General features: G+C 42.1%; 9 protein-coding genes, 1 long non-coding RNA gene and 1 pseudogene across 21 annotated transcripts in view; 5 read left to right on the plus strand and 6 right to left on the minus strand.

Annotated features, from left to right (window-relative positions):
• The first annotated feature begins 384 nt into the window (after positions 1–384).
• On the plus strand, positions 385–343,964 carry LOC139592133 (uncharacterized). The gene is made up of 8 exons (XR_011679906.1): positions 385–530; positions 12,346–12,520; positions 38,401–38,542; positions 55,078–55,320; positions 55,568–55,723; positions 302,574–302,691; positions 340,122–340,303; positions 343,492–343,964. It is a non-coding gene; the product is annotated as an uncharacterized lncRNA (long non-coding RNA).
• TECRL (trans-2,3-enoyl-CoA reductase like) lies at positions 291,705–350,625 on the minus strand. Its single transcript, XM_071431612.1, has 12 exons — positions 350,355–350,625; positions 336,998–337,049; positions 317,995–318,039; positions 316,556–316,659; positions 304,662–304,777; positions 302,556–302,661; positions 301,404–301,476; positions 299,595–299,638; positions 295,964–296,021; positions 294,991–295,076; positions 294,527–294,572; positions 291,705–293,412 (listed from the first exon to the last, which is right to left on the minus strand). Exons 1-12 carry the CDS (start codon positions 350,586–350,588, stop codon positions 293,285–293,287), a joined length of 1,092 nt encoding a protein of 363 aa, XP_071287713.1. The 5' UTR covers positions 350,589–350,625; the 3' UTR covers positions 291,705–293,284.
• Positions 350,626–383,159: 32,534 nt separating this feature from the next.
• NOA1 (nitric oxide associated 1) lies at positions 383,160–395,190 on the minus strand. The gene is made up of 7 exons (XM_071431611.1): positions 394,123–395,190; positions 392,335–392,499; positions 391,437–391,633; positions 390,102–390,233; positions 388,506–388,622; positions 387,585–387,702; positions 383,160–387,004 (listed from the first exon to the last, which is right to left on the minus strand). The coding sequence occupies exons 1-7, from the start codon at positions 395,093–395,095 to the stop codon at positions 386,799–386,801; spliced, it is 1,908 nt and encodes a 635-aa protein (XP_071287712.1). The 5' UTR covers positions 395,096–395,190; the 3' UTR covers positions 383,160–386,798.
• A 41-nt stretch (positions 395,191–395,231) lies between these two features.
• Positions 395,232–411,858, plus strand: POLR2B (RNA polymerase II subunit B). Its single transcript, XM_071431607.1, has 25 exons — positions 395,232–395,394; positions 395,595–395,667; positions 396,478–396,628; positions 398,131–398,243; positions 398,494–398,713; positions 399,641–399,799; positions 400,734–400,898; positions 401,439–401,635; positions 402,337–402,456; positions 402,818–403,004; positions 403,683–403,826; positions 404,054–404,193; positions 404,314–404,425; positions 404,896–405,050; positions 405,293–405,491; positions 405,610–405,778; positions 406,255–406,351; positions 407,381–407,475; positions 407,727–407,977; positions 408,063–408,152; positions 408,411–408,518; positions 409,026–409,139; positions 409,225–409,385; positions 410,538–410,733; positions 411,613–411,858. Exons 1-25 carry the CDS (start codon positions 395,376–395,378, stop codon positions 411,700–411,702), a joined length of 3,525 nt encoding a protein of 1,174 aa, XP_071287708.1. The 5' UTR covers positions 395,232–395,375; the 3' UTR covers positions 411,703–411,858.
• On the minus strand, positions 411,805–427,078 carry IGFBP7 (insulin like growth factor binding protein 7). Of its 2 annotated transcripts, none has more exons than XM_071431614.1 (5): positions 426,569–427,078; positions 415,192–415,301; positions 413,850–413,966; positions 413,361–413,491; positions 411,805–412,040 (listed from the first exon to the last, which is right to left on the minus strand). In XM_071431614.1, coding segments are annotated over exons 1-5 (852 nt in total). In that variant the 5' UTR covers positions 427,062–427,078; the 3' UTR covers positions 411,805–412,039. The 2 variants fall into 2 exon arrangements, with proteins under 2 accessions (XP_071287715.1, XP_071287714.1); XM_071431613.1 differs by having other exon boundaries at positions 413,365–413,491; positions 426,569–427,077.
• On the plus strand, positions 426,297–452,190 carry LOC139592127 (probable E3 ubiquitin-protein ligase HERC4). 2 transcript variants are annotated; one of them, XM_071431608.1, is made up of 23 exons: positions 426,297–426,431; positions 432,075–432,207; positions 432,880–432,956; positions 433,497–433,718; positions 434,460–434,551; positions 435,154–435,284; positions 436,108–436,256; positions 436,570–436,649; positions 436,961–437,049; positions 438,092–438,151; positions 438,700–438,802; positions 438,958–439,144; positions 439,459–439,640; positions 440,804–440,899; positions 442,067–442,168; positions 442,258–442,377; positions 446,261–446,401; positions 446,495–446,667; positions 447,729–447,783; positions 448,639–448,718; positions 449,717–449,900; positions 450,260–450,359; positions 450,989–452,190. In XM_071431608.1, the coding sequence occupies exons 3-23, from the start codon at positions 432,941–432,943 to the stop codon at positions 451,201–451,203; spliced, it is 2,577 nt and encodes an 858-aa protein (XP_071287709.1). In that variant the 5' UTR covers positions 426,297–426,431; positions 432,075–432,207; positions 432,880–432,940; the 3' UTR covers positions 451,204–452,190. The 2 variants fall into 2 exon arrangements, with proteins under 2 accessions (XP_071287709.1, XP_071287710.1); XM_071431609.1 differs by lacking the exon at positions 426,297–426,431 and adding an exon at positions 430,284–430,567.
• Positions 443,757–444,436, minus strand: PIGY (phosphatidylinositol glycan anchor biosynthesis class Y). Its single transcript, XM_071431616.1, has one exon. It carries the CDS (start codon positions 444,434–444,436, stop codon positions 444,206–444,208), a length of 231 nt encoding a protein of 76 aa, XP_071287717.1. The 3' UTR covers positions 443,757–444,205.
• On the minus strand, positions 444,469–444,955 carry PYURF (PIGY upstream open reading frame). Its single transcript, XM_071431615.1, has 2 exons — positions 444,723–444,955; positions 444,469–444,610 (listed from the first exon to the last, which is right to left on the minus strand). Exons 1-2 carry the CDS (start codon positions 444,938–444,940, stop codon positions 444,469–444,471), a joined length of 360 nt encoding a protein of 119 aa, XP_071287716.1. The 5' UTR covers positions 444,941–444,955.
• Positions 452,191–454,617: 2,427 nt separating the features above from the next.
• Positions 454,618–498,786, plus strand: HERC3 (HECT and RLD domain containing E3 ubiquitin protein ligase 3). 3 transcript variants are annotated; one of them, XM_071431625.1, is made up of 25 exons: positions 454,618–454,744; positions 459,337–459,594; positions 473,460–473,619; positions 475,245–475,321; positions 475,915–476,136; positions 478,118–478,209; positions 479,069–479,199; positions 479,847–480,007; positions 480,516–480,592; positions 481,360–481,484; positions 482,025–482,084; positions 483,721–483,832; positions 484,347–484,536; positions 485,667–485,830; positions 486,272–486,385; positions 487,649–487,672; positions 487,784–487,873; positions 488,749–488,919; positions 489,549–489,692; positions 490,943–491,109; positions 492,200–492,266; positions 493,390–493,472; positions 495,533–495,716; positions 496,423–496,525; positions 496,999–498,786. In XM_071431625.1, exons 2-25 carry the CDS (start codon positions 459,369–459,371, stop codon positions 497,205–497,207), a joined length of 3,153 nt encoding a protein of 1,050 aa, XP_071287726.1. In that variant the 5' UTR covers positions 454,618–454,744; positions 459,337–459,368; the 3' UTR covers positions 497,208–498,786. The 3 variants fall into 3 exon arrangements, 1 of the variants encoding a protein (XP_071287726.1); XR_011679908.1 differs by lacking the exons at positions 489,549–489,692; positions 490,943–491,109; positions 492,200–492,266; ... (2 more) ...; positions 496,423–496,525; positions 496,999–498,786 and adding an exon at positions 486,753–486,901 and having other exon boundaries at positions 488,749–488,769; XR_011679909.1 differs by lacking the exons at positions 481,360–481,484; positions 484,347–484,536; positions 485,667–485,830; ... (9 more) ...; positions 496,423–496,525; positions 496,999–498,786 and having other exon boundaries at positions 483,721–483,799.
• Positions 498,787–501,115: 2,329 nt separating this feature from the next.
• FAM13A (family with sequence similarity 13 member A) overlaps positions 501,116–576,716 on the minus strand; it is a 125,345-nt gene continuing 49,744 nt past the window's right edge. Inside the window, exons 1-18 of one of the 8 annotated variants that reach the window (XM_071431623.1) lie at positions 565,351–565,483; positions 556,179–556,220; positions 546,499–546,543; positions 544,736–544,915; positions 541,724–541,910; positions 538,806–538,882; positions 538,063–538,105; positions 532,890–533,040; positions 525,075–525,288; positions 524,590–524,728; positions 523,424–523,505; positions 523,076–523,296; positions 521,645–521,728; positions 517,852–517,947; positions 516,233–516,316; positions 512,128–512,324; positions 511,366–511,467; positions 501,116–510,498 (exon numbers count right to left, since the gene is read on the minus strand). In XM_071431623.1, the coding sequence (XP_071287724.1) occupies positions 510,372–510,498; positions 511,366–511,467; positions 512,128–512,324; positions 516,233–516,316; positions 517,852–517,947; positions 521,645–521,728; positions 523,076–523,296; positions 523,424–523,505; positions 524,590–524,728; positions 525,075–525,288; positions 532,890–533,040; positions 538,063–538,105; positions 538,806–538,882; positions 541,724–541,910; positions 544,736–544,915; positions 546,499–546,543; positions 556,179–556,220; positions 565,351–565,388 (2,109 nt within the window). In that variant the 5' untranslated portion in view covers positions 565,389–565,483 and the 3' untranslated portion in view covers positions 501,116–510,371. Of the gene's footprint in view, positions 510,499–511,365; positions 511,468–512,127; positions 512,325–516,232; positions 516,317–517,851; positions 517,948–521,644; positions 521,729–523,075; positions 523,297–523,423; positions 523,506–524,589; positions 524,729–525,074; positions 525,289–532,889; positions 533,041–538,062; positions 538,106–538,805; positions 538,883–541,723; positions 541,911–544,735; positions 544,916–546,498; positions 546,544–556,178; positions 556,221–565,350; positions 565,484–576,716 lie in introns of those variants that run through there. The other 7 variants (XM_071431617.1, XM_071431624.1, XM_071431618.1 and 4 more) reach the window with 7 other exon arrangements.
• LOC139592137 (pre-mRNA-processing factor 6 pseudogene) lies at positions 503,105–505,934 on the plus strand (annotated as a pseudogene).

Genomic DNA, 576,716 nt, shown 5'->3' on the forward strand with positions numbered 1-576,716 from the left:
TGATTGAATTGGTAGCATTGGATATTAAATGTTTTACTGTGATTGGAATAGAGTTGTTGGGGTTTTTTTATTTGAGCTGTTTGTATATATATCCATAGCTTGTCATTAGTGGTTAGACAGTGATTTGTAGCAGCACAAAATTACTCTATTGAATGTCACTGCAGCTCCCATTCTTTTTCAATATCTCTCTGCTTTCCTTCACTTCCTCTCTCTCTTTTTAACTAAAAAAAAAAAAAAAAAGGTAGAGAAGACCATTACCACACTGATTTATGTAAATACAGCCCTAATTCAGGCTGGTGTTCCAGCAGTCATATAAAAATGATTCAGTGCCATGATGTTTGTATCTTTAATAGCTTCGGGGATGGACGGAATCCTTCTCCTAGTAAAGCCACCTCTGAAGGACTGGAAACGTGCAGATTTTTCATCTGAGTTGCTCTGAGTATTAGAATGATGAATCAGTGACTGCTGAAGCATCTAATTCAATTAAAGCTCTGCATCAAAGAATTGTGGTTGTCAACATTAGCAACCAGGTAAGGATCCTGTTGATCTGAGTATTTAAGATGATCTTCAGAGATTTTGAAAACAGATGGCAAATATCCATCTACTACTGATCCAGCCTTCTGCCAGGAAGATATAAATACAGAGCTAACTATTTGCTATTTGATTAAATCTGAAGATTATCAAGAAATCTAGAATGTGCTATTTAGGAGTCTGGCATATTTTTGTCTTTTTTGCTTCACTTGTATGTAGTTCTCTTGCATGTGTCATAATTGTCATTCTCTGGGTTACCCTGTGTAGAAACAGGATATGCAGAAGTGAAAAATACAAAGTATTCCTTATAGCTTAATGCACCTAATAGAACTATTCACCCTGAGCATTAATCCATTTACTACTCCAATTAAAGTCTTTACTGGCCAAGCTGTAGGATGGGGACAGGTTCTTACTTGCTCCTTGGACTGGGGTTGTTTCTTGCTGTTGCAGAGTTTGCATTCCCTGAGTCTTGTCTTGCCACCCCCATTTTACCCTGTCAGTTTTTTATGTCCACACTCTGTGCTGATTGCTCTCCCCAGCTCAGAAATTGCACTCTCTGCTTTCGCTTTCCTGACCTTGCATGGCCTTGTGCTCCCGTGGACTTTTCTCGAACCACAACATTCGGCCCCGTAAAACACACCTGAAGCAAAACAAGAGCAGGTGCTGAAATACAGCCTTGCCATTAATAGTTCCCTCATCTTCTGCAACTTTTCTCAAGCCTTGATGGCACTTTGAATCAAATTGTTTCTGGATACTCTTCAGAGAAAAAAATGAGTGGTTGTCCTTCAGTTCCCTCTTCCTTGGAGTTTTCAAGTCCTCTGCCTTGAAAAAAGCAAAGGCTGCTCTGCCTCCCTTGGTTTCTAGTGTAATTGTGCTGCCATGTGTGTACTGTTAGCCCAGAGATAGCTCTGTTATCTCTGAATAAGGTATAATAATGTTTCTCTGTGGAAATCAGCCTTTCACTCCACTACCACTGTCTTTATAGGGATATATTTCAGCATATATGAGGAAGTTCATATATAAAGGTTTAAATAGCCAGATTTCCTGAAGCACTCAGCAGTAATATCAGCCGAGATCCCTTAAGTAAAAATGATAGAGACTAAAGAGAATGCCATATTCCTGGATTTTGGAGTTAGGGGGTTGGTTGGATTTTTGCTTTGTTTTGTTTTTTATGTTAAGTTATTGGTTTTGTCTTTTTTTTTTTTTCTTTCTTTCTTTTTCTTTTTTTTTTTTTTTTCTGACCCTTAACTGATTTAATTGGGAGACAATGGCTGGTTGGCATATGTAATAGGAAATTATTTCACTTCTGGGTCTTATTTATGGTGTTTAAAACAGCCTGGTACAGACACCAGATTTTGCAGTCTATGGCCTCAAAAGTCATTAGATGAGATGCTGTGAAGGTGGATGCTGTTCAGATAGTGCACCAATATTATCTGTGCATTTATTATCCACACATGTAAATAAGATTCATAATGCCACAAAGGGCTTGAAAGTTACAGTGACTTAGAACTGTTAGAACTGCTGGTGAAAACAACGTCTATGTCCCCTGCACAGACAATAAAGTGAAAAAGGACCCTTAACCTTGCACAGGGACTTTGTCAGATAGGCTTAAGAGGTGTTTTGCCATTTTCCAGAGCTATCTTGCAAGCTTCATGGATGAAACTCTTCCATCACTTATCTGGCAGAACTGGTTTGAATAATTGTCTGAGTTACTTGGAGGTTACCAACAAGTAGGTCATTCCCAGTGGTGCTCTTTTCAAGGGCTGAAAGATCCCATGCAAAGGCAGATGAAATGAAGCCAGAGTGTTGGTTAGCTAAGGAAAACATTCTTTGGTGTTGCTGTCAATCACATGCACAGAAAAAGAGATTCAATCATAGTGAAGACACTGGACATTCAGCTCAGCTTGATTTTTTAATTTTATAAACAGTAGGAGGCTCGAGAAGAAACAATGAGGAAAAGCAGGGCTATAGAATCAGAAAATAAACTCAACTTTTGATTCCCATGTAGTTTAAATCTAAATTATAGTTATTTACTCAGTCCAAAGAGCCTGAATTTTCACCATTTTCCATTTTGAGCAGCTGTGACAGCAGACTCCATGAAAAAGTCCTGCTTCAAATTTAATTGATAAATTCACATGTCCTTTGTTGTTTTTTTTTTTCTCCTCCTGTCTTATTCTGCTATGGCAAATATAATCCCCCATAGCTTTTTGTGCTAAAAACAACAGAGTTAGCAAAATAACCTTTGCAGTTAGCAAGATAAAGGGTGTGCTGTTAGTAACCCCATAGCTCCAGATTCCCATCCTGCTCAGCCTCACAGATCAACATTGCAGAGACATAACCTTTACTTGGAGTCCTGGTTCCTGCCTGCCTCCTGCAGGAGCTGTGTGCACACTGGAGGTTCTGCCTTTCTTGCTGAAGAATAATTTTTAAAGACAATGACTATAACAGTAGTATTATTTCTAATTTGATATTTCAATGTCAAAAGCAATAATTGGGGTGGTTTTTTCCTATTTTAAGAACTCCCTACAAAAAGGTGATATTTCCTATGCTGAAAAAATACCACCTTGTTTATCAAATGTTAAAAACCATAGATTTATTCCAGTGGCAGCAATTTGTTCAAAATTGGAAAAAGAAAAGCAGTAAAAACTTTGCTTGACCAAAAACCTTGAGCATCTCCATACTTTTGGGGATAAGGACATAATATTTTTGTCCAAGCAAGTTAAGCACAAATTCCACTAATTCAGATTCCTCAAGATCTCCATGCTTGATGTTTTCTGTGGACTGACTTGAGACTTTGATTGGCTTTGCTGGAAGGACACACAGAATTTGGGTGAAATCTTAATTCTTCGTGCCTGAAGTCCAGCAGGCAGAATCCCACATTTTTAAAATCTTATCCAGTGGACTTGTCGGTATTCAAAAATCTTTTTTTAAAGAGCCAGATTATAATCCCTTTGAAAATGTTAAAATATGAATTAAGAAGTCCTCTGTTCTCCATGTCAGTACCATGTCAGTGGCTGTGTGCGAGTGTCCCTGTTGGCAGGGCCTGATCTGTGTCCAGGATCTTCTGCTTATTGTTGAGCACCCTCTCCTGGCTCTCTGCTATTTGCACACCAATTATATCATGCATTGAGAGCTCTGGAATAAACTGCAGTGCCAGTTGAGTTTAGGAGGATGTCTACTCAAATAATATGAGTTGCTGGTCTCCTTAAAGGATACCTGTTTTTTAACAACATAGCTGATTTGCAGCCAAGAAATCCTTCTAGTGGTGAAATTCCTCAGTAAGGATTTTTTCTTGCATTTAATGCTGCTTCTAATTGATCCCAGAAAAGCACTTGCAGACTGAAGAATACAATGCATAAGGCACAATCTGATAAGGGCGTGATGCCCAGCTGGTAAAAATGTTGTTTATTGGGTGACTAAGCCTACACATCTCTCAATGGATGTTATCTTTCTGTAATACCTCAAGCGGCCTAAAGCTTAATCTAGGCATGAATTGGTGTGTCATAAAGCAAGGGATTTTTGCTGGGATTCTGCCAATAAACAGCAGCTAGAATGAAAATAGGAGGTGAAGCTTCAGGGTTACCACTCAGTTAAGAGTTACAATATGAGAAACCATCATCTGATTTTTGAAACTCATAATAAATTGAGCTGGAGCACATGAAAGTGCTCCTGCAGTATGTGACTGACTGCTTGCCATGGCTAAGGCAGTCTTAAATTCTTTGAGTAAGTCACAGCAGAAAGGGCAGAAATCTTCACTTGTTGCTTTCCTGTTATTCCACAGCCAGTCAGCATTACTGCTAAATTTAGCAGTTCCCATGCACCTCATCTGGATCCATCCAGTAGCTTCAGGTGTCTAATGAAGGCACCTACTTATATAGGTCTTGGTCATTGTCCTCTTCATAGTTTGTAGGAGTTCAGGGAGATGAAATTCTTAATTTTGGCCCTTTATGGATTTGTTGGGGGGGCTCTGCTGCTATTAACAGCCCATGTCCCTGCTGGCTTCAGAGAGACGTTTGCCCTTGGAGCATATTGTACCTTGAGGAAATCACCACTGCTCAGAGACCAAGAGCCAGGCTCCTCCTAAAGGTGCTAACAAGACATTAAAAACAGCATCGTAGCCAGTTCCCTGAGTGCTGACAATTTTAAACATGAAATTTAAGTGTTTCCAGGCTGGTTTAAATTTGCAACATCATCCAAAGTCTCTGTGATATTTGCTCTAATTATCCTGTTAAATAAAACATTGTTTTAGTAAGGAGTTTCTAACATCAGTCCCTCTCATCTTACTCTCAGGCACCACGCTTGTCCAAAAAGATTTCCTCACTTGAGGAAATCTCAGAGGAAAAGGATGTTTCTGAGCACTGGGAACATTGTCACTGAGCACCCACCAAAGAGTAGGATGCCAATTTGCAGTAGTGAGGATTAAACTCCGACATTTTTTATTGCACTGAGCTCTGTGACTCTGTATTCCTATACAGCAAGTGTGACCCTGGCTTTTGTGGAGGAAAGCCATCATTTCTCCTAGATGCTATTGTGGGACTGTTTGGTGTAAGTAAAGATATCCTGTTCAGCTCTTTGATTTCAGCCTTCAAGCCAGCTTTCATTTTGGATTACCCTCAATTAGGAGGCACTTTGAATTTTTCTGCTGTTTAATTGGAAGATGTGAATAAAGAAGCAGGTAGAAACAAAGAGAATACAGAAGTATTTTCAGGTCATTGCAAAATGAGAGCAATGGTGTTACTGAATTGGAGTGGATATGAGCAGGGGCTGTTTCAATTTGTGTGTGACTTTGATACAGGCAAAGACACCAAAGTCTTATGGTTTTTAAGTTAAGAGGCTCAAAGAATAAATTGACTGCAGCTGAGATCTGAAGCAAAATACTAATTGTTTATTTCCTTTGTATGTGTTAGAATACACCTTTTTAACTGCAAGAGAAACTCCCTAATTTGTAATAATGAGATTAACTGGAAGAGAAAGAGTAGCACAAAGAGAGACACCATACCATGAAGTGTTCTTATTTATTAATTCCACAGTGGAAACAATCATCCCAGTTTTCTTTTGTCTGATTCCTGAATCACTGGGATGGAATTTCATCCGGAAGGAATAAATGCAGGTAGTTCCACTGAGTCGCAGAGGACTGTGTGCAGCAAACTACCCATGTTTCTTTCCAGCTCGAGTAAGCAAAGAATTGATAATATGTGGCCATGTCTTGGCCAGGCAATGCTTATTGCTATTGATTAACATTTTTGTTAAGTAATAGAAGCAAGGAGAGGCCATTATACAAGGCAGGGAAAAAGACAGTGAGATGGAAGGCTTTGGTGTCGAAGGCCAGAGTTGGGAGCAGGGGATGTTTTTCCCACAGGCCCAATGCACTGCACCGACCCCCTCCATACACAGAGAGCACTTGCAGAGTGAGAAAAGCCCATGGGACTTTGCCGTGTAAAACCCCTTGCAGGGCCCTGGTGCGGAGCAAGGCTTTCCCAGCTCACTGTGCATTGGCACTCCAGCCCCAGGTCGGGAGGCTCTTGGCAGCGCTCCCCTTGGCAGAGGCAGCCGAGCACAGCCCCGCTGCAGCAGCAGAGCAGGCCCTGCATCTTGAAGTAAGTGAATTTGCTCGGCTAATTGCTCGCAAGTGCTCCCTCCGAGCACCTGTAAATTGTTCAGTTTAATAGGGTGGCAGCTGTTGCCGGCTGCCTGGGCTCTCGCTGCCTTGGAAGTAGTTGGGAGATGAGAGCAGCAACTTGTGGCACGATTATCTTTTTCTCCATTTCCTCTCAATTTCATTGTCATTTTCTTCTCTCTTAAGAGCGCTTAAAAGCATTTTTTTGCTCATTATAATACCCACAGGAGCTGTTGTGAAGTGCACTTTTTGCGTTTAAGGTTTCAAAACCTAAACTCTCTGACTTTAAGAGGTTTGGAGAGTGGTTTAGTTGGAAGACTGCTGCTGTGCAGACACCTGCAAAACACTGAACTTAAGCTGGCACGGCTGGAGGGAGGGATGGCTCAGGAGAATGGGTGGTTACACTGTTGGGCTTCAGTGCCCTCTGTCTCCTGTAGGAATGAGAGTCTGCTGCTGGCTGAGTGGAAAGTAGATGCCTGAATATTTGGATGGATCTGGACTTTGGTTTTGAGAACTTGGTAGCTGTAATGGGACAGTTACTTTTCTGATTCTAGCATGCTAGCAGGAGGGAAACAGAGTCACTAGTAATAAATGAGATGTTCTCCCAGTTTGAGCAAGGTGTGGGAAGAATGTAACACATCTATCCATGGGATTTAGTGGGCTGGAGTAACCCTCAATCTGCAATCTGCAGAGGGTAGAGGGAGCTGAAGCTCTTAATGCAGGTACCTCCATCAATTCTCAAAGTGTGCTAGAGGAAATTATCCTTGTGGTACATTCCAGATAACCAGGAAGGACTGGCAGGAGATGCATTTCTCTGAAATGTAGCTGGGCTTCTCAGATCCCCTTTGCCACTCCTGAAGTAGGTAAGGATTGCTGCCTCTGCAGTTGTAATGGTTGAGTGCAGGAAACTCAGGCAAGAATTGGGATCTCTGGGCTTTCTAGTCTCCCTGTGTTTGCAGGACAGAAATGTATGTGTGCCTGGAGTGTTCTAGCAAGCTCTGCCTTCACATGTAGGTTTGTGCCCCCCTGTCTTTTCCATTCTAGGTTGGGGACATGCCATCTCAGGCATATTTCCTTCTGTGGCAGCTGAATCTGGGTGCATGACCCACACAAGTAAATGAGTGTCGAGGTTTACGGGAAGATCCCCTGGTGCGGGAGCACTGCCCATGGCCTTACCTTAGAAAAATCAACTTTTGTGTAAATGCACTGCTGGTGAGAGAGGAACCTCTGACCCTGAGCAGTCAGACCAACACAGGGGGGATTCTCCCCTCCCAGGAACAAGCAGAGCAGGAATACACCCTGGTGTCTGGTGTCACAGCGATGCCATGGCACTGCAAAATCCGCAGGAGTCACTGGGAGGAGAGGGCAGGAGATGGCCACACACAAGGACCTGACTTTGTAATATGGTAGGTAGGATGCTCTGGTGGCAGGGAGTGGGACAGCTTAGGCCCTGCTTCCCAGCACTGTCAGCATCTGAAACCAAGAACAGCAGATCTGTTCCCCTCATCTGACCCAAAATTAGATGGCATACAAAGGAAATATCCAGACTAGTGAGCTGTTGTAAACCTGTCCCTGGGTTTTGGAAATTAATTCCCCCTCCTTTGTTTATTCTTATACTTGCTGAGTTGCCAGGTTCTCCTCTTTTTTTTTTTTCTGAACACAGATTGCCTTTCCTTGGCTTTGAAAGGAGAGGAAGTTTAAGTGGTGTGATAATAAAAGGACAAAGCCTGTCATGATTAATAGTCACATGAAATCATGTGTGAAGAACATTCAGTTATAGCTATCCTCAGGAGAGTAAAGTTCCCCAAATATCTTAACAGAAAGAAGGAAAAGGGACAATATGTCTGTGATTCTTTGTGATCAGTCACTTTGCACACAGACAGAAGGTAAGGAATACTGCTGCTCACAGAGAGCATTTGGGGGAATTGACAGTGAAAGGGTAAAAAAAAAAAAAAATTAAAGAAGTTTGTGAAACATTGACAAAAAGTTTGGCTTTTGCTAAAATTTGGAGCAGTGCTCCACTGGGACCTCTTCTAGCCCAGGGGCTGCTTCTGTTTAAAATCATTAATAGCCAGTTCAGTTTCTGTCAGTGTTATTGGCTGAGCCAATATAGTCCTATTAATTTGACTGAGCTTGAAGATAGAGAGGAAATATAAAAACCTCTTCAAGCTGCTGGTACCTTCTGGGATCTCAGGCATACAGTGGTCTTGATAAATCTTACAAATTCATACTTGGGGGGGGAAATTTGCTAAGTGGTTCACAGGGGCTTACCTGCATCTTAATGGGTAGTGATCAGGCAAAATGTTACAGAATGGTTTCAGCATAAATCCTGTGATGTCTAATCCTTGTTTTTAGGGGAGGGATGTTACCTCTAGGAATAACCTAGCCTTTTATCTGGACTTCCACAGCTTGCTGATATTCTGTCCAATTTTTACAGTGTAAATAAAATTGTTTGGGATGTTTATCACCCCGATCAGCAGCAGTTGTAAGTTATATAGCCCAGATAATAGGAGTAGATCTATTGAAATGCTACTGGGCTATAACTCAGGACTAGCTGCCCTAGCCTGCTTCCTTCCTCTGCATTTTGTTGAGTGGTTAGGAACAACACTTGTCCATTGACTAAGCTCCTTCCTCACCCTAAAAAAATGTGAATTAATAGAGCAGGAAAGTGAAAAATTACCCTTCTAGTTTTTGAATTACTGTGAGGTTTGCTACCTGGGTTTTGCTGCTCCCTGGAGTGAAGTGATGGTTTTGAATTGCTGTCTCTGGTTTTTGCCTGGAATTCTGCCCTAGCCAAACTCTACAGTGATGTTCATGTCCATTTCCACAAAGTCTTGAATATGCCAGTTTGAAAGCAATTTGTATCTACCATTTATCCAGGTGCCTTTATGCCTGACTGTGAAAGTGTAGAAATCCCCAAAGCATAGTTCCTGCCCAAATCACTGCTCTCCATGCCTAAAATTGCAAGCAAGGAGTGGATTCAGGTATAGACCCATAAGCTGCTGAGAGAGAGATAATACTGGGAGGCATGTGACACAGGAACCTCAACATGGGCTGCTTTACCATTACCAAGGGTGTCCTCAAAGGATGCATGTGCAAGGAGAGAGGAGGGAAAACAGCTCAAGCAGGGATGACAGAGCTTTTATGCTGCATCCAAAAGGAATGAGATGTAGAGGGTTCAGCTAAAATCCAGAGAGGACAATGCTTTGCTGGTAGAAGAGAGTTTTCTCGTGTGTGTGTGTGTTAATAACCAAAGTGTGCAACAATTTTCCTTAATGCCAAACATGTACCTTGATCAGCAAATTATCTGCTTGCACATTAAATTATGCACTGTGATCTCTGAGGTGTATTAAATTTTGAAATCAGATATTTTATCATTAATGGAAAGCTAATGAGCAACAACGATATTATGTGCCTCGGTTGACTTTTGTCAGAAGCAACCCATTGTAGTTGGAAGGTGACTTTTCTGAGTCTCTGATGGTAATATGCCAATTATTTCTGAGTCTCTGGTGGTAATATGCCAGTTATCAATGCCCCTGGAGGCTCCAAGTGCCTACCATGGATGTTTTACCTCAAACTGTGTATGGAGCAGGGCTTCTCAGTATAGATAAAAGCCGATTTGAACAGACTGGAGGAGAGAGAGACCAGTTTTTACCATGCAGATTTATAGCTAAAGGCATTCTACCAGCTTCTGTGTTTCAGCTTCTTTCATCCAATGAGGTGGCTTTTAGGATGTGCAGTTTCTTTGGACTTTGGGTAATAAAAGCATAAGGTGGTGCCTTCACCTACAGTTAACATGTAGGTGCCTAAATTAGAATAAATACATATGCAATGTGTAAAGTGCCTGAGGATGACTCCAGGTAATTCTGAAATGTTTATTATTGGGATTATTGAGCCATCAGAAATCCCAGTCAAGATCAAGGTCCCATTATAGCAGACTGCCTTTCCTGTACCTGCTCTGCAGTTTAAACAGGTCTAGGAAAGTGGTGTGACTTTTTCAAGGACACCTAACTTGTCAGTGACAGACCAGGATCTAAATTGGAATCTTCTGCTGTTTGGTTTACTCTGAGGTACAGGTATTGGATTGCACATCATATATATCTATGTCTAAGTTAGCTTTTACCTGGAAGTTTGGGCTTCAATTATGTTAAAGGGTGTCTGGGTGGGCATGTTGGAAGCCATGTCACTGCTGTGCCTACCCATACTGTCCTTTCAAAGTATCTCAGCATGTCCACGTCACCCCTGTTTGCACCATGAAGTCTTGCAGAAATGAAGGCTTTACAAAATGCTTTCACCAATGAACTAACCTTCTTTTCTCAGCTCAAGTGGATAAGCTGAAGCCAGATTTGGATGCAACTCTGATCACCCATGACATGGCAGATACCGTGGGCTCACTGCTTGATGGACAGCAAGTCCCAGCCCCTGGTCTCTGTTCCTCAGCTGCTCTGCTGGCTGGGCAGCCATGTCTGTCCCCTCCAGTGCTTGGATCCATGCAGCAGGAGTGGGGCCAGCAAGGTGGTGGCACTGCTCACCCCATTGTGGCAACCAGTGCCAGGAGCCTGCCTGGCAGGTGTGTGCCTGTTGGTGGGGTTGGGTATTGGCTGGCCTGGCAGGCTGACCCTGCCTACAAACACAGAGCTGGATGAAGCTATTTGTAGGGCTTAGAGATGACTTGCTTTTACATCCCTCTCCATTGCTGCACATTATTAGACTCCCTTGACTTTTATGAAGGTCCTAAATTGCTACAGAAAGCAGTGCTGTTTTCTGCTGGCTTAACTATTGCATTCCTTAAGGCTTGTTTTTCAGTGCTACACTTTACTGCCTGTTAAGTTAACTGGATTTTTATCTCCTCTGCCTCTGAATGTCTTCTGTAAAAGTCCAAAGTAAGCCACAGCTTGCCCAGAGGAATATTCCAGGAGAGAAAACGAAGAATTCAGGAACAATAATAATGTAACTCTGGCAATCCTGTTGCAAAATAATACTACAAAAACATTTAAGCATGAAAGAGTGATTCCTCCTATAGATATCTACTTAGAGTACAAAAGAAAAAGCTCCCCAGGGACTTGCTCTCTTAGAAGAGGTTGCAAGTCTAGTTTATCCTCTGTAGATGCAAGTGTATATTACAGATAACTTTGAGGTGTGCATTAATGGGGAAGGTATTTTCTCTCATTCATTGTTCCTCATTCCTTTGCCCCCAAATATTGGAGAAAAATGGATTATGCATCATCATACTCCCTTGGGTGTGATAAGTGCCCTTAGCTGTGTTGAGGCAGCAATCTGCCCCTTCTTCCTCTCAGTCCCCAAACAACCCCTGTTTGATGTGGGGACAGAGCAGAGATGCACAAAAGCAGTTTCTGTGCTAACCCCAAGCTGCATGGGTTAGCAGTGGGCAAAGGCTGCTGTCCATACCCTCTCTTGTGGAGGATAGGGCTGAAATGCAAAATGGGCATTTGATGTCATGGCCTAATGGTTTATCCCTCACAGTGCAGAGAGACTGGGCTGTGTTCCTCCCTTGTTGGCTATAGTCTGCCTGAAGGCTTTGCTAACTTTACCCTGAAATATGTTCCCACAGACTGTTTATGCTATCCTAAGCCAATTAAATAAAAGTACTGTTAAGATGTTTATGTTTCCTTGTTTAGCAGCCACTGGGCTCTTTATGCTCCAGCATGAGCAAGGGCTGCTTTGGGGCTGTGTGTGTGTGGGACTTAACGGTGCCCACCAGAGCTGATCCCACCAGAGCCCAGCCCAAGGCACAGAAGAGACACAGAGTGCCCTTTACAAGGCTTGCTGGATGAGAGTCAGGGGTTTTGAGAGAGACATCTCTACAGATTGTGAGGGTCTTCTGACAATTTGAATAGTTTGGGGTAGTGAGTGTTGAAAGGTCTCCCAACACTGCTCTAATGGCCAAGGTTTGCTGTCGTGAAACTAAGGCTAATGGAGAGTGTTTGCATCACTTGTAATGGCAGTAGGTTTTAATTTTCTTTTATCAGAAGTTACTTGTGAGCTAACATTGAGGGCTGATCCAAGCTGCAGGCAGCTTTCAGGGAAGCTTGTGGTACAAATCTCCTCTTTGCTCTTCAGTGTGCATTTGGTCATCAGCTGGGTGATTTATGTGAGGAGAAATAAAAGATGGGCTGTGGTAGTGAAATTTAGGGAGCAGCCAGAAGTACTACTGAAACTCTTGTTTTATTTTACAGGAATGTGAAGGATTCATTACTTCACAGAGCAAAGAATATATTTTTTTTTTTCACCGAACAAGTAATAAATGATGAGGAGGAAGAACTTTAAATATCAATGGACTCTGTTCATGGTCATATTGCATCACATGGAAGAAAAGACAAAAATCAGTGAAGGCGTTTCAAGAACATTCAGGTAAACAAAAACTTGATGCAGGGATGCAACCAAGGATAGTCCTAAACCAAGGCTAGACCTCGAATTAATGCTCCTGGAGATGTAGAGGGGCTGTCATGATATTTTATTCCTTTCTGCTTCTGATAGAATAACAAGAATCCTTCTTGAAGGACAGGGCAATTTCTGTTGCCAAGCACACTATCCTGAGTAGCAGGACTGAGACCTAAATCCTAAGGTTTCTTCTTTGGTTTCATATGTTTGATAGCTTCTAATGACCCTTAACAGTGGCTTGCTTTGTGTGTTGCAGTTTTCAGTTTTTTGCACCTCTCTGAATTAGTTACTAAAATGATTAAAAAAGATACCTTCAGTTATCTGTTAATCATGAATATTAGGGTTCATAGAACAGATATTTTGAGTCTTTTAAAGAAAGTGCAATAGTTTTTGGCTGAGAGGGTATGGTTTCAGTTCAAATAGTTAAAGAGGAGGAGAAGGACACTGGCTGAGTGAAGACACTTGTAATCTTGTGCATAGATGGCTTTCATGATCTTGGTATACAGGGCTAGGAAAGTGCCTTTCCCCTGTGTAAAGAGACTATGATTGCATTTAAGCAAGTTAAAATATTAATTCAGCAGATGTGTGCCTTGAGATACCAAACTACTTTCTGGAAAGGAGCAATCAGTAGCTGATAATATGAGAAATGGTTGTTTTCAAATATTCAAGAGCTATTCAAGAGCCAGATGTGCATTAGTTTAGCAATACCCTGGCAGATCAGGTTGACTTTTTAACTCACAGAATATGGGTGGTAATAGATGGTGTCCAGTTAAGCAGAGTTGTCCATTTCCATCCTGCTGTCTCCAACTTGATAATTGTGATAATTACACACCTTCTAACTTTAAATATCCTCAGACTTATCTCATCATGCATTTCCTGCCATTCAGCCCACTCATGGATAGGGTGTTCTGCAGCTTAAATGCTAAAGAAGTTTTACTCCTATCACATCTTTAAACTGTTAATAAAAAATATTATTGTGAGACTTTTCTACTTATTCCAGAAGTCTCATTGTAAATATGTCTTCTTTCCTCAGTGAAACAGAGAGCAGTGATTGGTGGTGGCAGGCAAAGCACTGACCTGTGTTTAAACCACTGTTGTCACTTTTCTGTGAAGCTTAGTGACTCTATGAATACTGGGATTATGGGAATGGAATGAAAACCCAGGATACCTCAGGAATAAATGCTACTTTCTCTCTGTAGAGTAATTAATTCACCAGCTACCTGGGAGAGGACACTCTGCCCTTGGATTTCCTGCCATGTAGAGGACATCAAGCTGGCCAGACTCCAACTAGGAGAAGAATTTTTACTTTGAGAGCTGTTTTCTGAAGCACCTTGTAAGATGTCCCTGATACTGACGCCTGCAAGTCAATTTGGTGCCTTGAAAATTGTGCTGATCACCACAAAATGTGTGTAGCCACAATCTGAGGAGGGGGGATGACCCTGTCTTGTTCCTTCATTGACCTTAGAGGGAGCCTAAGCAGTTACCTGAGGTTCAGCATCTGAATTTTAGGTAAGAAAACACAGATAATTTTGAAAATTCAATTGCATGTCCAGTTGCACCACTGAGAACTAGACCGTGGATGAAGTGCTTCCTTGAGCTGCAGCTCAGGAAGGCTGTGGAGACCTGAGCACTCCCCAGGTGTCAGCTCAATCTCTTCACCTCTTGGAATTGAGTAAAACCTTTCCCAGATGTTTCTTGTACTAAAAATTTTATCTCTTCTAAATTGCTGAGGAGAGAGCAGAATAGTCACCACCCACCAACCTGAGTCCTGTCCCAAGAATGCAGGTGGCATGTTACATGTTTTTAGTGTTGTGCTTCAACTTTTTCTATCTCCTCCATACCCTGGAGACAGTTTATTGCCACGTGCCCTTTGCAGAGCTGGCCCACCCTTGTCCTGTGCCAGGCTCCATGAGTGCAGCTCAGCTTTCCTGTCAAATTCCATTGTCAGAACAGAAAATTCTTCCTCCTTACACTGGTAAGGAGCACAAGAGGTGTGTGTGTTTTCACCATATTGCAACTGCAAAGGGGGAATTGAAATGGCTGGTGGAGCTTCTCTTGGTGCTAGAGAAATCTTGATGATTTCTCAGTCCTTGAAGTTTAGGACTCCTTCCTTGAAGCTTTTCAATAAGAGCTGCTGCAGACTTGACACGTTGGCATTAATTTAGTCTTCACAGAGGAACACAGAACAGATGAGCTAAAAGCGCTAGCTGGAGCTGCCCCTGCTCTGAGTCTCTAATAATTCTGCCTTGGGAGAGAAGAAAATTATTAAAAACCTGTACTCCTGAATTCTTTCCCTGCCTCTGTCCCATGATGGGAACATATTACTGAAATCCACAGAGCTGGTGAGTTGCAAATTCCCTGACCAGGGCACAGAGTTTGGATGGCTGTGCTTCCCCCTGAGTTGTTTGTGCAGCTGCCACTGGCAGGGATATGTGGAGTGAGCAGCCCATAGTGCAGCCTTTCTGGGATATGCTGCAGCCAATTATAAGACTGATGGAAGCAAGAAGATTTTTTTTTTCTTAGGCTACAGAATACAAAGAAATAAATATTCAGACTCCATAGCTGCAAGTAAGCCCAAGGGCAAGGTCAAATGCAAACATTTCAGTGACTTTTTGGTTGACCTGTAATGGCCTTTTCAGCCTTCTAGCATACAAGAGTCATCAGGCTCCTGGTCAGAGTATTGGGTTATGCTTAGAGCTCACGTTATTTCTTCCCTGAGGCAAGATATTGTGCTTTGTGGTTATTCTACTGTAAAGGTCAAGCTGCTGAGGCATTAAATGCATCCCTCCTTTTCCTGTATTGGCTGTTTTCTCTTTTAGGTCTGCTTCCACGTTTGGGGTTTGTGCCTTCCCTGGGTAGTTACAATGAGTGTACTTCATAAGCAAGTTAAACACCTAATGTACTCTCATTCTGTCTGTTTTCTTCCTCTGGTTTCACCAGCTGTTTCCAATCTTGCATATTGATATCCCCAGGAAGGCAGTCTTTGTAGGCAAATAAATTAAATTGAGTGGCAATGCTTGACACCAGGTTTATGGACAATTGGTGATTAAGTTACCTCTGAGAAGCATTTGACTCCCAAAGAGAGACACAATATATTGCAAATATGCTCTAGTCTTCTGCAAGGGTTTTTTGTGTAGGGTGAGAGTTACAGGATCATAACTAATGCCTTATGATTAGCTAAAACTTTGTCTTTCAAAGAACAGGATCTCAGCAGAAGGATAATATGGCTGGAAGTAAAATTATTGTCCTATTTTGGGGGTGTTGGGGTGGTGGTTTGTTCAGGACTTTTTTTTCCCTTGTTTTTTTTTCTTTGTTTGGTTAGGGGCATGATAGATGGAGAACTGCATTTAATGTTCCCTGTGGGAGATGATGCTTTTGGGATCTTGGAGTAAATTTGGGACCAGCTATCACAGCCAAGATGTAGTGAGGAACTGTCAGGATATAGTCATTAACCATGTATGGCCAGCAAGTCTCTCTGTGAGGCAGGCTTCATTTTCTGTAACATTCAAAACTAATCAGAAAACAAAGATTTTATTAGGGGGTTTAATATGTTTTCCTCCATTCTCTGAAATTAACATCTGGGAGGTCATCCTTGTCTTTTCCTGCAGTCTGGCAGGGGTAAAAGGAAAATTATTAGGCTGCTTTCAGTCCACCTTTTCTGACTCTTCAAAGCAGAATCACATGTTTGGTGCTGAGCTTCTAATCTGTAATCTTATGGTTAGACATTGCAGGATTACTTGTAGTTCTATTTGCTATTCGAAAGTTTATGGTTTTAAGGCTGAATAGCTGAATTTCTTTAGCCTTGAGTCCTGATTCTGCAAACAGTTCTTATCAAAAGGGGATTTTGTGTAGGTCAGGAACTTGATTTGCTTTCCTGTCTTTTAGTATAGCCCTGAAAGCTGCCTTGATGATTATGGCTTTGTGGTACAGCAAAGTGCAGCAAGTGAACTTTTCTTTTTTATGTTGGTTGTTGCTTTGGATTTTAGTTTGGCTCATTTCCTAGAAGCTAGTAGCTCAAATTGGTTTGGGAATTGCTAAAAGACTGCCTTAGTGCTCTAAGCATCAAAATCTCAGTCCAGCAAAACTCTTAGGTGTAGGTTTAACTTTAGACATGGTTTTTAGATTCCATCATGCAAAATGGACTTTTGGGAAGACCTGAGGATTGTATTCAACTCCAGCCACATTGAGGGGCCAGTAGTACCCCTGGAAGTGTTGTGTTTAGTGACCCATGGCAGTGCTTCTTTCCCTGCAGTGAGGAGTGGGACACAATTTTAGCTGGATGTGTTGTTCTAACAGGATACCTCCAATATTTAGGATTGAAGGTGCTTTTGTCCCTAAGGGTGCTGTTTGTTGGCAATGTGGCTAATGCAGCTGTCTCCAGCTCACCAGTGTATGAATGGGAGAGGCTTGGAAGTGGTTTATGCTCAGACAGCAGCTCTGAGACATGAGAGAAAAAAAGAAATGAAACATGTTGTTGCTTTGCACACAGATTAAAAAGCTGCTGCAGACTGTTCTGTCCAGGATGGGATGTGGCAGTCTGAAAAAGAAGACATAAAAGTAGTTTGGGACTTGGTTTCATTTCAGCTGGTGCCACAACCAGCTGTACCTGTATTTGTAACTGAATGACTAGCAGCAGGTTTTATATTCCTGCAAAACTTATTGGGATGAGAGGTTTTGGAACATGTGCTCGTTTTGCTTTTCTTAATAAAACTGAGGTCACAGCATCTCTCAGAGCCTCAGTTTCTCCCAAAATGAAGGGGAGACAATAATATTTATTTCATTAATGTGGTCTTTTGGGTTGGACTTACCCTCCATCACAGAAGTTAATCATGTGGCAGTCTCTGTGTAGGTAGTAGAGACAGAAGAACCTCCAGAGAGCCAGTGAGCCCAGCTGAGATCTGAATTACTCTCTGGAGTTTCAGCTCTGTCAAGTGGCTAAAGGAGACATTTAAGCAAAGGCACATCCCTTTTAGGTGGCTTGCTTAGATGCCTGCAGGACAGTGGAATGAAACAAGATCTCCTGAGCTACAGATAGCACTGAATTTACATGGCCTCAAGTATTTTCACTGGCTATGCTGGAATTTTGCAAGTGTGATACACCAAAGTCCCTGTTCTTGGAGGCACAAAGAGAGAGCACCATCCACGCGATTCATCTCTCCTAGTAGCCTGTGGTTTCTGGAAGCTCATGCTAAAATTGTCAGAAGGATGAGAATTTTTTCTATTAAAATGCAAGCAGCATTTAATTTCCAAGTGCTAGGTGCCATTTGGGGTCATTAAATGGCTCTTTTGCTGCAAATTTGGGGAAATTAGTGACTGACCTCATGCAAAACCAGAACTGGGATATTAGAAATCATAATTTGTAATCAAGCAGTGCCCTGAGAACTGCAGCTAATTAAAAGGTGTTTTTATTGGAGGGGATTTGTTATTGTTGTTTGAGCTTTTTGTTGAAAGAGTCTGAAGTCTATTTCTTTCGGGAAGGCTTGCATAAGCACTTTCTAACCATTATAATGTCATTATATATGGGATTCATTACATTAGAAACATTAGGGGAGATTAAAAAGGATCTATTGGAGGCATTGGCTGAAAAAGAAAGGATAAAGACTAGTTGCAGTTTGAGCTTTCATTATGTGACTTGAAACAAATGTTGAAATATTGTATTTAAGCTAAATGTGTTTGTTGGAGGTAGCATTAGGAGGGAAAGCAAAGCAGCAAATACCACTCTCACCACTAAAGAAAAAAATCACAATGGCTGGGAACAGTGTGTTAATTAGCAAACTAATTTCCTTGTGCTCTAAGTGCATAACAAGTTTTAAATGCTTTCCGAATGGATGGTATCAATTGCATTTTGCTCCTTGAATGTAATTGTTTCCATGGCAATGCTGAGTTCTGCTGTACACAGATTATGTCTGTAAATCCTTCCAGTCATTTATGGGAAGTCTGTATTAGTTTGGCAGCTGACCTGTATTCAGGTTATATTTTCCTTTTGTTGCAGTTGTTTTACAGGCAAATGAGCAAAAAGAAAAGTCACTGGAAAAGGGCCAGATCCTCAGTCCTTCCCATTTGGCTTCGTTTCACTGATTTTAGTGGATCTGTCCTGGATTACATCAGTCCCTGCCCTGTTCTTATTAATATCTTCTTTATATATGCAGGAAAAAGGGCCACAAATGTCATGTCCCTGATAATAGGCCATTGTTCAGGTCACTTTTAATTTGCTGCTTGTGAGATGCTATCAAGTAACCTCTTATTCCTCAGGGAAAGCAGGTAATGCCAGGGCACTGCTGTAGAGCTGCTGGCCAGTGCTGGGCAGCTGGAAAGGATCAAGGGACCATTGCCTTCACAGGGCAGCAGACACTGCTTGCAGGGTGACCTGAGCATCCTGTCAGTGTGAGAAAAGTCATAAAGGATAAGAACTAACACACCAACAACTTCTGGTCCCTTTTAGGTTAAAGCAGCAGCACATCTCCTTTTCTCTGCCAGCTGTGCCTTTTCCCCTTGATTTGTACACAAGGTGCTGTAAATACACCTTGCTCAGAATCCCTTTACCTTTGGTCATGTAAATTACAATCTTTACTTTTTTTTCCAGTATCAGAAAGAATAGTCTGTGTTCAAAAATTCTCTCAAAGCTTGGTTAACAATACTTTGTGTAAAGACAGATGAGAGGCTGCATTGTCTGAGGCCATTACTCTGGTCCCTCTAACTCAACTGTAGCTAGGTTTTGTTAGTTCTTGTCATACCTGGGAAGTATTAATGGACTGACAGGCAGTGAAGAGTGGTTGAGAAAATGGAATTTTGTTTCAGCAGCTAACAGGGTTGTTTAGTTCTTTTAGAAGAATGGACAGAAAACGACTGCAAGCACAGGCAGGTGCTGGCACCATTTTTGAGTACTTAAACATAGAAAAAGTGTGGAGAAATTAGCTCCTACATTTTCCTACTCATTGCACAGATATTTCCTTCCACTCCTTCATCCCTTCCAGCATATCTTGCTGGGCTGACTCACTGGACTTCACTCTGGTTCCTGTGCACAGCCCTGTCATGCACAGCCACCCTCATGTGTACGGTACATGCACACACATTCTGTACACACGCGGCAGCAATTCCATGTTGAGGCTGGTTTTCTGGACTTTGGGGCTGTTCAGAGATTTATCTCTAGGTGTGACTTGGAGCCTGTTGAGGTACTGAAGAAGTAGCACATTTTCTTCTCTGAAAGGGGTGCTAACCATACCATCCAGACCTGCATTGCACCCATGCTCTCACGAGGCTAGAGGGAGCAAATATCTTACAGACTCCCTCACTAATGATCTGCTTGATGAATCCCACTCTCCAAGGACCCGGTTTCTTTCAAAAAACTTTGGGAGTTCTGTTCCCAGTGGGAGGTTTCAGGCTCTGTGTCTGAGAAATTTGAGATTTAGGAGAAACAGAGATAATATATTTAGAATTTCAGGAAGAGAAGTTTTTGAGAGATAGAAGTTAAACTTGTACACGTAACATGGAACATTTCAAGCTCCTGACAGAGATGACCTGAGGTATTAAAGTATGAGGGACTGGGATGATGAGCTGGAAGCATCTATTCTAAATCCCTTTGAGTTTTAATCTGGAGCAGATGAGAATGTGGGAGAAAAAAAGGAGAAGATTTAAAAATAGCTGCATGCCTTTTGCAGTCAATTCAGTCTGCAGGAAATCTGAACAATATTCAGGAAATAGTATAACTCCCAAAAAAGCCTGTTGTTTCTAAGCAAAGCCAGTTTGGTCTTATCCATGCTGAGGAGCAAATGGGATTGACAAGCATGTAAAAGAATTGAGACAGAAAGTGTGAAACTGTGTTTGAAAGCAGAGAGAAGCTTAGAGACAATGTTAGTTTCGGTGTGATTGAGAAAGGAGAAGGGGGAGAGGATGGAGAAGGGTGTTCCTTGAAGGAATTGGGTCTGCATTTGGCAAAAGCAGTGAGCACCTGAGAAAGACTAAAGAATATCAGGCCAAAAGCTAGACTTTTGTAATAACAAACAAATAACAAAATAACAAATAAGCAAAAGCAAATAGCAAAAAAAGTTTCTGCATATCATTAAACAGAACATGTGATACCCACTTGGCATCACTTCTATGAGTGAGTGCATGAGGACAGGGAGCCTGAGCAGGGCAGTGGGAGGAAAGTCCAACAACCCTCATGGAATAGCTCTCTGGCTGAATAGTTGAATTCCTCACTGACTTGAGACAGGATACAACTCAACTGAGAGCTAAAGGTTTCATTCCCAAAACTGCCTTGCAGGGCAGTGGTAGCCTGCACACACACAGACCTTTCATTGCAATAGCACCAACACTTATGTTTTATTTCCTCATTGGTTTGAGTGGGTTTTTATTTTTGTTTGTTTCTTTTTAAAAGCTTTTTTGCATGTTAGTTTTGTCCTGTAGGATGGGATTTTTGTCAGTCTGACAAAAGCTGTGCATACTTTTTAGGAGGTCTTTGTGATTTCTAGGAAAGGAAAAGCCACCCCTTATGAAGTTCTCATGTATTCCCTCATCAAAGGGGAAGAAATTTGGTGTTCAGGTAACTTTCAGACCCCTAAATACCACTCAAGAAAAAAGTCATAGACAGAAATGGAAAAATTAGGTGATTTTTTTGTGAGAAGTGAGTAATGTTAGTCCTTTCAAACAGCTCTCTGTCTACTGAGGGGTATCTGAGTGGTGACACAAATCTGTGCCTGCAGAGCTGGTCATGCCTGAGCCATAGCCAGAGCTGCAGCATCTGCTCAGGCCCAAACAACACCTGTGAGATTTGGTTTCTAGGGCTGAAAGTTTAATCTTCAAGGCTATGATCATCTCCTTTGTTCCTTCTGTCATCCTCAAGGTTAAAAGAACTCACCTGTTGCTTTGTACAACTGCTTGAGAAAGGATGCCTCCAAAACTTGCCCTTTGCTTCCTGCTGGGCTTCTCTTTCTGCTCAGGATTCACAGGTAATATTGGGAAACAGGAAAAACCTCAGCACAGCAGAAAGGATTTGCATGCAGAGCATCTGCTTTTGTGTACAGGATGAGCTCATGAAAAACTCTGTCTTGTGAGCATGTAACTTAACTACAAATATTTAAATAACGGTGATTTTAAGCATGTCATCGCTCTTTATTTGGCTAAAATAAAAAGAAGAAAGGTTTTGTTATTTTTCAGCTTGGTTATTCTCTTGATTTGAGTATGCTCAGCCATCTGTTGAGGGCACAAAAAGACAGAAGCAAGTAATTAAGCAGACCAGTTGCACTGAAATAACAAATAATTGAGATTAAGTGTTTAGTGACAGTTAATAGTCTGAAAGTAATTTCTCATAGGTAGCGAGTGCTTGTGGAAAAATGATGCACTTGTGAGGGAAAGAGTGGCTCCTGAATAAAAGGCAAATGAGAAATAAGGTACTAAATCTGGAAAATGAATTTTTGTGACTTTTCTCACCTTGCTGTGATGGTCTGAAAGTTTCACTCAACCTGTAGGTAATCTTGAGTTTTCAGCAGAGATCTGTACACCTAGTAAATGAGTTGCTCTTGCTTTCTAGATGCTGTACTTTCCCAGTGCTCCTGGAAGGAGCACACACCCCAGGGTTATTCAAGGCATATTACTTCAAAAATAAAGTCAGGGGAAAATTGCTGCTCATCGAGTGAATTCCCAGCTCCGTTAAAATTCAAGGCAATTTTGCTTTTGTTCAGTATTTTCTGAAAAATAGTCCTATTTAGGAAGAGACATCCCTTAGAAACTTATATTAAATGTATAAAATTGTAGGGTAGGCTGAGTGCTAAACCTTAAGTTTAGAAACAAGCAAAAAGGGTAGGAGATAGCCAATACTTCCATGCCTCCCCAAAAGCCTTTTTTCACAATAGTGTTTGTTTTATTAAAACTGGCATAAACCACAACCTTGAATGGGCCTGTTACATGAAGTAGTTGAAATAAAAGGATATCTAGTTATTTTTTTTAATAGTCCTTTTTCATAAATAATCTATTATGTCATCCAATTTTTTCAGAGTGGATATTAAATGTTATTGTATTTGAGGTGAGTCTCTGCATAGCAGCACCATTGTGACTTTGTCCATAATGTCCCAGTAGCACTGGCTGTGGCTTCTCAAATGCTTTTTAGCAAATTTACCCATCCTTAGGTTCAGAGCTGCTGGTAATATCCTCCCTGTATGGAAAGAGCATGGGAAGGGGAAGACCTTGCTGGGAAATACCATGAACTGATGTAATCACCTTTACTTGTGATGTATTCACACAACACTTCAGGAGGTGCTGGTGGGAGAAAGGCACCCCTCACTCATGCTGTTGCCAAATTCTCCAAGAGGGCACTCCCCCTACCCTGGTTTGGCATAAACTGGTCCAGCAGTTCTTGTGGAGCTATGTGTGATTCTGCAGTATATCAGACATTATCAGCTGATGGGCAAAATGACTTATCAACATTATAGTGGCTGTACTTTGACAGGTATCCCAACTGAAAGATCAATTTACATTTTCTGAAAGGAAGGAACATGCAGTAGATTAGTTTTCAAATGGTTTTTAGGACAAGAAATGAACCTACTTACATCAGTGATTTCTAAGGTTACATTTGGTTTTGCTATGGTTTTTTTTCTCCCCTTCGAGATGCAATTCATATGTGCTAAGGACTCTGGGCATTACATTAGAATAAGGAAGACTTGGAAGGCAATTTAAAAAAAATAGATATCCAAATCACAATCATAATCCTTCTGGCTCTTTGAAAATGAATAGTAGAGTGTTTCAGAGAGATGTTTATTGGAAAGATTAGTTTTATCATGAAATTGTTACTTCAGCACATGCGTTCAGATTGGCCATTACCTTAGAAAATTCACAGATGAAAACACAAGGAGAATTGCCAGTGAAAAAGTCCCAATGGCTGAGAGAGTCTTTTCCTTGTGCACTTTTTCCCCCCTGTAGTTATATATTGGCTTCAACTGGGAGAAGTAAACAATCTTTAAAAAGTCAAGGATGGAAAAAATAAGCTAAAGCTCTACTGTAAATTTTGTATATCATCTCTTTTTGTGGGGGAAGGTAATTTTACTTATTTATTGATACTGCTAGGTTGAAAAAACTCTAAATATTTATGAAAGAATGATTTTTAAAAATAAACTCTCTTTAAACCTAGCTATAAATGTTTTCATGGGAGCCTGGAAAAGAGTTCTTAGCTTCTGAATGAATATATGAACAGGATGCAATGATCCTGTCAAAGGGAAGGCTTTACATGCCAAAGGCAAAGACAACTCCTGTGAAGATTGTTAATGCATTGACAGCCTTCACAGAGCTTTGTTACACGTAACCCTTGGCAAAGAGCTCATCACCATCACCTAAAATCAGAAACTATCTGCCTGTTGAATGCTCTAAATAGGAGATCACCCTGTTTGCTTTCTTGCAGCATCACTTCCCCACCTGCCTAGTTTAGTTCTTGAAGGACCCCAGCATGAACCTCTCTTTCTGTAATGGAGACTTGGTTCCTCTAACTGAAGCTCTGAATGTATAGCCCTTCCACATATATGGAAAACTCTGACTCCCTTAGGGATGGACCTCAAAAAATGCATGAATAGGTATGTACTCATTTCCATTCCTTACATGGAGACACATCTTTTGGAAGAAGACTTCTAATGCTTTGGTCTTTCATTGTTGCATTTCATGCTCATTTACTCTTGTTCCATTTCAATTTGATTGTGGACAATGTAGGGATTTTCTTGAGTAAAACTTAAATGCCTCTCTTAGGATTCTGTTCTCTCATGTTAAGAAAAAGAAAAAAAGGAAGTTAAAGGAAAGTGGGTTTTGAAGTTCAGTCGTATAGTTAATTTCCATGTCAGCATAGGGGGTTTTGTGATGAAAGGACTGAAATTTCAGCCAAGAGGGATGAAAGGAGAATGCCAATGTCCCTTTAAATGTCTCACACAGGTTGCATGAAAGCAGGATTATATCAGTCTCAGGATGCCAAGGTTTTATTTATAAAAATAAATTCTTCTAGAAAATATCCCAAGCTGGTGTCATGTTGTTGAGTGCAAATGGCTCCATTAGCAGTTAGTAGTGCTTGTACATATGTCCATCCATCTGCCTTATGACTTTGAATCTGAGGAAAGGGCTGTGAATTAGTTACTTATGTAAAAGCCTGCTTTTAATGTGTGTAAAGAAAAGGATTGCAGGCAGTGACGATACACTTGGCTAAAAGTACTCTGTGTTGCTGTAGACACACTTGTCCCTGGGCAAGATGAATCAGAGTTAAGAGCAGGCCATAAAATGGATTTAACAGAGTTATAGATGTGTTCTCTTTCAATTTTTTTTCTTCAGTCAATCCTACAATTTTCATATATAACTAGAGTACCTTTCAAATTGGCAAAGGAACTCTTTTCTTTGAGTGGGTTGGTCTGTTTGTCTTGCACAAGGCACTGAAGTATTCTCACTGGAGTGGGTAAAATGCTGCAAAATGGTATTTGCATATTCTCACTGCAGTTCTGTTGCAGCTCCTTTTGCCTAAACCTGAGGCTGCTTTTTACCACAGGTAAAAATTTTGCTTTTGGCAGTGAGTCAAGTGTGAGACGATGCAGATTCAAATCTTAGTGGTACTTTGTGCCAAGTCTCTGCAAGAGCCTGGAATTTATAGTAGTAAACTACCATTGCAACTGTAGGACCTGAAGTACTTTCCTTGCTAAGCAGGGGTTACTGTCATGGGAACATGTTGTTTATTCATTTCTTACAATTTCTCTGTGGAGAAAGTTTCAGTCTTCCAGTCAGAGAGGAGAGATGCAGATATGTAAGACAGATGCAACTTCGATGTAACACATTGTGAGTAGCAAATGACTGCTTTGAAAATGTCTCAAATTCTGCATTGTGTGAAAAATCTTCCTTATAGCCATCTGACAAGCATGCATGGAATTGGGCTTGAAAATATATTGTGATTTCCAATGGTAACTGAGAGAAAGGAGATAAATTTACAGCTATTTTCTGTTCATAATGCTGAGTAGCAGCCTGAGAGGGCACAGGCATGAGCCAGTTTGCTGCATGTGGTGGTTTATTTCCACAAAGTTTTTGTGCCTACATCTCTGGTTCAGCTTCAATTCTGCAGTCCTCTTCAGGGGAATATCTGAACTGGAGCGAAAAAAAAAAAAAATTAGCTATTGGACAGTCCTTATTAATCAAGATAAACTATGTTTTCTTTCCAAAAGTTTCCCCTCATGCCCCATGCTTTTTGGAAACATAAAGCTTCTGGGGAAATACCTTGCATACTCTCTTTCAGCAATTTCTATTGATTTGGTTATAAGCTGATTTTGCAGCAGTGGAGAAGACAAACAGCTCTGTGGAAAGTGTTCTTGCCAGTGGTTATCTTTCTTGCCTGCATCCTTCCCTGTCTGGCACAGCCTTTGTCTTCATTTTCCTAAACCAAATGGAGTTTGCCCTCATCTCTTATGCCCAGCATTGCCAGATGGCAAACTTCTTTTGTTGTTTATAACATCTGCTTCTTCTCTGGTCATATCTCTCCAGCTGGCTGGCTAATCCAGCTGTTTGTAAGCTTTTCCATAAAGTGGAATTTATCTTGCTTTAGGAAACAAAATGGATAAATCCTCCCTTTTTGCAGGAATACAGGTTGCTAACCTGTATTCATGGCAGAAAATGGGTAAATCCTCCCTTTTTGCAGGAATATAGTTTCCTAACCTGTATTCATGGCAGCTTCATGGCAACTCTGTCCAACCAGGAAGATGGTTCCCTGCTGTTAATCACCTTTTATGTGGTCTGTGGTCTTCCTTTTGAAAAAAGTCAACAAAACAAAACAAAAAATACCAAAAGTTAACCCAATGATCTGATGTTTCTTCCTTTTATTCTTTCTTAATTGCTCCTCCTCATGTGTTGCATCTCTCTTGTAAAAAAGGAAGAAAATTTAATGTGATGGAATGGACTTTGCTAAACACAGCATTAAATTTAGTATAGGTACGAAATGTAGCAGTGCCTTCCAGTGAAGGTCTGTAGATCTCTTGATTTTTTCCTGACTCTGGCCACAGATAAGATGTCTGCTACTTGTAGCACCACAGAACTCCCCTCTATCAGATCAATTCAAAATTGATTATATGAATCCAAGCCAAATATGATGTAACAGGCAAGCTGCAGATAAAATGTGGAATGAGCATGCAGGATTGCAAACTGTGGCACTTAAATATCACAAATATGTTTACCTTCTCCACTTGCTCCATCCCCATGATGAAATATTTGCTTGGAATGCTTTCAGAAAAGATGCTCTCCTCCCAGTCCTAAATGTATTGGTTTTTTTCATTTCACTTACCAGCAGTTTGAACCAGTTAAAGCTTTTCTGATTGCAGCTGTGATGCTTCATATTGTCATTGCTTTCTGTAAAGATGTTTTGGCTGCTCTGTGCTTCCCATGACTGACCACAGCATCTCCTGACCATCCAAGAAAGCCTTGGCAGAAAATAGAGGCAGGGGTCTGGGGCCACAGCTTTGCTATCTGACAGAGTTACAGGACCCATGGTGACCCCACAGGCCACCTAAATTGTAAAATGTGTGCAGATTGGCCTTGCCCTGCCCGGGCAGCTGTGAGCCTGAAGCCCCAAAGCCTGTCTCCAGGTGAGCCCAGGGCAGTAGGGGTTTCAATGAACTGCAAAGCAAGAACTGAACTTGTGGGCTTTCCTTCCTGAGAAGAACTTCCCAATTCCCAGCATGGTAGCTATTTTTGGGTTGGTTTCTGCTCTTCTTGGTGATTTTCCAAGCAGCAGCTTTGAAAGCTTCTCTCCTACTTTTCAAAGGACCTTTTTAAAAAGTAGTATACAGACCCGGAATAAAACAAAACACAAAAGCAATCCAAAGCCAAGATGATTGTATTCTGCTCAGCACCAGTTAATGATAGTAGTGATAATGATGATAATAATAATAACAATAATAGTGGCAATTTCAAGTGAATTTATGTACATACTCATGCATGTAAGTTGGAATCTATTTCATGGCAACATTTCTGGTAATATTTCAGAACTTGCATCTCTGGAAAGAAAAAACAAATTAATTTATTTAAATGTTCAGAAGTACAATTGTAACAGCATTTCTGCACTATTTGTGCCTAATGAGAACAAACTGTCATTGTCATCGTTTCCAGGCAACTACCAAGGAATACTTAACCTTACACGGGGGTCTCAAAAACCACACATTATGCCAGGTAAAGCATGTCTTTGAAAAGAAACTAGCTCAAGAGATCACATAGGCACATTTTATTTAATCTCACTTTTAATTAGTTCTTTTTTCTTACTTTCAGGGCAATTATTTTTCTGTCAAAGACTTGCTTTCCTTAACTAGGAAAATCAAATTAAACATGATTTTCACATTCTATTTTTAATATTTAACAAGCCAAGAAGTACTCTGGGCTACAGTGGTTACTGTGGGGTCATTTGGAAAGATTTTGACAGCTTGAAAGCATTCCCTCTTGATGAAAATGGGAAGAGCCAGTAAGAGAAGTATGATGGGCAGTTTTAGAGGCTTCCACTGAGACTGGAACCTCATTATGCATCATGCATACTGCAAATATCCATCTCTCTTAACAGACTACAGCCTGAATAAATAAGAAATTGATGGAGAAATGAGGGTTCAGTGATGAGTGGCACAATGTGCAACAGGGCACCCTCCTCCCAAGTCCCAAACAGCACCTCATGAACTGAGGGACGTGGCAAAAACTAATCCAGTCTGGCAGTGAAATTTCTTTTCACTTATTAAGTGAAAAAACATATACATGGCATTGAACTTTGTGCTTCACATCTGGCAGCATCTTAAACCAATTTTTATGGTTATATTAGAATTTCATCATTATCACGTTTTTTATCCATGTTTGTAAACAGCGCTTGATGACTAAATGGGAAAATAACTGGAATCTTTCTTTGGCAATTCACTAAAGCTTACATTTTCTCATCACAGCACTGTTCACTTTGAAAACTCTTATTACTTGGTGTAAAGAGCAGATTAAGCTATAAAATAGAATGCAATGAACAAACTCTACCTGGTTTTTTACAACCACAGTCCAAGGAGTCCAAGGTCCAGTGTGTTTTCTTACCCAGTTCCCTCACCCTCCAGGGAATGTAGAGGAAAAGTGGACAAAGGTTCATGAGAAAATATCCTTATTGATAGTCATGGATAAGTTATAATAATTGGTGTGCTTTTCTAGCAAGAGAAAAAATTCTAATGGAATCAAGTTTGCCAAATCTAAAGCCAAAGCAGCGCGGCTCTCTTGACCTGTGCAGAGATGGGCTTTGTTGTCATAACTTTGCCAATACACAGATGAAATTCTTTTTTCTTCTAGCAAAAGTCATGTAAGGCCTACATGATATAGCCTAAATTGAGAAAGAGATTTATCACTTTTTTGACAATAATTCACATGGACTCCAAGACAAATGTACTTCTGAGCAGTGACTCTGTGAACAACAAAGCAAACACTCTCGGCTACCTACCAGCCCATCCATCTTTTTAAATCGTGTCAGCAGGCTTCAAATTGTTCATTAAGCTTTATTGTTTCATAGAGAAGGAAATAATTTGTGGTGAAATACACTGAGCCATTGAACTTTGGAATTGTTTATTACTTGGTCTTGATTTCTTGTACATTGCTGCTTCATCATTTACCTATCATTTGTTTGGGATGACATGGTTTATCCTCTCTTCAAAACTCTCTGGATTGCATAGCTAAATTTGTAAACGGAGCAGCTCAGGCCTTCTGCTTATGAAAACATCCACCTACTGTTTGTGAAGTCTGCAAGAGTGCTGTGTGTGAGATTTTGTTGTAAGCAAGGTGTGAGTTCTTTCTTCTCTCAAGAAAAAACAGGTTTATGCAGTCTGATGTGAAGCTTGCTGGCTTTTGTCTGAATTGAAACACTGATGAACAGACTTTCTGGAAAGTGAGAAGGTACAGGCACTAGCAGATAGATACAAAGTGGTTGAAGTGGCAAGTAAAGTAGGCTTTGTGCCATAAATGACATCTTATAGTATTAGAACTTCTCAGATAGGGGTCATTTCTGTGTCATGAGGGGGAGAGAGGTGACTGCATCTGTGCTGTCTGCTGTAATTTCTGTTGTTATTGCTGTTATAAATGGGTGTCCTAATTAGAACTGAGGGAATTTATGGGCAGATATGAAAATGTGGTTACTATAGTTACCAGGTGCTCCAGCTCAGTCAGGAAATGTGGCTAATATAATGATAGCCCAAGGGTAAACACATGAGGTAAATGATGAACAAGCCCCCCTGCTTCAGGAGAAAATATTTTTCTTCACACTTTTTTTGTTGGCTTATTTGCCAAACTAACATTTACCACTACAATTCCTTTTCTGTCCTTCCCTTTCTTGCAATGGACTGGTTTAGGTTAGACTATGAGGAGTTTTGGGGAAAGAAAGTGCAGAGTGAAGTAGCATTTAGAGGAAGGATAAAGATCTATTTGCCTATCTGTCAAAGCTCTCTACTAAAACCTCTCCCCATTCCTCTGTACATATGCTAGACAGCAAGGTGAAATATGTGTATTTTTACAAGTTCAGAAAGAAAACTTTTTTGGTTTTGCTTTTTTTGTTGTTGTTGTTTGTTTGGGTTTTTTTGTTTTTGTTTATGAGCCTAATTCCAGTAGTGACCCTTGGTCTCATGACAGCCTGTGGGCAGGGAAGGAGGAGAAAGGCAGAGAGACATTGACAGGGAGAATCCCATGGGGAAAATGTCATCTCAGAGGGATCAAACCCCACAGGAATGACTGGAGTGGGCTCCTGCTTGGGCTGCTTGCAGTCAGGGTCTACATAGGTTGTCCCATTTGTTTCAGGGAAAGGAAGAATAGTGAAGTCAGACTGATTTCTGCAGCAATTTCTCTGGAGTCAACAAGATGTCATGACTGATTGTTTTGACATAGATTTTTTGGTCCTGAGTAATTACCTGTCCTTTTAGAAAAAGAAACACATGAGGAGACAGAAAACCAGAACAGCTGAGGAGAGCTGCTAAGGGAGCTCATCCCCACCACCTCAAACAGTGCTGACCACGAGTTGTTCTCTGGTTTTGGAGGGGGCATGCAAAAGGAGCAAAAAGCCTCAAGGATCTATATCCTGCTCAACCAGAGATAAACTGCAATTACACTTATCAGTATCCAGCATGTAGTGTGATGTTATTGGTTGATGGAGACTAAAAAAAAAAATATTGCTTCATGATTCATTGACTGTGACTGTAGGGCTGGACTCAGTGACCCACACAAAAGCAGAGCCACAGCTGCAGCAATGAGAAGGTCAGTGAAAGGACTGTCACTGGCCATACAAGTTCCAGATCCTTTCTAGGGATTGCTGCAGACTGATGAACATAAATTTTGAAGTTGGAGAATATTGCCTATCCAGTTTAGTCTCAGCTACCTTGCTGAAGTGCCTTAATCAGGCACCAGGACTTCAGTCTTGAGCCTTAGAGGGAGACAGGAGCTCCAGAGCAGCTGGTTTCCTGCATCCTGGCATTCTGCCTCTCCCTCAGCAAAAAAATGCAAAAAAGGCTTTGAGTGTGATTGCCTCAGATAGGGTCTTAGTCACAGTCATTGCTGTCTTGATGAACCTGACCATCCTGAATGGTTTAAATTACTTTGGATGATGGATTTTATCCATTAGCAAGAAGGTGATATACCAGCTCTGTCACTGGCCTTCCCACAGGAGGATTTAAATGTGCTGAGCTGCAGGGTCTGGGCTTCAACATTAGTGGTACTTTATAAAATGAAGCAAAGTGCACATGAAAACACATGCAGTTAGGCAGTGTCTCCTTTCTACCCAGAGCTTTTTGGAGTGCTGTGCCAGTGCCAAATACAGTTGAATTAGGTTCTCAGTGGAAGTAACCAGGCAGAAATTACACATGAACCTCTGTAGGCACATGAGATTTTGCTTTGCTGTAGGCATTGCTGTGGCTGCACAGGGCTCCTCTGCTATAACCTCTTGTGCAGAGGAGGACACTCAGCTCTCCCTCTTGGAAGATGGTCCTGCACTGAGTGTCCTGGGGAATGAGTGGAAACCTCATGGACTTCTGTTGTAACCTAGCTGCTGTTCCCTCTTGTGTTGCTTGCACTGAGGCACAGGTTGCCCATAGCAGCTTGTCCTTCCTGCAGCAGGCTTACAGCTTTGTGCAAGCAAAATAAATAGAAAATACTTAGGAAAGACTTTCCAAATGGCTAGGAAAAGAGGGAGAGAGCAGTTTACATAAGCACTAGTGATGAGAATGAGGTTGCTTATATTTTTCTTGGGATAGAAAAGATACCAGTGAAATTAAAAAGCCTTTAAAGATGCTTGCTGTTTTAGTATTACTTAGACTACTGCTCTGCTGTGGCATGGCATATTTACCTCTCTTTGACTTTAGAAGCTGAAGAAAGCCTCAGTGCCCTGGGAGTTTGGGTTTGTCAGCATGGCATTCCTGGTCTGTGCAGTCATAGGGACACAAAGGGACAGACAACATTAATTCAGCTGTTTCTCTGCTCAGTGGAAGTGTTCCAAGCAGACCTTCAGGATTTGTCTTCTCTGGGCCTATTTTATCTTTGATCTCTGTATGGCTTAAGAGAATGAGAATTCCATCCTACCCACTCTTCTGTCTTTTCTGGCTACCTCCTACACTCTGTATTAGTCAAGAATTTCATAGCTTATATGTGCATTTAAATTTTTGGTCGGGTTTAAAAACGTTCTTGTTTCCCCCGCACCCAAACTAAAGGAAATTTGAGTCTACTTGTTTATGTTGGGTTTCAATTTTGCAAAATGTTAACATTGACTCTTTTGAACTTCTTAGGATCTTGACTGTAAATGAATTCAGCAGCAGCATTGATAAGTGCATTTTGCAGGATGGATAGTGAGGGGACAAAATTCTTTAAAAATACTCAAATAGAGAAATTGTGCTTGGCCACAGGAATTCTCAGTGATCCGTGCCCTTGTGACAGCACTGGAGAAATCCCATCTTCCTCACCTCATTAAGACCAAGGGCAACTGCTATTGCTGAATCTCTGAAAAAATGTGAAACTCAGTGCTTCAGACCTGCCTTTCTTTAAGAAGGTGATTACACAGACTTCCTCCCTCCACGAATTAATAGTGTTAGAGATACTCTCCTCACAAAGCTGGTTTTCTTTTTGCTGCAAGAATACAGCACACAGCCTTTGCCCGGTGATAAGCCTCTCCCTAATTGCCTAGGCTGGTTCCAGTGTTTGAATTTTAGATTGGGCAGGTGGCCTGAGCCAATTTTTTATGCTTTGACGTTTTAGCAAGGCCCAGCTGCCAGGCTGGGTGAGCTGTGAAAACAGTCTTCTGTAGGGCTTGGCTATTTGTCTTAGCCACATCTTTAATGCCAAAACAGTCCAGGAGCATCTAGCTCTCCTGTGGTCTATCAGCCTTGAAATGGAGCCATGGCTCAGGATGAAGAGCCAACAGAAACACTTTGCTTCTGTACAGTTTCTATACATTTGCTCTTGCAAAATTTTTTGAAAGGGCAGTTTACGTATCAACCTGAACAGCATTCTGTCTGTCTATTTTACCCTTTGGAAGACAAAATCCAAGAACCCTTCAGTTTTTCAGGAGACAGAAAATGTGCTTTTTCTCTGATAGCTGAGCTGGTAATCTGATACTGTGGGCAAAGTTTATTATTAGAAGTCAGTAAGACAGATTTGCAGCCTGACAAGTTTTCTGGGTTGGCCTGAAGTGCGCGCTGACAAGCCTGATCACTGAAATTGGATAAGTACGTACCTCATTTTCACACCTCATGTTAGCACCAGGATAAACAAAACTAATTTTGAAATGCAGTAAAGCTAGCTGGAAAATGAACTCCCAGCTCTGCAAATGCTCAAATCTCAACACCTATTGTCATGTGACTTCAGGCAGAGATAAGGACACTGCAAAGTCCTCCCTCACATCTCCTAACATCTGCTTTTCCTCATGTTTTTTGGACCACATGGATTCTTCAGCTGGAAGACGGAATTCCTATTGGGCATTGATTTCAAAATCTAGTCAGTTCATGCTGCAGATGTACTTAAAGATCAGTGATGTTGAAAAGCACTGTAGTAGGTCTGGGATGTGGTTGTTTGGATGCACAGAATGACAGTGACAGAGCCAAGAGCTGTGCAGGGCTTCTGTGGCCATGGCAAGGACTTTGTGCAATGTCGAAGCTGGTATGAGATTGAAAAGCAACATTCTTCCTCACCTTCTGAAAAAATCTTGAAGAAATGAGCTCAGGCACACTCAGATATCCTTTTCTGCTCTCTCTCCCCTTTGATATATAATTTTGGAATTCTTTTGCCAATTTTAGAGTGCACAGAAGCAATTAAGCTCCTATGAAAAAGGCCAAGAGAGTGAGACTCCATACTGATCCCACCAAAATAATACCCTGACTGCAGTGAAGCAGCCTTGTACAGCAGCACTGTGACAGTAAGAAAACTTACATTTTATTAGACCTCAGTGAAGCCAGCCAACAAGGTGGAACTATGCAGGAATACAAATTTTTAATGATGTTACTTCTCATTGAATAATGATTTGTTTTCAGAAAAGATGATTAAAAAAAAGACAAAACATCTTAATGGTATAAATATCACCTGGGACAGTGAAATAAGATGAGGTAATGCATTTGCATGAGCTATGAAATCAGACATTCACTTATAGGTGCATCATAGAATTTCTCCTGAAACATACCAAAATACTTCACTTTCTATTTGATAAGATGAATGACTACTTAGAGCTCTCTGTAAGCAATAGCCAGTGGTGTGTAGCTCTCTATTGGGTTGTGCTGTTACTCCTCTGAACCATAAACCAGCTAACCTTCCCCCGTGTGTGCAAATCAGATTAAAATTCAGCAATATAGAGGCAATGATAGCAGACAAAGCACCTGTAAAAGATTAGCTATCTCACTTGGAAATGGAGGAACTGGGAGAGGATTGGTAACTACCACCTGTAGAGATTATTTTCTCAGATAGAGGTGTGGTTTTGGGTAGCTTCATGTATGTGATAAAAGGGTAGGACGGTATGGGATGGTGATCCTTAAAGAATGGGACAGCATTTCAGTGTTTCAAGCTGTAGAAAGTAAATGGTGGATGGCATGTGGTGGAAGTGAGCAGTCAGGGCTCCCATCAGCTGTGGGCAACATCTGCACTCATGGATTGAACAGTAGCAGAGAGCAGGTTTTGGTTCTCAGGCCAGCTGGCAGGACTTGACCTTGTCCACAGTGTTAAAGTCCTTCAGCTGAGCTGCATGCCCACATGGAAGCTGCTTGTTGGACACAGTTCCTGGGCTGTGCTAATGGCAGAATTTGGGAAATGCTTTGCTGGCACAGGCAGCAGCATGCTGGAGCTGAGCAGCAGATGTAGCATAGCTGACTGTCAGGCTCCTGTGCACAGAAGTGGTGTCTGGCACGGTGAGTTTGACTTGTGCAGCTTCAGTCTTACCCTTCTGTCTATGCCTGGATTCTTGTGTTTACAGTCTGTTGTTTCAGAGGTCAGAATTATTATACATGCAGAAATTTGGTGAGGTGCAGGAAGCACTTAACGTCTGCAAGTGCCTTAAACTCTTCCCTGACTTTCTGAACCTGACTCAGGCAAATCCTCATTAGCCCTATTAATGACGTGAGATGCCAGGGGAGCCATGAATTTGGTTTGCAATAGTGACAATTCCTGTTCTGTGAGTCAGACTTGTGTCACTGAGCTGTGACCCTTTGGAGCTGGCCGCCCCTCTGCCACTGGGAAAGGGTAAGTGCTTTAGCAAAGCTTACAGGTAGTATGGAATAGCATCATCAAGCAGATGGGTTCTGGCTGCCCCAGTCAAACAGTTGTCTTTCAAGGCATGTCCTAGATTTTAACCTATTGAACAAAAACACAACAAATCAAATGGAAAACGCATGGTTCACTGCTCTCAGTTTTGATAGCATCAGGAAGGTCAATCAGAGATTAATGTGTGTAACTGTTTTCTAAGCCTATCTTTAATGCTTTTAGCTTGGTTTCCAAAGGAAATAGGGTGTATGTAGTAATCCTCTTCAGGTTTTTTTTTTCCTTCCCAGTCATTCTTAATCTGAACAAATCTGACAAGCATGTCAATTCTTAGAAGTTTTGTCTATCCAAGTATAGGAAAGAGTCTCTGTCAGTGAAGAAAGATGGTACTTAAGCTCAGGGAAAGATGAGCAGGGATTGCACAAGAAAGAGCAGTCTATAAAAACCCCAGCTGAAGGAAGAGCTGCTTCCTGAGCTTTCTCAATCAGCAAAGATCTATAATAAAATAGGCCTTGAAAACTGCCTTTTGGTTACTCTCCATCACATCTCAGTCATTTCTTCAGAGTAAACTTGGCAAATGGGACAAGGTTAATAAAAGCTGCTTTGGAAGATGGGGCTGGTGTTTGCAGCTCTGCCTTGGTAGATAAGAGCAGTAGCTGCTTGGAAAGGAGGGTGATATCATCTGGCTTTGCTACCTAGAAGGAGCACTGCTGCACAAGCTGTAAAGAGATCCAGCTGCCTGGCCCTGCAAAATGCCATGTGCTCAAAAAGCTGTGCACACTGGAACTTCTTCTTAGTGGTAACAGACAAGAACAAACAGATGTGCTTTGCCTGGAATGAGATATTTTCATGCAGATTATTTTGAATGTGCCCTGTCATTTCTGTGAGTTTTTGCATTTAATTTAAAATAACAGCCTAAATGCAAGGTCAGGGTAACAGAGCTGCATGCAAAACCCCAGATAGCTTTCAGGGAGGGAGAAGGCAGTAGTCAAAGGAATGGTTTATTATCCAATTTTTTCTAAATTTTCTCATCCTTTGTTTCTTTCCATGTATGTCTCAGCTTTTTCAGTGCCTCCCGGTCACTTTCTATTTCAGCCTTTTTTTGTGAACCCCATTGCTGCTCATTTTTTATTTTTTCTCCCCTCTCTTCCTGCCCGTTAGTTTATTATTCCAGATAAATCTCGTTTATCTGTTTACAGCCTTCTTGCTCCATTTAACTCTTACTGAGACTGTTCCTTTTCTTCCCCCACCCTGCTCTGTATTTTGTCACCTTTGCCTCTGCTGATTGTGCCAGAATTCAAACACCATGACTCAGGTGGTGGACAGCAGATATCCCTGGGCACTGAAGAGACCCTTCACTTGATGGCAGCTAAAGACAAGCTTGAGTATCTGTATTCTGATTAAAACAGGATGAGAATCCTTCCCCATCATGGCCTGACTTTTCTGCAGCCCTAAGGAGAGTGGAGAATTTGGGTGTCATTAGGATTAGTTGTCTCAGACTGGAAAGAGCAGAGCTGAACTGTGCTGGAGCAGCTCTGTACATACCCAGTGTCACTGGACACCAGCCATGTGTGTGTGCAGCAGGCTGAACCCAGGAATGCTGATGGTGCTCCCATCCACCAGAGGCAGTAGAAATGAGCACTTGCTCTCAGCTATTTCACCTTGCTATTATTTTGGACCATTGACTATGAATGAAGTTCGAGCCGAATTGAGCACAAATCACCTAGAGCTGCATGTGAAAGGCTCAGATGAATTAGCAGCAGAGCCTCTAGCCTCACACAGCTGAGTGAGCCATCATTGCATATCTTCCCCTCAATGTCAGCGCTGCTCCTCCTGCCTCCCTGTTGCTGCAGGTCTCAGAGCACACAGCCTTGGCAAAGCTGGATTGCCACCCTGCACTCAAACGCTGCCTGTAGGGATTGCCCTCCTCTGTGGCACCTTGTAAGCAAGCAGAGCTACTGCTGACAGCTAATAGGAGTTGTAACAGTGGGGACTGGTGTTTGTTCTGTCTCTAGCAGCACGCAGGTAGCCGTGGGGAGTCCCTTCTGCATTGTCCTCCACTGGACCTTTGTCTTTCACACCCAAGGAAGGCTCCTTCTGCTGGGTACTCAGCAGCAGCTGCAGGAAGGCTCTGAAATTACAGGATCAGCCATAAAAAGAGATCATCCAGTAAAAAGAGATACAGGAGCTTGCATGGGAAATGTTAGAGGACTGCCTGGATTCTCTTCCAGACCCTGGAGCTGTGTGGCTTTTTGTGTCTGTCAGTAATCAGGAGCAGGAAAGAGACTCCTCTCTAATTGTCCATCTAATTTTCTTTAATTGAGGAAATGCTCTTTTTGTGGACATTTCTCTCCATTGGGCAGGTTAGAGGTACTGCTTTGGGCATCTCCTGCAGTGCTTGAATGAAAGGGAGGAAAAGTGCCTCTGGATACATGGCATTTATTCATTGCCTCCTCCTTGAGAGGGAGGTTAGTGTATCACAGCGTGATTAAGGGCAAGAGAATCTTACTCTAAATCAGAGAAAGATTGGGAAGAAATTAAAATTTTACTTCCTCAGGCCACATATATTTTTTCTCTCAATGCTGTCTTTCCTCCATCACAGAGCTCTGGCACTGTTGGCGTGTACAATCTAATGGGTACACCAGGGCCAGCAGCGTGATGGATTTCAATGTCACAGAGACTACTGAGTGAAGCACATAGGGGAAAAAAAGAGAAAAGAAAAGATCTTTGGATTTCATTGCACAAATAAATGTCAGAATGAAACAGGTCTGGCATGACTTCAGCTCCCTGCTACCCAAAGTCAATCACACTAAAATGCTCATACAAGCAAGAAATACTGTACTGCTCTGGCACAGGTGAAATATTGGGTCTAGAATAAACCTTTTTGACCACTTCAGTGCTGTCTAAAACTTAAGAATAGACTTAGCAGCGCTTCAGTGGAGGCTGGAACTCTTCACCCAACCTTATAGCAAGGGTAATTAGTACTGCAGTTTGTCAAGCCTGGGTTGGAGGGGTGATGCTGAGCTGTGGGACCCCAGCTGAAGCTTTCCTCACCCCTTTAAGAGCTGTGCATTGAATACAAGAGGTGTGTGTCTTACACTGTGCCATCACCAACCCTCAGCCTATTTTTTTTTGTGCAGCACAGGTCCCTATTTCCCATGGTGAGCCAAGGTGCCCCCAGCTGTTCCAGCAAGGACCTTGGAGACCAAGAGCAGGAGCACATCTCTCAAAGGAAAGGCAAAGGTGACTTGGCACCTCTGTGTGCTGCTGGCTGAAATGGAGGTAAGGGATAGTTGTAGAATTTAGCAATGTGTAGCAAATTCAGCTCATAAACATGTGACCACCTCCAGATATGCTGTTTGCACTGCTGCTGTGTGTGACAGCAGCTGAGGGCAGCTCTTCTCAGTAAAGATTTAGCCTGGACTTATTTGACTCAGGAGACCAGCTACTGCTGTTTAATGGCTTTTACTGAAAATCCAGTAAGTAGGAAAAGGCTGGGTTTGCTTTGCTTCATCCTTTTTCCTCACCACTTCCCACAGGCAGGCTCTCATATCATTTGGAGCAAAACACTGGCTCTTCAAGGTAAATGAAAAAAAGCAAAGGTTAGAACTACAAAAATCTTTCTTTGTGGAATAAATACCCTTTAAGAACCACCAAAAATATTTTTGAGATTTTAATCACAGAATCATAGAGTATTTGACTTGAAAGGGACCCACTAGGATAATCAAATTCCAACCTCCAGCCCTGCACAGGGCAACCCAAAATTCACACCTTGTGCCTGAGAGTACTGTGAAAATGCTTCTTGAGCTCTGTCAGGCTTGGTGCTATGACCCTGCCCTAGGAAGCCTGTTCCAGTGCCCAGCCACCTTCTGGCTGAAGAATCTTTTCCTAATATCCAGTCTAAACCTCCCTTCACACAACTCCAGGCCATTCCCTCAGGTCCTGTCACTGTCACCACAGAGCAGAGATCAGTGCCTGCCCCTCCTTTTCCCCTCATGAGGAAGCTGTAACTGCAGTGAGATGTCTCCTCAGTCTCCTCATCTCCAGGCTGAACAGACCAAGTGACCTCAGCCAGTCCTTGAACGGCTTTCCCTTCAGGCCTTTCACCATCTTCATTGCCCTCCTTTGGACAATCTCTGATATTTTAATACCTTTCTTACACTGTGGCACCCAGCACTGCCCCCAGCACTGGAGGTGAGGCTGCTGCAGAGCAGAGCAGGACAATCCCCTCCCTTGTCCAGCTGGTGATGCTGAGCCTGATGCCCCCAGGACACATCAGGGCTGGAAGAGATCACCAAGTCCAAGGCTTTAAGATCACCAAGTGCAACTGTGCCCTCAGCATTGCCACTGTAGCCCTTGAACCACTAAATCACATCACTCAGTGCCAGATCCAGGCACCTCTTAAACATCCTCTGGAGAGCCTCTCTGCCTTTTAGTGATAATGTTGCTTGTTACAGCACAGCCTCCTGTGCTTGTAGAGACTTTCCAGAATCTGCAAAAAGCACAAAGCAGCAACATATTCCCTAAGCATCCTGGCAAAGGGTACACTTGTGATCAGGTCTAGATAGCAAAGATGTTTTCTCCCTTCATTAGTCTCTCCATTTCTGCAGGCACTACAAGGTGGCTTAGCACATCCACTGTTGTGGGGAAATAGTCTAATCTTTATTTGCCAAAATGATAGCTTGAAACTAGAAACTAGCCCAAGAGGCATCATGTCAATTGAACAAATAATCCTGACAGTTTCCATGGCTCCTGCAAGGTTTTTCTTATTTAAAATAATAATAATAATAAAGCTGAAAGCAAGCACTGAATCTTTGTGCAACCCAGTGAGGGCACAGACAGTAAAATTGCTTTATATGTGTCCCTCTCTTGCCCTTATCTTTCTTCAAAGTATCAAAAAAAAAAAAAAAAAAAAACCCCAAAAAAAAGCAGGAGGAAAGCAACAAACCCAAGTACTTTATAGACCATATAAAGTAACACAGGGTCATGATGCTGTTTCTCTCACTGATACCAGGCTGCAATGAAAGGTGAGGGCTGTGTCCTGTATGTAGCTTTTGAGCTGCTATTTGAAAACTTGGTTTAGTTAATGTGGTACAGATGTCTGGAGTTATTTGTACAGTAATGCCCTTGGGAGCTGTTTTATATAGGATAGTACAGTATAAAATCCAGTCATTAACCATACAGGATGGAAATCCCAGCTCTTAAATGTCGTTAGTACGAAACCTTAATGTAGAACAAAACTGTATGAATAACATTCTTTGATTGTTTGGTTTTTTTCCTTGTGGTTTACAGGACAAAAATGGGAAACAAGGTAATTAAAACGTCTGGTTCTTATTGAAAGAAAAGACAACCCCAGGGTGTTGAAAGAACTTTATTTAAACTAAATAATAGATTTTTTTTTAGTTTTAAACATATAACTTATCTCAAAATTGAAATTCAGCTTGCATTGAGTGGAAAACAACCTCCTGACTCTTTAAATGGGCCTTAAAAAATGGACACTTGAAGAACTCACTCCTGTCTTCTTATCCCTGTCTCTAGTTTCAGTTAGCACCATCATGAATTTGCCATGTTGACTGTATGGGACACCTGAGAGGCCTGGCATTTTTAGGAAAAGTGTGGTGTATCACAGAAGACATCCTTTCAAAAGGGCTTGTGATCACCTGGTTATACTTTTGAAGTAATAATCTTCTCAGTTTCTTTGACTGTACATTTATTGTTCTTGTTCTTTCCTTTCAAAGATAAAAATCCATTAATAACATGTACACGCTATATGGGGACAGAGAAATAGCTTCCCATGAGGTCTTGAAATCCTTCATAAAGTGTTTGCCCTCAAGCTGTCTGATGTGTTTTGCTGGGATTATTCTTTGCTGTCTGCAACATCATTGCTGCTGAGTCCCTGGATGCCTCAAATGTGGCACTCTGGGACATGACAGGAGAGGGGATATTTCATGCTTTACTGGAAGCTGTTTTGGTGTGAAAAGAAATGGGCCAGAATTACCTATTTCTAGTATTTTATGATCCTGTGTATACGAAAAGAGGTTGATGGCAGTACAGCTCAAGAGAAAAATATGTTCCTCAGGAGTGCATCCCTTCAACATTGGGCAAGAGCAGGATTGAAGACATTTCCATGGACTTGGTAACAAATTAACTTCAGAGGATAGACATGTTTTGCCTATGCTTCTGTTCTTCATCAGTGGAGAAACTTTAAAGATAGTTTGGTTATTTGTTTTAAAATCTGAATCGGGACACAAGTTACTCTGGCACAAATGTCAAGCTGGGAGGAGTTTTTAGGGTGGTCCCTTATGTTTCTTCTATTTCCTGAACAGTCTTTAGCAGAGATGTCAACTGCTTCTGTGGCAAAAAGCACAAAATTAGGACATCACAGTGCTTAATTTGCAGCGGATCTTAAGCGTCTCCTTCGTTTCTGACAATGAAAGTCAGTGAGTTTTCCCACAGCTTTGGTTTTATTAGGTGATTCTTAGTGCCCTGGGAGGCAGGCTTACAACCAGTAATCCTCTAGAAATAGTGAGGTTCCGTTTGTCACCTAGATGCAGCTCTAGCAGTAGCTTCGCTGCTTTTTTTTTTTTTTTTTTTTTTTTTTTTTTTGGTGACAAGATGGCATCCTCACCTATGGGGGAAAAAAAAACCTCTGAAAATTTTCCAGAATGGCAGTGCAGAAAGGAATCAAACTTGCAGTTGGTACTTATGGACAAATATCAGTACAGCAACCTCTGTTTCACTGGAGGCAAATGAAAGGTAAATATTGTAAATGATGGGTTTGTTTGAATGGCTGAAATGAAGCTTTGCTCTGACTCTCCAATGTGCCTTAACTTCCAGGCAGAGGAAACCTTGGCTCACCCTGAGAGGTGCACCAAAAGAAACTTTTAGGAGTCTGCAAGGAAAGCCAGCCTCAAAAGTGTGGATTGTGCACTCCTAGTCCCTTCCACAAAGAGGAACAGTAATCAGAAGGTGCTGCTGGTGTTTGAGGGGATGGATTGTCTGTGAGCATCATACTTGTGCCTTTGTTGGGTCCAGTGCTGATCTGCAGCTGTTGGAGCCTTACAAAATTCTTCCAGCAGCACTAGAGCAGTTTGAGTGGCTTTGAAAGGAGATGGTGGAGCATTAGTGTCTTTGTTTGGCATGTGTCTGTGGAACAGCTTGCATCCACAACCAAATCATTTCATTTACTTGCTTTCAGTCCATGTTCTCATCTCTTTAAAATGGGCACTATAATGCTGTCTCATTATGCACAGACTTTATGGGAGAGGTTCAGTAATCATTATGAAAAGGTCAGATGCTTCTGTGAAGGGCACCTATAAATGAGTCTATAAATAAATAGTCTGGAAGCCTTTAGGAGAGGCTAACAACTTATTTATCTTTTATCCTGCTGGTTGCAGGGGATGTATAAAAGCAAGAGCATACTGCTAATTAGTTTAATGCTGGAATTTTTGTTGGGGGCACTGAGAGACTGCTGGGTGTAGCAGTTGGCTTGATGTGACACCTGACCAGCACTTGGCTCATACCAATGCACACTGTGGCTCCACGAGATCTGTGCTGAGCCTCACTGGGGACTGTGTTTCTTAATTGGGAAAGGATTGTGTTTATTGAGATGATACTCACTGCTAAATATATCAGCAGCAACTCTGTGGCACTGTTTTTTTCCACTTGGCTTAGGGGAGAAAAGCAACTTTTAGTAATGCTTTTTATTGACTAGTCTGAGTGCTGCTGGTTGTTTGGTTAGCATTCAAAAATGTCAGCTCTGGACTTGAAGTTGTCTAGCAAAGAGCTGGTTTCGTTCCACACTCCAGTGGTGTTTAAGCCAGGTAGTAAGAAACATCTGGTTTGCCCTAAGGGTGTTTCTTAAAACCTTCAGATCTGCCTATATATCAACAGGATGGATACTTTTGTTTGCCACCTGCCTGTGCAACAGGCTTTGGCTGCAACAGAGAGGTCCAGGGTGGAGCACAAAGACAATTCTGTGGGGTGGCAAGAGATGAGGGAGGTCCTGGGATGCCTGAAGGGATGCCTCTTTGCAAGGCTTGTGTATTGGGGCAGCTTGTTTAATTGCTTCAGTATTGCTTAGCTTTTTGTCACATGAGGTGCAGCACTTCCAGCTGCAGAGAAGCTGACAGTTTCAGTGTGGAGGTTTTCAGAGCCTCTGGCACACAGTCCTTAACACACAGCTCCTTAGGAGACCTATCCAACTCCTTGATCTCTGGCTGCAGACTGAAGCACAGAAAAAACACTTGAACTTGACTGTAGGACAAAGAGTGCCCCCTTCCTTTTCTCTCTGAGGAGACTGGACTTACAAAGGGTGTTTTCAGTCCCAAATCATTTTGGTGCTTCTGAACCCAATCTGCTCCAGGTTGCAAATCTGCTTAGTCCTCTGACTCTTCCCTTTGTCACATAATTTAATGGCAGGTAAAGAGAAGAAGTCAGTTATTCATTGCCCTACCCTTATCTCTCCTCTGAAAGAATTGAGGCAGGCTGCATGTTTATTTTAAACCTAGCTTAAATATCCAAGTTAAAAGACTGGCCTTTTCCTGTGACAGCCTGATCCCAGCTGGGTTTGCTTTTATCAGCAGTCTGAATGGAATAGGGCTCAAACACTCTGTGGCTTCATGACAGACAGTCTCATTTCTCTCTGCTGGGCTTGCACAGCATGGTACTGGGTGTTACACTCTTTGCAGGTGGGATTTCAATGATTGCAACTTTCTCCTGTTGCATCCCTTCCTTTGAGAGAGGTGGGAAACACATGCATCTGTCCAAGAAGAGAAAGAGCAGAGACTACTTAAAAAGGGAAATGCCCTGATGCACAAGGGAAAAAAAGTGAAGCTGCAAACTTTGTTCCTCAGTGCAAGATGACCCATCTCAGAAAGGCAGATTTGGTAAGCAGCTCTTTCTATCTTCAGACCACTGTCTCCTTTGAGTATTTCAGCCTACAAAATGTTCTCCTACTCTGGCATTTGCACTAGTTTGATTAGGCTGGAGAGAATTGCAGGGCAGCCCTTTTCTCTGATGGTACCTTGAGACACTTCAGCCCGAGAAAGAGAAGTACACTCTCTCCAAAAACATGAAGGCAGTGGGAGCTACAGCAAAAGATGCAGCTGAAGAGCCCCTGCATTCAGGAAGGTTCCCAGCTGGTGCTAGAAGAAAGAATTAAGCAATGTGTTAGCATATTGCAGCTTAGTCAAGCCTCTCTCTGGCCCTCCTGAGCACCTAGAACAAGCTTATGGCTGCGGTTCAATTTCTACAGAGGGGCATTCCTGAATTGAGGTATCTGTATGTATTAATTGAGCCTCATGGGAGCTGTTCCATTGGCACACCCAGCAGAGCAGCTTTATTCAGGGTCAGGTACAGCAATATCTGCTGGATTCCTCACTTGGCTAGAAGAATACAGGGGTGAAAAGAGCCTAAGCTTGGGCCCTAGAAAGGTGGGCAGTGCCCTCTGTGTGTTGCCTTTCAGTGAGATAAAAGACTGCATCTTCAGACTCCGTCTCCATCTTGAGAATCATTTGGTCATTTGGCCTCTTTCTTTTTCCCTGGAGGTCTTCTCTTCTCCTCCAACTCCCCTGCCCCAACCTAAGCCCCTTTCTCACAAGAGATTTCTCCATTTTACTTCATGCCAGCCTTCTGAAGATTGCTGAGCCATGTATGAGGTGGGGCAAGCTGAAGAAGAGCACAGATGGAGACTTTCCAGATGAATACATCACCAGGTTCCTCAGACTCTTACAGCAGTTCTCTCCTCCCTTTCTCACAGGGTGTTTGTTGTCTGTTTCTCCTGCAGCTTATTCTTAGCCCAGAGGAAGAAGATAACTTTTCTTTGCAACTTTAATCATCACTGAGGAGCATTGGATCTTTGCTGGAGGGAAACAATACATTTTTGCAAGCAAAGTAAAAGGTGCTCCGATGACCAGTAGAATAGACTTTCCTTTCAAGCAGAACAAAACATTTTTGTCAACCTGAGGCTGCTTTACTTTGGCAATCTCTAATGATGGGGTTTATAGTCTTTGCTAGCTAAAATATTGTCAGTTCTTCAGGCTCACTTTTAGACGTTATTAAGTGTGTAAATGAGAGTTTTCCAGACCAAACTTCACACCATATAAAAGTATATGGAGCCAGGGTTAGACAGGACATAGAATTAGCTAAACTTTCATTTACAGTGTGTTATAGTTGTAAGGATCATTGATTCAAGCCCAAATTTTTGCTATTTTCATTACTGCCCAGGTGCTCTCCTGGAAAATTTTCACCTAAGAATTTCACCTAAAAAGCTACTGAGTTAATATATGTGTATTTAATTTTTCTCCCTAGCAAGCTAGTGAAATAAGAGTAGTTCCCTCAACATCTTTCCTGTGTGAAGTTTTTTTTTTCCTGTAATACCAGCAAGACACTTCATCACTCTTGGTTTATGTTTCCTCCTTTTGAAACAGGCATTAAAGGGTTGGCTCACTAGGCAGATTTGTGCCAAGGATAAATTCAGCTATACACATGAAGATGGCAGATACTGAACAAGGAAGAGCCATCCCAGATCCATATCTCACTGTCCAAGCTGTGGGCTGGCTATGGGAATTGCCAAGCAGCTCCCATCAGCCAAAGTATCCTTAAATAAATGATAATATTTTTTGTCTCAAGTTAAGAAATGATCAGTTTGGTGCTTTCTGGCATTTGTATTTGCTGTCCTTTCAATTTTTAAGAGGGAGGTTTTTTTGGTTTGTTTTTTTTTTTTTTACATTTGCTAATGGAGGAGAAGTGGGGATATTTGTTCTACAAGTGCCTGCTCTAGATGGAATATTTCATCTCTATTAATATTTCTTCTCTCTACAATGGGCACAGATATTTTTGTCTCATTATTCATAGACTTCAGAGGATTAGATAAGCAATAATGGTGAACAGGCCAGATTTCTTATTTAGAGGTTCCAGATCAACAAGGCAATGAATAAATAGGACAAACAGATTTAGCCAAGGCTTACAGTGTATTAACTTCATCTCATTTCTCATTAGTTTGGTATTGAGCTTGTCTTATAGTCTGCTGCAGTTGTACTGTATATAAAAATCAGCTCTCAAAAGCAAGTTGGTAGTTTCTGGGATTTATTAATATTGATGGCTGAACGAGGCTCCCGAGTGTGTCATGACATTTCACACTGGAAAAGAAGAAAGTTGCAGCAGCTGTGCAGCATCCCAAGGTCCCTTGCCACCAACCTTTTTTCCTCTACTGTTCAGCCTTTCTTTTCCACCCTACTGAGGACAAAGATGTCTTTCTTTTTTTTTTCATGGGTTTGAACCTGCTTGGGAAATAAACATTCTGCATACATAAAGGCTAATGGCTAACTGTTCATTTTAGGCTATTCTGGTTAAAAACCCCACCTCTTACACGTGCTTTTATGCTGTGCCCTCAGGCATGGTCAGAGGTTATGCTCTTCCATGTCTTGGGTGGAAGTGTCAGAGCTGTAATGGCTTAGTTCTGTGAATTAGCTGCTCAAATTCTTTCTCAGTCCTGGAAATAAACAATAGGTAGGTTTTGTGTCTCTAAGAAGCACACACCCTTCTCTCTCTGCAAAGATCATCAGGTTTAAGAGAAGGTATTTGCATGTATCTTGCATACTTACTGAAATGGAAGTGACCCTGTTCTTACAAGCAGAGATGTTCAGAGCAATCCAGGCTATTGATTTTTGAACCAAGGCCTTTTGTTCCGAGGGAGAAAGTAATTCATTCTTACATTAGACTGTGGTTACATTAGATATTGGAAATTTGTATAGCAAGACAAAAAGAATTGCTGCCCTAAAACTTATATAAGTCTGCATCTTTCCCTGGCAAAATCCCTGGGTAGCTGCAGAACTGGTGACATCTTATCAGCTCTGAGCAGGAATTGTCCCAAAAGAGGGTTCTTGAGTGCTTTGTCATGCAAGTTTGCAGTTTGGACAAGAGCAGCTGAACACTGGTCACTGTCTGACAGCTGCCTGAGCTGCAGCTTTCTCCTGTAATGAGCAAATCAGAGTGTTTTGTATTTTTGTGTTTATGTGTGTGTCTGTCTCAACAGCTCTTGCTACATTGCCTTGCTGTGGAAATTTGCTGTTACAACAAATGCTGTGCTAACTGGTGATGAGATGTTTTAGGAAGCAGCTCTGCATGTACTATGATAAATGAACAGAAGGGCTATTTTATAGTGCTTCTTGGAGAGAAAAGAGAAGTCCTGTTTCCCCTCACTGTCTCTATTTTTGAAAAGGGTTGTCTTTATTTCTTCTTAGTTTGCTGTTTGTTGGAGTTTTTTGTTGTTGTCATTTTGGTTCGGGTTTTTTGTTGGTTTTGGTTTTTTTGTTGTTGTGGTTTTTTGGAGGCTTTTGTTTGTTTTTTGTTTTGTTTTGGTTTTTGTTTTTCTCACTGCTAGACCACCAGAGCAGCCCAGTATTTGGGAAATTTTCCCAGAATATGTTGACACAATCAGCTTGCTGTCTGTCAGCATCCACAGCTGCTCTGCTGGGAAGGGAAAGGGACCTGCTTATTATTCACTGATGGTTTGTTGAATGCTTAGAGGCAATGATTCCCAATTTTCTCTCCACCTAACTCCTTCATTTATCCTTCTGGGGAGCAATACTGTTTGGGAGATACAAAGGGGGTCTAATAGGGTAGAGTTGGGATAGTTCTTTTCTTAAGGTAATTCCCACCCTATTTTAAGAGATACATTTTCACATGGATGAATGGGGAAGAGATTTCTTGCCCAAATACTCCATAGCAGTGTGGAGTGCACAAGCTAAATATCTGTGACTGGCTGACAAAATAGTGGTCTGGTTTTGTCTCCTCCTATAAAAAATACAGTCTGGATCCAGAGAGAGAGAGAGTGGCATTTGTTGCCCCCTCTTGTCACACATCTGTGTGCTTGTGCGCTCGTGTCTGTCCCCACTTAATTACAATTAAACCCAGTGCCTGGATGCAACCCAAGCGTCCCCCACGTGCTCCTGTGAATTTCATGAAAATAGGTGTCCAGATGGAAAACAACTGCCCTGCTGAGGGAAGGCCTTCCAAATTCATGCTGTGTTATACTTTGGGGAAGGCACATTGTGGAGCTTCTTGGGTCATAGCATACATTAGCTCTGTTGAACTCAAACTCCTACCTGTTGGGAGTGTTTGGTTTTCAGACTGCCAACAAACCTCGAGAATCAATTAGTCGTGCAGCTTTACTTGCAGTACATATTTTCCTGCTGTTCACAGGTAGAAGCTATTTTATATTATCCCTAATTAGTTTTACATTCAGCTTTCCCTGCTGGCTAAGGCAGGCATTGCTTTGTGTACAGGAATTAGATCCCAGGTACCTTCTGAGTTTTTCAAACCTGCTGTAAACCTCTCTGAATATCTGCAATGGTGTTTGTTTGTGTCTGGCATGCTTGATGGAGAACAAGAAAGTCTGACAACTGCTTAGTCTCTCCCAAAACCTTTGGCATTGCACTGGGGGGTAAGTATAAATCCACTTCTTCCTCTGGCCAGAGCTCAATATTTCTTAGATTCAAATGGATCTTCACAGTTCAGGTCAGAAAGCAGGAAAATGTGTTTAATACATTGTATTTACACCTCTTGGTGTGTGTACATGCATTGCAATCTGTTGTAAGATTGATCCAGGACTTTACATTTCTTAATGTCAAGCATTTTCCTTTGTTGTAGAGAAGGGAAAACCTTCTGTGGTGGGTAAGCTGTGGCTTTTTCTCAGTTGGGAAGGGATGCAAGGCTGGGGGCTAATTTTCCAGCAGTTATCATGGCACTGAAGTTTGGATAAGCCAAGTAAAATCCACCATCCTGTGGGTGTGTTATTTGCAGACAATTGTTCTGCTAAGGAAGATGGCATAAAGAATGCTCCCACTTATTTTGATGTTTTCCTCAAAACCTCACCCCCTAGTTTCTTTATTTGCCAGGCTCTTATGCTTTCTCAGTGCTAAAGAGGATCCTCCTCATGATCTCTCATTCTCCTCCTGCCACTTGCTCCACCTGTTCCTCATCTCCCTACATATTTTTTGTCCTCAGAAAACCATCCTCAGTTTTCTGTTCCTAATTCCATCTTTCTGCAAGTGGTTCCCTGGGAAGGAGATGGCACATTTTGAGGCTTGGGCTAAGCTGCCCAGTGGCTGCCCAGTTGCTTGGCAGGGCACAGGACATGGGGAATTGCTAAACTTTTCTACTCAGCCCTGATTTTCACAGTTTGCTCCAATTCATCTGAGAGATTTCTACCCTCCCTTCCAACTCAGTTGAAACCAGGCAAGCAACTCAAATGCTGGTAAGAGGAACCTTTCAGATGGGCACAGTGCAGCCATGCAAACACACACTCTTAGGAAACCAGGGCCAGAAACGTACTGTTCCACATAAAGAGTAAGCGCATAATAGGCTGATCTCACCCCAGCAGAATATGCACATTCAGGGTAGTGTGTGAGAGCAAAATTGGAAGCTCTGCCTCTATCTCTGCCCTGTCCAGTAGCTATCCTAGAAGCAGATAATTTGGTAATTTCATTCTTACAACTTCAGCTCCCCTAAATGACCTGTAAAATTTATTTGCTTCATTTACTTAGGTTTTAAGAGATTATGCTTAAGTAATGCTTTGCTGCATTTAATTTTTTGTTGTATTTAAATTTAGTGTGTAATGATTGTCTATATTAAATAATAGTGCCAATATCTGAAATTATTAATCAACAAAAGATGGCAGATAATGCATGTTAAGTTCTCTCTGTATTTTGGATCATTTCTCTCCCAGGTAACATAAGAAGAATGTTAAATCCTGCTGGAACACACTCCTCAGCTGATGTAAATCAGCAAATGTACAACAGCTGAATTTCTGGCCCATTATGTTTTCTATGAAAGATTTCTTTGCCTTTTGAGTATTAATTATCCATGATTCTTTTACTTTTCTTGTTTTCTGCCTTTGCAGGTGCTGCTAATTCTCTCAATTTCTTCCAGAAATGGGAAAATTTATCTATATTAGGAAATGTGATCTTCCTTTCTTCAGTAGGCTGCATTTTCATTTTTGGCATCCATATTTAAATCCTAATGCACATAGAGATGTGAATGATGTGGGTTTTACTGCTGACAGTTTTAAATCCTACCATGCATCAGCTGCGTAGACAGCTTAACGCCTTCTTGCTCTAGCAGCAGACCATGTATTATTGTGCAAAAGATGCCCGTGTCACACACTGCACAGATGTCTCTGTCAACAAATTGCCCCCATCTTCAAGTCCCAAAATTAAATCAGGTAATAAAAAATGTATCAAGGCTGGATGCTGGAGAGGGGATGAAGGCAAGGCCCAGAGTCCCTTGCCCCCCAGCCCGCTGGCACTGGCAGATGCTCCAAAAGCTCCCACCCAAAGGGACACAACTGAAGTGGTTCCTTTCCCCTTCCCTAATTCCCCCTTCAGAAAAGCTCAGGGTAAAGCCCACAATTTCTGAGCTCTGGAATGACTTTCCACATCCTGCTGCTGTATGTGAGGGGCATTTCAAACACCAAGTGGGTTGTATGCCAGGGCAAGGAATATTCCATGCTGCTCCAGAGGAATTCATCACTGGTGACCTGCATCCAGCAGTCATGATTAGAGCCACAGCCATGGGAGAAACCCCTCTCCCCATGAGCCTGTGTGTGCTATTTTCCACTTCTCAGTGTTTCCCTCAGGAGCTGCAGCCTGCCTAGAACAGGGGAGAGGGTTAATCCTTCTGTCTCTGCAAGAGTTTAATTGGAAGGGAATTGTCTTTGACTTAATTTCCTCTCTTGTCTCCACTCAAGCCTAGTGGATCAAAAGAAAAGCAAATTGAAAGATAATATTTTGGATGTGCCCAATTTCAAAGTTGAACATGAATAATCTTTCATGCCTCTGACTCAATGTCTGTATCATTTTTGTCATGAAAGTCTTGAAGCAATGAGTATTTCTTATGTGACAAAAAGAATTTACTTTTCATCAAGAGAGGAAACCTGAGTGATGCTCTCACAGTACTAGAACACAGCTACTAATTACCTCATGTTATCAAACTTGACGTTATCCTTTAGATTAAAATACCATATGCTTTATTTTATAATGAGAGGGCAAAGAACCAGTTACTACAAAATATTAAGCTACTGCATGTCGGGTAGCACTATATAGCAGGGTTTATTCACACAGAAATTCAATTGGCTGATTATTAGATTAATGGTTAATGCAATTTAATATAAAACCCTTCTTTTTTTTCTTTCATCTTCCTTTCTTTCATTGTTATTTTGAATTATAGCACTAGGAAAGTATTTTTCAAGTGGTTAAGTTTTTTTTTCCAACATCTCTTTATTTGTGAAGAAATGAATTCAAAGATCCTGTTTTCTTTTTAGTGTTTGTGAAAATGAAGGATAGTTGTGCCTGTACTACAAGAAGGGTGATTTAGGTAAATGTCTCTGAGGCAGCTTGAGTCAATTTAGCTTAGACTTGCCCTAAAATTCTCTATTGCTTTGCTGCAAACCTTCCCAAGAGAAAAGATTTACTCTTGCTGAGCTGTATTGGAGAAGAAGGTAGTTTTGTTGGTGTCCTACATTATGGCTGACAAAAAGGGTAGAGAAAAATGCTACATTGAACCACACCAGTGGGGAGGAGAAAATATTTACTCAATTTTTCTCCACATGTTCAGTCTAGGGGTGATGGATGTCAGTTGTCTTCTCTAAAACTCATATCAGACTTACCCAAGAAATCTATAAGGACTTTTTTAATAAATTTATAGATGGAAAAGTAACCCAAAAAAACCCACCTACTGCTCTGCCATTCAGACCATACTCTCCTGAGAATGTGCTCCAGATCAGTGTCGTGGAACACAGGGGAAGGCAAAGTCCTGAGACAGAACAAAGGGAGAAGATGCAAGGGTAAATGCTGTTTTTCCATTACCATGGCACTTATTCATAGATTGGGAGAAATAAGTTGTGCCTGCTCTTGGAACAGAGCCATTCCTTTGCTCATGCAGAGACATCTCTCAAGCCAGCTGTGCTGCCTCTGAGTTCCTTGTTATCAACTCTTACGAGTGTGGGGGAAAGAAACAAAATCATGACAATGATAAATGCTGCTTCTTTACACACTCACACAGTGCCAGCCTGGCTTGTGGTCCAAAAGCCCCACTGTGGTCTGGCTCTGAGTAAACAGAGTTATTAGCAGTCATGGGAGGCTGCGAGGTTGGAGCTGACCGGTTGTTATAGAAAAACAACCGATTCCTCCTCTTCTTCTTTTTTGGCTTCTTTTTGGTTTTTTTTTTTCCTGGGCTCCTTTTATTGCTGAATCTTGCATGCTCTGGAGTAGAGAGAGCACTGCTGTTGTCTGGTGGCCAAAAGCAAAATCACATAAAGGGGGAAGACAAAGGCGAGTAAAACAAAGCTGTCTCTTGCCACCAGCTCGTTAATAAAGGCAGCAAGAGATCCCGTAGTGCCACCAGGTAGTGCCCCTGGGCTGGCAGGGTGCCCATCTGTGCCATCTGCTGAGTATCAAACCTTCCTCTGCTTCCCATCAGGCAGAACCTGCTGCAGCCAGGCGCTGCTTCCCTGCTGAAATCGCTGCAACCCACAGCCAGCCCAGGTTAGCAGCGCCATAGCTCTTGCTACAAAAAAAGGGGAAGGGGAGGAAGAGTGTGCATTGCACCTTTGTATTTTCACAGTTCTGTGAAATAATCGCTGTCACGGTACTTGTGAGTGTAATATGACATTTTTCTAGCTGTTTACAACAGGTCAATGTCCTGCTTCCCATGTGCCATCTCACTGGCATGGCTCTTTTTGTTTGCTGAGTACAACTTTAGGTGCAGGTTAGTAAAGCAGCTACAGTGGAATCATTGATGTGATTATTGGGTCGAAGGAGAACAATAAATGAAAATATCTTGTGTATATTATGAGATGCAGGACTCAAAATGACTGTCATATAAAAGTGGGAATGAAATAGTTCTCTTTTTTGACACCCAAAAAAAGGCAGTAGTAAAAATCTCAGTATTTTACTCCATGTCAGATGATTTCTCTTCTACCTAAACTGGCACATTTCCTAGAACAATATTGTTTAAGGAAATAGCTGGCCCATCAGAATGTTTTCCTTCTGCTGTGTATCATCTGTGCAGCATTTTGCTCTGATCAGAAAGGTAGAGTAGAGGGAAAACTTGAAGGAAGAGAAATTCCATGCCTCTAAACAACAATACAGCAGCTCCAAGCAAAGTGATAGAAGTGTAAGAGAAATTCACTAGTAAGTTAAGCATTGACATTTTCAGTGAGAGAAAATACAACCCAACTATCATAATTTCTTTCAGGTTTACAAGGCCACATCATCAGTACTTCAAATCAATAAGAATGTTAAGGCCTGTGTCTGAGATTACAGTAAAGCCATCTCATTTCCACAGTGCAAGGAACTCCAGACAAATTTTGTAAAATCTGTAAGTCTAGAAGTCTTGCAGGTGAACACAACTGTGCTGTTCCAGTCTTAAAAATTGAAATTATAAGATGGCACAAAATGTTTTGAAATGTTGTAGGACTCTCTACTTGGATGAGATGCTGCTAAAAAAGCCTATTAGGGTTAGAAAATAAGGTTTTAGTTCAACTCCTGCTGGTCTGTGTTAAAGAAGAGTTTGATTTAAAGGCCCTTCTCTCTAAAAAGCCCAACCACAGAAGAATTTAATTTCCAGTCTCATAAGCCTGGGTTCTTTGGAGAACTCTCACCTCTGGCATTTTACCTTTTGGGGTTTTTTTCTGCTTGCAAAGTTGGGAATCTTGGAAACACATCAAAATTAAAAGAGGATGGGCAAAAGAGGTGTTGTGCCAGGAAAAGTGCAAGTTTTACATGATTTTACTTTTAGACTGCTTTTCTTTCAACTTGAGTGGGCTCACTATACTTCAGAGCACTTGCAAGAATAGCTCATGCATTGATATGTGATGCTGGGTTTGAAGTGTTAGGCAGACACCCTAATAAATAGTCTGATATTTAGAAAGGATGAAGTGACACCTAGTGAGTTATTAACTTTTATTTTGTGCATTTTGCCATCTGTCTTTCTTGCTAAGCTTCTCATGTTCTCAAATGCAGCTGATTTTGTACTGAAGCAACTCTGATGGACCAAAACCAAAGTTTTCAAGGCAGACTTGCCAAATTTGCCAATGCTGATCTGGAAGTCAAATATCCAGGTGTTTTGAAGAGTGAAATACTGGAAACTGAGTATCTTGCTGACAGTTTTGAGTCCTTTTCAAAACCTAACTTTCATTTTGCCACCTCTCCCTGAGATCCTTTGAAAAATAGGATTCTAAATGTGTATGTTGAGCATTTAAAAAAATTGGTCTTTGGGTTCTTTTTGGAAAGAACTCTGCAGCTCTTTTGAACAGAGTTAAGGTAATTACTGCATCCCCTGAACTCTCCTGACATGGTGCAGATAGGAAAAAAAGCCATCAATGCCTTGCATCAACATTTAATTGCATTTGACTAAAGCACACATTTGCTGGAAACATGTACTCCAAAAACCATGCAGATGTAATTTTAAAAATGTTGAAATGAATTGGCTTGAGCTTTTTACTTTTGCTAAAATATGAGTCAATGCTTTTACATTTAAAAAACCTCATTTCTGTTTCAAGAGATCTTTTTGAGACTGTAACTAAAGCCAAAGAACAGCTGTACCACACAAGCACAGGAAAGAAACTCTTGTTTTTCCCCCCAAAATACATGGAAAGCCCATAGTTTCTGATCTTGCTACAGCTGATTTACTACAGTTTTAACCTGGCAATCTAAAGTCATATTTCAGAGATTTATGTTGCTTTACTTTTATCAGAAGTCCTTCTCTTATGTAGCTTGGTATCAGCTAAAGATGGGTTCACTATGTTTTTCCAGAGCAGGGTGACAGGATCAGAATCCCCTTGACTTTGCCGTGGCAGCTGCTGCTTGGGCTGCACACCCAGCTGAGGAAGCAGCCCAGGGAAGGGTGCTCAGAGTAGTTCCTGCAGCTGAAGAAAGAGCCTACACCAACCCCAGGACTTGCCTGTGGATGACCACACTGCTTTTGGAGGAGATTTTTAAGGAGCTGTGGGACTTCAGACTCAAAGGATTATATCATGGTGAAATCAGGCATTGTAGGTACTGTGGAGAGGTACAGCATTTGGTCTGGGCTAACTGGAAATAGTTCACTCCTTTTCTAAGGAAAATGTCTCTTCAGCCTGACTTAAAGCATTCAGTTCAATGTCCATCAAGTGTTTCAGGTAGTTCATTTGTGGGTTGCCGCTTTAGATTTTGCCCTTTTCACTTGCTACCTCCAGACATTTCTTTTTGAACCCATTGGCATGGAGTGCTCCATCATGTCTGCTTTTCCCTTTCTCTTTCCCAGGCAAAACTGCTCATCAGACAACCAGAATTTGCAGTTTCCATCTGCCTCGAGCTGAACTTTGGGCTAGAGGAGTAGCTGCAGGCTGCTGATCTCCTAATAAGCACAGGGTTTGGGGTCTCTGTGCCACAGTACCAAGAGTTCATTTATCTCTTTCTGGTAAGTACATGCAATGTGGACACATGTAACTTTTATGCAACCCTTCTTTAGGGGAGCATCTAAGGTTCCTCTTCAAACGCTCCCTTGAGGCTCTGTGCTGGGTGAGCACATCCCTTAATAACCCTGGTCTGTGCTGGAAATAATCATACAGTAAAATCTGCTCAGGGTTTCCACTAGTTTTGCTGGATAAGGTAGATGGTGTGTGGAAAGCATGCAGCCTGAGCAGAGTTGTGTGGGAGCATTTGGGCTGACCTGTTCTAACTTCAGAGCTGTGCACAGAATTAAATGCAGCAGGGAGAACTGCAGGGCTCCTTCTCCTGAATGACAGAAGTCCCTCTTGACAGACACAGGGAAGCTGGAATTGCTGTATGGCCCCCTGTACTGATACAACCGTTTCTGACATTCAAACAACAGTTTAATTTTTCTGGGGAGAAAATGTCTCTAAAATTTCTGGGGGAAAAGTGAAGTAAACCTTCAGAAAACTGCAGATGGAAAGCTTGTATTTATGTAAAATGGAAACATGCTGCGAATCATTGGAGAAAACCTATATTTTCTTGCCAATTATAACAATATTAGGTAGCAGTGATGGTTTCCAAGGCAACCTGGCCACGGGTGCATTCATGTGGAGTGTGTGTGACTACCTGCTTTGTCAAGCAATGGATGCATGTCAGAAGGTGGTGTGTGGGGGGAGTACAGATCATTTCATCAATCTACACTACAAAAACTATTTAAAAACAGAGAGTTTGGGTTTTTGGTTTGTTTTTTTTTTTTAGTTGTATGTCTGATTGTGCTGAGCATTTCCCTGCTTTTCTAGAATAGGCAAGACATAGGAATAGGCAAATATGGGGGAGCCAGGCTGAAGACACCTGGCTGGTAGGGTGTCCAGAGGGGTGTTGGAGGAGGTCTTCTGGGCACAAATTAGTGTGAAGTCTGTTCATACATTCTCTGTGGATGTAAACAAATGTACAGCATCTTCCCCCAAAAAACTTCCTTTTTCCTTTTGCCTGAACTGACACCAGCCTGTATTTCCCAAGGTGTTAAACCAAAGGAGCTCTTCCAACACCTTGAGTTTCTTGGCCTTCAATTGCAGTTCTTGGTACCATCTTCTTTTTTTTCTGTCCCTCATTCCTCTCCAACATATCTTTATTTGGTGTATTGAAGCTTTCCTGGCCTCTCCAGCTGTCCTGTGAAGCACAGAGAGCAACACACAGTGTGGTCCTTCCATATGTTTTCTTCAAACTCTTGTTTCCTCTGAAGAGCCATTGCAGTTAAATATTGTGTGAGGACCCTGCTATCAGTCTCCAGGGAATTCACTGCCTTATCTTTGACCTTTAAAAAACTTCCAAGAACTGCACATTTGGTTTATTTAGAAAAATACCATCAGGGCTGCCCAATACCTGATACAGCTGCCAGGAAAATAAATAACAGCCCCATAGCCACCCAAGGGAAATGAGAAAGGGATGTGGCTCATGTTCATCAGCCTTGACTGCTTTCCAGATTGCTAAGGGAGCTGTGACACAGCCATGATGTAGAGTCCATTCCTCTCTTTAGCCAGTCAGGTAAACTGAGCCTGCAGGTCTGACCTGGCATCACTGGGAGCAGGTAATATTACCAGCTCTAAAAAATCAGCAGCTGTAGTGTGAGATTTGGCTGAAAATTTCCAGTGTTCTTCAGTAGCAGTCCCCTTTCCAAATTAACTTTTCTTCAGGAAAAGGCTGAGAGGATTCCCAACTATCTTTCTCTAAGCCAAAACTGTTGTGCTATTGAGTTCACTGTAACTTTGCAGCTTCCCCTGGGAATTAAAAACAGTCATGTGAGGTGTTCAGTGAGCAGTTACTCATTGAAAAATGCCTGTGTGATGCCTGCTGGCTCTGGCATGAGGGCTGCAACCACACTGAAACTCTGCTAATGTGCCCAGCCACGTTCCTTCCTCAGCACTGCTTTCAGAGTAGCCTCTGAAAGGCAGCTGCTGTGTGCTGGGAATGGCAATCAGGCCCTCAGCACCCAGAAGTAAGCTTGAGTGAGAAATTAAGATGCTGGGAATTTCCACCTAAATTATTTCACCTAACCGTTGCCTTTTACAGTGGATTACAAAATGCCCTCTGTGCATGGGGATGTGGATGCTCACACACATCTAACTCAGCTCAAGAGCTCACACTTGTGAGCAGTGAGAACCCACCCAGCTAACCAAGCTAGGAAAATGTACCCATCTACCTTCCTAGAGACGTTCCTCTGCAGTGGCTGTCCTGAAATTGTAGGCATAAGCCTGTTTTGCCCTTGCTCCTGGGCAAGAGAAGATAAAACTTGGGAAGAGCCAGCCCAGATTGTGTCCTTTCAGTACATAAAAGGGGCCTGCAGGAAAGCTGGAGAAGGAATTTCTGCTATGACATGTTGTGGTAAGGGAAGGAGAAATGGATTTAAGCTGAAAGAGGATAGGTTAGATTGGATATTAGAAGAAATTTTTTACTGTGGGGTGGTGAGGCAGTGGAATTGGGTCTCAGAGAAGCAGTGGGTGCCCCATCCCTGGACATTGATGGAAGGCATCTGAAGGTGGCAGTAGCTTTTAAGCACTAAATATGTTATTGAATACTTTGGCCCAAGTGATTCAGGTGCCCCTAACACTTGAGTCTTGTGTTTAAGCCTCTCAGCCCCTTTAGGGTTCCACATTATTTGGTATTTTGGGTTCCAGAGAAAGATGCATCAAGCTCTTGCCTCTGGAGGCAAAATCAAACACAGAATTGAATTTCCCTTCCTTTTTACAATATGGGACACTTGACAGAGCTACAGAAATCCCATTTGAAAAACGATAGCTGTTGATTTTCTGCTGGCTGAGAATTATTAGTATTTTTTCTATCCTGCAAAACCAGCCATTAAATCAGCAAAATGCCTTGGCATTAGAACCATTTGGAATGTGAAAAATACTGCTGCTTCTTGTTGAGCTGCAAATGTTCAGTTACAAAGTTAAGGGAAAATCTAAAAATACGAATAATGATCTTAATTTGAAAGATGTTTTACAAGTAAACATACTACAATTGTAGCTACAAATCAGATAATTGCTGAACATTTTAGAACCCAGGAGTATAAAATTAAAAACAATAAACTCAAATTTAAGTCCAAACAAATAAGAGGGAAATTCTAAGTAGAAGGTTCATATGATTGATTTTTTTTTATGGACCATTTCTTTATCTCTAAAACCTCAAATACCACATAGTGGTCTCTAATAATCTATGTTATAATATTTAAATGAGCATATACTTCAACATAAAGTGGTTTACAGTAGGTTTTTCTATTACTGTATAAGAAATGTATCCATGAAACATAAAAAGGTCAACTACTTCAATGAAATACCTTTTAAAAATAATATGGTTTTACAGCCATACATAAATATATATATTTTATTATGTCAAAGAATATGAAAGAATATAGTTCTGTGTTAAACTGCAAGTCTTTCAAGGAGGATACATTAGCATTAAACTGGGATGTATGATCACTGAAATACATTATTTCTGCTTTGGACTTTACATTTCCAAGAGAAAGGTTTTTCTTCTCCCTATTTCCCAACTTTTTTCTCCACTCATAAGAGTTTTTCAAAGTACTAATATGTCTTGTCACAATGGATTTTAGTAATGACTAATTAGACACTGGGGGCTGTGCTGGCCCCCTGCATTCTGTCCAACTCAGTGGCCCAGCTCTGCCACAGCAGGACAGCCCAGCTGGTCTGACCATGCTTTGGGAGGGTGCTGGCAGCTGGGAAGGGGAGCAAAGCTGAGGTGCAGCCACAATGCAGGTGACAGAGAGGGTCTGGAAATATCCCGAGATGGGAAATAGCCAATATCCCAAAATGGGAAATAGCCAAGATGGGACTTTGAGGGGAACATGCAAAGAGACAGTGCTTAGGTTGATGGATGTGGAACATTCATCAGAACTCCCTGAGAAGGCAGAAGGGAGAAGAGACCAGAAAATATACTTTGTATATATATTTGGCCCTCCTGTCTGCCTGTGACAAATTATGTCTTGGTCTGAGACAATCCTCAGAGAAGTTCCAAATCCCTGGACAGGTTTTGTAACTTCTGACAAGTCTATAGCAGCCCAGATATCTCTGCTGAGCTGCCAGCTAGTTCCTTGTGCTGGCTGCCAGCATGTCCCCTTTGACTGTGGGATCCCAGGAATACAGGTTCCCAAAGCATCCACTGTTCCACTGTTAACTAATATCTCTAGGCCATACCCAACCTAAGTTTAATGCACCTAATTAAAAGGGTAAGCTTATTTCTGAGGAGCAGCTGTTCAGAGTTGGGAGGTAGAAGAAAGGTAAAAAGCATTCCCATTCCCTTCACATCCTTCCTCTGAAGCAATCAATAAGTTTAATTAGAGTGGTTAGGAATGAACTATAAAAGCAGCAAAGTTAGTATCAGATAAATTAGGGAAATATTGGGACAGGAGAAATATTTGTGACATTTTTAACAGAAATCTGACGTAGGTAATTGCCAGTGCTGCTTGTTGCAAAGGGGAGGAGTGCGCGCATCAGGGCCTCGCAGCAGTGGAAGGGAAGTCTATTATAATCCATCCATTTCACACACTGTAGCTGCAGTCTCCATAAGTAATTGGAGGGGAGTGTGGTGTGACACCCACGCCACCCTGCTTGAAAATGCTGGTGTTCTCTTGCTGATTACCCCTGAAGTCAATGGGCAGCATACAGGTTTGGTATAATGCAGTGCGATATAATCCTCCTGTGTGCAAGTCATTGCACTTTGCATGTGCACTTCTTTCTGGTGCAGAAAGAAATCTGTTCAAAATAAGCCACATCTCTTCCATTCCCTCTTGCAGCTGTGCTGGACTGTGCATCTTAAAAATGCTTAAATACATATTTTTTAAGTAGATCCTCTCTCAAATGATGGGCACGATTCTAAGATGTAGAGGTTCTACAGTAGGGATCCTTTATAACTGCAGTCATTGCCTTCCTGAAGAAAGAATTTTAAGAAAACACTTTATTTCTAGGTCAGATTTTGTTTGTGGTGGGATTGTTCATACTTTTGAAGTTATGCATGTTCTTAAGAGACTTTGCTCACTTTGGGTCAAAGTGATAGAGACAGAGCTGAGGGAAGCATTCATAGAAAATGTCTTTGTGGAAAATGCTATAGATCTGTTGATACCAGAATGTTTTGTGGGGGTATCCTTTCAGTTCTTTTGGTGTAGTGAAAATACTTGAAATTTTGTCTGAGGCACGGAACTTAAAAATTTTATTAGCTGAAACATCTGAACTTCCAATTTAAAATTGCTCCTTGCATCAATATTTTTGTATTCAATTGAGGCATTTCAAAGCAAAACACCTTGCATTTGGGTGTTTGGTTTTTTTTCTGAAAGAATAGAGTTCATTGAGTGTGGAGGAGAGAAAAGATTGGATTATTTAGTCTAAAGGAGAGAACATGATGGAGGATATCTTTCCAAATAGATAAAAGGCTGATGCAGTAAGGAAGGCAATAAATCTGCTCTCCATGTTCAGGGTGGTCACAAGAAGAAATAATGGGACTTAAATAGCAGAGGAAAACAACCCAAAACATCAAGCTAAGCATTAAGAAAATATTCTGCTGGTAAGGCTTATAGCTCTTGGAGAATTCTCCACCAAACTATCTCAAACCTGGGTTTGAGGTAAAGCACCCTCAGGATAACAGAAAGGACTTGTTCTGCCTGAGGGCTGGATAATCTCTGTAGTGTCTCCAATGCCTGGGATTCTCTGATGCTGAGGGCACTTTTTTTAAAGATAAAGCACTACTAATACGGAAAGAGTCTGGTAAGAGATTGTAGGTGCAGCAAGTAGACTCTCAAAGAGAGTTTCCTTTGGACAGCAGTGGCTTTGGCAGGCTGGTGTGGCTGTCCCCAGGCCTTGCACGTGCCTTGCCTGAATGTGGTCTGCATGTTCACAGGCACAGATGGGGCTGGCAGAGGCAAAATATTTCTTTTAATCCTTCTAAGAAATGACAAATTAAGATGTGATTATAGAACTGTTAAAAAGGAATTACCAGAGAGGAATTTCCAGATGGTCATGCAGAATTGCTATTGAAGAGTGAACAGCAAGGTTGAGTTATTTATCCAAGTACAGTTCTTTCTTCTCTTTGTTTCGGGTTGGAGAGTCCCATTCTATCCTCTAGTCCATGTAATAATTTCTTATTCAGTCCAGTTACAACTACCTTTCTGCCTGCTAGTTCCATTTTCTTGTCCAGTGCTGATAATAATCTTTTAAACCTAATTCCTCAAGAATATAAAATGATGGGTTCAGTTTCTTCCCTGCTGTGGAAAATAACCTTGAGACTTTTTTGGCTGGTGCAAAGCTTATTTGACTTGGGTGTAAGGGATGCTTTGGTACTGTTCTGTGGAGCAGCATGCAATTCTGCATGATAGGGTATCAGAGCAAATCACTGCTGATAACCTTCTAGGTTAATTGCTGTGCACAGAGTGCCTTGAATCAACACATTATGTTTAATCCCAGAACACACTCTGGCTGTCTCTTAATGCAACTCTGTGGGGCTTCCAATTGTTATTTATGTATGATAGGTGACACTTATTTCAAAGCTACCTAAGTGATTTAGACACAACAGTTTAAATGTTTTGCAGGAGCTCATCCCTGTAGATGATTCTGGCACAATATACATGCTAAATGTTTCTACATATTCCAGCTAATGCATAGATAATTCCCTACTCCATTTTCTTATCAAAACTTCTAAATCCTTATTTGTTCTAGCTACATTTTTCGAGAGTCTTTTAAGTGCTGAGCATTGCACATGAATCTCAGAGGTCACCATGAGATCCTGATAGAAATTCTCATCAAACTGGAGGTTTCCATATTTGATAGAGTGTCCAACTGCTGTGTTTATTCCACATGGTCCTCTGGGAGATGATCCAAGAGATGGAGAATGATTTCAGTCAAATCAATGGAAAGATTCTTCTTGTCACTCCTTTGGCTAAGGCCCATAGAAACTCCAGAAATCAAAAACCTTGTGGCTGCTGAGGATTAGGCTGTATTGCAGTTTTACTAAGGAAAATTTCTCAAGGTGTTTCACAGGAACTGGATTCACATTCTTATTGAATTTTGTGGCAAATTAGATTTTGCTACTTCTGAAAAAATGTACCTTTATGATTTAACTGGATCAATGCTATTGTGGTCCTGAAAGGCACACTTCTAACACAACATCAAGTTTCCCTAGGTTAAAATAACGCAGTGTAACAAAATAATGTACTGAAAAGTAGGGCTGAGCAGGCTCTTATTCACAAATTCACTGACCAATCATGTAACAAGAGGAACTCTGGTAGGTTGCTCAATACTTCTTCACCATTCACACTGCTTGTGCTCAGTCTCTTTTTTCATTAGGTCTTGCACTTCCAAATCACAACATTTTTCACAACCAACTACTTAAATATTCTTGCCATGGCACATTGCAAGGGAAGGTGGCTTCTGTTTCTCTTTTAATCTCTTACCCAAGAAACTGTGCCTCTGCAATGCTCTTTTGTTTATTACTGTATCACTCACAGCTTCATTTTTTGTTGTCTCACACCTCCTTGTCTGCAGTATTCCATCCATAGTAATCAAGGACGTAACTGAATTTACATCACTTTGTAATGTGGGGAGCGGGGTAAGAAAGGAAGGGAGACAGTGCTGCACACCCCCTGTTGATCTCAGAAAAATGGTCTGTGTACACAGCATGCAGTTAGTTCAGCTGTAGTAAAAACCAAAGAAAATGCTGTTTTCTTACATTGCAGTCAGCTAGAAGCTATTATAAAAACTTCCACTACTGGCATCAAAATAAATCTTGGCTTCCAGATAAAGCAGTATAAGTTTTCTTTGCAGGTTCATAGAGTGGCTCCCAATTTACATCTTATATACAGAATCTGTGGAAGGAATGTGTATTAACTTTTTCATCAAAGTGTTGATCTTTGCTTTGTTGCCTGTGAGGCTTTCCATCGCTTCTTTATTGCTTTCAAGGCTGGTAGTGTGCTCACAGTGAGGACTGCTAAAAGTTATTTTTTACTTAATCCTTCTCCATCACATGCTTGGACCTAGAGTCTAAGCCTATCTTATAGACTTTAAAGTTAAGCTTAAGCATTCCTGAAAGAAACTTACTGCAAATATAGCAGTGGGCTCTGTAGCTTCTTTGTTTATAATTTTAAATTTTATAGTTTTTTAGAGGGGATTTAAAAAAAATATCATTTGAAGTCATAAATTGCACATCTGTGAAAGAAGGCATGTAGCTCAAAATACAAGGTAGACGCAGGAGTAAACAGTTCCGGGAACGAAATGCTCTCAACTACCTTTGCCATGTAGAATGACTAACCTGCTAAAATCATACTTATCAGCTCACACAAATGAGTAGATAGGTTTCAGTAAAATGCAGGACTTTCCTGATAAATTGCAGCTATTTCCATGGAAATGATAAGGATTTTGCTACTTGGGCTATTTCTGTGGACCTATTGTGTCACTGCTATATACTCTTTTCAAGTTGCACTTGTTTGAAAGATTGTACCAGCTGGAAATCATGATTTCTAGTTTGAGGAAAGTTTTTTGTGGAAAACCTTTGCTATCCTAATCACATCTTGGTATAATACAGCTCTTACCTAACTTAGACTTGCTTGCACTTTAGGTCAGGGTTGAGATTATCCCTTAAATGATAGGTGTGCATTCTAATCTAATGAGAGGAAGGAAAAGATTAGAGGGTGGCATTCACTGGCAAATTAGGAACATTCTTCATTTGTGCTCCTTGTGCTGCAGGCACTGCAGGTTTAGCTGCTAATATACTGCAGGACTTTGCTGTCCGCATTCTGGTTTAGAGCAGTTTTGTGATTACTCTGACCCTCCTGTGATGAGACTTAATAGACATTAACCTTCTTGGGAGGGAAAAGACCACGCTCAGGTATCTGGGCTCCTTGTTACATAATGCCTCTAAGCTCATCTTTATAGAGGCAGGAATGACCATGAATTAGTGCTAAATGAAACAGGGAAGAGAAGAAAGACAAGTGTTTTTCATGTGTGGATATGTCTTCGGGAGAATGACCTATGGAGAAACTGTGCAGTGAAAGGAGTATTTGATAATGGCTAACACTCAGTGAGCAGCCAAATCCAATGAAGATATGCCTTAGAAATCAGCTGTGCTACATGAGAGAGAAGTGCAGAAAATTACCAATGCATTCCTCAATATAATAAATGCTTTTTAACAGAATAGGCAATAGGCAGAAGATGATGCTGCACAAGGACCTATCTTTCATAGCTTTAGTTTTATAATGAGACCACAGCAACTACCTTTTGTCATGAGAAAAAAAAAAAAGTGCTTTCTTTGAACATAAGTGCTAGTAGTTGCATAATATGAAACTTACTGATGCATATAATGGTAGCACTGGGCCGTCTGAGCACAATGTACGCTTTAAAATTAATCTCTGCACAGATCAGCAAGCACATGCAGATTCTCCCATGTTGACAAGAGCAGTGCTCTTCTTTAGGAGAAGCAAAACTTTCAAAGCCTGGCAGCTGGAATTTGCAGGCTTGTTGTTCCGTTATTAACTCTGTAAGCCTCAGGGAAGGGGTAATGGATGAGATGATCCCAAGAGGTCCGTCCCAGACCTACTTTGTTTGGTTTCATGGTTCCTAACCAAGCAAGCAATAAGCACAGGCATTCTCTGAAATGAGCAGAGGGAAAGAGATGTGTATTAGTTATGCAAGGTACTCTGTTCAGCTCCAAGCTGTGTAGTCCATTCCAGAGCTCAGCAAAGAACAGGTGCAAGGAGCCATAGCCACAAGAACAGCACTTGGAGGGACCCTGCAACCCCCAGTGATGCTGAATGTACTTTGAGGAAAGCCACAAGACTGTAAAGAATTGATTTCAAGGCAGTGACTTTGGGCAGAACAAGACTGTTAGGGAGAACCTTTCCCAAGAGTCCTGAAGTGAGCAGACCTTGCCAACACTGCTCATCAAAATCTTATTTATTTTCAGCAAGAAAAAGTGGCATTTTACAGCAATGCCAAAATCGCTCAGCCTATATTGTTAATACCAGGGATTTGAATCCCAATGGCAGAAACATACTGGGTTTCCCTGTTGCTGACTTGTGTGCTGTGATCCTGTGGGAAGTGTGGGTCTGGGGGGAGAGATCAAGCTCCCACTCAGGGCAAGGCCAGCACTGCATCCAACCAAATTTGCCTGGGGCTTTGTCCACTTGGGGCTTGAAAGCCCCTGAGGTCTGAGATTCCTGTGCTTACCTATCCTCTCAGTGAGTGCAATCCAATCCACTATCTGCTCTCAGGACTGGGGTTGCCAGAGATTAACCAAGCCTGGCTACAGACTGTAGCTCTATCTCACCTCTTTGCAGACCTTTTGCTGCTCCAGTTGTCATCTTCAACCACCCCCTGCAGCTTGCCTTAAAAAGACTTTTCTTGTATATTTGGTGGTTTCAAGTAAAAGCTCATTTTTTCCCCCTCTTTTAATGGAAAAGGAAGGGCACATTTTTTAGAATAAAATCTCTCCGTCTTTTTACAGTCTTTTGACTACAACAATGCATTTCTGGGTTTCTCCCTCTGCCTTCTTCCAAAAAATCAAGCAAGCCTTCAGCTCAAATTTTAAATGGAACCCAGATGATTTGTAGGGATTTTGTTATGCGTTGTAGAATATTTGTACTTTTATGAGCTCAGGTCAGAATTTTCCTTGTGTCTAGAAGAATCAGCTATCTTTCCCCATCACCTTTCAGGGGCTTTCAGTCATACATGAAAATATTCTGAGTGATTTAGGTACCTACTGAAAGTCATTCAGACAGAAGACCTATTACACTTTTAAAAATAAGACTTTCTTCAATGTGTTAAAAATCCCAGCTGCGACAGCTGTGGTGATAATGTGTTAAGTTGAACTCTGCCTTTTTGTAAAACAGGATCGTTTTTCTCTGTCTTCTGGCAGATATGCAATCCAGAAAAACAAGTCATTAAAAGATTCATTTGTAAGGATAAACAGAATTGACAAATAAAGCTATTTTTTGAAACTAGGCTGAAAAAGTGTCTTTTCCTTGAGAGGTGATGATAGATTTCAAAGTTCAGTCCATGCTACCTAATGCCTACACCACAATTCTTCCCCCAATTAGCTGTTTGTAAGGCAGTGCCATCTTCCACTTGTCACATTATAGACTTTATTCAAATGAAATACCTGAAAGAAAAACCTCCAACCTGTCCAGTACTACCGAGCAGAATTCTATTATGTAAATCTACTTCCATATTTTGGGAACAAATGATAGGCAGGACATGAAATGGAAAAATAAATTATACGCACACAAGTAAAAGATCAGTCAGGCAATGTACTGAGGTATCATTAGGGCTGATGAATCACTATTATCATTATAAAAATAACATATAATGCTTCAAATCCTGCATCGTGGCTGACTTCTTTGCTGATGAATATTTATGCAGTTTCTTTTGTTTCTTTGTGTGTCTAACAGATGCCAAGCTAAGTTCAATAGACAAATTGCATCTCTGTGAACTGTCACAGCCTTGTCCTTGTTTTTTCAAGCAAACTGAAGTTAAATAGCGAAATAGAATAAATAAACAGAGGTCAGAACCTCCATCTCCGTACAAGATTCAATCAACTGATAAATAATGTGAAAGAATTCAGATCAAAGAAGGAATTAATTTTAAATATTCTTTATTTGAAATGAACCCTTGCATATCTGCACTCTGAGGATCATAAGTTACCTAACCAATGTGTGTGTCATAACCTAATTAGCCACATACTTCTAAATTTCTCAAAATTCCTTGTGTCTGTGCTCCTTACCTTCAGTGCAGGATAAAAGAATTATTATAAGTGTATGCGGTTTATTAGCAAATAGGGCTTATAAACAAATAAAAAATTACAAGGAGGAAAACAAAGATGGCTAGATAATGATGTTTGGAGACACAAAATCTGAGATCAACAATTTACAAGCTTTTTCAATTGGTAATACATCAGTTCCATTAACTCAGTGCCTTAGCATAATCTTGTTCCAAACCAAAATTTTGTTTTATGGATGGCAGGTGATTTTTTTTTTTTTTTTCTGTGCCTCCAGATGTACAGTCCTATTGATTTGCTTTGCAAGCTTTCTGTAGAAGGTAGAATCAATGGAACACTGTCACCCAAACAACTCTGAAGTAGAATTTATAGATTTGGGGAAATGACTTAATTGCCGGAATGATGTTGGTCGCTAAGCCTGCCCACTTACACTTGTGCAACTACTGTGCGTTTTCCAAGTCCCAGGCATCAAATATGTAACAGTATGTACAAGGAACTGGAAAATAATGTAAATACTACTGGAATGTCATCAATTTTGTGAGGCATTTCACAGAATTTAACTGATGCTGACACAGGGATACCATCTCTGAATTTTGTCCATAATTCTTCCTAGAAGAGCTTTAAGTCTTTTGACATCTCCTAAGATGCATGAGGCTTCCCACAGCTAACTTTGGCTATATGAAAGCAGAGTTTGCCATTTAAAACAATAAGAGGCAGAATTAGGTAAAGGATTTTCTCCTCTCTCAGTGCCAACCACTTCTTTCTGTCTTCATGTGGAAAGTCTCTCCTTGCCAAAGCAGCACTTGGGATTTGGTAGTGATTCAAAGGGCTAAAGAGATACATGCCTTCCAAGAAGCAAATAGCTCAGCATCACTTCGCTGAGTGATATATTGCAAAGATCATGGGTCTACTTTGATAAGTAGAAACTCACACAAAAGTTGATTCTCCTTCATCAGCTTGATTCTTGCAGTGCTCAGAGTCACTGTGATTACTTACTGTCCAACTTCTTCTCTAAAGTCTTGCAGTCCCTCTATTCCAACTTCTTCAGGAGGTGAACTTGCTGATATTTAAAAGTGACAAGACTGCAACCAAGCAGTGTGCATGTTTTGAGGGGACAGGGGGATTCTTTCTTTGTTTTGTTTGTTTGTTTGTTTTGCCTGGAAATGCAACACTCTACATCTTTTGGCCAGCTTTGTCCAGGGAACTTTTTATACCTTCACAGAAATCATCGCCTGCCATACCCAGCTATACAGAAGGTACTGAGCCTTACTCTGAACACCTCCTACTTCTGTGCTTGGCTGCTGCCAGGATGTTTTCCAGTGATGCCTTAACCAAGGGATCCAACAATGTGTAACACCACACCATTTTCTAGCACTTCCAACTCCTGAAGACAACATTGGGTCTGGAATCAGAGGAGTGTTATTTACGAGGAAATCTTTTTACATACCTTCATGATGCTGTCTTTAGCCAGTGTCTCTTCAAGTGGCAATGTAAAGTCATTTGATTCGCTTGCTTGACCTGTTTCTAATTGGATATAATGAAGCAATGGGAGATCACTGTACACACTCCCTCCAGGACCACTCAATTATTCCTTGCCTCTCTGTGATGAGATCAGCAGGACAATTTCGTGCATGCCGGGCTCTCCGTGCAGCAGAAAGTCCCACCCAGCTAATGAGGCTTTACTGCCATTCCAGCACCATCACATTTTTATTCAATTCTCCTTAGATTTACACTTCATATTCATATTCCCCTCTGCAAGTACCACATGAGTATATCAGCTTCTTAATGCAAAACAATACATGATCTGGTGGTGTTCATTACACATGTATACCTTTTGCTAAAAATCAGCTGTGCATTAAATGGATGGTATTTCTATTTAAAACAGCCAGCATGGTCTGAACAGATACACTGTGAGTGTGAGCTGGTTGCCTAGGCAACAAAATTCCTCAAATTAGAGGGTCTGTAACAGAAGATGTTTATCTAGCTTTAATTTTGTGGCCTGGTTTCTAAAAATCTTAATTGACTCCTTTCAAATGTATTTTATCTAGTGATAATGCTACATTTCAAGCAACAACTAGGACAGATTCATCTACTGTATCTATGATACAAATGATAGATATTAAGCACATAAAATAGAGACAAAGGTTAAGGGGTAACTTATTTCACAGTTTGGCAATTGTTTAGATGGTTGAACCTTGCCTCTTGGCTGCTAGGTTCCCTGTATATTTGTTTATTGACTTCATTCATATAAAGCATCAAAAGTTGTATTTGTCAATTTGACAGCAACTGGGCTATCAGATACCAAAATTCTTGACCTTGTTTTTGTTAAGTTCTATATTTTCTATCATGTTTTCTATGAGTCTCCCTGCAGCATGCTTCTCTCACCACATAACTCAGCACCATGGACAGAGGTTCTCCCTAATCCTGGAAATGCTGTTGGACCCGTTATCGAGGTATTGTAGACATTTTTGTTTTGCTTCACTCTTTTTTTTTTTCATTTTTGCTAGATGGGATGGGCTTTTGCTCTCAGTAAAATATGACTGCAGTCTCCCTGAATAACTCCCATCCCCCAGATGGTTGCAGAAGTAGGGTTGCCTATTAGCATGGCTTTGCAGCAAGGCTCCTAGGGCTTAGTGCTCCCACACTGGGAGCTGTGGAGCCATGACAGGGCAGCTGTGCCACTCCCAGGGCTTGAAGACACTGAGCTTCTGGTTTCACTGAGAAGCTCAGTGTCTTAGGGGTGACATCAGACTCTGCTGTGAAGAGTGACACTGCAGGGCACAGCTGTTCCATCGGTGTGAATGTGGGGGTGTGTCACCATCATATTTTCTGGAAAAAATCCCCTTGCCCAGGATTCTTCTCCTGGGAAGCTGAGGAGCCTCAGAGAAAAAGGACAACAAATTCTTATCTCATTTGCTTCTCCTGTGTTTTGCTGCTTTGGAATGTGTTTGGAGATTGTTTATCCAACTGGTGGTTGTTTCATTGGTTTCATGTGAATTGTTTTGACTTAATGACCAATCAGTGCCAAGCTGTGTCAGGACTCTGGAAGGAGTCACGAGTTTTCATTATTATCTTTTAGCCTTCTGTAAGTATCCTTTCTCTATTCTTTAGTATAGTTTAGTATAGTATTCTTTTATATAATATAGTATCATAGAATAATAAATTAGCCTTCTGAGAACATGGAGTCAGATTCATCATTCCTTCCTGCCACGAGGCACCCTGCAAATACAAGAGGGGTGGCTGTACATCTGAGGGGATGCTGCAACACCGAGTTGGGGAGAACCATTTCAGGTATTCCAGCATCACTTTCCCAGGAGTTCAGCACCCATAGCTGGAGGGAAAATCCCAGAATGCTTATCTCCCATTAGTCGTTACCTAACTGAGTAGATAGTCTAAAATATTCAGTGTTAGGTAACTTCTGTTGTTCTTACAGCATCAGAGACTTCTGAAAAGCCAAGCAGGTCATGGCAGCATGGGCCCATCCTGCAGGTGTGTGGCAGCTGACAAATTGCTTTGAGAGGAGACTGTGTGTGAAAAGTTGTCCCCACTCAGGATCTCTTGGGAACCAAATTTTCTGGCTTTCCAGGGACTTCAAAAGGAATTAAAATTGATAGGAGGTAAGCATTCAGATTTCTTAAGAAGTTTTAAAAGCAAAGCCTTAATTTTTTTGTAGGTGTTTTTTTTCCAAAGTGCTTGAGAAATCTGAGAGCATGAGGCTCCCTGCGAGGCAGCAGGACTGCACTCCTCAATCCCTTTAGGAAGAGGATTGTGGGCTGCTTACCCAAAGACAGGTGGAAAATATCTCCCTAAAGAAAAGGTTGAGAATTCTCCACCTTGTGTTTCCTTTCTGCTCACCTGGATTATACTGATCTGCACTGAAAGCAAATGTAGGACTGGGAATCAATCACCCATAAGTTGCTTCTGCTGTCCAAATTTAAGTATTTCTTAGTCCTTGTCTGGAGCTGTGGTTTATGGGGAGACATGCAGTTTTGTGAATTTTAACTTTGGGAGGAAAGAATTTGGTGTGCATGTGGTCTGGACAGCAGAAACGTTGCACAGATTATGGTGGTATTACTTGTGTTTTGCCTTCTCCTCCAAAATTAAATCTCAAATTAAATGCCAGATTAATACTGATTTCCCCACTGTAGATTGAAATTTCTCAGCACTTTGTTTCTAGAGCAGATATTCTTGCTTTTCAGCACTGTTTTTCACAGATGTTTTTAAAAACCTTTAGTAAGAATATCTTGAATGCAACACACGGAAACAGTCATGTGCACTCATGCTTGTGCATTCAGAAAATAGAAATTAAACTGATTTGAGGAAATCTGGTAAAAACAACCTATCAAATGTACTAAAGTTTCAGTGCAAAATGCAGGCAGCAAAATATTTTCTGCTCAGCTGAGTTTGCCTCATCCTTTTCTTGCTGAGCATCCGTTTGCTCTCTCTCCTGAGGACAAGATCTTTCTCACTTTCATTAGGCTTCTCTAAAAATTCAGACAACATTGTTTGCTTTTCTCTGCAGATAGATTTTGGCCTTTAAAAGCTCAGCCTTGCTGTATGATTATGCAAGTACTACTGAATATTATGATTCTGGGTTTTTATTCTCAACTGTCCATCAATTTTTAGTACCTGGAAATCCCAGTGGTTTAGACAAGAGAGAGATGTCAGATTCAGCTCAAAGGAACTGCCATGATAGCAGCCTGTCACTAGGACCACTCAGTGACTCAAAATAAGATGCTTTGTTCCTAAGCCTTCTTTTGCATGTAGCTCTGGACATTTATTGTGATGAGTTCAGCTTAGACAGATGTATTTACAGGTCCTGTCTTGTTCTTGCAGTAAACGGGAAAGATGGAAAAATGTACAACTAATTGCCAGTGGGGTAGTGAATTCCCCCATACTTTGACAGAGCCTGTTAATTACATTGTGGTCCTGTGGGTTGTTTAACTAATTCTGCTGGGAAAAGGGTAGCCACATACCAGAAGAGTAGAGACCCATACCATGCTACTCAGAATTAAAAAGAAAAATTCTGGTTTAGGTTGATACAAAATAAACACAAAATATAAAGTCTTAATCAGCTAAAATATTTTAAAGCAAACTTCCTCTTTAAAAAAAATTAGTATTACTATTTCTTTGGAGTTTGACTAAGGTTTTAAGACATTTTTAAAAATGAAAATGAACATTTGGAAAGGAAAAGTCATTTGGAATTGAACTATTTGTTTAAAGAAAACAAAACAGAACAAAACAACAAGAACAACAACAAAAACTTAAAACGAAAACCAGCAAAAACAACCAAAAAAAACCCCCTCAACCCAAAATACCAACCAGAGATATCTAGATTGTTACCATCCTGTACCTTGTTCCTTCCCTAGACCTTCACTGACATGATGAGTAAAAGCAAATTGAAAGGTTCTTTTTCCAGAAAAAATACTCTAGTATTACCAGGTGGCCATTTTTTTTCTCCCAAAGCATTCTTAGATAGAAAAAAAAATCCTTTGCTTTGTGCTTATCTAAGAGCATGTGACATTCATCTGAATTGCAGGTGAGCTCACAGAGGACTACAGATCTTCTCCTATCAGCAAAAAACAGCTTTTGAGTTAGCTCTGCACTGGAATAGCTGAAATCCTCTTCAGCTGAAGGCAGTGGCAGCACAGCCCTTTATGAGAAAAACAAACAAACTGAAACCAGTCTGTGGGGCATTTACTAAATCACATAGCCAGAATTCATGTATAGAGTATTTTAAACCAATAAAATCTGCTTGCGGGAAATACATTTGGGAGCAAAATTACTTAGGATTTTTCTGTGTCATTTTACTTTGCTTTAATTTTTGAGTTAAATTTGGAATAGCTTAATACTTTTTTCTGAAATGTGGTAGAGCACCGAATATAATAACTGGTACAAAACCTAGGATTGGAGGCAAGAAGCGCATAGAGGTGACTTCTGAACCCTTGCTCCTTCCATGGCTTATCTTACCCAGTATGATATATGCTTTCTTGCTCTTAATAGCAGTGGAAGTGGAAAGTGCTAATGGTGCTCCTTTTTTTTTTTCCTTTTCTTATTTTTTTTATTTTTTTGTCTCTGGTGAGAGGAAGTTTATGTCAATCCATTATCTGGCAGTGCTGGATGGTTCTGTTGAAATCACAGCTGGCTGGCCTTTTCCTGCAGTAGCAGATAGACCAGTCTGGCTATCACATGACTGTTTTGTGTCTCCTGCTGGTAATCCCTGTCTCAGGACCCACATCATCCACTGTGGTTGAGCAGGTTAGTCATCTCTATCTCATCTCCATGCTGGCTGAAGTGCAGACCCAGACATTTCTGGGCACAAAAGGCCCAAACCAGGACCCATCTTCCAACTTCGTTTCTAGTGTCTGCTGCCATTGGTTTGACAGATTGTCTCCTTTTTTGAGCTTGGCACTGAAAACACGCCCTTACAAAGTCCCAGTGGTGTGCTCAGCACCCTCCACAGCTGTTAAGGAAGTGCAGCAATGGAAGGCAGAGCTTCTTTATACAGACACCCCCCCCTCCTTCTTCTGCAGTTAGCTTTTCCCACTCTTTTTCCACAACCCAAGTCATCCAACAGGCTGACAACCTGCCAACAGGTCAGATTGACTCCCAGAAAACACTTAATTTCCCATCATGTCTTTAGAGGACTAAGACAATTCTTGAGAGTTTTAAGAAAGATATCTACAAGATGGTGGCCTGTAGTGGTCCCAGCACAGCAAAAAAAGGAAACAAGAAGTTTGTCCTGCAGATTTGGTGACTTGAAAGAATATGAATGACCCAGTCCAAGAAGTTTTGTAAATCACTTCAATCATCTGCAAAATCACCTGCAGAACAGCTTAGAAATAATTTCTTATGTTAAATATTTATCCTGTAGTTATTGCCTGAGGAGGAACCACTTCACAAGCTTTATGGTCAACATAAAGTAAAGCCTGGCTGACTAGAGAAGGGTCTTTTCAACTTCCATGTGTAGCCAGCTCAGAGAAATTTTGTCTGTTCACCTGAATGAAGGTGAAGCTCATTTGTACCAAGGGAAATAGCTGTATTTCAGGCAGGTAAATCACAGTTAATGTTCTTTGAGGGATTCTGCATTGGGAAGCCTTACTGAAGGCAGCTGGATCTAGGAATATTTGCAGTGTTGATCTGTTTTCTGAAGAGTCAAACCTACTGCTTGCATTTCAGGGATTTTCAAATGTTTGTTCTGTATCTCTAAGTTGCCTGAGTCCTATGAAGGCTTAGGTCACTCCATCCTGCTCACCAGAATAGGGCACAGGGGTTTATGCCCCAGTGGCATCTGTTATCTTTCATTGTTATTTTTTTTTGCTTTCTTTCGCCATTTCTATGGCAACTTTTGACAATGTCCCCTCTATTATGCAGTTCAGCATAACTTTAAAAAAAAACCTGTTAAATTTTCAACAGGGTCAGATGTCAGACTTTTTTGAACGAGATTGAACATTTGGCTGGCAAAGCTCATCTTGGCAAAGCAGAGAAAAATTTCTTTGTGGAGAAGCTTTTTCTAAAATGTACAATACGTCCTGTGATTGTGGGTGATAACGTCTCTGCACCACATCCCCAGCATGAAGTAAAGGCAGGGTGACAGCAGCAGAAAAAAATCAGCCACCAGTCTGGACTACCTGCATCTTTTTAGGCAATTTCACTTCTCTCATTGTGCTGCTCCATGGGTTTCTCTGCAGGAACAAGGCACACTAGTTAACTTGTCCTCCCGGTGAAACAACAAAGGAGGCTTTGCTTCTCATCTTGCTTTATTTAATTAGAAGAATCCAGAGCTAATAACACCTGAACCCTGCATAGAAAAATGCAGTGGTAAAAGACAGTATCCACAGGGCCCATGTCATGCCCATCTGCTCCCCAGCAATTATGATATCAGTGGTGAGCCACTCAGACAGTCACTGCACAGCTGTGAATGACAGTATTTTAGAAAAAGTCTTGTAAAAATTGCTGGTGTAGTAGTCAGTTCTTCTCCACCACCTTAAGAGGAGCTGAAGTTGCCAGGCTCTATAGTCAAGAGCTGGACTCCTCAGTCCTTAAGTGCAGGATTAAAATACTCATGGGGGGATCTTCCAAAAGTCTGGTCTGACTAGTTTTGCCTCTCTGGAAATGAGACGGGACTCTGACCTTGTATTTGCAGTCAGGAAGGAATGAAAGAAGCCCTTCCTGCACACAAAGCCTGCAAATGAGATCAAAGGGCATTCAAAGATCAGAACTTAACAGGAATTTGGGGAAGAGCAAACAGCAGGTTTTCTTTAAAAATTCAGATCTGTAGAAGGAAGATCAGCAGTTTCAGAAGGTACCATGTTTATCACTGATGTGCTCAATTTATTTTTGCCTTCTGCCCTAGGAAATGACAGTGTTCTCACTGATGGGCAGGCCCATGAGCACACCTTGAAACCAGTGGATGAACGGGGGGACACACGTGTGCATTGTTTACACCTCCTAGTACCAAGAGATGAGTGATGGGCCAAGATGCAGACCATGCCTCCCCAGGGGTGGGGGCTGAGGTCTGTGCCTGGGGCATTCCTGCCAAGACACACAACACATGCCCACAGCTGGCCCCTGTGAGCTGGCAGAAGCAGGGGGGTGCACTGGGGCAGGTGCTGCCTTTGCAGCTGTGATGGAATTCATAGGGAGAGGAAATGCAGGAGGCATAATTTTGAAAGCAGTCCCTCCCTCTGTTGCTTTGAGGGAAGCAGAGCAGCTGTCAGGAGGAATATCCCTATTCCATATGGCTCTACTGTGTAAATATAGCACTGTAAACAAAGACCTGCCTGGGAATTGATTCCAGGATGACAAAAAATACATGGACATGCATTTGCTAGCTCTTCTACCACTCAGAGAAGTGAGTAATAAAGGCTGAATTATCTATTTTAAAGAGATTCATTCATATTTTGCATTAAAGTATTCACATTTATATAAAAAATAAACCTCATTCCCCTTCCCCTTTTTAAATCACAGCCATATTCTGTTGCTCATAGAGGAAGTTTGTGTTTGTTTCAGTGCTTTGAAATTAATTTTATATTCAAATAAACTCTTCCTCACTTAGGAGCTCTAGAATTTTTTAAAACCATAGGGACCTAAAGGGTGTTGGCAAGTCCATTTGTTCAAAATAGTTCCATGGAGTGGATTTGAAAGCATTTAGGAACTGTTTTGATAATCCCTCTACTGAGCTACTTTATAACTTCAGACTCTAAAATACTTCCCTGACTCCGGCCTAAATCACTTCAAAAACAGAATTTAGACACTTAAGTCATTAAGAGAAAAAAATTCCACCAGCAGCGTATAAGTCCTTCTGAGAGAACAACTCAGTGTCTTTGGTGGCAAGTCCAGAGATGCTGCTTGTCAGACAAGAAAGCAAGTTTTGCCAGCAAGAAAATCCCCTCAGCTTTGAGAATTAAACTGCTGTGATACCCTACAAGTCATATACTCATTGCAGCAGCCTGTCATCAAATTTCAACACCTTGTTCAGGTCTCTCCCACCAAAAAGCAGTTGCCTTCATAAACCAGAAGAATGTCTAGGTTTGAAAAGACAGGTGTCTGCTAAGGAATGTAGGAACCTCACTTGAAATGGAAAATGTAAACCCCTTCCCTCTGAATTATAATTTTTAAATTAAGGGGCTCTCAGGCAAAGATACAAAGGAATAGGAGTATCAGCTCTTTATTAGGAAAATCAAAAATACAAATGCAATAGTACAAAAAAACCCCAAACTATTGAGAGAGTCAGAATATGACCTGACACCCTGTTGGTCTGGGTGTTGATAGCAGTCTGATTAAATGGTGGCTGCAGTCTTCTTTGAGTGACAGATGTGGTTCTGTTGAAGCAGTGATCCTGTAGAATGGTGTAGTTTTCCTCTGAAGAACCAGTGGTGGTATAAATGGGCCTGGTCTTCCTCTGGGAATCCAGTGGAGAAGAAAGCCACTTCTCTGAGAATCCAGTGGAAAAGGCTGCTGTGGTGTTCCAGTTCTCAGATTATATTCAGGATGGAATGCTTGGCTCCTCCCCCTGAGTGGAGCATCTCACAATGGGATGATGTAATTTTATCAGTCATGCAGTGACACTCAATGGCCCATGAACAGAAGATATCTCCCTGGAGGAGGATGGGTTGTGGAAGAGATAAAGAAAACTCCCCAATTAACAGAAAATAAGTGCCCTACTTCTAACAGATGGGGATAGAATACACACCCCCAGCCACACCTTGTAGCCTAAGACAAGGACACATAGGCATCTCTCCAGAAAGAGCAAAGCATGGCAAATGCCTTCTGTGTCATATCTCAAACAGCAAAATCAGGAAAGAGTTTTAAAGTGCTTCACAAAAAACAGAAGCAAAAATAATTGGTGTAGACATATTAGATGACCTACCTAATTACACAGTAAATTGGTAATGCCTTTGTGTGCACACATGGGAGAGGAGTTAAATATAGATCCTGACTTAGATTCTTCAACATGAGAGTGTGGTTGGTTAATTTTTTGCAGGAGAAGGGGAAATCACAGAGTTGAACTACTACAAACATGTCACCTTGTGATTCTGCGTATGCCCTGCACTAGGTAATACCTAGAAATAGTTTAGGCCCTCGTTCTGCCTAAACCTGGATGCCTATTTGTCACAGGGCTGGCAGATGGGAAGTGTGACCTGTGGGAGGCAACTGTTTTTCTGGAGAGGCAGCCCACTGCCTGTCTGGGCAGGAACATTTCTACCCTTGCTCTGCAGTCTCCCTAAGGGGTTAGACCATAGAATCATACAATATGCTAAGTTTGAAGGGACCCATCAAGACCATCAAATCCAACTCCTGTCCTTGCTTAGAACCCTCCCCTAGAGTCACACCATGTGCTTGAGAGCACTGTCCAAATGCTTCTTGAACTCTGTCAGGGTTGGTGCTGTGACCACTTCCCTGGGGAGCCTGTTGTAGTGCCCAAACACCCTACAGGTGAAAAACTTTTCCTAATATCCAACCCAAACCTCCCCCAACACAACTTCAGTCCATTCCCTTGGGTCCTGTCACTGCTCACCAGAGAGAAGAGATCAATGCCTGCCCCTCCTCTTCTCCTCATTGTAACCTGCAGTGGAGTTTATCAGCACCTGCAATTACATGGTCCCCATTTACCTCAGACACAGTGCAAAAAATGCATGGTGTACACCAATCCTAACTGTGCTGGGAGCCAGGTCCTCACTTCTGTTGTGCATGGGGTGGCTCTCTCCTTTGTTTGACCAGTGGATTTGGTATGATTGTCTTTCCATTGTGGCAGGCACCTCACTGCAGAACAGCTTTCCAAACTGAGAATGGAAATGGTATGTTCCACTTCAGGGCTTAGGGTCACCACCTCTTTCTGCCCCATCTTCTTTGGTTTGGGAGAAGTCCTTTATACTAAAGGCTGTGATAAAATCTTGTGGATGTTATATTTTTTCTCTCTCTGCCCATAGCACTCCTCTAGCAGACAGACGTCCCATTTCTTCTTCTCATGAACCTTTTCAGAGAGAGGAGAGGGTATTGATCTTCCTGGGTTTTCCTTGAAGCTTCAGTCAGCTGTCAGCAGGTGTGGCACCCAGGCAAAGTACTCTCTGCTTCCTCTTGGCTGCCAAGATCCTCATTCTGCAGCCTTCCAGTCCACTTGGTGTGCTCCCAGTGAAAGTAGCTGCTTGTAGGGCTGTAACTGGCAACTCTTCACCAGCCTCTTGCCCCACTGCCGCTTCGTAGAGCATTTTGGTGGGGCACAGTTTTGCTGAGATTATCTCCTCAGCAGTGCTAGGGGCACCAAAAAAGATGTTCAGGTTTTGAAGAATGACATCGGTAACATCGAATATCTTTGTTATGATATCTACTTGTGGGATCTCAGCACATCGTTCCCGATGTCCAGAGATGCCAGGAGAACCCTTGGGGGTCTCGAAAACCCTGGAATGTTGCCAAGAGTGCTTGGTGGCTTGATTTTGATCCATCCACAGAAGTAACAAGAGTCTGAGGACAAGAGAATCACTTTAGAGTACAAGGTGTAAAAGAGACACATTTAGAAGGTGAGATATAGACTTTAAGGTTTTTGGTACAGGGGAGTTATGGAGACAAGATGGAGAGATTGGGGCGTGTCTTGTCCTTCTTCTTTCTTCTTCTTGTCCTCCATCTCCTGTGATGATGTTGGCACTTGGGGATTGGTTTCTAGTGAAGGTGCACTTGCCAACATGGGCGAAAAGCATTGGGAAATAAAGGTAAATATTGTATACGTAGGTTTTAGTATAAAAAGACATGACCGCCCCGTGGGTGGTCAGAGAGTGCCTGTGACTGCCTGCAGATCAGACCTCTGTTGGGCAGACAGAAAAATTTTGTAGATAAGAAATAATAAACAACCTGAAGACCGAAAGCTGAAGAGTCCAGACTCGTCCTTTGCATCGCGCCCACCAAAGAACCACCCTACCCGTGTCGGGGCAGAGACAGACAGCCGGACCCGACATCTACTGAGATTTTTGAGGGGAGCGGAGAAATAGCTAAGGCTAATAACAGCTAATATTTAAGAAATAAGGTTCTGACTAACTCATTGAGTTTTCCTGGGGGATTATTATTTTAAGGCAGTAAAAATAAGAAAAGAAATCTTGCTGGTAGTTTGGCCCAAAAAAAGATCTACTATGAAGACAGTGTGATGGATGTGTTTCATAGAATGGATATCAAACACCTTCTTGTTTTTGATAGAGTGAATAGATAGAATTTCAAGTACTTCTTGAAGTTGAAATACTGATCCTAAATATGCTTGAAAGTAGGCAGAATCTGATTGCAGCCCAAGTGAAAGGAAAATTTGGAAGTCCATGTAATTTCAGCAAAGGATGTTAGTCCTACTGTTTCATACATTTTAACATGAACTCAAGCTTTAGTTTTTTGAGATCCTCAAAGCAAAATATGGGTAGAAGTCACCATAAACTTATCTGCAGCTTGACAGGCAGTGTCTATGTCCACCACTCCATCTGCTTAACCTTCCTGGGAAGCTGATGTTCATCTTTGGGCTTCAGTTAATGGTTTTGTTTTACCAAGAAAGAAACCTGGATCAGTAGCACTCATGGGACTGCCAAATGAAAATGGAATTCAAAAATGCTGACAGTTGCTCTAATAATCAACATTCTGCTTTGAAATATTCTTGACACTTCCTTTTCAAATTAATTTGAGAAACATTTCATATGCAAAAGTCTTAAGGAGGTTTTCCTGACCCTGGGTGTTTGAAGATTGTCCTTTATATGCAGAAAGCTGAAGGGAGCTCCTGAGAAAAGAACTTATAGAAATTCTCATTTCTAGTACTTTGACTATATCCAAAATATGAATTATGTAGGTGAAGGTCTTTTATTTCGTTTTCATTGGTTTTGTTGCAGTTTCCTTACAGTTCATCCACACTCCAAAAAGAAATTTGTTGAGACTCAGACAGGAAGTCCTACTTCTTTTCATGTTTGTCAGGACTACAAGGTGGTCTTGGCCCTGGCATGAGAAAGTTTGAATTATATGGATTTTTGGTGAGCATCAGGCCTTCCTATTTGAGTTTCTGGCCTGCTGGGGATTCAGTGTATCCAATACTTCTTAAATGGAAGGTTTTGATTTAGTGTTTTCTAACCTGTGACCTGTGCCAACCATACTCAAGTTCCAATTATATAGTTCTGACTTCAGGCTTACAAACCAGACCTGAAGACATGCTGTTAAAGAGATCTTTGTAAGCTGAAAGTCAAGTCCTCAGGCTTTTGAAAAGCATCCTATTTTCATCAGGCCCTGTTGGTTTCTCTCCCCCACAAGGCAGATGCTGCTCCCCATTTACAGCAGGCTGCAAAGTGACAGCTGTGGAGCTGAAAGGCCTGAGCACGACTCTCTCTTGGGAGGTTCCTGTGCCTTGCTGCTGACAGACTGCACAGACCAACATTTTGGCACAGTGGATAACCCAGAGTAACTGTTTTATCCCCGAGGGTGCAGTGCTGGCTGTTCCTCTTCTGTTCACAGATTCCCACAGCTTCAGTCACTGGTGGAGTCTCTTCTCTGCCCACACAGGTACGGTGTGGGTGGCAACTTCAAACAGATCCTACTGCAAAGATGACACACTCCATATTTTAGTGACTGTCTTGCTCAAAGGATGGGAAAATAACAGCCAGCATGCAGAAAAAGGAATAGAATAATTTCATATTTTTACAATCTCCTCGTTAGTCATTTCATAACACTTTTCCATAAAGTTACATGCCCACATACTACACATTTAGGTTTTTTGACATCTCTAATTGAGGAATCTTTTCTGTCTGCCAAGTACTGCTTTTAATCTGTTTTTACAAACTCCTTTTACCTATTTAAGGGCCATTAATTTCTGTAATATTTTTCTGAAAGCCATGAAAGTATAGTTCTCACTTCTGAAATTGTAAAGATAGCTTAATGATAACAAATTATACTTTACCAGATTGCATGTGGGAAACATTTGGCGTTAATTGAATTACTTGTTTCTTCCAACTCAAGTATCATTTGCCAATACATATAATTATATCTAGAGAAACTTACATACATTCTTTACAAATTGTACATAAATATACTTAAGATCAGGTTATTTTGATCATATTTAACAGTGGGCAGAAAACAGCCTCTCTTTTGTGGACTCTGAGACACCCTTGAATTTAAAGCTTATTTTTTTCTTTCCTATAACTTCAGTCATGGTCATGAACCAAGTATTATGCTTTTTCTTCCTCATATAAATATGTAATTAAAGTTAGGCAGAAAGGACCTGATAATTTTTTTTTTTGTGTGTGCTCTCCTGTGCTGCCTATGGAAGACATTTAAAAATAACATGAAACTGGTGCTAATGACCACCTTACTTTCCCAGCTTAGAACATTTTCCTCCATAAGAGTTGGATGTTAACAGCATAGTCAGTAGTGGGTTAATTATTTTATTTGGTTTATTAGATCTTATTCTTAGGCTCAGATTTTTGTCATCTTTTTTCCCTTCACAGGGAAGATTTTAACCCAAGGTTTATAATCCTGTGCCATAGTGTCAGCCTCAGGAAACAGATGCAACAGTTAAGCCACAGTCATAGACAAGGTACAAATATTCTCTACTATTTCATTGGTTTTGGCCAGGATAGAGTTAATTTTCCTCATAGAACCTTATACAGACTAGGTTCACCTGCTTCTTCTAAAATGTCTTGTAATCCTCTGCAATGAACCAGAGAGCCCCTTCAAGGTTATGGAAAGTGCTTGGGTTTAGAGCATTTTCCTAGCAGTTGATGGAGACTAACTGAATCACTTTGTAAGACCATCTGTTCCTGAAATTTGAACTCTTTGTCAGTGTCTTCATTTGTTTCATGATTTAGGAAGCTGGTTTTTGTTGTCAGAGGGGGCTTTCCAATTAAAAATACTATCAGTTTTATGAACTTGCAGTCTTTTTCTACTTTTTAGCTGGGCTTCCTGGGCTCTTCTCTGGTTCTCGTTATTGTGATTAGCCTCTGGAGCAGGCCATCATTACTAATTAGAATTAGCAGAGGAGCTCTCATGGGTTCTATTTGCATATCCAGCTTCACCCTCTTAGTTATACCTGTAAAAATTCTGTAGCAGTTCATGCTGCAGTTGAGTAATGATTTGAATGGCATTTGTTACATCTCCCTAAAGTTCCTATATCAATACCAATATCTTACACTACCCAACAGTCTCAGTTCAAGTCAACTTTTAAGTTCCCTAAATGTGAAACTGTAAACTGAAAAGCTGAGAAGTAACAGAGTTACTGCTATTCCTTGCTGCTTTGCTGATCTTATTAATTTTAATGATACTGGAAAGTCACACTGGTAAGGGCAACAGTACCTATAAAAATGAAACACACCACTCATATTCCTGCATCTTTAGCATATATGCCTGATGCAGAGGCAAGAGACCTGGTTCTGGGGAACTGCCAGTGCACTGTGTGATCCTGCCTGGCTCCTACCACCTTCATGGGGGTGGGAATGCAGCTCCTGCTTGCTCTGGTGCCACGGGGGGGCTCTTGATATGGCTGTAAATAAATTGCTGCCATCACTTCTTTATAAGTAGCATAGTTTAATATAGAATATGTGTTGAATAATCAGCTTACAAGTATATAAATAATAATGAATTACTAGTTTATAAATATTGTCTGATTATTAAACACTTAATAATTACTTAATAAGCACAGAAAATATTGTGTTAGTATAACATATCAAGTGGAAAATGCTGTTTGGGTGCTTCCTGCAAAAATGCCTTCTCTTCAGGGGTGCAGGAGCTAGTTCAGTCCTGGGTTCATCTGTGGTGAGTGAGGACAATTGGGTCAGTAACACCACCCCCCCCCAAATCTCCAAGCAGGCACCACACATCTGGTGGCACACATCATTTCCACCCTTGAAAAGAGATGGGGAGAGACTGGCCCAGGGTTCCTTGAATCTCTGAGGAAGAACCCAGGCTGCTTGTGCAGAGGACAATGCTGCTGCTTGCTCTGCTCCTGGCTGGGGACAGCCCTGCCCATCCTTAAGCTAATTAAAGCTTCTGCTCCTTATAGCAGCATGGCTTTTGACAAGGTCACAAATCAGTCACTGTCCTAGGAATATGAACTGCCATAAGTGTGCATTGTCTGAATATGAACCAATGACTAAATGACAATTCCAGCTGTTGTGCACACAGTGAATTAAGAGCTGGGCATATGAAACCAGTGTGAAAACTGTCTTTTCCCCCAGAGACTCTTTCAGACATTGAGTTCTGCCTGATGCATGCTGGCCTCTCAAACTTTGGGAAGCAACATGACTGAACCCCCATCTGAGGCAGGAGTCTCTGTCCCTGCCCACTTCCTGCCTGCCTGGAACCCAACACCTTCCCTCCCACTCCTGCCCCCCTGCTAAGAAGCAGATGAGTCAGTCTCAGTTGCTGAGCCCAAACACACAGGACTTGGTCACTGCTCCAAGCCCCATCCCATCCCCAGGAACCCTTTTCCCAGCCCCAAACACACAAGCCATTTTTTTTCTGTTTTAGAGCCCCCAGAACAGCCTCATCAGCCTGTTCTCAAGTCTGGAAAACCCAAAACTTAGTTCACGTTTCCAAATACAGGAAACACAGGACCAGTTCTCTGGGTCTGATGATTCTTGGTCTTGAGGCCCAAGAACACATCTTCCTTTGAGAAGGAAGAAGCCCAAAGCAAATGATTTGCCCTCCTTTCCTGGAGTGAAATAAGCTGGGGTTTTGCAGCCCTGAAACAGCCCCCCTGTCCGAGCCCATGTCTGGAAAACAGGATTTGGAATATGTGGCAGTGCCCTGGGCTGGACCAGATAGTCTGGTTCCTGCCAGGATGTCACCTCCCTCATTCCAAGAGCTTCTCAGATCAGTAAGTGCCATATAATGTCTTCATATCTGGGAACTGATATTTCTGAGAGCAAAAATCAGAGTAAACCCAACCATAATAATCTGTTCCCACATCTGGGACAGGTCAGAAGGTTCCCTGAGGGGCAAATGTACTGTCAGAAGCCCTGGATCAGGCACTGAAGGTGTCAGAGCTGCAGTGAGAGCACACAGACATGTTGGGAACTGCAATTTCACTGGGAAGCACACAGCTGTGTGCATAGAGCACTGACAAGTGAAAAATATTGAGCAAGGAGGAAGAGCAAAACAAAGAGAAGGCCAGAGAACCCCCTAACATCACGTTAGCATCTCTTTTTCTACAGTCAGGTTTTTGCACAGAAGGGTGGACATATGGAGGACACAGACATTGTTGTCTGCTTCTGTCAGTGTGCCTGAAGGACAGGCACAAAGCCTCCTGCACTGCTCAGCTGGAACAAGTTCCAGGAGAAAAGGGAAGTCCCGTGCATAGAAACCAAGCCTCTAGCCCCAGCCACTGATAAAGGAAAAATCCAGAGGTGAGCAAAGACCAGAATATCACCCAGCCTGGCACTGCAGCTGATAAAACCTAGGCTGGACAAAGCCTTCCTTTCCCTGCAGCTGTCTGGGTTCAGTTTTCATCCATCCTTCTTGTTTTGGGGCAATGACTAACTCTCTTGACTTTGGAAGACATCTTCACTAGCTCTTGTGTTTTGGGAAGCAAAGATATCTTGGGAGATGGCTGTCTCTCCCAGAACTATTCAAGGAATATGTGGGAAGATACTCCAAAAAGCCAGAAACTTTTGTCCAAATATGCTCTAATTTCACTTTATTTTTCTCCCCCGGGGACCACCTGCTCTCAGGCAGCAAAGGGCAACAGCCCTGCAGGACTCTTGCAAGCCCTTAGAGCCTCTAATTGTCCTCAGCTGGGCCTGCCTATTGGTATTTAAGCTCCAGCTGAAGCACATAACCTGGTATTGCTTCTTCTGCTTGGCTGCTGGGGGAGCTGGGCTCCATCTTTGAGGCTGGCTTCATGGCCACTGTCCTGCATCACCCTGTGTGCTGGACCAAAGGGTGTATGAGGACAGGATGATCATCTGCCTGGTGGAATGCAGAAGTGAAATACTGCAGGAGGTAAGAGGCCCTTTTTTGGTTTTTTTGACTCTGGATTTTTTTCTTTCTTGCTGATGAAAATCTTTTACTGAGGTGGGATAACTTGGCTGCTGTCGTCACAGGGCTTTGCCTTGTCAACTTGTGGACAATTTGCTTTAGTGAAACTGTTCCTCTGGCCTTGGGTGTGTTAAACTGACAAGATAATGTTAATTAGCCTTAATTTGTCCTTTCTGGTGGCCCAGGAAGCAAATTTTCCTTTTGGCAATTCCTGCAATTTCTAGTATGGAATGTCCTCTTATGAGAGCAGCTGGGATTTTTGGTAGCCCTGGCCAAGCTGGGAAAGATTTGCATGGCACAACCAGTAACTGGAATCTCAGTGTGTGCTACTCCAGCTCATCAGCTGGGGAAAAGGGCTTTTATGAGCATGCAGTGCTCACTTCTGTGCCTGTTTTTTCTCTCTCTCATGGAACTTTATGTGAGGAGAAGGTAAAAGTACATTTCTCAAAAAAGTCCTTTGTGACCTGTGTTTCCTTGTCCTGTTACTGAGGCTGAGGAATGTCAGAGCTATTGAAGCTTTGGGGTAGTCAAAATTTGAAAGGTGCCACCTGTTTGCAGACTAAAAACTGTGTTATTTATTTGAGAATTAAAACAGAACATGTGTTTTAGGTGATACAAACAGAGAGCTTTTGAGAGCAGTAAAGCTTAGGTTTGGTTCTGAAGAGAAAATCTCTTCATTTTACAAATGGCTGTCATAACTTTCCCCAGAGGATTTAATATCAAGCAAAGGCTCTTGCAAAGCCTTTAAGGTGGTCTGTAATGAACACCAAGATTGCAGTTGTTTTTGTAAATGATAATAACCTCATTGGTTAAGAGATCTACTTCTTGCTTTCTTTCCCACCTGCCACTTTGTTCTTAAAACCTGAATACAAGTTCCCTTTCCAAGAAGGGAAAATGCAAAAGATGCATTTAAGTATGTGTTTATGAAGGTAGTGCTTGGTGTGAGCTGTGTTTTCAGAGTTTTGAAACAAGGGTGAGAAGTATATTGTCTTATTTGCAGAGCATTAGTCTTGCAATCCAAAACAAGTTAGGATTTTGAAGCTGTTTCATAACTGGAAGGGAACATGGTTGGAAGAATCAACTGCTGTATATGACAGTCTGGCAGGAGGGCTTTTGCTTTAAGTCAGACGAGTTTCCTGCCTGCATTGCTGAGAGCTGCTGTGTGGAATTTCATGGGTTCCTTGTGCCTGATCCCAGGATGTGCTGGTGCCAAAGTCTGTAGAGACACTGGCTGCACTGTCCTTCCTGTGAGTGAGAAACAGTGTCATGTCAAAGATCTGGACAGAGATAAATAGTGAGATGGTTAAGGAACAGCTGTAGAGACTAAAGGAAGAAATGTTGTCTCTGCTGCTGTTTAGCATTAATAACATCTCAATCCAGTTATGTCTCATATATACAGTAAGGTGCCAGATGCCCACGTTATCCTGGAGTGAGGGAGGCATCCAAAGGTGCAGGTTTGGAAGAGGTGAACAGGCACTGGTTTTACATTATGCTGCTCACTGCTTCCTGGCTGTCTGGCCTGCCTGCAAAATACTTTCTGCAAAAAAAGTGCAATATTAAACTTTGAGTGGACAACTGAGTGTAATTTATCGTGTTTTCACATCCCCTTCATTTTTGGTTCATGTAAAATGTCTTGTTTATTTTCCTGATTATTCATTTCAACTGTACATATGATTAAAAATAATGAATGTTATTAATTTTTATCATTAGTACCATCATTACGCCTACTCATATCCTTTGATATTATTGCAAAAATTATCTTTAATAGTTTTAATAGGAGCTATTCCCCAGGCTAATGAGGACATAAATCAAAGTATTAAACAGGGTAGAAAGTAAAGTTTTGGACTCTATTCTGAAATTGAACCCCCTCTGTGCAGTGGATGCCTTCAGGTTTTGCTCAGAAGAATATTTATATACGTCTCTTCCATGTACTTGCATGAGATGGGGTTTAAATTTGACTGACATCAATTAGATTGTCTGTGGCAGCAGGGAGACAAATTCAAAGGTAGGAGAAGGAGCAGCAAGGATGTTGTTGCACTCTGTTCTTGCAGAGGTCAGGAGGTCTCTTGCCCCTGGCTGTAACTGAGTACTCCAGGGAATCCCACCTGAAGGACTTGAGCAAGAAGTGCAGAGCAAGAAGCAAGCACATACCAGTCATTAAATTCCACAGGAGCATGCAGAAGAATTCTGTCTAATTACTAGGATTCCATCTGTTAAAGCTGAGACATGGCAAAAAAGAATAAATAATCTCTCTGGTATTCTTCCAAAGGATGTCTTCTAAACATGGGGAGCCATCTCTGCCCTCTTATTGTCCTCTGTTTCTTCACTGTTTGTAGCAGCATGCAGGCTAGAAAGGATGGGGTGTTGGCAAGGGATTAGAAAGTCAGGCTGGTTTCCTGTGCTTTTTTGTTTTATTGGGTGTTTCACCCATTAATTTTTGCAAGGCCTTTTTTTTTTCTTTGCTGTAAATATTGAACTAAAGATCATTTCATACAGCACAACATTCTTGCCAATATGAGCAAAAGCAATATAGCAGATAATGCTTTGGCATGTTCTCTGTGTTTCTAAAATTTCCTGTTCAGACTCGAATTCCCTGCTTTAAGAGGATTGCAGTCTATTTGCTACAGAGCCTGCCAATAAAAGCTTCTCAGATACCTATTTTAAACTAATTGTTGCTAGTCTTGTCACAGTTTTTGGGGCCAAGGACATTGTTGCACTTTGTGGGGAAATCTGTTAGTGCATTGAATGAAGCTGCTAGAAAGCAAAAGCCAAGTGCAAAGAAAACAAGAGTTGTGCCACCCAGCCTATTGCTGGTTGAACACTGAGCAATTTGGGGCTTTAGGGGCTTCAATAGCGTTCTTCTGGCTCCATCTCTGAGGTGTTGGTTTTCTCCTCCATTCTGTGCTGAATCCCTTCCCCAGGAGGACAGAAGTGATAAAGGAGTGAAAGGCTGTCAAAGGGTAAAAACATGTATAACCCTTGCTCTAAATAAGTGCTAGAAGACAGCAGCTAACTGGACTTCAGTCTGATCCAGAACACATCCTCATAGTTTCTTGCTTCTTGCTCCTAGACTTTGAAGACAATTTGTTCATCAGCAATTTAGGGACCAGCCTTTAGATAGGTTGCTGAGAAGATTGTCTGATCCTGGAGAACTGGAGCTGGATCCCATCTAGAACTGCTACCAGCAGTGCTAGGAGGCAAGAGGCTATTGCAGGGGGGTGCCCAGAGCTGTGACTTGGCTAGGGTCGTGTTGCAAGCCTGCTGTAGTCAATTTGAACCTGGGTTTGTGGTGTCCTGAGTCAGCACAGGAAGTGCTCCCTGATCCTTTCAGTCTGCCACTCCCTGTATTGCTCCCCTTGCACTGGGATAAGCCATGTGGGTGATAAATGCTTTGTGCTTGGTTTCAGTAATGGGCTGTAATTGAGGCAGGCTTGAAAAATCTTATTTTTAATGTTGCACAACACTGCTGTGTTGTTGGTGGTGCTTTTTTGCAAGAGGAGGCGAAAACTATAGAAGAAAATGGGGGGAATTACAGATGCATTTTTGCTTTGCCCTTAGTAAATGAGGTCTTCAGTGTCAGTCATCTTTCAAACTGCTTGATTGTGTATAATCATGAGTGTCTGCCTGGGAGCATCTCCCGTTTGAATAGCAACAGCTCCCTCTGTCTGCCTCCATCTGTGGGCTGTTGTGCTTCAACAGATGATCCCATTTTCTTGCTCCCTGCCCCCTGAAATTCCTGCTCTCTAGGTGTGTTTGCAGCTTAAATTGATTGACTTTAAGAAGGTTTTAGACTTCCTCTGTATATTTTTAGGAGTGGCTGTAAACTTTTTGCTGTTACTTCCACTACCAGTTTATGAATGGAACAACTATTAAAAAAACCCAAAAGTGGGATAGGGGATGCAGTGGCTGCATTAGTGGGAGTGACTCTTTTCTGTTGAAAGTGAGCTTTGAACAACCTGTGAGTTACTGTCACATTGAACACATCTCTGGAGATTTGAAGCACCTCTTCCAAAGTGCTGCTATTGTCTGTGTAACAAACGTGAACTGAACTGTTCTGTTAAAAGTAAGTCATGCACGCTTAAGGACATGGTAGTAGCTCAGTGCTAACAATGCTGCTACATTCATTTCAGCAAACTGTTACTGTAGTACAGCTGTAGCTCCAGCAAACCATTTGCCTTGTGATGAGGAGCCAGCATGCCATTAAAGGCATGCTATTAACATTTCCTAGCTCTCTTCTTGCTCTGACATTTGTCCTGTGTGAGGTTTTTTGATCACAATCTCAGCGGCAGACTTTGCTGTACGTAGCACTTCAAGGTTTCATAAAGCTGCCTGTAAAGGATGCATCAGATCTCATCTGGTATTTGCTGCAATAGATAGAGGAGAAACAACGTGCCTGAATTTTGTTTTGGATTAAAATATTGTGCCCAAGAGCTTCCTTACATTTTTAGGGTTTTTTCAATATGTGAAAATAGGGCTCCAACTTTAAAGTACAGCACAGATGATAACTCGATGCAGCTCTTCTATTAGGAGGACATTTGCAATGCTTTAGGGGGCAGAGATTATTCAGATGACAAGTCAAAGAATCTTCTTTTCCACCACAGGAAATGTCCTCCACAGAGTTTGTGGGACATGTAGTCCAGCCAGAATGCTCCGGATTTAGGTGACACATAAAGGCCCTTTAGGCTGGCTATGGTTCCTGTGATGTTTTGTTGGAATATTTCTGAATAAGTGGAGTTCTAGAGTTTCAGTCTTTGATAGATTGTCCTCTTAACATTCAATTTTCAACTGGATGGAGGAACATATTTTTCTTTTAGGTTGATGTTGCCTTCTTAGTGAATTGGAACAAGGTACTTTTTGAAGAGTGTTCCCCAAGAACCCAGATTAAAAAAAAAAAAATTCAAGAAAGCAACCAAACCAATACAGCCATTAAAAAAATAAAAACCAAAAAAAACCAAGCCATCACCAGTTTGCTGCCACTCCTGTATTCTGCTTTTTGAGTGAATTACCAAGGTTGTCTTGGCGTGTGTGTGCATGGTCAGAGGTTTAAGAAAAGTGGCAATGAATATGGAGTTGTGTTTCATGGCATGACTCAAATAAGTGCCTATACTTCAGAAAGATCTCCTAAAATTTGCCCAAAGAAAGCAGCACATGGTGACTGCAAAATGAGACGCTTATATGTAAGAGGTGATGATGCTGCCAGTGGTGTTGATAACAGACCTGCTGGTTAGAGCAAGGGGAGATGGATGAACAGCCCCTTGTGAATGGCACAATGAGGGCTGTGGGGCTGGGTGGGCTGTCCTGTGCTTAGTTGTGTGTTTTCAAAGCCAACAGCTCAGTGACAACTGCAATTCTGCATGCAAAGTAACTCAATTTGTGGGGAGTCCTGTTTTTTTCTGGTCACAAATGACTCCTAGTCACAGCATTGGTTGTGTGAAGCTTTGCATCTTTTTGAGATCAAAGAGCACATGTTATAGGGGAAAAGATATTTGCTGATGTGTACCAGTCGGGTGAATCAACCCAGATGGATTGGAATGATGAATTTAGGATACAGCCATGATCTCTGTGCTGTACTGCAAAGGCAGATGTCTGGCATCCTCTTCCTGTTGTGTTGGCATTGCTTGCACAAGTGCCCACTTGTTACCATGGCCAGCTGGCTGGCCTCTGGGATCAGTGCTCCCCAGAGCACAGCCTTGCTGCCTGGAAAACCTGGAGAGGCAGCCAAGAGGCACTGAAGTCTGTGTGCTTGGGCCTTGGGTGCCCAAGTCTTTAAAACCCAGGGGGAACACTTGCAAATTTAATTGATATTTTGGATCTCTCATGAAGTATTTGAGTAATTGGAGCTGTACTGTTCGGATGGAAAAAAGATTGGGTTTGTTTTTCAGGTCAGTGAAAACCATATGAACAATTCCAAGGGCAAATGAATGTAATTCCTAGCTGGTTTGGCTCTCAGAATTTTGAGGGCCATTTCTGTTGGCCACAGTGAGAAAGGGTTTTAAGATCCCTCTCGTGTGCCTTGAACTTTGTTGTGGCACCGAAGTTCTCCATGCACGCAGCCTAAGCAGGAATAGAGCTGGTTGTGACCATGCATCTTCTGTCTGAGGGATGGAGGGGAGAAATGTTTCCCTTATGCCCATTGAGTGTAAGGGAGCTAGGATGAACCTATCTGTCTCTTAGAAAATGCTTCTGCAGTGCAGGAGGACCAAGGCCACTTGAAGGGAAGAGAGGCATGTCCAGGGACAAGGTCTGAGCTGGCCTTTGAAGGCATCTCCTGGCTGGTGGCACCAACACCCAGCTCTGTGGCACAGAGGTGGCAGGCAGCAATCCAAGCTTGTCAGCTGCTGCAGCTAGCAGGGAGGAATTGGGCTAGCACGCAGCCTGTCTCTCTCCCACCTCTGGGAAACACCCAGTGTTTGAATTCCAGCCCCATATACCAGGAGCATGAACATCAAATGAGGTTTAAACTGAAGGATTAGCCAGAGGCCTTAACCAGGCTCTGGTTATTCCATGAGGGCTGCTGCTGCTCCTGGCTTGCTGTTTACTCATCTGCACCTGCAGTGTTGAAAGCTGTACAGAAATCCTGTTCAGCCTGAGCCAAAAAGTATAGCTAGGCTTTGTGTGTACTGAGGGCTTTATAAAGGTCATGAATTGAGCTTTTGTGCCAACCTTTTTGTGATTTACTTCTCATTGTTTCTCTTTCTCCAGGAATTCCTCTTCTGAATTGCCATCTGCCAGCTCTTTTAACAGGGAGTTCTGTGTTGTAGATTTTCTATTAGCACGAGTCTTACTGCCTTTGTGCAGAAAAGCTGGATCACTGTGGAGGCATCCATGTGTTGCTGTATCTGCTGAAGTCATGATGAAGGGTGATTTGGTTTTTGGAGGGGAGAGAACAGCTAGCTTCCAATAGTCTGCAGCACTGGGTGTAACAAAATTGCTGGGACAGCAAGGAAACCTAGGGGGTGAGTGAGATTGTTGGTCCAAGCACAAAATTTGGTTTTACTATCAGTTTTGTGGTTTAGGTCTGTGAGGGGTTCATTCAGATTCCTTCATAAGCCTTCTGTTACCAATTCTGAGTATATTTTTAACTGCTTTCATTCTAATGCTGTGAAAAAAGATTAGGCACAAAGACCAGTTGCAAACAGGCTTCCTGTGATCCCTGTAACTGGGGTTTGCTGCTGTGCTCAGACCTGCAGGATGCTGATGCAATAGGTTAACAAGGTTCTGTCTCTCACTTTGGTGACAAACACTATAAATTCTCTCTTTAGGATGCTTTGATTAGTAGCTATGGAGTTATGACATGTGCAGCCTTCATGAGTATGTATTTCAAAATAGTCACAGTGACTGTGGCACACTATCAACATTGAAAATTCTTCCTGATTCTACTCTTGAAAGCAAAAAGCATCTCCTTTTGTAAAGCAGAGTGAGGAAGGTTCCCCTCTTGAAACCCAGTGAGGTTTTGATTTAGGAGTTGTGATGCACTGATGGCAAATAGAAGACAGCAGTTTCTACTGCTTATGGTTCCTAGCATGGCAGAAAAGGTAAGACAGGGCTGTGCAAAGCAGGAATCTGGGGAAGGATTAGTTTGCCCATCTGTGGGACAAGCATCTAAGTAATGGTTTAAGCTCCCTCTGATATGAGTGAGTTACCTGTGAGAAGGGCTTGATTTCTTTAAAATAACCAACTTAACCTAGATGTCTGACTTTTAGCCATTTAGCATTGGGTAATATGATTGTCTGCATATCTGTATTAAGATACAAGCTGTTGATTTTTTTTTCCCCCAGTTTTCCATCCTTAAAACATTAGAAGATTTCAAAGTATATTCTAGCCAAAGCAGAACTAGGAGTGTGAGGTGTCCACTGGCTTATCCCTTCCTAATGCCAGAGCCCACTTTGCACATGGAAGCCTGAGAATATTGGTGAATTCTGGGTTGTGCTGCACCTCAAGAAAATCCTGACTGTTCATATATTTGAATACTGAAATGCAAGTCACATATTATTAAATAATGACAGGTGTCTGCACAAGGTAATCCTCAGGGAAAATGTGTTTCATTCCTTGAATGTCAATAAACCTCACTTTATGCATGGATGTTTGATGAATAAATGAAACCTTGATTTCATTCTGACAGGTGGCATCTCATTTAGTGCTTCTCCACAAAGAGCCAGATCCCTTTGCCCTTTTTATCTCCTGAGGTCTCTGAATTCCAGTTTGTCCCTTGTTTCCTTTCACGCAGCGGTTTTGAGGCGTGAGTTAATATGATGCTATCTAAAGGTGAGTCCCTCAGATTCACTGCACAAAAAATAGGCTGTGTCTCAGGAGGCTGTGTTCAGCTCAGAGGAAGAACTGCATTTTGGAGGTGGTATTTATTAGGCAATATAGTATCATAGAAAATTGGAGGGGCAACAAAAACAAACCCCAAAAAACTGTAAATAACAGGGGACCTATGAAGGCTTCTGCTGACATTGCTAAGCTTGACCTTGTGTCCTTAAAATGAGGATGAGGAGCCAGGCACAGCTTTGAGATCTCCAGTTTTAAAATTAGTTTTAATAGGACACAACAGGTAGATTAGAAGAATATAATGCTATAAATTTTAAATGATTCATTGTGAAGGTTGAGAATGAAATTAAATGAAGCATTGTAGACAAGTAAGGCCATAGTCAAGATGTGTTTTGTTTCTTGGATTTGGTGTGGAGTGTTTGGCTGTTTTTATTTCTCCCAGTTAACACTGCTTTAGTCTTCTGGGGTAAAACTGAAGCTGAATCACAACCTTGATGGGTTCCCAAGAACTGCAAGTTGTAGCTGGCAGGGTTTTCCATACCAATTTTTACATTATTTCCCCTTTACCATCATAGCTAAAACTCTTCACTTTCCAAGGAAGAAGAACCTTTGTGTGGCTCAGGTTTTAATGCATAATTCAACCTTCAAAGTCCAAAACAAGCACACAGAAATCAAAGGCTTGACATGAAGTAAGTTATTTGATTCTGCAAATAGCAGTGCAGTGGTTTCTCCATTGAAGAGGCTGTATTGCCTTTAGGATTTACTGTAATCGAGACAGTCATTTGCTGGATATTGATAATTCAGCTACTGCCTCTCTGAGAAAAGTAATTCACTAACTGCTGTATAACAATTTTGTCAGGAGTTTTCTCCTAGCAGCCTACATGCTTTTCTCAGAGTGTTTTTCTTTCAGTTTTACTTATGTTAATATATATTATTTTTCTTTTGCATAAGATTCCCAGCAGGAAGTGGCATTCTCCTGCTGGGAAGCAGTATTTCTACTTAGATAGTCACAAACCACAAATCCTGCAAAGGCAGGAACAGGGCACTATGCACACAGCTAGACCACTGAGCAGGTTTCTTCCTGTGCTTGCTGAGTAAGACTGGATGGGACTGGAGAGGCAACGTGAAGCTGACAGCTGGGCAGAGCCACCTGCCTCGAAAATGAAGTCCTGGGTTCAGCAATTATGATGCCATGTACCCAAGTCCCTATAACTAAGGCCTGGATTTTACACATTACAGTCTGTGGATTTCCAGCCTCCTCAGAATTCTTATCTAAATGTTATTTTCTACAATTTCTGTCCCAGGTGTATTGCTGTACATGTCAGATTGTCTTGTTTCCAGTTTTGCCAGCTATAATGCTGTCCCACAGGTTCAGGTGTAAGTGCTGGCCTTGCAGCATGCAAGTTTACCACTCAAACAGGAACTGACTGTCCTAACTTTGCCTCCTACTCTGCAAGTCCAGCTAATCCTGGCCCTAAGGTGCCATGCTTATCTTAAACCATTTCTTGAGCATAGTCTAGAGTCTGCAATCATAATTGTTGTTGTAGGGGCCCTGTGGCATAGGTGATAGGCAGTATCACCTTTTTCCAAGCCACATCTTCAAATTTTGTGTGATTTCTGGGAAGAATAGAAATTGGAAAAAAGGATAGAATAGAAAAAGAATAGAATTTGGACCCAGTAGTCAATAGAAAAGATCCAGGCACTGCAGCAGTGGGGAGCACTGGAGTAAGTCCTGCAGAGAGCACACAAGTCTTTGCAGGTCTGAGGTGCACCCAGCAAAGCAGGGCATGGCTCCGTAACAGCCCAGCAGACTCATGGTGGTACTGTGTTTAAACGGGTACCATGCATAAAAGGGCTCCATGTTCCTGCCTGAGACTGACATGTACATGTACACTTTGGTGTCCTGCCTGGTCTGTGGAGAGACAGCAGGGATGTGTTCCTGCCACCTCTCCTGTCTGAGGCAGGTGGATCCATAGTGGAATTCACGGACATGCCGAGGCGGGGTCCTCAGTCAGTTATAAATCATTGATGCTTTCTCAGTCCTCTGCTTCTCAGACTTCAATAATTTCATTGTTCCAGCTGAACAGGAGTTTTACCTTGTTAAATTCAGGGAGTGCCACTAATGGCAGCAGTCTTTTATCCTGTCCTTGTCATTTTCTGACAGACCCATAATGAATGATTAATCTCAGTGTGCTGCAAAGGGTTCAACTACCAGTTTCTTTTATCTGTAATAAAATATATGCTGTTTGACTGATTGTACAGTATTTGTATTTGGATTTTTGTTCCATTTAATCTCTTTTATACTGTGAACCTACTTAAAAAGCTGTACTGTAACTCTGGAAAAAGTCATTTTTCCCCTATTGTCCTTTTTATTTTTAAAGTACTGATTTCACTATTTTTAAAGCACATCAGTGTAGGGGCCTTTACCACCCATCCATGCTAACACTCAAGTTTATTGATTCTAAATACATATATTTCGCTAGCCTTTGTGATTATTATCAAAAATCAAAGCAGACAGAAACACCTCTAATTTACAAGCCCAGGTTGCCATGGAGGTATCACATTAAAAATCAAATTTCCCCTCTCTATTCATGGTCCAGAGCAGATTCTCCAGGTGTGTAAATTACTACAGCTCTGTGTGGCTGTGGTCTTCCAGAGCAGCACACTTTCTCACGTGAATGAATATTGGAATCATGTCAGTACCTAAATAATTCAAGAGCTTGGAAACACTGGGTCCATTGATTTGTTCTTTTTCTTGAAGTTATTTAAAAAAAAAAAATTTCACTGTTCTTTTTGGGTTGAAATACTGAAAGCAGAGTAAGATGCAAAATGAGTTCTACAGAAACATCTTCATAGGAGGCCTGATTGCTGTTAGGCAAAGAGCAGGTATCTTAATTTACCGACATAGCATTCACGTCAAAATAACCTTGTAATTTTATGTTGTAAATTCAATACTTGCTATTTAATATTGCATAAACTGTATTGCTAGTTCTCAGTACTAGACTTACCACAATAGCTGTATTCCAACATACACTTGCCTGCATAGTTTGCAAGTCTAGTGGATTTCTTGCAGCAATTTAACAAAGTCATTGGTGGCAGACTTGCTGCAGTGTGGTTTGCCACAGGTTAACTCTTTGAGAAACTAGACCCTTACAGGTGGCCCTGAAATCCCAATGATTTTATGTAAACATAATTCTGCAACTTGCTTGAAACTTGTTGTCCTCAGGAAAGGAGACAAAATGGTCACAGGTCTTTAACTCATTGGGTTACCTCCCTGGCACAGGGCCTAGCTGTGTGTTATTTTGCTTTTCTGCCTTGTTGAACTGCTGTCTTGTAAGCTGGGGGGATTTAAGGCCAGGAAATGTGTGGGGATCTTTTTAGTAATGGTGGTGTGAACTTTTGTTTGTAGCAACCCCCCTGCTGTCCATGTAACTACCCTTGGCATTAGTGATGATTTTCAGAAACCTGCAGCGGATGAAATGCTGAGCTAATGTACATTTTTCCATCACTTATGTTCAGATACTACAGATGACCTCAGAGGTATCTACTCATTTTATGGGCACCCTACCTCTGAAGTCATTAGTGCTTAATTTTCACTGCTGCTTGCACTCAACAACGTTAGTAGTGGCTTCATGAATTACTAATGTGGTGCTTAAAGGTGAAAAGTAAAGACCTCATCAAATCCTGGATATTTGCATATACATTGCAGATAATTAAGTATCTGAGAGGCAATGCTTTTTTCTTCTCTCCCCCTCTGCTGTTAGGGTGTTCAATAAGAGAAGCCATTTAGTATCTCTTGCTGCTGAGGATCAACCTTTGTTTAATGCTGTCCAGTCCTATCTGGTGTATCACATGCTGCATTAACCCTCATTTGCAAAGCAGCTTCCTGGGTTCTGTGGTGTTTACACTGGCAAGATCCAAGAGGTAATTACAGGTCTCCTTTGAAAGAAATTGAGTGCTGCAGATGAAGTCTTTCCCAGTAAATCAGAAATCACATATCCAGTTTGGTTTGAGAACTCAGGGAGACCCTCTATTCCTTTTCCCTCTGAAACTCTTCTCCATCAAATCAAAAGCAGTTCTTCAAAGCATTGAAGTGTATTCTTAGCATTACACTCTTGAATTCAATAAGACACTTCTGCTTTTACTAAGCAGACATGTTTTTAAACAAAGCACTTAAACGCATGCTTAATTAGTTATTGAGACAAGAGGCATGGTGTATGTATTCTGCTCCCATTTTAAAAAGGGAATTTTTTTCTGCAGTATGACCTCTTTAAGAAAGAAATGTAATTCTAACTTGAGTGATGTTTTATTTTCTTTTTCAATTGCATTTCAATTCACTTTAGACAAAAATAATCTTTTAAGAGTAAGTCAAAAGTTTAAATGCCTGTTTTGCCCAATCCCTTTCAAAAACCTGTTCAGACGTGCAGCCTCTTCAAAGTAAATAATTGTGCCAGAAGCTACGTTCATCAGGAAACAGTTTTTAGTATCACCTGCAGAAACCAAATCACAGATGTTTCAATCAAGGATGCCTTTTTTATTTTTTTTAAGAAAGGCTTTTAATTGCCTGCACTACAGTATCACATGCTTGCTTGTAATTCAGTGCCTTATCCAGTGGAAAGTCACAGGGATTAGTTTTCTTCTGGAATAAAGAAATGATTAGAAAATTTAAAATCTGTATAAAAGTCCATGCTATTTTCAGAATACCAAAACCATTTTAAATTATATTTAAATTATTATCATTCTTATAATCATGTTCTAAACATTTTTTTAAGTCTACCTTAGAGTAGGGGGTGGGGAGTGTGAAAATTACACTTTGGGTTATGTGTTATTTGGGGTTTTTTTAAGTTTTTCTCTTTATTAAGGACTGATACACTGGTGTACATGGGCACTACACAAATCATTACTTGAAAGAGGAACTGTGAGAGGTTTTATCTCTTTTACGTCTGAGCTGATTGCTTTAGGGACAGAACTGTGAGGTTCTCCATCTGTCCAGTGACAGGTAACAGAACACACACTGTGTAGGCTCTATGGCCATTATGGTCACCCCTCACAGGTTCCAGTGTCATGGTGAAAATCACTTTTTAGTAACATGAACAATACATTCTGTGTAAAACTGATTGTTCAGAGCTTCAGTGGAAACTGGTCCTGACCTGTACTTATTTGTAACAGATGCTAGAAAGAAAATTCTCTGATGCAGGTACACATTCACCTGGCTGAATCTGTTGATAAGAGACTGAATCATATGTTCCTGAATCTGTAACAATGAAGTTCAGACTTGATCACAGAGTAATTTAGGGCCATTGATTGCCAGTGTTGAATGGACATTGTGCATCTTTTGAAAGAGCTTCCACCTCTGATTCATCTACCTGTGTCTGACCTGCCAGCAAGAGCCATAGGGGGTTTGAATGTCTTTTAGCTAGTTAAAACATGAGCCTGGCAATAAAGCCTGCTACAGACCTGGAGGGTGAACTCCATCAAATGCAGAGGTGTTTGTGTTCCTTCCCAGCTGCACTTAAAGACAACAGGAACAGAGGTCCATTGCTCTTCCAAAGATATATGGGTATCTTCATTGTTTTTGTTGTAAGTCATGCAAATACCAGTTTGCATTATAGACAAATGATATTCCTGAAAGACATGATTGGCTGGAAATACTTCACACTTGTGTAGAAGTTGTCAAAACAACTTCATAGTTAAGAGAATGCTTAACTTGATTTTTCTCCTTCCAATCTGTGTAGACATTTCTAAATTATCCTCCTGTTTGAAGCAGAAATAATTAATTTTTCTCTCATTAATATGAGGACGTAGGTTTGCATTTGGCAAGGCTTCCTTTTGTGATGCATGAAGATATCAAGGTGATTCAATCCTGTGAAAAAATTAGGATTGGAAAATAGCAGTTAGCTATGCCTTGCTTTCACATTCTCATATTCCCCAGGATAGCTCTCAATTGCAGGTGCAGAGGTGACCTAGCACCTCTTTGTAGGATGCTGCAAGACCTTCGGTCACCACTGTACCTGTGCCTCTTGCACCGTCTTGGGGTAGCGGTCCTGCTTGCTTCCCAAAATCGTTTGTCCAAGATACAGAGGAGGTGAATGGTGGAGCAGGACTTGAGGCCATGCCAGCACTCTAATCTCTCCACCCTGTCACTGCCTATGCTTAAATGACTTTAGGGGCTGACAGCAAAACCTTTGGGAATGCTGCTGTGCTGTAGAGGATTTGTCCATTGTCCAGTGCACAATCCACCTACTTGTGCAAAATGCCCCAAAGCCTAAAATGTCCTTGATTGTGATCAATGTGGACTTAGAAAGTGCTTAGAAATCAATAGAATGTCAACACCTGTTTAATGGTAAGCAGGTGCTTAAATGTATTGTTGCACAGGAGGGAATGGTGATAAAAGCTGCTGGGTTCTGGTGTTGTGTTTCGCAGCAAGAAATTTCAAAATCAGGAGGCACATATATTTAATCAGTTAGTAGATGTGGCTGTGCTACAGTATCAGGGAATATGCTGTCATGGCCAACAAGCTGTCCAGCTCCTACCCATACTCTGTGCTTGGATAATGAACTACAAATTCAGTCTCATGAGTTTAAAGGCTGTACCTTTAACATAAAATTCACTTAAACTGTTGTGGAGAGTGTTGGATGCAGACAGAGGAGAAAGGAACATCTCCGCTCCAATCCTCTTTTTCAGAGACACATCAGCACATAATAAGTTGTTCCATCATATTCAAGTAGATGATCATTATCCAGCTTGCAGTAAACATCTGAATTGATCTAGACAATTGTGCAATGACTTGATACTTAATCAGTGTGGACCTGACCTTTACAAAAGCAATTTTAAAAGTCAGATGCCATCCTCCTAGTTTCTATTCCTCTGCAACAAGGCTACCCTTCATTGGTTGTTTACCTTGAAACAGTTTGCCAGAAATCAGAACTTCTTTGTTTAGCCTCAGAAGGACTTCTAACTCTGAAGCATGTTACAAAACTCTTACCAACTTAACCTTTATCACAAAAAAACCCTCCAAGAGACATTAGAATTTCTGTGTTCCAGCTCCCATATTAGGGATACCATTTGCCAACAGGACAAAACCTGAAAGTGAGTATTCATGGACTCAAGTTTGGTTTGGAGGCAAAAGAGCCTCCTGTCTGAAGCCTTTTGAGAGATACCTACTTATCAGCAAAGCTCTGCAGGGGAAGGGAAGGATGGAGTAACTGTCCCATCAAACACCTTACCTTTTTTTTAGCCTTATCTAAAACAGCTTCAGGCTACTCAAAATTTTATAACCTTTCAAAACCTTACAGCCAGCTGTAAAGCAAGAGCTCCTCTTGTTAAACAGCCAGCAAATCAAGGTGTGAAGCTAAGGCCATGCAGTAGCGAAGGATATTTGAAATGTGCCTCTTCTGCTGCATTTATCTTTAATACGAGGATGCCTAAAAGCTGTAGCTTTGTTTTATCTTTCACAAAGATTTACCAGAACATGTGGTACTAAGTCTTTAATGCTGTTGCTTTACATAAGCCAAAATGTTAAATTTTATTTTCATTTTCATTCGTCTTGATTTGAAAAACCTAACTTTATATTAAATAGGAGTCTATTTTTTTGGAAGTTTGTTTGGAGTTTGGGTTGTTCTGGTTTTTTGGATTTTTTTTTAAATGCCAAGCAGTACTGATTATACCACTATTTTGAATTTTTTTTCAACCTCATATTTGCCTTATATAGCCATGTAGCTTGGTGTTTGACAAGATTTTTTTTTCTCCTTTTATTTTTTTATGGAGATAGTACTGCATTGTAACCAACATCAGAACTTCATTGCAACAAATCTCCTGTGCTTGTTCAATGAAATGCAAAATGCATGGTGTGGAACTCAAAGCCTTTGTCTGACCCCAGGGTCGTTTGTGCCAAAGTGACCTTGGCACCTTTTCCTTTGGCATGTGGTTGCATGGTAGGTGATGTTCTGCAGGATCTCAGTCTTGAAGGTGAGGCACAGCTGCTGTAAGCAATTTGCCTGACCCCTTGGTGCTGGTACGGGGCTGTGGTAGGGCAAGGGCAGTTGACCAGAGGATGGGACTGGCCCACCCTGGGTTTGTGATGCTTCTTTGGCATATACTGGGACCAGTCACTGCAGACTCAAAGGGAAATACTTGTATATCCCCACTCTTCCTCATCTCAACTTTTACAATGATCTGCCATGGTCTTGGTTGGTGTCTATGACCAAGATCTATTGATTTTAATCAAGTGATGGTAACTTATGTTACCCACATCCTAGCACGATTAAATTTCACTCTTGAGGCCAGTCATTCCTATTTGTCTGTTACACAACTTGTGAGATTTCCTAAAACCAAGCAGTTCCTATTCCTGACCACAGGTGCTATTTCTGGCACAAGGACGTTGAAATGTTGTTTATTCTATGACAGCATGCCTGTCCTCTTGAGTCTGAAACACAGTTTGCTTACGAGGAATAGCCCAACTGGTTGTAGCCAGGCCACAGAAATACTCCTAACTACATAAGTTAGACACGTAGAAAGGTCCAGATTTTAATTTGTTTTTCTTCACTGGTGAGGGAAAAAGAAAAAAAGAAGAAAACACAACACAAAAAAACAAATTAATTGGCCCTGCACTGCACAGAAAGAATGATTAATCTCCTGCATTCAGGAGCATCTGTCTACTACTTCTGCTTGAATTCCTCAAAAGGCTAAGAGTGTTTCTAATGGTCATTTAAATAATAAATGCCACCACACTCATTAAGGGTGTATCAGTCGTTCTTTTTCTGCTCTGGTGCTTGTTGTATTCTATTAATATTTATTGAATTCCAGGAAATTCATCCTGAGCTAGTGGTCCACATTTCTTTTCAAGGTCACCAAATATAAATATTTTATTTATCTAATTTAGAAAAACGACATTAGATGTGATGCAGCAAGCATGACAAGAGTATGAATTAGTGGAAAGCTTCCCTCAGGAAATGTATCCAGGTACCAGTAGTAATGGATAATTATAAGTCCAATAGCTTCTCTCCTAGTAGGTAATAAAGATACATAATGGCAATACAAGCCCTCACCTGAAGGTGTGCATATGGCAGTAACAGTTAGTAGCACAATAGACTATTTCCTGCCTGGGCATTGGAAACATCCAAATCTCTTTCTGGTATCTGGTAAATAAGCTTACTAGAATGTCACCTTCAAATTTTGACATGGATATGCATGTGGGCTACATGACAGATTTTCAGCAGCCCTTTGGGAATGAATATGCCTAAATCTGTCAGATGCTTGATGTTGTGTCTTGTGCGGCCTAAAAAGCCATGCCATCATATGAGTAGCTCATTTTGAGTATTGAGTGGGTTTTCCTGCCCCTGACAGTCTACTGCTCTCCCTTCAGACAGGGCTGTATTGCCTGCTTGCTGTACATGTGTAGTCCAGGAGAGTCCTGATTCTTTATCACCAGTTATGAGATGAAGAGAAGATTCTGATCATATTTTGGGTACTGAATGTTCCATGCCCTTTTCTGCTGCACATTTGACTTCAGCACTCTTGGACTCTGTCATCTTTGTGTTCCCTGGAGATAGAAAAATTCCTCTTATGCTGATTCCATTTTAAGTAAGCATCATCCTGCCTTCTCCAAAAAGAAGGCTTTATGATGTAGGGGGTACATTTTAGAAATTGATAATTGCATTCTTGCAAATGCTGGCTATAAGAAAATAATGTTTCAAAAAGGAAAAAGCCACTAGATTGTTTACCTCCTCAAAATGTTTATGAAAGAACAGTTCCCCCAAATTGAGTATTGAGCTGTCAAGACTCAAAGAAAACAAATGAAGTGGCATTTAATTTAATTGAATATTGTGCTTGTGGGTTTTTGTTTCTGTATTCAATTTTAAGCGCTTTGTAGCCTTTTGCTACAGCTAAGTTTAAAATTAAATGTTTGCTGCTATTGTCTAGAAATACCATAGACAAAGCACAGGCTTCTGAAGAAATGGGTAGTGAAAAACTTGTGGGGTTTAGCAGTAGTGGGTGTTAAATAATACACACACAGCATCTAAGGGAAGATGCTACAGGAGAATTTGTTACAGAAAGGAAAGGCAGTAACTCTGGAGCTTAAAGTGTTGTGTGACCTGTGCTGCTTCCTGACCTTTCGGGTCAGCATTCCTAGGGCCTGTTGTACTGGGTTTGCCTGGCAAGGTTGTGTTAGTGAGTGGGCTACAGGGGTGGCTCCTGTGAGAATCTGACAGAGCCAATGCCAGCCAGGTCCAAGATGGACCTGCCAGCTGGCCAAGGCCAAGCCCACCAGCACAGTGGTCACACCTCTGGGTAATGCATTTAGCAAGGGAGAGCAAAAACAACCCCTGCACAACAGCACCTGCAGCCAGGGGAAACTGAGAAGATATGATACCAACAGCTCTGCTGTTGGTAGGTGGAGGGGAGCAGGAGGTGCTCCAGGTGCCAGAGCAGAAGTGCACCCGTGGAAAGGTGCACTTGATGAAGCAGTTGGTGGAGCAGTTGATGAAGGACTGCAGCCTGTGAGGAGGACTTGTGTCAGAGGTCCTGGGGCATGGCCCCGTGCTGGAGCAGGGAGAACAGTGTGAGGAGTCCCTACCCCAAAGGAGGAAGGAGCAGCAGAGGTGACATGTGACAAACTGACCATAATCACTGTTTCCCGTGCTCCTGCACTGCTGGGCAGGGAAGAGGTAGAGAAAATTTACAGTAAAAGTTGAGAGTGAGAAGAAGGGAGGGGTAGAGGGAAGCTGTTTTTAGATTTGTTCTTATTTCTCATTATCCTATTCTGATTTGAATTGGTAATCAATTTAATTTTTTTCCCAAGCTGAGTTTGTTTTACCCATGCTGTTAATTGGTGAATGATCTCTCCCTGTCCTTATCTTAACCCAGGAGCTTTCATTATATTTTTCTCTTCCCTTTCTAGCTGAGGAGAGGGAGTGATAGAGCAGCTGGAGGGCACCTGAAATGCAGCCAAGGTCAACCCTACACACCTTTTCTGATCTAGCTAACTGGAGATTTACAGCTCTGTCTTGTTGTTGACGTTACTGATGGTGAGCTATGAAAATGCAGTACTAATTGGCAGTTCATTCATAGTCTCAGTGGCAAGGCCTTGAAAAGAACAGATATGGGGGATAAATCACTCCATCTCCCTTCTTGCAAAGTTTGCTTCACACTGTAGGGAACTGGCCTAATCTCCTGCATCCTGGTTGAAACCATTTCAGATGGGTACAGGGTAATTTCGTAGTCATAGGAAAAATTAGAGCTTTGATAAATATTGAGCTGATTTGCTAAAATAAGTGTCAAAAGCATTGAAGGTCCTTATGACTCTAACCCTGAGCAGTAGTTATGGAGAAGAGCCAACAGGGACACAAAATGCTGTGAGAAGAAAGACTGAAAAAACTGAGGTAGCAGGAGAAATTGAATTAAATGGAAAGCGCAGGTATCTCTGGAGCTGCAATATGCAAGGAAAACTTTAGATCAATGTCTGGAGAGCCTTTGTCATGAATAAAATAGATCCCTGTATACAGGGACATGGGATAGAAAGTATAGAGACACCTGAAAAATTAGCATAGAGGTGACCAAGCAGCTCAGTAAGCACCTTAAACAGGTAGGGAAGTGTGAAAGGAGCTGAGCACACTGTGTGACAGAGCAGGAGCAGGGTACATATGGCAGGGACACAGGGAGAGAAAGTGCTCTGGAGTCTGCCAGAGAAGCAAGCCAGGAGGGCAGAGCAGCAGCAGGGCTCTTGAGTGGGTCTGAGCTGGAACCAGATCTGGAGACAGGCCTGTTATTGCAGGCACTTCAGAGCACTAGGCTGGACAGGGAGGAGAGGTTTAATGCGTTTGGCGAACAGCTATGATAAGGCTTGGAGTTTATCATGTGCTTGAGCAGAGCAAAAATATTTGTAGCACCCCTATTCTTGCTCTTCTTTAGAATCGCATCAGAAATTATGCATGCTGCATTCATGTATATATCTCTGTGTAATGCACCACATCCTCCCCTTATTTCAAACCAACCTGGAAAGTATGCATGGCAAAAATATCTTTGGCAGCAAGCTAAACAAGTTCTATCATGATAAGCTCCTAAGTAAATGCTGTACTAACAGTTGCTAATTAAAGTGAAGTGTATAGTCCTTGATTTTTCAATTAACACACCCAACGTATAGTAGTGCCTTAATTATTTTTGTGCCTAAATATACTTGAAAGAAATCTGTAAGTGTAGAAGTGAACTTTAAAAGGCAGGTGCTTCTCTGTGTTTTCAGTGATAGGGTAATGGTGGATTTAACTGAAATTGAAGGGAGGCTCTGATGGAAATGTACTGTAGTCTGAAAATCTTTGGCTTTAAATGGAAAATAACAGGAAGAGCCAAGATTATTTATTTTCACTTTACTCTCAGATGAGCCATTGTCAATCAATTACTTGCCCCTTAATCAGCCACATGAGCAACCAACCTCTCTGCAAGACAGCGTGTTGCCCTTCTGTAGATAGTTCTGTCCACAGAGGGATCAGAATTCTCTGCTATGAGCTCTGGCATTTTGTTCAAACCAGGCAGCTGCCCTTCCTCTAGAATTGTTGTGGGAGAGGTTGAATAGCCCCATCATGAGATCAGCGTTTGTCAGGTGAGGTGAATTGGAGCCTGGGCATGCCCGATCTCTCTCGGGACAAATAAGTAATGCCTTAAGAAGGTCACCTAACCAGAGGTACAGGGCAGGAGGGCAGGGAGATGCCCTTTGCTGCTGTCTGGACTCCAGCCCAATGATAGCCTGCTGCTTGCCTGTTCCCATGGCAGCCATCCTAATGGCCATTCCCGTGGAAACCTGCTGGAAAAAGGATACACCCATAAAAGTGAGGGGTAATGGTTTAAATCGCTCAGTAGTGGAATTTTTCGGGAGTGCTTAGCATTAGGGCTTGTCTGGATTGTCTTTTCTGGATTTTTTAATCAGAAAATGCTGGCTTATGGAAACACAAAGTTTGGACAAGTTTGCAGGAAGTCAGCTGCAAAATGTAAAAAAACCAAAAGGGCCAGATTCAAGGCATATTCAAGGCATTTTCAGGCCAACGTGCTGACTGGAAGGTTTGTCTTCTACACTGAAATTAATTTTAAAAGCATGCTTTACTTTGGTGATTTTTATTTTGATCACTGATCATATTTAGAACAAATTCAAGTACGATTGACTTGAGCTAACACTGCGCATTTAGTTTTGGAGTGTGTTTTATTGTTTTTCAATTTTAGTATTAATATCAATTTGACATGGCGAATATTTTTTTGTATTTTATCTTTTCTCTTAGGCATTTCTCTTAAAATAATCTCCTATCTCTATTGATTTTTCATCTAAATATGTTCCATTTTAGCAAAGTGTATTAGTTTGGGGGGGGGGGGGGGGTTGTTGGATTTTTTGTTTTTCCTTAATCCCAGTGGGAGAAAATGATAGGTTTTTCAAAGCCATTCTGAGTTTTTCTTTCTTAGATTTTGCAATGGGAACCCTACTACATTTTGGGTTTTCATGTCCAAAAGTATATTTCCCTTTAGCATGAGGGCTAGGAAGTTGTCTTCACTTTGGAGGGGCTGGGAAAATGGGGACACAGGTCCATTGAAGTTGGTTTCTACTGGTAAGAAATGTATGATGCTGCTAAGCCACAAAATTCAAGCCACAGACCAAAGCAATTGGGGTGAGAATTGCTCTAGCATTTGGCTGCTAATTCTGAAAAATAATCTACCACCTGTTGTTTAGTCTGTAGGATTAAAGAAGGTTTAATGTTTGAGGCAAGAGAAATTTATTGCTGCAGATGGAGCTCAATTTTAAAAAAAACTATGTGTGAAGATCAATTCAGTTCCAGTAGTCTACCTCATTTAAAAAGGTAACTTGGTACAAGCCACAGCATTCTTAATAGCAACCTGTGGACAGAGATGTTTTCCACCTTCAGAAATTGTTTTCTCTATTTGGAAGTCATCACAGATGAGTTTATCACTGTTTTTTAATAGCTATGCTCTGTAACTGTCACCTTTTTTTCTGCTGTGTATGTCATCAGATTTTAATAAGAGGCAATAATATTATTGTCCCACTAAGAATGTAATCAAAGATGTGTTTGATGCACAGGATAAACAGTTGCTGGAGAGGAAAATAGGAAAATTCAAGAGGGTTTTTTTTTTTGGGTTCTATTTACTGACCACCTGGAAGAAGGAAATACTGGCAATAAGAAACTTTCAGAAATCAGTGGTATGAAATCGATGAGAAGACAGGATAAGGTAAATCTATTAGTTGGAGACACTGGAGCATATTGCTTGGAGTATTTCTGCTCAGCAAAAAGCAGAAAATACTTTTCTGATAGACATATAATTTTTGTGACAGAAGTGCTTGCAGGGAATATTTCCCAGTTTGGAGAGAAGGTAATGGGGGCATGGGAGAATACTTTCTGTTAGGTCTAAAAAAGAGGACTTTACTGTCAAACAGTCATTTGTCCAGGTCCTGGCGAGCTTTCAGAGACATAGAAATGTGGGTCCCACTGCTGGCCTGGGTCAGCCTGGGACATAAATTTGAGGTATTTGTTAAGAATAGGGGGAATTTATCTAACATCATGCAGAGGTGGATGTTGTCACAGCAGGCATGTTGGTGCACAGTCAAGTTGCATACATGATGCTCTGGAGTTTGACAGGAGCCCCACTCATATACAGTACCCCATCCCTGGGGCAGGTTTTGGGATATATTAAGTGGAAATCCCATCCATGCTGGATAGGGTTCATTAAGAACCTTGTCTTTCTTCTGGTCAAGCTTTGTACTGAGCCTTTTTTCCAGTCCTGTTTCCCTCACAGACTCCAAGTTTCCCATCTGGTCACTCTCAATCCCTATTTTCTCCAGTCAGATTCATCCAGCTGGGTGTGTTAAGGCTGGAAATCCATGGTGACACAGATCAGTATAATCACAGCAATCCTGTTCTTTCTGATACTATTCCCTGGCACCTCCAATGTGCCCAGCCTGTTCAGCTTGCAGAGTCAGCAGAAAACTGGGGACTTAATTGGCTTGCCTTTATGGAGATTTTGCTCCTTGTTTTTCAACAGACTGAGCAGGCTGGACACAGGGGACCTGTGGGACTTCCCAGCATGGAATGGCACTAGGACCCCTAAAAATTCAGTCTGTTGTAAAGCCAGGGCCTCGGGTCTTTTTGTCAAAGAAGTGATCCCAGCCTGTTGGATGGGTCCTGTGGTAGCCAGAGCAATGCAAAAAACTTTTTGCCAAAAAACTTTTGTTTAGCTACAGCTTCTGTAAGACAACATAAGGCAATACAAACTGAAAACAAATCAAACAGTGCTGCCATCTGTAATAGGTGTATGGAGTGGCAACTGATGGCTTTTGGAAAGCTTTGTAGAGAGCAGTTTGACCAGCACAACCTCAGAGTACACCTTTCCTACTGGTTAAAAGCACTGAATTTAAAGCTCATTTTTCACCACCAGCATTTTGCATTTCAGTGGCAGTAAATATTCAAAGGCCCAAAGACATGAAGAATCCCCAGGAATGCTGTAGTTCTCCCTTGGTTTTGTTCAGCAGAGACATGAACATGAGTATAGCTGGTTAAGAAGAAATAGCTTTGTCTAAGGGAAATCGTTAAACCAAAGTTTACTGTTTACTAAAGTATTTTGGTTTTTTTGACATTTTCCAACAGAGATGATTTTTTTATGTAGAGCGTTTGTCATCTTCTAACGCTTTAAGGAGTGTTGATGTTTTGAAGTGAGTTATGTCACCCAACAGAAGGTTTAGCAGAACAGCAATGATACTTGAGAAATTCAGTGGAAGGAAGTGTATTTTAAGCCATCTTTCTGTCTGGAGCACCTTCTGGCAGGCTGTAGATGTTTACCACTCTCAGTGTCCGACCCAGCTCATGGTTTTGGTCTGCTGGAGTCTGGTGGGATGTCAGTGGGGCAGTACAACTACTGAGCTTTTGTACTGCATGACCTGTGCAGTTTTCAGAACTGGGTCCTACCCTGGCATGCAGCCTTTCTGACAGCTGCTTTGACGTGGCTGCACTTTCTCCATTAGCCAGGAGGGGACACGTTTTTGTAGCAGCCCCCCAGTCTGGTGCAATTGTGCATCAGGTAATTCCCAAGCCACCTTTAGGGAACCTCTGCATCAAGGAGCACTTGCAAGATTTTGAGGGAATTGAGAACATTGAGAAGCAGGCCTTAGGCAGTGACTGATGTCAAGAGAATGGATAATGTTGTGTTATGCAGAATATTCACAAACACTTCCTTGCAGTCTCACTGATATCACTGTAAGAAAAGCCCCATGAATTAAAGCTGCAGTCCAGGGGATAATGTTTCTACTGCCCCAAAGGGAAAACATAGTCCATATTAGAAGAATTTGGTGGACTTATCGTTATCAAAACTTTGCCAAAGGCCTAGCATTTGAAGGTCTTCAACTACATGGCTTGACACGTTCCACTGTGGGTGCTAGCCTCTCTAGTTCTCAATGTCTGAGAATCAAATGTCTTAGCACAAAATCTGATGAGAGAAGGAATCTCTGAGTGTGTGGAAACTCATGCATGTACCTCACAAGTGAATTAAACTCAGCAGTTGTAAGTAAATTAAAAAAATCCCCTAATTATTGTATCCAGGATCTCTCCCCAGATACAATATTTCCTTAATTCTTCATTTATTGTAGGGACAGTGCAATTCTTTGTGGATATGAATGTTATTTTTTTTAATCACTGAACTGAGAAACATTTAGCAGCATTTCAGGTGGAAGAAAACAAATCCATTGACTTGGGCTTAGTCAGTTGGTAAATGTTGACCTAGGCAAAGTGACAGAAGAATTTTCCTCATGAAGGAGCTGGATGGAGGTAGAAAGCATGAAACAAAAACCTGAGCCAGAAGTACACATGAATGCTGTGCTGCTGCATTTTATCCCTCAAAGGCTATTCCATTGCATGTAGTACAATATTAGTGTGTTCCATGTTTTCATCTTTACGTTTAATTCACAGCGAATTTCTCAGGGGAGAACAAAAACTCTCCTGAGTTCTTCAAATGAATAGTGTGTGATATAAACAGTGCTCAGGGAAAATGCCAGCCACCTCCTGGAAGTTTTGCTTCCGTGGTGGAGGATATATATAATGTAGGTTGTGTGGTGCAGACATTGCTGCAATTCAAGCTCCAAAGATTTGTCTGGAATCTTGGAGAAAGCACTGGTTTGGGTTTCTTAACACGTGGCATTTGAAGTGTCTGGTAAATAATACCTTTGGGAACTTGAAAATTCCTTTTTTTCAAAATTAGTAGCAGTTCAGCGCCTGCATAGCCTAAATCTGACCCCAAAGTATTTGTCTGCCTTCCTGACACAGCACTGATACAAGAGGTCAAACTTTTCCTTCTGAATCTTATTAAGACTCTGAGGTCTTTGGGAGGTCTTCCACCCCTACAGTCAGAAGATCTGCACCAATGTGAATTAGGCTTAGCAGTGCCTATGATTGTCATATTTGGCATCTTTTATCACCTATGATTCCTTAGATATATTTAAAATCTGGCCTCTCATCCATAGCACTCCTCATTCTGATATTCCAAAGTAGTAAATTTCCACCATTCCCTGGGATTACTTAGAATTATTTTGCAGGCTGATTGAAGTCAGAAGGGATTGATACCAATCCTGCAACTTGTCTTGACATGTGTGAGTACCTTGCCAAACCTACCATGGTTCAGTTACTGTCCTCATCCAAGTGAGGAAAGGTAGATCCAGAGGTTCTTTGTCCTTCTCAGTCAAAATGGACACGGCTTCAATCTCATTTGTTCTGCTCTTAAGGCGAGGTGTATGTATGTGGGTGGAGCTGGCTAAACTTCAGCTTCTACAGTAACAGTTCTTTCTTTGGTATCAGATAAAGATGCAAATTGTTTTTATGTGGCAGGTGTTTCAGCCAAATATCCTGGGATCAAACCAATATTTATCAAGTAACTTGAATCCCAGCTTTATGCACTCAGTGGGCATTTCCCACAAGGAGGTAATGCATCAATAGGCAGAAAAGCTTAGAACACAAAGAAGGGGAATAAAAAATCATGAATCAACAGTCTCAACTGTATTAAATATGCCGTCCAGGGATGCTTTCCTCTGGCAAAAAAACTATTCAGATGCAAAGCTACCATAATGATTATATAAAATAAACCAACTGTAGGCAGATCATAGTTCCATAACAAAGAGCCAGGACCTTGAGCTCCATTTCAGATATCTCCTTGTCATATCATTGGTCCTGGAAGGGATCATTATTGCTGTTCAATTAAACTGAATTTGGTATGACAGAATCTTACCAAATACTGGCCTCTGAGGGGGTTGTTCTTGCTAAAATTTGAATAACATGCTGGTATGAATGATGGTGTTTTAAATTATTGAGGATACTAGAAGAAGTAAAAATAGACAGGACATTGTGAGATTTCCCAGCAGCTGACATGTTTGGCCTATTATTATATAGTTGAGTTAATTTGAAAAGACACATGAGTTTCCAGGAGTTTTAAATGCAAATATGCCAAGCAAATTAAATATGTGGGTGTGAGCTTTGCAGTGTGTTTTGGTTAGTCAAAATCAGAAAACTTTTGCATGTTCTTTTTTTAACTTGTTAGTGTCCAGGAGGGTGCTGAATTTAGACTCCCCGTGACTACATTCTTCACTTGGCTTTCTAATCCCTTATTATAGCTTTGTTCTAGGATCAAAATTAACACAGCCAATTAAATACAAAGTTATATGGGGGGGTGGTTGTTTTTGCCAGTCCTAGATGGGGTAACCAGCCTGCCAAAGGAGCCCTGGTGGTTGCTGTGGCTAGAAGGTCCACAGTGGTTTGCAGAGAACTGCTTCAGGAGTGACAATATCCTGGAGGTTCCTGCAGTCTGGGAGCTCAAAAGTTCCCTGCTCTGGAACCTCAAATGCCTGATTCCTGGCAGCTCAGCCTGGCAGCTCCAAATTTCTGGCATAGGATATAATGAGTGACTACTATAACTCCGGCACTCATGTGATGCAGTATCAGGAGCTGGTAACAGACATGGAGACCACACTGAAACCAACCTGTGTTTTTTTTTTCACGTGTTCTGTTTCTGCAGGAAAAGCAGTGTGTTAGTTTCTTAGTAGCACTGATCAGATGGGATGGATTTGAAGCTGTTCAGACATATGACACGAGAGATGGTCTATGTTTTTTCTAGCCTGTTTTCTTGTTTTCTGATGTTTTCATCTCAGTTTGTTTCCCCTTATTTCTGAGGGTGAAGCTCTGGGACAGTTCTCACCCTGGAGAATTGGAGGCAAGGCACTGTTACTTATGCTTTGTACCTCAATTAAAGCTCTGCATGGTGAATTAAACTTAACAGTAAAGCTGTTTGCCTCTGTCCTGGCTCTGCTATTCCCCATTTTTTTCACAATTCCTTCCCTACCAATTAGATTCCATAGTCTCTGTCAGTGACAGCTCATAACAAAGCCTATATTGGAACGTCTCTTAATTGAACATCCTTTAGCTCTTTACTTTCTTTTTCATTTCTTAGCTACTTTAATGCTGTCTTAATAATAGTTTTCTCTGAAGACTTCTTTTCAGAGCTTCTTTTCAAATAAATTGCTGTTGAAATGATCATAACATAGCTTTTATTTTTTTTTTAACACACAGAATTATCTCAATTGGCATTAAGTTCAGGGAGTCAAAAGGCCACATGTACCTTCATAAATCTGAGATGACTTCACTGAAGTCATTGAATTTACAGTCTCTTAACAGAGAGCTCAGGTTGACCCCAGAGCCCACAAAATTAGCTCTAATTGGAAATTTAGAATTTTCTGGTGCACTGAATACAATGACAGATTGTTAGGATTATCTGAGGATGAAAAACAAATATTTGCTGTACCATAGCATTCCATTCTCCTCTGTATTCATGTCTGCTCTGTTCCAATGGTGAATGACAGTGACTGAAATTGAGGGCGATTGTGTTAATAATCACTAATTAAATTCAAAACAGCACTTTTGCTGGGAGGATTTTTTTTTCCTCTTTCAAGTTGGAAAGATGTTGGCCAGGTTTTGGGATAATTTTGTTATATGTTCCTTCAGTATTAGTCTTCTTAAGGGCTTCTCTGTGGCTGCAGCATTGGCCAGTGGCTTCTCACCATCACAGCCACTTCCCACAATGTTACCCCAGGGGTTACTTAGGAACAGTAGTAATTAACAGTAAGGCCCCAGGTTATTAACACAGAATGCAACAAGAGAGGAGTAGTGTTGTGTGGAGTCCTTGAACAGTGCACAATGACACTCAGCATGGCAGTGCCTCATCTCAAGCTCAGCTTTTTTCATTAGGTTTTTGTATTCAGACTGCAATTTATTAGTCGCAAATGACTGACTTCATGTGTCTTGGTCATGCAGCTTTCTAGGTAAAAGCACTTCCTTTTTGCTTGATAGCTTCCTCAGAAATGGAATACAGTATTTGCAGTGCCACATCTCCTATTTGTTTGTTTACAATATCAATTACCTCCTTGTTCTACCTTGTCTCAGTGCTGTGTGTTTGTTTGCCCTCTTCTATCAATGATAATCAAGGGTCTGATCAAATCTACATCTCTTTGTCTTGACTCTGAAGCGCTTGCTGATTAAAGTGGGAGAGATAATAGAATGCAGTAGAAAGGATATACATTTAGTGAGTTCTGTACACAACATGATGTGTTAAACTTCACCCCAAACTATGCTTTTCCTCCATTTCCTGCTATCTCCTGTTTATCCATTCATGCCTGTTTTCTGAGTCCCCTTCAGAGAAATGTTGACCTTCTCTGCAACAGAGACTGGAGACCTGCCTCTGCCAAGGTCCTGCTGAATCCCTTCTCCCTGCCAGGTTGGCTTAAGTGCTGGGATGTTCATCTCTCCTGCCAGATTTATGTCATGTTGTTGTATGTGATAAGAGCACCCAGCCAGTGCAGCTAATCTGGGTGCCTGTGTCAGCAACCTCCTCCACTTTGGGCCAGGCTGAGGACTGCCCCACCATGCAGGATTGCCACTGGGTCTGTGCTGATCTGTACCAGATGTCAAAGGGTCCAGGCAAACTGGGAATTCCATGAGCAGGCCTGCCAAGAATAGCTGGTGGGTAGGACTTGTTGGCACCTGGTATATACTGGAGAAGTATCCAAGATACTATAAATCATTGCAGAGCACATGTGGGGAGTGAAGGCAGGCTAGGCTCAAGCCTTGGGTTTTTTTCAGTATCCTGAGCAGAATTTGGCCACAGCCAAATGAGATCTTAAACTCTACTACTAGAAAGCAACCTCACACACACCTTGACCTGCTTGGTAGGGCAAATGCTTCCTGTGTTACATAAATGTCAAACCACATCCCATAGCAGCAGCATCCATGTCGCCAGTTCAGTGATAACCATGTTGGAGTAATCTGCAAATATTAAAATTATGCACGATTGGCTCGTCAGTTTTGTCACATATGTTTATATGCAAACAGATCTTATGACTAGCGCTTCCAAAAGTAACTAGGAATGTGTCAGTGCCGAACGCTCAGCAGGTTCTGTTGGTTGGGCCTGACCTGAATGTTAATCATGTTTTTCCTTAGATGAGCATTAAATCTCTTCTGCTTCTGGAGACCAACATCAAAATTCAAATATTTAATTTGCTCATTGACATTTATTAAAATAGCTTTGTGCTTGAATATCAAGTTAAGGCAGTGGTAGCTAATTTTGATAGTCTAGATGACGTTGGAAGTAAATTTAAATCTGATTGAGGAGCATTTAATACTCACTAAGAAAAGGAGGGAATGAAAGGTCAATGGTATAAAATGTTGACATCTACACACAGCAGATCTTTAAGTTTGGCTTTTGAAGTAACTGAACGAAGCCTCAAAACCAATTGCAATAGGAATATTTCCAAATGCTAGGAAATACTTCTACTGCTTTCCAAGATAGACTTTAGTGTCCTAATGAGACAGAGATGACCTCAGACCATTTATGTGTAAATCTTACTCCCTAGACTGTAAAGTCTTTGGTTGGGAGGTTAAATATGGATTCAGCAGAAATTAGTGTCCTGAGAGTATTTTGCTTTATAGAACCATAGAATTGTTACATTTAGCAAAGACCTCTAAGATTGTTGAGTCCAAGCTTTGACCAAGCCATGAAAACTGCTGTCCTGGTTGCTCACACTCCCTGGAGCCACTTAAATCTCCCCCAGTTGCTTTGGCACTGCCATGACCATATCAGCCCCTCTGGTGAAAGCTGCTCTGTCCTGCCGGGTCTCTCCACTTGAGTTCCCCTGAGTCCAGGACCTCCCTCCAGCTCTTTCAGGAGTTTTGTTCCAGAACTTACCATAGTCACCCTTGCAAACACTGCTGTCACCATGTACCTCACTGACTGAGGAGAAAGTTGCTAATTTAAATGGGGAAAAATTTACTTATATATGCACACTTGTGAAAAGGCCTTGTTTTGAATTCTATTAAGTACATGAGGCCATTTAACTTCTATACAATGTGAGGAAAGGCTATTTATAGGTATAGATGTAAGGAAAGACTACATTTTTCCTCAGAGTTAAAAATACAGGAAGGAGGGACAAGAATATTTGACCTCTTGAATAACCTTTTCAAGTAGCTGGCTGGTATTGTATTAATACTTTATACCCAACTGGCTTGTTGAGTATAACTCCAGTTTTACACCCCTTGATACCATGATTGCTTGTATGTTGGCCTGGAATACTGAATTGTGAATTTATTGTTAAATTCCTTTTCATTGTGAAACCATGCAGCTGTAACTGAGAGAAATATGTTTAATCCTCTGGGGTGGGGATCAGCTAGAGGCATGTAAGTACAAAGGATTATTTTTCCTTTTTTTAAGAAAAGTTTCTGTATATTTATGGATCAGTAGATTGGAACATATTTATTCAGTAAACAAAGAAGAGCTAGTCCTTTTAACAAACAGACTGAGGTTTGCTTTGGGGGTTTCTGTTTTGTTCCTGTTTCATTGCATTTCTCTAGAAACACTTTTTTGGGCATCTCTGAGGGGGTTTTGTTGTTTTTTTAATCTTGGCTGTCATGCTGAGCTAGCAATGACCTCCTGAAGAGAAGGTTCATGTTAAGAGAACTTCCCTAACTTAAAATACAGCTGTCAGCCCCTGTGCACAGTGGTCCAGTGACTAACACCTGTTTGAAAAAAACTGGTTGTTTACCTAGGATAAACTGTTCTGGATTCTCAATGGAGTGTCCTACAGAGAGTCTGAAAATTCATAAAATATCTCAGACTGAGAGCCAGTTTGAATTAACCCTGCGTGGGATTTGACACTTGCAAGTTTTTCCCATGTGCTCTATTTCAGGAATGTGTGAAAGGTTACCATATGGTCATATCAAAGAATGTAGGTGAGGACATTGCTGGTGGCAATTATTTTGTCAAATGCCTACCACAGAAAAAGGTGGCCATCCTATTTTGCAGGCACTGAAAGCAGACATCAGTCCCAGAGCATTGTATGAATGACATCTCTTGCTTGGGTTTTGGCAGACATGGTTTTTCTCTGGCATTTGGAGTTCCGTGTGCAAAGCTTGGGGTCAGCAGGAACTTCTGTTGATAACGTTGTTTTGATAAAAATGCCTTGAAGCCCTTTAAGTAACTTTATAGATAAATGTGGCTTTCTAGAGTAATTTTTGTTTGTTTTGTAGTATTGTTTATTGTCTGTCTCCTACTCTGTTAAGCTGAAAATTGATTAGGCATTTTTTCAGCTGAAAATTGATTAGGCATTTTTTTAAAACATAATATTGAAATGAAATTATGGAGTAGTAGTGATTGTGTACCAACAGTCTCATTCAAGAAGAGGAATTGGGATGAAAACCCAGTTGCTCACCAAGTACACTTTTCCTCTGCTCTTAGTACTCAGCTTCTCTGAGAAGTGGTGCTTGCAGCTCATTTAGGGAAGGCCTTCAGAAGCAGTTTTCATCCACTGTTTGAGCAATGTGCCTTTCTACAATCTGGGAAGATCATTTGTAGGAGAATGCTGAATCTTGGAACTCTTGTGGTCTTTGAACTGATTCCAAGAAATGTCAGTCTTCCTCGGCCCTTTGTGCTGAGAAGGCTTCTCTTCACAGCCACTAGAAAACAACCAAAAGAAACTGCTTCATCATAGCAATGCACTCTTTGAGAGGAGATCTAGAGCTGTTCAGGAGAATCCCCACCCAAAACCTCATAGCATTCAGTTTTATAACTGTAGAAGTCACTTAATGGAGTTTCTGCAGCATTTAAATTCCCTGTGCCAGGCAGAACTTAGGAGTGGCTCTGGTTTGCTCCCAGTAGCCTGCTGCATACCCAAATTTCTTCAATCTGTGGTCCTGTGGTAAGGATATGTCCTGGTTTAGGACAAATTTCGTAGAGAATTTCCAAAGGAAGGCCCCTCCAGAAAGCAAACCCACACGGCCCCTTCCCCCAGCCGGTTCTGGAAGAATTCCTCGGAGAGAAGTGGAATGAACCTGTTTATTTAACAGGCACAGCACCCCCCAGCACACAAAATGAGCAATACCAGAGGACAAATTCTTAGGTCTGAAAAAGATGACAAATTCAGAAAGTCTCTCTCTCAGGGGGTGGTCACTCTGTTATCAGTCTGTCCGGTGCTGGGGCAGCTGCTGCAGCCACAAGGTGCAAACTCTCGGTGTTCCCAGCTCCCAGTCTGGAGCAGGTTAGAGATGGTCAGAAAAAGGAAAGGAGGAACAGTCCAGGAAGAAATTTGGACTGCTTAGCTAAACTAGCTAATGAGCAGAAGCAAAGCAAAAGCAGGAGTGAGAGATAGAGCAAAGCAAAAAGCAAAAGCAAGAAAGCAAAAGCAGCACTAAGTACTGCCCGTCTGTGTCCCGCCAGGCTGATAAGAAAATGCAAACAAAACTTTCACTCTTCAGAGCCAGTCTTAAAGGCACAGAACATAATATCCAGCATTAACAGAGCACATGAATGGGGATACAAGCATCATAACATCACCCTATGGACAGGATGTAAGATTGATCAGCTTGTGCTGAAGGAGGTAAAAATCATCCCTGAAGTCAGGATTTCCAGGTTTCCCATGTTCAGTGCTAGTTGGTAAAGTGTGTGCACGTACATGTGTTTGCAGTTGGAGGGACTGTGGCTTTTCTTTGCACAGATGTCAGTTTGGAACTAGGAAAACACTGATATTTAAGTTTTGTTTACGGCTCTATCCAGGGTGTCAGAAAATTAAGCAATCCTAGTTTGAAGCTAGATGCAATCTGTCTGTACTGTCCTCATGACACCATCACACTCTGTGGCCTTTCAAACAGAATCTCTATGTGAATAGTCTTCTCTACTTTCTTCTCTCTTAGCTAAGTTTTAAGGTCTTGGATTTGGGGATAGCCTATGGTTTTAGCTCTTAATTTTGAGAGCACTCTGAAATGAACTGTTCATTTTTCTTGAGCATTGAAGCTCATGAACTTTCTAGCCAATGTCAGGGGGTAGTTTCACAGGTATTAACAAACTGTCAAAAAAACTCTGTTTGCAGCAGGTTGCTATCCTGACAGTGGGCACATGAAGAATCAGCGTTAATTCTTTAGATAGCACAACTGCTCTGATTAAGCAGGGCAAAGTGCTCCCCCAAAGGAAGAACTGTCCCTAGGAATTGTACCTTCCCTTGGTTTCTGTATTGAGTCAGAAGTCCCTAGAAGCAAATCAAAAGAACAAAAATTCAGCCTGTATTGTTAAATATTGAAAGTGTTTCATGCCCAAATGGCATGAACAGTTACATATCCTGTTTTCAAATGTGAAGGCAAAAAGAGATATTTGGTTATTATGAAATGTCTAGCATTGAGCTGGTTTGGGGGACAATTACTGTAGGAAGGTGTTGATTCCAGAGGCTGTGAGGGAAGAAGCATCACAGTAGTATTTGTTTTTAAACTAATCTTAGATAAGAAGTGGGGAGATTTTCTTGCCCATCTCTATTTGAGGGTGGGTGTGTTACCTTGGTCCTCTGTAGTTAGGAGAAGGACTCCTCAATAAAGAGCTCAGAAAGCAGCTTCTAGTGATCTTAAGATCAGACAGATGTAAAACAAGATTTATCTTTTGATAGCTTGTGATTCATGGTGAAAGCAAACCTTTTCAAGTTATTTCTGGCTCCTCCTTTTCTCTTGCTTCCTTGTAATTTCTCCAGCTATGTCCAGGCTTAGATTTGCCCAATCTTTCTTCATCCAAATACTTGCATTTTTTGTGAGGACTGGCACAGCTAGGAGCTAATGCTGTTTGTATTTGATGTAATAGAGATATAGAGCTGAAAGACCTGACATTTCTGCCAGCTGGGTCTAAACCTTCTTGCTATCTATCTTTGCAGCTGTATGTAAATGCCAGACTAGCTGGGGAAGGAGGCTCACTCATTTTTATGGTCCATTGTTATGGGTTTATCAGCTCTAGCAAGAGAAGGAACACTCACTAGAACCAAGTGCTTTTATGAATGCTATACAAAATCTTGGCATCAAATCTCCACTGTTAATTAAACTCTCATGATTGTGACCAACTTCTTTGCCTTTGGGACAAAATTGAAGAATTTAGGCTTAAACATGAGTTAAACCCTTCTTAAAAACTACAAGAGAGTCCTAGGGCCATGGATAGCAAGTCCTGTCTCTATTGAAAAATATTTTTAGTAGTGTAGTTGCTGCTCTAGTGTAACTTGTGTGCCATTCAGAATATCTCCCATGTTATCATCTGAATGCTCTGATGGGAACTGCTGCCTGTGAACTCAAGTGGATCATCCCAGCTGGCTGATTCTATTGTATTGCACACACCTCTGTGGCTGCAGAGAGGCCTTTGGGTTTGGGGGGAGAAGGGGATTTCCATATGCTTCATTGGTGTTCTCTCAATAGCTGTGCTCTGCCAATTATGCTATAAATAAACTGGCTTGTAGGAAGGTGCTGTACAGTATGTTCCTGGCTGTCTTCTGCAGTGGGAGCCCTGTAGATACAGTGTTGGAGCATTTCAGGGATTAGTGCTTGTTTCACAACTGGTCAGGGAAAATAATTGACATGCCTTTATGCCCATAGAGCTCTGAATATGCAGCAGTAGAAGGAATTTCATGGCTTTAAATCCACATGATGTGTTTTAGAAACTCATTGCTGTCTCTTTGATCTTTGCCAATGGGCACAATCAAGGACCTAATGGATTTTTTTTTTACCAGGAACCAGCTGTCATATATTGGCATCTCAACCTCTGCTCTATTCATCTTCTTTAAACCTTTACATTCAACCAGAACAAAAAAAAACAAACAAAACCAAAACAAAACAAAACAAATCTAACCAAAGTTTGCAGTACAAATAAATCGTATTTGACTCCCAAGAGTAAGGAGTTAAAATTTTAAGATCCACCTCAGCCAGTAAGGAGTATGGAGGAAAATATTTGTAAATGAAGGATGCAGAAAATGGCTGAAGGGATAAATAAAAGCACAGAAGTGGGTAGGATGCTTTGGAAAACCTATTATATTCCCAGCCATCTTTCCATGCTAGCCCATATTATTTCAATCACTACCTGAAATTAAAAAGCAATTTTTAAAGACATCCTTCAGTGTAATAGGAATCTTCAGTAGAATTTAGATTTGTCAGAATTTAGATTCATCAGTAGAATTTAGATTCACCAGGATCTACTTGCTTGAAGGTCCTTAAGCAAGTAGATGCTCCAGAAAATTGTGGACACTCAGCCAACAAAATTCTGGTTCCTTCTTCATGACTTCAACCTATGCACTGCTGAGAACTTGTAAAAGCAATCCCCTTCCCTGAGAAGTGGCAACACATTTCAGTTTTGTGCAAGTGAATGTGACATGGAATGTGAAGGGCCCAATAAAGGAATTTGTTGTTCTTTCTAAAAATACATGAGCCTTGGCTTTGAGATAGTGAAGGTAACCTACAATACAGATCATCTGTTCCCTCCTACCAAGGGGGGAGACCCCTCTGGAGGCTCTTTGCACCCGAGGTGGGAGGCAGTGTGGTGACACATCACTTATCAGTAAGTTCCTACAGAAAATCAGGAGCTTAGAACCATCTCCTCTGGTGTCCTTCAGCTCTTTCCTAATCAGCTTCAGAGCTGTTCTCCAAGTCTGGACCCTTAATAGAGGCTGGCTGTCCCTTCTAATTTTTCTCCCACTTAATCATTCTATGTCTTACGTGCTCTGGTAATGCACCTACCTTTCTTTCCTCCTGTTTCTGTTTTTATGTCTTGGGTTTTTATTCCCTCCCTCAGACTCTCAGGATTCTTTCTCACAACCCCAAATCCAATCACAAAAATGAAAAAAAGTAATTCTGAAATCAATGAACCTTTTTAACTGGCTTTGTTCAGATACTTTCTTCTCTTCTAGAAGAGAAAACTAGCACAGTTATTTGCTAAGTGCATGAATTATTTTTTGTGTTTCTCACCTCAATAATATTTTTCTGTTATGGAAGTAGTTCTTCACTTTACAAGTAACTTCTAAGTCATAAATAAATGGAAGGTTTCAAATTATATCAGCAATGAAAAGGTATCAAAAATTCCAATAGAAACAAATGTGTGTGTGCATGTGCACATACATGTATATTAATAGATGATGAAGGGAAGATGAGCTAATTTGTAGAAGATGACGATTGCCAGGCTCTCAAGTAGCTGGCATCTAGTTCTTTAGTCCTGATTTTTTTTAAATCTGTTTCCTAGGGGATAAGCTCAGGCAATCATAAGACAATTCTTTCAATAATTTTAAAATCTCCTGGAAAAATGGATATTTAAGGCCATTGTGTTCTTTTGGTATTCCTGAAAACTAGTGGATGGAAGAGGTGAACTATACAGATTAATGCCCTTGCTGAGGGCATTTAATTAACTAAATTTAACCCTAAAATCTTGTTAGACAGTAACCAGCTCTGTTGCTGTCTTCCTTGTACTGAGTAGCATTATCTGCATGAATTTTGCTCTAGATTAGCCACAGCATACAATAGCTTCTGCCAACTTCTTTGTCCAAGAGAAGAAAAGGTATAGGGATGTGCAGGAGGTGATGTTCTGGAACACCCATCTTAGAGGTGCAGGAGACCCACATTCACTGGTTTCATTGCTCACTGAACAACTCATTTGGCTTGTGTTTTGTTTTACATGATCCTTCAACAAACACCAAAATATTACAGCAGTATTTAACAGTGCTGAAAGGTATTAATGGGACCTACCCACAGGAGACTGGGCTTGTGGTTTTAAACTTTCTTACCCATTCAAATGTGGGTTCTGGTATTATAGCATAAAATGTAGTGTGTACTGAGTGCACTAAACCCAACTCTTCGGTAAAGCCTTTTATTTTTCCAAATAATTGAATATTCTAGGATAAAGTTGAAAATACTTAATATGGAGGTAGAACAACGCACTTTTAGGTGACTTACAGGTCCTTGCATGGCAGCACAAAAAACAACATTTGGTGACATTGTTAGGTGGATGTAAAATACAGGGTGAATTACTGGGTTGTTTGTTGTTAGAAAGATCATCATGTAAAAGATGTGCTTTCCCTGGACTCTAAGAGAAATCAGTCACTCCAGTTACTTGAAGAATTCAATAAGGAGTTATCAAGATGTGCCAGCTTCTTTTCATTGGCACAACAACAAACCTGGTGTCCACTACTGAGAAATTTTTCCTTGTGCTGGGGAGAAGCTGCTCTGTGCAGAAGTGAAGTTTTGTGGGTGTGGGATTTAGCTGGTGTAACTCACCTGAACACCTTGGGGAGGAGGTAGGATGTCCTAGTGAGAATCTCTCATTCATGCCTCTGGGTGTACTGTATATTTTGTTTATCTGTAACTATGGTGTCTTCTACAAAACGTCTGGCTTCTTTCTTGGGCTGTGCTTTGGATATTTCCATATTCTAAGCAGCTTATCTTGCTGCTTCTCTTATTCAGTGGAGTATTTGGATTCCTTGATGTGTTTTTTCCTTGCTGTTAAAAGCAAGTTGTGCCACCACCTTGAAATCTTACTCCCTCTCTTTCATGAAGCGCTAGCTCTATTCCTAGAAGCATTAATAATGTATGCACTTTGCAATTTCACTATTCAATTACTGAAGATGCCTGGTACGTGAGAACCTATTTAAGTTGATAAGGCAAAGCTAGGTGAACAGGATTATCCATTTCCTCACTGTGCAGAATACAATGGTATATAAACCTTATACCTGCAATGCTCTTTATGAAAATGTCTCAGAACATGCATTAGTTCCCACTTGCATCTACTAGAATCGGCATTAAAGAGAATAGAATTCTTAAATTTAGAAGCGTATGAAAGGTTAGATAAGTTAGATATCCTGTTGGGATACCTGGGTTGCCAACACCCTTTTGACAGACCTGAGCATAGGATGTGAAAAATTTCATAGAAAAAAATGCAAAAGATTGGAAAGTTTCTCATTCTGTATTGGATTTTTGTCTGGAAAACCAGAATCCAAATCCTCCTTCCAGTTTGGGAAATGCTGTAAGACTGTTATACTGACCGTGGGGCTGCAGAGAACCCCAGTGTGCAGAAATGCATTTCTCACACACTTCACCTGACTTAAGAGAAATGTGCTAATGAATCATTAGCAAAACTTCTTGAGCCCCAGGGCATTCATCGGAGACTCCACAGCTATGTCCTCATCTGCTTTTGCTGAGGCACAACAGGAGAATGCTGACAGGATCAGAGCTTAGGGAGTAGTGCTGCAGGGTCTGAGCTTGTGTTTATGTTGCTCTAGGCTTCCTTTTTTGTTTTTTTTTTTCTCCTTTTTTTTCTTTTAATAACAGCAGATTATTTTTCTGAATTTTCTGTTTTGACGTGAGCATGCTACAGAACTGAAGTTTGGGTTGTTGTGGGGACTTGCCAGAGGTTCTGTACAGCCTAACTGGAAAGGTACCTTTCCAGTTAGTCTGTACAGAAGGTCAATGAAGGAAACAAAGTAAGGGGACTGAATCAGAGTTGGGTTGGCTGATGCATAAAAAACTTGCCTAGGCTTTTTATATTGCATGGAAGAATCACCCAAGCCAACTTTTCTCTGGAAGGCACTTTACACTGTTCCAAAAACAGGGCCATGCCCTCCCAGGGCATGTGACCCTACATGCAGGCAGACAAGGGCTTTGCAGCTTGGCTTCCTCTGAGAGTGACATGCCTCCCTCACGTGATCATACCATACAGGCTGAACTTCATCATTTGAGTCTGGCTGCACCTTCCACTCCACCTGATTTATGCAGGTCCAAACTGGACTTTCCCTGCATCCTTCTCTATCACATGGTTCATTTAAGTTTCAGCAAGATACATAAGAACATGCCTTACCGGCTTAAAATAATCCTTTTAGTCTCAGTGAGCTTACTCATACACTCCAAGCTGGAAGGCACTTTGCTAAATGAAGACCTTTGTAATGAACTCAGCATGAGGAAAATGCAACTTCTGTTCCTTTGGATTCCTTAGAAGACTCAGTCTGACTCTGACAAAAGGTTTAATCAGGCAAAATTTCCAGGCACATTAGGAAAAATTTTAATTATCAAACATGCCTGTCAGTAGGGGTCATTGCTTGGGAAAAGTAGCTGATGTTAGCAGTCCTTGAAAAGACCAAGTTTTAAGTATTCCAGTCCAAATTAAAATTGTATTGGTGCTTGTAGTAGCTAGACAAGAAAGAACAAAGAAATAATAAGATATTTAAAGGCTGGATACCTATTGGAGTCAATAGGAAAACTCTTGTCTGCTTCACAGCAGTCTGGTCTTGCCTTCTTTTCCATACCTTGCAAAGGAAGCAAGGGTAATGTTCTGAAGGCTGCTTTTTGGGGAGTGCAATGTGCAAAGTCTTTTTAATTCAGTACCTGTTTTTTGGTGTGAAAAATACAGCAAGGGCTGATGATCCTTGAATTGTGCACAACACAGGTTTAACTTCCTAAGCTCTTACCTATCTCAAACCCCAGAGGGTGTTGTTCAGGGCAATGTCACCACACTGGAATCACAACAACGTAATTCTGCTCAGGTCCTTCTGGGTTTTACCTATGACTGTTAGAACCAGGTTGTTAGGGAATGAAAAGAAGACAAGGGATAAAGGAGACATGCTCAGAATTCAGTGGGGATTATGGCAAAAGCTGTGGAATGAAGTAACAAACAGATCTTGCCCCTTCTGTATACCACTCATTAGAAAAGCAGCCATCACCTCCCACAGCCAGAAAATGAGTAAACTGCCTGCTTTCCTGAGGGCAGCTGGTCCCTTCAGGAGCTGAAATAAGCTCAAGCTTTACTTCAGAAAGTAATAAGAGAAAATGCCCATTTGGAGGAAGGAAAAAACCACCTGGTATATTTCCTGGGGGATAGGAGAACTTTAAAAATCATATGGCAGCAGGAATGAAATATGCCTTGAGTCACAGGAGAATTATAACTGTGGCCCTACCACAGCTCTGTTGCTTCCACAAATTGTCCCTGCCTTCTGGCTGTGCTGGGAGGGTGCTGGGACCATGAGATAGCTCAGCAAGTAGAGACAAGGATTAAGGGTTATTGTGCCTGTCAAGCCACCACAAACAGATCTGCCATTCTGAGACTTGCATGTGAGGGCTCTGACAAGGGGAGCTTGCCTTGTTGCTGGCTGGCTGCATGCCCAACAGGGGGCCAAAGGTTCCTGTCTCAGCCATATTCACCATTGGTTTTGCAAGGGAAAGGGACAGAGAGGCTGCTTGCTGCATCTTGGGTGGTTTGGAGCTTGTCTGTAGGTACCTAGCTTGGACTGCAGCTCCTGGAGAAACCTCATCCCCTGTGTGGCTAGCATGTCAAATCTGGCTCTCAGCTCCATGGTGTGATGATCCAAGGCAGATGCTTTACAAGACTGCCAGTAAACTGATGCTCACAAAAGTACCACATGGAGCACTTTTTCCACTACCTATGACTGAAAAGGCACTGATTTATTATATCCCAAAGTACAGTTAGTCATCATATCTTAAAATCTTGGTCTGATCCAATAAACAACTCTTTATCTAGGGCAAAAGCATTCAGTGTTAATTAGAAGAATAATTTAGTAAATAAAGGTCAGAGCTTTTTAAATGCTTTATATAGGGCAAAAGAAAACTTAATCTCGGGGTTATAAACAGTGTTTTTGTTAAGCAGACAGGAAACACTTCCAGCCAGAGTCTCTGAAATGTAAATGAGCCTATTTTATCCCTTGATTTTCACAAATCTCTCACCATGTTGCCACTACAGAAGAGGAGATAAAGAATTCTAGTATTGCTTCCAAAGAGATCATGTATTTACTGAAACCAGGCTGGAGCTAGATATGGGCATACTGTTTTGTGGAATTTGTAGCATTATTTTTAATATTGATTCAACACAAATCATAAACTGATAGACTGGTTTGGGTTGGAAGAGACTCAGAGACCATTTAGTTCCAATTCCCCAGCCATGGGCAGGGGTGTCTTCCACTAGACCAGGCTGATCAAGACCAGCTTGGGTGAGGTTTTTGAACACTTGCAGGGATGGAGCAGCCACAGCTTCTGCGGACAACGTGTTCCAGGGTGATTCACTATGAGTGTATCATGAGTAAATAACTCAGAGTAAATAACCCTTTGAAATGGTAGCTTGCAGCAAAATCTGGTTTTGCACTGACAGGTGGAATCTTGAGCCTGAGCTCTCCTTGTGTATGGACAGCTCCCAATGGTGTCCACACAACTGATAAATCTACACCTAACAAGGGCCTCCAGTGCCATTTTCATACTTGGAGATGGCAACAAAGCAGAACAGAGCTCACAACTTACAACGTTGTGAATGAAGGGAGCAAACCAAGGGAAGAGGAGAGTGGTCTGACTGATGTCATGAATTTTTCCAGATCCTCTGTAGGGATATACTTGGATTTCATATTGGTTCTCGTGTCATCCTTTGATTTAGAGCTTGCTCCTGTGCAGATCCCTTAGTTATGATGCAGGGTCAGAATATGATCCTTTGTAGATGGATCAGTGAAAAGGGATAACCTGTGAGATGGAGTGTGCTACGTGGAGCTCAGGAGAACAAAACTGGAAGGGCTGAACAATCCTGCTGGTTTTACAGGTCAAGTGAAGAGTCTACCCAAGGTCTGGAGCTACTTGTATTTCAAAGGTGGAAGAAGGTATAAGGACACACTGAGGGGCTTGGAGAAGTGTTGTCTCAAAGAATGGTAGAAAGCTAGGACATTTATAAGAGAAGGAAACACAGCTGGTTTTGCCTCTTTTTTCCCCACTAGAGGTTGGAATCTCCTGTGGCTTACAGTAGTCTGGGACTGTTATCTCAGAGACCTTCTAGATATCTCCACATTTGGAAGATAAATAAACTTCCACCAGTTTCACCTGTGGAATTTGAGGCTGGGAGTTTGAATGGCAACTGAGTTGCAACTGCACTAAGGAGGACTGTAGCTGCTGTGTGATAATCAAATTTGGTTTGCTTGACACATAATGAGATTATTGATTAGACACACACAGCTTGCCATTTCAAATCACATCTCCTCTTCATTTCCAAGGGATGATTGACATAGCCTAGCATGCTCAGCATCATTAAATGGAAAGAGTTATTTACGGTGTTGCATCAGAATTTATCACTAATTCCCAGATCTGACAGAAAAGAATCACTTTGTGTGCTAGGCATTTTTATCTTGCCATTAAAAAGTGTATCAAAAGCTTTAGATAAGAACTGAAGCTGAAATTCCTTCCTAGTCTATATCGAGATAATCTGGCCTGCAAAATTGAAGCAGGGAGTGGTGGGATGTGTCAAATGCAGTTCCTGATCCTTCAGTGACTTCTGACATGCTCTGGCTGCTCCAGATGTGGATCTCAACTCAAAGGGTTCTAATACTGAATGTCTTCTTTGTAAGGCTCTCTCAAGCCTCACTTCCCCCAAATGCCATCAGTTATCAGCAGCACCAGCTGTGGGCAGACTTCAGTGGCCAGATAACATGTGCTGTGAGAGCCTTCATTTAGAAATTCATAAGGCATCGCTTGCATTCAAAGGAGGTGATATTTACCAAGAGCAGGTTTAATGTGCTTTTATTTCCTTCTCCTTTTCTTGAGGAGAAAGGTGCATGGCACCCAAAACTCTGCAGGAGGGGCTGTGAAGGGGCACTGTGCTCCTGCTACTGATCCAAAGCTGTTAGATTCTTTTTTTCATCCTGAATGTCAAGCATTTCTCCTTCAAAATCTCCCTCTGATAATTTGAAAGATCTGAACTGGAATCCTTCCTGACAGGACAATTTTGCTTTAAAATAGCTGTACATAAAATCATACTGTTCACCCAGTTCTCTTGCAGATAATCATGCCATATTCTGCCAGTGGAGCTAAAGAGGTCTTCTGGGTAAAAGTATATTTGATTTTTATTTTGTGAACAGTCTCCTAGACTTTGTGACAGTACCTCTACGTATGTGAGACACCACTGGTTCCACACTTGGGCCTGTCTGGAGCACCTCTACAGAGTCCCACTCCAGCCTTCAGGCTTCTAGAAGTGCTGTGAGGGTGGAGGGTGTTTGAAGAAAGCACACCCGGTTAAATGAGCTGTAAAAATATGCATTATACAGAGAGACTCCAGGAGCTCTCTCTCATTTGTCTCATCAAAGCAAAGATAAATGAGCAACTTCCTCGTAGGCTATAATTACCTCTAAGGGGAACAAAAACATTGATAATTGACAGCTTTGAGCTTGACCCTAGGAAATAACAAAATCCAGTAGTTGGAAATTGAAATTTAGAGTGTAGAGAGTGAAATTTAGAAACTCAGAGACATGAGTTTAGCCCTGTAGTTAACTAACTATTGGAGTAGTAAAGTTGAAATTGTGTTATCACTGATTTTCAATCTAAATTGTGGGGTTTGGGTTCTCTTTAAAACATGCACTCTTCTTCTAATATAATTTTAAGTCCTTGGCCTGTATTGCCTTATAGAAAGGGCCAAGAAGTTTTAAGAGCTTAGCTCTTGTTTCGGCAAAAGATGTTATACAGATAGTAATCCTGTCTGAAAGGCATTCTCCATCTTTCCTCTTCTAAAAGGGGGGAGGACTATAGTTGTGAAACTCTGGTCCCAGCTGTGGGATTTGAGAATCTGAAGTATTGAGGCCATGAAGCTGAAGAACAAATCCATCTATCAGCATGGTAGAGGGTCTAGAGCAAACCAGACCCTACATTTTGAATTCCTCTGTCATTTCCTCCCCAGTGTTTTGTCATGCCTGCAATTTCCATGGTTTTATTTGCATAATACCTGAGATTTAGACTGTCTAAAAATCCCATCTGCCCAAGCAAAATGCAGTGTGAAAGCTGAACCTGGTCACAGTGCACATCTGCAAACTCCCTAAGCAATGGATGTGTTTCTTTGTGTGTTCCATGAATTCAGTTGCAATTGCTTCCTACAGGATATTTTACTTCTGCATCTCTTCCAATATACAGCAGATGAAAAAGACTGACAGGCATTCTTGGCCTTATTTCAGTTTCCTCTGTCCTCCGTGTCCCTCCCATGCATTTGGGGTTTTTAAATAACTCCTTGGACTTAAGGGGTTCCCTCTGCCTTTTTTCTGGGTTTATCAACATCCTTATGCTTGTGCAAGGCTCAGCTCATTTGGTACTTTCCACTTGTTCCCAAATTGTATCTGAAGCTGTGCTCACCTTTTAAAAAAGAGTTTTTCTTTATTTAAAGGCTTGCTGCTTTCTGTGTAGCATAAAGCCAAAATGAGAGCATGAATATGTAATTGAATCAAGGACTTCTCTTGTCTAACCAACACAAATGATTTTTTTAGATTGTCCAGTTCTTCAGATTCTGTCATAGGATCCAACTCAAAAGAGAAATCAGAACTGATGCAGCTGAAACAGAACTGATTTACAAATCCAAAACTGACGTGTGATAATTACAATATTTATGTTAATGATCAAATTTCTAGGTATTGTTTACCTGACTATGCCTTATCCTGCCATGTAGCTGGAGCCTTTTTTTCATGCTTCACAGCTGCAGCAAAATGGAGTCTGCTGGAAAATCAATGTTGGGGTGTTAAATTAGGGTTGTCCTTTTCCCATCATGTGTCACTGGCAGTCTGCAATCCTGTTTTGTCTGCCAGTGGCCAGTCAGAGAGCCTTAGATGTTCTTTCTCTAGAACAGTTCCCCAGGAGGTCCTCACCTCTTGGACTGCTCTGAATAACTTGGTGTTCTCATCACTGGAGGTGAGAGGAGCTGTTTCTACATGAGAGAGAACTTGCCCCAGTGTCATTGTAATGAGACCAACATTATACCCTAAAAACCAGACTCCATTCAGGGTTGAACTGGCCATTAGGGCCAAGGCTGGGTTCAGGGAATTTGATGACAAGCCATCCTCTAGGAAAGCTGGGCCTCAGGCTGAACCTTACATGACTTCCCAGCCAAACAGGACCCTTCTGCTCTCCAGTGATCTGTGGGAGGTGTTCAGAAAATATTTTGTGATGGAACACCATCCCTTGGCTTCCCAGCCCAGTCTCAGCTCATCCCTTGCTGCTTATCCTCAGGAACAAGGTTGCCTCAATGTTTTACAAAGTGAAAGATGCATTTTGAATGACTTTTGAATGATTTATCTTAACCCTAAATGCCACTGCAGCCAGGCTGCTCTTGCAATATGACTTTCTTTATTGCTCCTAACAGGGAATCACAAAATGTGAGGACAGGGCATGCTTCTTATTTCCAACATATTTACAGAGAGCTCATCCTTCCAGCTTTCCTTTTGAGCTTTTTGTTACTGTAAATAACATGCAAGCCAAGGGTGAGTAATGTCTTAGATTCTCAAACCTATTTTTTGAGGCTACCAAATAGGTTTATGATACTGACAGTTGAAATAAGGCTTTCTTTTTGTCTGTGGAGAGGTTTGGTGAGGGGTTTTTTTTGCCTTTCATTTAGCTTTCTGAAAATGTAAGCTTCTGACCTTGACCTACTTGGCCTCCCTTCATTTCAGAGCTACAGAACACTTGTGACATGCAAAAAAAAAAATCTGGAAGAAACCTGACTGCCTTCCCAGACAACCTTGGCAATGGGAACCCTTGAGTGAGACTAAACTTACCTTCACTGGAAAAGGTTTTGTTCAGTAGTGCCTACGTGCAGCCTGTCAGGGCCACAGACACTTTGTCATTTGGCTCCATCTTCTGGGATAAGGCAGAAGAAACAGAAGCCACTTGAGCTGGCACTTTGCAAGTCCTGTCACACAACATTTATTGGTCTTTTCTCACTCTTCATTAATGCTTCCATGCAAGCTCACACTGGATGCAAACACAGTAGGGAACCTTTTGCTTTTCTGGAGACATTTTAATGGGAGCAAGAATTCAGTACACAAAAAAAAGTGCTGAAAATCAATAGCTTTTTTGTTTCCTGAGACTAAGAAAGGACAGTTAGTGAATGTTTGACTTGCAATTCAACAGTGATAGAAAAAAAGAGGAGCTCAGGTAAATGGCTTTTTGATTCCTGCACAGTTTTGCAGAATTAGCTCTGACTCTGGCAGCACAGTATTTGTTCTGTGCTGCTGAAGCTTTGAAGGAGAAAAGGGGATAAGGCATTATTGCTATAGCAACCTTCAAGTGGGTGCTGTAGGTGATCAAAACACATTATTTGTTGATGTAATTTTTGACCATCACAGTCTTTCCATGCAGCACCCAGGACTGTGGGCCAGCTAGCTGAGCTGTAGCCACATTTGCTTCCATTTTCCATTCAGTCTTTGAATTTTTCCACTGTTCAACAATTAACAAGTGTGAAAAGACTTTCAGACTTTCATCTCTGAAGAATCTGTGGTCCTGCTGTTGCTGAGACAGCCTGCCATTAATCCCTTCCTGGGGACAGCAGCAAGGTCCAGCACAGCTTCTTGGCACTCTGCTCTGGCTTAGGCAAAAAGCAGCAGCGCTACCACGGCCACCACTGCATCCATTGGGCAGCTGTGCTTGCTCCTGGTGCTCAAGGTGTTGCTGAAGCTGCAGCAATATTTGGCTTTTGAGGTTGTGTGGATGATGGCTTGTTGCTGGCAATGAGCTCCCAGAGGGAGGTGTCTGCTGGTTCCTGACCAGCTCTGACCTGCAGGTACAATACCCGCTTTCATCTTGGAGTAGTGATGGCAGTGAGGGACCTGGGAATGAGGTCTCTGTATCCCCAGGACAAAGCTGTGCTGGTTATTGGCATGTCAAGTGGAGTTCACTGCAAAGAAAATTTGCAGAAAATAAATTAAGTGTTAAATCAAACCTCTATGTTGATCATAATTTGCAGTAGTTTATACTTTCTCTTATATGTAATTCATGAGGGGTGACTAAATGGTTAACACAATTTTCGATTAACTGATTTGAAATAGGTTGCCCGAAATCATGCTGTTTGTTCATGTATATATCTACTTCTCAAGCAACATGCTTATAATATTTAGTGACCCCTTCTGAAGGCATTTTAACAGAAGTCCTAACATGAAAGAGAATGCACCTCTTCTTTTTTTCCCTTTTATGAAAGCCCAATTTATTTCAAATTTGTGGGTTTGACTTGAAAATTACTTTAGAATGTCTAAGATGAAGCTTGATAATGAAATAGTGTGCACACTAGTCATAAAAATCAGTAATTTTATAACTCAAGGATGTACTGTGTAACCTTCAATTTAGAATAAGTTGTAGTTGTAATTTGGTTGAAAAGGAACTACCAATACAAATGCCTCGGAATTCACAGGCATGGCAGGCATTCCTTAGGTCAGTCTTGTATATTGGACAAATTAGCTGTCCTGCTAATTTGATTCTTTCTCTCACTGCCTTGAAGAATAACCCATTTCCTGCAGCCTTTGGGATGATAGGAATCTGCTGCTCTCTGACAGAGGGTTTTGGCCTCTTTGGTTGTGTAGTAAGCCTAGGCTGGCTGGGAGAAGGTCAGATCCCTTGAGAATTAGAACTGGAGAATGGGTTGCTTGAAACAAGAGGAATTTAGCTGCTAAAGATGCTGGAATTAAATAAATTAATAAAATTAATTTATTTAGTTTATTTAATTAAATTTATCAAATTAAATAAATTAAATAGGTACAACTGCAATTTTGGGAGGACAAAGTATTTGCAGACTTGATGCGAGTTCTGCATTATCCAGCAATTGATACAGGACTGTGCACTCTGGGCTTTGTTTGTACAGTCTGAGGCTTCCAGAGGACATTTAACCAGGCAGGTCTCTTAGCAAGGCTTGCTGTCTCTTACTCTTTGCCCTGAATGATTTGGCATTTTGCACACTGTAAACTCTGGTCATTTCCAGCAGGCGCTTAAAAAAACCCCAAAAAAACCCAGAAGGCAAGAACCACAAAAACCACAAAGCTGACTTTTTTTTCTCCTGAGTTTATAACTTCAGCATAGAATTACAAAATCTCTGAGGATAAAGAGCCAAAGACCTCCAATCCCCACACCTTTTCCCTTCATTATTGGTTATGCCACAAGAAAGCCAAGGAGATTTGTGCTTATAAATAACAGTATTATTCAGAAAGACGTGAGCGACTGGAAATACAGCTGCTATGTTCCACTTTGGGTTTCCCCTCTATTCTCAAAATTATCCTAACCTAGGTGGTTCTTCAGTCAGGTCTTTGAAGATTTCTCTCTGCAACTTCTTCCATCCTGTTGGATTTAACACTAATACCTTGTGCATGTTGTTGAATATTTGGCTTTTCCATTGATTCATGAGTGTGGAGCCATTGCCCTGCAGGTGGGCAGAGTTACAGGTGGTGACAGAGGCTTAGGGGGATGAGAAGGGCATGTTTGTGTCCTGCCTGGGGGCACCTGAGGGAGCTGGCACCAGGGACTGAGTCCCTTTTCCTGGACAGGCAGCTGTATTGGAGGGGTGTGCCAAGAGAGGCAAGGAGCCTGGCTCTGTCCCACAGGAACAGCAGCCCCGATGGTAAGAGGGACACGTGCCTGAAATCATTTGTTGCTGTTCCTTTTTCTGTTTTCTTTTCATTCCCGTGCAAAGCCTAAATAACACTTGGCATTTGAGCATGTAGGAGCAGCAAATCACTGTTAGCAGTGAGCTCCCAGAGGACAGGTCTGCTTATACCCAGCTGGCTCCAAACCGTGGGTGTAGACGCTTTTGCACAAAGCTCTGGCTGCAGGTGCAGTAACTGTTCTCTTCCCCAGTGCATCCTTTGACTAAGCTTAAACAAATTTCAGCCAGTATTCTGAAGACAAAGATGAAGTGTGAAAGAACTCCTGTGAGGGTTTTCCATCCAAAAGAAGCCCAGGCATTCAGGAACATGGGACACTGATGAAGGTGTGCCCTGCAGACAAGGTACCCAAGGCCACATCTGTCCTGCATGTAGGCACAGCTAGCTGATGTGTGTCATATACTTCTCTCTCTTATCTGCTGTTAAATTTTGGAGCTGTTGTTGTGTTCTCTCTTAATACTGAAAGACACATCAGGAGAGAATTGGAATAAATGGGTTTTGCCTTTTATTCTTGTGTAGTCTGAGCCTCTTGACAAGAGGAAAGAAAAGAGGGGGTAAATTGGCAGCAGCAGTCAAATACCTGGCCCTGGTGTGAGCCGAAGTGGATGAGACAGTAGCTGAGGTCTCTGCAATTGTTTCCATTGCACTGTGTGGACATGTCAAATCAGACAAAGCTCACCAGCAGTGAGTGCTTGGCGTACTTGGTTTGCTTCAGGCAACCTTACAGTAATAGACATTATGTGCCCTTATGTGCAGCATTTCAAGCTCCCAGTTCAAGACCCTTATCCACATTGAAGTCTGTGGGGAGATAATAAAATATTTTGCTTTTCTGCAGACGGTTAAAAGTGAAGGTAAGGTGTTGGAAAAGTTATAAATTTTTTCATGTCAGATGTAGTGAGAATTTGCTTGCTTTTCCAGATGCCATTTGCAAAGGCACAGAATGTCACAGGTTATTATCTTAAATTGAATAATAAAATATGCACAAGTTATTTTATAGCTGCTTTAATACCTGATTTGTAAAATGATTGCCAGTTAATAACAAATAATAGCTGTTATAATTAGGACTAAGTAATTTATAATGATGGAACTCTAGAAGACAGACTATGGGAAGAAATGAGGAGAAATAACTTGTCAACTCAATGGCAATGTTTATAGAATGATGAATATTAATGAATTATCAATTAACTACTTGTTACCTGATATAAGTTATTTGTAACTGGAGCTGAAATAGGAGTTTGTGACTAAGAATGTCTTTGTAGCCCATCCAGAAATCTCTGAAAAGCAGCTGCTCTTCATCCTGTTGGCTTCAGGGACACAAAAAACCGAGGCTTTTCTCGAGTGACAGAGTTCTCTTCACTCTGTGCTTTTTGTTGATGCGTGCTGCAGAACTTTGCTGACTTCACTGAGTAATGCAGTTTCCCTGAGAGCATAAAAATGACCCAGCCAAACTAAACAACAGGTCTGGTAGGAACATTTGCCAGGGTTAGCAGCAAGTGGAGGGTGAGTGGTGGTGCCTCCCTGGGATGTGCTTTCTGTCAGCCTGGAACTAAGAGACTGCTTGGAGCCAAGGTGAAATTCTCATCTAATGACTTTTAATTCATTGGCCTTCTATAAAAATGTTCTACTGCTCTTTGAACCTGAGGAAAATGTTGATATTCCCATAATCCTGTAGTAATAACCTTTACATCTTGACTGTACCTTGCATAGGGAACTGTAGCTTTTTCTTTTGTTTTGAACCTACAAATGTGATGTAGCTTAATGCTTTTTAGGCTTCCTCTTATAACAAAAAAGTCCATCTGTATTTCAAGTTCATTTTTAATAGCATTTTTTATTTTAAACCTGTATTATATCATCCCTCTTGTATTTTAGACTGAAAAGCTGTAGGTAATCCTGTTGTTCCTTGTTTTGAAGGTATATCATAGCTTTGGTTTTCCTTTTCCTTTCTAGTTCTACAGTGTATTTGTTAAGATTTGGGAAGAGGCCAAGCCTTCAAGCAGTATTCAAAGTCAGGGTCACTTTGGATTTATACAGATATTTTCTGTTTTGTTCTCTATTTTGTTATCTCTGTTTTGTCTGACACTTTAACTGCCGCTCATTGAGTGTTTTAATAGAGCTCTCTCTTTTAATTCTGAATTCACTTTTCTGAGAGGTTTGTTCAGACCCTGTTGCTGTGAATATGAAGTTAGGATTGCTTTTTGTTGTGTGCATCACTTTACATTTCTTCAACCTTAACCTTATCCACCATTTACTAAGTATAATAAAATCTTTCTGCAACTCTTTGGAATTAGCTTTTGTTTGTTGTTTTTTTGGGTTTTTTTCTATCCTGAACAGCTCAGACTCTTTCTTTTTGTGCATACGTCTGTTTCTTAGACTCTTTAGGAAATGTCCAACACTTATTGGCATGTTCTACCTCTCCCCCATTCTAGGATAGTACAGCACTCACTGACATGAAACAGCACACGCATTTTGGGGTGTGGCCACACTCTGAAACCCTAGTGCCAGGCAGGAGGGTTGTCTCCTGGTACATGTGCTGGTTTGTTCTGCTGCAGGTCAGGCCTAGTTAGGTTTTTGGAAAGTATGGGAAAGTATGAACAGATCCATCCTCACAGCTGGGCTGGGCAAAGCAGCAGACATGGAGCAGTACCAGATCAACCATGTCAGCAAGGTCTCTGGTGTGGGTGGTCACATCAAGCTGTGCCCCTTGGAAATTTTCCAGGTATTTATCTAGAAGCAGGTGGTAGAATCTATAATGATCTATAGATCATTAGAAGAATGAATCTATAGAATTCTAGTGGTAGAATCTGTAATTCTATGTGATCTCCTCAGCTGGCTGTTGTGAACCAGGCTGTAGCTCTGGCTCTGGCTCAGGATCTCTTTTGCCTCAGCTCCAGCACTAAACTGAAACAGAAGTTGTGAGAACTCACCCTTACAGACTTTCCCATCTGTCTGTTAAATAAATGCTACCTAGAGAGTTCACCTCTCTGGGAACTTGCTGTTGTGGTCAATAAATGGTGTGAGTGAGTGCAGTGTAAGTTAGGAGTGGGAAGGGGGTTGGAAAGGCACAAAGGTTTATGGAGTTGGCACTGAGATGGGGATTTCTCCAGGGAATAGTTGGGATTACAGCCATTTAACTGAGAATGGATATTGATTGTTTGCTTCCACTTTGCTCTGCCCCTCTGAATGGTGTCAGGATTGCTTCCTAAGCAAGTGCCATGTGTCTGCTGCCCAAAGCATGTTTTACACAGTGAGCCCTTGAGCGCTGCTGCTGTGCAAACTGTCCTTTCACACTGAGGGCTCCAAACACGTGCCTGCCAGAGGCCAAACCCAAGCACAGACCTGTAACCTCGCCTGGAATTCATCAGCCAACCTTCCTGTAGCTTTGTACCTGCTCATGTATTTTACATCCAAGCCATTTCCTTAAGGAAGCGAGGGCAGGAAATGGGACAGGGCATAGAAAGTTCTCAAGGTGTAGGTTGTTTACTAAATTGCAATTAAATTAGTATTTTAATTCCAGTTTGAAAACATAGAGAATAATTTTACAATACTTTTTTTCTCCTCACATGTGTCCTCTCCATCCAAATTTTTCAACCATGTTTTCCATAAATAACAAAGAAAGTGTGTAAAAAGTGTAGCCAGGAAAATTGTATTAGTGCTGTTTCTCTGGGAATGTAGATCTCAAGGATATAGGTAATTCTAACACTTAAGGGACTAGAATAGTGAAAGTGATTGTACCTTTAAAGGCAGGATTAGTCTTTAAAAGAAAGTAACCTAGCTTTCCTTTCCAAAACCACTACAGCATTTTTAAAACAGCTTTATTCAAAATTAGGCTTTCTGTGGAAATTTACAAATTACTGCAAATTGTTACTAGCATAGTGTTGATAAATGGGTATTTGGGTGTTGAGAGAGGGGATTAACTTGAACTTACATATATAATGATAGATTCTGGGCTGGCTGCTACTCCACAGGAAGTATGTTTGGGATTGTAATATTAATTTCTATTAGTACGAGAAAAGGATCTCAGTTGCTAGTAAATCATTATCTGATGAGAGAATGGGGAATAAAGTGGACCTTTATTCTAGAGGAAAAGTCTAGAGGAGGGTCACAAAGAGAGGGAGCTGGAGCACATTTCCTCTGCAGATAGGCTGAAAGAGTTGGAATTTTTTATCCTGGAAAAGAGGAGACACTTGGGAGAACTTAGGGTCCCTTCCAGTACCTACAAGAGGCCTACAAGAAAGCTGGAGAGGTACTTTACACAAGGGCATGTAGTGATGGGACAAGTGGCAATGGTTTTAAGCTGAATGAGGGTAGGTTTAGATGAGACATTAGGAAGAAATGCTCTAACTGTGGTGAGAGTGGTGAGACTGGAACAGGTTGCCAAAGGTAGCTGTGAATGCCCTAACCCTGGCAGTGTTAAAGGCCAGGTTAGAGCTAAATGATCTCTAAGGCTATTTCCAACCCAAACTATTCTATCATCCTGTGTTTATCATGTGCTCTTTAAATCCACAGTGCACTTAGATTTTGACTGTGCAGTCTGGTCCCCTTATCTCAAAAGGGATATAGAAGAAAGCATGGACAGGCTTCCATATTGGTGCATAATGGTCAGGAGAGCAGGCAGTAAGGGGAGGAGGGTATGACAAGGGGGTATCTGAAACCTTGAGTGAGTTGCAGAGGTGAATAAGGATCCTTTGCTTATTTTGATGTTGGAAGAGAAAGTACAGCTTGGAGGCAACAACTGAAGCTTCAAAGTGTCAGATTGAAAACAGGGCAGCAGCTTTGCACATTTTTGTAGATAATAAACCTTTACATGTCTTCCAGGGGCAATTTAATGAAAGAGATGCCTCTTCAAAGACTATAAAATAAATAATAATAATTAAAAAAAGGATAAAGTAGCAGCAGCATCTCTGAATTAGGATGCAATTCAGCAACTTGGTTGTCTGCAAAACCCAGGAAAAAAAAATTGTCAGGTCTAGAGAGAGAAGGGATCTTTCCCCTTATTTGATGTAGCTACTCTTAGCAAAACATGTGGGAAGGCTCCCAGTGCTGTCAGATCTATTCTGTGTGGGTATCTGAACTTATAAGCATGCTGAAACAAGAGCCTTACACTTTTGTGCATCCATATGTGAAGATCAACTATAGATGGACTAAAAGGTGAGTGATAGGCCTAAGATTTCAATGAGAGTGAAAAGCAGGAAGGACCTGTACCCTTAGCAGAAAGCTATCCTCTCAATATATTGTCTCACCTGAAAAGCAGACTTTTCACCCCTGTCACTCTGTATTTTTAAGGAAGCTTAAGTGTTAGCAAGCATCATTCTGCATTTGTAATCTGAAAAAAAAGCAAATAGGCTGTTTTAAAAAGAACACAACTACACACCAAGGTGAGTAACCTGCTGTGATAGTGCAGTCTGCCTTTTTTTCTTTCCCTGAGGGTTTGTTGGTTTAAAATCTTTTGCATATGCACGTTTATATTTAATATTTTCCACTCTAAAAACGACCCAGAAGATTTGATGTCAAGCTGTTGAAGTTACATAAAGAGAAAAGAAAAAGAAATAAAATATCACCTATAATTGCCCCAAGTGAAACCATGCCCTGGGTGAAGTGCTGCCCTGCTACCCTCTGCAGGTGCAGAGCTCCTTGCCTATGTGAGTCTCCTGTTTACAGGGCTGAGAGCTCAGATGGGAGGGAGCAAAGATTGGGGGTGGCATGAGAACTTAAACAGCACTGAGGACTTTGGCTGGTTACTTTATCTCGGCATGAATCCTCAGTGCACCTCGCTCCACTTCTGGATTACTCCTTTCCAAACTATTTCTTACACCCTGGTGCAATGGAGGGGCAGTCTCAGAGTTTTTAAAGTTCATTTGAAACTTTATGAGGAGGAAATCAAGGCAAGGAGGAAGGAAATAGGATGGTGACATTTTGAACCGATGATTAACTCAGCAGAATTACAGTGGACCAGCTGACATTTTCTTACCCTGCTGTCTGGGAGACCTGCCAGTGTGGAATTATATTAGTCAATGTGTGAGCTGACAAGATGTGTGGTCTTGTGTTTGCAAGAGAGAACAAGATTTAGATTGCAGATAGAAGCCTTTGTCACCTTATTCCAATGAGAATCAAAAGATAAATGGGAGTCCTTTTATAAAGACCAATTAGTTTTCCACCAATTAACACAGGAATTATTGTCATAAGCTTTGCAGAAGAGTTGATACCATTATGAATATCTTCAGTTTTCTAGGAATCAAGCAATTAACAACAATTGGTTTTAATAATCTGATTCTGGAAGGGCCACAAATGCTGAAGCAAAAGAAATATTGGCTGTGAGTGGAGAGCAAAGAAACTGGTCCTCACTTTCACAGAAATATTATTTCTGTCTCAGTACCATCTAAGGCTATAAAAATCCCAGAAGCATAAAGTAAAAATGATAGGATCTGAAAATAATAGAACCAGGAGGGCCATCTAACTTCTCAGTAATTTTGCCTTGCATATGGTAAGAGCAAGGCTGTCAAAATACTGACCCAGTGCAAATGCTGAATGAGAGAAATTGCTAGGGAAAAGCTGGTTCTCTGTGGGATCACACCCTTTCTAAGAAAATAAGAATCACTCTGCAGCTTCAAAATGAACTGAAATTGCAGTGAGAGTTAAGGGAGGTGCAGATTAGCAGGGAGTGACCAATAGATCTAAAATCTCTATTTTCTGTTGTTACTATTCCAAAGCTTGGAAAAAGAAGTATGATGTTTCAAGTATTTTTTTAATTTACTTGAAAGAGACTCATAATTTTCTTTTTACAAGCATGGCATATTGCTTTTTTAATATATATATTTTGAATCTCTCAGCAGGAAGATAGGCAAAATTGGGAAAAGCTGCTGTTATTGAGGCTTACACTGCAAACTGCTCTGAAGGTACTGTGGAGAACAAGAAAGGTGTGGGTGAGGTCTAACAGCCTGCTGGCATTCAATATTCCATAGGCAACAGGCCCCTTGGGTCTGAGTGCTATGGCTTTCAGCAAAGAGGATTTTCTGGAGGGATTCTTGCATTTGAAATGAGGAGGAAAATGTAAAATGTAAGCTGGGGAAATGGTGGGTAAGAATGAATTGAATGGCAAATAGCTATAGCTCTGCAAACATACAAATAGTCTGCAAAGTCAGTTTTGTTGCCAGGGATGGTATGAAATCTTTTTGTTTTCTCTCTTCTTTTGCAGTTTTTCATGGAATAGTCTGTCTTTTCCCTTTTTATATTCTAAGAATAGACACATTTCAGGTTTTGACTGTGAGAAATTAGTTTTGAATACTTCTTTTTGTGGATAAAATGTCATTTCTCTTGCTGTGGGAGTGTCTTTGATTTCATAAAGAATAGTTATCTGTGTCCTGTTGTTGATTTATTTCCTGGGGAAAAAATAATGAAAAAATATTGAAGCAGATCATTTGTGATTGCTCATGAGTCACAACTGCAAAATACTGAGTTTTGCCTAGTTGGGTTTTGGATACCTCCTGGGCTGGAGACTCCAAAATCTCTTTGGGCAGGCTGTTCCAGTATTTTATCACCCTGACAACAATAAAATTGTATTTTCCTGTGTTTGAAAGGGATGTCTTATGTTTCCATTTGTGTCCATTGCATCTTGTGCTGTCACTGAGTTCCATTGGGAAGAGTCTGGCTCTGTCTCATTTGCCATCCTTCTCCCTGCTTCAGTCAGGTACATACACACATAATATCTCCTCTAAACGTTTTCATCTCCATCCTCAGCAATCCCAATGTTCTCAGCATATTTCAATCATCCCCATTAGCCCTTTACTGGACACACTCCAGTGTGTCTGTCTGTCTTGAAAGGCAATATAAAAAGGAGTCTTTAACCTCTGAAAAGAATGAGAAAAAAACAGACTTGTAGAAACAGTCTTTGAAGCTACTAACCCCTGGCCTGTCAGATACCTGGCCATCAAAACTGGAATCTGAAATTTGGAATACATCAATAAATCATTATAAATCAGTGAATCACTTGATCTAAATCTCACCACACAGATGGAAATTTGCTATGCCTTTGCAGCAATAATGTTCCTACGTGATACCTGATAATTTCTCAAGGAAGGGAGAAGGGATGGAAAAAGAAAACCTCCAAATCTGATGCCAAACTATATTCTTATCAATGTGCTGCCTTTTAATTATGTTATTCCAATACTGAATGAGTGATACAGAATCCTTGTTTTGATATTTTCAGGCTCTTAAAAGATACAGAGCTAATACTGCTAGAGCTAAATAGCTGATAGTATGTTCACTGGAGAAAAGTGATATTGTTCCACGGGCACATGAGCTATAGTAATATTGAAACATTCCCTGGAACTGATGATTGGATTCTGAAAAGTGTGCAGCTTCCAATGATTGCTGTAAACAGCACCATTTTAAAAAGGCAGCTTTTCAGAGGCATGGAAATGAGAGCTAAGCTTTATAGAAAATCTATTCTGGATGACTTCATTATTTGAACAGAAAAGAAGAGCTAGTAGTGATTTCACATTAACTAAACTATATAAGCAAAATATAAATATTTGGATAGCATTTGAACACAAAATTCTTTTGCATTTTTCCTAGAGCTGAAGTAAAGTCAGGAAGTGCTGTTAGAATAGGGGAGTGAATGGATGGCAGCAAACACAGCAGTGGCAAGGCTGGCTCTCCAGCAGAAGGGCAGAGTGGGAAGTGCAGCTGAATGGAGAACATCACTGATACTGCCCTGAGAGGGGTAACCTTGTATTGGCTTGCTGAGAGCAAAAGTGAGGTTGCTATTTAATAGCCCAAGAGAATTTAATCCTTCAGGTGTGTGGTATGGCATGTTATCTGCACATTTGCAAAGTACAAAAATGGCTGCAGTTCCCAGGGTTAGAGAAATCCCAGTCCCATAGCTCAGGGTGGGACTACTGCAGTCATTGATGCTTAGTACTGCCACTGTAACAGCATGGGGAGCTGTTTTGCCCTTCAAGTTCCCCACTGTCCATGAAACCAGACTGTCTTGAAAATCCCTTTGTAAAATGAACTCGAGATGTGATGTCAGGTTCCTCAAGATGTGAAGCTCCCTCTTTCCTTTCCTTCCCTCCCTCCCCAAAGGGTTTGGTGGTTTGAACCTTTCTTCCTTCGAACATCTGCCCGCACAATACATGGAACCAGTTGTTCAAACCTCTGATCCACCAAGTGACCTGGGTCAGTGCGTGGGCCCTTCCTACCACCCTGAAAAGTGCATCTAAAAAATTGTTTGAGGGAGAAGAAACCAGTGGGGAGATACAGCTTGTGTTGAGCTGATGAGATGGAGAGGAGCCAGCTGAAGTCCAGGAGGAGCAGACCATGCTGTAATGTTTGCAGAGAGATTGAAGGCAGCATAAAAAAGAGGTTTCTAAATTGAGGAAAAGTACCAATATTTCAAGGATGGACATGGGATTAATCTAGACTGATACAATAGCTCTTCTACAATAGAATTGGCTCTAATCTATTTAAAAATACTACTAATAAATAAGAGCTACCCCCCAGCTAGAACTCTCCATGCTTAAGGTAAATTTTAGAGAAGTTTCAGGTACTTATTTTCTTGACTAAATTTCAATGGCTTGCAGGCTGTTACAGAAGGGAGGGAAGAGAACTAAAGGTGAAAGCCATTACAGATTGATTCAGTCCTGTTTCTTGCCAGAAAATGAAAAGCCTGTGCCTGAATGCCTGAATATAGGCAGAATCAAAAGCAGGACAAAGAATCAACTGGTGGGAATGTCAAAGGTCCAAGGCTTCTCTATTCTTTTCCACACAGTCAATCTAAAAAAAAAAAAAAAATCACACTAGCATTTACTTGAGGCTTTCTTGTTTGTTTGATTTTATTTGGAGTGTTTCTGTGTTTCTTTGGATTTATTCCTGCTCTCCTTTATCACGTGGGTATGCCCACACAAATTGATCGCTTTCTGGAAGATTTTGATCCAGCTCATAAAAGCATTTCCCCTCATGGTTTTGGGCTTTCTGTAATAGAGATGGAGCAGTAATCTCACTCTCAAGAAAAGCTTCATGTTCTTCTGTTTTAGCTAGTCACAGGAAATCATTGCCACTTAGGTAGCACACAATATATTGAAAACATTTTAGACATGTACTTTCCCCCCATGAGTTCTTGTCACTTTCTTGAAAGAAGTGTGATTTGCATGTTTCAGGAAGCTTTTCTTTGGGCAAGGCTTTATGGTACCTTGGTCATTCTTTGGGTTTTTTTGGTGCTGAGATTTCTCTGATCCTACTGCCTGATTAGCCAAAGGCAGCACTGCACAATGAAGGGAGTGGCAGCCCGTTTTAGGGACAGCTAATGAGATCTTGGGCCAGGCCCACCAAAGGCAGTGGGTCAGTTAGCACAGCTTGGCATCAGGTTGTGATCATCAGAATTTGTTTTGTTGCAATTGTTAAATGCCCCCACGAGGCCTGCAGGAAGAGCATCACCTTCTTATTGTTCATGGACTTTCCTTTTATTCCCAATCATTGGTATATGCAGATGGTTTTGAAGGAAAAAGAGGATGTAAAATTCAGAGGGGTGTTTTACTTTCCTCTGGTGAATGAATTATATTGGAAATTTGGCTTTAATGATGTGTTTCTTTGACATTCTTCCAACCACAGTAACTTCCTGCCTTGTGAAGTCATGTGTGAACTAAATAAATGCTTTCCTGGGAGCCTCATTTGCCATCTATGCTGGTAGTTAGGTACTAGGTAGTCATTTTGCAGCTAATGAAAGATCAGTCAAAGTCACTGCAGGTGATTCATAGAGGGAATATTTCCTTTCTGTTTAGACACAGGGAAATGATGTCTGATTAGCTGTCAGGTCTACATTTTTGTATTTTAGGCAATTCAGGTCCAAAGTAGGATAGTTGATTATTGTTATAGCTGAAATTAAAATGAAAGCCCGTTGAACTTAATATTATCACAGAATATTACACAATAATCAGTGGTCATAAGCATACTTCCCTTAAGGACAGTGTCAGAGCAAAACAAAACTCAGCTTTTTTCATGTCTCCTGGATACAGGTGACTTGCTGCATACTATTTTGTTATCCAGCCACCCAGAAGAGAGTTATGCAGAAGAGTATAGGTATGGAAAGCAGAACGGTGGAGAATTTCCTGAAAACGTGTGAATTAATTAATTGTAAATTTATCTAGTGTTTTTCTTGTGTGAAATTGTTGACAGATGGATTACAAACAGCCAAATACTAAAGTTTACCAAGGAAAGTGAGAGCAGTGGTGATGGTCAGACCTGTATTCCTTTGCTGCTCAGAAATGCTGTGTGCGTTCTGTGCTTAATGGATTGTTTTTCAGGATGGATTTTAAGGTGGCACATGATGGAGCTTTGAGCAGTGTTCTGCCTCTTCCCCATCTCTGGCACTGTTTATGCAGTGCTTGTATCATGGCCCTGCTTTGAAGGAGACACCTCTTGCTGCTTTTGCACCCTGTGGCCCAGCAGCTCTGCCCGGGAGAAAGGAAAGCACTCAATGGGGGAGCACAGCTGGCATGGAGGGGGAGGGTGTTCTGCTGCAGAACAGAAGTAGTGTCCAAAAATCACTTGCTGGGAACTAAACAGAGGTCAGTGGAATGATTTGGTGCAGCTGAAATGGGAATGAAGTTCCTGACTTCTCTTCCCCAAGTAGAGTGGCTTCAGCTCTGAGGAACGATACCTCTTGCTGACTTCTACCCTATCCAGCCGTGGCAAGTGAAAGCAACACCCTCTTTGTTGTTTTCTCTAGTGGTACTCCACAGAGTGTTAAACAATTCTCCTTCTTAAAATCTGCAAAGACTTTTGCTCTCAGTATGTTAAGTAATAGTTTGGCTCTCAGTGAGAAGGCACCTTTAAGTCGAATTTTAATAAACTATCTTTCAGCTGGGACAAGGTCACCAAATCTAAGTGCTGGACTTAAGTGTATTTCACTCACTATTTGAGACTTCTTGTTGCCTCAGACAGGCAAACCATGAACAATGTGTTGCCACAGCAACAGGAGTCTGAGAATGTTTTGGATACTATTTTCAGCTAAGTGCATGTAAAATAACTGCAATTTTTTTAAAAACCTGTAATAACCACTTTAAGTGCGTTTATGCCTGAAGAGAATTTTTGTACTTACGTATTCCTGTCCAAGGAGTTAAGAAAATTGTTGTAAAATGCACATTACCAGAATATCTATACTATTTAAATGGTTAAAATGTATCAAAATAATCTTTCAGGAGTCCTCAGTTTTATTTCTTCTTTGTCTAATACCATGTAGTTAAAGTAATCTTCATTCATTTTTAACTACTGATAAAAAGTACAAAAAATGAGAGCTGTTAAACATTTTCCATAAAAATTGATTTCTAAACCTCACTTCAGTCACATGTAAGAGAATAAATTGTGTGCCATTTACACAGTGTAATTTGGCATCCATAGCCACTAAGGAAGCAAAATTAGGTCAAGAATACAGCATCCTCATTTCTAATCAAATTATTTATTTGAATGTATTAGTTCACTGCAGAGCTGATGATCTCCCTCATGGTTTTCACACCTACAGCTTCTTACAAATGGTGTGGCTGCCTTTTTTAAGCTGCAATAAATGGATTTTTTAAGCTGCAATAAATACTCTCTTGCCAGGGAGAGTAAAAAGCCTGATTTTTAATATTCTAATATTAAATAAGCCTGAGTTTCTTTGGTGTACTCAAAGGCTTGCTTTATTTTCTATTTCCATTTGGCTGAAGAAGTAGTGAAGTTCAACAATGTACGGTGTTGGCTTTAGGTCTGAGCGCCTGCGTCTGCAACAGCAGGTGCAGGTACCCAGCAGAAGGTGGTGATGGTGTGAGATCATTCTCCTGCTGGATTTGGAGGGTGTTGTTTGACTGTTGAACAGCCTTCTGGACTGTTTCATCCAGGTGCTTTACAGTCCAGGTGGGATTGGGGCAGAGAGGGGCTGACTTTGCATATGGTGCTTGATCATCAGTGTTATGAGTATGTGTTTAGAGGGTCTAGCATTTTACTTCACTGCATCTTTACAAACCCATCTTTAATGAGGAGATTAATAGAAGGTGAGACCCCAAATTCCCACACATGGGTGGGTGAAAACAGAAATGTGTTGGAATAAGGGTAAATGTCTCTCTGTGAGTATCTGGCCATTTCCATACTCCCATAAACAGAGTTATGGTGTTCTGGAGATGTTTGTGTTCAAGTTTGATTTCTTTTGCTACTTCCATGAATCCACCTGTGAGCCAAACAATGAGTATTAAGATGTTGCAGGCAGAAAAATACCTAATTTGTCTACCAGTGATGCTGATACTGAAGCCTTACAGAGTCCAACAGAGATTAGTCTTGTTATTTGACTAATTTTGTAGCTCTGTGGAGTTGAATATTAAGTGCAGGTTACTGCAGGCAATTATAATGTTGAGTTGGACATACTTGAATCATGTCATTGTTGCACAAAGACTACAACTACAGAAATTACACAAGTCACTTCTTTAGGATATGGTTTGAAAAAAGCAATTAGTGAAGAGAATAAAAGACCATGTCTCCTTGTAAGGAAATTTTATCTTCTGAAGGAAGCATTCCTTAAGAAAAACTGGCAGACAATGATGTCTGTAGAAGGAGAATTAAAGCAAATTGATTTTATTTCTGGGCTTAGGATGACTGCATAGGAGTGCTTTGGGTAAAGGATTCTCTGAGTTCCACAGTGCCTTATGATGAATGTCACTGCAAGGCACTAATGCACTTCTTCAAGGAGATGGGTCTTTAAGCTGTGGGAGCTGCTCAGGCTCTGAACAATCACATCTCATTCCTGGAACCTGACAAAACTAAGAAGCAGCATAACACATTATGAGCACTAGTACATACCAAGGGTAGTATTTCTATGCAAGTATGGACATGGCAAAATTTAGTGGATTCTTCCTTTAGTGTATCTTTCTGAAATTACTCACTGCTCCTCGGTCACTTAACTTGCACCAAGTTAAGAGGCAGAGCCTTCCTTGGAATGATTGTTGCTCTATATTTCTGTGAATAATCTGACTTGAGGTCTGCCTTATGTTATTCCAGGTTGATATTGAAGTAATTGCATTGATTTTGGTAGGTATGGAAATGGGATAAGTCAAAAGGTCCTTGTAGGTTCATAAATCCATGTTTACTCCAAAGGTAACCCTTTTTAATGGTTACTGTTTCCTTTTCTGATCCTTGTGCTGTCCTCTGAATTATCAAGAATAAAACCAAAATAAATAGTATATCTTTAAGATAGCCATCCTTCAAAAGGACAGAAGCTTTTCTTTTTTGAGGAAGAAAATGCCCAGTTGAAACTTCAAAGGGATAACTGCACAGAACTGATTGAGCTCCTAATGCTTGAAAATACATCAAAGAATCCTGGACTTATAATCTTCATATTTTATTCATGAGCTCCTTAGAAGGGAATGTTTCGGCATCAGTGAATTTGCAAACAAACCCTATTTTAATGAGGGGTGGGGAAACCTACTATAAGAAAACATCACAATCAATACTGATGTAGGGAGAGGAGCAGAGTGCCTGACCAGATTAGGAAATAGTTTAGCCTTTAACCACTGAATCCTTGTTTGCAATCCATGCCTGATGACCAGCAAGTCCTTGTCCATGTGATGAGTCAGCTGGCAAGGCTTCAATGCCCATTTTTCTACTGCAGGGACAGCCACATCATAAAATGCCTGGTTTTTATGGGTCTTGGCTCCAGTACTGCTTGAGGTTGGAGGCTGAATTTTTGTTTCAACCTGCAGATGTTTGTCGGCATATCCTTGACCCAGGTCGTAATTTCCGACCCCAAATGTATTTGGAATGGCAGGTTGAGAGCATTATCAAAAGGTCACCTAGACCAGTCTACTTTCTAAGGCAGGATGAGCTGTTCCTTCTTCCCACCAAGCATGGCAAACCTGTTTAAGATGCTCTGTGAAAAAAAGAATGGTCTTCCCAATGCTTCTTAGCTCGCATAGGTGTGAGGAAAAAAATCTTTCTAACTTAAAATGGACTAGATCTGCTACAAAGAAACACTTCATATCCCACCCACTGTTCACTCAGAGATCATATTTGGTAATTCTAAAATCTGTTAGTGCAGGTAAATGTAAGAAAGGGAGGTAATTGAATTTTTAGTTTTTTTAATCCTTTTTGCCCTGAGTCTGGAAGAGCCTGGGCAATTTTCTGGAGCCATGATCCTCAGTTCTATCCCTTCTCTTCCAGGGTGTACACAGGCTTTGTCAGCTGAGGTGGTCAGCCAGGTTTGGCTGGCATGAGTAATACCCTGGAAGAAGCTGTCAGAGGTCCCTGCCGTCCCTTGTTCAGGGACTTTTATCAATGAGGGTGCTGTTGTTCTTTGAAATGTCTTTTACTGCACTGTCCTTCTAGCCAGGAACTTTAGATCATTTTTTCTCCTACTTCTTTGTTTAACTTCAATATTCTCCTTTCTTCCCATACCCAGGTCTTTTCTCCTGCAGCAATGTTCTAAAAATATTGAACCAAGAAATTAATGTCTGCTTACTTCCACGTCCCCAAAGAGTAAAAATCAAGATGTAAGAGCAAGCCTTCATGCTTTGTTCTTCCCCATTTGTTCTGCAGCACTGAGAAATTGAGATGTTAATAGGCAGTGCAGCAGGCCAGATATCAGTGTAGTGCAGAAGGTGCTTGCTGGAAGTATATATGATTTTATGCCTGCATTTTTCTTTTGTAGCTTAATGTGTAAGGAAAGACATTACATTTTTCTGGGAGCGTGGCTGATTGATTGAGAAACTTGACTGGAAATAAAGAGGTCTGGCTTAGAGTGTTCCAGAGATGCTAACCTCCTTTTTTTTATTCTTTCATCTTGCGAGCTTAGCCACGGTCTTTACGCTTTGTCTTTAACACTTGGAGAATGCAGCCTTTCAAAGATTAGAGTCTTTCAAAATTGACTGGAATTTCTAAGGCTGGCTATTGTAGTTGTTTGGAAACTCTAGTACTAATCTTTAATTGTTCCTTTGTACAATGAAATAAAGGTCTTGTGGATCTAAGAAAGAGGAAGAAAAGGCTAAAATAGGTCACCTGATAGCTGCTGAGAGGACAACACCTGCCCTGCCTTCCATGCAAAGAGCTCTGGATAGGAAGAAGTTCAGTGAAATCTCTGCCATCTGCCTGGTTAGGGAGAGCTGTTGCTGTTAGGATCACCAAGTGAAATATTGGCCTATACATTCTTATCAAAACAAATATGGTTATTTTACATTCATACAGTACTTGGACATAGATAAATTATTTACTATCAAAACTCTACTCATTGATGGGGAATGTTTTTGTATTACCTTACAGTTTATTAACAGGTGCTTGCTAAGCTTTGTTGCGCCTTTTGATTTGTTGTCACTGGTAACTGAATTTGCAGAGACATAACTTTTTCAGACATCTTAACATCTAAAGGTTTTAGTAGAAACCCCAGACATTGCTGGAATGTTGTAGAGTATCCTCTGTCTGATATTGCCAGTGAAAGTTCTACCTGTAGCTTTCTCACTCTTTTGTGGCACTTCAGCCTAATTCCATTGAGCATGTGTTCACTCTATTGGGAAATTAAACTCGAAGGGATTAGACATTTGAGTTTTGCTGAGAAGTGCTTAGGCATTCATCTTCTTTATTGTCACTTCATAGCTCCACCAGCTGAGTTTGGTAACTGAGCATATGGGATAGAAACTGTGATAGACTGTCCTGTCTCTCCCAGCCTGCCTTGTGTCTATCTCATCTACTCCTACTTTTTTGTCTTCTCATCTGCTTTCAGAAGGAGTCAGTTGGTTGATTACTAAGTAGGACAAACTGCAAAATAGTAACTTTGACATATAAAGAGCTGTATCTTCATGATGATCTCCTCTCTGAAGAGGCATGACAGCTTTGTTGTCTGAAGCGTTCATGGATTGTTCTGAAATAGTTTAAAACCAATCTTTAAGTTATCCTTGTATCACCTTTCTTGCAAGCAAAGCATTCCTAGGAGATGAACTGTGTGGTGTTCATCCCTCCTGTGAGGGTCTCCCTCAAAACACTGCACATTGGGAATTGTGCCTAGTAAGATGTATAGTACACTTTTTTTTAATGTGTAGACTCCATGTTGGATGTGAATAGGGCAAAAGCCAGAAGAAAAATTAATTATACCTGTGTTGCATCCCATGTGTCTATTATGAAGCTACAAGGATGTGATTTCCATAGACTCCTGCAGATAGGGCTGGAATTATAATAGCACTCACTGTGTTACTCAAAGTGATCTGTCTGCAAGGCAGGTCTTCCCACACCTTGGAAATTACTTCAGGGCTACTCACATGGCATTTTCCATTCCCTTGAAATATACCTTTTTATCCACAATAGAAGTTATTTCACAATAGAAATGTGGATTTTCTAGCCTTGCGTTTTTAATGATTGCCTGTCTGGATGCATAGGGAAACACACCCGACAAGGCTCCTAAACTTATTTTGCTGCAGGAGCTTCTTCCACCCCTTCTGACAATTTGTAGGGCTTGATGAATGATTTCAGTGATAGCTGTAGAGGAAAACTTCATTTCTGTAGCACAGTGGATTTCAATAAGAGATCTGATCCAGAATAGATGTAGCTCCTACCCTGGGGGTTAAGTGTAAAAATGAAACCCATGCAACCAACCATTTTCTTGACAACTGCAAACTTTTGATGTGATCTTTTCAGAGCTATTACACAGGGCCAGGATAAGACTATTAAATGGGTCTTAGCATAACACTGTCTCTAATCAGAGAAATTGCTATGGCATGGAGGAGCTTCTAGAATATCTTAGAAAATATTTCACCAAATCACTTGGCAGTCTCACTTTGCATGAAATCAATGGCACATTTCACTTTTGACTTCCTAGTAATGGGATTTTCTTTCTGTCACAAAACATTACTTCATTTTTGCCTTGGCTCAGAACAGATCCAGCTGGTGCTGGGTAGTAGAGCAAGTGCAATGTTATTCACTGGAGTTTTGTGCTAGGTAGGTTCCTACATAACCATTTCATGGGAATGGAGTCTCCAAAATACGTGTTGGCTTGGTTCTTCCCTTTTTCCCTACCCTTGCTTTCAATTAGAAGTACCAGCTATCCATTGGCTGTGAACTCCCTTCTGAAATATAAAGTTGCAAGTGTCTGCAAGTAGTGAACCTATCTCGAGTGCAACTTTTAAAAGAATCACTGTTTAAGTAGCCAAGTGGATTTAGTATTTATGTCACACTGACAGGCCCTAACTGCTGTATTTTAGTGCTTAAAAATTACTATTTTCCTGTAAAGTCTGTCCACAATACTAGGAGCCTCAAGAACTTCAGACTACAAATGTTTTAGTTTATTAGATACTAATGTTATCTCCTGTAGATGCACTGTTGCATCTTTTGAATGAAGTCAGTATTTGTACCTGGCCAGATATCTAGAGTTGGAAAATCAACCATAAAATTCAATCCACGTTGATATCTAGCCTTCAAAATATTATTTATACAAATTACTTTGACAGCCATAATGCATCTGACTGCAGTCGTTCTCTTTATTCCACACTGGATGCCTGCTTCTAAAAGGAAAACACTGAAGTTCTGCAGGGGAATAGAGAAATAGGAATTAATCCATTGGATAAGGCAAGTTGGAGGGAAGGAACATGAAAATTTCTTGGTACTCTGTAATTAAGTATTTGCAGTCATTATGGGGAATAATTATTGTAGGCATATTTTGGTTTGAAACTGAATTTCCTCTGTGAGCTTTAGGAAGTACTGGCAGCTTAACACATTTGGGACTTGGTACCAAGAAAGTAACAGAGTGTTGAGGAAGTAATGAAATGTTGTAACAATTGGAAGCACAATTATGTTTTTAATTACTTTGCACAATGATTTTAAACTACTGGAGCAATCCATGCTTTAACAGCTCTCCCATTTCTATGGGATTAGGTGTTAGGCATGTCTAAAGCAATTTTGCAGTCAAATGTTGCAGGTGTTAATTAATGTGAGAATGATCAAGCTTTGCTTGTGTACTCAGCAGAGGCCTAAACTCATACCAAGACAAATTAGAGAAAGCTAAGTCAAGCTTAGCACAGCCAACTTTACAGCTGCTCATCTGCAGCTCAGGCCCAAGGCATCCAAATTGTATTATACAACCCAAAGAGCAGTAAAAGGGAGCCACCAGCACAAACATTGGATTTGATGCATTCATTTTGCTGTCACATGTACTTACATTGCAATGCTTGTGCATTTGGCTTGTGCAGCTTTCTGTCATCATTTTGTTTCTCATTACAGGGTTGTGGAAGAAGCAGGCACTGGGATATTTCATTTTTTCCCTGGTGGTCCCAGCCAGTAGCTTAAATACCTGCTTTCAGGTTCACATTTTTTTGGTTAGACTCCCATATAGAAATATATATATAGAAACATTCCTCTTTACTCCATAAACTATGTCTTTACTCCATAAACTATGTCAGGGAGAGATAAAGCTCCTCTCAAGGGAAGACTCTTGAGAGCTCCTAACACAGATCTTATCTAAGCAGCATCTGAAGTATTTGCCCATAAGAGAGCTTTTGCATGTTGCTACCTCCCCTTTTAAGCAAAAATCAACAAGAAGAGGAAATTGATAGTTGGGTCAGTTGCTCTTCCTTGCTCTTCAACTAAGTGGTTGTATGGAAGAGAGAAAGATGTGTTCAATGTGTGAAGGGAGAGCAGAACATCTTCAGTAAAATGCCAGCAGTTTATGAAATCTGGCCTTCTTTCTGATATGTTTCAGAGGGGTTAACGGATGAAGGAGGTTCCCTGAAGTACTAAAGAGAGAACTTTGAATTCTGAGGAATTTGGAGAGGACTATGGATGCTGTGAGTGATGGGCTGATGGGCTTTCATGGAATTAAATGCCCATCAAATCTAGGCTGCTGTGTTACTTCTACAGGATTTCAATAAATAGGTTTCTAGCCCAGCAATTTTGTCCAGTGATCCATCCATGCAAAATCTGAGTAACCAGATTTCAAAAAGAGAATTTTTGTTATCCTCGTATTCTGAGAAATCAGGAGAAAATACAATTTTATCTCAAGTTAAAGTAGAATGATTGTATTAGAGGAGCCCTGGGAGTTTAGCCTGGGAAGCTTTACACAGGGTCTGAGGGATGGCTGTGGAGCAACCTATGCTGTTCAAAAGGCAGGCTGTCTGCTGGGAAGAGCAGAGCTGAGCACACAATGCCTTCCCCCTTGCTGGTGTGGTGACTCACTGTCTGCCAGCTTAGCAAACTGAAATGGCTCAGTGCAGGGTTGGAGGAGGACTGGTGCTGGCACAGGGAAAGTGCAGGGCCACAGTTTGTGATGGACAAAAACAAAAAATCAGCAATGTGACAGCAAGTGATTAGATCAGCCCAGGCTAACTTGGAAGCAGAGGCCTAATTTTCTTAATTTTTTTCAGTGTTTTGACTGATTCCATACCTTGTACATTCCCCAAAGTTTTCCCTCCTTGTCCATGTGTCCTGGTGGGCCCCCTGTTTTCCAGGAAGCACCACATGGCTCTGGCTGTGCTGCATTGCTGGTGCTTTCCACCTCCTCAAAGTATGTATGCCCTGCCAAACTGAGCTGAAGGCACAAGCTGTTTGGCCAAACCTACTTCCCAAACTGAAACAAAGCACCTTCGAAGCCATGTTTTTTTCTAAGTAGACAGCTTTGGGTCTCAGATGTGGCACATATAGAGGAGAGAAGTAGTATGGAATTAACAGAAGTCTCTTGCTGGGTCTTCAGTCAGGTTCACAGGAGCTGCCTTGAAGTGGTGCAGCACCAACAGAGATTTTCCTGCATGAGGCTTTGGACACATAGTTGGAGTTCCCGTCCTTGTTACTTCTGCACGTTCTCTGCCAAGCTTCAGTAATGCAAATCCCTGTTCAGCTGGGGGTCTTGAGGGCTTACACTGTCCTTACTTACATGACCAAGAATCACATCTGTGGTGGTTTATAGCTCCCAGCAATTCAGATAGCAGTCCAAGGTGGATGTGGAATAAATAAATCATGGGCTTGGGGAAAAATATAGGTGCATGGATGCATTCAGATGTTACTTGTGTTGCAGTTAGAGAAACAGTTGTTCACTGCCAGTAGAATCGTGGAATTGTGGAACTGTAGCATCACAGATTCTTGGAATGGTTTGTGTGGAAGGAACATGAGAGATCATCTAGTTTCAACCCCCTGGCATGGACTGGGATGCCTCCTGCCAGCCCAGATTGGCTGTTTGCCATGTGGGACTGCAGGCCTTTGCTGAGGCTTGGGTAATGACAATCTGACCTGAGAGATGGGGAGCCCTTGAAACTCCCTTTGTTGAAAGGTGGGATTTGCAATGGATGGTCATTCCCAACTACCAGCTGTGGTTGTGGAGGTGACCCCAAGGTTGTGGGTAGCATGGTTGCCTGAGCAGGGTGCTCAGCTCCCCTGATAGTGCAAAGAGAAATGTGTGAGTCAATGACTATCACCAAAATGATACAGATTCTTTCAAGGTTTGGCAAGATTTGGCTTAGTTTGTGGATTTCACAGCAGCTTTGCCCAGGTCCCTACATGCAGCATGTGGTAATGGCCTGTACCAGTGAATGTGTCAGTCTGTGGTTTTGTTCTGCAACCTTTTCCAATGAACATTTGATTGTTAGCTTTCAATTTACATGATTTAAATGTGATATATACACAAATGCTTTGCACTGTGCTGTTTCCTAAAGGATGCTCAAGATGAGCTGTAAGGATTCTTGACTGTTACACATATGTGAAATATGTACATATGGGACAAAATTAAACAATAGACCCTCTCTTCTTGGCAAAAAAGTACATGTACCTAACATGTACCTAATTAAATGCTGAAAAATCTGTATTACTGTAATGCAAACTCCATAATAAAATTCTTGGTCTTTAGCCTCACTGAAGAAACATATACAGAAAATTAGCTCTACCTTTTATTTTATTATACTATTTTGTTGCTATATTCCATTGTTATGAGGCTTATTTTTCTACCAGTAAAGTAATAAAGACATAAAGGTTCTTGTGAAACACTGTCTCAGGTAAACATCATTTATTCCCTCAAAAGAGATGCTCTGGTTTATTTTAATGGAGCAACATCTGCTCATTCAGAATTAAGTGAGTTCCCTGAACAACAATTAATAAAAATATTGCCACTAAATATGCCTGGCATATTTTTTATAATAATAACATAAACCCGTACAACTGGGGAAAACAAGAACAAAATAAGTGCTCTTGTCTGCTTCCCCCTTTCCCCCACCCTGAAGGTCTCTTAACAAAGAGCTTCACTAGATAGTTAATTTTTTTGGTCTGAATGCCTAAACACTGATAATTCATTTTGCTGGGAAGACTTGATATGTTCTAAATAGCAATGACTGTGGGAAGACCTCTCATTGTGTGATGATATGGAGTCAATAATCCAAAAGATTTGTATTGGGATGCTGCAGAGCCTGAGTATACAGAGGTCCTAATGCATGCTTTTTTATCTTGTTCCTCACCAGCAAAATTCCCTAGCCAAGAGAGCAGGTCACTGCCCCTCCACCAGTCAGCACACAGCAGATTCTCATTCTTTAGAGGGGATTTTGAGATTTGCAAATATAAATCTAATCCCTCAAAGTGTCATAGGAAGAGAATGGTGAGTGTTGTCACTTGTGGCATTTTTTTGTTATTTTGGGGTGTTTTTTTAATATTATAAAAATATTAAGTTGCATTGCACTCATCTTGGACATCAGTTGGTAGGGTGTTCTTAGGTTTGGTTACTATTTATCCTGTAACTTTACTCCTGGTCATTCATTGCAAAGAGGTCTGCTATCTCATATAACAGCTAAACAAGACATGCTAACAACCTGATGGTAGAATGTTGTAGGAAAGATGTTTTTGGAAACAATTGAATATATTCATGTTATCTAATGATCTTGGAACATATTTTCTCTGTTGAAAATTAAGGAGAATTACAAATTGGACTCTTCTATTTTTTTTTTCTTATTTCTTGATGGGCTTATGCTGTTAAAGAGAAAGGGAAGATTGGGTGGCTGCCTTAATGTCCCTCTATTTTTAATTTCTCTGGCTGTGATTACTGCTTTCAGTCACACCTTTTCCATTATATTTACATGTCACTTGATCTAGGACTGACAGCATCTCTACAAAGGTCAGTCTCTAAAAGAGCATGCTGGAATTTATCTTCCCTAGAAGCATGCATCTTTACTGAAAGGGAGAGAAGTGGTGATATTTGGGGGGGGTGGCAGGTGGGAAGCTTTTTTTATTCCATTATGAAGGAAAAAGGCTTTCAAACAGTTGAAGCTGCACAACTGTTAACAATGCAGACTATTAAAGGGATAGCAATCAGCCTACACACCAGACACACAGATTGAATTCTTGTTGCTTGTCATGTAACCAGAGATAAGACTGTTTTCCAGTGACTCTGATAAAATAAATGCTGTCATAATGATTCTGAGCGAGACTCATCCAGATGTTGCAGGCTTCTTGCTGTGGTATTTATTCATAAATCTTGTTAAAATATAATCAGAGAAAGCATGTCTCAATTAAAACCATCAAAACTCTGCGACAATGTTCGTGCAAATGCAATAATAATCCTAATGTGTTGACACAAAATTTGTGCAGTAGGTTACTGGCATATTTGAGCCTACTGATTAGAGCTCACTAATTAATACAAAACTAGCTTCTTACAAGTGAAAGAGGACATGTAAGTTCCTCTGTACATGAAGGATTATGGATTATGCCCTATTTGCCTGTGTGCATATGACTGCTGGGACTTCCACAATGCTTAAAATTCTTAAAGATTTTCATATTTATGAACTTGTACATGTGCTCCTAACTTGCTTCCCCCACTCAGTCTATACAATTGTTACCTGGTCCTGGGGCTTGATATCATTTCATTCAAGTGTTTTGCTGTGTAAAATAATTAGAGAAGCATATGTAGATGAAATGGAGTTTTTGTGAACAATTTAGAGGACAAAACAACTTGCATAAACTAGCGTATCACCACTCTTCTTTCAAACACTTGACTGTGCAGCCATAGCAGTCTGCTTTTCATTTCCCTCTGGTGAGCTGTATTTAAAGAAGCAAGAAATACTTTAATTCTGTGTTTCCTTCTAAATAATCTGCTGCCCTGCTGTAGGAATACCACTCAGTTACCACTGGGAGAGGATGGTTCTCAGCTGATGATTCTGTTAGGATGTGATCATGCCATGACAGATTTAACTGTGAAGCTTTAAGACTACTTGTGAATGCCAAAAGGAAACAACTTAGCTTGAAAATTGTAACATCATGTGTCAAATATAATTTGGAAGCAGAAAGAGCGCAGGGATAATTCTTGACGTTTAGGCTCAACATTAAAGCTGGATGAGTTTTTTGGGGACTGAAGTGCTGCAACAAAAGTCTTGAGGATACTTACAAGTTAAGGCATGACTGGCCAAATGTATCTTAGCAAGTTCAGGAGCATTCAGAGTAGCTGGATGGAGGAAGGCTAAGCACACTTGGTAATTTGACATGCAGTGGCTTGCTGCTCCCCAGTAACTTGTTTGTGACTGACACTGCGGTGAGACAAGTTAGGACTCCCGCTAAAAATTTGTAGCAAGCCTGATAGAAACAAATTCTCACACTGCAGGACAGAAACCACAATGCTGAGGCTTGTAAGCTGCAAATTGATTCTATAAGGCCCAACTGTGCAAGCCCAATGGCTTTATCTTTCAAGAACATTGCGCACTGTTGCAAGTGGTTCCCTGGGAATCAGATATGTTCTGATTGCCTCACCCCATACCAGAGGGCTTTCCCATCAATGTCTGAACACTGGCAGGCAGCTCCTCCTCTCCTGTCACAGCTAACATTTTCACACTTGGGAGAAATGTGCAGGAGAGGTGTGCAGCTGTTGAGCTAATACCTGGCTTTAAGCATGTTTACATCCTGTCTTGATTCTGGCCAGGCATCAGAAAATTCTCTCACTGGGAAAGGTGAAACTGAAAATAAAAAGACATAGAACATGCCCAAACCCTCCAAATTACAAACTAAATTCAAGTTTCAAATTACAGGAGAAGGAATGAAAGAAAACTGCACTTGATATAAATTCACTGATCTACAAAGTCTCTCTTCGTGTAGTCAGGGGAGTTCCTTTAGAGTTTCCTCATGAGAGATGGTGTCCTCCCACATGCCCTACATCTCAGACTGTTTATGCAGAGAGGTCCTAGAAGAGAGTCTCAGGTATTACACCTGATGACTCGCAGCCCTCCAGGGGTTCCCTTCAGTTACTCCATTTTCCTTTCCAAAATACATTTACCTTTGAGTTATTCAGGGAATATATTTTTAGCTTCTGCTGGTAAAAGGACTCTTTCACTTTTTGAAGATGCAGGTGCTACTTTTGCAGACTGGATGACGTTTCCTGTACTGGACTGGCCTGGGGTCATTCCTTAACTCAGAGTTATTTTCATCTCCCTCACTCCCCCAGTGAGCCAATTTGTATGCTTCAGTGTGAAGTGCCTCCATCCACTAACTCTGTCTTTCTTCATGCACAAGCTGATGTAAAATGTATGTAGCTCATTTTTTTCTTTTGAGAGCAGATGCTTTGGGTGAAAAATAGGCTTAGAGTGATTGACTCTTCAAATCAATCTTTGGTATTCTAACACATAGAATTGAGCTACCTAGGTTTCTTTGTCTTTGCAAACCACACTGCAGGGCAGGAAAGTGCTATTCTCTGTATTATTCCTAGCAAACCAGAACACAAGGAGGCTAAGAAGAGATTCCTCCAAGTATTTCAACAATCACCGTTGTTTATGTGGCCCTCTGTGGCTGAATCAGTGTGCAGGCCACAAGTCTCCTACTGAATACCACAAGTACCCAAAACACTCTTTGCATCTAAAGTCCTGTGTTTCCCAGGGCAGTCCTCATCCCACGTGGGCACAGAATGAGCAGCTGTCTGTGCCTTGTTGACATTTCTCTGCCTGTGTTTTAAAAGTCCAAGAAGAGATTGAAGGGGTTGGAGAAGCTTATTTTCCAAAGTTATTGATTAACAGGCAGCAGCCCAGTACCTAGTCCGTGTGTTGGGGATGTGGGGAGATGAAGGTTTGATGCCCAGCTCTGCTTAAAACATTCAAAACCTTTCAGCATTTCAAGCAGAATAAGAAAGAGACTGGCAGCTCGGGTACTTTATGGTGGGAATAACTCTCTCACAACTTTAATCTCTCTCAAAACATTTGAGCTTATGTTGGAGCATGGATGGGTGCTTTGGGAGGAGGTGGAAGATGCCCCATATGAACTGCTGTGTTTGCCATCTTATGGTCCCAAGACTTTGATGTCTGGATAATAGTAGTGTGACATTTGTTAATGTCGAAGAATCACCTAGTCCATTTGGTTGGATTATATATCTAGCTCACTCTTATAATCTTGGGGTGTAGTACTGTTTCCCATTTTCATGCTGAAGAGTTATTTGCAAGCCTATCAAGATTCTGCTGGTTAAAAGCTATAAACTGTAATTTCATAACCCTTTATTGTCTCGAAGTGTGTATCTGAGGAAGAATTTCAGTAGGCTGAAGCAGTATTGATGCATTGTCTAATGGATCTATAGCAAACATTGCTCCTCTGTGGAGGGCAATCTAAGGACTGTGGCCCAAAAAAAACAAGTAATAGCTGAAGTGTAATCATCACCAGCAAGAGAATGAGTTTATGACAGGAATTACTACAGGGAGAAAAAAATGTTTTGGACAGAGCAAATACTTCCTGAAGGATGGATGCATGGCTTTGTGCTTATGATTGAGAAAGTTCAGGTTAAGTTTGCTGAGGGGGATATTTCTGCAAAATCTCTCTTGATGAAAGTCAGGTCCTTAATTTAAAAAGGCTGTCGTACTGTCTGCAATCTATTTATCAAAGTAGGATGGAAGACAGTTCTCTTCAAATTTATAGCATCGTCAGCTTGTAAATGTATAAGTAAACTGAAGTAGAAAGTGTTGTGTTGTTTTAAAAACTGATTACTTTCTGGAAAAGACCTCTGTCTCTGTTTGCTTGTCTCATTATTGTGACAGCATTTCTCTGATAGCTTGCTGCTGCCAGTCCTTGTTAGACAGGCAGACACATAGGTGCTCTGTGGGAGCTGCTATGTTGTCCTCTGCATGGACTTTGTCCTCTGTCTTCCCAATTTCCCTGTGGTGGACTACTGCAAACTGAGCATTGGGAAACTCTTGATTTCAAAGGTGAAAGTCTTTTAATTATTTTCAATTATTTCAATTTTCACCTGTCAGAGAAGTCCCATGGTCTTCATCTACCCCAAGGGTGTGAGATGGGGTCCATGTGCACTAACATTTGGATGTTTAAATAATCCAAACTACTGACTGAAATCCTCTTTAAAATCACTGAACTGCCTTTGGAGAATGATCTGTCTGGTTCTTTCACAGTGGTTGTCAAGTGACAGGCTCAGGTGTTTAAACTTAAGCGAAAGCAATGTCACCTATTTTACTAAGATCTTACTGCAAAGAGTTCTGGCCAGGCATAGAGGACCATATGTTCAGAGGAGCTCAGCTCTCAGGTTAGGCACTTAAATGAGGTCAGTTTTTCACTTTTGTTTCTCTCCATGTAAACTAGAAGGAGCTCAGCAGAGCTGCAAAGTTAAGTTTTGTGATTTCAGTTCAATGTCAAAAATAAAGCAATGTCAAAAATACAGCAATGACAAAAGGATCTGAATGTCTCAGGAAATTGCAGTATTTTAGCATCATTGATCTCAAGTCAGGGACAGAGTTGAAATGCATCAGCAGAAAGTTCACAGAGCACAGGGGTCTTTTACTTCATTATTTTGCAGTGATAACAGAATATTTCAGCATTTATAAATTCTACTCTTGATTTTGTTAATCTCTTAGGGGCTGCAGGACTCATATGGAGGGGCAATTCCAAAATATTTTGTGCCTCTTTATCCTCCATTTCTCACAGCCAAGATTAGCAGACAGTGCTCAAAACTCCTGTTTGCCCGTGGTCCTTCCCTCTGTCCTATTCAAAAAACAAATGCAGAACTGGACCTTTCAGAGTATGAGAGCAACCACTGTGACAAAGAGGATAAGAAAGGTGCTCAATTTAGTGCCTGTGCCAGACCAACAGGTGAACCACTTGCTGGAAAACAAGCTAGGTGGGATGAACTGTAGTTACAAATAAATTATTGCAGGTGCTTTTGTGAAAAGTTTGGAAGCTTCTCATAGCACCTGCTTTTTATTATGCTGCTCTCTGAATGTTTGACACATAGCCTGACTTACACAAGCACATTGTGTGTTCTTTTTTTAAAGCAAACAAGCCTCTTTTGTTCTATACAAAAACAAAATACAAAATTATATACAAAATCTGCATCAATACAGTAAAAAAGCAAGGAATGCAAAGTGCATCCAGCCTTTACCCCTGCCAACCACCTTTCAAAAGAGGTTTGATTCTTACACACACAGGAGTTTGGAGGATTCTTCAACTCTAAGTTGGTTTGTGAGGGCTGTGAATCCCACCAAACCTCACCAGAGATGGGCCATGTTTATAGCAGCCCTTCCTTCACACATGCAGATGTCCTCAGCAGAAAGCTGCTGCACTAAAAAATAGGGTACAGGATTTTTGGTACCTGGGAGAGGTGTGTCCCTCTGTCCTGCTGCTGGGGGAAGCAGCCCCTGAGGAGTGTGAGGACATGAAATTTGGAGTGAACATCCCCTCTGGTCAGCATGGGAAGGGCTGGCAAAACCTGCCACTCAGAACCAGTTTTTCCACAAGACCTTTGGCTCCTTGGAAACATTGCATTTAGGAGAAGCTGAGCCCAGAAATGGCTTTGGCCAGAAGCTATTGCTTTTCCCCCACACACACCATCAGCAGCTAGATATGCTGAATTTGCTGTGTGCAAGGCCACAGTGCAACAATAATTGTTTTCCTAATTACACAACAAGTTAGAAGCTTTAAAAAGGGGAAATGGATGCTTGGATACTGAGTATAGCCCAAGGTCTTTGTTCTAGCTTTTTCAAGTAGAAGAAAATAAACATTTGCTCCCATAAAAAAGCAAGGTTTTAATTCCATGTACACTACATATGTCTCCTTTGAATCAGTGGATATGTAAATTGTATCAGCCTATGAATTTCCAGTTTGGGGGGCTGTCTATTAAGGTGATTTAGCTAATAATTTTAAATTATTTTTCACATCAATGGTTTGGGGTTTTCTACAAGGTATTTCTATTTGATTTTGTGTTGTTTCCTTGAGTATTAATAAAAATTGATTTAGGCAATAAACTTGGAGGTGGCAAGTAATAAATAAGAGAGACCTTGTGAAGTGGTATTGAAATAGGAGACTTATTGTAAATTGCCTGAGCAACAACTTTCCCCTTCAGGTGCCAAACCATCAACAAGTAGCACTAATTTATGTGCAGTAGCCACACTGCTGTAAGGTAAGGACAGGCTGTTTTGTCTTGCAAAAAATCCAATAAGATCTTGTCCCTTCTAAAGAAACTGCTTTGGCACAAGTCTGTCATTCAACTGCTTGTCAGCTGTTTCTGAATTTATGTTAGACAAGTGAGTTCTGGGAAACTGAGGTGCTGCACTTTTCCTCCCCTTCTGTTTTAGAGAGAGGGATGATGGAAGGGGGAAAGTGCACCCTGACAGGGTATGGACAAAAGAGCTGCAGTACGCCAAAAAATGTGTTTAAATGATACGGTATTGCGCACTTCCTTTGATCTAGAGGTCCTCAATTCCCCAGAATCACACCTAAAAGAAAAAAAAAAAATGAAATATAAGTAAACAATTAGACAGTGATGTTTTCACCTGAAATGCTGACTCTTACTAGGGAGTCTGTTTCATGAAATGCTGCATGAAAGCGTTGGCTTAGTCCACATGAGAGGCCTTTGCTATGAAGGTCAAAGCAAAGGATTGGCCATGTTGCAAAGAGTCTGGGATGAGTACAGGACTGGCTTACAGAAGAGTGGGTAGGTCCAAGCAAGAGATAAATTTGGATGGTGTGGTATCTAGCAGCCCATCCTGCTTTCTCATTCTCAGACAGTGTGCTGTTATCTAGTCAAGGAAAATTCTGCTGAGGATTTCTAGTGAGATTATCAGTGACATTTAGCAAATATTTACAGCTGATTTTGAAGACAAGAAAGGACAAAGAGGCTTTTTTTTTTTTTTTAAGTGAGGGATTTAAGGCACTGTTTTTTATTCCAAATGGCAAATTTTTGGAAATTGTTCATGCCTGATGTGTGGAGTTTGCCTTTCTTCAGCATTTTTATGCTTCATAATTATTTTCTCCCACGGAAAATGATTGATTATTTATAAGATTAAGTCAAAAGAGTGTTTTTCCTGTTTGTCCTGGATTCTGCTGGGACAGAGGTAATTTTCTCCCTGGTAGGCGGTACAGTGCTGTGTTTGGGATTTAGTATGAGAATAATGTTGATGACACACCTGATGTTTTGGTTGTTGTTCAGCAATGCTTACCCCAAGCCAAGGGCTTTTCAATTTCCCATGCTCTGCCAGTGAGCAGGTGTACAAGAAGCTGGGAGGGAATACATCCAGGACAGCTGACCTGAACTATCCATAGGGATACTCCACACTGTTATACATCATGCTCAGTGTATAAAATGGGAGCAGTTGGCCAGCAGTAGAAACTGCTGGGGCCAAGCTGTCCTGGATGTCCTGGATTGGTCAGCAAGTGGTGAGCATCTGTATTGTGCATCACTTTTGTTTCTTGAGCTTTATTTCTCCCTCTCCTTTACCTTGTCTCTATTATTATTATTATTATTATTATTATTATTATTATTATTATTATTATTATTATTATCTTCATTTCAATTACCAAAAAATTCTTGTCTCAACCCACTTGTTTTACCTTCTTTCTTTTTACCTCCACCAGAGCGGAGGAAGACAAGCAGGAGAATGTGTGATATGTAGTTGTTGGCTGTGATCAAACCATGACACTGCTGAAACTCTGATAGTAGGAATAATGCCTAGTTTTCTACTGATCCTAGATATGACAAAATTGAAAGTTAGTGCTGCTCTTTGAGAGCTGGTCTATTGCATCAAAAGTCCTGCAGGTTCTTTGAAAGCGCCTGCCAAAATTGCTTCAAAAAGTATTTACATGATGTGTGCATCAGTGATTTGCACCCATGAATGAGATCACTAGTTAAACCATTAAAAATAGCTCTATGTTTTTATATTCAAGAACAGTTGAAACTTTTTAACATTTGCTTTAAAATTCTTAAGACTACTCTTGTAATGCTCTGTGATATATCCATAAAGTGCTGCCCAGCCTTTTGGGGGGCTAGTCCTGTTCAGGATGACTTACCAGGTATCATGTTTTTATGATGCATAATAGAAAATATTGCTTTTGAGGTATGATTATAGGTCTGGCAGAAAGTTTGCTGTTTGCATCACAACTATGTAAAAGCATGGCTCCTATGAGCCATGGATGAAGCTTTTGGAAGAAGCAGTGCAGAGCAGAACCTGTGCCTAGCTCTGGACATAGCTGGACATCTTAGAGCAGCCTAAGTGCTGGAAAGAGTAAGACAGGAGAAGCTGCTCTGGAGGTAGTGGGAAGTCAGGAGCTGTTTGCAGCCCTGCACTATCAGAGCGGAGGAGGAAGAGCTTACCCCAGTGGCAGACATAATTTCCAGCCATGTCAACCAAGCTCTGACTACAAAGAGACTGGGAATCTGTGATCTGAGGCTTACACTGCCTTAATGTAACAAGCCTAGTGGAAAGTCTACAGCCATGAATGTGGCCTGTGGTGCTGGATGTTAGAGAATATTTAGAGCCATAAATATTTCATTTGAGTCAGAATCCACAATGGAGTAGCCTGGACAAGGGAGCATTTCTGAAATGAAAAGAGAAGACATAAGGTAAAGATGAAAAGGGAAAAAAAATGTATTTTTAAAAATGAGGTAAAGGGAACAAGTGGATCTGTCTAATGATGAAAGCACAAAGGACTTCAGAGCTCTGTGGGCTTGGCTTGAGAGGCAGAGAGAACAGCAGGATTTAAGAATGTCATAGCCTAGCAAAGGCTTTAGATCCATTTTTACTTGGGAGAGACTTTTCTGTTTTCTGGCATGGAAAAGAGGTGATGGTGAGTTATTACACAAGTTTAGCAACACTGACTTGGTGGGACTTGTAATGGCTTGTGGGGAAGGGCAGCAGGGAAAGAGTGAGAAAGCTCTGCAATTAGCAGTGCCCTGTATGTGAAGATTCTTGTCTAGTGGTGACCCTGCCCCATTTTCAGCTGCAGCTCTCATATCAAATAAAACACAGTTAAAACATGAAACATCCAGTAATAAAGATCTTTTTGTCCTCCTTATCCTGAAAGTGGCAGTCAGCTTTTGGGAAACTGGTAAGGAAGAACCACTCTGGTTTTGGGTTGTTTCTCAATGTATTGCCGAGTGTCAAGAGAATTGAACGTAGCTTAAAGTGAAATAATTATTTTGAAAAAAATTCGACTTGGTGTGGTTTACATGTCTTTGAGGCTATTTTTGTTGTGGTGGCTGGTCACAAATCAGATTCTTACTATCTGAGAAGGGATGTCTTCCCTGCATGGTTTTTACCTGTAGAAGATACTGGTTTCTGATAGTGAGGGGACGACAGTTGCACGTGCTTAGGGTATGCAGTGGCCAGCTGTGGCAGTCTGAATGTAGCAGTGTGTCACACTGAGAAGGGTCGGTGGGGCACAGCCTGTGCTCTTGGTGCTGGATTTCCAGAGGTTTTGCCTTTAGTAAGGACAGGATGAATTCTGAAGCTGAATTTCACATCTTTTTATCTTAATGGACCACATGTCTTTTGCATCTTTGCAATCTTTGCATCTTGACCCATCCTATCCATCTGCAGTCTTATATGTGCAGGACAATATCTTCCTTTACAGTAAGAAACTGTTACCCATTTGTACTTAGGGGAAAAGACTGAGAAACATGCAGACCCTGTGAAGAAATGTAGTTAAAGCCTTGCCATTTGGTAAATTGGAGAGACAAAGTTCTGCCTGTCTCCTTCTGGACAGTCCCAGGTATTGGTTACTCTTTCCCCCTGCTTTCCCCTCCTCTCCCCCAGTAGAGGACTGACAGGGGGAAGATTTCAGCCTCCTCTTACACTGGTCATGCCTTTTGCACTTCTTTATAGTAATTGCATTGGTGGACATCCTGCCAGCCCTAGTGTTTAAGTTTGGGGTCTGAAGAAAAATGTCTTCCCAGTCAGCAATATCACTAGATGAAAGAGATTTTGAGGATGTCAGTTTGCACAAAGTATTTTCTAGGAGAAAATTAGGAAAGGTTCTGTTTAGTGAAGTTCACCAAGCTCCTCCTGGCCATTTCAAAAGGAGCTTTTTGAGTCTCTCCCCCAAAGCCTTTTTAGAACTGTTTTCCTTCACTCCTTAAAGAGTATGTCTAAACTGTTTTTGTACTCTTAAATGGAAGCCAGAATTATTGTTTTGTTAAAACAGAATGGTTTTGGCACTGTGCTATTCCCCAGAATTCCATTTGAAAGAAGCTTTGATGGGATTTTTGTATTTGGTGGGAGAGTAAAGTGTCAGCTTTCCGTGCTGAACTCACTGCTCCCTAATGAGTGTCTGCAAGAGGGCTGTGTCTCACTGTGGTCATCCTTCCTTGCCAAAACCAGATGCTTCTTCTACAGGGAGAAAAAAAAGAAAACACTGTTTCCAAATGTTCACTGTTTGCTTTCTTGAAAACAAGTCCAACTTGTTAAGTGGCCTTTGTGGTAAATATTGGCACAGTTAAGATCCCTGCAGTTTTCATTCTACACTGTGCATGTCGAAAAGAATATTGCAATTTAATGACTAATTTTCTATGGTATAATGTAGACATGGGGGCAGTTCTTAGTTTTTATTTGTTTACCTGTGACAATCCTGCCATAGACTTATATTTCAAATTACTGAATGAGCTCATGGTACGTTTTAGGTTTGTTATAATAATATAACTTTCATTTACGAATATCTCACTCTTTTCTTGCAAATTCCTGTATAGATTTCAGGGCATCCAGTTGCCTTGTGTTTAAAAAAAAACAACCAGCCATTAGACTGACTTCATCCTTTCTGAGCCCTGTCTCTTTAGGGTTACAGGCTCTGATTTCATTGGGCAAAGTAAATGCTTGCTGCTAAATAATTAAAGGGGTTTTTTTTTTCTTAAACCAGTAGAGAACACTAAAGTTTAGGCTCATTTCTGGCAAGTTTTCCACCTCTATATCCTGGCCTTCCCTCTGTCACTTAAACAGTTCTGCATATTATCAGTCTTTGAGATTTTGTTACTTTTATATTAATACATCTCTTTACTAATTCTCTAATTGAAAATATTCTCAGCATCAAGAAATGCTGCAAATAGCAGACCCTAAGCTGTGCAGTCACGCTGCCTTGTCTTTTCAGGAGTTGGTGTGTATGACTGCAAATACATTCTTTTCATCACTTTTGGGTCTCATAGTAAGCACTCCAATTGTCCATCTTCAGGAGAGGATGGGAAAATATTTGGGCTGCTTAGCAGCAGGAATCTTATCTTTGCTGTGAAGCTCAGTGATTTAGGAGATCTGAGTGCTATGTTTAGGAAGATAAATGGAAGCTTAGCAGTTTCTCTCTTCTACCTCCCCACCAATATTTGTCTCCACTTAAAGGTGTGAGCCAAACTGAATCTGTGAGGGTGTGCAGAAGTATTTTTCATCAGCAGTATTTGGATCAAAATGTGTGGGAGAGTTTGGCAGAGTAGCAGATGTATGAAATTATTCCTCTGGTTTTCTTGATTATGATTTCTATCATATAACAAGAACAAAAATCAAAAAAGAAAAAGGCATATATTTTAAAATTTCCATAAACTTTAAAAAACACCCAATTGCATTTTGAAAGGCATGCAATTAAAAGGCATGAAGCTCCTCTCCTAAAGAGAAAAATATGTGTTAAACTTAGCTGAAGTTTGGCAGTCTTCAAGGAAGCAAGGTACACATTAAAATATAAAATGTTTTCTGTCATTCCACTCTGGAGTTATGATGCTCTGGTTAATCATGAATTACTTGTAGTTTCACTGAGGATGGTCTATTTCTTTATTTGCATTCCTTAATCCCAAAATAGCTGCTTAAATAAGAAGTTCACACAGGAAAAAATTTGCTGCTTAGCAGCAAAGGCCAGCAATATCCTATTTCAAGTAGTCATAGGTCCTGGAGACTGATTTCATTTTGACTCTTGGGCATTTGGGATGCTGAACAGTGGGGCTTCAGGTCCCTCCCACAAACATAACCTGTGTTCTAAGTTCTTGTTGGTTAGATTGTAAAAGCAGTCTGAAAGATTTTGTAGTTGACATTAATTAAATCTTAGGCTGGGAATCAGGAGTTTGGAGCTTTGCTCCTAAATTGCCACTGATTGGCTTTTACAGCCAGGCATTACCTACCCCTTTTTGGTCTTGTTTCATTTTCCAGGCTTAGCTAATGGCACTATAGGGAATTCTGAGTTCCCTGTACTCACACAGAGTGCTTGGTCCTTAGCACAGCGTGCTCCATTTTCAGCAACTCCTCTGGATTATACAGTAATAAAATGGTCCTGATGAAGGCAGCGGGGAGGAATTGTAGCATGGTTGGCTTGTGGAGCTCATGTACACGCTTCCCTTCTGCAAGATAACTCCTCCAACATGCATGTTTCATGCTTTTTTTCAATCACCTCTTTCAATATGATTTTAAAAGAGGCTACATGACCAGCAGTCATGAGTGTGTGCGAGTAGTGAAGACATGCTGTTGTAAGATAAGACTTATTGTTGAGATAATAATATTGGAGTTCATCAACAAGGCTATTTTAGCTTTGGAATAAGTTGGTGTATTCATTCTAAATATTATGGCTAAGTATAAATTCTGGGTGAAAAGTCCCTTTGTCAAAGATACATTTTGGAATTGTCTGTTGCAGCAAGTAAAGAAGCAAAACTGAGAAGTATACATTGCAATTATTCTTCATAAAATATTTCATTTTTAATACTGAAATATCTTGTGTTTTGCTTACATTTAACGCTAAAAAATTATTTTAAAGTTACATGTAACAACAACCATAGGTTAATCTCATTTCTTTTCAATTGACTATAAAAACAAAATATGACTGATGGTTTTCTAGAAGTATGTATTTACTTTTCTTTTAGTTTACTTGAAGGATGTGTTCAGGGTAATTTAGTTGTGTTTCCAGAAAAATCAAAATCAATTGTTTGCTCATCTTTTATTACATGTTTTTCCTTATCTGATTAGTCAGATAACATTGCTGTCTGAGTTTAAAAGACTACCGCTGAAAACAGACTAAAAAAAGAAGGAAGGAGTAGAAGATAAGGAAGAAAGTGGTGTTTGCTGCTAGTTGCATTTTGCAAACATGTATATATAAGGGGCCTTTTAGGGTAGTTATCTAATGATGAAGATCTTCAGGGAGTTTGTCCCCTGTATGTTAAGAAAGCATACTGACGGTGCTTGTCATACAGCTGAGCATCCATGTTGTAACATGTATTTAAAACGTGTTCAAACATACAGAGCATACAAAAATCTGATCTTACTACATTGTTGTTTCTTTAAGAAAGTTACCACATCCATCTGCCATTGCAAACCAGACTGTTGTCCAAAGATTGGGGGAGCATGAGGGAAGGAGAGAAGACATTAAAGAGGAAAGTCATATTAATACCTTGAATGAGGAACATGAACAGTGCAAAAAAACCAGTAACGGTGTTGACATTGAGCAAACATTGAAAAAAAAATATTTCCCCCAAGTTAAAAGAAGTTAAAAGTTTCAGAATTGTTTGGTGAACAATTCAGTAAGAATCCAGTAAGAATTCGTGAAAATTCATGGATATATTAATTGTTTTACTATGAAATCTTGGAAAATGGAAGATATTGCGTAAGTGTCTGAAAAAGATGCTTCTAATCTCATCTAAAATGTTTGGATAGCTTCTGCCTTTAAAATACAAAGTAGGTAAGAGACAGCCTTTCTTGGTCTCACAGGTGTAATGAAGCAAGGCTTTTGGCTGTTCTACCTTGTAAATCAGAGCACTTCCCCATTTACAAGTGTATAAATATCCCTTATGTTATAGCTAACTGATGCTTTCCTCCCCTTCATGTTTAAATAATGTGTGTCATGGGTATCTAGTTCTGCCTTTGGGAAGCTTCTTAATAATTTCTTTGCTCTGAAACAGAATTCACACTTTAGTTCCCTTGCTTCCATCCCAGCTTGGCTCCCATGGCATGCCCTTGCCTATGTTTTTTCCATCATACTGGTCCAGGTTATGCTGCTCAAACTCGACAGTATTTTATCAAACACACTGTCTCGCTGACTCAAAAAGATTTGATTTACTGTGGTGGCCCTTGGGCTTTGAAGAACAATATTGTTATTTCTTTTCCATCTACCTTGGCTGTTTTTATAAAGGAGGCAAAGAAAACTGACCTAGTAGCATGGCAGGTTCTCCACATATCTGGGGAGTAAAACAAAGGTACCACTTCCTCAGAAGCTTTCTTTTTCCTCCATTTTTTTCTGTCTTCACTGTTTTCCCAGTAGCATGCTCATTTTTTTTCAATGGGTCTTTAGTGTTCAGCTTCCCCTTCCCTCCCATGAGTTTTATGCTTGTTATTTAAGAACTGACTTCCAAATCCCAGAACTTCATAACAGCTTAGTTGTCAGTAATAAAAATTATATTCCTTTAAAAAAAAAAATTGATGGCAACCAGAAACAAAAGTTCATTTTGTGGCTGTTTTCAGGTAATTCCTTGATAATTTCTTTCTTTCTGAGATTGACTTAGTGACTTTTGAACTGGCAGAATGTGGCAAAGTTTTTAAAAATACATAAAGCATCTAGACAAAGCAGCAATGTGGGGCAGTCCATACTGGGTTAAGAGGTGTGAAGATTCCTTTAAACCCAGGTGTTAAGTGCTGTGCAGTTCAGAGTATAAATGGAAAGAGGAGCTGGATCGAAGAGAAACTTGGAGTGGGGATACACACCACTCTAAAGCCAGAAACTCAGTGCTTTATTTCTGTTCTTCACTGTGTTATAAATGCTTCAGGAGGAGGAAATGACTGGAAAGATTCCTGCCCCCATAAGCAGCGGTGCTGTAGACCCAGAGGGGTCCTCAGGGTATCTGTTCTTTGCTTTTCTGCAGGCACAGAACACTTTACAGATGCTTTTACAGCAGCACTCACATGAGGCAGCTGATGCTGGTTTGCCTTAGGTGGAGTGGAGCCTGTACCTAGCCAGATAATGCATGTGGTGTAGAGGCAGCAACACAGATGGAATTGGACTTCCCTGTGTTTCTCAAGAGCAATAACCCACTCTTGTTTCCCCACCAAATGTCTCAGTCTGTGGTCTCCAGGCCTGGAATTAGAAAGGTGTGATCCCTGGCATGCATGGAGCTCTGGTGCAGGGTGGACAATTACTCTGCTGTGTATCCTACATGGAATGTCTGCCAAGTTCTCTGCATTCATTGACTTTCTGGCCCAGCTGGCCACATTTCAGATGCCAGTAGGAAATGAAGTTGTGTTCCTTGGTCAGTATAAGAGCTCAAGGACCTGGTTTCAGTCTCATGTTATAGAAGGCAGCTGAATTCCTCAAAGCAGCCATCCTAGACAAGACACGAGGCAAAATGGGGAGAAAGATGGAAAAAAGCTTCAAGTAAGAAGCAAAAACTTGATGGTACATATTAGATACATGCCTTCTCCTCCCTCCCCTTATGCTCAATAACATAAGGAGCTGCTTACAGCCAAAAAGAACAATAATCCCTAATTCGCTTTATAAATCTGGCCCTTCAGTATTCAGAAATAACACCCAAGCAAGGCTTTACAAGGAGTGTGTTCCACCAGTTTTTAATAAAATCTGAGACCCTAAATGTGCAACCCATAGCAAAATTTTTTGTCAGCTCTCACTGCTATAGACAACTCAGCAGGTAGAAATGTAGCTCAACAGTTCCATCCCTGGTCCCCTCTCTAGCTGGAAGAATTTTGCTCATTTATAAATGTGTGGACAAACTCCAGATTTCCTTAGGAAGAATGAAATGTAATAGTAGGAGAGTATTCTTGCTCACAGCCTAAGGCACCTCAGACAGTGACTTTTCCTAAGTACCTGGGCTATGTACAACTAAACTCCTCCAGGCTGTCTGCAAGTCCTTTCTATTTTCCCATACACTAATAATGTTCAGCAAAGCCTTTCATCCCTCTTTCTGTAATTTCTCACTTAATTCACTTGTGCCTTTTCTGTCCTTCCTCTTGACTGTCCTGAAGCTGAACTGTGGTTGTTACCCTTGCCAATTGCAGTGAGGCTTCCTGGAAGCTGAACAATATTTATATGATTTCTACTTAACTGTGTACTTTTTAGATACGCTCAACTGAATTAGAAGCCAGTCATATTAAAAAATAAAAGTCATTTATGAAACTGGGAATTAGAGCCTTTTAAAATATTAAATCAAATCCCTATTCAGAAAGGGATGGAGTAAATATAATTTCATAACCAAAACCCAAAGGTGGAATTTTTTTCCACCACTTTTTAAGGCTGCTCTCCTGCTTCCTTATGAGAGAAATGGTATTTCTTTTCCACAAGAGAGTGTTTGTCTGTGGCAGCTTTCAAGGATTTTAATGATCTAAACATTAGACAACATGATATGTGATGGGACCTATTATTTCTCTTGGGTCGTCTTACAGAATTTTTACTTCATTCTTTGCACATTTAATCTTCTATTCATTTTGGCTGAGAATATCCCTTGCAGATGTGTTTAAATCAGTATGTGTGTCTGCTCTAGAAAGCACAATAAAATGCCAGAGTTTACTTCTTGAACTTGAGTTATTATTGCTAGGATGAAGTTCTGATGTCTCCTTTTGGTCCCTGAAACAGATGAAACTTTTGGATGCTGGTGGTTGGTTTCTCCAGAGATGTCAGTGCAGTGTTTCAAGGGGGACAGGGTGGAGGGTCATCTGGAGGATGGTGTCTCCCTCTGAGAAACTTTGTGATAGTGCAGGATCATTTGGTGCCACAGAAAAGTTGTTATCTGGATGGCAGAGGAATGTGCTTCCAAGTTATCCACAGGTGAATTGACTGAATTTTTCAGTACTTTAAGAGTCCAGAAACTGGAATTTTATGTGAGACTGGCAGCTTTTATTTGAAAATAGGCCATGGCATGTCTTTAACTCTTGCCCTCTTCTAATGGAAGAAACATGTGAAGGGGGAAGCATGAGAAAGAACATGGAGGCAACTAAAACAAGTAAGCATCCCGTTACTGTTTTATATTTAAAATCCTTGCTTTTTTTTGCTTTTTAAGCCTGCTGTGTATCTTCTTGGAACTGGGCCCGAGGTCTGTGAGCTGGGTGTTGGCAGCACTGCAGCTGACATCCTGCTCTGTGCATCATCCTGCATTCTCTCTGTGCTAATCTGACACCCGAGTGTTTAAAGCCAAAGGGACCATTATCACCACCTGCAGATCACAAATGAAAGAACTTTGCTCAGTAGTTCCTGCACTTACTATTAACTGTGTAATGGAAGGGCTGTAAAGACAGAGGTGAAATGCAGACCATGACTGTTTGGAACTGGAGTAGGAAAAGAGAGCAAATCCTTTGGATAGACACGGGACTGTCGCTTGTATATATTCCTGTAAGCCAAATGTATGCATTGGAATGTGTTTCGACTGGAAAGTGTTTTTCCTAGAGCTGTAAAATGACATATAAAATAGGATTGTATTGCATAAATGGAAACATTAGGAGGCTTAGAAAGTCGTTTGGCAAGCAGATGTGTGGAGTTTTATTTTATAGATCTTGCCAATGTTATTAGGAAGCTGACATCTAATAAAACTTAATTCCATAACATTAAAATACTCACTTATTTGCTATAGAAAAAGCTTCACTTTGTGAGAGAAAAGGATGGAGAGGAATTCTCCTGGTCACTAGGCAACATGTTGCCACATTTCTATATTAGTGCAAATGAGACATTTACCAGGTGAACATGGATGAAATATTGTGATTACTGGGGGAACTTTCAGCTTGAAGAAATTATCATATGCAGATAAAATACAAAAAGAATGGCAATGAGATCATTATTCATGCGATGGGGAAGGTAAGCAGAGGCACATTAAACTCTTAAAGGCTGCAAAGCTCTCTGAGGGGTTACAGCCAGGCAGCCACTCCTGCCTCTACTGCAGAGAGCAATGTTAGTTCTGGTCTTGTGGGGGGCAGGCTACATAACAAAAGCTGGCCACACAAGACCTGAAGATTTTGCAGGTGAAAAGAAATAGAGAATTGACTTGCTTTAGCAATAGGTAAGTCCCTAGAGCAGGAGGTCTGGTTTGAAATCAAAGCAAATTGAGCTGAAGGGTAGTAAGTACTGTGTGAGGGGGTTGATCCAACATTTCACAGAATGGGTAAGGCTGGAAGGGACTCCACCTCTCTTGGCAGCCTGATCCAGGGCACAGTTACATGCACAGCAAAGAAAGATGATCTTCCCCATGTTCAGGGGGAACTTCCTGTGCCTCATTTTCTGCCCATTGCCTCTTGTCCTTTTGCTTGGCACCACTGAGAAGAGGCTGGAAACCTCCCCTTGACACCTTCCTTTGGATACTCACAGACATTGATGAGGTCCCCTCCCAGTTATCTCTTCTTGAAGCTGAACAGGCCCAGCTCTCTAAGTGTGTCCTTATAAGAGAGATGACCTTAGTTAATGTAAGAGGTCCCAAATTGTCTTTGTCACTGTCCACTGGACTCACTCCAGGAGCTCCATTTCTCTCTTGACCTGAGAAATTGTGTCCAGTTTTGGCCTCAATGCTCCAGGTGAGACCAAGGCTGAGTAGAGGGGCAGGATCACCTCCCTCAACCTGCTGGCAGTGCTCTTCCTAATGGACCCCAGGATACCATGGGCCTGCTTGGCCACCAGGGCAGTTCTGGCTCATGGACAGCTTGTGGTTGAAAGATTCTTCCAAGAAGATCCCTGAAGAGGCTAACACTAGCTCTCCTGAAGTCCATGGTTGTAGTCTTGCTTGCTGCCCTGCTTCCTTCTGACTTGATATTGAACTCCACAATCCCATGGTCACTACGGCCAAGGCTGCCCCCACAACCTTAACCTCTCCAACAAGTCCTTCCCTGTTTGTTAGTATGAGGTCAGGCACCTTGTTATTTCCTAGCATAATTTTTATTTTAAAGCCACTACGATGAACTGCTTGAATAGAAATATTTTTGTGTTCATTTTCTCTTAGAAGAACTGTTTTAATTTAACCAATGCTTGCCCATCCTCAAAGGCTGAGAGCACACTGCTTTGTAGGAAAGGTCCAAATCTCTGAGTCTGATTAAAAAAATATTAAAAAACCGCAATGCATGGTTTGTCAAGAATAAGCAACTTCCCAGTACAGTAAGAACGATTTATTGTAGTCATGTAGATTATTTCTGTAACTTCTGGGTTGTGTGGCCCATTCTCAACTTGCTGAAAATAACACTCCACACTATCATCCACGTGTTATATGCTCCTTTCTGTATTATTTTGATGATTACATGGTGATAGCAGTAAAATATCAATAGCATTTATACTATTGATATACTTATATATAAACATATCCTGCCCCATGAAGAAAAATGTCCATGAATTTTCTTCTCTGTCTAGTTGCAAATGGTATGGTCGTTAGTAACTTAAACAGTATCTTCTAAATTAAATTCCTCTTGAGCAAAAACATTATTTACTAGCATTTAAATTTCATCATGCTGTTTTCATATAGTCTTTACTCAGTTTACATTTATTTGCATTGGTGCCAAAAACACTTCTTCAGAGATCCACAGTGCTTAACAGCTTTGGATGGCTGGCATAACTTTAGCTTGCAAAATTAGTATTTTTCTTCTCTCCTCAAACTATGAGTATAATTTCAATTTCTCTGCTGTGGATCCAGTGTTAACCAAACAGCACACAAGCTCAGAGATGTATGTGTTTAACATGCAAGAATGGGAGCCACAGCTCTGAGGATTTAAAACATTTTTGCTGGAAGTATCCATGTGATATCTTGTCATGGCTTTCATCTCTTCAGAAACATGTTCCCTACCTGTTGTTTTTAAGGATGATTAAACTATCCCTTTCCTATTTCTGGGGAAAGTATGTGCATGCCTGCAACCACTCTCATACTCTGCCACATATGGACTTACAGGATAAGGGGGAAAAGGTTTTATTCCTTCCCTCTGTGTTCCACATCACTGCCGTTGTTCTCTGTAGGGATGAAAAAGGGGTGTGAGGGTGCTCTGCACCGTGCAGTGATGTGGGGTGTCCCTATTTTTCCTGAAGGCAGAGGACACTAGCAGATGTGGTGTGTAGCCCACCCTGTGAACCTTCTATGCTCAACTTTGTAGCCACAATATCCGGACTGATATGCCAGGGAAGGAGGGTGGCACTGACTCTGGTATACCTGCTGGTCCCATCATCTCTGTGGCTGTGCCTGTCCTCCTGTAACTCAGCAGCTTTATCTGCTAGCTGTCATCACCCCAAACTGGCAAGGAGACCATCAGCAGTGGAGAAGTCTTACTGCTGCCAGGTACTTGTGTTTGCCTCCAGCAAGAAATGTGTTTCTGAAGGAAGTTCAGTGAACTGTTCCAGAGAATGGACAGCTGCATAAATGGTGACAGAAACAAGAACTGATATGAAGTAATTAGCATTAAAGCACTTTGAGAACGTGGATAGAAACATTCTACCTTAATTTAGTATGAGAATGTACATTTATAAGGATTTCCAGGTAGCATCAAGCTCTTAAGATGGGCTAAAGTGTTGACAGAGCTTAAGAATAAGAGAGCTTCATAGTTAAGGTACTTAGCTGAAGAGGTGCCAGTTGATTGGTTTGATCTGTCACTGCCCAATTAACTTTATATTTAAAGTAGAAAATAAAATTCAAGTCTGCCTGTGAGGCAAAAACCCCAGTTCTCTGAAGAAAACAGGTCAGAAATTGGGCAGGTGTGATGGGAACAGGGATGGTGCCTTAGCAGAGGGACTAGAAGCATGCTAGGCACTACAGACAATGAAGCCAAGGAAGCTTCATGGATAATGAGAAAATTACTGTCATGTGACAGTTCCTTACTGAGAAGCTTTGAGAGCAGGGCTGGCTGAAAGCGCTGCAGAGATGCATTCCCCCATAAATGGATTATTCTATGTTGTCAATCATGTCAGGTTTGTGCTTTACCTATGAAGCAGAAATGCACTGCTCTGACCAGATTTGGGACGCTTGATGTGTGCAGAACAGACTTAAAATATTCTGGCAGTTCCTGTGTTGAAAAGCATGTGAGCCATATAGAAAATTAAGCTGTGTCTAGTAATAATGAGTATTATGGTTTTGACAAAACAGAGATGGCTTACTCAAGATGCATTTTAAACACAGTATTAAATCTTTCAAAACTGGGTTGCAAATACTTGATAATCCAGTATCTAATCCAGTCAATTGTTAATTTACCACTATTTTCAAGTCTGAGATTCAGGAAATCTTCATGACAGAGATTGCTGGTGGAATCCTGACACTCCTATTTTTCATCTCTAGGCCCTGCAGATGATGATAAATCTTTTGTTCTGCAGCCTTTACCCAATAAGCTCTGGCCCTTGCATGAACCCTGCATTGGTGAAGAGGTGTGTTCTCTCCTTAAGTTTATTGGAGGATCAAGATTTAATTTCAGGAAATGTGTGGTTTTCACTTACTTTATATTATGGAAAGGGGCTAGGTATGTTCTGTCTGCCTTTGAAAATCCCATTCAAATGATCTCCTGCTTGGGCAGCCCTAAAAGCTCAGCATGTACAAACATGAATTCAGAACTTTTGAGAGGTTGAAAGCTGCTGCCCTGCTCTGTTAATCCTTTAATCGCTGAGCACAGAACATCTGAGCCCTGTTTCCCAACCATTGATTTGAACTACACAGAAAAACTCTTAGATTCCCCTGAGACTTGTATCCATGGAACTGAAAGCATCACCATCCTGGAGCAAATATATTCTGAATTATTAGTTTCACTTCTTTTTCTACATGACCTGAGATGTGTACAGTTCTACGTCTTCAGTGAATATTTTCAAGTGTTCTCAGCACTAAGGGTGCTAACAGTAATCAATCCTTCTTAGCAGCACCTCTCTATTCCATCCATCCCTTTACGGCTGTTTTGGAAGTAATTCCTCTTCTGATTTTATTGCATTTAAGTGCTTGTCTTCAGTTCATGATGCAGAAGTTGCTCTCTGTTCAGTGCACTGCATTGTCTCTAGGTAACATCATCAGCTCAGAGTTTGATGTTATGTTTATATCAAACTGGGGGAGGGACAGGATTTGAAACAGAAAGCTTTCCTTTCTTATCACACTCTTTTTGATCAAATTACTGTGGCTTAAATGCAGGTAGCAAGGATTGTCCATCCTACAGATTATATGACTGTGGTCAGGAAAAGAAAACCCTTCTCAGCTAAATGCTTGTTTTTCCTCTCATTTATAGAAACACTGAAAAACAAAAAGCCACCAGTAGCATACAGGTCCTCTAGTATCTCTGCAGGAGGTTTCTGCTTCCTGCATCTGAGGACAGGCTGTAGGACTGGAACCAGTTGTTATGGGGCTCCTGTTCCTCATCATCTTGTTAAATCCTTCATTTTTGCTGTACTCTGGAAAAAGAAAATCAAATGAGAGGTCTCATATCCTCTGCTCAGACATTAAACTCTTCTTCCCAAAAGCAAAATGCTGCTTTTTGGTGGGCTAAGTTGTAGGAAGAGGAGGAGGAGTGGCTCTCTCCTTCCTAAGTGTTCATGGTGCAACAAAACTGTCTGTAATTCCAGTCCATGCTGTATGGGATTCTACATTTTTGCAAGACTTATATGATCCTTCCAGCTTTCTCACTTGTGTCTTCCCGACTCAGAGTCAGCTTCACATGGCACTGCCTATCTCCAGGTGGCCCAAGAAAGGGACAGCAGCTTTCTTCTAGAGCATAGATAACAGAGGGGTTGCCTCTACTCTACATCCCCAAGGATGTGCTGACACTCATTCCTCTAGAAAACTGCTCAAGAATAAATTTAGGAATTTAATTTTGTGTTTAGGAAGTCCATTACCTGTTAAAGTAGCTGTAAAATGCTGAGTTTTGCAAGTGGTACAATTTTGCTGCAGAGTTTTCACTTCTGAGTTGCTGCCTTTGTCATGGGTGATTTCAGTTCCTGTGACAGGTGTATAAATCCTGTATTTTGGGTAAGGGTAACCATGGTATAGAGTTAGAGAAGTTCTCATAGTACTTTGAAAAAATAAAAATGTCTGCACCTGCTGGCAGTGTTCTGTCTGTGAGCATCTTAGACAATAACATGTTCTGCTCTTTATTTTCTCAGGCAGTGCTTGATAACTTGTGAGGGATAAGATATTCTAAGGGAAAGTACTTCTATTTTTTTTTTGATCACTCTTATGACTGCTTATTTAGGAAGGCTTTATGGCAGCTATGACTTGACAAGTCTGGTGATATTTGAGGAGTGCTATTCAGTAGTAGTAAGGATCAGTTACTCTATTCAGCTTTTAGCACAGAGTCTTTGAGTCAAAAGTCTTCATCCTAAGGACAAGTAGTGTGAGCTCCACATGGTTTTTGCAGTGAGCTGGCTTTTTTTGCTTCAACATCTCCAGGTTTTAAAATGCGAAAGAGAGTCGTAAAGTGTTTAGACTACTCACCTTCATGTCCTGAAGTATCATATCAGCTGTGTCATGTGTGTGTGCTATTCATTCAGATTTTATGTATTTTGTCCATCCACTGGAAATTTTTTGTGGATGTGCAATAATATACTTCAATCTTGACACACAAGTTGTACGTTCAGTGCCTCTTATATAGCAGTATGAGCTTTACAACACAGTAAGTTTATCTGCATTAAAATTTTGTTCCTCTATGGCAATGTATCTCTGAAACAAGGAGGATAAATATTTAGCCTTCATTTTGAGTCACTTTGGTGAAAGTTTCTTAAGGGAAACTTAAGACAAAGAAATTCAAAACATATCATTTACTGTTCTATACAGCTGCAAATTATATTCTCTCTCCTGGCTAGGTGGTAGGCAATACATACATATTCCTGTGGGTAACATGTTTTTCCTACTGTTGGAAGCAGCAGCAACATTGCCCAGCATGTTGCACTGGTGCTTTGAGCCCACCAAACTTTTGTTCAGTTTGGCAGCTGATAAGCATCTTGTCAGACTGGGCACTGATTAAAGTTATTCACCACTTTCAGCCATAAAATTCTCCAAGTTATGATAGCCCTTCCCTTTGCAGGATAGTTGGCCTTCGTTTCTCTAAGTGCCAGAGGCTGGGCACAAGGAAAAGTGCCATTTAGTGTGGTTTTCCTATGGGGTCTTAGAAAGGAAAGCACAAGATGCTAATGATAATTTGTCCTGTCAGACACAGACTGAATTTAATAGAGATTATGCACAGTGAGGCCAGAAGGGTGCAGAACTGTGTGGAACTGCTGTATGAGAAACAGATGTGGCTGTGGTTTTATACCCTGCATGCGATTTGGACAGCCTGCACGAGATTTGTGCACAGCTTGACCCAAAATTGAAGGGAAGCAATTGTATGGACAGGCTCTCCCACACAGGGGAGATGTGGTTATGTGGTCAAACATGCCTTCCCTGCAGCAGCAGCAGTGTTAAAACACAGCTCAACACAGAGCCAGCATGTGCCCTCCCTCCTGCTGCCCAGAACATTAACTCACCTTTGGGCAGGAGTCTGGTAGAGCAGATTTGCCCAGCCCTTGTCCACCTCTTCAGGAAGAGTCAGCAGCTGGCCCTGGAGATGCAGTCCTGCAGAGATCAACCCAAGTCCCAGCTGTTTGTCCTCCCATGGCCCAAAACTGAGATGAAACTGCACAGGTTTGAGAAGGGATTGGTGCAGCATTAATTAAGGCCACCAGTCCATGGCAGCATACAGTCTGTCACTGGGTTTCATGGGACTTCTTTGGCCATGAAAAGGATCTGCTACTGGGTTTCATGGGAATTCTTTGGCCATGAAAAGGATCTGCTCTTCCTGTTTTCTTTCCCAGCTGTAAGCCTTATGGCACTGTTGTTTCTAATCATGGTGTTTGTTTGAAAGGATGTACAAACAAGCAGAAGTCCTGTTACATCTCATTAATTCCTTAAAAAAAAAAAAAAGAAAAAACCCTCAATATTCCTACCTCAACAATTTGTTTTTAAAAGATACATAATTTCTTCTTTTCCTTCTTTTTTGGTAGGACTTATAGTAAACATAGATATTCCTCTTGCCTCCAGCCTCTCCAAAAGGAAGCTATTTCTTAAGTAAAAGGAGTGTCTTGGGAATAGGGTGTAGAGGCAGATTCAAAATTGTTATTAAAAGGAGTTGCTACTATGTTAACATAAAATTTTCTTTATGTTGGGCTTAGTAAATAAAATTCAAGCTAAATTGTAATCAGAATTACATTGAATTGAAGAGTTATAGTCACAGAACTGTCATTCACTTCTCTGAAGACAGTATGATCCTAAAAGCCCTTACTGTGGTGTGCACAAAATCATGTTTGGAGTGAAAAGCTAATGTATGGACTTGGGTAATTGTTGACTGTTTGGCTCAGCACTGTCATTGCTACACTGGCTAGCTTGTAGATTTGGGAGAGACTGGGGTTTTGTTGTTTAATACACTATAAATAACATTCATCAAATGAGATGAAATGGTGAGCTCTCTTTTACTCTGCATACCACCTGGAAAATGAGATCTATTAATACTATCACAAGATACCATCTCTCTCCTGAGCAGCAGTCAGAAGGAACAGCTGTGTGTTATTTCTGCCTTGGGTTGGAGCTCATTTCAATAAGCTGAGATTGGCTGCATTTTCCAAGACTCTGCTATCTGGCTCATTTGTAACAGCCATTCTTCAGAGCTCCTGCATCTGTCAAACCTCATACAAATCCTCCCCTAGAGGAAGCAGATGTTAGAAAGTTATAATTTAGATGTTTGTTTTGCCTCTTAGAAGAATTCTGGACAGCAATCACTGTGGTCTGTTAAACATCATTAGCAAATGCAAATTGTTGATGAACCTGTATTAGTTAGCAAGTGATTTTTCTAACAACTTTTCACCTCAAGAATTAGAGCAAGGGGAATAAAAAGGTAATCTACTATTACAAACATCTAAAACTGGCTAAGCTATGGATTCATGCACAGAGTTGAGGGATGGTGCCTAACTTATAATGCTATAGATGTGTTGCTGGAGTCATTAGTAGTATAGACTAAATGGAGAAATCCAGAAGGTTCTGTCACCAGTGTTAGATGTGTGAGCCCTTTGCACAGAAGACCTTCCCTTCATTTCTGAGGTTGGCTTTTTGGCCATCTGGTGCTTATTTTAGTGCTTGTCATTTCCTGGGGGAGTTAGAGCAGAGAAGAGCATCTGCCGGGCAGTCTGGGGGACTTGTTGTTATTCCAATGGTCTGCAAAGCTGCAGAAGGAGATGTGGGCATTTTATGTTGGGGCTTGGACTGGGGAGCATGGGCTCTGGTTCTGTGTGTGTGTGTGTGTGTGTTCAGAGTTTGTGTTGTATCTGAACCATGTCATGTTGGTTTGCTTTTAAAGGTCACAGGGGAAAAAAATAGCAAGGAGCAGGGAGTGTCTGTTAATCTTGACCTGGCTGCTGCCCTTGGGGATTAGGCAGATGAACAAAGAGATATTTGTTTCAGCTAGCTGGAGTTCAGCACTGCAGCAAGCAGGATGAATTCACTGCTGAGGCAGGTTGAGAGGGATGAGGCTTTTTTCATGCAATTGTCAGGGTTCCTCAAAAAATCAGAATCTAAACAAGAAACATGAAATTTTCCCTTCAGGAGAGGCTGCACCTTATTTGTCCTCTGGCAAATGTAGCACCTTGTTATGTACCTTTGTAACTATCTGGAAGATGTTAAAAACCCAAACTGTGTTGAAGTAGCACAATCTGCTCTGTCTGCAGTGAAGTACATGCATCATGGATTCATTAAAAAGCAGATGCTGCACACACAACCCCATTACTGCACTACCTCTGCACTTCAGGCCTTGGAGTGCTGAGGTAGGGTCACGGGGCAGATTTTAATGAATTTTAAAAAAAGCTCCTTTAACTCACATCTCCTAAAATACCATACTTTTGTTGGATCTGATCTTCTCTAGTTTTTCTTTTAAAATCTGAGAAAAAAAAAGCTTTTTTTCCATGAACACAACCTGTATTTTCTCTTAAAATAATGATAAAATGTTCTGTCTGTTCACACGCTGAATTATCATTGACATTTTTCAAAAATAATTATGATCTATGGCATGTTTCATTCTTAATTAACAAAAAAGGAGTTGCTGTTATTAACTGCCAACACATTTTGATGTGGAGAAAATTGATTATCCATGCTACAGGAGATGAACAGGTCAGATTTTCATCTGAGATAAACTGTCAGAACTGCAGCTGTTTCTCTTATCCCTATTTTAGACTTAATACTAAAATAATGTTAAAAGAATCTTTTGTCAATAAATGTTTCTCTTATGGATGAGAAGTGAAGCTAAAAGTGAATTGAGTACAATCTATCCTGTTTTGCTCTGTTGCACAAGTCTGAGCAAGCTACTTTAACCTCCCTCTGCCTGGGATTTCCCCCCATCTCTTAATCTTCTCATCTAATTAGGCAGATCTCTTAAGGACAGAGTTTATGGTGGGTCTTTCAGGGTGCTCCATCACACTGCAGTTATCCAGTCACCAGCAGTCCCTCAGGTTGGGATTGATCATGGTGATTCTACAGCTGGGGAGTTGTCTCTGCAGGGAGATTAATGAAGCTAAGGAGGGATGACTAGGAAGAGCAGAAAGTGAATAATCTGTCATCTGAATGAGGTCAGCTACACTTTTGGGGGATACAGGACTCAGAGAGGCACTTAATCCCACCATAACTGGTTATCAAAAACTGCAACCAGAATTGTTTCACAGTGCAGAGGCTGTTCTGGTCAGTCACCAACTTGGTCTCCCACACAAACATCCATCATGGAGCACCCATCATTGTCCTACCATAGCTGTGTGAAGCTTTTCCTGGTGCAGCCTTGCAGAGCAACAGTGCTTAGGACTTTTCAAAACTCTAACCCCACCCAAATTGTTTGTCTATGCTGGTTCTGGAGATTGTCCCATTTGCTAAATCTGTGCACCTAAAATTGACTTATTTTACTTTGTTCTCACTTCAGTTCCAGTTACGGATGGTGTTATGACTTTCCTGAGGGATTAAAAGCTCTTCTACTTCAGGTTATTTGCTTCCTATATTGGCACTCAGACATCATGATCAATTCACTTTACATACTATCTGGTATTTTACCAGTTTATTATTCCTGAAATGTGTTTGATGAAGAGAACTGCCAATAAGAGGATATCTATTTGCAGAATGGATTGACAAAACTTTAATGGTTTCTGGAGTCTGTCTACATTTGCTTGATGGCAGAATTTATTTCGTTATCTTTCAAATATCCCTTGTAGGTGCATATTGCACTCTGCAGCATCCCAGAGCTTTAGATTGTGAGATTGAATCCTAGGAGATCACCTCATTTTTAAATTTGTCTTTTAAGCAGAGAAAATAAAATCATAGCATTTTGTTTTAAACTTTTTATCTTGATGGGGTTTTTTTTTCCTTCTTCCCACTGGAAGGAGACTATTCCTCTGCATTATTAAAGATATCTGGGTCCCAAAAAACTCCTTGTATCACACAGCAGTGCTGGATAGACCTTTGTTGTATAGGCTCTCAGCTGGAAGGTATAACATCTTTCATATGTTGAGATGGGAGGCAGGCAGGAGAAGGTGATCAAAAGTGTGAATGAATTAACTATTCCCAAAGGAAATAAGTCAAGAAAGGCTTAAAACTGTAGAGGTGCAAAGATGCAGAAAGGATAAATGTGATTAAATAGAGCTCTGGCTCTCCTCTGAGATAAGTCAGCTCTTTTCCGAGGCAAAGGTTTTGCACAGCCTCAAAGGGTCCACTCAGATAATGCAGAAGTCACAACAAAGTAACTTGAGGAAGGCATTTCCTCTTCAACAAGGGTTAAAAAGACAATTTTGAGTAAGGCTTGGCCTGTGGTGTAGCTGCTGGGCAGGTGTTTGTAAGCAGTGAGCACTTAGCAGGATAAAGGCAGCAGCATTCCTAACAACATGGCTACATTAAAGAAAAGGATGTGTGACTGTAATGCTGAGGTGAGCCTTTGCAAAATCTTACTTTGTCAGCTGCTTGCAACATTTTGTATTGAATTTGTGTGCTCTGTTGTTTGTGCTGGTAAGCAGCACTGCAGCCCCACATCAGCTCGGTGTGAGTGATGGTGAGAAACCATCCCTGAACCTCCACAACTTCTTGTGGTTTCTTTCTGAGGGACTTGGAGCATCTGTCATAGGCCCACTAAGTTCCTTGACATCTCAGTTGCCAGTTCTGCCTTGATCTGTGAGCTCATATAGACACATACAAATTTGCTTTGAACCCACTTTCTGGGAAGAGATGGCGTCTCATCTTGGAAATTTCTGCTTGGCTTCCAGTGTGAATACAAAATCCTTACCAACCCTGTGCATAAGGGGGCTCTGACATCTGTATAAAGACCCTGTTGGCAATGTTTCTGTGTTCCTACATCTGCACAACAGCTTGTTTGGCTTCACAGACTCCCCTGATGTTCTTTATCCAAGATGGGATTTAATCAGCTCTGGAAAATTCATTTCTGATGCTTGGGTAGCTGTCCAGTGCTGAGCTCTGGGATGGTTATAAAGCCCCAAGTGCTTTTATTAGCCATTTAAGGACAGAGACACATGTCCTAGGGACATGTGAGCCTGAAGTGTGGCTAACACATGCCAGGAACAGCAGATTGTGGCTAACAATTTTGTATCAAGGGCTCAATGCAAATATGTGTACATTCCCTCAGTCATCCTTCTGTATGCATTGCCCAAAAGATTGCTTCAGAAGTCTTGAGAAAACTTGACTGTGCAAAAGGAGAGGTTTTTAGCTAGAAACAAAAGGAAATAGTCTGTCCCTAACATTGAGATTGTTTTGATTATTTAAGCATGTTGTGTTTAGGAAGCAATTTTCAGCTTCATTTAACATGCCAGTCAAAGAGGAAATTGTGGGTGATAAGTGCTGATACTGTCAAGCTTAACTGTCTGACTGAATTGGGGTCCAGGTGTCTATTTCATGACTTAGTTCTCAGTTAGCAAAGTGCATGTGCCTCTATGTGGGTTAATGGTTTGTTGTTTATATGTCTTAAGCAATAGGAACATCAGCTCTCCCTCCCTGGAAAATGGTTTGCAGAAAAAAATGCTTTATTTAGTGATAAGCTGTATGCATCACAAGCTCTCTGAAAGTCTGGTTCCCTTAACATGCCTTTAAGCAAAAGAATCCTTTTTTTCCCCTCCCTTTTGCAAAATGCACCTATCTGGATGCACCAGTGAGGAAATCTTTAGGGTGCTGTAAGTAAGGTTCAGCAAGAAGCTATCCAGTCACCTCCCAGGGGAGAGCACTCTGCAGCAGTAGTGCAGCAGGGAATGTGCAGTTGAACCAAGTGCATTATTAGGGCATTTGTGTTGTGGAACAGCAGCAGTTTTCCACTGAGAGTCAGAGCCATTGCATTATGTGTTTTTTGTTTATTTGTTTTTCCCAGTAACCTGCTCTAAAATTCTCAATATTATTAGATTGTGATTACAGTAAAAAGCAGCAGCAAGTGGGATTTGGCTAATGAATGTGTTTCCTCTGTGCCTCTAAGTGCTGTTGGTTACTGCACTGCTGCTGACACACTGTGCAGCACAGAAAGCCTTCCCTGCACTGCAAACCTCATGTAGCATTTCTTATCTGTTTTGATTATTGCTGTTGAGATACACTTCATTGTGGCAGCTCTAATCAATATCAAGGTCCTGATGTGCTATTGATTGTGCAATGCACTGCAAGGGCCAGGTGCTCAGCCAGGGACCTCACAGGGGCAGAATTGGAGCAGGGGCTTGACCAGCTTGATGCAACAGGCAAAGCCAGGAGTAGTGTACAGGTGCCTTGGAAACCCAAGAGATTCTGGCTTCTCATTCTGTCTTCTGCTTTCCAAGTATGTGGTCTGCAGATGACCCAGTAAAACGAGCAGGGCCAAGGTAGGGAAATGAGCAAACTTGTGAGTTTTCATCCAGGAATGAGTCCAGAGCAAGCTGGAGGAAAAAAACCTGGTTTTGAAAACTTGACTGTTTTTGCAGGAAACCTCAGCCAAATCGTTGCAAATGCAAGCAAATGAATGAAAACCATGACATGTTTTCTGGCATGTTGGAAGTCTGTGAAAGTACTCAATATGCCAAGTTAATAAAACTTGTTAGGACTTTGTTCAGCTTTCAATAAAAAAAATCATGAGTTCAATTTGTTACTTGACATTTTTCAAATAATCCAGCTGCTACCTCAAAGTAGAGATGTAATAAGTATGAACCTGGTTTTTAAATGTGTTCTGATATCCAGGTCTTCATTTGATAAATTAAATAAACAAATCACCATGTCATTGAATTTAGGTGGAATTACTATTTTTCCTGAAGAGACTTCAGTGCCTTGGGGCAGTTGGTGAGGGAATCAGGGGCATAATTTTATTTTCCTCTATTTTTCCATATCCAGGTAGTGACATTGAAAGAAAGAGATGGTTTCAGATCCCTGGACAGTTAGTATATTAATACATGACTTCATGCCAAAATTTTTGTTTTCTTGATAAAGGGATGACCTACATGACACCAGGCTTGCTAAGTTCAGACAGGTTTCACCTCAGTCAAAGGGGAAAGACAGCCTTTAGTCAAAGGGTAGTAGGGTTATTGATAGGGCTTTAAACTAGATGCATCAGGGGAGGGGGATATGAGGTTTAACAGTGATAAGGTGTGGGACAGCATGCCATGAGCTGCCATGCTCAGGTCAAACCTGATGCTTGCTCTGAGTTACAGAACTGTTGTGTCTCTGTTGAGCTGCAAATCAAGCCTTGCACTGATGTTTAGGCAATGCAGCAGCTTAAGTTTATCAGTGTAATATTCAAGTTTTTCTTGTTGTGAGGAAGAGACAGCGAGGAAAGGAACCTTATTCTTTGGATTTTTGGCTTAATTTGAAATGAGCACTTGAATTTCCTGATTTTATAGGACATATTCAGAGGTGCATTGCTAATGATCTTGTTCCTTTCATCTCGTGGGTGGCTAGAGGGGTCAGATCAAGGAAATGCCAAGTGTGCCATTACCTTAATGAGGAGTGTAGTGAACACCCCTGTGCCTGGTGCCTGTCCAGGGGAATTCCCTACACCTGCACCTCCTCAATGCCTACATGCTGCCAGGCAGTGAATTAGAGCTTTCTGATGAGGCTCTCAGTAAATATAATTAGCTCAGGTCCCCTCAAAGGGAAAGGCTTTCTCATTTTTTTGGACAAGAAAGGCAGTGGGACTGTCTATGAGGCTGGATAACAAATTATTAATTATTATTAATTGCATTATTATTATTACATACTTACCTGAGTTCCATCCTTACTACCTTGCACTGATATCAGCAGGCCTTTTTTAAGCAAATAGACCTACTTAGGTCCGTGTGACTTCTCCTGAGATTAAGACTTTGCAAAATCTGATGTCAGCACTTTAATAAATTAAGTCCTGCAAACAAAAATATGTTTCCTGTTTGCAGGTACTGAACCTATGTACCAGATCCATGTCAGTGGGGAAATATGCCTGTCATTGAGCAAATGTTCTAGTCAGCAAAGCACAAGGATTAATGATGGAAAATACCAGATGAATGAGTATTATAAAAGCTGCCAAAGCTCAGACTCCCATATCAGTTACATTTTACCTTACACATCCCCTTGGTGTAGCAGTAAATTATTAATGCTGAAAACTGTTATTTCATTCATGAATAATTGAATATGGCACTGGATGGGTGATGGGGAGATAGTACACAGTGTAGGAACAAAGGCAGTGGCTCCTGCTGATCCAAGATGCTCTACATGCTAAGCAAGAAAAACCCTGGATCATGTTGTGCACCTAGTGGGCAAGAACAGAATGGACAGATCCTGGAGCTCTTCAAAGTGCATCTGGCCTGTGCTGCTGAGGGATACCAGAAGCAGTATCTTCAGAGAAAGTTTCAAGGAGTGGTGTTTAAGGTGTGAAACTTCACAGGGAGGGTGTGTTTGTCTCGGCTCAATATTGCACAGCACTTTCTCTGCAAAGGGTCAAAAGGGGAAGCTGTATTTGCACCATCAAACGTGGGAGCCAGAAGGAAGAGCTGCCTGAGCTCTGTGACAGAGCTGACCTCATATTGTCAGGAGGGGAATTTGGAGTACCCTGGAGCTTTCCTTGAGTACTGCAAACTGCTCTCTGGAGAACACTTCACTGTCCAGGGCTCTCAGACATGTAGATGCTCCCAGACTGCTCCTCGAAATTCTGCCTCATTCTCACTTCTGTTGTTTCCAGTCCCTTTCTGGAGTAGCTCAGGGAACAGAATCACCCTCCTTTCAGACATTGATGAGGTCCCCTCTCAGTCATCTCAAGGCTGAACAGGCCCAACTCTCTCTTCCTTTCCTCATAAGAGATGTTTCTTAATTGTCTTTGTCATACTCCACTGGACTCACTCCAGGAGCTCCATGCCTCTCTTGTCCTGAGGAGCCCAGAACTGGACACAGCATTTCAGGTGAGGCCTGACAAAGGCTGAGTAGAGGGGCAGGGTCCCTTCCTTGACCTGCTGGCAATGCTGTTCTAATGAACCCCAGGATATCATGGGCCTGCTTGGCCACCAGGGCACTGCTGGCTCACAGATGGCTTGCTGTCTCCCAAGACCTCCAGGTCCTGCTCTACAGAGCTGCTTTCCAGCAGTTCAGCACCCAGCTTGTGCTGGTGCCTGGGGTTGGTCTTCCCCAGGCACATGACCCTGCATTTGCCTTTGCTGAATTTCAGATGTTTCTTTGCTCATCTCCAGCCAATGGAGGGCCCTCAGAAGGGCTGCTCATCTCTCCCGGAGTATCAGCTACTCCTCCCAGATTTGTGTCATCAGTGAACTTGCTAAGGGGACTTCTGCCCCTTCATCCAAGGCACTGATGAGCAATTTGAACAAAACTGGGGCCAGTATTCTCCCCTGGGGACTCCACTAGTGACATGCCTACAGCTGGACCCTGTGGCACTGATTGCAAGCCCCTTGGACCTGCTGTTCAGCCAGTTCTCAATCCACCTCACTGTCCACTCATCCATTCCACGCCTCCTGAGTTTCCCTGAGGATGTCAGAGAAAAGCCTGGGGTGTGTGTGTGTGAAAAGCTTTGCTGGCATTGAGATAGACAACATCCTGCTCTCCCCTCATCCACCCAGGCAGGTGTTTTGTCATAGCAGGCAATCAGGTCAATCAAGCATTATTTTATAAATTTATTTGCTGCTCCTAATCACCTTCTTGCCATCCACATGAACAGAGACAGCCTCCAGAATGAGGTGCTCCATCAGCTTTCCAGGGAGGAACAGTTCATTGAAGCCCACCACAACTCCAGCTATAGCATGTATGTTATATTGCTGTACCATATTCCATAGCATTTCCTGTAGAGCATTGGAAAGTATGTGATCTCTGAGGATGCAAAACTGTGCTTAAAATGCACTTGTTAGGAGCACATGCACATCTTGGCACAAGAGCACCACTAAGGGAGCTGCAGGGTTGTCTCTAGGTTCACCTTCCAGCCCAGTCACCACTGGGGTGTTGTTTTCAGTTTTCAGATTTCACTATCTTTTCAGATGTATCATGAAACCCAGGGTAAGTTACCAAGTTTCTGGGGTGATTTCTCTTTGTAGAAGTTTAACAGCTTAGTTATTTGTTGCTAGCAGGGATGGAAATGTCAAAATGCTGGTGATGAAGGAAGATTTCTCACTGTGGTATGCCAGTTCATTGGTTCAGGGATGATCTGAGACCAAGGGCTTTTCAAGTATGGAAAGAAGATGAGGAAGAGGTTGGGTTTACTACAATTTTTTTTTTTCTTCTGGAGCATCTGATGGCTGTGTAGAATCTGCACTCAAAGAACCAGGAGCCTATTTTTCCTGTGCTATTTATTTTAGTGTGATTACAGAAGAAATAAGGAGTCCACCTCACTTTATTCTTGCATAAAATCATGCAAGGATATCTATCATGCATGTGTGCAAGTAGAGAGGGGGATGCTGGGAAAAACTGCTTCCTGGAATGAGGAAAAAGAAGCCAAAATGGAGTTATTCACTGTCTGCCTTCATCCTGCTATTGTTATTTCTTTACTTATGCTTTGCAATATTGACTTGGTATTTTGAGTAACATCTAAATCCATGTTCTGTTGTCTTCACCAGGAGAGAACTTCTCCCCTAATTTTGCTGTCAAGGCAGCAATCCCTTGACTCCAGCATTGAAGAATATTATCTTGATGCTCTTAGCTTAGTTTGGCAATGTTTATACCTGGCTCAAGTTAGACCATGCTGACAGTTTTTTCCTGACTTTGGGGTTATCACTTATCTTAATGAAGGGGATGCATTTTGCTTAACTGGCACTGTTCATGGTACATGATTCCATTGCCTGTGAGTGACTCCAAGCCACAGAGAAAGGCTCATAAACAAGATATGGATGAAAAGACTAGCTGATGCCTTGTTTTAATTTGCAGAGATATGGTAGAGCTAAGGAAATTAAATGATTCATTTATGCTAATTTCACATGCACACCAAATAATGCATGCCACTTTTGTACTTGATTGTAATATCTCTAATTTATGGAGATTATAATGTAAAATCAGCAATATTGCGAATTGGGTAATTGGTGGAAACTCCATGGCTCTCAGAGAAAGGAATCTGCCTCATAGTAAGGCTATCTTTAGAAATGAAAGGAGGGGAGAAAGGAAGGGTGGGCGCATTCATGGCATAGTAAAAAATCTATTTGAGTCAGGCAAACAATCTATAAACAATTGACTGAGAGGAGAACAGGGTAAAATAAACCATCTGATTTTATAGGAAAGAAACAGTCTAAAAAAAGTTTTGGTGTAGCTGGACATAATTTAGGCCACACAAAGATGTGTCCTGCTGCATCAATAATTTTTTTTTTTGTGGTTCTTGCGTTATATCTGTATGTTAGGAAGTAAGAGTTGGCTCTTGCTTGGTGAGAATATCTTCTTTTCCATGCAGTTGCTGCAATGTTATAAAAATGTATCTAATCAAAATAGCCTGCTTACTTGAACCTGATCTCCTCCTGCATGACAATTCAAGGCATCATTGAGCCAAAGAGCTGCAACTGAGGGAGTCTGTGAGTGTGGGAGGCATCAGGAATGACGTCCCTTGCTAACACAGCTTGTGGACAGCATAAACATCCAGGTTTTATCTCTGGAATTGCTTAGCATATTGATAAAGGTTAGTTAAGTTCACTATCAGCATTTTTATGAAAGATTTGATTGGAATGGTAATTTGTGCTTGTTAATTAGAAATCACATTGAAGCATCTTGTGACCTAGATATCAGGATAATTTGCATGCAGAGGCCTCTGTACCCAGTAGTGCTGTAAACTGAATGATTTTAGATGCAGCAATAATAAAAATGTAGTTATTTCTGTTTGATATTTTCCCCCTTCTCATATTTTCTCCTCTTCAGAAATATAACTATTACTGATACAGAAAAAAATTGAAAATTACCAGCACAATCCTGTGACAATTGGGTTGCAAGACTGTTGCCAGCTTAGCTAGACCTCATGTAAAAACTGCATAGACTTGTGTTTATTAATAATAATAGCACCACATATTGAGAGCAGGAGTCTCCTATTCCCAACTTTTCCCTTCTTTTTTTTATTTATATGCTAGGTCCAACAATATTCAGGGTACCTATTTGAATCATTGACAAGCATTTAGTTGAGAGAGACAGAAAATTTTGTCTCTGAAAAATGAAGGTTCTTGTAATGGGAGCATTACAAGTTGGTTTTTCTGTCTGTAAAATGTTCAGATGTTTCAGCTTCCTCATAAAGATATGGGCTTGTGAAGAGGAACTGATGTTAGTTAGCATTCAAATGCTGTTCTGGACTGCTCTCACACATCTCAATGAGTTGCTTGACTAAATCTGAGCAGAGCACTTGGAAAGGGCTCCCAACTGCATCATGCTCTGCCCTGAAGAGCAGCAAGTGGTTGATGGATGCAGTGTTGTGTAGCCCAGGCCTCTGTCCAGGATGGATCCTGGACACAATCCAATCACAGGAAGGTCCTGTGGGAAAGCAGAAACTGAGGTGAAGGTGTCTGGACTTTGCACATCAGTGTGGCCAAGCCACCATTACAGAGGAAATTTTCATAGATGCTGTATTTTTCCCTTTGCAAAAACTGCATTCCTTCTGGAAAGGTCTGAGCAATGGAATTGGGTCATTCTGCTGATGCTGCATTTTGAAAGGTGGATGAGCAATTCTGGGGACTCAGAAGGCAGAGCCCATCTTCTCAAGAAGCAAACTTCTTTGTCACAACTGCTGGTTTGCTTTGTTTCCCTCCTGACATGGGAAGAAGTTGTTGAGCTGATTTCTGTTTGAGTTGAGTGGTGAAGAGCAGAGTAGGTATTATACTGAATCACTTAAGTGGTTTGTCCAGGTTTGTCCAGAATCCAGTTTTCGATTCTTTGGTGTTAAAATAAGCCAATCTCCTCCAGGCAGTCAGGGTTTACACTGTGCAGCTATGAGAACATTGGGAATGATGATTTTATGTGGTGTGGGACTCCACATGCAGCTGCTTTAAATGGAGAGACTCTCTCTGGATGTGTGGACTTGCAGCTATAAAAATTCTTCTGGGCTTTGCAGGGAAACTTTTCAATGGAGAAAAAAGTTTTTATATGCTTTATTTGAATCCTTAGTTCCAGTACCTGTGCTATCATATCTTCCACCCTTCCACCTCTTCCCTATTAAAAAGTTGTTCTTTCATATCCTGAAATAGACCCAAGAGTGTTTGCAAAAGGAGAACCACCATCTGGTAGGTGGGATTCAGAGAAAGCCTCTCTTATTAATTTTTCTGGAGTGGAAATAAAAGTGCCCAAGGGTTTGGTCCAGCTGTTCTGTTACCTTTTGATGAAGCCCTGAAGTCTTATCTGAGCCCTTCTTGCTGTCTGCAGCACCTGGTTATAAGTATTAAGCAGGCAAATCTGCCACCGATTCTTTTATTTCATTTCAGTAATCCGTAAAGTAGAGCTGGAATACATTTGGGATGTTTGGAAAACAAGGCCTGCTTAGGATGACTCTCATCCTGGGAATGTTTGTAAATCCTGACTCCTGATTTCCAGCAGGGTGTCTGTGACTTGTATCTGCCTGATCCAGGACCCAGGCCACAGCAAGATCTTATCTCATGTGAAGCACTTTGCTGATTAATGCCATGTGGGTGGCTTAGGACTCAAGGCAGGGCTTTCACAGCCTTGTGGTAGTCACTGCATGTCTCCTGGAGCCTGAATGATGCAAGATTACTTCTGCCACAGTTTAATTTACATTTTACTGATAAGACCCAAAGTAGACCTTGTTCTCTGACTGCACAAGTCTCCAACTTTTTCCTTTGTCCTTTTATTGAGAGCTAAATAAAGCTGAATGGGACTGCTGATTCATTAAAAGAACAGTTGCTTTTGGAAAATGTTAATATCTTGTGATAAAGCAGTCATTGCCATTTTATGATACCTGACAGAAATTACCCAGTTTCTTTGCACACAATTAAATGGAATTATCAGCCCATTAGGTTAGATACATTTCACAGTAGGAAAATAAAACCTAATGTTTACTTATCGATGTTTAAATAAATTGTAATTATCATTCCATGACAGTCTTGTACTACTGTAATTAAGCTTTAAAATAAAGGGTAATTGGAATTAAGAGGGCTTATCTACATTTCATTTAGAAGTTATTGTTGAAGTCAGCTGTGGTAATGTGCAATAACTTTCAGAAAACAGCACTCACCTGGTTCTGCCATGGATTCCATGCAATGATGCTGGCACTTTAGAGAAGGAATTTGTGGACACCTCACTGAGAGCCAAAAGGTGCCAGCTGCATGTTTAGGGAAACTTTCTTACACTGAGCAATGACATTTTGTTTTTCTCCTTTTCTTGGGATTGAGTGCCTTTTGAGACTGAATGTCTTTTGAGACTGAGCTGAGCTTCTTTGTTTTTCTCCGGCTCTTTGATTTCTGTTTCTTGCAAGAATAAGTTTTCCAGTTTTCAGGTTTTTTCCACCCAGCGTGGCAAATTGAATGATATGGATTGCTGACTGTTTGATTCAGCAGGCTGTGCACACAAACCTTTGATTTGCCAAGGAAACTCAGGGCTGGGTGAACAAAAAGGGCCCAAATCTACTGCTTGGGAACTTCTAAATTCCCAAATTTGATGCAGGCAACAGGACTTGGACCTTCAGGGGATTGAGTGTATGCATTCAATAGATATGGGGTGGGTGTGGGGAGTGCCCCAGGGAGAGAAATCTGCTCTCCCCTCAGTAGCAGCAATGTAGAAACAGTAATGCATTAGCTGAGACAGCTCTTGGCACTACTCCCTGAAAAAAAATGGCATGTCTAACTCTCAAACACTCCTTAAAGACTTCAGCAAAAGGATTTTAAAGGGGACACGGGCTCTTCTGAAAATGGATGATTCAGAAAACACTTGGAACAAACAGCCTTCTGTCAGACGTGTGAGTAAGTGGGGCATTCAGGTTCCAACCAGCAAAGGGATGTTCAAGCATCAGAAAAGTTGCAGCCTCTTAGGTAAAAATGCTTCTTTTGGGACTGTGCCAGACACCAGGAAAGACTGTGATCAAATCTTTTGTGCAGGTTGTTGGGTTTTTTTAAATGTATTAATTTCTTGAAGGCCTAGAGAGGCATACTGTTTAGTTTTCTTTAAATTTCACTTGGATTTGTAAATATTTTGCATAAGTGAGAGAAAGCAGCCATTCATGTACATCAGTCATTTGTTTGATGCTGTTTGTTCTGGTGGATTTGGGGTTGGTCTTGTTTCCTTCCCTAAATTGCTCTATATCAAGAATCTAAATTGCCTAACTAAAGGTGATATTTGTTTGAGTTCTTCCCTTCAGTTCACCAAGGGAGTGGACAGAGCAGAGCCTGAGAGGCAAAATGCATTTCCCATGGGATGAGCTCCTTTTGTTTAGGCTTTCAGTGCACATGAACACCCAGGACATTGGAGCAGTGTTGCACATAGTCTTTACTCCTTGTTCTCTTCCTACCATGAGTAGGGTGAATTTTCCTTTTCCTCATGCCTTTCTGTTCCTCCTGGAGTCTGTGGGATTCCTGGCACACTGTCAGGGCACAGTAGCAAAGTTCCAAGTAGCAGGAAGCACATTCTGAATATCTCCCAGATGGAGCTGTTTGTGTCCCAGAAGCCTGACAGAGGCCACCTTAGCTGATGGAGACACTCTCTCACACCTTGAGATCTCATGGGCTGATCCCATTTTGTGAGAATAGCCAGGAAGATGCTCCCTGGTCTGTAGTTACCCACATTAACATCTTAATTTGAGAGGGTCAGTCCATGCCAAAACATGAAGTCAGGACTGATAAAGCATTGCATGCTGTAGAAGGGTTAAAGTTAGCTTCAATTGCCCAGATTGGTATCAGATTTTGTCTGGCTTCTTGTTGTTAGGTACTAGTATTTCTCTTTAAACAGTAGATTTAGGACCTATATTTTAATTTGGTAGTGGCCTTGGAACTCTTGTTATGAAGTTGAGCCTATAAACATTCAAAATGCTCTGATCTAAAATTCTGCCACCAACAAGGAGCTGCTCCAAAAAGGGGCTTGGTTTTTAAAACTATTTTGAGGATTGTGGCTTTTTTATATTTAGGGGGAGCTTTTTGAAAACATCAAAGCTGAATAATTTTTTTTTTCTTGGAGTGTTTAAGTGGATTTGGATTAAAGCTCATCCTCTTCCTAAATATAATTTAAGAATGTGGAGTGAAGACATAATGACATTCAGGACTAGCAACTACGTCACTTTGAAAACTAATTAGGGAACAAATCAAGCTGGAAGATCATATTAGTTATGCAGTATTGCCATGTAATTTTTTTTTCTTAAGGAAAGTAAACACATGAGACTATTAGTCAGCTGGGATAAATCAGATTTGTTCCTGTTACTATGGATTTATACTAGCTGTGGATTTACTTTGACTTCTGGGTGGTGCAATTCAAAATTATTTATTTCTGATTACCTTGAGATTTTTTTTTTAATTTTGCATATTTTAGTGAAAGTCAAACTTGCAGCCTTGCCATTGCAGTTAAAACACATGAGATAGCTTGGAAGAGAATTTTCACATTTTTTGAATCTATATTCTGAGGTTGGAATGATAGGAATTAACTACCTTCTTGAGTTTAACATGGTATGATTTTTAGCAGTTAGTCTTTGATATTGATAATAATATTTTTTTTTGGTTGGTTTTGTTTGGTTGGTTGGTTTGGTTTGTTGCTGTTGTTGTTGTTTTGTAGTATCTATTAAATCTAGAGTTTGGTTCATCAAACTCTCATTTATCCAGGGGAAAAGGAGAAGACCTGACTTGATTTTAATCCTGGTTAAAACCAGACAGGAACCTGCCCATTAAGGGATGACAAGAATTCAAAATATTTGGAAGTGATTTTTAAGGATTTTTCTTAATTATTTGTCAGTGCAGTCATAGAATTCTGATCTTGTTTATCTATTTTTTTAATAAAGTGAAAGACAGTACCTAATTAAAAAAATACAAAAGAAGATGACATCTTGCAACAAAGCTATATTAAATTTTACTGGTTAAGCCAAAAAAATGCCTCTGCAGCCAGCCAGCTCTGGAAGCTTTAGTTTGATGTGCTAAGCTAACATAATTGAGTGTGGTTACAGATCCACTGAAGTTAAAAGTAAAGTTTCCATTGTTAGTGGGCTTTGATCAGTAGTTGAAGAGGGGGGATGTCAGACACATTGATCTCCATGTTGGCTCTATTCACAGTTAAATTAGTGGGTTACACACAGTTTCCTGGGTCAGATCTGCAGTTTTCTGAGTTCTAAGTTAGTGCCTTGTGCTGTGTACTTTCAAAGGCAAACATCAGAGAGAAACACGGATCATCCCCCGGACAGCTTGTTGAAAAAGTAAAATTCTTTGTGGAATTGGTTGGCAAGAGGGGCAGCTGGGGGTGGCAGGTTTGTTAGTTAGCAGCAGCTGTGTCTCTTTGGTGAGGAAGTTCTTGTGAGAGTTGTGCAGCTGTTGTTCTGCCTTCCCTCACAACCAGTGCCTACCTTTGATTATTGGAAGCTGAGAAACTTGTGGAGTGAGGGTCTTCTTTACTCTTGCTATGAGTGAGGGCACAACAAGGCAGCTCTTGGTTGCCAACCCTCAGGATGTGCTTTGATTTCCTGAAGGGTACCAGACACACAGTCTGATAGACAGCCACAATCTCAGCTGCACTTTAAAAGGCTGGGGTTTGTGAAGGAGCATGCTGTAATACACATGGTAGATAAAAGAGTGTTGAAACAGTAGAAGTAGTTTTAAAATTCCAGTGCTTGTTTATTCTCAGTTTGTGATCTTTACCTTGGAGAGCAGATGACGTAACACCTCCGTTTGAGCCTGGAGTGGTGGAGTGCAATCATGCTTTCTTATTCCACTATAAAATTTTACATCGGATACATTGACATTTTGGTGCAATGGACCATAAATTAATGCTGATATGAGTTATAAAAGGAAGGACATTAGAATAATCAAGTGGCTACAGAGCTAGTTGAGTGTGGGACTGACTATGGCACAGAATTTTTCGATTAGCTTACTTTTATGAGCCTGCTCTCTTCACTTTGTCTATATCCAACATACCTTAATTTCATTTTCTCTCCAAAGTAACTCAAGGGATTGCTGAACCTCTTGAGTTATGAGATTTTTGTGTCAACAGAAATTTAATTACGTTAGCGAAATGAATCACTGTAACCCATCTGCAATAAATCTCCACAATATAATCCAGAGAATATGGTTTTTGTTGAACCATAAGGTGTAATCTTTATCAGCATTTGTCTCTTTATTAGTATAACTATGTTAGAGACATACTTGTTCACTTTTTTGTTTTGTTTTCCTCTGTGTGTGCTTTCACTGCTGTTAGGCTGTTATGAAGGCAAGGAGCTGTGCATGGCACATCTCCCACACTGGGGTTTGCATTTCACAGAGACACTGTTAGCACTCCTGAAGTGACTTGCTCCTGCTGTGTTTGCCAATATGAAGTGACTACTTTAAGCTGCAGTTGACAGTTTTTCACCCTGCCAATTATTTAATCAATGTTAATGGCACATTGATTTACCTTAAATTGCTCCTGTTTTGGAAATTAAGGCCTGGACTTCTTTTTTGTGGACTGTTTTCCAGGGCACGAGCATTGGCAGGAGCTGGGGAGTAAGGAATTAAAATGAGAAGAAGGCAGGGTTTTGCTCTGTGTTACAGCTGGAATGGAATAATGTACTCTGATCCATGTATATTTGACCTTAGCAATGTGACCTGTAAATTTGTTAATTCAAACTGAGTTCTGTGTAGCAATAAGATAAGATTTCTGTTTCTACTTACTGAGGGAAATCGTTTCTTTCTCAGGCATTAAATTTCTCAGTTGCTGAAACAACCTTAGCAAGGAAAGTGTGGTGGTGGTTGGTTGGTTGGGTTTTTCCTTAATGAGAGTTCAAAATGGAAAATAATCCTAGTGCCGGAGTCAGGAGTTCTTTCTCATTAGTAAGTTGGTGAGCAGATTTCTTTCCAGTTCAGAAAGAGGAAAAATTACTTTTAGGTGCACAGTAGATTTGAAAGCTTTAGTTTCCACTTGAGTTTCTAAGAAAAGTTGTAAACTGTGGAGGGGGAAAATTGTGATTCTTTTTTTCCCATGAGGAAGACCATGCTTGTTTTCCTTATAAGTTTCTTACTGGATGATGATCTCAAAGGAGTGAAACTGGTAGTCTTCTGGGTATTTTGCTCAAATATCTGCCATGGCAATACAATACTGATGTATTTCAAAGATGTCTCATATCTTTGTAATAGCCTGTAATTTGCTCTGAATCAAATTTGTTATTACTGTGTTATTTCTGTGTCAGTGCAGCCTTTGGATTTGTGATGGTCTACAAGATGATGCCTTGCCTTGTGTAACCCATCTAAATAATTTTCAGTTTTGATCCCTGTGATGTTGTATTTCATTCTAAAAGAAAATAATCTCTCTGTTGGAGTAAAGGCGTATAAACTGGTGCTATATAATTTGCTTTCACACAGGAATTCACTTTATTCACACTTGGTGACCAACAGGCCTGTGAACATTATTGGAACTGCTGTTGTATCTTTCCATGCTGTCAGAGAGGTTTCCTTGTTTTGGGAGCTGCTTGCAGTGAGGTCAGTGGGATCAACTATGATTCAGAGATTCTCTGAACCCGAATTCTCAGCCAAACTTTAAACAGAGAAATCATCTTGCACTGAAGAGATCTGGGATGTGCTGTTTGTGACAGAGGATATTTTTCTATCCTTCTGTTCACAGCCTTCAGCAGTCAGGATTATTCACCTTTTCCAGTCAACTTTTTCATAGAATCGTGTAGAAATGCTTTCCTGTATTTGTCTTGAAGCTGTTTTACTGCAGCTTACTCCCATGGCTTGTCTGCATCTTTAAAGATATGTAAGACAGAGCCCTTGGCATGTTTCATGTGTGGACGTTTTACATTTAAAGCTATCATAGTTCCCCTCCAGACCTTTCCTTTTAGGTTATACTCTGAACTCATTATGTCTTGTCGGTAGGTGCTGTTTTCTAGACCTGAATTATTCATGGTGTTCCCATCTGGATTTTGTCTAGCTGCTCCTTTGGTTTTTTTCCCCACCTAGTATGTTCAATTTGTCTGGATCATTTTGGACTTAGATGCAGTTTGACAATTTGGATTATGTCCCTGCTAGTTCTGTATGCTCCTCAGTGGTATTTGTCACTACTGAATCATTCAGGTAGTTCATGAAACTACTGTCCTTAGTCAAACCCTGTGGTGAATAAGCACAAAAGCATCTGACTCTAAGGATGGCATTACCTGCTTCTTTTTCTCTCTACGTGAATGTTACACCTGTTTGGAATTGTGCAACTTAGGTACAGATGGGTTGGGGGGGTAATTTTTTTAATTATTATTTTTATTTCCCTCTTTTTCCCATGCCTGTCAGTCCTCACACTTCCATAGAAATACTTCTTAATAACTGCAAAATAAAAATGCTACTGAAGCAGGTCAGACTTGCTCTTAGGTCTTAAATAGGACTGACAGAGCAATTAATTTTTGCTATTCCTAATGACACCAATGTCACAGAACATTTAGTGTATTTACCTGCACGGAGAGAAAGAATTAAAATGTTCCTTTTGACCAAGGAAAGGATGAAAGAAATATGAAGGTGGGCAAGTGAATAGAAGGGACCACAGTGTACCTTAAAGATATGACACTCTGAAATGAGAGTCTCCAAGATGTTTTCATAAACCTCTGCCATATTGTTGCAGTGGAATGAGTCATCTGAGGACATCAGCAAGCTAGTGGGAGGTTTGTTTTAATTAAGGATTGCTTTGGTACAGACATATTATATTTTACGTATATATATTTATTTACTGAAACTTATATGCATGCTAAATAGGCATAAACAGAAGCCCTTGGTTTCTGTCCCCACTGCCTAGTGGTTCATAAGGCTGTCAGCCCTCCCTTATAGAAATACAGCTTTTTCTCTCAAGCAGCTGTAGCTTGTCTTTCTGTGACCCTGGTTGATCCCTCTGGCTGGCTTTAGGCAGTGTTTTGAAATCCGGTTTTTAAAGGGAATAGCACAGCAGACATTTGTGGGCATATATTGAAATGGTTCTTTGCTCATCTTCTGCTCTGCTTGCCAAGAATCACATTGAAACTAAGCTTATTAATATAAAGTAATTTACTGTGAGTCCACTATTCTCAATCTTTCCAAAATGCATGTTCTGTCATTGTACAATACCTTTGCTGTTTAAAAGTGCCTGCAAGATACCAACAAAGATTGCTGCTGTTACAACCCAGGTCCTTGCTTGCTGTAAATCACTGCAGTTAATACAGCAATACCAATTTCTCCGAGAAATGATGAAAATACAATTTTCCAACAGAAACTGCTTATTCAACAAGATCAAAACATTTTGTGGAACATACCGACTTCAATCAAACTCCATTTATAAAAGAAATCAAAGTGAAGTAGCCTTTTACCTCATTAAAAGATAGCTTTTTGATTTTTTTACTTTGAAATTTAGATGAGGAATTAGAACATGATATTTTTAAACATGTTCAGTTTTCATTTATTAAATGAAATATTTGCACAAATATGTACTTTAGGGATATTTTGACAGTTGGCAGTTTATTCAGATTCTGAATTAACTTCATGAATGGTGCGAATTCCTGCACATCTGAGGACTTTTTCTAGGCATTCAGGGATGCAGATCAGGAGCCATTATCACTGATGACTTGTTGGCATTTTCAAATATAGCCAATGAGAGATTAAGAATGGAGAAGCAATTCATCCCTAAGGTAGGAATGGTCCCTATTGCTATCTTATAATGGGGGAAGTATAGGGAATTTTGCATTTTGTGCAATATAAGGCATACTTGCCTTATATGGCTATGCATTTATGGATGAAAATGATGCAGGATTACTTTCAGATTTATTTCTGCGTTATATAAACACACAACATGATAATAATGTCTTTAAGTACAGGTGATGAAACTTTATTAGCCTGTGATAGCTATGTCAATAAAAATGTGAAGGGTGTGCAGCTGTTCTGAAATAAGCTTTGAATTGTGTGTGGCAATGGAGTTATTGCCATCTTTGCTGGATAACAACACCCACTGTAGAATCACCAGAGCTTTGAGGAAATGAGCAGGAAGTTGAAACTTTGGGTCAAGATTTCCTGCTTTTCTGCTAAAGTGTGCACATTATTTTGGAAGAGAAGGGGAAATGCCAGCTGTTAGACTGTATTTTAACCAAGTGGATGATGAGGAAGGTAAGAGGCAAGCCAATGGAAAACCACTTGGGAGAGTATTAAGTTCACATTAAGGCCATGGAGGTGTTTGGTTTCAGTGCTTCCCTGAACTGAAAACCTGATGATGAGATGGATGAGTGGGGCAGGCCCCATGCCCATGCTCCTTTGTAAGAGCAGGCAATGAGCAGTCATCTGAGCAAACTGGAACTTGCTGGCTTTGGCACCCCTTGTATGTTTGTACTATAGCCAGGAATGGTCATACTGTAAAAAGCCTTGGAGGCACCAATGAGGTTTGTGGTACCTGCTCCTGCAATCCTTGGAGAAGTTCCCTCTTAATCTATGATTAATTAAGAGCAAGAAACAGCTATGACTCCTCAGCTCTAGCTGATATATGATTGTAATTGACTGCATGTCCATATAAATCTGACAGCCAAATAGTAAACAATAAATTTGGGCTATAAAATCAGGCAGTGAATGCTCTGGTGTTGAGCAATGCTTGGATCCCACTTAGTATGGATGATTTGTGCTTTACAAATAACTAATAATCACACATACAACTTTTTGTAAATTACACCTAACATGATGGAATATATGTGTAACAATTAGATAATGTTTCTAACTTTGGACAGTGCTATTTACCTGTGGTTCAGGTGCATTTCTGTGTGTGGAGATGTGACTGCCCATCTGTCCAGGCTCTCCTTTTCTATTGGTTTGTCATTAGTGTGGTATGGGCATTTCAGAGAGGACCAGAGGACCACTGCTATTTCTGCCACTCCTGTTATTCCATCTCCTGCTGTTCACCTGTTTCTGGATCCCTCATTGCTGCAGCAGCAGTTTTCTTTTGCTTTCATAGCACCAGACTAGATGACAACAGGGAAGGATCCAACCCAACATATAAAAGTCACCCCAGGACAATAAGAAACACCATAGTGTCATGAGTTATAGCAAGTTTCTTCAGAGTTACCTTGGATGAATTTCAGATTGAATTGAATTGAAATTCTAATGCTGAGTCATACTCACATATAAGTCTGGCTGAAACTGGGTACCCTGAGAAATGAAAGATGCAAGTCAGTACAGCTCATTTCAGTGCTGAGTTTCCATTAATCTTAAAGATACACAATTTCTGCATTCTTTTGGAGGAAGGAAAGAAGTAAAACACTGTCTGAGTATATTTACACATATATTTGTAGGTACATTATTTTACTTTTAAAGATACTGTGGAATTCAAGGTTCACAAAAGCAGCCTGTTTTGTTAGCAAAACAAATTACTCAAGGGCCTTTTCACTATAGGGAATTTTTCTTCCTGAAGAGAACAAATCTGTTTTCTTTCCAAGTACAAATTAAAGAACAGGAGTTGCATTACTGTTGGCAGGTGAAAAGATGGCTTTTTCTGTGCTGTACGCTGATCAGGGTTTAGAGTATGAAACTGAAGTTACATCAATTGTTTTAACCAATTCATAGGCAGAGCAGATTTTTCTACTACATTACAGCTTTTTTATGATGGAAGCATAGTATCTGCTTTACAATTTAAGTTTGTTGTATGCTAAGATACCAGAAATTTTGCTAGACTTAGTCAGCAAAGTTAGCAAAACCCACTACCCCATCCTTTGTTTATATCAAGGTATAGCCTCTGGATATTTGTTAAGTGATTAAAAATATTTTAGCACGTCTTTGCAATTTTTCCATCCCTTCAGGTCATACTATTCATTAAAATTTTGTTCATTAATTTACTACTGTCTGTGCATTCTTTCTAAGTGGCAGCACTAATATTCAAAGTTATCCGTTATTGTTTTCTTCCAAAGTATTTTGTTGTCTCAGCTTTGTACAAGCCAAACACTTTAATTGCTGCTTTTAATCTTTCAAAGTGCTTTGCAAAGATGAATTAATTAATCATCATAGCCCCCTTGTTGAGCAGGTACAGTTGTAGTGGGCATAAATTGCAGGACTCTGTGCTTGCACCTGAGTGGCCAGTTATATCCCACATGGGTGTTATATCAGGAATATGTCAGAGGATTTCAGGCATTTAGGTTCTCCAATTTCCAGTAATTTACTTGGAGAAATATAGAGGCTCTGGCTGCAGAGCTGAACTAGCCTAAGTGAGATGAAGACCCAGAAGAACAGGATCACTGTGGGCAGTGGATGGAGGCAGTGATCTCTGTCTTAGAGCCATTAAGGTTTAGGATAATGTAGTGGTACCCTTTTCTGTGACATCAGATATTCCAAATTTAGTGCAACACATAGCCCTGCAGGTCTTGTTTGCTCATAGTGAGAAGCACATGCCTTCCCCTGAGCTTCCCTGTCCATAATTTAGGTGGGGGCCTGGACACCCTGATCCTTCACTGGCCAGCCCCAGGGACTGAGAGGTTCACCTGGGCAATAAAAATCAATTTACATCAGCAAAAGCCATTTCCCTTCAGTAATGCTTGCACCCAAATTCTGCTGGGGGAGCCTTCTACATGAAATGCTCTTTCTTGTTGAAAAGCAAATTGGAAGCAGTCATGTCCTATAAATCTTTGACTAAAAAGATAGGTTGTCAATTTTATCAAAGTTGCACTGCAGAATAGCCTTAAGCAGGAGTTTCTAAGACCCTACTTCATATTCTACAGATAAGGATAAATTATAAGCCTCCTTGCTATATATCTCTGAAATATAATGTACCCATGTCTGTAACACAGGCTATAAAATGGAAATGAGATAGCCAGTGCTGCAGTGTTTTTCTGATGTACAGAGGTTATCCTGGTAATAGATCTCAAAAACCTCCAGCAATATTTTAAAAGATCAGCAATGTCAATTTGCATAATTCGGTATATAATCTTTTCATTTTTCCTAATGGCTGAGGAATGGTGAATAAAATTTCACACTGTTCACAATAAGAAAAAATGATTTCATGTGTGAAAATGCCACTGTTATCTGTTACACAAGGACCAAGGTGAATATGTGTGACTTCCAGAAACATGTCAAAATTATCTCAGGCTTATACCTTGCACCAATAGTGAAGTTACAACTGGAAATTATTTAATTACTTCTTTGTCAAACTGAATGAATATGGAAATTTTGTGGTTGACCTTTGACATTTGGCTAAATTTAATTAATTAGATTCAGCATTTAATGGTGTACTTAGTTTGGATTACTGCTGTGGCAATGTATGCAAGTTCTTTATAATAAATTCTGGTTACTCAGTGTTAGGGTTCATAATTCAGTGGGACTGCCAACCATTAGACCTTTACTATTTTTAACTAGGTCTTCTCTGGATGACATCTGTTGGGCTTCATTTTTCATAAAGACTTAAGATTTCCATTTTTTCAACAGACATATTTGGTTAAAAAAATTCAATTACTATCCTGTGAGGGAAATTTTCTTACTGGTTTTGTGGGGGAAAATTGAATATTTGGACAACAATATAAATTTCAAAAATAATTAGCACCAACTTCAAATTCCATGTTCTGCTTTCTCAGCAAGTCAGAAATAATTTCTTTCATTTTGACTTAAATTGTAACTGTCTGATTTGGGGACGAAAAATAGAAAATGCCACTTTGAAGGGAAAAGCTAATAGCTCTGTTTTAAAGCATGGCCAGAAACTTCTGACTTGGGCTAGACTTTAGTCCTAAACTCAGAAGATCAACCCCATGTTCTCTGTTAATATGCTAGGTGTCAGAAAACTCTAATCAGCCTCTCAACCAGGTAAATCTCTTTGGTTCTTTCAGCTGCATTTGACCTATTGATATGACAGGCTGTCTAATCAACAGATATTTCTTCTACATCTACCTCTCTGGAAATATTTGTTAAGCAAGTTAAACTCATTAACTGATTTTTTCCAGCTCTTGAAAGCTGATCAATTCCTTGGGCTCAAAGTATATAAATTCTCTCTCATACGTCATCTTTTCATCTCATTGATCCCCCTATCATAACTTTCCTCTACATGTATCTCACTGGGGACTGTGTTGAATGAGACCAGACCAATTTAAACTGGAGGTCCATATTTTGTCTTTTTTATTCGTGTTTTGTGAGAGCTTTCATAGCTGCTGTTGCCTTCAAGTTACTGCTGTGCTGCGGGGCGCACAGGGTGGGTGTATTCCAGTTCTGCCCCGAAAAAGACACTAACAACTGACTGTGCAAATCTATTTGCTACAGAACTGTGTTCATTCTTGCATACAGTCACAAATTTGGAAACAATGCCAGTCTCATTTTTTTATAGAGAGTTCTATAATTCATGATCTATAAGGATATTGCAATTTTCTTCTTTTCCCAAAAGATCATTTTCACAAACTGAGTCATGCTTGGAAAGATATATTTTGGATATCTCCAGAGCAAACAAGTATAGAATATAATATTTTCTTTCCTCCAAACAAATACAGAATATAATTTCTTTTCTCTAGCTAAGTATATTGACAAAGCCTTATCTACTCCATAATGAAAAGTTTTGGTGACTTAATTTATCCTTTAAAAAAATTAACCTGCCTGTTTTAACACATTTATTAGTTTATCTCACTCAGAGTTGGTATGAATACTAAAATGTGTATGATGTTTTGATGTTCAGTCCTTGTTGAAAAGTGTCTTATCACAGTTAAAACTTATTTTCCTTCTGCTTCATCTTAAAACCAGAGATTTGGTAAGTCTGTGCTGTAAGGTCCAATAAAGGAGTGAACTGAGACTTAAGGATCTTACTGCATCAGCAAAATATCACCTGCATATTTAATGTCCTCCAGTTTAGCTTTTCTGTCATCTCAAACTGCTTTTTCAGGGAGTTTCTCCTGAAGGCTCAAGTGCCAAGCACTGATTGAAATGAGAGAGGGGAATGCCCTAGCTTTTCTTCCTCATCCCAGAAAAGCAGAGTCATTACCACTTTCCCAGAAGACTGACTGTCATTTTTTCATGTATTTGATTCTCCTGGTTGGTGTTAAGCCAATCCTTTCAGCTGTAAAAGCAGGGGCACCCTCACATCTCATGAGATTACATCTCCTGTGAATTGTGGAAGTGCTCAGCATGTGCTTTGGTCTCCAGGAGGCCAGATCTGCATGTGCTGCTGCCTCCTCATGCACAAAGTCCCCAGCTGTCATCATTTGCACCTAGCTGATGCCTGCTGTATCCAGTAACATCTTGCATCTGCTCCGCGGGTGTTCGCTGCACAGTCACTAATTATTTCTTCAGCACCATATGTAGCCATTTCTGTGTCAGTGGTGTTTACTGCTTGCTTCTGGCCTCAGGTGGTGGATGTGGAAAGCAGTTTGTACTTCACTGAGACCTGTGGCTCATGAGCTTGACTCTGATCCTGGTGGCAGTACTGGCACTAGTTACAGGAAGTGATCCTGGGGTTTTACTGGCATGCTTCTTGCAAAAGCTTCTTAGTCCTGTGGCTACACCCTTCTTGACACTACCCATGTACAGGAAAGAGTCCCTAAGAGGAGTGAAATGTCTCCTTTGTTGCTTTTAATAGAATATGTGGTTTGACTTAAATATCACTTTTGTTAATGCTGTGTTTCATTGCCTCAGGCAGAGCATAAATGTGTGAGGGGAAATCAGTGGACTTGTTCCATGTGAACGAGCACTTACTTGCCTTTTTCATTTTGTGAGTGATTTCCTTATTTGCAGAGGCAGAATTGTAGTTTGGGCAATGAGCAGACACCATGCTGTCCTACAGGTGCAGGAGATGGAAGGGATAGGATGCTGCCCCTGCACGAAGTGGGGAAATTGGGCACTATCCACATCTGCTCTGTTTCAGACCTCATTCCTTGAAATTCATCAAGAGTGGAATGTTTCCATTAGCTGAAGCCAAAAGTCTGTTGTTTGACTCACAGATGACAAAGTCTGGGAGCCACCAACTTCCCAGATCTCCTAAGGCATGTGCCAGAATCTTTGTGTGCCTGAGATTCATTCAGCTTATCTCTGGTGTGAGCTGGAAAAGGGAGCTGTACATGTAGCTGCTGGGTGGGGTATCCATGACCCCAGCTTCCTGGTATTGATGCAGGGTGACCCCAACATAGGGAATGGTGTGACTCCATGATTTCAGAAGGCTGAACAATTGCTTTATTAAGCTATACTATATTACACTAATACTATACTGTATTAAAGAGATACTAAAGAAAAACTTGTGACAGTCTCCAGAGAGTCACGACACAGCTTTGATCCAATTGGTCCAAGCAACCATCAGCAGAATCCAGTTAACAAATCACTCTAGGTAAATAATATCTCCATAACACATTCCACATGTGCCAAACAAAAGGAGCAGCAAGTAGAGATAAGAATTGTTTCTCTTCTTCTTCTCTGAGCTTCTCACTGCCTTCCCCAGGAGAAATCCTGGGAGAGAGAATTATGTCTCTCTCTGTTCAGAGAATGTGAATACCACATCCTGGAAGTCCCACCACCCTGCTGTGGAAAGGCACCAGCCCATTAGTAAGTTGTGGAGGATGCTGGACTCACCAGCCTCTTCTGACTCAGAGCTTCTCTTGAGAGCAGCTTTCCAAGGACCATCACAACTGCTGGCCATGTCAAACTCTCAGCCTGCTGAGAACCTAATCTTGTACAGAGTTAGGGAGGATAAGGCAGCTGGGAGGCATTAATGAAATGAGCAAAGAGCTGCAAGGGCCAGTTGGTGGGGAGTAACACAGGGAAATGAGGGGATTGAGCATTGAGATTTTGGGCAAAGCTGGTAGATAACTACTTCTGTGGGTTTGCAGAGTTAGTCTGTGTCACAAGGTTTCTTGAAATGAGTTGTATTTTTGTCTTTGGAATGCACTTACATGACGTGGTGCAAGGCATTAATGAGCCACACATTGAAGAAATTCTTTTTTTGAGACTTTGGCTCTCAGTGATTTTTGTACAGCAAATCAGAGTGGCAGTGGAAGGAATGCATGGAAACACAATGTGCATAGAAAACTTTACCACTACTAAAATTCATTAAAAATCCAAAGCGTAAGAGAACATGTCATCTACACTTTAACCCCTAACTGCAGAGAGCAAATGTAAGTTAAGAGAAAGACAAGCTCTGAAGTATTTGAAGGTTTGAAAAGACCAGTTAGTTTGGCCAGAGTTTGTCTCTGCAGGTGCAACATGGGTTGCAGTTAAGACTGGCTTTAGAGATTTCATAGGGCAGGGGAATTGCAGAAAATGGATCCTGGCAAATTACTTAAGCCAAGTCTACAAAACCTAGAAAAATCTACTATTGGAAGAATGTGAGACAGCTCAAGCCCTGCACAGATGGCCCTGCTCTGTGCTAGCATTAGTGCAATGCATAGGTCCAGGGAGAAGACACCACTATATTTGAAGTATTATTCAGCAAACAGGATGGAGTGCCAGGACAAGACAAATGGGCTGTCAGCCTGAAAGTAAAGGGACACTTATTAGTTTGAAGTTGGACACAGGTTCAGAAGGCAACATGGTGCCAGAAGCCACGTTAGCATTGCAGAAGAAACCACAGATGGTTAAGAGAAAATAGTTAAAAGTCCAGGGTGACAGCTGGGATCTGGCCTTTGCTTTAGAAATACTTGAACCAAATGTGTAGTTAACAAGGTGACATAGATACAGTTTGTAAAAGCATCTGAGAATGGATCACCCAGTGGGTTAGAAACAAAACAAGTCTTTGGCTGCATATGGAAAACGCTGCTTTTGCAAGAGTAGAGTAGAGATTTACATATCTGTCCCCATGAAGATGTGCACAGACAACTTTCATCAACCTTTCTGCACTCTGCCAGAGTCTGAGCAAATCTACCTGGGGATCAAGATGCATTTGGATTGTCAACCTTTGGCTCAGAGTGATTATAGGAGCTCTTGCCACAACATGCAGAAGGTATCTGATTTTTTTCCTCATTAATCAATGCCTCCATCAGTGCTGCCAAGACACGGTATTTCCAAACTAGGAAATATTTTCAGAGGCAGCTGACCACTCAGGAATGTGTGATTGAGTATTTTTACACGTCCCCATTTTACCATGGTGGGTGAGAGAGGAATGTTGTGCAAATATGGAACAGTCAACAAACCCCTGTCTGTTCACCTGTGAGCTGCATGTCTATCAGTATGTTTCTAATTCAACTTTACCTTACATTAACATGCTTCTTTGGTTGTTTAATCTTTCCAAGTATATGTTTGTGGCAGCTAAGTAGCCGTTGAAAAGAAAGCTGTACAGACGGACTGATGTAAAAATAAGTTTTCTTTCAGTTCATCAAGCTTCAGTTTGGGTGCTGCACTCATGCTCCTGCTAAATCAACAGGAATCACACTGTTTCTTGGCATTTGGCAAAAAAAAGCATTTAATTGAAGACCCAACCAGTAGTTACAGATGAATACTATTCCTCATTTTACTTCTGGACACTTTAATCAACCTGCCTGCATGTTAGGATCAATCAGTTTCAGCAGTTCTGTTCATTCATCTTCGTCCTGCCATTCATCTCATGGCAGCAAGGAGAACACTGTGTAATTGAATTTAGGTGAAATCTAATAAGAAAAACCGTGACAAGCCACCTATAATCAGCTCGATTCTGAATTTTCAGAACAAGCATTAGTTTTGTATTTCCAGGAGGAACATATTGGGGGTCCTGCAGAGGTTCAGTGAGAAAGCTGGCAAAGAGAGTGAAACACTGGAGACATGGAGTCTGTTTTGTGGTTTGGTTGCAATTTTTTGCCATTTATACACATTGAAAATAGAAATTATGATATCTTGCTTGTTTTTCATTCAGCTTCTACACTGTTTGCTTAATTTAGAAGGGAAATCCACCACCTTTTCCCCTGTGTAAGAGGTCTCAAATGACATAGTGCAGTGTGTGTGTATCTATTTGGTTTTTTAAAAAGCTAATGTAAAAAATCATAGAAATGAAATATCAAGTTGTTTTCACTGAAGTTGATGTAGGACTGGACTTGAAATTTTTCTAAAGTTCTCAGCATTTGATCCACATTTCCACATGGGCTACCTTAGAAAAGATTGCAAAGTGTCATGTTCATGAAGTTACAGCTTTTTTGAAAGCAGGATATTAACCACTTGGGTTTAACATGCTGTAAGTTATGTGTGTTGTCTTTAGAGTTTCAGCTGATCTGATTTGACTGAGTATTCCCATGGAGCAGGGCCTTTTTTAAAGTCTTTTACCATTGCAGATCTTTCTGACAGAAGTGGAGGACATGACTATAAAGAGAAACCAACTTAAGAATACTCAAAGGATTTCTCACTGCCTACAAATTCTTTATTTTTGGTAGTAGTTTTACACATGAATTGCAAAATGTATTCATAATCTGAAATAAGGGAGGTAAAATTGGAGAAGGAAAGGTCTCTATATACATATGCATGTGAAGGGATTGCAAAATAGTCCATCAAGGACCTATTACAAGGTCTTATAATGTGTTACTCAAATAGGATATTTAATAACATATCTCTTTTCTTAGAGTCTTATTGCAATATATTGCCAAGCCCTTACAGAGTTTAAATCCTGGGAAGTGCATGTGTGACCATTTTTTCAGACCAAATGTGGTGAGGGAATGTGTATCAGGATACAATTCTAATTTTTCCATAATAGTTAGACCCTACCATCTTCCAAGACAGTAATATTCATGGCCCTAAGGTTGTTAGAGTACATCATGTGTCCTGATTATATATACATATATATAGTTTAAGCAAAGTGCTTCAAAAATATTATTAGTTGGGGAGAGGAGTAATAAGCCTATTCCTCACATGCCTTTTTAAGAAACCTAGGAAAATATCTACTTTTGCTGGGTCTTGACTCCTGTAGCTATGCCACTGAATAAGAAATGAGTATGCTCAGAATGCAGCTTTTGGCTTTTTTGGTGGTTTCAGATTACGACATCAATGAGTGCTTTAATGTTCTACAGTTGAGAACGTCTGCACAGCCACCCACTGTGCAGCTTTTAACCATGAGGTGCTGCACAATTTTGAATTAAGCTTCCCATATTTTATGCACCACGCTGGAACGGCATATAGAGAAAATGGGTATAAAAAAAAAATGTGGAAGATGAATCACTTCAGAGTACCATTTCTGCATGTTAAGGGACTAGTTGAGCAGCCTGTGGCCATGCCTGGCCACAGGAAAGGAGTGTGTCTGTGTTCAGACATTTGTCATGGCAAATGAGGAGAGCGCAGTGACAGGGACATGAGCTGGCAGAGTTGAGTTCACCCTGCCTTTTTTCCAACCTGGCTGGAGATAAACAAGTTTTGGATTAAGGCTGAACCCAAGCCAACAAGCCTCATTCAGCCTCTTTAATTCAATTACCTGAATTTCCTAGGTCACACAGCTCTCACAAGCTGGAAATCTTTCACAGCAGTCTATCACTTCAGGTAGTAGGAAAGAGCACAGTAAGTCATAGGCAACTCTTTTTTGTACCCAGAAATGAGGTTCTGAGATTCCAGATTTTTTGAATCATTTTTGGTTTTGAAAATGAACCAAAACCCTTCCCAAATAGCACCATGGGCACAGTAGTTAATTTTCTCTCACTTTAAATGAAAGTAAAATTAATTGTAATTGATTGTTGGTTATTCTTGTTATTTCTCTGCTGTGAGAGTAAGGTCTTGTGAAACCAGTCCAAGCAAAAAGCATCCAAGACTCAAACCCTGTAAATGTGATGTGAGATAAGTAAGAGTGTGAGAGTACTAGAGGATGGGCAGTAAGCACTGCACATCTGCTAACGAGGTCAATGCAATTAGCACAATAAATTCTGGCCATATCATAGCAGGTGCTTGTGCCAAGAGGTTTAATGCATTTTTTCCTTTCCTGTGAAAAAACTGTCACAAATGCCTAAGTAGAAACAGGGCTTTATTTTGATTTTTGTCTGAAAGTGTTTCTTTTTTCTTCACTCTAAGTAAATAATCTCTAATTACAGTGTACTTGTGTGTGCTGTCCTTGCTGCTTTCTATTAGTGTATTTTTTAAATCACCAGGATGCCTGGAAATAATTCCACTAGAACATCCAGGATGTCCTCATAGGCATAAATATTATGTAGGAATGAGGTTGCTAAATCTTTTTTATCCACTAAATTTGAAACACATATACATTATATTCTGAGACAGAACATAATTTAAGGGGGATGTAACAACTCGCATTACACTCCCATTAGTCAGTAACATAAACCACTTCCTAACTGTGGAAGACTTCACAAGAACAGGCTGTGGTATGGTATGCATGAGATGATATTCATGGTAGTGAGTAATTGCTGTAGTTTCTGAGATATTTGGAATATGTACCTGACCTGCTGCTGCCTCCAGTGTTACAAGTACCCACTTTTCTACTTTTCTTTCCTCATAACACTGTAACGAATTCAAATTTTCAGTCTTTCTTTGGGTGGCAGAGCTGTCTTCCAGCAGCTATAGGTATAATTGTCTACTGGTGAGAGCAGACTGCTCCAAAACAGAGCATGTTCATTATAACAAAAGAGATTTCTTTTTTATTTATTGTGAGTTTTAGTGTGCTGCAAGAGGGAAGGGAAGAAGAATGTTTTTGAATGAGATTAGCTGAGTTGTTCAGGCTGCTTCATCCCAGGTAAACTGACTTTTTAAAAAATAAATTCTTCCAGCTTCATTCTACTACACTGAGTGTTTCATATGTTGCAACCTTTGGCAAATTTTTTACCAGGGCTTTCACAGTGTTTCTAGATACTTCTACTGATATCAGTAGAGTTTGCCTTCCAGTTATTCTCTTCTTTTTGCCAAATTTTACTAATTTTGAGGTATGTTTTAAACCCTGAAAGGATAATTTCATTATCTAAATGCATATGCTAATAAATGCTCAGACATCCCCTCTATAATCAGTAGCAGAGAGGTTTTGTAGGCCTGGAGAGGTATTGGAAGAAGTGGGTTCATGATCCCATTCTATTTATCCATTTTACATTCAACAGTAATAATTTTCTTAAATCTACACAGCAGAAGAGACTGGGGACAAGAACATGGGACTTCTCCCCTTCTGAAAGGATTTATTTCATACTAACAGCACTCAGACATAATACTTTCTGTGAAGAAGAAATTTGGGTGCAGAAAGTTGGTGGGAGTTTATCTCATTGCTCTCAAAAGACCAAGATTTTGTTCTGTCTCTTATGCTTTAATTTACTGTAAACAGCAAAAGCATTCCCACTTACATATGTTGGGAGTTCTAAATCATTGTAAGTCAGTGCAAACAGAGGAAAACTTTATATGCAGCCTTGTCAACAGCAAATGTCAATGGAAGAGCATTAGTAATAAATGTCATGGTGTGCTCTAATTACCTCCTACAGCTCTGCTCCTTTAGGGTAGATGTTCTATCCATTGAGGTCATGCTGTGGTACATATTAATTAAATCTGTTCAGTGTTATCTGCTGTTTCTGGAAGGCAGCAAATGTAATGTGCAAAATAGTGGCTTATCTGGAAGGAAAAGAACACATCCCAGAGCAAAGAAATATCTTTATCTTTTTGAAATAGATATCATCTATTATTAAAGAAAACAAAACAGGTACCTGCTCGATTTTCTGCTCTTGTTAATAGCAAAGTTTAGAAATATTGACTAGAAAGAGGAAAGGGAAATATGCTCTGACATGAAAGCACAAGGGCCATAGTTGAGTAAATATGTGTTTCTATTAAAATTATGACCCTATAGAGTCAGTGGCCAGTGAAGAGAGACATTCATAAGCATTGGAAAGAAATGCAGCTACAAGCAGCTCTTTGCCCTTTGCTTGCAGAAATTTTGTTTTAGCTGATAGAGAAGTGAATTGTTCCAATCTGAAACCATAAAACCCACTAAAGTCAGCCAGTGAAAAAATGTGAGGCTTTTCTTTGATGCATGTGTCTGGCTCAGGTTTCTGGGACTCTTCTCATATATATTAACACTCCCATAGCCCTTTTTGGCAGAGCTATTTTTTAGTACTATTTTTGCTTTTTTATTTCAGCTACAACAATATATATCTGCACAGGCAAAACCACCTTTTTGCCAGTCAAGAAACAGGATCACTGCTTGATGACGCAGTAGAAAGGGGAAATTTTTGCAAAGTGTTTAGGGAGAATACACTTTGGGTTTCAGGCAGCTTGCATTCATTTCTTTTAGATCTTAGCAGAAATGCTTCTTAAGTCTTTGGGAGTCTTCAGAAGAGCAGTCTTCACTGCTCTTAGAATTACTGAAGAGCAGCTTATTCTAGGAGCAGGGAGTTGGTTCAAAGTGGGTGAGAAAACTGCTATGGGTAATTAAAAAATTTAGTATAGTCCAAGAATAATTAGTTAGAAGCACTGCAGTCCAATTTTTTTGGCTCTCTACTGTCTAGGTTGTGCCTTGTTGATGAATTGGGATCAATATTCTGTGGCAGGTGGAAAAAAAGGAATTTTCATTACACTCAGTTATAATGTTCATAATGTGTGGGTTTTTTGGCTATGTATGCAACACAAATATCAGTGGACAAATATTTAGAATAACTCAGAGTATTTAAGAACATAATTCTCAGGAAAGTTAAGGAGCAAGTAGTTCCTCTTGTTCCTAGGTGTGCACATCAGTTTTGAAACCTGGCTACTGTTTTAAGTTTTTGAGGGACTAATCATTTGGTCTGTTAATTTTCTGATTCAAAACATTTTTGGATGCAGCATTTGATAACAAACAGAAGTCCAGCTCTGTCAATAGCATGAATGTACCTCATATGTGTTACCAAAGTTCTGGGTCCAGCCTGAGCTGCGTTAAGCCCCAAAAACCCTAACTTAGCTCTATCCTGGGTGGATCCCACCATCACATGGTGATTTGATTTGTGGAAGTGCTGGACTGCTTGAATGCTGATGATCTCAGCCTTGACACACACATGTCTTGCCCCATGAGTTCACCCTGTGTTGGCTGAACACAGTGTGAGTGCGCATCCATCCAACGCGGTCCTGGCTAGCCTAGGATTGCTGTGCATGTGCTTGCACTGGGAGAGTAGTGCTGTGACTGTTCCCTTCATCTTGAGGACCCTAGATTTTAGCTGGTGAGGGTTCAGAGTAGAGAAAGCAATGCTTCAGAGGGGCTCTGCAGGGCTGCTGAGGCTGTGATAAGCTACTTGAACCCATACCTGAAGTGGTGTTGGGATATCGAATAGTAACAGCTATTAGCATAAATTATTACTTTAAGGGAGATACTTTGGTCTACTGCCAAGCAATTACAATAAGTAGTGTTTAACTAGGTGTTAACACGAAGGAGCATTTCTTTCTTCCCTCTTGTACAATTAAAGAGTTACTACATAAAGTTCAAAAGATGAAATGGAGAAGAAGAGCCCTGTGGAAGAGGATCACATTGTTCTGTTACCACCCAGCTCAAATCTCTTCCTCAATTTTTGAAAGTACAAGAAACAAGTCCCTAGATGGGTTCCTGAATTTAGATCCAAGTTTCTGTCCTGAACTTTTCTCTGCTTTAGGTCAAATCCAAATTTTGGAATTTTGGAGGAGAGTGAACCTGGATACAGAGGTTATCTAGCAGCTTTTGAACTAAGGTGCTTTGTCTAGATGTGGTGTTTTGATGCTAACTTTTACTCCAGACCTTTTTCTAGTTTAAAATGTCCAGCTTAGACTTGTTTCTTTCCAAGGCAGGGAAGAAACAGGGCAGCCCTGGAAAAAGAGGGTGTTGTGTTCTCTGTATCTCACTTCTTTACAACCTCTCCCCTCTCAACTTACAAATATTTAGCTACAAGTATGCTTGATGGCTTGTCTTCATCCCATGCCTAGAGAGGAGGATCCTGCAGATAACCACCACCATTTGTGTGGCCCAGTCTGTCTGTCCTGAATATTCCTTAATGCAGAGATGTGCTTTATAGGGTCTAGGAATTGCTCTGGTCTCTGTACACATTGCAGGCTTTCAGGCTCTGAGTCACTAGTAGGTCTCAGAGGCCATGGGCACCTCAGCCTCCCACTTTTTGCTGCATTTCTTGATCAGGCAACAAGGAATTCTTGTGGTATTTACATGGAAAAGGAGAAGTCATTATGGAAAGAGCAGACTATCTGCATATCTGTACTTAGCTCTTGGCTGTAGTTCAACTCTCATCTGTTTTTACCAGGGGCTGGGGACTGGCATTGACCTTTCTCAGCAGACATAAGGTGAAAAAGTCACATTGGAGAAGCTAAACAAAACAAACAAAAAAGTTACTATATATTTTGAAGTGTGGGAACATAAATTCTCTCTCCACAGCACCAGGGCATAGGTATGTTAGAAATAATTGGAGGTTTGCATCTGTTACTTGATATAAGACCTTCCCAAATAGTAGTTTTCTGCTGATTTCAAATAGTCATAAAGAAATTGTTTTAATTATCTAAAATAAAAAATCTTCCCATATAGGAGTACCCAAATGTAGCTGTATGAGTGTTAGATTCTTTTTCTGTTAACCTGAGGTAGTAGAAATATGCAAGAGCATCACACAAACGAAATTTATGCCCTTAATGATGTTACAGCTGTCCAACGACATCTGCTCTTTTTATTACTGTACATCTTCTGGTGCTGTGACAAATTATATGGCTAAGGCCATGGCACAGAAAGATACCTGGATGTCAGCTTGCACAAAGATGAGAGCTGCTTTCTGCCAACAATTCATTAGAAAGTCAATGAGCATATGCAGTTGCACACAAATTTGCTAACATTGATCTTTATTACATCAAGTTGTGTCTTTGATATCACTGAGGCTACTCCTCTTCTTTGCCCACCTGAAACATCCCAGTGCCCAGCTGGGTCTCCACCTGCACTGAAGGCATCCTTTGGGAACAAAATGGCAATGAATGAACTTCAAATCCAATGAATTATCCCAGCAGAGTGGATGGACATGAATTAGGGCCCAAGACCTGCTTTAGGTTGCTGCAGAGTTTTCAATCGTGTGCAGCCCCCCTGTTTGCCTGGGATCACTGGATGGGAACCACCTGGCACTCAGGGACACAGTTATACTGGGAAGACATAGAGGGAAGTGCAGCCAAAGGGAGCTGAGTTTTAACTCCAACTCTGATGTGATCTTGCAGAGAATCTTGAGGAAGTAATTTTGCATCACTTATAGGTGACTTTGGACCTGTGCCTTTTTTAACATGCTCCATGCTGACTTTACTCTCTGGCATTAGTGTGGGAAATTTTTTTTCAGCCATGTAAACAGCTAAGCTGTTAAATTGCTTTTAAAAAAACCAAGAAAGTTGCAATGCTGATGTGAAATAAAATTGCATCTATGCATGTTAATGCTTAAGAGAAGAGGCAGGAACTCCAGTTGATTGTTAGCTTCCTAAATCTGTCACATGCTGTCATGTGGCACTCAGCAGTCAGGTATCCAAAATGCTGCAGCTCTCGCCTCAGGACAGACTTGGTTCAGTAGCACATCTCTTAAGGGTTGGAGCCTTGAAAAAGAAGCACTGGAATCACTTTGCCATGACCACCACAGCTCTCTGCTCAGTTCCTGCTGCCTGGCTCAAAAACAAATACCTGCATGTCACATTTCCTCTTCTCACACTTTGCCTTTTTGCTCATTGTTCCTTATTATGTGTTTATAGACTGCCTGAGAGCAGTGGAGGGCTCTGCTAGAGTAGCACACATCATCTCACAGACAAAAGTTCTAAAATCTTTGTGCTTGCAAGGCTTCTTCTAGATTTTATGGTGTGCATAGCAATTTTTAAATGCTGTTTATGGAGGTTCCCATTCAAAGAACAAGGTTTATAAATAACTGTTTAATTATACAGCTTGAGATAACTGATTTACAGTCCATACAGCTTAACTTGGTGTGCTTGGGAAATACTGGGGTTCTTTAAGGCACTCTGGGTAAGGTGGTTCTTGAGTTATTCACATTTCCAGCACTGAATCACTCTTGCAGGAGGAGTATCCACACTTCAGTCATTAAGTAAATCTTAAGGTAACTAAATGATTTTCCTCAATGTTCATAAATCCTGAGGTCTGAAGTCATCCTGAAATCTTTTAGATTCCCAGAAATGCCACAGAGAATTGAATACAGAAGTCTTTCTAAACCTTGCTAAGGTTGACTTTCTTAGGTATCCTATTTTGAAAAAAATTGCTTCATCTTTGCTCTCCCAGATCATTTGGTGGGTTTCTTCATTATATGCACAGATTATGTTCACAACATTAAGTTTCTGACAATCTTCCTGCCCTTCTATTTTCCTGAGTATTGATTTTTTTTTTTACAGGGAGAAAGGGAAGGAGGAGGAAGGTCTTTTAGAAAAATAGAGTTATATTCAGCACCACTTTGAAAAACTGTCTCTTGCAAAAAAGCATAAACATTCTCGGTATCTGTTATGATTTTGCAGAGTACTAACAATAGCAAAAGGGAGCAGATTCATAAAAGGGAGTATTTTTCTTCTTTGAAAGAGAACAAACTGCAGTTCTTTTAAAAAGGAGGATCATTTGTATTGGGCACTGTTGTTCTGACAGATTAGTTATAAAGCTGCAGAATTTTTCCTTTGAAATCTGTGCTTCAGGAAGATTTATGGTGAGACAGAAAACTCTATTTGATTCTGCTCAAAATTTTCAGCATGAAAAGCTTAAGTCTAAAATTCTTCTGAAGAGAGTCCAAAGTAATAGAAAAGATAATTTTGAAGGAGCTGTGGCTTAAAAAACTATTTGTTTCAGAGTTGGGAGCTCTGCAATGAATTTTGTGAGTTTCACAAGAGCTGTAATGTAGTTCTTCTGCAATGGCTTAAGGCCAAATACTCGCCACTACTTTCAGGAAAGTGATTTACAACCTGCTTGTGCCTTTAAATAAGACAGCTTGACTTCTCTCCAGAATCTTTTCTGACAAAGCCAGTCATTGCCAGTCTTCAAGTGACCCATAATATATTTCTTTAATCGGCTACCTTTTGGATTAGATTTTTTCTTTTTGAGGTTTTGTTATCTCCTTGACAACCTTCACAGTATAGCAGTGTTAAAAAACAACAACATTTTAAAATAGAGGCCTTTAAATCTGGCTGGTTGGCTGTGTTATGTCTTTTTGCTTGGTTTATGGCTGTTGAGAAATTGCAATGCAGATAAATATATTTTTCAGCTATCCTTTAAAGGAAGTAGCTCCTGCCAAACCACCTTCTTTAATATCATTTATTAACAGTGACTGAGTGTGCCATCTGTTTGGAGACACTGTGCTCTATTCAGATGATGAAAGAATTCATCTCACCTGTGTGATAAAGATTGCAGGCCACGTGCAGCAGAGTTTTTATGTAGCACTGGAGCTGATTCCCTCAGAGCAGGGAATATCACTGGGATCTTTTAAATGTTACTGTTGGACTAGTCCTTATGCTCTTTAGGAGAGTTCTGCTGAACTGCAGATTCAAATCTCAGATCAGTTTTGATAGCCTTAAATACTTCTTGTACCTTGGAACTAATTTTAAGTGATCTTTTCTCCAAATTGATTACTGACATGAATTCATGCTCTAGAAGGGAATGGACAATATCTAGCCTCAAGGATTTATTTTCAGGATCTACATTTAGGGTCAGGAAGGTGGAATGTTTCCTGGATAGCTGCCTCTCTGAGTTTGTTCAGCCTACCTCCTTTATTCCTGTTTCTACAATGACTAATTCATGTGTCCTCCAGGGCTTCCTTCATGCATTGAGGTTTACTATTTTATCTCTTTTTTCCATTTACTGCTGTAATTTGGCATAATGAAGTAGATTTCCAGTTGTGTCTTGATTTTATGCAAATTTATTTTCAGGTCGCTGCTAGAAAACCAAGTACTACATATGGTTATTCTTATTATTTTGATGGACATCAGTATTCAAGTGTCAAGTAGCTGCTTATCTCATTTTGTAAGACAGAAAAATAAAGCATTTCTGTGAAGCCTTCGACATCACCTTTCCCATGCTTTTTCCCTGTTGGGATTTGTCTTTTCCTGTACCCCAGCCTGTGATATGTAGGCACTCTTCTGTGCTAAGTTACCTGGTGCAGCTCATCCTTCAGTGCTGTTTCTGGGAATGGCTCATTTTATCTCTGTGCTGAGCACCTGGATGCATAAAGAAAGGATTTTATTTTTAGGAGGTAAGATCCAGATACCCTTACAATCATTCCCAATTCCTCCTGAGTGCTAGAGACATCATTTCAAAAGACCATAAAAATTGAGAAATAAATATTTCTGCTTTGAAACAATCATATATCTGTGGAGCCAAATCAGGTCCTCAATGCTTAAGTGCTGCTTCCACTGGAGAATGGGCCTGTCCTGCCTGGGAACACAAAGCAGAGGCTGGCATAACTCAGTGGCTCAAGAATTAGGAATTGGCAGTGCTTACTGCTCTAGTTTAAGGTAAGGCTGCAAGAAAACTAAATAACCACTGTGAGGCTTGACAGTCACTTTGCTTTTCAAGGAGGAGAGACTGTCTGTTGGGGAGATTTTAAAACCTGAGTTTATATTTTGAAATAAGTGACCTGGATTTCACATATGTTACAACAGAGCATTGCTTTTTGAATGTTTTACCCTTCCCTTTCCTGCTGCTGTCTCTGCTGCTCTTCACCATCCACATGGTTTTAGCTTCCCACCAATGAACAGGGTGGATCTCATGCTCCTCACTGTTAGACTGGAGGCTAAAGCAGCATGGAGCCACAGCAATAGCCATAGCACAAAGCATCCTTAGATTTAAGAACTCAGCCTGTGTTCTGCTGCTCCTACCATTGTCACTGAAGCCTTTAATTAGAGAAAGCTCATCTTGTTGATTGTGCTGCTAGACTTGAAGTTCCAGAATCTACCACAAAAAATGAGCTGGGTTCCTCTGACATCCCATTTCACCCCTCCTTGCTTTGTTTCCCCCACGTGCAAGGGGCTCCCAGTGTGATCTTTGGACACTCTGCAGACGAGCTGGGCATCAGGACCTCCTGCAACCTGCAGGACTGGTCAAATGGGCTCAACTGGTTGTGCTCACATTAAATTAACAGATTGCACCTTGCTGATGGAGGCATGCCCTTTCCTACCTCTGTAAATTATGAATGGTGATGGTTTGGGCAGCATTTCTCCTGAGTGAAAGCACTACCAGCTCAGTATTATGTCTTACTGAGCAGCACATTCCTATAATGGTAGGCTTTTAAAATATTTTATGGGGTGTTTGTATGGGATGGAGTAAGACTAAATAGAATTGCATAGAAGATTTTCCACAAAATTTGCTATAAACCTCTAACAGGGCAAATCTCATTGCAGACCAATTAAAGAGATCCTGCTGAAATGAAATTTGTCTTTATTGCTCTCACTTGAACAGTCTGGAATATAGCAGTATAAGCAGACCAAAGGATTTTTTAATCTTAAGATATAGTAGAAGTATTTAATAATATTTCCCACTGTTTAACTAAAAAACCAACATTGTACTAGGTCAAATCATCAAGGATCATCTTTTAAAGCTGATCCAATATTTTGAAACAAGCTTTGCAGGCAGTCCCCACACTTTGTCACTCCCACATGGTGGGCATTTTCTCTGCAGGTCTCAGCACCCTCCCTGCAGCTCTGGTGAGCAGCCAGTGCTGTGCAGGCTCAGGGTTTGTTGTAAGTTCAGGGGTAGCTGTTGCTGTGAGGGGGTTTGAACACCTATGTGAAGTCTGAAGCTGTAGCAATTTCCTTGTGCTAAAAGAGAAGTAAGAAATGGTACCTGGCTTTAAATAGATTAGATGCAGAGCTCTTCCGACTTCTTCCTGTCTCCAGACTTTCCCAGGTGCCCAGGTTCTGTCAGGAGCAAAAAACAACAGATGCCATAATCTTCATCTGCAGGCCAGAAAACACATCTTTATATCTTCTGTGGTTTTGGTTGGTTTTTTGGTGTTTTGTTTTGTTTTGGTTGCTTGCTTTTTGTTAGGTTTTTTTTGTTTTTTATTTTCCATCTTGCCTCCTGAAACTTGGAAGAACTAAGAAATATGTGTAACAGAGGAGAAAGAGTATTTTTAACATGCATGATAATTGCAGTATCTGCCCTGGTGTGTACTTCATTATATGCTGATAGCTTATTCATTAAGAACTTTATTACAGACACAGACATCTGACACTTTAATTGAAAGAAATGGAAAAGTTTGAAAATTGTTTTCTGCTCAACTCTTATGTAAAATTATAAACAATTTCTCTTCCTGATATATAATGCTGATTTTTCATGCTGGAATGCTCTACCTGTGAAATTTCATCCAAGAGTGCATTTTAATAGCTGAGTTCTTAACCCTTCCGAATAAAAGAGTATAATGGAAATAATGACAGACTGAAATTCCACCCTTAATTTGAGCTGTGTTAGAAAGCCTGGGTATAACATTATTCTATTACATTTTCCTTTTTCAAAAATGGGTATGTAGTTCTGTCACTTGGCTTTATGCATATTCATACACCATTTAGCACCCTTTGCTGAGCTGGATGAGGTATTCCATAGGTAATCTGGCTCATTTATCTTTTCAGCAGTGCAACTTGTGCTCAGCATTATTCACCAGTGGGGCCTGTTAGACTGGAATGGGTGGTATTTATTTTTTTGTTTTGTTTTGTTTTAGCTGCAATGTGTATGTTTTTTCAGTTGTAATATATTCTGAAAACTGTATGTTTAGATGTGGGTGTATTTCTACATGATCAAGCCTGGCTGAGTTCATGAAATGCCATCTGTAGAGCATTGCAGACCCTGTCCTCTGCTGCATTGTCCCCATGTATGCTGGTATGACCACTGGTGTGGCAGTGATGGAGAGGGGGTGTGACAGAATGGAACATCAAATTCTGAATGCCCAAGCACTTTCCAAGCTGTTATGGTGAATTCTCATTTCTGGAAGAGAGCAGTGCATGTGAGCTCCAGCTCGGGTCCCTCAGCTGCACAGGATCTTGGACCCACTTTGGGCTTCTCTGTCAGATTCTGGCACTGATTCTGGCTGTGAAACAACTTGTGCATTCTTTTGTTTGCTAGTAAGTGGCCACAGAAGGGGGAAAACAAGTTTCAAGTCCCCTTTGAAACCTCCTTGATGGGAAATTGTCACTTATGGGCTTTTTTAATGACTCTCTACAGTTTTAGATTATCAGGTGTCACAGATTTTACTGAGGAATGTTGTTCTTTAGCTTTAAACTTAAGGACAATCAGTGATTTATACTCCACAACTTTGGAGCGCTTGATTTTGATTTAGGCTGTTGCCTGCTGCTTGCCAGTAGAAGGAGAATGTTAGAAATGAGCTGTGTCCCTGCATAAGGAAAATATCCTCTGGATGTAAATGTCTCATCAGTGTAGGTCTGTCAACCTGCATTTCAAGAAAAATTGATGCTTTCTTTTCTCCTTCCCTTTAGGCAATGGTGAATCATTAAAAGAGCCTTTTGTTTGTTTACTGTGGGGCCAATCCCATGGGAGCATGGATGCCATGCATGATAGATTTATTGATGGATAATCATTTGTTTGGGCCTCTACCATGAAAAATGGTTTGACTTCATAAGCATCACCTTCAGAAATTATTTAGAGCCTTCTCTGTTTAAATTATGAATCTTTGCAACAAGGAGAATCCTTGACAGAAGCTGTCTGTAGGATCAGGAAACCTTCTCATATATGAGTAGCATTAACCAAGTAACCTCCCCCAGGGTACATCTACATGGGCCAGACACCCGAGTGGGCTCTGAACAAGCTGCAGTAATGTAAAACTGTGAGCTGGTTTCTCTTCCCTTTTAGGGATGTTCATACCCTCTGTAGCTCACATCATGGAACTGATTGCAAACCAGATGTCCCCAGTACCTGCAGGGCTCGGGGCCACTTGCCCACTGCAGCTCAAAAGTGAATTAAATCTGATAGGGAGGGAAAAAAAAAGATAAGGAGACTTACAAAATGTGAGCTTAAAAAAAGATGGAAGTGAATGCAAGTGGTCTGGTACAGTCTCTGCAGAATTATTAGTATATGTACAACTCAGAGTAGCTTAGCTTGTCCTGAATACAAGACTCTGAAGAGCTTTGCATTGATGCTTCATGAGTAGCTAAAACCTGCTGCTAGTTGCCTCAGTCTGGAGGCCTCATAGGGAAGCAAAAACAAAGATCCTGCAGGTGTTTTAATTGGTGTTCACAGAGCAGCCCTGTTGTGCCTGGTGGATTTGATTCAAGCTGTTCCCAGTGCTGAGATGGGAGGTGGCAGTGCTGTTGCCATCTCCACTCTGTGGGTGCTGCAGCCTCCCAAGGAGCCCCAGCAGGTGCCGGGGTTCCAGAGCAGCTGGAGCCATGCAAGGCAAAAGCATTCCCCTCCTCCTGGTCTAGGAGCCCAGCAGTGTGTGGCAGGTGAGCAAGCAGGGGATGCAGCGTGGGGGAAAATGCAGAACAGCGGGGAATGGAGCACAGGCAGTTGCAAAAACAGTGGAGAAGTTAAATCCACATCAGTTAACACCATAACTGGTACCTGATGGCAGTGCTTTTTCAGTGCAGTGAATGTAGGTTACTTAAGAATGATAAAGAAGTTACCTCTCCCAAAACACTGTTTGCTTTGGGGGTTTTTTTATTTCCTATTACATTTACTTGATCCATTATGAACAGTTCAAATAAGTTTAAGATACACTATACAGAAACTGCAGTGCTTAGAAACACCGTATGGATATTGGATATATGCTGATGATACTCCTGGCAGATAAAGGTAAGCCTTGAGTACCTGCCATTAGATATTACAGTGCATTTGTTACAATACATTTTCTCAATAAATTTATGTGAGAGAGCATTTTGTTCATCTGTCAGGCATGAATTGTTTTACAAGTAAGAGGTAGAGCAAGCTGCTAAAATTAGCTAGAAATTAGGAAAATTATTGTGAAAACTGATGTTTAGCTGCTCCCTTTTGTTTCTTGAAGTATAGAGTGCTCTTGTGTCCAAATTATTATAGATTGATTCAGTTGTGCATGAATAGGGCTCAGCAATGTGAAAACAAGACAATGTATTTTGGCATTTACAAACCATTGTGCATATTCAAAGCATTTAAAATATGAAAGTTTAGATTATGAACTTCTGCAGTTAATATCAGCCATGAGTCACTGGTCAGTAAAGAAGGCAATGCAGGACAAACATTTCCCTGCCTGTGTTAGAATTCTTCTTTGCCACATAAATGGAAAAATTCTCATCAAATGACATTTATAGGTCTCTAAGGTTGTTTGCACTTAGGATATCAAGTCTGACTGTTATATCAAGAGTCAAGCCTGATCACCCAAAATGTGAAGTGCAGTTTTTATTTAAAGCACAATCAAAGCAGAACTGGGTCAAATTCTTCCCATTGAAAGTCGATTGAAAATGCATGCCTGAATGTCTTCCACCCTTTGAAAATCCAACCTAGATACTTCATTTTAGGAATCATAATCAGTTAAACTTGTAGGGTTGGAGGCACATCACTTGAACATGTTATTTTCTATTGAACAGTTTTATAGGCTGATATGATCCTTCACCATTGTAGAGCAACTTGACTTCTTGGTGATAAGCTGCTTCATTCAGGTGTTCTATCAGTTAACATTTTAACATTTCCTGTAGGATAAGTTTAAGTGTGATGCTTCCTAATTTTTATTCTGATAGCAATTCTATGCCTCCAAAGAATGTATCTTAAGGCCAGTGGGCAGAGCACTGAAATATGTGGTCTGCCTTAGCTGTGACACTGCTGCAAGTGACTCTTCTTTCTTTACTTGGACCTTTGTATCTGGCTGTGGTTCAAAAAGGAAGCAATGATTTTAGCTTTCTCCACTAAGTGCTCCGAGATGTGCTCTATTAGTTAATAATTTTCCTTTTTGCTTGGTGTCTCAAAATCTAATTTCTGCAACACAATCCATGCAAACCTAGCGCTTTGGGGGCTAGAAAATAAACTATTGGACTAGTCACTTTTTTTCCTTGAAAACCGAGGTTTCATAAGAAAGCAATGAGTTAATAAGTTACCCCAAATCTCTGAATTAATCTCATCTGATTGCTGGGTAGCTTTATCTGCTAATGCCAGGCAATTTTCCCTCAAAAAACACCCATATTCTCTGCAGCTGCTTTAGGTTTGCTCTTGTGCTGACGTATTTAAGGCAGGACACCTTTTCAAGTGTGGACAGGCTCGTACTAGTGAAATATATACAAAGAAAATGGTGAAGACTACCAATGCCAAATTAATGAATTATATTATCAATGCCTTATAGAAAGAGCCATGAATCACATTACAGGATAAAGAATGAATTCTTCCCCTTGGCTTTTGATAGAAAAAGCAATATATGGTCTGAAGTCTAGCTTTGATATTTCTCTCTTCTCTTCCCCCTCTCAAAGCTTCCTTATAACCAATAAAATTCACAGGTTTGCCATATCTTATTCAGTGAGAAGGCAACTTAAAAACTAATATGCTGCATTGGCACCAAGTGAAAGAAATTGATTTGGAAGATGACAGCAAAAGGGCTATGCTGAAATGTGTATAGCCAGGCAGTGTCACACTTCCTTGGAAAGCATTCAAATCAATTTCTCATGGATATGTATTCCTGAGGAGCTGTATCAGGCAAAAAAAGGCTTCCTTCAGGAAGCACTGATCTGTCCAGTGGGTGGGCTCCCATCCGTGCACTTCCACAGTGCCACCCTGAAAAGATTTTCTGGATTAAATGGACCTTTACATTTCTCTGGTGTGTTAGAGCAGTCTGCCTGAGGTGGCAGACCAGGCTGGAGCCCAGGACACCCCGTGCTGGTCTCAGCTTAACTCCTCATTTGTCCATTGGCCAGGACAAGGCACATCCTCTTCAGTTCACTTCAGTTTCTGCACCTGCAGAACAGGACAACTGAGTCCTTTTACTCAGGGCTCTGAAAAAGTGTCTGAGGAGGAAAGGATGAAACAGGGAGCTCATTGTTGCTGCTACAGCTGTTAAACTTTAGTTCAAAATATCTGATTTAGGTATCAGTGCTTAAGACCTTGATAGATTATAGACATTTTTCTCATGCTGTACCAGTGGCCATGCCAAGCTCCAGGCTTACACAGGAAGGACCAGTTTTCTGAAGGGATTTGTGGATAGCAGTCTGAAGCAAACCACCAGCAATTATTTTTTAACATTAGTGTAACCATCCACAGGAAGTCCTTCTTAATGTATTAGGGATATTTGGGTTTGGATTTGCACAGTGGCCAGTTGTCCAGAGAGCCAAGAGATTATCACAGAAAGCAGAAAGTTTTGGTAAACTCACAACTTCATGACAAAACCTGTTGGGATTTAAGAGTACAGATGAGCTTTTGGGAAGATAGACAATACCTAGAGAAATGGAGATTATATCCATAAAGCAAGGCAGCGAGATTGGACTGTTTAGAAACTTGTCTCTTAAGAAATAGTGAGTGCAGGTTTCATATTCCCAGGGAATGAGATTGCATGTGCACTGCAATACAAAAAAGGAATAATAATGTGAAATGGAAATAGAGCAGATGAGCGTGAAAGTTTTCTGCTTGCCTCTTCCCTTCCTCCCCTGAATCACAGAGACTGTCTGCAGAAAAAAAAATGTTAGAAGTGGTTTCTGTTATTCTCCCTGGAAGACAGTGCTTAGCAAGTTGCTAACTTAGAGGTTGTCTTTTGCATTTTTTTAAAGAAGATCATCATCATTTGTCATATGCATGAAATCCTGTATATCACCTCGCTGCTGCTGAACTCACTGCTGCTTCAGAGTTTGTTATTTGAGGGATTAATTTTCTGTTCTGCTTAATGGTTTTGTCTGTGTGGTTTTTGGGTTTTGTTTTGAACTACTTGCAAAATACACTTGCAAGCACTTCCTGTGTCAAAATCATAGAATCCTTTAGGTTGGAAAACACCTCTAAGATTGAATCCAGCTATTAACCTAACAGTGCCAAGCCTCAGGTGCCTGCAAAGCACCCTTTTGGTTGCATGTTTCCCTTCCTGCTTCCTCTTTGCTCTCAAGGAGACAACCCTTTGCTGTTTGACTCGTCAAATTATATCCCTTCCTCTTTCCCATAAAAATTTCCCAAGAAATACCTCAGTCTGTGCAGTCCAGCTAAAAGTCCACTTTGGAGTGGATGCCAGTCCTGAGCAATTCCTGCTAGTGTGGAGGCCAGGTGGCACTGAAACCAGAGAGAGTTACTCCAGGACCAGCACCAAGCATTCATTTCTAGGTCCTCTGTAAGCACATTTTGTAGATGGCTCACATGAGGGTGTTGGAAGGAGCTGAAGGCACTCCATTAGTTTATTCAGTTACAAAAAGGTAAATGCAGCTCTTACTAGGGTCTCATGAAAAAGTGGTTTGAGCTGTTGTGGAAAAAAATAATGAGGACTATGAAAAAAAGAGTTTCAGTTTTCGTCATGTTTTATTTCCGTTAATTTGATTAAATGAATGGAAAACTGTTCATTTCGAATTAAGCAGAAATGCAACATTTTGATTTAGAACAGGATGAAACGTTTTGGGGTTTTTTTCCCCCTGAGATTTGTGCCTTGTTTCTAGTTTTTATCTCTTATCTCAATCCACTTTTGTAATGATGAAAAGGAGAGAGCAGGGCAAGAAAGAAACTGCAAAAACTGAAAGCTGAATTTTCCTCTCTGATTTTTATCAGCATATAATTTACTTTGGTTGTCAGAAGGTTTTGCCTCTCTAGCCATCTCTACTGTTGATGAAGGGTCTAAGGAAAAAGTGTGACATCTGGGTATGTTTGAAACAAGGTAACATTGCTTACAATTTAATATTTTATAACAAAACAAGCTGATGCTTTGTAAGCAAATAAAATAGCACGTGAAGAGTATAGAAAAATCTTGCCAGTTTTCAGTCTGGTAATCATTGGAGTATTATATCAGTGTGTCAGTTTTTCCTGGAGGAGTAAGCTGGGATTATTTGGTTTTGTATCATTTGTTTCCCAAGTGGAAAATTCTTATTTTCCAAAGGCTAGCAGTCAAATATAGAGAATTTTATATCTCTATTGTTGTGCTATCACCAGGTCAGGACTGAGTTTTCCTGTATGTACTTATTGTTGAAAACTATAATAAACCCTACCAACCAGACTTATTTTGTTGATTTCTTCTCAGCAATTCTTCTTGCACCTTGCAGTATCATTACTTAAAGGAGAATTGTATTTTGGAAATATACTTCACTCTTTGCCAGTCTGGCTTGATGTGCTCACTAGACAGTGAGATTTTCCTCTTTTGCAGAGTCTGATGGGTTATGCACTTGAGCATAAACAGACTGAACTGAAAGTTACCTAAATATTTGAGTGTTCAATGCAGTCATTCACTGACACATCTTGTCATAGCAAGTGGCTGAGGTAGAAGAATAATCCTGGAAAAGCTGGGGTGGGATCCAGAGCTGGCTACCACCACTTTTCTTGGAATCATCTTGGGCATGCCCCACTTTGAACGTACCCCACTGTGAAGATCTGGCTGGCTGGGCCTCTTCCCTTATTTTCTTTGACTGTGGGCACAACGTGGCTATTGTAGGCTCTGCACTGCTCATGAAGCTCAGGTTTTATGAGTATCAGGCTGAAAGGTGAGCAGTGATGCCTGCCTTCCAGCTCAGAATTCCAAAGGGTGTCCAGCATCCCCTCATAATTGTGCTGCAGCAGAGCTGAGCTGTGGGCTATGGATACATTCTGGGTGCTCCTTTGCTCTGGTTCTGTATGATGTATTACACTAGAGATTAATTAATTGAATATTTAACAAAGATGAAAATAAATTAGTAAGCAATGTACTGCCTGGCCTGAACACCCAGTAGGAACTAGTAGTTTTCATTATCCCTCAAGAAATCATTGACTATTTTATGTGATGCAGTAATGCATTATTCATAGACAATTTCATTGGTAACGTTATTGTGGGATTCTCAATATAGCAAGAATGTACATAAAGACATGAAATCCTAAGCAAGAGAAAAGCAGGTGATCTTCCATAAAAATAAGAATGTATAATGCATATTCATGCACACAGAGTACTACAGATCTTCATGGAATCAGGCAAATGCCTGGTTCTGGTGGTGAGCCTTATGGTTAAAGCATGCCTGCTATTACGCATTATAATGCACTAATCTCTCTCCGTTTCTTAATGATAGACTTTAAATATCTACCTGAAATGTTGTTCTCTGCCTGAAGCTGGGTATTTTCAGTCCCATTGTTAGCAATGCACCTGTATTTATTACATGGATGAATGCCTGCATTCCCATCCATTTTCTTCACCAGGCTTGGGAGGTAAAAGTATGCACCTGGAGAAATTCATTTGTGTAGCTTCAAGTCTCATCTTCTGCAGTGGCAGGACACAGCACACAGAATTGTGTACCCCATGCTGTCATCTGAGGGGAAGGACTCCATTTCATGGTATCTCTGGCAATGTAAAGTGGTTCAGAGACATTTGCTCAGTCTCCACCTGGTGTGAAGATGCATAACTTTTCTGGGATCAGGGAATTCACCTATTATCACTTCAGACCATGTCATCAACCATAACTCTGCCTTTCCTCTTCCTTGAGTTTCAGGTTTCCGAGCCTGAATGTTGAATACAAGGCAACTTCTTGTCTTGCCACAGCAAGCTTTTTGTCAGCTGTGTGCTTCCTTCTAATCCATGGTTCTGCAGGCATTGTGAAATTGAGGAATGAGCCTTTATTCCAGTGGTAGCAGATAGCACTGCTACCTAATGCTTCCACCCCAAAGCACCACCCAGCTGCTTGGGCCCTGCTACAGGGGATGAACTGAGCTCTGCCTCACCCACTGCTGCTGCACAGGCTTAGCACAAGTTCCTGTCTGCCTTTGGGGACCTATAATGCAGGCTCTGTCACTGCATTGTAGGGATATAGGGATTATAGATCTAGAGCTACTGCCATGCCCATTATCAGACCGGAATCTGTCTAAAGGCAGTGGATCTTGGATTTAACATCAGCAGTAAAGGTCTAAAACTGTCACCGTATCCTGCACAGTGTGTCCAAACTGTGATCTTGAGGGATGGACTCAGAAACAGAGACCTTATGATGCTTGCACTGAGTGCAGTGTAAAAGCATATTGTGTTAATCCTTTTCTTTTTGCTCTGTCTTATGGTTGTCCTTGAAACCTTGCAGGAGGTGTTGTTATCTAACTGGAATATGAGAGCCATGAGAGCTTGCTACACTGCACTGGGCTCTTCAGAAAGCTTTTACCATTTCATAATTTAAATGTATGTTTGTTCCTCTTTAATTGAAAAGTTGTTAGGAGTGAAAGGTTTGTGTGTCTGAATTGTTTGAAGGCTGCTTTGACTTTTGGTTGCCGAGGAAACTGCTTTAATGTAGAATTGTATTCCAGTGACTTCAGTCTCTGCTCTGTTATGGTTCATGCATTCCTGGGGATGGAAACTGTTTCAGTGGGAAACTGTTTCAAAGTAGTTTAGTCCTATCTGGGTTTGGCATATCTAAAAAGCACTGATGGGGCTTCAAAGTTCAGCTGGCACTGAAATTTCTAGGCCGGTTCTACGTTCCGTATAGATCCAGGACTGGACTGGGCACCAAAGCTGCTGACTTGTGGCTTTGGAATGCATGCACCACCATGTTACCCTGTATTTTGACTCATCTCCTCAATCCCGTATCACTCTTTTGCCTGTTCATATCAATGGAGTATGCACCACCAATATCATGGTTTACTGAATGGTGATTATGTGATTATAATGGAGAATCTTTGCATTAAAGCCCCTATGAATTGGGAAAACTGCTTTGTACAGGAACTGATGAAATCTTACATGAATAAGGCAGAGGAGATGATGGGTCTACAGGTCTGCAATCCTTGTCCCTCTCATGCTCGAGGTGTTGGAAAAGAGAATCCATCTCTTAGAATCCCATGTTGAGACTGGGATGCTTCTTCACTCTCCTTTCAGGCCACTGTGCTGTCCCCAAAGATGGGTGACATGGGTGCATAGGATCTTCCACCTGTAATTTAGAGCTGAGCCATCAAAGTGTAGAGTATGGATTTGCTGAAGTCCTTGGAAATATTAGCTTGACTCTGGTCAAATCATGGGATTTTTAGGAATGCAGCCTCTGTCTTTGCTGCTATTCTCATTGTTCCTGAGGCTGGGATAAAAAATCCACATAACTTGACTGGACTCCTCCAGCAGCAGGGCCTCTCTTCTCACAAGCTGTCAGAACTGCAGAGCAAACAGATGCTGCTGCTGCTCAGGGGCAGGAGGACACAATTAAACCCAGTTCTGTAGGGAAGGCATTTCCTTTTCACAGGCAAATATCAGAAAGTTGAGTGGTAGACACTTTTTGGCCCCACTGCAGCATTTAGCACACTATCTGGAATGGTGTGAGAAGCCCACTGTGTGAGAAGGCACTGGGCTGAGGAAATAGAGAGGAGGGGGAAAGCTCTTCTATCTCAGCAGCTCAGACATCTGCCAGCCAGAAGCAGCTTCAGATCATGCAAGTTGCAGAAGTGCCTTTCACCAAGAGTTCTCTCCCATGTCAGGAAAAGACAAAGCTTATCTACTGCAGTGGTTATGGGGAAAATAGCTTATAAAAAAAAGTGTATTTTCTCCTGGAGGCACATTCTTATATAGCTTTTATGTGGAGCATGAATGCCTTAGTACAGAGGAAGAACTCACTTCAATAGCAGGTTCTGCTGCGCAGCAAAAGGCCACAGCTGCATGGACCTGAGTCTCCAGCCTAGAAGGGGAATTGCACATCAGATTTGGAGGCTAATAAAGGCATGACCTTCTTGCTTAATGAAAGAAGAATTTCCCAGGAGATGCTGTTCCCTGCTGGCTGTTTTACCTTGTCCCAGCCGCAGGCCACAGTCCTGCCCCTCCTCTGCAATCGGCAGCTGTGGGAGGGAGGAGGTCTGGCTGGATGTGGAGCTCTGGGTGAATGATCAGGAAATAGTTATCAAGCAAAGGGGTCAATAAAAAGGTCTTTTATTGCAAAGGAAGCATAGGACAAGAGGAAGTTCAGCAAAGAGAATTTTTGGAGGTGGCTGGGAGATGTGGGTGATGAGCCCTGTGTAGCCAAATGCTTTAAATGTCCTGGAGTTTGTGCCATCAGGAGCAAGGCAAGGAGGCTTCAGGACATCTGGGCCATTTTTTCAGTCCTGGTAAAATATAATAATTACTGCATTGAATGAGTTTTGGAGGTTCAAGGCCTGAACTGGGCCATAGGATTGAATCATTTGGAGAAACCTATGTGAAACTGGTACACCATTTTGATTTCATCGCAGTCCAAGTAGTTCCTGAAAGTGAATTGAATTCTGGGCTGCTATTTTGGAAGCAGTGGGGGAGAAAAATCTTGACTAATGTCAAAACATCCCATTTTGAATCTGCAAAGACTCCATTTGGGTGGAGGGTTTTTGTTTGGTTGGTTTTTATGGGCGGGTTTTTTTTCTGATTTTTTTTTTAATGGCATCATCGTTATTATGCAATGTATAAATGCAATCTAATTTATTTCATAGCACAATGTTAGATCAGTCCAAAGCAATTATTTTTCTCCTAAAATGTCATGTTTAATTTTGCCTGTTAATGAATTTAGAATTGGAAATCTCAAAGCTGTTGATGAAACCAAATGTTCATCATTTTTTTGGACAGCTCTGTTCAGGTGCTCTACATTTGGCTGTGGTAGAGGCACTACATAGCACAGCCTGTAGCGCCTTCCTTCTACCCTGAATCTTCACTGCTTGGGGTGAAATCACTTCAGAAAAGAAAGGCTTTTTCCTGTGTAAACTGTGAAGTGGAAAGGAGTAGTAATTGTCATCAAGTTTTCCAGGGTCTGCTACAGTACCAATTCAGGCCACGTATCTTGTAACAGGCATTAACAACAACTGTATATATAATAAGTTTGACACATTTGAGTTCTAAAAACCTTAAACTCCAGGGATTCAAGCCAACTTCATTAAAACGGTGGAAGAAAACGTTAGCAAGTCATTTTAAATGGTGTTGGCATATATACACCTTCTGACTTGAATCACTTACTGTTGTCCCAGTAATTCAGTCTGGGTTTTCTGGCACACTGTGTGAATGTAAGGAGGAAGTGGTAGAGTTCCCTTAGACTCACACTGATGCTTTGGCTGTTATCTTTGCAGTACTGCTCCCTCTGTGTGTGTATTTATTTTTATTTATTTATTCATAATCTTTTTTATGTTGGGAAAAGCTTGTATTTTTTCATATGCAAAGCATTATGGAGCACAAACTCAATTGTTAATGCTTAAGTCTTTTTAGGTATTTTACATCCTGGTTGCTATGGTGGGTAGTAGGGCTTAAATAATTCTGCTGTCTGGACGTGTATAATCGTCTGTCTAACAGTTTTTGAAGCTGGTGGCCAATTTCAATTATACTTTGAAGAGAAGCAGAGGTGTCAGAGGGACTTCACTCCTACAAGGTTTTAAGGATTAGTAGCTCATAGAGGAGCCACAGTCAAGGAAAGCTAACCCTTTGTTAGACAGCAGGAAGAGAATACAGAAGAAGCTCTTGTGAACCTGATTTACTAGTTCCTATGGCACACTCAAATTATTTGTTTAAACCTGAAATACACCTAATTTATACAGAGAGCAGTGTGTCTACATGTATTTGTCTGTTATACACATGCATAATGTTCACTGAAATCCTTCCAGAAATTAATTGTGCTCCTCCTTGCTAAAAGCAGAACCTCAGCTCCATCTGGTGGCTCTGTGATTGACAAAACAAAACTAATGAAATAGATCTTGTCTGTGATTTTGCATTTTGTCCAGGGAAAAAACATAAGCATAGAACCAAGCACACAGATAAAGTGTTAGCTCCCTCGAGATAGATTTTATCTAGAACAGAGAAGGCTCTTATCTTTGGATTCCTTTCTTTAAGGAGGGTTGTTTTTCTGAACTTAATGCCTTTAGAGATGAGGGGGCTTTTTCCTCTATCATGAGCTAAAAACTATTTAGGAAAAAGGGGAAAATTTCCCTCTACCTCACCTCTGTCTCTTGAGAGCAGAAGGTAAAGCTTTGTGAGAAAGGTCAAATATTATATCTGAGTTGCAATGTCTCCCTGATTTATAGCTCTTGTCATGTGACCCCTGGAACAAAGCTTCTAGCCAGCTCTAAAACCAGAAATACTCATGGACTGGTATAGCTAATTCTTCAATAATAGCACATTTTGATAAAAGTCAATGCTAGAAAAAGGTATTTTCTTCCTTCATTGCTTTTTCTCTGCTTATATTAGAAAGGCACTGGACCTAGATTTTCTGTTTTATAGCTGATTTGTAGTAAGAAATTATTTCTATTCCAAGCGGGATAACAAAAAAAGAATTCTGAAATTAATTTTTCCTCAACAATTAGTGTTAAACCTGGCAGAGTTTTTGTTTTGATTTTGGTCATGTGTTTTTAAAAGAAAAAAAATAGGGCAATGCTAAAAATAAAAAGAAGCTGCTCTGTTCAAACAATAGGCCAGGCTTCACATTTTCAGTAAAACAAGTGATGTAAGTGGATGAAACATCTTTTTGGTGAAAAATAAAATGGCTTGTGGCAGTGAGCTGTGCTGTCTCTGATTTTGCAGGAACATGAGGGCCTGGAAGTAGGGCAGTGAGAATTAATATGGGCATGCATAAGGTCAGCTGAAAATTAACTCCTTTGCTCTTTTTCGATTGTGAATTGATACAACAGTACTACTGAAACTCTGGGCTAGCTCATGTAGTTTAAATACATTCTAAATTGAAAAATTTCATTTTAAAAATATTAAACTTAAGCAACTTGATTTCCCTCTGCCTTCCACCGTCTTCTGAACCTGACTAGAACTCAATGACTGTTTGGATGGGCCCAGAAACCTGTCTTTAAATTTTAATAATGTGGCCAACGTAGAATTCTTCACCCCCTTTTGGCAATTAGCAGAATTGGTGGATCATTGTTCAGCTTTCAGTTCTTGTTTTGTGTATTGCATGTGGCCATGAAAGTGGGAAGCCTTACACTTGAGGTGCTGATGAGAGGAGGAGGGATTGTGACCAATCTGATGAGAGGAAAGCCAAACTCAACTCCTTCAGGAGATACGTGCTGGGAAAAGAAGTGAGGCCCAGCACTGTGGTATGGAAACATTAATCCAGGACTGGAATTCATTATTCCTTGTACTGCCTTTGTCCTTTGGCACAACCTGTCTCTACTTTATAGCAACATCCTCAATGCTCTTAGTGCTGCAAGCAGTGAGCGACCCTGAACCTATACAGAGGAAGAATGGAGAGGGGTGGATCAAGGCATTGTGAAGTGCAGCAAATGCAGCCAGGTAGAATGAACTTATGAGTCAAGAGCCTCAGTAAAACCAGCACATCTTGCAGGCAATTTTAATCCTTAAGATTCACATTGTTACAGAGGTGCCTTCACTGAGCTTTATGGTCTCCATGTGCTCCTGGCTTATGTTGCACTCACCCATCGCTAGGCATTTGACAGTGGAGCAGTTCCACATTCTCTCCTTTTTATACATTGCACTTCCCCATGTATAGGGAAGGGTTTTATATAGCCACAAAGAGTTTTATATGCCTTGGTGACATTTAATCTACATACTCTCCTCTACTTCTCCGTTTTCCTAATGAACAAGCTGTAGGCTGCATATTTTGCATACATTAATGCTTTGTCACTTCAAACTCGAGGCAGAAGACTGTTCCAGGCAGAAATACCATCTTCTTCCTGTCACAAGTCTTAATACAGGAGAATATTAAAAACCACAGCATTTGGAACCTTTTAACAAGCTTTAAGCAGCACAGGGTGTTTTCCTGTCTCATCTGTTTAAAATAATGCTTAAGATCTTAAATGATCTTAAATGAGAACTGTTTCTCCATGTGGGAAGCAGAGAGTTCATTAATAATAAAATACAGCCTTTTCCTAAGCTGTGTACAGCCATGATAGACTGTGGCCAGGAAATGTTCATCCCTCCTACCAGGAATTAGTGCAAAAATCACCAGATATGACCAAGGTTACACAGTGGTTGTGTCAGAAAGGAGATTTAATCTCTGCTTCCAAAAATAAGAACATACACACATAGGCAAAATGTAATACCTTTCTTAAGATTGAGGCTAACTGAAACTAATGTGTAGCTTTTTTGGTAGTTTACTGCCAGGCAGTTAATGTAAATGGTGTGCTCCAGAGAAAGGTGATGTGCAAAATGGTTGAGCAAAGCCCATGTGACAAAACTATTCCCCCATTTCAGCCACTTGCACCTTTAAGTGGATGCTGAATGGGTGTTTGAAGAATGGCATCTGCAAGATAATATTTTCCCAAGAACAAACAAACAGTCTTGTTTGGGAGCAAAGCTGTTCAGTGTTTTCTATTCCACTCATGAAGTGGAGGTGAACTTTTCTGGCATTTATAGAAAGAAACAAGCCCAGAGGACACAAGAGAGCAATCATACTTGCACATGTTTGTGTTCACATTCGGGTGCAAGGGGGAATTGTGGTATAAGGAGGCCAGATATTGATCTGGGGAGCACAGACTTCTCAGGACAGGCTGGAAGGATCCACAAATAAAGGTATCACAGCCCATGGGGGATCCCTTGTCTTTTCCCCACTTCTGAGCAGTCCTACTTCTGCTTCAGCACATAAGATACAACCCCTCCATGTGCTTGCATGCACATTTGCAATGTGGCATTAAGGAACAAGGCTCTCTATGTACAGAGACAGGATTTGTTGAGGGAGCATCTGATGCTGCCTCAAAAAGGGCACTAACTTACAAGTTCACCATCACACATCCCCACAGAGACCCTGAAATGTCAGATCTTTAAGGATACAGGAGACCTAAAATATTTGTTTTAGAAGGAAAGTGGTCTTGCCCTACTGATCTGTAAGGAGCATGGAAAGGATGATGGCTTGACAGGTAGATAAACACACAGCATACACCTCCCACAGCCCCTTAGGGATCATCAAACCTTTTTTTAGTGGTAGGGAAGCCTTTTGGGGGTTTGGCTTGGGTTTTGGGTTTGGATTTGGTTTGAGGTTTGTTGCAAGTTTTTTTGCAGGGAGAGGGCTTCGTTTGTTTTGTGTAAGCAGAGAAATGGGCAACAAAAAGCCAGAACTGTGTGTTCATAGCATGTCTGTAGCATCACCCCCTTTTCTGTGGAGATTTTAGTGTTAGGAACCATTCCCTTACAGTAACTCACTAATAATTATTAGCTAGAAATCAGAGGGTCCCTCTGACAGAGGAGGAAGTATTCACTTTCTCATGTAGTAGTTAGCTAAAACCTGACCTTTTGATCATAGGTTGACCAAAAAGGATAAAATAAATCATAAAATGGATTCCAAATTCATTTTATATATTCCCAAATCAAAGCATGTTTCCTAATTGGCAACTTTTTCTGCACTGCAGTAACAGCTTTCAACACGCTTGATGCGATTTTTGCACGTTGCAGTTTGGTCTGTGGAGTTCTAATGATGGTATATGAGGTGACATTGATTTTAGGCTTATTTTCCTCCTTTGCTGTTTTTCTCAGTCACCTGCCACGGTGTCTGAATCTACACACATAAAATGAGGTGTCACAGCCATGGCACTGTCACTGCCTCTGAGCTCCCCTCCTTTGATGTTAAGAGAGCCTGCAGAGCCCAGGCTCCTGGCTAAGCATCAGAAAGAAGCTGCTTAATGCAGGCTATCTGAATAGCCTTTTGCTGCCCCTTGTCATTGCTTGTAAGGCTTTCTTAAAGTCACATGTTGGCTTAACAATGGCATTTTTAGAGGAATCTTTAGCAAGGACCCAGTGGAATTCAGATTGGGAGCATCTCTGAATACCTTGACTTAAACACATTGTAGTTTTATGTAGATACAGAGGACAGTTGTAGTGGTAGTTTGGGGATGTCTGTCTCACTGCTTGCCTGCCCTGTGAAGCTGTTTGCACTGCACTGGGTCAGAACAAGAAATATGACAGTGGGTGTAATGGAAACATTGGGAGCTCTCATTAGGGCTGGCTGACCTTTCCATCTGAGCTGTGGGTCTGCAGCAGGTTCCATTAGAAACAAATGTCCAAGGAACTGTTTAAAATAAGTGGTCACTTAGTTTAAGTGACGCAGTATCAGCAGCAGTATCCCTCTGCTTCCTAGGCAGCCTCACACAGACACTTCCCAGTCCATAAAAAAGTAATTTTTCAGGATCACAGAAATACCAACACTGGCACAAGGAAGATAAATTTCCACTATAGTGAAAAATTCACATGCTTTACCTAGCATTAATTTAATCAAAATATTAGACATGCCAAGTTGATAATTTGACCTTGGCTTCTGAAAATTTTTGGATGACCCTAAAGAAAGCTTGGGCCAGAGAAGATAGACCAGACAATCAAATTTATCTAAAGTGAGCTTTTGAATTACATTTATTTGTATTGTGCTTGATGAAAAGCTGAATTTCTACCTCCCTTCCTTCCCTGGAACAGGTTGTTATTTCTGGCATCAAAATCAGTGTTATCATCAATGTCTGATCACTTTGTCTGTGTGTGGCAGCCCCATTCCTCTTCTCGTGGTCTACCACAACCACTGCTCTACTCAGAGACCCTGGGGAGGGCAGGACTTGGTGCACAGTTGTAACAGCAGAGACTCCCCTCAAGGAGCTTCTGATTAAGATCTCAAGGCAAAGTGCTGTTTAAGTTAAGGAAAGATAATACCCAGAGGTGATATATTCAGTCACAGCCTAATTGAAATCAAAGAGCAGGCAAAAAGGTGAGGGAGACAGCAGACAAAAGGTTAAGCAGAGCACCTTGTATCACATGTTCAGCTGTTGATTGTGGAGCATAAGCCAAAAATCAAGTTTTATTGTGTGCCCTACAGTGATTTCTGTGTTCAAAATGAAATCAGTAAAACAGGCACTTGTTTATCTCCATAAGTTATTGCAGCATGTGTGACAAGAAAATAAAGAAGCCATGAAGTATTATTAGTGCTTTCTTTTTATTGATTATTGTGTTTCTTTAGCTGCAGGAAATACTGGAGAAAATTTATGGCTCCAACCTTTAGTTTAAAAATTAGTGTAATTGTTAAGCTGTGGAATTATGAACATCTGCTTGTCGAACAGTTGCAAAAAGACAACCTTTACAAAAAGCACCTAATATTCTGCCTGCATCAGGACACTTTCACACAATAACAAGAGCTGATCAGCAAGAGTAATAATCTGCTTTAAAAGGGGAATGTAGATGACAGTAAATAAGAACTGTTGAAACAGGCAGTGCAAGACACATAATGAGGGTGTTTCAAAGAGATTTGCAGTAAATACAGGGGTTTTTTTAATAACATGATGTTTACAAGTTCCTCTCACTTTTTACTCCTGAGTCTATCACTGTAATTCCACTGGCTTAGATGGCACAGTAATCAAGTCAAGCATGATGAGAGTTAGATTTCTATTTTAAATCACACTCACTTCATCCTCCTAGTCCACTTTTGCTCGGAAATGTTTCCTCCACAGAATGTTGTGCTCTTCTTTCAGAAGAGTTAAATAGTGGGGGCAGTGGCTTTTCAAATAAGCTGTTGGTTTACATCAGCCTTTGTGGCTGACACTTTATCTGTCCATAAATTTTTAAGCTGCCATTACAGTGCTGTTGTATCTTTAGGGGAGTGATGCCTCACTTTGCCCCATCCAAAATATCTTCCCTTTGCATGAGTTCTGCCTGCCCAGATTCAGAAGAAACTATTTAAAAGAAAATACTTTTAAAGGTTGTTTCTTGTTTATTGTAAGATATTTCTGTTCCAAAGGCATCTTTCATCTGATGATTAGCATCAAAGCATTTTGTAAGCCTTGATCCTTTCGCTTTCTCAGTTGTCTCAAGGTATTTTGAGAGAAAGGTTTTGCGCAGCTCAGAGTTGAAACGTACTTCTTAACAGCACAGAGCAAGGTGACACAGCACCTTGGGCCAGAACTAAAAAGACAAGTCATGGTTGGCTAAAACTGTGAGAGGAAGCTGATGTGGAAAATGGAATACATGAGTGTTTCACACACAATTCACCTTCCTCTTATTTCGTCCATGGAGCTCTGGAGGAAATAAAGAACTGGGCACTGAGCAGAGATTGCAGAAAACATTGTAAAGCTTGAAAATGGAGGTGTAGATGAAAAACAGCAGTGCTGAGTCTAAGGTTAGAGCCAGCTTAGGGGAGACCAAGGGCTTGGAATGCTCCATCATGGCCAGCAGATGCATTGGATGACCAGCACCACAGCTGGGATGTGTGGTCCTTGAAAGTCCTCCTTGTCCCTAAGAACTGGGAAATCCAACAGCTCACAGGAGAACTTCTGAGGATCTGGTAAGGCAAGCCAGCCAGGAAGGGAAAAAGCAAGTGACTATCCTTTGTCAAAAGGGATGTGGCCAACAAAGCCATCCAGTTCTGGCCAATACCTGTTTCTAGTGGTACAGGAGTGCTGAAAAACAGTTATTCAGTGTTAGCTGTAACCCTCTGAGATGTTTACACATGCTCTTTATTTCACACTAAGAAATGGTCAAAAGATTAGTGGAGCCTTTCACTGTAGAAAAATTGAATGAGTGCCCAGTCTTTGGAAGAAAGAATGAGCAGATATGACCTTAGGTGTAACAAATACCATCCAATGAATCACCTGTTCCTGCTTTTCAGAAGTGTTTAGCACCTCCACCAGGGATAATGGTTTAAAGAGCTCTGTAGAGTGGCTTGGTACTCTTTGGGAACAATCTATTCCCCGAGCATTATCAAGAGATGTGCACAGGGTGAGCTGGCAGAACATGCTCTGACCCACTACAACACAGACATATGTCTCAGTCTTCAGTAACTAGCTGTCAGTCCTTAAAGATGATGCTGAAATGGAAATGGATACGGAGCCTGGGAAAATAATGGCCAAATTTGTTTAACATACTTTACAACAATGGTTATGTCACATAATTTTAAGTAAATCTTGTTCGTTAGAGGCTGAGTCTCTCCATCCAGTGCTGTAGAAGCCTGAAGGAATCACAAAGAATTTGTCTAATTGGCATCATGAATGAAGGCTGCTGAAGCATGGGGAATGACCAGATCTTCTGCACCAGTAATGATCTTATTGCCATAGTTACAGTTGTCTGACTCTCCTGCTCCCTGCAAGGTGACAAATTGCCTTAAGAATATTTGCAAAACCTTGAAAGTCTCACCTAGGGTACAAGTAGTTGAACAGCTGCCTTAAAAGCCAGTTCTGCTTGCAGTCATGCTCAATCCTGCTTCAGCTGTGGGGGAAGCCCTCATTGTCTGTAAAACCAAAACATCTAAAACATCTGTACACTCCTTAATCCGGGCACTGGCACACTAGGAACCCCTTCAGCTTTGTGGATGCTGAGCAGGCTGAGCCCTGTGGAGGGCTATGAGGTAAAGTAGAAGTTTCTCATGAGACATCCTGCCTAGAGAAGGGAATAAGTATAATTCTTGCAAATCTGTTCAGATCAGGAGCCTGGTTTAGGATAGAGGCACTGAGATGAGAGTGAGTTGGTGTTGACTTGTCTTTTCTTTCCATGAGATGAGAGCGTTGGTTCCAGCCACCCATGAAATTTAAACCATCTTTCATTTCCCATCAAGAAGCTGTGCTCTACCAGAACACTGCAGGGGTACAACAGCACAGGGTGTAAGAGCCAGAGCAAGGGCTCATCACTCTTGTCTAAAGAGCCTCAACTCTTGTTCTGTGAATTAAAGAATTGAAGTCTCAAAGGATTATGGTTACTAACTCACTATGGCACTTTTAATGCCAGGTCATACTCCAACCCTTAAGATTTGTATCCTTTTTTTCCCCCTCTTCATCCTCCTGTTAGCAAGCAACAGTAGCTTCTTTTTCCATTTTTTCCTTTTTCAGCCCCTCTTGTCTCAAACTGGGTGGTAAACAGGGTGGCCAGACTGAGTCAGGTTCCTCACAGGTAACAAGATGAATTTTCCTTTCCAAAGCACTTTGTCTCAACTTCCTGGCTTGTTAGGGTCTGTGTGGTGATTTGGGTGGTTTCAGCATTCTCTATAATCCACTGTCTGTCTTTTTCCATGGAAAATGTGAGGATGTCATTGTCAGGCATGCAAAGCAACTAGACTGCCAGGCATTCTTGCATATATCGTCTCCTTATTTTGTAAGCTGACTTGATAAATTAAGAATGGGTTTCACACAAACAGAGTTCTGAGGCATCACTTAGTACAATTAATGGGATGGGCAAAGGGTCCTTTTATCAAGCACACTGTCTTTGTGCTCATCTGCCATCTCCTTTTACAGACTCATTTAAGGTGAGTCTGAACAGTGTTCAAGGTTTCAGGAGAAGCATCCATTTGAATCTTTTAATTGAGGCCAGGAGAGCAGAAGCAGCAAGCAAACTTGAAACTCTGGAAAGGGGAGAAATTTGTCAGTGGGTCTGAGACAAGCCTTGTTGCAAAGGTGCACAGGTCTGGAGAGAGGCAGGACATGTCTTTTTCTGACAGTTTGCTGTGACTTTTGTGATGGTGTCAGTGAGCCTCTCCCTCCCTCTCAAGCACTGTTTCCCCTCTGGACCATTGCTATGCAGGGCTCTGAGGGCACAGCAGCTTGCAAGAGGGGCAATTTTTCAGTATCTCATGGGAAATGTAGTCCACTTAGAAGCCCTTTACTTGGAGAGAAACCCTGACACAGAAATACCCATGGGGAGCCACAATAGTACTCCCAGTTATGTATCAATGGCACCTGACAGTGTTCAACTTTCCATTAAAAAAAAAAGAAAAAACCCCTCTTTTTCGTGAAAAATGCTTTTCTGCATCTTTTTTCCAAGCCTTTGCCTACATCTTTTGCACAATTGAGCCTGATTATTCAGCAGTGTGGAAGGGATGAACTCTGCATCTGCCCAACATGCTCCACGCTAACTGCATTAAGCTCGCCTCCTTGGCTATAGGAATGAATGCTTTGAACTGTCACCTGTAGCCAATTTCATAATGGCCATTAATAACATCTAAAAGTACATGTGCATGGAAAAAGGAGGGAAGCAAGCACTCTCCTTTAGGTTATTGAGCAGCTGCATTGTATCTGCATTGTCTTGGCAGAGTTACCACTTCCCTGTGAAACCGTGGGTTGGGATTTTTTTTGCTTGTTGGGTGAATTGACAAAGATTGTATCAGGCATGACTTAGAAGGCATTGGATCAACAAAATACAAGGACTCATACTGTATTATGCCTTTCACAAGTTGTCTGAACAACGGGTCAATTCTCAGTTATCAATAGTTTGCAATGGGAGATCAGGCTGTGGTCTTTGATATGGTTTTCAAGTTGACCCCTACTGACTCAACAGTGCATGCAGAGGATGTCTGCAAATGCATCTTTGATTTTAAGTTATAACCAAGCTGTAGGAAATAAAACCTCCATGCCAAATAAATTATAGAATACTTTATTTTACTTAATCTTGCCCAGCAAGCTAAAATAAACATGCATCCTTAGATGTACCAGTAATTCACGTAACATGATAATTACTCAGTGTGCAATCATTACATTTCCAATAGCACTCATTACCCCAACAGCTCTCAGGCATTTCTGCAGCAACACTTGGCTTGTAGCTATAATGATATCATTTTGCAAGTTTCTGAAGGCATTTTTTTTGCTCTGACTAGCATTGATTGCATTTCATTTACCTTTTTGCCTCTGCTATTGTTTATTGGCGAGAGTTTATCAATTAGTTCAGTAAAGATCCCAACAAAAACTACAGTTTCACCCACTAAAAATCAATAAGGAAACTCAATAACTCTTTCCCAAACCCAATAAGGAAGCAGCAAATAAAGTGTTCACAACAGATATGTGCACAGGGCTTTGGTTGAATAGTTTATCTGATGAAAAAATTATGGTTTTTGTTGACTTTAACTACCTACCAAATGCAGCCTGAACCTGCAAACAATTTGTTCCTGCCTTGCCCTTTTGCTTTTGTTTCAAAATACTGAAATAAAGGTGGTGTTTTCAAAGAGGATGTATTTTGATAGTTTAGAAAACATATCTTGAAATAAAGGTTATGGAAATGTGAAAATACTACTATTTTTGAAGGTTAAAACTATGCTAAAACCAAGCCACAACATTGTGTGCAGGGACAGGAAGGAAGAACAGGCAATATTATGCTGCTCAGCTCAGACTAAAGCAACCACTCTTTGCTTCCACTTCCAAGTGACTTTGTAATTTTCCCTTTGACCTCGATGGGCATCCATTCCTCATGTTTAAAATGGGAGTCCATCTGGAGTATATTTTTGGGGACATGGGCTAAAGCTCATTTGTGCTTTTCATGATCAGGCTAATGTAGTGACCTTCATAGCAGAAAGCAATAAGAAATTATTTTGTATTTTAGTTTGGTGTGAAAAATTCAAGAGCAATATATCTGATGATGAGCTAACTAATTCTAATGCAGAAGCAGTAGGTGTTTTCAGCAGAGCTACAGCAGGATCAGCTTTCAAATGCCTTTTAGATATGGGCAATAATTCTTGCTCTTTCATACTACTGTGGCAGCTAGAGGCTTCCAGCCAAGCCAGGATCTGGTATCCTGTGTGATGCTGTAGTGTTTGTGCACACACTGAAGACATTCCTGTCCCAGAAGATGTGCTAAAATAAGCAGATAAGACAAAAATACTGAGAGAAAGGATTTATTTTTTTTTTTTACTTGTACAACTGATGAAGATAGGGGAGAAGTTAAGAGATACTTCCTGATTACACATGAAGTTGCAAGCACAGCCCTGAGGCAAACACTAGTACTTTCATTTCCAGTAGGATACTTTAATCTTGTATTATCCTTCATGTGCACAGGAACCAGAACACAGCAGTTGGGAAACATTGTGCTTCTCATATTTTGAAATGGTCCAGAGCAAGCAGCCATTTTTGGCATAACAAAACTGCTTAAGGCTTGTCAACAATTAACATCGTGTTTAGAGCGGAAAACGTATATTTTTAAAATCTGCTTCACTCTGATCAGATTAGAAAATAGTGTCAAGGCAATTAAGGGACTATAAAGAAGGATGAAACTGCTCTCAGAGTAATGGAAAAATAATTATCAGTGTGCCAGCCAATGGTGTGTTGTCCCTGCAGGAGGCCAGAGGAGAAACATCTATTTTCAAAGTGCTTTTTGGGCCTCATCCTACATCGTGCTCAGCTTGCTCAGTTCCCATGCAATGTTGATAGAAACTAGAGGCAGCCAGCACCTCAACAGCTGCCCTGAGCACCTTCCAGGATCAGCCCACCATGGACAAGGGCAGTTTGTGCATTGGCAATGAGAGCAACACAAAGGAGTTGAAAACACAGCAAAGGAAAATAAAATGTGTTGGAAAATTTCCTTATTAAAGATGATGGGTTTTAATTGTGATTTATTAACATGGTTGCTGCCATGTTTCCAGTGATTGCTGTTTGCTGTTTTGGAAAAGTGTCTCCTTGGATGTGCTGACAGAGTTGTGTCTGTTTATGGTGAGAGATCTCCACAAAACAGTTCAGCGAGACTGGAAAGTGTGTTCAGAGGGCTTTTCTCCAGATCTTGGAGAAAAACCCTCTGAACTTTGGTGAGGAGATTATCATGAAGAGACTTTGAAACCTTGTCCTCCTGCTCACAATAAGTTACTCCTAGGAAAGGGAACTGAAAATAAAACTCTGATTTTAATGAAAAGTTTAGGAATGTTTGCATTTGCTTTCAGGGCCTTTCGTTTATAAACTCTTGCAGCAGCAAAGGGAGAGGCCAGAAGTTGTTCTGGGAGCTAACAGAGACACAGTTTCTCATGGCAGAGGGAAAAAAAATAGCGAATTCCATTAAGCTGTTGGATTTTATTCTGCCTTGATGCTATTTAGCAAAAGTAAATGCATTGTGAAGATCCGGGGCACAGCAGTCATATGCTCTGACCTGTGACATGAGCACAAATCAAATGGTTCTGAAGTCTTCCCTTTCTTGGCTAAACAGACAATGGCAGCAGGAGGGCTCATTCCTCACCCTCCTGCTCTAAATGTTCTTAGACCTTTCTAAGTACAGCCAAGGGGAGGAACTTCCTTAATCAACCTCATTGGTGATCTGACTGAAGGTCTTTAGCAAGGTTTATTATTTTCTTCATCTTTGGCCCGAGTTGGTGAGATGGGTAATTAATTATAGTTTATCCATTTGTCAGGATGATTAAAGCAGCTCTGCTGTGTAGCTTGACCTTCAGGTAACCAGAGAATTCTCTTCACTTAACGCTACCCTACCACTGCATGAAATTTGTGCAGCCTCTTGCACCTAATATTTTCCTCTTCATTTTTCTGAATGTTTTGTATTCTTCTAGTATGTTTGTTTGGGTTTTTTTTTTTTTAATCTAGAAAATACATAGAATCATTCTCACTAGGATTGGAAGAATTTCTAAGGCCCACAGGAACATTCATATTGAATGTTGTGAACAGTCCGGTAGGTTTATTAGCTTTTCTACAGATCTACATCCCTTTTATTGAAACTAATATATAAAACTTCCCTGCCTCTTAGTGATTTAGTCTCTCTTTCTTTAGTGAAGCTAAAGATAAATCTTTTGTGATCCTACTCTCAGAGGTTTCATTGAAAACCACACTTTTGCTTATAGAGGCTCCGGAGAGAACCAGTTTAAATGCCTCCCAGAGTGATGGAGGGTACTGAGTTTTTTGTACTGAAACTCCAGACTGATGCTGGGAAGGGCGTTCCTCCAATCTTGCTTGTGCTGAAAGAGTAAAATAAACTGAGGACATCTTTCAGATTTTGTTTGTCTTTACCTTTACTTGGCTTGAAAAGTCTCTCCATCCCTTCCTCTTTCCGAATTATCTCTTTCAACTGGTCTAACTAGGCAATTCCAGCAGATATTCCTGATTCTGTCTTGGTAAGGACTTTTGATCTTGGATCCTAAATTGTAGTGGTACAGAACTGGCAGCATGATGGAAGACAGGAAGCCTGAAACTTGGCCGCCTTCCTTCTGGTGCCTTCTTGAGAAGTGCCTGCTACTTTCTCCCTGGTGACTTTTCTCACGGCACCATTGTCTGTTAGTTCACCACATGTCAAAGGAAAATGTTCTAACTTAAAATACAATAGTGCCTGATGCCAATACTGTAATTATGTATTCACATTCATAGATCACTTCAGAAAACTCCAATACTTGCCAGAGTAGAGAAGTTGTGAGCAAAGATTTCCATAAGTCGTGAGATTGCCTCAAAATCCCGAGACTCCAGGGTGTGTGGATGTGTATTTCTCTTGGGCATTTCTTTAGGGTTTATATTTTTCAAGCTTTCCTCTGTCAGCTGAAAAGCAAGTCACTTATGAATAAAAGAAAAGCTGAGAATTTCCTTCATGTTAGAGGGCTTCAGGAGCCACAACTTGAGCATGAAATGTCACTGGGTTTGTAATGAAATCATAGGAGCTGGCAGGACTGCCAGCTCTCTCTCCTTTGCCTACTTCTTAAAAACAAAACCCTTTAAAGTTGGACTACGGTTCCTATAATAATTGTAATTAAATATTACTGTCCTTTATTACATGCCTCTTATTCTGTGACCTTGTGTAATTATTTTGCATTAAACATATGATTAACAGGAGATAGAAGTGCTTGATAATGATAAATAGCTGAGCATTTGGTGTATGTCAGGTGTGAGTCCACCTCTTTTTTTGTGCTGATGTTTTTTAGCTGCAGTTACATATCTGCAATCAAGCTGTAGTAAATACTTTGAGGAAACTTTTGCATTATTCCTTCCAAAATGGGTTTTTCTCAGCAGCCCAAACTTTGGTAATTTAGAACCAAACACATGCATTGTCCGCACATTTCAAGAAGCAGCTGGATTAAAACCTTTTGGATGAGATTTTAATGAATGACTGTGTTCTCTCACTGAATCAGTGCAGGGAGTAAATTTTTAATGACTCATTAACAAAGTTAATAGTTTTGAAAATCATTACAGTGCGATTCCATTATTTTGTTTCTTTTTGTAGTGGGACTAATGCTCCATGCATCATAGTAATGTTTTTCTTTTTGTGCTTCCAACAAAAGTTGTTCTGACTCAGAGCTTCCTCTAGGAAATGTTCCTCTAGGAAATGTGTTATGAAAATGGCAATTTAGAAATACTCTGAGATGCTCAGGAGTTGGATTTGGGACCACAATAGACCTACTTGAGGGCCAGACACTACAGGCTATATGGACTCCTTTAGAAGGAGATACATACCTAATTTGTTTTTCCAAAAGTAGCCTAACATCTTGATTTAAGTATGAATCAGAGGCCAAATTTCTATAAGCACTCTATATAACCCTATAAGCTGCCTAGATTTTCTTTTTCCTTCCTTCGCTATTTAAAATATTTCAGATGGTCCTAGGTCTGCATTCATATGCCCACTGACCACCAGCCTTAGCCTGGCATAATAAGAGATTTATGCACAATACTGTGTATTCCCTTCTAACTACAGGCAGCACTTCCTCTTGGCTATATTTTATGTACAGGCATAATTTTTATAGGAGCCTTTTTGCTACAGCTGTCGCCATGAAAATCATTCTGTTTCATTCAGTTCAGATTGACTACTTCGAGTGGATAAAAAAATACCTAAAATTATTTTCTGTAATTTATCTCCTAGTCAAATTCCTGTATAGTCCATTGCCCACTGAGTGAAGAGAATTTATAATAAATGTTGGCTAACAAGCTTCTTCCTTGCTAACTAGAGCATTAAATTCATTGACAAATGTTGTCATGAGTTGCTTTTTGAGGAAATAAATGGAGTTCAGAAGTAAGGAGAAGAAATACGAGGCCACAGAAAAGGACCTGGAGAAATTTGAAAGCTTAACACTTGTCAGCATTACAGAAGACCTTTGTCCTGACAAAACTATACAGAAAAATATTTAATAAAATGAATAATGGAGGTAGTATGGTCCCCCAAATCATACTGAAAAGTATATAGGGGTTCAGAGATAGGAAAAGGGGTGAATTTAAAACTAAAACTGTAATTCCCATTGATTTGAGAACAATTCATGTCACTAAATGAGATAAATACAGCTGAATTTACTGTTTGTGAACATTACCTCCCATAGTGTTCATGGCCAGGCTACCCAAGATGTCTGAAAGAATCAGGAGATGGTATTTACTGTTTTGCAGACAATGCCAGTATTGAAACCTGACTCAGGGAACCTTGCAGCTTGAGCCTAAATGTAAAATAACCATAAGCAGAAGTGACTTCCCCTCTTGCCTATCCAGCCCCAGACAAGCAGTTTGTAATTTTGACCCTTACAAGATCACTGAAATTAAGCAACCTCGTAGCCTACAGCACAGATTTCTAGTGAGGCCTTGAGGTGCTGTTCTGGGGGCATTACATTTCTGAAAGAATCTGTATTTTAAGACATGTCATCTCTATTTTGCATGTTCCCTGCTTGTCTTCATATGCACCTGTGTTATGATGGGGACTGTGATCCAGGAGATCTTCACTGATTATATTTCCTTAGTCTGCAGGCAATAGACCCTGCAATAGCCTCAGTCTTGAGCCTATTATAAATGTTTACTATTTATGAGGCTATTATAATTGTTTTGCAGGGACTAAAGCCTGCTGTCATAAGAGTGAACTGGGTTACTAGCAGAAATTAAGTGCCTTCAAGGACAGGACTACAGGGAATCAGGGTTTTATGAACCACTATGGTTCCTACCTAACCAAAAACTGCCTGCAAAAACAGCAAGTTACCCATGTGTCATTTATCCTCTCTTGTTCCTGCTCCTGGTGCTCCCAAGTTTGTTCCCCTTTGACAGGGACACAGATTTCCTTATCAGTCTCATGGTGGTGGTGCCTAAAACTCAGGGCTGGCACTGCCTGAACCAAGAGCTGGCATAACTGAACAGGTCTTCAGGCAGTCTGGTTCCAAAGGAACAAATTTATGTTTTGCATTGGAAGTGTCCCCTGATTTTAAGGACAAGAAAGTGATCCATTGAAAAAGAGTAACCATCCTGAGGGACTAGACCTTGCTAAGCAGCACAGACAAAGAAAGGGAACCAAGATTTTTGGGCATCAGCCTGGAATCATCAGGCCTGGGTGTTTCTGCAGGTGCTCTGTAGTTTCTTAAGAGTTATTTCTGTATTATTGTAGGTGCTGATACAGGTTGTAGTCAATCTATGCAAGCTGTCATTAAAGTTGGATTTAGGTGCATGCATGTTTAGGTCAATGTAGAGTGAGAGCAAGCAGCATTTGGAAGGGAGGATGCTTCATACTGTTACTGGATATTTAATTTAAGGGGGGATTCAGTGCTTTGACCTCACCAGAAATCAGTTAACTAAACTGTACACTAGAAGTTCAGTGTAGAACTGCTCTTAGAAATGGCAGTGCCAAAAAATAAAATGAGCTGGTATTATCAGTGCCTCATTCAGCACTGCAGTATTTTTGATGGTACTTATTGATAATTTATAGATTCTAATTGGTAATTCCCACTTCTAATTATCTTACATTTAGTTACAGCAAATGCTCCCCTCGTTCTTTAATGTAAATAAATTTGTGTGAGCATGTGTTTAATGGCCTCTTTCATATTTTCCTTTTAACCAACACTGGAATTTATTCTGCTCCAGATAAGCACCTCCATATTTTTGTGGCAGTTTACTTATCTATCATTCTTCTGAAAATATCACAGACAAGATAAATGGATTGGCACCAATTTGGTACTTGGGTGATTAATGTCAAAGCTATTTCTAAACCATTAGTTTGTTATACATGGCATTTTATCTTTGCTTAGAGAAAAGATGCACTAAGTGCAGATGCTAACTATAGATTAAGAAAACTTAATTTATTTTGAAATGTAATAAACTTTGGAGAGGTGATTGCCTCCAAAAGTAATGTCCTCACCCCTAAGTGCTCAAGTGTTAAAAACTGTTATCTTAAATCCACTTTTACTCATTAGTTTGAGGTGATTGTGTGCTAAATAACAATACACTGATATGTATTTTGTGTAAAAAAAACACCACCACTACTCAAAATGCATTGTTATTCCTACACATCCACAGCAACTGAGGGGACTGAACAATTTGATACTCCATTTCCAGTATCAGATTTTGTATATGTCACTTCTGAGTGAAGATATTTCATCCCCAGCCAAAACTGAAGGCTGTCCTTTAGTGCTTTTTTCACTGATTTAAGTTACATATGTGATTTTATGCCTGTATACAGCCTGGGTAAAGGTTTGGGTCTGGGTCCCACAGGGCCTCCTGTTTTACCAGCTGCAATTTCTACTGAAAGAAGCAAAATTTCCAGCCAGTTAGTGCAAACAAATTTCAGTCCTGACTACATAGCTGATCAGTGGATGTCACAATGGTCAGGCAAGGGTGTCACACATTGCAAAAGGTCTGGGAGGGAATGATTCTGAGTGATGCAAACTGTGAAACACACACACACAGTCACTATGTGCAGTGTGTCACCTGAACCTGCAGAGCAATAAAGCAGGGAAATGGAACTATGAATTACTGTGGGGAGAGAAAGATGGTCAATAGTGTGATATTAATGAGATTCATGGTATGGATTTCCATTTGCAGCTGCAGTGCTGCTGGGAGAGAGGTAGTAACAACTGTGATGTATCTCATGGAGGTTAGATCTTGTGTGCTGTTTAGAAACAAGTTTTGCACCCCAAATCAGTTCTTGGTAGCTACAAAGTTATCCAGCAGCCCAAAGAGACCCTAGTCCTTGATTAGGTGGGAAATTGGACTTGCAGTGTTGTCCATGGCAAACCAATGTTATGGTTTTGAATAGCACACTGTATTTTGACTTCTACCCTTATATATTAGTTTTTCCTTCTGTATTGTGTCTAAAAATACTTTCATATTTAACTCTAGGGGATTAAAATGGCTTGATTCTTGAAAGTGTTCTCTTAGCAGCAGCCAGGGAGATTGGAGAAGAGTGCCAAGTAACTTGAAGACATATAATTAGCACTGTCAAGCACATTTCCCCAAGGATGGGCCTCTTTAAAAGCCTTGATTTCCAGGAATCCCTATGGAAATCAACTTGTGTGTCCCAAGCACTTTTGCAAATTAGGCTGCTTATGTTGTCAGTGAGGTATCCTTGTGCAGATTTGAAATGTTGATAGATGTATATCAGGTTTCTGCAGGGATCGTGCATGGTGACTCCTGTGCACTTTGGCCATTCAAAGAATGCACTGACAGCAAGAAATGTTTCAGTGTGTCCCACGGTCACTCTACATGTGGCATCTCATGTCACTGTAACTGAGAAAATTTTTCAATTGAATACAAATAATTTTGCAAAATGAGAGCTAGTGAGAAAGAAAACTGAACACAGGAAGATAGGAAATGCCATGACAGAATTAATACAGTAATCTGTTCATCAATTACTGTTTGAAGAATATGTCAAGTTCTTTTATTTTGATTTGTATCAGATGGATCAGCACTGCTTCCAGGAATAAAATCATCATCTTTTTGTTCCTTTTGCTTTCTTTCCTTTCCTGCCCAGGACACATAATCAATATCTATAAATTTCTTCATTTTTAACATTTCAATGTGATTTTTTTTAAAAATACTTTTAGCTAAGTCTTAATAGGCAAAACACTTTTTTCCAGTGATCACCTTAAGGCATGTTGATCTTCATTCCTGCTCAGCACTTGGAGTGAAACCTTCACCTGATAAGAAAGCTAAGAGGAATCAGTGACAAAGGTGTACCTTAATCTCTATGCAGGAACCTCTTTATTTCTGGGTAGGAAATGCTGCAACTTCATCATTTTCACTACTTTTCTTGATATAAAATTTTAGGGTTTTCATTTAAAAACTGGCAACCAAGACATATTTACCTCACTATATGTGTTCTTGCTTTTGGTAGGAATCACACAATTGCAGTAGAATAGTTTGGGACCTCCCTGCCATGGGCACAGACTCCTGGTACTCACTACATCAGTTTACTTAAAGCTGTGTTCAATTTGACTTTGAACAATTTCAGTGATGAGACACCTACAATTTCCCTGGGCAGCCTGTTTCAGTTTCTCCCCCTACATTATAAAAAAATGTTTTCTTTACATCCAGTCTAACTTTTTGCCCTTTAGACATGGAGATTTTGAGTCTCTGTATTTGCATTGCAAACTTGAGCACATTTAATTAAAATAAGAACAAAAGCATATAAGCATTTCCAATTACTTGGGTGTCATTAATCTTTGGATTAGTTTTCTTGGAGCAGCTATAATTTCCATGTGATGCTATTAAATAGTTGTCTGGGGTGTTGCTTCTAAGTAGGGATCTGCTGCAGGAGTGTGGTAGATGTGAGCTGGAGCACAGGTCATTGTTTGGCTTGATGGACAAAACCTGAGTCGTGCTTGGCATGCTGGGGTGAGGAAAACAGGGTGAAGAGCATGCATTTACTGCATTGTGATATAGAAAATAGAGAAAATAAGAAATGAGAGAGCAGGAATATATGCATGTCTCTACTTGTGTTCGCAGACCTCTAACTCTGGAACTAATCATTCTTTGTCATCTGGATGTGGGTATTCAGGAGATGTAGGAAACATCATTCAGCTGTGAGATAGCCTCAGTTCACTGCACCTCAGCAGAGCACTTGACCTGTCTACTTTTAAACTGAGTTGCTTTTTCCTGTCCTCCTTCTGATTGCACTGTTCCACTTTAAATGTGTCATCAAAAATTCCTTGGAACAGAGAGAGCCTGTTTCTCTCTGGCATGTCAGGTCATTCTTAATTCATGCCATAAGAACTTTTGGGAAAGCCTTTTTGCCTGAGAAGGAGCTGCAAGCACATGTGAATCCTCTAGTTACTCAATAGGTTAACTAGTTTTCTTTGCTGTCCTGTGTTCCATCAATATTTGAAGTTTCCATTGGGTTCAGTTTCTGCTCAGGGATTTTCCTCAGTGTAAAAGAAGGAGAATGTACTGCAGAGTTGCAGCATTTCTGGTTGACATTTTCTTCTTGGAGGGGCAGTACTGTGATGTGAATTACTTGTAAGAGGCAGGATTGTGCCAGAATGCCTTAGGGCTGGCTATCAGACTGGAATGAATGAGAGCATACATGCATTAGCTGTGTGAACACTGCAGTCCTGAAGTCCATGCTTGTGCATTTGTACAAGATATACAGCAGGTTTTCTTGGATAAGGAATTACTGAGGTTTTGGACCGGGAGCTCTTACGTGTATTGATAGCTCTGGAGCTGTCCTTGGACCTCCTGGCTTGCACTCTGCAAGAAATTCCACGTACTGCTTTATCTTGCATGGGACCTGTGATACCACTGAGACTATAAATGCTAACATAAATGAAAAGCAGAGTGGAACAGTTCTGTGATGTAATTTGCTGGTCTTTTTGCCTGCAAGGGCTGGTGACAGGTCAGTTTGAGGGTATTCCTTTCCTCTTTCCACTGCATGTGTCCAAAGGCAGTCCTCAGCAGTGATTGCCCTTCTCTTGTAAAAAATTAATTTACTCTTGCCAGTCTCACTGTATGGGCTCTGCAGGTGGCATTTCCTGGCAGTATCTTTTGGGATCTCTGGGGAGGTCGGGTGCCACAAAGGAATGCATTCAAATAGTAAAATTAAAGATCAAGTTATTAATGGGCATTTGCCTTTTTTTTTTTTTTATCATAACCCTTAAGTGCAAATACAAACTGTGCTACTGAAGTTTGGGTCTGGAATATGGGCAGGCTCATTTATACATCTGTGTGTATGTTCCCCAAAAAGGGGTCAGGTCAGCTCATCTCTGGTGGGCACAGTTTTGTTCCAGCTCACATTCCAACAACCTTCAAAACAGACTATGAAGTTCTCGGCCAAGAAATAAAAAGGGGGACTTGAACACTTCTAATTTCCAATTTGATCTGACTTTTTGGTGGATGTGGATCTATGACATTGTTTGTATTATTCTGTGTGTGAGCTGATCAAAGAAGTGATAGATTCCTCACTGTCATTCATGGAGCACAGGATTTTAGGATGCAACACCAGACTTGACAGCTTCTGGGAGGGAAGGTGGGTCTCTGCAGCAGATGGGAATCAAGCTGTAATTTTGATTTCCCCATCCTGGGCCATCAGCTCAAAATGAGAAGGGAACTACTTCAGGCAAAGGCTGCAGGGCCACATCTTTGCTGAATTAAAAAGGACTGGAGGAGAGATCAGCTGGGGCAGAATGACCCTGCTTTAAAGGTCCACACACTTCTTGAGGGGATTGAGTAATGCTTTGTGTGTGACTGAGGCCCCTGTGCAGTCTTGTTCAGAGTCTTCAGCTTTGATGCAGTGTATTTGTACTGGATCCTGATAAACTTGTTTAGAACCATATTGTAAAAAATGTGGTTTGGCTAAAATTCTAGTACTGTACCAGATCATAGCTAATCACAACATGCTTCTGCAAAGCAAAAAAGATATGGAACCTTTTTAGAAATATGTGGTTTTTATCAAGAAGAGGTTAAAATATACATTTAACAGCATTTCATTTCTCAATTTACAGCAATCTTTTTGAATGGCTTTCAAACAGGCAACAAAATTGAAACAAAAGACAGAGTTACAGGAGATGTATGATTCCAGAAGTAATTATAGAGAGTGTTACTAAGACAGAGCACCTAAAACAATGCAACTTAATTATCCCAAGACAGATGTATAACAAATCCTCTCAAGATTAATTAAGGTCAACAAACACATTGAAAAGTCTCACAGAGGGTAAAAAAATGGGAAGGTTCTTTAGTCATTAATCCAATTTTAAACCCGAAGGATAGTATAGAAACAAACTCAATAAGAGAGGGAGACAGTAGAAGAATGATTTACCCATGGAGCACAAAAGTTGCAACTTAGAGTTTGAAGGTTTGGTTTGGAGACACTCTGATGACAGTCAGAATGAACTATTATCTACTCTTAACTTTCCAAGAAATGAAAATGCAGGTATTATTAGTATCTTTAAAAAGACACAACTTTTGGGGCTAAAAATACAATGTAAAAAAGTCTGAAAACGGGGATCAATGCTAGTAATCATGTTTGTCTGCTGCCAGGACTGTCCTTTGCTCTCCTGCAGTGTGTCCATGGTAGTGCCAGGAGCTGTAGCATCCCCTCTCTCCAATCCCTTCTCCAGCAAGCATGCCTGGAGATGTGGGAGCTCCGTTTTGTCATCCAGGTCAGAGCTGCATGTTGGCTAAGAGCTTGTGTCTTGGCAGGGGCAGCCACCAGGATGGTTGAGTCCATTTCCCAGCATTGTGGGGTTCAGGGCCATCTTGGACAGGTGTGTGGCAGCCAGTCCCCTGTACATCTTGGGGTTTTTTGCCCTGTAAATTAGCAGTCATGCTATTCACCATTTCCTGCGTGCAGGGTGTGTGCCCAATAATGCACTGTGTGGATGCCAAATCTCTTCATTCAGTTTCTTGGCTATAAATATTAATAGGGCAGAACACTTGACTTGGTGACCTAAGATGGGCATTAACTCAACAGGCTCTCTGCTGACAGCATTAGAATATTAACTCCTTTAGAAGCTTGACCTTTTAATCACATACAGTTTCTCAGGTTAAATAGTAACCTTTTCATGTGTAGAAAAGACTTGGGATGATCTAAGTTTTAAAATTCCCAGTGGTGTCTTCAGTGGCAGCTTTTCATTCAGCTTAGAATGAGATCCTCATCTGCCCTGGCTGACAATGAAATTCTTTTGGCAAATGAGAGGACATTTGCTTGTGTGTTAAAGTGGACAGAAGCTCTGTAGGATAAAGCAATCTGAAAACATCAGTGAGATACTGGATTTATCAATGTAATGTCACTGAACAGTATAAAAAATTCTCACCAGAGTCGATGAGTTGGTAAAGGAAGTACAAGACTGTGGAAAAGCATTTTGATAGGCTGCATTGTGCTTAATGATGTTATATCTTGAATTTGGGAAGGTCACAATCTGACACAGACTTTTAGTGACACAAGGATTTGTGCTTCTAAATCCCCATCAACACACCTCAGTGGCATCTGGTCCCATTAAAAAACACTGTAGCTCTCAAAATTCAACTAAGCAGGGAAATTTCCCAGGAATTATCTGAGGATCTCATGACAGCTGTTTGTACTTTGAACTTAAAGGAACCATTTTTGAAAGGTGTTTTTCACCATTTACCAGCTTCCATTGTTCAGATAAGAGCTGCAAAACCAGAGGCTCTTGCAGTCATCACCAGTTTGCTTACCCAGGAACACAGTAGTGCAGCCATTTTTTTTGCAGCAACAGACTCCATATTTTATATATGCAAAATAAGAAACATATCAAAACAAGGGTTTTCCAGTGGAATAGTGCAGTTTCAGAAAGCAGAAACTTCATGGGCACATATGCAATTTGATGTCTTTTTTGATTGGAGGGATTGGAAGCAAATAATTTGTTCATATCATTTAAGTAACGCTGAGTTGTTTCTCTCAATTAGTTAAAACATTTCATTTTCATGCTCTTTTATTTAATTCCATTGACAGTTTTGTACTGTAACATTCTTTTTAAGCTAAAATGTTCTTTATTTTTTCTTATATAACTGCTTCAATGTTCATTTTAGGAATCCTCTTCTCTTTTTAAACCAAAAAGATTCATCTATACCAAAACACAGTCTTCTGGTATTTCACAAGTTTTGCAAGCATTTTTAAGTATTTTTAAGGTTCACAAGAAACATCAACTCTTGTGCTATTTTGCAATACAAATGCATTTCAAAATGACATAAGATCCCACTGAACAGAAATATTTTCTTCACGGTTCTAGTCAATAAATTGCTTTTGGACTGTTACAAGTACTGACAGGATGTATTATTACTTCTACTGGGTGGTATTTTTTCATTATGTCTTCAGTCTGAGTTCTGTCTAGAATGTGTTTAAGTACTCATTATATTGATCTTGTATCACAGGCTCATTTTTTTAAAAAAGAAAAAGAGTTATGCATTATTCACTTTTCAGTGAGCATGACCACACACTGTATATAAAGGAGGGGGTCAGTGTCTTTCCAAAGAGGGACTTTATGCAATTCCTATTCAGGTTATCCTAGCATAGCACTCTGCTAGTTGGTTTTTGTGGTTTGTTCTTTGTTGTTTTGGTCTGGCTTTTTTTTTTTTTTTTTCTTCCTCTGGGTGGCCTGTTATTATTTCTAATCACAAACCAAACAGCTATTCCCATTAGTCAGCCACGTGAGTTTTCTGGTTTTGTTTGTGGAGGGTTGGGTAAGGTTACTCACATTCCTTAGGAAGGGCTGGGTTTTGTCATTCATCTACCTGCCCCCTTAGGATAGATAGGGTGGTAGATATGGTGTGGGGGGTATTTCAAAGCAAGTTTAGGCAGCACAGCCAACATCCTGAGCTGACATCCAGGGTTTCTGGTGTTTGCCCCAGCCCTGAGGACATGACTCTTAATTTCAGTTTTCTTTGACTGCAAACCCCTTGCCTTTTTGAATCACACCTTTGTCTTAGATAAACCTAATCAAATGTCTTTAGTTTCTCAGTGAGGCATGTGATTTACATGCTGACCAGTGCTAGTAACTCTTTTGTACTCTCTCAGATCAAAGATAATCAGGAAAGCACTGAGGCAGAGTGGAGCTGCAGTGCTTTACATGAAGCAGCTGAGCAGAACCAACTCTAGCAGGTGGATGTCCACTAAATCTTGGTTGGTAGGTTGATGGCAGGTTGGCCAAGGCTAAAGCCATAAAAATAACTTTCTTCTGGACTGCTCACACATGACATTTTGATGGTGAGGACTGAGTATTAGCAGTTTCAGAACAGCTTGATTTCAGAATTGTGTTTTGAAATTTAATGTTCACGCAGTAATTGTGACTGAAGGCTTCTGGAGTGATTTAGACTTGTGGTGAGCAAGAGCACAGCCTTCCCTCTTCCCCATGCTGCCCCAGTGGCTGATGAGAAGAAAACCTACATGAGGTGTGCTCCAAGTGTACTTTCTACACTTAACTTTTGCAATCCTTGTAATTGCAGTCAATAAAAACACCAAAATATATTTTGGTGTTTTTATTAACTGCAATTAACAAGAAAGGATGAATCTGCTCTCCTCTGTGATTCTCAGAATGGGGAGAAATGTTGCAGGTTTGTTTTCTCTCAACTACCTCAGACCAGTGCAACCAGGCAGGCTTTTAGTGAAATGTGTAGCTAAATGTCCAAGCTTCTTAGAAAACCCTTCCCCTGTATTCCTGCTGGAAACACATCCCTAAAGGCTCCTGTGTGTAATGGTAGGACACAGAAGAGGGAAAAGAGTGGCTGTGAATGTAACTGTTATCCCTGCTTCACAGAGTATTTGCAATACACCTCTCTGCTGTCAAAAACCAAGTACAAGAGATTATATGCTCCCCAGTTACTGGGAAATTGTTTTCCTATTTATTTTATGCCCTGAGTGTTCTTAAGACTCAGTATCAGTACTCTACATTAAAGAGGAAGGCTAAAGAAAGATATAGTATTTTGCTGGACTTGTCTCCTGTGCTAACAAAAGAGGAAAACCAGTGAGCATTGCTCATATAAAGTCCACAGAACACCGTATCTCTTATTCCTGAGGTTCTGTGTAGGAGCAAACTGAGTGTAAAAAAAAAAGAAAACCAAAAACTGAAATGTTAATATAAGCATTTCTAATGGTGTTGTTATGGGATCATTTGCTGTTGCGATGACACTCCATCAGCAGGTCTGAAAAAGGTGAAAGATTCCTTGGCCATGCTGGTCCAGAAATTTTATGGCATTTTCCACTGCAGATGGTCATGTCAGAGCTGGAGGCAGTCAGGACAAAGGAAAAAAAAAGCGCTACCCCCTCTCCACCCCACCCCTCCCCAAATTATAGTTTCCAAGGCTACAAAACTGAGAAATAAAATCAAAGGCATGACTGTCATTTGGTGTCACTGAAAATGTTTTGCTAAGTGTTCCAGTAAAGATGATACAGTAATGGTGTCACATTGTGCATTTATGTGTCACAATGCTTTTTACAGTAGCTGTAGACTTTCAGATGCACTCCTTGATAATCCAGCAATTTTATCATCAGGGAGTGATAACCTCTCAGATATGAAAGCTGATGTCAGCGTCTTCTGCCACTTTGATCTGCACGAGCTGATGCCTTGAAAATTAATGAGAATGCTACATGTGAAATCAAAATCAATCTACTGTGCATTCTTTCCTCTCTCTGCCTTTCCAGGAGAGCTGGCAGGGGGAGGGGTTCAGTGAGAGACATGCGTTATCAAATCTGAAGCATGGCAGAGTATAAAGGCTGTAATCTCATCTCAGGATTCTTATGGCTTTAATAAACTCTTCATGCTTCATTCTTGCAGTTTACTGCATCATAGGGGCCCCTCTGCAAAATTGCAGCCATAAATTTTCCCTTCTGCTGGACAGATTTTACTCCCTTGCTTTGGTATATATGTCATCCTGCTTTCAACAGAGTCGAGACATGACAAAACTGATTAAATATTTGTATTACCTTTTCAAAATATATGGAGAAAAGTAATTTCTTAGATGGAGGGAAGGAAGGCAAAAAATGTTGTTGAGTATAGTTCATGGGGACTTCTTGGTGTTTACAAACAGACAGCAAAAAGTAGAATTCAACTTCTGTCACCTCTTGGGATGAAAATTCCTTGTCACTTGATCTGAGATTGGCAAAATATCTCTATTACCGTTGGCATTTGGCAAAAGGCATTAGTCAATCATCCAAAAAAGCATTATTGTCCTGCCATCTGCTCCCACATCTGCTTAAGCCCTGGTGGCCCCCAAGAAACTGTCTGCCATTAGCAGTGATCCCTAAAAATAAAGTCTTTTTTACTACACGTAAGTGAGCTAAGTAGACCATGTTGTCCCTTAAGATGCTCGTTGGGCTGTGATTGCACATTAATTATGTTTGGGGCTGACAGTTGTGAATGGCAGTAAGTGTTTTCTGGCCTCTGCTGGAGGAGTATGTGGGGTGGAGCCCGTTCCATCTCTTCCTCTCCCAGGCCTAGGCACAGCCTCAGCTCACCCTGCTGCTGGCAAAGCTTCCTCCTGTGCTACACGTGCAGCCTGCTGGGGCCAGCTGATGTGGCACAAGGCTGGCAGCAGCAACTGCTGTTGAATTGAGCACGGCAAGGTGTGACACCTTCGTGTTCCTGCTGCTGTCACCCATTCCCCGGAGGCAGGCAGCAGGGGCTGCGCTTTCCTCAGCAGCAGGGCTACAGCAGGGATGGTTTCAGTGTTTTGCAGTGATGGGATGTCTGTGCATCCTGTTTTCCAGCAGGGAAGGCATCCCCAGAGCTGCCAAGGGAGGGAAATTGCAGAGCGCAGTTGGAGTCAGTGCTGCTGGCAAGCACCCGTGACAGCAGTTTGGTGCACACAAGTGAGTGAGCATCAAATCACCAGTCTGAACTGGATGAAAGCATCTCTGGGCACTCTGTGCATGCATTTAGATTGTCTTCTGCACTACATGGAAACTGTATTTACATCTAGGAGTAAAGTTTTGTGTTTTTGGTCTTCATTGCATGCTGTTTTCAGTGTTGAAATAGGGTGATAGTGTGGCACAATAGTAAAATATTTATACTTTGACAACTAGGAAACAAACTAACCAAAACCCTTTTTGTTTGGGGGGGTTGAGATGATCAGAGACATGTCCTTTTGCATGGACAATGACCTTAAGAACTTCATCTCCACTTTCCTAAAATTCTCCAGTAAGCTGCAGAAAAGGTATCATGTATCACAAAAGTTTCCCATCAAGAAAAACTGCTTAGTACCAAAAGTTTGAAGTTAAAAGCCTTTACATTCTTTTGTTTCAGGGACTTGTGTTCAAATTAATCATGACAAATATATAGAAGGCTCTTTTACTGATAATGAAAAATAAATTGAAATAACCCTGGTCCCTTCGCATAAATGTCACAAAGTTTGAAAATGCAAATCTAGAGCACCAAAACTCAAAGGTCTTCAAATTAAGAGCCAATTTCAAATTTGCAGTTATCATGCTGGTTTCAGCAGGGAGCAAGTGTAAAAGAATGCAGTGTGTGAATTGAAAAAGCAGTGAAGATTTATGTGTCTGCATTACTATTGCCAAAAGAATATTTTCCTTCTTCATTTTTAATGGCTCATGTAATGTTATGAAGACTCCAAAAGAAAGGAAGAAAATGCCTTAAATATGAAGACAAGCATGGAAAATAAACATTTCATAGTTGAGGAGGCATGTAAGATGGATGGGAAGGAAGATGGATAGACAGTAAGTAGAGTTTCTTCTGGCCTTATTTCCCCTTGTCCTACAAATCTGATAACTCATTCTGCTCATCCACATCCATGCTGGGACCCATTGGTCTGTAGGACACTGCTGCTATTTGCAACCCAGAGTGCTGAGGATGGAACATAAAGCCCTCCTACAGTGTTTGTGCCAGTTGTATGTATATGATGGAAAGACCTCGAGGTCCCTTATAGGGTTTCACTGATGTTTTGCCTAACAGGCTGTAACCAAAAAAAAAAAAAAAAAAGTAATTGAAATATGGAACACTAGATTCTTATTCTCAGTGGATAGAAAAAAAAAAATAGGATTTCCAAAGTACTTATGGTATTTAGACTGATTTCTTAGGAGTTTATAGAGCTGGACAGGAAATTGTTATCCAAAAAGAATTTTAGTAGAAAATATGGTTCCTGCTGAATTGCTAAAGGCATTTTATTTCCAGTGGCAAAGCTGAAAAGCCCATTATAGGTCACTTTCAATACTTGAACTTTAGGGATCTATGGATTTATGAATAAGAGGCTAGGGTGTAGATTCTTCTGGTAACTTGTATTTCCAGCCCTTTCCATCTCCTCTAGACAGACTCTCTCAAGTACTGGCATTTCCAATGTGCACTGTGCCAAAATGCATGCACTGAGCTGTACCTCACAGCCTGACACCAAAATAGATCTAGTCCTTTAGGGTGTAGTTCATAGAAGAATCTTGGGCCATAAGCAGGGCAAGAAGTACAACTCCCAGAAGCCACCTTGGGGATCTCAAATGAAGAAGCAGCCACTGCAGCATTGTTCTGTCAGTTTTAGCCAGACAAGCACTACACTGATGAACCTTCACATCTCATTGCAAGGTCTATTTGCTCAAGGCTTTCCTTGAAGGAGAGAGGTTATATGCTGAACTGATTTGACAATAAAAGCATCAATGTCAGTTCTGCAATCCTTGATGAACTCATAATGTTTTAAATTGAAATACATTTGTTCAGAGCCTGCCATGTGTATGTATATCCATCAGAGAGGAAAATGAAGCACCGTGCTATTTCTGATCCTCCAGCAGCTGTACAGAGGCTGCTGCTGTGTCAAATGTGCTGCTTAACCAGGTGGAACAGGGGCAACAAAAGTTTTCACAGCCATACCCTCCTTCCATTGTCCTGCTGTATTGATTGCTGTATTTCCAAGATATTGATTTCATAGTCAGAACTTGCCTGAGCATTGGAAATTTTCAAAGATATCCAGGACAGCTCATCACCCAGCTTCCACACCAAACCCTGCACATTTCAGGATCAAGATGTGAGTCTACTCAGTCAAATAAGATGCTGTTTCTTGCAGGTTTGTTCAGTCCCTGTAGTTGCACATGTGTAGTGGATATTTTTGCCCCTGACGAGGGAGAGGAATGATGAGGAGGACTCCATCTTATCAGAGGGCTAATTAATTACTTTATTATACTATATTACATTACATCTAAACTGAATCTGCCAAGCACTCAACTGCTCACAACTCTGCACTGAATTCTGTGACTGTCAGCTGACAGTCCTGACACACACACACACACACTTGGCCCTGACAGGCCAAGGAAACAAAACACCATCACTCTGGGTAAACAATCTCCATACTGCATTCTACTTTTGCACAAACACAGGCACAGCAAATGAGATAAAAATTGTTTTTCCTTTCTCTGAAGTTCAGAGAATGTGAAACCCAGAAATATTCTTGGGAAGTTGTGCCTTGCTTTTCTCTGTGAAGAGGAATGTGGCTACACACATGCAGGAGTAGAGCAGGATTCCAGAACAAGTCAGTGCGGGATCCAAGGGAGAAATTAATGCATATCTGCTAAGCAGGAGGGTGCCCAGGAGAACATATTAACCCATCTACTCCCTAGTACTCTGATTAGACCTGTTTTAGTGAGATTTGTGAGCTGTGCTATGTCCTAGAATAGCAGAGGATTCAGTCAGTGCAAAGCAGTTCTTGCTCACAGCAAACATAGCACTGTCTGTGGTTTTGAGCTGGATATCTCAAGAACCAAAGGCAGGCTACAGATGTGGTAGCAGTGTTTGGATTGTCTCCTGTCATTGTCATGCACTGTCCCTGCCATGTGGCATTTGCTAGTTTTCTGTCCATTGTGCTTGCTCAGCTACTTCATAAGTTCTCATAACAAAGCTACAAGAAACAGGTTAAGCTACATATTAATGTTTCAGTGCAACTGCAATTTGATAACAATAAACAGAAGCTTTTATGAGGCTGTAAATGTCTCTTCCATTTATAAATACTGTACTATAACTGCAGGCTCTAGGGTTATCAGGCAGTCAAACCTTTCATCAAAGCCAAATAGTTCCTAAAGTACCACTCTTAAAAATCTTTTGCCGGCATTAATGTTTCATTAGCTCTCTCAAATGAGTCTCCTTGGGAATCTGTATAGCAAGTAAAATCTAGCTCTAACCCATGGAAAAATTAACTGCATTTTTAATTCCCTTCTTTAGAATTTACTCCACATGGCTTGTGGTGGTACATAGCTGGTGTTCCAAATGTACTCAGCTTAAAGGGTAGCAGTAAAATTAATAGCATATGTACAAGTGTACATTGTACCAATGCACTCCCACCCTGCAGCCAGGATTCTTTCTGCCCATCCAGCTCTCCATCTACCCCTTGCTTTTCGATGGAGCAGCACTTCCTGCCTCTGCTTAGCCAAATGAAATTTATGGAAATTGCTCTGAAGTTGCACCCACAGTGCAACAACCAAGAAAGCACTGTCCCAGTATTTGACTGATGCACAGATTCTCAGGGCAGCAGGGACCACTGTGACTTCCATAAATACACATCGTTTCTACCCAATGTATTTGAAACAAATTGTGCCAGCAGCACACGCAGCCTGTGTATTCACTGTTCCTTTCTACCTCCAGCCTTGTAGAGTACATATCCTCAATTCCTGCTCAGTGTTTAAATGTGCCTAATTGGCAACCTGTTGTTACTGCATGTTGGCATGGAGCTTTATAATTGGTGTGAAAGAAAATTATAAGGGCATCTGTAATGGCTTTATCTCAGTTCCCATCTAGCCTTCCAAGCAGGGCTGAATTTTGTGCAGCTTAAACAGGAAACTTCTAATATAAAGCACAGATTGGACCTGCATCTTTGAATTCACAAGTGACTGACAGTGTTTCCTCTGTGCTGTGGGAAGGTTTTTGGGGGACAGTCAAGGCCTGAACTCATCAGTAGTTGTGCTTTGTAAGCATTCGTGGTCTTACAAGGCCTCCTAGGGGTAGGAACAAAAGGAACTGCCTGCATGCTGCCCTTGTTGGGATGTTGGGATTCAGCATAGCAGGTGCTGGAAGGAGGAGAGAGGTGAGGGAAAGGCAGGGGTACGTCAGGAAGTGCATCTCTGGGTGCCTGGCTGCAGGTGTGGGAGTGGGCATGAGCCCATCAAGTCCCAAGGTTTATATCCCTGTGACACTATTGGTTTGAATAGGGTTGTAACTCAAAGCACAGTGAACTGAGCTGTTCCTTACTCAGTGTGACCTTGGCTCTCCCAGTTCCGAGAACTTTGGGTTTTGGGATGAAATGAACTGCTAGCATTGGGAAGAAGTGTGAATCTGTCTTTGAGAGTGAGCTTGAACATGGTTATACCTGATGTCGGCATGTCTGGAGATTGCTGCAAAATGTCTACAGTCATCTCATTCCTCTCACATCTCTATTATTGAACCAATTGCAAGTGTGTTTACTGATACCCAAAAGCATTGGGAAACAGGGAGTCAGCAACAAAATGGTCACACATCTGACAGCTCCCCCAGGAACCTCATTGGACTGATTAGTCTACAATATCTGCTTCCGTAGTCTGGAAGAAACTGTTCAATCTCTGACTAAAAAAGCAAAACTAAATTTAAAATTATAGAATTAGTAGAATGAAAGATAGCAATGGGCACAATCCCATTATATGGGTGCTGTGAAGCTGTGTGGTGCCATAGCTTGAACTGCCCCTCTAGCACCACCAGCACAAGGCTCTACATCCAGGAATGTCACTGTGGTTCCTCCTGAGTGGATGGTGTGGAGTGTCTCACAGAATGATGTCTCAGGGAAGGAGCTGAGCATTGTACCAGCCAACAGAACATGAGGCCATGACTTCTGCAAACATCTGCCACTGGCAAACCATTATAATAGGGCACAGGGGTTTGTTCCTGAGCCACACGCTGGAAGCATTTCTCCTGCAATGTCACATGATCATTTGCAGTGAGTACAGAGTCCCAGTTTGTGAATTCTCTCCCCAAGCTTTCCCTCTTTCTTTTTCTCACTCTTGATGAAGTTGCTGTCTGTGGCAGCGACAAGAAAATATGTAAATGCCTTGCAGAAGAGTTATTTGTCATTAATGCAGGCAGTTTGAAGTTCTAATCAAACATTTGCAGGAAAAACTTTTTCATGAGAATGGCATTAAAGAAATTAATTTCAAACACATGAAGGAATTCTTCTTTGCACAGACCTCTTACTTCTCAACCTTCCAGCTCTTTTTCTATCCACTAAAGAGTTAAAAAGAAGAAAAGAAGGCAATTTGAGGTTAATTGATTTCACATCAAGTCTTTGTCACTTAGCTCCTCACAAACAAGAGCTGCAAAAACTTTTGACTCAGGGAGAAGTGCAGCAGGGATTTTTGATACCAGAAATCTCTAGGGGGAAAAATGGCATCATGAAAATAATTGGCTGGAAAATGAAGCTGGCCAAAACGAGTATATAAATAAAATGGAAATGTTTAACAGGGAAAGAACAGCTAACCTCAAGCTGGGGTGAATGATCTTTCTGTGACATCTCTCTAGAGCAAACTCCTAGTGCTCAGTCAGGAATTACAGGGTAGATGCAGAAATTATTTGGTATTGATCTTTGGCCTGGCCTTATGCAGAGCACAAGCCTGTAAAATTACAATGATCCTTGCAAATTTATTAAAATGGCTTAAAATTTATTAATCACTTTGGAAATGCAGGTCATGGACTCTGAACTAGAATAATAAAGCTTTAAGCCACTACCAATTTCCTGAGAAGTTTGCACAACACAATGGTTCAATTACCCTGTGTGCAGGTTTCCCAGCTAAGGTGCAGCCAGGCCACATTTGCCATCTGTCCTTTCCTAAGTAAATGGGGTTTCCAGCCCTCCCCAAATCCACACCATACCCCACCATCACCAATTATTCTCATCAGTGAGGTATATCTGCAAATTTTTACAAGGTTATTTAAATATATTATTGTCATCAGAATCAAAATGTGCCAGGCATGAGAAATGGGAGACATTAGAAAAAGCCATGGGCAGACATTACTGTGCAAGGGGGTGCTTTCTTATCTACACAGTAATAATGGCTGTGCTGTCGTATCCCATTGCTCCTGATAAAGGAACAGGTCATTGTTGTACATATTTTTTGACAGAATGAGGTCGCTGATGTTATCTCTGATTAGTTGAATAATGGTCACGACAGATTCTTAGTTGTCTTACCTTAGAAATGGCAGTCTGCTCTCCTATCCTGGCTGACCTTTTTTTCTTAAAGGGAGCTGTACTTGCAAAGCAGCTGCAGAAGCTGAGAACTGTGGGGGCTGAGTTTTCTCCTCTCTCCTTCTGCAAGGGGAGTGTGAGGAAAAGGGGAAGGAACTTTGGTAGCAACAAGCACTCCTGTTTATCTTACAGCATGCATGAAGGACATGATCTCTGTGGAGGAAATTCCTCCAGCTAGGCTGTGGCAGATTGTTGCCCCTCAGATGAGGAAGGAGAGCTCCCTGCAAGGTTATTCTATTAGATCATCTGCTATGCCCTCAACAGCATCTCAGCCCTGTGCCCTGCTAGCAAGCACAATAATGTGACTAAAACACCTCTTAACATTTAACAACCCCATTAATTTTCCATTGATGCACCAGCACACAGACTAAGGGATTTGCACCCTTGACCTTGGGCATCTAACACATAAAATATTAGATTATGTTTTTGCAACTCTTTTGTACACTCTCAGTCTTTCAGTGCTGGGAGCACAGACAAGTATAACCAGCTTAGTCAGACAACATAAAAATTTAAACTTTTCTGGCATAGACAAGGCTAGAGACACAGGAGAAATTCAATGTCCTTGTCTTGTTTAATAAGTCTGCAAGCTTGAAAGTCTTATTAAGCATTCAGAAAACAGAACGTGACACACTTAAAGAAAGTTTGTGGAAAATACCTTTTCTTTTTTTTTTTAATTCCTGTTTAAGTCTCCTTGAAAAACGAGAACTGAAAACAGAATTCTCATTTTTGGTGCCTTACATTAATTTGGATTGAATGTGAATGTTTTCTTTTCCTCTTCATTCAGTTAGCAAGCAAATGGAAAACATATTTTGGTTTTGTAAAAACCTTTAGGGAGTGAATAGAAATGAAGTTATTCTAAACAACCACTGCATTAATGAAGTAATATAAATGAGGTTATGTTTTCCTGTGGAACTTCTCTTGAATTTGACTTGAAATGCAAAGAACTAGGTCAGAGACACACCCTATAAGGAACAGTTAAATTATAGGGAGTAGAGAAGAATGTTAAAGTTAGAGCTAGAGGTGACCTGTATCTGTTCTCTGGATCACCCTTCCTCCCTGCCCACCATACCTGGATAAATTCAGAGGGTTTAGTGCATGCTCTTAGCTACTCTCTTAAGCAGCTCGTGGGAGCTAATAAATCCCTAAAACTTCATGAAGACAAACTTTAGTGAGTTAGGTGGCTGCTTTCCTGGAAAACTCCTTCAAACACTTCTTACTCTATTTCCAGCAGGAACAGGGATGAGATATAGAGGCAGGAAAGCAGGGATAAACTCTCAGGTGAAGCTTGGTGCTCTATTTCTGAGGCTAGTGTGCCACATGCAGCACCCCTTGGGATCTGGCAGGGAGGCTCTGACCCTCTGCAGTGTCTGTGCTGGTGGTGTCAATCCCAACCACCTACAGAACCCTCAGGGCTTGCTGCCACTGTGAAGCTTGGATGCTGCAGGTTTTTTGAGGTATGTTCTAAGCAACAACACCTCTTTTTCTTTAAATTAAGTGACTCCTCATTTTGCATCCTGTCAGGAAGCTAACTCAAAGAGCTGTAGTGCTCCAGTTCATCATCCTCTATCATCCCCTACAATGCAAAGAATGAATTGCAGCTTCATAGAGAAAGAGAGGGCTCAGTCTGGGATGGAGAAAAACAGGCTGACAATCTAAAGTTATAACCGTAAGGAGAAAGAAAAAATAATATTTTCTGAGGTTGTTATCAGGGAAAGTTAATAAAGCTCTAATGAATATTAATTTGTATCCATATAGGTTGCTAAATTCTGTGGTTTTGCTGACATGGCAAGCAATCAGTATTTAAATGTCTAGTATTTCTTTTGATTTGCCACAATTAATGTTTCATGGAGTGTACATGAGTCTATAAATTAAAACACTTAATTACAAGTTGTTCTTCTTGGGGGTTTTTTTGTAAAGACTGAATGGCAAACAGAGCTGCAAGGCCGTGACATACTCAGAATCAGGATGCTGATATAAATATGGGTAGATGATACTAACTAAGTTATTTCCTTTTAAATCTCTTCATATCCTGAATGGAAACATGGCTTTAGATGAAAATGCTCATTATACAAATTAGATGGATGTTATTATTGAGCACATTAATCATTTTTTCTCCAAATGCTCACTTTACAAATGTAATTATTTTTAATCATACTGGTTCCACTAAATTAGAGATTTGGTTTCCTTTTACACTCAAATTCAAGGTCTCTGTATTTAAAAGCACATTATTTTTTTATAGATTATTTCCTGTCATTTTACTTCAAAAGCACCTGATAAAATTTAAGTAAATGTGATTAAATAACACAGGAAAGTTGCCATGGTATTTTTTTTTCCTTTCAGCATCATAAAACCACTGGTTTCTCTATGGCAGGTTTAAGGCTTCACAAGAGTGTGGGTGTGTAATTAACCTGATTTCTTAATGAGTGTGTTGAAAACATATTTTCTTGCAGTTCAGTGACTGATAGAAAGGTATTGAGTATTTAGCCCTGACAGAAGATCAGGATAGAGCATGTATGACAATCAAATACCACCTATAGCTTATTTTGAAGTCTCATAAGGTATAGTAGACCTTGTTGACACCTCAAAAACAAGCACAAATTCCATTCCATGCTTTAAAAAATCCCAAATCCTCAAACCCACGGGAGATTTTACGACCTGCCTTTCCCCTGGTCATTTGCAGCAGAAAAAGCAACCCAGCATCTTGTGTTATCAACAACCATCTGCCAAAATTTCATTGTCTCAGCTTTTCAGCTGCTTTATGAGTGACAATTTAACTCCACAATGAAGACTGTGAAGGCTCACAACCAGATCCAGTCATTTTCAGTACTGCCTCTCTGTTAGTGTGTATAATTAATATGGACTTTGAGACATTAAGCAACAAATTCTGTAACTGGAAGATATTTCATGTGCAGATTAGGAAGTAACCATCTGCCACATTCTTTATGCAGTGCTGTGGTTTGTTTTAGAAAGAGAAGAAAAATCCCAACATATTCACTGCTTTGCAGAGACCATGTATGTTCCCAAGAGGACCTGGCTTTGTCTTTGCTGGAAATGTACTTCAGTTACAAGTGTAAATATACACTCTCCACACATGTTTCCTACAGCAATTTTGCTAATATTTTAAGGAATCATACTTCTGCCTCTCCACAATTTGTCTCCTAAAGGGATCATGCAAAAATGCAGAGGAAGAAAAGAGATTAATTGATGGGCAGTTGTAGTTTGTGATGAGGTAGAGATGAATATTTGTATTAGTTAAAGAGAGCATTCATAAACAGGTAAAAGAGAGCATACACTCAAAACCTGTTCCATGAATAACCACTGTTTACCTCATTGTGTTAACAAGTTACCACATCTTGAAAAATTGTATGGAAGATTGTTCTTTTTTCATTCTTTATACAACAGGTTGCTGAGCACAGTATTATAGCACGGAGCACGGATGGTTTATGGTTTCAAAGGCATTTGAAAGGCATTGAAAATCAGCAAAACATCTATACCAGTTTTGTAAAAACAAGCAGACATCTGTCCTAAAGCAGGATCAGGGGAAAAAGGCATTGAAGACATTGGTAGAAAATGTAGCAGTGGTAGCTGCTACCTGCAGTGGCCCACTTGTAGCCTGTTGGATGCAAGGGTCCAGAGTGCAGGAGGGTGGGAGGAAGTCCCAGAGGAACTGGGGTTCTCTGCCTGTGTCCTCATCAGTGTTCTTCTGCAGTGCAAGGGCCTCTTCCTGTCAGCTCAGAGTTGGAAACTCACTCCATGGATGTTTGAATTGATCCACAAGGGTTGTGCATGTCATTCCTGTTTCAGTTTTAAAGCTCTTACTAAGATGATTCTCTGAGATTTACACATGAAGTTTAAGGAGGCGGGGAGCTGTGTTTCACTGAGTTGTGCTTGTCTCACAGCTTTCTGTAAGACCCCAGGAGAAATATTTCTCTTTTGAAATTCCCTTTGCAGTGTAAAGCTCATTTTTATTCTTTCTGCTCCATGGTGGACTCACTCCCTCCTTGTAGTTCTAAATATAAAACCACTTGTTGAATGACCACAGAAATCCAGCGCCATGGACTGCCAGGGCAGGAGTTACCAAACCAGCATCCTTGCACTTCATGGCACATTAAAGAGCTGGCAACTCCAAGGGTGGTGGGATGGATTTAATTTGGTTTTCTCTGGCTTTTTGTGTCAGTGTTAGCTTGTCAGGGGCTGATGGAGGTGACTCAGCCACATCTGTTCCTTCAGTTGGAGGCTGCTCATATATCCCTCTATTAGCTTTCCCAGTTTTGTGAACATTTTCAGGAATTTACTGTCTTTAAGATCTCTGCCTTTTTGTCAAACTTGATGGAAATATTCGCATTTACTGGGGAAGATGTAGATGTGCATACACAGAGAGGGTGATTACATAGCCTTTGTTTCCTTAGGGAAACTAGATAAAAAGTGTCCCCTGCATTCCCAGTCCCCATCAGTACACACCAGTGAAGTTGTCTTTCTTGAAATGCTTTAAATTGTGCCACAGTTTTAAAAGAGAATGAGTGATGAGAGTTTGTAGTAAATGGGCTGGGGCTTTTTTTTTCCAGTCTTCAGAATCCTTGACATATAACCTTTTTCTTATATAAAACACTTGAGCTGCTCATTCATAGGTTTAACTACACTGAAGACTATTCAGTGGAAAGAAATCTTATTATCTCCAGCTTAATATTTCATTATCTGGCACAATATGAGGATATTAGACTTTGATTGCTGGTTCTCTTCAGAGATTACAGCATTTAAATTCTTATTCCCATCTGCATCTTAAACTTCATAATTTTTTTTAAACTGGTCACATTTATGTTGCATTTAAATCTTGTCTTTCAAGTTTTCAGGTTCAAAAGTTTAGGTGCAAAATATTCAAATTAGGTTTGTCCTAAATTTCCCAAACTATTCTGATGTTCACCCACTCATTTCCCATCCTAATAATATGCAGACATAGTAATGGATATCAAGTAATTGCCATGGTCATTCACTACACATCACACATTTGACCAGAAAAAAATCTTCTCAAGATTATGACCTTATGCACCTAAACCTTTTAGAAAACTATTAATCTGTGTTAATCCAAAAGTTACAGTAAATAAGCTACTGAAGTATTTTTATGGGTCACAGTAATGTATCTGTTTGGAATCCGTTGTACTCAGACAGGCATATACATTTGCTGTAAATGGATCTTCAATCTCTGTGAATCATTTTATTCTTTTTATACACACTATAAAATTGCCATTTTTATGGCCAGGCTTGATGTATGGTACGGCTGAAGAGCTGTATGAGTTAATTAAAGAATAAAGGGCTGTCCCTTCTGCTCTATATTTCTGTTCATGACATTAGTATCTGAAAACCACTGTTTGTACTGCACAGAGATTTTGACTTTAGGGGAATCATATAGGTTGAAGTATGCATACTCTTATCCTGTACAGGGCATGTGACTGGGTCCAAAATCCAAAGGCTTTGTTTCACCAAGGCAGGCACTTGCCCTGCTGAGGCACAGAATCACTAGGTTGGAAGAGACCTTCAAGACCATCGAGTCCAACCCTGCCCTAACATCTCAACTAAACCATGGCATTGAGTGCCACATCCAATCTTTTTTTTTAAATGCATCCAGGGATGGTGACTCCACCACCTCCCAGGCAGATAATTCCAGTACTCTATCACTCTTTCCATAAAAAACTTTTTCCTAATATCTAACCTATATTTCCCTTGGTAAAGGGAAATATAGGTTGGACTGTGTCCTCTGGTTCTGTCAGTTGCTGCCTGGTGAAAGAGACCGACCCCCACCTGACCACAAGGGACAGTCTGTTCCTGTGCCCTCAAGATCTCTGTTTTGAAGCACACCCACCTTTCCTGGACTCCTTTGTTTTTAAGGGCTGCTTCCTGAGGAGCTCTCTGAATAAGTCTCCTAAACAGGCCAAAGTCTGCCCTCTGTAATTCCAGTGTACAAATCTTAGTGATGTTCCTCCTGATTTCACCAAATATCAAGAACTCCATAATTTCATGATCACTGTGCCCCAAGTGGCCTCCAACCACCTCATTTCCCACCAGCCCATCTCTATTTGCAAACAGCAGGTGTAACACAGTCCCTCCTCCCCTGATGGGCTTGCTCACCAGCTGTGACAAAAAATTGTCCTCCACACACTCTAAGAACTTCCTGGACTGCCTCTTTTCTGCTGTTTTAAGTTCCCAGCAGATGTCTGGTAGGTTAAGAAGAACAAAGGCTGGTGATCCTGAAACATTCTCCAGATGCTTACAGAATAGGTCCACCTCTTCTTCCGGGCTGGGTGGACGATAACAGACTCCCAGTAGGATGTCAGCCTTGTTGGCCTTCCCCTTGATTCTTACCCATAGGCATCCCTATATTTATTTGAGAGCTTCAATAGCATCCCAGAATACAAAGCAGAATAGTTTCTGTAGATGATAATCCCCCCAAGAAAATGAACGTGGAAAAATAGGGCAGCAAAGGATCAATTGAATTCTGTCTGCTGCCATCACAGATGGCAGTGCTGTCTCATCCCAGTTAGGCACACACCAGAGCTCAGTCACATCTCTCTCAGCTTTGCTAAGCTCTGTAAGACAAACCCACAGCTCACTCTCGAGAGATAAACTCACCATTTTTTCAATCATCCTTCACCTGTGTCCACTTTAGTTTTTATTTTTGCACAGAGCTGGCAAACACTGCCCCCTAAACTTCAGTCAGTGTTTCCCCAGGTTGCCTTCTGTGGAAGATCATACTCTTATCTCCTGGAAGGAGAAAATTGGGGGCACCAAAATGGCTTGTATTGCATCAGCCTTTGGAGGTGAATGTGTGTGCCCAAACACCTGACTCTGAACTTTGCACTAATTGGGTATTTCCCAGTTGGTAGCTCTTGTCTTATACCAGACCAAAGATGAGCAAAAATCCCACAGTAAGGGACCATCTTCAATTTCAACTCTTTCCCTTTGAATTCCGGCTGTTGTGCATTAAATAAGATATTTTCTTCCTTTGTAACCATGTGATAGAAGTTCGCATAAGCACTTTCCTTTCATCAAGAGAATATTATTTAGACAGCCAAAAGGAAGGTAATTGTAGCATAGGATGATCACTAGGAAGAGAAAAGAACGCCTCCTTATATTTACATTTTAGAAAGCATGAAATTCTGTTTCATTTACTCGTCATTATCCAGTATGAGCTAAGACATTTGCAGAATATGCGCTCTCCAAAACAGTTTTAAAAGATAAAGTATTCTGATTGCTCTGAAGTGTAGAACAATATTTTTCTCCACATTAGTGTTAGAGAAAAATAGCACAAAAATGTCAGGAACTATAACTCATTGCTCTTTTTTCACATAACTTAATCATGTGCCTTCATTTTGAAGCCCACATCCAACAAAGCAAATTCACTTTGAGCGACATCTTTAAGAAATCATCCTTCTTCTGTACAGTCTATATTACTGCTTGGCCCCTTCTGTCTTAGTTTTTCTCTTCCTGTAAATGCTATTGTAGATGCAGATCTTTAATATCACATTGATACTTAGGTTTTCTCCTTGAGATCACTTTGTTGTAAGAGGGACAGTCTTTACTTGTCACAATGACAGACGGACACAACCCCTCACTCCCATGAGGCACTGGTTTGCTGCAAAGAGGCTAGAAAAGCACAGTTAAAGAAATGAACACTTGAGATGGCAGAACACTGCAAGAAAGGTTTCAAATGCCATGCAGGTTATAGGTCTTGAAAAGGTATATGGATCTGTCATATTCCTTCCCAGAACCCAATTTTGTCTGCACAAATATGACATACAACTATCATTCCTCTCACATATTAGGCTTATCATCTCCTTGCCCTTTACAGCCTTCCTCATGTCCTCTGTTAGCTCTAATAAAAGCTAATCCATAAGAAAAGGCTCCAAAGACCAAGCAGACCAAGCTCAATTAGTTCTTTGATTAACTTCATAATTGAGCAATAAAGCCACAGAGTCAGACCTTCTTCAGCTGAAAAGGATGACACTCAGTAAGGTAGAGCTGCCCAACATGCATTTCTGCACAATTTTACTTATTTCATAGTTTTTGTAACTTAGTGAATGCATGCAAGGGTTAAGGGTGTATACCTTGGTTAACACCAGGTAGGCTGCTCACAGCTGTGCCCTAAACCTCTCTTGGGCTTGTGACCCCTTTCCCTGACACCACACTTCCATTTCTAGGGTTTGGTAAAGGGGTAGTCTGGGTGCAACATGGGCTTTTATTAGAACCCCAGAAGATGAGCAGCCAGACCTGGACATTAACTTTTAAATCTGCTTTTAAACCTGTGGTGAGAATGTCCCTCTGCAGTGTACTGCAGAAATGCCATCCTTTTTGAGGCAGCTCTGTAAAGAAGCATTGTATTAAAGAGGGTGAGAAAATCAAGGATTTGGGCTGGTCCAGGAAAGGTGCTGAGACACCAGTGATGGGGAGTAAAATCCAGATGTCTGTTCCTGCAGGGGGGAATCTATCCTTCCTGGCACAGCGTGCAGTGTGTGGGGTTTTCCATGCGTGTTCCTGCACTGAGATATCCACATAGACAAGACACTATAGGTGCTTGGAGATGAGACAGAGGAATATATTCATGAGGACTCTGCAAAGAACTCAGACTGGTTTTCACAAGTTTTCTCCTGAAATTGAATATTCAAAAAATTCTCTCACAATAAATGTATGCCCATCTGTGATATTCACAGCTTGTTTTAACTTTATGATGGTGGAGGCAGACCTCTAATCTCAGCTGGTGCATTCTCACTGAAGAAATGGCTCTATAAAAGATAATGGGTAATTAATATAATAAAAAAAATCCTCAGTAATGACTGGGGATATCAGAACTTGGCTCGTATTTCCTTTTGGGACCCTGAAAATAAAATTTTATATTTCCCAGCCAAAAAAAGGCTGATCTTTGTATTTTGAGTACATGCAACAGCAAATAGTACACTTCCACAGTTTTGTAATGTGCTGGCTGGAATTTAATTTCTTCCTTTATTAGTAGAGGAAGGAAGATCTGAATCATCCTCAAAGTCTAACAAGATGCTAATATGCTAAAAAGAGCCTTTGAATGAGCTTGTTTTAGTCAAAATATTGCAAGTGTGTTAATTCTAAGACCTCTAATGACACTGAAAACACTCATTGACAAATGCTTCATTTTCTCTTAATAACACTTGCTTTAATGTTGCTGCAAATGATATCAACTTTGCCATAATGATACGGCACTAGCATTTAAAATCTACCTTCAGTGGTTATTTGTATTTTAAATTTTGCATTTTCATTTGATCCCATATGCTTTTGACAATGCTGGATTGATTTAGAGCCGGCTGATTGCAGAACACTGAATTAAAGAGGAATCTCAGGTATATTACAGAGGTGAAAGAGCAGTTAGATCCTATGCAACACCTGAGCTAATGTCTCTTTTCTAATTGAGTGATAGTCAGGCAGTTTGCAGTGCCAGCAAGTATGGTTAAATCAAATTGACTTTTAGTGTTAGACCAATGGTGCTAATAGACTGGGTTCACTGTCTATAATGGATACGGAAAGACAAATACATTAAAAGCAAAGGTCATTCTTATCTTTTGCTCTTGGCAGCAAAGACTTAACTGTACAAAGTTCGTTTCCCGTCCAAGAAATTATCGTTCCTACAGTTTATCTCAAATGAGTTGGTAATGAAAATCTAGAAGATTTTTTTCTTTCCATGTCATCCTCCATAACTCAAGACTTATCACCCCTATACCTGGATGCATTATTTGCCTTTTCTCCTCATGTTCAGATGGGAGTAAAGGATTGTTTTCCTTTATATTTTGGCTTACAGAATCTATTATAATGATCTCCTGATCTTTGGGTCAAGTGCTAATGTATCAACTAATAAGCAACAGTGGGTCCATATATGGGAAACAGGAAGAGACTGTGGGTTGCCTGGAGGAACAGAGCCTGTGGTGGGAAATATGGACCATTGCTTCTTTCAGTAATCAGAAAGAGAAATAGGCATCTTGGTGAACTTGAAAAACTATTCCCCTGCTGAGCTCATGAACTTTTAGCGAGTGCTAAAACAATGTCCTTTCTGTACAGCTGAATACTGTGGGCAGGGGAAGGGTTTGGATACTGCTTTCAGCATTAAATTTCAGGCACTGAGGGTTGCAGGAGTCTTAGCCCATTGATTTGTGTGGGACTTGCAGTCTGCTTGGGGTTAAGTATGTGTGTGATTGTCTTGGCTCAGGATGGCAACCAGAGAGCTCTGAAAGCTCATGAATTGCAGATTAATAACAATGCAGGTAGCAGTTAGGGTACAGAATAACCCTCTTAAGAACAGTGAAAATGATGCATGTTTGCAGCTGAAATTTTGAAGCTCTGATGATGAGGCAAGATGAAGGGAGTTGCATTTCAGTAAGGACTTCAACAAAAGACAGCAACAATATCTTATGCTAAGAAGAAAAGGATTTTGTCAGTAAATAGCAGGATCCACTATCGTGATGTTGGCAATGTCTTATTTGTAATGTTATGTTGTATGCTGTAGACTATTGAGAGCCATCTGGGCAGTGTCATACCCCACACCAAGTCACAAATTCAGAAGGAGAAATTCTCCTTCTGAAATTCTCTGATCTAATGACGGGATCCATATGGGATGCACTTCAAATCCTAACAGCACCCACAGGGTGGGACAGGAGTTTTCTTACTTCTGCTTTAGAGCCCTCTGATGTGCCATACCTGATGGCCAAAATTCAGTGGCAATTCATCATTCTCTCCCTCAGTGCTGCCTTACCAAAGGGCTTCTCTCTACCCTCAGACTCCGTGGTTTCCATGGTTTGCTTGGCTGGAGGGTGCACATGGAGGGAGTAACTTATGCATGCTTGGGTTTATTGAGTTGAGAACAAGCAGTGCTCTGTGCAGCACTACTGCATCATCCTGCTTGACACAGTTTTTTTCCTAATAGTTTTATTTATCCGTCAATAGTGCTGCCTATTGGTATTAGTTTGAATGATTAGTAATTTTTAAATGCAACTTTCATACTCTGCCTCATGAATTCGAGTGATTTGCTGTAAAGAAACATTTTGACAGTGTAAGAATTGAACTTTTGCTAAAACATTTTTGACATTCATAAAGGTAAAATTTTAGTATGGTTTCATTATAGATCAGGTACAAAATTCTGTTCCACAATACATTTTGAGTGAGCAACTAACATTCCTTACTTGATTTAGGGAGGGCAGAATAACAAGCAAGCTGAATAGCAAAAGATTGGAGTTTCTAGCAAGTTGAAAATGCCATGGTTTGTTTTCCACTAATACCAAGAGAGACAAAGTTAATCTGAAAGTACACAGAAATTCACATTTACAAAATCTGGTCTCCACAAGGCTGTGAAATCCTTAATTTGTTTATTTCTCCCAGAAGAATATAAATCACTGTTGCATCGCCCAAATGTTTGTGAGTTTATCGAAAGGAGCACTCATTCAGCATTCATTCCACTCTGTCATTAAATCCTCTGGATTATATGGCTGTTGTTGTCTTTTAAATTCCTGATAAATATGTTGCTGACAGCCAGCTGTTCTTTCCGATGCATCATAAGCAACCATCCTAGGGTAGATCATTAGTCTGCTTGCATCCATCTATTTTATTTGTGCCATTCAGGGAGATTACAATGGCCATCTGCAACTGTGGGCACCTTTTGTTTTGGAGGAATGCACCATGAGTGGCGCAGGAATGTGAGGGATGGGGCAGAGTTTCAAGGATATCACCTCTCCTGGAGTGAAAAGGCTTGCCTGCTCAGTAGAGGGGCGCTTTGGTGTCTCTGGTGCCTTCAGCCCTTTTTCCCCTGAGCCATGCACACTGGTGACCCTACAAGGAGCCTCTTGGGGCTGAACCCCCAGGTGAGGCATGGGGAAATGCCTGACCCATCTCACCACCTGCCTGTCCCTGGGAGCAAAAATTGGGGTGTACAAAGCTTCTCAGTTATGGCAAAGACTTTTTCCCCTCATACTCCTGTGCCACGTTACATATTCTATTGTTCTGTAGAATGTAGAATGTTCTTCTATTGTTAAATAGAAGATCAGAGCTTTCCAGATTTTTCCCCCTTGGCAGCAAGCTGAATTTTCCTGCTGCTCTTTTGACTTTTCAGTGGTCTGAAGCATCAGGTTTGGTTCACTCACAGTTCAGGCTGTCAAACTCCCATGTAGAGAGCAGTTAGGGTTTGTTTCTGCTGGGGAAATCGAACGGTACGTTTTCCAGTTTGCAGCATTCAGCCCACATGGTTTTTTTCCTCAGAAAACAAGAGAATGCTGCCCCTTGCACTTGTAATTTACAGTAATTAGCAAGGAAATGGTTCTTGCTTTTAGAGAAAGAAGCACAATGAGCAACTCATTCCTAAAAAGAAGATTTGGAAAGCAGGCTCACATTGGGAAGTAATACATTTTTATTCCTGGTGTAAACATAAATATTCAACCCTTCTTGCAAATCAAAAATCAGAAGGGAGAAAAGCAGTGATCTTTGGATTGACTGAACTTTTTTTTTCCTAGCTTATGCTGAAATGCTTAATATTTCAGCTGTGTGTGACATACAAGTAACCTGATAAATTGGTTGTATTAATTGAAAAAAAAAAAAAAACCCTAACCCAAAAAATCCTAGCTGAGACATTTTATTTTCAAAGAACAGATGGCTTTCTTTACTTACAGCTGTAGAATATTTTGCTGCAACATAAAGGCATATAGTATATCCTCTGGGGATGAAGGAAAATGAGATGGAGAGAAAACGTTGCAGGGAAAATCATTAGAAGCTCTAGAAATAATAGAAATTCTAGGCCTGACTTTTGGTACCACTAACCTTTGTTGGCTTCAGATGACAAGTCCTACTTGAGATCAAGACATCAGCAGGACCCCTACTTGCCCTGAGTTTCCCACCCTCCTCCCCATGAGGACAGCAGCAGGAGAAGCCCCATCTGCAGACATTTCTTGTGGCAGAGGACGTTTTTTATGTTTTCTCTACCAGCCTGCCTGGCTTAACCTTTTGACCATCCTTCAGCTGCCTCTTAATGTGACCATTTTATCAACGACTGCAGTTAAAATGGCAGTCAGTTTAGCCAGCTCTGTCTGCTGCTGCTTGAAATTTTATGTATTGTGACCTTCTTTGTGCCCTTAATTTCTGCTGGAGATGCTCATCTCCTTGCACTGTAACCAATGAATCAATTTTATTTTCTCTGAAAGAGAGAGAAAATTTTTTTTCTGCTGAAACTGGGGGGGTGCAAAGCAAAATTCCTCCCCCTGCTCCTTATCTCAAATAAGAAAACTCCTGCAGTTTTTCTCTCTTTGTAACTGCCTATTGATTGTGTATGTCAACTCTACATCTGTGGGCACTGAAGGATTTGATTTTATTTCTGTTTGCTCAATGATATCTAAAAAGTGACTGCTTGAAGAGCTGCTGAGAACTGGGGGTCTTGTCCACATGTTTTATAATGCATTATTTGCATCTAATTATCTCGGAACGGTGTAATTACACAAGGTATTTCCTTTTACTTGTTTAGGTATTCTTTTTGGATGATACATGCATCTGCAGTCCCAAGGCCCCAGAAGTGCCATAGGCAAGCTTGCCCCATACTGCCTTACACATGGCCAGATTTAATGCTCTAGCATGAGCTGTTTGCCAGTAAATAGCAGTAGTCATTTTTCTGAGTGCTTGATGGCAGGGGGTGCTGTCCTCCCTTCTGTTGGTCTGGGCAGTCCTCTGCCACTGAGAGCGAGTCAGATGTGTGCCTGAATGAAACAGGCTGGGAAGGACTGAAAGAACTGCCCAAAGAATGAGCAGCAAACATCAATTGCTTGCTCAAGGATTGTTGGGATCCAGGACATTCCTCTGGCTGCCCCGGGTGATTCAAGACCCTGGCAGGGGGCTCAGAGACTTTAGCACAGAGTCAAAAACACCTGTGCCTTCGATTTTAGCCCATGGGAAAAATTACCAACTTCGTGTGAAGATTTACAAGCCACAAGAGTTTAAGTAGAATGATAGTTTGTCACAGGGTGAAAAAGTAGAATTTTGGGGTTTTAGAATGGGGGTTCAAGAAGCAAGATGGAGGAATCTGGGTGTGTCCTGTCCTTCTTCTCCTTCTTCTTGTCCTCCATCTTCTGCTGTGATGGTGACACTTCTGGATTAGTTTAGAGTAGAGACAAACTGTCTAACGTAGGTGATAGGTATTGGAAAATTATTGTAAATAAAGTACATGTAGTTCATAGTATAAAAAGTTAACACCACCCCAAGGGCAGGCGCTGTGCCACACCCCGATCAGCTGGACAGATCTCACCAGGTCAAAGAAAGAATCTAACAGGTGGGAGAAAATAAACAACCTTGGAGAGCAGAACTGACAAATCTTGACTTCTTCTTCAGTTGCAGAGCTGGGAAAAAAAAGACTTTTTAATACCTCGGGGGTCATCTCAACCACAGAAACCCGAGAAAGGATGAAAAAGTAGGCTACTAATTTAGATGGCCAAGCACATCTTGCATTTGGCTTCAGCATCCTGGCCTTGCACTTGTAGCACATCTCCTGTCCTATCTGTGACACTCTAGCAATTCAAAGAGGGCTTGTGAACCTTCTCAAGCTGCCTGTCAGGGCCAGGGCCATCAGCAAAGGAACTCTGAGAGGGAGTGGCTGAGATGGGCTTTGGTGCATCATGGATTCAGAACCACCAGCACTGGGGTGCGGCAGTCTATGAGGACTTTAACTCCTGTGTATGACTGCTGAATGCCCTCTGCAAAGCTCACACACTCTCACACCCTCAGTCAAAGTCTTGTGTGTGCCTAAGGATCTGGCTATCAGGCCAGATATCAGGGTGGGATTCCTGGGGTGTCCTGGGCAGGGCTCAGAGTCAGACTTGATGATTCTGATGGGTCCCTTCCAACTCAGCATGTTCTGATTCAGCATCTTCTATCATTCTGTGATCCAGTAGCAGGTCATGCTGTGTAACTTGCATTACTGTCATGTGTGTGAGTGACAATTATTCTAAAATTGAGATTTCCAGGCCAAGTACAAAAGTGTTTGAGATACAGCTTCCAGCAAATATTTGCATGTGATCAAATATATTATCTCTTTATTTCATTCTTTATCCATAATCAAGATCACCTTTATTAGACTTCAGGAAATCTTTATTGCACTGCCCTTTCCTGGGGGAGGTGCCCAAGGTGCTGAGCCCCTGAGCAGAAGCTTGACTGAAGTAGAAGTAGTTCTCAAATTACCATAGCCCTGTTCAGTTTGTCCCTGTGTCTGTAAAAGCACAATATCTGTCTTCCTTTTACCTGCTAGAGCCTGCTAAATAGGAAAATGTGTCAAACATGGGGGAGAGTGTTGCTGTTTCTATTGTTACAAATTTACAATTTCATAACAAGATACTAATGCAGACCTGGAAGAATTAAACCTCTGCTTTTGCAGAGAGAAATGCCTGAGTAGCTCCAGCCCTTCAGAGGTTTAGAGCAAAGGAAGCAAGGAGAAGCATTTTGAAGCTAGGGCTCAGATAGTGCCAGGTATTGCAGCTCACTGCTTCAAGACTAAGCTCACTGCTTGCAACTGGATTCAGGTGGGATGTTTGGCAAGTCTCTGAATATAGATGAACATTGTGCTTCACATTGGAAGGATATCTAAAAATGGCAGCAAAGTATTAATGCATATATGGGGCAACAGGGCTGGAATTGGTTAACAGTATATAAAAGACTCTACATCTTCAGTGTTTTGAAATGAAGGGGTTTTCCTGTGACATAATTGTGTATATCAAAGCTCTAAAAGCAAGTAATTAAGAGTTTGAATGACAGGCTTACAACTCCAATGCAAAGCACCCTCTGCAAAGAGATGACATAAACCAGAGGGTGGAAGAGTGTGTGTGTATATGTGACAAAAATTCCCTGTTGGTTCAAGAATAGGTGCTTTGTTTTTCATCAGATACAATATTGGAGATGTGTCATCTTTAATCCATTTCTGTCAAGCTCGGTTGTCAGAAAGAGTGAAATCTCTTTCAAAAAAAGACATAACTGCTAATCCCTAAAAGGACAGTGCAACCCCATTCTCATCCTTCCAGATCTCTAATCAATGTCTCCTTCTGCAAAGATGCCCTAGAACCTTGGAAATGGCCTCATAATATTAATAGAAAAAATTAAAAGTACCCTTTTTTCCCTATTCTTACCTTGAGGAAAGGGACACCTTTTTCAGTATTTGTTTCTTTTATAACTTAGTGTCACAGTTTCATCAATCAACTGAAAACTCATCAGCTTTTCAGTATGAATTAGAGTTTTAAAAATGATTGATGTGGTGGTCTGTTTTCTTTGGATCCTGTCTTGTAGTGCTTTAGAAGAGTCCCCATATGGTGAAACCTGCAATTTTGAAACAAAAGCCTTTTCCCATTGAGTATGACCAGGTACTCACAATACTGAAAGGAATCAGTCATAGAGCTGTATTACTTTTTCACAGGAATAATACTATGTGTTAGGAAAAAACTGGCTAACAATCAGATTTCTTTGACAAAAGATGTGAAGTTTGCTTTTTTAAATATGGAATTCATTAGTATTATTGAATAGCCTTATCATATTTCTTTTAACTATAAATGATTTCCTCATACTTGGTTCCTGAGTTTTCAAAGGCTTCAGAAGTTACATAAAAGCAGGTAGACGATAGAAGCCTGGGCATTGTGGAGGTGTTAATATGTGGCAGATTTTTTTTTAACCTAAGCATACATATTTTAGGACCCATTATCTTGTCTTTTCTTTTGATAAAGTGGCTTTAGATTGACTATTACGTTCCAAGGAAATTCAACACAGATTATTTCAGTCACACAGTGACCAACACTGGACGGCTGTTTGTCCAGTCGGACAAGATGGAAAAATAAATGTGTTCTCAAATGTCCTCTCAGGGAAGAACTGGGTGAAAGGCAGTCTCTGGTGTGCTACACAAATGAATAACCAAACATCAGGACCATGATAAAGGCATGGAACAGTTCAGGTCTTGGAGCTGACACCTGCAGAAAGAGTTGTAAGTCTGAGTCACAGGTGGCTGAAGGATGTGCAGAGACCATTAACATAAACATTCTTCTGTGATGCTAAACATGTGTGATGTGAAAATCACCTTTAATTGTAGCTGTACAGCAGCCTCTGTGCACTCACCTATGATAAAATAGACCTTTCATAAAAAAATATTGTTCTTATAGGTACTAATCTGTGTTCAGTGACAGCACAACTCTTCATCTACATTTATTTATTGAACACTGGGATAGGCATAGAGTGTGTTTCTCTAAAAGCTTCCATGAATGTTAATGACAAGGAATATCACTTGTAGGCAGCACTTGTGCCTAGGAAAATATAGAAAAGGAAAAGCCAATAAAGCATCATGTGAAAAATATTAGCTTGCTGAAAAGCTTTTTATGGTTTGAATTAATTTTTAGTTCAGCAACACTTGTTAAACCTATAAATAGATAAATAGTCCCTTGCCTTCCTATAGCTTTTTTCCTCTTATAGTGTGCTTTAGAAGTCTTCACATTCAGTGATTTTTATTTTATTATTTTTAGTTAACACTGCAGGCTCTCTTTCAGAGAACTGCTTTGATAACAGGCTGTTTTATCTCAGTTCCTAGTGTGATAAAAGCCAATTTGGAGTCAATTACTTTATACAAAACAATGCAAAGTACAAGATATTTTGATGATAATAGCAACTTTAAAAAAGGATGACCATCTGCCTTTATTCACTTCTCCTGCTTTCAGTGTCCTTTTGAGCTCCACTTTCCCTATGGAAAGATGAAATCACAGAGATCATTTTCCTGTCAGCTGCGAAGATGTGGTAACCATCTTATAAGACAAACATATGGCTGGGTCTTAAGGGCTTTTTCAAACTGGGTTAATCCAAATATAGGCTGCCAAGTTGTGTATAGAAGCATCTGCCACGTCAGTTCCCCATCACAACGCCTCCCTGCACCACCAGAAAGCCTGAGCTGGTGCCTGCTCTTTTCCAGGTTGGCATTTTATGGCAAGAACAAGCCACAGAAATGTAGAGCTATGTATCTGAAGGCTTAACTTTAGACTCCTTAATCTGAATGTTTTAGGAATAATTTGGGACAGATGGGACTCATCCATGTGGAGAGTTCCAGCAAAATCCCAGTTGTAAGCTGTAGGGTGAACGTGGAAAGACCTGGAAGTTGAGCAATCTCTCTGTGTGGAACAGGTATTATTTTGGGACCATACTTTGGTCCCACTGGCAATTCCACTCACACAGTCCTTACTGGGCAGGCCAGGAAGGATCTATTCATCCTCCATCTGGTTTGTTTTTACATTTCCTGACCAAACTGCTGTCTAGTCCTTGTATCTTGCTTTATTTGTGGTCTCTTGGTTCCGATGGTTTCCCTCCTGAAGAGGGTTAAGCAGGAACTGCCACATACATTGGTGTGTAGCAGCTCCTCATGGCTAACCAGAACATGTTTCCAGCTTCAACCACTTGATTTTCCAGCTGCCCAGTGCTCCTGCCCTCCTCCCTTTTGTGAGGAATGTAGTGATTTGCCTCTGTGAGCTGTTATGGCTCTTATTGGAGGTTGACTTCCTCTGACCTTGAAGCGTGGTGGGATTCTGGTAGTGGGGTGGCCTTGCCCATACCTTCCTTCCACTGGTGGCTCTGGGAAGTGAGGTCTGCACTTAAGAGAAAACACAGACGAAGGAATTTGCAGTTAAGCACTTACTTCCTCATCAGCCCCTCACAGGAGAAAGACCTGGATATATAGAGCTTAATGAGGCATTTTTCTCCAGGTAACCAGCACAATTATGAGGAACTTCCTCATTAAAATGTTTGTGTGAAGACAACTGTTTTGGTTGAAAATGTGCATGGTGCTTGTGGGCTGAAATCACTGTTGATATTTTTATACAGTAATTTTTTTTTAACTGTGTGGATTTCTTTTCTTTGTTTGGCTCTTTTTTTTTTTTTTTGTCTATAATCAAGGCCTCTGAAACTTTTATTAAAACCAAGACTGGTGATTTTTATAAACATTTTTTTTAAAGCAGAATATGCACCCAATTCCAGGAAGTTAACTTACATTTTCTAATTGCATGGAACTTGCCCTGAAAATCAGAGGAGGATGTGTAGGAAGGTAAAGGTGCAGGAAGTTAGATTTATTGCTATTTGTGAGGCCATTTAACACTGTTCAGAGCAGTTTTAGCTCATCAACACCCCACTGGTGAAGCTCAAAATATCTATCATGTTTATCTGAGACAGCCTTCTGCAATGTATCTTCATTTGTTCTTACCTAGTGTTTGCTCTCACCCTTTACTTTACTTTTTACCTTACTTTAACACTTCAGTCATTTACTTCAGGAGCCAAAACTCTTTTCCTCCTTACCCTATGTACTGAATAACCAACTAATAAACAGGGAGTTAACAATTCTAGAAGTATTTCTTCCACCTAAGCTAACTATTGAATAGGAACTGTGTTCCTAGCAATTGGAATCCCACTGGAAACACGCCTTGAACAGACTTAAAGCTGAAACCATTGCAATAAAAAGATTAATAGATAAGTAATTGATTTTAATAAGTTACTCTCCTGCATGGACTATTTTAAAACTTTAAGATTGCTAAAATAAGACACTTAATAAACATGAAAGGAAGAGACTTGGAGTAGCTGGATTTTAAAAAAACCAGACAACCACCTTTATTCACACATCTAACATTGTCTGGAAAAAAAAAAAGAGTTTAAGAATATTGCGGCTAAGTATTTGAATAAAGAGTACAGAAAATAATTTTTCAAAAATAGATCTTTATTAGCAGTCTGGGTCGGAGAACTGGATATATTCACTTTGATTAGGGTTGTCCATTGAGAGGAATAAAAATTTTATTTCACAGGTTGCAAGTTAAAAAATGTGGAAAGTGATGTATTTACATTACAAAGATGAAACTGAGTTACAGTGGCTAATAGGATAAGTGTTGCAAGTTAGACATTAGAAGAGGGATATGAACTCAATTTACCAGGCAAATTAACTTTGTTAGAACACTTGAGCTGGAGCAAAGATAACAGCACCTTTAGGAGACAAACTGCCTGCCTTGCTGGTGTACTCCAGTGTTTCTCTAATGATTATAAAATTCTTTAGGCAAGATTTTTTTCACCAGCCTAAGGGCACCAAAAGGTATTGATAAATGTGCAACAGAAATAGAATGAAAGCTGGACTCAATGCCCTAACTCTTCATATCCTAATACCTGCTGAAGCAGTTCTGGTTCTTTTGCTCTGCCTAACTGAAATTGTGCTCCTGCATGACATGGGTGCCACTGATTTGCAAAGAGAGCTACTCAGTATTTCCAGGACTTGAATAACAAGCCCAGAGAATCCCTTAAAAAATAATGTCCTGGAAAGCAAAGTAGCAGATAGAGCCTGGCCAAGGTGAAGGGGAGCTGAAGCCTGTCAGCAGTGTCCACCTGAGGCAGTTCAGATATGGACTGAAATGCATTTGGCATCTCTTTCCTGTTTGATAATGAGCCACACTCTGTTTCACCTTGTGCCCAAGGATTTAACACTGCTTCATACAAGTAAGGTGAATGGTGTCTGGATGCAGTCAGGCACTGAACAAGGGGATCTTAACACACTTGTTAGTGCAGAAGGTTTTCTGCTATTTCCAGGCTGTTCAGTGTGAGAAAGGGAAGTGAACCTCAATGATGTACCCAAGGTTATGCCTCAAATTAGTTACAAGATGGGAAGCGATCACAAACAGTCCCCTTGTGGGATTGTGGGGCTGATCTGCCTGCCTAAAAATAAAAGAAAGACAGTCCTCTTTGCAGTGAGCAATTTAAGCCAATTTGTATTAAACAATTTGCTATGAGATTTGATTTAAAAAAAAAAAAAACTTAGTGAAGCTAGACTAAACAGTGTTCACAGCATAGTGGTCATCCTTTGATGTGATGCTTTAGAGGAGCTGAGGCAGAATGTGCTTTTTCTGTGCAGTTTAATAAAAATAAGGCTGTGAAACATCTTATGATGAAAAAAATCCAAGACTGTCCTCAACATCTAACACTGAACCTTAAAATTACCATACCTGAATGTGGCAGACGAGTCGTGTTCATTAATTTTAGCAGCATCGGTGCCCATTTATACCAGCTAAATATCTAGCATTCAATATAAGCAATTTTCCTGTCCCTTTTCAATTAGCTCCATTACAGAAAATCTAATTAAATCATATCTTTTAGCAGGAACCAAGAATTCAAGAGCTCAATTTTTGCATTTAATTAAAACCTCTTCATCTTGAACTGTTAATTTCCTGAAAAAGATATCCAGTAGTTTTTCCTCTGATCCACTTAGTTCCTGGATGAAATGGCTCATTTACTCTGAGTTGGCTCTTCAAGTGTACACTTAGGCTCCAACTCTGGTGACAATCTCAGAAGATGATGGGAATCATAGCTGCTTTTCTTCTCACTTCTGGATAAAATCTCTTCAGATAGAGCTTGTGTTTCTTCTGGGCCCACAGAGACATCTGGATGACCATCAGGAAAGCAAAGATGCCAACTAGCAGGGAAAAAGATTTAAAGAAAAGGATCACATGGGTTCTTTCAGTGCCTGTTTCTGGAGATGCAGTAGGGTTTATGGAAATATTTGCAGTCTCTTCTGTGGGCAGAGACAACACAGCAGTTCCTCTCAGCCTGGCAGTTGCTGATATACAATAGCCCAAGGCTCAGCCTCACCTCAGAATTCACACAGATGATCTTCATATTTGTTAGACACACCCTCTAGCACCTCTGACTTCACCCTAAATCCATATATCACAAGGCATCCTTGGCCATGGTGCTGTCTCAACTCATGACCTCCCTCAACCATATTTCTAGTTTGCTTCTGAACTACAACACTTCTTTGTATCTATCTCTGGCTCTCAACCATGACAGGGAGCTGTGCTCCATCTCCCTGCTGTGTAGAAGGAGAGCTCAGCCCTAAAGCAAGTAGGCAGTAGCTGCCAGATCCAACAAACAGGCACCAAATAGGGGATCATTTTACTGCATTTGCATTTTGCAAATTCATTATCCTTTGATTAATGTGGAGGTGGTTAATCAGAAACATCCATTTGGTGTCCAGTCAAGCTATGTCTGGGACAATTACAGCAAGGATGAGTGTGCTGTGTATGTTTCTGCTCCTGCCACTGTAGGGACAGCCCTCCATTGTTCCCAGACTTTCAGATAATTTTCATATCAAAGCCTAAAACACAAGCATGTTTCATCTTTTCAAACAAAATTTCAATTTATTTTTTGCATGATGCAGTTTAACCCACTTTTGAAATTCATTCTTTTCCATTTGTAAGCCATGTGGGGCTACTTCTTACCAGCAGTTTTTATAGGTTTCTGTTTTGAAATGGAAAAATAATTTAAAACCTGAATGTTTTGGATAGCTCAGTTCCAGGCACCATATTTTTGTGAATGTTTAGGTCTTCTAAGGATGCAGCAAAGTACTGAGGAAGAGTCTCAAATTCCACTAAGCAGGCTGCTCTTCCGAGCATCTTGGAGGTTTATCTCATATGACAAATTTGATGGCAATATTTCATATACTATAAACTTTTTTGGCAAATCTTAGATTTCTAGAATTCTCTTCCACAAACACTTTAAATGCTGTCTTCATTCTGTTTCAAACTTACCTGGCAGAGTTTGTGTCATCACCGTGAAACTAATCCAAGACCCAGCCTGTTGCAAAGAAAAAGGCACAGTTAGTTCTACATTTTATGTAAAGCAAAATGGCAAGTTTTCAAAAGCTCCCCATGGAAAAAGAGAGTGATACTTGTACTGGAAATGGAAGAGGAAAAATAGTAAGAAATTAACCCCCCAGTGTGCTGGGTGGAGTGAAGAGATGGGTGGTAAATCTTTAGGTCACTGGGGAGACTGTGGTGGAAGGAAACACAGACAAAAGTCCATGTGGTAAGGATGTGAGGGAAGAGGAGGGTCTGGTGGAGAAATGTTTGTGGGAGCAAGCAGACTCTGACATACGAAACACGAGGATGGATGTGCGGAGGAAACTGCGTGGAGGTGTTGCAGACTTTCTGCAGACAAAGGCTGAAACAGCACCCCCCTACCCTTTGCACATAAGCAGAAGAAAGTCATGTACCTCATATGTATAGTTGGGACAGGATACCAGCAGGAAGAGCCACGTGAAGGGGTTGTAGGTTGGACTTGGAAAACAGGTTCTATTTCCTTGTGAAAGGCAAAAAAAAGAAAGGGTGGGGAAATTCAGAACCAGTTTCAGTCCGGGGAGAGGGGAACTGAGCCTAACTACAGCCTGCCTATGTAACAGCAATCCCCTGGGCCAATCCTCTCAGGGTACAACCTGTTAGAAAAGTTTCAGTGAAATCTTTTGAGGTAGCAAAAGCTGTATTTATCCCAGTGAGAAAGAACTTAAATCAATTTTTTGGCTCTTTCTGCTTTTAAGCTGAATTAAGCCCCTTGCAAGAAATAACATAAGCAGTTTCCTAACCACAGTGCATGAAAACATTCCAGAACAGAAATTGACTTCTGTGTGTGAGGTTGATCATACTGTGGTATTTTCTTTAATAGAGTGTTCTAGTGGGGAAATTACACTATTAGTGTCTGGAAACATATTTTACTTTCCAGTATATATTGCATAAACTTTATTCTCATGACACAAAAATGCAGAAACTCCAACCTGTTAAGAGCACATATATATACTGTGTAAGTATTCATGAGTCTGTCTCTGTGTATTTGAATATATGCATGTACATCTTTGCCTGAGATGAATGTGTCTAAAAACTCTGCAATATGGTTTGGAAGTTTTTGAGACTTATTTAAAATTAAATGCATTGATGTCAGTCACCAGCATGCTTTAAAGAACTTCAGCACTTAAATCCATATTTAAATTGCAGTTGTGTCTAATTAAGATAAATTTGTTATAGGTTTTGAAACAACAGCAGTGTTGCTAATGTTTCCCTGTCACAATTTTTGAAGGTGTTAGACCAATGGCATGGTTACTACTTCATCTTTCTTTATTCAATGGCTGTAGGTACATAAATTACTGTACAGCAGCAGAAGATGGATAGGTTAAGGAACAGGAAACAAAGACAGACCTGAATTGGTTTGGTGAGCTAAAGCTACGTTGATAAAGTGATTTCCAGCTTCACACATCTGCAAGACATTAAAAACATATTTTCAGTCGTGTGCCTAAAAGGCTGTGGCAACTGTGTGCAGTGCATAGCCAGAACCCTCCCCATTACAACTCAGTCTCTATATCCAGGAGATAGGTATTCCAAACAACAGCCTGTGATCTCTGTCACACACACAAGTGTCCAGTGAACACTGTGGGTACAGCAGCCTGGGGTGAAAGCCCCTGGCACACCTTCACTGAGCTCTGTGCAGCCAGGCCTTCAGTGGGGTTCCCTTGCCCAGCACATGCAATGTGTTTGGTCCTGGGGAGATTCCCTCATTCTAAGGAATCCATCAAGATGCTCTTCTTGGTTTTTTTCTGGATTTAATCCAGGCTGCAAAGAAGCAGGTGAAAAGCTGACCTCTGGTTTTTTAAAGATGTCACTGGTTAATGTCCCTACCCCTCTTCCTACACATGCTTTCAAAGGTGTGCAGCAGAACAGAAAGGGAAAAAAGGATGATTAAAAAACAGAAATCTCTAAAAGGCAGACTGATTGAATGGCCAGTAGTCAGGGATTGATAAAGGAAGGGAGCCAGTCCTATTCCTGGTTCTGGAACTCTCTGGTTGTGCCATTTCCAGCCATAACCAACTTCTCAAAGCTGGTCTCTAACATTTAGGTATTTCCAGCCTTTGGTAGCAGTTTCTCTCCATTTGGTTATACAGCCTGCAGCACAGGCTGATTTCAGATTTGCTTCAGGCTTTCAGTACTTCATCAGTTATGACTGCTGAAGAATGAAAATCAATATTTGCCCATATTTAAAATGGGAACTGGTAGGAAAATCAGTTTAAATTCCTGAAGAAGATAACCTGTCATCACAACTATGTAATTTTATGGTTTTCATTTTTCCCCTACTCTGTGAAGAAAACTGAAGTTGTGTATACAGTGCAAGCTCAGGCTGAATTGAACTTTTTTATTAATTTCTGGATGTAAAGACTGATTTACGCTCTCAAATTGAAAAAATGCAGCATTAAAAAGTTGCATTTTCTTATATAATTTATCATTCGATATCTTGCAAGGGTCAAAAATTTTTAAGAAATTAAAATAAAAAGGAAAATGTTAAAAGCTAGAGATGTTAAAAGTGTGAAGTCACAAAATTAATACAAAAAGGAAGAACTTCAACTGTCATTTTTAAGTCAGTTCTGAAAGTCATCCATAACAAATTTTTGTTAAAGCTAATTGAAAGAAATATATAATTTCATTTTATATTTAAATGTGCTATTACCTGAAAGAACATTGTAGATAGAAGAATTTTTGAAGAATTTTCCCCTTTTTGACAGAGATGTTTGTGGGGTTTGTTTGGAAGATTTAAATCAGGTTTATTCATAAATAGATCTGTTATTAGCTGTTATTCTGCATGAGTACGTAGTTACAGTTCAAGTCCTGCTGTCCTTTTAAATTCTTTTAATTCCAACTAACTGACAATCCTCTACTATAAATACCAGATGTAAAACACTAAATAGCCAGAAAATGAAATTCCATTATAAAATACCATATCAGAAGCTATAACTCTAAGCATAGCAATGGACGTAATGTTAATTTACATACTTCCAATTATGAGCTGGGAACGTGATTTGTTTTTTTCTGATTGCTATTATTTTAAAGAAATAGGTTTTGTGGTTAGAAGTGGTTTAGTAAAACTCTATTGCTAATGAGATGCCTATAGTATTGTAGAGCAAGAGATATTCACACACTATAATTAACCCCGACTAACTCTAAGTAAAACAAGCTAAAGGCATTTCTGCAGGGATTTTTATTGGCTTACCTTTGACTCTTCAGCTGCATTCTGCTGTGATTAACTCTTATGTTCCTCTTTAGACATGTGACTATTAATGTTCTACATGCTAAATTTAAGCTAGTCCTCAGTTGATCATATATGAAATATGGGGCAGCAGGAAACAGCAGAGAAAAAGCTGAAGCTATTTACAACTGTAAAATATTGAAGCCTAGACACTGTTTCCCCTCTTTATATTCCAAGTATACCCTATGAGAAAAGCATCCCTGCAAAGCTTAATTTCTCTAAACATGAGAATCTTCCAGGAGGACCTGCAGAAATTCTTCATATTACTCAGTACTGTTGTTTACAGCAGCTGCAGATGTATACACTTAAATCAGGATGTGTAATAAAGACAAGACAAGACTTAAAAGAGGGTAAAAAAAAAGAGAAATCTTCCAAATATTTTATTCATATGTTTTAGAAACCTGTGAGAACAGCTCAAATTATATTATTTTGTATGTTCATGTTTTAAATTGTCTGGGAATCTACCAACACAAGATCTCAAAGGGACAGGTCTTGAGTTTCCATGGGTAGGGAGTTCTCAAAAGAGCTGTAAGAATTCAGAGTCTAGACCAGGTGTTGATGCAGACCTTAAGGGGATTGACATACTTTATAGCAAACACCCCCAACAGGACTCATCCCTTTGCTTGATGGCAGCATTTTCCTTGCAGGGCACATTCCATTGATGCAGGGAAGGATGTTTCAAAGGAAAAGGAGGCTTTCTCTAAGCAGAGACTTTGATGAGGACTAGTTTTGCTGGCAGCACTGAATATTCAGGCAAGCAGTTTGCTTGGATTCAAACACCCTGAGCCTGGGAAGGGTGCACACAGCAAGGGTCTGGGTGTACTGCTGGCTGCCAGTGCCACAGCCTCCTGTCTGCAGTACTGGGCCACTGCTTTTGGCTCTAGAGCATCATGGAGTGTGTGAACTTCTTCACAGAGGTATTTTTCTTGTTTTTGCTGTACCTTGTAAGAGCAAGAAAAGCCAAGAACTGCATGGACAGACCCAGAGACCAACACTGCCAAAACTGTGACCTTTAAGGGTCCCAATTTACAAAAGCATTTAAATATTGCTAATGAGTTTATGGATGTTTTTCTGAATAGTGTTCGCCTGAAGGAGCCTAGACATATTATTGTCCCATCACCCTGTCATATTTCTGGAAACTGATCTGTATCTGATTTTCAAAGAGGATGCTTTGGCTCTGGCTCAGCAGTTCCAGAGGACAGAGAGGATATACATTTCCATGAGAACTTCTTACCAAGCCTCTGGCTCACTATAAAGTTATGTTCAAACAGCAGGTTGGGTAGTCTCAGCCATCCTTCATCAGCTACACTTTCCCTTGGTTTATCCCAAATTGGTTTTTCCCAATCTGGCAGGGTTTATTTCTATCATTTTTAATAGCTGTTGATGTAAGTTGTTCAGGGTACACTGAACTATTGCAAAGTCTGCTTGATACATAATTCTTCAGTGTTTTAAAAATGACAAGGTTCAGTCTGTCTAAATATTAGTGTTCTAACACAATTACCAGTAGTAATCATGCTGATAATGTTCTCACAGCTCTCAAATACAGTACTTCAGTTTAAACTCTGTGTACATAAATATTAGTAGGATACTTCCTGACTGAGAAACCTGAATAGATCCAGTCAAAGTACACAAGGCTGTGCACATGGACTTATATACATTTATACACACAAATGCACAGAAGCATTACTGCATTTTGTTAAATTGTGAGTTAATCCTATTCCATCATCATAAAAAAAACTTCATTTTTGTACATACCAGAAAAGCAAGAGCAGCGTAAGAAACTTGTTTGTGGCCAAATGCTAGAAAACAGAATGAAATTATAAATTGCATTTTACGGTATGCACATGGTTTGCTATGGATGAAATTAATCTAGTGCTGAGCAGCAGAAATGCTTCTTTCCTGACAGACTCTGCAGAGAGATTGGATATTATCACACACAATATGAAGACAATACAACCAGTAACAGCACTCTAGAAATGCCAGTTTTACACCACTGATCTCAAGGCAGTTTTCAGCCAACTTTTTTTAGTATTTGCCAGCTTCATATATCCAAGTGTTTTGTCAAAGCAGCTGGTGGTGAATCCCTTAAAAAGGCAAGGAGGGGAGTGGCATGAAGGTCAGTGCCAAAATGAGGCTGAGAATTGCAGCCTTATCCATAGACCCTTCTACTTCCAGAAGCAGAAAACTCAATTTATAACCTATCCATTACCTTCTTTTTACTTTAGTAGTGAGGCAATAGTGAGGCTTTACTACACAGCCACTACCTGCTTCACAGTCATGCAAGAAATGCATTTAATATTTGTAAATTTTACTTGCCATCTGGCTGCCCCCTCCTTTTTCTGGTTGTCCCCAAACCAGTCCAGGTCTCTGCCATGTTCATGTCCAAAGGTTTACAATTCCCAGGTAAACCTTGGTTTATGCCCTCATGGCTGGGGGACCCAAATCCTGTGTACATACCTCACTTGCCTTGGCCATGTCTCATCAGGCCTTTACTTTTGAGAACTCCTTTCTCCTGGCTGGCACAGGACCCCTCTGTGGTGCCAAAGGCATTTTAAGGCAGTGGCAGGCAATTAGAAATATTTCTTCTGGATGCTTCCTCTTTTGTGTCTTGAACAAAGAGTTTCCCCTATAAAGAAGCTGCACTTATTGATTTGATAGCCCAGACTACTAAAAACTGTGTCTAGGGAGGTTTCTGCATTGTTTGCAGCATTGCTGTTAAAGCCACACCAAATTCAACTGTCATTCAATGAATCACATAATTTTGAAATACAACTTTTGTGCTAGCTTGAAAGAAAAGCAAGTGTCATCTAGGAGGAATTTTTGATTGAAAAAACTTAGCAATTTAACTAACTGTAAATAAAAATGGCAAAGGAAACGCTTTTTCCCCGAAGTTCATATATAAATCTGAGATACAGAGGAAAAGAAAGACTAAGGTATAACAAGGAAAGTAAAGTATCAGAATATAAAACCTGTCCAATTATTCTCAAAAGAAGTAAAAGTGCACAGAGAAAACAGAAAAAAATCATGAAGAAACAGCAGTGCAAAAATAAAATATGATGAGAGGGAACAAAATGATGGATGAAATCCAAAAATTTTTTAAAAAATAATCTTTGTATTATCAGCAGTATGTGATGGATTTTTACTGGTTTCTCAGGGGAAAAAAAAAATAAACCCCTAATTTTCATGAAAAGGATGTATCTTTAGCAAGTAAATATCTCCTCTGAGAAAATGCAACCAGTTCTATTTCTCTCCTGCCTTCTTTAATGGAAATGTTGTGAAGAGGAGCAAAATATATTGATCTTTGTGTTTTCTCTGCTTGACCAAAATGTCCTGTTCATAAACTGGACAGCGATTGACCATCGCTGAACAGGCACGAACATTCAGTGGCACAAAGCAGAGTTGCTTCCAACACAACCATCTTCCTCCTGACAGGGAGCAAAGACTAATTTCTGGCTGGATATGATTTAATGTGGGACCCATTTCTTGATTTTGGAGAACTTCAGGTTACACGGCAAGGACTTTTTCAGAGCGAGTTTGTCGGTTTTGTGTCCTACCCATACCTACATGGCGGCGTGTACCGTGGGTGGTTGATGTAGTATGCAATCCAGGATGTGAATCCCCAGTAAAAGGCACAGCCCTGGAACAGACAGACAATTTTTTTGAAAGGGCAATAAGGAAGTGCAAACTGTAACTTTCAAAGTATAAATTCTGCCAAGTGCAAAACCTGGGTGACCATTGAAAGGCTTTGCAGTTGCTGGTGAGCCTTAGAATGTATACCTTTCTAAGATGCTGTGAAGCCAGTAAAAAATAAATTTGGGATACAGTGTAGATTTTTTTATTATTGTGTTGTTTTATTCCTGTGGTAGGAATTGGCACTGGTCTCCTTTTTTGATTTTACTGCTGAAGATTACATTTCTATGAGCAGTGCTATTAAAAGACTAGGGCTGCCTAATACAGCTGAGCTGTTACTGTACCTGAAATTCAGCATTTCCAAGCAAGATAGAGCAAGACAAACAGAACACTAAACCACACAAAACAAGAAAGAGTAAAAGTAAAGCCCTGTATCGTAGCCACGTGTTAATCTCCTTCACCAGAATCCTAAATGTTTAAATGGAGGGTCTTTACATCACACTGAATGGGATGGAGGGGTGGTACAAAATGGCCAAGACAGAGTGTGTAAAATAAAAGAAAAGAAGTCCTGTGAGTAATGACACACTGTTGAAATTCAGGAGGCTTTGGAAGAGAGAAGACCTGGCCAGCTCAGTATCTTCCTGCCTGAGGCCTCCATCTATAGAAGGAGAATGTTTTTTTCCTGCTTGTAATTTGATTTTCACTCCCTAGCACAAGGCTGTTTCTTGCTCTGTATTTATACTGCACCAAGGAAGCAGTATGATTTCTGTCAACACTGCTAGATGTTGCAGCAGCAGCAATCACCATAAAATAGTACTGAGTCTTAAAAATAACTTGGACTTGACAATCAGCCCCTTGGGTGAATGAGTCAAAGTGGACATTTACATGCAGGAGCAAAAATGGACATTGATTTCAATTTATGTCCTTGGAGACATGGTCCTGAAATCCATCCTGTTATCTGTATTTTCACTAAACATAATTCCTGGAGCTACAAAATAAATTAATTTTTATTTCCCTATCTTCTTCCAAGGACTGCTTTGATATAAGGATATTCTCTCTTACACAAAATGATGAAAATATTGTCACCTTTATCATATTTTTCAGAGGAGTGTGCCCTTCCGAAAACTTGTGAACAAATAATGTCTCCAGAAGATGTCTGATGTAGTGTAAACAGTGACAGAAGCAGGCCAAGCTGCAAGAGAGAAAAAAAAGGGAAATTAAGGTAAGTGAAAGATTGTTTTTATTACTTCACAGTTAATGTCATGAAAGGAATAAGAACTAATATTCCAAAACTGCAGTCACATTAAAATTGCGGGATTTAAGATATTGTCTTAATTGAAGCATCTGGAACTAAAGATTAATGGAATAATTTTCAGTGTTAGACAAAGTTGCTTTCATTTTGCAGGGAAGCAACTTATTTTTACTAGCCTTGAAATAAAAAGAGCTCCTGGAGCTCTGAATGTGATACATAGTCCTGACAAGACATTTAGACAGGACAGCTGCGTGTACAGCCAGGCATCTGACGCGCCTTTCCAAAAGATGTCTCCCACGTTTTAAGGCCACCTTAATGCTCCTGTAGGATGTGTCTGACATTTAAAAACATTCTGAATATCTTCTGAATGGTTTCCTTGTCCTTTGCCAGCTCAAGTAGCTGCTTGGAGATAGTTTGTGTTTCATTTCCTTGTGGACGCAAAATGAGATTCTGTTGCAAGTTAATCCATTCTGATGGCTTTTTTGTTGCCTGTTATAAAGAAATGAAGCAATTGTGGTAGAAATTATTATATTGATTCTCTTTAGAGGAAGATTATGAAACAATAACAGGCATTGCTGATTTGCTTCTGAGAATGAGCTGCAGCTCCTAGTGATTGAGTTTCAGAAACAAATGTCAGGAGTGATTCCTGATGGCATTTTATCTTGGTTACATTTACTGTATTACCATAGCCCTTCTTGCTGCAAACCAATTATAAGACATAAATGAAAAGTGTTTTTCAGCATGTGAATTCTCAAATAATTTTATTATGCATTGTGTATAGTAGCTAAAGTCAAAGATTAAACAATTTCAAAGTAATTAAACCAGAGAGAGTTGAGCTAAGAGAATTTCGAACAATTAACGACTTATCCAAAGCCTGGAGCAAATTTCCAGCTTTGCTGGAAATTTTTAAATTAATTTGGCTTAGGATGGGGACCTCAGATGAACCCATTAAGGAGTGGTCACTGGCAGGATTCTGCACAACCCTTGCCCACCTAAAAGAAGGCAAAGGCATTGCAGGTTCTTCTGTGCTGCCAGAAACTCTCCCCTTTTAAGCATATGCACAAGAGAAGGAAGACAAGTATCTTGCAGCTCTGGATTTGAATTCAATTATTCTGTGTTCTCATTCCCAGCTCCACTAACTCCCTTAATGTCTCTCCAAGTGCCTGTTCCTCTATCTGTAAATAGCATTATTACTCACTGTATTTCTCTGCTGTGTACCAGTTCCCCTGATCCTGCAGTCACAGTGTGGAAGAAGTGTGTGAGAAATCTGTACAGTCCTGAAGCCTCCTAGGTGCCTGTGTACCCTATGAGTGGTCCAGCTTGTGCAGGTGACAGGCTTTCCTTGATCACTTGTCACCCTTCTGCCAGGCACTAATCACCCAGAATGGGTGCAATTCCACTGAAGGAAAGTTCCTTTAAGTGTGAAAGTTCCAGGCTGCCTGGTGCATTCTACCTCCTCCTGTGGAGATGCTTCTTTTGAGTTTCTTGACCCGACTCATGACATGTACACCTGTGGAATTTTCCAGGAATCACCTGTGCCTAGGTGAGAGCTGGTGTGGGGGTAGTTATCTTCTGTGCTGGATGCTGATGCTGCTCATCTCAAGAGCAGGAATGTGCTTTGAGGCAACTGGGAGAGGGGCACCTGAAGTCTTGTCTTCTCTGTCAAGCATGACTTTGGGTTACTACCCACTGTGATTATTATTTCACTTGATGTCAAAGTATTTGAGGAAAACACTGCATCTCCATGGCAATCCATTGCTGGGATTCCATTTTTGGTCAAGCTTATGAGTGTTGCTAAAACACAGGTATTGGCAATAACTGAATCTAACACCAGGCAGGCAGCCTCAGACCCCCTGTAACACCCTCAGCTCTGGAAATGCCATCTCCATCCCTTTGATTTCTCATGATCCAGGAAGATAATTCCCACAAGTGTCACTTACTGAACCACTGGGTGGCGGAAGCTCTTCCTGCTTTCCACTTGATCATAAATAGTCGAGAGGCGAATGTAGAAGAGCAGATATATGAGAAGAGGCCCAGTGTACTCTGTTAGAAAAAACTGGAAATGAAAAATAAAATAGCTGTGGCAGAGTAGAAAATTATATGAGGAAAGTTGTGAGAGAAAGAATACCCCTATCCACAACCCCTATTCATCCTTCAAATTACTTTTGGCTTCATTTTCAGGATTTAAATGACACATAGGGGATTCTTCTGCAGTCTCTTTAGCAAAGGAGTAAAATCCATCTCGGAAATGAGAGATAGGTTTCTGTGCAGAACATTAACCCAGTCAGGAATGCTTCATGGAAGGTGGTCAAAAACACAGTTATCTCCTCTTTATATTTTTGGCTGTGCCATCAAGTGCCTATTTGGAATCTAAATAACACTGAGAAACAAGGCCAAGAAATTGAAGGCAGCTTGCTTTCTGCCAGTGCTTTTTGCAATTAAGTGGTACATCAGTTAAAAGCCAACCAGGCATGACAGAAACAAACACAGCTTTGAATCCTGGTAGCTTGCAGAGTCATCTGGAAGGGAGGCTATCATTGCTTGAAATTTGGTGGAGGATGGAAGAGCAGGACCGGCCTGCATGGTGCTTGAGCTCTTTTTTGGTTACGTGTGGTTCTCCTTCCTGTGCAGGCACCAGCAGAAATAGCCTGTGGTGGGCAGACTGGACAAATTGCCCTACTGTGACAGAAACAAAGAAGAAACCATTTCATCTCACCATTGTCACCCCTGCTAGGCACAAGAGCTGAGAGAAGGCAGAGTCATGGAGACGACATGAGCCACCCTCAGTTTTAAGGTCTCACTTTGGTTGGGTACAGTCTGCATTGCTTTTTGTTGGGGAGCATTCTTAAGCCACACACAGATGGAAGAAGTAAAATGACATTAGAGTGATGAAAGATCTAGATTTGATCACCTGTCACTGACCACTGGACTGAACCCCAGAATAAAATGGAAGTGCTGTAGTCCTACACATTTACAAGGACTGGCAAATCGTATCTCAAGTGCCTATCATTGCTTCAGGGAGAAAGATTTATAACTGTTGGGTTATTTGGCTTTATGGTGTCTATTGGCACTGCTGTAGAACTGTAATGAAGAAACACCTGTGGCTTAAGGAAACAACACTGACTTCAGACCACCTTTTACAGAAGTAGTATTTGGCTCCCCATCAGGCTGTTCTTCTAATCACTCTTCAGAAGAACATTGAAAGAGAAAGATTTTCCTGCAGGAATATCTGGCAATTAGGTTCCCTTTTCCTCTGTTACAGGGGGAAACCTTTTGAAATTTTATCCATTCATAGCAGGACAGTCTCCAAAAGTAACAACAGACTTAAGTGTTCTCTACCAGGGGAACATCCAATTCCCTTTTGTTCCAAGTGACACCATGACTCCTGTGCTCCATTTAGACTCTGCATGATCCCAAGAACAGGTGTGTGTTTGTGTGTGTGCAAAAATATTTAATCCAGGAGTCCAAGAGCACTCATTTTAGGATACCTCACAACCAAGGGCTTATTAGAATTTTGTCCTGACAGTAGTTGTATGGATCTGTTCCAAAATGTGAGCCCAGTGTGTTTGGCACTCTGCAAACACTGTAAGGGATGGCCTCTGCTATTTAAACCTAACACACTAAATCTAGACTTTGGTGGTGTAGGGGACAGAGGTGCAGGTAATGTGGTCAGGGGAAGAGCCTGGAATGAGCTGCTTTCTTCAGTGAAGCTTTTTCTCTCTGCCATGAGCTGCACCACAAAGTACATCCGTGACTGCCAGCTTTCAACATCTGTTTGGCACAAGCACATTGCAAAGCTGCCAGGAGGAGTTTGGCAGGACTTAGCACCAAGTTGTGTTTACTTGTCACTGCACCAAGTGCTCCCCCCTTACCCCCTGACTGATTTCAGATGTTGAAAGGAGAAGGAGAGTTTCAAGATTTAGGAAAAAAATCTCTTTTTAAAAGTCAAAGCTCCAGGCACAAGATAACGGAATCCTTGTGATGGGGTTTGATGTAGGAAGGGGGGGATGCATGAATGCAACTCAGAGAAGCAGCTGAGAGCACTCACAGAGCTCTTGAGCTGGGGTTTGTGCAGGGGAGCAGCATCAGGGTGGGGACAGGGTTCAGTCTTGTCTGTGTGTCTGTCACATCACCCTTGTGGAGGCAGGTGGTGCAGGGTCAGCCAGGAGATTTGCAATCACACTGGGCACTGTCTGGTGGACAGGACTGTGTTTGCCTTTGTCATAACTGAGTCACACTGGCACATAGTTAAGATAAGTAGCATTCTGTTTTAGAGGATGAGGCTCAATTTGCTGCAGTAGTTTTTGCTGCACTTTACATTAGTTTAGATAAGTTTCAGACTCTTTGCTTCTATTGCATCTCCCATGCTGTGATCACTGCTCTCCTTCTCTGGCCTACTGATTTTAAATTTGTCATAAATGAAAAACAGGTTTCAGAAAGGCAGGCAGAGAAACTGCTACAAGTTCCCATTAATTCTAGCAGGTGAACAGGAAAGTAGTCTTAAATTAACACAACATTACAATTATTGGTTCTACCCACTGGCAATCAAGGGCAAGCACCATTCTTTTACTATTGATTCTCAATGATTATGTGCAATTAAGCCTAACTAGTATCTTCATATTCATCCTATAGCTGACTAATTGCTGGGCTTGGGGAGTTACTTGCTGTGTCAAGGATCAGTTCAACCCATCATTTTTATAGGTGCTCAAAATTAGTAATCCCTGATGACACATTCTGCAAAAATAATAATCTCATTTTAAACAAAGGCTTGAAAGTAATAACATTGTAGCTTGCTCTTTCTGAAAAGGAATATAATTTTATTTTTTTTAAAAGTTATCATTCAAAGCACAGAGCACACTTACCCTGTATAAATGTAAAAAGAAAAACAAACAGAAACACCAAACCCCAATATTTAGAAGAAAATTATTTTTTCTTTACCATCTTATGGTCCTGCCTAGATTATTTTGATGTATTGGGTGCAACCAAATGTGGTGATCCATAATAAACACAAATATATTTTCCTGAAGGAGCAGTATGTCTCTATAACAATGAGCATATCTCAACAGGATTTAACTGTTGAGCTCATCATTAACTCCCTGAGGAGAGAAAACAGGAGATTGCCTTTTCTTTCCACTTCTGTACACTCTTCTTCATATCTTGCACAGTGTCCAGTACTCTTACCTTCCTTCTCTCCTCTCCAGTGCCTGGCATTACATACTCTGTAGACCTCTTATTCTCAGTAACATAGAGAAAGTGCTCTTAAATGAAAGTATTCTGGAATCAAAACTCTCCCCAGCATGGTCAGCATACAGGGTGCTAAAATCAAGCTTCTTTAACCATCTCAGTTATCAATGCTCAGAGATCTGATTCAGTAACACCTAAACTGGAAATATCTGCTATGTAAACATCAAAACTGAGATCTAAAACCAGTCAAAAGAGACTAAGTGGGAGTTTCTATGATCCAAGAGATGCTGGAACAAAAGGTAAAACAATACAGGGGAGCTAATCTCCAAATCAGCAAAGCATCTCATCTTGCATAAACCAGATTGTACCTGCTTCTCTTATCTCTTATTCAGCTCATTGTGCCAGCAACACCTTGCTGAACAGAGAAACAGCCAGGAATTCAAATCCCAGGCCTTGTGAGGTATATTTAGGGAGGTATGAATGCTGCAGAGGTGAAAGGAATTCTTTAAGGATATTGGAAGGATTTTCTGGCTGTTAGGGGTCACATAGTGTCTGACACAGTCCCGACAGGTCTGCCAAAGAGAGTGGAAAGGGTTTTGATGTGAGTTAAAGTCCCATGTGTACTGGCTGGGAAAAGGCAGAACAGGACAAAAGGAAGTTGTAAACACAGGCAGTGGAGTGGAGGGAATATGAAAAAAGTCCAACCAAATCTTTAAAAATGAACATCCCACATATTAGTATCTTCACATGAGGGCATCAGCTAATTCCTCTCTGTCATTTTTATGACCTGCCCTCTCTGTAACATCACACAGCATGCCCTATCTTGTTGCCTTTTGGCATAGGCTCACATTATCTCATTTATGACAAGCAGCAGAGCTGAGGAAAGGCCATAGAGCCTCTTCCACACTGATCCTTTTCCTGCAGCTCTTTCCATGCCATGTAGGGCCAGTTTCCCAGGCACCAGTGCTGCTTGTGATGCTTTCTCTTCCACTGCCCACGGGATGTCAGGATGGAAGCAGAGGGCATGGCATGAGGGTAATGCCTGCAGCCAGGACAATGACTCTGGGTCACTGTCTGTAGTCCTCAGCCCAGCAAGAGATACAAAACAGCTCAGTCATGTCCTAGGTGACTCTGATGGAAAAGCAGCTGCAGTATATAAATTATCTAATGGACAGGGCTTCGTTTCTCTGATAAATGTGAGACAAAGGCAGTAGCTGCAGGTCTGAGCCAAGGTCAGGCTGGCATGGTACATACTGCACAAAGAGGAGGATCTCCTGCTCTCAGACAGACAGACAGATCATTGCTGTGTGTGAGTGTACAGAGCACAGCTGGGATTTCAGAGAGACCCAAGAGAAACAGGCAGTTAAATCCTCCCAAGTCCCCAGATCACTTTAAACTTAGCATATAACTGCCTTAGACTCCTTTTACAATCCCAGCCCTAAGTACTCTTCAGCTAATGATCATTAAGAAACATTATTAATTTCTAGTTTAATTTCTACTTCATACACTTTGTTACCTCGTTAAAGGCCATATAGTTACCTGGGGATGATAATGGCATAATTTTAGCACCTTCCCTAAATCTTCACATTTGTTAAAGTTTTGTATTTTCATGTTTGCAAAAATCCACAGCAGCAGCAATTTTGCATCAGGTAATACAGTTCTTAAGGCCTGCTTGAATATTCAATTACTTTTTGTTCCAGTTCTCAAGAAACTGACTAATCCATTCTACAAAACCTAAATTGTGCATGGAGGGGCACCTGAAACTTCCCTTGTCTGGGCAGATTTTGTAGGGACTCAGTGTCTATGAGTATTTCAGGCTGCTGCTCAGTAATTACTGCAAATACCAGAGATAGGGATGGATTTGCTGTAGGATTTTGTAGGCAAATTGCAGCTGACTCTGGCCAGTTTCAGGAGCTGGGGAATGAACAGTGATAGATACTGTTTGTCCCTGAGTCAGGCCTGTGAAATAAGGGAGGTGAAATCCCAACTTCCTCCTCTCTTCTAAGACTGACCTGTCTGAAACCATGGCATCAGACCACTTCTTACTATGGTCAACATTCTTCCCTGAGACTACCAAGCCCTTTCATGTTTCTCACTCAAAATGGACAATTATTGCAAATTAACAGATGTTATTCTCAGGCATACACATACATGTATGTTGTATGTGTTTGTACTGATACATATTCAGTGAAGAATTCAAATTCTGTTTGTAACCAAACACCAATGTGACTTCAAATTTGCTGCCACATCTTTCCAGGTCTTTGACAGCATTTTGAAATCTGCCTTATAATGTGCATCATTTTAAAATGTGTATTTGTCATCTGCTATGTAGATATGTAAACAAAACAATGCTTTTTAAACACCTGGTTATGGTAAATAACCTTATCTGTGCTTTTCATCCAGAAGCTTCAAAGCACTTTGCAAAGTGGAAAATATTGTTACTTTCTTGCCAATGTGTTGGAAGCTGAAATACAGAGAAATTCAGTGACTTGTCAAGGGCAGTGACTTGGGTGAAGGGACACCTGGTCCTCTCAAACACTGGTTCAGTCTCTGGTTCTCTGTGCTGAACACTGGTTCACCCTGTGGTTCACTCTTCTCTGTGCTCTCCTCACACCCTAGATGGGGTCAGGCAAAATTCCCCATACAAAATAATTGTGCCAGGCTTATGCATTCTAGTGGGACTAACACTGCTCAAATTTGCATAGATTGACAAAATGTCAACCTCCCTAGTTCCTCTGAATACAAATAGGAAAATGTCTACATTTACCAGCTCTGTACATCAGGAAGCTCTTTGTTCCTTAAGTAGCAAGAAGGGTTTAAGCATAAAATTATGTATAACTGAAAGAAACATTTTGTTCTATTTATGCTTACTGAATTCCCCCTACCTTCTTTTTGCCCTCAAAGGGGTAAAAACTCAAGGGCATCCCTATAAATACTTAGGCATAGGTCTTTCAGTCTTTACCGTGCTTAACAGTAACTAGAACCCTCAGAATTAATTTTTCTAGTAGCTCCCTAATTCCCTTTGGCAACTGAAAAATTGACACTCTGGCATGGTTCATTGTGGCATTTGTTGCTGAGACCAGAGAGAAATTATTGCAACACTGTTTGCATCATTAGAAGCAGCATCTGAGGAATCCAAATCAGCCAGCTGGGCAGTTTCAGAGATCTCCTCTTCCCTTATCAGTTCACTTCATGCTGCCACTGGGCACTAACAAAGAGCCAGAAGTGCATGTGGCCCAAGGAAAGGCACAAACAATATAAAAGCATGGCAAGAAATCAGGCAAAGGCAAGCTGTTCTCTCCTGATAACCCTGGAGGCTGAAAAATATTAGACTTAATTAAATGAAAAATAAGAGCAATCTTGTGTGTGTAGTTTGCCTTTGTGAGAGGTCACAATGTTTTTAAAAGTCCTCAGCTTTTGACTGGGCTCAGCTCAAGACTTGGCCAAGTGTACCAAGGTAGAGCAACACTTAATGTGTGTTCTAGCAGAGACCTCTGCCAAGTACAAATTGTTAGCTGTAAAACAGAGGTGCTTTGCATTACAAATAATTGTAGTTGGAAAATGTGCTGTCAAGGAAATAGTGACTTCTTTTTTTTTCCTGGACATTATCTTCTATACCAAATTATCTATTGATCCAGGAGGCTTAGCAATGAAAAACAGTTTGACAATTTTTCTGTCTTTGGCCCTTTTTTGTAGCTGTTCTTAGGCCACCCACAGGTCCACAGAGAATCAAGCTTTCTGTTGATTCAGCACTTCTGCAAAGTTTTTCACATATCCACAATTCCCTGAGTGCGTTATTCAATTTGTAGGGTCCCACAACCAATTCTGTCTGAATTGGCCACAAAATATGGAAACTGTGATATGTATCTGCTGAGAACCATATTCAGTGACATTCTCCTTTACATCAAACAGATCCTCAACTCTGTCTCTTACCTGGACCTCAAATTCCTTCCTAAGCTATGATAATATGAGTTTTCTTACTCTTATCATCTTTACACTGTCTCACTAGTTTGCTGGGATTCCCAGTCCTCACCCTTCTTCGAACTTCTCAGATCCTCTCTTTTTCCTTCTGTTGTAATTGTCTGTACTTTTACATCACATTGAGAAGTTATAAACCTTTACTGAAATATCTTCTTCTCTTCCCAAATTAGGGAGAATATCTTAAGTTGTTTCCCATGGGGAGTCCAAGTCCAACCTCAGTGTAGAGAAGGTGGAGAAAATGAGTCTGCAGCAGTTTGGCTGGTTTTTATTCCAAACCCATCAATATGCAAATTGCTTCCTATCACAATCATCCCATTGACTTCTTGGGACTGTTCCACATTTACAGGACACCAATGGATTGAGCTGTGCCAGACAGTCAGAGCAAACTGCTGCTCCCCTGTTCACCAACAGCACCAAAAACTTTGGTGCAAGAGGAGAGAACCACACTGACCAAAACATTGCTTTCCCCTTGAGAGAACAGCAGCACCTCCTCCCCCTGGCCACACTTGCTGGGCATAACCACAGAGCCTCACACACAGATCCCCTCCTGGCTTCTTGTTCATTTCCCACAGCGTCTAACCTGGCGATAAATTTGCTTGCCAGCCAGGAGAGAACAGATGAATTAGTGAAAAATGTGGATTTTCAGACTTCAAAGATGCTCCTGGGTTTAAAGTAGTATTAGCCTCTACATTTCTAAATTGAGCAGAATCTTTTTCATTGGAAAATTTGAAGTGGAGCAGTTCTGCTGCCAGCTTTACTATTTTAAGACCCTCAGGAGTCAAAGTACTTAAGCAATCCCTAATTTTAAATCACAGTAACAAAAAATATTTACTGAAGGACTGTGTTTCAGGATTATTCTTCTGAAATTCACAGGCTTGGTTGTGAAATATTTTTTTTCAGTTCTATGCTGTTTTCTCAGTTCTATTTGGATCCTTTTGGTAGATGGCCCAGGTAGCAACAGGACAAAAGAAGCTGATAAATCAGAAATTGCAATCTTTGCTAAAATAAGGAAAGCTTTAGCAGCAGTGTGAATTTGAGCCAAAAGAATGGATTTTTTTCTGTTTTTTCCTCTTTTCACTACAGCAGCAGTGTGTATTCTTAGCGGTTAAACACCAGCAATGTTTCAAAAAGTCACCATGCCACATTGCAATTATGTAAAAAGAGGTGTCTGTCAAACATGCTTAGACCCAAAATTGCATAGAGATTAAAAATAAAAGCCATCACTCCAGTGGTGGGAATTTCAAACATCCCTGGGGGTTAAGTCTTTACAGGGCCATATAGAACAAATCTATAAACTCAGCTCCCATTAGTATCTCTGCAGCATCAGTCAGCAAACCTCAACTATGCCCTCCAGGCAGGGTAAAGAAATTGGTAAGCCTTGTGCAGAAGTAAATTATGTGTTTCAGGTAATATTTGTTTTATATGAAAGAAGGGAGAGTAGAGCAAGAGTTCTAACAAATTTCATGGTACTAAGAAAGAGGTTTTGTTTTGTCCCTGAATTATATTCTGGAAATCAGCCTTGAGGGCCTCCTTTCTTCTAAAAGAGCCAGCTGAGGTTGAATATCTACTTTTATCCCAGAAAAGGACCTCATTTCTCAAAAGAGACTGACAAATAATTGTTCCAGTGGAGGAGAATCACAAATCCCTCACCCCAGTTTGTCCTCCTCCCTCCATCAGAGCAATCCAGCTTCCAGAACTTGTTGAAAACTGATCAGCCAATCTCAGAGCCATGGGGAAGTGTGAGCCCAGGGGAAGTCTGGCCTTTCACAGCACAAAACACCAGAAATATTTTGGTCACTGTGCAACAGTGTTTTAGGAAAGCTGAGGAGGAGGAGGAGGAGACATCCTTCCTGCAAGGTGCCAGCCTCTGGCCGGGGGACTAAGTAGGCAACAGGAGACAACAAACCCTTGAGCTGCCAAGGTGGAGTGTGACAGGTATTGTAAATCTGAGACTGTCCATGCTCCAAAAGGGAAGTCTTGATTTTCCCAGACTTATTGATACACAAACTCTTTGTTTGGGAACAGACAGCAGCATCACCTTTTATTTTACAGCATGTTTGGAAAGGGTGCTGCTCCCAGGAGGTGGAGGTCGATTCTGTTTTCCCCCTTTAAAAACCTGAAGTCATTTTCTTGGTATAAATCTCCAGCACCGGTGTTTTTGGCCCTCAAGTGGGATCTCCAGTGAGGTGACAGAGCCCCAGAAAACCCAACTCTGTGCTGAGGGCTCCCCTAGACAGACCTATGCCACATGCATCGACCTCTGGAGAACCAACATGTCTCCATGTCCTTCTGGATCTATTTTTGGGGCCCAAACCTGAATGTGGCCCTTTGTACCTTAGCTATCATTTTGCTGACAAGATAAGCATATTTTTATTCTGTGCTTTGTTTATTTAAATGTCAAACCTTTAAATCAGAAGCCTCCCTCATTGTGTGCATAAATCTGGTAGAGCATCAAGGGGGATGGGAGCACAGGAGATCTAAAGACAGTAAAAATGGCAGTAAAACTACACATCCTGTGTACAAATGCATTTCTAATTGCTGTTGTTAGAGTACAGTCTTCTGTGAACCTTTTCTCTATTGCTATAGACTAGCTATAATATAAAAGTCTCTTGACTGTTTAAATGATGTGGCTAGGAAGAAGATTTCTCCCACTGAGAATGGAGACAATTTAGACTATGGAGCAGAATGGGATAAGATGAATATTCAAAAACTCACAGAGTCAACTTTTTGCATGCAGATTAACTCATAAAAAAATGCCACTGCCTGCAGTACCCAGTCCTGGTCATAACTGCAGTATTTATAATGGGATATTAAGCTTTAGTTATGTTACTGTCTTAGGCTACATAAACCACCAGGAAAAGAGAAAATAAATAAGGTTCTTGCAGATTACTTAATTGTAGCAAACAGGAAGCTGCAGTAATCACAATTTTGCTTTGCAAGGAAATTCCATGGTTGAGAGGTGGTGGAATGGATTCATGAAGGAAACAGGACTAGCATTAATTAGTGTGGTCCCAGCAGGCCATTAATCAGGATGGGGTAAAGCCTCAGTAAACTCACAGACCTCTACTCAAACAGGTAGGTCACACAGTGGGAAATGCTCTAGCTCCACTGAAGTAAACTGCTGGTTACCCCCTGGGGATTTGGATCCTTTCAGAACTGGGAAGGATGGACACAGATCATGTTCCATCACAGGGACTAAAAGCTGCCAGAATTTGTGCTGCTCAGGAGAGGGAGAAGTGCATGTGATCTCGAGCTGCTGGGATGGAGATGTGACCTTATAGAGCTGATCCAGAGGCTGGCTTTTCCACGTCAAGGGTTACTGTTGTAGCACTAACCTTCACCTTGAGTGTATGTTTCAACAGATAAGGAACTGTAAGGTAGCATGTCCATTCCAAGTGTCTTGTAGGAATGCTTCCTAGCCTGGGGTGACCTGTGGGAGAGAGGAACTGGGACTATCACCTGCAAGCTGCTCAAACACCTGAGACTCAAAACCTCCATCCTTGGAGGCACAGCCAAGGGAGGACAGTGGCTTGCAGTCCCCCCATGTGAGCAGGGTGGGATCTGTGGGCTGCCTAATAATTTGGCCACAGCCATGATGCCAGTTAGCAAAAAACTCACTTGCTTTATTAAAGGAATTGCAAGCAATCAGTGGTTTGCTTTCCATTGCCATAAGTAGTCTTTTCATAGCTTTTATGGCTTACAGAAACCATAGTTCTATCTTACCTGTGTTTCTCACTGCAGAAATTGGGAATCTCCTTGCCCAATGTACAGATGTGGGCTGTGTGTTACTTCAGCTCTACATGCTGAAGCAAAAGCTTGGTCAGAGTGATTGTGAGACTCCTCTTAGCTCTTTCACATGTGCCTGCTGCAGGACATTGGAAAGGTCTCTTCTTCTCCCATTCCTTCACTGTCCTTTCAAACCCTTCTACTGTCTTCTGTCTTTGGGCTGTGAGAGAATGTAATCTTTCACTTCACACTTTCCCAAGGGAGCCTGAAAGGTTAGAGCTCCCTATATCCCATTGGAGTGGAATGAACTGCCTTTCTCTCAACACCCTGACTTTCCCACAGCTGCTTATAGGAAAATAACTAAAGTCAAACCAGGTCTACTTACAGCATAAGACAGGTACTATTGTCATGACAAATGTTTCTGTTTTACAAGGAGATTCAAAAGGTTTTACTCTTGAGCCTGGCTGGACATCTTCTGCCTGGAATCCTTGGCCTCTGTCAGAACTGTTCTTTGCTTGAACAAAGAGTAAGGTATTTCCATCCAATTATTTTCCTGCATTAGTTACAGGATTACTAGAGATCCATATTTTCTTTATAATATCCTTCCATTTTCAAAGCTGAGGAGTCTTTCAGAAAATTAATGTATTTGGCTACAGTTCTGCACAGGCATATGAGCCCAAGATAAGCTAAAACTGTTTTTTAAAATTGGGTTTTTTTTCCTCGGGCAATATTTTTATGTTCCCCTTCTAATCTTTAATTGGAAGTCAGAGTTAGCATATTGATAACTTGGCTCACTCTCCATTTAGTTCTGTTTTGAGTGCTGATAATCTAATTACACCATTTTACATAAGGAAGCACAGGCTGAGGAAGTTGAAGAAATTTGATGCCAAAACATAAGGCCCATTAAGATGTATCATGCTGACTGTTACAAGGACATACTTACTGTGGTCCAACCAACCTGCTGACCCAGGTCTGTGAAATACAGTGTGATGATGGAAGAGACAGCAAGGCTTTGGATGCTGATGGAATCCTTCAAAAAGGGCCCATCTGCAATGACAAAAATGGAAGAGGAGATGGTATGAACAGCAGAAGCTCGGCACAGTGCTGAGGCTGCCCTGCTAGTGCTCCAGATGTAGGCCCAGCTTGGATTCTGATTTACTTGGGTGACTTGGTGCTTATTCTCCAGGTTAGCAACTCAGAGCTCTTCCATGAGAGTTGTTCCCTTCCCATTTTAACAGAAGCATGAGGCTGCGGTGACACGGGGCCATAGTGTGTGACAGCTGTACCCTGCTGTCCCTGTTAGTGTGGCCCATCAGAGACAGGCCATGCAACCACACAGACAGCTCCATTGGGCACCTCTTGCTCTGGCTTGCAGGACTAATGGCAAAGTCTGTGTTGCACAGCCTCTCCCTCACTGGCATATTGTGCTGAAGCATTTGCATTCTCAGACTGTTTTACAGCAGGCAGTGCCTGATGATCAATGCAACCTCTTGGGCTAAAGCTCACAAGCCAAGATTTCTTTGCTGGCTGTCTGACCTAGGCAGACCAGGTGTATCTGAGCATTACATTACTGTTTGCAGTATTCTGAGGCATCTGCTTTCAGTCCTAATGGATCTAGAGTGTGCAGGCAGACACCAAATAAAAATATTTGGTTTTCTTTTTTTTTTTTTTTTTTTTAATATAGGCAGTGAGCTGGCTATTGGAAAAATCCAACAGCCACTGGCATAGGATGTTACCATGGCTGCAACACCTTTATGCTCTTTTTTTTATGTATGGTCTCCCTTTCAATATACATTTGTTGACTGTTTACATCAGTGAGGGTGCTAGATTCCAACAGGTGCTGATGGAATTTAGCACCCACCAGCCTCATTTTCTATGGCTTTGCAATTCTACACATCCACAGACCAAACATCAAATAGCCTCTGGCAGCTTTATCTTCCACTGCCATGTCCACCAAGAACTTGCGGACTGCCACAGAGGCTGACTCTGGCAGCCAGCTGCAGCTTCTGGTGAGGCAGTGAGCAAATATTAAAACAGGTAATGCAGTGAGGGAAGAATGGGCTTAAAACTGCCTTGTCTTCATTGTGTGATCATAGACTATTCTGGAACACTTCACTCAGTGGTTATGAGAACCATTAGGTTCCTTTACTAATGAGAAAAACTAGTAAGGTAATAATTGATGTCAGTTCATGAGAATGTACCAACAGTTCGCCCAATAACACGAATGGAGAGAGCAATGCTGTGAGGAGGAGAATCTGCCAGAGAATTTAGGTGGATTAGTAATTAGTAATACATTAGGTGGATTAGTAATTAGTAATAGATTAGGTGGATTAGTAATTAGTAATACACTAGGTGGCTGTACTCAGCCATATAAATACTCACTGCGTTCCAGTTGCAGGCCAACACGGGATGGATACCACTGGGGACCTGTTCCAATCACAAAGCATGGCTGTTAATTTCGTGATAGAAAGGCTAAATTTCTGTTAGGTTTGGGGTGGGGTTTTTTCAGCTGATAGCTACAGAAGTGAGATGGAATAAAAAACATCTTTCTTTTGGTCTTATCTATACAAGAGAGCTGGGAGGAGCCCACAATACACACATTAGAGCATGAATCCCTTCTCCCATTTCAGTGTTGGAAGGTCCAATCTCAATGCTGAATGCTCCATCAGCACAGCTTGTGTGGGCAGCACTGGGAAATATAGAGAGGATTCTGTTTATTACTGTATTTGCCAAAACTCAGTACTACATGTATCAGCCTTGCCCCTCCTAAAAAATATGCCTGTGCTAGAGTCTGGTCCAGGACTTTGTGTTTCCCATTTAGGAATGTAAAACCTAACTAGGGACGTGCAGTTTGTATTAGTGCTCAACCACAGATTAATCAGGGAAATAGAGGCACAGAGAGTAGAAGCACATGGATAGCTAATACTGGGTGACTTATGACTTCCTTGATACCCTCAATTCGAGGATGTTTCCTAGAAGTAGATTTTTAAATGCTCTAGTTTAAAGGTCATTCCGAAATGCACAATAGCAGTTGGCTGTTGTTACAGGATTCCCTTTGGTGATTTGGAGCAGAGACCTGTCAGGTTGGTCAAACAGGTATAGATCTCCAGCTGCATTTGCTTCCCTTGGTGTCAGAGTGAGCAGGGAATTGCCACCAACACACTGCAGAGGGGATCGTGGCTGTTCAAGCTGTAACTTGGCCAGCTCTTGAGTTCCTCTGTGCAGAAGGCTGTGCTGCTGAATGGACCATACAAACACTCCTCCTTTGCATCACAAGGACAACTTTGCTTAACCCATACACACTCTGGTTTGCTGTTGAAGGTTTTTAGGGCTGACCTAGCACATTTCTGGGCTCAGCTGATGCAATGTGGTGAGAACTTCCATAGTCCATGGTGTAGACTGACATTTGGGGGAAGCAAAGATTGTCAGAGAAAAGTGAGGACCCTGCTGCAGTATCACCACCCCCAGCCATTTCTACCACACATTTGTCTTTATTTCCTTTGACACATCTGAGGACAGTTGATAGCCTGAAGGAGATTTGCTTTGTCTTTTCAATTCAAAGCCTATGTGAAATTGCTCAGATTTTTTTAGATGTATCTTACAACTCTTAGTGATCCTGTGTTTAAGGTACAAATATTCCCCTACCTCTAAATGGAAAAAATTGGTTGCAGTGACTGTGATCAAACATGGAAACATTTGCCCCAAGAAGCTGTGGGATCTCCTTCCCTGGACATATTCAGGCCTTGTCTAGGGATGCCCTTGAACAGTCTTATAGGACTTTAAAGTTGGTCCTGTTCTGAGCAGGAATCTGGATCTGGAGATGAGCCCTGGAGGTTGTTTCTACCTAACTTATTTCAGGGTGATGAGGAGAGCTTGTTCACTCCACCGGCTGCCAGCTGGAGGGGAAGGAGCTGTATAGGGTGTGCACTGTGCAGTGACACTCAGCACACTCATTTCAAAAGCACTTGGTCTGACTTTTGTAGGCAAGAACAGGCATTAGATGAACCCATGAACCAGGGCTAATGGCAGGAGGTGAGACATCCATCAAGTAAGCTGCAAACATTTTTTTCAAGGTACCACAACAATCCATGGCTATTAAAAATAACAAAGGGAAGATAGAGAAGGAGCAGCTGTCTGACTTGTCAGGGAAGATATGATTTGCTCCAGGACAGCAGATATCAATAGTTATTTGGGAGCCTGAAATGCAATGTATTTGTGTTAAATTGGAATCTTCCCCCCAGCTTCCCCCCTTCATATTACAGTATGTTTCAATAAAAGTCAATTTACCTGATCCTGTGGCAATGCTCTTTTAGGTATGGCTCATAATCTTCACAAGGGCAAACAGAGGTTGTGCATTTAAGCACGTCATCCCACATTTCCAGTCCTTTAGCCTCAGTACACCATTATGCTCAAACATACTCAAAGATTTAGACAGATGGAAGTGTGCCTTTGCTGCTGCTCCTCTGCAGTGACCTTGTTATTACATCAGTGTGTCTCTGGTTTCCAGGCCATGCCTGGAAAGCTGTGTGTACTCTTCTGGAAGGATCTGGAATTAGCTGATCCTCCCCTGCTCTTACTCTTGGTAGGGGGCCACTAGCTAATGTCAAGTGGAAATGCTAAATGGAGTGGGGGACAAAGCCCAAACACGTTTCTGTGCTGGATTGAGTGAGATCACCAAAGCTTCCCACTTTCAGCAGATTCTAGCAAGGCTGTTCCCAAGTGTTAGCTGTCCAGGGTCCTGCAGAAACCAGCATTGCTTTCTGGGGAGAAGTGTGCCCCCACAAGGAGTCTGCTCTCCTGCCTTGATAAGGCTCCTTTCAGGTAGAAAATCTCACACATTCCTGGGTGTCCTGCTCATCACTTGGTAACAGTCAGACAAAGGGACCCTGGCCCCACCTGTCACCACTTATTTGCCCTCCTCCTATGACTATTTTCTACATGGATCCTCCAAAAATCTCACTAGAACGGCTCTGGATTTCTGTTTGGCAATGTGGGAAGCTATTCCAATCCAGCCTGCCTATGGCAGACACGCATTCCTCTCATTCCTGTAGCAGGAAAGCTCTCTTTTCTTTAAAGAGTGAAAAGAAGCCAAACTGAGGGACTAATTATCACTTGTATGAATTCTTGCTACTGCCTGTCAGAATGAGGGGTTGATGGCTGTCTTGGCTACCCAGAGCCAGGGCTGTCTGGCAGAGCAGCTTCACCTGGCACCAGCAGGAGTTCAGGAGTGCCTGTGGAGAGTCCTGCTCCCAGACGGGTGAGCACACACACATCGCTAAGGGCACAGGCACAGCCGCAGCTGTGGGCAGCATTTGAAGGCTTCTCTGCACTCCCACACCTGGCAGAGCTCCCCTTGCTTCCAGTCTAAAGCTGAAGGGTTTCTCTTTTGCAGGGTTGTTTTGGGGGGTTTTTAGCAGTGTATAATTCGCTTTTTTTTCTTATTAATGTTTTCCATTGCTGTCTCCTGCAGAGATTAATGGCAATCCAAGACCACGGGTGACAGAAGTTTCTCTTGTAACTCCTGTTGCATCTGAGATCAGGCATACATTAATATTTACTTTCTGACATTGTGACGGTGCATCAGAGCTCAGCCACAGCAGGTCACAGTCTCTGTATAATCCTTGTGGTTAGCAGAGCTCTTCAGCTCCCTTTTGCAGGGTTTATGGGTTTGGATGTGTATTTCACACTTGGAACAAAGTTGTAAAAATAACATTTCAGCTCACTTATATCCCAGACTGGCTTTGACTTGGAAAAGCAGCTGCAGACTGTCCAGAGAATAAGAGTGGCCATGGTGGTTCAAACCACAGGTCTGTTTAGCCAATATTACATCCTCTAATGTTTAGTCAATATTGTGGTTCCTCCACATGTATTGCATTTCTAGCATTTATGTAAAACAGGTTTGGTTCCTCTCTTTGCAGCATCATTGGGCAGCTGTTGAAATGTCTTCCTAGTTTTCCATCTCTCTTTGATTACTTCTACTCTGCTGGCTTATCCTTCTCTGGAAGGCTGTTTGCCTCAGACCCCCATATGGTCACCCCCCAACTGCAGGCACATTGGCACCTGAAACCTTTGCCCATTCCTCAGCTGAAAAGTCATTCACAAATTCCTTGCATTTAAGTGACATCAATTTCATTCTTCTTCACTGTGCAACTTGATTTAGCTGAGGATGTTCCTGGCCATGCCAGGGGGGCTGGACTAGATGATCTCTGATTGTCCATTTTAACCCAAACAGTTCTACAGCTCTGTGAGTTATTAAAGACATAAACATAACACACATTCTGTGTGCTACAATTCTGTTATAATTCAGGCAAAGTTATATCTATATGTACAGGCTTCCATTAGTCTGGAAGTGTAAGCAATTATGACAGGTCTTAAGTCTTTGACCATATTCCATCTTCTCTATCAGGAATTTGTTCCAACTTTGCATTAAAAAAAATCCATACATTTATTAAAAAAAAAAACAACCTTAAAATATTTTAATTCTATGATGTTTAAGGCTTCATAATTTTTCCAAACAGGATGATATTTGCTTGGAAAGCAACTCAATGTTTACCTTTAATAACCTCTTTTAAAAAATGGATCTGAGGAAAAATATTTAATTTTGTGTGGGTTATTTGTTGTACCTGTCCATATTTAAAAGAGAAATTAGAATACAAGCAAACTGACAGGACACATAAAAAACAGACAGCCACCTTTAATTTTCCCATAGCCAGCTATGGAATTACCTATTAATACTGGCTATAAAAAGGACATGTAGTGCTGTCAAACAACCATACAAATACCAGCTAAAATGACAGCCTCAGTGCCATGCCCAGCTGCAAATACCACTGCACAAAAATGCACAGAAAACCAAATTCCACTGTTCTGCTGCCCACATGGTAGGTTTTTTTTCACTGCCTGTATACTAGGATCCCAGTAAATGAATCAGCTAATCAGACAACCCTAGGAAGCAAGAACAGTGAGAAAAGCCCCTATGCAGCTTTAACACTGTCCAAATGTACTCTGGACATGACTCAAGCTGACCTTAATGTGTGCTCCACCACTTAAATGGCACAAAATGTTTTGAAAATTTAACAGGTAAGAAATCAAAGTACTTGGTACTTTTCAATAGTTGTGAAATTGAAGGAATTGAACTAATTTTTACTAAGTTTCTTAAAGAATCTTCTACAAAAAAATTACTGCACTGTCTGCTCTGCAGTAAATTGCACAATCAAATGTCCATTTGTCACAAAGTATTTATTAAGTTTTGTGAGCCTGTATGAGAACAAAGGTAACATGATGAAAAACTCCCTTGCTGGGGAATTCAGTGTGTTCCTTAGAATGCAGACCTGCAAAAACTATTCTATTCTGCTGGGGAGAGAGGAGTCTAAGAAATGCAAAACACAACTGACAGACACAATTTGGAGATAATTAGCAGATTGACTTTCCATCATCAGCTAATTTTATTACCAGTTAAATTGTTTGCTTCTCATTGTATTTCACCACCCATGCATCTCTAATAACAAATAGCCTTAATAATTACAAACAATACCTGCTGTGATATGAATAGGGTGATATGAACAACAAAATTACTATAATCAATCATCAGCAGCATGTTGCTTAAATTTGCAGAAACAGTGGAAATTCCAAGGAACCACTGCGGCACCAACCTCCCTTATCTGATGACAAAAATGTTGCAGATGAGCTGAGAAGTGTAACAGCACCTGCTCCTGTGAACTGAGCATGGCTGCAGTGCATTCCACCACCTTGACCAGATGGCAGTTTTGGTTCCCATGTAGCAATAAGAAGAGTTTGCTAAGAAAGATTCACATTTTAGTATGTGTGGGTGTGCTGGCTTTGTGCATGATTTATAGAGACAGGCAGATTATCTTCAAACTTGCTGAGGTCTTTCCTTGACAATAACCACTGATCAAATACAGCTGTCCCTTGTCTGTGATCAGACAGTGGCCATGCTGTTGTCTCCCTTGGTTGCAGCTGCCCTGCCTGAGTGTTCCAGGAACACTTCTGAGAAAACAAGGATAGAGACGTCACCATGCCAGCAACCACTGCCTTTGCAGGGCTGAAGTTTGCCTGCTTCTGCTTCACTGAGCTGACAGCAGGGAAAGCAGGATGCTGAAATGACTGGAAGCTATTGCTTTCTGCTTTTATTTGGAAAAAAAGGCTGTGTGATTTATTGTGCTAACATTGCACTCAAGTGATTCCTGAGCATGATGGCAGAAAGCAAAGCACACCAAGGAAACCACAGTAAAACTAAGCTGGGCCACAAGATCAAGAGAGAAAGTATCAGAAGTGATTATTTACTGTGCTTGCCTCCCCTGTAATAAATGGCAGCTGCTGAGAGCTGCAATCTGCACGACCAGCCCACTTGAAGGATTGCAGCTCTCAGCAGCACCCTGGGGCAAGCAGGGCCACAGCATCTCTTCACAGGGCCCCTCTCAGAAGGCCCTCCTTGGCTGCAGGCCAGGAGATGCTTTGACACACTAAGTGCCAGCACAGTCACCTGGGTCTATTTTCCAGAGCTAGTGCAGAGCCCAGCTCTAGCCAGACCCCTCCAGGTACCCCTCAGCTGACACCAGACTGAGCTCCTGAGCCCAGCAGGGCTCACAAGGGTCAGGCTACCAATTGTGTGCTGCTTCCACCTCTTGCTAAGTCTTTAGGGCACAGGCTGAGCTCAGGAGGGCACTTTCTGGATCCAGGATCATTCAGCTAGGCTGTGTTTTCCTGGTAGAAGGACCTTTGAGAGGGTGTATCAGCATATTTAAAGATTAGGAACAGATCTTGAGCTAGATCCATGCTTTTATGGGAAGTTAGTGGAAAGAGTAGATCCAGTGTTCAGTAAAATCTCAGCAGAGTACTGAAATGGATGTTGTTTTTAATGGCTCCATAGCTGGGGATAAATCCCTTTTCTTTGTCAGCTTTTTTCTCTGAATATTCTCTCTGATTTGTTTCACTTGTAAGCTTTCCAGGGAAGATCTTTGGCCATGTGTTTTACAAAGGCACCTTGAACTCTAGTTGCTATGGGGACACAAAAAAGCACTTTCTTAATGGCATGTGGAATTTGAAATATTAGCTATTTGATCATAAGCATCCATTTCTTTCCTCTGGTTTTTGCAGTACCTGAATTCATCGAGCTACAACCACAGTGCTGAGGGAGAGCAGGCAGTGATCTGCCTGAGCTGATGTCTCCAGACACACTGGCCAAGGGCTAAGGACAGGCTCTGGCCCAGAGGAAGGACAGCATGCACTTCCCACAGACTACTGAGCAAGTAAAGCACAGCCTGACTGAATATCTGGCTAAATGCTTCTGCTTTACCTGTTCATTTCATTATTCCCATTGGCCTTAAGTGTTTAAAATCTGTGACCACCTATTTTTCCTACATAAAGCCATGTAACAGTCACCCTGGCAGCTGCACTGAAGCCTCACAGAGACTGCTCCAGAAGGTTTCTCAGAGCATACCTGATGTCTCTATAGCACAATGCACATAATTCTTGCACCTATTCTCCTTAAAAAAACTGTCAGAATTTTGCCTTTCTTTCCCAAAAGGATAGCCCTGTCCATATGTTGGCTCCTGGGAGCAGTTCAGGTGCTGTGACTGTACCCAGATGTGAAGCTCCAGCCTGTGGGACTCTGCACTGCACCTTGAGTCCCAAATTTACTTAAATGCATTTTCATTTAAAAAACTTATATAAATGCCTGAACTTGTTGAGGAACATAAAACTCCCCCATGCCTTTTTTTTACCTCCACTGAAAAAAATTTAAAGTCTCATACTTCAGCTATATTCTGATCAGGCAATAATGGACAAATTTCTTAAGAGTCAGCATAGTTTTTCTTAATGGAGATTGATTCTTATTAGTGGTAAACAAAATATTATTTGTCATTTGGATGTCAATTTATCTCACTGAGATTAACCTTTCAATATTCCTTCTGAAACAGTTTGTAAATGAAAGCAACTATGGAATTTCAGATGAGCAAAAAACATCAGGGAAAAAAAAACCACAACCAAGCATGCAACATTTAGATGCATATGTTAATATTTTTCTGCATTGTTTTTCCTTTGCACTTCCAAAAAATCAAGGAGAAAAGGGAAACGCCAGCCCTGTGCATTTCTATTTTCTGTGTAGCCTGCTGCAGAAAGCATAATTAATTTTGATCTTTCTGAGTGAATTTGCATTTAAATTAATGTGCGTGGGCAAAGGAAGGGGAAGGGAATGAGGCTCACCTTCTACTTCATTAATAACAGCCACAGACCAGCATACAAAGAAACAAGAAAATAGGTGCTCTGACAAGCCTGGAGCTGGAAGGAACTTTCCTGTGGGGGGCTGCCCTTCAGGGAGGCGAGGAGGAGCTGAGCAGGGGGTGCTGTGCAGGGACAGCAGCGTGACCGCCATGGGCAGTGGCACTGCAGGGCTGGCCCTGCCCTCACTGTGACCACTGACACACACTGCAGGGTGACAGGGGGTGCTCAGAGCTGCTGGGCTGGCCCTGCCCTCACTGTGACACACTGACACACGTGGCAGGGGGTGCACAGAGCTGCTGGGCTCTGCCCAATGGGTTTGGGCACTCTTTGGGCCAGGGCTCCCCAGGGAGGGCTGTGTCTGTCACCTGTGCACTGGGACAGAGTTGGGTTTGTATTCACAGACAGTTGTGCTCTGGCTCTGAAATGCCAGCCCAGATTAAAAGAGAGATGAGTAATTTATGCCAAGTGAAGATCTGTACTCTGGTAGTTGGGTTTGCCTTTGAGTCTTCCATCTCCACAAGTCTGGAAAGGGTAACAAAGATAATTGTTCAGGTATCAGGGACTGTGAGAATTTGAGCAGGATTCCCTTCCTAAATATAAGTTCTATCAATGAAGCCTTCACATGAAGGGCAACACAAACTGAGAAATTGCACATTAAAAAACACACATTTGCCAAACTAAGTATGTGTTTCAGGGCTGAAAAAAGATCCTTCCTTCTCTATCTTCTTGCCCATAATTTGGCATGGGATTTCTAAAAACACAGCTTAATATTTGGTGGTTTATGGGATCACTTGCTGTCTATCTCAACTCATAAATGCTCAACTATCTCTGCTGGTGTGGAGCTGCCAGCCCAGACAAGCTTTTCACTGGCAGCAAAGCAGAGCATTTAAGCACAGGTATCTGTCCACCCTTGTGGTCTTAGGAAACACAGGCAGTATGCTATTAAGGCCTGTTTTAAAAAGTTCCTTTTGAAACCTTTGTTCCTGCTCATCCCGTGCCAGGTTCTGGGGGAACAAACAGTGCTGTGCCTTGCAGTGTCGTAGATATGCTGTGCTTCAGGACACTGATAACACAGGGCACTGCTCCCTCCCTGCACAAAGCTCTGCTGCTGCAATCAGCACTGCTGCTGAGTGCATTTAGGTAGCAGCTCTCCAAAGCTGCAAGAGGGATAGAGAGCAGGGAACTGGTGAGGTCAGCTTTTCAACCATTGCTGTTTGCACGCTGCCTGAATGCATTTTGGTGCCAACAAAGGTTACAGCAGGACTGTGCTCCTGCTGGTTTTATGTTCCAGCATCAGGAAGTACACAGTGGTCCAGCAATCACAGCTGATACAGGAAAGATGACTCAAAAGCTCATTTGTGCTTTCCCTGCTGATGTATTGGGAAGAATCCTACCCCAGGCTCTAGCTGTTTCTTTAAAAGCATTCCACAGTCAATTAGCTAATAAATTATGCTAATTAAGTACCATTTTCTTTCAATATTGACTGTCCAGGGGATATTGCTCTCTCCAGCCACTAAGCTAATCAGGATGCTTTCCCTTACTGACCCCCAAAGCAAATGTGGGTTTTGTATCTAATGGCCACACCAATGCCATCAACAATTAACTGAGCACATTTGAATTGACACGATTTTGTCCTGAGAACAAATTAACTTCTCATAAATTCATTGGTAAATTCACCACACTGAAAATTAATCCCCACTAAGACCAGGGCTAAACTGTAATTTCTCCAGGAGCAGTGAGAAAAAGGCAGCAGAGATCTGCCCTGCTCTGGCAGCAGATCAGACACTAGCATGGGAGCCAGAGGCTGTCATGTTCCACTGTCCTTCCTGGGAGAAGCTCATTAGGGCTGGTCTCATTCCCCCATCCCACCCCTTTATTTAGGCTGTGGAAAGGCTTTTGTGCCTCAGAAGCACTGCTATGAAGCTTGAGGGGACCTTATCACTCTCTACAACTCCCTGAAAGAGGTGGTAGGAAGGTGGGGGTCAGGCTCTTCTCCAAGGCAGCCAGTGCCAGGATGAGAGGACATGTCCTCAAGATGAGCCAGAGGGGGTTCAGGCTGGACATCAGGAGGAATTTCTTCATGGAAAGTGTTCTAAACATTGGAATGGACTGCCCAGGAAGGTGGGGGAGTCACCATCCCTGAAGGCATTCGAGAAACAACAGAACATGGCACTCAGGCACTCAGGTCTAGCTGACAAACTGATCAATCAAAGGTTGGGTGCAATGATCTCAGAGGCCTTTCCCAACCTAAAAGTTGATCAGCAAAGTACTTTTCCAAGCTTTACAGACACAGCCCATAGGGGATTTGATTGTGGTAACACTGCTTGGTGAGTTTTCCTTCTCATATCTGAGGGATGATGTTTCATCCCAATCTATATGGCAAACACTTTGTGGCCTTTGAGCACCTCTGCTGCCTCCCCTCTGTAAATGTGACAGACACAGCTCATCCAAGCTGTTTGTGCACTCTGAACTTGCAGTCTAATGGCAGAACATAAAAAAAATATTGCCTTCCACTTGTACGTATTTAAACCAGAGCAACACACATTGCTCCAGTATAACTCACACATCATTTGTTTCAGCAGTGAGTAATTTTCAACAGCAAATATATTCAATATCATTGTGATTGGGGACAATTTAGAAAGAGGCAAAACTCTGCTACATTATTTTTCTTGTGAATCATTTGTTCACCTTCTTGTCTTTGATGCATTACTTTCATTAACTTGAAACAGTTGCAAATACCAAATTTTGTTTGAAAGCTTTCTTATTTTGGTTGTTCTTAGGGTTTCTTTCCCACCATGCACAAATAAGAAAATAAAGACAGAAATGGGCTACAAATATGAGAGAGTGCTTGTGTCTAAAGAAACACAAAACAAACCACTATCACAGGGTGAGATCTTTCACATGAAGTCCTGAACAGCCCCCCTTGCTCTTGTGCTCACCTGACCCTACCCCTGGAATTGCAGCTGCTTGATACAGCACATCTCTTGGCCCCACAGAAGGGAAGGGCTGCAAAAGCTCATCCAGGGAATCCATGAGGAAGAGAAGACCTGGGGGAAAGTCTGAACTTAGAAGCTGAAGCTGCTGCCTCTTGTCTAGCCTGCCTAGCAGAGATGACACCATAGGATTTGTCATTTATTTCTCTTGTTCTCGCAGGTTTTTCAGGGAAGTAGGTTCCTCTCATTCTGGCAAGGAGATTCACTTCCTCTCCTGTTAGCCAGTGCCTGTTGGCTGTGTTTCACAAGAATTCCTGGGACATTTCATACACATCCATTCCAAGCAGCTCTTTGTGAGGGAAGCTGTTGGACCTTTCACTAAAGCCACGTGCCAGCTTAGGTGTTCAAAAGTGCAGGGACTCCTGTGAAAAACCTGATGTAGATGCAGAGCACATCTACAGCCTCGGGTGACCCTGACCCTGCCTTAATCAACAGATATCTCTCTTATTAATGGACATGAGATTCTTTTTACACTGATGAAGGCCCACTGGGACTTTTAGCATCCTGAATCCCTTGAATGAACATGAAGCCCACGAGTCTGCTGGTGAACATCAGGTTAACACTGGAAATGAGTCTGTTCTTCAGACAAAAAACATTAATATCTGAGTTTAAATTGATGTAGGAGCAGTTTTAAACCCAAAACTACTTTGGCATCTTCTGTTAACAGTTGGGTAGGCTTTAATTCCTCAAGACTGGATGTTCCTGGGGCCTGGATTACTTCTATAGGGCCTCCTATTGTAATTTTTCAGTTGCACCATAGGCACTAATATAAGACACATTGTAAATAATAACAGGCAATTCTGGTAAACAAATTTGAAAACAAGTTTTCATCTAGATCTGTCAATTAAATTTACTGTAAAATCAAGAAAAGCAAAGAATCTAGCTATGAAATTTCCTTCCCTTAATGAGGCATTTAAATAGCATCTCACATTTGTTCTCCAATTGTTTACATAGGATGTCATTTGTGATGCATTGTTGGAGCCCTGTAAATCTCAGCTGGGAACAATATCCCAGGGAGCAGAGGGGGACAGTTCTGCTTCAAGCTACATCTCAATAGATTTTCTGCCTTTTCTTTTATTATGTTATTCATCTGAAATGATATCTGTAATCCTGCTAATGAAATGCAATAACATCAGATGCAGCAGCTGTCAGAAAAAAAAAAAAGAGAAATAATGTGAATTTTCATTAAACTTCTTGATTTGATCTTCACTTTTTCCATTGCTGATTATTTCTGGTTTTCTGAAGGTCATCTGTTTTCTATAAAGCTTTAATGAATCCTGGCTTTTGTGTTTTAGACACCTTACTCCCTCTGGTTCAATAGGTCATTAAACATATATTTAAGTCTTTCTTTGTCCCAAGTGTTTCTTATGGGATCACAGCCAAAATAGACAAAAGATCCCAAGGTGGATGAAAGGCAGGTTAATTATTCTTATTTTATAGATGAGAAAATGAAGCTTAAAAGGAAGAAAGTGTCTAGCACACAACTCACCCCTGTCAATAGCATGACTTCTATTGGTCAAGTCTTAAAGACCTAAGTCTTAAACATCACATTTATTTCAGTGTTAATCAGGAGACTTCAAAAGTCCCAGGGGGCCTTCTGGCTTTTATGATTCGCTTTTGAAGACCAGAATACTTTAAACATCTGTCTCTGAAAGTCTTGTTAAAAATTCCATGTGCCCTGCTTCTAAATCAGCTTGGTGAGCCAAACGTCCACCATAGTTTCCGAATTCAATAATAAAATGTTTTTGCAACTGTGTATGTATTTCAGAAAGCAAAACATCATGGATACCTGGTCAGATGCTTTTCAGACTGCTGCATTATCTCTTCCTCCACAACTTATAATGAGATTCAAGTGCTCAGCAGAGAAATGAGCTGCAGATGCCTGGTCTGGTGCTCACTCTCACTGTTCTTATCTCAGCAGCCCAGCTAGAAACGTCCAAATACAAAATCTGGGCCTTAGCAGTGCCAAGAGACATGAGTTGGGCTTGAATGGGAGGCTTATGACCACAGCTCAGGATGCACAATAGTGTCTGTGAAATGCACAGAATCTTCTGGAGGGTGTATGCCATGGGCTCCATGCATTGTCTGTTCCCTTTTGGAACAATTCTAGAATAATTTTCTCTGAAATTCCAGCACAGAATGGGGTGTGGGGTGTGTGGTGCCTAAGTATAAGGTAAACCTTCATTCACTCAGAAGATTAAAATCATGAGGTTAACTCAGTTTGGCTTCTCCTTTCTTTTAACAGTGTTAGGTCAATGATGCCATTCTCATTTCCTGACTGGCTGTTGCAAAGGAGTGAAAAAAATTCCCATTCAATTCAATTATTTTGACAGCCAAGCCATCAATTCAGGTCACACGAATCTGTATCAGCAGACAGACTCCTGTATTTTATATAGAGAGATTTGCACAGATATGTCACAAATAAGCTGAGAGGGGGTCATCCTCCTGATGCTTCTCCCTGCACAGGATAGAAATGAAGCTACTGGACAGGCTGGTTTTGTGACTAAAGCCTCATCCTGAGGCAAGAACTCTGATAGTGCTGTACAGGCAGGAAGCAATTTACTCATGGGTGAGATCTCTGATTGTGAGCTGGGAAGGAAGAGGCTAGCAACAAGTTTGAGTTTTGTGGCAGGAGCTGTTGCTCACTTTGTGCTTAGAGCTGGGAAGCAAAAAGTAAAGAATTTCAGAAGATACAAGCCTCACTGTGGCAGTAACAAGAAATTCAAGGAGCTTCTAATAAACTGGGTTGTATTGACAGGCATAGAGAAGTAAAAAGATCTTAGAATTGTGTCATTTGAGGGATACTGAAATTCATCAGGAGCTGGCATCCTATTGATCTCTGCTGTGTGACTAAGACAAAAGAAAAATAAATTATAAATGTAGGATGAAATAAATAGCATGTTTCCTCCTAATCTAGTAATTTCCATTTACAAAGTCAACACAGATGAATGAGCAATTTACACTGATGAAATCACTGTCCTTCTTAGGGCCCATTTGTAATAACTGCCCATCCCCTGCCATTTGCCTTAGTTGTGTGGTTTCCAATTGAGCTGTTATGAATGCAGAGAGGGGAGAATTTATGGAAAACAATAGCTGGATGTGACTGCCAACCCAATGTGCTCTGAGAATCCATACTGGGGACGTAATGCTGGGGCCTCTGAGCTCTGCAATCAGACACTGCACATCAGGATATTATCTGTCCTTTGGAAAACTCCTTCATATATGGATTCTGGGCTAGTGTGAGCTACTTAGGACACAATCAGGGAGGAAGGAGTTTGAGATCTGATAAAAGCTATAGACTTTGTAGCTGCCTTTCTGTCCAGGGAGTGCGTCCAGCTCAAGGCAACTCATGGTGGGATCAGATCATTGCCCTCTTTCAAACATTTTGGCTTTCTCAAAGCCTGATCTCCTAATATAGTACAGAAGAAAGATCCCTCTGGAAGGCTCTGTGCCCTAGATAGAACTTATTTGGGTCTCTTTGGTTTGTGAAACACATGGCTGATTGACAGGCCAAGACTATGAAGTCAACTTTGCTGAGCCATAAATAGCATAATTCAGCTTCTCTGAGTCCCCAGCAGATGTATTCATCAGGCACATGAGTCTCTCCAGGCATCAAAATTGACAGATTTCATTAACTTTCTGCAACCTGAGAATCCAGCTGTAATAGGCAGTGTGGAGGAATCAGAGGAAGTGCAGGTTCTCAGCAAGACTGTGTTATCAGACAGTCCTGATTATACAGAGCCGGTAGGCAAGGACTGGCTTAGCAGTCACTGCTCTCCCTGGTACTGTTCTTAATGACTAATCCCCACAGCATCCTCCCTCACCTCTCTGAGCCTTGCAGTTTAACATCACAGCCAGCCTCCAGAAGGGAATTACGGGATGCAGTACAGCCATCCTTTCCAGCAACAGCTCTGCATCTCTCTCTTGTGTGTCAGCACAGGCCTGGCAAAATCCAGTTGTTTCTGGTGCCCTTGCTATTGAAATCCTGCTACTAGGTGCACCTGACTGCTCAGGTCTCATGAAAACCAGAAAAGTTGCACATTCAGGGCATGAAAACCCTTAGCAGCCTTTTTAGAAAGGAGGAAAGAAAGAGGACTTCCTCCACTAAAGAGCTATTTTTACTACTTCTTGTGCCTTGACCTGTGCTCACAAAGCCTGCCTTGTGGTTTTTAAGTAATGAGAGATTCTCCTCCTTGCTCTTCACCCTGTCAGCTCGACTTCCCCTGCTCTGTGTTTTGAAGATCTGTTTCAGGGTTCTAGGTGAACGAGGACCTGTTGATTTTAAAATGCTGCTCTCCCTGCAGTTGCTGAGCACTGCCTGAGCTGAACACTACTGATGGGTGATGGGATCTGCAGGGCTGCCAGTTCTCCTGTGGCTTCTGGGACACATGCAGGATGAGAGCAGAAGGCAAAACCTGGCAGATGACTCCTAACACACTGCCCTGCTGTAAGAAGGAGGCTGAAAGGGAGATTGGTGCCATCATGAAGAAGGATTTACACTTCTTCCTTGTCCTCTCTCTAGAGAAAAACAACAGAGAATATTTCAGCAGCATTCCAGAGAACATGGCTCCCAGGATCATTATAGAAATACCTGTAAGGAGCAGTTATAAGATGGTATAGCAGGGTTCTAAAGTTTCATATTGTTCAGAAATTATGCTGTTTATTCTTGAGTGCCATCTACTGACAAATCCTGTCTTTATGATTTGCTTTCATTGATATTGCTTATTTTAAATGCCCTATATAACTTCTGTTAGCTTAGATGTTCCCTATTCCTTGAGCACTTTATTTCCCTCTGGGGACCAGGATGCCCTTGACATGATGTTATCTCTTGGACTTCCCTTTTTCCTTCCACCCATCACCAGGCTTCCTCCTTTCCCTGCCTGCTCCTTCTGCCTAAAGGGCAATTTCTGGCCTTCCCATGCTCACCCTTCTGGCTTGAAAATGTAGCTGCAGCTGTGCTGTCCTCCTTGAGCAGGAGGTTGCCTCTGTCAGTTTGTTACAGCACTGCTGAGATCTTATTTCCTCATTTCCTTTCAGTCCTTCCTCTTCTTTCAAGAGCTTTTTCAGCAACTTTCATGCAGTAACCTTGAAAATACTTAATGATCACTGACACCACTATATTATATATTATGTGTTCTAGGAGTATTTTATTTTAGTTATGTGATACTTGAATTAGCATTATTATTACAGTCTTTCATTTTCTATCTGTAAGATTTCCTCCCCCAGCAGTCCAATACATTTTGCAAAGATAAAAATAAATTAAAGGTGAAAAGTTATTGCCAAGGACAAGAGCTCAGGAAGTTTAGCCTACAAGATATTTCTTTCTCCATCAAAAACATAATCTGTATAGATAAAGAAAATGCCAGGTAGCTAACTCATTATAAGCAACTGAGAAAATGGGTCAAGAGACTTTTTTCTTATACACTCAGTTTTTGGCTTGGTTCCATCTCTGCCAGCTAGCCAAAGGAATGAGGAAAATTCTAGTAAAGTCTCCTAATGCATGGCACGGTGCCTCAGACAGCTCAGCACCACGGCCAGTGATACCCTGACACTCAGCTGCCACTCATCCTCAGGCAGAAAATATCAAGCTGTAAAAGTGTAGACATTTCTCCACAACAGGCTTATACTGTGGAACTCCTTCCCAGAGGATTTTGCTGAGGTCAAAACTGTAAGTAGGTTTAAAAAGGATTAGACAGATCCATGGTGGGCAGGTGTGATGTTTGCTATTAAGCATGACAGCCTGGCTCTAACATCTGTTCCAGAAAGCCCCTGTGGAGCTGATGGCTGGAGGGGGCTGCAGCAGGGAATCCGCTGTGCTGGGCTGACCCCAGTTGCTGCTGCCCATCCCTCCCGTGGGCAGTGGCTACAGCAGCCAGGGGATAATTAAAAACAGCTTCAATCTGGACAAAGCCTTTGAATTCCCATGAAAATAGCACTTTGTCTTAAATGGTTATTCTCCACTGAGATCCCTGAATCTCCAGCAATGAAGCTGGGATTGTTCCCCTGAACTCAATGCCACAAAAAGCACAAGGTTAGGCCTTCTGGGGGTTCTTTCAGTAGAGAGTTTTGCTAAAATGAGGGCTGAGGAATATTTCAGTATTTGTTCCTTAACTTCTAATCCATATTCTGCCTTTTGTGTAAACACACATCCAAACTAATATTTGACTAACTTAGAAACTGCTTATCAGTAAGATGGCAAGTGTCACTTGCATCCCATTTCTTTTATTTTAATGACTAACAGCTTGTGCTGCAATTCATAATTCAGTCTCTTTCCTCCTTTCTTGAATCAGGCTGCAAAACCTGATCAGTGACAGAGATGATTCTTGTGAAATTGCTGCACAGGGGTTCCTCTCACTGAAGGGCTGACAAGATACCAGCTGAGGAGAAAGCTTAATTGCATGGGTGATCAAAGGAGAATGTATGAAGCCAGGGAGACTGTAAGGGGGTGTGCGTAGGAGAGTGTTTTAATGAGAGATTATAGGGGAACATGTGAGTCTGGCACACACAGAATGACAGAAATGAATGCATGAGCCAGTACAAAATAGCACACTAACCAAAGGCATCCACAGATCAGCTTCAGCCCCTTCTCAGCCCTTGCCTAAGAGAACTGCATTCTATCAGCTGTCATCCCACTAACTACACAAAGAGAAAAAAGTGAAGGTTTGATCTTTGCAACTGGGAAAGGAGGAGCGGGGGGGAACCTCATGAGACAACAACATCCAGGCTGAACTGGAAAAGAGAGATCAAAGCAATGAGCTGAACTAAGAAGGGACACAGGACATTGATACGGTACTCCCGGGAATGGGATGAATTGATGTAAAAAATGAGAATTTAAAAAGCATTGAAGGCACTTGCCAGCCCTTCCATGTGCTGTAACACACTGCACAGACAGAGGTTTGGTTCATGATGTATACTGTGCTTTCTTGTATGCTTACTGTCTTACTTTATACTCAGCTCCACTCACATCACTGGGGGCACTTGAGCAGTAAGATGCCTCTTAATATCAAAACAGGTGCCATTAAAATGGCTTATGCACAATCTCACATCATTTTAGCACAAATCCATTAAAAACCTCATTACAGTTATATTGGCATAAACCTCTGTGCCAGTGTTCTCCAACTGATTTAAACTGCATCAATATAAACCCAGTTTCAATTGATTTAAGAGATTCTAGGCAGAAGTGCACTGCATTTGACAAACTAATGGGAGGACATACTCTTATTGAAATATTAAAACTTCTGCACTCGATCTTTTCATATTCAGCAGTGTGGCTTTTGAACTTTTGCCATTTTGTATTTTACAAGCCCTTACAGGGAGGGAAAATAAGTAACTTTGGAGCAGTCAGGTTAACAGCCTTTCGCTTCATCAGCTGAACCCGTGTGCAACCACAGATGCCTTAAGCTTTAGTGTTTTATAAAATTATAAGGACACAGGAGAAGCATAGTGCTTTTTTTACTTACCCTACTCTGAACTCAAGCATATTAGTGGCTGACAATCCTTTTTGTTTTTTCCCTGTAAAAGGCATCTAGCCTTTAGTTGAACACACCCCTTTTTTTGTAAAAATAATGAAAGCTCAGTATCTAAGATGCCACCCACTGGACCAGGTTGCTCAGTGCCCCATTCAACCTGGCCTTGAACCCTTCCAGGGACAGGACATCCACAGCTTCTCTGGGCAGCCTGTGCCAGAGCTTTGCCACCCTCACCAGAAAGAATTTCTTCTGTATATCTAACCTAAATCCAGATGTTATTTAATCACTCTGAGCTCACGTTCCCCACTACAGCAGCTTTCTGGTCCACATGGTCAGTTTATGGCCAGCTTGAAGCAGTCTATTGTTAATGAAGTTTATCCAATATAACACTGGGAGAAGAAATGCAGTACTGGCCTTGAAATGACACCATGTAATGTTAAAAACAAGATAAAAACTATTGCCCCTCATGTGCTGGCAGTGATAAATTATGCAGTTCTCTCCTTCCAGTCTCTCCCATCTGCAACAGCTACAATAGAACCTTAGTTCAAACACAGTTCTTATTGAGCTCTGGAGCTGTCAGGCCAGTCTCAGCTTTTGTATGAGATTCCTGAAAAATAAATTTGACCATTTCTCTAAGCAAAAGGCTTCTAACCATGTCTCCAGCCTGGTAACCATAGTACTTACATGCTTTGTGAAATTTGTGTTTCACATCAAGAACGGTAGATGCTGGAGGTACCTGGAAAAGAAAGCAAAATACATGCAGATTAATTATTCTTTCTTCTTCAATTTGGGGTCCCTTCTCCACCCCTCCAATGAAGAGATGCTTAAATTTGTCTGCAAGTCCTTCAGGCTAAAATGAAAATATCAGCAAATTTGTTTTCACAGGTTGGTATGTTATTAAGGATTGTTGAAATTTGAATTGTTCATCATCTGGACCACCTCTGCTTGGTTGATGGAGGGGTAAAATCACAAGAGTCAAGAGGAAAAGCTGCTGGCCCTGCTTGATGCAGCAATTGCCTCCTAGATCAAACCAGTGGGAAAACTTTAGGGTTCAGCTTTAAAGTTAGGTTCAAGCATGCTGAGGTCCATGTCCTGGAGACATGAAAGGGTTCTCTGGAGGGGGCAGTAGCAAAAGTGGTAGGTTCTGTCCTTTCTGCCTGAAATGAGTTTGCTTCTGCATGCTTTTTGTTCATGTGCACTGAAGCAAATCAGGTATCACAGCTTTAGAGGGCAGTCCTGGAGGCTTTTTAGGCTCTATTTTATTATGTATATTGATTTCTTAATATACTTTGTTCAAATTACCTGAGAAACACATTTAGAATTTACTAGAGCAAAATACTTGGATTTGCCTTTGTTTACAAGGAAAGGCAGTGGGACTCTTGAGGAAGTAGCATGTTGAGCTACTTATTAGTGGATTGTGACAATAACCATGCAAGCAAATAGAGAAGAACAAAAGAAATTCTCTTAGTAGAGATCATTTAGCACCTTAATATAGGCTGTTTTGTTGAAAAGACTGTTTGGAGAAATACTGATGCAACAAAATAAAATTGCTGACTCTAAAGCAACAAATCAGTGCAGAAACAAAAGTTTACTCTTATGTAATTTGACACCCCACACAAATATACAGTGTATGTGCTTTTAGTACTTATGAGTAACCCAACTTGCTTCCACTAATATGAACAGGCAGAGAGCTCAATACAGATTTCAGTGATCTAAAGATGTAAAATGAGACCTGTGCTAAGAGGTAGTAAAGTACAGATCTTTTCTAAGTTTTATCTTGGGTTTAGATGAGAACACTTTATTTTCCACACTTAGAGAGGGTTTCAGTGGGCATTTACAGAAACTGCTGTAAATGAAACTCCACTTGAACCCTGACTTTTCTCTCTGATGTGGCTGCTAAGCAATGCCAGCTCCACCCAAATCAAGGCCTAGACTCCTTGAAACCAAGGATTACCCTTTTTCCCTGTCCCCAACACCCATGTTGTCCCAAACCATGCTGAACTGTACTAGGCCAGGCAAGAGACACTGCCATTGGAGACCCTTTTCTTCCTAGCTACAGGAAACAATAGAAGAACCCATTTTATCTTTCTTTGTCGGAAAGAAAATATTTTATCTGTGTTTTTTGCACTTGAGCCATGCAATACCCAGTAGAACAGCACATCTCCCATAGTCTCTGTGTATTTTTCCTATCAGGTGTGCAACATCTGTGCACTTGGGGGTGTTATGTTCTCGAGACCTCTAAAAATGTCTGAAATTGCTTTCTCACACTCTGTAATCTCACACCTGTGAGGCCTGGAGCCCAGAATCCACCAGGTATGGGTGCAAGCTGTTAGCTGGCAACACCTATTCAGCATACAAGCCTGCAGGCCAAAATCTGTCATGTGTCCCAGCACGGGGCAGATGTGCAGGTACTCAGGGCTGGCACTGCCAGCTGAAGAACAGGGATGGTTTTTTCCAGTTTGATAGAGGATGAGCTGGCTTTCTAAATGCAGTATAAGCCACATTGCTGCAGGGCCTGCATCCCTACAGATCAACACCTCACTATGGCGGGTTCTGGGACAGAGTAGCTAGGGCCAACCCATGCTCTGGAGAGCTGATCAACCCATTTAGATGAAGAAAGCTGAAAAACTGTAAAGCTTAGCACGCTTAAAGAGCAGTGCTTGCTCAAAACAGAGGCAGGTCTCCATCTCCAGCTCTCCTGAGTATGTTTTGACTTCAGGGCAGAGCTGTCCTCAATCTGTTCAAAATGTCTAGCCGAGCCCTTATTAGCAGCTCTACCTTTACATCCCTCTTCCTTTTTTCATCCTGAGACAATCAGTCCTTTCTGCCCCCCAAATCCTGCTGTGGCAGCAATGGAGTTCACATCACCTAATTTCAGCTATTTAAAAAATGAATCCAAGTTCACGTTTTAGGTCCACTTGTGGAACCACCCACATGCCTCAGGTGTTTAGAAGCTACCAAGAGCTTGCAGTGTCCTGCTGCAGCCCAGAAGCAGGTGAGTGTGCCCCTGGGGGATGAAAAGCAGCGCCACACAGCACTCCCAGCTGGAAGGGCCATGCCCTGCACATCCCTGAGCGAGGCAGAGCTCATTAGCAGGACACTGCTGTGCCTGGCCACTTCCAAGCTGCTTTGGGCCAGAGCTGCTTTAAGCCCTGCCAGCCCATGGCCAGAGATGTGCTGGGCTGGCAAGTTGAGGTCTGGCAGTTCTGCTCGGCTCCACACAGGCTGCAGGGATCCTGGGAAGGCATGGAGCTCCCATCCAGCCAGGAGGGCAGCAGGACACTTGTTTTATATGAGCCAGCTGCCTTCCAAAAGGACCCTTCCACTCAAGACAAACTACACAGGTCGCCAGCTGAAAAGTAACACAAGTACTTTCCCCCTTCAGAATGGGCTGTGACACAGAAGAATGGCAGTGTCCTTTCCCAGGCAGACTAATGAGGTTAGAGCCACAAAAGAATGAAATACATTTTTTTATGATCTTGATAATTCTGTGTCCTTTTCTAAAGACCTCATAAAACAACCAGTGAAGTTATAGTTTCCAGTATTGATCAAGGAGAAGATGGATGCTGAGACACCAGCTTACTACTAAGAGTGTCCTCTTCGTAGACCATTAATTATCTTTTGTTCTTTTCATTGTACATCAATACAAGGTAAGGGGTTGTAAGGACTGGGAAAGCATCTCCTCTTATTACCCTTTGTGCTAACTGAATACAACACCCTGGAATATTTCACTGTAATTATTAGTCTTACTCTCATTCTTTTGAATCATGTCTGAAAGTGTTATAACCCTTTCTTTCCTCTATTTCAGCAGTTTACAAATATGCAAAGGCAAAGCAGAGTGAGAGACCACCCTTAGTTTGTTTAAAGCAAGATGGATTTCTGCTCTTATTTCGTATGTATCTTCTACAATCTGATGGTCAAGCCAAGCTTTTTCCTACAACTTCTTCACTTGTGGTCTAACATCTGATTTAAAGTGTAGTCAACTTTCCAGTAAGTGACTATATCACGTGTAACATTCAAGATTACTTTCTTTTGAAAAAAACGTTATGAATAAATACATATTTTACAGCTATGGATTGCAGTCATTACACTTTTCATTCAGAAAAATATTATTTCAAAATGTCAAATCCTGATTTTCCTGTACTTTCACAGCCAGAAAACTTTTCCATTTGAAGCAAATGAAAGTAAACTTTTCATTTACAGGAATTCAAGAATTAAAGGACCTTCTGGGTCATCCATACCAGTTCTAGTCTTCCTTCAGACATCAATGCACAAAGCGTCACATTTCTTTTTAAGATTTAAAATACCATGTTAGTATTTTATACTAGGACTGAGGAAGAGCAATAAGTGGAAGATATTAAGGGAAGTTAACAGTGCCTTTTGTGAGTGCAAGGTAATCAGATAGTTATCCACTTTCATACCTCTATCACATTTGTAAGTCAAAGAATTATGCCAAGTCTGGTGATTTGTATGTAATTGCATCACACAGTTCTTGCACTAAAGAATTATTGTAGGGGTCAGAGGTCAGCAGAATATCAATAAGAATTTGAGTAATACAATTTCAGAAAAAAAATAATCTTTCATTCAACATTTCTCCCTGAATACCTTTTTCTCTTTGTGACATGTCAGTACCACTGCACTGCTGAGTCTCGCCTACTTTGTAACAGGCATTTTCCATAATTGCAGAAATTCAGAAATTCTGCCACTCCAGTTGCTCATTAACCACTGCCCCATCTTCAGCCAGAGTAAATTTGTTCAAAAGGGTGACATCAGTTTATTGCAGCTGAGGATCTGGCTGCAAGACAGTTAACCAGCTAATGGGAAAGCCAGGTTATTTCCAAATTCAGCACTCAACAAATACTTCATCATTACTGCTTTTGCACCCTGTCCTTGCTTTGGGACCATGCTGTATTATAAAAAACCAGCAGCATTCCACAGAAAGTTAATTAGAAAAATACCTGTTCTAGCTGATCTGTGTGTTTTGTGAATTTGACATCTAGATCAGATTTGCTCTTTCTTATTATCAGTTTTCAGAGTCAGAATTAAAAATTGGGCACTGTTTTGCTTTAAGCTTTCCCAGTGTGTCCCACACAGCTCTCTTGGTGAACCAGTGTGCTGGTCATGCCCAAGGAGATATAAATAAATGAGCTCACCATGGAAATGACGTAGAGGTACCTACATATAGACAAGTGCTGTCAGCAGCTACACAAAGGCTTTATCTAGAATCCAGTATTTTACTCAGCAGGCTGCAGAGAAGTGGCTACCAAAGAGCTGGCTCTGGCCTCAGCCCAGCCCTTCCAGAAGCAGGAGATATTCCGAATTACGGCTTGGGCTGAGGTGGTTTCCAGCACACGGACGTCAGCAGAGGCTGTCTCACTGAGCAATCTTCCAGATTATTTATTATCTGGTCACATGAACCTTGGCATATGAGATAATCTGACTGACTAATATTTCCAGTGATTATGGGCCAAATTAGCTAAGAATACACAGAGCCACATGCTTGCTGCGTGCAGTCGTATCAATTTACACCAGCCAAGTTTGTCTCTAAAGATGATTAATTGTTTTTGTGCTGCTAGCTGGGTATTTCTATTTAAAAAAAAAAAAAAAATTCCTCTCTCTTTGCAAGAAATTGCCTGAAAGTGTCAGACACCAAAAAGAGCTTTTTTTCTCTCTCTGCTAAAGATGAGAGTGGAAGTACACAGAATGTGATTCATTAGCAGAGAGAAGGTGTGCAGAATTCAACATGCACACCTATTTCTGAGCAAATCTGACTAGATTGGTACATCCCCATGCCCTGTGAGCTTTTATTAAGGGGAGCTGAGTAAGGTTACTGCTCACCTCAGCAGCTGAACAGCAGAACCTGTCAGGAAGCCTCTGTCACAACGCTTTTTTTAACCAGGGAAATAGAATTTTTCTGGCAAAACCCTGGATGTGTAAATTTGTGTTGACTTCAAATGTTAAAAATTGAATAGAAATTTATAAAAAAATCTGCTTCTGGCCCATGTTGTAAAATCATTTTTTTGTGTTATATTCATTATTTTTTATTTCTCATCTGTATAGAACTTTCATTATTTCTGCATTATTTTATGACACATCTATCATGATAGTGCAAATAACATAACACATGGCTCTCATGTCATTGAAAATAATCCAATAGGAAATAATATGCAAAGAAATGCACTATTAAGTTGTAAAATAAATTGAACTTGAAATATTTATTGTGTCATAACAGATGGAAATATTTCAAAACTAATTTGTAATGTAATCTTTCCCAAATTCTACCTCATCAAAAATTCAAGAGTCATTTTTTTCCACTGTCATTTTCAAAGAAAACAACATTTGGGATATGCACTTAAAAACAAAATAGTTGACAAAAATAAAATAATATAAACAATGAATAATAAAATAAACTTTTAAAAATTATAATATTTTATTAGAAATAAATATAGTGCTGTTTTATTGAACAAAGTATAAATAATAAAGAATAATAAGCAGTAATTTTGGTCCATATTTCTCAGGAAGAAAGTGAGGCTCAGGGTGGTGTTTATGTTTTTTGTTGGGATTTTGATTGCCAGTTCTAGCACACATAAAGCATATGGCTGAGATGTGGAACCTCTGAATTTGTCTTCCCTTTTCTATCAAATAGCTGTATAGGTTTTTATTTGCTTTTTTATATCTACACACACTGCTAAAACTAAAAATCAAGAAGTGCACCCAAGAAACTCAACCAGTATTTATCACAAAATTGTCACTATCTATTTTGGGGACTGCATGAAGTAAAAAAAAAGATCAACCAAGTCAAAAGAAAATTCACAGAAGACTATATTTTGACAAAACAAGTGATTCTGTGGGTAGGAGGGGTAACAAAGCAGGTCCATGGAAGGAGTTGGAAGCTGATAAGAAGCAGGAAGGAATGGGAAGTGAGGGTGATATATGAGAACAGCCAGGCAGCATCAGGTCTGTTAGAAAATCCAAGTACTTTTCATTATTCAATACCAAGTGCTTGCTGTTCTTCTGGTAGAGGTCCTCTGATTGCCACAATTTGTTCTTTTGAAGCACAAGAAATGTAGCTGCTAAGGAATAAAACCTCACATTTTAAGGACTTTTTTAAATCCAAAATTGCTTAAACACAGGCAGATACAAAAATAGCATTAACATGTACTGCTGGGTATTTACAGATCCATGACTGCATGGCTCAGGTGCTCTGTGAAGAATCACACACTGGATTTCAGAAAGAACCTGAAGCATGTTCTGATGGAGCAATAAATCATTTGCAGGAGTATTTTAATGCTAATAATGCCTATAAGAGATGCCATTATGCACCTAGCTTTCCATCATGGGCTGTGCTGTTAACTATTAGACTAATAAAACACCTACTGCTCCCTATGGACTTGTCTTGCTCCAGTACCTTTATAATTTGCAATAATCTCTGAATTATCTCTGATGCAATAAGGCAAATGTGTGGCTGGGGTAAAATGTCATAACTTTGGTGGGAAAGAGGACATTTCCACACTGGCTGGGAATCTGTCTCCACAGATGCAGTTTTAGCAATCTTCACTGCTCTGGTGGCATAGCTGGCTTTTGCTGCTGGCCAGAATGTTCAGGAAGAGTTGGAGCACCACCAGTGTCTCACAAATTCACTCTTGTTTTGCTCAACTTTGAATGTAACTTTAATTTTTTGAATATTTATTATATTTGCTTCTTCATTTCTTCCCCCAGGCTTAGACTTTTTTATCTAAAATAAAAGATGTATAAAATCTGTCATTTAAAGGCACTTCTAAGCTTTGATTGGTATCAGCTGAAGCATTAGTCATCTGTTGCAGCTTCTGTAATTCTTTAAATTATCCCTTTGCAAATGCTAAATGCCCTAAAGTTACCAGCTTCTCCCCTCCCTAGTCTCTCTCTTGTAGAAAAATCAAAGGCCATTTCTCCAGGTATTCCATTTAAAAAGCCATCTCCCAGCAAGCAAAAAGTAATATGTATAGTTGCCTCTTTTCATCTGAAGCCATCCATAGCTATATTGACATTAAAATTATGTGAATTTCTAGCAGAGCAGGAAGAAATAACTGTCATGCACTGCTACAACAGAATTTGAATATGTTTACCTACTTTACCAAGTGTAAGTAATAACTGAGGAAAAAAATACTACTGTCATCACTTCCAGCACTGTGGGCTGGGCATAAGAGTCACAGCTTACAGACAAGAAAAGTCACATATTTTATAAATGTATTTTTTTCTCAGTACCCCCCAGCAGGGGCCAGATCCCCGTTGTGCTGGATGCTGTGAAAATGTACAGTGAAAGACACAAGACACCATGAAATCCTCCTTCCAAAAGGAAGTAAAAAAAAAAAAAGAGGATTTCCACAGCAATAAGCCTACATCCAGCTGGGTTTGTGTCTGTGTTTCTTCAGCCATTTTGCTGTGGGAATTGCTGCTATGTGGGACTCAGCATCCATGTCTCACTATGGAAGCCCCCTACTTTGACACAGCTGGTTATTCAGCCCCTTTTGGCATCTCTGGCATCAGAGGTGGCACACCATTAATGATAGATTGCTTTAATGAGAAAAATTATGATAAAAATCCTCAGCATGAAATGAGACCACTGTGGATGGTCACAGGTTCTGCTCGCTCTCTGCAGAGAAGAATATACACTCATCTGAAGTGAAATATTAGAAGTGAAAGATTTAGCAGGGGGAATACTTAAAATGGCCATGAAAATATTAATCTCTTTCCTGGGAAAGGACCTCTTTCCATTGCTTGCCTAGAATGAGGCTAATGGGAAGAACCTGGCATTAGAGGCAATGTTCTGGTACTGCAGAGACTTCCTTTGCAGAGTTTCATTGCCTGCTTTAATGACTGCACTCGCTCACCTAAAATGAATGTGGTATGTCTAACCTCCAAGCCATGATGTGAGGAGTTATTTTTATTTGCTCGAGCTGACTGTGCAAAAGAGATGACTGTTCTCCTCGGCTGCTCCCTTTCTGTGACAGAGCAGCAACCCACAGGCAAGAGTTAGAGATTTCTGATACCAGAGACAGCATTTCTGCATGCAAATGGCTTTGCTGATATGCCAGTGGAAATTCATTGCATTGTTAAGCCATAGCATGCAGGTACAAACACACTGCTGCTTCAGGTGCTTTCCAAACAAACAAACAAATCAAAACAAAACAGAAACAAACAAAAAGCTCATAACTCCTTCAGAGAAAAACAGGCCTTTCAGAGCAATCAAAATAAGCTCTAATTCATCTTTGGCAAAAGATGCAGTGATATACACACTGTAATATTTAACTGCAAGAAGTGTTGAGTATGTACAAGTGACTGGGTTGATGCATAGGCTTGTGTGCAAGGGCGTTTTAGTTCCCTAAAAATAACAATATTCCCATGACATTCATTGCAGGCATTGCACAGCAAACAATGCCTACAGCTCACAAACATACAGCTAGAAGTTCCTCCAGTGTGCACTGTGAGCCATAAATGTTCAATTATCACTAATTATCACTGGGTTTTACAAAGACATTTTGGTGGGAGGAGGCACTGGGTGGAGGACGGAGAGCTGGCTTAAGGAAGAGTAGGAAAGTAGCCTCCATTATCTTTGCGACACATCAAGGAAAGAGGCTCCTCCTGCACATCTGAAAGAAGCAAGATTTCTTCTGCAGGCCTTGGGAAGTGTTCTGAAAAGGAGGGTCACTGCACAGTAGCCAAAACCTGAGTTTGCACCTCTGTTTACAGCTTAACTTGCAAAATCGTACAGCACAAAACTACTGAGCTCTGAGGCTTTTGATGGGAAAAAGCTTTCTCTGCTGGTTTCTCCAGAGGTGATTTATTCTGTAAAAACTGTACTGTGTAACATTTCCTGCTTTAAAAGCAACTCATGCAAAGTTAATTACATTGCACTATGTTTGTGGGAAAATACATTTTACTACAAGTTAATTTGAAGAAAAAAATATTATACAATGAATGCTATAAAAGAAACAGTTATGAGTTACTTTAACAGCATTTGTAAATCAAATCACTGCACATCAATAACTTTAAAACCAACCTACATCAGGTTTTTGGAACAATGTATGAGGGAAACAGTTTTTGAGTAGCCATGTATTTTTCATAAGTTGTGGGTGGCAAAAAAATGTGGGTTATTTGTTAAAAAGTACAAAAAGGAATTGTTTTCTTTCATTTATAAGACTTGATGATTTTTGTGTGTTCTGCTGTTTTCTGTGGCTTTTTGGAAGCAATGCAGAAGCCAAAATCCTTAGACACTTTGTGATGCTATTTAATTGAAAATATTTCTTACAGGAAATCTTTAATTACATGCTTTTATCTTTACACAGAGATAGGAATTTCATCCATACAAATTAATAAATGGCGAGGAAAAAAGGGACTTTTGATTATCCAGGCTCACTGCTTTTTTACACTGGCCAAAGAAGAGATTTATTCCTTGCTAAATACTTCTTTCACTCATTGAGCAAGAAACATGTATGATTCATGTTTCAGCTACAGAATATCTTCACACAAATGCAGTATTGCTGTGCATGGTAAAGAGCTGGACATTGGCCCTCAACTCTTGCTTACCATTCCTTGACTCTAAAAATATGGGCCAAATTTCTTGGCTAAATTTTCCTAATTGTGGCTTTCAGGCACCAGCTCTTGTAAAGCCTCTGCCTTTGGCTGCTTGGGTAAGAGCCTTTCTGCTCAGAAACATCCTTTCTTGGATCTGCCTCTCTGGGGAGTGGGGAAAAAAGAAGGAAAACAAGGAAAACCCAGGATGGTGTCCTGCAAAGTGGCCCAGACACCTGAACTCTTGTCCTGCCATGGGCAGTGTGTGGAGCAGCAGGTTGGCTGTACACCGCCTCAGAACTTCAGTGCCTAGTCCCAACACACTTCCTCTGAGCATTTATATACTGTTTTTAAGGAAAGTTGTAGCCTAAGTTTAGATAACTTTCCCTACTTGGAGACTTCCCCTAGTCTGGGGACATTTTGTAGAATAACTGGGGAAAAAACAAAAACTGAAGCTGGTTTGTGATTCTTCCCCATCCTCCAAAATCAGAAGCCTCTTCTCCATGGCACATCACCTCAGAATTAGTTAGGAGCAAATCTGGGGGAAAAAAATCTCACACTGCTATTATTTCTCTTCTAAATTCTTTAAGTAGCTCACTGGAAAAGCTCGTGTGCACCAAACTACTTGCATAATGTCATATCCATAGCAGAGAAAGTCCCCATAGCAGGCTGACAATATTAAATAAAAGAAATTGCACTCCTATAAAGAATTTCATGTTCACAGCGTGCATGTGCAAAATAAACTGCCACTGTTGCTGACTTGTGTGAATTTAAGTTTTGCAAGATTAGGTAATTTTCCTCCAAACCCTGCTCCTGCAGGACATTACTATGAGACCAAAATGACTGGGATTTTTCTCTTCTTCTGCTTCCTTTCAGTATTTTGTCTGCCTTTCCTGGTTGTGGAAAACCCTGCAATAAGATGTGAGTGTGTTTTAAAGGCTTAAAAAACAAATATGTATTTATTCTGTTCCTTGAAGTTAAAGACGATCGAGAACTTATAATAACCACTTAATGTACATGACTGCTCCTTCCCAAAAGTATAAGATGGGTAAGAAAACTAAAGGAAATAATGCTATTTTTCCTTTCTTAAATGGATAATTAATTCAGAGAATTAATTGTGCCAGATTCAAAACTTTTGGATTGATGCCAACTGATTTCTCAAGATGACACAGTCAAACACACCTTTTATAAATTCCTAATACTGCACTGAGGACAGGAAAATATTTCTTCCTAAATGCCAGAACTAGTTAAATGTACCATAATTTTGCAGACTTTACAGAGCTCCCACTAATCTGAATGGGATTCACAGGCACATGCAAGGCTCTCAGAGAAACTCGACCTCTTGAAGAAGCTCCTGTTGTTTAACCACAGAGCCCTAAGCATTGAATCACTCTGCCTGAGTTTCTGTTGGGTGGAGAAAGAAGGGATTCTTCTCTCTGCCATTATGATATAAATTTTCCCTTTAGATTTATTAACCTGAGAATATTATAAATGCATTTGCTAAATCATAATATTCTGAACCACTAGCAATATGCAATCAGAGTCTAAATACATGCATTTTAAAATCTATGGTTCCTATTCTCTCCTATTCTGGCAAGCGGTAATTACATGCAAACCCAAGAAATTAAGTTAATCATAACTATCTCACAAACAGGAAACAGGCATTAGAAGTGTCCTGTTGGGCCTGTACCAGTTATATTTAATTAAACAGAAAATTATGCATAATCCAGTACACTAGTCTCTTGTTTGCTCTAACAACCAACTAAAATTAAGTTCACCAATACTAACAAGTGTTCATGGAAGCAAGGAACTCAACTTCTGTAACTTCAGAGTTGACTTAGGGATTATCACAGCAAATAAAGTGACTTAAACAGCCAGGTGAATGAGCATTCAGAAACCAAATTCTTTAGGCAGTCTTGGAAATCTCAGCCTTGTACTATGCAACTCCTTGGTACTGTGCCAAAAATATTTTTTTAAAAAGCCCATACTGCTGGCCATGTAAATTGAACATATACATCTACATATACAACATATATTTCTGTTTCTGAGCAGAGACTTGCTACCCTGTGTGTATTTTACTCTGAATAAAGAGTACCTGGCAATCACCACTCATGTCTCTCTTTTCACCGCTACAGGAGCAGAGTCCGTGGTTTGGAGGAGGTGTAGAAAATCTTCAGGGTCAGAAAAACTCAGAATAAAGATTAAAACACAGGTCTGGTATCATCCCAGCAGCATGGAAGGATTCCTGAAACATGCATGGCTCTTTGCCTAATGCTGTTTCTGTACCATACTACTGCTGTACTATACTACTACACATATTTTAATGACATTATAGGAAAGCCCAAGATAAGAAACAGATTTGTCTTTCTTTTGATCAAAACCTAATTCTAAATGTATGTAGATAAGCTAACAACTGTGTAAATATCACTCAATAAAGTAGTGTGAACACTACCATCAAAATTGTTATTAATAGTCATCCTATTTGTTTGACCATTTTGTGCATGTTTCCTCTTTGGCTAGGTTAACAAAAAATAGCAGAAAATATTTTGCCCCATTGAGAATTAACAAATAAGACATTTACCTATAACTAGGGACAAAAATTGGAAAAACAACCTTTAAATTACCAAGAACACTGGAAATCTGGTAGTATTCCACCCTGCATATTTCAAAGGCATGAAATTAAACATCTGAAGCAAACTTATCTACCTGTTCCAGCTGTTGCCAATGAGGATAAGGGAATTTTTTTCTAGAAAAACAGTAAGTCCTAAAACTCCACTAATTTACTGAAAATTCCATAGGCTAAATAGATTAGGATTTCCATTTTCATGGCATGAAAGAGACCAACTCTTTCACTGAGGGACAATGAATCATGAAAACTGTGATGAAAATATTTATGAAGCATTTTAGCTGTTATTTATGAGTGCATGAACTTCCATCCTACCCAGTCCTCTCATCCTACTTATGCAATTTGGCTGTAGTTTATGGTTTTTTACTCACATTATTAAAACAAACCAAACTAAACAAAAATTCAAAACACTTATTTTAACTAAGACTCTTTGTTTAAGATGATTTTTTTTTAGGTCCAGTCTAATAAGCAGGGCACAGCTGAGTACATTTAGGTACCAGCAAGTACTCACAGCATTGCAGAGATGGTAGGCTTTACAAATGCATTAAAAATGAGTATCCATTCTGAAACAAATGTTTAAGTATCGTGCTCTGAAATAGACACTGTAAGTGTCAAGAGTCAGCCTAAGGACAGAACTTTGAGCCCACAGAGCTGCCAAGAGGTCTAAAACAAACTAGTGCAGGATTATTTGTAAAAATCCTGGAGAAGAACAGCCCAGGGTTCTGACTCACAAGGAATTCTTCGTGACTCCCAGAGAAAGGAATGAAAGTACTCTCACTACAGAATAAGACCACAGCACACTGAAAACAGAGCGGCACCATGTGAGCCAGGCACAGCCCCAGTGTGCTGGGATAGCACACTCACCTTGTCCACAATGCAGATCTGCTTCTTGCTTTGCACGTCAACAATCTCTACTTCAAAGTAGTTGATTTTTGAATGTTTGAGCGCCGGTGATGGTTTGATTTGGCCAGCAGAGAGCACCAGCTGGGACAGGTTGAAAAAGGAGCGTGAGTCATTGTGAGACATGGGCAGAGCTGCTCCATGGGCTGCGGGGTCCCGGCTGTGCTTGGGAGCACCGGGGCTCTGCCTCCTGAGCATGCTGTGCCCCAGCAGCAGCGATCCTCATATCAGCAGGGGACAGTTCCAGGGGAAAATGTTTCCTCCCTGCTGCAGTTAAATACAGCCACAGAGCGACCAGACACAAAAGGTCAAGTGGCATTCCATCTGAAGTGTGCTGGCTTATTTAGCAGGAGTGAAAACAATGGCTCTGTAATCCATGTCTATATTTAATCTGCTGGCGTGATGTCCTGTGTTGATGCTGCTGCTGCTGCTTTCTTATTTTCTTTTTTTTTTTTTTTCATTTTATTTAAACCAGCGTTTGAAACAAGACATCCTGAAATTCCCTATTAGCAGATATCAGATCCAGAGCCCCAGAGGAGCAACCACAAATGAATGTTGTAAATCCCACTGAGACAGATGTTTAAAATGTCCATGTGCACACACATGTATAGGTATAAATGTCACCTGTTCTAGAATAATCATCATCAGATGCCATCTATTCTAGAAATATCTACTAACTAAATAGCCTAAGTTCATCAGCAAAATTTAGGGAATACTTGCAAATATCTGCTTGGCTTTAGCACTACGGATTTTCTGGTATTTAATAGGGTGGAGCTTTCTTTACAGTTCTGCCAGGGAAAATCAACTGAAGGAATGGAAATTACAACCTTAAAGGCATTCATTCAGGGCTTGGATCATTTCACTTCTTTCTTATTCTTTCCTGACAATTTTTACAATACAAGTCTGCAACAAAACAAAAGCAGCTTTAATGGTAAGAATAAAGACTGCATAAAACAACAATTTTTCTCTGAAGCAGCTTCCCCAAGCCTTGTTTAAACTTCATTTCTCCATGTATGGCTTTTTAATAGGATTTAACAGAACTAGCAGCACTTTTCCATCCTGAAATTCTCCCTAAATTTCCCTGGGCTGCCTAGGATTATAGTGTTAGAAGGGCACCATGAGTTTCTGCAGACAGCTCTTTCCAAAGAGTAAATTCTGAATACATTTCTTCACGATAAAATCCAGGGAAAACTACAATCACTATTACAAAAATCATATGGGTTTGTTACATTGTGGAAATTAATTAAGTGGGAAAAAGCTTCCACAAAGTAAAAGTCACCACACAATTAATCCCCACTCTGGGGATGCAGGGTGGAAACAGAACAGGTCTCTTTTCTCTAATTCTGCTCCAATTTAGAGAAAATGTCGTGGTTCTTCAGCCATAGTTCTGACTAAAGGAGCTAACCCCAACTCATAGCCAAGATGCTTTATGCCCACATGGCATAACAAATTTTGAAGTAGCCTGGACTGAGATAAAAGCCCCCACTGCTTGGTGATGCAGTCTTGGAATGTATTCACTGGATTTGTTAATGGAAAACCCTGACTGGGGGAATGCAGGTGTATAACAATATCAATCCCCTACTACAAAAAAAAAAAAAACAGGATTAAATTTTGACTAAACTGGAATCAGTTAGTGTCCTGCCACTGGTGCAGAACTAGTCAGCATCTACAGGAAAAAAGCAGTTGGACTTGATTATATCATATGAAAGAAATTCACCTGTCTCTGAGGTTAAAGGAAAGGGGTTCAAGGAACCATCACCTTGGTGGAGTCAATACAGCAAGGAGAAATTTTGGTATAAGCTAGTCACAACAGGGAGAATGGCAAATTATTGTCTTACTGTAAGGGGCTTGCTAAAGACAGCCACCTAAAGACCACAGAACACACAGGTCCTAAAATCCAAGTGTGAGATACACTTATTTGAACAGGCTACTCTAAAGAAACTGTACAAAGTGCTGTACAAGGGATGAGACAAACTGATATAATATCCCCTTTTTGCTGTAAGATTTATATGAATAAGTGAGCTGTAATAGTATATATTAATAAATTTCTAAATTTATTTCAATTCAAAACCCATAAAGAATAATATTGATCATCAAGGCTAATTTCTGTGTATATAAAGGAACTGGTGTTACAGTCATTACTGCAAGTATATTTATAACACTTAAAATGATAACATCTGAGCTGCTGCTGCTGCTGAGAAAAAAAGCTTTTGATTTACTGCAGACATTTAAATGATCAGAATTTTATTACTGACCAATGAATGCTTGAATATCTGAACCAGTTCCAGGAAAATGCTTACAAAAATATACTCCCATTTTTTGCAATCCAAGCTAATCATTTGCAATTTTAATATTTTGATGAACAACCATCTTAGCAGACCCAAACACTTTGGTGACATTAATTAGGAGAGCTTCCCTAAAGGTGGCTGGCCCTTTTCCTCCCTCTATTGTATTATGGATTTAGGATCAGACTGCAGCAATGTAATGCTTGCATGTAAGGTGGATGAGAGCTACTCTGCCAAAAATAATCAGGGATAGAGTTACCACTGATAACCCAAGCTCAAAAAGGGAGATGAATAAAAGCTGTGATGGTTTTGCCATTATTGTAACAAGTGCTGCACTTTCTTGAAATGGCATCAATGGGTTTGGATGTTCCAGCTCAATGGGAAGCCATCCAGCCCATTCTGTGTGGAAGTGCACACAGAAGGGAAATATAAATTACTGGACAAAAGGCACATCTTTCCTTTCAATGTCATTACTGTGCCTCATCTCAGTCCTCAGCACTGGAGATGGGCAGTCCCAGCACATGGGGACAAGTGATCAGCCCTATGGTGAGACTTATTGATCCTCATTACACGGCCATAAGGTGCTGTCCCCAGAGCTGTGGCAGGGCTAGCTGCCAGCAGCCACCCAGCCCCTGACCTCAGCTTCATTCTGGGACTCTGAGAGGAGTCAAAGAGCACTCAGCAAGAATTAAATCATCTCTGACAGCTTCAACTCACACTGAAGTTCATGCCATATAAAGGGCTGATATTTTTGAGGGGCCACAAGAATGGGAATCACTCTTCTCAAAGTGTGGCTCTGCCTCCTCTCCTCCCTTGGCACTCAGCTCACATGAGCTGTTTTGGAGACAGGCAAGCACTTGGTTAAGCCATCCCTTCTGAAATGCACTTTTTCAAGGAGGCAGAGAATGCCTGCCCCCAAATCACACAGACTGGCCATCATGTCTGGTTAATACAACTGCTGATATTTTCAGAAAAAAAGTTACACCTGTAAAGGATTTTTTTCACCCTTCTAATCAATATCTGGAAACAAGCATCAGCCTGTGCTGGTCATGACAAAATAGGTAACAAACCACCAGTCAGGGACTAAGACTTAGCATTCAGTTTCTGCTTATGACATTGATTTCCATGAGGTGTTGGGGAGCTGCTGTTTTTCCTGCTTCTCCCTTCCCATTCCACATGCCATCCCTGTGTGAGGCTCTCTTGCACTGTGCATTTTGCAGACATCCTGGCACAGAGGGATTTCAGAAGATCTCAGCTGGGGCCTTAAGGCGTTTCTCAAGTTCCTTTTCATCTCTGGTGACAGTTTTGAACTCCTCCTTCCCCGGTGAATTGGTCATCTCCTTTCAGCCTGCAGAATGTCAGCTGCTAAGTCAGCAGCAGAGGGTCACCTCTGTCAGCCCAGATGCTTGTCAGCAGCCCCTCACATGTCACTTTTTTATCCCACACATTTGGAATGCTTGGCGGAACCGGGGTTATTCCTTTCCCACAGACAGACACACAACTCCAGAGCCCAAAGTATGTGGGGTTCAGAACCACAGGTCATGAAATCTAAAACAAAGCAGATTGCCAAGGTAACACTTACCTCAGTGTGCCATTTTTGGAGACTGTGCCATTTGTCTTGCTGGGGAGGGAGATCTGAATCTGTGTGTTCATGTGGCCCTTGGCCTCACCTTTCTCAGCAGCTGTGCAGCCCTTACACCTGGTATTGTGCTTGATCTAACCACACTGTTAACATCTCCCTGTTAGATTTTGTGTTCTAAGGGCCAGGCAGGAGTGTGGAGCTGTTTTTCCAGTGCCTTGTTATTGAGCTGTCCAAGGAAGGATTTAAGAACTTGATCTAATTTACTCATTTGGAAGAACACTGACAATAATTTGTGTGCCTGGCTTCTGGCTTCATCTGGCAGAGAGTTTAGGAATAGGTTTACCAGATTATTTGGGGGGCTACTGCATTTAAATTTTTGGTTTGATTCTGCTACCCACAGCAATTAAACAACAACTAGAATGTATTTCTAAAGCACTGCAGAAATATAGGCATGAGCCTAAAAAAAAAAAAAAAAGACCAACAAAAACCACTGTGCATGAACCTCTGGCATATCTTTGCCTGCACACTCCTACCTCAGAACTCATAAAACCAATTTAGAACATTCTATCTACATGCTTGCACACAAAAATGCCACTTAGAAGCAGCTCCACAGCGTTCCTACTAAAACCACTCAGGTCAATTCATTTTCTCTCTTGAAGCTAAGTCTCTTAAATAAGTAGTGGACAAGAGAAAGGCACAGAAGGAGAGTGTGACTGACTCTAGCACCAAACAATCCTAAAGCTATTTTAAATAATGCTGAAGTCAGGACTAAACCCCACCAGCTAGGGGCCAGGGTAACAGTGATATACACCCATGTTCCTCCTCTCCAGCTACACTGGCAGGGCTCCTCAGCACAGGAGGACAGCCTTGCTGACCCTGTGAGCTGTTCAATGGAAACATTGCATGGCCACTAGCCTGAGGCCACATCCTTCAGAGGCTGTGAGAAGGGAGAGTCAAAGGAGCAGCTTGCAAGCAGAGCCCTGGGATCTCCAGTGCCCAGCTTGTCCCTGCAGGAGCTTTTACCACTGACCAGACCAATGATGTTTTGTCAGCTGTTTAAAATCTCACTGTAGTAGCCTGGTTTTATCCTCCTGGCTTGGAAAACTGAAAATATTGACTTTAAACTTTGGTGTGGGTGGTGCCAATTAGAAGCAAATTCACAGCACAAATCAAATCCAAAGGCAGTGTTTGTTTTATCCCCCACAGACATCCACCAGAGACACAAGGGAAATAAGCAAAGTTGAAATATAGGATAGTAATTCTATCTGCAAGCAGTACACAGTGAAACCTCCACCCCCAGCCCCTGTAGCACACAAACACACACCTACTTCTCTACCAAAATAAGTACAGCCTGATACAGAACTCAAGTCTGATGATGGGCAGGATATATCATAACAGGCAGCTGCTGGACTGTAGTATGGAAAAAGCCCAAGAAGAGGCTCCTGGTGATGAAGAGACCCAAATGAATCTTCAAAAGTGACCAGTCTTTTAAGGTCACTGACAATAAATAGCATATTCACAGCTGTGAAGTTCCAATTCTTGTTTACATGAAAACAGTGAAAATTGTGCTATTCCATTACTTGAGGCATGAGGTCTTCTCTTCTATGCATCTGGAAATACATGGCTATGTGAAAAGTCTTTTTTTTAAACTTAGGTATTTTGTCATTGTCTTTCACTCAGGTAAATGTGTAGCCCTTTTAAACACACAGGAACATCTGAAAACTTGACTTCAAAAAGCCTAAGGAAAAAGATTTTTTTCCTTAATTTAAAAACAGAGTCTATTATTTTTAAGCTAGTCTTGGCATTTTGCAGAAAGACAGGGAGACCAACACACTACATATTTAAGTCCTTGTACAGTCAATATGCTTTGTACCCCGTGGTTACTTTGAGGCAAAGATTAGAAAGCAGCATTAGAAATCGGACAAAAAATGTCACCCAAACTTGTCCAAGAGCTACTTTTAAGGAAAACTCCACTGACCTTTACCTGCAGAATTTTCCCTACAGCATTACACTCATCCTTTAGCACGTCCTCAAGCTGCTTTTGCCTCTCAGTGGCAATAAGTGCTTTCATACATTTGCCTTAATGTAGTGTGACTCCCCTTACTGCATCATCAATTCTGCCTAATAAAATGGCACCTCAATTAACAGAGGTTAGAAACTGGCTTGCAAATGTCTGCCTTTATTTCAGCTTTTCACAACAGGCTTTGTGCACCTGAGGAGAGCCACTGGGATGAGCTCCCTGCCCATCTCAGCCCAGCAGCAAAGCTATCAGACAAGGCAGTGTCTGGGTGGGTGAGACTCCTCAAAGCATGGGCAGACAGCAAATTCCCATGGATTTCATTGTGGCTTTGTGACATTGTGTCACTTCACAGAGGAAAGAGAAAGGGCTGAGCAGATTAATGAAGGACAGGTGCTGATACCCTGTACTTTGCAGCAGTGAAGCTTACTCCATGCCCTCACTTAATTTCAGCTGAGTACAGGTATTACTGACAGCATTTTTTAAAATCCCCTCTGAGAACATACCCTGATGAGATAATGGATTGTAATTTCACAGGATAAGATCAAGTAACCACATTATTGGAAGCTGATCAGCCACTAAGTAAGGATAATGAAAAGAAATACAGTAAGGCAAAGCCATTTTTCACAAATGGCAGCAGTACAGAACTGGCAAATCCATGTTCTTACAGCTGAGATTAGGTGCATCTTTCATTTGGGCAAAGTTATTACATGCAAGATGAAGTTGGAGTCACTTGGAGTAGTTTCAGGGGAAAAAAAATGTTGTTCAAATATGCATTTTTCAGTGACACTGAAGCAGTCAAAAACATTTACTCATTTGGATGAAAAGATTTGGAGGTTCAGAACAATCTGATCTCTTCAATAATTTCTGACCAGCAGGAGGGAAGAACAGCCTTGATTAGAACACCTACAGATTCCTAAAGAAGCTATTTTGACGTTAACATATTCAAAAGCTCTTGTTTGCTAATGTAGAATGTATAAAATCCTGAAAGCTCAGTAACTGCCACAAAATATAATCACGCTCTTTCAGACAGTTCTATCCAGAGATACGTTTAAAAGTTTATAATGACAAAAAGAAGCCTAACTCCAATTTACAATCCTTCTTTATTGTCTGAAGTTCTTGGGGTGATTGGTCTTTCATTGCTTTTGAAATGTTATGTGGTATTTCTTCTCATACAAGAATCCAAACTGTTCTCAGTCTTTTTCCTTTCAGGGCTTCATTAATTAGGTTTCTGAAACATCTGTCAGCATAACCTCCTTCTTTCACAAACTTTCAAGTTTCCAGAAAAGTTCCCATTTATTATGACATTTTTAATACTCAGTCTCAGTCCCTGAGCTAAATTATCAGTCTTTTTTTACAATCATTTTGTGACTAAAAAATATTCTTGTGACACTTTTCTTTCAAAGCTGAATAATTTTGAGAAACAGTAGAATTACTGGAAACTGGAATTAGACAAGTAAACAAAAAAAGGACCTTATTTATTTCATTAGAGCTGTTGTTCAGTGCTAGGTTTTTTCAGACTTGAAATGTTTGACAAATGTTTCTATGAAGCAAAATCTGGGGGGGGGGAAATATAGCAAGCATGCTCATCAGAATGAAATGTGATTTTTTTTCTTAAAGTCTTTCTCTAGTTAAGGCTCTTCTGCCCCCAGACTACTACCATTCCCAGTAACAACCCTGATAAAAAAGTGACCCTGCCCCAATTTGAGTATTGTGCTAGTGCCTTCTGTTTTGACCATTATTTCTGCCAAGCCTGCATCAGAGCCACACTCTGCTCACCAATGCAGGAAATCTATCCTATTTAAGGCACTGCAAGAAACCCATTCCTTATTTACACTTCAGAAGCAGAAAGAAGCCTCACCTGTGGACAGATCACTTTTCTGCTGGGGCTGGGGGCTGGTCCAGCATGGGAAGCAGTGCTGGGCCAGGCAGTTCTGCTGGCAGCAGGCTGAGGTGGAAATGTCACTGACCTACTGCCACAAACTGAGCAGCTCCTTGTGCTCAGGATTACCACCTCCTCAAACCTGCCATCCTCACAGCACCTGGAGACACCACATGCCCTGAAATAAAATCTGCCTTTCACCAGGGGATGCTGACAGAACCACAGAAAGTGGTGGCTCCATGGGGACCCCAGTAGCACAGCCACGTGCGTAATACTGACCCATGAGAGCTGGCTCTCTCAAAAGCCAATTTTGTTCATGCCTAAACATGATAGCTGCCCACAGACACAATGAACCTCAGCACAACATCAGGGCATCCTCCCATGCACGAGAGGATGGAGCCCATGTGAGCTCAAGGCCTCCCCTCTCTTCCATTGTTGACTACCAGAAAGAAATACAGACACAAACAAGAGTGCATTTCATCTCTGTAATGGTATCATACCACACAGCAACTTGGAACAAGTTGAAAAGAGCAGGATGTTAAGCTTGAGCTCCAAGGAAAGTGGTACTGTTAGCTCCAGAAATGCCTCTGTGGCTTCTTGTGCATCACCTGCACTCCCAGTGAATAAAGCATTTTCCACCTGGCTCGTTTTTGCTGGCATAACCCAGTTATCACACCAACATTGCCACACAAGTGTTTTAGTGTAAAAAATGCTCTTCTTTCCAGCCCAGCTGGCAAGGAAGAATGCACTAATTTGTGTGAGCTTTGAATGCACAGGTTTCCCTTGTCCTGCAGCAAGCCAAAAGCAGAGAGGCTGGATGCAGCTTATATTAGCCAGCATGTGACATCTCAGTGATAAGGAGTTTGGCTCCAGAGGCAAGCAAAGCACAAGATTGCCATGGTGGGCTCTAAAAGCTCGACAGAACTGATATGGGCTGCCAACAGGCAGCACTTGTTGCTTGGCACATGAGGACAACAGCTCAACACCTCTGGAGCCTGAGCTCCAGCTGAGCAGCTCTGTCAGGAGTGACTGCAGCCAGCCTGCAAGCAATGGCAGCACAACCACCACCTGGTTACATCCAGCTGTCAAAATTATCTTTGCTTTTAAAACAAACAAACAAAAAAAGCTGATGCTGTTTCTGGGCTGGGAACTGTCTGTGTAAGGCATTGCTGCAGTTTCCATACCCATCCTGGGGGCAAGGTCATAGAGATAGGTGTGACAAGGACAGCCCTGACATTTAACAGTCTGGGAAGCAACACTGGAGCATTATAGGTAAGATATCAACATGCTTCACCATGAGATGAGTTCCTGTAGAAGAAAGCAACTCCATTCCCCAAACAGCTTCAAAAATGCTGTAAAATAAAGCCCCTGGTTAGAAACAATGCCCTCTCTCTATATCCAGCAGTAGGAAGTACTCTAAAAGGCTGAAGGTGCAGCTCATATACAAAGGGTAAAATGAGAGAAGATTCAGTGTCACACCTGCAGTTTTCCAGGGCTAGAAATAAAATGGTAGGATGGGAATATCCACAGCTGCCCAGTGGGGCTTGATGCAGTTATTTTAAGTATGACAATTTGATGAGATACAGAAATTCTTTTCTGTTTGTTGTTTTTTTGGTTTTTTGTTAATATTAATAAGCACTCTGGCTGACCTGTGCTATCCCCCAGCAGGAGGCTGGAGCATGTCTGCATTTGAAAGGACAGGGGGGTGTGAGTTGACCAGGGTCACAGGCTGTGCATGTGTGACAGCCCCTCTGTGCCTTCACAGTGTCCCTCTTCTTTCTCTGCCGAGCTGCAGACAACTGTGGCCATCACTGCCACACAAAAACCACTGCTCCAGCTGCTTTCTGATGCAACTTTCCCTGAGACCAGACCACAGAAAAGCAGCAGAGATGCTGTACTGAGTCCATCCAGTTGCCAGGGTTGTGTGCCTGAGCTCCTGGTGGTGTGTCAGCCCCAGGAGCAGCTGGCTGTGCCTGCAAGTTTCTTCTCAGATGAGGAACCTGCTTTGCTGGTCTGCTGTTCATACAGAGAATCTGGCAGTGGCATTAGAACAAGGCTGATTTGGCATGCAAAAGCACAACAGCCAAGAACAGACAAGGAAAGAAACTTTTTTAAAGAGTTGATTGCCGTCTTTGTAGGTTTAGGTACTAAAGTCTCAGATTTCTAACTGAACATTTGAATTCACAGCACTTAGAGCAAAGCTGACTGACCACTGGTGTCAGCTCATTGTAAGCAAGCTAAGCACAACCTACCTAGAGAAAACCACAAACTCCACCTCAAAATATTTCTTTCAGAGCACTCCCTTAGCAGACTAATACCCATTTAAACTTAATTACTTGCTTCTTCATCAAGAATAAAAATACAGCTTTAATGAACAGGGCCAAAAAAGTTAATTTCTCTTGATGTTACTCCCAGAAAAGATTTCTGTTTTCAGCTAGCTGTGGCTCTCAAGGGTGAAAAAGACTCTGTCAGAACAGGAACACAGCAGCCCTCTATCTTTCTTTTGCACAGCTTACCACAAGGCGAGGATAAAATAATTTCTACTTGTTCTGCTTTTATCATTTTTATTATAACTCCATTTTAAAACACTCCTAAACAGAGAGGGGTTTTCAAGAACACCAGAGGCCCCAGGAATGCTGCACACAGAGCCCAGCAGGTCCCCTCTTGTAGGTGATGCACAGGCTGGAGTGGTTGCCATTGGCACACAGTGACTGGAGCCAGGCTGAGCTCCTCAGGCCCACACCTCCAGTCAGCACTGCTGAGATGCTGATAAAGAAATAGTCAGACATCCTCACTGGCAAAATCCTTAAAGGTTGCTTTTTAATAATGCTCTGTGTGTTGCTAAAGGGCAAGTTCTGAGCCAAAAGTTAATGGTTTCCTACTTGATGCCCTTTGGACTTTGAGAGACAAGCATCTCAGAATCAGGAGTTTCTCTCATGAATATACTTTCCCAGCTCTCTCCTGCAAAATGCAACTCAGAAAGGCAAAATATTCAACAGCAGCATGTGCCTCACTTTCAATAGCTCTGTCAGCTTTGTCTCAGAGAAGCTGAAGCACAGTTTACATCTCTCCTTCCTAAAATCCACCAACTGATGGAAACAATGCAGGACAATATGAAAGTGCCAGTGAAGCATCTGTAGCTACTTAAAAACAACAGAACAAGCAGAAAGTCATTAGTGAGACTACTGAAAACCACAAATTAAATTATATATTTCTCCCCTGAGGAAAATGGGAGGTTGAGCATCACAAACTATTGCAGAGGAAAAGACCATCTGGGCAGAATTTTGAAAATCACAGCAAGTGCATTAGCATGGACTGGGCATTTGGCCAGAGGGAATTTACCAAAAACTGAAGGCCTCAGGGGGCTCAGTGGACAGGGACCTGGAGGCTGAGCTCTGGAACAACACAAACTGAGATTAAACTCTTTGCAGCAACCAGAGGAGACTTGGTTTTGCTTGAGTAACACCAAAATGCTCGTGTCCTTGATTAAAACCAAATGAAGCACTTAAAAAATGAAACATAGTGAAACCTAAAAGAGATACTAACTTTTTATGGGACAAAAGGTTTAAAGAGTTTTCAGTTTAACTATCTCATCCAGATGATTTTGAAAAATTTAGAAATTAATTTATTTTGAAATTAATAAAATAAAGCTATTCATACCATCCAGCATAGGAAACTGCATTTTATACCTTTCCTACATACACAGTGAAGAGAATGTAAATCAAGGCACCTGAATCAGGCCTGAGGGAAAAAACCCCTTTCCTTTTCCATGGAATTGCACACCTAGGGTTGGGCTCTTTGAACATCCTTCTAGATGCCCACCACCAGAGACTCACAAGGAGTGAAAGCTCTGTTTCCTGCTCTGCTTTAGCCACTGCAGGCTGAAATCCTGGGACTAGCAGAAGGATCCCACCAAGCTGTACATAATCAGAAACTGCACCTTAGATTTCAGCTACAAAAAGCCCTGTTGGACTTAAGTTACTACCCCATTCTCTAGTGAACACCTGCTACCAGAGAGGATAGGACAAGGTCAGAATTCCAACATCAACACTTGAGACAAGCTTTTTATTATGGAAACATCTGCACAAATCTGTTAGCCCCAGCACATTTATTGACACTCCTTAGGGGGCAACTAAGATCAGGATCTGGTCTTTCACTTTACCCACACACAGTCCAATTAACAGCAGATACAAATATAAAATCACAGCCTACTTTGAGAACTGATTTTTGAAGATGGATATTTATCATTTTTCTGCAGATTAAATGGCTAGGTTAAATTTAATTCATGTTTATTAAGGTCCATGAAAGTTCCTGTATGAGAGACAAATACAATTATCTTTACTATGGGAATAAATGTATAATGAAATCCTGGCTTACCCTTGTTAAAATAATATACTTCACAATAAGCATAGATTTTGGCAAAGCAAAGTCCCCCTGCCACACAGCACATGTTTAATGAAGTTACTCCTCAGCTGTTACTGAACTGAGCCAAAATGAGATAAGCTGAGCTCGTAAGCACTCCTGGTCTATTAAAATGGAAACCTCCACTGAAGAAAAATGCTTTACAGTTTCAATCTAAAAACTATGTCAGCTTATTGAAAAGACAATCATTCTATCTTCTCTCAAAGTAATTAGACCAGAAAGTAATCACAGAAGGGAATGAAGTATTTGTGGTCAGATTTCCCATCAGGATCACTCAGACCAGCTGTATTCATACAAGCTCATATCTTTCCCTTTGCCTTGTCACATCCTGGCCAGCAGCAGCTCTGGCACAGGTACACTGAAACAATGCCAATGGCACTTGAATGCCCTGCAATTAATATGCAAGGCTCTAACTTACATACTTTAAAAATTCTAGGAAGGTAATGAAAAGCCATTTTCTTAACAAAACAAACTATTTTCTCTGGTCTGAACAAATTATCCTATTATTACACAACGACATGAACACAGATGGGAAGATTTTTTGCTTTCATAAAAAAAGCCCAGGACTTTTTTGCCTGGAAAACCATGTCACTGGAACAGCATGAGCTGCAAAGTGGCACTTTAATAGTCAATAAAGACAGAAAAAAAGACACTGCTTGCTACCTCGTAGCTAGCAGGCTTTCAAATTATGGAATTCATCTGTCACACTCCACTTAGCATATCTATATCATTCCACCAAGTAATGCCACCATCAGATAGTTATTTTAATAGTAAACAGGTAAATGAATAGTGTAAAGAGTGATAGAACGGGGAGGAAAAAGAGATCAGAGAATTAAGTTTTTTTCTTTTTCTCTAGCACTGTAGAGTGAAGATTCCTGTTTGGCTCACTTTAAAAGGGGAGGAATGTAAAAAAAGAGAGAAAAAGAGACATATTTAACAAGGCAATTTAATACAGGAGAAGTCTTCAAGCTTGTTTCAGGGGCACATCTTTAGTGGTGCTTGCAAGGTGATTCTCAAGGGTAAACAGAACCTACTATAGCCATTTACATAAAGCAAACTGTGGTCCAAACTTAAGAGTGGCTTGAGACTCATCCCTAAAAATTCAAAGCCTTCATCTTTTCAGTCTTGGCTGCTCTGCCAAGCAGTTCTCAAGGCTCTTGAGCAGGCTGGCTGTGCCACTGTGCCCGCAGCGCCTCCTGAGTGGGCAACACACCAGGACTGCTCCACCACGGGGACTGGGGACCTGGGGAAACGTGGGCTGCCCTTCACCCCAGCTCACCCTTGCTAGCACAGCTGAAGCTGTCAGGAGATTTTAGTAGCCACTGAGTTTTGCTCCAACAAGTTGTTTCCCTCAGTTCCTCCGGCTCCAGCGCGAGCCTGGGCTCAAGAGGCAGCGCAGAACACAACTGCATCCCAGCAGCTCAGGGCTGTAACATTTCAGGTTTTGTTTTTAAGCTGCCTTCAGTTGCTCCTTTGCAGAGCAGGGGGACTGGGGGAGTAAGGGGAACAAAGAAAGAAGAGCTTTTGCACCCAGGGCATGTTTTCTAATGCAAAGCCCCAGCACCCCCTGGTGAGTGCAGCCCACCTGTAAAATCTGCCCCCTTATAAATTCCTGCTGCACACATACTGCCACATTTATTAACCACCCCACCTGAAAAGAGCCCTGTTCTTCCAGCCTTCCCATTCCTTTTCATAAAATATAGTGTACCAATTGCACAAGAGATTATCTGAATTTTGCAGAGATCTTTTGTTCATTATTTACTGGAAGACGATAGCGTACATTCAGGGAATATAAAAATGTTTTATTCACTATCTTCAGCTGACTCTTATTTTTCCTCTACCCCAGTAATAGCATTAATACATTTGTACACATTCTCAACGTAGCATGTCACATTCCACTTGCAGATATGTCTTTTTGTCTTTGAAATATCTATGAACTGCATTAAATAATCACTGTAAGCCATCTTCTGTTGATAACTTTATCATTTTACTGCCCTGAATTATTCATACAAAGCCAACACCATATCTCTGTATTATTACAGGAAAGCAATTAAGGTGGAATGCATGGTTTCAGGGAAATGGAAATCCCTCTATTCTGTTGCACAGAGCAGATTGTTTCCACCTTTTACTTAGGTCAGTGTCAGACAACATCAGAAGCCTGCAGAGCTGTTTGGGTGTATGTGTCTGGGAGGGGATGGTTGTTTAGTTGTGTTACCAGCTGCAGAGAGGAATAAAGACAGGTTTCTTAGCCCCAGTGCCTGGCTCCAACAGAGCACTTGTCATCAGCACACACATAAAGAAGTTCAGTGCAATTTTTCCCCTGGCCACAGCTGGTGAAACAGAGGCATGGCAGAGCCTGCCTCAGGTTATACTCATAGCTCCTGCCTGCTGCAAGGCACCTACAGCTCCCAAATGCTGGCTCAGCACACAAACTGGTCTGCCACACAACCACACCAGCTAAAAAAAGCCCAACCTCATCCCAGCAGCTGGAAGTGGCTGATTTTAAAAATGCAGCAACTGGTTTCAGGTGCCTTAACACCTGTGTATTGCTTTCATGTACCTGTGAAAGCCACTGATCCTTTAAGACCAGCCTGGAAATTAAAGTCTACACTGTGACTTACTTCACAGAAGAACCTGAGTCTATCTGAGCACCAATCCCCTATCTGTTTGAAACCTGACTTAGTAAAGACATACTTATTTCCTTCACACGACACTCCTTATATGAGATAAGACTATCCAATAATTGTTGGCTTTTTTTTTTTCCTTTTAACTTCTGGAACACTGAATAAAGCCATCTCCAATCTAAAATACATATAAAATTCATGGAGGCAGTTGATGTAATGAAACCAACTGGGAAATTTGTGTAGACCATCAGTGTAGCTTTTGTGTTTAGACCAGATTTAATGCAAATGTGCCAGAACAGAAAACAGGAGCTGTCCCCACACAATCTCCCACAGCTGGCATTATGTCCTGGAACAGCTAGCCTGTGATAAAAATTTATCCTGGATGGTACTGACAGAAAAGGGAAACACACTACAGTGAGACATCTCCCCAAAGCTCTCTCTTCATCATGAAAAGCTTTTGCTACGAGGAAGTATAAATACCATTAGACATACAAAAACATAAATATAAATATACCTATAAATATAAATATATAACTATAAATATAAATATATATGTAAAATAGAAATATAAGCATAAAGATAAATATATATTTGAGGGATTTTACTAGTCCCTGTAATGAGTTATTCTTTTTTCTAGGAAGCACCAAAGAAGTCAGTGAAACATTTTCTCGCTCTACAGAGACTTATTTGGGATAATAACTGTGAAAAACATAAGGAAAAAAAAATTAAGCAAAAATAAGAGCAGGGCTCAAATACTGAGAGGAAAAGAAAAGAAAAGAAAAGAAAAGAAAAGAAAAGAAAAGAAAAGAAAAGAAAAGAAAAGAAAAGAAAAGAAAAGAAAAGAAAAGAAAAGAGAAAAGAGGAGTCCCTCTCCTTAGTCCGTCTCATTTGAACAGCTGAATTGGTTAAAAAAATGATAAAGGCATTTTTCCTGCTTTGCTGCTATCCCCCACATCAGCAACTGTGCCTTCTCAGAGGGACTGCACAGTCAAGTAAAAATACCAAAACATGCAGCAATTACATATGAAAATTGAAGTGAAGCCTGTTGCCTCTGCCCAGTGCTGTGCAGCACACAGATGAAACCACAGCCCCACATGAATAGCATGTGAGGTGACGCTGAGCCTCTGTCCAGCATGTCCTTGAGGTCTACAAGACATCTCCAGTCTCTCTGGAAATCCTGCCCACTCATCACTGTAAAGTATTGGGCAGAGAGGAAGCATCCCTGTAAGCAACAATTAGGAAAGAAAAATAAACCCTCCTGCCTTTGGGTAGCTCAGTCCTCCTGCTAACATGTCCTTTCTTATCAACTGGAAACAGCCCTCATGGATGTAGGGCGCAGAAAAATCACCTTTAGGTTTGCAAGAAACCACTTTAGGGTTGATGGAAAGAAAAAAAACCCCTCTGTCAAGTCCCTTTCTCTGTCATTTGCACAATGAGACAATGGTCGAATAGGCACTATTTGCTTATTCACACTCAGCAACCCAAAGCATAAAACAAACCAGGGAGCTGGCAGGTTAGCTGAACATAACATGCTGTGTAATTTATTATACACAGCTCCCTAATGAGCTGTGAAATAAATTCAGATGTGGCCATTTTAGCAAATTCAGAATAGTCTCTGTCTCTCAAATACCTGAGCTACTGACTCACAGTTTGTTCAGAAATGGAAATGTCACTCCCCTAGCCTGTTGCTACTGGTTTGAATGTAAGGGGAGCAGCAACAATTCTGTATCTCTTCTTTACATCATAGAGGTACCTGAATGCTCCAGGCAAACTCAAGTATTTCTCCTACCTGAGACTGCACAGTCTCTTTGCACCGCCCTCACTGCAGGGAGGACATTTTCTAAGAATTTTGAGACAGCTCAGAAAACATCTTAATCTGAGAATTTGGGCAAGGACTATCCTGGCTGCTCTTCCACATAGTTATCATCATTTTTGTCCATCTAGCCATAAAACCAGCTCTCTATTAAGCATACCTTGGTAAGAGATTTTGGGTTAGATTGTTTGTTGGTTTGGGTTATGGGTTTTTCTTTTCCAAAAGAGAGAGGAGTGGATACACATTAAAGGTAGAAAAAAATATAGTGGGTTTGTTTGACCCTCAAACATACATGATGGCATGCAAAAGGTAAGATGCACATGGCTGATCCCAAGGCTGCAAGCAACTATAAATTTAGCACACTATAAATTTCTCAACCTTCAAGACACTTGTATTCTGTCACACCCATTTTTAAGTCTCAGGCAAAGGTGATTTTCAGAGCATTATATTTCATTAGCAAGAAGCTTTCTGGATTCTCATTTACAATTTTCCCTTACTTAATTAAGTCTAACTACTTCTAGTTACACCTTTGTGTGCTTCATTAAATCATTTAATTTCCTCCTTGGTATTTAATAGCCTTTAGTTATTTGCAGACCACTGGGCCCTGTTCTCACCCTTTAGGTTGGCTAGTGGCCAAAACTAAACTAGCCAGCTCAGATCCTCAGCTGGCATAAATCACTTCAGAACTTTTAATCTTTCTTACACTGTATAAGTTGTTCATTCCAAGTCAACAATCTGCTCATCAGTTTTTTCTCTTTCAGCTCTGACCTCTCCCTGCTGATAACACAATGCCCAGACTCAGCACAACCTTCAAGAAATGAGTGCACCAGGGTTCTTGTGTAAAGGCAACCCAGATTGCCACTGGCTTTTTCCAAGCAGGTTGCAAGCCAATGTCTAATTCTGGTCTGCTATCCAGATTTATTTATTTATCTACTGCTATACAGTAGACTCTGTCTCCTTCAGTATTTTCTTTCCGTGCTGCGTAAGTGTGGATGGTTCTGATAAAAATCATTGGGAAAAAATACAATTTCATAAAACTCACCTCACTTCCAGGTATAATTTTGTGGGTTTCCCCCACTCCAATGCTTTTGTCTGTCTTTTTGTCATCACAGACTCTCAGGTCTGTTTATCTCATTCAGTAAAACACAAGCCCCAACCAAATCTCCTTGGAGCGTGCACCATTTAAGTGTTTGGGATTAGCTACCTCTGAAATGCAATGGCACAACCAGGAGAGATGTAGGGCACACCTATGATGCTTACAGAGGGCAACAGTGCAGAAGTGAAGGAACCAAGCTAAAGTCCTCCAATCTGAATTATTATCTAGTAGTGCTAGAGCTGCTGTGCAAACAGAAAACAAGTCCTTGGCTGTGCTGCTTGCAGCACATGTAATTCAAAGAATTGCAGGCCTGTATGTGAGTAATTTTACTGCTTGCTACTGAAGGAGCTATGCCTGCTGCATAGTGCTGTGATGAGGTGCAGAACTGATCTCTCTAATTTGATGTATTGTCCTCAGTCATTTCCCAGTGACTTCAGTTGAATAGCTGACAGAAGGAAATAGCTTCAGGCTTCTGTGTCTCTGAGGGCTCCGCTTCCCTCACAGCCCAAGGCAGATGTTGCTGTTCCTGCTGCTCCAGGGACTGTGCTTCTGAGTTCTGCTTCTGAGCACAAATGCAGTGCCAGAGTGCTCAGAGGTCACTCTGTGCCAGGCAGCTCCTCGGAGAGCACGGCACCCACAAACAGGCTGCGGATGTGACAAACGGGCGTGCTACCAGCGCCAATGGCTCCTCACAACAAAGGCAGGCTCACAGTGCTGGGAAAAGACACCAAAGGCATTTAACACCCAGCTTTTCAATTGCCTAAGTAGAGGGGTTATTTTCCTCCAGAAAGAAAAAAATCACGACCGGGGTTGTTGCAAAATAGTGTGAGCTGAACACAAATGCCAGGAAATAGTTTTGGACAGAGCTGACACAGCTGAGCTAGCGTTTAGCAAACAGGTCAGTAGCTGGGGCTATCCCAGAGGGCCCCAAATGTCAACATGGCCAAGTAATTTCTGTGTGAGATGAAGGGAATTACATCCTGCCCATTCTCTCAGAACAGCAACAGAAGGGACAGCAGCGTGACTGCCAGCTTCTGGAAAGATGGCTGTAGCTGCTTCTTGCTCTTCCACCCTAAAATGCAACACTTTTGGCATCCCATAAGGCATAAACATCTATCCCACAGAGCAACAACAGGATGGTGAGCTGAGAATTACCTGAGTGCAGGTTAACACAATAAAACCTGTCCTTTAAGACACGCTGGAAGTAACACTAGCAAAAAACCAGCCCTTCATGCTCACCAAAGAGCAGTCAGGGAATCAGATACTTGGATTTGCTAATTAGACAATTCCTTGCTATGTCTTACTAAATAACCAAAATTAATCACAACTGCTTTAGAAAATCCTGTTCTTTACCTTCAGATACATCAGGCTGAGCACTCTCAACTTCTCAAAGCAAACTGATTAACACATTAGAAACTGCAGACTATGAGAAAGCTGCTTCCAACACATTGATTCTCGAGACCAGAACTGGCCACATTATTTAAAGCTGCTCTGGGGCTGCTCTAAGCTGCATCACACACCCAGGATTTTAACACAGACAGTACCAGAGCAGGAAACCAGCAGGCCCCAGCTAGATAATGCTCTTCCATATGGGCTGCATAATGCTTCCTTCCATATGGGCTGCATATTTGTTCTTTCATTATTAGGTGCTAGTAATATTGTAATGAGTGCTAATATTTGCCTCATCAGTGATCTCACAGGTCAATTCTGCTCTCAGCCACTAAATGTTTGGCCCTGATCTGTGCCAAATGTGGGTACAGCCACAGTGATCCAGAAATTAACGTTGTTATTAAGTCTTGACAGGAACATCTCCTCTTCCCACATAAACACCATTTTTCACCAGCTGTGACACATCCTAGAGCTTTGGGATGTCTTTCTAATCCCAAGGAAAATCCACACAGAAGCTGTAATTTTAATTCAGGCCCTTAGAGTAGCATGAAGTAAGCTGTATGTAGCAGCGTCCAGCCAAATTTCATGAAAGATTATTGATATCAGATAATAAGAGAGAAGTCAATACAGGAAAAAGTGGAAATCTGTGTAGTTTACCCAGCAAGTTATAGGAAGAGAAAGTGGCAAGTAAGGCTGAAAAGCCAAAACTAGACCTGAGTCAAGAGTCAAGCTCTCATCTGGAGTTCTGACAAGCCAGTGCACTGCAAATTATCCTGGACTTTAAAAGCTACAGTTTGAAATGAGACAATTTTTAAACTAATGAAATACAGGAAAAATGAACTCTATTTTCTCTTAGAGAGGTCTTTCTTCCTAGGAGGGTATCTTTCCTTTGTTTTCCATCACTTATACTGTTTTAATTCTGCTGCTGACAAACCCAAGTCCCATTATGGCACAGACTACTTTTCTCCAAAGTTATCCTGTTCTGTAAATCAGATCTGCAGAGATATTAAGCACAAACCTTGTAAGTTTTGAGATTTTCAAGACTTCCTGGAAAAATTCACCTCTTGGATTAACCTCTTGGTTATGCAAAACCACATTGATCCCAAATACTAGTGCTGATTTCTTCCCAGTGTACCTAAGTGTTAGGGTAGTGACAAGATGTTTGCCTTCAATTTTAGAGCAGTTTTACCTCAAGACCCTATCTAATTTGGATGCAACCACTTCAAAAAGAAGAAATGTGAGAGGGCATTATCAAATGTCTCCTGAAATGCCTGCTTTAATTAAGCTGTGTTGAATCAACTGCACTTTGAGCTTCCTCTGCCTTTGTTTGCTGGCTATGAATCATCTTCATCATTTCTGATTTCATTCTTTTGCTGATGGAAAAGATATCAGGAAAGGATTCCTCAGGATTGATTAACTAAGCTCTCACCCCATTGCCCTTGGTAAGTTTAAAGAGAACTGGAAGTTATAATCATCTTTATCACTGCACGATGCAGATTTCCATCTTTCACTTTACCATGACTTTGCACTTACAAGAGCACTTAGCTGTGCTAAAGCAACCATCCCCTCTCTCTCCAAGACAGTTCTGGATAGACCTGGAGCACACTATGCTGAGGAGCCCCCTTTGGTGAGCATGGCTTTGTAAAAGTGCTTATTGTGGTGTAGAGTACCTGACCTTAATCATATGGGGGTGAAATCGGCGCTTTGTCCTGCGTGACTTTGGGCTCTTCTTCAGGTTGGATTACAGGGACAGAAAAATAATCCTGTAGCCATAATGGCACTTATCTTTTGTCAGAAGCAGAATTAAAACAGTGTAAGTGATGGAAAACAAAGGAAAGATCGCCCACTAGGAAGGAAGATTTCTCCTACAGAAAATATATTTCAGTGTGTTCTTTTGTTGAGCTTGCCTTAGTGATACTAAAGCGATGGCCTGATGGATCTGATGGAGCATTGATTCCATCTCCTGGTTGCCAACTGGAAGTCTGATTTGGGATAAGATTTTATTGCCACAGTAAAGCTTTGTAAGTCTCCTTCTTCTAAGCAGTAAAGCAGAAAAGAAAGGAATTACAAAGAATAAACACACGAACTGTGGATTTTTTTCCCAGAGTTTAAAGGTGAAGTTGTACAAATATCAGAAACTAATTAAGCTGACTGTGTGATATTTAGTTATCTTAGATCCTGGGAGAAAAAAATTGATTTCTGTTGCACTGAATTAAATTACATTTTCACACTGATTGACACAAGCTGACTTTGCTTCTACTTGTCTTACAAAATTACCCATTATCTGACTTTATTTCTTGAAACTGGGCTGCTGACCTTCTGCAGTGATGCTATTTTAGCACTGTATTGATGAACAAACACTTTGTCTACGGGTAGCATTGGTCTGAAAGGCCTTATATACATCTTACCTCGCTTGTTCAGCTAAGTGCAGGTTTGAAAAGGACATTATTTTTCCTAAGTGAAGCTGTATTTTTAACCTGTGCAAGTATGCTGTGCTGCTACCATCTTCCACATGCAGAACCGGTTGTGTGAGAGTGTGAATGCAAGTAGCAAAAGCTTTTTTCCTCCCTGAACTACAATCAGCTTTTAAAACAAAGTCAGTGCCTGGAAACCAAGCACTGTGACATGTTTGAGCTGCATCTGTCCCAGCTGACACCAAACACCCATCTTCAGGAACACGAGCCTCAATCCCCTAGCTAGTCTCACATCTGGTGCCAGAAGGATGCTGAGCTGCATGCTGGCCCTTGATCAGCAGTGGGGCACGTGTGCAGTGTCTGGGGGGGACAGTACCTCCTTTAGCCCACTGCCTGCCCTGCTCTTTCCATGACCTCTTCCACTGTAGGCTGGTTCAGGCATGAATTAAAGTGCTGTACAAATATAGGTACAAAATGCTTCAAATTATGACTGCTCATCTGACAAAACCTCCAAATTCAAGGATGTGATGTCTACTGCTTGGCAGTGGTGCTGCAGTGCAAGTATTTGATCTCTCATTCACAGGTCAGCTGGTGCTCTCATCCTCTGAATGCTGGACTGCACCGGCAGTCCACATCCCTCCTACACCACAAAGGGAGAGGATCAACAGGGAAAGGCATGGAGGATGTGGTACACTGCTCTTAAGTGAACCAAGAAGATGGTCCCAAATAAGTGGAAAAAGCACAAAAACATTTTTGGATGATACTAAACCTGTTTTCTTACTGTGAGAGAATTTATTATTTGCTTGGGGTGGGGAGGGGAAAATAGGAAGATTAATCTGAAAATGTTGTGTTGCTATTTTGATGCACTTGATAATGGATGATCTTGTTTTGATCTTGTAAAACAGTTTTGAGAATCCCCTTGATTCCTATGGAACGCAGGCAGACCTAGAACTGTCCAAGGACTCCAGTTCAAACCATTTTTTGAATGCCTGACTCTTTCCACTCATTCATGCTTCTCATGGATTCCTGATGATATCTGTAATGGAAATTGCATGTGACATGTCTTTCACACTCATGGGCTTATCAAGGTAAAGCTGACAAGTTCTCTTTTCTCAGCCTCTGACTCTACATGTCAACCTGTAGTGAGCCTTGGCAACTTCCAGACAGATGACTACTTCTGTTTGGCACAAGAGCAGAGACGCTTTGTTGCAGCGATAAATGCGTGTCACTGAGTGCTGGGGTTAAGTGCTGCTCAAAATACCAAAAGCAGTGGGGAACTGGCACAAGAAACCATGAAAGGCAGAAAAGGAGCTTCACAGACCCAAGGACTCTGAAAAACTTGGTCACTTTACTGGGAGAACAGTTCAAATTGAAGTCAGTGGACAAGCTTTGGATGATAGACAAAGATGAACTCACATAGATTTCTTAGGACATAGCCATGTGCTCTACCTGCTTCCCAAATTTTAGGTGGTTTTTCTAAGCACTGTGAATAATTTGGACACAGAAATCTGTGCTCAGAATCTCTGAGACAGCAATTCAAGAGTTAAATTATGTAAAGGTTGTCTAAAAACCTTCCTATGTATTTGGGTTATTGTTTCTAAGCACTGTAGAAAGAGGTTAAAAGTCTTTATTCACTTTTGGATGTTTCTTTGTCATAAAAACCTGTCCTTCCTATCCCATCTTTGTCTCAAATAATGTTCATTAAAGTTCAGTTCCCCTTCCTTTATGAAAGCTGAAGTAGATGCTCTCTTAGATGTTATTTGAGGAAATTCTGGATTCACTGAATACTGTGACAAAGACTTCTTACTCATTTGCTTCATTCTTTCATTTTGGATAGTTTACATCAAATGAGTATAAAGACATTTCCTTTGTTAGCAAAAATTATTCCAGTACTGCCTCACACAGGAATGTAGAGAGACAAAAAGTCCTAATTTGTAAGACTAAAGTTTGTAAGACCCACTAGCAAATGTGAGATGTTTGCAGATGGTGTTGATAAAAAGCAAAAGTGCCAGGATAAGCAGAAAGGATAGAAATAAATGAGGTAGAAAGGACATTCTAACAATACCAAAATAGCCTTCAAAGATCAAGAGGTTGTAGCTGAGACAAATGAATAATGGTGGAAGCACAAGCTGCTGATGCAAAACCAGAAGAGAAATGATGGCTACAGAGGTGGCACTGGCCTTCCCCTAAATTCACCAGCTTACATGGCCTCTGTTAGAGCAGATTTAGCCTGCAATCTGTTGTTTTTATTCCCATGCCAACATTAGCTCTAGGGCAGAGGTGGACAATGGCTTTTCAGAGGGGGCACAGGGACAGAGGTGACAGAGCAAAGCCAGCAGTGTTTCTCCTGCCCTACACTACCCTGCAGCCCACCAGGTGCCTGCTCTCATTCTGCTCAGCCCCTTCCAGAAGTAGTACTCAAGGACTAAATTTCCACTTAATTTAATTGAGAAAGGCTGTAGGGCTTTAGTGCTATCATTGTTTAGCAGTTATTTTTCCTGAAGCTGCAATTATCACTGCCAATGCAATTCAGCGGGTAATGGAGGAAGTCAGGACAGTGTACGCTTCACAACCTCCCAGGTGCTACCTTCCCATGACACTTATTGATGAGGCTCCCACTCTGCTCTCTGGTTTTTCAGGAAAAATAAAAAGCATGAATTCTCCCTGGTTTAAACATGCAGCTCATCTTTTACCCGTGCATTTGAAGGAGTAGGGAAGGAGCGCTGGGGGAGGAGGGGAAGAAAGTCACTAAGTTAAACAAGGATAATTAGAGAACAAAGGCAAGAAGTTTGCCCTTGCTAATTTAGCCCTTGAAGAGCTGATGAAGCATCAAAGTAAGAGACAGTTAAAGTCATGGCCAGGAAAGAATTTTAGCTACTGCACTGTGGACTAGATAAAGTTTTTGTAAGAAATGGTGGTGGGATTTAAGCTTTGGTAAATACAAGGGTCACTCATTAATTTGTACTGAGGTGCTTCCAGTTTCCCCCTCGAGGTTCCCCTTCAGAACCTGGATCCCAGCCCTTGAACAGAAGGTGCTCCTATGACAGGCAGCCACTCTACATATTTCACCCCAGTCCCTGAAATTTTTTAACTTCAGGCCGTGGTCATTTACATTTTTTCATTAAGATTCTGCCCATAAAGAGCTGATAAATGTTTCTCTGTTTTCTTCATGAAGTCATAAAGTCCAACAGACCAGCAAGTTGTTTCTACCTGTGGTCTGTAGCCATCTGCAGCATTCACTGATGTATGTATAATCATGCAGAGAGAAGTGGCATATGTGACAGCATTTAATATGCATTACTAAACTCAAATAGACCACTGGAGAATGTTACTTGGATATGAAGTTGAATCATAATTTTATTACTCAAAGGACATAAACTAATTACCACCTACAGTTTAGCCAAACAGAAGGTATAATTGTTTCGTTTCGATAGCAATTTATTATTTATTTTGAACTGAGAGGACAAAAGAAAACCCTGGAGCCCCCATGAGCAAACCTGCTGCAAACCTTCTAAAAGGAAGAATAAAATATTGGGCAAGGAAAATTTGTCCCCCTTGCAAGAAAAGGCTCAGCAGGACAAAGGCAAGTTTCTTACCAAACACTGAGATAATGAAAAAGTAATGAATTATCCAGGCAAACTTCTGGGATTAAAATTGCAAAATACAGGGCTTTCTTGATGTAATTATTTTGTATGCCCTGCTTATTCCTACTCAATACTACAGTGTTAGATTTCTTTAATCAATTAAACAGGTACATTCATGATGCAGAACAAATTAAGTGGAACAACTTTGGACAGGATTTGCATGTGGATTTCTCTTGCCTTCAGTCGGCAGTGTGCTATGCAAGTGTGCCATCAAGTGGTACAGAGGGAAAGAGCTCGGCAAAGAACTGATCCTCCACCTTAGACAGGAGACCAAGTGTCCCCTGAAATGCCACCTTTTTATCAGAAAATAACCAGGAACAAGTATTCACATCCCACCGTAAAACGAGATTGGAAAGAGCTGTATGGCTGGGGCTGATGGGCACATGGCTACAGGGGCAAATGTCTGTGAATTCAAAAGCCTCTGAGGCTCTTGTAGCAGGTTTTTATAAAAGCCTGACTTTTCTTACATCTGCCAAGGGCCCTAATTACAGCCCAGTGAGGTGTATGTCCCACATCAGAGAACAAAGCAGCCCTGAATGACCCCTCTGAAGAACTGCTGAGCAGCATGGCTTGGCCAGAGAGATGATGCTGATTTCAGTGCAGCTCAGCTGAGCCCAGAGGGGAAACTGGCTCTGCCATCTGGGACCTGCTGGTAGTGCCTCTGCACCGATGTGGTGACACCAGGAGATTCTCCATCCTCATCCTTGCACTGCTTCCAGCCGTGCTGGAGCTGATGAGTTTGGCTCTGATTGGGTCAAGGATTAGGGATTCATTTAGGTACATCAAGAAACATTTTTGGTGATTTCTGAGCATTCCACAGCCCTTCCATCACCAAACCACCTCAGCATCTCAAACCTGAATGCCATGTAACTGTGAAAAAAAAGTTTTATTACTTTGTTTTGGGGAGCTTGTTTTACGTCCAGGTAATTTGAGCCCGTAGAAGAAAAAAGCCTATTTCAAGAGCTGCTAAGGAACCTGTAACTCAGGAAAATCACTAGAAATTAACTGTCCCTTAATACCTTTACAAATATGATATTAGAAGATTAATCTCTGAGCATGCAAGCACATTGTACAAACCCACTGTTTTCTTGGTGGGTGGTAAGACCATGAGCACCTTAAAGCAGATCTTCTATTTTCCAGACTAGCCTGGCTTTGCTTTTACCTCATATATATCTCTCACTTATGAATTACCATTGCACTTTCCATCCTGGTGGAACTGAGCATCAAATATTACCCTATTTTTCTCCCCAATATCATCTGATGCCAATCACATCTCAACACTGCCTGCTTCCTTCAGTGAAAAAATTTGTGTTATAGTGCAACTCTGTAAGACAGTCTGTAGTTAATGTTGAAGCAGACATCTGAAATAACACAATAGGAAAATGCCAAGGAGCAAGAACAATATGAGCAATAACTGAAAGATTGGTTGGGGAGCATCAGTAACTTGTGATTAGCAACACAGAGATGTTTGAATTGGGAAGACAATTGGCAATTTCCTAAAAGCAAACAAAACAAACCTTTATAAATCAGCTTATTCTCACTGTGAAAAGCACTAGGACATATCCAGATTTCCTCTTTTCCACTGATTGTGAAGACTTAGTACAGTTATCCATGGTCAGCTGAGCTGGGATATCTGTATCTGTATTTCTGTTCTCACCCACAGCCCACCTTCCCTGGCAAAAAAAGTCAGGGGAGCATAAAGGAAGCCCTCACTTACCCCTTGAGGACTATCTGGCACACTGGCATGGTGAAATAGCCAAGTGGTCTATTCTTTTTGTTATCAATAAACCATATTGCACACTGGCAGACCTATGCTACCCAGGAAGTGTGAGTGACAAGGAAAGTTCCTCAGAAGACAGTGGCAAAGAATCAAAGGTGATTTATTAGGAGATCTATACCAAATCACTGGGAAAGCAAGGAAAGGAGCACTCTGCTCACTAAAAACATATACACATCTGAAAATGCTCATGATTAAAACTGCAGGTATTCTCTCCTCTGGAAAAGTAAATCTGCTGATGCATGGAGGCATGACTAAGACATGGGAGACTTGGAAAGCAGCACGTGAAAAGTAGAGGCTGTGCTTTAAATTGATTAAGGAAAGTGAACATCAGAATTTCCCAAACTCTTCCAAGGTGCTGCCTCCTGTCTTGTCAAGCTTGAGTGACTGCAGTGCTGGTTCATGGAAAGGGCAATTCACCCTCTGCTCTTCAGCTCTTCTGTTGTAAGGCACTGGCCTTATTCTCTCCTCTTTAAAAAAAGCAACCTTTAAATGAGCTTTTCTTTTCCCCACAGTGTGGCTAATGTGCTGCTGTGTCCTGTGCAGCCAGACTAGCCCAGACTCTTGCTTTTGGTAGAATTTGGTCTGAAGTTTGCTGCTGACAGATCTGTGTCAAATAAGGGCCATCAGAGCTGAGGGCAGTGCCAGAGGCACCATCACATAGGTACTCATGATCTAGCTGTATTTGCTATAAGCCCTGTGTTTAGCCTGCAAAAATGAATGAAAATGCTCCAATTTATAGAAAGCAATAATGTATTATTAAACAGAGAAGCTTTCAAGCATCTCTGTTTATGTGTGCAAACCTCCCTGAGGGAATGCAGGCGGAGTTCAGTGAGACTAATGGTCTCTGTGGAATAGACAGAGCTACTGTGCAAAGGTTCAGAGGATCACAGCTAATGGTGTTGGAAATCTCAATGGCAGAGAAGTATCTCACAGCAGTAGGATGCAAGCTGCCCACCCCTCTTCACTGTCTTAAAAATTATGAAGTTGGCTTAGATGGCATTTTAATTGAATTTACCTTTTCCTTTCATCTGCTCTTCACGTCTTCTTGCTGCAACTTGTAAGACTTCTCAATTTCAACTCTTCAAATTGATTTTCTCATAATTAATTGGACAATTAACTGTAACTTAGTAATTATTTATCAAGTATGCTTATTATGCAAATACCTACAGATCTAAAATATATCCACACTCAATGAATTTCATAAGAAGGCATCACTGTGGATATTATAGAATTGTTCTTCACGTGCCCCAACTATTTGCAAATCAAATGTTAGAATTATATTTGGTTTTGCAGTCACCACAGAATTTTGAAATGTGTTGTAGAATGTGTTCACTGTCATCCCAGACCAGTATGCAATAGCCTAATTAATGCTGAGAGGTCTGTAGAACATCCCTTTGATGTATACCATGTCTGACCCATGAGCCATAACTGGACTGTGAGCATTCCTGTAGCACCTGAGGGCCAGTTGTGCTCTGTGCTCCTTGGATTCTGCCATTTGATCAGACTGATACCTGGGCTGATGTGCAGCACCCTGTCATCTTGGATTAAATTAATGGCAAAAGGTAATCACTGAAAGAGCAAGTACAAAAGGAGGAGCATTTTTGCTGGTAATCACCTTGGCCTGGGTGGTTCTTTTTTCTGTGCTTCATTTTGTGTCTTCCCTCTTCATTCATTTATCCACTGATCCAGAGTACATTAATGTGTCATGTAGAGAACCAAGGAACTGTAAATCTCAGTTCTTGGTCTTATTTCAGCATCACCCACTCCTATACCCATAATGAGTGACTTCTTTTTAATTACAGTCAGTTCTGCCCCTCTCCCTTTTTTGTTGTTTTTTTTGTTGTTGTTGTTGTTTTTTTTTTTTTTTGCTGCTGCTACTGCTATTTTCATTTCTATCATGAGCCACTTGAAGGAAGGTGAAAAATCTGAAATGGAAAAGGTTTGGAGGTCTACAGCCATTTCTGTGATTGGCTATTTTTATTTTTATGGCTGCTTGAGAGGCAAAGCATTGGAGATACTTGGCTTGCAGTTACTTGTGAGTATTGTTAAAATATTAATTTTCCCGACAAGTTGGAAAGTTCAGAAGGCCATTTTATGATTGAAAAATTAAGTTGCATCACCATTTAGCAGAAGAAGAAACCCAAGAGCAAATGTAAAGAAAGGTACACATCGCTTCAGAAATCAGAGTTAGAAAGAAATTTTCAGAAGTACTTATGGGTGGGAATCCTGAATGCTTTTACTCATATATTGACCACATAAAGTTTTAATGAAAAACCTGTGATATGATCAGTCAGATTATGTTGTTTTCAAATATTTCAGCTTTCCCAGCATGCTCCATGAATGGCTTTTTGTTTTCCCTTTTTGAAACTTTCCTAGTAGAATATTTTTGAAGGATATTTTTCGCAGTCTGATTTACCTTTGTCTTTATTTTCCCTGGTAATCTGACTGCCTGAAGAACCAGATAATAATATCTGTGTTCCTGGTAATTCACTATTCCATTTGCAAAAAGATGTAGAAAAAGCCCCAAAGAATTCAGTATTGTGTAGGTATAAATTATTCCGAATTATTCTGCAGGTCCTTCTTTTTCTACTGTGGTAAATCTCCAGGAAGAAAAAGAGATCCAACCAAGATAGTTCTGGCTTATTTCTAGCATTCTAGGAATAGAAAATGTCTGGATGCTTAAGGAAGATGTATCCCACCTGATCCACAACTCAGGGATGTAAAGATGTAACATTTAGTGGCAGGTTACACAATCACAAATCCACAGATTCCCTGGGCCACGTTGCTCAGTAATTATGCAGTGCTTAGATGCTTTCAAGTGGAAGTGGGTTTAGGCAAAAGCAGAAGTAAAGCAAGGCCCAAATGAACTGTGTGTTGTAAAACTTCACCATGCATCATATTCTGGAAAGTAAATAAAAATCAGTGGCAGTATCAGCAGGAATGCTATTAGGTTTACTCATTGTGTAAACACAGAGAAAGAATTAATAATCTAATCTATCATTTGAGGTTTTATGTGCACCCAAGCAAATAAGCCCCACTCAAAGCAGTAACCCTTCTATCACAAATATGAATAAAATACAGTCACCACTGTTGTCAACAGAAAATTTTCCTTCAGGCAGCCTCTGGCATATCTCTTAGAAATCATTTTAATTGAAGGTAGAAGATTAAAAGCAATAAAAGAGAAGGTTTTCCTTCCTTTTAAACCTATATCCATTTCCATCTAGGTTTTCATCTTCTTACCAGCACAACAAATGTTTTTGAGGTTTGATGTTAATGGGATGCAATTTCAGGAGAACTCAAAAACAACATAAACCTTTTTTGACAGATTGTTGAATATCAGAAGCATATGTATTATTCCTTATCCTTTTTCAAAAGCTGACCTGTTGGCAGAAAATGGAACGATGTCACTTTCCTAACACTTAGATTTTTTCATGTATGTTAGTCCTAATCCAAGACTGGAAATAGATTGGTGCAAGCATCCATTTACCAATATATGTTCATAATGTAGTTCAAGATAAACATGTTAACACTGAAAAGAACATCATTTTCAAAAATTACAGTCACAGGCAGCAAAATGTTCTTTTCATAACTAGTTGAACCTAATGCATACTTTCCCTTTAAAGTAGTGTTCTAAGGATTTGTACATGTGGTTATTTTCATCCTGTTGTGTTGATTGAATTTCAGTGAGGCTGCCCAAAATGTGATGAAGGGCTTGCTTGGGTTTTGTTATTTTGTTGTTTTGCTAGAATTTCTCTTTGCTTGGCATAAATGACAGCTTTAACCTCAATTTAGCTATCTAAGAGTAAGGCATGTTTAATGATCTTCAGTTTGACAGCGAAATGATCTGTACACACGGATAACTTTGGGTACAACAGTTCTGCACTCACTCTCAGTGGTGCTCATTTCCTCTTGAGCCAGTTCCTTTAATTTATAGTGTGTTGCTCCCTTGACCACCATCAGCTTCACCTCTCTCATGCTCCATTAACCAGATAAGTGCAGTGCACTTTGCAGTGGTTCCACACAGTCCCCTCAATCAAAACTTGACTGAAAGGCTGTCTTTTCAGAATCAAGTATTATAACCCTAACCTAAGTCTCTGAATAGTTCAAACAGGAACCATGTTTTGGCCTGCACTGTTGGGAAGCATCAGCAATTTTATTTCTGGTTGTTTTATTTCTAGGCTTACTGTAGTTTTGGCATCTTTCTTAAGCATGCTCCTCTACATGTCCCTCTTTCAGAGGGCACTGACAGCCCTCATCCTCCTCCTGACCCCTTTGTCTTTAGTTTTCCCTTTTTTTGTAGGCTTAGGAATGGGGAGAGAATTTGCCAGTCCTTGTGGAATTAGGCTTTCTCAATGACTTTGTATGCTTAGCCCAGCTCTCAGGGTTTTCTTTGTCAAGGTCATTACACATTGATAATTTGCTGAGGGTTTCGTCCCACAAGAGCCCCTATTGATTTACTGTAAGATATTAAATGGGTCACTTGCATAATTTTTCATAAACAGCATACAGGTCATTCCCTTCCTTGCCACAGAAGCTTTCCTTACTGTGAAGTTTTGACATCACTATTGGTCATCCTCAGGATGTATCCCACCAGTATCACATTTAAATAAATTGAGCAGCCTGAAGAAATTTAGTGGGAACTGGATTAATTGGCCAGTACCTGCTTCTCAAACAGGACTGCCAGCAACAAACCAAGTGGCAGTCTGCCACTTCCCTCACTCATCCAAAGGTGCTTGTCCATATGGATGCCAGGGATCCTGAAACACACTCATTCCTTTTCATGACTTCCATAATCACCAGTACTGACTACCACAGCATTTCAAAGGGTCACAGGCTCTTTTAAAAAGGTTGAATTTATGTATTATCACAAAAGAATTCCTAGAAGCTACTACATAGATGTAACCACAAGTCCTAGAGTTCCATGGAGGGAGCCCAGAGTGCCCAAAGCCCAGCAACAAGTGGGTAGGTTGTAACATGGATGTCAAATGATTGTTTCCAAAATGCTCGCCGGACTCATAAAGATTGGACACTCAAATTTAAAAGCATTTGCCTGTCCACTACAGTTTTAGCCAAACATCTCTAGCCTTAAAATCTGCAGGATTGTCAGTATGGATAAAGCTTAAATTTTTCCCAATGAATCCCTGTGTCAGTTCATTGCCTGGTAGGTTCTAGTCAAAGATATTTACTGCATTTCCCAGTTAGCTCACATCAGGAAAAAGATGTCCTCTAAGGCACTAATGTGAAAGACTTAGCTGCATGTATACTGTCTGACATGTTTCCTAATACTTAGTGGGAGGAATTTCCTTTACTTCTCTAAATTTCCCTTATTCTTTGGACAAAAAGGAGTAATATGCTCAAAGCTCTCTGCCTGTGGGTCCCCTCACCTTGTAGAGTAACAAAGTATGAACAGCACATCAGTGAGGTTAACCTCCTCTGTTGGATCCATGTTTTTACATTTTTCTTCTTTTCTCCTTTTTCCCGTATTTCCTCAGCTTGTCATAACTGCAAGAGGTTCGGCAAACTCTCAGAACCTTTGCACGTTTATTTGATATATTGTTATTTTCTTGTTCCAATGGTAATGTTTACAACATATTTTGTATTTGCAGGATTTTATTAAGGTCTTGGCAAATCTGACATTTAGAAGCTCAAGGACCTGCTTCTAACCTCTAACTTTGCCTGCCTTGACTTTTACAAAAAATGTCAGGCTTCCCTCACTTCACTGTGTTTTTCTAAAATTAAATGTGCTTGTTTTGCAAATATAGAATGTACTGTAGAAGTGGTTTTCTCATCTTATAGACAAATAAACCAAAGCCACACCAAATGTTATAAAAGAGAGATTTTATTCTACACTTCTAGAACTGTAGATACCTTAATTTAAAATTCCAAAATTCGTGTGACTATGTACCTATTGATTAATTTCACACTAAATGCAGTACAATCTACCATGCACAGGGAAAGACCAGGACTAATTTTGTAGTTACATTTTTATTTTCAATTAGCAAATGTGTAAATGTGTAAAGGTTTAAAGGTATTCTCACCTCAAGAACTGCTTGCTGAGTTCACATGTACCCTTAAAACAAATGTAGGACATTTTCTTTTGTGGTTTTGGTTTTGGAGCATACATCAGATCACAGAGACATGATATTTGATCTTTGTGGACAGATTTCTGACATTTTTGTGAAGACAAACTGTAGCTATTTATGTTTCCCTGTTTCCATAACACTTGTCAACTGTACCCCATTCTAGAACTGTTTAAAGGTCTTTGGGGCCCAAACTCCAGGCCCTGGTTTTCAAATGTTCCTGTGGTGAGATTTTCATATAAGACCGCAAAGTATAAACCTTGTTGTCTCTAAATGCAGTCCTCCTTTAGGCAGTTTATGTTACTTACTTTTTTTCTTCTATTTGCTCCAGCTTTTTCCCTCTTCTTGACTTTTTGAGTGTTTTAAGTTCTTAATCATTTTACCTTTCTTTTTCCAGACACTTCAGTGATGGAAACAAATCCAAACTTTTATTCTTCTATAAAAGTTTGAGGAACATCTTGTGCAAATTACAGTCTGTTTCACATTGGGAACAGAGTGACACCACCCCAGGCAGTGCTCCAGGAAGAACTAAAGCCACCATATGTGTGGGAACTTAACGAAGCAAAGAGGCAGAGCCAGGCAAATTCACCTCTGCAGCCCATGACTGTTATGCTAAGAAATGGATGTTTTTATGGAAATCAGTACCAAAGCTACTTTTAAGCTGGAAACTAGACAAGCAGGAGTGAGGGATTCTCTTGTGGCCTGTAAGCAGAGCTCTGAATTCAGGCAACTGCACAATTGCACCATCCCCACAAGAACATTATAGTGGCTTTTGCCTCCAAAAGCTACAGTGCCTTTCACACCTCTGATGTGCAGAGGGGAAGTGTTGTCTACCAGTCCCTTCTCATGATGTACATCATCCCCACACCTGCCATACAGCCAAGCATGAAAAGGAAGAGGTGGTACTTTGGTATCTTTCAATACCTTCACCCGCTTTTGGGTTGTGATAGTAAGGTGGCAGTTCTGGCAGATCTTGATACTCTTTCTCTCTCTCACCACCATCTGATGCATGTAAATCATGCAGGAAGAAGTTTGGATTGGTGCATTTGTTCAAGATGCAGAGGTCCCTGTCTCAGTATTCTTTTGCATTCTTCTCAGTATTCTTGCCTAAGACATAAACTGCACAACATGAGTTGTTCATGCTGTTTCTACACATAAAGAAGTTGTTTAGCCTCTTGCCAGCTTAAAAATGTTCAAGATACCCAGTCTTGAAGAAATACACAAAGCAACATCATTCTCCCATTTAGCTATGAGCAAGTCAAGGAAAGAGCTTGATAAATCCATGGCTTGCTCAAAAAGAACGAGCAGAATTTGTACAGGGGTTGGTTTGCTGTGTGTGTTAGAACAGTTGAGGTAAATGGGACACTTTCTCTTCCATCACCACAAAAGTAATTTTAAAAAGAATCTCTCTCAAAAAAAAAAAGCTTCTAGAATCTTGTTCTTAAACATTAAAAAGATGTGTTTTTTCCCTTTGTGAAAGGGAAATTGAAAATCACAGCATTGTGAAGATTAGCACAGCTAAAACAGATAATCCTCACACCAGTCCTGCTGGCAACTCCTTCAGTAATTTTGGCAGCCAAATGTGAGGCCTGCCAAGAGCACAAAGAAATCCAGCCAGGAAGACAGCTACAGTCCTATATACCCATGCTGGAAAAAACACATTCTGGATCTTGCTGCCTGTGCTCTGAGGCTTGCCAAGCACAGCCTAGGAGTGGCCACACACGTGCTGGCTTTCACAACACAGAAACAGAGGAAAACAGGAGAGCTGTGTGAGTCACAGCCTGAGCAGTGAGGAACATCCTGCCATAGGTTTTTTTTCTTCTAGAAAGTAATAGAAAAGGCTTCCTGAGAAGTCAAGGCCAGAGTGCACATATTTTGTCTAATGTACAGGAAGAACTCTAGTCTAGACACAGACTGCACACATGTGAACCACATTCCCTGGGTTCACTGGCAGCAGACTGACCTTCATAAAGAACAACTGATTTTCTACACAGGGGGAACTGGGCATCTGCCAGCAAGGACAGGGAACTCCCCCAGGACAGTGCTGAACCCAGCGCTTCTCAAAGCCACCACGGCCCCACCTGGCCCACCCCATCTCACCAGCCCCAGTGTGGGGAGCAGGGAAGGAGGCAGTGCAGGGCATGGAAGAGCTGAAGGAGTGACAGAGCACAGAAAGTGGCTCCACAGGAAGTCCCAGAAGCTTCACAAAGGGGATGAGAGTGGCCCTGAGTACGGCCTGCAGACAGACCCACATGGTGGGTCTGGGCTGAAAATGGGGGGAAACAAAGAGCAGGGCAGAGGGACAGGTTTCCCTAAAGGAATGCCAATACACCATCCCACAGGCAACAAAGGTGAGAAGAGGATGCTGAATGAGCCAATGATTTCTGCTGATCACCCAGGCTTCTTCAGGACAACAGCCAAGGACCCAAGGACAGCAGAGCTGCCTCTAGGGACCAATGGACTGACTGAGGAAAACATCAGTGAAATGGTAGGGAGATTAGAAGATACTTTTTTTTGCCTCTTTTTCAGCAGACTGAGTGGCAATGTGTCTCTCACAGTCTGCCTGTCTTTGGCAGATTGAGCATGTTTATTATTGCACTGGAGCTTTCATGTGTTTAGCAAAATGCTCATATCCACACAAAGAGTGCCTTGTCAACTAAGTCAACAAAAGATCATCTTTGCAAAGTTTTATTCTATACCCTTGGTTTCAGAAACCTGTACCCAAGCTACAGAAACCAAATCAAAGCAGTGAATTGCAAAACTTTCCTCTTCAAGCACATGAGCAGACCTGTTTTTCATTAAATCACTTCTCCTGTGTCCAAAAGCAGGATACTGCACACCCTAATCTGCTCCAGATGCTGAAGGAGAGAAAGGACACAACTTCTGGTTGATGTTGTTGAATCAGTATCACCCACTAAGAGGGTCATATCCACACTGGAGCATTCTCTGCTCCTTCCAACTCCCTCCACCCCCTTAACTATGGAAACACCTTAAGAACAAGGTGATGATTTCTGAAATGAGGGAGCATGCCTGCAAGAAACCACCTACTCTGTGAGCAGCAAAGTCAGACCAGGTCAGGGAGGTGAGTTCCACCCTGTACTTTAAGAGGGGACAGTAAAGGGATCTGCCCATCAATGCAGATCCCAGGGAAAAGCAGTTTCTCCTCCCCCAGCAAGGTCCCAGCCCCTCAGTTCATTCAAAATGGCTGCAGTTCAGCAGCTGGATCACATGTGGACTTGTAAAACTCCCCCCCAGCCCTGCTTTCCAAAATGTGCCTGCTGGCCTTTCAAAATGAGTCCCAGCATTTTCTGAATACCAGTAAGTCACAAGGTTCTCCAGGGGCCGTTCTGGCTTCTGCCTTGCTCAGATGACGACAAGCACTATCTGCTTCCCGTGGTTCTTAGGTTTTCCACAAAGGAAGGAGGTTTTTTGGTCCTGTAGGCAGGAGTGCCTGGGATCCTGGCCCCTCTGATGGTACTGATGTAAGGCAGAAGGGGAGGCTCCCTCACCACCAATGCAGTGCCCTTGGGAGTGTAGGCTCGGAGCAGCAATTCCTCTTCTTCGTGAGCTGTCACTGCCACCCAGCCTGCACAGCCAGAGAGAATACAGACAGTGAGGAAGACAGGTCCCCAGGACCAAAACAAAGTTCTGACACAAACTGCTGCCTCCCAGAGTGGCTACAAATCTGAGCTATCCTCGTGTGGTTGCTTGAGAAACCAAGCTCAAAGGTCATCTCCAGCCCTTTCCCAGCAGAAGGCAGCACCTAAAGCCAGGTTACTCTTCTCAGACACAGCTCTTTCCTCGTAAACTCAAAAGGGATGGTGGGAACTACAAAAACACAAGAATGAAGCTTTCCAATCAATGGCCCTTTCCCTCTCACCTGGACAGCAGACAGTGTCACAGCCATTCCTGATGCTGTAGAAACTGTATGGCAGCCAGAACATAAAGTATTCCAATGTTGCCATCCTGTACAAGCATGGCTGCCATTCTCCATTCTTGGAGGCTGCCACGCTTCAGCTGGACAAAGTCTGCTGCTATGATTTTGTGTTGTTCACTGTCCTGCTCTGAGCAGGAAATACAGCTTCAGCCCTTCAGAGGCCTCTTCCCATCAATGTTTCTAAGATGCAGACCCTGCAAAGCAAACTAATGAAGAAATATTAAATTACCTGCAGAGGAAAGCTTGATATCTGCAACTGCCTCAGTGGTACCAATTCCTTTCAGTGTAATATCCTGAGGGACAAGTGGGGGGAACTCTTTCATTCTCTCTTCCCCACCCATGGGAACCTAAGATTAAAATACAGAGAAATTATTTAACAGTCAAGAGATTCTTCAGCATTCCTACCTCAAGCTGGCAAGCAAGGCACTAGGAAGAATAAAGACATTAAACATTTGTTAGCCTATTAAGAGCTGGACTGAAAACCTCCAGGAGTTATTTCATGTTTGTCAGAACAGTCAGGATGACACCCAGAGGAACCCTGTGGGAGGTGAGCAAAGATGGAGTGCCCACTGCAGAATGCAGCTGGTGGATCAGGCTAGCTGCCTTGATGTGAGTGACAGCACTTGTTCTCCATGTGCACAGGAATGGAGATACCAGGACAGGGACAGCTCACCCCATCTCCTATCCTCTGCAAGTGCTACACAGAACATTGCCATACCAAGGAAGAAGTCAGACCACCAAGAGATGAAGATATCTGCAGAAGATCCAGCAGGGAAAGAATAAGAAAAGTAAATTTTTCAGCTGCAATCTGTTTTGAAACCCCAGTCTGCAGGTTTGCCATGGAAAATATCCCCGTTGTGCACTTTAAGGCTGTTCAAGAAGAGCCAAATATGAGTAAGCAGAGCACTGCAAATCTTATCAGCCTGAATTCTAGAAGCAGAACCTCTGCTGAAAATGCATCATCTTGGGTGCTCTTTCCTAACACACTTCAGCCACAGAGTCTGTGCAAGACTGCTCCACAGGGCATCTCCACTCACCCACTGCACAAGTGCCCAACTCCTGATACCTGTGGATGTTCCCTGTCAGTTGTGCCCCAGAGAGGGGTCCTGCCTACCTGCAGCCACAAGCTCCCCCCACCACCTCCTCTTACCTTTAGGAACTCTTGGCCTGCATGCTTCTCATAGAGGGTGTCTGCATTACTCAGTGTAGTAACATGGACTGGCAACAGGTTAGAAGCCAAGACAGAAAACCAGGCAGGCTTTTCTCCCTGAAATAAATACCAAAAGGATGTTAATTATGCTAAGAGAAAAGCAGCCCTGCATTGCTCCCTCCTGCCCCATTTCTTTCCTGCATGTTGAAAACCTGCCCTACTGGATGTCCCCTCCCTGTTTGAGAGGTCCCTGCCTCTGCCAAAGACAGCAGCCAGGGTTTATATAAAACTGGGATTTGAGTTTCCAGAAGAGAAGACCCACAGCTTCACCATCCTGCCTCAAAGCACCCCCAATGCCACATTTACTGCCAGCACAGCTGCTCAGCTCAGGTAAATCATCCAAGAGACATCTTTGCTCTCATTTAATTCACAAGAATAAACTCAGTGTGGTTATTCAGTGCAAGATGTGATGGACATCTGGTCTGGTGCTTCTTCTCCTATCACTCTACACTTCTAACACACAGTGCTCATTCAAGAGGACTTGGTTCCAGCTGCTCTCAAGCTAAGCTGGTGGAGCAATTTCAGCAGGCACTCTCATCACATTTGCAGGAATAGAAAACAAGGTCAGAGAGGGGAGAGATCTCTCCAAACACTGCTAGCAGCCAGAAATAAGGGCAGGAATTCCTTCAAGCTCAAAGGTGTAAGCTGAGGCAGGAGCTTCTGTCATGATCTGAGCACAACTGTCCTCCAAGATACCAGGAGAGATACACAAGATTGATACATTGATGTGTGCTCCTGCCATGCCGGTACATTTTTTACTTTCTAGAATCCTGCCCCCTCCACCTTTCTGGTTTTCTTCCAGCAGGTCAGGAGTGTCCTTAGCAAAGTACCAATTCAACATTTCTGTGGTGATCTTGGAAAGCAGACTGAAACAAAGGAATAGCCATACACACCCCTAAAACAGGACAAGCTCCTGAGAAAATTATCTAAGACATGATAATGTCTAATGTTCTTATGAAAGAAACTGCCCATTACAGAGGAAGCACCATGGCAGGTCAACTCCACACAGTTCAATAAAGGTGTATGGCATGGGATTTTTAATAAATGGAAGAAATTATTGGCAGGGGACACACACAACACATTTGAAAAATACTTTTACAGAAACTAAAATACACATGCAATTAATTGCTTCCTCAGGCAAGTTCTTCAGAGGTCTGCCAGGAAAGAAAAATGTCTAGGCTCTTCTCTCTTAGCAGGCAGCTTTCACAAAGCACAGAAATGAGGAAACCCACCTATTTTCCCTGTTAATTCTGACATTCTCCTTCCTCCCTCACGTTTCTCTGTATGTCATGGGAAGCACATTAAACTGAAGATGTTTGTCAGCATTCAAAAGCAGTTCCCATTATACACTCTGTAATATTGCATGCTGGTACCAGGAAACAAACCTTCCAACTACTCATGCAATGATTTAGGAACTGATTCATCATCTCCAAAGCAGCAATGAAAGGGTCTGGGAAAGCTACCCAGAAAGCCTTTTATGGCTGGGACTGTAGTAAGAGATGAAGCAGCTGCTTCCAAAATCCTTTCTTCCCTTACCTCTAAGTAGTCTATACGTCCCAAGGCTGCTAAAAACAACACCATTCCTGGCTTGAGAATGAAGGTTCGTGGAACAATGGCATGTGATGGCAAAACAAGCTTTACTTCCTTCTCTGTTAGGAGATTCAAAACCTGCAAAATAAATTGTCATAACTCATTCCAGATGTTTCAATGGGAACAATGAATTTAGTATTGGCATTATATTGATAGAAGAAAAGATCAATCAAAGCAATGTCAAGAACATCTGACACAATAAGTTCAATTCTGGTGCACCCAGTAAGTGAGAAACAGGAACAATGTCCCCGGCCAAAATCTGCCACAGACAACCTGCTTGTCCTCCACTCAGATTGAACACTGAGTGCAGGAACAAAACTTGATCTGAAACTTGGCATGGAGCTGTCCAAAGGAGAGCACAAGAATAATCAGAATCAGAAACAGAAGCAACTATTTCTGGATGCGGGAAGTATTTTCCACAAGTATTAAACTCCAGAAGAAGGGAAGAACACATACAATCTCAAGTTACCAAACCAGGTCTCGTAGCTGATGCCAGTCTTTACACTAGCTATCAGAGACCAAAGTGCAGGTTAGTAAAGCATGTTATGGTCAAATGGACAAATAGATCACTAGAAAACCAGGAGTCTTCCTAGTGTTCATGAAAGCAGCACCTGCACTCAACCCGTAAAGTGTCAGCACAGTCCTTGCACTTCATTCTCCTCAGAACCTTCCTGTCTGCCTGTACTATTAAATCTTCCTCAGAAGATGACCTACAGTTCTGCATGGGTATTAGAAACACCAAAAATCAAAACATGCCTGTTTTAGACATGTGCACTTTGTGAGCACTGGCTTCAGTAGGGCATTGCCCTACTGACAAAGGCCTGACACATTGCAGCCATAGCAGCAACATTGCAGATACTCCTAGCTTCAGGAGAATGCCTTCTTTAAGATGTGGTTTAGTCATACAACTCTGGTTATCCTCCTAAGCTCCACCTTCTTCCATAGGCTGGAAGAGCTGAAGAAGTGTCAGCTCCATTGGGTGATGCTGGTGTGAACTTGCTAAGAGCACTCTTGCTTACTTCCCCTGGTTCAGAGGTTGTGGCAGCTTGGTGACACAGCCCTGCAGCACCTTTGCAAAGCTGGCAGTATTGCACTACTCAGAATGCAACAGCATTACCACATGAACCCCTCTCGAGTTAAACCTTATCTTAATACAATTCCCAAGCTGAGAGAATCCTAATGCCAGGACTACAGCAGAAGCACTCTCCCACAGGCACAGCTAAGGCAGAACAGCCCTCCCAAACCCTGTCACCCCAAAACACAGCACCACAGAGTACCCACACAGTCTTCCTTTACAATTCCTGGAGTGTCAAAACACCACCGAGCATCCTTCACTTCGTTGTGAGTGAACTCCTCCCTTTCCTCAAGCTTCTTAGGGGCATCTATAGGATCTTCATCCATGCTGTAAGAGAGTGTGTCAGGGTCGAAGTCAATCTCAGCACTAGACTTCTGCTGTTGAAACGTTCTTCCAACTCTTCCTGGATTAAAATGAAAGGTTTTCCTGGTAATTTACTTTTTAACTTGCTTTCCTTCAATCAAACATCTGCCCCTTTCATGGCTTAAAAGAGATGCACATGAGTAGTATAAAGGTGATAAAGACACTATATATCTTTGAAATTCGTGTGCTCAAAAGCCAAGATGATAAGAAATCCCTTCTATAATTCTTGCTTAGCACTCCTCATGCCCCAAAATCTCAGCAAAATAACAGACACTCAGTTATTTCCAATTTATGGTAAAGTAGGCTGCCTTCTATTTTCAGTGCCTCAGACTGCCAAACACAGAATTATCTGAAAACCAGAGCTATCTTCTAGCACCCCCCTCTTTTGAATACAAACTAAAATGATGTACAACCCCTGTAGCCTGCAGCCCAAATGTGATTACTTAAAATTAAACTTATTTTCCTTATTTAGGAACAAGAGATGGCCCATACTGTGATATCCTTGCAAACTACTGAGCTATCAGGATTTGCCAGCCTCCTTCAGAGAGGAGATGCATTGCACAGGGGAACTCTCTGCTACTACAGCAGCTGACAGGTATTCAAAAGTACTAATGATGCTGCTTATGGAGGAGATAGAGGTCTTGCCCCCACTAATCTGGGAGCAAACATTAGTGAAAATAATTTAACCTTTGTGTAGTGCAGTGTTTTCATTAGGGGCAGAAAGGTAACACCTTTACTCACCCACTAGGTAACCTTGCTTTTTAAGTTGATTAAGGTACTTTTTTTCTTCACTGCTTAGCTGATCTTCCGTTTTTGTTGCCTCTTCTTTTAGCCTCTCCTGCCTTCGGAATATCCTGTCACATGTAGGGTTAATAATTGGAAATTTCAACAGGTTCAGCGTTGTTCCTGGAAAAACAAACAGAAGGCACTTTTGGATCTCGGACTGCTTGTCACATTTCAGCTCTGAGGAACAAGATTACAAAAAAACTGCTTCTCTAATTTTTTGGTGAAACCCAGTAACACAAAATCAGAGGTAGAACTACAGCTGCTCCCATAAACTACCAGCCTCCCAACTTGGGGAAGCAAAAACAAGCCATCCACCTGCTTAAGACCTGTTCTCACACATAGTTTGAATAAAAGGGTCTCAAAGCTGAGTGGTGCCAAGGCTGTCTTAGTACACTCCATTCAAGCCTCAACTCCAGACAGCTTGGTCTGTCCTACAGGTGCTCACCACTGCACCTCCCAGCCTCTCCAGACTGGAGGACACCTCTAATGGATAGGGACAGGCAAGGCAAGCACATCAGGTGCCATCCTAACTGGCAGGGGTGCACACAGACCCACACTGGTTTAATGAGCTTCTTAGTGCTACAGGATGTACAGTACCCTCAGCACATGCATCCCACTCCTGCTGCCTCCTGTGAGGAATCACAGGATCAATTAGGCTGGAAAAGACCTCTGAGATCATCACCACATTGACTAGACTATGGCACTGAGTGGCACATTCAGGCACAGCAACTCCATCACCTCCCTATGCAATCCATTCCAATTTGTAATTACCCTTTTGGTGAAGAAATTCCTGCTAATGTTCAACCTAAAGCTACCCTAGTGCATCTTGAGGCTATGTCCCCTTCTCCTGTCACTGGCTGCCCTGGAGAAGAGGCTGATTCCCACCTGGCTACAACTTCTTTTGGATAGATGCAGAGTGATAACTGTGGGAATCCACAAAATCAGAGGATTTTGGGAAAGCTGCAAAAGGCAGGCCTCAGAGACAGCAGAACTGTGATTAGAGCTAAGCAGTAGCCATGAGATAGGTCAGCAGAAAAATTATTTAAAAAGTAGAAAAGCAAGGACAAATAGAACAATGGTCTGTGTATTAACGCTTGTCTAGAATAACTCCCTAAGCTACAGAAAAGTTTATCTAGCAAGATATTAGGAAGTTTGAAGCTTAATAATGGAGCTCTGTGCATTGTGTTTTAAGGCTTACAAGGAGGCATTGTATTTGAAATAAGCAAGCATTGTTATAACCAAAGGCACTTGTTCCTATAGTGGTTGGATAGAACTACTGTCAATATGCTTTTGCTTTGTGTGATTATAAAAAACTTATAAAGTAAGTTGTAACATTAAGTTCTTGGTCTGCTGCCTGGGATGTGAGCTGCTGGCATCTTCCCATTGTCATAACCATGTAATGAGACTGATGCTGAAAAATAAAACAGCACATTCCTCAGCAGTCCCGTCTTGTTTGTGATTTGTACACAGATCCCCAGCCGGCGATAATAACATCTCCCAAGGCCCCTTTTCTCCGGGTTAGACACTTCAGCCACTCCTCACAGGTGAAAAACTGAAGCATGGCACACCTGTGGAGCTTGGTGCCCACCAGTGAGGAGCTCAGGGTGGCACGTACTACTTTGGTGACAGGTTCTCCTGCTGCAGGGGTGGCCGAGAGCAGCCCAGAGGCGCACAGCTCACTGTTATCTGTACACCCCACATCCCCCACTACCCGTGCTACAAAGGGCCGAGCAGTGCACTGACCTGGCCAGGGGGACACGGTGGCCCTGTCGATGATGTCGGGGGCGCGGGACTTGCAGTAGTCGGAAAGCAGCAGGGTGTTGAAGAGCGTGGACTTGCCGGAGTTGGTGGCGCCCAGCAGGTAGACATCTCCGGCGCACTTCCAGGAGCGCTGCAGCCGGCTGACCAGCCCCTCCACGCCGTAGCCGGTCTTGGCGCTCACCAGGCGGATGTCCACCAGCGCGGGTCCCCGCAGCCCGGCCCGGGCGCAGGCGGCCGCCACCCGCCGCCGCAGCCGCCCCAGGTGCCCGCGGCAGTCTGCGGGCAGCAGGTCCACCTTGTTGCCCACCACCAGCACGCCGGCGGCGGGCACGTCGGGGCCCAGCAGCGCCGGCAGCTGCGGCAGCACGGGGTCGGGCAGCTCCATCACGTCGAGCACGTAGAGCAGCAGCGGCCCGCGGCCGTGGCGGGGCGGGCGGCGCAGGGCCGCGCTCACCACGCGGCGGTGCTGCTCGGGCGGCAGCCGCAGCCGCAGGGCGCTGCCGTGGTGCGCCAGAGCCCAGCACCGCTGGCACACGGCGCCGCGCAGCCCCGCGGGGCCCTCGGACGCCAGGCTGCGGTACCGCTCGGCCGGCACGAAGCCCGGCGCGCCGTCGTGCCCGCACTGCAGCTCGGCCCCGCAGCCCGAGCAGCTCACGCCGCTCGGCGGCACCGACGGGTCGGACAGGCTCGGCACTGCCGCCGCTGCGCCCCGCTCCTGGCGCGGCTTCGGCTTCACCTTCAGCTCCCGCTCCTGCCGCGGCTTCAGCTTCAGCTCCCGCTCCCGGTGCAGCGCCGTCGCCGCCGCCCTCTCAGCCGGGTCCGGTTCGTACTCGAGGAAGACAAAGCGCTCCTGCTCCTCGCCATGGCCCGCCGCCGCCGCACCGCACGGCCGCAGCGGGGCGCGGAGCGGGGCGCGGGCCAGGCGGGCCAGGAGCGAGGGGGCCAGGCGGAGCATGGCGGCGCCGGACACACCGACGGCGGCGCCGGACACACCGACGGAGGGGCCGGACACACCGACGGCGGCGCCGGACACACCGACACCGTGCCGCGGGGCGCGCGCGCCTGACGTCACGGAGCGCGCGGGCGCCTGGCGGGAGACGCGGGCGTGACGTCACAGGCCGCGCAGCCGCCGTGCCGCCACCGCCGCCGCCGCCGGCCCGCGCTACCCCGCGCTCCCGCTCGCCCCGCTCGCCCCTCGACTGACCGCCGCCGCTGCGGCCCCGCCAGCCGCCACCATGTATGACGCGGACGAAGGTGCGGGGTTTTCCTTTTCTTTCTCCTCGCCTTTTCCTCCCGCCCGTCCCGGCCAGGGGTGCCGCTGGGGCCTGCGGGAGCCGGGAGATGGGGGGGGGGGGGGGGATGCGGCGGCCTCTCCCGGGGTACAGGAGGATCCCTGAGCCGGTTCCACCACGGCGGTAGTCGGAGCCTAACTCACGCGTTGTGCTTCCCCACAGATATGCAATATGATGAAGACGACGATGAAATCACGCCCGACCTGTGGCAGGAGGCCTGCTGGATTGTTATCAGGTGAGCTACTGGGCTGGCTGTCCTTGTCCCTTCAGCGCGGGTCCTCTCGGCCTGGCAGGTGACATCCAGCTTGTGCTGGGAGCTGCAGGCTTGGTCACCCCAAACCCTGTGATGCGGCACCTTCAGGGCTTTTAGTAGAAACAGAGGGTTGTGGGCACGGATTAAGAAGCTCTGCTGACCCCCAGCACACGCTTTTTTCAGTGAAGAAAGGGGTGGTTTTGGTTCCATATCAAGCACGTGATTTTGCCCGCTAATCTCATTGCTGATGCTGGCATTAGGAAATCAGTAGTTGGGTGGTGGTGTTTTCTTCCGGCAAAATACGAGCATCCAGGACCTGTGAGGCTGCCACAGAGGGGGGATCCAAGCTAAAAGTTCTCAGTACTATTACTTGGACTTGGATGCATGCTCCTAGTTTACTGCAGCTTGGAAAATTAGTTAAGGCAAATTAATTTACAGGTGTTGTTGGAAACTTGAGCTGGAGCCACTTTCAGCAAGTTTGTCATCACATTTCTCTTCCAATTTAAGGGAACTTTAAGGCACTCACTGTGCCTGCAGTTGTGGCTTAGCCATGAGTGACAGCAAGTCTGTCACTCCAAAGTCTCTGTGCCTTCAGGCAGGGAGGGAATTGTTAAACATTTGTGAGGAGTATCTCTGCTTGAAATCAGTGCCTTGGGTTAAGTGAATGTGTTTGATTCTGCACTATATTTCATGGCATGTGGAGTTTTGGTAATAAATATATCTTAAGTTTGTTGATGTATGAAGTACATTAATTAAATTAAGATTTCTAATTAACCTGCTCTTTTTTTTTAGCTCCTATTTTGATGAAAAGGGTTTAGTCAGGCAACAGTTGGATTCCTTTGATGAGTTTATTCAGATGTCTGTGCAGAGAATTGTTGAAGATGCTCCACCAATTGATTTGCAAGCTGAAGCCCAGCATGCCTCAGGAGAAGTGGAAGAGCCAGTAAGTGGAGAGCCTTGGCAGAGATTATGTGTTTTTATAATTCAAAGTCATTTTTCATTTGTTTTATTCAACCCCTGTCCTGCTGTTTTGAGTTGAGATGTGACCAAGAGCAAGTGGCTGCTGCAGCTCATATTGTCAGTTCCTCTGAAAACTGCATGGACAGAGATTTAGTAGAGCAATCCAGGTAGCCAAGAGCAAGCTGTATTTTGCTGAGATTTTGGTTTTTCAGCAGCTTTACCATGGCAAGGCTTATGGGTAAAAACTTCTCTCTTACCTTTGACTCGAGTTAGGATCAAGTTAGGTCCAGGTTTTCAAAGGGTGCTGTTGTTCATGTTCTTCCCTTGGCACCATGTTCCTAAGAGCACAGATTGTCTCAATTCTGCACCCCGTGGTGGCTCCTCTACAATGAGTGTGCACCTTCTGCAGTGGCTCTGGTGCTTTCACCTGTGTCCCTCGTGTAGACTGATCCCTGTTCCATAAGTGCAAATGGTGATGAGCCATTGCCTTGCTGTCAGTCACTACCTTGCTGTTTCCCTCTAGGGATTTAAAGGAACTTTAGGACACCAGAGCATTGAATTTGTTACGTGGTTTTCCTGTTCCTTTGCATTTTTTTGCAGGCAAACAACTATCCTGTAGAGAATAACTGAGATGTCTTTTGGTTTCTTTGGTAGGCAAACAGTTCATAAACATTTAACCCACTAATTCTTAATATTTCCTCTGTTATTCTGTGTGTATTATGGCAGAATTCTCTATTTGTGCTGATGTTTGTACTGTGCCTGGTCACCGTTCAGATCACAAGCATGGTTTGTGCTGGGCTTCTTTTTGCCCAAAGGGTAGTATTTTACTTTCTCAAATCACAGAGGTTAGGGTCTTATTCTCATTTTTTTAATGCAGGTTTTTAGGAATAGGTATAGAGATGAGAAAAAGAAAACTTGCTTTTTCCTTCAGCGTCACTTGCAGTCAATCTCTCACCACATTTGAGGATGTTGGACTAATTTAAGGAAAACGTGTGTATTGGGAAAAACTTGATTTGTTTGTTTCTGTCTCCTGCTTCTCAGTCTCAAATTTTGAAGGCAGTTTAGAGCACATGAGAGGGTTTAGGAACCATGCTCAGAGATAAGAATGGTGGTAAATGTATTCTCCTTAAGATAGCTTTCATGAGAACTTGGGAAACATTACTATATGTGGCTGTTGCTGCAAATCCAGGAAAAGATGTTTCTTCACGTAAAGACTGAGTTTTTTTACCTACAAAACATTTGCCAACAAGGGTCTGCCACCTCCTGTTGTAGGGAGCTTTTGAGCATTTTAAAAATCAGGTCATTTTCCAAAAACTCAAGTCTTGCTTTGTTTACTTGTCCTATAGAATCTTCCTAGGAGCTGGTGTTACCCAACTTGCTGTGTTTTCATTTATTGGTAGTGGCTGTTCTTCTGCAGTAACAGTTCTGGTTGCTAATAGGAGAGATGTTTCTTCCATTACAAGCAAATGTATTCTTGTTTTGCAGCCCCGGTACCTGTTGAAGTTTGAACAAATCTATCTCTCCAAACCTACACATTGGGAAAGAGATGGAGCACCCTCACCTATGATGCCAAATGAAGCCAGACTGAGAAACCTCACGTAAGAGCCAACTCTGTGGTGAATAAACAAAAGGAAGAACTGCCTCTGCCTTATTAATTCATAGCCTTTTGCAATATAGTAGTGCCTTGAAAATGTAATAATTGCTGCTCTGTTTTAAACTTTCATGTGTAGTTGTTAAATGTAGATGGTGATTTGTTAATAATGCTTAATACACCAGTGAGTGCATTACTCAGGGTTGTACAGAAAGGTAGTAACTGACAGGTGACACTGTGCTGTTTCTATTCTGTAGGTATTCTGCCCCCTTGTATGTGGATATAACTAAAACAGTTATTAAAGAAGGGGAGGACCAATTGCAGACCCAGCATCAGAAAACCTTTATAGGAAAGATTCCTATCATGCTGCGTTCCACGTACTGTTTGCTGAATGGCTTAACTGACCGTGACCTTTGTGAGCTGAACGAGTGCCCACTGGATCCTGGTGGCTACTTCATCATCAATGGCTCAGAAAAGGTAAGGGATACACCTTGCACAGCCATCTGTACAGACGCTGGAAGTTCTGTCACTTGTTCCCATATGTTTTGCCTGGAGCATAAACACTCTGATTCCAGTGTACCAGAGATACTGTGGGAGTTCATGATCTTGCAGAAAGATGAGCTTTTAGTCATCTATTAGGGTTTTCTCAAGCCACCTTTTCTTCTTTGAGGCACATTTCCCATCTTCGGTTCTTCCCTTCTTTGGTTTTGTGAACTACTTTGCCTTTTGTGAACTGTTTGCCACTAAGTCCATTAGATATTTTTATTTCCTTTTCCAGTATTGCAGAGCAACATGCATTCTGAAATGAGGCAATTCCTCATTTGGAGTGTCCTCCAGCTTGTTCACAGCTGTATTTTTGCTGATGATTTTATTGTATTTTTGATGCATTTTGCTTTAAGAAGAGGTTCTTGCCTCCATTGCTGTGGAAGCAGCTTCAGAAAATCATATCCACACCCTGTTAGTGCCTCACCAGTGAAACTGACAGTATATTCTCACTGATAACTCAGGCAAACACAGCAAAATAATCAGAATTTTATATTTCTTCTTGGGGAAAAGAATTCTGGCTTTGATTGTTGAGCTGGCATTTAAATTTGCCTGTGTAGTACATTGGCCTTGGAAAAACAGATAGTGAAATACTTTATCAGTGTGCAAAATGTCTCAGCACAGCCAGCATGTGTGGTAAGTAAAAAAAGACAACAGATTTCCCTGAGTCTCTTGTTTGGACTATTTCATCTTAACTAGCTTATATTTTGTTTAAATCTGTATTTTTAAAATACAATTGACTTCATGCTGTGCAGTGCTCTTAAAGTTGAGGCACCTGAAGGAAGAGTAGAAACAGTGTGAGTGTTGCTTTTAACATTCTCTTTTGTCAGTTATTTACTGGTGCTCTTGTTTCTCCCACAGGTTCTGATTGCTCAGGAGAAAATGGCTACAAACACAGTGTATGTGTTTGCAAAGAAAGATTCAAAATATGCCTACACAGGAGAGTGTAGGTCTTGTCTGGAAAATTCCTCTCGACCAACAAGTACCATATGGGTCAGCATGCTGGCCAGAGGTGGACAGGTATGGCTAGGCAGTAACAACCCCAGAGATAGATTTAGGAGTTTTGTTACTGTCCTATCTCTTTGTGTCATTTGCTTTTGGGATTTTGAGAAGAAATTTCTTCTGATGCTAAGTTGTAAAGAAGATAAAAGCAAATGAAAATTTGTTTGTCATATGTTATGCTTGTCTCTATGATAAATAATTTGAGGATTGAAATGAAGACTCAATAGAAGAGCAGGGATCCTCTCTTTGCTGATGGTCAAGCTAGTGTTGAGATGTATTTTGCAGATCACATATTAATTCATATTTAACATTTAATTTTGCCATCTGTGAGGGGAAATAAGTGCTACTTGTAACTTCAAAAGGTGACAGTACTCACTTGGTATTGCACTGATGTTTTGAAATTTTTCAAGAACAACTTAAATAGTAGCTTTACAGTATTCTCACTCCTGATGTCTGGGGCACAGCTGATCTCTTCTGCATCCCACAGCATTTCCTTCTGGAGAAGGGGAGCAGCTACTTGAATAATCACTTGCACAGCAGGTTAGAAAAGCTGAATTTAAGCCTGACAGAAGGAACACTGAAGGTGGATAGGATTGCTCTTGGCACTGAGGGAGAGAAATGATGCATAAGGGTGAACGAGTAGTATTTATATTCCTTTGTATCAGCAAAAACCTTACAAGTTTTCACAGAAGCTTCAAATGTTTTTAAAATAAAAACTCATTGCTGGAGTAAGGCTGCAGAGTACCTCCTTAGTTGGCCTGCTGAAAAGCCGTGTTTTCCTGTGGTGCTTGAATAAATGCACTTGTGTTGTATCATCCAAATCCAGAGAGAGACTTTGACTTAAAGGCAGGATGATTTTAGAGACTTCCATTGAAAGGCAGGATGATTTTAGAGACTTCCATTGAAAGGCAGGATGATTTAAGCCTCAGCCCTGCTCTCCCTGTCTTTGCAGGGTGCAAAGAAGAGTGCCATCGGTCAGCGCATTGTGGCAACTCTGCCATATATCAAACAAGAGGTGCCCATCATCATTGTCTTCCGTGCACTCGGCTTTGTGTCCGACAGGGACATTCTAGAGCACATCATCTATGATTTTGAAGACCCAGAAATGATGGAAATGGTAATATATATGAAAATACTTCCTGTTCTCATGTTTGGTGGTGTGTCGGTGCAGGCAGTCATCGCTTGAAGCACTGCTCATTTTCCTGTTGTAATTGATTTATTATTTTTGTGGGTTCTCTATTAGAGATGTTGAAAGTTCTCTGCCTGAATCTATTGTAATGAGTACATTAAGGGGGCAGAGCACAGTGGAAATTTTTAAGTTAATATGTATTTGGAGAATTAAGGTCTTCTGCTGTTGTTGACTTTAACTGTTTAAAATTGTTGTTGACTAAAACTGTTTAAAACTGTTAAAATCTTGATTATGCCTGAAACAGTATCACACCTAGAATGAATTCAAATGAGAATTGTTTTCTGAAGTTTAAACTATTTTTTGTGTTCTTCCTGCATGCTTCATTGCTGTTTTCCAATGCCAGAAAGACCTGGATCAATTATTAGCAGATACTGAAAAAAAAATCATTAACAAACTACTGTGTAGTTTCCTTCAGCCTCAACAGGCACTAGTTGCTACAGGATTTTTTGCTGTATTTTTCTGCCTTAGGTCAAACCATCTCTGGATGAAGCATTTGTCATTCAGGAGCAAAACGTTGCCCTAAACTTCATTGGCTCAAGAGGTGCCAAGCCAGGTGTCACCAAAGAAAAGAGAATCAAGTATGCCAAAGAGGTCTTGCAGAAAGAAATGCTCCCACATGTTGGTGTCAGTGACTTCTGTGAAACCAAAAAGGCCTATTTTCTAGGGTATGTCAGAACTCTGTCTCACAGCTGCAAATGGATGCTTTTTACTCATGTATATGATTGGCAGAATGCCTTGAATGGAAGTTTGTTATAACCTCAGTCTTCTGGGTACTCTGTGATAAACCTTGGGGCACTGGTATATTTTTCAGGCTGAGAAAATGCAAATTTTGATAAACTAGGAAAAAGATGAGCCTCAAACAATTTTGGATCTTAAGTTAAATATGATGATAGTGCTAAATGACTTTTTGATATCCAGTTGCATGGATAACACGGATAAGTAAGATTTAGATAAATACTGATAAGCTGACTGTAATGTAAACCACTCTTTAAAACCAGTAGCACATTTTCTTGATCACTGTTTACTGATATGCAGATGAACTATAGCATCAGGAGATTTGTGATTTTATACCTGATTGCATGTGCTTAAACAGACCCCATATTACAGTACAGGGCAGATATTTAGCAGAAGAGGCATGACTGTCATGATGTAAATATTTTCTTCTCCCTGTCCTTAGCCTGAACTTTCTGTGGGTCATCCACCTCTAAGGATGTGCTGAAGAGGTTTATTTTAGGGCAGTGGTATGCTAAAGATCTAGAATGGACAGCTTTTAGGAAAGAGTTCACTGACTTATCTATGAGAACATGTAATCTTTGTTGTGAGTGCCTGCTGTCAGTTTAAAACATCAGCTGTCTGATTTGCTTAGGTATATGGTTCATAGACTGTTGCTGGCAGCACTGGGAAGAAGAGAGCTGGATGACAGAGATCATTATGGCAACAAAAGACTGGATCTTGCTGGGCCACTCTTGGCTTTCCTGTTCAGAGGGTAACTATCACATGCATGTTTTCTTTCATGGGAGAGGCATTGCCAACTCTGTGCTTCTAAGTCAGACTAATTCTGTTGTGTCAGAGAGCCAGTCTTGGGGCAACACAGCTTCTAATTATGACTTTTCCACAGAGTGGTTGAGTTTGCTATAACATTAGGTGGGCCAGCATTGACTTGTTTTGAAGCATATTTTGTGCATGTTTACAAACAGTTGCATTTGCTTTATTCCCCTCTGCCCCCTCACCCTGGTTACAAATTGATTATTTTCAGGAGGCCAGTGATAGTTTTTTCGAATAGCCCCGAGCAGGCTGAACTGCACATGCACTGTTAAATCAGATTTCTCGGTGTCTTTCTTCTACAGAATGTTCAAGAATTTGCTGAAGGAAGTGAGAATATATGCACAAAAGTTCATTGACAGAGGGAAAGACTTCAACTTGGAGTTGGCAATTAAAACAAGAATTATTTCAGACGGTTTGAAATACTCATTGGCAACTGGAAACTGGGGTGACCAGAAGAAAGCTCATCAGGCCAGAGCAGGAGTATCTCAGGTACAGTAAGAGCTTTGTCAGGTTTACAGATCTTGTGGTAAAACTGTTCTCATGGAAGAGTTTAACATTGCTTAGCAGCCATGCACGTTGTATGTTAAACAGAAATATTTTAAAAGGAAATTTTCTTAGGTGACACAGATGGAGAGCCAAACAGTTGGATCTTCATAGGTGTGTGGTTTAAGGGATTTTTTGTCATGGTTTGTTTGCTTTGGCTGTTGCAGTCACTGCTAAGCAGTTGGTGTAACTCTTGTGAAGATTTTTTTGTTTGATCATATGCTTTTGTGTAAATTCGTAGTCCCAGGGAATCATCCAGGAGGATGGATTTCTTTCCTTTAGTTACTTCCAGTGCTTCACAGGCAGTTAAAAAAACCTGAGTGACACCTTTATAGTATAAAAATTCTGTATTCCATGGCAAATGATGAGCACTGACTTCATTAGCCCAGGGTCTTGCTATGGTAAAAGCATGTTCTGGGAACTTTTGCCAGTACTACACTAGTTGGGAACTTGAGATTTTAGGGGTAGTGTGAGGTTAGTGGAGGTGAGCTAAAAAGTGTAGCTAGCAAAAACCAAAGCTGTTTTAGTTCTTTTTAAGCACATAATTTCTAGAGGGTGTTGATCCTTTGTGCTAGGATGTCAACTTAAGAAGCTTTGACTGACTGAACTCCTTGCAATGTGCAGGTGTTGAACCGCCTGACTTTCGCATCCACCCTTTCCCACCTGAGACGCCTGAATTCTCCAATTGGGAGAGATGGAAAACTGGCCAAGCCCCGGCAGCTGCACAACACCCTGTGGGGAATGGTTTGCCCTGCTGAGACCCCTGAGGTAATGAAAGCAGGATTTGTGTACTAACTGCCTCTCCCTCAAGGTCATTTTGTAGCCATGGCACTTGTGGTGATCCCTTGCACTTTTTTTAATAATGCTGACACAAATATTTAGCTTTATAACTAACTCGGTGGTTGGAAGCATGTTTTGTGTCTGGTTCCTTGAGGAGTTAAGTTGAAATTCTTGAATCTTCTTGATTTGAAAATGCAACTTTATGTTTCTGCTAGGGTCATGCAGTAGGACTTGTGAAGAACTTAGCCCTGATGGCTTACATTTCTGTGGGGTCTCAGCCATCCCCAATTCTGGAGTTCTTGGAAGAGTGGAGTATGGAAAACCTAGAAGAAATATCTCCAGCAGCAATAGCTGAGTACGTGCAAATAAAACTCTTTAAAAAGACTTAAGCTTTATCCTGCACAACACTTCAAGGGTTTGAGTGTTATTTGGTAGGGTGGGATATTTTAATTATTATTTATGTTTCCCCTTCTAGTGCTACCAAGATATTTGTTAATGGCTGCTGGGTAGGAATACACAAAGATCCGGAGCAGCTGATGAATACCCTAAGGAAGCTTCGTCGTCAGATGGACATCATTGTCTCAGAGGTATAAATCTTTACATCTAAAGTTTGGGTGTCCTTTTGGGCAAGAGAGGATAATGCCTTGATGCTACTTTGCAAGTTTCAAGTAGCATTATTTGCAAGTCTCTTTCTGAATACACTTCCTGTTGCGTTTGTTTTGTGGGTTTTTTGGGGAGGTTTTTGTATTTGGTGCATTTGATTTTTTTATTATTATTATATCCTTGATTATTTATGGTTTGTTGCTTGGTTGTGGGGTTGGGTTTTTTTAGGGGGAGTTGTTTGTTTCTAAAGAGGATCCAGTTGAAAGACAAAACAGTTGAAAATAATCTTCTGAAACGCTCCTGTTTGTAGGAGTGAGTGTTACTCTTTGTTCTGTGCTTCTGATAGTGCCTGGAAAGTCTTTGCTTTAGGGAATTTGGTTATCCTGTTTTGTGTTCTGTAGTTCTGATTCCAAGCTGACACTTTGTGCTCATGGGGTGCTGCTGTCTTGCCCAGGTCTCAATGATTAGAGATATTCGTGAGCGAGAAATCCGCATCTACACTGATGCAGGCAGAATTTGTCGGCCCCTTTTGATTGTGGAGAAACAGAAGTTGCTGCTGAAGAAAAGGCACATTGACCAACTGAAGGAACGAGAGTATAACAATTACAGGTGAGGGACATTCCTGAAATTCAACTGAAGGTGTCATTTTCCATCTTGGAAGGTGCCACATTCAGGTCGGAGAGAGGAATGTTTAAAACTTTGTGCAGCACAAAGATGCTTTCTCTGCCTGGTAGTTCAATCAGTTTTTTTAATTACACTAAGACAGTAGTAGTAATAATAAAAGAAGTCCTTGTTCCTGTCACTGCTGAAGAGACCCATTTTAGGTATTAATTGAGTTATTGGTTGTTCAGTTGGCAGGATCTCGTGGCCAGTGGTGTAGTAGAGTACATTGACACCCTGGAAGAAGAGACTGTGATGCTGGCAATGACTCCAGATGACTTGCAAGAGAAAGGTGTGGCATATTGTTCAACATACACACATTGTGAGATTCACCCATCCATGATCCTGGGAGTGTGTGCATCTATCATCCCTTTCCCTGATCACAACCAGGTCAGTGCACCTCTGTTGACATCCTGCTTTTAAAGCTCGTAGAAAACCCACAGGGGGGGGTGTGTGTGTGTAAGGAGCTTTATGTCCATAATTATTGGTCTTCCCTTTGTCTGTCTAGTCTCCCAGGAACACATACCAGTCTGCTATGGGTAAGCAGGCTATGGGAGTCTACATCACCAACTTCCATGTTCGTATGGATACGCTGGCACACGTGCTGTATTATCCCCAGAAGCCCCTGGTAACAACACGCTCCATGGAGTACTTGAGGTTCAGAGAGCTGCCAGCAGGTGTGTTGTCAGTTCATGTTCATGGGACAAAAGTACTGCTCTTCTGTTTCGTTTCAAACATGTCACAAATGGTGTGTGTAGAGTACCTGAACATTTAGCAAATTCATGCATTTATAGTTTAAGTGTTAGCTTGTAGCTGGACACCTAGACTGCAAAAAATTTGTTGCTAGTGTTGCAGCTGAAACTACTTTACCCAAAAAAACCTGCTAAAATCTAACTGAAAAAATGCATTTTCTATATTGATGTTTGATAAGTTTTTCACAAGGGGTCACTCTTGACTCTCTTTTCTACCCGGAGTTGAATTTGCTGATACTGCATGTTTCTTGTGTGTGGGATGTAGAGATTTTATCTGAGAAAGGGCAGAACAGCTTGACTGTAGAGAGTACAGCCTACTTTGAGTTAAAATAGTGTCTGTCTGGGCATGTGTGCATTCTTTCAAATTTTTTCTTTCAAAATATTTCCTCTGCATATTGTAGGTATCAACTCGATTGTAGCCATTGCATCATACACAGGCTATAACCAGGAAGACTCTGTCATTATGAACCGTTCTGCTGTTGACAGAGGCTTTTTCAGGTAAGACTTTTTAAATTTTTTAACTGCTTGGAGTTAAAATAAAAAGCTATACTGACTTGTCCAGAGGCTCAAGAAAAGTTCATTTTAAGCTGGAAGATGCCATTATCTGAATCTTTCCACTTGAGAAGCATTTTAATTTTTTTTTATGGGAATAGAGGGAGCAACACAGTGAAAACAGTGAATGTGCATCTTAGCAAAACACCATGAAACCTCACTGCCCACTTTGTCTTCTTGATCTTCCATTTTGATCTTTATTCTGTTTAGGGTCCTTTCTATCACAGTTTAATGAAAAAACATTCATACTCTTCCCTGGGGTATTTTCATATGTCTTGCCAGTTACCAGAACAATGTTCCAGCATTTTAGCATAGTCTTGTCTTTATTAGTGAGACAGTTGCTACCAGTTAGGATTGGAATGTTCCTCTCCTTAGAAGGAACTGCTGTTGGCACAGCTGGTGGCTGATGTGACTTCATGCATTGTAGTATCTGAAAGCACTTTGGTGTGCTGGCAACTGAGGCAGCAAACAAAAACCCTTAAAGCACCAGAAAGAACCTTATATTAAATTGAAAGTTTTTCACTGCAGCTCAGTTGTACTGAGTGTAGCACTGCAAGGTAGCAGTAGAAGCCTAAAAAAGTTTGCAAAATTGCATGCATAAGGAGGAAAGTAATATGAGAATGATATGCTGAAGATGTGAATAATCATTAGGAGTAATAACTACTTCTGTGGTGTCAAGCAGATACAAAAATCTTTGCAGTTCATCAAAAATTATCCTGTTATCTTAGGTACTCTGGCAGTATCTTCAAAGTGGCCATCATAATGCCCTCTGAAACTTCTCTGTGTGATGGGTTGGTTTTTTTTTTGCCCTCAGTGAAGGTCAGATTAACAGGAAATCAGAGGAAAGGTTGTACAGCATGCACTCATTATTTGGATTTGGTTGTCATTAGTAACAGCAGCCAGCACATGTGAAAATGAGATATGGGGGGAAATGGTGCTGGCTTCACTGGAGAAGACTTTATAACTTTGTTTCAGGTCTGTGTTCTATCGCTCATACAAAGAGCAGGAGTCTAAGAAAGGGTATGACCAAGAGGAAGTTTTTGAGAAGCCTACACGTGAAACTTGCCAAGGTAAGGTAAAGGAGAGATTTTAAATTAAGGGCAAGGTAGTGTTGAACTGATTCAGTCTTCATTTTGGGATATATTAATACAGACATTTCTGTATTTTATAGAAATTACTGTATCAGTTGAGATATTTACATTAGATGTTTTAGCAGCTCTCTGAAGCTGCAAGCAGACTTGTTGAATTACAGCAGAACATCAAGAGTCAGTATGTTGAAAAATCTGTGAGTCTACTTTTTTGGTTCCTTCTTCCCCTCAAGGTATGAGACACGCAATCTATGACAAACTTGATGATGATGGTTTGATTGCCCCTGGGGTACGTGTGTCTGGGGATGATGTCATCATTGGCAAAACAGTCACACTGCCAGAAAATGAAGATGAGCTGGAAAGCACCAACAGGCGCTTCACCAAGAGAGACTGCAGCACCTTCCTGCGGACCAGTGAGACTGGGATTGTAGATCAGGTCATGGTGACCCTGAACCAGGAAGGATACAAATTCTGCAAGATCAGGGTGTGCACTGACGTTTGTGCTTTCTCTTTAATCATCTTTGGTCTGTATTTAAGTTACCAACTGCATGTTTTCCTGTGGCTTACAGGTACGTTCTGTAAGAATTCCACAAATTGGAGATAAATTCGCTAGCAGACATGGTCAGAAAGGAACCTGTGGGATCCAGTACAGGCAAGAGGTAGTAATTTATTTTTCTTCTGGAGATTTTACCTGTGGTGATGATCTTGGCATTCTTAAGTGAATTGTCTATGGACTATCTGTTCAGGTGCAATATTGACTTAAATGTAGCTAAAATATTTTAAGAAGGAGACACAGCTGCTTTTTACATATTTCAGTGTCTTTTAAATTCTTTAGAAGACTTAATTTGGATCCAGGCACATACTTTTCCTAAACATGATGTTCTGGGAGGAACTGACAGTGTGTTTCCCTGCTCTAGGATATGCCCTTCACATGTGAAGGCATCACACCTGATATCATTATCAACCCCCACGCCATCCCTTCCCGAATGACCATTGGTCACTTGATTGAGTGTCTTCAGGGCAAGGTAAGAACAGTCTTCTACACTGCATGTCTCAGCAGTAGGAATTAAAATTTGGTGGGGGCTGTTGTATCCTTTGAGGTTTTTTATTTGTTTTGGTTTGGTTTTTTGGTTTTGTTTTTTTTTTAAGATAAACACTATCTAGTAGGTGTTAATTCACTTTAAAATTATTGTTCTCCAGTTATTTGATAGCAAAAGGAGGTTTCCTAGGAAAGATGTACAGCCCTGTAAATTTTATCAAAAGGTCAGGTCCTACCTACAGTGTGCTCTCTCATCTGTTGCTTTTGTTCCAGACATTTTCCCCTGACCTAAAATAAGGAGAGCAGAGGCAAAATTATTTATAGTGTGTATTTTTTAAAATATGTGGCAGATAAACACAGCGAGATAGGGTACTACCATTGGCATGGAATCTCAAATTCCAGTATTAAGAGTTACAGCTGTTTGAAACAGCTAAATGTGGTCTAACCAGTCCTTCAGAAACCTGATAAACTTTTCCAAATCTCTTTTCTGTAGGTGTCTGCAAACAAAGGAGAAATTGGTGATGCTACACCTTTTAACGATGCTGTCAATGTGCAAAAGATTTCCAACCTTTTATCAGATTATGGCTACCATCTAAGAGGGAATGAGGTATAATCAAATTATCAATCCACTGTCATTTTTTTAATACACCTTTGATGGGTAGTAAGGCTTATGGTGGCCTTGACTTCTTCAGGTCCTCTACAATGGCTTCACTGGTCGAAAAATCACGTCCCAGATCTTCATTGGCCCTACCTATTACCAGCGCTTGAAGCACATGGTGGATGACAAAATCCATTCTCGTGCACGAGGGCCAATCCAGATCCTTAACAGACAGCCCATGGAAGGCAGATCTCGGTAAGGATCCTGTTAATTTCTCTGTGGGGTTTTGTTTTTCTGTCCAGCTTTTAGCCCTGAACAAGTAGTTGATTCAGCCTTGCAGCTTAATTAGCTCACCCCAAATAGCCACCCATTTTTGCATGTGTTTGCCTTAAGATCTTGTATTGGGTGCAGATGTCAAGGTTTTGGTAGCAGGAGGTACTGCTGGGGTGGCCTCTCTGAGAAAGGACCAGGGCTTGCCCTGTGCTGGACACAGCCACTTACAGCTGGCCCTGGCAGCCCCAGTGCTGGCCAGAGCTGAGCCCAGCAGTGGTGCTGGTAGCACCTCTGTGAGAATATATTTAAGAAAGGGTAAAAAATGCTGTGCACTAACTGTGAGAGAGGAGTGAGGAAATGCAACAGGCACTGCCCTGCAGCCTGTGGAAAGCCCACACTGGAGCAGGCTCCTGGTAAGAGGTGGGGGACCCCTGCTGCTGCAATCTGTTCCTGAAGGATTCTACCCCTTGGGAAGGGCCCATGCTGGAACAGTTTGTGAAGGACTATCCCATGGAAGGGGCCACATGCTGGAGCCGGAAAAAATTGTGAGAAGGGAGCAGCCAAGAGCAGCTGTGATGCCCTGACTGCAGTCCCCATTCTCCCAGTCATCACAGGGAGGAGAGGAAGGAGTTGGGAATGGAGGAGTGAAGTAACCGGGGAAGAAGGCTGGGGAGGTGAACTTTTTAGTTTTGTTTCTCATCATCCTACTCCATTTTTAATGGGTGATTTGTCTGTGGTGGTAATTGATAAACAATCTCCCTGGTTTTATCTTCACTCATGAGCTTTTCCATCTTACTTTCTCCCCATGTCCTGTTGACATGGTGGGGACTAGAGAGCTGTTTGGTGGACACTGACAGACAGCCAAGGTTAAACACACCACAGATAAACAGAGGATGATTTAATAGTACACTTCATTTTGCTGTATGGTTGTGCTGTGGCTGTCAGGCACCAGCTGTTGAAATGCTCATCAGCAGTTATTAATTACCGTTTTCACAGTTTTATTCTGTGGTGTTAAGAGGAACATTAATGCCCATCTTTCCTGCTGCCTTGCAATGCAGATACTTGTTCCAACAACAAGAACTGATTATTTTGCCAGTGAACTCAAAAGTTGAGGGCTTTTCCTGTTCCTTTTAGTGATGGTGGCCTTCGCTTTGGAGAAATGGAACGAGATTGCCAGATTGCTCACGGAGCAGCCCAGTTCTTGAGAGAAAGATTGTTTGAAGCTTCAGACCCCTACCAGGTCCACGTGTGCAACCTCTGTGGAATCATGGCCATCGCAAACACGAGGACTCACACCTACGAGTGCCGCGGGTGCCGCAATAAAACTCAGGTGCGTGTGCTTCTCATCAGCCATTGTTCCTCCTTGTGGGCAGCAGGAAATGCCACTTGAGTGAAGCAGGAGCAGAGGGAAGTAAATATTTAAAGAAGCACCAGAACAATTGCTATTTTAGTTTCATAACTGTTTTAAGTGTTTATAGCATTGTAGTCAATTTGGATGCTTCCTTTTTAATTTTACAGTGTTGGCTTGTCACTTGGCAGGAAATGCTGCTCAGTGCAGAGTTTTCAGAGACTTTAAATGCTTGAGAGCTTGTTTTTAGAACTAAAACTCAGAATCACAGGAATTTAGAGGCATCGCCCTTGTGACTGTCCCATGAAGATATTTATGCTTGCAGAGCTGGGTCCCCACGGGAGGTCTTTTGTGCTGCACTTTGGTGGGGTCTTTTAATTTAATAAAAGCTCTGCAGTGCATGCTTGGTTACAGAAGTGTGTCAAGGGATAGCGGTAGCAGGGATAAAAATAGTAGCCTTGAGCAGGCTTGTTTTTGTGCCCAGGACTGACTGCTGCAACTCTGAACAATGGCACTGGGGTTACAGAGTGATGTGTGCTGGAAACCTTACCTGCATTTATGCACCTCAGGCACACTCTGCTGTGCACATGTTCTGTTAAATGGTTCTTGTTTAGGATCAGATCCCTTGGCTACATTTTTATGTTAGAAATGTGTTCTGGAGAGCTGCTGGGTAGCCCCTACAGACAGGCTCAGCTTCCTTCTTGCTTTGGTACTGTCTGTGAGCAATTCTCACTAAATGCTTTCATGCATAACTTCAGATTTGCTTTTAAGCCAAAAACTCAAGGAAGTTATTTGTGTAGAGGATGTGGAAGTTGATGCTTTATGAGTGTTAATCACAAGACTTTTGCAATCTCTTTGCAGATATCTTTGGTTCGAATGCCCTACGCCTGCAAACTCCTCTTCCAGGAACTGATGTCCATGAGTATTGCACCTCGTATGATGAGTGTTTAGCCTTAAAAGGGCTTTTTTTTTAATTATGAGACTCAAGTGCTCAGGTTTTGTTTCATTTTGTACACGTTGCAATCAAAATTACAGTTTTACTCATCTGCTGTGTGCTGTTCAAAAGTATGTTTATTTCCTGTAAATAGAATTAAAATTTGTAATCCAGCTTGTGAATCTATTTGTGTATCTGTGAAAGAAGTGTGCAAGCAAATTGGGACTCAAAGAAAAAGGGAGTTAAGAGGGACTGATTAGTCAGCTAGAAAAAGCCAGAGCTTGCAGCTTTCCAAAATACTAATTTAAAACTGTGCATAAGTGAAAGTCCTCACATCACAGCTCTGCACCATCATCTGTGGAAAAACAAAAACATGTTACACTCTGTCCTGTTCCAAGGGGGAATATTGCAACTTTGGCAACAGCTTTGGGATCTCTTGGCTGAGGATGAGCCCTGACCCCTCCTTCCTTCCTGCTTTCTTTCCTTCCCTCCCTGCTGCAGGAGGGTGATAATAGACACGTTTTTCTGTGCTGAGATCACCTGGACATGGCACACAGACTCTCACAGTGTAGCTACGATGTCTGGCAGTTTGTTCCATTAACTTTATCAATTTCCTTTAAAGTGGCAGTCTACATTTACTTATCACTTAGCTCCAGATGCCTCAGAGCTTTCCTACAGCTGAAAAGAACCAGCTGTAGCATGTGCTGGGTGTGTGCAAGAAACAAACTGTTCTGGGGTATAAGCTTGCTGTTCATAGCACAACTCAGTAAAACTCAATTTCATTCACATCCATAAATGAGATGTTTGAAAAGGGATTAGAGACTACCTTAAAACCATTAGCCAAGTTCCTGTGCATGGTATTTGGATTCATTGTAAGCTCTCATTTCAGTGCCAGGTGCTGCTAATGTTCTTCTAAGGGAAGTATTTCAGTTCTTCACAGACATAAGGACACAAAAAGTCAAGACTATATAGTTTGGATAAAGCTACCAGGGATTAAAACCAAGGATTACATCCAATAGGGGATTTGGGCAGCACAGTATTCTCTAGCCAGGTGCTTTATTCCCTGTCCCTCTGCCTCTAGCAGGGTTACAGTTACTATTGTGGCTCTCCAGGTTTATTCCTAAGCATATCTTGTGGCTATGGTACTGAGCCATCCTCTGCAGCTGGCATGAGGGTGGCTGCTTTGCCACCAGCTTTGCACACAGCCTAGCAAACAGGACGTGCTGTGGCAAATCTCCTAAGGTTTCACATCCCAGCATGCAGAGAACATGGCAGGAACTGGAATGTCTGCTGTGCCAATACTGCTCTCAGGAGAGAGGGGCAGGTTTGAAAGCATCCAAACAACACTGAAAGGATGATACAAATGTAGGGCTGGAAACCCACTGGGAGTTGCTCTATAAAAACCCCAGAAGGTGTTTCTTAATGTTTTTTCAGTATTCCCAGTGTTTTACAGCATGTGGGGAGGTTATTTAAAAATCCCTTGAGAACTCTAGCAGCTAAGATTTGCTGGAATGTTCTGTCAAATGCAAAAAACTGCACGTTAAACTGGTATTTCTAGTGGGGGGAGGGTTTGTTGATTTTTTTTTTTTAAAGCGTTAAACAGAGGTAGTCCTTTTGTATCAAATAAGAATAAACTGTTAGGGAAGAGAGCTGCTGAGTGCTCAGCCACACTTACCAACCTTTGGTCAGGGCTATTTCATGCAGAGTTTCCACAACGTGGATTTTCGCAGAAGCCGTTGCCTCTCCTTTGGCATTTGATGCATGGCACTCATATTCCCCAGCATCCTCTTTGCTCAGAGGAGATATCTGAGGGAAGAAACACACCCCACTTCCCCAGTGAGCATCTCTTGCACTAGCAGAGGTGATTCTGTTTTCAGGTATCTTGCAGAACTTTGTGTCAAACCCTGTGCTCCCCTCTATTCCCCCTCTGATTTTGCAGTTTGGCACACTGCAAAGTGCTGCAGGCTAGACAGAGGAAGGGTGCATGCAAGGTAAGACTGCATGGTAAGACCGGAACCAGCAGCCAACCTTACCCTTCATCTCTAACTCACACAGGTTGTTTTCCTCCAAATTCCCTTTTCTGCTGTCCTGTTCTCTGTCCATGAGCAGTTTGCAAAGTGCCCTCTGCTGCCTGTGCAGCTCTGTGCTCACACAGAGTACTCACCAGCACCCAGCCAGTCACTTCGTGCTTCTCGGGGCCCCCACGGGTCTGGATGGCCAAGTTCTCCCGGTCCCCAGGCAGAAGCTCCATCCTCTGGACACCATACTGTCCTCGAATTATCTAAACAGAAGGAATGGCTAAGAATTTAAGGGCTAACTCATGCTGGAGCTGCATGCTGAGCCATACCTGCACACAGACCAACATTAGACACACATGGATGTGTTTTGTGCAGCAGCAGTGTATTTCTAGTGTCACAGTTTCACCTAGTCCTCCCTGTAGTGTAGCCACCCCTCACCTCAGCAGCAACAGAGTGGCCCAGTTTTCTGGGATGGATGGTGCTGTGCAGTGGGGTGTGCCAACATGCCCTGTGCTGATCTGGCCTCACAGAACTTGTGTGTGTGTTCCCAAGGGTGTGTTCAGTGCCTGTTTCTGCTGCAGCAAACCATATGGTCCCTCCTGGTAGGCACAGCATCAATGGGAAAGCAGCACTGCAGTCTTTCCCTGGTGTCTGAGCCCAGAGCCCAGCACAGGATAAGTGGTGCTCAGCCCTTGTTACCACCAGGTCAAGCAGTCTCTCAGCCATGAGGAGGAGGCATGAAAAGCAAAGCAGCACTTTCAGTGAGTGTAAACTCAGCATCAGTTCATAAACAAGCAGAACACTCTGCCCGAGTCAACAAGCCCACACTGCATACTCACCTGACAGTCTGCTCTTGAACCCCTATGAATAAAGCTTGCTGTCTTACAGCAAACTTGGGGTTAATCTAGTTTTTTTCTCCATTACTTAAGTAGTAATGTTTCAGCTTAATTTTAAGACCCTTCACAAGTGTGCACAAACCTGTGGCACTGGAAGGGGCTGCAGGAGCCATGCAGTGCCTCCCAGCCCTACAGCCAGGATCCTCTCCATTCAACATTGGTCCCTGTCCTAAGCCAGATGTTACCAGTGCTGCCAAAATCAACATGCTGCTGGCTACTGGAGCTCAATGACTGCCCCATGAGGTTCCTGTTCCCAACGTGGGTGATGTCTAGCCACCTCAGAGTCACTGCTGCCAGCAGGGTGAAGGTGAAGGCAGGTCAAGGGACATTCCCTACATGCTCCAAATACCAGGCGCCACCAAGAGAAACACGAGTCCTGTCCTGGCTCAGGATCAACAAGAGTTTATTTGCTAAATAATGTCTAAAAAAATAAGCAAAACCAGATGTGTGGGGGTGGACAGAACTGCAGAGATGAGAGAACTCATCAAAGAGGTGTGTTTCTACAGAGATCTGCTATGGCCTTTGTGCTTAGCAGGCACTTTCAGCCACCTCAGGTTTGCTGTGCTGTAAGAGCTCCCAGCAGGGCCCTTACCTTGTTCCAGATGAGGACAGGGGTCGGGATGCCAATGACTTCACAGCTCAGATAGATTTGTGCTCCTGTCACATTCCAGATGTCCTTAGGAGGAGTCACAATGGAGGGTCCTGCAAAAAGGAAGAAAAGCTTTTAAGTCCCAGGTGACTGCAAGCCTGCCTCCATAAAAAGCCTTTTAAGTGGGAGCCAGTTTTGAGGATGAGGTGAAGGTGATCCCTGCTAGGAGCAAAGTTCACTGGACTGATCCCGCATCACAACACTTCTCTCTCCAAAGTGGCACACACACCCAGCCTTGAGCTATCCAGACTGATGGGCGCTTGCCCCAGATGAAAAATCAAGTGTTGAGCAGTTCAGGTGATGAGTCCTCCTCCTCACAAGGTTGAGGTTAGAAGTGAAATACTGATTGTATTCTGTTACCTCAGGGGCTGAGCAGAACTGTATCAACTGCTGGCTCTGCTTACCATGCAGTCACCAGGTCAGCTGGCATGGAGGAAAGGACCCCTAGGAGACAGAGTGCATCCCACTCTGTCATGCCATGAAGAGCTTGCCCAACTTTGCAGCATCATTTCTCCCAGCATGATTTCAATGTGGGCTAGCAGAATTCCATGTTGTGCTGTTCCTGTTTTACCTATGTGCCATGCTCAGCCAAAGAGGGCTGGCTGGGTGGTGGCAGAGCTCTCCATGGGTGAGATATGGGAAAGGAGAGGGTGAATGCAGAGCTCTGTTTTTCTCCAGAGAGCTCCAATTCCTGGTTAAATAGAGAGCTGCTGCTAAAGCAGATCAGAGCAGGGTTGTTTTGCAGATCTGGCTGGAGATGTTTATCCCTCAGGCTGGGAAATGCTGGAGACATTACCCATATCCCAGGAAGGGAAGAAAGGCTGTTTCTGTTCAATCCCTCTTTAGCCAGGCTGTTTTGTAAAACACAGCTATTAATTCCCTGCAATAGGAAGTGCAGACCAAAGGAGCATAGAATGTTTATTTCCAGTTATTGATAGTTCTAAGAACACCACAAACAGCTTTTCCCCTTCTGTTCTGAAGATGCAGGCAGTAACAGGAAACTAAAGCTCCCATTACACTCCATCAGGAGAAGGCATTTCCTATGCAGACAGGTACTCCAGAGCCAGCCTGACAGAAGCTCCTGGGTATACTGGCTCACAGACCACACACCGCTCATTCCTAGTCCTGTAAAAGAGAGGCAGATATGGGTCCTAATGCTCCTTATGGGGTCCTCAATCTGCACTGATTTCAGCCCTGCACATGCACTCTGCCCTGCAGCCCTGTTGCAGACAGTGGGGTGCAGGTCTCAAGTGCATCCCACTGCACCAACATCTTCCAGCAGAAGGCTGGTGTCTTCTTCCTCCTCATGATTGGGGCAGACCCACACTAGTATCATGGCCAAAGGGTATCAGCCATGCTTCTATTTTAGCCCAAGAGATGCTGAGGTGGCTCCCTGCTCCTGAGCAGCTGGTGCAAACCCAGAAAAGTGTTTGCTCTTGTCTTTTGAGATTTCTCTCTCCAGGAATGACTGTACACAGCCAGCTGGAGGGAAGCTGCTTAGAGACTAGGGGTGGCTGCACTCAACCTTCTCTGTTACAGAAGTATCCCAGTTCTGATATTTAACAGGAGGCAGCTGTGGAGAAGCAGAAAAGTTTTATGTGTAGCCCTGGGCGATGGTTGAAACCACACCTAATAGTCAGCACAGGCTGGTTTCCTGGCAGACAGCACAGCCCAGGTGCTCCCCATCAGCACAGAGATGAGCCTCTCAGCTGAGAAGAGGCTTTAAGCAGCATTTCAACACCCTGCTGAAGGTTTGCTCCCCTGAGTACCCTGCAGTGGCCAGCCCACTGCCATCTGCAGGATGGGGCCACCTCAGGTCACGCACTCTGCTCCCCTTGCCCAGTGCAGCGCTTCCTGCACAGCCCAGCTGCTCTTTTTTCTGGTGTCCCTTAAACAATAGGGACAATAAGGTGCTTGGAAGCTGTGATGGGACACAATGTCCCCAGGCTGGACCCATGCTCTGTGAGGGGCCTCCAGCTGATGTGCACCCAGCAAAGCCTGTTGCTGCTGCTGCTGCTGTTATTCTGCTGTCCAGCCCTCCACATGCAAACTGGCTTTCCTAAAGCAAAGCCTGGGACTTGTCCCCAGCTGCCAGGGCTATGTCTGTCCCTGTAGGACACCATTCTATCACTGGGGTTCTTCCATAAGGCAGGAAAAACAAGTTCACCAAAATGACAAGTGCCCCCCAACGATCACAGTCTCACACCACAGAAAAGGAGAGATCTTGGCTCTTACATTAAAAGCCAGGTGGATGTTAAGGCATTGTTGTGCTCTTCCAGTATCTGGCTCAATTCTCCCCTGGTTGAGAACTGGCAGCATTCAGCACACCACTAAATCCTCTGCCTGAGGTGTCTCAGTCTTGGTTACTGCTGAGTTTCCCCCTGTGCCAAGGGTTCAGGCACCCACTTGCCCAGAGGTGTTTATTCACCCTGCCAGGATGAACAGGTCACATCATGATTTTTCAGCAGCAATTGCTGTCAGGGAAAAAGACACAAGGAATTTCTACCCACCTCCTGGGTGAGGAGAAATTGTTTATCTTCTTGGACAAGGGAATTGTCTGCACAGCTACACAGCAAAGCCCTGTCTGGCTTGGCACAGCAGTCACAGCACAGTGAGAGCTTGGCTGTTATGAGCTTGTCCTGAGCTCGGGATGTACATCCTGATCCAACCAGGCAGAACATGACGTTCTACATTTGGCTGTAAAATGAGCTGGAAGCATCCACAGGCCTCTGCCTGTGTCTGACACAGCTCTGAGGCCAGGAGGGAATACACATCCTGAGAGATGCAGCAAGTGTCATGGGAAATGTCACTGTGCTCTCTCTGGACATTTGACTGAAACCCATACAGCCCAAACTCTAGAGCTGGGCTCTTCTGCCACTAAAAATAAATGAGAAAGGCCAAGAAGTCACCAGATTTGAAGTCAAATCACAACTGGCCACAGCAGTAGCTAAATTCTCACCACAGTGAGCTGACACCAGGTGCATGGCAGTCACCCTGCTTGCTGCCTGTGCTGGTCCCACCCATGCTCAGCCCTCAAAGTGGACAGAGATGGACAGATGATACAGCAGCCTGACACAGCAGGAGAGGCAGGGGATGGCAGAGCCTTGCATGCACTTCAGAAGATGTGAGGACATTCCCTCCTCCAAGTGCCCCTCTTGCTTCAGGAGCTCTTGTGAAGGGAGCAAAGCTGGGCCTGGAAACCAGCCCACCTTGTACAGAGCAGATGTCTTGATTCCTGCCAGCAAGGAGTCCCCCTGCCATCATCCCACAGCCTGCACCTCAGAGCCTTGCTGCTCTCCTGGCAGCACTGCCCACAGAAGGGAGGGTTTCTCCATCAGCTTCCTTCAGGCTGAGGACCTGAGGGCTGCACCTGCCCAAAGAAATGGTCCCCACCACCAAGGTGGCTGAGTGGTCCCTGCTGTCCTGCCAGGGACACTGTGGATGTACAGATGCTCCCTGACTGCTCATGAGCTCCTTAACCAAGATGACAGCCCAGGCTGTTGATGGAGATTAGCTGCTCTCCACAGGCACTTCAAGCATTTCCTCTGTGCTCTGCCCATTGTTTGTAAAACAAACAGCTCTCCCTGGCCCAGGAAGGCGCTTCTTACAGAGCCCCAGAGCTCATTCACCCTGGGACAGAGCCTGAAAACACTTTTTCTGCAGCTTGCAGGGGACTGACAGTCTGTGTTATGTCAAAAATAGCAGCTGGAAAGGAGTTCCCATTGTTATATGTAGTTGCTTTTCTGCCACAGCAATGTGCACAGCAGAGCCTCTGGCATCCTCGATGAGGATATTATTATTATTTGGATATTATGAGGCTATTATTGGATATGAGGACATTATTATGAGGATATTATTTGGCATCTTTCTGACACCCCTCCTGCACCAGGCACCCCTTCTGTGCCCAGCCTCAGCTGGCATCTCCCAGCCCACCCACTTGTCCCTCACTGATTGCTGCATGGTCTCTCACAGCTGAGAGCTAGGAGCTCCTCACCAATCCTTTGCTGTTGACACAAACAATCCAATGAAAACGACACAGCAAGCAGAGCAGTAGCTTTTTTTGCTAAAATCAAGGGGACTAAAGGCAAAAACTAGCTGGACATTAAGCACCGTGGGCTATGTCCTGGTGCTTGGGAGTGCCTGGATGCCCAGACATGAACACATGGAGCCATGTAGCACAGGCTGAAGCTCACTGGGTGTCAGCCTGGCTGCCAGGCAGCACTGCACTGCCCTGCCACAGCCCCAGGGCACACACACTGGCTGGGAACACTCCCCAGGAGGACAAACCCAAGCAAAAGCTGAACATTGTTCACTCTCACAAGCTATTGCAAGTCTGAAAATAAACTGATTCCAGTCTCCTAAGTTGCTGGTAAAGTACTTTCCCTTCGAAATGACTTTATATGGAAAAAGGGAAACCTTCCATAAGCAATGGACATCCAGTGATGTGAGCTGGCATGGCCTCAGCTGCTCCCTCCCACGTCAGTGCCCTGGGAGAGGCACAGCAGACGGGAAGCGTGGGCAGCTCCCAGCCTTACCCACTCCCAAAGCAAGCAGCCTGCACTCTGGCAGATGGACAAACCTCCTCTGCTACCTTCTGAAGGCATCTCTCATCCTCCTGCAGCCTGTCTTGGAGCAGACTGAGGAGACTGGATGCAGGAAGAGTGTTGGATGCTGTGTGTGTTTGGATGCTCCCCCCAGACTTCAGCAGGCTCTGGAAAGGCTGCAAACACAAACTCAGCTTTGGCCCAAGCCCTGCAGACTTGAGCCTGAGCCAGCTCAGTGAGGAAGGGCCCTGGGCCACCATCACTGTGCCATGGAGCAACTCCTGCTTTCCACAGCACCGGGCTCAGCGTGGTGCACGCCGCTGCCGCTGGAAACACCAGCCCTGCTCTTTTACCCTGGGCTGGTAAAAAACACCCTCTCTCCAGAGACCTTGGGCAGGACCTTTGTATCACAGAATCACAGTATGGTGGGGCTTGAAAGGGACCTTAAAGATCATCTACTTCCATGAGCTAAAGCCTGGAAAGAATGTGAAAACGGAGACAGCAAAAAGGCATGGCAGCATTTCTGCATGGAAAAGCAAGCAGGGCTTTCAAAAATCCAACCTGATTAGACTTGTTATGTGGTAATCTCCTATTTAGCTCTAACCTCAGCCAACCTCAGCCCAACAAAGGACTAAACACATTTTTTAAAACACAGCATGCCTTTCCAGCAACAGAAAAAACAAACATAGGGTGGAATTTGCTGATCAGTAGTCATTCCTTCCTAGTGAATTTGGGTATGCTGTGATGATTGAGAATGAAGACACAGGTGAAATACAAGATCCTCCTGAGCAGTGAAGCTTTTGCATAGCCCTTGGCATACTGTTGCTCTAGGACTCTGACAAGTAATATATTAAACAACTTCCATAGTAGCTTTTAGCACAGTAACCATAAAAACTCAAGCTCCAATGAACCAAAACCTTTTCAAATAGTGGAATGTCTTTTAAGGAGGAATTTATGACCTGTGCTACAACAGTGGAAGTCCCCAAAGTTACACATGAATTTTAAATCACCAGTATTTTTGAACACTGAGAGCAATGAACAGCAGTGTTGAGGAGTCAGTCATGAAACACAAGAGTCCAGGAAGGCTGGATGTGTTTTACAAAAGGAATTGTTAAATATTCAAGAGCAGACTGTCCCCAAGAGTAGAACAACCAGGGAAAAAAACAGCCTCATTAAACAGAAAACTTAGGCTGGAATTTAGGAGAAAAACAGAGACTCTATCACCTCTGGAAGAAGGGTCAGGTAACATGGGAGGACTATAAGGATGTTGTGAGGTCATGTAGGGAGAAAATTAGAAAGGCCAAAGCCCAACTAGATTTTTTTTGGCTGCTACATTTAAAGACAACAAAAAAAGTTTCTATAAATACATTGCCAGCAAAAGGAGGACCAAGGAGTGTCTCCATCATTGGCTGAATGCAGAGGGTAGTGCAGTGACAGGGGATGAGAAAAAGGCAGAGGCACTTTAATGCCTTCTTTGTCTAAAATATCCGGGCCAGTTGTCCTCAGGATACCCATCTCCCAGAGCTGGAAGTTGGTGATGGGGAGATGAGCAAAGCCCCCAGAATCCATGAGGAAATGATCAGTGACCTGCTGTGCCAGCTGGACACTCACAAGTCTCTGGGCCCTGATGGGATCCACCCCAGAGTGCTCTGCCACAGACTCTCAGGATGCAGCACAACAGTGCTGGAAAGATCAGCTACAAAAGCAATGTTTTCCTTTGCAGTGGAAACCAGCAGGTAGCAGGCCACCACTGCAAGACCCCCACTCCCACCTGATGAAGAAACTCAAACCAGATTCCCAGGAAAATCAGGAACTTGGTTCATTCCCAACCAAGATAGCTTAGCAAAAAGTCTTCTAAATCTTTCCCCAGCAAAGACAAAACCACTCTTGAAATTAGTATATTCTTCTAAGTCCCTTAAAATCCAGAAAAGGAAGAATAGAGGTAAAGAACTAAAGCAATCTGAGCCTCTTGTTAAGAAATCTAGAAGGATTTCTTGCAAAATGTGCCTGGCTATGAACTATGCTTTGTGGTGTCTAGAGTTGGGGGCCTTTGTACTTAAGGCAGCTGTATCAGGAGAAGATGAGCTAATCTCAGTGATAACAGCAGTCTGCCATTTCCCACAAGCTTTTTTTCCCAAACTCCTGTTTTTGCTCTACTCTGGTGGTGGATTAAAAAAATAAAACAAACCACCCTCAAAACTATGATATTTCTGGCAAAGCCTCAACAGCTGAATTTGGATGGAATGAGCCAACAGATGTTTCATGTTTCTTGTTTTGAAGTTGACCTGTGGGAACCTGGCACTTCTTTGTTTGCAGCACAGATGAACCTTCATGGAAGAGTGAAGCATCAGCAAAGCAAAACCAGTGATGGGGTAAATTGGCAGGAATTTGGAGGGGAGATATATCTGCCCCTGGGGCTGCCAGTCTCCACAAGAGCCTGGCAGTCACAATCCTACATCCATCAGTCTGTTTTTTTTAAACCCTATGGACAGCCAAGAAACCTCATACCCACCTTCTTCTGTGGTGGTGTGTGGCACCTTAGCAAAAAAAATCCCTTCCATGAGGGTTGTCTGGGCTTCTGGGAAGCCAAAAAGATACCTCTCTGAGGGGTCAGCACAGCTCCAGTGACTGGGATCTCCTTGCTGGTGAGATTCAGACAAGTTTAATGCTAGTTATAGTCCCTTGTAATAGAATATCTTCTGGGTCTGCTGTTTATCTGTGGGAGGGATCCTGTGAGCCCTCATAATCACAAGGAAAAGCCCTGCATGTTCCCAGTGCTGGAAAAACACTTTCATGGAGCCACAGAGTTTTAAACCACATTCAGATGATTAGAAATAAAGCAGACTGCTTGGCAAGCCAGCAAATTTACCCTTCACACAGAGAGGCCCTGAGCTTCTACCCCCAGGAGGCCTTTGTAGGTAGGCACAAAGCAGCACCAGTTCCCCTGAGAGTGAAACAATGTCCTCTGAAGTCTGCTGAGAGCTGCTTTGTGGCACACTGCATTTGAGCAAGCACAAGAGTCTGGCTTCCACCAAGAGAGAAGGGAGCATAACACAAAGAGAAAGTCTTGACTGACAACAGAAAAACAACCTGGATACCTTAACCCTGCTGGAACAAGCATTAGGGACTTCAAACCACATAAAGAGGCAACTTTGGCAGTATTTCCAGCAGTCACGTCTCTCAAAGCAGGTATCTGCTGGCAGCTAATGATAAGAAAGACTCAGGGGTACTTGTCCCTTCTTGCATTGGTTAGGCAACAAGTCAGTGCCTGGTATTTTTCAGCTCAGAGATCATCATCAGGAATCCTGTTGGCTTTTTCTTTTTAATAGGGGTTGGTGCTTTGAGGTTATTTTTCTGCCTGGCTTGAGCTGAGCCATGCAAGCCTAATTCTTTATGCCAGCTGGCTTTGCATGGCAGTGGGCACCACAGTCCTCCTGCCCCAGGTCCTAGCTGGCTGCAAACAGCCTCAGTGTGTGCACTGCAAACTGAATTTCAGCTACCTTCCTGAAGCCACCACCTCCCTAAGAGGCACTCGTGAACATCTGTGCACAGCTGTGTGACAGCAGTGACAGAGCAGAGGGCAGCTCCCCAGCTGGCAGAGCAGCCTCCCCCACTGCCAAGGGGCCACCAGGGGAGGCACCCCACACTGCCTGTACCTGCCCCACCAGCAGGCTTCTGCTTTGTGTCTGACCTGCCCTGCCTGCAAGACCTGGAGGCACACCTGAGCTGCATTTTCATGGGCAGAGAGCAAACAGACAATCTGTTCAAAGGCAATGTTGGAAAGCAGATGGAAAACCTCACAGCATCCACCTCCTGCATCCTCAGCATGTGATTAGCAACAAAGAGGCTGCTGGGACACACAGGTAGAGGTGGGATGCAGGCAGTGGTGCCCTGACAGGGAGCAGGGCAAACCAGAGCCAGCTCTGAGTGCAATTGTGAGGTAAAGCAGGAGCCCAGCCAGTAGGGAGCACCATGGCATCAATGCTCCCCCAGAGCAAAAAGGCAGGCAGCTTTTTCTGCTGGCACAGCACCAGGAGCAGCCAGGCCGCTACAAGAAGTTGCCAATCAAGTAGGATGCCTTCTTCCAGACATCCCCAACAGTCCTGCCCACATAAAACCCACTCCAGAAAGGACCAGCTGGACCCCTCCATCTGCCAAGTGCAGGTAGAGCAAGGGTTATTTCTGTCCTTTCAAACTCTTCTCAACTGTGTCTTCCTTTGCCCTCCAGCAGGAAGTTTTGGCTGCTGCAGAATTAACTTCTTCTGCATGGCTTCATGATTTCTGTACAAAACACAGACATCACACCTGAAAGGTCTGGGAAACAATCAAGGACAAGGTCAAGGTGAATTCTGCAGGGCTGAGAATGTGCTCATTCCTTTTGCTATTTAATATCAAAGAAAGATTCAACAGGATGTGCAAAACAACTCTTCCCCCTTCAGCTCCATTTGAACAAAAAAAAATTTAAAAATCCCAAGAGCAATCAAACACAGTTAGGACTCACTGCTGAACACATTTTTCTGGATCTCTTTTTAGATACTATCTTGATAGGCTGCTCTCTCTTGGACTGAAAGGACGTGTGAGGGCATGCAGACACCTCAGAGCCCATCTACCACAAGCAGGAAGCCCAAGTGCTCTGTCACCCAAGAACTTCTTTCTGTGCAAAAACTGTCACGAAAATGACTGATCCTGCCTGTTTGTGATCTCCCTGTGCTGGATCCCACCCTAGATAGTGCCTTAAGGAGATCGCATCTGTTTGTGGTGGAAAATGGCAAAAACCAGAACTTCCACTATTTGACTACCACAGTATTCAGGTCCTTCTAGAAACCTGGAAAAGTGTCATCTCCTCTCTGGAAAGATACTGGAAAAGGCTCTATCCTGTCAGGCTGATAGGATGGATGTTCTCTCCTGTCAGTGTTTCAAAATCCATGGGAAGATTACAACTCCCCGCCCTTCCCACCCAATGCTCCAAACTGCCTGGAGGCCCTGAGGGATAGAGAAATACTTGCAGCTGTCTCTAGCATGGTTGTTGGATGAGTCCCTGCCTCTGTGACAAGCCACAGAGCAGTGCATAACCCCAGAAGGCCCAAGGAGGGCTCATGCAGCTGAGGGAAATCTCTCAGGGGTCAGTTGTGACACTGCTGCTGAGTAGCCCATGTCCATCCTGCTCCCTTCCCTGACACGCTGGGTCAGGGCTCTCCCAGCAGCAGGAGCCAAAAGAAGAATGGGTCTCCTGAATGATGGAGGACAGAACATTGCTCTGCACCACATGCTCCAGTGAAATTCCTGAACAGGTAACTAAGCCCGCAAAGGCGTCTTGCTGCAGATCTTCACACCTGGAGAGACCTTCTCCAAGGAAGGGATGCAGCTTGTGCATGGAATGGCTGTCCCACTCTGAGACCCAATGTTTGCACTGACCTCATCAAACTCTGTCTCCATAGTCTGGACCAAAGCCCTACCAGGTCAAACCAGCATCCAGTCTGGGACAGACACCAGGAAGTACAGCCAGGGGTTGGGACAGTGTCTTAGAAGTATCAATACCTGCTTTGCAATGAACTCTCATATTACTGTGGGCAAGACAAGTGAGAACACAGCCTTCTTCTCAAGTGCACACATGAAGCATGAAACCTTTCAAACCCATCTGCTCGCTTGTCTGGGCTGGCAGAGCCAAGAAGCAGCACACGTTTTAGGACTCCTGAAGCCTAAAATGGGCAGGAAAGGCTCTTTCCAAATACTAGACATAGGCACAGACTGAGGCCATTCTCATCTCATTCCACATTGCCCTGAAGGCTGAAACTCCTTCCCTTCAAGAGTTAATTCTGTACCACACTGTTTCTGGCTAATATGTAAGCCTAATGCTTTGGACAAGGTTTGTGAAAAGCCACACAGGGCATTTAATGGGCGACGTCAAAGTGCATAACTCAATCCTCACCCAGTCTTTCATGCCTGCCTTGGGAGTTTCAGAAACTTTTTTTTTTCAAAATACTTGGCCTCAGTTATGAGAAGCAAGAGAAGGAGGAGGTGGAGGTTGTGACCTGCAGATACTGTGTTTATGAGAACACTCCTCCACCAAAACAGCACTGGCGCTGCAATCTTGTCCTTGAGATGTTTAGTATATGGATTGCACGCTATGTCTTACTCCTCCCTCCCGCCCGGCAAAAACTACTCTCAGAGGCCAGAATTTCTAGTGGAGGCTCCACAGCAGGACAATTTCTTCCTTGAGCACCATCCCTAAGAAAAAGCTTGGGATGAATCAAGCTCCTGGTCGAACTTGCTGCAAGTGCAAACCGCTACGTGCAGCGGACAGTAGAGTCACTGTTTTCATTTAGAACCAAAGCGAGCCAGTGAATGTTGGCTCCTAATTTCTGTGGCTTTCACATCCATTTAATCGTTTCCTTTCCTCTCTGCTTGCAACCATCCCGGGCAGAACACTCCCCTGGACAGCTCACCCCTTTTGTTCCATCTCACAGCAGCCCAAATTGCAAGCTTCAGGCAAAGTATGAGAAGTGAGGGAGTGTAGTTCCAGCACCGCTGGAAGCCAGCAGCGAGCGCCCAAGTTCCTCTGCGTTTCTGCGCCTGGTCCGAAGCGTTACTCCAAGTTTAGGCAGCGCCTTTCGACTGGGACTCTCCAGTCCATTTAAGGTGGGTCTGAAACCACGTCCATTTTACAAAGAAGCGCCCCGACGGGGTAACTCGGCCCGAAGCGGGGGTTTGCCCGGCGAGAGCGGGCAGCATCGCGGCCATCCCGTCCCGCCCCCGCCCCGCGGCGCGCCCCGCACCTTGCTCGCAGGCTCCCTTGCTGCGCTGGCTGATGGCGGGCTCGCCGCGGCTCTGTGCGCGCAGGCTGGCGGCGCGGAGCTGGCAGCCGCTGCCGTACGTCAGCCCGTCGCTGCCGCACACCGGGTAGCGGCTCTTGCAGAGGCACACGCCGGGCGGCCCGGCGGGGGCGGCGGCGGCGGGGACCGGGCCGCCCTTGGCCTTGCGGCGCTGCCGGCTCTTCACGCACTCGAGGCCGGGGGCGCAGCGTCCCCCCGCAGCTCCCCCGCACGCCTCGCCCTCGCCGCGCCCGCACTGCCAGCAGCAGCCGCAGGTGTCCCGCACCCGGCCCAGCGGGCAGCCCCGCGCCGGCAGCGCCGGGCACCGCGCCGCATCGCAGGGCCCGCAGCCGCCCGCCGCCGCCGCCGCCGCAGCCGCCGCCGTGCCCGGGGCGGGCACCGCCAGCGCCGCCAGCAGCAGCGGCAGGAGCAGCAGCGGCATCGCGGAGGGCGGCATGGCGGCACGGCCCGCCCGCCCGCCGCAGCCGCTTAAGCCGCGGCGGGGAAACCCCTCCCCGGCGGCGCCGCCCCGGCCCCGGCCCCGGTCACGGCCACGGCCACGGCCACGGCCACGGCCACGGCAGCGGGGCACCGCCGCCATCCCGCGGCCGCCCACACTCCGCGCCGCCGGCTGAGCCCTTGGTGCGCGGTGCCTCCCGGCTGTCCCGCACTCGGCATCGCGGCTGTTCCCTCGTCGACTTCCAGCAGCAAGAGAGCCCTGGGAGAGGGCTGGCAGCCGGCTGAACGCCAGCCGGCTGTGCCCGGGCCGACAAGAAGGCCAATGGCATCCTGGCCTCGGTCAGTAAGGGTGGCCAGGAGCAGGACAGAGATTGTGCCCCTGTACTCGGCACCTGGAGTGCTGTGCTCAGTTCTGGGGCCCTGCCTACAAGAAGGACATTGAGGTTGCTAGAACGTGTCCAGAGAAGGGCAGCAAGGCTCGTGAAAGGTCTATCGAGAGCGTGTCTTATGAGGAGGGGCTGAGGGGTTTGTTTACAAGGTTCAGAAGGCGTTCATTGCTCTCTACAACTCCCTGAAAGGAGGCTGCAGTGAGGTGGGGGATCTGTCTCTTCTGCCGTGCCTTCAGTGAGAGAAGGAGAGGAAAAGGCTTTAAGCTAAGGCACAGGAAATTCAGACTAGATATTAAAACATTTTTCGCTGTTAGGGTGAAAAGTTTCCACTGAGGCACTGGAATTGGTTGCCCTGGGAGATGGTGGGGTCACCATCCCTGGAGGTGTTTAAAAGGCATCTGGATCTGGTGCTGGGTGATGATTTAGTGGTTTAGGGGTTACTGTGGTAGTGTTGGCTGGATGGTTGAACTTGATCTTAAAGGTCTCTTCCAACCTTGATGATACTGTGATTCTTGCCACCCACCCATGCTCAGCTCACAGCCACTGCTGTGGGGGGCTGCAGAGGTGCTGGTGAGCCTGTCAGGTTCCTTCAGGAGTGGAGGCAAGGAAAAAAGGAGAGCTTTTTGGTTTCTCCTGTTGATTCTTGGGACAGGACAACATTTCTTTCTGCTGCTTTCTTTTACCTTAGCTTATGGCTCCTGCCCTGGAATGGCTCCTGAACAGTCTCCTAGAGTGGGGGCCTGTTGCCACCACCAGAAACTGGGAATATTCCTCAGGCAGCACTGGGCAAAGTTGCTGTCAAAACAGTGTCCTGAAAGTGCCAAACCTAAAGCACCACGGTGCTGATAAACCCCTCAGGCAGAGGGGCAGCAGCGCAGCACATCCCCTGCCCTCCTGCCTGCCTGTGCCTGTGGGAGCTGCCATCTCCTGCAGGGCAGTCCAGGCCAAGATGCTGTTCAGCCTTGGTTCTGCCAGGGCCTGCACAGTGGGAGGAGAAGGACAGAGGTAGCTAGTGTTCTACCCTGTGGTACTGAGGGATTTGGCACTGTCTGGTTTGGATTGCCAGTGGCTGAGCCTTGCTGGGTAGCCCCCAGGTCACTGTGTCCCTTCCCATGGAGAGAACAGCTGGAGCTGTGACTCAGGCCAGCTGAGAGGGGCTGCAAGTTCCCCATGCTCCCAAATCTGCTCTGGGGGCATTGACCCACTCATGCCTGTTCAGCTGCTGACACTGTGGGAACAGGCTCCCACCACATGCTTCCTTGGCTCCCTGGGGCTCAGCATGAGACATTCCTCCATTTCTCCTGGGATCATCTGCATACATGTCCTTGGATTTCTCCATTCCTCTCACTCTGGAAGTGCTGTGTGCTCTTCTCCTGGGAGAAGGGCTGCCCTCACAAGCAAGCAGTACCCCACACTTGAGGAGTTTTACACATCTTGGTTGTTCCTGTGCTGTGTTTTGCTTTGGTTTGGATTTTATGGGCAATTCACTAGAGGACTGATGGAAAGGGGTGAAATGTACAGATGGACATATCTGTCAGTTCCAGCTACAAAAACCATTTTGCACAGTTCACCTCTTCTTGCTGTCTCCTGCCAGTTGCCACACATCTCCCTCACAGGCCCCTAGATTGCTGTCATCAGAGTATTATGAGCCCAGATTCTCTTGGGCAGAGAACCACAGGGAGTTTAATGAACCTGCCTACCAGAGCGAGCCTTTCGGACATGAAATCACTGTCAGCAGCCCCGTGGAGGGAGGAAGAATGCAGCTCTGAAAGGATGACATCAATACATTTCCTTTCCTTTCTTCCCCTCGAATCTGTTTCTTTCCATGCCAGGCGGGAGGCAGTGCTTGGAGCAGTTTTTCCTCACAGGGAGGAGTCCTTAGTTCATGCTTTGGTGCAGAAGGACCTCTAGTGTCCCTTCCCAGCTGATGATTTGGCATTACTGCTCTAGCTCGGTATTTCTTGATCTCCAGACTTTCCTGCACACTGTGGAAGAAGATACGATCCGCACAGTGCGTGCAGGGAAGTGGCTAGGAGAGATAAGGCTGGGTTGCTCCTCCCTGGGCAGAAGTGACTTACTGTGTGCCCCAGCCCCACCTTCCATGGCTCCTCCACATCCTTTTCTCTTCACCTCGGGGACCTCCAGGTGCTCTTTGTGCACCACAGGCTGCTCCATTTAAATACCTTACATTAGATGCTCCTGCTGTCTCAGTAATGAATTTTCCACTGAATTTCAGTGAACACCAGAGTAAATCTGTAGATTCATGTTGTCTTTCTTGGGACTTTTGTAGAGTGCCCTACCAAAATCTCTTCTTAGTATTCAGCAGCATAAAATTCTCATAAACAATTCAATTCTGCAATTGAATTTAATTCATCAGTGGCAGCTATTACGAATACAACAAAAGTGATCTTATGTGTTTTGATCTGTTTCATCATTGACACGGGTATCCCTTATTTCATCACCAATATTGCCCTGCATGCATCACTCCAGTGAGACAGTGTGGGAGGTGAGGCAGGCAGGGTGGTCTTTTCGGGACGGAGGAAGCTCACAGGGTCTTTGAAGGCGGGGGAGATTCAGCAGAGACTCTGTGAGAATGGAAGCAGATGGCTTTTAGATGTTGATGTATTTCCAAACCGAGCGTTTCACTTGCGGTTTCACTTCCCCCAGCCAAGCAGCCCCTCTGGGTTCGCGTGAGCTCTTAGTCGGGATACAGCTGAGCAGCAGAGTAGGTCTCTCGGCTCTCCGCAGCACGGACACGGGCGGGTCACTCTCCGAAGTGAATAATAAAGTCAAAAAGCGCATTCTGCACATGGAAGACCCCGGCATCTTCTCCTCCCGCCCGGGCAGCAGCAGCAGGCTGAGGAGAGCCGGAACCCACCGGATCCCAATAGCCCACGCCTTTTCAGCGCAGGAGTCGGAGTTTCCCAGCTCCGGGCTCGCAGGTATCGGGAATGCCTCCCGCCGCTCCTCCCGCTGCCGCAGCCCCTGCTGAGTTTCGGTTTCCATTTCCCCGGCTCGGCGTTCCCGGCGCTGCCCGGGCACTCCCGAGCTGTCGGCGGCCGAGGGATGGCGGGGAGGCGGCGGCGGCAGCGGGGCCGGGGGCGCGGCACGGGAGGTACGGAGCGGCGGGAGCGGCGCGGCGGGGAGGGCGCTGGGAGACCCCCGGCAATGGGTCCGTGCAGGTGGGAGCGCTGGAAGTGCAACAATCTGCAGGGCAGCCCCTCGGGGACCGGGCGTGAGGGGCTAAAAGGCGTCCCAGTGCGAGGGACTGGAAGAAGGGAGAGCGTGCCGGGGAATTGAGAGGGGTTTCCCTCTCTAGTTCCATGTCTGATGTGTGAGAAGGGTGGGCAGCGAGTCTCCAGAGGTGTTCGGTAAATTAGGGCAGGCTTTGCTGATGACCGCCTCTCACTCTTGGACATCCTGGGTCTCAGACACTTGTGCTGGAGCAGAGCTACATGCGAGTAACTGAGTGCCTGGTGCCTCTAGGTCGGGAGAGCATCTGCAGCCCCTCAGCTGTAGACAAGGAGTACTTCCTTCTTGTGAAAAACGCCAATCACTTGTTTTTAAAATTTTAAAAGTTTAATAGTAATGAAATAGTTATAAAAATAGTGATACAATTAGAGTAATAATAATTTGGACAAATTTAATTAGGACAATATGAGACAATAGAGACAAAGAGCTACCGACGGCCGGGTACCTTTTTCTGGGCAGCACGAGCCCGAAAAAGGACCCACGTTAACAGAGGATTAACCCTTAAAAACAACAGCCTGTTGCATATTCATACACTTCATACATGATGCATAAATTCCATTCAAACACAGGATTCTGTCTGGTCATCGTCAGCTTTTTCCTCTGAATCCTAACAGTGCCTTCAAGGAGGGAAGAAGTTGGTTTCTTCTGATAAGAGGGCAATAAATTCTTTTTCTCTGAAAGATTTAGGTGTCCTGTGGCTGCTGTCTCGCTGCGAGTCCTTTCTTTAAAAGAAGTATCCTACATAGCATAGTTTCTATTTTAACATTTTTTATAACCTAAAACTATATTTAACACACTACTTAAGAGAATTAATACAGCATTACTTTCTAACACAACACTAATAATATTCATTTTAATATTTGTGAAAAGCCGATCATAAAATACGCATTTTTCATACTTCTGCTGTAAAGAGGCAATGAGTGAATTTTCTATCACTGCTTCTTCAGCACCTTGTAAAGTGCTTGACTTGAAGACATCCAGTCCCCAAGGCTGTGACAAGTCTGGGGTGGCCAGGTGCCTCAGGAAGTGCTTTGTCTCCATCAGACACTCTCCACGGGTGTACAAGAGCAACAGACTGTGCTTCTGCTGATGTTTCACTGGTTGTGTTGGGAGCTGGTGGCACAGCAGCCTAAGAGATGGAGAAAGGTCCTTTAGTGAGGAGCCATCCAGCATGAAGCAAGCCAGAGGGTAGGCAGGACACTGAAACCCTAAGGGGCCTGAGAAAATAAGGCACACACTTGTCTCACTTCCTCCTGAGAAGCAGAAGCTCTTGCTGAAAGCAGTAGCACACTGAGATCTTGGGAAGGGGGCCGAGGTGGTTAAGGTGCCTGCTGCCATAGCATGACCGTCTGTCTGTCTGTGTCCTGCAGAGAGCGCACAGTCGCAGAGGAATGAGGAGGTGCGCTGCTCAAACCATGATGCAACACACAAGCTCATTCTCTCCCCCAACGGGAAGCTTTCTGAACACTGGGCTAAGGCTTCAGGAAACTGCCCTAATACAAGGTAAGAAGCTTTCACAGGGTGGAGGTATGGATGGGCAGAAAATGCAGCCTGCTTTTCCCCACGGTAATATCCAAGAGTTTGACTTCCTGATGGAGAGAGAGAACTGGAATACATACCTTCCTAGTATTATCCCCTTTTTAACCCAGCCAGAAGTGCACAGATTTTGAGGATAATACCAAGATCTGAGCTGCTTGGGATGCACATGAGACAGGTTTCTCTCAAACTTAGTAAGGGTCAGTAGAAGATACCAGAGCAATGCAGATGCCTTGCAAATCACCCATGGCTTGGCAAAACTGCAGGTGAAAGACACAAGCATGTCTGAACCTTACCACATTCTGATGAAGCTGTCAGGGTAACCATCATCTACAAATGGCCCAGCAGTTTGCTGTGTGATATTTCTTGCCCAGGGCAAGATAACAGAATCAGGCTGAGCATGGTTCTTTTCCAGCTTCTTGTAAAGCAAACCACAGTGAAGTCAGGTAGCCCAGCTACATCAGGTCAGCATAAGAGAAGGGTGAATCAGCTTGCAGGTGACCTGTATTTTTTTTCCACATACTTCCTGCTAAGGAAATATTTTCTACTAGGGCTTGGTGAGCAGATGATCTTTGTCCTTTACTTTGTCTCACAGCACAGCATCTATCTATTTTGATTTTTGTTTCCTTATTTTTGCAGGCTGGTGAAAGAACTGGGAAACCGAATTATTGTTCAAATAGCATGTGGGGACCAGCACGCCATGGCATTATCCAGAGGTAGCCTCTTTCAAGAACACTTTTCCTCCAAACAGGAGTCATGCTTGCTCTGAGAAGGCAGTCGTTGTGCCACTTGCAGTAGCTGGTGACACCACTGTAGAGTAATGAGCAGTTGGGGACACAAAGTGCACTGGCTGTCAGTGCTGCTCCTTCCTCCCAGCACCCAGGGACCTGCATCTCTCTCTGTCTCTCTCCGGTTCCTGAGTACTGCCCCTCCACAAAGGTGTGTTGTGGAGAGCAGATGTGGCTGCCCCGCTCTGCAGTCACCAGACCTGCTCATTCTTAAGTTGCAACACCTTTCTGGTAGGGAGCTTCAAGCAGGTATGACTTTAGGGGCCTTTATTCTTGCTGTGCTGAGTCACATGGCAACATGGGACTGTCCCAAAGAGGTCAGAAGAAAACAAATTTGGCTACACATGATGTTCTTGCCTTGGAGCTAGGTCCCTGAAAAGAACTCTGAGTTTTGCTCCTACTCCCAAAATGCAAATACTCAAGGGAAGCAGTGAGGCTGAGCTGTTTTCTTTTGTTCTGTGTGTGAAGGGGGTGAGCTCTTCACCTGGGGCCAGAACACCCACGGACAGCTTGGAGTGGGGAGCCAAACCACGCTTACTTCCAAACCACAGCTGGTGGAAAGACTAAAGGGCGTCCCACTTGCTCAAATTGCTGCTGGAGGAGCTCACAGCACGTGTGTGTCACTCTCTGGAGCTGTGTTCTCCTGGGGAAAGAACAGTTTTGGACAGCTGGGACTCGGAGACACGAAAGGTAAGGAAGGAGAGCACCAGGAGGGTGTTTTCCTCATCAGTGAGCTCACCAATTTGCTCCTGACTATTGTCAAGCTCCTGTGGAGGAGCAGTGGGCAGTAAAGTCTTTTGAAAAAGTATATCTGGAGATGTTCTTTGTTTCCTGACCAGGAAAGGCGTGCAGGAATGATGTATTTAGTGGTTGTTTTTCTATAGAGAACTTGCAATCATTTTATGTGGCTAATTGAATAGTGTGGGCTCTTAAAACCTCTGAGGTCTTACGCATCTATTTCCACTCCTGTCTCCTCTCCAGGAAGTCTTGGATGAAAGAAATTAATTTTATATTTTTTAATCCTCTTTAATTCCCTGTAAACACAAAGTGAGAGAAGAATTTAAATCACCTCTTGTCTTCAAACTTAGAATGCTAGAGAAGAGTTGACAGACAGACAGAACATCTAATCTGAATGTGTCCACACCCTTGAGAATCAGATACTTTGAAGCCAAGTACCATTTGGCAAGCAGATACGGAAGTACTGCATTTTGTTTCAGACTAAAGTAAATGAAAATAAAGTAATATGAAAAAGACAGAATATTATGAGAAAGAATATGTTATGCTGGAGGGAAAACGACCCAAACCCAAGCTGTAATTACATTAATTGCTGTAAGAGAGAGCTGAAAACCACTTAATCCTCCTGTCTTCTAATTTTCTCTGTATATGAGACCCTCTGGTACTTTGAATTTAGCAGTATTATCTTTTTTCCAGACAGGGACTGCCCAACATATGTTGGAGCTTTGGAGCACTGGAAGACTGTGTTTATCTCATGTGGGGCAGATCATACTGCAGTTCTCTCCAAGGTGAGTCTGAAATGGAAAGTCAGCATCTGAGACCTCACCTTGTGAGAAAAGATACACTGCTAAAAGAGAGAGAGATGAAGGAAAGAGAAAGCATGGAGAAATTGGGATGGTAATGCCTGCTTCCACCTAAGCCTGAAGGTGATCCCCAAGGGATGTTATCTAAGCTATTGGGAAAACTGGTCTTTTCTCATATTCCTGTCACTTGCATGCAACCTTTGGCAGGGATATGGTGAATGGGAATCCTGAGGCAAAGAGGTGCAGTTCAATTCCCAGTTCTTAATGAAATTATTTTTTTATAGTACATTGGGGACTTCAGAAGATATGAATGACATCTAATTCACTTGGGTTTACTCATACAAGTAAAATTTTTAAGAAACAGGGAGTTATTCTCAAAAGTTAAATTGCTTTTCTCATGAGCTAAATGATTTGGATTTTACAGTGTGTGATCTGACTTGATGCTAAGTGAACCCTCATGTTTGAATCAGGCATGTTTTGAATCAAGTTCCACATAAGATGTTGTGTTTTGCTGGCCCTCATTCTTGGTTGTGACCATTTGATTGCTGTTAATAATGCAGTGATCCTGTTTGTTTCTTTGTTTCAAGGAGGGGCTGGTGTGCACCTTTGGAGCAGGAGGGTGTGGCCAGCTGGGTCACAACTCCACCCAGAATGAACTCCTGCCTCGTGTGGTGGCTGAGCTGTGGGGAGCCAGGGTTTCACGCATTGACTGTGGCAGGTGGGATGTGCCAGTGACTTGTCATCTAAGGTCAATGCCTTTGGGGAATCACTGAAGAATAGTAGGGAAGGGGGTCACCAAGATGTTCAAATCCCAGTATCACAATAGGTCAGCACTGTTAGGGTATCCATCCACTGTCCAAGTATAAACCACCCTCCTGCCAGAGCCCCAGTGAGAGCAGCACTCTCAGTCCCTGGTGAGCAGTGGGAGAGAGCTGCAAAAACCACCAGAGAAGCCCTTGGTCTTTTTCTCTTTTAATAAACAATATACTGCAGATCATACTGCAGTATGATCTGGGTGTGTACTGGGTTTGTACTGGGTTCCAAAGGGCAAAGGACCATCAAAAGCCTGCATCAGGAGAGACACTGGATTCCCAACCGGGCTGATAAACTGGTTGGTTCTTAATAAGAATTGAAGACCAGTGATAATTACTCAGTTTCACTTTGCCCTTCTGGAACTGGGCCAGAAAAAGTCTCCTGACAACTCACCTGGGCTTGGTATCAGGCTCAGCAGCACAGAAACTGCACCTTTGGAAACAGAAGGGTGTGAAGCAAGCCTGGTGTAACTATTTTTGTATGTGGAACCGAGGTAAATCACAAACATTAGAGGGTAGTATAGGAAATCTGAGTCCATGTATGTCTTTATTGCTGCATGTTTATGCAATGAAGAGTTGTAACACTGTGGCTAAAGGGATTCTTTATCTGGACTGTCAGGACTTTTGAAGACAAGCTTCAGGTGTACACTCTGAAAATGTATTTATAAATTTTATTCTGCTTTGCCCTGTGGTTTTCACTTACTATGGCTTTTTTTTTTCCCTGAATAGACAATACACCCTGGTCTACGTCCGTTCCTTGGACAAATTCTATTTCTTTGGTTCTGATGATGAAGGACAACTAGAAGATGAGAGGAAGCCCAATCAGTTGATACCACTTCCCATCAATTCACCAGTGGATATTGGAAAATCCTGCCAGAGTAATGACCACTGCATATGTATACAATCTGTATTTGTTTCTTCCATGGAGATGTTTGCTTTCTCGGTTTCATATTTACACTGAAAGGCAAACATTATGTCTCATCCTTGCTTGGCCATCCCAACAAATTCTACCAGGGGTTATTCCATTTGCTGCTTGATTATTATGGGTAATGGCCTCAAAGAATCAAACTTTCAACAAATAACTACTATCTGAAGGGGTTTTTTATTGTTCCACTTTTATGCACATAACTCTCTGAAGACAGTGACTGTCTCTTCAAATATTCCTACAACAATCTTTTTGTTCTTTCACAGAAAAGGGTGCATCAAAAAAGGGGATTAAAATTACTGCAGGAGTACACAAAAGTTTTGCCCGTTGCAAGGAGGGGAACAAGGTATGTGCACATTTGATCATAGCTTCTGATTTTACCACTGTCCACATTATGGCTGGAAACATTTGGATTTTCCAACGTGCTTATAGCACTTCAATTTTATATATGTCTATTGCAGATTTTTCTGTGCTTTACCTACAGACTAATTTGTATTGCAATTATATATGTTATATATGCAAAAAATATGGATCATGCTGGATGACCATTAATTTGTTCATACTTAGGCTGAAATCTTGTTATGATTGGATTGGAAAAAAAAGAATCCCATCTGCTACAATTTAAATTTTGTCAATGTTTTCATGTATTTCACACAGAATTCGTATTTGAATGGAATTGCCACTCTGGAGGATAAAGAAGTGGATGCATGGATTTCTAATTCTAAATGTTGTGAGAGGATAAAAAGGTAAATCAGAAACTTGCTGTTTGGGTTTGTTTGTGGTTTTTACCCTGTTGCATGACTTTCTCTAAAAATTAGTATTCTTTGGAGGCTATTGTAGGAACTGTTGTTCAAGAATTTAGCAAAGGCACAGTCTTGTACCTTGGCACAAAGTTCATGAGGAGCTGACAAGTTAAATCAGTGAAAGACCCTGCCTGCAGACCAAGGCCTTGTGCAAAAAGCCTAATCTGAGTACCCAAACTGGAATGTTGCTCCAGCATTTAAAAACTAGTGGTCACTTCTTTATTTATCCATTTTCAAAAGCAATATGTACATACCACTGTGGTATGCCTTACACTTACAGTCTTTCACAGGTTTTATATGGGAGGTTATTTTTGGGAAAGTCTGGCTCCAGTGCTGATTTTGAGCATTTCAAAAGCTTGCCTAACTTGGAACTAAATTTTCCCTGACCACGTTTGGAACAGTTTGGATCATGTGAAAAGTGGTGGCTGAGAGGGTGAAAGAGAGGGTTCTTTCCAGATCTCAGTAGGAAGGGCCTGACAGCAAATTGCTTGATAAAATAGCTGCTTCAATAAGAACAGAACCAGGAATACTGGGAATTAGTAAGTCTGGTGTCCCTTCAGGTTCTGGGAACCCAGCTGTTGTGCAGCAGTAAATTGATAGCCTGATGGATTTTCCCTCCACGTGCTATAAAGATCCTGTCCATGGAGGGGATTCTCCTCCCTCCCATGTTGCAGTGCCTTTTATTTTGCACAAAAGCAGCTAATGTTCTGACCTGTGAGAAGAATCCCCATGATAATGCTCACCAGAATGGAGAACTGGGGCAGAACCTTAAGCAGGGTTCCCTTTCAAGGCCCAGGAGAGCAGAGGTGGCTTGCAAAGATCAGTAACTCCTTGAGTACAACATCTTCTGCAACACTGACAGGGAAATGGTGCTAAGAAAAGTTTTGTGTGGTCAGGTGCAGACACCCCTGCGCACATTTTTTGTTCTTTCAGAGTTAAAAACCCGAAGTTGAAAGGACTGACTTTTTGGTTTTTTTACTATCAGGAATATCAGACTGATCTTTTCATCTGAGGCTTGCATCAATGGAAGCTTCCTGGACAAAAGGTAGCATGCATTGACTTAGACATAAAGAATATATTGGCTGCTTGTAAACTGACTAGAAAGTGTTGGTTTAGGTCACATATGTAGAAAATATTAGTTTTATCTGAATTTGCAAGAAGCAAGTTTTTATTTTTCAAAGCTCAAGCTAACATTAAGATTTTTATGGCCCTGGTCCTACTGAAATGTGCTAGAGAAACTCACATTTTAGAAGATTATCCATTAGTGATATTTGGCAAATGATGATAATACCCCCAGGCAATATTACAGCTCTTGAAGGATCCTTAATAGCTCCTTCTGACACTGAAATAGAAGTCATTTTAGGGTGAAATACAGGGAGTCTACCATTAATAGTTCACAGTCACACAAGACAGAAAAGACAGGATGTTAATCAAGTTCACAAAACAGTGGTTTGTGTTGTCTATCTTCTTAGAACACATGAAATTATACCCACGGGAGCTGGGGCTGAACTTTCCAAGTATTTTCTGATATTACAAAGCTTCATTATTCAGTAGAAAAATTATTTAGTGTTCTTTTTTTTAATGTTGTGATAGGGACAAACATTTCAAAACTTCCAAAGAAGTCTCAGGCGTAGACCTATCAGAAGTGAAACGTTTTTATGAGAAGATCAGTAAAAACCAAAGAGTCTACCAGGAGGTAAGGATTTGATATAAGGAGGCTCACTACACAGGTACTGAGAAGACTTGGATTTGTGCATGAAACTTAAGAATTTCATGCCAACCTAATTACTTTGGCAAAACACAATTGCATTTTAACCTTTGTCTCTTTTTAATTTTTTTTTCCCTCTGAAGGTGCAAATGGAGATTAGGAACTTACTCTCTTCCTCATTGTCTTCCTCTCCCATCTCACCTGAAAATTTCAGAGTCTACTTGATCTTGCCTTTTCTTCTGAGGGGGAAGGATGAAGGCTCTGTCCTTTCTCTGATTGCTCTGGCTGAAGCCATCATGAAGCTCCAGCCAGAGGACCTGCAAACTCTCGGTAGGGTTTTATAATGGTATAACTGAATGATTTAAATGCTTGGTCATTTTCTGCTGCAGAACAAGTGTTATTATCACTGATGTAATGTGTTCCAGAGCTTGAAATAATTGCTTTTGATAGACATAGAAACATGGGAACTATGCAGCAAGGCACAAGAATTTTAAAAATTCTGTCTGAGGTTTAATAGTTTTTGTAGTGCAAGCTTAAGCTTTTTTTTGTTCAATTCATTTGATAAAAAGAGAAAAAGCAGCTTCATCCACAAATTGCAGTGATCTGTATGTTACCTGTGATCTCACTAGCTGTTTTCTTTACAGAATGCCTATGGTCAAATCTAGAAACCTCCTTTTTCAAGGAGCTGGTCATTCTGTATCAGAGGGCTTCCCAGGAAATTCTGTTCTCATTTGTCCAGGAGTTCAAGGCCATAGGGCCAAGCCGCCTGTACAACCTAGACCCAATTGAAACTGGGCCTCTGCAAATACTGCAGATGCTTTACCAGGTGAGAAGGTGCTTGCTTGGATCCCAATTAGACAGGGTGTCTCAATGTAGCTAGAGTATTTTAGTACTTCTCACTTGTTGAATTCTCTGGGTTTGACACTGCTTCAGGAATCTCCTTGGCTCTACACCAGCACAGTTTTGAAGAAGTCCTGCTCAAGCTGTGCCAAACCGACCCTCTGTAGAAATGAAGAGCTAAAGCATGTTATAGCCCTGGCAGGGGGAAGAATGCTTTCAGTGGTGTCAGGAGTGCATCCACTGATGCCTACACAGCTATGGATGTGGTGTCCTTTATGTAACATGCCCATTCCCCTTTCTGCTGGTGAGATCCCTCGCCCCACTAACTGCTCAGAGCATTTAAAAGACAACCTATCTGCTTGGCACATTGCAGCTGCCACAGAAATGCTCTGTGATGCTTTATGTGATGCTTTAAGAGCCCGTTAACCTGACAAATTCTCTGGGACAACAGCATTAGAACACCTTTAGCTGTACATGAACAAGGGAAACAAAGGAAACAATAACTGTTCTTCTGGAAACCATACTTTCTCTCCACATTCCTGTGGAGGTGTTCAAAGTTTATGAAAGTTAAGAGCTCAAGCACACAGAATAAACCAGAGAGACTTGTTAAATTTTTTTCAGACTTGAATATCCTTTTGGCTGAGAATGTAGAATTGGGCCTCAAAGTTTAGACTCTCAAATTTGAATTTATGCAGATAAATAAACTAAAAAATGCAGCAGGCTCACTCCTCTGTAAGTGATTACATGATTTGGAACTTTAAATGTTCACTGCCCCCCTGCAAGCATCTTTTCCAGGCAACAAGCAGGAACATTAATAGGGAACTGCAGAAAAGACGTGAAAGTGAAAAAGAAAAGAAAAGAAGTGAAAAGACAGAAAAGAAGTGAAAGACACTCCAAAGCAAATACACTTTTTTTGATGGAGTCCTGTTAAGGGATCTTGATAGTAGATGAAAATTGCTTTCCTGCTAGTTTATACACAGCTTTCTAAGACTTCTCACTGTGGAGCACTGTGCTTCTTGAGCACTTTTATCCCATAATTTCTGTGCTGGGTCTCAGAACCCTTTCTGTAAAAATCCCTGGCAGTCCTGTCCTGCCAGACAGACATAGCTCACTAGTTCTGCTGCTGATAGATTGTGTGTTTCAATGCAGGTGAACTCCAGAACTGGTTTTGGAGTACATGAAAGCATCTTCCAAGTATATGAAGTGAGAGAGATTATCGACATATGTTCATTCTTCAATATAGTAGTAAGTATAAATCTTACCAGCAGTGCAAAACACTCTTTTGCCTTTTATTTAAATAGTTTACATATATATATATATATATATGGAAGTCAACTCTTAGAGACTAACCCAGCACATCTCAAAGGCATTTCATTTTCCCTAGTCCTCCATATGCAAGCCCATCCCAGTGTTCCAGCCACTACAATAGAGCTTTTCCTGAGATGACCCCTGGTTCTGAGAGTGGGAGCTACCCTCCAGCATCTTAAGCAGCTCTGTTTGCTTTGAACTAGTAATGATTGTGAAATAGAAGCACGAGGGATGGTTGCAATACTTTGTGTAACTCTGGGTTTTATTATGTTTAATTAAGAGAAATATTTTGAGGTGTCTTTAAACTTTTATTTAGAAATCCTATTGAGCATTTCAATGTACTTACATCTTAAAACAAAGCCGTGATAATAAAAAAATTATCTGTGGCATTTCTTGACACAGAGTGAAAATTAGCTACCAAATGCAGTGTCAGAGGAAGCAGTATGAAATGGAAATGTGCATACTAGGGGTTTCCTCTGGCAAAAAAAAAAAAGTAAGCTTTCATGCAACTTGGCTGGAATTTGTAGGGCAACTGCCTAATTCCTTCATAAGCTTTTGTTTGCTAATGTACCAATTTTGTACCAATTAACCAGAGTGGAGGAGGAGGTTTGAGCATAGAATCAAAAGCCAATTAGGACGTTACCTGAAGTTGGTGCCTTATCACACTGGAGGTGTAACACTTTAAATTAGATTATTTTTAGACCAGTATCTGTTTTTGGTATTACATATAATAAACCCAGCAGTTTTTAAAAACAATATATCATAACCTGAGTATCCAGGACATTTTGGTTTAGCTGAATTATGGAAGATGCTGTTAAAATCACTCTCTCTGTTTTATTCTTGAGGCACTATTAGAGACAAGTGTCTTGTCTGTACAGAGAGGTTAGATGCCTCTCTCTACTTCTCACTCACAGGAGTGTGTAGGAGCTGTTTTTAAGATGTGAATCTCTGTTAGTACAGTGCTCATGCACACAAGGGCTCATTTCAGAGACATGGAAGTTTGCCAGGTTACAGACTGGCAGTTCAGCCTGCAGACATGTCCCTGAACTCTGGTTTCACAAGGGAAAATCAGCATGTCTTTTCCTTTCTTCCTTGTCCTTTCAGATAGTCCTAGAGATGCTGAGCAAGTACCCATGCATCTTTGACAGGGAAAACAAGATATGCCTTCATATTACAGAATGCAGGGCTCTGACCATAGCCTTTACTGTAAGTGAAACCAATTTTGTTACCTATCAGAAGAGATAAACACACTGCTAACAGACTATTACTTCAATCCTTGGATACCCCTTATCCAGACACCCTTTATAAGGATCCCTGAGCCATGGGATTTTTGCATCAGAAGACAATGCCTTCTCCAAGACATATGGAAAAATTTAAAGTCTGCCTCAAACCAAGATTTCAGGAAGATGCTAAAGGTAAGATACTAAATTGTATTACTTGTTAGCTCTAAGTATCTTGCTGCAGTGTTCCTTGATTTTCAGTGTTACTGTATATTGGTACAAGAATTTCAGTATCTTCTGAGCATAGAGCGAAAGAACTGCTCCTCAAGTTATTATAAAACATGTTCCATGGATGGTGTAGAGTAAATCTGGGGGCAGTATTTTACATCCTTATTCCAGGCAGCTTTGTTGGCATAAGTTAAATGCAAGTGGCAGTGCTATTTTTATTACCCCAAAGCAACTGTGAGGTTGCTTTGGGGTAATGGAATAGAATTGCTCAGTTGTCAAAGTCCAGTACTGCTGCTGCTAGACTGACTTTTGAGACTTTTCTCCTAGTACATTAAAACCCCAGCGTCTAGGGAACCAGCCTGAGGGGTCAGCAAGCAACACAGCCACACAATTACATTTCTCTCATGGAGATGCTGTCTGAAGGGAAAGGAAGGACAGTGCTGGCCAGAGAGATGAGCATGATTACAGTGCTGCTCTCTCCACGTGCCTGTAATGTGTGGCTTCCACACAGATGCGAAGGTTGTGGCAGCTGCGTTTCCCACAGGAATGGTGATGCTGGCCCTGCCCTGCAGAAGCCACTAGTTGGGACAGGGACACCTGACTGGGAACAGGACACTGCCCAGAGCAGAGCAGAGCTCAGCTCAGGGACCACGTGCCCTGCCTGTCACTAACACAGACTCTGGCACCATGCCTGTGCCACAGGAACCACGGGCCTTGGTGCCCTGGTGCTTTCCAAGTGAGCTCTCTTGCCAGCCAGAGCTGTCAAAGCTTTTCTTTCCCACTAACTTAAGAGAAATTCACAATGGCTCCCAGAGCTACCTTTCCTTCCTGGTTCCTCACTACACCAGCTGAGAGGCATTTATTTACAGAGGCAAGAGGGGTGCACTCAGAACTGTCCTCTGGATTTCAAGTCTCCACCTATTGTACAAGCTCTGACAAACAGCTGCCCTTAGCTGAAGTCAGCTTTTGGGCACACCTCATGAGCACTGCCTTTCATGCTGTGCATCACAATATTGTTTACCCAGCAGCAGCCTGAAAAATATAACTGCACTGTTAGTATCCCGTAGCACTTACAGCCTGGTGCAGCATTTACAACTTGGTGCTTCATTTCTGCATTTTTCAGCAGGTAAAGGACATGAAGGTGCTTTGTGTTGCAGATAGAAACTACCCAAAAGCAAAACATATTCAGTGTAGCATTGACCTGCCCCCTTCATAGCTGTGTCCTGTTAGAAAGTTTTTGAGACAATACTGAGAACTTGGCCTGTGGTACTCTCATAGTAGCCCTAGAAAGAAAATACCTGCAGGTGCTGCACATACAGACATGGATATCATTAATTTGACTCAAGTTTTGTTATTAAACACCAGCCTGATTTATTTTAATTTTTGTTCTTCTGACAGTGAGACAAACATATTTCAGTACACACATCTGGCTAAAAACCCCCAAAGCTCTCAAAGAGACATTCATATCATTCCATGTTTTAATTTTAATTTAGTTTATTCGGTCAGGGTACTTCCTCATGAAAACTAAGGTTCTAATTAGTGCCACTACAAATGCACAGCACTCTTGAAAGGATAAAACATAGGAAATTAGTGCTTCTTATTACTTTTACTCTTCATCTGCATTAGCAGTGGTTAACAATGGGCTGCTGCTTCATACATTTCCAGATCCTACCAGGAAAATGATGCCAGTCACTAGTGCCAGAAGGAAACTCTCTCAAATGAACTGCAATACTCGATGAGATTAAACAAAATTAGGTTGATTTAGAGAAGCCCAGGGGTTAGCAAAGGCACCGCACTAGTTGTGCCTAAAAAGCTTAATCCCCATCCAGGTCCACAGGTGAAAGAACACATAAACCGGTACTGTAACGGGAAGGAGGAGGCTGTAGAAACACAGGCTGGTTGTGCTGGTGCAGCCCTGGGGGAAGTTTTCGTCCACGCTGGCCGAGTAGAACAGGCCTGCCAGGGACAGCAGGGGAACGAGCACAGTCAGCGTGGGCAGCGAGGGCAGCAGCCCAGCTCCGGCCATCAGGCCCCGGTACCGCCGGGCCCGGCGGCTCCTCACGGCCGCTCCGAGCCCTCGGCCGGCGCCTTCGTGTGCGTCCTCCTGGCAGCCTCCGGAACCATGTTCGGGATGCCGTCGATGATGGGGTACGCGATGCCCAGCTCCTCGTTAATGAGCTCGTTCGTAGCTTCTTCGTACCTGCTCAGCCAAGTCGGGGAGGGGGGAGAAACACCCAAGCGAGAACATGAGGAGCAGGGACTAACCTGGCTTTGCCCAGGGCTCGGGCGCAGCTCCCCCGGCCCATCCTCACCTCAGCGGCCGCTTGGAGAGCGGGCACACCAGGAAGCGCAGCAATGATGGCTCCAGGGGCTGCGGCCGCGCTGAGCCGGAGCCCGAGTCTGAACCGGAGCCCGAGCCCGAGCTTTGTTCCTGCTCCTGCTGCCCGTGGCAGTGCCGGCGGTGCCCGTGGCCGGCCGGGGCCGCCCGCCGCAGCCGCAGCGGCAGCAGCAGGGCCGGACCGCGCAGCATGGCCGCGCTTCCGCCGCCACGGCCCGCCCCGAGCGGAGCCCGCCCCGCTGCCCGCCCCCCTCAGCCGGGCTCCGTGCGTGTTGCGGAATGTAGGATAGATCGAGGTTAAGTCGGGATGGTTTTCGGTGTAAGATCTTTGTACACTTTCGAGCTTAATCAGGAAGGAAGGAGAACTAGTCAGTGGAACAGGCAGCAGCCAGCATTTCCTAGCCAAGGACATCCGGGAATGAAAAGCCATAAGGATGCAGTAAATCAAGATGTTGATGTATGTCTATACATACATTGCTAACTTGGTAAAATATCAATGTGAAGAAGGCCAATCACTTGTTTTGAAAATTTTAAAAGTTTAATAGTAATAAAATGGTTATAAAAATAGTCATATAATTAGAGTAATAATAATTTGGACAAATTGAATTAGGACAATATGAGACAATAGAGACAAAGAGTTACGGACGTCCAGGTACCTTTTTCTGGGCAGCACGAGCCCGAAAAAGGATACCCGTTAACAAAGGATTAACCCTTAAAAGCAACAGCCTGTTGCATATTCATACCCTTCATACATGATGCATAAATTCCATTCAAACACAGGATTCTGTCTGGTCATCGTCAACTTCTTCCTCTGAATCCTAACGGTGCCTTCAAGGAGGGAAGAAGTTGGTTTCTTCTGATAAGAGGGCAATAAATTCTTTTTCTCTGAAAGATTTAGGTGTCCTGTGGCTGCTATCTCACTGTGAGTCCTTTCTTTAAAAAAAGTATCCTACATAGCTTAGTTTCTATTTTAACATTTTTTATAACCTAAAACTATATTTAACACACTACTTAAGAGAATTAATACAGCATTACTTTCTAACACAACACATATAATATTCATTTTAATATTTGTGAAAAGCCAATCATAAAATACATGCATTTTTCACACTCAAGGTCCACATAGCCTGTAGCTGAACTGTGTTCATTATAATAGTTAAAATCATGCCCACAGGGCAAAGAGACCCGTGCCCAGGTGGAGACCCTTCCTCTGAGGATGTGTGGAAGTCAGCTGGGGTTATGTAACTTGTTTGGAAATTACTAACCAAGCATAACAGACTTGGACAGTTACTTACTCTGAATTTCTGTGTACAAATAATGGCTCAAAAAGTCTGGTGGGGGGTGCTTGCTTTGTGGATTACCACCGAGTACCCAGGTTGGCACAACCGTGAGATAAAAAATCAGTGTCTCTCTCTCAGGTGTGTAATTATTGGCTTGTTGCACACCAGGTAAGGAATCTGATTTTGTGAGCAACATGAGTGTCTCTATTTATGGCTGTCTTTGCCCTCGCAGGTGTCCTTTGAGGGTGAGGCGGGGGTGGACGAAGGTGCAGTGTCCCAGGAGCTCTTCAGCGTTGCAGCCAGGACCCTCTGCCAGCCCAGCACCATCACCTTCTGTCACTTCACCTCTGGCCTCATGTGGTTCCCCAGACAGGCAAGGCAGCCCTGTGGGGGTGGATGGGGGCCCCACCCATGGGAAAAGGCAGTCATGGCTTGTTCCTAACCAGGTGTGCTTGTTCCTAACCAGGCCCCGAGCTGTGAGGATGAGGACATCTTCCTCTTGATCGGGACACTGTGTGGAATGGCCCTGTTTAACCAGTGCACGGTGCCCTTCCCCTTCCCCAGGGCTCTCTACAAAAAGCTACTGGGCCTGGCCCCCACCCTAGAGGACCTTGAGGAACTGCTGCCAACTGTGGGCCGGTATGAGCCAGGCATGGCCCAAGCTTTGGCTGGGTCCCTTGCCTTGATCATGCACTGGGAGATCCCAGAGCCTGAATTTGGGGTACCCATGGCATCTACATTTGCCTTTGTGAAGATGCTAGAAGCCACAGATTTCCAAGAGGTCCTTGTCCAGGACATGGATGTTGCTCTCAGAGGCTGGCATTGCCAACACAAAATGCCAGGCCTCATGATTTAGAGGGTGTCAGATCTCTGCCCCACCAGAGCTGAAGTCCATACTGTGAAGATATAAGTGTTCAAAACACTTTGGGCTGTAGTTTGGACTTGAAAGAACTAATGACTCAATTATTAATGTTGGGGGTTTTTTTCTGATTTACTAATTATCACTTTCCACAATATTGCCTTGCACAAGTACAGTATTACAAAATGCTGCCAATTCTGAGAACCCTTGTGCAGAGTTTCCATGCACTGGGAGAGGAGATATCAGGCAGACATAAGAGGGAAAGGTGCTGCTGCCACCAGCATAATGCTTCTAGGCCTCTGAAGCCCAGTCTTCCAGGCAAGTGATATAAACAACCAAGAAGATGAGAATCCCATCCCATAAGCCAGTGACTGTGTTGAGGTGCTAAATTCTTGAGGTGCTAAATTCACTGAGGTTCCTCAGTGAATTGGAACACAAGGTTGCCTGCAATAATTGGAAAGGTGCTGCACCCCAAAATAATTCTCCCAGATCATCCATCCCTCTGTTCCACACTTAATTCCTCACTAGATAATGCCTAGAGAGGAAGCAAGACTGTGGTCCCAAACCCAGTTGTCACTGAACTTGGTGTAAAGTTGTCCACACAGGGCATGGGGATGGACTTGCCTGGAAACTTTTTTTACTGGAGGCATTTGTGCTCAGCTTATGTCAGCAGCAAGATGAAATTTCAGTGCCATATATATCATGGTTCTGTGTGAGTGTAGGTGTTGTGCACATGTATGCATTTAAATACTGCTTGTCAAAGGATGTTTTTTAGCAGAATTTGCAAATGCACTGAATGGTCATGTTTCTTCTCTCTTTAATCCCTTTTGTGTTTGGACAGGAATCTTCGGAGAATTTTGAATGAAGAAAGTGATGGCTTGGACTTGAACTTCACGGTAAGACATCCCACAAAGGTACTGTCTCGGTTTGGAAAGACAGGAGTCTGCTAAGGAAGGCAGGAGACTCCCTGAAATGGAGAATGTGAACATTCCTCCCCACCCCTCTGAATTACTATAAATTTTAAATTAAGGGGCTCTCAGGCAAAAAATATGGGAGCAGGAAATAACAGTTCTTTAATAGGGAAGAAAATAAAAGGCTAAAATAAACAATGCAGTGCACTAGAACAACACTGACAGAGTCAGAACCCAACCTGACACCCTGTGGGTCAGGGTGTTGGCAGCAGTCCAATTGGAATTGTGGCTGCAGTCCTCCTGGAGTGTCAGGTGTGGTTCTGCTGGAGCAGGGATCCTGTAAAAAAAGGGTGTAGTCTTCCTCTGAAGATCCAGTGGAAGAAGAGGCAGCTGTTGTTCCTCTGGAAATCCAGTGGAGAAGCTGGCTGGTGTTCCAGAATCGCCAGATTATATCTGGGTAGCAATGCTTGGCTCCTCCCTTTGGGCAGAGAATCTCACAGTGGGATGCTACAGCTTTTATCAGTCATGCAGTGACATTCAATAGCCTGTTATCAGCAGATGTCCTCTCCCAAGGGAGGAGTGATTGTGGAAGAGATAAGGAAAGCTGCCCACTTGACAGAAGACAACTGCCATACAGATGGTAATAGAATACATCTTGCCTTGCAATCTGCAGCAGGTACTTGGGTAAGATGCTGTCCCAGTGCAAATGACACAACTTGTCTGTAAACTCAAACTAGTGAGAGTGCTATGTCAGGCCCTTCAGGAGGAATGAGAGATGTAGCACATATATACCTGTCACATATAGATATAGCAGCCAATTTATTGAATTTATTTGCATAGATAATGGAAGGAGGAGATTCCACAGATGTTGTTGAACTTAAAGAAAATGGTGCCAACATTCCTGTCACTAAGGATAACAGGTCAGTTTTATTTTTATATTTCTTAATCCTGGTGTCTTGCTACAAATGTATGAACTAACATGCCTGTACCCATCCCCATATACTGTTAGAAAATATTGACTTCTGTATTGTGCCTTTGGTCTTGGTCCAATAGATTGTACACCTTCAGTTACTGCTGTGCTTGCCGCACACGTGCTAAACACTAGCAGTTTGTGCAAGCAGTGGATAACATGGGGATCCTTGGATATCCTGGTACCTGCATATACAGATACCTGGAATTAACAGGAAAATTCCTAACAAATGTAAAAAATAACCTGGAACAGTATTTTCAGGCAAAACCAGATGATTTTTCTGTGAAATCCAGCTATAGGTACACCTCTTATGTAAGTTTTTTAAGAGCAAAATGTTTCCTGCTCAGTTACCTATATGGAATGTATCTTGTAAAGGAGAAGGAACAATCTATCAATAAGGCTTTGTGTCAATATTAATCTCTGCACAGAGGACAGAGAGAAATTTTGTGTCCTGAATTATGCAGATGACCCGAGGACCCATAGGGATCCATGAAAGGGCTGTTTAGGAAGCTTGAAGTAGAGCATTTACATTGAGTTGACTGTACAGTACAATGTTACTACACAAATCCCCATCTGAAGTACAGAGAAGAGTGAAACTTAAAACTGTGCAAATATTTATTTAGATTTCAGGAAAATTATTGGGCATTCAATGGGAGTTAGGTCTGCTAGGTTCCATCTTTTAAAATAATCAGGTGTCTGACAGGATTTCATCGGAGCATTCACATGAAGTACAAGGAGTGTTACCAAAATGAATCCATTCTGGCCAGCATTCTCTTTTATTTGTGAAGATGCTCCCAGCTTATTCAGTGAATAATTAATTGCCAGTGACAACTGGTCTCAGTGAGTCTGTACACCACAGCAGGTCATATGGAATAAAGGAATAAAGTTCTCTATATATATTCTCCTTTTAGAAAAGCACTACCAATGCTCATTTGGTATCTGTTGCAGGAAAGAGTATCTTGATTTGTATGTGAATTATAAGTTCAATAAATCAGTACAGAAGCCATTTGAGGACTTTATGCAAGGGTTCTTAAGAGGCTGCCCAGCTAGAAGTTGGAAGATGTTTTCCCCTGAAGAGCTGCAGGTTCTTCTCCAGGGACAGCCAACGTTTGACTGGCATCTGCTGGAAAAGGTATTGTATACATGCAGTGTCCTTCTGCTCTGTCTGCTAAACTGTTTCTGACCTGTTCTTTCACTGAGTGCATGACAGATGGACAGAAGCTCCAAGAACTTTCTCTTTTTTGATTTGTGTCGATGTTCTGTCTCTAATCTACGTCAGCCACAAGAATAAAGGGGAATAGGTATCAAGCCATAACTCAGGGATTGTCATTTGAATCCTTGTAAAACAAATGAACAAGCAGATTCCAGAGGTTAAGGGGATTTGAATATCTATGAACAGGATTATAAAATTTATCAGATAAAATGTTGCTTTAAATATAAATGGAAATATTGAGGATTAACTGGCCTGTTTTATTTTTGTCTCTTTGACAGAATGTGAAATATGCACAGTATACGAAGTCAGATCAAACTATCAGGAATTTTTGGACTGTGTTTCATGACCTACCAGAAGAAAAAAAGAAAATGTTTCTTGGTAATGTATCAGGCATTTAAAACTTTGCCCTTTTCTTTCCTCCACAACATACATACTATACTGTACTATAGTTCCAAACTGTAGCTTTTCAACGTGTTCACCCCTGCTGCTGCCACATTTTCTAGGGAAAACCACAAAAAAATAACACAAGGTGTTGCACAGGGACAGATCTGACCCTCCTCACATCCCCTGAGGTTTGCCTGAGTGCACCCTGAAGCTTGCAGTTACTTTATCCCTTACTTTTGTGGTTGTGTTGTTGGTCAGAGGCTGCAGTTTGTGAGAGTACACTGTGTTGATGTAAGCAGTTTACGTTTTTCAAAGGTTGCAGAAGCTAGGTCATCCTTTTTAAAGGTAGAAGGTCAGACTTAGCCTGGCCTTTCTCATCCACACAGTCTACAATAGAAAGTAGAAGAGAGCTTGTAACTACTGTGAATCAGTAAGAGACTTAAATCTGTATTCAGGTGCAAATTCAACAAAGCATAATACTCAGCTTAGGAAAATATCTGTACGTTTACACTAATTTCCCTTCATGATTTTCATTAACATTAATTATTTTAATGTTTTTCAGCTAACTTTTTTTTTTCCAATTTGCTAACTTATTCTTGTTTTTCTTTTTTTCATTCCTTCAGTTTTTTTGTCGGGATCTGATCGAATCTCTGGCTATGGACTGGAACCTTTTAGATTTTGCATTGCAGATCCTCAAATAGAAAATCCAGACGAGAGCTCTCCCTATGCCAGTACTTGCCTCCTGACTTTGTTCCTCCCCAGATATAGCAGAAAAAAAATACTCAAAAAGAAGTTGCTTTATGCCATAGAGCATAATGAAGGTTTTGGCCGTAACTAACTCTGGGATAGAAGCACTTAAAAGCAAAAATAAGAATATGAGTCTTTGTTCATTTGCCATATTTTCTCTTAATAACTCAAATTTACTGGTTTTTACCCTGCCTTATTTTTACTGCACTTTATAAGCACCTGAGTGTGTGTGTTTGCTGAGATTTTACATTGCTTATAAAATTGAGTTTCGACCAGACATTTCATAGTTAGATTGTAAAGTTAGGAAAGAAGAATCCTGTTTGGCACACTTCAGAGAAGCAAGCTGATAACCAAGCATATTTACATATATGTGCAGGCAGGGTCTGCACTGTTCTGGTTGTGTTAGGACAGTGAGCTCCCAGCAGCAGCAGGGATTCTATGATTTGTACATTTATGCATTAGCATGCACACAACCAGGAAGTGCTAAGCAGTCACCCTTGCAGAGCAAAGCCGGGGTAAGGTTTTCATCTCTGTTACTTAAGGGTTCTCATGGGAGCAACTAACACATTTAATGAGATTGTGAATTGAAGGAGCAGTCTGTGCTCACCTGGATATGGTCTATGATTTATCTGAGACAAATTAATAGGAGGATTTGATCATTCCTAGGCTTTTTCAAAAGCTGTATTAATGAATTATAATAATACAATTTTTTTGTTATTTAGTGTGATAATTGTGATATTTGTCATGTTTCATTATAACTTCTAAGGAGATGTTTCACAATTAAATCATAAAATCTTATGCTTGCAGAACAGCACTGCCTACAGAGCCCTGTGGACATGAGGCTGGCAGGGCTTCAGGAATCTCATTGTCAAAACAGTGCAGAGCACTGGCAGGATATTAACCATGTCAGGCAGGATGTGTGTTTACTGTGTATTTTGCTATGTGGAGAGAGGGAGAGAAACAACAGCCATTATTTTTCAGCAGTCTTCTCTTTGGTGCATTAAATGTGTCAGGGGACATCCATATGTAAAGAAGACTTCCACTGTCTTAAATTAAATGATGATGGATTAAATTTTCACCCCTGTAGCTGTGTTCTTCCTTCCTTGTGCATCTGCCTACATGGATAAGCACAGCAGGCAGTGTGTCTGTGTTCTCTGTCCTCCTTGGAATGGGGGGGCCTTTCACAAGTGGAGTCAAAGGCTGATGTAAGCATGTTTCAAAGAGATGCATTGTATATGCTGAACAAGTCAGTCTTTCCTGTGTGATGCAGAATGACATTGTTACCTACTTAAAAAAAAAAAAAAAAAAAAAAGAAGCAAGTTTCCTTTTAGGTTACAGTACAGTAATCAGTAAAAAAAAAAAAAGAAAGAAAAAAAAATTAAGCAATTAAGCCCTCACCTCAAGCACCAGGGCAGTACAGGAAAGCAGATGGCATGGGAGTGTTGATGGGAAGAGGGGAAATAGGACTTCAGAGGATAGCAACTCCCAGCAGAGGGGAGCGAGGGGACATGGCCTGCTCAGACCTAACACCTGTCCCCCTCGCTCCCCTGGAACAAACAGGACATCCCAGGGATGCTTACATCATCTGAGGAAGGCAGCACTCTGGTGTATTTTTGTGGAAAGAGGGAACTGGCAGAAACCCAAAGTGTTGCCCACATCTCGCGTCCAGCTGATGCTACCACACCATCACAGATTTCTGTTTTGGCAGCTTAGCCTGCTGTTCATCAGCCGGCTCCTGGCTGTTGTTTTCCTTTTCATGGTTTTCTAAGCTTCAGAGTGATCTTCTGTGCTGTACAACTGTACAAAAGATGTATTCTCTTTAGAATTCAAAATAACCCATTAGAGATTAAATGATAATAGGTTTATTTAGAGCCTGGAGGTATTTCCTTCTCATCATGTATGATGCAACATCACATGGGAGATTAAAGCCCAGAGTCACTTTCAAGGCTATTTTTAAGTTGTCCTCAAATAATCTCTGCTTTTATATATATATGTGTATATATATACACACATTGCATAAATACTTTCAGAGTAGTGCACTCCTCTCTGATTTTCTGAAATTAATTTGCACACTGGATTGTGCTGGATTGTGTCTACATTTTCTCAAGCAGTGCCTGTTATAAAATACGCAGGAGAATATGAGTGAGGATCACATTCAGCTGTGAGTTCAAAAGGCTTCACACAGGCAGCAAAAGTATATTGAACCTGCAGCAGCATTTTTTTAGGCCACTCATCTGAGCTGAGCATCACCTGTAGACAAGTGCAAGAACAGCCTTGAAAGTTCTCCAGGAAGCTGAAATGTAACCAGTTAAAAATTGGTTTCAACAAGAGACTCCTGGCTCCCTTACACAAATTCCAGGCTTTGCTCCATCATTTTCTTCTTTTTTTTTTTTTTTTTTTTTTGTTTGTGTGTTTACCTTCCCCTCCTTGACTATGCAATCAGAAACAGAGGAAACTGATTGTAAAGGGAAATTATCTATTTTTCAAAGGTCTCCAGACGATGAAATAAACAAAACAGAAACAAACACAAACACACAAAAGTATGTTTTCCTCTATGTATGCTCTCAGTTATTCTAGAAGCCGCTTGTAACACTGATTAAGCCAAAGATGTTACATGACAGGTGTAATTTTATATTGGAGTAGCTATTTATTCTAAACACGCATGATGCATACAAATAAAGGTGATTTTTCACCTGATCTGTCACACAATTTCGGCTAAATGCACAAACATTGCAAACTGCCAGAAATGCAGTGTAAGGGCCACAAATACTTATGGCCACCGGACATACCTTAGGGACTTCTTCCCCCCATACTGAGCCCTTGCAAACATCTGAGGAAACAAACATTTGCTCCAAATATTGTCTGTCATTTTGGTGGTCTGAATGGGATGCAGATTGTGGAGCACAGTCGTCTTCTAATAGATGGCACTAAAACCAGAAAATCAGTACTTAGGAGTTACATAATTGCTTGCTCATTGGCCTCTTTTTTTTTTTCCTCCCCCTCTCTCTCAGTGGAGATTTTGACAACAAATCTTTTTTTGAGGTTGAAACTTTCTGTAAAATTTGAGCTCCTAAACAAATGAGCCTGCCAGGTGATCAGAGCCCACATAAAAGGAAGAAGAAACAGACTAGGGGAAAGAAACTGACTATTGTTATTAGTAAGCGACATTTCGTGCTTAACGCATTCTCAAACACTGGAAAGCTGCCTTTCCCTTGAGACCTTCATTTAGAACAGCTTAAATTCCGGAATGCGCTTAACTCGGCCCGTCGGTTTCTGCCGCGTTTAGAGCGGCGAGCGATCTGCAAGGCTAAAGCCGCGCAGCCCGGCGGGCGGGGGCCGTCTGTGCCCAGCGCTCCGCCCGCGCCATTGCAGCACCGCTGGGAAGGCCAGGAGCGCTGAGGCCAGGCCAGGAGCGCTGAGGCCTCGCCAGGAGCGCGGAGCCCCCGCCAGGAGCGCGGAGCCCACACCGTGCCCCGGCTCCGGGGAAAGGAGATTCCCGGCCCTCCCCGCGCCCTCCGGGGGCCGGGCCCGCCCTGCGCATTGGCCGCACCGCGCGTCACTCCCGGCGGCGGCAGCGGCAGCGGGGCCGGGACTTCCTCGTCGCCGCGGCGGCAGCGGCGGGGCTGGCGGCGGTGAGTGCCGGGGAAGGACAGCTCGGCCCCGCGGCGCGGCTGCTGCCGCTCCCGGTACCGAGCCCATCCGTAGGGGAGCCGGGGCTCGGGCGTGGCGGAGCCCCCGGCGCAGGACGCGCGTCCCCAGCCCGGGCGGCCGCGGGGCTGCGGCAGGAGCCGCTCGGCACCGCTGCTGCTGCTGCTGCTGCAGCATCACCTGGATGCTGCGGGGTGGGCTCGGGGCTGCTGCCGCTCCGGGGTCGGTGTGTGCCCGCCGGGAAGCGCCGCTCTGGGCGTGGGAAGTGGCCGCAAGAAGCCCGGGGTGTCCGGGGTGAAGGCAGGGAGCGAGCGGTGTTTGTACTGGGATTGCAAAATGGAGGTGATGGCGGGGGGGTTGTCGTGTTTGATTTTAGGTATCTCTTTTTATCTGTTTTCTGTGGGGGTATCTCCATCTGAGGGTGTGCGGCTGTGCAGTGGGAATACTCTGCTCCTGCTTTAACTCATTTGCTGGTACACCTTGTATTCTCTGCTCTGTAACCTGCTTTACATTGGACATTGAGTTGGACTGAAACGGAGGCAGAAAGAAGAAGAAAGTGGGCTTGGTGGCAGAAAGAGGCAGTAAATTCCGTCATTGTTGAGCAATGCTGGAGTACAAGAGTACATTCGTTATCTGAAATCTCACCAACAAGAGGGAAGGAAAAACTTGTTTATTCATGCCCTGCCAGTTGGCAGATCTCTTTGTTTAGAGAGCATTGAGCCTCGAGTGTTGTTTGTTGTAATTCTGATATTTACTTAGGTGACTTCCCCCAGAGTGTTGTTTGTTGTAATTCTGATATTTACTTAGGTGACTTCCCCAGAAAGGTCGCAGAGTGGAAATGGCTTTAGAATATGTTTGTGTGATTTTGAGGAGAGACTCTGCGTGACATGAGAGCTTTTAAAAAGAGAGAGAAAAAAAAAAAAAAAGACAAAATGCATCCTGTCATGATCATACATGCAGCATTATTGTTTTACTAATCCACGGAGGCTGTTTTTTCACCAAAGGATATATACTTAGTATGTCAGCAGAACCTTACTATAGCTGAGGGTGAGTCTTCCACCCACAATAGATTTCCTCAAAATATTCCTCACAGTGTGAGGTTTTCCTAGCTCTGCCTGTGCTATGTGCATCCTTCACTGTTTTGATGACGAAATATTCCTGGAATGTCAGGGTCCAAGGATGTGGTGTTATATCTTCCCCTCTCCTTTTTATGTGTGGGGAATCTCTGCAAATGCCTGGCTTTACTGCATTGCATCTGTTCATATCTCTGAAACATGAATACCACGCTGGCTGTGTTGGGATTTCTGAAGAGCAGGAATAGGTTATGTGGTTGGGTACTGCAGTTCTTGTGCTTTTTGCAATCCAATTTTTAAAAGAACTCTGAACTTTAATTCCTAACTGATGCATTTAAGAAAAACCATCTCTCCCCTAAGGGTTTGTCCTGTGAAGATAAAAATTCAGCTTTTTTAAGGTGCATTGAGCTGGGCACTAGGAATATTAATCACTTACATAAAATTTCAGATAAGTGAATATAAATTGTATGTTTAATGTATACATGTGTATGGCTGTTAGTGCTTGCCTACACTAGAAACTTCTTATGTCATTGTTTTAGTATGAGGAAAGTATGCAGTTTGTAGAGGTAGCTTGCAGTGGCACATGCACTTTTACTTCCTCTGTTACTGTCAGAGCAGAGTAACTGCCTTAACCGGATTGGAAACAGAGTGTGAAATTGTTATTTAATGTCTCCTCGTGTTTCAGGACACAGCTCCTACTTGAACATACAATGTATTAAGACCTCCAGCGTTGTGGTTTTTTTTTTTAGGGGAAGAAAAAAATAGCCTTAAAGTTGTGGTTTTAAATATGTTTTCAGCATAAGTAAATTCACCAGGCCATTTGAAATGTTTAGCTGTGCCTGTGCACTGAAATTTTGAGTGGCTGTGTTTTTTGCTCTGCTCTCCACTGGAAAGTGTCGGTCTGTTTCTGTGAAACTGAGCTGCACAGAGATTTATTGGCAAAATGTTGGAAGATGGGGGTGGATAGAGATGGCATAGTCCATAGAGATGATTTTAGAAAAAACTAGTGAAAACCACATTTTCCATGTCTGGTATAAGGATAGTTAAATATGAGGAGCTTCAGAACATCTGGCCTGTAGCATGAATGAAAGGTTGAACTCTGAAATATCACGCTAGTGTTTATATGGATTACTGGGAGTTTGAACTCCTCCTGTTTCAGTGGTATTGTCTTAACTGGAAGAAAAACCCATCTCTTACCAATCACATCATATTCCTTTGCCCATTAGCAGCAAATTCTTGTGTGGAATATGAACACAAAGAAAGTAATTAATGTATTTTTAGCATTTTTAAAAGAAACTAGCACTTGGGAAGATGACTGTAGTCTACAGGGAGCAGGCTGTTGAGGTACGCTTTTAGAAGGTATCCCAAATTAATACTTAGCTCATGTGGTACAGTGTCATTGTAGTTCAAGTGGAATACTGGTGAAATCTTTTCACCTTAGAGGCAGTATCTGTTTATCCTAGCAGGTTAGTGATCCTTGGGTCTTCAGGAGTGCCGTTTGTGTCTTTGTAACACTCAGTTCCCCAGGCTGAGAGAAATGGCAGTCCCAGATTTCTGCTGTTCCACTGTTAGTTTTGAAACGATTCCCTGCCACCTTCAGGGTGTTGCTCATGCATTTTTAGTTTGGGTTTTTTTGGTGGTGTGATAGAACATGAAGTTCACTCTAAATGTAGCTGTTTAAAGCACATTTAAAGCACATGCACACGCTTCAATTTTCTCGTGTCCCACGGCATTCCTATTCTTAGTGTAGTCAGCATGGAGGGTGTCTTCCATCAGGCTCTTGTGCTTAGGGCAACCAGCTACAGAGTGTACACCGTGACTGATTTAACCAGAACCTTGTATGCTCCTGCTTTTTTAACCAGGCAGAGCCTTGTTAAAGGCTCCTGCTTTTTCCTCTGTGTGCTTTGGAGCTGGCCAGTGATAAGCACATGTGGGTGTGAATGAGTTGAATTGTGCTGCGAAGGAAGAAGCGCTGCTAGAGATAAACGGGGTCCTGCATTGCTTTAAAGCACCTAATAAGAGATCCTAGGAAACAGTTTGTGGTAGGAAATTGCACCACTGATGAAGTACTAACTGGAAAATCCAATCCTCCCCCTTCCCCTTCCAGCTCAGTCATGCCTCAGTGGAAGTGACCACAGCTGACAGGTAAAGGGTAAGAGATGAACACCCGTGTCTCAGGGCTCAGATTAGGAACGGCTTTATTGCTAATACCTAGAGCTTGAATTAGCACCAGGTTTTGGAAACAAACCAAATGCATGTGTTTCCTGTCTGCTCAGAGTGGGAGAAGGAATCTTTGGCACTTCAGGGGTTACCCTTTGCTTTTCTATCTTGTGCTATGTTAGTAAATGCTGCTGCTACTGCAAATTGCCTTAGCTAAAGCTTGGCATGGTGTGTCCTAAGACTTGATGTCTCAGATCTTTCATTTTCTTATCTTTCTCCTTCCCTTTGGGAAAAAAAAAAAAAAGAAAGGCTTTAGCTAGTTTCTAGTTGAATGAGAGGAGTTCTCAATGTCCTATTAGTATAGCATGCTTAACAAATAACCTAAACCTATTGAGATTAGAAGTGACAAAGGAGTAGTACTAAAATCTTTCATGTGCTTCTTATAGAATACGGTTTTCTTCCCCCAGCTTTTAGGCATTAGCATCCTGTTGTCTTTATCAAGTTCAAGTCAAGTAAATCCTTGAATCTTTTATATTGCTATATTTTTCCCTTCCCATGTTACCCCACTCTGAAATCCCTGACTTTGAGTGAGCACTGCACAGAAGATAACTCCTGACTGCTGGCAAGTTGCAGCAACGTGACCTGTCCACTGCTGTCAGGGCCAAGCTGTCAATGTGCTGCTCCACGTGAGCTGCTGCTTCTTGTGTAATTCTTGCTGCAGTTCAGGGCTGTGTGTGTGTTCAGTGTGTGGCTCAAGTTCAGTGCATGTGTCTGTGCATGCACAAATTTGGGTTGCAAGACTGTGTTCAATTGAGCAAAGTACTCTTTAATCTGTTTTTATCAGAAATAGCACATTTCTGTATTGGCTAGTACACTACAAATACCTGTGTTATTCTGTTCAGGGCTAGTCTAACCACCTTGGAGGTAATTTTTTAAAGATTTACTTAGAAGCAGCCTCAAATATGACACTTTAAAAGTTCAAATTTGGACCTGTTAGTCTGAATAGCATTACAGTTGGTTTGAGGCATTGTTTGATACTTGGTTTTTGAAGCAGAGCAATTTTGCAGTGTAAGAGCTCAGTCTCCTGGGTTTCAGAACATTTCCGCTGCCTCGCAGATGGAGATGGCCAAGGCATGAAGGTGCTGATTCAGTACCACAGCTGAGCTGTCTTGATTGCTCTTTGTCTGTGTAATGGTTTACTGACAGTTCACAAACCTGACAGTCATGCAGGAAATGCCTTTTCTGGTTGTTTCCACCTCCTGCTGTGAATAACTGGATCTCTGTAGGATCATTTGTGGTGTACTTGCTTCATTCACACTCATTTCCCTGTCTCTCTTGCCCAGGAAGGATACATGACTTGCTGAAAAGAGAGAAAATGCTATGCTGGGGCTACTCGTCTTATGGACAGCCTGGGATAGGTAGCAACCTCCAGGTCATCATTCCTGAACCACAGGTGTATGGCTTCATCCATGACAGAAATGTCAAGGAGGTGGCATGTGGAGGAAACCACTCTGTGTTCCTGTTGGAAGATGGGGAGGTGTATACCTGTGGCCTGAACACCAAAGGTCAACTGGGGCATGACTGTGAAGGAAGCAAGCCAGGTAAGTCTGCTTTTTATATGCACTTCAAGCTGTCTTGAGGCTGGTGGGCTGAGAACATTATGAAAGCTGCTTTGTGCTGATTGCTGTGCAGCTGGAGCAGCCAGCAGAGCTGATAATCATGTCACATAACACAGTGGTGATGCTGAATAACACTGGCTGGCTCTGGAAAGCTAAAGCTGAGCAGCAAGGGTGAGGAGACAGGTCTGCTCACTTTGCCTGGGAAATGCATCAAAACAGAGGCGAGCACAGATGGTCTCAGGGCAGATTTTGTTATCTGGCATTATGTTGTCTCTTTATAAAAAGGAGGAGAGGCCCATGAGTCACGAGTGTCTTCTGCTTTGTCTTTCCAATTGCATTGCATTGTTATGCCCACTCTTAATCAGCTGTTGCTGGGAATTTTCTCACACCAAAGAGTACAAGTGGGTCTGTGTTGAGTAGAATTGTGGAGAACAAATTTGTGTTTGGCCAAGAGGGTTTGTAAATTTTGTTTCCCCCTTTCAGAATCCCTTTTCAACTTGTGCCTTCACTCCTTTATGTTTTCTTAGTCTGAAAGAAGGTCACTTTAGTGTTGTGTTCCCCAGACTCACATTGCGACTTCTTCGTTGTCTTCTGATGGACAGAACTCATGAGTGCTGAGCCACAGGCAGCTACTGCCTCTCCTTCTCAGGGTGAAGGAGTGCTTTAATTGTAAGTTGTTCTTGGAAAAAACCCTGAAGCCTTTCTTCTGGACTCTTATGAATGTTGGCTTTCCAGTTTATCTTCCATTAACTTCTTAGTTTTGGCATGTGGTAAAGATACAGGTATTTCTGTTTCCATAATATCAAAGTCCTGTGCTGTGGGTAATTAGAGTAAAAAATCCTCAAACTGCAAGCTGCTCTCTGTAGGGCTTGGGTCTTCTAGTGATAGAGAGAGAAAGTGTATACAAAATATCCTCAGTTCCCCATGCAGTGTGTGCAAATCTGACCAGACTGACCCTATTGCTCCTTTCCTCTATCAGTGTCTTTTGTCTCTCTCTCTCAAAATGAGTTGGCAGGTGTTGGATGCTGGATGACCAGGGTGCTGGATTAGAGGAGTTCACCTTGAATCTGCCCTCTCTTGCTTTTCCTACAGTAGTTTCTAGACAATTACTGAAAGAGATTGGGAATAGCAGGAGTGCTGAAGTCCTCTCTGTGTGCATCTTCTATAAATTTAGGCCCTGGAATAAATGAGATGCTTGGTGAAAGGAAGCCAAGCCTAGTGAATATTCAGCTCAAACTGCTGAAGATACTTCATCCTGCAAATCACCCAGCTAGCTCAAGACTAGTGCAGAGGCCCCAGAAATTCAGTGCTGTTTTGAGTGCTCCAAAGATACTCTGAGAAACATCTTTGGGCTATGCTGCTGTTTTACCCATAAAATTAAGCAAATGTAAGCTGCTGGTGAAAAGGGAGGATTCACAGCAAGTGGATCAGAGCTGGAATGAACTTGGTGAATCCTGAATGCTGAGGTGTAGACCTCTCAGCTAGGTAATCCTGCTTTCAGCTAGACCAGTAGAAGAGGGCCCATCTGAGCTTCTGAAATAGAAATGAAAGCTTCTTTGTGTTTGATCCCAAGTGCCCTTCTTCTACCCTTAAATTAGGGTCTGTCACCAAAATGTGAAACCACATCCCACCTACCCCACAGGTTTATGTTATTTCTGAAAAAGGTTCTGCAGTGCTGCTCTCTGAGGAGCCTGTGGCCATCCCAGAGAAATGGGTGTTTCAACATAGCATTACTGGCTGTGCCTCCAGTGGGATTTCTGCTGGCTGGGGCAGGTGGGAGGGACGTGCTGTAAAGCAAGGAACAGCTGCTCTTTTTAGCTTACAGTGAACAGTCACAGCAGCCTTTGTGGTAACAGTAAACTGAGGGAGAGCCCCATCACACACTCCTCTGTGCTTTGTCTTGCAGCACTGGGAGCTGAATTTCTTAGTTTTCATTTGCAAATGGGAACAAGAAGAATCAAGCCTTCCTCTTTCACCCCCACTTCCTCTGCATGGGATAAAGATGGTATAAACCTTATACCTTCTGTGTAGAAAGGCCTCTTGAAGCTGCTCTTTTCTGTTTTCCATTGTTGTGGGCCTGTGAATAAAGCCATGCCTGATGGGTGATGAAGATGCATGTGGGGACACAGGGTCCTGGGCTGTTGGAAATGCTAGAGAAGACCGTCAGGAGGAGTCTGCAGTAGAGAATGGGAGAAATGCCAGGAACTGGGAGTCCTGGAGCTGCATCTCTCCAGCCTCTGCTGGACAGGGCAATGTGGGTTGAGGTCTTTTGGTTTTCCTGCCCTGTGGCTTGGTCCTGTCAAGTCTGTGAGTGCAGCTGGAAATGGGACCTCTGCCCAGCTTGAAGTGAGCTCCATCTCCTGATGTAGGAGGCTGTGACACAATCCTGACTGTCCCTTTCAGGCAGCCCCTGGGGAGCCTCCTCTGGACTTCAAAAATGCTTTTCAGGGCTTTACAGAGTGCCTTGGCTGTGTTTGAGAGTAACACAGAGATACAAAACTCTGCAGGGGGTTGTGAGCCTTGGGAAGGCTGCATTGATTTCCTGGAGGGGGAGTGATCCCCTTCCTGCTGCCTAGGTCTTCCCTGAGAGGAAACTCCCTTTTATTTCTCACTATTCAATTTTGCTTCTCATTCATGCTGCTCATGAAAATGTCAAACGGTGGTGCAGAATTGTTTCAGCAATTCCTCTTGGAGGAGCCCTTTGGAGGGCACCTATTGAAATGCAAGAAAACATGTTAATTAAAAGCTGTGTTTATGGTCACATCTGCTGACCTTGTGGATGTAATGTGGAGAGGGGGATAGCAGCTGGCAAAGTGATTCTTATGCCTCTCTACAGGGAAAAGAAATTACTGGGGGAGTGCGTGCCACTGAAAGAGCATAAGTCAGTAGAGGTTTATTTTCTGGAATTGTCCTTTCCTCTTTATTTTACATGGAGGTGCTAAAATTAATATTTAGCATGCCTAAGAAGTTTAGCCTAACTAAAATACCATGCCTTTTGACTAAATGCTAACTGCTTATTAGTGTTTCAGACTCTCTTCCTTTGATAATACCAGGGTGATACCAGGTGTGGCACTCCCATGGCTCTACCACAAGCCATTTTATCACATTGTCACGCTGCTTACCAATTCATTTTTTCTTCATGATGATTAGTGAGGTACTTGAAGCATCCACCCCACTTAGGGGTGGATATCTGGCTTTGTTAATACTTTCATGATTGTTTTTCCTCACCCCTTTTTTTTTTCCTTTTCCTCCCAGAATCATTCTGTAGTTTTTGTCTCTGCAATCACTTGGCAGGGATGCAGAGGGAGAGGAATGCTGTTCCAGTGTTCTCTCATTCTCTCACCATGACCATGATTAATAAAGCTTCTGTCTGACCTGCCCTAATTCTCACTTGTGTTCTTATGCCCTTGAAGTCTCCAGAGTCTCTGACCATGTCTTAGGAGAAGCAACTTGGCAATTTGGTAGTGAAATATTGAACCTGCTGTTTTGCAAAATTAGTCTGAGTTTGCATTGATCTCCTGAAATTTATCAGATGATAACATACAGTATGTTTCTAATAGGAAGCAATAATTTTCTACTGCAGTAGTTTTAGAAAAAAAAACCCTATTCTTCTTAAGTATATCTAAATTTCTCCTTTTTCAGTCCTGTAATTTCACTTGGATTGATTTTCTTCAGGTCTGCCATGATGTTTTGGCTCCCTATGATGATTCTTAGATAAGTATTTTATCTGAGTGTGCATGCTGGAGAACAAAGGACAGGCTGAGGTACCTAAGGTAAAGGCTCTTTTGGGTTCTGGATGGAGTTACAGAGGAGTGTGTAACACCTAGCTGGTTGTTAGTAGTTTGTAAAGCTTTAAAAACCTGCTCAAGTCTGAGATGTCAAACTTGTTTTCAGCTCTAGAGATTTGTTTTGTTCAAGTCATTTGGACTTCATTTGACTTCTGCTAGTGAGAAGTCACTCACTGGGCTTTGGTAACTAGTGTCTCAAGAGAGTTACAGAACAATGTCTCAAGCCAAATTTGCCTCAAACCTTTTGTCTGATAAGATACATCAGACAAACCTATGATTTTTTTACAAAATTCCCTGTCTGGATGCAAATTTGCAGGGGAGCACTACCTTTGTGTGCACTGTGGAGTCTATCTGCTCATAGCTGCTGATAGAGATATCATCATAATCTTCATTCTCTTTCAAAAAGCAGGAGGAAAGCACCACCAAAACAAACGAATAAACCAACCTAGGTGATCCAGATCTTCTGGATTTCTCTGAACTGAGTGGCCTTTCTTTTCAGATGTTAGTCCACTCTTGCTGAGCCTCAGCACTGGATTACAGCAGCAGAGAGCTCAGTGTTCAGGTCAGGGCAGCATGCTTGTGAATCATAAGCCCTGGAACAGCTGAGAATTCAGATGTGCCACCTGCTTGGAAGGACAGTGTGTGTGGATCTTCCTGTTTTAGCCTCCTCCCGGTGGGTGAGGAGTCAGCCACGAGGTCCTGGCAGCTCTGGAGGAGAGGTGGCAGGGCTTGTGTTTGTCCTGAGCAGGTTGCAGACAAAGAGCTGTGTATGTTTATGTTTCAGCACTCATTATAAAAGTTGTTTGTAAAAAACCAAAAGTGATTAAACTGGTCACCCCTTGCAGAAGTTGGGTATGTTCATTTGTACTCATCCCTCTTGCTCCTTTGATGGATCACAGGATCTGACCGAGCTATTTCAGGGTGCTGTGCCTTCACTGGTGGCTGCAGTGGATTTGCTTTATGGAGAGTCAATTTCAGCTGAATTGATGCCATTTGGGCTTCAGAAGGATTTTAAAATTAGATGTCAGCATTTAGAATTAACTTAATTTCGAAACAATTGGTATTTGGTTGAGTGAGAAGAAAAGGAAGTGCTTTCCCTGAGATACCTTAAATATGCCTGTGCTGTGTTGAATTGGCTGGCTGAGGGATTTGAATATGCCAGATATTTATAGTGGGGGTTGCTTTAAAATTTGTGTGGTCTTCATCATGTGAACTGACTTGTGCCAGTATTTTCTGAGACTGTAGGACTAGAAGAACCTACACTGAGGAGAGAGAAGGCTTTTTAGGAGGGCCTAAACAAGTAAAAATTTGATTTCTTGACAGTAGAGAAACCTACTCAGCACCTAAAATGGCTGTAAGGTGTTGTCAGATGCAACTCTGAAGTCGTCTCTAAACAAAGATGTATCACCAGATTCTTCTCTTGATTTCATTTTGCTGAGAGGTAAAAACAATGATGAGCTCAGGGGAACAAGGTGCTAGTTTTTTTACAGTCAGTATGACCTGTTGTTACAGAGGACATGAGAGACAGTTTTAATGCTCCTTTACCTCACAAGGCAGAGCTGCAGTAAGAATGACCAGCTTTTTGCCTTCTGACTGGGGGTTTGTAGGGCAATTTGGCAACCTGAAATTGTTCTTACCTCTGTGGTATTTGTTACCTGTCACTCCTGTACCATGCATACTCTTCAGAGGCTTTCAGAAGGTGCAGCTGACATAAAAGCCTGCCAATGAAATAAGGGCTGCCTGCCTGCCTGGCTTGGAAGGAGCAGGAAACCTTGGCACGGTGCGTGGCACTAATGACTGGCCCTTTCCTGCCAGCATGCTGAGGCTGCAAGATGTGTTCAGGATAAAATGGGTTGGGTAGCTGTGTGTGCTGAGTTAAAGGAGAGGGAAGAAGCTGGAGGTGATAGATGCAAGTTTTCTGAATGCTCCAACCTTTTTGTAGTCAGAATAGTTGTTTGTGCTGGACAAAAGTGATGACTTGGTTAAGGTGAGTAAGTATGGCTGAGAGTCAAAGCTTCTAGGAGAGATTTGATTAGTTTGGTGGCTGTTGATTTTGATAACTCAGTTAGTTATCTTCAGACAGCCCAATGTTCTTCCTTAAGCTGTATTGGAAATAGGACTTTTTGCCATAGATCTATGTGAAACAACTTCTTATCAGATATAGGTGTTTTTGATAGCTGAAAGAGCTGGTAAGACACGCTCACTCTCTTCAACACCTGACCCGCCTTTTAAACAGCTGCCTGCCTATAAAACCTCACCAAAAAGGAATTTACAGATGCTCATATCTTTTGTCAGAATGCCCAGTTGATAAAATTAATACTTTTTTTTTTTTATGTTTAATAGAACTGCATCCTTTGCCTCCCCTTTTCCAGTCACCATGCTTGTTTGCAGTAACATATTTTCAAGTCATATTTGTGAAGCTGATGGGAATGCCCTTGAAAGCAAGGGCAGAGGTGCTCTACTGAGTGTGCACTGTGCAGGTGTGGCTTTTCAGAAATATGGCTTTGTCTTGCTCCCATGCAGACCACTGCAGGATTGAAATAAATGGGAACAGAGTGAGGAGCAAATCAAGTGCTTTTGAAATTCGTGTTACTTAACCAAAGCCTGGGCCTGCCACGAGTGAGACTCTCAAATGTCACAGCTTTGCAGTGTGTAGTACCAGCCCATCAAATCTGGCATCTAGGCACCCATTTCCCTAATTCCCCCTTACACTTCTGGTATTCATCCTCATATTATGCCAAGGTTTAGTGCATCCTGCCCACCTTGGACTTGCTGCCTTGGAGCTGTGGGGTTTGCTGGGGTGCACATCTTGGACCTTGGGGTGTCTCAGTAGTCATGGACCAGCCACAGCTTCTGTGTTGCCTGCCAGTGGCCAGCAGGCCTGGCTGAATGACCACCTTTGCAGCTCTCTCCATAACCTGAGGAGGAAAATGGGTCTCTTTGGGTTTTCTGAATATAAGTTTTCCCTGTGTTTCTGTAGCGACTCATGGTGGTTTATTTCTTTGGAAGAACTGTCCTTACTACTTTACCTCCAGGGTCTGAAGGTGGATTCATCTCTCAGCTGATGCTTGCCAGACTGGAGCCCTCTGTGCCTGAGCAGCCCTTTCCAGGAGCCTGCTCCAGCTGTCTGTGCCCATGCCAGTCTGCATCCTACAGCTCCTCAGAGAGGCTGTGTCCTCCTCTAGACAAAAGGCAGCAAAATGGGGAGGGCTTTCTGTCTTTGCCTGAGGAAGGGCTTTTCTTTCTCAGGGTAGGTGTCAGCTCACAGCTCTGAGGGGGAGTAGCTGGCAAAGTATATGTGATGTGACACCCTGGGATGTCACGGTGGTGTCTCACTTCTTGCTCTTTCATTCCTGCCTTGACATGGCCAGAAACAGCCTTAGAAAGCGAAGGCAGTGTTAATAACTGAGCCAGCCTCTCTCAGATTTTAAGAATGTAAGTAGCCATGGTAAATAAATGAGTGAGCAGTACCCCACATGTATCGTGCAGGCAAACCATCAAGAATCCACCTGGATGAAAGGGGACTGCAGAATCTTTTGTTGCTTGGAACTTCTCAGCCTTGACCTATGGACTGTGTTGCCACTGCTGTGATCAGCCATGTTCTGGGGGAGTGTCACCTGCTTTGGTTTGTCCTCTGTCCTTTGCTATCTTCCCCCCACACTTACTTTTTGTTCAGTGAGTCTACTCTCTGTTTACATTTCCTCCCTTGTAGCCAAATTACCAGTCTTATCAGCTTCAGTGCTGCTGCTGTCTGTCTCTGATCAGGCTTTTCTTCCTACTGCTCTGCTTTCTCCTGCCAGCCTAGCACCAATTCACCAAGTTCAGGAAAGGAAGAACTCAAGATTTGCAAACTGGACTTGTAAAACCCAGCCTTCTTGATGGATATGGTAAACTTAAGGTGTTGAAAGTCAGAGGATGTCACATTTTGATGTAAGCATTGCTTGCTCCATACTTCAGAGTTTTTGCCCCATGCTAAGAGAGATTTGAGCATGAGGTGTGCAGCTGTATTTAGGTGAGAGGAGGCAGGTAGTGAGGAAAGCTGTCATATGGTGGGGATGTGGGCTCCCCATGGGCTTTGCTCTTGTAGTCTGGTGCTGTGCAGGTGCAGAGCGCAGCGTTTCTCACCCCCTTGTGTGCAATAGTGTCACATAATCCGAGCACAAGATGCAACAAGCATGTAATGCCTTCTCAGAGACGCTGTGCAAAGAGCAGGGCTGGTGTCAGGCAGGGTGGTTCCAGCTGTCTACGTGTTGTGTGTCTCATCTGCCTGGCCATGCCATGTAGAGTCACCAAGGTGTGTTCTTGAAACTGTCCAAGAGCTCTGACCTCCTCCCTGTGCACCTCCCTCTGATTTTACTGCTGACAAACCACAGCCTGCAGAGGTGGTGTAGCCACAGGAGCAGTTTTAGCTGGCTGGGTTAGATTATGTTTTCAAAAAGCACGTGACAGCTTTGCAAGGTCTGTGTTTAGTTTAAGTGGTTTATAGAGTCTGATTTCTTTGTCGTGCTCCAGGGCTCCAGATGTTTCCTGTGACAGCTGGAGTGTGGGATGCCTAGGTGGTCAGAGTTGAAAGTGAGCAGAGGGAAATCAGAGGGTCCTTCTTGGGAGCTTTAAGGGAGAGGGGAAGGGTCAAAAAGGCCTTGGCAAACACCATGATTTCCCCCTCCCCAGTTACCAGTTTCCAAGTAGCAGAATCACATTTCCACTGGGGATGATGTTTTCTGGAAAAGCTGATGAGTGTACTTGTGCTGCTACTGGTTAAATAGCTGGTATTTTACTGCTATTTAACTGGTAAAAACTAGGACATGGAAGTTATGCTGACAGAAAAAGGAAAAACTTTTGTAAGAGGAGGAAGATATCTTCTCTCTTAGTGCTCTTTCAGTTGCAAGCATTTTGATTGTTGCAAATTGGTTTTCTCTTTTTTTCCAGTTTCTTTAAAGCACTTAGACATGTTTTAATGTTCAGCTGCTGCTATAGGACTGAAATCATGAAGCTCATCACAGCCTGAAAGGAGAGCCATGATATCCATATGCAGAAACATCTTTGGGATGTGCCATTGGAGACTGGGTAGTCAGCTGAAATTTACTAATTAATGTATAAAGATCTTGTCAGGGCATTTGGTAGATCCACTGTTGCTTACTTGCTTTTTGTACAGTGGCTTAGTGAAATGGTGGTGACTGATCAGTTTGGACCATGATGTTTCTCTCATTTTCTTGTGGTGCTTGTTGAAGGCAGTAGCAGATTTTATAGAGTTTTTGGCTGTTGAATCATGCTTCCCTAGGTGCTAATGCTGTTAGTGTCACCTTGTTAGAGGGTTTAATGTGTTGGTGAAATTAATCTCCAAAAGGAGAGAACTCTGCTCCTTTCCTACAAGAATTAAGGCTTTTCAGTACTCAGAGAACAGGATGATTATACAGGTGAACTTTAGGTCACTCTGGGTGTCTGATTGAATATTCAGCTGCCTTGTGCATTGCAATATCGTATCTCACACTTCTGATTTTTAGATCTGGGTTGCACAATGCTCGTGCATCCTCACTGTGGATGTGGACTATATTAACAAGCATGGCAGTGCAAAGAAATTGGCTCATTGTCCCTGAGACTTGCAAGCTGCTAGCATTTAACCCAGAGGAATTTCTTACCTTAGCTTACCTGTTTCTCTGTTCCCTGTGTTTCTTCTACCATCTCTTATCTGGGCAAGGTAGTAAGACATATTTTTGAGAATCTTTGAGCACTTTCCTTGCAGACACCAACAACAAAGAAGAGTAAATGCTCTGAGTTGCTTATTGTCAAGCTGGAGAGACAATGAAGAGTTTTGACCAGATGTCCAAGCAGACTGGAATCACTTGAAATGCTTCCAAGACACAGCTTCTTCTGACCAAAATGCAGATTTTGCCACTGAAGGTGTAACCTCAGGGCTGATGGTTTCTGTGTAGTTTCCAGGCAGCAGAAGCCATCTGGTGCTGTTCCTGTACATCCTGGTACACATATGGCTGAAGGATTTTGCCCCATCCTCTACCAAAAGCCTGTCCTGTGAGCAGCTGGAAGCTATACATAGACAGGGTGTACCAACTCTCTGATAAAATTACTAGGAGTACAAAAGCTAATTAATCATTCATTGCCTGTGCATTCTAATTAGAGCAGACTAAGTGAGTGCTTTGTGCTTCTAGCAGTTGCAGGCACTGAAGATCCTGTATAGCTTTCCAGAGATGTAGGGGCAAAGCATGGGCCCTGTTTTATAAATAGAGAAGCTATGGACTGATGGTGAGCTTGTCAGGGGTTTTCATTCTTGTCGCAGCCTTACTGCCATTCCCAAACCTTCAAGCTAAATGCACTGATTGTCAAAGTTGAGTTGTAGAAACGTACTCCACTTATCCTCAGCTTTTGCTGGAGTGTCCTTGCAAAGGAAGAAAACACAAGAACAGTCCTGTCACCATTCACAGATGGGCAGTCCTGAAGATTTTTGCCTCATTCTTTACTCCAGTGTATTTTATAGAAAGATCTAACAGGGTTAAAACCAGAAAAAGTCAAGCCTTGGTATACCTGTTCCTGTTGAGATCCACAAGTTAAAGTGACAGAAGAGAGAAACCAAAACTGGAACTCCAGCAGATATGAAAAACTGATAAATGACTTCTAAACATTGGTGCTGTTTTGAGACTGCTGACAGCTTCAGGAAGAAAAGATTATTTCAGTGTCTACTTCTTGGAACTTGGGAGTTTTTGTTTGTTTTTTGACGGTTTTATGAGGTGTTGAAACACTCTATTGCATAACTGCTTCAGCCCTTCCCTGTTGCTTTCAGGGTTTTGTTCTGCTTAGCTTTGTAGATAATTTTGCCTGTTAAGCCCCGCCTGACTGGTTTTATTCACCAATTACACAAGACAGAAAGCCAGGAATAAACTTCACCTTTTGTACTCTTCATCTCAACGCAGTGATACATCTTCTCTATGGAGTGAATAATGGTGTTGTGGTGCTTTGGAAGTTAAATGTATACCAACCACTAAAACACCTAATATTTTGATGTGAGGAAGGGATGGGAGGTCAGCAAAGAAGTAGTTGTCAGATAGATGTTTTTGGTATGTCATATAAGCTGAGAGATGGTACATTCAGTGATTTGGCAACTGACAGTGACCTGGGACCCTTGTTGGACTGCCTGGGCAGCCTGTGATCCCAGGAGAAGGCTGGCTTTTTTCCATCTCTGGAAAGAAACATGTCTGAGTGTATAAAACTTGAAACTATTTGGCATTTACATTTCTTCATGACTTTTCAGGCAAACTGCTATTGACAAGGTCTCAGGAATGTATTGTGGTAAGATGGGCCATACATCACCTTTCTAAAGGCAAAGAGCTTCACCTCCAAGGCAGGCATGGGGTTTTTTTCTGTCTGTGGTTATGCAGGTGAGACTGTTCTCTGTTCCAGTGGTGAGCAGAGCAGTCACTGAAGGCTTTCAGTGACACAGGGCAGCCTTTCAAAACGAGCTGGTATTTATTTGTCTCTTGGGATGGCACGTAGAGCAAGGTCACATTTGTGTTGCCAAATTAAACTTCAGATGGAGCCAAAGGGGACTGAAAGAACCTGGAATTTCTAGACCTATTGGGTGTCCTCTCAGTGTCCCAGTGTGTGAAGTCCTTGCCACAGCCACATACCTCAAGGTACTCTTTCCCTATTTGCTGTACTGCTGTGGTCAGAATCCTGCCTCCTCCAGCTCCTGATGCTAATCTTTGGTCCCTGGAGTCTTCTTTCACCTCCCCAAGGTGCTCGAGTGATTCAGGGTCAGCTCCTGCAGGAAATAAGACTTACTGTGACAAACACTGCTTTCCCAGGGAAGTGTTTTACATGGCTGCAGGCAGCAAAACAGTGTCTGCTGTGGGTGCCCCAGCATCCCATATTGTCCATGTTTGCTGTTTTGTCAGACTCATGATGCTCCCTGGAGTGTTTGGTGGTGTGCAGGGAGCAGCTTTGGGCTGGCTGGTGACTCTGGGACCACTTTTAGGAGCTCAGGTGCTCTGGCTAACAGACAAGTCTCAGTGCACCCTTCCAGCAGGGGTGAAGTGGTCCTCCTCATTTTCTCCTCATTTTCTCATGAAAACCATCGTGGGGTTCATAAATCAAAGGGTTTTGCTTGGAGAAGTGGATGGCTTTGTCCTGCTCTCCTTTTGATGGTATGATCCTCTCCAGCAGCAGCTTTAGTTCTGGACCTTGAGGTTGCAGAAGCACCTGTGTGAACTCAGGTGGTGTGTTGGGCACAGTGCAGCAGGTAATGTTTGCCTTGCTGGGTGTCTGAGAGGAAGAGACCAGAGTCACATGTGCTGCTGGGACACCTTGTCTGCTGGCTGTCATTGACCTTGATCAGCCCTTACAGCTGCTGGTTGTTTAGAGCTCTCAGATAAAAATAGGTTCCCTCGTTTATATATATATATTTATGTATATGTAAATGAACATGAACCAGACTGCCAAAGCAGTGCTATAGTTGGGTGCTTGTGGGCCCAAGTGGGAAGCTGTGTGTCTAAACTGAGTTACCACCCTCAAACCTGGCAGTGGGACTGGGTGAAATGAGTGCTGCTGCAAAGAGCTGCAGGGTGTTACTGGGTGGCAGGTCTCAAGCCCTCCTAAGATGTTTGTGTGCTTGTTATTTGTAAACTGCCCCTCTGTTGCCATGAAGTATTTTGAGTGAAATGAAGCAATTTCCTCAGCTAGAATATATAGTTAAATAGTTGTCACCTTTTTCTTCAAAAATATCCATTAGGGATTTTTCTCCTCATTTTCTCATTCCCGAACACAGAAGGCAAGCCCTCCTAGGGGTACCTTTTTCTACAGTCATTTAAGACATGTAGATTAATTGGCAAGCAGGTTTTGGTGCTAAGTGTGTTAATGATTTCTGGATGCCTGTAATGTGGGGTATCATTTTTATGGAATGACATGTAATGACCCTTTCCTCTCATGTCCCAGGCAAGTGCGATTTCACTAATACTGATCACTGCCTTGCAGCTTACAGGGTGAAATATTTCTTCGTCCACTTGGAAGACTTGTATTTGTTCAGGGAAAAAAAAGGAAAGCAACTTTGCTTCTTTCTGGCATGCAGGGAACTTTGCCATCAGTTGTGTGGTTTTATTGAAAAACAAGATGTTTTTTCATGCCCCTTTGTAAAAATTGTGTAATGAGCAAGATTTGGTTAAAGATGTTTTTAGAGTAGTTCTTAAACCTGCTTCAGTTGCCTAACGTGCTGTAATGATGAAAAGTCAATTGTGGGTTGTCTTCCAGAGGACTTGAGTGATGATTTATTTAAAAAATTTTATTCCTTCCTCTCATTTTGCTTCCTTTATATGGTACTTTTTTTAAATGAGTGTTTGACAGTGATAGTAATGGGTTGATAGGTTCAGACTTGTTCCAAGGTCAGCATGGAGGGTGTTGTAACACATACCCATCAAGCAATAAATCAAGGTGAGGTGAATGGGTTGTGGATGACATCCAGCTTTCTGGATGACTTATCTTCATTGGACATGAGAGCTGTGGAAGGTCAAATATGTTTTACAAGGTCTGCTATCTTCTCAGTGTTGGGTGATCCCTGAATCAAAACTGAGTGGTGTCAATTCTGGGATATCTGTTCCTGAATAACCTGATAGGTTTTCCTGTGTGTCTGAGGCTGGCTGCCATTGTGCTTGAGGCACGTATACCTGCCTGCCTTCCGTGACCTTCTGAACCAGGCTTTCAGAAGAGTTCAGCAATGACACATTTTCAGTAAACCTGATGCTTTTTCTCCTGTTTAAAAAATAAATTGGGGATCAGGGCGCCCCCCTGAATGGCTTTGCGCGGGGGTTTGCGCAACCCTGGTGTCCGTGTGTCACTGTGGGATGAGTGCTGTGAGCAGAGACGCTGTCCGTGCTCAGCAGTGACACATTTTCAGTAAACCTGATGCTTTTTCTCCTGTAGGACACGTTTTAAAACTAAATTGGGGATCAGGGCTCCCACCTGAATGGCTTTGTGCGGGGATTTGCGCAGCCCTGGTGTCCGTGTGTGGCTGTGGGCCGGGTGCTGTGAGCATCACGTTGTCCCTGTGTTCTGCAGAGCCGATCGGGGCGCTGGCCGGGCAGCACATCGTGCACGTGGCCTGTGGGGAGTCGCACAGCGTGGCCCTCAGCGACCAGGGCCAGCTCTTCTCCTGGGGCGCCGGCAGCGATGGGCAGCTGGGGCTCACCACCATAGAGGATGCAGTGACAGTGCCAAGGTAAGCCTTCAGCAGGGTCAGCTCTCCTCAGGGAAGCTCCTTGGAGGGTTGCTCACCAAGGGTTGGTCAGCAAGGGTTGTGGCGGAACCCAGGACATTCCTCTGGCTGCCCTGGAGGACTCGAGACCCTGGCACGGAGTCAAAGACACCTGTGCCTTTGATTTTAACCCATGGAAACAATCACCAACTTTGTATGAAGATGTACAAGCCACAAGAGTTTAAGTAGAATGTTCGTTAATTTGTCACAGTTTAAGTAGAATGATTGTTAATTTCTATGTGAAAAGGCAGAATTTTGGGGTTTTAGAATGGGAGTTCAGGAGGCAAGATGGAGGGATTTGGGTGTGTCTTGTCCTTCCTCCTGTTTCTTCTTAGCCTCCATCTTCTGCTGTGATGGTGGCACTTTTAGATTGGTTTAGGGTAGAGGGGAACTGCCTAACATAGGTAATAGGTATTGAAAATTATTGTAAATAAAGTACATGTAGTTTTTAGTATAAAAAGATAACACCGCCCTGATGGCAGTCAGTGTGCCTCAAGCTGACCTGCCAGACAGACCCTCAGCAGGTGAGAGAAAGAATGTTATAGATAAGAAAAAATAAACAACCTTGAGAGTGACAGCCAAGGAATCCCATCTTCTTCTTCAGTCTCAGGGCTGGGAAAAAGAGACTTTCTAACACCTCGGGGTCATCTCGACACCAGAGACCTCGGCAGGGTTGCTCACTTTCTCTCAGTGTGGCAGGAATAGGGCCCTTCTCATGTTGGGATAAAGGTGATTCCTTCTCCTTGTCACTGCTGCTCCCTGAGCCCTGCAAGTCCTCAGGAGGTTTGGGCTGAACAGACCTTCTGCCCTGTGCTTAGCTTCCTCTATAAAAAATGCCACAGTGTTCTGCACAGAACAAGGAGGTGCATGAAGGAGTATTTAAAAACAGAAATGCTGTTTGTACTTCAAGGTGTTTTATCATGCTGTGTTGACAGCAGATGCAGTCTCATTTGGTGTGCCACTGCAGATCCAGTGCAAAGCAGAAGTTTGGAATGTCTCTCTAGGATGGCTGTCTTTGTCAAAACAGAATTTAAAAGAAGAGTTTCAATGACAAAAGATTAATATTTGAGCTGAAGGGCTCCATGGGAAGACAGTCCTTAACTTGCATGTGGTTCTGATAAAACAGAGAGAGGCTCTCATAGCAATGCGTTAGTGCCATTTTAAAAATAACATTTTTGTGGAATAACTTGAACCTTTGACGTGCTATTTTCTGTACAAAGCACTGAAGAGGGTTTGGTGCTGTAACTCACCGGATCTGCTAGGCCCATAACAGCATGAAAAATGTCAGTGCCTGAAAAAGAATAGTGAAAGAGACACCAAGAACCAGCTATTTTCACCATTTCCAGATGGTTGGATTCAGTGTTATAGCAGGAAATGTAGTTGAGTTACTAGTTGAGTGTCTAGAGGTCTCCACAGATTTGCATCTATTACATATGGATCTGTATTGCCTTCAAGGCACTGTTCCTCAGTGTCAAACCCTTGGATTTTGTGTGTATGTACACCAGGTATCTGAGTGGAAATGGTAATTTTTGTCTAAGGTGATACTGTATTTGTGGACACTTACTCTAAAATCATGTTGTCATCTTTAGGTTGATAAAGAAATTGAACCAACAGACGATACTGCAGGTTTCCTGTGGAAATTGGCATTGCCTGGCTCTGGCAGCAGGTACTGTAACATCTGTTATTAATTACCAAAATTTGTGCTGTTATTTTGCACAGTGTCCAAGACTGCATATTTCTGCATAATAAGTCAAGGACATCTCATATTCTGACTGCTTTTGGGCCAAATGGGATGCTATAAAATGATCAGGTACCATGAATATTGAGGAAGAGCTTTGCCAATGCTATGAAGAAAGAAAACATTACACACAGACCACCCACTGTCTCACTGGTGAATGATGGCAGGAATGCTTGAAAGCTTTCCATCTTGATTTAGAAAAATGTGTGTAATTAATTCCTTTGTGTTGAAATTTTCCTTGGCTGTTACTGTTTTATGTGAAATGAGGACTGGTTTTATTGCACTGTTTGTTACAGCAGTTGTATTTTGTGTTTTGCACTTAGTTGCTTGTGTGTTCATTTGCCTGGTGGCTTCAGGCCATGCTCTTTTTTTTTTTAGCAGAGAATGTCTCTCTTGATTTTGCTTTTTTTTCTTTTCATCATGCGGCTTGGGTGGGAGCAAAGCCTCCAGGACTGTTTATTTTTAATTTTGGCAAACTTGCTTTTCTGTTGGCTAACTTTCTCTTTCTTTCCTTGTTTCAGATGGCCAGTTCTTCACGTGGGGGCAGAACAGCTATGGTCAGCTGGGCTTGGGCAAAGAATGTCCCTCCCAAGCCAGTCCACAGCGAGTCAAGTCTCTAGATGGGATCCCTTTGGCTCAGGTTGCTGCAGGTGGAGCCCACAGTTTTGCCCTTTCTCTCTCAGGAGCTGTGTTTGGCTGGGGGAAGAACAGCTCAGGACAGCTGGGACTAAGTGATGAACGAGGTATGAAAATTCTGCTCCTAGGTGAGAGAAGGACAGACTCCTTTGCCTGGTGTCTCCTGTTGCATTGGCAGTGTGTTTTTACTGAGTGGGTCTGTAGCACTCAGCAGCTCCTCCTGGGATGAGATGGCACAGAAAGTCTCTGTCTCTTCAGGCTTTTCATACCTAGTAGAAATAGAAACATGTTTTTTCCCCTTGTGGGTGTTCATTTAAGTGAGGAGGGTTAAAAAGGGAGGTCTTTCAAGTGTGACTGTCAACATGCAGATATCAAAGAAAGTGCTCATATTCTTCCTCCCTCTTCTCAAAAATACTTTGCCCATATTTTGTTTGTTTGAAGTTGGTTGGAGCAAAGGCTTTCCTTGCAGAACAGCAGGCTGAACCCATCTCCTCATTTCCCAACATGGTTTTGACTGGTGAGCAGCTATATGCTTCAAAAGGATGGCAGCACTGAATATCTCAGTACTGTAAAATGTTGTCTAGTTTATTTGTTGCACAGTTTACCAGACACACAGTGCCAATGGTAGTTTTCTAATCTGAAAAGCCCAGATCTCTTCTGCTTGTTGTTCACACACTCTTAACTTTTTGGAATAAAACAAGTGAATGGAAGGTTTTCTTTGGAGCTTCAAATCAGCCTCTTTATAGGTTTCTGCACAATTTCTGAGCAGATTTGAGTATCTAGGCAGGTTTCTGAGTGTAGATGTGATACCTAGCATGCACCTAGATACCTTGTACTGTCTGTAAAGTAGGGCTGATCTAATAGAAGAGCAGCAGTGTCCTTTCCATGTAAACTGGCAGATAAATGCTTCTAATTGAAACAAAGCTGCAGTTTACATATGAGAGGCTTACACTGACATGGGGCTAATCTTAAATGAACAGAATAGGCATCAGCTTGTGGGATGGTGCTGGCCAGGGATCATATTCTGCTTCCCCCTCAGTGCCTGGCATTGTAGTAAATATGTGGTATTTATGGTAAGTGAATCATGATAAGACAGTGTGAATTAGACTTGTCAAACATGAACAGCAAGGTCTGCAAACATGGGTATTCTGCAGCACTGTTATTATTAACAATTATGCTGTAGAGAGAAGTGTCATTCCTGTGAAAAGAAAGATCAGAGTGCTAAAATACAGAAAAAGATAAATCAAAAATATGCTCTCAATTCTAAACTCACAGAAGTGTGACTGTTTTTCTCTCACTACCCAGTAAAAAAGCAGCTTTCAAATCCTAAGGTGAGAATCTTAAGAAATTAGTAACTTCTATAGGTAGAAACCTGACTTTTTGTTGGTATGGAATAAGCAGCTGCTCCCCTTAATATCTAATTGTTTTGGGGTGCCTACTGCTCTTTGAAGTGCTTAGCTTTTATTTTTACTGTATTCATCCCTGGGAGACAGACTTTAAATGGTTAGGGGTGGCAGAGTTAGAGTGGAGGAGAAAAGCATCATTTAATGGTTGGTTGTGATTAACCTTTGCAAGTAGGAGGATCTTCTGCTTAAGGGATGACAAGAGAAGGAAAGCTGAGTATTTAAATACACATTGGGATTCAACTTACCACGTGTCTTGCACAAGTGTCTCCCACGTGTCAGGGTTGTTCTATATGGAAAAAGTCTAAATAAGGTTTTAGAAACAAATATTTGCAGTCATCCCTGAGGAGTGTGAAGTGGAGCATGAAGCTGAAGGTGGGTGTATCTAGGCTGCACTTACCATGTCTCCCAAACAGCAAATGCATGTTGAATTTATACAAGATAATCAACATGTGCACTCTTGCTCTGGACAACTTTGTTTGAGTCAGTCAAACCTTTTAAGAATTCGAGGGGAAAAGCATCAGTGAAGTACTCAAGGCCATGTGGGGCCTTTTTCTCCACAGTTGTTAAAGGTTTCCCTTGTGCTCATGGACCACATCTGAAAATCAGACTGGCAGTGCTTTTCTTGGACGTGCAGGTTTGTGTTTGTGGAGCAGCTGCTCTATTTCCTTTGGCTTCGTTGCAGACCGAGAGTCCCCGTGTCACGTGAAGCTGCTGCGCTCTCAGAAGGTTGTTTACATCAGCTGTGGAGAGGAGCACACTGCAGTCCTGACAAAGGTAAAGGTGCTGACCTGGGAACCCTGGCCACTGGCTCACCTGCCTGGTGGTTTCACAGTAGCTTTCTGTGTAGTGGTAGAAAAACACAGATAACTTACTTTATTCCTTCTGACCCCAGTAAAAGAAACTAAATGGAAAGTATAGCCTCATTATTTATTCTGAGTATCATTCCCAACACAGTCCTTTGCTGGTTTTGCAGGTGGTGATGTTAATAATCCATGGCAGCAAATAGCAAAACTCAGGTGAATAACTTAAAAAGAATAGCTTTGGGAGGAAAAAAAATTAACCAAAGGGGTGAAAATAGCATTTTGTTGGAAAATAGAGTAATACTGTGCATTAGAGTAAGATGGAAACTAAAATGAATGAGTGTTTAACATTAGCAGTCACAACATTTACAAGAGGTTTTCAGTTCCAAACCTGCTGCTTCCTAGTGGTGTATAATTTAGTGGCCAGAGGACAGGGCTAGGGTTTGAAGGGGAGCAGCTCAGTTCTTGCCTTGGCTCTGCCACTTTGTGGTTGTTGCTTCCTGTTTTGGAGCCTCGGTGTTTTCCACTGTAAAATGAATTAAACAACTGACTTTGGGATTCCTGTGGAGAAAAATAACATTGTAGAGACCTAGTTCTGTAGGAGCTTGTCTAGTGCAGAGATAACCTGAAGATAATTCTGTTAGTTTCTGATGGGTGGCAAGGTTGCTTGTTTGAAAGCTGCATTAGCAGAACCCAAGTTTCTTTTCTGAATCTTTTGAAGATCACCATCAGTCTCTGCCTAAGCTTTGAGCTCATACTGAAACTGTAGTCAGAGAGATGCTGCTGGGCTCTGGGTCCCTAAATGGAGGCTCTGCTGTTTGGTTTGCTAACAGAGTGGAGGGGTGTTCACCTTCGGTGCAGGTTCCTGCGGGCAGCTGGGCCACGACTCCATGAATGATGAGGTGAACCCCCGAAGAGTTCTCGAGCTCATGGGCAGTGAAGTGTCCCAGATTGCTTGTGGCAGGTGAGTCCTGTGTGCAGTCAGAAGCTTTTCCTTGGTGGAGGTTAATGCTGTATTGAATCATGCAGATAGGAGAAAATAGTCCTGCTTCTGCATTCTATGTATCAAAGCTAAAGGATTTTAAATCTTACTTTCCATGAGAATTTTAAGACCCTCTAAACTCGATGGTTTTTTAATTGGGGTTGTACCCTGCACTCTAACCTGTAAAAGATACCTTCCCAACTTAATAATTCAGCAAGACTGTAGAGCAGAAGCCCCTTTGGTCACAAGTTTCCAGGCTCTTTAATGAAAAGTGAGTTAGCAGCACTGGTGCTGTGTGGTTGCCTTTCAGAATGTACAGGCTTAGCAAGTGACTAAGCTGATCCTGTGAGCCTGATACCAGCTGCGTGTCTGCACAGGCTGCTCTTTGTCCTTTCTACCTAAAGGGCTTAATCCCACAAACTGGTGCCATCAGGTGGCAAAAACTGAGCATTGGTGCCCATGTAAAGGTGCTGCTTGGCACCAGCTTCTGACCTAGGAAAAATGACAGTAAGTTCTAGGCTGCATTTGGTTTGGTTTTGGGGTTTTTTTTTGTTTGGTTTTGGTCTTTGGGTTTTTTTTTCTTAATTTATTGTTAAACAAGGCCCAAACTCTGTGCCCATCTCTTACAGACATCACACTTTAGCCTTTGTGCCTTCTTCAGGAATGATCTATGCATTTGGCTGTGGAACAAGAGGCCAGCTGGGAACAGGGCACACTTGCAATGTGAAGTGTCCCTCTCCTGTCAAGGGTCACTGGGCAGCTCACAATGGGCAACTCTCAGGGAAACCTGGTATGTACTGTGCTTGATTTGAAATGGCAGATGAACATAAATAACTTCACCCATGGCTGTCTAAAGACATCTTAACATTGTTCTGTGAACTTTCTGGAAATGCCAAAAGAAAGCCATCCTATTGTCCCCAATGCACTGTGGTCATTTCTGGGTGACCTTTTGCTCTCTCTGTTAATGTGTGCTATTTCCCTTTCTCTTTTTATGGCAGAGCTCAGCATCTGGCAATCTTGAGACTTCATGAAATTGTACTGATACTTTACTAATACTGTTCCAAACACTTTGTTCTCTCTTTAAAGCCCCTATTGCAGTTTAAAAATGACAACTTCCCCCTCCTGTGTACCTCTTATGAAAGTGCTACAGTGCTTGAGTTCCAGCTGATTTCAGCAGGCCCTTCAAAGGACCCAGGTGCTCCTTGTAGATGTACTGGCAGTGCAAATGGGAGGGGAGAAAGTATAAATAGGGTCTTGCATTCATCAGCCTCTAACACAGCTCTGTCTTTCTCAAACAGATGCCTGTAAATACCACATTGTTAAACATATCTTCTCTGGAGGAGACCAAACTTTTGTGCTTTGCTCCAAATACGAGGTAAACCAAATGGAAGTATCTTTTCAGGTCTTCTCCCCTGTCCCAGCATTCACAGCACAGCTTTTGTTTTTGCTAAAATCTTCTGGAATGGCAGTATTTCTTTGGACTCCATTCTGCCTTACAAACCTTACCAGCTCTGGCAGTTTTTACAGGGATTTCCAATTTCAGTGGCTGAAAGTTGCCCTTCTTTAGAGGCCCATCAAAGCCATTGGGAAGACACTGATTCCAGTTTAATCAGCTGGGAAGGGAATCCAGTCTTTGCAGATTGGTAGCAGGGGGCTGTTTTCCACTTGTGGCACTGTCTTCTGCATGGTTGGTGTGTAGGACCATCAGCCACATACAATGGGATTTTGTCAATCAGTGCTGGATGGAGGGCTGAATGCTGAATTGGTTTTTCTGCTTCTGTCTTCTTTTTTCTTTCGAGAAGTGTTTGGGATAAACTTTTGAGGCATGGAAATAGGTCTAAAATAACTGTACTAAGCCTATAGTTACATATGACAGTATTTATAAGGGCTTTGGTACATCTAGGAAACGATATTTTGATTTTTTTATTTTCCTTTTTTTAAAATATATTTGAGGATTTTTTGTCCCCTCAATTTTTTCATACCTTCCCTTTTGGACTTCTTAGTAATGTCAGAAACTTCTAACCAAACCTTTTCAGAGACCACACTAAGGAAGCTATCAGTTATTTATTAAAACAGAGATTATGGATAGGAAGGAATTGTTTTACTGGCCTTGTCTTTGCTGAAATCTGTATCTTCTCACAGAATTCCTTGCCTGCTGATGATTTCCGGACCATAAATGAAACTCGTTACACCTGTTTAATAAATGATGAAACTATAGATGTCTGGAGGCAAAAGCTTTTAGAAAAGAACAGTTCTAATTCTGTCAAGTAGGTATTGTGGCACTGGACAAGCCTTTTGTTGAAAGTTCTATTGAAATAGTTTTGTTGGCTTCCGTGCCATGCTTTCACTTGAAATTTAGCAACCTTTTCAAGTGTGGTTCTTGGTCGTTTCCAAGGGGAGGAGTTGCCAGTCACAAGGCTGCCAGGTGAGAGCTTCTGAACAAAACCAGAGGAATTTGAGGCTGCCTCAGCATTGCAGGTGGTGGGTGGGAACTTGATTTTAAAGCTGTCCTGCATTGTGTGCTTAAAATTCATGAGTAGCAACAAGAACTTGTGAGCAGACTGATAAATTCTTTCCCCAGTGTGCCTGCCATGAGAGGGGCAGAATAGGTGTAAGGGAGGCACTAATTCCTCCTTTCAAAGAGGGACCTTACATGATCCTGAATGAAGTCTTGCCCTCTGTGCCTCTGAAGGGGTTATCCTGACATTGTTTCCCATAAAAGGAAGGGAAGAGAGATGAAGATATTTACTGAGGCGTCCATTCATAACCTATATCTCTGTTTTCTTTTCTCTTCCTGCTGCAATCAGTAATGTTGTTCAGATACTGTCCTCAGCTGCCTGCTGGAATGGAAGCTTCTTGGAGAAGAAGTAAGTGCCACATTTCCAGATGTATGGCTTTCCCTTGATGCAGACTGAAATCCCTTTGCTTCACTCACTTCTGCAGTGGGATTTGATTTTTTGATCAGGCAGGAGATGAGGGCAGAGGATGTTCCCTAAAGGGGTGGGGTGGTCAGAGCTGGGTAAGGAAGGCAAGTGGTCTAAGTGAGTGCATGGTGAGTGTAGTGTAAGTGGCACAGAGATCTTGGAGTTGCCACAACTGTTATTCTTCCTTATGAAGCAGATACCAATGTCTTTAAAGAGAGGGATAGAAATCAGATATTAAGAGAAATGAGGGATGCCAGGTATCTGAATAGTCTCTCACCCAGCTGAGCTAGCTGGTGCATGTGAAAGTACACTTCCACACAGGCTGCTCTTGAAAACACATTGGGGCAACAAGGAAGTGCTTTCCTTTTAGGTGACATCACACGTGGAAAGTTTTGTGGCCCTGCTTGCAAAAGGAGGAATTTCAAAGGGGTGTAACCCACAATAGGTGGTGACAAGGTTGTAAGACACGTAGCTGAGTCAAAGGCTGTGGGTTGGGAAGGCTTGTGTTGGCTGTGTCTGTAAATGTTGATGAGGTAACAGCATAAGATGAGGAGGAGGAGAAATTTTTCTGGTGATGTGATGAGTAAATGACCTGTAACTAGGTGAAGAAAAACTTACTCTGAGTAATCTTTGCGTAATACATTCCAAGAGCAACTTGAAGATAGTTTGCTAATTATTCTGGTGTTTTTCTGCTTGTCCAGTGGTTTCTTCTCTAGTGTTGTGACATGTTATTGCATCAGGAGAGTTGTGTCATGTTGGTTTAAAACCCTTGTTGAGGTATGCAAGTTGCTGAGTCACTTTAAATGGTCTCACATCTCCTTTGAATGTGGAAATGAGTGGAGTTTATGGCTTCATGAGCCAAATACAGTTGTTCTTCCACTTCAGTGGTGTCTTGGCTAGTGCAGGACTTAACTTCTAAAGAAAATATTCAACCAAGTGAATGTTAAATTCTGAAGGCTTAAATGAGGCTGTATTTAACTATGTACCTTTATACATGAAGTCTCATGTCAGGTGCACTTGACAGAAATACTCCAGTGCATCCCTCCCGTGTCCTGAGGCCGTGTAGGCCTGTTTGCCTTACAGGATTGGATGGGGGAGCAGCTTTCCCATGGCTGTGTGCCTGAGCACAGCCATCACTACCTTTGCTGAGCACAGCCCCAGGTGTGCTCTGTACCACAGTGTGTCTCTGGGGAGCTGATTCTAGCCTGGAGCCTGTGCTTTTATTGGAATAACCATTCTACAGCAGCAGGCTGTGTTCAGCTCCTCATGTGGTTACACCATCAAACTGACAAATGCATCCTGTCTTTAATAGCTACCTTCCCCTTCAGGGTGTCTAATACAGTGCTCTTAAGTCAGTGAAGGAGTCCTGGGGACACCAAAGACTTTGATGAAGTGTTTCTCTGCAAGAATCCCAGCCCTAACGGAGGCCCAGAGGAATTAGGAAGGGAGAGTCTTTGTTTCTAGTCTTATGAATTCTCTAGTGGTCATTTCTCTACTGCTCACTCTCAGGCCATGTCAATACTCAGGTCATGGGGTCTCTTCCTTAACCTTATGCCTGTCTGTGATTTCTTTTTTAAAGAATCGATGAACATTTTAAAACCAGTCCAAAGATCCCAGGGATTGACCTGAACTCCACGAGAGTGCTGTTTGAGAAGCTGATGAACTCCCAGCACTCTATTCTCCTAGAGCAGGTATTGCACTCCTGAGATTTGGATATTCAGAGGGGAAAATTAGGGCTGAAAGTACCAGCAGCATTGTTGGGCCAAGGTTGTATTGCAAATCTGAAATCCAGACACTTAATGATACTTCTCCTTTGACCTGAGCTGATTTTGACCTCCTCAGAAATGTCTTTTATTTAAAAACAAGTTTTATCTCATGGCATTTGTACTTGAATGTCTGCTGAAATAAACTCTGTGTATGTTTTATTTGTAGTTATTGTGTGTCTGTCAGGAGTTGAGTACTTTATGGTTGTATAACTTGGTCTAACTCAGAGGATTTCTTTCACAAGTGCAGAGCTGTGGGATGAAAACATTTATGTTCCCCTTGCCCCTTTTAGCTATAACATTTATAGTTTTAGGTTTTTTCACTCTGGGTTTGACTTTGAAAACAGGCTTTTACCATTTCATCAACCCTTAAACATCATCTACATTGTAGGTGCTCTATCCCCCAGGATAAGCTGTCTTTTTTGTTTTGTTTTGTCTCTAGATACTGAAGAGCTTTGAAAGCTTTTTGATTCCTCAGCTGTCCAGCTCTCCACCAGATGTTGAGGCAATGAGAATCTATCTGATTCTCCCAGAATTCCCACCATTCCAAGACTCCAAGTATTACATCTCTCTGACCCTTCCTCTAGCAATGGCTATTTTGCGCCTGGACACCAACCCCAGCAAAGTGCTTGGTAAGGGTCATTTAAAAATTGTTTTAATTTAGAAGTAAAATATAATTACAAAGAACACTTACTAGGGAGGTTAATCTAATTTACCATATCTACTTTACCCACATTCAGAAACTCAGTTCCAGATAAATTTGCATTTCTCTACAGAAACATAGATTTTTATATATCATGAAGATTAAATTATCCTATTATCTTAAATTTGATCGGCTATTGATCACTTCAAAATATCTTTTCTGTGTAAGGTAAAAAAATAATACTAAATGTAATATTAAATCATTTTTTCCTCTACAAGATGCAAACAAACCTTGGTCTGTTACTAAGCTGAACACTTAAACTCTTCTCCCACTTCTAATTTTTTTAATTTTTTATATATTTTCCTCTGAGTTTATTTTAAACTGGACAGAACATATGCTGCTTAGTGATGTTAATCACATTTGTTAAGCTACTGCTGTTCTTGTTATCTTACTCTGTTTCTTAAGACTGTCTTGTACTAAACCTGATATTACGATGTAAAATGCTATGTGGTACATTCAGACCTCCAAAAGAATCCTAGGCTCCAGCTTTTACTTTGCAGGTGATTGGCTCTAGGAAAGAAGCTAATAGTCAGTGTCCCTTCAGGGGAAAGTAAGGGTTACCTGTCCTTGGCAAAAAAGAAATCAGCCTCTCTAAAGAGGGGGAGTTAATCCTTCAGTGCAGATGTGCCAGGAGACACGGTCTGACCCTGCTAGAAAAGTCTGTGGTGCTGCAGAGAATTGCCCAGGGAGCTCTTTGCTTGTCACTCCTCTGAGACAGATGTTTGCCCACAAGATCACAGTATCCTGAATGCCAGGTACTTGAAACAGTGTCTTGAATTAAAGACTGAAAAACTTCCAATTCAGGCTCTCACCCTGATCAGGGTTTGGACTGGGTAGTAACTGGTGTGGCTGAATAGGAGTGGAAAGGGAGAAGCTTTTCAGTTTCTGGTGTTTCAATGACTCTGCCTCAATTTCCTGTTGCTTACAGCTAGGGCAGGAATAGGGAGGTTTTTTGAAAGAGTCTTCAGGTGTATTCCCCTTTTTTTCTTGTGTAACCCCTTATTTAGGGGATACTCTGGCCTTTGATTGAGGTTTATGTTGATGTCCTCTGCTTTCCAGATAACTGGTGGTCTCAGGTGTGCCCACGATACTTCCTCAGGCTTGTGGACCTCTACAAAGGTGCAGTGGTTTACCTCCTCAGTGGAAGGAAGACACTGCTGATCCCAGTCCTGTTCAGCAGCTACATTACAGCTGCTCTCAGGCTTCTGGAGAAACTCCACAAGGTGAGAGGAGAGCCTGGGCATGTGCTGGCTCAAGATGATTCAGTCCCGTCTGCCCTTGGGCAGTCGTGAGCTGTCTGTCCAGTCACAACGTGGGCGGGATGTTATTGGCTTTGCTGAGTCCAAGGTTCTTGAAGATTGTTTAATCCTGTCTCAAAGACTAGAAATAAAGTTACCCTAAAGAATGGCATCACAAACACCTGTCCCTTGATGGTCTCTGCTGTCACTGTGTTGTTGCAGGGTGGTTGGGTGAGGAGGAGGGGGAACTAAAGTAAGTTATAAAGAGGTTCTATTTTATTCTTCTTGGTTTGTGCCAAAATATAAGAGATTGTGTATTGTTTGTAGAACATTCTGGGTCCTTTTGTTGCATAATTGAATTTATGAAAGCAAACCTGAAAAATATGTTAAAATATGTCAAATATTTCCATCTGTTCTCTTCACTAGGTGAATCAGAAGGTTAAACACGTGGAATATGATAAGTTTTATATCCCTGAGATTTCCAGCTTGGTGGACATTCAGGAGGATTATCTCATGTGGTTTTTGCACCAGGCTGGAATGGTAAGAGGTTTTATGTATAGTCATGAAATAGCTGTCCATGTTTGTGTCTCTGGCTGTGGATCTGTATTTCCAATATCCTTAATCAGAACATAATGTATTCAGTAGAGGAGCTTCTATATGTTAAATATCTCAGATCTGAGTGCTTTACAAAATTGACCTAAAAATAAAAAGGCTGTCAAAAGAGTTGGAGCTAGCAATATTTAACCAAAGCTTGCAACAGACTCTGTAATTGTTCATGTGAATTCCATTCAGTCTTTGCACGAGGTGATTAATTCAGTCACTGGATCCTTTTAATGTAATCAAGACCTCAGGAGCCAAGTCCTGTATTCTAAAATTATAATTTTTGCCCTTTACTTCTGCTGTTTAGGCAGGTATTGTGAATAATGTAGCCAGTGATGTTAAAATGTTGCTCTGTAAGAGGAGGCAGTGTGGCGTTCTGGCTAGGGGACTGAACCAAGCCTCAAGAGATGTGGGTTCTGTTCCTGGCTCTTCCAGTAACCTGCTGGGTGATCTTGGGTAAGACCCTTCACCTCTTTTATGTCTCACTTTCCCATCTGTAAGAAAGGAGATAACTAAACTGAGGGCTGGAATATGCTGTGTGGGAACCCAGTGAGATTATTTAATCATAGCAAGGAAAGAAATCTCAAGTGTAAAGAAATCACCAAAAAACATCTGCTGAGGGATGTTGCAAGAGTAAAACCTGACTGTAGTGATAACTTTTGTGTGTGTTTTCATGGGCTTTGTAAGTGTTGTGTGTGCTGTGCCCCCATCTTCTACTTTCCATCATTTAAATAGTGCTGCTGTGTGCTTACCTTTAGTGAGCAGAACAATAAAGTACTGACTTAAATTTATGTAAGGGATAGGTAAAAATGTGCCAATATGCCTAATGATGAGTAACTTGCATTGCAGGGGTGTTCTTGTATCACCAGGTAGTGGCCTTATGATCTCTCCTATTGTTTCATATGGTTTATGCATTTGTTGTTCTTCATAAGAGCAAGTTTCAACCATGGCAGACCAACACAGGATTCTATGCCAGTCAGTTCTCTTAGTAACGTTTGATGTTCATGTTTTCAATTAGACTTGTACATTTTCTTGAGAAGGAAGTTCCCATGCTTTTCTTTAAGAGAAAGAAAAATGGGTTGTTGGTCCCAAAGGAGGAAAATGTACTTTGGGTCACCTTTGGACTAGTCCATCCAAAAAAAATCCATGAGACACAAAATTGAAAGAGTAAAAGATTTTCATACTTCTCTTTTTCTTTCACAGAAAGTAAGGCCGTCCATCATGCAGGTAAGAAAATTGTTTAAAGATTGTTCTTATTTAAATTATTAAATTGTTCTTATTTAAAGAAGTGCTCTGGAACCTGTGGATAGGAACAAGTCTTGCCTGTCTTTCTTGCAGGACGCTGTGACTCTCTGCTCTTACCCTTTCATCTTTGATGCTCAAGCTAAGACCAAGATGTTACAGACAGATGCAGAATTACAGATGCAGGTAATCATTCTCTCTCCCAATTTTCCTGACACATTTCCTTTTCTCTGCTTTTTTGCAATGGTGCCTGCATGGAAAGGGTGTTAACTGGGAGCTGGTGTGTGCAACAGTTTATTGTTTCCATGATACAGGAGAGCAGTGTAGCTGGAGAACCTCTTTGCCCTGGCTACTGCAGAGGCAGTGCTTGGTGTCTTTCCCTTCAAAATGTTTGTCTGGCAGCATCAGGGCTGCCAGATGTGAATGTGATGAAAATTTAAACTGTACAGGGAAGGAGTAGTTATGATGGTATTTATGATAATCCAAGGATGAGGAGTAAGGAGAGGAACTGTAAGACTGGATAAGTAGACAGACGTTCAGGTAAGTGGACACTTGTTTTGAAATTTCTGCCTGCTGCAGGTGTGGTTGTTCCCTCTAACAATGAGGTGAGTGTTGTAGACCAGCTGCTGATGCCGTTTGTGGCAGCAGCTGTTGCCAGCAGCCCACCCACCCAGGGGCAGTGAGGGGCACATCCCCAGGGCCCTCCAGGAGTGTGCTGACAGTGAGTGCCCAGCTCCTGCACCCTGTAGGTGGCAGCCAAGCCAGCTCACAGCCAGGCTGTGACAAGAGCAGCTGGCCTCTGTGCCAGTGGAATGTCCCTGCACCAGGCACTGCTCACACAGGTGCCTCCTGAGACTGGCACAGCGTTGGGCACTGGGACCTGTGTAAGCAGGGCATACAGGCACACACACAGTACAGAGGGGAGCATGGGATTCTTCAACCCTGGAGAAACCAAAAAGGCAGAAAGGAACACCAGGCATGTAGTTGTTAACTGTTTTCCTTTCATAGGGAGAAAAAAAGGCTTAGGCACGGGCCGTTTTTCACTTCTCTTTTATTTACAGGTTGCAATAAATGGTGCAAATTTGCAGAATGTCTTCATGCTTCTCACCCTGGAGCCTCTGCTGGCCAGAAGCCCTTTTCTGGTACTTCATGTTCGCAGGAGTAACTTAGTTGGTGATGCTTTAAGGGAGTTGAGCATCCATTCAGACATTGACTTGAAAAAACCTCTCAAAGTAAGTCTCCCCCATATCTTTAGCACTCTCTTATTTAGCAAACATTTCTGCAGCCTTTCAGCCATTCCCATTACCTCTTCACCAGTGTGCAGTAACTTCTCCATAGGTGTTGCACACAGGAACATTTGGTCTAGTCAGTGCAAGGATTGAGTCTTTTTTCTGACCCCTGGAGTACTTTGGCAGTGGATAGTTTACAAGAAGGCAGGCACAGGGTTTGCTCTCTTCTCCTGGTGTGTTGAGTGTACAAGGGCCAGGGGAGGAAGCATTTTGTGATGTTATGCAATCTCTGTTTTGCCCTTCTGCCAGAGCAGGCTGTTGACAAAAGGATGTGTTTAATCTCTGAGAGATTGCCACAATCTTCAGTAGCTGCTGTCATGCTGCTGCTTTGATTGTTGGGACGACAGGTGGTTATTTGTGGTTTGCATGAGGATTTAAACGTTCTCAAAATACCTGATTTGCCACCTCTGTTCCCTTTCTGTCCCTGCAGGCAGAGCACTGAAATGAGCTCGTGGGTTGCCACGGGTTTGGGCATGTTGGTCATATTGCTTTGCCTGGCTCTCAGTTAGAGAGAGGTCTCATTCACTCAGTCTCAGCTCTACATCCCTGTCACTGGCCTGCTTTTTCTGCAGGTCATCTTTGATGGTGAGGAAGCTGTTGATGCTGGAGGAGTGACAAAGGAATTTTTCCTCCTGTTGTTGAAAGAACTGCTCAACCCCATCTATGGCATGTTCACTTACTACCCAGAGTCAAACCTGCTGTGGTTTTCAGACACGGTAAGCCCTTGCCCTCCGTACATGCAGGTTGGAATAATATGCTGCATTTAAATGACAAGGAAGTTAGTGGCAAACTACAGGAAAGAAATGTTCTTCCTCTCATTTCCTGCTCATGATACAATGTGAACTCTCTTTTCAGTTAGTGTAAATAGGTCCATTAACCTTAGTAGAAATGGAGATGGTTGTGCCTGTTAAAGAGTTGGCTCTCTCTCTTTTTTCTTACCCCTTAATAAAACTTGTATTAAGGGTCAGGTGACAGGTAATAGAGTTCTTATTATCATGAGTGTGGTGGTCATGAGAGGTTTAGGTGGTAATAGCATTAGAGTTCTGTGCCTCCCTTGCTGTTCACATAATTGCACCAATCCACTTAGCCATGCATCACTATCACCTTCAGGATCTAAAGCTGTTAATGCTTTATATGAGGAGGTTCTTAAGCAGCAAGGAACATGGCTTGCTCCACACTTTGGAAGAGTGTGGAGTGCAAGATCTGTACCTGTCAGATGGCTGGAGATGATGGTTTATGTCCTTTTTCTCACCTCCATAGGTAGCAAGGTGGGAAATGACATGGCCAGTCTTCCCTTGAGGTGTGGCTGTCCTGCTGGGGGGATTACAGGGAAGGAAATGGCCTAGTACCTTCAGTAACTTGTGAACAGTATTACAGAGCATTCACTCCTAATGCCAGTGCTATAAAACAATCTTTTGTCACCAGGAGTGATGACAGTGTAAGCACTGAAAATGAGTCGTGTGTTGGGAACATTTAAGGAACGTGGGCAGCCAGTCTGTGACTGACACAGCAGTGAGAGTCAGTGTGTGAGGAGAAGGAGGCCTGTGCTAGCACCTCTGCTGCTGTGTCTGCCTGGCTAGAACTGTGCTGATGCAAAAGCTTTTAATAGAAAATAGGGTGGGTAACAGGGAGAGGATTGTTAACACATTTTCTTGCAGTACATAGACAGTAAACACTGAAGCACTGTTAGTGTCTAAACACAGAGGTGTTTAACAAGGAATTAAAAGGCAGGTAAGGTGCTGTTTCTACAGTGATCATGGCTTACAAAATAATAGAGCATGGTTTTTGAAGCTTCATTTCTGTGCCACACACCACCAAGAAATTTACAACCAAAGTGATGGGATCTCTCTGACTCTGTCCCAGTTGGAAAAGCAGGGTCTGGCTTCTTAGTGCATGTAGGAAAGGGTACTGTGCATTGCACCAGTGACAGTGTGTCTCATCAGGATTTCTCTGTGTGGTTTTGCAGTGTTTTGTAGAACACAACTGGTTTCACTTGATTGGCATCATATGTGGTCTTGCAATCTACAATTTCACAGTGGTAGACCTTCACTTTCCCTTGGCTCTGTACAAAAAACTCTTGAACGTGAAGCCCTGCCTAGAGGATTTGAAGGAGCTGTCCCCTACAGAAGGAAGGTATGAAAATCAAAATTTGCAGCTTTTCTGGAAAGTAGACCATCCAACTAAGAACAGGAAGTGCCAAACCTAGATAAAAGCTGATGAATAAAACACCTCCTGATCCTTTTGAGTAACTGATCAATTTGGGTGACTGTGAAAACATATGAGCTGGTGGTGGATTTTGTGTACGACTTCTCTCTCACAGGCTATTGGATCAGTCTGCTTAGGCTCCCACCCTCCTGACCCCCCAGAAAGTGGGTACCAACACAGCCAAAGGACACCTCCCACACCCCTTTGGAGAGCAGGAGTGGCAGCCTGGCCCTGCCCTGTGACTGTGTGTGTGATCCCAGATGCCAGCCTCAGCCTTTCCCCTCGAGCCAGGCTCAGGCTAGCAAGCAGGGAATTGTGTATAGGGCTGTGAATCATCCCATCCATGAGCCAGAGCAGCTCTGCCTGCTCCCATGACAGGAAGAAGTTGAGTGGAGTGAAAGAATTATTTTTCTAAGTGATATATTGAATCTTTTCTACCTAATTGCATAGGGATACTGGTTCCCCCCGACACTCAGAAGTTAAGATCCCAGTGTCTGGCAGCTGTTTTATTTCTGTTTCTGAGTTGCCATCTGATTCATCTACACAAAGTGACAGCTGTATTTATCAATAATGAGGTAAAATGCCAGGAAGACAGCAGCAGTATTTTGGGGGGTAGCAGAATATTTTCTATATGATGAGCATACAGATACAGTCCATCTCTGTCTCTTCCTCTATTCCCTCAGACCTTTGTGTGTTGATGACATAGAATTACAACTTTAGAACTAGGAATGTGATTCTGTTCCAAAGCCAGGATCATTAAAGATGATCCATGAACTAGATACTCATAGACTGTATTGATAGAGACTGGCATCTCTCCTGCTTCTAACAAAGCATCTCTTTAGTTGGGGAGTATTTCTTTCTTACTGCTTCAGATGACTCAGATTCTCTCTCTTGCAATCTTACTAGCCAGATGTATGATGCTGTTTACTTCTGCTGAATTTGTTTTCCCTGTTAGAGGTATGGCTTTTAAAATCTCTGATTATTCTTTTCTTCATTTCTTTCTCTACTTGTTGTTTAGGAGTCTCCAGCAACTTTTAGATTACCCTGGGGAAGATGTGGAGGAGACATTCTGTTTGAATTTTACAGTAAGACACATTTGACATATCAGCTCTCTGATTACTGTGTTACAGTTGAAGCCTATCTATATTTTCATGTGTATTCTGGCTGATTCCTACATGCCTATAGCACATAGCCCATGTTGATGTTAAAATGTTCTTTGCTGTCAACTCCCTTCTTCTTTTGTATGTATGTGGTCCTAAAAACTGAGCTAGTAAGTAGATTAAGCTGAATGGTTTTCAAAACAGCCTTGTTGTCACTGTTCAAAGACCTGATGCTCTAACAGGTTGTGAGTGATGGGTTCATCTTGATCTGGATCATTTTTTGACTCTCTGTCCAAGGCCTACCCTGGGGTAAAACCAAGGCACCATAAAACTGCTCCACACTGTGAAGAACCGTGCTGAGCAAGGAGAGTGGTGCCCGTTTCTTTTTTGCATGAATGAGAGCACATAAACTCCCTTAGATCAAATTTACCTCTGGAATGAGTCAGACCTGCATCTGACTGTGTCTCCTGCAGCAGGGAGCTGTAACTTGGGATGAGACAATGAGGCCATTGTGATGGTAATGTAGGCTGTGTAAAAAAAGAATACCTTTAAAGTAACAAAAGAAACTCTTCCCCAAATTCTTTTTCACACATAAGGGCCTCTTGTCTATGACCCTTTTGCATTCTTTTCAGGTAACCAATTAGTGTACACAGTGTGCTGTTTGTACTGCTGCCATCCTTGGCTGGCAGAAGCAGGAAAATGTCTGTGTCATTTATTCTTCCAGTGAGAGAGGATGAATTAACCCACCGAGTTTCTGTTAAAAAAGGGAGTCCCTTTTATTGCCAGAACTCATGAGTTTAGTTAAAAACAGTTTTTAGTTACCAATCTCCTGGGTTTTTTTTCCCCAGGAAATTTACCTAAAATAATTTTTATTCCTTTCTAAGTTCACTTTTCAACTTAATAGCAGTCCAACAGCAAATGTAGGTGATGGTGGGTGGTGAAGCACACAGTGTACTTGGAGGGGAGAACAGAAGTTTCTGCACATAGCATTTTCTCTGTCCCACCCTTTACATGCCAGTCCTCAGCTGTCTAAGAGGACTCTGTCTTTCTTATAGGCACATGCCCTAGAAAATACTTCTGGTAACATTAATTTCCTGGTTTTGTACAGATCTGCAGGGAAAGCTATGGTGTGACAGAGCAGAAGAACCTGATTGAAGATGGAGATAAAATTCTGGTGCAGAAGGACAACAGGCAAGTGGGGCACCTGTGGGGATGGACTCATGCTCGTGCTGAAGTCATGTGCCACAGAAACTCTGGCTGAAGGGAAATGTGGGGGCTAATTAGCAGTCATTGTGAACAAATTTTAAGACCAGTTGCTGAAAAGTTGCTGGGCACTAGTGGCACTTGAACAAAAATCAAGTTTTAATCATCTTTCCACCAATGTTTGGAAAATGTATCGTGCACTTGGATTGACATCTTCCCTATAAAAGGCCTCTGTATAGACCCTTGGTTGTTTTTCTCATTTTAAGTAGACATTTGAGACATGGTTTTGGCCCATGTTAATACCCCTGATAGCTCAGAGGGGAACTGTATGTAACCAACAAAACTGAGCCTGGCAGACTTGTTTGTACTCCTGATTCTGGAGCCGGAAACTTTTCCTTGGGCACGGCCTGACTTCCATCCCTGAGCACAGCCAGAAGGACCTGCTGCACTTGGATCCTTTTCCATTTGACTGAACACCCCAGAGTTATTACTAGCACAGCTACCATTCCCCCCCCTCTTTTTTTTTTTGTCCAGCTGCTGAACTATTTTCTTCCCATAATCTTGTAATTGGATTTCTACAAGTGCCTTTATTACTTGAAGTAGTGTTCACATTCTTTCTCTGCTGGCAAAACATTGTGATCCAGTGACTACTCAGCAGCATGGTTAGGGACTTGTACTAGGATTGCTGAAGACCTTGCTGGCAAGGCTGGAGATGAAGTAATTTCCTATTAATCTGATTATTTAAAAGGGTTTTGAATGTGTCTGAAGCCATTGCAATAGCAAAAGCTTTGTCTGTGTTACTTCTTACCTACTTTGCTACTGCCCAAAGTGGTGCAATTACACAGCTAAAGAGCTGCCTCCATGCCAAACCCACATGGGTTTCTGTCTCCCTGCAAAGAGAAGATGGATTTCAGGTAAAACAGAGGAGTGTTTAACCTACCCCTGCAACAGTGAAGGAAAGATAAAAATGCCAGTGTTAAAACCCTTTAGGTTTTTAGGTTGGGCATATACATTCAAAAGAGAACCTGCCTTTTCTTTAACTGTGTGCCATCCAGTACAAAGGAACACTTGGGAAGAGCATCAGGGTTAACTACTGGAACTGTTTATTAAGTCAGGATAGGAAACAAGGGAAGAAAATCCTTAAGGAGAAAGGCTAGTATGTAGTTCCATCAGCTTAACATTCCAAAATTCAGTTGCTTTATCCTGACTGGAGTCCTGAACTCTAGCTAACCTCTAAATCCAAGTCTAGACATGACTGTCAATTTACCTTGCAGTGCTTAATGATTTCCTCCACGTCTACATTTAGAGGCCAGGGACCAATTTGCCACCCTATGGCCTGAGTTGTTTGTTGTGTGCATGTCTGTGGGCACTGCCCTTCCCGTGTGAGGAAAGTTCATTGGGAACTGGGAATGCACAGGATTGCTGTAACTGACAAGTGCAGAGTAGGAAATGCCTGCATTTCCCCTTTGTCCTTTGGAGTTCATAAAATGCTCTTGATGCAGAGTTCATGACCGTAACAGCCAGAGAGGAATTAAGCAACAGTTCAGTGCTTAATCAGCTTGAATTTCCCTAATGCTCAGGTGACTATGGGGAAAACGAAAATAAAACAAATGCACTGGAAAATAACTCCCCCTTTGGTATATGATTTCTTAGTCCTGGTTTTTGGTTTTGTTAGTCTACTTCCTTATTTCCTTTTTACTTCCTCACCTCTCCCTCACTGCTTTTGCATAGTGCATGTGGTGAGAACTCCACCAATGGTCAAAATGTGTCTTCCAGTTGTAAGCTCCTCAGCTTTACTGGTGGCAGAGAGCCTGGGGGACATCCCATGCCACCACTGCCAGGGAGTAAGCAGACACACGGTAGCACTTGCTGCTGAGCACTCTGTCCATGTTCAGTGACTTGGTGGGAGGAGGGCAGTGGGTTGAGCCTGCTGGAGACTCATGTTTGCAAAACACTTCACAAGCAGAAGCAGGAAAACTTGGCAGTGCTGCTGCTTAGACATGTGATTAAAAGTGCTTTCCTCTACCTACTTTCTCTCAATGCATTAGGGAAGAATTTGTCGAAGCGTATGTCAATTACATCTTCAATGTCTCCATCCACGAGTGGTACACAGCCTTTTCTACTGGCTTCCTGAAAGTGTGTGGAGGGAAGGTCCTGGAACTCTTCCAGCCCACAGAGCTCAGGGCCATGATAGTTGGAAACAGTAACTACAACTGGGAGGAACTGGAGGAGGTAAAGCTTCCCTCTTGTACTGTTTTTTATTTTGCAGAAATGTCAGGATTGTGCAGTTGCATGAGGTGGGCATTGGTCTGTGTCAGGAGATGGGATAAGCCACGATGCTTTTTTTTCCTCATGTTCCTTGTACACCTTGCTGTCACTCACATGAAAAGTTTCTCACTGTGCTGGCTTGCTACAGATAAAACTCAGGGAGGAAATTCAGGATGAGGAATAACAGGGAGAAGGATTTCCATCTGCTTTTTTTAGGGATGAAATCTATGACCAAAGGGAGGACACAAAGGGTCTTCACCTGTAGTAAAACTCCACTGCACAAGGGCAAAAACTACACGAGGATTCAAAGGGGAGTCTGGACACCCAGAAAGGGTTGTATCCTCTCAAAATCTGTAGACCAGCAAGTCAGTCACAGTGCAGAGTGTGTGATCCTGTTCATGAGTTCAGCCTGTGAAAAGGCACTCCAGAATTGCTCTCCACACCTGTAATTAGCTGAAAAGCAGAAGGCTAATGTCTGCCTTCCTCACATTGCCGGAGAACCCTTGCCATGTCTTTGAGCCATGCCATTGCCCATCACCCATCCTGTGTTCCCTTTCAAAACTATCAGGCACAGATCTAATGTCAGATACTAGAAAAGATCAGGTCTGGGTTCTGCTCAGTCTTTGCTTTCTGGCGCCAGCTGAAAATGTGGTATTTTCATTTTTAATAGAGTGCTGTCTATAAGGGAGACTACACTGCCACACACCCAACTGTGAGAATGTTCTGGGAGACCTTCCATGAATTTCCCTTGGAAAAAAAGAAGAAATTTCTCTGTAAGTATCTTGCAGAGGTGCAGCATCTCCTGGAACTGAAAGACTTGGGTGGGAGTGGTTGCAGAGCTTCATTGCATTGATTTGGGTGTTCCAGCATGAGTGACAATATCAGCTGGTCAGAGCTGGGGCTTCCCTCTATTGTGGCTTTTTCCCTTCTCTCCTGGCCACCTAGCTGGCTCTAGGTGGCCCTGCTTGAGCATGGGGTTGGGCCCAAGGACCTCGAGAGGTCCCTTCAACCTCAGCCACTCAGATTCTGTGATGGATAAAGGATAAGATGGATCAAGGCCAGTGTTCCTGCCTGGCACTGGCCTTGCCGTGCTGCAGCTCCCCTGGGAGCCAGCTAGGCGCTGCATGGACTCCAGTCAGGGTTTCAGCTCCTTCAGGCAGGTGGGGCTGAACTTTGCTGTGCGTGCAGCCCCAATGGGAGGTCCCTCAGCTGTCCCACCTGTCCAGCTCCCTTGTTCCTCTTGCAGTGTTCCTGACGGGCAGCGACCGCATCCCCATCTACGGCATGTCCAGCCTGCGCATCATCATCCAGTCGACGCCCAGCGGGGAGCAGTACCTGCCCGTGGCCCACACCTGCTACAACCTGCTGGACCTGCCCAAGTACAGCAGCAAGGAGATCCTCAGCGCCCGCCTCGTGCAGGCCATCGACCACTACGAGGGCTTCAGCTTGGCCTGACCCCCCCGCGGGGCCAGCGTGGACTCCTGGGTGCTGAGCAGCAGAACGATGGGCTTGGGATTTATTTTTGTAAGGGAATAGATCTGAACTACTTTTTTTTCTTTTTTTTTTTTTTTTGGGGGGGGTGGGTAAATATTAATAATAATAATAATAGAGATGATGCAGTCTCAGCCTGATGCTGCCAGCAGGGAGAGGCTCTTGCTTTTGAATTTTTTCATCTACTGAACCAAACCAGTTCAGTGGGCATTTCTGTTGTTTCCCCTCCAACCTTACATCACTGCCCTCCTGGCAATTCCTTGTAGTTTGCTTTTGTTGCCCCCATACACAAACACTCTTACCTCTTCTTTTAGTTCAGTTGAAATATTTTGATGTCCCTTGCATTTAGGGTATGGTGGAAACAGGATGAAATAGCGATCTCCTCTTTGAAAAGCTGTGATTTCCCCCCACCCTTTTTTCCTCCCTTTTTAAATGCAAGCTGGTTCTTGCTTGCTTTGAATGGAAATGCCTCCTCTGCCCTTCAGTCCTTGGTGGATGGTACTGGGCTGGGATGTCATTTGTGACCCCAGAGCGGTGCATTAGTGATGTTCCATCTGTTTGCACCAGGATGTCTCATGGAAAATATGGTAGCTTACAGAGGTTGGCTTGTTTTTCCTCACTTGTCGTGAAATTTGTTTTCAGGATCCTCAAAGAAGCCTCAGAATCCCTCTGGAGTGGGGTTTGTGTTCAGGCTTGTGGAAGGACAAACCCTGCCTATCACAGCAGGTTTCTCTAAATTCCTCCCTCATGTTGTGTTTCTGTCCTGGCAAGTCTGCAGCCTGGGTGGGTGGGCTGCCCTCTTTTTCCATCCCAACAGCCCTGCTACTCCAATGCCAGGTGAGATGGCTGCTTTTACTGCTGCCACCTTTGTCCAGAGGAGCTGTGTGTGTGGCTGTGTGAGTGCAGGGGTGTGTGAGCATGGGAGGTGTGTGCAATCTCTCCGGTCTCATCCGGTGAGGTCAAAGAAAGGAGTAGGAGATCCCCATTTGAGGGATAGCCCCCTGTCTGGAGATCTTTGCAGTTAGGCTTATTATTTTGCTGTTTGAGAACAGCCCTCTCACTTGGCAGCTGTTTTGCCAGGGGGCCTGAAGGACAATCTGTGTGAATTAGACTGAAAATGTAGAAAAATCTCTACTTAAATCTATCCTGTATGATTGGAGAGCTTTTGTCCTCTTTTCCTCAGTCTCACTGCCCCATTAAGTGAAGTTTGAATGATTTTTCTCCTTTCTCCCATGCCATTTTTCAGATCTTGATGTAAATCTCATTTTAAGCCTAGGGTGGTTTTGACATTGACTTGTTATTAGGACATAGTATTTATGCACCATGTTCAATTTACAGTATTGAACTTTGCACCTCGTAACAAAAGGTTTTAGGCTTCTGGATTGTTCTTTTTTTTAAAGACGAGCTGGGGGCTACATTGAGAGCCCCCCAGCCTCTTTCTAATGCAGCATTGAAGACAAATATACAATTATATCAAATGTTTATTTTCGATGTGTGTGTACATAGTACAGTATTATGCAATAAATTTGATGTTTAATTCTGATGGAGTGGCTGCCTTTCCCTGTCAGGGAGCAAAGGAGAGGCTGCTCCAGGCACCAGCATGGCCTCTCCCCCTGTCCTGTCTTAGACAAAAGGAAATCCTCCAAGGAAGAGCTTGGACTTGGGACCAGCCTTCAGTCATTCCATCAATGCATATGTGGCTAGGCACATATATTGCACATATTTATTTGTGTAGGTGGATGGATCATATGTAGACACAGGAGTCTGCACATATCCTCTTACATACTGTGTAATGTGTTGTCTTGGTTTGGAAAGACAGGAGTCTGCTAAGGAAGGCAGGAGCCTCCCCTGAAATGGAGAATGTGAACCCTCCCCACCCCTCCGAATTGCTATAAATTTTAAATTAAGGGGGCTCTCAGGCAAAAATATGGGAGCGGGAAATAACAGTTCTTTAATAGGGAAAAAGAAAAGATAAAATAAACAATGCAGTGCACTAGAACAACACTGACAGAGTCAGAACCCAACCTGACACCCTGTGGGTCAGGGTGTTGGTGGCAGTCCAATTGGAAATGTGGCTGCAGCCCTCCTGAAGGTGTGGTTCTGTTGGAGCAAGGGGAATCTGTAGAGAAGGATGTATTCTTTCTCTGAAGATCCAGTGGAAGAAGAGGCAGCTGCTGTTTCTCTGGATAATCCCGTGGAGAAAGCTGTGCTGGTGTGTCAAAAATTTCTGGATTATATCTGGGTAGCAATGCTTGGCTCCTCTCTCTGGGCGGAGCATCTCACAATAGAATGTTACAGTTCTTATCAGTCATGCAGTGACATTCAATAGTCTGTTATCAGCAATGTCCCCTCCCCAGGGAGGTGTGAATGTGGTCACTCAAAGAGAGAGATAAAGCAAACTGTCCAATTGACAAAGGGAATCTGCCATACAGATGGTAATGCAAAACAACTTGCATTGCAATCTTCAACATGTGTGCACTTACTGTGTGACCTGTGTTATTGTGTAAGGTCTAGCCACTGTTGTATCTAGTGTGTATAGTCTATATTTTCTATATAGTGGGTTGCATTATTGTAGATAATATACACGTATTACACTACAGAGGTAAGTGTGCATACATTTTATATATTACATAAATGCAAAATGTGTGTATATTTATATTTATACATCAGATATCTTTTCCAGTAGCAAGTGTCAGCCCTGTTCAGCTGAGGCGGGGGAGGCAGGAAGGGCCAGGGCTGCTGAGGACTTTATGAGCCACTTTATTGGGCTGAGCCATCTTTGGCAGCATCCCACACAGAACAGAAGCTGTCACCAAACACCTGCAGTCAAAATAGTTGTATTTTCTTGTTTTATACAAAACACAAAGTGTACACATAATGTTTTTCAATCTATTTATGTTTAAAAGGACACCATTGATTCAATTTGAAGTTGCTGTTACTTAAATCATGTAAACAGACCCGAGCCTAGAGTCACTGAGATGTCATTAGCTGGAGAATGCATTTCCAAGTTGCTTTTGTACACCAAATGCAGTCTGAAGAAAAGGGATTGTTAACATTTTTTTTTTCAGTCAGGTACCCACACCTACCCTGGTACTGGCTTCTGCACTCAGCCAACCCCAGTATTTGCTGTATACCCAAGTTATTTGCAAAATTATGTGTTGTTTGATATCTGTTACTCTAGGAGCTGGGTCCCTGCATGCAGCTGTCCAAAGGGAAGCACAAGGATCATACATACACTTGCTGACCATACAAGGTCCAGCAAGTGTTCCACTCTCCATGCTGTGAGTGACCATGCAGGTTGGTGAAACTTGACTGCCCTCTCTAAGAGCTGGAGATGTCAATCCACTCCAGTCTCCAAAGGCAAGAGCTTTTTCCATGAATCTTCTAAATGTAGAGTACCAAGACATGCAGTGGGGGTGTGGGGTGAGGTGTCCAATTTGGACTCACAGAGCCAATTCCTGTGTCTTCCACCCCAAGCAAAGGGCCTCTGACACCGTATGCACCCAAACCCTGGGCACCCAAAGCCTGGTGAACACCTGAGGGAGAAACAGGAGGAGCCCAGCAAATCCTGCTTAATTGTGCTACACCAGGCTCACTCTGTCCCATTTACTCCCCTTCTACCACCTGTGGGTTACTTTGTGCTTCTCCTGACATTTCATTTTGTACTTCTCCCTGCAGACATTTTTTTTTACCCAACCTGTAACAGTTTTGGTCTGGTTGCCCAGCTCTCAACTGGGCAGCAGCAGTCAATCACTGACTTGCAAAAGACAGTGATTGCTCCAAAGACAGCTCCTCAGGCAGGAGGATGGCTGGCAGCACTTACCCTCTGAAACTGCCATGCACCAAAAATAACAACCAATGTATCAGCAGAATGATTAAAAGAAAAATGCTTTAATTTCACTGCCCGTAACAGAAACATCCATTATTCAACTGTTTACTCAGGAGTAAACAGAACAAAATCAAATGCAGCTTGTTAGAATGACAAGTTTTCCCTCTGTCTTCCACTCCTGCAATCTTATTTGGTGCACAACCCATGCATGGCCAGCATTTGCATTTTAATGATTTATTATACCACAATGTGGTAACACAGACACGTGTCCAAGGCTGCCCCGTGGATGGGAAGCCCAACAGACCCTACTGCCATCCTCCAGCAGATAGCTTTGTTCCAGTGACATGGAAAGAGGTTGTCTTACACTAAACAGCTTATTTATATCTCATAAAGTACAATTTTGTACCGTATTTCACACCGTTTAAAAAGCACAGTCTTGTGTTTAATGTTCTCCAGTCAATAATCACTGATGTTGGCACAGGCAAATCATCAAACAAAATGCACAGCTCTTGCTTAGATTGACCTGCTGTGGTGGGGCAAACATAATTTCTGGCTATTTGTGGTCAGTGGGAAGTTAAATCATCTGTGTGAGTTAAAGACAATGTTTTAGTGCTCAGGAGTCCTCCTCCTGTGCAGATGTGGGAGGGGAGTCACAGCATCTGCAAAACCAGGGCACAGTTCAGCATTGGCATGTGTATTTCCAGGATTGGAATTCCAAAATTCACTTATTTCTGATATTCACTTATTTCTAGCAGTTTCCTTCACAAGGAGGCAGCTGAAGTTTTACTTTGTTTTTGCCACAGGAAAGGACTTGAACAGTTCAAAAAGAGAGATGGCTAGGTGTGTTTTTTTTTTCTTTTAATGTACAATTTCTTCTAATAGGTTTTGTTATTTTTAGCTTTCAAAGTTCAAAAATATAAACTCTCTAAAGTGCATAACTGTATTTACATTTCATAGAAACTATCTGAAATTCTAGCAATATACCATGTAAACAGCAGTAACTAAGCATCAGAAAATGCTACAATCTCATCAGTTTAAAAGTAAAAGGGACTGTTCCCTACATATCATTTATCAAGATTTGTCAGGGGAAAAACCCAGCTGTTGGGGGTGTCTCAGGCTGCAATGCATTATTGTAGATGTAACCAAAAGTATTTATGCTATGACCAACTGTTAAAACCAAGTGGGGCAGTGTTCTTTATCTCTTCCAAGACCCATCCTCCCTCCGGGGGGATAGCTTCTGTTAATGGCCCATTGAGTCTTACAGCATGACTAATAAAATCACATTCTCCTATTGTGAGATGCTCCACCCAGGGGGAGGAGCCAAAGCATTCCTGCCTGGATATAATCTGATATTTGGAGCACTACCAGCAGCCTTTTTCCACTGGATTCCCAGGGGAAGACCAGGCCTATCTACACCACCACTGGACCTTCAGAGGAAAACACCCTTCTCCAGGATCACTGCTTCAACAGAACCACATCTGTTACTCCAGGAGGACTGCAGCCACCATTCCAATTGGACTGCTACTAACACCGTGACCCACAGGGTGTCAGGTTGTATTGTGACTCTGTCAGTGTTTTTGCACTACTGCATTTTATTTTAATTCTCCTAGTAAATTGTAGTTCTGACTTGGAGTCTCCCACTGGTTTGCTTTCAGACGTTCACAAGGGGTTTGGTTTCTTTCCTTTTGTTCCTTTTTACTTACAGAATTTTTTCCCCATAAGTTCCTAGGCAATGACTGGGTTATTCAGATAAACAGGGTACTTAAGGAAAACAAAAGACTTGCCACGCTCTAGGGGAGGAGGGCATCTGGTTGCACATCTGTTATCTGGGAGTTTCCCTCTGAGGGGCAGAGATTGGGCAGGTAAGAGACGGGGCTGGGGCAGCTGCTGGCTCTGGGCTTCAGAGGCTGCTGTTGGAGCTGCTGTTTGGGGAAGGGAATTAGCTCCTGCTGCTGCTTCTGCTGCCACTTTCCTGGCTGCCTCTCCTGGCTCTGCTCTGGTCTGCCTTCGGTCCTGCCTCACCACCACCATCATGAACAAGAAGAAGAAGCTGTTCCTGGGCATGCCCGCGCCCCTGGGCTACCTGCCAGGTCTGGGCTGTGGAGCCACGGGTTTCACCACCCGCTCTGATATCAGCCCTGCCCGTGATGCCAACGACCCCGTGGGCGACTGGCATGCCCCCTGGGCAAGAGAACTCTGGGAGACCAAATGGATGAAGAAGAACCAGAGGACAGCAGATGGTGATGATGGGGATTTGAATGACACCAACTACGATGAGTTCAATGGCTACGCTGGGAGCCTGTTCTCAAGTGGCCCCTACGAAAAAGATGATGAAGAAGCAGATGCTGTTTATGCAGCTTTGGATAAGAGGATGAATGAATGCAGGAAAGAAAGGAGGGAACAACGAGAAAAAGAGGAAATAGAAAAGTACCGTATGGAACGACCCAAAATTCAACAGCAGTTCTCAGACTTGAAACGGAAATTAGCGGAAGTTACTGAGGAGGAATGGCTGAGTATTCCCAAGGCTGGGGATGCCAGGAACAGGCGGCAGAGGAATCCTCGTTATGAGAAGCTGACTCCTGTCCCCAACAGCTTCTTTGCAAAGCATTTGCAGTCAGGGGTGAGTCACACTTCCGTGGACCTATGCCAGACACAATTTGGTGGACTGAATACTCCATATCCAGGGGGTTTGAATATTCCATACCCAGGAGGAATGACGCCAGGCTTGATGACACCTGGGACAGGTGAGTTGGATATGAGGAAGATTGGCCAAGCCAGGAACATCTTGATGGGTATGAGGCTAAGCCAGGTGTCAGACTCTGAGTGGCTAGACTGTAGTGGACCCAAAAGGATATCTGACAGACTTGAATTCCATGATTCCCACACACGGAAGAGATATCAATGATATCAAAAAGGCCCGTTTGCTCCTGAAATCTGTCTGAGAGACCAATCCTCATCATCCACCAGTGTGGATAGCATCCACCTGACTGGAGGAGGCCACTGGCAAACTCCAGGTGGCTCGAAACCTCATCATGAAAGGAGCAGAAATGTGCCCTAAGAGTGAAGATGTTTGGTTGGAAGCTGCTCGGCTTCAGCCAGGAGATACAGCCAAGGCTGTTGTGGCCCGGGCTGCGCAGCACCTGCCACAGTCTGCGCGGATCTGTATCAGAGCAGTAGAGCTTGAGATAGACATCCGTGCCAAAAACCGTGTTCTTAGGAAAGCCCTCAGGCATGTTCCAAACTCAGTGCATTTGTGGAAAGCAGCTGTGGAGCTGGAGGAACCTGAGGATGCCAGGATCATGCTGAGCCGGGCTGTGGAGTGCTGTCCAACCAGTTTTGAACTGTGGCTGGCACTGGCAAGGCTGGAGACGTATGAGAATGCTCATAAAGTCCTTAACAAAGCCCGGGAGAATATCCCAACGGATTGTCACATCTGGATTACTGCTGCCAAACTGGAGGAAGCCAATGGAAATACCCAGATGGTGGAGAAAATCATTGACAGAGCCATCACATCTCTTAGGGCTAACGGTGTGGAAATCAACAGGGAGCAGTGGATACAGGATGCCGAGGAATGTGATAAAGCTGGAAGTGTGGCCACATGCCAGGCAATCATGAGAGCTGTGATTGGGATTGGGATTGAGGAAGAAGATCAGAAACATACCTGGATGGAAGATGCAGAGAGTTGTGTTGCTCATAATGTCCTGGAGTGTGCCCGAGCTGTTTATGCCTGTGCCTTGCAAGTCTTCCCGAGCAAGAAGAGTGTGTGGCTGTGAGCAGCCTACTTTGAAAAGAACCATGGAACCAGGGAATCCTTGGAGGCTATTTTGCAGAGAGCTGTTGCTCACTGTCCCAAAGCAGAGGTGCTGTGGCTCATGGGGACCAAATCCAAGTGGCTGGCAGGAGATGTGCCAGCAGCCAGAAGCATCTTGGCCCTGGCTTTCCAGGCCAACCCCAGCAGCGAGGAGATCTGGCTGGCTGCTGTGAAGCTTGAGTCAGAGAACTATGAGTATGAAAGAGCGAGGAGGCTGCTGGCAAAGGCTCGCAGCAGTGCCCCCACAGCAAGGGTCTTCATGAAGTCTGTGAAGTTGGAATGGGTCCTTGGGAATATTGCCGCAGCCCAGGAGCTCTGTGAGGAAGCCCTGAAGCACTATGAGGGCTTCCCCAAGCTGTGGATGATGAAAGGACAAATTGAAGAACAAAAAGATCTGGTAGAGAAAGCACGGGAGGCTCATAATCAAGGGTTGAAGAATTGCCCCCATTCCATACCCCTGTGGCTTTTGCTGTCCAGGCTGGAGGAGAAAGTTGGGCAGCTGACTAGAGCAAGAGCCATCTTGGAAAAGTCTCGCCTGAAGAATCCAAAGAATCCAGACCTCTGGTTGGAGTCTGTATGCTTGGAGTACCGAGCTGGGCTGAAGAACATTGCTAACAGTCTGATGGCCAAGGCCCTGCAAGAGTGCCCCAATTCAGGAATCCTTTGGTCAGAAGCAATTGTCCTTGAAGCACGACCGCAACATAAGACCAGGAGTGTGGATGCTCTCAGGAAGTGTGAACATGACCCATATGTCCTGCTGGCTGTGGCCAAGCTGTTCTGGAGTGAGCGTAAAATAACCAAGGCCAGGGAGCGGTTCCACCATGCAGCGAAGGTAGACTCTGACCTGGGGGATGCCTGGGCCTTCTTTTACAAATTTGAGCTCCAGCACAGCACAAAGGAACAACAAGAAGAGCTGAGGAAGTGCTGTGAGAATGCTGAACCTCACCATGGAGAGCTCTGGTGTGATGTCTCCAAGGTCATAGAGAACTGGCAAAAAAAGATTGGAGAGATTCTTGTGCTTGTGGCAGCCAAGCTGGAAAATACATTCTAGAGTGTGCCGGCCTCAGCTGCCTCAGAGGTCTCTGTAGGACTTAACCTGCCCTTTCAGTGACACAGATTTTGAAGGACAGTGTTGGAGGTTAGGTTTCTTTCCTTTTGTTCCTTTTTATTTACAGAATCTTTTCGCATAAGTTGCTAGAAAACATTAACAACTGCGTACTTAAGAAAAACAAAGTGGCCAAGCTCAGGGGAGGAGGGCATCTGGTTGCCTTTCTCTAATCTGGGAGTTTCTCTCCTAGGGGAGAGATACTGTGAGAACTGGGCAGGTAAAGGGCAGGGCCAGGGCTGTCTCTCTCTCTCTCTCTTTTGGCTTCAGAGGAGAACAGTTGGAGCTGCTGCTTGGGAAAGGGAATTCACTGCTGCCGCCATTGTCCAGCCCAGAGCTGCTTCTTCATTTCTGGGGTGAGCCCCTGCTTGTGAGGGCAGCCACTGAACTGGGACCTTATTAACACTTACCTCACTAAAAGAAGGACCTATCCCCATCTGCTCAGGTGCCCAGGATCCTGAGCTCATCCCTCTCTGTCCTGCTGGGAGCTGGGCCACCTCTGTTCCACCCTCGCTGCTTCTTTGGCACTGCTCCGAGCTTTCACTGCACTGCAGCCCCACACCCCCTGCCTGCCCATAGTTCCAGCCATTGGAGCTTCTAATACATCTCCTCTACCACCCTGGGATTTTTGCTCATTCCTGCTGGCCCAGCCTGCTGCTTCTGAGAGTCCTACTGGGGCACTGGGATCAGCTGCCCTGGGCGTTTCTGAAGGCTTCCATTCAAAGCACTTTTTGATCCAATCTGTCAGCCCAGTTAAGACACCCCAAGGATCAGAGGAGATCCCAGCTCAGGAGATGGAAACTCAGCACCTATGAAAAGCCAAGCCCTAGGTCCCCACACAAGTCCTCTGAACTGTTTGGAAATACAAAATTCAGCCTTTGCTGGTTTTATATGGAACAAGCAATTCTGCAATTAATAAAGCCAAACCAAGCCATGAGTCCCCATCCCAAGTGCTTTCACTAACACATCTCTGCTTTACCCCATAGCCTGGGGTGACTTTATGATGCTTGTATCCCTAGTCATCTGTTCTGTTTATGCTGGGTATTAAGTTTTGCAACTTTAAGGCTGGTTCCAAGAGCAAAGGGGGTGGCAGAAGACGCACAGAGTTTGTTATCAGAAGCTGCACTGGCTGCCCCACATCCTGATCCTGGACTGTGCTGTCTGCAGAACGGATGGGGGACAGAGCTCTCTTGCTTTTTAGTTAGTTTTTAGCTAGCTGAGGCAGAGAAGTTGACTGGACTGTGGCTTTTTGTTTTCTTGGAATTGTTCAAAACTGCTTTCGACCAAAATCTCAGAAGAACACCAGGAGTTCACGCCTGTGGCCCACCCGGACTGGGACGCTGCGCTCCAGCGCCAGAGGGACTGAGAGACACACAGCGAGCTGAGCTACGCCCCACAAAAATGACTTTCCAAATTTGCCATCACTTCAGAACAACAAGAGGTTTTATTGTTTGGTATTGTTCATTTTTTATGTTTGTTGGTGCTTTGCTTGTTAAATAAACAGGTTTTTTCCACTTTTCTCCAAGGAAATATTTTCCCGAACCAGTTGGGGCAATTTGCCCTAAACCAGGACACCCACCCTGATCAGCAAAGGGCATGTGCAGCCCATGACCACCTTTGGAAGAGTTTAAGGGATCCTGAAGAGACCAAAATAGAAGCAATTTTGGCAAGAACACACAGAGCACACATAGCAAGTGAAAGGGGATAAAGTACCTTACGTAAGTACCACAAACTAAATACAACTATTTGTGAACCCACCTGCCCTTTGATAAAGAAGGAAGGGGGAGAAGTTGTTCTGGGAGTCCTTTTGGCTCCTCTGTGTGACATATATGAGGCCTGGCTACAACCAACACTGGATTTCATCTTGGTTATTTGGCTTCTGTACATTGGCAATGATCCCCTGGGGAGCTGAAGAAAGCATTACAGAAGTGCCCTCCCTTGGGTATCAGGTTGGAGCCTGGCTCAGGGCAGACCAAGAGGTGCACATAAGCCTCTGGAGTGAGAGAGTGAGCCCAGGTGTCCCAGGATGGTGGAACTGTGAGCACTCATGACTTGGTGTCCCTGAACTTGGGGCCTTTCTCTCCTGCAGGCAGCACCTGTTTGACATGAGCACGCTCCTGGGGGTTAAGTTCATTTTCTTTTGTTCCTTCTTACCTACAGAATTTTTCCCATAAGTTGCTAAGGAACATTAACTACGGGGTACTTATGGGTACTTAAGAAAAACAAAGAAGTGGCCAAGCTCAGGCATCTGGTAGCACTTCTCTCATCTGGGGTGGATTTCTCTCCAAGAGGCAGAGACACCCTGAGAACTGGGCAAGTAAAGAGGTAGGGGCAGTGGCTGGTCTTGCTCTCTCCCTCTCAGCATCAGAGAAGGATGGTCAAGCTGTTGCTTACTGCGGGGAGGATTCACTGTCACCGCCATTGCCCAGTCCTGTGCTGCTGCTTCATTTCTGGGGTGAGCCTCTGCTTGTGAGGGCAGCTACTGAACTGAGACCTTATTAACTCTTACCTCACTAAAAAGGCACCTATCCCCATCTGCTCAGGTGCCCAGGATCCTGAGCTCGCCCATCTCTGCCCTGCTGGGAGCTGGGCCACCTCTGTCCTACCCTCGCTGCCTCTTTGGCAATGCTCCAAGCTTTCACTGCACTGCAGCCCGCAACGCCTGCCTGCCCATAGTTCCAGCCACAGCTCCAGAATATCTTCTGATACATCTCCTCTACCACCCCGGGACTGTTTTACTCATTGTTTTCTCAGAGTCCTGCTGGGGATCAGCTGCCTCAGGGTTTGTGGAGCAAAGCCTCCCTTCCCTCCATTCCCGTGTGGGCCCAGCCGCCATCACTGCGCGCTCCCTGAGCTCACAGCACAGCGCCCCCTGCAGGCCCGGGGGAGTCACCGCACCTGCCCTGCCCGCTGGGAGCCAGCAGCGCCCCTGCTGGCCGTGCCCGGAACTGCACCCAGCGGGGACAGCACTGCAGCCAAGAGAGGGGCTGGGACTGGGATCTGGGTTCTGTTTGGTGTTAGTGCCGTGTTGTTGTTTGTTTGTTTGCTTTATTATACACACTAGTAAAGAACTGTTATTCTTATCCACATATCCCTGCCTGAGAACCCCTTAATTTCAAAAATTATAATAATTCAGAGGGAGGGGGTTTACATTTTACATTCCAAGGGAGGCTCCTGCCTTTCTTGGCAGATAACCTGTCTTTCAAACCAAGACACACCTGAATCAGGTGTCCCAGGACTTTCTTTTCCGAAAGTCATAAACAAATTTGGAAACAGTAAATTGTCAAAGCTTGCACTCGAGACAGGTGCCCTTTCCACAGGCAGAGCACAGCTCCATGCTCTCAATTTCCTGTGGTATCCTCTGGGAAGAAAAGCCCATCCTCTGCTGCCACTATCAGTGTTGCTACTGCAGCCCACACAGGAGTGATGTGCACATAAGAAGAAAATTTAGGCGAGTGAGTTTGTGGGACACCTGTGTGAACTTTTCAGCTTGGGCTCAGGTGTCTGTATCATGATGAAGCACACGTACTAATGGGGTGGGTCTTCCAGATATCTATCACATATTTGACACCAGATATTTAACCAACCATCAAAATCCCAAGGGATTCTTCTCTTCCCTTTTGCCCAAATGTGGTCTCAGTATCACCCTCCAAGCAGAACATGCTGGTAAGAACATTGGTTCCATGGCTCATTTTCTTAACCATGCCAAACATGCAGGTACTTCCTTCTACTCCGCTGGAATTTGCCATCAAAAACATGGGAAGAAAACCCAACTCAAGCCTGGGCAAAACTGCAACTCACACCAGCTCTGGCTGATGACCAGGAGATTATTACAGCATTTCTCTAGAGCAACAGAAGATGCTGGACTCCAAACAGGTCAAAAGTCTGAGCAAATCTTTACTGTAGCTACAAGAGGACAGTCTTGGTGCTGCCTCACCTAACAAGATTGGTCAGGGCACTCATCTGTTCAACTCAAGTAGAAGCTATTTGATGATTTCATTACTATTAATCCTATTTTGCCTCTTGCTATAATATCCTGGGAAAAAAGAACAGCATGGCTGGATTTGATATTCTAAATATTACAGGATCTGTAAGCAAATCAATACAGAAGGATCCCTTCAGTGCAGTCACTGAGCGCAGTGTTGTGTCTCCTACACTGGCAAACTCCATTCTGGGCATCAGGCCTGGAGAAACAGTGGGCAACAGCAAATGTAGAGAGTTACAGAAATCCACCTTTCCTCCCTCTCCCACCTCTGGGAATGACCCTTCAGTTCCCAGGGAGCTCCTCAGCTCTCCCAGTCAGGCTCCTGCTGCATCCACTTCATGCATTTGTCCGTTTGGTGTTCTCTCCTCTTTGTTTATTGGCAAAAACAATCTCCTCCTTTACATGATCTTGGAGCTAATATCTCTCTTACTGATCAGGACTTCCAGCAGCCTCAGCTTGGCCTTAACCTGCTTGTATTCATTGTACTCTTCAGCCATGGGAGTGCGGTCCTCTTTCTGCACATTCCTGGTGGGAGTGAAAGCAAACCATGAGGATTTCTGTAACAGGAAGCCTCCCTCCCTCTGTCCACCAACAAGCCCTACAAAGCAGCTCCTCTCCCCCGCTCCTGATCAGGCAACAAGACCAAAACATTTATCCTTTGAGAGAAAAAATAAACAAACAAAAAAGGGGCAAACAAGCTGCTCCAACAAAGTGTGGGATGCTTATGTGCTGAGGCTGAGCACAACCCTACAGTTCCAAATGCAAAATCCTACTTGAAACATGCCCTGCTTCCCTAAAATCACCAGCTCTGCAAAACAGCTGGAAAACACTTCAGGAGCTATCTGAGTGTCAGCCTGTGAGCCTGGCAAAATAAAATACAGCCTCCCCTGTCTTGGCACCACAGCACTTACACGAACAAGCACGCTCATGCAAAAGAAAGATGGTATTTGATCAGATTGCTCTTGGTTTACAGGAAAATTTTAAATTTTCAGTGACTTTACAAAAGCCCCTAAGGATGATGGCTGGTAGAAAGAAACAGACAAGAAAACTTAAGAGTATAAATATATGAAACATTCTATCAGCTTGTTAATGAGGGACATTTTCTTTAAAAAAAAAAAAACAGTTACACTAAGAAATACTTGATAAAACTAATGTCTGAATAGCTCACAGATAAGCAAGAATAGGACAGAAATCACTAGGGGAAAAACTAGTTATTTTAACATTGAATAACTCTTCCACCATTCTAAATGTGGGTAAAGCAATGATAATGATTTTGAAGAAGAAATATGTAATACTAAACTCAGGTAACTTTCCGTATTTGGAGATTGGAAAACAGATGCAAAACAGATTACAAGTAGCTGAAGAACAGAGAGGCAGCTGAGAAATTGTTACCTTCCATTTTGTCGGAAAAAGTTATCTTCAAAGTCTCTCAATTTTTTTCTGATTCGCTTTTTCTCTTCCCTGACTTCCTGGAGCTGCTCTAACAGTTCAGGGCTGTTGGGTTTAAAGATAAATGAGATTATCCATACGTACATAATAAAAACAGGAAACATGCAGTAAACCTACAGATGTTTAGTTGTACATATGCCAAGCAACGGAGCTGCTCCTGGAAGCAGCTTTGGCAGCCTCACATAACTTAAAACAAAAAGCTCTCTGAATTTAATTCAGCAAAATGATCATAGTCTTAAGCCGCAGCTTCTAAAGAGGTCAAGTGTGCACTTCACAATTTACCACTAACTTCTATGAAACTTATCTCCTGCAGATGGGTCTGGGTTTGGTGACTTTTTATAGGATCAAATTCAATGGTCACAACTTAGGGCTGTCACCTTCACGTGTTTGCACCCAACTTGAAACTAGCAAAGCTAGTTCCACCTGACCTCTCCAAAACATGAAAAACCTTCTGGAGTGCAGGGTTTTCGTGATAAAGGCTTGCCACTGGTGGAGTTACTATTTAGAGATGGAATCCAAAGGTGCATAAGCTAAGTATCAGTAGTTTCTTTCCAAACCCTTTCTATGAGGGTCTATTGCATTTAAAAATGAAACACAAAAACTTCTGGCTCAGATCATAAATAGGAAAAAACCCAGACACTTTTCTGACAAATATTATCTTAGCAAGAAATAACTTTTTTGTGGTTGCCTGTAAATTCAACATACATGGATGCTTCATGGAGATTTGAAAGCCCCATATCCTGACTGCTCCTAGATGGCATCTTATCATCCACTGGGGAAACAAAGCCGTCAGCATCATCTTCTAGTTGATCCAAGAAGCTGCGCACACTGAAATCTGTTTTTATGGTGATTGTGAGATCCGGCTTCACATTGCTGTCCTCCTCAGAGCCCTCCTCTTCCTCCTACACACAGGGACAGAGCACCCCCACAACAAGACAGGTTATTGCTTCCCTTCTCAGGAACAGGCTCCTCCTCTCAGCACATGCACTCGGGAACAAGAAGTGGAAAGGCAGAGCAAACACTTCAATTGCCAAGCAATACACAGGACACCAGAAGACCATCAGTAAGACACCCTAGAACCAAAGCATGACAGAGAAATTGCCACCACAAACTCAAACTGGTTAAGGAAACCCAGAACGACACAACTGAGAGAAAAATATACTTGGGGTTCAGAGCAACCTGTTGCTTTGTTCAGCTTGTGTATTCTGACAAAAATGAACCCATTTACAGATGTTACACACATTGTCCAAAGCACACCAGCCATCCTCTGCATTTCCCTGCAAGCATTTCCCAGCATAGAGATTGCTAGGTTAAAATGTGGAATTTTCTCTCAAAAGATGCAGCTCAACAGCTCTCTCTAATGGCTGAATTCAAGACCTCAAATGCTCATTCAGTGATACCAGTGAGCTCAGATGAGTCTTAAAATTACCCAAATGTGGGAAATTATTGACTGTAAAAGGACTGCTGCTGCTAACATGTTCAAACATTAGCTCTGACCATTCTGCTGGAACACACTAAAAACTGGACTGGAAACTGCACAGTGCAATTTCCCATTTCCTCAATGCACACTGATTAATTTGTTGTGTTCCAATTTTTAAAAAAAAAATTACAGGCATGAGATTTGAAAGTCCCTGCTGCACTTGGTATTCACCAGTTCACTGTGTTCTCAAAAGTAGGGCTTATCCTGAGACACTGTCCAGAAATAATTTTAATTATCAGGGAATGAGGCCCAGTCTCTTATGTACAGAGACATTTCTAGAAGGCAGTTTTCAACCTTAATGTAAGGAATGAGGCTACTTAGAGAAAGCAGCAAATGCCAGCATGGACAGTAAATCTCTCAAATATGTATATATGTGTCTGTAAATGTATTTATTTTACAGCCATGTAACACTAGCCAGGAAGGATCTAAGCACATGAATATCTTTAAAAGCTTTTGGGGGCTACTATCACTTAAGTCTTCTAGACAAAAATATATTGTAGCACCGGGATCAAAAGCAGACATTTTCTTGATTTGTTTTTTCATGTAATTCCTTGTGAATAGTTCAACTATTCCTAAGAGACTGGTCCCATATTTCAAGCAAAAAGGGAGAAGGCAACAGCAAGACTTTAGTCCCATTAAACCCTCAGTGATTTATAAATGCATACATTTAAATTAAATTATGGTTTGCCCAGAGTTTTCTTTTTAATTTAAAGCTTTAGGCCATGATGATACATTGCAAAGCCACAGGCTGAAAATTACAACCAAGATTGAGGCTGCAGGGTGAAAAAAACATTATCTGGGAAGAAGTTCTGAGTAGCAATAATAACAAAAGACATAGAGAAGTCTGAATGCATCTTAGGAAAATCTGCAGGGAATGTGTGGAAATTGAAGCAATATTTAGCACATGATTAGACAAGACCCATTTCTCCAGACATCAGCTGTACAGTTTAAACAGAAAGCACAAACCAGCAGCCATGTACTCTTAAGCCCCACCAACAACTCCAGGCTGAACTGGGGAGGGGAGACCACCTTTCACTGCATTTTCCCTGTCCCCAGGAATTCCACCCTGCCCAGGCTGGGAAGGGCTGCAGCAGGAGAGCACAGGTGCTGCTGTGCCATGGAGGAGGATTTGCTAAGTCAGTCTAAGCAGTGAAAGCAGCACACTTTGCTTTAGAGGGATCTCTCTGGAACAAAGGAGGAGCTCCCATGCCCTTTTCTGGGAGAGCTCCTGGAAGGAAAGCAAAGGGACAATTTCCATAAGCAGTGTGAGCAAGCTGCTCCTGAGGACTGATCCAAGGTGTTTTCCTCACAGATACCCATGAGCCTGTCTCTTGCCTCTCTGCAGACACAGCACACTGCCTGAGCCAGCAAGCAGCTCAGGAGCCAGCCTCCTGCCATGGGAGGCCACAGGAGGAAAAAAAAGTGTAGGAATCTCATTTAGACCTCAGAGCCAGCACACTCCATCCGGTTCTCACAAGAACTCTGAAATAATTTTGCTCTTAAATAGAAAGGAGTGAATTCAAAGGATTCTTACCCAGAACTCCAACAGAAAAGGCCCTCTAGGGCCTTCCCTCTAAAGTCTCACATAGGAGCCTCACTCTAAACCTGCAGCAACATGTACACCTTGAACCAGAATGATCTTCATACACGAGGTTCATGTAGCATTGATTGTCAGGTAATCAGGAGGCATTCCCAAGTTACAAATGTCAAATCCCCAGAGTATCCTATCATCAGCACTCCCACAAAGCAAGAATCCTAATGATTTGTCCAACACAACATCCAAGATACTGTACCAAAATGTTTGGTAAGGTCACCTCAAAACACCTTTCGAGTTTTTAGTCAACTCTCCCAAATGCTTCAAGAAAAACTCACCCAGAAACACACAAATACTGACATTGTCAGCAGCCTGTCAAATACTTCCCTGCCCACAGTGGACCTATGCAGGAGCTAAGTTTTAGGGCCTTCTGCTAATTTCCTCTCTTTACTTCTGAGTGTAGTTCAGTATAATTCTGCCAGGTGCAGCTTCACAAAGCCCCATTTAAGTATTAATAGGCACATCATATTAGCAGGCTTAAGGCTGTCATCTAAATCTTCTCCAGAAACCCCTCGAGGTTTGTATTCCCTGCAGGACACTGCTGATCTGGTTTGGTGCTGCCCTGGCACAGCACCAGCCCGTGCTGGCCATCAGAGATCACCATAACTGACAGCTCTAAGTTCTCACACTGGATGCAAGCAGTGGTGGGGTAAAATGACACACTAAAACAAAAAACAGAAGCAAACAAAAACACTGCCCACCAGACCAGTACTGCAGGTTTGATCCAGCAGTTATCTAGAAAATACTAAGAAGCTCAGTGATCATTAACCAGCTTCCAAACAGCAGCTTAACATCTTCCATCTGCAATCTGGTATTAAAGAATATGTGCCTGCCTCACATAGTCCATTAATATACAATCCTCTGCACTCAATCACCTCGGATCTCTAAGTCTGCAGTACTTACACTTAACCAAGCTCTGGCCAGATAACAGAAATATGACCCAAATGTGCTGAAGCACTTCTCTCCCTTGTTACACTGCAAGGGCACAGAAAGCAAGCCAGGGCCCAGCTCCATGCTGTGTGTCCTGGTAGCTGCTGCTGGACTTTATTCCTCAGGGGAAGGCCCAGTATCACAGCAATTCTCCCCACCCCGAATTATTACTCCACAGCAGCACAAGAAGAAACACAACAATCCTGCCATCCAAATCTGACCAAGCATCAACTAGCAGAACCAAGCTGTTCTTACTTGCATCCTCATTAAGTTAAAAAGGCCCTGCACAAGGTGGTGAAAAAGAGCCTGGATAAAACAAGTGGAGGGGAGCAGGTAAGGATCCCATGAGTGCCCTGGTTGGCTCCACGTGCGAGGGTTAGTTTTGTGAGAGCTCATTCCTGCCACAGTGCTGTGAGCAAGCCACAGAGCCTGGGAGTGAGAGAAACTACTGCAAAAGTTAGTGTCTTTTAAAAGAAAGGAGGAAAACAAGAAAAAAGGCAAGGTACACGGGTAACTGTGATTCTTAAATTTTTTTTAAGCAAAATAAAATATATTATGTGCAGATGGAGGGGAAAGGATAAGGATAGGAAAGAATGCAAAGCCAAGGAAACACTGTAGTCTTATCTACAACAAGGGAAGAATTTGATCAGAATTGGCGAGGCTTAAAGCAGCTACTGATTTTTCAGGAGGACACTGCAAAAAAATCAACACTGATGAAAAAAAAATCAATCAACCATTCTGTTTCATTGGTATAAGGGGAAAGTTGATGCAAACTGAGCAATTAGTTAGCAGCTGGAGGTCTTCACCTTTATCTCCTTGAAGAAGGAAGCTGTTTCGCCCTCGATAATTGGCTGCAGCAAAGGGCTTCTCCGCTTGCTGGAGGGGGAACCCTGTGACAGGTGTTAACAAGTATGTTACATTGTGAACCCCTTTCTCCTCCACCACCTGCTCTCAGCTCATTCTCACCCACACACTCCCAGCTCATTGCTGGACCACCAGGAGAAATAGCTTTCTCGAGGAAGAAAAACAGGCCTGGCAAACCCCTGAACCTTGGGCTGTTTTCTCATAGGATGTTGCTTAGCAAAGGACACCACTGCCAATCTGTTTTTAAAAAGAAACTTGGATGATTATTAGCTGGGTAGTGACTATGATGCAAAGGCTGCAAGAAAATAATCCCCAGTCCAATAGCTGGCTCTCCAGAGCTACAGGGTAAGCTCAGACAGGCTCTCCAGATTTGCTTTCAGGAGCCTGATTCCCCACTGAACTAACTACTGATGTAGAGATGGATTTTCAAATGCATTCTGTTCTCTCTATGAACCTCTCACTGTTCTCACTCAGAAGACTGGGGAAAAAAACAGCCTCATCTCTCCTCTGCTAGCCTCTGTGGATTTTCAGTTTTGTGTCTTAACAGGACCTGGGCTCTCTTTGACAGCTTTGCATTAAACTGCCCATGCACACCTACACAGCTTCCTCCTCGACTGCCAGCACTGTCTTCACAGCACACATTCTGGGGACTATTTTGCATATTCCAGGAGGAACAGCTTTTTATTTTGTTTTAAATGCAGGACCAGGAACACCTCCCAGCATTTGCAGAAAAAAGCCCCACTCTTCAGTGACACTGCAGTGGGTAATGCTGTGCCAGCTCATTCACTTCACTGGCTGTCTACAGAAAGTGGGCAGGACATGAGCACTGCTCAGGAAAAGCAAAAAAAGGTTCATACATGACAGACAGAGTAAACAGGAACTTTGATAAAAGTACTCTTTTCCATAGTTAGGCTTGAAGTATTCTGTGTGGGTTTTTTAGAGTACTTAATTTTTAAAGACTGGACACAAATTGTCTAAAATTAAAACCAGTGAATCTTCTCCCTAGAGGGGTGTATTGAGTTCCTTGCTGGTGGCAAAGCACCACCCTGAAAGAGGGAATATCCACCACTTAGAGGATCTCTTTAATACAAATTAAGTGTTAGAAGACTGAGGGCCCTTTCTTTCATCCAAGGACATGCCTGGCATCTCCTGTGGGATCTACTCAAGTCTGTGTTCTGTGTACAGGAACCCTGTACATACAACCCTGTGGAACTAAGCAGCATGGAAGACCTACAGCTCAGCATGGGTTGGTATGGAAAAAGAAGTGAGGCTGTACCAAACAGAGGATGGATGAAATAACAGCAGCAGCCCAATGGAAAGAGAAGAAACAATACAAGGTGAGATGTGCCCTGTGGCTCACAGGTGGGCACTAAAGTTCCTTGACCAGCTTTGCCCAACTTCAATGTGAAGTGTGTCATTGATCACTCATTTGCTTGATCTTTGAGTCATAAGGGAGGTTGGGACTTAGCCTCAGTGAGTGTGTTGTAAGCAAAAGTGTGGTGATTCCTGCTTCCTCAGCTTGAAACCAAAGAAATACCCCACAAAAGAGTGTTCTACTCACAATAATAGGGATGGTGTTGGCTCTGGAGAGGATCTGTTTGACCAAGCGATACCTGTCATACAACGGCTTCATCACCTGCCGCTCATTTTTGGTTACCTGAAAAGGAAAAAGAGGGGACACCCATGAAGCCTGCAACAAATACTCCACTCTAGAATTCATGTGCTGTGATCACCCTCAATCTGAGTGGCTCAAAGAGTCTTGTATGGGGAAGACAGGAGAGCAGCATTAGCCCTGAAACTGCTGTCCATCACGGCATCACCTGTGCCTGGTGCCACCTGAAGCTGTGTGGTAAAGGGGCTGTAAGAGACAGGTGCTTTAAATGACCAGTTAGGGATCAGATGTCCCCAGCACAAAATGACCTGAGGAGGCAGCACTCTGTGCTTGCAGTCACGTCTGCCACCCTAAGCACCAGATGAGCTCTGAGCTTTCCCATCCTTGTTCCTGTGGCCGGCCCTCAATAGCTGTGTGTGTGACCCATGAAAAGAGAAAGCAGCTGCACTGACTGCATGTTGCAATGTGAGGAGACCTCCCTCGAGTATGGTAAACTACAGATTTCACAACAGCTGACTTTCTGGCTTTGCTATTCCTAATTTCCTGTACAAGCCAGCAGTTTCTCCTCTTTTTAGCCCCCTAACCTTGCCCTCCACCCCTCCTCACAGCCGTTTTGCTGGGAAGGATTCTCTGCAATGCTTGGAAGGGATGAAGGTGCCATGGCTGTGTGGCATAAAGAAGAGAGAATAGTGCTGTGATGTCCACCTCAGGTGTTCCTTATATTGCTCTGTCCTTAATTCCACTCCTCCTTATTCCTTGTTGTGCTCCCTCCCCAGTTTTGAGAGCATTACAAACTGAGGGTGTTATTTCTGGGGTTTTTTTCAGATTCAAGGTGGGTTTTATTTTTTCAGTGTTTTCTTACAGCACATTAGAAAACAAACAAAATCCTCAGCCATACCTGATCATCATTCAGCACCGTCTGACCCACATCCTATAAGTGTCCTTCCATCAGATCTTTTGTCTAACTTTAGATTATAAAGCTCTTATGAGGAAGCTTTAACTGATGTCATGCCTTTCTACTTGCTGCTAATCACCAGAGCACCTGAACAACTGCAATATAAAAATCAGCATCAACAGAGTAACCCCTAGGGAGCTTTGTGCAGTCTCTCTTTCCACGAGAGAAACAGGAGAAAAGGGAACACAGCTTCAGACAGTGAGGCAATTTTAAACTGCCTTTATTTTGTCTGCAGTTAACTTTCACTGGCATGATCTTTCTAAAGCTTTTACATCCTCCCTCCAGAGAAAGAGACGGTTTTGGCTTGGGAGGGGCAGAAAGGCTGTAAGTATTGCCAGGAGTGGGATGGCAGGGATGAACTCTTAGAATCTGGAGGTAACATCCATCTTCCTCCTGATAACCAAGCCTATGTTCCCTCTGTTGGGGGCAAAGGAACAGGGAGGGAAAGGAGGAAGATCTTTATTCCTTTCCTGGTTCAATGCAAATATCCCCAGGTCTGATAAGGGGGATACAGATGGGCAGTCCTGAGCTCTGGGGGCTGAATGTCCCACAGCCCCAAGGCACAGCAGGGCTCCAATTCCTGACAGCCTCAAGCTGCCTGTTCATTGAGTAAGCAGCTCACATGGATTAGAGGGATGTGAGCAGCATGAAACAATTCACTCAGTCCTCTTTGTTTTGTGCTGATGTGCCTGCACTCAATTGCACTGGCTAGCAAGTTGCCTCCAACTTTGGACATTTCTCTGTAACCCATCCAGAATACAACTAGAGAAACTGAGTAACCTAAATATATATATATAATATTATTCCTAGCTTTACAAGATTAGCAGTTTGTGGAACAGGAGGTACAGCACTACTGTTGGCTCAGTCTGTTACTTAAAAAAACCCCAAGACTATGATGAGGCTTATGTTGAGGCTGAGAATCAAACCTTCAATTAACAACATTTCAAAGCTGATTAACAGCACTGTTCTGTACAGAAAAATAAACACAAGCCTTGGAATGGGTACAAAGTCCTTAGGTATGTTGAAGAATGGAAAAGTTCAACAACATCCTTCAGTGTCTGAGTGTCAGTGTGGAGGAGCAACACAGATAATGAATACAGGAATTGCAAGTTAAGTGTATGGAGTCTGAGCCTGTCCTGCAGCTCATTTACACCAGCAAACTTTACAGAAAGCATATTCTGAAAGTAAATGTTTAGTACATGGGCACACTCTCTTATTAGGTAAACATAAGTAAGACCAGTAAAACCTGAGTATATTTTGGGAGAACATCAAAATGCAAAGAGACTGTCAGAATAATGGAGCCTTTGACACAACTCTGGGGCACACTCCACGTGGCAAAAGAGCAGCAGCTGAGAACAGACCATTGCTTGCATTGTTAGAGCAGCTCAAGAATTTCTGCAGACAGGCTTTTGGCTTAACTAAAACAGTTCAGTTCCACCTTTGCAGGTTCATCTATCACTGGTGCAGAAAGACCCAGCTGCACAATGAATCTGAGCTCCATTGTTTTTCTTGTTTAGTTAAATATCTTTAAGGAAAAAAAAACCCTTGGCTGAACTATCCGCATTCTCCTCAAGCTCTCAGTACTTTTCCACTGCTGCTCTGCCAGGAGCTGGGAACAGCAAAAGCTGATCAGTCTTCCTTGCCATGCAGTTCAGTGTTACTAGGTATAGACAGCTTATTTAAAAGAAAACAAATTAAAAAGCAGTTGTATAAATGAAGCATTGAAAAAGGTAGGTGGAAATATAAGTATGCTGACAAGATGGGCTCTGGGCTTGTTATCTTTTTGGACAGACTGAAGTGAGTTCGCTTCAGTAAGATGCCAACTGTTGATTTATATAATTATAAAAGCAGCAAAAAAAGACTTGGTCTCACAGAGAACACAGAGAAGGTTAAGTGGATTCCCTTGTGCTGCCCTTTTTCTACACAAGAATAAATCTACCTGTCCTCTCATGTAACTATGCCATTTTCAGTTGCTAATACAGTTGTGACCGTACAATATCAGCACTCCAAGAAGGCATTTAAATAAATTAAGGAGAGTTTTAAAAACAGTGGATAAAGGAAGATAACATTCAGAAGGAAAATATCAGGAATCTCGTGTAGCAGCAGAATGATAGATTTGTGAACTGCACCAATCAAGTACTCCTTATAAGCAGTAATTTGCTGCTCCCAAGCCACTGCTCAGGGGATTGGCAGCACTCTGAAATTAAGTTACTTTACCTATATAGCTGGTCACAAAGATTATAATGACAGCAGTGAAAGAGGAGGAGGGACTCATAAAAAGCCAGCTTCATGGCCTGGAAGCCACTGTGTTTCTGCCACAGCAAGGATCAACAGGAGACAAAACTTAATTCTCTGTATTGACAAATAAGTTGGCCTTATACCATTGATATCAGAAAACTGCAAACTTCCTGGCTGGATGGGGGGGACCACACACAAATATTCTCATGCAGACTGTCCACTGGGCCTCAAACTGGATGTCTGTGGAACCTGATGAGCACAATCCCAAAATAATGACCACTCAGCCTGTAGGTTCTGTCCTGCAGGTGTCTGTCCAGCCCAGTGCTGTGTGAGGACATCACCCTGCCTGGAACAGACTCCTCAGCAGCTGCGGAAGTGAAGGATCAGGGAGTGGATTAGAGGGTGCACGTGTGGCTTGGAGAGCAAGAAGTTCTAGTGACCTGACATCAAAGGGGGCATCATTTACCACAGACAAAGACATAGAAAGATGTACTTTGAGACAAAAAAAAAAAAAAAAGAAAAAAAGAAAAAAAAAGCTGCAGTACATACCGGTCTGCCATGAATGCCTTCGTAATTCAGCAAAGCCCTCTGAAGAGCCACTTTTTCAGCTGCTATCTGATCTCGTGTCATGTCCTATGAAAAGTGGCACAGAGAAAGGGAAAGGGAGGAAGAAAAAAAAAAAAAGTCAGATTCCTGGACCTTTGGAATACTGATCTGTGCCATAACCAAAGTCTTGTCATACCATCATTATGTTTTAAAGTTGTCTTTTCCCAGCTACATTGCTAAAGAGACTGTTAATGTGAGTAGAACCCTATGCTCAATGCAGGCAGATTAAACACACAAACTTTGAATATGAAGGTATTTTATGTACCTGAAGTGGATTTACAGATCATAAGTGTGCTTTGAAAAAACAACACCATGCAAATTTTAATGCTGGTGGATCTTTTCCAGTTAAGATCTGAAATGTAAGTTCTATAAAAGAACACATTTCCTTTCTTTTTCTCCAAATCTGAGACAAACTCCAGAACCTCTTGTAAAGCTTGACACCTTTGCTTTGACTGTCACAAACACACTTTACCAAGAACTGAAGTGCAGTCAGAATGTCTCTTTCTGCCAATTCTGCTATGGAGTGAAAAGCTGTAGCAGACAAGAGGGGACAAAGCCCAAAAAAAAAAAAAAGGAAGACAGTTAGAGAAGACTTCTCTAACTAAGTTGGCCAAAACTCCCCCCCTGAATTTGCCTAACACCAAGCCTTTTCTCCCTATCACACCACCAAGTACTACCACAGTCCCTCTGTAAGTGGCCAGGCTGTGGATTCTTGCTACAGTCAGAAAATAGTCAAAACACATGCTGTATCTTTTTCTTCTGCAGATCTAGCAAACAAAGATAATGCTGTCTGCCTCACTCTTACACAGCAGTGCACAATTTACATGTCAGCAGACTCAAGGACTTCATTTACAAGGCTGCCCAAACCTCAGGAGCTCACATCAGACATGAAGACCTCCCTGCTGATAACCCTTAGAGATTAGAGCAGCTAACAGAGCTCAATGTGAAACTCTGAAGGTTAGCAGTAACATACCCTGAGAGAATAACATTCAGTTTTGGGGTGAACAAGAAGCAAGCAGATGACACAACCTCCAGAAGCATTGGACAACTCAGAATTTGACAAAAAACTTTGGATGGAACAACAGAAATAGCCAAAAACAGGTCAGGAAAAAATTGCAATAATTCAGAAACACTACTAGGAATATGCAAGGGTCAGACAAAGAACACAAGATGACATACAATAGAAACTGAGCTCTGGGGGAAAAATCAAGATACTAAAGGCAGAGGGAAAGGAACTAAAGCAAGTGAGCCCAGACTAAAGGCTGCAGACTTTTTAACAAAATGTAGAAGACCACAATGCTTTCACAGTGACTGTGCAGCCACGAGTAACCTGCTTGCACGTAAAGGCCTAAGTGTGACCTGTCTACATTGTACCTTAATGTCTTCAGGTCTATTGGTCTCTGCTCGCTTCTCTTGAAGCTTCTTCTGGATGGATTCAAGGGTCACTTCCACAGCAGGCTTGGCAGATTTGTCTGACAGGTCTTGCTTCTTGTCATCCTCCTTCTCCAGCTGAGAGCCGAAGCTCTTGGGGAGCGTGTTGCTGCGCTGACGCACAACAGGGCCAAGGTCTTCCTCTGAGATCTTCAGTTTTGACTCTGAGCAGGGAAAGATGAGCAATTTTTCATTTTTAAAATGTGACAGTGTCAGGCTCACTGCCTCACATCAAATCTAAATGAGGCAGAGTCAAGCTACCCTGCAAAGGTAGGTAGTGGCAGTTCTCACCTTTAAGTTGCTTTCGGAATTTGGCCAAATCATTTGTCCATTTGAGCACTTCAGGGTTGGCTGCTTTGTCACTGTGGGAAGGCTGGGAGGAAAGAAAAGCCATGCTGAATCTGTGTTAAACCACCAGGAGCCATTCACTGAAACAAGTGTGTGGCACAAAGGGGTACAATGGAATTTGGACCCAGCCCAGAGCACAGGCACCGGCTTCTGACTGGCAGCTGCACACCTCTGAGCAGCCCACTTCAGAGCTTGCTTTAATTGCTCCTGCCTGTCACAACACTCTGTCTTAGGGGCATCGTGAAATGGACTTTCTTTTTAGAAAACACAAAGCATTTGATGCCAATGATTAAGCCATAGGAGTGACTCAGAGGGCCGGATGCACATTGGAATCCTCGTGTCTATTGTTTCCTAACAAGAGGGTACCTCTAAAATAGAGGAAACCTAGCATGAACACTTGGAAAAGTGTTATGACTCATGTATCCACACCAAAGGCTGCCTTACATCCAAAGACATCAAATAAACCAAATTCTAGGCTACAGCAGCATTTTTTTCAGCCTTTCCTACTGCAGGCCAGAACAATTCTTTGCCATTTAGATAGCCAAAGATGCACACATGTTAAGCTTTACAGTTCCTTAGAAAGCTTTCTGTGCATCAGAAGGACATGTCAGAACAATTAAGAGTCCAGTACACTGCTGCTGCTCAGCAGCACTTGACTGTGGTTCCTTGCTCAGGAGTGAAGGCAGCTGCAATGCACAGGTGTCCTGGGATTACCATCATGCAAATGAGATCAGCCACTGTGCTTCCCATATGCTGAAGGTAAATAAATAAACAAACAAAGAGAAATTGAACACAGCTATTCCTACACACTGTCTTAAGTAGTGGTCAAAATCCTATGAGTTCATTAGCTTTCTTTTCTTGTGCTGCATGGATATTACATAATACCTGGAAAGGTAATTTGCTTGGTGAACATACAGATTTCTGAGAGGGCAGCAGGTCTTCTGCCTTTCTTTTTTTCCTTTCCTCATTATAAAAGCTTTCAAGCCCTCTGTATGTTTGGCATATTTCCCTGGTGTCCCTCTGTATGCTTGACCCACTTCCCTGTTGTCCCTTCCCTTTGCTGCTAATGCATCCATCTCCACATAACTGCTGAACTCCTAGAGACTCACTCTGTATTTCCTCTCCTCTTCAAATTTGTCCTCAAATTTCCTGATCTTTTTCTTCAGCCCCTGAATCCTCCGGGTGAGTTGTGCAGGGGTAAGGTCTTCTCTGTCATCTTCATAAGATCCTAAAGACGAACTCCGTCTCCTGCCAAGAGCAGAGATTGCAGGAAGAGCTTATCCAAACAGCCACAGTACATCTTGATGCAGAGAAGGCCACTTCAACTTTGTGTGAATAAAGGCAAGGCCCACAAAGGTGAGAATGCTATGTTGCTACTCTGCAATGACAGATAGCAAAAGATGCCCCAACAGCCCTAGATATTAATGCACAAACCCAGAAATCAACTACAAAGAACTTTTTATAACATATCAGTTCCCTGTGAGCAGGGAACAGAAACCCAACACAGCACAGCTGATCCAAAGAGATGCTGCTTGATGCAACCGTGCAAACCCTTCGCAGCTGCATGTGAAAGCACTGGCAAACCACAACCCACCTCATGAAGGAATGAGAATTGGGAGGAGAAGGAGGCACTTCTGTATCATCCAGGTACTGTTGGCTCTGCCCATAGGCGTAGAAGCGAGGGGACAGCATGGGATCGCTGTCCTCATCCAGAAGCTGGCGAATCAAGCGCCCGGCCTGCGGGGAAAGGCGAGCCTCATCTGAGTCTAAGCCGTCTCGCTGCCATGAGGAGAGAGCAGGGATGGGCTCTGGGAACAGTAAGACAAAGGCTGGTTTTATCAGGTCTGTTTTATACACAAGACAGACTCCAGGTAACTTTCTACTGAACCTTGACCTGCTCGTCCTGGACTGTGACTCTTATCACCAGGCATTCTCTGGTCACTACTCCCATCTGCTACAAAAATATAAGTCATCTCTTAGGTGCAACAGAAAACTACCCAAAAGCTGACCAGGAATTACCATGGACTGACACCAAACAAGGCAATCACCAGCTAGTACCTTTGAGGAAAAAGTTATGCTGGACAAAGAGCATTACTGACACATATATAGAAATATATAGATATACTTCTATACTTCTGGTATATAGAAGAGGCAACTAGATTCCAGAAGGAATTTTTTTCACTTTCAGGATGTACAAATGCTGTAAATGAACAGTATATTAATGGTTCTCCTATAAGCCCCCCTGTTGCCTGCTATTGGAAATTCAAAGCCTAGGAGTAAGCATACATTCTTCTAATCTGCAAGCAAAAGGTTGCCCTACATTACCACCTGTTCCACAGGGTGCCCAGCCCACACATTAACAATTATAGTAATATGGTCTGAGTTTCCCCTTTTCCTCCTGCTTACAGCATGGTAGAAAAGTGAGGAAATCTTCAGCCCCATGGACAACCTAACCAGGCAGAAGCAAAAGCAATGTTGTACAGGGAGGTGGTGCAGTGGGAGAGAAAGGGAAACCAAATTTAGCACTGCTGATTAGCATAATAGAGCCCACGGAAAGCAATCGCCTCAATCTTGTGATCACTCCCTCCAGATGCCATAAGGAGTCTAACATTTTGTGTTCAGATAGTTTACTAAGCTGATTTGCATGCTCCTACTTAAACTGTCTAATCCTGTGGTGCTAAGAGCCAGGCTTTGAACTTCTAAATCTAACAAATAGTTCTAGAGTCAAGTAACAAAACAAAAACCTTACAGAAAGCTCCCATACCAGTCCCAGAATTACGGACTAATTGTTTCCTGTGCCTAATGTGTCTGTCTATTCTTCATTCACAAAGAGAGGGGGCTTTTGAACTTATCAGTTTATTAATAAAAAGCAGGGTTTTCCTTTTGCTGAAGAAGGTTAATGTTCTCACAGCTCAGAGTGGATTGCATGAGGATTCCCCTGCAGAACCTCTGTGCTGTTTAACATTCCTCCTCTGTACAAGTCAGGCAGTGCAAGATCAATGCAGCAGTGATGGGCTCAGGGCTGTTTTGCTTGTGCACATCTTCCAGTGATGCTCTCCTCCTTTTTTTTCTTCCTCAGCACATGGATACAAATGGCATGCCTCTGCTTAGAGGCTGGTGCTGCATGCACACTGATGTGCTACCCTGAAAGGGGTGACAGGAGGTTTTTGCACATGCTTTTTGCATAAGAGCCCCTCAAAGGTGTTGTGGTAAGAGAAGCACATACAAGCCTGGCTCACAGGGGCTGCTTCCATGAGGTGTGCAAGCCCCAAGCGTATGTAGGCTGTTTTGCCATGGTTTGGAGAGCTTTGGAAACTTCCTTCGGGTAATTTCTGAAAAATAGAGTTAATCTAAGCTCTGTTCAGCCTTGGCATTTTCTAATACCTGAAATATTTTGCATCTACTTCTCTGAATCTCTCATGATTTTAAGAAGGGTCTCACAAGATCTTTTGTAGCAAAATAAAGGGTAATACAAAAGGAAAAAAACCCCTGATATATTTGACCAGCAGGAAAGAGAGTTAAATGATGCATGAAATTCTTCTAGACATCTCTCACTTCTATTGTTTGAATACCTCTCACCCACAAACTGAATTTCCTCTTGGAAATTGTTAAGTAACACCTCCATGGGATTTACATAGATGGAATAAACTTAGAAAAAATCAGGCTTATTTAGCAGTAACTAAATTAAGCTCCCACCACACCAGCGAACAAAGCCATTATTAATCATGCATGATGTATGTGACTTCGTCCAAGGTGGATTAAAACCAGATAGCATGCCACATTCAGGGAATTGCAATGGCCCAAAGAGCCTCTGATCAAACCCCAAAAGACAGCAACGCGCTTTATGTAACCTAACTGAGACTGGGGTGTGTCTACTTTGTATTTTGTTGATTTCAAAGTACTCCCCCAAAACAGAAAACTCCCATTCCAAAGAAGAAAGTGTTAAAAAGGAGTAGAAAAAAAAAAACTCTAAAAGGAAAATCAAATTTGAGACTTGGCAGAAGAAATGGCTGCTATAGAAAATCAGCTTTTTTAACCCTTGCTCCTGGAAGGCCTGACTCTACGGGTAATTTTATTTCCCCTGATGACCATACACATTTAGAAGACAAAACCTCAACTAGACACAAAATGGCCAGACCCCTGAGAGCAACAGCAATTCATCAAGGAACATATTTAGATATGTACAAATTACAAATTTTATCTACATCAGATCACTAAGTGGACCAGAGCTGCAGTCCAGTTGCCTTCTCTCTCCTGCTAGCCAGGTGCCAGGCCCTTCAGCTGGAACCACTGGAATTGCTGGATCACACAAACACACAGGAACCCACTAAGGGTAAACTACTGCTTTTTTCTGACAGTGCACAATTAATTAATTCCTCTTTAACAGGATACATAATATCTTTTTTAAATCCATTTAGCCAAGATAGCTATCAAAGCACTGAGCTTTTTCTGAAGGCTGCTGAACTCCTGGACTGAATGGTTTTGAAGTATCTGCTATGAAGTCCAGTTTTAAAGCATCCACTGTCATAATTAATGCTGTCAGCCTTTCCCTTTCCTGCTAATTGAAGAACAAAATATCAATAGAGATTGTAAACATTCCACCTTTTCTTTGCCACTGACATGACAGAGCAGGTACACTTACTCCTCTTATCTCTCCTGCTCAGGGAAAATTCTCAATTTTCAACTCATCTCCACCTTCTTTCCATGTACTAAAGTACTATTCCTTCCCCCCCCCCCCCCCCCCCCCCCCCATTTTCCAGAATAACAGCTTTTCATGGGAAAAAAAAAAAGGAAAAAAAATAGGGGAATATTTGGCCATCATGGCTGTAACCACTGCAGAGAAAGGGTGAAAAAAATTTTAATGCCTTGGTCAGACTCTCTAGGCATTTCTTCCATGCCTTTTCTAAGCTGGCTCAGAATCAGTGAACTGTGTGCTGCTAGTGATGCTGCAGTCCTTCACAAGTGCTGCCCTCCCTCTCAAAATGCCACAACCAGCTCATCTCTGCACAAAGCTGTCAGCCATCTGCCAGGTGTGGCTCTGCAGAGGCACACAGAGCATTGCCTGTGGCAGTACAACCTCTCTGCCAACCTGCTGCACAGAGGGCTGGAGATTTTAATAAACCTGAACCATTAAGTGCTTCACACGAGAAGAAAGATTTATTGTATCAAACTGGTGTATTACTGGTGAGCTCCAAGCCATCTTGCTGACAAAACCTGTCTCTTTTTTATCACTACGTTGTGTATTTGCCACAGGGTTACTGGGGGCTGCAGGGCCAACAGAGGGGTGTCTGCACACAAATACCACTTGAGGTGCAGCCAGCAAAACGCCACAGGCATCTCCTGTTTCCCTCTCTGCAGCCACCCAGCTCATACATGCTGCTAACACTGCTTTTACACACACCCATCTGTCAAACAAACGTGGCCAAACCTTAGCTACTGTAAATTGAAGTAAGTCCAGGGCGATTGAAAAGTCTAAACACATTATAACACCTGAGGTGCTAGTATCAAATGCCACTTGAAAGACTCCAGAAAGACCTCTCATAATGGAATGAAAAAAGTAATTTAAAACTTTATCCCAAGCATTCACTAGCTCAGTAACAACCTATTTTCATCTATAAATAACTATGAAAATATCCTTGTTTGAATACATCAGCAGGCATTCTTCCTACATAGATCAAAAGAATAGCCTAAATACAGCACTACCACACCTCTTCACTCAGTGAGATGACACATCTCTCAGCTAGCAAGCAAACTTTGTATTTTGTTTATACGATGGCACAACAATCAAAAAACCAATTTTAATATTTTGATGCTATTCAGTAAACAATGCAATTTTTTCTATACTTAGTAATAAAAATAGAATATGCCTCACCCGCTTTTGATTTCTTATGCGAGAGAGTGTCACACACACAAATAAACTGATCAATCTAAGTTCACAGCATTGAAAAAGAGAAAACTAAGTTCAACTTCCCTTCTGCTATACTATATGGATTTTTTCTGCATTATTTTGGGTTTTTTCCATGGGAAAGTATCAATTAAGTCAGTGTCAAAACTATTTGTAGATCAGCTTCACCCTCAGGGTCTCAAGTGCTGCAATACTTGAATTCAAATTGTGTTTTTAACTTCTGCTTTTATTTTTATTTTTAAGCTTGACGAAAAATGCCAGCTGATTGTTTCATAAGATCTTGTTACTGCAAACTCTGCTCGAAATCTCAGCTACAGAACTTTTTTAAAGTGTCAGTAATCGGGTGACATCAGCAGCAATCACACATCATATTGATTTACTGAGCTGCCTGCTGACAGGGCCAGCCGCTGCTATGGAGAGCAACACACTTCCAGATTTTCCTTGAGGACAGGATAGCAAGTTCTGGGCTGGAATTAGAAACATTTGGTGAGAAATCTGCACAATAGTGCTGGCCTGTGAGAGAACACTCTGTTCCCCTCAGTCACTGCACCCGACTGAAACGTAATCCACAACAATTAGAAACCTTTAGCAGTGGAAGCAGTCCTGGACACGCCTGCTCCCAAAGCCATCTCAGCTCAGCAGGCAAAGCCAGCAGTCAGATGGGACATCCCAGCTCACAGGGACAGCTCAGTCCTCATCCAGGGCAATACAACTCCCTGATCCACACCTGCCAAATGCACACCAGGAAAATGCTCCTGGACCATGGGAAATGCACTGAGGCAAGGAGTTCAGAGCTTGAATTTGGCTGGGGCACTGCTCACGCCCTGAGTGCTGCATCAACAGCCTGATGATTCCTACACAAGCCTCTATACTTAGCAGGTGAGTGGGATGCAGAAGGTGGGCACATGGCAAAGTGTGAGGCTGCATTGCAGGGAGCAGGGAGAAAATGTCTCTGTCCTCTCTGTGCTCAGCTTTAGGTAAAGGGAACACAGCCTGGAGAAGTACAGCCAATCTCTCTTGTGTACAGACTTGACTATGAGATTAAAGTTATGGGGAAAAAAAATCTGGTAGAAATTACTTCTAGTGTAAGGGCACAGGGCCTGCCAGCTCACCTGGCAGCAGTTCTCATAGTTCTGTGCCCCTGAATGAGAGCTTTTAAGGCAGCTCTGCTCTTTAAATGATGGAGAGCCTGCCTGAGTGACAAATAGAATCTAGTCAATGGACAAGGTTGTCTTGTGTAACTTTGTGCCCATTGTTGAAGGCTCTTTCCTAACATTTGACTGGAGGCAGTGACAGCTACAGCTGAAAGCAAATCCTGGATGTGTAATTGTTCTCACACATCACTTGTGCAAGTCCCAGCAGCTGCCCTGGTCACCAGATGGTCTGTATGTCCATCACCCTAACATTAGCTCAACTATGTCCTGAAAATATGGGTAATTTCCCTAGAGATGGACCTACCACATTTGCTAGAGCAAAGCAATAAACAGCTCAGTGTTAGGGCATTTGAAGGCACAGTCCTTTCTCTTTCTCATTGGGGGTGCAACCAGAGCTGTGGCATGGATCCTGCAGAGATGTGTGAAGGTTTGAGTGACTTGGGCTGGCTGGTAAGGAAAGGGAGGATGGATGTCCTTGTTGCTGAGGTGTGGATGGGTGGTACAACCCTGCCCTGCAAAGCCAGTCTCAACAACAGACTCTGCTGTTAGCTACAGAAGCAGTCTGAGAGTTAATGTGAAGATATTCCTCTTTCTGGCTTCTGCAAGCTTGATTCCACATCCACAGCTAGGAAAGACTCAGTGTGTCCTTGCTGAGACACAGAAGGCACCATTTTGCTGCTGTTCACCCACAGCAACAAAATGGTGATTCTGGAAGGCACACATTTCAGGGGATGATGTCTCTCTCACCCCAGACAGCTGATTCTTTTGCAACTGCCCACCTCCTCCTCCTCCTCCTGCGAAATACACGTGAACAGAAAGGAGGAAGGAGCAATCAGAGAGAAGCACAGTCACATGTGCCCCTAATCCTGTGTCATATTTGCAGGGCAAAAGAAAGCTAGAATCCAAACATAAGAGCATGTCTACTAAGAGGGAGTTGTACCCAAGAAGCAACTTATTTCATACAATGGGAAAGCCTCTGGCAGGCAGAGTGGAGCTGTGTTCTCCCCTTCATGTGTTCATATGACTCCTATTAGTAATGCAGGAAGGAAAAAAAAAGTCATTATTCCCCGAGGTTCACAGGAGGGCTGAAGCCACACACATCACCTCTGAGAACACAGACGTGCTCACCCTGGCTGGAGACCCTGCAGGGCTCTGCTAATTGGCCCCTCAGTAAACATCCAGCAGCCAGGGCTGCCTGGGAGCCCTTCTGTGATGCTTTGATCAGCCCTGCTGCATGTGTGGTGATTCCACCCAGGGAATCCCCATCTGCAAGCAAATGGAAAAATTCCCTCCTGTGCATGGTGTCTGCTTGCCTGGCTCAATCAAAGGCAGCCATGGCTGCAGGTTTTCTTTACTTGCACCTGAAGTGTCATAACTACTCACCTCCTAGAGGGAAAGGCAAAACATACTAGGTCACGTTCACTGTGGAGGCAGGAGCAGAGAACTTCCCTTCTCAGTGTTCCTCAGAGATTGTTATTTTAGAGCAATGAATTAGTTGCACATTTTCCCTCTCTTGCTTTATTAAAACACCACACTTGTGTTTTCCTGCTTCTTCCATGTGAAAACCTATCTTTCACTCCTAAAGCATAAACTAAGAGAAGAACTCTGGCTTGTACACAGACACATACTCTGTAACTAGAAAAGGGTTTGATCCCAAAACTACTGGACACCTTCATTTCATCTCAATTTCAAATGAAATTAAGGTCATGGCACCCCACAGAGCTTGCCCAAATTCCCACTCTTAAACAACTAAGTGTATGGCCAACAAGCATGTACTCTGCAGAGGAGAGCTAAGAAATTGTATTACAGCAATTTATATGACATGCAATCAATTTAACACTGCCATTTAAGCTGGTCATAAGAATTCCTTCACAGCATACACAAAAAAAAGTTGTTTGTAAGACAAAGTAACAGACAGACAGCATTTTTTTATCAGCTGTGCTTTTCAGGTGTGAATCATTATTTCCAAACAGTGATTGAAGAAAAGTTCTTTTTAGACTCTGAAATACCCAGTTGCTTTGAAGTGTGGGGCAGTCTAGCTTAATTACCACTGACCAGCCACTAAGAAATAAGGTATCTTGAAATCCTCAGAGACTTAACAGTACTAAACAGAACATGAAAGTAACTTCAAGAATAAAACATTTCATTTTCCACCTCTAAGTGACAATGAGAGTTAGTACCATTCAGTATTTGCTTCCAGTTTCTCCAAACTTTCCCTTCTATATTCAGGACAAAGTTGTTTTTTTACTGTTTTTAGCAAAGGAACATGGTCACATAAAGATACACCCAGCCCACTGGGGTTTCCCTCTCTCCCATTTCACTCACACAACCAGCCATCACACAATCCTACCTTCCCAGTTGTTGTCATCGCACAGTGATGTTAAATCCAGCCGAGGCACTTCAGATACAAAGCTGTTTTCCTGATCATCAGCATCTTGATTTCTTTGCAACTTGTTTTCAGGCATGCTTGGATGTTCTTGAATCTTCATACTTGAAGTCAGCTATGTTCCCATACACCCAAGGAAATGAAAGAGAAAGGAAAAAAAAAAAAGGTCTCAGGATGCAGAGGGGGGAAAAAAACCCCTGCAAGTCACAGCAGCAGTAAGCTCATGCCTTTAGCTAAAAAGATCCAAACAGACCCTGCTGTTTCCAGCTCCAAATCCAAATCCCTTGCTTGGTGACCCCTGCGTACTAATTGCTCACTCACACCAGTAAAAACATCCGTCCATCTGCCTTCCTTGAATTTTTCCTTCTTTAGAAAGCTACTGCAAGTTCCTGAGACTGTCTGCCCTGACAACTGCATGCAGCTGAGAAAGCCTCCAGTAGTGGAGTGGGATGAAGTGGGAGGGAGGGAAGCAGGGAGGCAGGGAGAAAGGGAGAGGGAAGGGGGTGGCTGCGTACACTTCCTACAGGAGCACAACTCCTTCGAGCAACAACAAAAACGCTGCTGCTGCTGCTGCTGCTGCTGTGAGGCTGTAGCAATATGGTGCCTTCTAAAGAGCAGGCACCAGAGCTCCCGAGGCAGCAGCCGCAGCCAGCCAGCACTGCAGGCTACGTACATGAATGCTCTCATGCAGGCTGTGCTGGCTCAGATCAATTAGTGCCAGCTAAGCTGTGCTGGCTGCACATTCCCCGATTTCCTGTGGTTGTTTTCTAGCTGGGCGTGGGGAGAGCAGAACTATTTATGGAGGAGCTCTGGGTATTAAAGCGGTGTTGCGCAAATCCAAACAGCAGCAGGGTTTGGCATCTCAGCTGGAAGCAGTGTGGACTCTGGGAAAACGCCAAAAAATTCACAGAAGCATCCAGTAACAGGGATAAAAAACCCAAAAAAAGCAGAATTCTGTCAAGTACATGATTCATCAGCTAGTAGTACCTAGAAGCAATCGCTGTTTGTCTGAGCACTGTTCCCCCTGCACATACCACACGTCGTGTGTGTTTATGCAGAAATCCCTGCCATTCCCACAATCCAGGGACACAGTGCGCGTGCCCGTGACAGCGCCCGATGAGAGCGCTTCTGGCACTCCAAAATAAATTAGCTGTAAGGCCTCACAGAGAGCAGCAGGGAAAAGGAAGTGTAGTGCATGTACATAAACAGGTAGTGTGATATGTATAAACCCACCAACAAACACGGAGCTGGATGAATAGACAGGATTATGTTACTACATAAACTATTTGGATTTGTTAAAAACAGCTTAGGCATAATTCTCTCAAATATAGTCTAGTGGGCAGTCAGCGTGCAGATTTTCCCTCTGTAAATCTAGTAAACAATCTGTAGATTCTGATCTGGGAAGAAAATGGACCAAAAAAAATAACCAGCATTTCTGGACCTATTTTCCTTATGAATCCAGAAGCACGGCCAAATGCTTCAATATCCTTAGTACATGCCACTAAGGCACGTTTACTTTTTTTCATCTGCAGAAAGCTAATAATGTGTTTGGTGCATCTCTTCCCTTTTAAGCAGAGAAAAACAAGTAACTTTCATGAAGAGGGAAAAAAGTTGCCTAGTAGACAAATCATATGAATAAATGTTTTTATCTGGATTCGGTTCCATCAATCCGTGCAATTGAACAGAGTGCTAAATAATCTCATCTAGGCTTCCTTTCCCACAAAAGGTTGGATCAGGTGATCTTTTGAGGTCCCTTTCAACCTGGGCTGTTCTACTGTTCTAAAAATCTGATGAATACTCTGGTATTTGTAAAGAGTGTTCTGCATTGTATTTGTGTAAGGTGTGTATTTCCTGTTCATTTCAATAAATGGCCTTTTTGAAACATTGTAACACAATGAAACACTAGATGATACTTTGCCAAGCACTAATAACTCATGCAGCTTGGCGCTAAATCTGATTACAAATGTGTTTATTGTGAGAGCTGTGCGTGGAAAAATGCTAATTCACCATTCAGTATCTTTTAAGCTGCTTCCAGGTTGGGAGGACTTAAATATTTCTCTAAGGTCCATTGACAAATTTCCTGCCAGAATTTAAATAGTCTGTGTACTCACAAACAAAGACTGGTCAGTGGCCAAATGTACCAGTTGATAAACTGCTTGTAAATTGCCAGCACAGTATTTAAAGGTTATATTTTAAGGCAAGGAAAGAAATAAAGCACCGAGTTTCAAAACAGGTGCTATTTTTAATAACGAAGAAGTGTGAAGGAGAGGAACGTACCTAGATTTTAACAATTTCAAAGGGAGCAACCTGAGAATACCATCTCATCACCACTACTGATACTAATTAGAGATAAATGTCTTTCTATGAAGGATGCACAATCTCCTGACTTATTAAGACTCTTAAAAGGTATCAGTAGCAGACATAAGGGCACTTCCCAGACAGGCAAACATTTCCATTACACATATATTAGAAAGATGGTATCGGTGTCTTCTTCCTCCTGAAGTCATTTCAGTAATTGGAAATATTTAAAAGGTGTGTAAAACCAGGCCTGTGCCTTGCCTGCAGCCAGTTACTCTCCTTTCCTTGCTCACTGATGTAGGCTCTAATACAATGAATAAATCATTAGGTGTTCTGAAGAACAATGGTGGTATAAACCCAGGGGACTCAAGAAAGCAGATTTTTAACTTCTTTTGCATTAATGCTCCAAACCCATAGAGTGGTAGATAATTCAGTATTCCCATCACTTATTTTCTTTTTGGATTTCCTGATGCCACCAGCTGCCACTCTCTAGGAAAAGAATCAAGTAAGGGAGAACTACTTTGTTTTAGGTATGGATGCACCACAATTTCTTACAAATCAGAGGGGCAATAAGTTGATGATGCTGGTAACAGCTGGCAGCCACAGTTCACTGCAGATATTACATAAATGACCACAAAAAATATTCAAAGCAGGTACTAGAATTCTGCTTTTTGGAAGCTGCTCCTGCAGCCATGCTTTGCAGGCAGCAGTAACTACAGATCTAAGCAGCCTGGGGATTAGTCAGCTGCACTCATTCTCCCTGCTCCAATGGAGATTGAGCACAAAGAGCAGCTCAAACAGCAAGAAATAAATGGCAACAGAATGACTTTTAAATTCTGGTCAGGAGGTTGGTATTCTGTTCAATTACATGTGGATTCCAATCAACTCTACATAAAAGGCTTGCTTCCCCCACACGTGATTTTCCATTACAGCCACAAGCAGGAAGCATCCTTAAGCACATTTTAGGGATACAACCTGATGCAAGACCACAGCCAATCTGCTGCTTTCCTCCTACCTGAGTCATGCCAACACCCTTCTACACTTGGTGCCATGTTGGTATGAATCTTAAATACTACTCCCTTATCAAAACCTGGGTACTAGAAACCTGTGGTTTTCCTCCTGGAACTTAGCTACTTTCAAGAGCAGATTACAAAAGTTACAAAACCACTGAAAATTCATTTGAGGCTTGTATTTCAAGGTAATTTTACAATCTCATGGAGAACCAAATCAGCAAAACCAGTAGCTATAGCAAATTCCAAATCCTTATCCTAACAGCTTTAGACTGGTGGCAGGGTGAGAAAGAGAAAAGAATAAGAAGAGCCTTGTCCCTTCCTCAACCTGAATGAGCTGTTTGTTATGAAATGTATGTCTTTAAGCTGCCCTAAGCAAAAGGCTTATAAGGGGCAAGGAATGTAAAACAACTCTGCTGGAATGTAACATTTTCTTGACCTTGTAATTCCTATATAATACACAATCTCTGGGTTAAGATCCTCTCTTGCAGTTAAAATTTTACACTTTAAAACTTTTCCTAAGGTGTAGTTTATTTTAAGGTTATGATTTAATATTTAAGTGTATCTCCACCAGGCTAATTGAAAAGCTTTATAGGAGTATTGCATGGCAGGGCAGCAACAGCAGCTTTTCCACATGCAAGTGGGTACGTGAGGAACAAGCTGTTGCAAAATCCAAGCTCTGGAAAATACAACAGCTCACAAGCAAGTGCAAGGGATTACTGACCCTCTGGGAGCAAAGTAGGAGATCCATGGTAGCCCAGCCAGAGCAGTGATCAAAGGCAGCTCTGAACACCCTTTGCAGGGGCTACATATTTCAGGGTCCAACAAACTTCACCAGCTACCACACAGCTGATCAGAGCTCAGCTCTTAGCAACCTTTTACCTTTCCTGCTAGGTGGAAATAATTCCTACCAGAAATGAAGTCTTTCAAAACAATAAATGCATAGTGGCTTTTATTTTTAAAAGAAACACAAGAAGAGTACAATTTAAAAGTATTACCAGCCTTCAGTCAACTCCTGACAGCCAGAGGAATCAGACAGTGGCCACAGCTGCTTTACTGTGCCCATTTGAAATGGATGCACAACTGAGGGAGAGGTGCCTCAGATAACTCTCCCTAGTATTTTAAATGCTTGGCTGTCTAGAGGCTTTTTAAGTAAACCCAGATGAACCAGTGACTGCAAAGGGATTTAACCTAACCCAACTCCAATCTTTGAAAACACCATAAAGCCAGTGCAAGAAGTGTTTGTTTGTGTGTGTGTGTGTGCAAGAGAAATGAAAAGCTGGGGGAAAAACTGTTGCCATCAACATCATGTCTCTTCTCCTGACATCCATCCCATCCATCAACTTAGAAAGAAGCAGGAGGAGGTGATCCAGTTTTCTAAGACAAATGGATTACAGACACCTATGTTCAAGAGCAACAGGATGCAGTAGGAAATGATAAATAAAAGGCCAAATGATTTTAGCAAAATCAAGAGAGACAAGCTAATCTTACAACCCTGAAAGATAAGAAGTCAGACGTCCTGTTTGCCATAATTAATAAGGGAACTTCATGTCACTTAAACCACAGTGCTGAATTCAGTGATCCTTCCCTTTTTGGCAAGGAGGGATCAAAAGGACTGAAACAGAAGCTATCAGACTCTCCAGTGGTTGAGAGGCTCCCTAAACTATGTAAATAAAAAGCAGGGGTAGGGACAGAAAAACTATATGCTAACTCCATTTTTCTTGTGAAAACAAAACTATATGCATAACTACTTGTTTCTGCTCAATAAAATGCTCATTTAGAGACCACAAAACTGAAACACAAAAACAGCAACAAAAAAAAATACTAACCTGAGAATGCCTGAAAAAAACCTCATCGTTTTCACTCTCTTTGCTATAAAAAAACAAAAACAAAAACAAACCAACATATTACAAACACAAAACCAGACTTGTCTTTTAACAAAAACAAGCAGGACTTCTGCACACAAAGGTTTTTACATTCTTGCTAATCCTGCACACTCACTAATTCACACAATAAATGAAGGGACTCTCTGGGCTGCAACATTCAAGCTGCTAAACTATGCATTTTTTGCTTCCTCTCAGGAGCTACTTGAGAACAATTATGTAATTTAATTCCAATGCCCTTAATTCAAACCTATCCCAACAAATGTTATTGTTGAGAGAAACTGTCATCTCAGGTGAGCAGAGTGAGGCTGCACAGCTCTCACAGAAGAGTGAAGCTCAAGGGAAAGGGCTGGATTCCCAACCCAGAGGCAGGTGAGACAGGCCCTGCATTCCTGTGCACAGCTGGTTCAGGTGCTCCACAGCTGATTTCTTTTCAAGTCTGCACCATCAGCACCTTCAGTGACATTCCTATCAGGCTGGGAAAAGAGCCTTGGTGGCATTTGCTGCAGGGCAAAGCCCATACAACACACATTCTGCCTCCATGAAGCTCTGCTTGGAAGCTAACATGGTGGGTATCTGTTCTGTGGCATACATGTCACCCCCACAGCCTGGGTGGGAGATCTCTCAGGATGTACTACAACCACAGGGAAAGGAAAACATATAAATACATAAAATAAGATTAAAATCACCTTTCTTCAGATAAAATTTCCATGTCATCAGGTCCTGTTCTGTCTATAGGCTTGGATGAGCTAAAGTTTTCCACACTCTGCAATACAGTAAATATTAAAGCAGTAAGATATATATGAGAAACAGATTCAAGCTGCAGGCCATTAAACAGATCAAATACAGAAAGATCCAACAGGATTTCTAGGAAAAAGGTAACACACTACTGCCCACTGCACTAAACAAACCCCACACTTTATTGCCCATAAACTGCAAGAAAACCCAACTGCTCCCTGCTTTGTCTCTTTCATCAGACAACCTCAAATGTCAGAACAGAATGAAGCTGCATGGTACCTTGGCAGCTCCCATTTTACAGACTGACAGACAGCCTAGGCTTGGGAGCAATTCTTTGGTCTGTGCAACTCCGGTAAGAGCAGGCAGCAAAATCCACAGTAACCTCTCAGCAGAACTCCTTTATGTTCATGTTAGAAAATCCTCCACTTCTCAGCCAAACCCTTCCTTAGTTTCTTCTTAAACAGGCATAAGAATGAAAAGAGACTGACTGCACAGATGTAATGCTGGGCTAATAGGAATGCAGGGCAAACAATCCAACTGGTTGTGACCTCATGTTCTGAGATTTGTCTTGGTTACCATTAAGAACATTAGCACTGTTGAGTACTGTGAGGACAAGCCATGTGGCCACTTCGAGCACATGTCAAGGAGGCTTTCTACCCTGGGTTTTGGGCAAGTCCCTCTAAAATAGAAGGAAGTGGGTTTCTGCCCTGGAAACTACATGCACAGACTTCCTGGGGCAGCCTTCTCTCATGTGCTACACCTCCAGCCCTATATGGTGACACAGGTCAGTTATTCTAGCCTTGCCTAATTTGATTCTTGGAGTCCTACTGATACCTGGTTACCATGTCCCTAAAATGCAGTTACAAGCTTTTAATGCTTTGTGGTTGGTTTGCTTGGGAATCTAAGTGGAGCTGACAGTTTCTCCACCACTGACTTGTGCTTTTGAGCCAGATGCAATCAGACAGCTCAGAGGAAAGCTTCCCCACACTGTCCTACATACTCTTTCAGGCTTTGAAAAAAAGGAATACTCAGAAAAGGGTGTTTAAGGAGAGACAACATCACAAACTTGTTTACATGACAAAGGCCTATTAGTAAATGCTAAGGTGCATGTTATGTTATAATCCAAGTAGGTAGCCTAATTGGGGTTATTATTTGATGTATAAAGGTGTAGCCAAAAGAAAGCTAAACCATCACACATCCTTCTGGCAGTCTCTGAAATGCAAGTATGTAATAAACATACTCATTAAAACTTAAAAAGCAGCTTCTGCTCTTCCAAAACAATAGCACCATGCTCTCTACAAGATGTTTCATAATGATACTTGCAGGTGATCATCCCACTCTGACATTTCCTACAGCAGAGCAAGCAAGAACCACACTGCTGGTCATCTTGGGAAACTTTTAATATAAGATTAGTTCATTTTCCACTCCTTTCAGCCTTTGCCCTTCAAGAGATCAAAAAATGAGGGGCAGGGTAAAGTCCAGTGGACACAGCTAAGTATGAGGACATTTCTTCTGGGCACAGTTGAAGACTTCATGAATGCTTTTCAGATCTGCAGCAAAAGTGGACACTTTCATCAGTACTTCTTAAATCCTGATAAAAACTCTCATTTACATTGAAACTGCTTTAGACTCCACAGGCACAGAGAAAAGGTGATGAAAAGTAGACCTTTGCCTATCTTAAAGTGCATTGCTACAAGCAAAGACAGAAGTGTGAATGCGTCTGTCTCACTCTGCTTTCATGAAGTATCACATGAGAAGATTGTGGATACTGAGCACTAAATTTAAGTTACTAAATTGAGCACAGTGTACAATTTTTGGCATCTTGCCTTCTTTTGATCATAATGAAATGCAAATCTACCTCTCTCTAGAATCTCTGCACAGGGTAAGAATATCAGATCATTGCAATTTTGTGATCTAAACAAAGTGAGTCCAAACACAGGTCAGATTAAGAACTTGCTTTCAGCAGGCTCTAAAACTTAATCAAGCATCACTGAAGGAAATGCCCTATAGGTCAGGACAGCGTTTTCACACAGCTCTTGCTTTCCTGTTAACCATGCAATGCATGCTTGGTGCAGGCACAGCACTTCTGCCACTGCATGCAAACCTTGCACTGAAGCACAGTGTGGTTTCTCAGCTGCTGACACCCCAGTCAGTGTTTGCTCTGGCTGAGAGGGAAGGAAGGTGAACCAGTCTTATTCTACAGCTTGTAGAAGTGTAGGCAAACTGTCCTCTACTGTGAAGGTCACACAAAAATATGCTGGAAAAGTTCTACAGTATTCAAAATGTTTACAATGTTATAACAAAGTCATTGATGTCTTCAGTAAAAAGTGGATAGAGGGATCATCTTTTGGACCAACACACTTCAAAGTGCTTTGCAAATTGCAAGCACCACAGCAAAACACAGGCTTTAGGGACATGGCATAAAATACCTTTGCCATCTCATTATCAAGCAGTCACTTGAAATCTAGTTTCAGAGCTTAGCAAGAATATGAAAATAAACTTGATGTGAACATGAGAACCTACATCTAAGGTTCAAACTCCTTGCAAAGCTTCTGAAAGACTGGGAAAAAGACCTATATCCTTTTATGCTTTCCAAAATGCTTCACCAAATTCAAAAGAAAAAAGCAAAAAGTGGTAGAAAGATAAGATGACACACATGGAGTATCACAGCAGAAATATGGCTCCTCAGTTGCCTCATCACAAGGGTTACAAGTGTCGGATCCAGTGTTTCCCATAGTCCAAAATAGGCACTGAGGCCTGTACTGCAGGCAAAAATGACTACCTAAGGGATACAGATGTGCACTGAAATAAAAAAAGAGCTTTTCCCATCCTAGTAACAGACATCAAATAGTGCAGTGTGCTGGCTTACCACAGGACTGTCCTGGTTGTCATTAAGCTCTGAGAGCTTGGTGCTGGATTTCTGCCGCTTTGATTTATTCCTTTCACTAAGGTATCCCGAGCTGGTGTCTTGTAATTTTTCTACATCTTGAGCAGCTAGAATACAATCTTCAAGACTGCTGAATCCAGAGGGAATGTTCTCCTTGTTGACAACTTCCCTAAAAAGAAAAGGGACATTACAGCAAGAGGTTGCTTAAAACACTCTCTCACTACATTTATAGTAGCAATAGAGAACTACATCATATGGGCTGCAGTTCCAGCAACACCATCTAGTCCCTATGAAACCACTATCTCTGGTTCTTCCCAATGCAGCCAAAACCACTCACTGTGCAATGCTAAATCCCACTCAGGAGCACAACCCAATTGCATACACCTCAGTTGAAAAAGCTGTGAGGATCCATGTTTGGGATTTAATTCACTTGCCACTAAACCAAACACACAGAAGCCTTCACATGGAAGCTGGACTAGCCCCTGGCTGCCTGTGCAATTTTTATAGAGTATGAACCATATTTTCCTTTGAGACACGAGCTTTTAATTTAGAAAAGTGATTCACAGCTGCGGTCCAGGGTTCTCCTCTGGTGCATGACACCGCATAATTGGCCCTCTTACTCATAACTCTCAAATGCAAGAGCAGGACCGGGTGGTGCTTCAGCCAAATGCTTGATTTCTATTTGGGAATTACACAAAACATAAAAGGGAATGTACCTCTGCAATGGTAACACAACTGCCAGGACAGAGGACTGTTTTGCTGGCTTGGGAAGGGGATGGACAGCCAGCCCTAAGTCACCACGTGATGCACTTGCTGGGACTCTCTGGGCTTGCAGGGTTTGTGCCTGTTTACCAGAAGCCTGGCATTTGGCTTATCTAGCCCTGCTGGATCCTTCAGCAGGCAGCTTCCCATTTACCACTTGTTAAGTAGTCCTCCCTCTACTTTGCCCAGCAGTGAAGATGCACATACACATCACTACACCATGGGAACAGGAGAAACACAAGGCATCTCATGACCCTGCCAGGGGCTAAAGGCAGCTTGCTTACACTTGACACTGAATCTGGAACATTTGCTAACTCTGTGTGGCTATTTTACACAGTGCTGTGCAACTCCAAAGCCTGCTTTCATGAACAGCAGGAGAACTCCTCTAGACTTGACTGGTGTGATAAGAAACCAGTTACTCTGCAGTATCTGGACAGTGCCAGCACGGCAAGTATTCAGAACAAAAACAAAACTAGAAGGTTCCAGTGACTTTCTAGATGACAGATCTCTAGGTTTTGTTGGTGGAAAAGAGATACAAAGAGGCATGATAAATCTCTGACTAAACTTCTAAGATAACACATTTGCCTTTGTGGAAGTTTTTACAAACCCTTCAGCAGACCAATTACACATTCAGAGCCTGTAGATCATGTAATCTTCAAAGCCTGGGAGTTCACCTATGTGATTTTGTGATAAACACTCTTCCTGCCTGTAGTCCCATTTTGTGACATTACAAATCCTCTTGTGATCCATCCATCACAAGGCAAGGAGATGAAGTCACTAACAATCAAAAAAACAACAAAAAAACATTTTGAAAGGAATTCTCAATTTCAGTAGTTTACCCAGAGAAATCCCAGCAATCTGACCTAAAGGAACCAGAGAAAACAATTTGGACCACAGCCAGCATTCAAATCTTCCAATGTGCTTTAAATCCTTGGCTCCAGCTTTCTGGACTGAGCCTGAATGACTGTGTCAGTCATATCTAGAGGCAGCTCTGTAACTCAGAGCTGAAGAAAAGCCCTGCAGTACTATATGCTTCCGAACACGTACACTAGCCAGTCTCTGACCTACTTACCTGAGAAGCCTGTCAGCAGGGCTACTTAACAAGAAAAACTACTTTAGAGCTGCTGCCAGATACTTTGGTGACTTGCAAGAGCCAATTTCCCAGGCCACCTTTACAGTGTATTTTGATTCACTGTGAAAATGGTGGGGTTTTTTTTTTTTTTTTTGGTAACTACAGATTTTTTGTACAAGAGCAGCACTGACACATTTTGGGAACTACCACGGATGCAATATTAACGTGAGGTATCGATGGCTATGCACCTGTATAAAAATAGCTTCATATAAGAAGGCACAGATCCAATAAAATTTGGGGAATTCAGCACCCAGGAAACAACAACAGGAGACTAGATGTTTATTTTGGAATCAACTTCAAACCCTAGCAATCCAATACTGCAGTGAGGCATACACATTCCTTACAAGAGCTAGTGCTGTGTTACAGATAAACATAAGAGTTGAACCTGGCCTTGTCTGTGCTACGGTTTCTCAAACACAGCTGTGCCTTGTGTAACAAGTTGGTTAAAGCTGTGGTGGTAATACATCTGTACCACACAATAGATGTCACAACTAGAGAAGTATGAATGGAAAAACAGGTATTATCTTCACTCTTTGACAGACATTTAAGGAAATTCACTACTAAGTCATGCTTAAACTTTGCGTAATAGGGTGGATAAAAAAAATCTTAGATTCTGATTAATCAAAAGGAAGATTTTTCTGATTTCAGACAAACTCCCAAGTCTCCTCACTAAACCCAAACACAAGCTGTGCCTCCACACACAAAAGTGGAACTTAATCTCATTTTTGAAGACATTCTGAATTCAGAAAAGCAGCTGAGCCCAATGTTTTTATCTAAAAAAAGTTAAAAGGCAGCAGAGCCAACTGCTTGGGAAATTCCACTAATGCAACAAATACCGTAAGTCACCAATTCCAAATACTGTAATTAAAAACTTGACTGCATAACCCCCCTAGATTTTTATCATGCTCTGCCCCACTCCACGATCTAGCAAACTCTACATTTCTCAGCTCTGACTGATGCAATGGAGCTCTGCACAGGCACTGCAGTCAGGGCAAAGGTCAGTGCCTTTCATAACAGAACGCAGCATTGCCTTGATAAGAAGACATGACTGGGGTAGACTTGTAAATACACTTTCCAAAACAAAGAAATCAGGCTCATACATGTCTCTGTTTCTCCGGGCTTCCTCCTGCTCTTTGTGGTGTCGCCTTCTCTGCCTGGCAGACACATTAGAAGAGGCTGAAGACGTCCCGGATTCAGAGTCCTCTGAACTCTGGCCGCCTGAGCCATGAACATCAAAGAGATGCTGCTCCACGGCTGAGCGGATTGTCTTCTCTAAATACCTGTCAAGCCGAAAAATAAGGTCAATTGAGCTCAAAGATTTTGTGGAGCTCCCTCTCTTCAACAATAAATAAAACAAGGGTATCTGTGGGTTATGTTTTCCTAGGATGGCAGCACAAAATGTCCCAGCGCTACGACATATGCAAAGAGCAATGCCAAAATCTTCAGATACCCACTGGCTCAAGTCCCTCGGAATAGCTGCGCCTTCCCAATTATTATTGCTCTTTTTATTTCTAGGGATGTCTGAAATTTCAGTAAAACAACTAATTTTACTTACTGCAACTACAGACATTGGTGCCTGACTTTCATCCTCCACTTAAAAACCCCTGCTGTGACAAAATTGCATTTGATACCGGGCCATGCTGACAGGGGTCACGTCTGTTGTGCAAAACAAGCTCAGTAAGGCAATGGATCACCTGCAAGAAGATGATTCACTTCTGTCTCACAGAGGGATGACAATATGCAGTAGCTCACTGTGAACTCCTCACATACATTGTGACCAAGCATGGGTTTTGTTCTGAGTTCATGCCATTTTTACACATTCTTGGGCCACATTCTTGTGCATCCACAGCCACCCTGACACTGATGTGAGACCACTCTCACACTCAATGGCACTAAGACAGCTTCCACACAAGCCACCACAAGAGAGTCCCTGCAGTTGCATCAGTTAAAGGTGTGGGACTACTTGAACTTTCAACACAAATGAATTTTTGTTTTGGTACTGCCATTTTCTTGTCAGATTCCCTTCCTTCCTTCATCAGAGGAAGCTTTTATGGGAAAAAGATTTTTTTTCCAAAGAGATCATACAGAAACGTGTTTTTGTATACATCCCCATCCCATCTCTGTTTCTCACAATGCTTTAAGCAGTCACTGAAGAATGGGTTTTTCAAACTTGCATGTCCAAAGTCCATGTATGGCTTCTACTGTTTTTTCCATAATTAAAATATTATTTCAGGATTTGCTGGTTAATTTTCAACTGAGTAGCTACAGTATGGGAATCTGTGCTTGGGCTCATTTCTCCTTTACAAAAGCTGTGCTAAATTGCTGCACTTGAAAGTCAGCTGAGACTGCAGTTCCTGGAGAAGTCAGAGAAGTCAGAAGTCAGAAGACCTTAGCAACTGCAAAAGCCCAGATGGTTTAACTAGACAAGTATGTCTGTATTTCACTATTGACAAAGATCAGTTCTGCAAACCCATCAGCCACTGGGAATTCCCAGCTCCAGCAAAGGAGCCAACTCATTTTAGCTCTGCTCCTCCCAGTTACAGCAGTAGGGTCAGGTCATGTCCTCTGCTGGGATGCAATAGGGAGCAAACAAGAGCAAGAAGATGACAGAGAGCAAAAAACTTCTCAAAATACGTAAGTTCTGCCTAAGCAAAACATCACAGGCACAGTGAGTAAAGAACCAAGGGCCTGAGAAGTTTTCAGGAGGAAGTGATTTATTATTGTTGTAGATTAATTGCTCTGGGAAACACTGTCTCTTTTTTTGTTTATGTAAGAACAACTCTTAAAGAGAAATCAAAGAATAACCAGCAATACCTTAAAAAGCTCCAAGAAAGATAGCTACAAAATTGTAAAAGACACTTACTCTCCTGTAGCAGGAACGTTGCTACTGACTTGTGATACGTGGGTACTGTACAAAAGAAAAAAAAAAGAAAAGAAAGGTAGATCTTAATATCAAAATAAGGTCTTAAAACCTCTTGCTCTTTGCAGTGCTAAGATTCAAAGGTCTGAGCTGTCTCAACAACAACTGTGTACACAGGTCACAGGTTTTCCCCTTAAGGAATTTTCACTCCCACTGTGACGTGGCATATTTTGACAAGTCAATATCCTCAACAATTAATTTCCCTGTCATTCCCATGAAATAGGCAAAGGTCTAACAGCAAAGGTCTAACAGTTGAGTATTTCAACCTCAACATGTTACAGATTTTTTCTTTTCTTGTGGGCTTTCTGCTGATGATGTTTTATCCTCATGACAGCAGTCTTTGTCTTTTGAAGCTGACTTGAAAATGTATACACTTAATATTTAACTGCTCTCTCTGTTTAACTATTCTCTCTTTAAACATACTCAAATAACATATTCATATTCTTCGCTTCACATTTTAAAAAATGAAATCTATGCATGCTTCTCTGTTTTTTACCTCAGTCTGTTATCAGGCTCAGGAAGAGCTGACACAAGTGTAGATGTTATCACTTGCTGTTCAGAGCCCTTCTGAACAAGCTGACCTGGCACAGGTGTCACTGCTTTCTTCCCTCTGCCAAGCTGAGTCCCATCCTGCCCCTTCTTCATCCACTGACTCAGCTGACTCAGCCTTGCAGATAAGGTGACACTGCCTTTTCATCCTTCCTGCGACCTCCCTTAAGTCAAATAAACTACAGGCCTAGGGGTTTCATTTCAAATTATCCCCATATCAGCAGAGTACAGCTGGCTGATAAATCCCAGTAAAATGTGGTCAGGATACAAAAGCCAAGCTGGATGTAAGACGTTCTTCCTGCCAAAATAGCCACTCATTGTTTTCAGTCTTCACCAGTTTCTCTCAAATCATTTCATTGCAGGACCATCAACAGCTGATTTGCCTTTGCTACCCAAAGGTTTCCTCTCTGCTTCCCCTGAATACTTTGCACTTCACTGTATGGGGTTGGAGCCAGCTTAGAAACTGCAGCTCTCTCAGATAACCACTCTGTGGCTTTACTGGGTTTGAATGTCACTTGGGTAGAAGGCAGGCAACAGAGGAAGAGAAGGATAAATGAGGGGTCACTACAGCTATTTTAACAAAACTCACAAACCAGTGTGACTGCTCCCCACAAACACCCAGCTGCAAGTTACACTTGAAGTGTGCTTCAGGCTGAGCTGGTGTGCTCACCTGGCTCTAACCACACACACATCCTTGCCAGTCCCAGCCTCACTCAGTGCCACTCTCCAGTCCCAGCACAGGTCACTGGAGTGGTGGCACACCAGGAGAGCAGCCATGGACTTGCCAGTATGGTCCACATTACCTGAGCTGTTATGCCATGCAGATAATTTCATGAAGACATGCAAACAACTATTACTGTACCTATTATTACAGATAAAATACCTGCATACAGGAAACAAAATTTGCAAGATCACACTCTTCCCACATCTAACATCTTGACTATCAACTACAGGATGGCATTGGAATTTGAAGTGCACATTTCAAGCTCCCTACTTGCTTTCTGGTTTGCTTATAGGAACTATGTGGCCTCTTCCCAGCCCAAAACTAATTTTTAAGACCTGGATGTTAATATATCTCCCATGGAGACATATTAACAAGTAAGGTGCTATTGTGCTAATGTGGGCTAACCCACATTGTAAGACACAATTCATGGGCTTGCTACAGCTCCTACACCTATGGGAGTAAATTAAGGCTGTATCACCTTTTTATAGTATCACATGCAAGCCAAACTGAGTGAGGCTGTCTTTCATATCATACTTTTCTTCTCTGTTTTCATGCCAGGAAAGTGATACTGTAGAGGAAGAAAGGATTGTTTGGATTTTAGCTTTTTAAAACATCCCTAGGATATAGCTTTATTTACTTCTACCAATACAATTTTTTCTAACACCCAGTGCATTCTAATTCACTGTGTGCTTTAGTTAGTTAGTTAGTTAACTACTTAGTTAACTGTGTACTTTATTAACACCAATTCAGTTTTAAGTATATTAACCTAAGTTTTAATGATGCATAACAATTAATTTCCTGTATCTAGAAAAACCCTATTCAGGCAATATGGGTTCTGTAAGAAAGACAGTAACATGGTGATTTTCAAACTACTGACAAATAACAAGGAAGTATATATCCTATACATGCCAGCTGAGTGGATGACTACAAAACTAAGCTCTGATATTCTGATTTTATTGTACTGAATCCAAGTTTATCCTTAGCTCTGTGCTAAGTTAGTGCTCTTTTATTAGCTCCCTGTCAGTAAGACAGAGATTTTAAATCAGAGTTTTTCTAGATACACTAACTTCCTTTTAATTCCACAGTTGGTAACTTTCTTGGCCGTTTCATTTTGCAACTTAATTTGAATGTGTTACTAAATTGCTTTACTTACTCTCCACCAACCTTTCTTACACCGAAGAACTTCCCGTCCAAAACAAACGGTGGAGGAGAGAGAGTTACACAGTGGTTTTAGGACCCGAGCCTTCTGCAGGACAGAACAGGCAGTGCAAGAGCACGTTGGCAAACGCAGGCAAAGGCACCACCCTGGAAGGATTGCAGAGCCCAGACAAGCAGGCAGGGTGTATCCTGCGGGGTTTTCCAAACTTCTTGGGTGGCAGAAGCCGCTCTGCTGTTGGATTTCTGGGGAGCAGGCTGGGTGAGCCATGCCTGAAGAGCCCTCTTGGCTCTTGTGCCTGCCTGCGCAGGCAGCTGCCCTGCTCAGCAAATCATGCGGACAATGGAACTCCTGCTCTGCTCCAGTTCATTATTTTTATTATTTTCTCCTCACATCTGCTCCATTTCACTGATACATACAGTCAATTATCTCAACAGTTAGATTATCTTTATTAGATTATGCAGCTGCTGTTGCAGAGCATGCTGAGAAATAGAAATCTCATAGAAATTACAGGTTCTCCTCAGGTGACTGAAGGCAGCGGGACAGCTTCCCAGTGTTGGGGGACTTTTACTTTCAGAAAGCCAGCCAGAAAACCTGCATAAAGGCACACAGCTGTTTAGAGTGCCATGAACTTTTGAACTGATTTCTTATGACCCTCATGCTTTTCATTCTGGGAAGTCTGACCTCTAGCACTTCCTAGTTTTGTCTAAGTTGTTTACCCAAGTCTTTTGCTCACTTTCAGAGGTGCTCTATCAGCCCTAGATAATGTCTTACTTCACACGTAAGGCAAACTCTTACTGCATGGCCTCCTTTTTTCTGTTTCAGCCTCAAGGACAAGAAGGTGCTATCTTCCACCACCATTAAATCTCACCTGCACCTCCTAACTAGTCCTCCCTAAGTTTAAAAGATGTGCACCAGAGTGAGAATTATCTCATGTAATGCCTGCAGCTTGTCTGGTCTGTGTTGGGCATCTTGTGATAGCAGATGTTGGATACCAATGAGTTGGATATTCTCCTGATTTCTTTCATTCATGCCACAATTGAGTAAAATATCTTAGCATCTAGACAAAAACAGCAACAAAAAAAAATCCAACAGAGCAAACTAGGAAACTGACATACTGGCACAGTGTTTTCCCAGACTGGGTTTTCATTTATGAAGTCATTTAATTAATTATTGACAATACTTAATGGCCTAATTCATAAGCTATACTTGCAGTCTGGTATTAAAGTCACCTGTTGCTGACATGTAACAGTACATCTGCTTTATTCAGGAAGCAAAGGTGGCTTTTGTTCTTGTTTTTGCTTTTTTAAAAGCTGAGTGCAACAGTAAGAAAGCTTTGATAGATGCAAAAACTTTTTTACCATTTTGCTATTCCAGCAAGGTTGAGGATATTTAAATGGCTTTGCCATAACAGATGGGAAATTCCTGAAGTCCTGAACATAGTATTTCAATCCCTGATCTAGGAAGTTCCTATTCATAGGTATTTATATGGTCTAAATGCTATCCACTCTCCACACTGTGACATGCAATACTGCAAACTCATGTGGGATCCATTTCAAGGCAACTACTTTATTTGACACACTTTCACCAAAGAGAAGTGTTGTGATGGCATACAAAATATGAAAATAATGAGTTTAAAAACAAAAGGGGTGTGCTCTTAGTTACAGGGATGTCCCACCACACAGAGGACATGCTTTCATTATTTTCTCAGCACCTTCACTTTCACAAACTCAGATCAAATTATCCCTCCTTTAAACGTGGTAAATTATTTTTTACACTACTTTGTTACTACACAGAGAACTAACCCAACTAAAAGCAACTTTATTCAGGATTCCTAATGTTTTTCACTTGCACCTCCTTTATGACAGATGCACACTGACACCTACTGCTTGGAGCAGAGACAACCCTGCAGGGGATTCATAGAGGCCCCGTGATTCAGCTTGGTGAATTTGCATGGCTGTGCCAGTGCAGGCTCCCCTGCAGAGCAGGGAAATAATCCCCAGGGAGCCTCAGACCTGCATGGCAGCCAGGCACCCAGAGCAGGGACACCCAGTGGCCTGGTGGTTACTTTCAGCCAGTGCAGGTGTGATGGACATGAACAGGCACCACATTTGTGATGGAGCCCAGCACTCCTGTGCACTTAGGATCTCTTATGGCACATCCCTTGCAGGGAAAAGTGTTCAGTGTGAAGGTGGCCAAGTAAAATTTCTGAGCAGGTGTGAAATCCAGAGCAAAGTTTTCCAGTTCCTTCAGGAAACTGACCTGAGAACAAACAGCATTAAACACCTTACCCAATAAACTTCAGGGTAAGAATACTGACCTGCATTATTTAAAGAGTTGTCTCCAATAAAAACTGTTAAAAGGAGAAACAGCCAGTTGTACTGAATAATGCCTGCAGGAGTACTTCTAGGAAAAGAACCAGGCAAAACTGTCCAATGCCTTGCCCAGCACTCATGGGTATTTAATGCAATCTTTGGCTCTGCTTGTGATGTCAGGTCTCATTGTAATTTAATGCTCTGAATGTTAACAAGGAAGCTCCACACTACAAAGCTTTTGCTTTTCTCCCCTGTGACATCACTCTGGCTTATCTCAGGACAGGGAGCTGCCCTGAAAGCATCTACATGATTAATATCACATCTAAGGCACACAGGCCAGCACAAAGCATACCTGAAGATTCCCTGTCTGCTGAGAACTCACTGCATGCGTAGAGTGGAATTGTGCTACAGGGACTTGCTGCTTCATTACCTGAAACTGCTGAGTGTTTCTCAGTACTGATTACTCAAACATCCTGCAGCTGGTATTCAGAGTTTCACAAAGGAATTATACAAGGAGCACTTTTTAACAACGTCAACTCCCTTTACCCTTTACCACAAGGTTTTGTTATTACAGAAGGTTTTGGAACGTAAATGCCCTTCAGGCATGACTCCCTGGAACAATCCATCACCTAGCAAGGTTTTCCCCTTCTTTTAACACTATAGAAATCTCCTTGCCTGGTACTGAGCACAGCTGAGCAACAAATTATCTAATCAAGGACTACAGCAAGGGAGAAGATGACTCTGGTCAGCAATAGGTGAATGGATTCGAACCCCAGGTCTCCCAAACTGGTCAAGCTGACACCATCCTTATAATGCCCAATGAGAGAGGGCTCCAGCTATGTAATTAATAATTTTCTGCTCAAATAGATTAATAAAGTATCATCAGTATCATTATTAATATAAACATACTCCCATCTCTGTATAAACTCAGGGGGAATATGTGTACTCTGGTTAATTTCTTACAGTAGCTAGGATCTCCATGCTCTTTTCTCCATCTTGTAACAGTCTTCCCATTTCTTTAATCATCTTCACAAACCTAAAGCTACTGGAACACGAGTGACTTGAAAGTGTTTAAAGCTCACCTGTCTCTTGTACAAGGGTATCCATACTTCTAAGTGTACTGAAAATACTTCCTTTATATATCCACTGTCATGTGATTACTTCGACTTAAGTATTTTTATCCATACTTCCCTTTCATCCCTCCATGAACAACTATGTTCACATCTTTTTTTTTTTTCCCCCTGGCATTTCCAAATGCGAGGAACTCCCCTTTCAGGGCAAAGATTTTCATTATTAGACCTCAGGTACATGACTTTATTATTTATGTTATTATTTCTTTTAGTATATATCTTAAATTTGATGCTTATCTTTATAAATATATTGAAAAAGTAACTTATATATATATATGACAGGGAGATATTTTATAAATACATTTATATATCTCACTCTATATAATATTTCACTGTCACATATTTTCTCCCAGAAGATACTGCCAACCCATTCACCCTCCTAAATTTCTGCTATAAGCACAATTCATGAACATGATTTAACTTTATTATGCTAGCGGCTATCAAGGAAAAGAAGTTCATGGCACTAAAGGATCTCCAGCAGCAATCCCCTTCCTCTCCTATGAGCAGTATCTACACATCTCACCTCCTCCCTACCCATCTTGATGTTCTTGTACTCATGCCCACTTTTTCCATATAGATGGCATGATATAAAACATCTTGCTGACATCAGACAGATGAGGTCTTTCTTTTTCCTTTTCTTCCTCTCTCTGGAAAGTCCTTGAAAAAATAACATGGTTGTACTGGTGTTACCACTCTTTACAAACCCATGTCACATTTTGTCTCATTTACTGCTTAGTCTCATACTGCCACAGACTTTATTCCCTTACAAAGTAGCAGTGGTGATAAAGTCTTGACTTACCTAATATTGAAAGAAAAAGAAAAACAACCAATCTGTGTCATTTTAAGAAACAGTATATTTATTGGTGGTGTTCTGACAGCTCTGACTTAAAAGTTAAGACCTTTGGTACTTGTCTTATAGTTAAAAACATCAACCAGGGAAACATCTCGATTGTTAGCTGACATAGTACAGCACTGAATAATCAAGGCTGATTTGATTCTACTCAAACTGACTAATGGAGGATGTGCTGGTTTTGGCTGGGGTAGAGTTCATTTTCTTCCCAGTGGCTGGTATGTGGCTGTGTTTAGGATTTGTGCTGAACACAGGGTTGATAATACAGAGATGTTTGTTATTGCTGAGCAGAACTCACACACAGGCAAGGCCTTTTCTGGTTTCTGTACTGGCAGGGAATTTAGGGGTGCATGGGAGGGTGGGAGGAGACAGAGCCAGGCCAGGTGACCCGAACTGACCAAAGGGATATTCCAGACCGTGTGACATCATGCTCAGTGTGTAGAGTGGGAGGAAAAACGAGGAAGGGGAAGGGATGTTTCAGTGATGGCATCTGCCTTCCCAAGTAACCATTACATGTGACAGGGCCCTGCTCTCTGGAGATGGCTGAACACCTGCCTGCCCAGGGGAAGCACTGAATGAATTCTTTGTTCTGCTTTGCTCGTGTGCATGGCCCTTTCCTATTAACCTATCTTTATCTCAACCCACAACTTTTCCAGCTCTTACCATTCCAGTTTTCTACCAAATCCTGCTGGTGGGGGAGTGAGCAAAGCAGCTGGTTGCTGGCTGGGGTTAAACCATGACAGAGGGACACAATGTTCCTTCCATCTGGCAAGAGCCAAGTATTATGCAGTGTTTGGAAGCTAAAGAGCTCTTGTTCCCACTTACTTAACTTGTATAATTATCTATATGGAATTACTGCATTCACACTGCAGTGACCGCCCTGTGCCCAAATATTCATGATTCACTTGAAGGATTACTTGAGCAGTATTTCAAGCTATGTAAGTGTGGCTGGTAGTAATAGAAATAGATTTGACCATCAAACAGCTAAAGCAGACAGCCTTCCCTTCCTTGCCCATGGTGTGAAATGCAATTCCTACATATGTCATGCACAGCCTCTGGGGCAACAAGCTGAACTTTCAAAGTTACACAGAAAAAACTGGCCACCCACTCAAGTTCTCAGTTGTTGAAGCACCAGGAATCGCCCAGCCAGCACCAGCTCTCCTGCCAAATTAACTGCACTTGGCAACTGACCTCAGGATTTCCGATGTGTTACAAACAGAAGCAAGACTTACAAGCTGTTCCCTTTATTTACAAGTAACTGTATCCCAGCAATGTTACAAAAGACACGGGCTTGGCAAGAAGCCTGTGTATCAAGGTGCATGGCTCCCTCTCTGCTCCCACCAGCCATTTCTTCACTCCCCAGCTATGTGTTTACTGCTGACGGTTCCCTTCCTATTTGCAAGACAGATTCCCATGGAAACCCATCCCTTCATTTCAGTGGACACACTCAGTCTTTGTTCTCTCCCCTCATAAGCCTACATCTCTATTTAAGATGTTCCAATTTGCTCCCTTCCTCTCAGAAATGTCCTGCTTTGGTATCAGTTTTCTCAGATCCACTCCTTGTACTCCATCTCTCCTTGGTGATCTTGACAAGGTCAGCCAAAGAGAATCTCCTTCATGGATCATCTTTCTATAATCCAGGAAAGGGCTTGGAAGGACAGTTCTGAGCAGTAAGACAGATGGAAATGTAACGAAACCCTAAAATCATTTGAAGGTCACATTTAGCCAGAAAGAAAAACAAAGGGACAGACAATTTTCAATGGAAAGACATGAAGATTTAAACAGGGAAAAATTTGAGACAGGGGAATGTATGTATGCAGCTACAAAATAATCTCCTGAAGGAAAAGGCAGAATCTCCTTTGACAATTTGGAGCTTTTGAGGTACAGACTGAGTAACATCTGCACAAATGGATTGCAGGGAATGACAGTGTATCAACCCAAAGGCAGACAGGATCATAGAACCAGGCTAGTCCATGAACAACTCACTGACAGACATTTCTGCACAGTATGCATTAACTGCACTCCTTCTATGCTTCATATTAGAAAAATTCTTAAAAAAACCCCCAAGCTACAAAGATAAACAGGACTCTACACTAGAGATTAACAAATTTCAGACATCACTGTAAGAATTCCAATTATCACTATTCTCACAAAAAGCACCACTGGGATTTCTTTTTATTTGTTTAAATTCTGTAGAGATGAAAGAACCCAATTATAATATCTGGCCCTTCCTCCTCTGCAGCCCTTCACTGTTAATTGCTCTGGCTCCTGTTCTTCCACTAAGTATAAATGAAAGCACTGGAACTGAGCCTGCTACTGAAGCAAGCAGAGCAAACTTTCACAGATGTCAACAGAATTAAACCCCTTTTACAAGCAGTGACTTTGCCCTCCAGTTGGCAAAACAAGAAACAATTTGTTCAAATGCAGCATGAGCACCATTCCCTCCAGTGAGGCTTGCTGGGTACCCAGGCACTCTCCTGCTTTTCTAGGCTGCAGCAGGGAACTGGATGGGCTGCTGACTCACCATCTGGTTCCTGGTTTCTTTCTGAGCAGCACATGCTGCCAGTTCCTCAAATCCTTTAGCAGCACTCTCTCCTGTGTCTACAGATAAGCTACTCAGGCATCTAAGATACGTAACAAACCAAAGAAAAGAGGAAAACCACGTCCATCTTGTCATAAAGACCTTAAACCCTGGGCCTCCTCTCTAAATACAAAAGAATCACAACAGAGATTTTATCTACAAAGACTCATGCCACTAACTGAGCAATAATTACAAATGTAAAATTAATGCTCACTTGCATTGCAGTCTGTTCAGCACTTCTGAGCCCCTCCCCACATTTAATTCCAATAAGGAGTCAATCCCACACAGAAAAATAAATGAAAATAATGGAGTAAATACCTCACGTAGAAGGGTGACATAGGCCGCTCATCTTCTTGGGAGCTAAAAACAAAATATATTTTGTAAGTTAGTATGCAGCTCAGACTTGTATTTGCAGCTCAAGATACTCACTCTTAAAAAGCAGAGACAACAAAACTGAAACTGCACCCGTTACAGAGGTAACACTTAAGTCTGTTCTGTCCTCTGGTTGATGCATGGTAGAAAGCTTTAAGTTATTTTCCTTAAATCCTGGCAATCCAACTCATTTCCCAATGTCCACATATGTGGTGTAACAGATCTCCTGCTAGACAGCCAGGGGTCATTCTGACTCTGCAACAGTGCTAGGGCTATTCCCATAGCAACAATAAAGCCTTTTGCCAGGAAAACCAAGAGAGTCCTTTGCTGTCTGCTGCTCCAGAATGAAAAAATCTGCCTATTAAAGCCAAATTTGGGAAAAAAAACCAAAGGACATCTTGAGTAACCAAAGAATGGCCATGGATGTGTATGCATGAGGCTACCTATTCCCCAGTTTTACCACTCCTGTGGAAAGTTTATTTGAGTGACATTTCTGTAGCTTGAGATCAGGGATTGCCACTGGCTGGTATGGAGGTGCCCTGAAAAAACATTTAGCTGTGTTTTAGTCATCAGCTGTGACTTACCAGCCCTGATGCAGCTCACTGTGCCTGTGCAGGCACAAGGGTAGCAATGAGCTGGGGCACAGCAACACACATGAACTCTTGAATTTGAAAGGATTTTATTTATTGGCTTATAAAAGCTGCTCTAAACACTTGATAAAGGGGAAAGGAACATCTCTGTAAGATTTGCAACTAGGAAATCAAGTACTCAGGTACCTTCTGCAGCTTCCATTGGAGCCAGCATGAAGCTCCCTCAGCAAGGTGAGCTGAAACTGGCCTGCAGTCAGGTAAGTACCCTGCCCTCACACTGCACAGAGTCAGAAGCAGATTTAACCATGGTTTTTTTCCAACCCAGCCAATGTTAAACAGATCCACAAATATGAACTCCAAATTCACTGAGGGGAGCAGAGCATAAGGGAGAAGGCAAGATACAAGGGAGTCAAAAAGGCAGGCTGACAGATAAGCAAGCCAGTGTTCCAGAGAAATAAACACAGGGATTCAACCTCCCAACTAGAATGTGGAAAGATTCACAAACATACATCTACAGAAAAGACCTTAAAGGACAAGATGCAGGAAACCCAATTTGAGGGTACCACCAAACACCACAGAGCGGAAGGAAGAGAAACTGCCTCTGAAATCAGTGTGGCCTGCCAAAACTTCATCACCTCTGAAAGGCAACAGTGCCTGGACAGCTTTCAGCAGCTCCCCAAGAAGACTGGGAGCACAGCTGCTACTGGGAACCTTGCTGCCACTTCCACAAGCCTGCCTTCAGTGGCCTGAACGAGCTGCAGTGCCCAGAGCTGCTGCTGCTGCTGCTCCCAGAGGCAGGCAGGACACAGAGCAGTGCAGGTGGAGAGTGCCTGCCTGGCAGCTGAGGCTAACAGCACCTGAAGAGTCTTCATGAGAAACTGCTACAGCTTTCAGACTGCCTAGAAAAAGTTGATGGAAGCATGGAAATACACATTACTGCCTTCCCTGAAGACAACCTGCAACAGAGACATGGGTAGGACCCTCTGCCAGGTAAGGCTCCCTCCCCTGATGGCATGCAGTCTCCCAGCCTGCATGCATGCTATCACTCTATTTGGCACTCACAGAGTAGTTTTGAAGTGTAAAGAAAGCACTTTAAACTCACAAAGCTGCTGATGAAGTTTTATGCTATGTTCAGTTCACTGCATTAATAGCTGTACTTGTAATCTCAATGCAAACAAATCCAAGTAGTGGACAGAAAACATGAAAAATTTTTTTTCACATAAATGAAAGTTCACAGTGCCATCAAGATTTCTGTGCACTAATGCAACTTCACATGACAACACCAAATGCTGCTTTATGTACAAGTGGCAGCTGCTGAAGCCACACCAACCATGCTTTCTTTTCCATCATAAACACCCCTCCTTATTTCAAGGTTTGTAATTAACTTCCAAATCAAAGCAGCACAATCATACAAAGTCCAAGTAATCTTTTACATTTATGGTCCCAACATTTGTTTTTTTTATGGTCCCAACATTTGTTTTGACAGAGCAGATGGAAAAGTAGTATTCAGCAGGGACTCTGAATCCTCTTGCATTTCCTTCCCTTTCTTCCACAGCAAATGTAACTGGATGCCTCTTAAGTTCAAGCAAGTTTTCTAACTGCATAAAATTTATCAACCCATACAATGAAATTGAGGGCAAAAAATATTTTAAGCCCATTAGCTGGGTATGGCAGAGAAGGAAGCTCTTACAGAAGTCAGAAACCAAATATCAGTTTCATTTAGATCATCAAGGTTCAAGATTTGACACGGTTGGTAATAATTGTAGCTGTTGAAAACCTCCCTTACTCAATAGTGGTTCACAGTTTCACATGTGCAGCAAATGAGCAATAGCTGAATCTGGGGTGAAGACCTCCAACCTAACTAGTATGAAATCCAGACTTTTGACAAAACCATAAAAATCTTCTAAATTTCTTCCTTGCCCAGCAAAGAACTTATCCATTAGACAAACAGGCTTAGCAGTGAATTAAATTTTGGGGTTTTTTTGTTTGGTTGGGATTTTTTTTATCCTCAAAGTTTTGTCTAGATTTACGTATGCTTTATGTTCAGAAGGCATGAAATAACTTAATAAAACTCCAGTTATTTATTCAACTATCACTGATTACCTGGCCAAGCAGGTGAGTGCAAAATACAGCAGCCTCTTTTTTCTCAAGCATATAAATAGCTCACCTAAATCCAGGGATTAAACAGAAATTAATCGCTTCCATGAAATACTTGGGAGATTACATGGCAACTTCCTTCCTGCTAAAAACCAAAACAAATACCAGCCAAACTAAGAAAAAACCAAAATAAACATAAAAACCCACAACAAACTATTTCATGGGTAAAGAAGTAATATTATGTATGTTTGTGCCCACCACTGAAATAATAATAAGTTTGTCAGACTGCAAGGAACACCAGTTTAGCCCACCAGTTAGTTTAGCACATTTTGGGATTGTCAGGCACATCCTTTCTGTTTTTGAGGAAGGAAATAGGAAAGCCTGGGTGAAGTCTAACTGTAAAATGATGAATCTCCATTACAGAAGGAGAGTTATCCTTTTTTGCCTCCTTCTTTTGCAACAGGAATGTTACAGGCAATGTGACATTCACTCCTCACATTCTTAAACAGGTAATCATGTTTGTTGTTTTTTGTTTTTTTTTTTCTGACATCTCATAGAACCATAGAATCGTTGAGAGTGAAAAAGACCTCTCAGAACAAGTCCAACCTTTAAATCATCTTGCCCTGCAGGCAGAGTAAGGGAGGTGCTGAGCATGCTGTCAACACCCATTTAGATGGGAAGTTCCCAATTTATTTAGGTGCATAAGGAATACCCCTGTCTCAGCCCTCTCCTCGCTGGCCTGAGCTCCCACTGCAGGTCAGAGTGGCTCAGGGTCCTTCCTCCTTGTTTCATTTGCACTTAACCAGCAGCAGCTCTTCTGTCTTAGCTTCCTGGCACTGGAACCTCCCCTACAAAGCTACTGCTGCTTTCCTGCTCCACATCTCTTTTCAAACTTAAATGGGACATTTAGTTGATGAGATTTTAAAAAAAAAAAAAACTCCAGATTTTGGCTTTGTGGGGTTTTTTGGTTGGATTTTTTTTTTTCCTTTTACAATTATGAAAATGTACTTTGACTCATGGGTCAACATTTTGCACCAGAGATGAAGGGCCTAGACACTGGCAGGGTCTTGCTGCTCAGCCAAGGTCATGTTTTCCTAATGCCCTGCCAGAGGCTCTGTTTGTTCTGACCTCAAATGTTAGATAAGGGAATGGCTCCCTTTCTATTCTACCACAGAAATTCTCCACTTTGAAAGAAATGCAGCTGGTTTTTAGTAAGAATACTTTTTTTTAATGCAAAGCAACAGCTGCTTTTATTTTTAATGCAATCAAACAAAAAGCCAATGAAAAATTCAGTGACATCAAATTACTAATGATATCAAAAGTTAATGCAGGTTTTGGAGGGAGGAGAAGGAAGGCTATTGTTTGAGAGACTTCTTAAGGCTTCAAACTTATCTCCCTCTTGTTTTTTTTTTCTCATCATTCAGAGCACCTATGCCTCCTTGGATTAAAATACAATTTTTGCAACTACTGAGAATTTTAACAATACTGTTTATTTACTTATTATGACATTCAACACCAACAACACTAAAAAAAATTTTCAAGGAAACATTGATTTTTGAGGCCACAGTAGTGCTTTTTGCTGAAGGTCTCATCTTATTTACAAATTTTTCAGCACTTTTTCACCTACCCAAGTCACTTCCCCATAAAAGTTATTTCAATGTTGCAAAAAAATGCAAGATTGAAACAGCTCATGAAAATTTATTGCATGCTTATTTTCTCAATAGAGCTATTTACTCATAGCTTGGGCTTCACAGCAGTGGGTAAAAGGCAATGTTTTTGCAAATGAGAAATAGCAGGCAACACAAGGTTTTGCCTTCAAATAAATCCTTCAAAATAAACTTCCTTCAAATAAATATTGAGGCACATTATGCAAAAGAAGAAAGAATAATACCATCGTTGATGCAAGATTAACCATAAATTTAATCTAACATCTTAATACTGCAGTGATACAATGGTCATCATTAAAGTCAGCACCTACCCTCAATCCTTGAGCAATGCCACCCTTGCTCTATATCCTTAAACAGAAGGGGAGGAGGGAATGCCATATATGCACTGTCTAAAAAACAAATGCTCAACAGCTATTTTCCTGTGAGAGTTATTTCCATGCCAACATTTCCATTTTCCCTGAAGAGTAACTTTAATAAATCAAAACCATAATGTGTTGTTTCAGATGTTTATCTCCAGTCTTCACAATAGTTGTGCTTACACTTAACCATGCATACCACTGAAAATTAAGTAAACTACTCAGCAAATGAGCCACACGTCAAAATCCAAGGCTGACAACTCAACTTCTTTATTCTGAACTCACGTATTGTGCAAAAATATCATACTATGCAAAATATCTCCAATTACTTGGGTGCGGGTGAACTGGTTTAAATATTAAACTCCAAAGGATCTCATCATCTTCCTCAAAGCTGTTTCTTCAGCATGTTTTTTTCCTAAAGATCTCTCAAATAAATTACAATGCACAGGCATCTATCCAGAGGCATAACTGTGCAGGCTGTATGTGAGGAGGCTCTGAGATTGAGGCATATTACCTGAAAAGGAAAAAAAGTATACTGAAGGCTTTTTGCACACCTCCTCCTACTTCAAAGCAACATTAGAGATCAGAGAAGTATAGGCTGTCCCATGGCAAGCTGAAGTGAGCAGAACTTCTTGCTGATTAAGTGCCACTGTGAGTAAGAGGTAGATTTTCCATTTATATTAACATACCTGAATATCCCGGAGCCCTTGACAGCATAATTTTGTGTAATTATTTTCTGCTTACTATCCTTCTAGATTGCAAATATGTTTATCTTTTATAAAATGACGTCAATGTTAAACAGCTCACTTTAGTTGTTTTACTTCTTAAGCTACTTGGGTCTTATTATGAAAGATGGGGCAGTGTCTTTTCTTTTACTTGTGGTTTGGCAATGGTCCTCACTAGGGTAAAATCAGAAAATGGCTCAGAAAGAGGCAGAATGAATGTACCAGCCAAAGTCTCACCTCTTCTCAGAATTTAACAGTGAAGTTGCATAACACACACATACCTGTTGCATTATAATGGCAAAGAACTGTTACTAGGTAACCAGTGATTTCAGTTTCAGGATTGTTTGTTAAAAGCTTGCACACTTCAAATAAATGTATCTAAGAGGCCAGTTTTTAGGCGACTATTAATATTTTCTTGCTTAATCAGGTGGACACCCCAGAGACAAACACCAAAGAAAATTTCCACACCAATTCCCTCTTTTAGTCAGAGCCTTCCACCCCAGTGGTACTGAGGAAGAGCTTCCACAAGCTTCTACACTCACCTGTCACAGCTGTGATAAGACAGGGGTCAAATCTGAGCTTGGAAGACATAAAACTCACACAGCATTTTCTAACAAGGTATGACTTGAGGAAGATGAGAGCCACAAGTTTAAATTTTTCTTCATTCTTCCACCAGAAGAAAAAACCCACCCAAACTCAAAGCAAACAAAGAAATAACTAGACTCAAGTTCTCTCCACCCTCAGAGAGCATACTTCACATCCATATTCCAGAATATTCTTCATTAGGGCTTGTCAAGCACTCCCAGTACCTTGGATAGAAAGTGATAGCAAAGTCCAAAAGATCAGATTTATTTACTTATGTACAACTTAAACACAAAAATGTTCACAAATCTGATAAAGGGAACACAGCAGCCACCCCTCCCAAAACAAACAAACAAAAAAAAGGTGGTGGAATACAGCACTGTTCTTGGGCAAAGCTGCTGGGAACTTGTGAAAGATCCCAAATGAACCAACCAGTAAGGTAAATCAAACAATGCTGGTAACCAATAAGGTAAATCAAACAATCCTGGTAACAATCCAGACAACTGCTGCTGTATGGGTTAGAAACAGACCAGTCACATTCCCTACTGCTTCCAGATGCACTTGCTAAAAATATTTGTGATGGCCTCACTCTTCTGCTACCTTGACTTGTTAAGCAACAGGGGCCACCGATCACAAACAAAGCCCAAGTGTGTACCTGCCTTCCTTATCTCCTACAGAAACTGGCAGATATTATTGGCAAAGGCAACCACAGGCCTCAGCTTTGCACAGCTGTTGTTAAATCTGCAATAGACTGAGCTAGAATACATGAATCGAAACATGCATTAACAGCATTAGTAGCACTCTAACTAGGAAGCTGGGATACCAAAGTAAGCTCATGGTATTCTGAAAAGATGGTAGCCTAATAGCAATAGGAGAGACAATTACTGGTGGGTAAGTTGAAAAATCAGTGATGCAATCCATGTGACATTCACCAGTGCCTTCTACAGTGCTTGGGCAATATAGCACCTACTGCAGTGAGGATTCAATACATTTGGCCTTCCACCTCTTCCCATGCAATGAAACATAACCCTGACATGCCCACTGTCACTCCTTCACAGCAGGACACCATACCCACCACATGCCCTTCCACAGACATCTATATATAGGATGACACCATTACAGTCCATATGGCTCTATGCAAGCACTTTATATGATCTTCTGGAAGACAGACTCACAGCTCACACAAATCTTGGCAGACACAGAGCCCTTCTCCCTCTCCCAAGTTTTACACACCAGCTACACACTTGTACCGCTTCAGCACAGGAGGGTTTCCATGGCAGGCACAGCATGGCCAGCCACGTGGCTCCAAAGAGAGCACGGAGCACAGCACCTGCAGGAGATGGGCAGGGGCAAGTTCACTCACCCAGGAAGGGAACCAAGTGTGATTACTGCAGGCAGCTCATTCCCTTCCTTGAGAGGGAGAGACAGATTCAGCTTGGCACGTGTCCTAAATCACAGAACCTGAAGGGTGCCACTACTCTGATTAAACCCAGTAACAGGAACCATGCACTGCAATTTGTCCTCAGCTGGAACAGCAACATCAGCCTGTCCACCCCACAGCAACCACAAACAGAGTGCTATCCACGCTGGTACTAACCAATACTGGAGGTATCAGCTTTCCTGAAGCTGACAAAAAATGCTCAAAGCCAGCGAAACTCTGCCCTGAGGAAGGGAAGAACAGGTAAATAAAGGTGCAACCTGGAGAATGCCATTGTAAAAGGATCTGGTAATCTGTGCCAAAAAAACCCAAGGTGCTAAAAAGTACAGTATACACAGCCTAAAATAGATCAAGGAGATGGAAAAGGAGCCAGAATTGCGTGAATTATTTTAAATGAAAAACTCAAAACCAATTCTGTACCATGCTTAGGGCTTAAAGGAGCTTGAAGAAAATGCCTCATTTTTGAAGTGCTGACTGCATCTCTAACTGATCAAGACTTAGTCCTTGCAATAACAAAGAGGCTAATTACAGCCAGCCTGTGAAACCTATCTTCCCCTGGGGTGAAGAGTCAAGAGCACAATAACAACCACTTGTTCCAACCCCTGATAGGACAGTCAGATCCTTGAAAGGTTAAAGATATTATGTGAGACTGGTTCTTCAAATAGAAATGATACACGGTGACCACTTCTTTAAGATATTCAAACCATATTTCTGTTTCTCTGCAGTCATCAACATGGAACCCCACGACTGCAATAGTGCCAAAGAGACTTTCTCCACACCTACCTGCAGAAGACCCTGCACTTTATCAAGGCAACAACAGTTTGGGCAGCAATTTCAGTTACTATTTTATTGTGTTCAAGTAAGCAGCAACTCTGCAGCTTCTGCTGAAACAGCACCACCACAATGCTGAAATGGCACGGTCAATTTTTTATTTTCTATTTCGCAGATTGCAGAAAGACTGATATTCAGGCCATTCAAATACTACTAGGGGAGATATGGACTGCTTAATTTTGAGAACTGAACGAATAGTAAAAATAAAAATAAGAATTTGATGACCCAGTGAAAGGGCTGTGTACACACCTCCCCGCAGTGGGTCTGTGCCCTGCCATTTCAGAAGCCTGACTGCAGCTGTCCCTGCCATAGTGTGGCGGGAGCACATGCCAGCACAGGTACTTGCTGACAGCTGGTGCTGAAGGGAGGTGTGCGCCGGCACCCTGGAAACACCCAGCCCTTTTTCTCCGAAAACTAAACCTGTCGCCCGTGCTGCGGCGGGCTGGGTGTGCGAGCTGCCAGCCGGAGGGGGCTGTGCGCAGGGGCCGCGCTCCCGCACCGCAGTACCGCAGCCGCCGGAGGGATCGGCATCGCCCGGAGCCGCCGGACACCCAGGGCTGGCCGGGGTCCCTCTAACCTGAGAGCTGCTCCTATCCCGGACAGAGAAATCCACAGCTGTGTGGATTTCGGGGCGCTACATCGAACCCCCATCTCCGCCCGGGGACGCCGGAGATCTCCCACCCCCGGAGATCCGCTAACAGCCCCACTTGTTGCGCGGCCGGGTATCCCGCTCCCGAGCGGGCATCCCCGCTCCCAGGGCGGTCCGAGTCCCGGCCCCCCCGTGCCGGACGGCCCGGCAGAAGCCCCGGGCTCGCCCCGGCCGGACACGTACCTCTGCAGGGGCATCACCTCGCACGCCATGCTGGCCATGGAGCCGCTGCCCGCCCGGCTGCCCGCCGCGCCTCTCGCCGCGCCCGCAGCGCCGCCAGCGCTTGGCCGCGGGGAGCGCCCGGCCCCGGGGAGGGGCGAAGGGGCGGCAGGGCCCGGGTTGGCGGCTGACGAGGGCCCGCCCCAGCGCCCAGAGCCCCGGCCCGGCCCCCAGCTGCGACACCCGCCGCGGCCCCTGCCCCTGCTCGCCCCACCGGGCCCGGCAGGCACAGGTTAACCAAAAGCGGCTTCTGATGTCCACTCGGTTCTGGGCCTGCAAAAGATGCCACAAGCTCAGGGCTAATGGCTCCTTTCAACAGAAAGACTGCACAAAGTCTTCTGTATCCCCTTCGGTGACCCACCGCCCTTCTCCCTAAACTCGCCCCAGTCTCTCCCGAGCTCCCCCCCGACGCTCCGCTCCGGGAAGGGCAGGCGCGGTGCCCCGGGCACACAGAGCCCCGCAAAGCTCCACGACACTCTAGCGGGGCTGCTCTGGCTCTGCCCTCACACCTTTACCATGGATCGGTGTCTAGCAGGGCTGGCAAAACCTCTGAACTCGATCCCTTCGTGCTGCGGTACACACCACCGCGGTTTGAAAGGTTTGTGCTGTAGCTGGCCACCCAGTTCCGACCCACTGCAAAGAGAACTCTTCTTCCCTTAATATCTGAACTGAAGAGACAATTCATGTTCCCAGCGGGCTGTTCTCAAGCACTCCTGCTTCTACATCTGTGGCTGATGACCAAATACTGCTCTGAAACAACAAATCACAGCATTCCATTGGGCAGAATTTTGGGGCTGGGAAGAGCGGTGGCAAAAGCACCCGACAAAAAGGGTGTGTTACTTACCGGGACACAGCAGCCTTCAAAAATGCACAGCACAAAATCACTGAGGTCTTGCACCAAAACATTTAATGGCTACTGAATGAGCACACCCAGGGTTTTACTTTTCACCTTTGCAGTTCCTCTGCCCAGAAGCCCTGAGGAATTGCTCTCCATTTCCCCCAACACTGGACAGAAACACTTCTGCTGCTGCCCTGCCTGTGAACAATGTTATCACACTGCATACTTTGTGTGATGGGGAAAGGGATGATCCTAATCTGATAAAGGGGACTAAGAGTGTCCTTTCAACACTTTAGGTGGTACAAACATAATGGCACATGTCAATCGTCAAAAATTCAAGTCAATATTGGTAGTACCACCCAGTTCAACCCTAGAGAGGATTAGTGCTGGCTTAAGAGAAAGCTGTGGCAGGAGCTTAGTACCTGTATGTTGAACACCTCTGTAGGGATGTAGGTCATGCAAACTAAACATGAGCCACACCAGCTTTCAGGAGAAGCAGCCAACACTCTCAGGTTAGCAGAGGGTATCAGACATTTCACAGGGATGCCCAAGAGATCCTGACCCTTGCCAGCAGGGGCATTTTCTGTCGAAATCAAGAGCAGTGGGCAGCTGCAGCCTCAGAAAGCAGCAGCATGGAGCAGAGACATGGGGGTCAATTGAGATGTGGCTTAGCTTCAGTACCCTGAGCTGTTTAATATCTGCTCCTGTCAGCTGGCTGACTGGAAGAAGTGCATTAGTAATGCTTCTGCCCACTGCCTCAGCACAAGCCTGTTCTGCTGTGACAGTCACGCCCGGCACAGCACAGGGCCCCTTTTTAGGAAAGTCAGCAATGCTGATAAAGCACTCTGCTGCCATCGTGGATCTGGGCTGCTCTTACCCATCGCAATTAAATGAGTATCTTGATGACTTCCTGTTAAATTAAATGCACCATATGTGCTCAGAAGCAACTAAAACTATGAGAGAAAGATTTTACCCTGATAAATAAAACTACTGCAGTATAAAACAAAAGCATGTTGTACTATTTCACAGTTCAACAATAAATCAAATTGACTTTTCCTGGCCAGTCTTTTTTTTACACACATATAATTATTCATAGTTTATTACACTTCTATAAACTGAGTGTTACCATTGGGATGCCATTAAAAAAATTTAATTTTTCACATTTAACTAAGGACCCATCTACATGGGCAAGGAGTCAGGGTTCTCCAGAGCAGCTTGCTGAATAAACAGAAGTGGAATAACTCAAATAGCTGCTGTACTATTAATTTATACACTAGCTATTCTGTCATAACTTCCATGGGACTTGCTTGTATAAATAAGCTTAAAAGTACTAAGCTCCTTGACAAAGAATTCACTAACAAAAGGAGATCCTGTAATAACCAGAAAGATTAATTTATGGATTAGCATCAGTGAAGAAGGTTAGCTTGTGGCATCATGCTAAAATTAACCAGATGCCAACAGTAAAGTTGCAGGGCTCCTTGAGCCCTCAACACCTTCAGATCCACCTTTTGTTTCTCTTCTTTTGCAGTCCCCTCAATGGGTATCAGCTTTCTTCTTTGCATCCTCCTATGTCTCTTTCAACATTGCCAAAACCTCTAAGAAGAGGTACAGGAGCTCATGTTTCCCTGCACCTACTGGCACGCAACTTCAGCAATCATTGAAAGAAAGGTGACCAAAGCTGAAAAAATGCTAGCTGCTTGCTAACACTGCTGGTTTCCCAAAGGTTTAATTACTTTGAGAGCAGCTGCAGACACTGCAACAAAAGATTTTAACATGGAGAAATGTCAGAGTGAAATTTTTAAAACTCCTTTTGAGGACTGTGGCCAACCATTGGTAAAAGTGGTAGCAGAGGATGCATGTCACCTTAGGTCAGTTCACACTGTCTCAAAAGGCCTTTGAATGTCTCAGCTGCTAAACAAGAATACAAATCTTAATTCTTCACCTCCCCTGTTCATGTGTAGGGACCACAAGTGATTTATTTGTGGCACAAAGCAGGCAGACAAAAGCTGCCAGAAAGCCGCAGCCTTATCTCCAAACTATTCCACTTCCTTCACACGATGTTGACGGTAAAACCAACTTGCTATTTGTCAGAGGCAGGAATTCCTACCCTCCCCTTGCCCTCTTATGCCTTTTTTTAACTAGCATAAACTCAGGCTGGGCTAGCACACATAAAACCTGGGATTATACAATATTTTGGTTTGGATTTGCTTGTACTTGTTGCATTGGTTCTCCCATGTTAAACAAAGAAGACAAAACCTCTTCTGCAAGTTCACATAGTTCTTGCATTTATATTACTCAGAAAAGCCAAACTCATCTGTTGGCACCAACAATGCACCACAGAAGCCCTTTATGGTACTACCAACTACAGAAACAGAGGATGAGGAAAAACCCTCTCTCAGGACAGGCACAGCATCCTCTCCACTGACTGTATGCTCCCTAGTGTATTGACAACACTTCAGGAGAATAGACAGCAAATAACAATAAAAATGATAAAGTCCCTTGAAATACCAACACATACCACCACACTTCAGCACCTACACCAAGGCAACACCTGTGTTCAAACTATTTGATTTGTAAATTTCTTACTGAGTTTCAACAAAGGAAGAAAAACACTGGCTGGAACTAAATATGAACAATCACTTTTCTCCATTAAAGTTTAAAGAACAACTGCACATTTGGGAAGGAAGTCTCCTGTCAATCATCATTACAGAAGTGCTTTCTCCTCTTTCTTTCCTTTTCATACTTTGCTGCACACCAAGTAATTTTCTCAGCATAGAAAGCAACAAGAGAAGAGGATCTGTGAACAGCACCAGAGGATACAAGATATGTGATCTAAATAATGGATTTTATGAGGATATGGTTGTGTCTGCCTCCTGAAAAACAGTTATCCCTTGCTTCACTGCACAGTCATACACAAATCAGACACTATTCAAAAATTAAAAAAAAAAAAAAAAAGAAAGGCAATCTTTTCTGGTCTGACAAAATCTGAGGGCTTTTAGGATGCTACTCAATACCATCAATTTATTCCCACAATGCTTACTAAGTTATGCAATATTTTCCCTCTGGCAGAAACATGAAACGCAAAGAAATGATACCACCAGACTGAAAATTACAGAATGTACTTTAAATACTACCATTAGAAAATCAAAAATTCCATTATTTATGTACACATACTTACATTAACAGGCACATTTTCCTCTTTAAAGTATCTATGTATATGAACATCTGCCATTATAAAGGATAAATACCCTGGAAAATCTCTTGCAAGCCAGAAGACTTGTGTGCACATATGAAATGCATGTCACATGTAAATAGAAACTGTACTTGGAAACTGTGGCCTTCAAGTCCAAACAAAGTAGACAATTAAAAAGGCCCCCTCCAAAAGGGCATAAACAGGAAGAAAGACCAACCAAGGAGTTAAAAACATAATTTAGTGAAAGAGGAATCCTCAGAAGGGTTTAAAAGTAGTAATGGTGACTTCGCAAAGCTGGTGCTCAGCCCTGTTTCACTTAACGATGTTTCAGTGATTTGTAAGAAAAAGTCAAATTATGCTGGTGGTTATTTTTATGTATGTATACTGGTATATTTTTATGCATACTGGTGGTTTTTAATGTATGTTGTGTGCAAGACAGCATTAAAACTTTCAAAATGTGCAAGATGGGGGTACAACATCGTACTTACAGGCCCAGAGTGACTGTGTGGCTGAAGAAACTATCATCATCATCCTCAGAGACATCAACATGGGTATTACATCAAAAAGGTGTGTTACGTCTGTATTTCCTGCTAGGTTTTGGTTGCTTCAAAAGACTTTGATCCGTTCAAGAATTCCCATTTCAAAGCAAGTTGTGAAAAACTGAAGAGTGCTAAGAGATAGCCCATGAAGGGCACACAAAAATTAAACCCACACATTTAGGGCTTCTCAAAGAAAATTGTTGATGCATGCAGGAAACATTAATACTTGACCTAGTACTCACAAACTGATGAAGACTCAATGGTTGGAAGTCAAAGATTTGCAAGTTATGTCTAGAAATTAAGACATTTTAAAGTGGTGAGAATAATTAACTCCTGATGTAATTCATAAATAATTATAGTGAATTTTTAATGTTCTTACAAATTTCAGTTGCCTCTGTTTAGGAACACCAAGCCTTATGCAAACAGTCTAGATGGAATTTGCATAATTTTCTTTCTTACTTTTGTAACTGATACTCCTCTTTTCCAAAAGAGGAGCAGGATGCTCTCAGCTGACTTCATTTTACCCGTTTTAGTTTTTGCACTGGCATAGAAATACAAGCTTTGTTGGTGTATCTGTGGAGAATATACTGGTTTTTGCACAATAGCTTTTCTGTTCCCTCCTGCAACTCAGAGGCCAAATTACCTTTTAAACCTTTTCAGCTACTTAAAGCTTAAGGAGGAAACATATTCCAGAACTGTTCTTTAAACTTGCAGGGACAAGAGAAAAGTACGGACCAAACTGAAAGCTTCTCAGAGCTTCAGGTTCTCAGCATTCCTGACCTCATCCAACAGATAAGCACAAAAGTTTCCCATTGCAAGGGACACCTCATGCTCCCTGGAGACCTGGATTTGCTGCAGTGGCTTCCCTTCATTAAACAGCAGTGTCCTTTGCAAGCACTGCCACACCCGCTTGCCTGCTGCTTTAACTTGTTCCAAAGGACTCTCACCCCACGGGATAGCCCAGAAATTATTTCTTGGCCTCCATCCTGGAGAAGGGGGAGGATTGGGAGTAGGTTCCTAAAGGGTTTCCTGGGAAAGCAACAAGTGATGAATGGTTGTGCCAGCTAATCTGCTGTGGGAACAGGGTAAAGCATGCTGAGTGACAAGGTCACTAGGTTCTTCATCTGCACCAGTTAGTGCAAATGCCAGAGCATGGGAGAGCAAGCAAACAAGCAGCAGTCCAGTCTGGCACAAGTTATTTTCAAAGCAGGCTTTCTCCAAAGCTCTGCTAGCCTAATGAAATTCCTAAATTTTAGTGCCCAATGAAATTTCTCCCACTCTTCTAAATCGTTATTTCTTTAAAACACTAAATTGTTTTTTCTATAAAACTGTTTGCACAAAAGCTTTTTAAAAATCCAACTGTTTCAGACCAATGAAAACATCATTAAAAATGATGAAAAACAAGCATTCATTTGTTAACAAAAAAGTTTTAAAATATTTAAGTGAGTCCCAGGTGCTCCCTCCATGACCAAAAATATCACTGTTTTTACACTTTCCCATCTTCCAAAGACATCCTTCCAATCCTCTACAAAGTTACTATCCTTTGAAGTCCATACCTCTGCACCCTTCATGTTCCCTGCTTCCTAAAGCACCTCCAAGTGACATGCTTATAGTTCAGACAAAAAACAAGGCTATGGGAAGGGGCTGAGGAAAGCAGAGGAACAGGCCACACCATTCACGTTTGCTGCACGTGGCTTTTTACTCCACTGAAAGATAAACTGCTGTCTGTGTTGGCAAAGGAGGCAGTCTGGCAGAGTCACCCTCCAGAAAAAACCCTCCAGGAATAGCTCCTCTTCTCCAGCTGACTAAGTGACTGAAAGGAGTCCCCCTTTGTACCAGTGCCCCAGTGGCCAGCCTGGCTCCCGGGAGAGCTGGTGGGAAAAAGATGACTCGGCAGGAGAGATGGACTCTGGCTGGGAAGTACAAAACAAGAGTGAGCTGGGTGAAAATAACTCCAGCTCTCTGCCTAGAGCTGCAAGATACATCTGCCACAGAAGCAAGGGAGATCCTGCTAAAGGCAACACTGACCAGATCCATTAAAACCTGATTGCATTTGAGCAGAACACAGCCCTCTCGGGTCAGCCTTGGGGCTTCTTCCTGTGCCCAGCTGTGTGTACAGCAAGAAACAACAAATGGTTGTTTATGCACAGTCAGATACAGAGATACAGAGGGCTTAATCAGCACAGCTCACTGCTGTGCCCCTCATTTGCAACATCAGCTTTGAGCCCTAGCTGCTCTGTATGTGTCCAGGCTGTGCAAACACCCTTCTGTCCCACTGCAGGACATTCCTGTCAGGACTGGCACAAGTGGATACTGCAGAAAAACAAGTTCAGCACATGAGTTCATCATCAGGAATATTCAGAACAACATGGGTAAGGTCTGTAAGTTTTCAACTTCCCAGCCACCTCTCAGAGTCTTGGGAAAAGAATATATTTTTCTACTCAAGGAGCATACATCCATCAAAAGCTAACAAGATTTTAGAGGAAACTTTTTTTTCTGTGATGCTCAATAGATCTGTTAGAACAATGGTCACTTGAATTTTTTTTTTCAATTTGATACTTTCTGAAGTTTCAGGATGGGATTTTTTGAAGGAAACATCTATACATTTTATAAAATATGTTGTAGTGATTGTAGTGCTCCCAATCATTTTTCAGTGGCTAGAAAGTTCCTAACCATTACGCAGAACAATAAAACTGTTATTTTATCAGATATTAATCCCTCCCTATGTGACTCAAGCTTTCTGAATGTACAGAGCCTGAGACTGTGAAAGGACCTGAGAAACTGGTGGTGGAATCTTGTTTCCAGGAGTCCTGTCAAAGCCTTAACAACTAGAAGTCATTAACAACCAGGCAGTTTTTGTTTTTTCTTTGCAACTACCTAGTGGCATCTCTTTGCAGGCATCCCTAGCACAAACACACTATTTTAGCAGGTGCATAATGAAAAGAAAAGCTTTGGTACAGGAACAGAACTATCTTCACACTTCCTAACTATAACCCCCTCTGGCCAGGAGGAAGGCACTGAGCCAATGTGAGAAGTGCAATTTGTAGATAAGCAGTCAGCTTGGGATCATACTCCTCACAACAGATAAAATGAGAGGAAATCTCTCGTGGCCACTGACCATGAAAGAGAAGGATTTTACAATGCTGAAACAGCTCAGAGCCAAACAAATGCAAGCAAAGTGACAGCAGCAGTGAGTGACAACTCAGCCATGCCACTCTCAGCCTCTTCTTATTAGACAGCCAGCTGACCACTTTGAATAAAAATATACATGTGTGTCATAGGAAGTCACAGCTGAACGCAGCAGCCTACGCTGCAACGTGCTGAACACAACGTCCAAAGGCGCAGCTCTCCCAGCTGAACCGGGAAATTGCAGCAGCAAACAAACCTGACTGAGAACCCAGTGACCTCTGCCTGCTGATCTTCCTGTGGGGACTGCCTGCAGGACACAGGCCCAGGTCCCCTCTGGAGAGACACAGGGGAAGGAATACCTCACAGCCTCAGGTGGTCAAAAACTGCTGGCTCTGTAAATCTATCGGAAAAAGAGCACTCTGTGCTGAGCCTCCCCTTTCGAACAATGGACCAGGCACTTCAGCAGACAGCCTAAGGAAGTCACAGGAGAGGGAACTACTTACTTATTGAAGTAAAAATAAGTCAAGTCACAGTGCAGAGGCTTTGTTTCTTCCCTACTTGCTTGAAACAGGGGTTAGTGATGAGTGTCTTGGTTTATATACACATAAATATTAAAAGCACAAAGATTTCCAAGGCTGACCTAAACGCCTTATGATTCACTGTGTGTTCTCCAATAAAAGGTCACATATTCTTTTGTTTAAAAATTACCTAAAAATCATACAGATGTTTGTCCTTTATTTCCCCAGCACATCTATTATGTGACCCAGTTGGTATCAGAAAGCCATCAGCTTCATGAGATGTAGGGACTTCCTCCTCACAGCAAAAGCAGATAACAAAATAAAAAATCCTTCTAGCTGAGAGAGCAATGCCTGAGGTACAGAAAGGGAGTATTTTTTTTCCAGCTTTGTTAGTCAATTACTGTGAATTTACTGTAGTCCCTTCCTGATTTCTAAGGCTGCTGGATGCTGGATGCTGTCCCAGGAAACAGGAAAAGCTAATATGGCTTGACTTGACTCATGGACCGAAAGAAGTTTTGTTTCCATATGCACATTATGACAATAAAAGTGCATATGTGCCTTTCACCTCGAATAGTCACCAGATCCTTGTTTCATATATGATTCTTCTTGCTTACAAGATGAACCTCCACTTCTGTGGCACAGGTCAGGGCATCAGATTCAAAATATTCTACATACCACAAGCCATAATTTGTCACCATGTAAATCTTGCAAAGAGAGACAAAGATAAAATGGCTAGAATTATAAAGGAAAATTAGAATAGTGTGATGGACAAAGCCTAATTTAAAGGAGTAACCTGTGCAGGGTGGAAGAGAAAGGTCAAATGCTTGGAAAAGTACACTGAAATCCACCCAGGTGACTTGCATGGAAAAAATCTACATAATTACATGGGTCTGTAACTGTTATTACATCTGGGCTACAGACAGGGGAGAAGAACCCAGGAAGAGCTCAGGCCACACCCTGATTTTCCATTCACAGTCACCTGCCTTGGAGAGACACAGAAATCACATGTCTTTGTGACTGTGTTTTTAGAAAACTAACTGCTTTTCTTAACAGCTCATTATGTAAGGCAGTTCCTGCTGCCAGCATCCCACAATGCAAGAAAGAAGGGAATTGATTGCATAGGAGGGTGGAGACAAATGTACTTGCAAAGTTAAATGAGTCAGATTGGAAAAACTAACTCAACACAACCTAAAGAGAGAAAGTGGCAAAAAGCAACAACACTTCACATAAAATGTTCTCTCTGAGGGCTCAGAACAGAGCCTGCCAGAGGCTGCTGCATGCTGAATGATGCAGAAGGCAACTGTGCTTACCACCTCCCCACCAACATTCCAGACCTTTACCCCTTTCTTGAATCGTTTTCTTGAAGAATCAGGGCAGCCCTGCCTGCTGCCTGGCTGCAATCCCTTATGTAAACCAGGCAGCAAGGCTCCTCAGTGGTAAGGCAAATTATTACTTTTGATGGGGACTGAATGTACTGGCATGACAGACTTCAAAAACAAAAAACCCCAAACCTAAACAAAACCAGTCAGCTAAGCAAACAACACTAGCCCCCCTGTTTGATTTGTTCTGGCAAGAACAGGCCAATTCTTATCACATGCCAGAGAATAATGATAAGTTTTGGCTTGCCTCAGTTTTAAACCTCAGCTGCTAAGAGGAAAGCCAATAAATAGGGCAAGTGTTTACAGTAAGCACAAACTTCTCAGCATACAAATAGATGTATGTTTTCATACCTCAATAACTAGCAGTGAAAATACACAGTGTCATTAAGAAGAAGGCACAGCAGGGTACATTAACCAACCCTTTATTTTAGGGATGCTACCATGCTACTAGGCATGTGGTTCCTTTATTTTCAGGACACAGGCCAGATACAAGGATTTTTGTGAACAAAAGGTTGATGTGTAAACAAACCTTCTCTTTGAGAACATGCACATGTTAGAAAGCCAGCACAGCATTATCTGTGCTGGCACATCTCACTGCAGCTGTGATGGCAGTCACAAACAGGAATTTGTGATCTCTGGCACACAAAGATATGGCTACAAGGTACAGAAGGCTGGCTCACTGCTGTGGCTGCTCTAAGCTGTGGCTCTGAGGAGCTGCACAGTGTTTTTCATAAAGTCTGCCTGCCATACATGGAACCCATTCCCCAGCACCCAACCATTACTAGGCAAGGATGGGTACTCAGCTGCACTCCTTTGATATTTCCATGCACAGAGCCTAACAGCACAACAAACAGCAGGATGCTCTCCCACTGAAGGATCTCTCTTCAAAACAGTCCCAGGAGTGCAAAGAGATGCAGCTCCAGCAAGTGCTAGAACAGACACAAACAACAGCAAAGCATATTTCAGCAGCCTTTCCTGGACAAAAGATCCTGCATAGTGTCAACCAAAGTCTGCAGACAGCTTGCACCTCTGAGCCAGTATCAGGAAAGACATTTATGCTCACCATCCTCAATCCCCTGCTTCACATTTTGACTGCAGGAAGCATTTTCCCTCCTTCCTGAAGGCTCTCTCTTCTCTTTGCTTGTATACAAAGTTTAGCACAAAAGGCAAGAGAATTGCTTGCAAGAAGCCCTCCCACCTTTGTATCCATGTAAGTCTTAATATATCTAACCCTGAAGTAAAAGCCATTTGAATCTATTATTTGAAGCAGTTATTTGAAGTTTTAGTACCTCTAAGCATATTTTAAATCATGCCAATTCCTACTGCAGTTATCTATGAACCGGAGCTTTGATTTCTTCCTTCTAGACAGAAAAAGAAAGAAAGAAAGGGATCCAGAGACTCTCAGCTTCACAGAGCTGCAGGACCACTCCAGACCCCTCTCACTGAAGGTCTGGTAAGGTCCCAGGGTGGCCCATTCCCTCCAGCCCACTCTCCATTCCAAAAGTTGTTGCCTTCCCCAGCTCCTGAGTCTGCAGTGTGTGTCTTGTGGCCCTCATCCAGGTAAAGACAAAGGACATGTGTGGTTCCCAGGCTCTGGAGGTTTGGCTGCCCTGAAGTTCTGCACAGGAACTCTGCAAAAATGAGACGAGACTCATAGAAGTAAGCAACAGGTTGCATACTGCCTAAAGACTTTAATAATTTTTTCAGAGGACCAGTCTCTTCTGCCCCTTCTCT

This window comes from Agelaius tricolor, unplaced genomic scaffold (assembly GCF_023055355.1).
Source record: "Agelaius tricolor isolate 1412-34295 unplaced genomic scaffold, bAgeTri1.0.p SCAF_8, whole genome shotgun sequence".
In the NCBI taxonomy this organism is placed as follows: domain Eukaryota; kingdom Metazoa; phylum Chordata; class Aves; order Passeriformes; family Icteridae; genus Agelaius; species Agelaius tricolor.

Bases quoted from the DNA above. Each gene is read 5' to 3' on its own strand.
- TECRL (XM_071431612.1), bottom strand. From the start codon at position 350,588: ATGCTCAGGAGGCAGAGCCCCGGTGCTCCCAAGCACAGCCGGGACCCC. The intron at 304,778-316,555 runs GTAAGTATGTCC...TTTCATTTCCAG, and splicing joins AGCAGGTTGGTTGGACCACA to TTTTTTCTAACAGAGTACAC. The intron at 299,639-301,403 runs GTAGGTATGGGT...TCTGTTTTCTAG, and splicing joins CCCACGGTACACGCCGCCAT to CATTTGGCCACAAACAAGTT.
- NOA1 (XM_071431611.1), bottom strand. From the start codon at position 395,095: ATGCTCCGCCTGGCCCCCTCGCTCCTGGCCCGCCTGGCCCGCGCCCCG. The intron at 392,500-394,122 runs GTCAGTGCACTG...TTGTTTTTCCAG, and splicing joins CACCGTGTCCCCCTGGCCAG to GAACAACGCTGAACCTGTTG. The intron at 388,623-390,101 runs GTAAGGGAAGAA...TATTTATTTCAG, and splicing joins GACGTATAGACTACTTAGAG to GGAGAAAAGCCTGCCTGGTT.
- POLR2B (XM_071431607.1), top strand. The intron at 398,244-398,493 runs GTAAGAGCCAAC...TCTATTCTGTAG, and splicing joins GCCAGACTGAGAAACCTCAC to GTATTCTGCCCCCTTGTATG. The intron at 407,978-408,062 runs GTGTGCACTGAC...TGTGGCTTACAG, and splicing joins ACAAATTCTGCAAGATCAGG to GTACGTTCTGTAAGAATTCC.
- IGFBP7 (XM_071431613.1), bottom strand. From the start codon at position 427,061: ATGCCGCCCTCCGCGATGCCGCTGCTGCTCCTGCCGCTGCTGCTGGCG. The intron at 415,302-426,568 runs GTGCGGGGCGCG...TCCTTTTTGCAG, and splicing joins CAAGGGAGCCTGCGAGCAAG to GACCCTCCATTGTGACTCCT. The intron at 413,967-415,191 runs GTAAGGGCCCTG...CCTTCTGTTTAG, and splicing joins CTGTCCTCATCTGGAACAAG to ATAATTCGAGGACAGTATGG.
- LOC139592127 (XM_071431609.1), top strand. From the start codon at position 430,519: ATGGCGGGGAGGCGGCGGCGGCAGCGGGGCCGGGGGCGCGGCACGGGA. The intron at 430,568-432,074 runs GTACGGAGCGGC...TGTGTCCTGCAG, and splicing joins CCGGGGGCGCGGCACGGGAG to AGAGCGCACAGTCGCAGAGG. The intron at 446,668-447,728 runs GTATGAGCCAGG...GTGTTTGGACAG, and splicing joins CTGCTGCCAACTGTGGGCCG to GAATCTTCGGAGAATTTTGA.
- PIGY (XM_071431616.1), bottom strand. From the start codon at position 444,436: ATGGCCGGAGCTGGGCTGCTGCCCTCGCTGCCCACGCTGACTGTGCTC.
- PYURF (XM_071431615.1), bottom strand. From the start codon at position 444,940: ATGCTGCGCGGTCCGGCCCTGCTGCTGCCGCTGCGGCTGCGGCGGGCG. The intron at 444,611-444,722 runs GTGAGGATGGGC...TTGGCTGAGCAG, and splicing joins CTCTCCAAGCGGCCGCTGAG to GTACGAAGAAGCTACGAACG.
- HERC3 (XM_071431625.1), top strand. From the start codon at position 459,369: ATGCTATGCTGGGGCTACTCGTCTTATGGACAGCCTGGGATAGGTAGC. The intron at 487,673-487,783 runs GTAAGAAAATTG...TCTTTCTTGCAG, and splicing joins TAAGGCCGTCCATCATGCAG to GACGCTGTGACTCTCTGCTC. The intron at 488,920-489,548 runs GTAAGTCTCCCC...CTTTTTCTGCAG, and splicing joins ACTTGAAAAAACCTCTCAAA to GTCATCTTTGATGGTGAGGA.